The 576,716-nt window shown below is 40.9% G+C and overlaps 5 protein-coding genes, 1 long non-coding RNA gene and 4 pseudogenes across 17 annotated transcripts; 4 read left to right on the forward strand and 6 right to left on the reverse strand.

Annotated features, from left to right (window-relative positions):
• Positions 1–14,641: 14,641 nt before the first annotated feature.
• On the reverse strand, positions 14,642–21,581 carry LOC138930781 (large ribosomal subunit protein uL4 pseudogene; annotated as a pseudogene).
• Positions 21,582–26,012: 4,431 nt separating this feature from the next.
• On the reverse strand, positions 26,013–126,348 carry CLIC2 (chloride intracellular channel 2). Of its 2 annotated transcripts, none has more exons than XM_070291954.1 (6): positions 126,271–126,348; positions 37,271–37,380; positions 37,020–37,145; positions 28,088–28,194; positions 27,221–27,402; positions 26,013–26,565 (listed from the first exon to the last, which is right to left on the reverse strand). In XM_070291954.1, exons 2-6 carry the CDS (start codon positions 37,324–37,326, stop codon positions 26,404–26,406), a joined length of 633 nt encoding a protein of 210 aa, XP_070148055.1. In that variant the 5' UTR covers positions 37,327–37,380; positions 126,271–126,348; the 3' UTR covers positions 26,013–26,403. The 2 variants fall into 2 exon arrangements, with proteins under 2 accessions (XP_070148055.1, XP_070148054.1); XM_070291953.1 differs by lacking the exon at positions 126,271–126,348 and adding an exon at positions 49,821–50,436.
• Positions 73,659–95,040, forward strand: LOC138931139 (uncharacterized). Its single transcript, XR_011446415.1, has 5 exons — positions 73,659–73,805; positions 76,941–77,104; positions 88,988–89,061; positions 90,345–90,445; positions 94,031–95,040. It is a non-coding gene; the product is annotated as an uncharacterized lncRNA (long non-coding RNA).
• TMLHE (trimethyllysine hydroxylase, epsilon) lies at positions 108,721–180,612 on the reverse strand. Of its 3 annotated transcripts, none has more exons than XM_070291941.1 (8): positions 180,402–180,612; positions 168,494–168,675; positions 144,954–145,130; positions 129,980–130,259; positions 126,271–126,390; positions 115,027–115,263; positions 112,093–112,231; positions 108,721–111,296 (listed from the first exon to the last, which is right to left on the reverse strand). In XM_070291941.1, exons 2-8 carry the CDS (start codon positions 168,672–168,674, stop codon positions 111,165–111,167), a joined length of 1,266 nt encoding a protein of 421 aa, XP_070148042.1. In that variant the 5' UTR covers position 168,675; positions 180,402–180,612; the 3' UTR covers positions 108,721–111,164. The 3 variants fall into 3 exon arrangements, with proteins under 3 accessions (XP_070148042.1, XP_070148041.1, XP_070148043.1); XM_070291940.1 differs by lacking the exon at positions 180,402–180,612 and adding an exon at positions 179,974–180,165; XM_070291942.1 differs by lacking the exon at positions 180,402–180,612 and adding an exon at positions 174,548–174,660.
• On the forward strand, positions 179,363–305,959 carry SPRY3 (sprouty RTK signaling antagonist 3). Of its 2 annotated transcripts, XM_070291944.1 has the most exons (3): positions 179,363–179,827; positions 296,327–296,507; positions 301,968–305,244. In XM_070291944.1, exon 3 carries the CDS (start codon positions 302,071–302,073, stop codon positions 302,935–302,937), a length of 867 nt encoding a protein of 288 aa, XP_070148045.1. In that variant the 5' UTR covers positions 179,363–179,827; positions 296,327–296,507; positions 301,968–302,070; the 3' UTR covers positions 302,938–305,244. The 2 variants fall into 2 exon arrangements, with proteins under 2 accessions (XP_070148045.1, XP_070148044.1); XM_070291943.1 differs by lacking the exon at positions 179,363–179,827 and having other exon boundaries at positions 295,497–296,507; positions 301,968–305,959.
• Positions 179,377–462,178, forward strand: VAMP7 (vesicle associated membrane protein 7). 8 transcript variants are annotated; one of them, XM_070291947.1, is made up of 9 exons: positions 373,943–374,235; positions 386,758–386,912; positions 393,360–393,417; positions 398,721–398,858; positions 413,601–413,691; positions 442,524–442,591; positions 455,131–455,223; positions 458,741–458,829; positions 461,516–462,178. In XM_070291947.1, the coding sequence occupies exons 2-9, from the start codon at positions 386,767–386,769 to the stop codon at positions 461,544–461,546; spliced, it is 714 nt and encodes a 237-aa protein (XP_070148048.1). In that variant the 5' UTR covers positions 373,943–374,235; positions 386,758–386,766; the 3' UTR covers positions 461,547–462,178. The 8 variants fall into 8 exon arrangements, with proteins under 8 accessions (XP_070148051.1, XP_070148048.1, XP_070148047.1 ...); XM_070291946.1 differs by lacking the exon at positions 461,516–462,178 and adding an exon at positions 443,846–443,944 and having other exon boundaries at positions 458,254–459,592; XM_070291950.1 differs by lacking the exons at positions 373,943–374,235; positions 461,516–462,178 and adding an exon at positions 179,377–179,827 and having other exon boundaries at positions 458,254–459,592.
• Positions 462,179–495,453: 33,275 nt separating this feature from the next.
• Positions 495,454–501,458, reverse strand: LOC138930782 (histone-lysine N-methyltransferase PRDM9-like; annotated as a pseudogene).
• A 40,290-nt stretch (positions 501,459–541,748) lies between these two features.
• On the forward strand, positions 541,749–543,212 carry LOC138929972 (heat shock transcription factor, X-linked member 3-like). The gene is made up of 2 exons (XM_070289620.1): positions 541,749–542,228; positions 542,619–543,212. Exons 1-2 carry the CDS (start codon positions 541,749–541,751, stop codon positions 543,210–543,212), a joined length of 1,074 nt encoding a protein of 357 aa, XP_070145721.1.
• Positions 543,213–544,302: 1,090 nt separating this feature from the next.
• On the reverse strand, positions 544,303–545,500 carry LOC138930783 (EOLA-like protein; annotated as a pseudogene).
• Positions 545,501–566,942: 21,442 nt separating this feature from the next.
• LOC138929973 (paraneoplastic antigen-like protein 5) lies at positions 566,943–568,261 on the reverse strand (annotated as a pseudogene).
• Between the last annotated feature and the right edge of the window lie 8,455 nt (positions 568,262–576,716).

The raw sequence follows: 576,716 nt of genomic DNA on the forward strand, positions 1-576,716 counted from the left end.
CTAATTCCAAGATACCCTAAGTGTCACTATGGTCCATCAGTCATAGTAGGAGCTTATGGAGGTCAAGGGATCAATGAAATGTTAACTTAGGACCACCTCCATTGGGTTCAGTGTGAACCCAAACCAATCCTGTGCTTGTCTACACAGTTCTGGAATGCAAAATTAGGATAGACATATTCAGCAGCTGGCAGAGTCCACAACTCATCCTTTCCCTGACCTGCAGAGTGAGGGCTATTTTGGCATGGATGGCGAAATGGAAGCAATTAGAATTGCCTCTATCTAGAAATATAGTAAACCAAATCATTGCACATATCTGAATGGATTTCAGCGATTTGCAGTACCATCAAGGGCTACAAACATGCAGGAGTGTTTGTATCCCCATTAAAGTAGCCTATTTGGCCTGTGTAGAAAACAGACGGAGAAGGCAATGGCAACCCACTAGTACTCTTGCCTGGGAAATCCCATGGATGGAGGAGCCTGGTAGGCTGCAGTCCATGGGGTCGCAAACAGTTGGACAGGACTGAGCAACTTCACTTTCACTTTTCACTTTCATGCACTGGAGAAGGAAATGGCAACCCACTCCAGTATGCTTGCCTGGAGAATCCAAGGGGCAGGAGCCTGGTGGGCCGCCGTCTGTAGGGTCGCACAGAGTCGGACATGACTGACGTGACTTAGCAGCAGAAAACAGATGGTCTTGGAGAATGAGAGTGGGTTTTCATTAGATTGACCAGGTGGTGATTTCAATTTCAGGTACTATACCAATGTAGTTTCATTGCTTGAGTAAATTGACATCTCCAGTGCCATGCTACCTGCCCCCTTCATGGATCACACTCAATGAAGCTATGAGCCATGCCATGCAGACCCACTGAAGACAGATAAGTCATATTGGAGAGTTCTGACATATTGTGGTCCACTGGAAGAGGAAATGACAACCCGCTCCAGTATTCTTTCCTCGAGAACTCCATGGACTATAGGAAAAGGTAAAAAGATATGACACTAGAAGATGAGCTCCCAAGGTTGGAAGGTGTCCAATATGCTACTGATGAAGAGTGGAGGGCAATTACTAATAGTTCCAGAAAGAATGAAGTGGCTGGGCCAAAGCGGAAACAACACTCAGTTGTGGATATGTCTGGTGCTGAAAGTTAAGTCTGGTGCTATAAAGAACAATATGACTAGGAACAATATTGCATAGGAAGGTTAGGTCCATGAATCAAATTACATTGCATGTGATCAAGCAGGAGATGGCAAGAGAAAACATTGACATCTTAGGAATCAGTGAACAAAATGAACAATGGGAATGGGTGAATTTAATTCAGATGACCATTATATTTACTACTGTGGGCAAGAATCCCTTAGAAGAAATGGAGTAGCCCTCATAGTCAACAAAAGAGTCAAATGCAGTACTTGGATGCAACCTTAAAAATGAGAATGACCTCAGTTCGTTTCCAAGTAAACCATTCAACATCACAGTAATCCAAGTCTATACCCCAACCACTGATGCCAAATAAGTTGAAGTTGACTAGTTCTATGAAGACCTACAACACCTTCTAGAACTAACACCAAAAAAAAAAAATGTTCTTTTCATCACAGGGGATTGGAAAGCAAAAGTAGAAATTCAAAAGAAACCTGGAATAACAGGCAAATTTGGCCTTAATGTACAAGATGAAGCAGGGCAAAAGCAAAGAGAGTTTTGTCAAAGGAACACACTGGTCATAGCAAACACCCTCTTCCAACAACACATGAGATGACTCTACACATTGACATCATCAGATGGTCAATACTGAAATTAAATTGATTATACTTTTTGCAGCTAACAATGCAGAAACTCTGTATAGTCAGCAAAAACAAGACATGGAGGTGACTGTGGCTCAGATCATGAGCTCCTTATTGAACAATGTAGGGAAAACCAATAGGCCATTCAGATATGAAAAAAGTGAAAGTGAAGTCGCTAAGTCGTGTTCGACTCTTTGCGACTCCGTGGATTGTAGCCCAAGGAATTTTCCAGGCAAGAGTACTGCGGTGGGTTGCCATTTCCTTCTCCAGGGGATCTTCCTGACCTAGGGATCAAACCTGGATCTCCTGCATTGCAGGCAGAGGCTTTACCTCTGAACCACCAGGGAAGCCCCTAACCTAAATCAAATCCCTTATGATTGTACAGTGGAGGTGATGAATAAATTCAAGGGATTAGATGTGGTAGACAGAGTGCCTGAAGGACTATGGATGGAGGATCATAACATTGTACAGTAGGCAGTGACCAAAACTATCCCCCCAAAAGAGGAATGCAAAAAAGGTGAAGCAGTTGTCTGAGAAGGTTTTACAAACATCTGAGAAAAGAAGACAAACAAAAGGCAAAGGAAAAAGGGAAAGATATACCCAACTGAATGCACAGTTCCAGAGAATAGCAAGAAGAAATAAGGAAGACTTATTAAATGAACAGTGCAAATAGAGGAAAACCACAGACTGTGTGGATCACAGCAAACTGTGGAAAATTCTTAAAGTGATGGGAACACCAGACCACCTTACCTGTCTCCTGAGAAACCTGTATATAGGTCAAGAAGCAAGAGTTAGAACCAGACATGGAACAACAGACTGACTCAGAATTGGGAAAGGAGTGTGACAAGGATATGTATTGTCATTCTGCTTATTTAACTTATATGCAGAGTACATCATGTGAAATGCCGGGCTTGATGAATCACAAGCTGGTATCAAGATTGCTGAGAGACATGTCAACAACCTCAAATATGCAACTGATACCACTCTAATGGCAGAAAGCAAAGAGGAACTAAAGAGCCTCTTGATGACGGTGAAAGAAGAGAGTGAAAAAGCTGGCTTAAAAACTGAGTTCGTAGCATCTGCTCCTATAATTTCATGGCAAATAGAAGGTGAAAAATGTGTATGTAGTGACAGTTTCTCCTCTTGGGCTCCAAAATCATGCGGATGGTGAGTGCAGCCATGAAATTAAGAGATGCTTGCTCCTTGAAAGAAAAGCCATGGTAAACTTAGTTCAGTTCAGTTTAGTTCAGTCGTTTAGTCATGTCCGACTCTTTGTAACCCCATGAACCTCAGCACTCCAGGCCTCCCTATCTATCACCAACTGACGAAGTCTACCCAAACCCATGTCCATTGAGTCAGTGATGCCATCCAACCATCTCATCCTCTGTCATCCTCTTCTCCTCCTGCCCTCAATCTTTCCCAGCATCAGGATCTTTTCCAATGAGTCAGCTCTTCACATCAGGTGGCCAAAGTATTGGTGTTTCAGCGTCAACATCAGTCCTTCCAATGGACACCCAGGACTGATTTCTTTTAGGATGGACTGGTTGGATCTCCTTGCAGTTCAAGGGACTCTCAAGAGTCTTCTCCAATACCACACTTCAAAAGCATCAATTCTTCAGTGCTCAGCTTTCTTTATAGTCCAACTCTCACATCCATACACGACTACTGGAAATACCATAGGCTTTGACTAGACCGACCTTTGTTATGTAATGTCTCTGCTTTTTAATATGCTGTCTAGGTTGATCATAACTTTCCTTCCAAGGAGTAAGCATCTTTTAATTTCATGGCTGCAATCACCATCTGCAGTGATTTTGGAGCCCAGAAAAATAAAGTTTCCACTGTTCCCCATCTATTTGCCGTGAAGTGATGGGGCTGCTTGCTGAGCTTTACACCAACTTTTTCACTCTCCTCTTTCACTTTAATCAAGAGGCTCTTTAATTCTTCTTCACTTTCTTCCATAACAGTGGTGTCATCTGCATATCTGAGGTTATTGATATTTCTCCAAGAAATCTTGATTCCACCGTGTTCTTCCTCCACCCAGTGTTTCTCATGATGTACTCTTCATGTAAGTTAAATAAGCAGGGTGATGATATACAGCCTCGCCATACTCCTTTTCCTATATGGAACCAGTCTGTTGTTCCATGTCCAGTTCTAACTGTTGCTTCTTGTCCTGCATACAGGTTTCTCAAGAGGCAGGTCAGGTGTCTGGTATTCCCATCTCCTTCAGAATTTTCCACAGTTTATTGTGATCCACACAGTCAAAGGCTTTGGCACAGTCAATAAAGCAGAAATAGATGTTTTTCTGAAACTCTCTTGCTTTTTTGATGATCCAGAGGATGTTGGCAATTTGATCTTTGGTTCCTCTGCCTTTTCTAAAACCAGTTTGAACATCTGAAAGTTCATGGTTCACGTATTGCTGAGACAGTGTATTAAAAAGCAGAGACATCGCTTTGCTGACTCAGGTGGGTATAGTCAAAGCTATGGTTTTTCCAGTGGTCATGTACAGATGTGAGAGTTGGACCCTAAAGAAGGCTGAGTGCTGAAGAATTGATGCTTTCAAAATTTTGTTGATGGAGAAGACTCTTGAGAATGTTTTGGACTGCACGGAGATCAAACAATTGAATTCTACAGGAAATAAACCATGAATATTTATTAGACTGCAGCCATGAAATTAAAAAACAAACAAACAAACAAACAAACAAACAAACGCTTGCTCCTTGGAAGAAAGGCTACGACCAACCTGGACAGCATATTAAAATGCAGAGACATTACTTTGCCAACAAAAGTCCTTCTAGGCAAAGCTATGATTTTTCCAGTAGTCATATATGGACATGAGAGTTGGACTATAAAGAAAGCTGAGCTCCAAAGAATTGGTGCTTTTGAACTGTGGTGTTGGAGAAGACTCTTGAGAGTCCCTTGGACTGCAAGGAGATCCAACCAGTCCATCCTAAAAGAGATCAGTCCTGGGTGTTCATTGGAAGGACTGATGTTGAAGCTGAATTGATGTTGAAGCCCAATACTTTAGCCACCTGATGTGAAGAACTGACTCATTGGAAAAGACCCTGATGCTGGGAAAGATTGAAGGCAGGAGGAGAAGGGGTCAACAGAGGATGAGATGGTTGGATGGCATCACTGACTCAATGGATATGAGCTTGCATAAACTCTGGTAGTTGGTGATGGACAGGGAGGCTTGGTGTACTGCAGTCCATGGGGGTCACAAAAGTCAGACATGATTGAGTGACTGAACTGAACTGAACTGAACTGATTCATTAGAACGACTGATGCTGAAGCTGAAACTCCAATGTTTTGGCCACCTGATGGGAAGAGCAAACTCACTAGAAATGACCCTGGTGCTGGGAAAGGCTGAGGGCAGGAGAAGGTGGCAGAGGATGAGATGGTTAGGTAGTATCACTGACTCAATGCCCATGAGTTTGAACAAACTCCTGGAGATAGTGGAGGACAGGGAAGTCTGGCATGCTGCAGCCCATGGGGTCACAAACAGTCAGACTCAACTTAGTGACTAAACAACAGCAACAACTACAGTGCTACCTGTATGGAGCTACTTAGCTAACAAATGCCTTTTTCTCCATATCTGTCCCTAAGTCCCACCACATGCAGTTTGTTTCCAGCTTGCAAGAGCTGCAGTATACCTTCCTTAGGGATATATTATCTCTCCATCCCTACATCATCATTTAGTTAACAACAATGTTGATCACCTTGTCCTTCCATGGGATATCACACTGGTCCGTTATAATACACTGATGACATTATGCTAATTGGACCTAGTGAGCAAGAAGTAGCATCTTCTCTGAAAGTGAAAGTGTTAGTCACTCAGTTGTGCCTAACTCTTTTCAACCCCATGGACTGCAGCCCACCAGCCTCCTCTGTCCATGGGATTTTCCAGGCAAGGAAACTGGAGTGGGTTGCCATTTCCTTCTCCAACTTTTCTTGACTTATTGATATGGGAATAAATCCAACTAAAATTCAGGGCTCTTCTATCTTGGTGGTATAGCTAGGTGTCTAGTGTGGGCCATGTGGAGATATTCCTTTTAAGATGAGGGATAAGTTGTTGCTTCTGGCCACTACTACAACCACAAGAGAGGCACAACACCTAGCGGGCCACTTTGGAGTTTGGAGGTAATGTTCCTCATTTGGTTGGTTATTCTAGACATTTCCGAGTGACTCAGAAACTGCTAATTTTGAGTAGCAGTCAGAACCAGAGAAGGCTTGACAAGAGGTCCTTGCACATATGATTCAGCAGACCTAGTACTCCTTGAAAGTGTCAGTGGCACATGGGGCTGGTGTTTGGAGCCTTTGATAGGACAATACTGGGTTTTGGAATAAGGCCTTGCCATTTATTCTAGATGACTACTCTTCTTTTGAGAAACAGCTTTTGGCCAGATACCAGACCTTAGTAGAGGCTTAATGCTTAGCAATGGGCCACCAGGTTACCATGTAACTTGAGCTGCCCATCATAAAATGGGTGACGTCTGACCCACCAAGCCAAAAATTTGCAAGTATACAGCAGCACTCCATCATCCAAAGGAAGTGGTCCAAATTCTCATGGTCCCTACTTTTGTTACACTACCTTCTCTACCCCCGGCTTGCACCTGTGGCCTTGTGCAGTGTTCTCTATGATCAGTTGTCAGAGCAAGAAAAGACTTGGGCCTGGTTTATAGATGGTTCTGCATGATATACAGGTACCACCTACATGTGGACAGCTGCAGCACAAGAGCCTCTCTCTGGAGCATCTCTGAAGGAGATGGTGAAAGAAAATCCTCCCAGAACTTAAATGAATGTGCCTGGCTGTTTGCTTGGGAGGAGAACTGGCTAGATGTGTGGTTAAATACCAGTCCATGGGCCCTGGCCAATGGTTTAGCTGGACTATCAGTGACTTGGGAGGAATATGATTGGAAAATTGGCAACAAAGTAATTTGGGGAAGAGGTATGTGGATAGACCTCTCTGAATGGGCAAAAAATGTGCAGGTTTTTGTGTTCCATGTGACCATTCACCAAAGAGTAACTTCAGAGGAGGAGGACATTAATAATCAAGTAGATAGGATGACCTGTTCTGTGGATTCCAGTTGGCCTCTTTCCCCAGGCACAAAGTGTCTTGTTTGCTGCAGGAAGTGTTCATGGTAGCAGGTTTGGAGGTGATATGTGCTTGGGTGCCCACTCATCAAGTCCAGCCCAGCTATGGTCACTGCTGAGTGCCCAGTCTGCCAGCAACAGAGACCAGTACTGACTCCCAACATGATACCAATCCCCTGACTGATCAGCCAGCTCCCTGGTGGCAGGTTGGTGTTAGGACCCCTTCCCTTGTGGAAAAAGCAGTGAAGAGTTTTGTCCTTACTGCAATGGACACTCAGTGTGACCACAGATTTTCCTCCTCTGCACACAAGGCTTCTGCCCAAACTGCCCTCTGTAGCCTCACAGAGCACCTCGTCTGGCTTCACGGCCTTCCAGGCAGCACTGTTCTGATGAAGGAAGTCGCTTCACAGCACAGGAAGTGCAGCAGTGGGTCCCTGCCCATGGAATTGACTGGTGTTACCCTCCAGTGTGAAGGAGCTGGCTTGGTGGGTAGAAGGGTGGCAGGCCCTCTTTCAGGCTCAGTTGTTGTGTCAGCTGGGTGGTGGCACCTCTGAGGTAAGGCCAGGGTCTCTAGAAGGCTATGTACACAAGGCTGTGCACACAAGGCTGTATACGCTCTGACTCAGCGTTCAGTGTACAGAGCTGTTTCTCTAGCAGCCATGATTCTCGGGTGTGGGCATCAGGGGCTGGAAATGGGGGCGGGCACCAGTCTCCATTACTGCCAGTGGTCCACGAGAAAAAGCTCTGCTTCCTGTCTCTGCAGCATTCTGCTCCACTGGCCTCGAGGTCTTAGTTCCAAGGGGAGGGTGCTTCCATGAGGAAACACCACAATAATTCCATTGAACTGGAAGTAAAAATTGTCACTCAACCTCTTTGGGCTTCTTATGCCTCTGAACCAACAGGCAAGGAACAGAATTCCTGCACTGGCTGGGGTGATAGCTCCTGACCACCAATGGGAAATTGAACTGCTGCTCCACACTGAAGGTAAGGAAGATGATGTCTGGATTATGGGACATCCCCTAGGGTGTCTCTCAGTATCAGTTACCATGCCCTATGATTAAAGTCAAAGGAAAGCTATAATAACCCAATTCAGGGAGGACTACCAATGGCCCATATCCTAGAGGAATGAAGTCATCCTACTAGCTAAAGAACCACAATCAGTTGAGGTGCTTGATGAGGGCAAATGGAATATGGAAGAGATAATGAAAGAAAGTAAACATGAAAACCAGCAATGAACATATGACCAGTTACAGAAACAAGGATTATAATTGTCACAAGTATTTCCTCCTCATTTTGTTATGAATATGTTTGTGTATGTATATATGCATATATTCAGAAAATATCTTTATTTTTATTACTCTTCTATTGCTTTATTATGTAACCTGTATCATATAGAGGTTATTGAGTTTATATCGTAGTATTTTAGTATCATTAACTTTCCATCATATTATTCAAGTTAAGGATACCAGGGGAAGAGTTAACATTACTTGAAGGCTTTACATCCTCTTCTAGGGAAAAGTGTGTTTTAGTTTGCATTGCAGAATACTTATATTATGTTATTAATAGATGGAATTAAGATCTGTTGTTGTCTTTACTTGGAGATTAAGTATGATCTAAGGTAATTGTGTATAAGTGGGAGGGGGGTTCAGGATGGGGAACACGTGTACACCCGTGGTGGATTCATGTTGATGTATGGCAAAACCAATACAATATTGTAAAGTAATTAACCTCCAATTAAAATAAATAAATTTATATTAAAAAAAAGAAAATGTTTTGGTTATATTTGAATGGCAAACTGAGTAAAGATTCGCCCTCACCAACATGGTGGGTGCCCAAATAGAATAAAAAGTCAAAAGAAGGGCCAATTTCCTTTCTTCTTGAGCAGGGACACCTATATTTGCCTGTGTTTGTATGTTGGAGGTCATGGTTCTAGGGCCTTCAGCCTCTGATGGTTTTACCAGTCAGGACCTCCTACTTCAGTGAAGTGAAGTGAAAGTCACTCAGTTATGTCCAACTCTTTGAGACCCAATGGACTGTACAGTCCATGGAATTCCCCAGGCCAGACCACTGGAGTGGGTAGCCTTTCCCATCTCCAGGGGATCTTCCCAACCCAGGGATCGAACCCAGGTCTCTCACATTGCAGGAGGATTCTTTACCAGCTGAGCCACAGGAGAGTTGTACCACCAGCTTTGCTGGTTCTGCAGCTTGCAGATGGTAGTTTGTGGAATTTCTCAGCCTCAATAAACTGTGTGAGCATATATCTGTATTTATCTAATTGTGTCTGTTTTTTCTGGAGAACCCTGAAAAATACACTTGTTTTGAGGTACTGTTTGTTAAGCTTCTCCACTGTAAAGTTACTACCCACCCAACCCCCAATTTCATACTCTTTGGAAGCAAGTCACTCTAGGCCTGGGGAGTTAAGCTCCACTTCTTTGAGAGGGGACTAGCTCATAAATTATTTGGAATTCTTCTGTATGGGAGATCTGCTTCTTCTCTATGTATTTATTTGTATCCATATGGAATCATGTATATTTATTTTATACTTTGGGTTATAATCCAATACAATAGTGTTTGTTTGTGTTGCTCAGATTGTTCCAACTTTGGGAGTTCTTTCACATTGACTCCTCTGTCCATTTGCCATGCACTCATATATATATATATATTTTTAGCACTTCCTCGCTTTCTGATTTGTCCCTGCCCCAACACTTCTCCAATGAATCCTGGTTCTTTTCTTTGGAGAATAATTTGAAACCAGTATCTTGCTACTGGGTGTATTTGTTACTGCTGGGGTACCATTGTTCCTGGACAGAGCTAGGAAAGTTACTCGTGTATATACACCTATCTAATTTTTGTATTTATTCATCTCTCTCTATATTAATCTAAATATAAGTACATACTGATTTCTCTGAATCTAATCCAGTGTCACAAAACTTTTCTCAGACAATGAGAAACTTGGCTTCTTTCATCCAGCATCCATTTCCTTATTTTTCAGTCCTAGTATACATATATCAGAGAAGGCAATGGCAACCCACTCCAGTATTCTTGCCTGGAGAATCCCATGGACAGAGGAGCCTGGTGGGCTGCAGTCCATGGGGTCGCAAAGAGTCGGACACGACTGAGAGACTTCACTTTCAATTTTTACTTTCATGCATTGGAGAAGGAAGTGGCAACCCACTCCAGTGTTCTTGCCTAGAGAATCCCAGGGACAGGGAAACCTGGTGGTTTGCCTCTTATGGGGTCACACAGAGTCAGACACGACTGACGCAACTTAGCAGCAGCAGCAGCAGCATACATATATGGCTGTTTCAATATTGTTTAACCATAATCCTTTGAGAAACAAATTTGCCAACTAGATACTGTGTTTACATACAGTTTCTTTTGTCTGTAGTTTTATATTTTCCAGTGAAAGCAGATTTTCCAGAGTTACTGTTGCCAATTCCTTTCTTCCTTCACCTTGTTTGGCCAACAAATGAGCCACTGGCTAGTTTATTTTGATTTTGGATTTTTCAATTTTTGTGATGAAATTATGTTGTTATATTTCAATTTAAATCTAAGTTTTCTGACTGTTGCTTTCCCATGAGTTAGGAATATTGTGACAAGTGCTTAGTCTGATGATGTCAGTGTATTTTGGATTCTTTTAGCACAGCTATAGTCTCAGGAGATAATAAAAACACTACTTTGCCATCTATTTTGATAACAAATTAATCCACACTATACTGTGTTTTAAGAGTGTAACATTTGAACTCAACTTTTCTTTTTTCATTTTGTTTTGATTTTGACATGATGGATATGCACTAGTGTTAATAAATCAAATTAAATGGTCTGCTATAGAGTGTGCCACACTCATGGCATGTGTGGCACTGGAAATGCTATAGAATTATAACTGTGTCACTGTGCTTTGTAGTGTGCTGTGCTGCAGTGCAAAGTAATAAGAGCATCAAATCTGGTCTCTGCTACATCTATTCAACTCTGCTATTGTAGCATGAAAGCACCTATAGGCAAAATGTAAACATATCAGTGTGGTTATGTTCCAATAAAACTTTATTTATGGGTATTGAAATGTTAATTTTGTATAGTTTTCACACTTCACAAAATATTTTTTTTTATTTTTTCCAACTATTAAAAGATGCAAAAGTAGGCAGTGGGTGAATTTGGCTTGTGGGTCCAGTCTTCTGACCCCTGCTCTACAATTTTAAAGGTATACTCTCATATCATATGTAAACAGAGGTCATTTTACTTCTTTTCTAGTTCTTATGCCTCTTATTTCTCTTGAATAATTTCTACCATGAAGTTTAATAGTAGTAGTAGTAGTTAGAGAATATTGATGCCTGTTGCTCATCTTAGTGAAAAGATTTATAGTCATTCCCTGTTAAATAAGATGCTTGCTTTAGGACTGAAGTACAGTTGATCCTTGAACAACACAGGTTTCCACTGCATGGGTCCACTTTTTTGGAGATATGCAACAACTTGTAAAATTTTATAGACAAATCACATAGCCTAGAAATATTAGAAAAATTAAGAAAAAGTTAGGTATATCCTGAATTCATAAAATATATGTGGAAACTAGTCTATTTTGTCATTTACTACCATGTAATCTACGTGGAAAAGAAAGTGTTAGTCATTCAGTCATGTCCGACTCTTTGTGACAACATGGACTGTAGCCCACCAGGCTCCTCTGTCCATGAGATACTCCAGGCAAGAATACTGGAGTGGGTTGCCATTCCCTTCTCCAGGAGATCTTCCTGACCTAAGGACTGAACCCGTGTCTCCTGAATTGCAGGTGGGTTCCTTACCACTGAGCCACCAGGGAATCCATAAAATGCATTCATAAAATATATGTAGATACTAGTCTATTTTGTCATTTACCACCATATAACATACATGAATCTACTACAAAATGTTAAAATTCATCAAAACTTGTACATACAGAAACTAAGAGAACATATGTGATACCATTCACAGTCCTGAGAATTGTAAACAAGTGTATATATGCAATATTAAGTTCATAAATGCATAAATTAACTGTATCACATATGGTGATGCTCTAATAGTTTCATAGCAACTGTTGCTGTTGCAGTGAGCTCTAGTGTTGTGAGTACCCACTTAAAACACTGTGCAATACTGATCATCTCCATGTTAACAGTTCATCTCTGCGGTAACTTTTGTATCACAGTAAAAAGTGATAGCTCTGGTTTTCAGGTTTCTTCCATGTTTAGTGCAACATGATAAACCCTGAATAACACCACGAGGCTTGTACATACAGAGTGCCACTGGTGATTCTGGAAGAGCTCCCAAGAAGCAGAGAGAAGTCATACTGTTACAAGGAAAAGTTGAATTGCTTGATATGTACTGTAGATTGAGGTCTGCAGCTGTAGTAGTCTTCCATTTCAAGATAAATGAATTCAGCATAAGGACTGTTGTAAAAAAAAAAAAAGAAAAGGAAATTCGTGAAGCTATCACTGCAGCTATGCCAGCAGGCATGAAAACCTTGCATTTTTGCAAAATACCCTGTCATATTTTTTTGAAAATGCAGCTTTTTAAGTGGATGTAGGATTACTATAAGAAAAGCATACCTATAGACTCTAATATGATTCAAGAAAAAGCAAAGTCATTATATGACAACTTAAAGCAAATGAAAGGTGCAGGCTTTAATGCCAGCAAAGAATGGTTTGATAATTTTAGAAAGATTTATTAATAAAAAGGTCATGGTAACAGGAGAAGCAATGTCTACTGAGATAGAATAACTCTACTGTTTGGAGCAAGTGCAGTTGGCTTTATGACCAGGAATGCCCTTATACATAAAGCTGGTAACTGCTGAGCCTAAAAAAAAGATAAGCATCAGCTGCCAGTCTTTTGGTTGTACAGCAAGAAGGCCTGGACAATAACACTTTTTCTGGAAAAATTCCAATGATGCTTTGTCCCTGAAGTCAGGAAGTACTTTACCAGTAGAGGACTGCCTTTTAAAGTTCTCTTGCTATTTGACAATGTCTCTGACCACCCAGAACCCCATGAGTTCAATACTGAAGGTGTCAAAGTGGTCTGCTTGGCCCCAGACACAATGTTTGTAATTCAGCCTTTAGATGAGGGAATTATAAGAACTCTTAAGGCCCGTTATACATAGTACTTTATGGACAGAATTGTTAATACTATGGAAAAGAACTCTGACAGAGAGACCATCATGAAAGTCTGGAAGGATTACACCATTGTAGATGCCACTGTCACTATAGAAAAAGCTGTGAAAGCCATCAAGCCTGGAACAGCAAATTCCTGTGGGAGAAAACTGTGGCCAGATGTTGTGCATGACATCACAGGATTTACAACAGAGTCAGTCAAGGAAGTCATGATAGAGTTTGTTCAGTTCAGTTCAGTTCAGTCACTCAGTCATGTCTGACTCTTTGCGACCCCATGAATTGCAGCACGCCAGGCCTCCCTGTCCATCACCAACTCCCAGAGTTCACTCAGACTCATGTCCATCGAGTCCATGATGCCATCCAGCCATCTCATCCTCTGTCGTCCCCTTCTCCTCCTACCCCCAATCTCTCCCAGCATCAGAGTCTTTTCCAATGAGTCAATTCTTCGCATGAGGTGTCCAAAGTACTGGAGCTTCAGCTTTAGCATCATTCCTTCCAAAGAAATCCCAGGGTTGATCTCCTTCAGAATGGACTGGTTGGATCTCCTTGCAGTCCAAGGGACCCTCAAGAGTCTTCTCCAACACCACAGTTCAAACGCATCAATTTTTCGGCGCTCAGCCTTCTTCACAGTCCAACTCTCACATCCATGCATGACCACAGGAAAAACCATAGCCTTGACTAGACGGACCTTAGTCGGTAAAGTAATGTCTCTGCTTTTGAATACACTATCTAGGTTGGTCATAACTTTTCTTCCAAGGAGTAAGCGTCTTTTAATTTCATGGCTGCAGTCATGTGGATGTTGCAAAACAAAACAAAACAGAAGAATAGATAACACTGGGGAGTGAAGGGTTTTAAGATACAGATCTTGTAAAGATTAGAAAGCTAATTGATACCACCCCAGAGGAATTCACAAGAGGAATTCACAAGAGGAATTCACAAGAGGAATTCACAAGAGGAATTCATGGAGATGCATACCTCTGAACCAGTGACAGACAGTGAAGAAGAAGATGAAATAAAATTGGTGACAGAAAACAAATTGACATCAGACAGTCTTGCAGAAGGGTTCCAATTATGCAGCATTGCTTTTGACTGTTTTTACAGTATGAATACTTCTATGATACGGGCCCTGAAACTAAAGTAATCAGTGAAACGATGATGGTATACAAACATTATTCGAGAGATGAGAAGACAAGAATATCAGGATCTATAATGTATTTCTATAAAGTTACACCAAGTATGCCTGCCTCTCACCAGTAATTCCTCTGGTGTGGTGTCAATTAGCTTTTGAATCTCTCCAAGATCCTTCCTTTCCACCTTCTGTGCCACCCAAGATGGCAAGAGCAAGGGCCTCCTCCTCCGCCCCAGTGTGGAGGTGTGATAATGAAGATCAACTTGCACTTAATGAATAATAATCATTATGCCATACACTTAATAAGCTTATCTGCTGGGGGCACGTGTCTTTATATGAAAATCTAATTACTGTATGACAAGAACTGTGTAGACTTTTTTCTATTATCATTACCCAGTGGTTCATTATGTAAAACATCATATGCAAGACTTGTACTCAAGTGGGCAGTGCATCCTGACATAAGTGTGAAGTGACTGATATTTAATATGTATATTTTTTTCATGTTTCTCATTGCCTGTTTGTTCAGGTCTTTATTCAAAATTAGCTGTCCAAAATGATTTGGCATTTATGGAATAAACAAATTTCAGTTTATGCAGCAGCCTTCTTTTCCTCCAGGTGGGTTTCTTTTCTGTGGGTTTCTTTTCAGCTGCTGGTTTCTTGGTCCCTGCAGCCTTTTTTCCCACCACAGGCTTCTTCAGCTTCTTATCACCAACAGCCTTCTTTTCTTTGTCTCCCACCACAGGCTTCTTGCCCTGAAACCCCTTCTGATCTGATTTGGCTTCTAGTGCTGCTGCTGCCTATCCATGCGGATTTTGTGGTTCTTGGCCTGTCGAAGAATGGTGTTCTGGCTCATGGTCTTTGCATATGGGTTAAGCTTCAACATGATTCTCAGGTGTTTCAGTGGATTCTTCTTCAGGACTCTACGATGAATCTTCTTGTGTGATGCTCGGAGTGCTCTTTGGATTTCTGGGCTTTTCAGGATTCTGCTAAGGTCTGTATTGAGCATCTTGTGCATGGGGAGGTTGTAGTTACTCTTGAGGGAGGCTGCTTTATGCCTCATCTAACTTTCAGAAAGCACTTTCAGTCCAAATGCAGAAACGTCCCACTTGACTACCAGGAGTAAGTTTCAAAATGTTCAGCTTGCTTACATTAAGCAGAGTAATCCCAGGGATGTTTCTGAAGGCCTTGATGATACCATTGTCTTCATTATAGATGATACAGGGTCCCCTGTGCTGGATATGGTGATGGTTTCTCATTTTGCCTTTGCCAGGTCTCATTCGCTGAGGGGCATAGACCTTTTTGATATCATTCCAGGCCTTAAGTTTCTTCAGAAGCAAAGCAGCCTCCTTAGTCTTTTTGTAGCCTTCAACTTTATCTTCCACCACCAAAGGAAGTTCAGGAGCTTCCTCTATACGATGACCTTTAGACATAACCAGCACTGGTAAGGCTGAGGCAGCCAGTGCAGAGCATATGGCATATCGCTTCTGTGTTGTATTCACTCTGCAGTGCCAAAGTCACCAGGTCTTGGTTGGTGCAAACATGCAGTCCCCACAACACATATTTCCAAAAGCACCCTGACCAGAATGGTGAGTCCCGCCACCTCGAATCCTGGGAGTTCGAGCCACAGCTCTGCTGGTACCCCAAGACTCAGCACTGGTTTGATGAGCTGCTAACTCACTGACAGCATAGGGCTGTCTGTTGTTTTTTGCACAAGTTGATGTGAACAAAGTTAACCATATCGGGTGGAATGGGAGCCTGGAGCACAGCAGGCAAAGTGATATTTTTGCCAGAGGACTCCCCCTTTTCAGAGGCCACGCTCCTCTCAACCTGGTGGCTCCCACAGGAAAAGCTTAATATAAAATTAATGTGCTAGTTGGCTTACTGTTTTATAACTTTACTTTCAAAGAATTACATTACTGTATAGTATAGCTTTCTTGCAATTGGAGAAAGTTGTGTATAAGCCTATGATCAAAGGGAAGTGATCTTTATTTACTTTTTTATTGAATGATTAAAAACAAATTTTTTTAAAATATAAATTTATTTATTTTAATTGGAGGCTAATTACTTTATAATATTGTATTGGTTTTGCCATACATCAACATGAAGCTGCCATGGGTGTACACGTGTTCCCCATTCTGAACCCCCCTCCTACCTCCCTCCCCATACCATCCCTCTGGGTCATCCCAGTGCACCAGCCCCGAGCATCCTGTATCCTGCATCGAGCCTGGTCTGGCGATTTGTTTCACGTATGATATTATACATGTTCCAATGCCATTCTCCCAAATCATCTCACCCTTGCCCTCTCCCACAGAGTCAAAAAGACTGTTCCATACATCTGTGTCTCTTTTGCTGTCTTGCATACAGGGTTATTATTACCATCTCTCTAAATTCCATATATATGTGTTAGTATACTGTATTGGTGTTTTTCTTTCTGGCTTAATTCACTCTGTATAATAGGCTCCAGTTTCATCCACCTCATTAAAACGGATTCAAATGCATTCTTTTTAATGGCTGAGTAATATTCCATTGTGTATATGTGCCACAGCTTTCTTATCCATTCATCTGCCGATGGACATCTAGGTTGCTTCCACGTCCTGGCTATTATAAACTGCTGTGATGAACATGATGAACATTGGGGTACATGTGTCTCTTTCAGTTCTGGATTCCTCCGTGTGTATGCCCAGCAGTGGGATTGCTGGGTCACAGGGCAGTTCTATTTGCAGTTTTTTAAGGAATCTCCACACTGTTCTCCATAGTGGCTCCAGTGGTTTGCATTCCCACCAACAGTGTAAGAGGGTTCCCTTTTCTCCAACCCTCTCCAGCATTTGTTGCTTGCAGACTTTTGGATAGCAGCCATTTTGACTGGCGTGAAATGGTACTGCATTGTGGTTTTGATTTGCATTTCTCTGATAATGAGTGATGTTGAGCATCTTTTCATGTGCTTGTCAGCCATCTGTATGTCTTCTTTGGAGAAATGTCTGTTTAGTTCTTTGGCCCATTTTTTGCTTGGGTCGTTTATTTTTCTGAAATTGAGCTGCAGGAGTTGCTTGTATATTTTTGAGATTAATTCTTTGTCAGTTGCTTCATTTACTATTATTTTCTCCCATTCTGAAGGCTCTCTTTTCACCTTGCTTATAGTTTCCTTTGTTGTGCAGAAACTTTTAATTTTAATTAGGTCCTACTTGTTTATTTTTGCTTTTATTTCCAATATTCTGGGAGGTGGGTCATAGAGGATCCTGCTGTGATTTATGTTGGAGAGTGTTTTGCCGATGTGCTCCTCTAGGAGTTGTATATTTTCTGGTCTTATGTTTAGATCTTTAATCCATTTTGAGTTTATTTTTGTGAATGATGTTAGAAAGTGTTCTAGTTTCATTCTTTCACAAGTGGTTGACCAGTTTTCCCAGCACCACTTGTTAAAGAGATTGTCTTTTCTCCATTGTATATTCTTGCCTCCTCTGTCAAAGATAAGGTGTCCATAGGTGAGTGGGTTTATCTCTGGGCTTTCTATTTTGTTCCACTGATCTATATTTCTGTCTTTGTGCCAGTACCATACTGTCTTGATGACTGTGTCTTTGTAGTAGAGCCTGAAGTCAGGCAGGTTGATTCCTCCAGTTCCATTCTTCTTTCTCAAGATTGCTTTGGCTATTCGAGGGTTTTTGTATTTCCATACAAATTGTGAAATTATTTGTTCTAGCTCTGTGAAAAATACTGTTGGTAGCTTCATAGGGATTGCATTGAATCTATAGATTGCTTTGGGTAGTATACTCATTTTCACTATATTGATTCTTCCAATCCATGAACATGGTATATTTCTCCATCTATTAGTGTCCTCTTTGATTTCTTTCCCCCCGCTTCCCTGGTGGCTCAGAGGTTAAAGCGTCTACCTCCAATGTGGGAGACCCAGGTTTGATTCCTGGGTCGGGAAGATCTCCTGGAGAAGGAAATGGCAATCCACTCCAGTATTCTTGCCTGGAGAATCCCATGGACGGACAAGCCTAGTAAGTTACAGTCCACAGGGTCGCAAAGAGTTGGACATGACTGAGCGACTTCACCTCACCTCACCTCACCTTGATTTCTTTCACCAGTGTTTTATAGTTTTCTATATATAGGTCTTTAGTTTCTTTAGGTAGATAAATTCCCAAGTATTTTATTCTTTTCGTTGCAATGGTGAATGGAATTGTGTCCTTAGTTTCTCTATTTTCTCATTATTAGTGTATAGGAATGCAAGGGATTTCTGCGTGTTGACTTTTTATCCTGCAACTTTACTATATTCACTGATTAGTTCTAGTAATTTTCTGCTGGAGTCTTTAGGGTTTTCTATGTAGAGGATCATGTCATCTGCAAACAGTGTGAGTTTTACTTCTTCTTTTCCAGTTTGGATTCCTTTTATTTCTTTTTTCTGCTCTGATTGCTGTGGCCAAAACTTCCAAAATTATGTTGAATAGTAGTGGTGAGAGTGGACATCCTTGTCTTGTTCCTGACTTTAGGGGAAATGCTTTCAATTTTTCACCATAGATGATAATGTTTGCTGTGGGTTTGTCATATATAGCTTTTATTATGTTGAGGTATGTTCCTTCTATTCCTGCTTTCTGGAGAGTTTGTATCATAAATGGATGTTGAATTTTGTCAAAGGCTTTCTCTGCATCTATTGAGATAATCATATGGCTTTTATTTTTCAGTTTGTTAATGTGGTGTATTACATTGATTGATTTGTGGATATTGAAGAATCCTTGCATCCCTGGGATAAAGCCCACTTGGCCATGATGTATGATCTTTTTAATGTGTTGTTGGATTCTGATTGTTAGAATTTTGTTTAGGATATTTGCATCTATGTTGATCAGTGATATTGACCTGTAGTTTGCTTTTTTTTTTTTGGAATCTTTGTCAGGTTTTGGTATTAGGGTGATGGTGACCTCATAGAATGAGTTTGGAAGTTTACCTTCCTCTGCAATTTTCTGGAAGAGTTTGAGTAGGATAGGTGTTAGCTCTTCTCTAAAGTTTTGGTAGAATTCAGCTGTGAAGCCATCTGGTTCTGGGCTTTTGTTTGCTGGAAGATTTCTGATTACAGTTTCAATTTCTGTGCTTGTGATGAATCTGTTAAGATTTTCCATTTCTTCCTGGTTAGTTTTGGAAAGTTGTACTTTTCTAAGAATTTGTCCATTTCTTCCAAGTTGTCCACTTTATTGGCATATAGTTGCTGATAGTAGTCTCTTAGGATCCTTTGTATTTCAGTATTTTCTGCTGTGATCTTTTTATTTTCATTTCTAATTTTATTGATGTGATTTTTCTCCCTTTGTTTCTTGATGGGTCTGGCTAATGGTTTGTCAATTTTATTTATCTTCTCAAAGAACCAGCTTTTGGCTTTGTTGATTTTTGCTATGTCTCTTTTGTTTCTTTTGCATTAATTTTTGCCCTAATTTTTAAGATTTCTTTCCTTCTACTAACCCTGGGGTTCTTCATTTCTTCCTTTTCTAGTTTCTTTAGGTGTAGAGTTAGGTTATTTATTTGACTTTTCTCTTATTTCTTGAGGCATGCCTGTATTGTTATGAACCTTCCTTTTAGCATTGTTTTACAGTGTCGCACAGGTTTTGGGTTGTTGTGTTTCCATTTTCATTTGTTTTTATGCATATTTTGATTTCTTTTTTGATTTCTTCTGTGATTTGTTGGTTATTGAGCAGCATGTTGTTCAGCCTCTATGTGTTGGAATTTTTAATAGTTTTTGTCCTGCAATTGACATCTAATCTTACTGCATTGTGGTCAGAAAAGATGCTTGGAATGATTTCAATTTTTTTAAAATTTACCAAGGCTAGATTGATGGCCCAGGATGTGATCTATCCTGGAGAAGGTTCTGTGTGCCCTTGAGAAAAAGATGAAATTCATTGTTTTGGGGTGAAAGGTCCTATAGGTATCAATTAGGTCTAACTGGTCTATTGTATCATTTAAAGTTTGTGTTTCCTTGTTAATTTTCTGTTTAGTTGATCTATCCATAGGTGTGAGTGGGGTATTAAAGTCTCCCACTAATATTGTGTTATTATTAATTCCCCTTTTCATACTTCTTAGCATTTGTCTTACATATTGTGGTGCTCTTATGTTGGGTGCATATATATTTATAATTATTATATCTTCTTCCTGGATTGATTCTTTGATCATTATGTAGTGTCCTTCTTTGTCTCTTTTCACAGCCTTTGTTTTAAAGTCTATTTTATCTGATAGGAGTATTGCTACTCCTGCTTTCTTTTGGTCTCTATTTGCGTGGAATATCTTTTTCCAGCCCTTCACTTTCAGTCTGTATGTGTCCCTTGTTTTGAGGTGGCTCTCTTGTAGACAACATATATAGGGGTCTTGTTTTTGTATCCATTCATCCAGTCTTTGTCTTTTGGTTGGGGCATTCAACCCATTTACGTTTAAGGTAATTATTGATAAGTATGATCCCATTGCCATTTACATTATTGTTTTGGATTCGAGTTTATACACCCTTTTTGTGTTTCATGTCTAGAGAAGATCCTTTAGCATTTGTTGGAGAGCTGATTTGATGGTGCTGAATTCTCTCAGCTTCTGCTTGTCTGTAAAGCTTTTGATTTCTCCTTCATATTTGAATGAGATACTTGCTGGATACAGTAATCTGTGCTGTAGATTTTTTTTTCATCACTTTAAGTATGTCCTGCCATTCCATCCTGGCCTGAAGAGTTTCTATTGAAAGATCAGCTGTTATCCTTATGGGAATCCCCTTGTGTATTATTTGTTGTTTTTCCCTTGCTGCTTTTAATATTTGTTCTTTGTGTCTGATCTTTGTTAATTTGATTAATATGTGTCTTGGGGTGTTTTGCCTTGGGTTTATCCTGTTTGGGACTCTCTGGGTTTCTTGGACTTGGGTGATTATTTCCTTCCACATTTTACGGAAGTTTTCAACTATTATCTCCTCAAGTATTTTCTCATGGTCTGTCTTTTTGTCTTCTTCTTCTAGGACTTCTATGACTCAAATGTTGGGGCATTTAACATTGTCCCAGAGGTCTCTGAGATTGTCCTCATTTCTTTTAATTCCTTTTTTCTTTTTTCCTCTCTGCTTCATTTATTTCTACCATTCTGTCTTCTGTCTCACTTATCCTATCTTCTGCCTCCATTATTCTACTGTTGTTTCCCTCTGTAGTGTTTTTGATATCATTTATTGCATTATTCATTATATATTGTCTCTTTTTTATTTCTTCTAGGTCCTTGTTAAACCTTTCTTGCATCTTCTCAATCCTTGTCTCCAGGCTATTTATCTGTGATTCCATGTTGTTTTCAATATTTTGGATAATTTTCACTATCATTATTCAGAATTGTTTATCAGGTAGATGCCCTTTCTCTTCATCTTTTGTTGGGTTTGATGGGCATTTATCCTGTTCCTTTACCTGCTGGGTATTCCTCTGTCTCTTCATCTTGTTTATATTGCAGAGTTTGGGGTGGCCTTTCTGCATTCTGGCAGTTTGTGGAGTTCTTTTATTGTAGAGTTTCCTTGCTGTGGGTGGGGTTGTATGGGTGGCTTGTCAAGGTTTCCTGGTTAGGGAAGCTTGTGTTGGTGTTCTGGTGGGTGGAGCTGGATTTCTTCTCTCTGGAGTGCAATGAAGTGTCCAGTAATGAATTATGAGATGTCAGTGGGTTTGGAGTGACTTTGGGCAGCCTGTATATTGAAGCTCAGGACTATGTTGCTGTCTTGCTGGATAATTTGCATGGTATGCCTTGCTCTGGAATTTGTTGGCCCTTGGGTGTTGCTTGGTTTCAGATGAGCTCCTGTCGATTAATGTTCCCTGGAGTCAGGAGTTCTCTGGTGTTTTCAGGATTTGGACTTAAGCCTCCTGCTTCTGGTTTTCAGTGCTAGTTTTACAGTAGCCTCAAGACTTCTCCGTCTCCTTTCGAAGACAGTGGGCTGTCTTTTCTGGGTGCCTGATGTCCTCTGCTGCCATTCAGAAGTTGTTTTGTGGAATTTACTCAGCGTTCAAATATTCTTTTGATGAATTTGTGGGGGAGAAAGTCGTCTCCCCGTCCTATTCCTCCACCATCTTAGGACCACCGGAAGCGATCTTTAAAAAAATGTATTAGTGTTTCTAATACTGTACTATGAATATGGCTGTAATCTTTTACACCATATAATTTTTATAATGATTCATTCCTTAGTGTATAGATAGGCTAAGTTACCATAAAGCAATCATATTACTGCTTCTACATTATCAAAGCCTGAATTGTTATAGCTGTAAATAAATGTGTATTTCTCTTTAACATTGTCTTTCTTTTAAATTACTTTTTATTGGAGTATAGTTGCTTTATGAGGTTGTGCTAGTTTTTTGCTGTACAGCAAAGTGAATCAGTGATGCTGCTTCTGCTGCTTAATCACTTCAGTCATGTCTGACTCTGTGCGACCCTGTGGACTGCAGCCCACCAGACTCTTCTGTCCATGGGATTCTCCAGGCAAGAATACTGAAGTGGGTTGCCATGCTCTCCCCCAGGGCATCTTCCTGACCGAGGGATCGAACCAGGATCTCCTGCATTGCAGGCAGATTCTACACTGCTGAGACATCAGGGAAGCCTGAATCAGTGATATATATATATATATATCCACTCATTTTTGGATTTCCTTCCCATTTAGATCACCACAGAGGATTCAGTAGAGTTCCCTGTGCTCTACAGTAGATTCTCATTAGTCATCCTATTTTATATATAGTATCAATAGTGTATATACGTCAATCCCAGCCTCCCAATTCATCCCACCTCTCCTTTTGTCTCCTTGGTAACTGTAAGCTTGTTTTCTACAGTCTATGTTTCTATTTCTGCTTTGCAAATAAGTTAATCTCTACCAATACATCATCTTTCATTTTTGATGTCTAGTGTTAGTAATACAAATAACATTTGTAGTGTTATATCAGATAATGCAATATTGATGTAGGTACTGACATACAGATGATTCATCTTGTAAACAGATTATGTACACTGATGGTATTGATAAATGCAGTACAGTACTGTAAATGTATTTCCCCTTCATTATGGCTTTCTTAACAACATATATTTTCTCTAGCTCACTTTATTCTAAGAGCACTTTATGTATAAGTATGTAATACATATAACATACAAAATATGTGTTGATCAGCTGTTTATGTTACTGGTAAGGATTCCAGGCAAAAGTATTGCTATCTGGGGGAGTCAAAAGTTATACATGGATTATGAATTCCATGGGAGGTTAGATGCCATAACCCCCATAATGCTATATGTTAATATATATTATATATATTATGTTAATATATATTATATTATTATATAATTATTATACAATTATGTTTATATATATATGTATATATAACATTAGAAAACAAATCAAAGAGCCTCTTGATAAAAGTGAAAGAGGAGAGTGAAAAAGTTGGGTTAAAACTCAACATTCAGAAAACTAAGATTATGGCATCTGGTTCCATCACTTCATGGTAAATAGATGGGGAAACAATGGAAACAGAGACTTTATTTTCTTGGGCTCCAGAATCACTGCAGATGATGACCACAGCAGTGAAATTAAAAGACACTTTCTCCTTGGAAGAAAAGCTATGACCGACCTAGACAGCATATTAAAAAGCAGAGACATTACTTTGCCAACAAAGGTCCATCTAGTCAAGGTTATGGTTTTTCCAGTAGTCAGGTACAGATGTAAGAGTTGGACTATAAAGAAAGCTGAGGGCTGAAGAATTGATGCTTTTGAACTGTGGTGTTGGAGAAGACTCTTGAGAGTCCCTTGGACTGCAAGGAGACCCAACCCGTCCATCCTAAAGGAGATCAGTCCTGAATATTCATTGGAAAGACTGATGCAGAAGCTGAAGCTCCAATACTTTGGCCACCTGATCCGAAGAACTGACTCATTGGAAAAACCCTGATGCTGGGAAAGATTGAAGGCAGGAGGAGAAGGGGATGACAGAGGATGAGATGGTTGGATGGCATCACCGACTCAATGGATATGAGTTTGGATAAACTCCAGGAGTTGGTGTTGGACAGGGAAGCTTGGCATGCTGCAGTCCATGGGGCAGCAAAGAGTTGGGCATGATTCAGCAACTGAACTGATATATAATTTATTATGTTAAAAATATAACCATTGAGTTCTTCTTCCTTAACTGTTTGTATCAGGTATTGTATGTGTCTAAGGCTTTTTCAGGATTTGTGATGATAATCATATATGTGTTAATATTATACACCATATTAATAAGTAATATATGCATATGTTTACTATTATTACTATTACTATTATTATCTGTTATGTATTGCTATCACTAATATTAAAACAACCTTTTATTCTTGGAATAAATTCTACTTGTGATATTATTATCTGTTATGTATTGCTATCACTAATATTAAAACAACCTTTTATTCTTGGAATAAATTCTACTTGTGATTGGATGCTGATAATATTTTATTTAGTACTTTTATATCAACACTCAAAGGTAATATTGGTCTCTATTTCTTCTGTGAGATGGTCTTTAAATTTTTTAAATCTCAAATGGAGTTATTTTTGGTAATCTTTGCTTTCCTAGGAAATTATCCTTATCATCTAGGTTTTGAAATTTATTTGCATGAGGTCTTCAAAGTAGTCTGTTTTTTAATAATTAATTTGTATTGGAGTATTTTTAATATACAATGATTTGTTAGTTTCAGGTGTACAGCAAAGTGAATCAGTTATACATATATTCACACTTTTTTGGATTCTTTCTCCATATAGGTCTTTACTGAGTATTAAGTTGAGTTTCTTGTACAGTAGGCCCTTATAGTTATTTTATATATAGTAGTGTGCATGTGTCAATGCCATCCCATGTGGCACTACTGGTAAAGAACCCACCTGCCAATGCAAGAAACATAAAAGAGTCATGTTCGATTCCTGGGTCGGGAAGATCCCCTGGAGGAGGGCATGACAACCCACTCCAGTATTCTTGCCTGGAGAATCCCATGGAGAGAGAAGCCTGGTAGGGTCTCAAAGGGTCAGACATGACTATAGCAACTTAGCATACCACGCGCGCACGCGTGCGCACACACACACACACACACATACACACATCATATCTTCTTTATCCATTCATCTGTTGATGGACATTTAGGTTGTTTCAGTGTCTTGGCTATTGTAAATAATGCTGCTATGAACATATGGGTGCATGTATCTTTTCAAATTATAGTTCTATATATATGCCCAGGAATTGGATTGCAGGGTCATATGGTAGCTCCATTTTTAGTTTTTTGAGGAACCTCCATACTGTTCTCTGTAGTGGCTACACAAGTTTATATTCCCACCAGCAGTGTAGGAGGGTTCCCTTTTCTCCACACTTTATCCAGCATTTGTTATTTGTAGACTTTTTAATGATGGTCATTCTGAACAGTGTGGGCTGGTACCTCATTGCAGTTTTGATTTGTATTTCTCTAATAATTGGCGATAGCATCTTTTCATGTGCCTATTTCATGTACCTGTTAACTCTTTACTCATTGCCTTACTTTTTTTAAACCTATTATAACACTGCTTCATTGAGATTTTTTCTAGCGCTTCCACTGTAAGGGGCATGGTTTCCATCCCTGGTCGGGGAACTGAACTGAGATCCCACATGCCCTGGGGTTGGCCAAAAATAAATAAATTTTATCTAACTCCCACCAAGACGTATAATAGCACCTGTATTCCTTTTTGAGGCTGAACTTTGTTTCTTCTCTGAAGGACCATGAGTAAAGTTCAGTTTTTGTTTTCAGATTTGAGTGATTTGATTGCATTTTAAGGTGGACATCTGAGTACATTTAATAATGGAACAGTTTAAAATTCTGTAGAAAGATATATGATTATTCTCTAAGAATGGTCTACTTTACCCTTTAACAAACAGCAAGAAGACCTTTTGGTCAGTCAGATGTCTTAGTAAAATTGTTTTAATGATTTAGGTGGAAATGTCTCTAAGGGACAGTTTGAAACCATGACTATATGTCATTTGTAACTTTAGCCATCGGTTGAGCTTGCACACATGATACCTTCTAGAATTTCAATCAAATGGTAAAAGATATTGACACTTTTCATATAATTTAAAATTGCAGTGGTCGTGCCATGGCAATTAAAAAATGAAATATGAAGACCTGTAAAATACACAGTAAGCAGGTAGTTTGGATTAACTAGGTACAGAAAATACAGTATTCTTCTTCATAAGAAAGTTGAATGGAGGAAACAGCATTTTCCATATTCTTATTTCTAAAAGACTTTCTAATATGATAGCAAGTGAAAAGAGAGATTTTTCTACTGAAAGGGCTGTCCTAACTCTTCTGTTTAGCCACACTTGCATAGGTATTTTCAATTTCTTTGTCTTCTGGACATGTGTGGGTAAATTCTTCACGGGCATAGGCATTGTGGAGATAGCGCCAGACTCCTGAGAATTCTACTGGAATGTCAAAGTCACGGTATTTCTTTGCAGCAACCTAGGGTTTTGGAAAAAAAAAAAAAGAGGAAAAGCAGTTGGTAGTGAGGGGCATCAATAACATGCCGACTGTGTAAAAATATATCTCAAAGGTCCAGATCATTGTGGACATGTTTTCTACACAAAATGTACAAAATAAACTTAAAGAATCTTGGATTTACTATTTTAATGTTTTTTTTCTATGTATGTAAACAAAACTTCATGCTTGTAATTATTTTTATATTTATGCTATATTTAATTATAAATATATTTAGAAGAAGGAAGCACAGATAAAGAGCTTGTATCTCTTCACTGGACTAAGAGTTTGTTTAGGGTTTCAACAGTGTCTTACTTCTCAACAATTCTGTGCAATGGGTACCCTTGATATTATAGACAAGACAGTAGAAAACACCTGATTTAGGAAGAAAGAAGCAAGAAGTGTTTATGCTTCCCAGTGGAGATCATTATGGACTTTTCCTCTGAGGAGAAAAGGAGACATACACTATGCATAACAATGATGACAAATCAATAATATAAAAACCTCACACTGAATGGTCACTGTACTTCCTGCTGGTGACTCCCCAGACCCTTCTCAATCATTCAGCCCACCCTGTAAAGACTTACTGGTGACTCCCCAGACCCTTCTCAATCATTCAGCCCACCCTGTAAAGACTTACTTTAATAATGTGCAGTTTGGGTAACAAACTACAGTCAGCCAGGGTCAGTTGATCGCCATCCAAGAACAATCTTCTGGAGACTGTGCGTTCCTCAGCACTGTCTGGATCAATTTCATCCAGAAGTGGAGTGTTCAAGTAGTCATCCAGACGCTTAAATTCTTTAAGCAGAGATTTTTCAAAGGCTGAGGCAATGAAATCATAGGGTTACGTATACATTTGTTGTCTTCATGACTGACTACATTCTCAATATGCTTTTCACACATTTAGATATCTCTGTCTTTTCATATTGCTTACACTGACTCTTCAAAATCTATATATTTAACCAAAGTGCTCAACTACACACTGATAAGACAGAGGCAGATGTTTAATCAAATGGCAAATGGAAATATTTTTGGACTTTTCTTGAGGAAGTACATTGGGAGGAGAGTCAAAGAAAGAAAGGTGATGCATATTATCACTAAAGGAGAGTCAGAAAGTGGGAAAAGAGACTCATAGCTCTCCTGATTCAGAGAATGGTAAATCTGTTCTAGAGTGTTTGTGGGAAATGGTAGCTGCTATGGTTTAAGAAACCTTAAAGGTACACACAACTGGGAGAGTTGGAGGGTTAAGAAATACAATCCTGCAGTTAGTTCACATCTGGCATGCCAATGTTCTGGTTGAGCTAAGTTGGTGATTACTATATTGAATATTATGTTCTAAATCCAATAAAACTTCATTCAAGGGAATTTCAGAAGAGAGAAAAGAGAATGAGATGAAGGGTATTTCCCAATATATATTATATATTCAGGAAAATCCTATTTTAGTTGAGTCAGAATGTGATTGTGAGCATGTGAGAAAAACAAAAAGATTTAAATAAAGGTGTCTTACTCTTATTTGCCTCCTTTTGTGTATTCTTAATGTATGCAGAAAACTTGGCAAAGAGATTGCAGCCCACATCAAAGGACTCCTTGTTCCTGGGACTCAAGTGAGGATACCTTAAAAAGAAATATCACTGCACATAACATTCACATATAACAAGGCATACACCAGGTCTCCTAGCTTGCACTCTACTGAGAATAGAAGTTTTGGAAAATTGTGCTGGAAACTGAAGGTCCTGAGAAACCTTTCATTGAAAATGTGTCTTTTTCCCAGTCTAAGAATACTTTAGTGGTTAAACTTCACTGGGAAACCAGCTATCGGAATTTAAATTTCCTGTATCTGTGAAAACAATGTTTCAAATGACTGTTGGGTCCCCATGGTGGTGGTTTAGTCACTAAGTCATGTCCAACTCTTGTGACCCCATGGACTGTAGCCCACCAGGCTCCTCTGTCCATGGGATTTTTTCTAGGCAGGAATACTGGAGTGGATTTCCATTTCCTTCTCCAAGGGATCTTCCTGACCCAGGAATTGAACCCAGGTCTCCTGCATTTCAGGGAAATTCTTTATCACCTGAGCTATGAGGGAAACCTCCCATCAGTTCAGTTCAGTTCAGTTCAGTTCAGTCGCTCAGTTGTGGTCCAACTCTTTGCGACCCCATGAATCGCAGCACTCCAGGCCTCCCTGTCCATCACTCAGACTCACGTCCATCGAGTCAGTGATGCCATCCAGCCATCTCATCCTCTGTTGTCCCCTTCTCCTCCTGCCCCCAAACCCTCACAGCATCAGACTCTTTTCCAATGAGTCAACTCTTCGCATGAGGTGGCCAAAGTACTGGAGTTTCAGCTTTAGCATCATTCCTTCCAAAGAAATCCCAGGGCTGATCTCCTTCAGAATGGACTGGTTGCATCTCCTTGCAGTCCAAAGGACTCTCAAGAGTCTTCTCCAACACCACACTTCAAAAGCATCAATTCTTCGGCACTCTGCCTTCTTCACAGTCCAACTCTCACATCCATACATGACCACAGGAAAAACCATAGCCTTGACTAGATGGACCTTAGTCGGCAAAGTAATGTCTCTGCTTTTGAATATGCTATCTAGGTTGGCCATAACTTTCCTTCCAAGGAGTAAGCGTCTTTTAATTTCATGGCTGCAGTCATCATCTGCAGTGATTTTGGAGCCCCCCAAAATAAAGTCTGAGACACTGTTTCCACTGTTTCCCCATCTATTTCCCATGAAGTGATGGGACCGGATGCCATGATCTTCCTTTTCTGAATGTTGAGCTTTAAGCCAACTTTTTCACTCTCCTCTTTCACTTTCATCAAGAGGCTTTTGAGTTCCTCTTCACTTTCTGCCATAAGGGTGGTGTCATCTGCATATCTGAGGTTATTGATATTTCTCCCAGCAATCTTGATTCCAGCTTGTGCTTCTTCCAGTCCAGCGTTTTTCATGATGTACTCTGCATATAAGTTAAACAAGCAGGGTGACAATATACAGCCTTGATGTATTCCTTTTCCTATTTGGAACCAGTCTGTTGTTCCATGTCCAGTTCTAACTGTTGCTTCCCGACCTGCATACAGATTTCTCAAGAGGCAGGTCAGGCGGTCTGGTATTCCCATCTCTTTCAGAATTTTCCGCAGTTTATTGTGATCCACACAGTCAAAGGCTTTGGCATAGTCAATAAAGCCAAACCCCCCATACTTGATCCTAAAAACCTGTTTGGCAGAAGATAAGTAGTACAAAAAAACATGGCTTCAAGTAACAAAACACATAAAAGTGTAGAGGAGAGGGTGGGGAGAAGAAGCGAAGATGTCTTCCTCTTAGTAATACAAAGTTAACTTAGCATAATACAATAAAATAATGTAATTCACCACATTAACAAATGAACAAAAGCTGTATGATCATTAACAGATGCCTGGAAAGTGTCCAATCAATAAATCAATTCCTATTCAGAAAACCCTGCACTAGCAACTAGAAATGGTTGGGTCCAATGTTTAACCATCTTCCTTGATTCCTCTTTCTCTCCATCCCTGCATTTTATCCATTAGCAAGTCCAGCCAGCCTACCTTTCAAAATGTATCTATAATCTGTCCACAACTTGCCACGTCCACTGCTTCTTGCCTGGTCCCAAGCCTATATTACTGCAACCATTTTTGATTACAGTAATTCCCCAACATACGAACCTTCAAGTTTCCAAACTTTCAAAGATATGAGCTAGATCTGCAGGAGGATGACTTCGTTGAACCCCTTGCTGTGCAACACAAGCTCACTAATGAAGACCTGATGGAATTGGAGGGCCAGAGAAAGGACAGAGAGGCCAGAGGAATAAGTAAGTGAAGAATGGGTGAGGTTTACAACACAGCAAATGGCAAGGGGATTTTCTTAATTTGAGGAGCAACTGTTAGCTTTTGAAACCCAGGACCTGAACCTAGAATGGTAAATGAATGTTTCAGCAGGTGTTCAGAATGCAATCCACTGCTACTGTGTCATCTATGGTGAGAAATAGAGTAACTACCCTGACATCACTGGACTGTTTCTTCAAGAGGGTGGATGGAATTGAGTCCAGCAAGGAGCCAGACACTGTGCCATCAATGCAGGCATGAGTGACATTGCAGCTCGCCCTCTGTCTCTTATTGCTCTTGAGACTTTTCAGCTCTACTATCTCCCACCTTGTCTCCCTCCTCTAGTCAGTAACCCTTCTTGCCTGTTCACTGGATTCCAGCTCCTGGATGCCAGCTGTTGTAATGCACTACAGCACTTTTCAAGGTGCTGTGCTGTAGATTAAAAATGTTTCCTTTGGGAAAGGAAAGGAGGTGGGAGGGGGGTTCATGTTTGGGAACGCATGTAAGAATTAAAGATTTTAAAATTTAAAAAATAAAAAACTAAAAAAAAATAAAAAAAATGTTTCCTTTGTTGTTTTTTTGTGCTTGTTTATGTTTTATATATTATTTATGTGATAAGTATTAAAAACCTATTACAATACAGTACTATGTAGCTGATTGTGTCATTGCGGGGGTGGTGCATGCTCAGTGGTGTCCGACTCTGTGACCTGTGGACTGTAGCCCGCCAAGCTCCTCTGACCATGGGATTTTCTAGGTTATTGGGTACATAGCTCAGTTGGTAAAGAATCTGCCTGCAATGCAGGAGCCCTGGGTTGGATTCCTGGGTGGGGAAGATCCTCTGGAGAAGGAAATGGCAACCCACTGCAGTATTCTCACCTGGAGAATCCCATAGACAGAGGAGCCTGGTAGGCTACAGTCCATGGGATCGCAAGAGTCGGACACGACTTAATGACTAAATCACCACCACCAGGAAAACTTCACTGGACTTACAAACAAATTGGACTTATGAACATGCTCTCAGAACAGAACTCGTTTGTATGTAGGGAACTTCCTGTATCCTCCCTGTCCCATGCTTGTCCCTCACACTCTCAGAATATTCTGCACCTGCTACCAGAGCCCAAGTCTTCACAGTGGTGTGATCTAATCCCACCTTACCTCTCTGCTCTCGTCTCTTCCCACTCTCTGCCTTATTCCCATTGACCGCCTTGCTTTTCTTCAATTAGGCCTGACAAGGTCCCACTGCAGGTCATGTTCACTTGATCTCCTTTTACATAAAGAGTTTTCCCTCGTATATGCACATGGCCTGCTTCCCTTTTCTTTCAGGTCTTTTAATCTGATATCTCCTCCTAAGTGAGGCCTTTCACTGGCCACCTTATCTGATGTTGCAACCTCTTCCTTGTCCCAAATACCCACTACTTCCCTCCCTTGCTTTATTTTTTCTTCATATTTATCATCATCTAAAATAGTTTACAGTTTGCTTTTTCTCTTGCTTATTTGCTGTCTTCCCTAACTAAAATGTAAGTTTTACTAGGGCAGAGAGATTTTGCCCATTTTACTCACTGATGTGTCCCAAGTGCCTAGAATAGTACCTGACACATAATAAGTATTCGGTAAATATTTGTTAAATGATTACATGAATCAATTAATTTCTTTAACTTGGTCAAATGTATCCATCAACAACTTTCAGCAAGTATCATTTTAAATGGTGAAATGTTACAACTATTCCCTTTAAAATCAGTAAAGGATGAAGTTAATCATGATAACTATGGTTCTTCAATATTGTGCTGAATGTACTAACCTGTGAGACAAGGAAAAACACCATTCTGAGGGTGACTACATTTTGTACATAAAGTTTAGGCAACAGGACAGAAATGCCTATGATTGCTATTATAGTTGACATTTTCTGAGGTTTTAGCAAGTGGAGAAAAATAACAACATAAAGCAATCAGTATAATTATTGGAAGAGAAGTAACAATATAACTATATACCTATAAAAGGCAAGACAAGATTGCCTTTTCTAGCCAAAATAATTGCTAGAATTAATGAGATATTTTGATAAGGTGGCTAAATACAAATCCAACATTAAAGAAATAGCCATAACAAAATGGATATTATTAACATATTCTACTTACAAAAGTGACAAATATATAAGATATTTAGAAATAATTTAATATGGAAGGTATAGAACCAAAATAAAAACAGAACTCTACAAAATTTCATCAAATAACACAAGACACTTAAGACAACCTGAGTGTCCATCAGTGGATGAATGAAGAAATGTGGTTCTATTCACATACATACACACACACACACACACACACACACACACACACAATGAATATTAGCCATGAAAAAGGAGGAAATCCTGCCATTTGTGCCCACATGAATGGATCTTGTGAACATTATGGTAAGTCGGACAGAGAAAGACAAATACTATATGATATCACTTACATATGGAACCTTAAAAAGCCAAACTCATAAAAATAGAGAGTAGAATGGTGGTCACAAGAGAGAGGATGGGGAATGGAAAAATCGGGAAGATGTTATTTAAAAGTAAAAACTTGCAAGTAGTATATAAATAAGTTCAGGAAATCGAATCCACCGCCTACTGATAATAGTCAATAATACTGCATTATAAGCTTCAAAGTTGCTAATACAGTAGATCTTAACCATTATTACCACTAAAAATAAATGATAATTATGTGATGGAGTAGAGGTATTAGCTAATACTAGGTGGGTAAACATACTGTAATATGTAAATGTATCAAATCAACATGTTGTGTACCTTAACCTTACACAATGTTATATGACAACTATACTTCAATATTTTTCAGACACATTTTTCAATGACTGCATGGTATTCTATTGTATGGAGGCATGAAAATTCATTGCTAATTCTGAAGTTTTGAAGTTTAACAAAAGATACAGAGAATAGCATACAAAAAAGAAATGCCCATGTACCCACCATCCATATTCACTAAAAGCCAACATTTTGCCTTTAAAAAAGACTTGGAGGAGCCTTCCACTGGGCATGTGGGCAGTGGCTCCTGAAGGATCTCTCAGAGAGAGCTTAGATCTTCTGGAAAGACATCAGTGGGGACCCAAGCTATTATACATTGGGAACCAGAAGTTTACTCGAGATCACAAGTTAGCGGAAATGCAAACTGAAGTATCAGTGAGCTATCACTAAACCCATCTGGGTGCCACAGATGTTAAAAGAATGATAATGCATAGTATTAAAGATATGTAGAAAAAGTGTATCCTTATGGATAAAGCAGTAAAAATTTTTAAAAGATACATACCATTTGAATTTTGTTCCTGTGAATCTATTCCACAGGAATAAAAACACAAGTACGTAAGGACACATGAGCAAGGATGTTATTTATAGCAGTTTGTAGTGATAAAAAAAAACTGGAAGGAAAGGGAAAGTCCATCTGTAGAGGAATCGTTTGGCAACTTGCAGCACAATTATAGTAAGCATAAATCTACACTAGTGGAGTTGATGTATATTAAAAATGTTTTCTGAAGTCAGATAAGCAAGATGCATAAATTATGCTTACTATTATTGTGTTTATATGAGCATAAGAAGGGTATAGAAACATACATCATAGATTATTTTTCATTAGTTACCTTTGGGGTAAAGAAAAGGTTGGGGAGCAGGTGGTTTGAGGGGATTCAGTAGTAGAGGAAGATGGATGAGGAGAAAATAACAAAATAAGACTCAATACTTATAGGACAAACTTGGAACAAGCGCTAAAATACAGGAAGCCATCACTAAGGGATGAAAGAGACATAGTATAGGAACACAGAAAAGAATCTGAAATAGTATCCCTAGTTTCTTAGGTATGAAGAATTTTGTACTGATAGACCCTTTTATTTATAATGTATACATAAACATTGAGACTTTATTTTTTAGAGCAGTTTTAAGCTTACAGCCAGACTTTTGACTGATGAAAACTATGAGATAATAAATGAGTGATATTTTAAGACACTGAGTTTGTTGAACAACAATAAAAAATGAATACAGCAGTCTTATTACAGACACTATACAGACACTATCCTGGGTGGGCAGAGATGTAGAGCTGTCATTCAAGTGTAGACAGTGCAGTTATGGCCTCTGGCTAATTGAGAGATACCTGTTTCCTGGTTTTCTTGTGTTAGATATGCTCTCCCTTCACGCCATCAGTGATATAATGAGCTAGTCTTCATCAGTCCTCATGGACTTTACAGTGCTATTATCCCATACCCTCACTCCCAACCCTCCAATGGTTTCTTCTCTATTTCTAGACTACAGAGAATTTACTTTTTTAATTTAAGTAAGTTATACATTTTAAAAATAATTTGAAATATTATATTGACGGTCTTTGTGTCTTTGAAGTCAGAAGGGGAAGTTTATGCATGCTGCTGCTAAATCACTTCAGTTGTATCTGACTCTGTGTGACCCCATAGATGGCAGCCCACCAGGCTCCACTGTCCCTGGGATTCTCCAGGCAAGAACACTGGAGTGGGTTGCCATTGCCTTCTCCAATGCATGAAAGTGAAATGTGAAAGTGAAATCACTCAGTTGTGTCCAACTCTTAGCGACCCCATGGACTGCAGCCCACCAGGCCCCTCCGTCCATGGGATTTTCCAGGCAGGAGTACTGGGGTGGGGTGCCATTTCTCCCCTGCAGAACTAAGAGATCAGACTGAATTAAAGGCTATTTCAAAATTGTAGATCTTCTGAGGGCTATACAATAAAATAAGTCTGATTTCTACCAGTATAAGTTGTCCCCAAACCTCATTATGGATAAGACAATGTGGCTAAAATTAAATTTAATTTCTAATACTCTACTTGCATCTCATAAGGTTTTAATATATGTAAAAGTTTTATAATCATATATGGAGTGATCAGGGTGAATCTTTGCAAACTTTTCTAGAAAGAACAAAATAGAGGTCTGAAATAGGCCATTCAGGTATGACCTAAGTCAAATCCCTTATGATTATACAGTGGAGGTTATGAATAGATTCAAGGAATTAGATCTGATAGAGTGCCTATAGAACTATGGATGGAAGTTCATAACTTTGTACAGGAGGTGGTGACCAAAACCACTGCAAAGAAAAAGAAATGCAAGAAGGTAAAGTGGTTGGGTGAGGAACACTTACAAATAGCTGCGAAAAGAAGAGAGGCAAAAAGTAAGGGAGAAAGGGAAACATATACCCAACTGAATGCAGAGTTCCAGACAATGGCAAGGAGAGATAACAAGGCCTTGTTAAATGAACACTGCAAATAGAGGAAAACAACAGAAAGGGAAAGACTAGAGATCTCTTCAAGAAAGTTAGAGATACCAAGGGAACATTTCATGCAAAGATGGGCATGATAAAGGACAGAAACCGTATGGATCTAACAGAAGCAGAAGAGATTAAGAAAAGGTGGGAATAATACACAGAGTAACTATACAAAAAAGGTCTTAATGACCCAGATAACCACGATGGTGTGGTCACTCATCTAGAGCCAGACATCTTGGAATGTGAAGTCAAGTGGGCCTTAGGAAGCATTACTACAAACAAAGCTAGTGGGGGTGGTGGAATTCCAGTTGAGCTATTTCAAATCATAAAAGATGATGCTGTGAAAGTGCTGCACTCAATATGCCAGCAAATTTGGAAAACTCAGCAGTGGCCACAGGACTGGTAAAGGTCAGTTTTCATTCCAATCCCAAAGAAGGGCAATGACAAAGAATGTTCAAACTACCTCATAATTGCACTCATCTCACAAGCTAGCAAAGCAAAGCTCAAAATTCTCCAAGCCAGGCTTCAACAGTACGTGAACCATGAACTTCCAGATGTTCAAGCTGGTTTTAGAAAAGGCAGAGAACCAAAGATCAAATTGCCAGCATCCCATATAGCACTGGAAAACCAGGAGAATTCCAGAAAAACATCTACTTCTGCTTCATTGACTACACTAAAGCCTTTGACTGTGTGAGTCACAACAAACTGTGGAAAATTCTTCAATAGGTGGGAATACCAGACCACCTTACCTGCCTCCTGAGGAACCTGTATGTGAGTCAAGAAGCAACAGTTAGAACTGAACATGGAACAACTGACTGGTTTAAAACTGGGCAAAATGTTTGACAAGTCTGTATATTTTCACCCTGCTTATTTAAATTATAGGCAGAATACATCATGTGATTCTGGGCTGGGTGAATCATAAGCTGGAATCAAAATTGCCAGGAAAAATATAAACAACTCACTGGAAAAGACCCCGATTCTGGGAAAGACTTAAGGCAAAATTGGAGAAAAGGGTGGCAAAGGATGGGTTAAATAACATCACTGACTCGATGGACATAAATCTGAGCAAACTCTGGGAGACAGTGAAGGACAGGGGAGCCTGGTGTGCTGCAGTCCATCAGGTTGCAAAGTGTCAGACACGACTTAGCAACTGAATAACAACAACAAAACAAAAGTTTTCTAATCATATATGGAGTGATTGGGAGAATCTTTGCAAACTTTTCTAGAAAGAGCAAAACTGAAAAAGAAATGTCTAGAAAAATCCTCAATCTGCAATAAATAAGCCAATAAAATAGATCATCTTAAGAACAATAATATCCTGTAAAAATGCTGTACCTTGGAGGAGCCAGTGTCTGCTCTAGAAACTCCTCAATTTTAATGAAGTCTGTTTTCAACTCCTTGTTGTATACCAGGAAGGGAGGATTGGTGCCTGGGGCTAAGTCCTTCAGCTCTTCAGGCTTTCTATGATTATTGAAAATAAGCAGAGTTAGGCTTCTAGATAAAGTACATATTATGCAAACACCAAGATTGTATCGGTGTCTACTGATTTTAACCCCCAGAATAAAACATGTCCTGATTTCTCTTACCTGGTCATGTCAACAGTAGTCACATTGAATTTAACTCCTTTAAGCCAGAGGATCATAAAAAGGCGTTGACTAAAGGGACAATTTCCAATACTCTCTCCATCACTTCCAGCCTATTAAGATAAAGAAAGGCTTCTTTCATTCATTTGCTCAACAAATATTTATCAAATGCTTACTGTGAAATGAGCAAGTTGTTAGAGACAGAGTTGGAAGTTCTTAATCTCAAGGATTCTACAATCCGTGGGTAGAGAGTGCTAATGAAGCAAATAATTTTATTGTATGTAAAAATTACAAGTGTGATGAGTATATAATAGTGATAAATTTTATATGTTACTAAAATTTATATAACCATTTCAGATATTCCAACATTTTGTTACTCTAAATACTTCAGTAACAAATGTTTCCAAGCATACAACTTGTTCCATTTCTAAGATTATATATTTAGAATTCATCTTTAAAATCAGAATGCTGACTAAACATTATTTGCATTTTCCATTTTGATAATCCTGCCAAATTTCTTTCTTTTTCTCCCCAAATTTCTTTCTTGAAAGATGTGTTCCATATTTTCATTGGATGTTTGATTTCCTTATTCTGTTAACTGTTTGTTCATGACAATTTTATATTTTTTATTAAGATTATGACTTTTTCCTTATTAGTTTGGAAAAATTATTTGTCTACTAAAGACACTAACTCTTTTGATACACGTTACACATAATTTTTTGAAGTCTCATGTAAAATTAAAATTTTAAATAAAATCTTATACTGTTTTCCTTTGTAAAATCTGTTTTTTCTGATATGCTTATGCAGCTGTTATAGACATCAAAATTGCAAAGAAAAAATATTTTCTTATTTTGTTTTACTATAAAGATGTCCTCTCGTGTTTTTTCTAGTACCTTTATGGTTTCCTTTTAACATTTGTTTCATCTATTAATATTTAGAATTTATTTTCACATAAGGAGTGTATTGGGACTCCAGCTTTATTATTTTTTATTATTTTACAAATAGATACATGCACCTGTATGTTCATTGCAGCTCTATTTACGATTGCCAAGATATGGAGTCAACTTAAATGTACATTGACAGATGAATGGATTAAGAAGATATGGTGTGTATATACAATGGAATACTACTCAACCATAAAAAAGAAGAAAACAACACCATTTGCAGCAAAAGAATGGACCTAGAGATTATCATCCTAAGTGAGGTAAGCCAGACAAAGACAAATATAGATTTCACTCATATGTGGAAACTAAAATATGACACAAATGAACTTATCTGTAAAACAGAAACAGGCTTACAGAAGTAGAGAACAGACTGTGGTTGCCAAGGGGGGTGGCGAGGGAGGGATGGAGTGGGAGTTTGGGATTAGCAGATGCAAATTATTATTATATGAAGTTATTAAATTCGAACCCTTATGATGGGATTAATGGCCATATAAGAAGGGATCAGAGAGCTCCTTCACCTGTATTGCTCTTTCTTCACTTTCCCCTACAACCATGCATACAAGTTTGAAGCAAAGAAGCCATTTATCTATCATAAACCAGGAAAAGCATTCTCACCAGAAACTGACCATTCTGCCACCTTGATCTTGGACATAATTCTTATATTTTGGTAAGTTTTCTTTTTCTTGGCAGTGACTGCAACAGAGGAAATAGTGTTCATTGTTGCTGTTTGTGGCGTCTGAGAGTGAAGAGATATGGGAAGAGATAACTAGTCTTGGCAGTCTGAACTTCTTTTGTAATAGAAGTTAGACTAAAGATCCAATCATAACTGAGGTTAGTGAATGGAATCTTGATTATGGGTGGGAGGCAGGAAGAACAATAAAGTCTGATAATAGTTACAGCAGGAAGGGCGGGTTGCTTTTGGTAAAAGGAAAAGCAGAACACTGAGGTGTGGGGGAAATGCAGTACGATTTTACAGGAAAACTGAAACTTTTTCTGTTGTTTATAATAATGCTGATTTAAAGTGCCATTACACAAAATGTATGAATATACAATAGAGAAGAAGACAGTCTGTTTTCAATAAGTGGTGCTGTGAAAACTGGACAGCTATGTGTAAAATAATGAAATTAAAATATTCTCTAAAACCATAAACAAAAAAACTAAAAATGGATTAAAGACCTAAATGTAAGACCAGATACTATAAATCTCTCAGAGGAAAATTTAAGCAAAACACTTTATGACATAAATAGGAGCAAGATCTTTTTGGATCCACCTCCTAGAGTAATGAAAATAAAAGCAAAAATAAACAAATAGGACATAATTACATATAAAAACTTTTGCACAGCAGAAGAAACCATAAACCAGAGAAAAACACAACCCATAGAATGGGAGGAAATACTTGCAAATGAAGCAACTGACAAGGGATTAATCTCTAAAATATATAAATAGCCCCAACAGCTCAGTATGAAAAAATCAAACAGCCCAATCAAAAAGTGGGCATAATATCTAAATAGACATTTGTCCAAAGAAAACATACAGGTGGCTTATAATCACATGAAAAGATGTTCAACATCTCTCATTATTAGAGAAATGCAAATCAAAACTACAACAAGGTATTACCTCACACTGGCCAGAAAGGCCATCATCAAACAATCTACAAACAATAAATGCTGGAGAGGATATGAAGAAAAGGGAACCCTCCTATATTGTTGGTGGGAATGTAAGTTGGTGCATTCACTATGGAGAACAGTATGGAAGTTTCTGAAAAAACTAAAAATAGAACTACCATATGACCCAGCAATCCCAGACCTTAGCATATATTCAGAAAAGACTATAACCTGAAAAGGTACATGCACTTCAATGTTCATTGCAGCACTGTTTACAATAGCCAGTACATGGAACCAACCTAAATGTGCATTGACAGATGAATGGATAAAGAAGATGTGGTATGTATACACAACAGAATATTACAAAGCCATAAAAAGGAATGAAATAATGCCATTTGCAGCAACACGTATGGACCTAGAGATTGTCATACTGAGTGAAGTAAGCCAAAAATCATATGATATTACTTATATGTGGAATCTAAATATGATGGAAATGAACTTACCAAACAGAAACAGACTCAGACTTAGAAAATAAACTTATGGTTACTAAGGGGGAAGGTGGGAGGAGGGATAAATTGGGAAATTGGGATGGACATTGACACACTGCTATATTTCAAATGGATAATCCAAACTTTAAATGATACAATCAAACAGTTAGACCTAATTGATATCTATAGGACATTTCACCCCAAACAATGAATTTCACCTTTTTCTCAAGTGCACATGGAACATTCTCCAGTATAGATCACATCCTGGGCCATAAATCTAGCCTTGGTAAATTCAAAAAAATTGAAATAATTTCAAGAATCTTTTCTGATTGCAATGGTAAGATTAGATGTCAACTACAGGGAAAAAACTACTCAAAATACAAACATATGGAGGCTAAACAACACACTTCTGAATAACCAACAAATGACAGAAGAAATCAAAAAGGAAATCAAAATATGCATAGAGACAAATGAAAATGAAAACATGAGAACCCCAAACCTATGGGATTCAGTAAAAGGAGTGCTAAGGGGATGGTCAAACTTACCTCAAGAAAGAAGAGAAAAATCAAATAAATAACCTAACTTTACACCTAAAGCAATTAGAAAAAGAAGATATGAGAAGCCCAAGGTCAGTAGAAGGAAAGAAATCATAAAAATTAGGGGAAAAATAAGTAAAAAAGAAACAAAGAGACTATAACAAAAATCAACAAAACTAAAAGCTGGTTCTTCAAGAAGATAAATAACATAGACAAATCATTAGGCAGACTCATCTAGAAAAAAAGGCAGGAGAATCAAATCAATAAAATTAAAAATGAAAATACAGAAATCACAACAGACAACACAGAAATACAAAGGATCATAAGAGACTACTATCAGCAACTATATGACAATAAGATGGACAACTTGGAAGAAATGGACAAATTCTTAGAAAAGTATAATCTTCCAAAACTGAACCAGGAAGAAATAGAAAATCTTAATAGACCCATCATAAGCACAGAAATTGAAACTGTAATAAAAAATCTTCCAGCAAACAAAAGCCCAGGACCAGATGGCTTCACAGGTGAATTCTACCAAAAATTTAGAGAAGAGCTAACACCTATCCTACTCAAACTCTTCCAGAAAATTCCAGAGGAAGATAAACTTTCAGACTCATTCTATGTAGCCACCTTCACCCTAATACCAAAACCAGACAAAGATGCCACAAAAAAGCAAACTACAAGCCAATATCACTGATGAACATAGATGCAAAAGTCCTCAACAAAATTCTAGCAAACAGAATCCAACAACATATTAAAAAGATTATACAACATGACCAAGTGGGCTTTAACCCAGGGATGCAAGGATTCTTCAATATTCACAAATCAATTAATGTAATACACCACATTAACAAATTGAAAAATAAAAACCATATGATTATCTCAATAGATGCAGAGAAAGCCTTTGACAAGATTCAACACCCATTTATGATAAAACCCCCTAGAAAACAGGCATAGAAGGAACATATCTCAACATAATAAAAACCATATATGACAAACCCACAGCAAACATTATCCTCAATGGTGAAAAATTGAAAGCATTTCCCCTAAAGTCAGGAACAAGACAATGGTGACCACTCTCACCACTACTATTCAACATAGTTTTGGAAGTTTTAGCAACAGCAATCAAAGAAGAAAAAAGAAATAAAAGGAATCCAGATTGGAAAAGAAGAAGTAAAACTCTCACTGTTTGCAAATGACATGATCCTCTACATAGGATGCTTGGGGCTGGTGCACTGGGATGACCCAGAGGGATGGTATGAGGAAGGAGGTGGGAGGGGGTTCAGGATTGGGAACATGTATACACCCGTGGCAGATTCATGTTAAAGTATGGCAAAACCAATACAATATTGTAAAGTAAAAAATAAATAAATAAATAAATAATTAAAAAAAAATTCCACTTCAGGTCAAGGTCCAGAATAGGCATACTGTCACTACTCTCTGCAAGCAATTGGACAATGCAAGTCATATGCCTAAGGTCAAAATCAAGGCATAGGAAAGAACACTATGCTCCAGATTAAGTCATGACAAGAAAGTGGACGTGGAAAAGGATAAAAAATGGGATAAAAAATTTTAATCTAGTGTAATCTACACGCTGGCCAAATTTAATTCATTTACAAACTACCCCCCTTCCCCCACCACCAATGCCAAAATAAAACAATAAAAACAAACAAAGAAAACCCTAAAGATACCACCAGAACATTATTAGAGCTAATCAATGAATATAGTAAAGTTGAAGGATATAAAATTAATACACAGAAATCCCTTGCATTCCTATACACTAACAATGAGAAAACAGAAATTAAAGAAATAATCCCACTTACCATTTTGACAAAAAGAATAAAATATTTAGGAATAAATCTACCTAAAGAAACAAAAGACCCATATATAGAACACTATAAAACGCTGATGAAAGAAATCAAAGAGAACACAAATTTAGAAAGATGGCAATGATGACCCTATATGCTAGACAGCAAAAGAGACACAGATGTATAGAACAGACTTTTGGACTCTGAGGGAGATGGCGAGGGCTTCCCTTATAGGTCAGTTGGTAAAGAATCCACCTATAATGCAGGAGACCCAGGTTTGATTCCTGGGTTGGAAAGATCCCCTGGAGAAGGAAATGGCTACCCACTCCAGTATTCCTGCCTGGAGAATCCCATGGACTGTAGCCTGCCAGGCTCCTCTGTCCATGGGGTCACAAGAGTTGGACACAACTTAGTGACTAAATCACCACCAGGAGAAGGCCAGGGTGGGATGATTTGAGAGAATAGCATTGAATCATGTATATACCATATGTAAAATAGATGACCAGTCCAAGTTCGATGAAACAGGGCACTCAAAACCAATGCACTGGGACAACCCTAAGGGATACAATGGGGAGGGAGGTGGGAGGGGAGTTTGGGAGGGGGGGACACATGTACACCTGTGGCTGATTCATGTCAATGTATGTCAAAAACCACCACAATATTGTTAAGTAATTAGCTTCCAATTATAATAAAAAATTAAAATGGATAACCAGTAAGGACCTACTGTATAGCACAGGAAACTCTGGTCAAAATTATATAAACAACCTAAATGGGAAAATAATCTGAAAAAATGAATACATGTGTATGTATAACTGATTCACTTTACTGTACACCTGAAACTAAATCAACTATATTCCAATATAAAATAAAAATTAAATAAAAAATAAAGTGCCATTACACAAAATGTTGGGCTTTCCAGGTGGCACTAATGGCAAAGAACCCACTTGTCAATGCAAGAGACACAAGAGACCCGGGTTTTATCCTTGCATCCAGAAGATCCACTGGAGGAGGGTATGGCAACTCACTCGAGTATTCTTGCCTGGAGAATCCTATAGACAGAGGAACCTGGTGGGCTGCATTCCATGGGGTCACAAAGAGTTGGGCATAACTAAGTGAGTGAGAACATACACACACAAATTGCGAAGCCTGATTGATAAATTACCTACTTCCAGCTGGCAAAGACAGGATGTGGTCATTCACCAGAAGAATATTTTATCTTTGCATTTGTTATCCAAGTTTCTAAGTGTAAAAAATAACAACTGCAACATCTGACATTTATTGAGTGTTTACTATGTTAAAAACTATTGCATCTTACATATTTATTTGATTTAATCCTTACAGTGAAGATGGTTCTGTGAGGGAGCTTCTATCATTACTCTTGTTTTACAGATATGGAAAGAGGCTCAGAGAAGCTGACTTGCTCAAGTACTCTCACCTAGACAAGAGTTGAACACATATACTCTTCTCATGTAGCAAATCCATTACTATCTACTGCAGAACTCACACTCCTTAAATCCTGCTTTCTCCTAATTAATAGTTTTATTGGATTTGTTGTTAATCAGAAAAGGCAGAGGAACCAGAGATCAGCCAATATCCTTTGAATCATAGAAAAAGCAAGAAAATCCCCGAAAAAACATCTACTTCTGCTTCATTGACTATGCTAAAGCCTTTGACTGTGTGGATGACAAGAGACTGTGGAAAATTCTTAAAGAGATGGAAATACCAGACCATCTTACCTGCCTCCTAAGAAACCTGTATGCAGGTCAAGAAGAACTGGACATGGAACAATAGACTGGTTCAAAATTCGGAAAGGAGTATGCCAAGGTTGTATATTGTCACCCTGCTTATTTAACTTCTACACAGAGTTCAGTTTAGTTCAGTCACTAAGTCGTGTCCGACTCTTTGTGACCCCATGAATTGCAGCACGCCAGGCCTCCCTGTCCATCACCAACTCCCGGAGTTCACTCAGACTCACATCCATCAAGTCAGTGATGCCATCCAGCCATCTCATCCTCTGTCGTCCCCTTCTCCTCCTGCCCCCAATCCCTCCCAGCATCAGAGTCTTTTCCAATCAGTCAACTCTTCGCATGAGGTGGCCATAGTACTGGAGTTTCAGTTTTAACATCATTCCTTCCAAAGAAATCCCAAGGCTGATCTCCTTCAGAATGGACTGGTTGGATCTCCTTGCAGTCCAAGGGACTCTCAAGAGTCTTCTCCAACACCACACTTCAAAAGCATCAATTCTTCGGCACTCTGCCTTCTTCACAGTCCAATTCTCACATCCATACATGACCACAGGAAAAACCATAGCCCACTAGATGGACCTTAGTTGGTGAAGTAATATCTCTGCTTTTGATTATGCTATCTAGGTTGGTCATAACTTTTCTTCCAAGGAGTGAGCGTCTTTTAATTTCATGGCTGCAGTCACCATCTGCAGTGATTTTGGAGCCCCCCCAAAATAAAGTCTGACACTGTTTCCACCGTTTCCCCATCTATTTCCCATGAAGTGATGGGACTGGATGCCATGATCTTCATTTTCTGAATGTTGAGCTTTAAGCCAACTTTTTCACTTTTTCTACACAGAATACATCATGTGAAATGCCAGGCTGGATGAATCACAAGCTGGAATCAATGTTTCTGGGAGAATTATCAATAACCTCAGATAAGAAATGACACTACTCTTGGCAGAAAGCGAAGAGGAAGCAAAGAGCATCTTGATGAAGGTGAAAGAAGAGAGGGGAAAAGCTTGCTTAAAACTCAGCAGTCCAAAAACTAAGATCATGGCATACAGTCCCATCATTTCATGGCAAATAGATGGGGAAACAATGGAAACAGTGAAAGATTTTATTTTCTTGGGCTCCAAAATCACTGCAGATAGTGACTGAAGCCATGAAATTAAAATGCTTGCTCCTTGAAGAAAAGCTATGACAAACCTAGGCAAGATATTAAAAGACAGAGACATTACTTTGCTGACAAATGTTTGTAGAGTCAAATCTGTGGTTTTTCCTGTAGTAATGTATGGATGTGAGAGTTGGACCCTAAAGAAGGCTGAGTACCAAAGAATTGATGCTTTCAAACTATGGTGTTGGAGAAGGCTCTTGAGAGTCACTTGGATAGTAAGGAGATTGAACCAGTCAAACCTAAATGAAATCAACCCTGAATTTTCATTGGAAGGACTAATGCTGAAACTGAAGCTCCAAAACTTTGGCCACCTGATGCCAAGAGCTGACTCATTAGAAAAGACTCTGGTGCTGGTAAAGGTTGAAGCATGAGGTAAAAGGGATGACAGAGGATGAGATGGTTGAATGGCATCACCGACTCAATGGACATGAGTTTGAGCAAACTCCAGGAGATGGTGAAGGACAGGGAAGCTTGGTGTGCTGCAGTCTATGGGGTTGCAAAGAGTCAGACATGACTGAGCAACTGAACAACAACAACAAAGTCTTTATGATCGTTTTTATGATAGTTCTAATTTGAAAACAGTCTGGTTAGAGAATAGTATCGTTTTCAATCTCACATTTATCAATAAAGACAAAAATATTTTATTCAGGATTTTGGCCCAAATGTTAAGGTCTATAATGTTATGGGCTTTCCTTGTGGCTCAGATGGTAAAGAATCTGCCTGCAATGCAGGAGACCTCAGTTCAGTCCCTGGGTTGGAAAGATCCCTGGAGAAGGGCTAGGCTACCCACCCCAGTAGTCTTGGGCTTTGCTGGTAGTTCAGATTGTAAGGAATCTGTCTGTAATGCGGGAGACCTGGGTTTGATCTCTGGCTTGGAAAGATCTCCTAGAGGAGGGCATGGTAACCCACTCCAGTATTCTTGCCTGGAGAATCCCTATAAACAGAAGAGCCTGGAGGGCTATAGTCCATGTGGTTGCAAAGAGTCAGAAATGACTGAATGACTAAGCACAGCACACATAATGTTATCTACAAATCTGTGAAAACTTAATTTTAGACTGGTAGATGCTGCTGCTGCTGCTACTAAGTCACTTCAGTTGTGTCCGACTCTGTGACCCCATGGACAGCAGCCCACCAGGCTCCTCTATTCACGGAATTCTCTAGGCAAGAATACTGTAATGGGTTGCCATTTCCTTCTCCATTAGACCAGTAGAGTAGAGAATACAAAAACTCCATTTATCAGTGAACAGCAAACAAATAAGACAACCTCTGCATCTAGAGAAAATAAAATGTGTTCTTTTAGAAAATCTTTTCTTAGTTCCCAGATATAAATCTTGCCCAAGTCATTCAGAGCTGAAAGGCAATGTTTTCACTAGCTACATGGAACATAGGGGTGCGTGTGATATGAATTCTTAATTGTGATAGGAAAAAACTTACTTTCTTTTAGGGATCCCATCAGTGCTATTGGGAAATTGTGATAGGTTCCCTAGAGGTAGCTGGGAAAATTGCAGAGTTATTTAATCTTTGGAAAGACACCACAGTATAAATGAGATACAGTTGCTTTTTAAGCTTTGTCATTAACATTTTCACTTCTCTCAATCCCTATTCTCCCTCATAGTGTCTTCTGCAGAACTTCTAGAGATCTTTGGAATCAATCTTGCCTGTGTGCATGCTAAGTCACTCAGTCATGTCCAACTCTGCAACCCTGTGGACTGTAGCCTGCTGGGCTCCTCTGTCCACGGGATTCTCCAGGCCAGAATACTGGAGTGGGTTGCCATTCCCTTCTCCAGGGGATCTTCCCAACCCAGGGACTGAACCCACCTCTCTAATGTCTCCTGCATTACAGGCAGATTCTTTACCACTGGTGCCACTCATAAAGCAAAGCAAAACAAAAACCCAGAGAAGATGATAGTCAAGGTTCTTTCAGAAAATCTGTGACTTGTGTCAACATCATTAGATAAGCTTACATCTAGAGGATTTCATCTAATGAAATTCTGAGAAATTTTACTAAAAAGTGTGCCCAAGTGAAAATAATTACGATTATGCACAGCTATTTTAATTTCCCAGGTAGTGCAGTGGTAAAGAATCAATTGCATGAGATGCAAGAGACATGTGTTTGATCTCTGGGTCTGGAAGATCCCCTACAGAAGGAAATGGCAACCCACTCCAGTAGGCTATAGTCCATGGGGTTGCAAAGAGTTGGACATGACTTAGCCACTGAATATGCACACACAAAATAGCTATTTAAAAGGACTGGAATTTTAACCCAGCCATTTATTAGCTATGTAACCTTAGGCAAAACCACCTAGCTATTCTTTTCTTTAGTTTCTGTACCCATAAAATAGGGTTAATAATAAACCACTTAGCACAGGCCCTGCCATATAGTAAGTACTCAGTAAATTATTAGTTTTTAACCTGAAAGTTATTGTTTAATTTAACATTTGCTCCTCCAACGTGTGATTTCCTAACTTCTACTGTCTAGATAACCACACAAATCATAGGAAGTCTATGAAGATAAACACACAGATCATTGCCAGCAACGGGTTAGAGGAATTTGGTTGGATTGAATAAACAAGTTTAGACAAAAGAAACTAGTTACCCTATGAAGAAACTTATTACCTCTGGTTTAAAATTGGTAGGTATAAAAAGCCAGTTAGGAAGTTAAGGCTTACTTAGATTTGCTGGAATCTAGAGGTAGGAGATGGAGAAGGAAACGGCAATCCATTCCAGTACTCTAGCCTCTAGTCTGGGAAATCCCATGGACAGAGGAGACTGGCGGGCTACATTCCATGGGGTTGAAAAGAGTTGGACACAACTGAGTGACTAAACAACAATAACAAGAGGTAGGAGACGTGGCTCTTATGCCCCACAGTCCAGAAAACACTTACTTGGATTCTTTTTCTGTGTAGGAATTCAAGAGTCTCTCTCTCCCCCATAATTTTGAAAAGGCAGATTAACTACGTACTTGGTGTATATATGTTAAAAAAAGTGAAAGTAGATGTGTTAGTCCCTCAGTCATGTCTGACTTTGCGACCCCATGGACCTTAGCCCACCAGGCTCCTCTGTCCGTGGAATTCTCCAGGCAAGAAGACTGGAGTGGGTTGCCATTCCCTCCTCCAAGGTATCTTCCTGACCCAGGGATCTAATGTGAGTCTCTTATGTCTCCTGCATTGCAGACAGATTCTTTACTGTCTGAGTCACCAGGGTATAAAAGTATTACTTTGGCTAACAGGTGTTTAATATTTGGTAAGCACACCTTATTTATGTCTTTGTAGGCCATCAAGAGGAGATGTAGTTTTAGAGGCAAATTACTTAACCTTTATTTTCTTAGCTTACTTATCTAGAAATCATGAGATCAATATTACTACCAATACTACATATAATACTACTTTACTTTTATTAAACTATCCTTCTAAACTAAAGGAGATAATATATGTAAAGTGTTTAGAAAAGGGTCAAGCATAATATGAATTTGTTATTATTATTATCACCATCCTGAATACTTCCAATAGTAAATGAAAATATACAGAAAATAGTTAATATAGGCAAGGATTTAGGAAACTATGTAGTTTCTACTTGGAATAACCCATACAAATTGTTTCTTTTTCTTGATGAGCTAATTTAGAAACACATGTTCCTTTCTTCTGCTTTAGGGGTTTTCCAAAGGGCTTTTCTTAAAAGTTAAGATGTTTAAAAAAAACCAAGGCAAAATGCCTGCTGCTCACATAACAGGCTCACAAACACTCCTGGCTTTCCCCTCCTATGGTGTTCATGTGACACTGCTGTGATGTTCATCCATTGTAGGAGAATTTTAGAAAGCTCTATTTGGATCATGGGTGGGAATGAGGCTATCGGGCCATTTTTGGCCCTCTCCTCACATTCAGGCCTTCCAAAATCTATCCAATAAAACATAGACTGTGAGACCTGGAAAGAATTAAGGATCATTTTGTCAGGCTCCTTCATTGTATAGATAGAGAAGCAAAGAGGTCCATGGTTACAAAGGAAGTCGCTGAGAATACAATTTAGTTGTTCTGACTACTAACCAGTCTAGTTGTCTTTTCACCATATCTTCTTGCTTTCTTCAGATGGGATGCTTTTCTATTGTTATCTAAGAGCAGCCAAACACCCAAGCATTCTTCAAGGACTTAGAGTAGGTACATAATTGCAAATTTATTTCCTATCTCTAGCTGAAATGTTGACTTTTTAAAAAGGAGCTGAGGTCCAGTGTCAAGAAAAAATACATTCTATATGCTGTCATTAGAGCTAGAAACTTACCTTCACAAAAAGCTCAATTTCAGGGTCTGCTTCACTGCTGGGCCTTGGGCCTGCCATCTGTCTGTTTTTAGTGGCAGTTGTCAGCCCTCTGCCTTCTGCACAGTCCACAGTACTCACAGATATTGGTTTCTTCCAATTTTATCCAAAGGCTTAAATGCAGGTTGTGCTTTAAGAGGGAAATCCAGCTTCTAATAGTCAGAACTGGGCTAGTCTCTCTTCAAGAGGAGGGGTGCAGAAAATTCTAGATGCTTGAGAGCGGCTCTTGAATTTGTTTTCCTTCTTCCTCTTGACCTAACATTTGAATCAAGGAGGAGCCAACTGGGTGTGTATAAACTGGCTGGCTAGAAGGGTGGGGGTGTTTCCAGAGACGCTTCAATGCTATGAGTCAGCATAGAGAAACACATACACACAAATACACAAGCATTTTCAATATATCAAGCAGGCCAGATGTTCTCTAGAGCTTCCCTTTGAATCCTGGGCTTCATGCCCAGAAAATGGCCCCTTATGCTGTTCTGTAACCTGACAGCAGCAAAAAGCTCTTCCAGGAAAAGGTCCAGAAATCATTCAGGTTTTAACATTGAAAAGGATGTTTATCTAATGACACTGCCTTTGGTCTGAAAAGAAGTATACTTCATCAAAAGTCTCCAACCTCAATTCTACTGCTGACACAGCCAGATTTCCCCTCTGGGTTGCAAATTTCACTTCTCTTCTATAATCGGGGAATGTTCAACGGAAAGGTTGAGTTTGGGGGCGTCTTTTGCATGTTTCTCTGTTTCTGGGAATAGTGGACTCATTCTCTGTTTCTGGGAATGGTGGACTAGAAGGGATCACTTCCTGGTTTTATGAGGAACCACAAGCAGCTCTATATCTCTGCTTGTCAACCCTGGAAACAGCAGTAAAATATCCTAACTGATCACTCATTCTCTGCAGTGTTTCTGGCAGCTGTGTTTTCTGCCTGCCAGGATGAGGTGGGGTGGGGTGGACGCAGGCCCTGGGTGAATACATCCCTTCTGATGGGAAGAGTCTCTTTCTGCTTGGAGCCAAAGTGAACACGGATCCACAAGCTGGGCACCATTGTGACCCTCTCTCTACAACACCACATGTCCCCTGTGCTCATATGGGCTGTACATGCACCTGCCGTTGCCCACATGTAAATAATTTGCTGGACAATTTACGGCTTTGGGCAAAATCTAGTCTATGCCCACAGGGTTTAAACAAGGAGTGGCTGCTGGGTATGAATGCGAGTGTCCTTTAGGATGGGTGATGATGATTTCCTAAGTGATCAACAGGGTGAGAGGGAACTTCTGCTAGACATCTGCTGAGCCGACCTCGTGGGTGAGTGTAGGACTGGCTGTTTGGCAGGACCCCGTGGAGGCTTTGGCCATATTTTTCCTCTGTTCATTCACACTGTCTCTCCGAAGACAATCAATGAATACCTCCTCTGGGCCAGGACGCTGATCCACTCTGAGATGAGCAGCACAGAAGGACAGTAAGTTTGAGCGGACGATAGGAATTCAACTTGAAGCATGCTAAGTCCAAGGCATCCTCACTCTTCCTCGTTCCTAATATCTGATCAGTGCAAAATCTTGCCACTTCTGCGTCCTGAATATTTTTTGTAAACCCACTCACTTCTCTTTCCTCCCCTGTTACTTAGAATTTCAACCCAGCAACACTCTTTCTTTTTCTGTTAATTACAAAACTGTATTAAAGGACCCAAGTCTTTGCTTGACCCTCAGTCCTCAGGGGAAAAAATCTCCACTCCTACCATAACCACAGCAATAGCAGCAACATCAACAACATACAGCAGCTCAATGAGGCGTGTATGACCCCTAATGAATAATCAAACACACGAACTTTCTGTTTTTCTCTCCTTCCCAAAGTGTTTTTAAAATTTTGTATTGAGATATAATTTACACACCATAAATTTGACTCCTTTTACTTGTACCTTCAAGGATTTTTAGTAAATTTATCAAGTGGTGCAACCATCACTGCATCCAACGTTAGCTATTTCTATCACCTCAATAGCATCTCTCTCTTGCCCATGTGCACTTAGTCCCCATTACCACCCCAACCCTCTTAGCAATCACTAGTCTACTTCTTGTCTCTATGGATTTACCTACCTTGGACATTTCATATAAATGGAATCACACGTATGTGGTCTTTTCTGACTTGCTTCTTTTACTTAGCATGACATTTTTAAGGTTCATCCATATTGTAGTATGACCATACTTCATTACTTCTGATGGCCAAATAATGGTAGATAACATGTATATATCACCTTATGTTTATGAACATTTGGGTTATCTCCACCTTTTTGCTATTGTGAATAAGGCAGGTATGGACATTTATGCAAATGATTTTGGGTGCACATATGTTTTCAATTCTCTTCGGTAGATACCTAGCAGTAGAATTGCTGGTCATGTGGTAACTATATGTTGAATTCTTTGAGTAACTGCAAAACTTTTTCACAGTGGCTGCACCATTTTACATTCCTGCCAGCAGCATATGACAATTTTAATTTTTCCAAAATACTTATTTCCTGTTTTTATTTTTATTTTTTAAATTTTTATTGGAGTACAATTGATTTACAATGTGTTAGTTTCAAATGTACAGCAAAGGGAAATGTTTATACATGTACATATATCCACTCTTTTTTAGATTATTTTACCATATTAGCCATTACAGAGTATTGAGTAGAGATCCATGTGCTATGCAGTAGGTGCTTATTTGTTGTCTATTTTATACATAGTAGTGTGTATATGTCAATCCCAATCTCCCAACTTATCCCTCTCCCTCCCTTATCCCCCAGTAACTATTATCTTGTTTTCTATATCTGTGACTCTATTTTTGTTCTGCAAATAAGTTCATCTGTACCCATTATTTTTAGATTCCACAAGTAAGTGATACCATATGATATGTGTCTTTCTCTGTCTGACTTACTTAGTATGATAATTTCTAGGTTCATCCATGTTGCTGCAAATGGCATTATTTTGTTTTTTTATTGCTGCATAGTATTCCATTGTGTATATGTACCACATCTTTTTTATCCATTCCACTGTCAATGGATGTTTAGGCTGCTTCCATGTCAAGGCTATTGTAAATTGTGCTGTAGTGAGCATTGAAGTGCATGTCCCTTTTCAAATTATGGACTTCTCCAGATAGATATATGACCAGGGCTGAGATTGCTGGATCAAATGGCAGTTCTATTTTTAGTTTTTTAAAAACTTCCATACTGTTCGTAGTGAGTGCACCAATTTACATTCACATCAACAGTGTAGCAGGGTTTCCTTTTCTCCACACTCTCTCTGGCCTTTATTGTTTGTAGATCTTTTGATGATGGCCATTCTGACTCATGTGAGGTGATATGACATTCTAGTTTTGACTTGCATTTCTATAATAATGAGCAAGGTTGAGCATCTTTTCAGGTGTTTATTAGGAATCTGTATGTCTTATTTGGAGAAATGTCTATTTAGGTCTTCTGCCCAGTTCTTGATTGGGTTGTTTATTCTTCTGGTATTGAGCCATGTGAGCTGCTTGTATATTTTGGAGATTAATCCTTTGTCAGCTGCTTCATTTGCAATTATTTTCTTCCATTCGGAGGGTAGTCTTTTCATCTTGTTTATAATTTTCTTTACTGTGAAAAAGCTTTTTATTAGGTCTCATTTGTTTATTTTGTTTTTTATTTCCATTATGCTAGAAGGTGGATCAAAAAGGGTCTTGCTGCAATTTGTATCAGAAAGTGTTCTGCTTATATTTCTTTTAAGAGTTTTATAGTTTCTGGACTTACATTTAGGTCTTTAATCCATTTTCAATTTATTTCTGTGTATGGTGTTAGGGAGTGTTCTAATTTATTTCTTTTGCATGTAGCATGTCCAGCTTTCCCAGCACCACTTACTGAAGAGGCTGTCTTTTGCTTCTTGTCTCCTTTGTCATAAATTAGGTGACCATAGGGGTGTGGGTTTATCGCTGGGCTTTCTAACCTGTTCCAGATTGAAGGCAGGAGGAGAAGGGGATGACAGAGGATGAGATGGTTGGATGGCATCACTGACTTGATGGACACGAGTTTGAGCAAGCTTCTGGAGTTGGTGATGGACAGGGAAGCCTGACGTGCTGCAGTCCATGGGGTCGCAAAGAGCTGGACACGACTGAGCAATTGAACTGAGCTGATCCTGTTCTGATTATATTTTTGTTTTCGTGCCAGTACCATACTCTCTAGATTACTGTAGCTTTGTCATATAGTTTAGGGAGCCTGCTTCTTCTAGCTCTGTTTTTCTTTCCCAAGATTGCTTTGGCTATTTGGAGTATTTTGTGTTTCCATACAAACTGTAAAGTTTTCATACTAATTCTGTGAAAAATGTACTTGGATAGGGAGTGCATTGAATCTGTAGATTGCTTTGGATAGTACAGTCATTTTCACAATATTGATTCTTCCAATCCAAGAAGATGGTATATTTCTCCATCTGTTTGTGTTGTCTTTGATTTCTTTCATTAGCATCTTATTGTTTTTTGAGTACGGGTCTTTTGTCTCCTTAGGTAGGTTTATTTCTGGGTATCTTATTATTTTTGTTGTGATGGTAAATGGGGTTGTTTATTGAGTTTCTCTTTCTGACATTTCATTGTTAGGATTCATTGTATAGGATTTCTGTGTATTAATTTTGCAACTTTACTAGATTCACTGATTAGCTTTAGTAGTTTTCTGGTAGCATCTTTAGTATTATCTATGTATGGTATCATATCATCTGCAACCACTGACAATTTTACTTCTTCTTTTGTAATTTGCATTCCTTTTATTTCTTTTTCTTCTCTGATTGCCCTGGCTAGAACTTCTAAAACTATGCTGAATAATAGTGGTGAGAATGGACATCCTTGTCTTGTTCCTAATCTTAAGGGGAATCATTTGTTTTCCACCACTGAGAATGATATTTGCTATGGATTTTTCATATATGGCCTTTGTTATGTTGAGGTAGGTTTCCTCTATGCCCACTTTCTGGAGAGTTTTTTTTTTTTTTTAATCATAAATGGGTTTTTAATTTTGTCAAAAACTTTCTCTGCATCTATTGAGGTGATCATATGGTTTTTATTCTTCTTTAATATGGTAAATCACATTGATTGATTTGCATATATTGAAGGATCCTTGCATCCCTGGGATAAATTCCACTTGATCAGAGTGTATGATCCTTTTAATGTGTTGTTGGATTCTGTTTGCTAGTATTTTGTTGAGGAATTTTGTGTGCATGTTCATCAGTGATATTGGCCTGTAATTTCCTTTTTTTGTGATATCTTTGTCTGGTTTTGGTATCAGGTGATGGTGGCCTCATAGAGTGAGCTTAGGACTGTTTCTTATGCTGCAGTTTTTTGGAAGAGCTTGAGAAGGATAGGTGTTAGCTGTTCTCTAAATTTTTGACAGAATTTGCCTGTGAAGCCACCTGGTTCTGGACTTTTGTTTGTTGGAAGAGTTTTAATCACTGTTTCATTACTTGTGATTGGTCTGTTGCTATTTTCTATTTCATCCTGTTTCATTCTTAGAAGCTTGTACCTTTTAAAGAATCTATCCATTTCTTCCAGGTTGTCCATTTCATTGGCATATAGTTGCTTGAAGTGTTAGTTTGAAAAGGTCTTGTAGGTCTTAATAGAAGTGTTCAACTTCAGCTTCTTCAGCGTTACTGGTTGGGGCATAGGCTTAGATTACTGTGATATTGAATGGTTTGCCTTGGAAACAGAGATCATTCTGTCGTTTTTGAGACTGCATCCAAGTACTGCATTTTGGACTCTTTTGTTGACCATGATGGCTACTCCATTTCTTCTGAGGGATTCCTGCCCGCAGTAGTAGATATAATGGTCATCTGAGTTAAATTCACCCATTCCAGTCCATTTTAGTTTGCTGATTCCTAGAACGTCAATGTTCACTCTTGCCATCTCTTCTTTGACCACTTCCAATTTGCCTTGATTCATGGACCTGACATTCCAGGTTCCTATGCAATATTGCTCTTTGCAGCATCAGACCTTGCTTCTATCACCAGTCACATATACAACTGGGTATTGTTTTTGCTTTGGGTCCATTCCTTTATTCTTTCTGGAGTTATTTCTCCACTGATCTCCAGTAGCATATTGGGCACCTACTGACCTGGGGAGTTCCTCTTTCAGTATCTTATCATTTTGCCTTTTCATACTGTTCATGGGGTTCTCAAGGCAAGAGCCCCATGACATGGAACAACAGACTGGTTCCAAATAAGAAAAGGATGTACTCTGCATATAAGTTAAATATGCAGGGTGACAATATACAGCCTTGATGTACTCCTTTTCCTATTTGGAACCAGTCTGTTGTTCCATGTTGTTTCATTATAGGGGACTGGAATGCAAAAGTAGGAAGTCAAGAAACACCTGGAGTAACAGGCAAATTTGGCTTGTGTTTTCTTATTGATTTTCTGTCTGGATGATCTACTGGTGTAAGTGGGGTGTTAAACTCTCCTACTACTATTGTGTTAAGATTGCTTTTCCCCTTTATGGCTGATAGAAATTGCCTTATCATGGAGGTGCTCCTATGTTGGGTGCATAAATAATTACAATTGTTATGTCTTCTTACTGGATTGAACTCTTGTTGGGAACACATGTACACCCATGGCAGGTTCATGTTGATGTATGGCAAAACCAATACTGTAATTAGCCTCCAATTAAAATAAATAAATTTAAATTAAAAAATTATAGTCATTACAGTGGATGTGGCAGTGGTGTTATCTCATCGTGATTTTGACTTCCATTTTCCTAATTACTAATTAATTAATGACTAATATTAATTAATTGAGATTGGGTGCAATCTAACAAATGACAGAATGATCTCTATTTGTTTCCAAGGCAAACTATTCAATATCACAGTAATCCAAATCTATGCCCCAACCACTAATGCCAAAGAAGCTGAAGTTGAGCTGTTCAGTGATGACCTGGACTAACCTTTTAGAACTAACACCAAAAAAGATGTCCTTTTCATCATAGGGAACTGGAATGCAAAAGTGAGAAGTCAAGAGATACCTGGAGTAACAGGCAAGTTTGGCCTTGGAGTACAAAATGAAGCAGAGCAAAGGCTAACAGAGTTTTACCAAGAGAATGCATTGGTCATAGCAAACACCCTCTTCCAACAACACAAGAGAAGACTCTACACATGGACATCACCAGATGGTCAATACCAAAATCAAAATTGATTATAGTCTTTGCAGCCAAAGATGTAGAAGCTCTATACAGTTAGCAAAAACAAGACCGGGAGCTGACTGTGTCTCAGATCATGAACTCCTTATTGCCAAAACCAGACTTAAATTGAAGAAAGTAGGGGAAACCAGTAAACCATTCAGATATGACCTAAATCAAATCCCTCACGACTATACAGTGGAAGTGAGAAATAGATTCAAGGGACTAGATGTGATAGACAGAGTGCCTGATGAACTATGGATGGAGGTTCATGACATTGTACAGTAGACAGGGATCAAGAACCTCCCCAAGAAAAAGAAATGCAAAAAATCAAAATGGCTGTCTGAGGAGGCCTTATAAATATCTGTGAAAAGAAGAGAAGTGAAAAGCAAAGGAGAAAAGGAAAGATATACCCATTTGAATGCAGAGTTCCAAAGAATAGCAAGGAGAGATAAGAAAACCTTCCTTAGTGATCAATGCAAAGAAATAGAGGAAAACAACAGAATGGGAAAGACTAGAGATCTCTTCAAGAAAATTAGAGATACAAAGGGAACAAATAAAGTACAGAAATGGTGTGGACCTAACAGAAGCAGAAGATATTAAGAAGAGGTGGCAAGAATACACAGAAGAACTGTACAAAAAAAGAGCTTCACGACCCAGATAATCACGATGGTGTGACCACTCATCTAGAGCCAGACATCAGGGAATGTGAAGTCAAGTGGGCCTTAGGAAGCATCACTCCGAAGGAAGCTAGTGGAGGTGATGGAATTCCAGTTGAACCATTTCAAATCCTGAAAGACGATGCTGTGAAAGTGCTGCACTCAATATGCCAACAAATTTGCAAAACTCAGCAGTGGCCACAGGACAGGAAAAGGTCAACTTTCATTCCAATCCCAAAGAAAGGCAATGCCAAAGAATGCTCAAACTACAGCACAATTGTACTCATCTCACACTCTAGTAAAGTAATACTCAAAGTTCTCCAAGCCAGGCTTCATCAATACGTGAACTGTGAACTTCCAGATATTCAAGCTGGTTTTAGAAAAGGCAGAGGAACCAGAGACCAAATTGCCAGCATCTGCTGGATTATTGAAAAAGGAAGAGAGTTCCAGAAAAACATCTATTTCTGCTTTATTGACTATGCCAAAGCCTTTGACTGTGTGGATCACCACAAACTGTGGAAAATTCTGAAAGAGATGGAAATACCAGACCAACTTAACCTGCCTCTTAAGAGGTATAAATCTGTATGCAGGTCAAGAAGCACTATTTAGAACTGGACATGGAACAAAGGATTGGTTCAAAGTTGGGAAAAGAGTATGTCAAGGCTGTATATTTTCACCCTGCTTATTTAACTTATAGGCAGAGTACATCATGTGAAATGCCAGGCTGGATGAAGCACAAACTGGAACCAAGATTTCTGGGAGAAATATCAACAACCTCAGATATGCAGATAATACCACCTTTATGGCAGAAAGTGAAGAGAAACTAAAGAGCTTGTTGATGAGGGTGAAAGAAGAGAGTGAAAAAGCTGGCTTAAAACTCAACATTTAGAAAACTAAGATCATGGCACTCAGTCCCATCATTTCATGGCAAATAGATGGCAGAAAAATGGAAACAGTGACAGACTTTATTTTCTTGTGCTCCAAAATCACAGGATTTTTTTTTCCCATAGGGGAGTGGCCAAGATGGTGGAATGGGAAGGCTCTGAGCTCACCTCTCCCATTGACATACCAAAATTACTACTATTTACAGAGCAATTGTTGATAAGAATAACTTGAACACTAGCAGAAAAGATCTGAAGGAAAGAACCACAGTGACACAGGTAGAAGGAAGTGAAGACGTGATATAGTCAAGACCCATATTATTGTGGGAGGATAATTACTATTGCATAGGTTCTCCCCAAGGACAGAGTAGGAGTGAGTCCCACATCATGTTCCTCAGTCTAAGAGTCTTGTGTCAGAAGGACAAGATCCTAAAGCATTTGGAGTCAGTGGGGCTTACTTTTTAGAGAGCCAGAGATCTGTAGAAAAACTCCACACTTAAAGGGTGAACACAAGATCTCATACACTCTGAGACCAAAGCCAGAGGCAATAATTTGAATGATGCCTGGGAGAGAGCCACTTGCTGATCTTGGAGACACTTCCAAAGAGGTAGGAGGCAACGGGGACCTCTCCTAGGGACACAGACACTGGCAACAACTATTTTTGGGAGCCCATTCTCAAAATGGATCACAGACATAACTGCAAAACTCTAAAACCCCTAGAAGATAACATAGAAGAAAACCCAGAGGACCATGGGTATGGTGATGACTTTTTAGATAAAGCGTGAAAGATGACCTGTGAAAGAAATAAGTGATATGCTTGATGCCATTAAAATTTAAAACTTCTTTGCAAAAGACCCTGTCAAGAGAATAATACAAGCCACAGACTGGGAGAAAAATATTTGAAAAGGACACATCTCATAAAAGATTGTTATCCAAAATATAAAAAGTATCTACACTTTGGTGTTCATCCTTTGGGTGTAACGTCTATGTCTGTCTTTATTTATTTATTTATTCTGCATGTAGATGTTCAGTTGTTTCAGTATCATTTGTTTAAAAGAGTATTTATGTTCCACTGTCTTTTCTTTGCTCCTTATCCAAAGATTAGTCAATTATATTTATGTAGGTCCATTTTGGGGCACTCTGTTCTATTCCGTTTATCTATTTGTTTATTTTTTTCACAAATACCACACTATTTTGATTACTGTAGCTTCATGTTATGTCTTCAATAGGATAATGTCAGTTCTCCAACTTTCTCCCTTTCCTTCAATATTTTGTTGGCTGCTGCTAAGGCACTTCAGTTGTGCCTGGGTCACAAAGAGTCACTGTAATCCAGAGAACTGTAATCCTGCCAGACTCCTCAGTTCATGGGATTCTCCAGGCAAGAATATTGGAGTGGGTTGCTGTGCCCTCCTCCAGGGGATCTGCTTGACCCATAGATCGAACCTGTGTCTCTTTACATCTTCTGCATTGTCAGGCAGCTTCTTTACCACTAGTGCCACCTGGGAATCCCATTGTGTTGGCTATTCTGGGTCCATATAAACTTCAGAACCATTTTGTTGCTATCTACAAAGTAACCTGCTGGGACAATTGGACTTTTTAAATTGGGTTGTTTATTTATCATAAGTTTTAAGATATCTACATCCTAAGTGTACTTTATCAGTTACATTGACCTCAAAATATGTTTTCTATCTGTTGCTTGTCTTTCCAAACTCTGAACAGTATTTCTCACAGAGCTAAATTTTAAATTTTGATAAAATTCAATTTAAAGTCTTTTTTTAAATTGGAACATCATATCTAAGAATTTTTTGTATAACTCAAGGTAATGAATATTTCTCATGTTTTCATTTATATCATTGGAATAGAATTAAGAGTCTAGAAGTAAACCTGTAAATCTACTCATGGATATAAATCCCAAAGAGTTGAAAACAGGTGTTCACACAGAACCCCACAGAGGAATGTCCACCACAGTAGGCACAAGGGAGAAGTCACTCATCCACTGCTGAGCAGATAGAAAACATGTGTGATCTAGCCATACAGTGGAATACTATTCAGCCAGGAAAAGGAAAGAAGTGATGATTCATGCTATCACGGGCACAGACCCTATGCTAAGTGACAGCAGCAAGACACAGAAGGGCACCTATTAATTGTATGCTTCCATCTCTAGGAAATTTCCAGAACAGACAAAGGCCTGTGGATAGGAAGCTGATGAGTGGTTGGTTGCCTGAGGACTATGGGGGTAGAGTGGGGTGGGGGAAACTTCAGGAGGGGGCAGTGGGGATTGACTGCCTGGTCAGTACAGGGGTTTCTCTTTGTGGTGGTACCAACGTTCTGGAACTAGACACAGTGGGGATGGTGGCCCAGCACCGCCAGTGTATACTTGGTGCCACTGGGTGGTCTGCTCCCTTCTCTGTACAAAGGTCTCCTCCCGTGGAAAGGGAGAGTTCCAACAAAGAGAGGGTCCAATAGGCAGGGTGAGCAGGATCCTGCCAGTGCCATTTCTTTGCAGGCCCAGGCCTGTGGGGGTGGGGGTGGGGTGGGGAGGCATGGGAAAGCAGTGATCTCAGGGGATCTGCCTGTCACAGAGTGTGCGCCCTGACCAATGAGGGGCTGGCTTGTGGTTGCTAGGATACGGAGTAGAGGTCTGAGAGTACCAGCTGTCTTGAGAGGTTGGGACCAGCTGACTCATCTCACCGCCTCTCATCCCACCGCATCTCATCTCACTACGTATCATCCCACCACACCTCATCCCACTGCACCGCAAAGCATGGCCTCGGGGAAAGTGGGCTCAATGGTCAGCATGCCCAGGGAAAGGGGCCATCGAAGGTCGTCTGGTCGCTGCTCCCGAACTGCCCATGCCGAGCTGTCCTCCATGAGCCACATGGAGCGCCTTCTGCGGGGAGGGCCATTACGCCCAGCGCCTGAGCTCGTCCACACCCATCTTCCTAGCAGCCATCATGTAGCACCTGACTACCAAGGTCCTGGAGCTGGCAGGCAACGAGGCCCAGAACAGCGGTCAGAGGCGCATCACCCTAGAGCTGGTGGGCATGGCGGTCCACCACAACGCTCTGCTCAGTGGCTCTTTTGGGATGACACCCATCTCCCTCTGCTCAGTGGCTCTTTTGGGATGACACCCATCTCTTTGGTGGCCCCAGCCCGGCACTAGCTGCTCAACCCTGTGTCGTGGGTCCCAAGTCCTGGGTCCCGTGTGCCTGACCCCCAGACGGGCCTCACCCCGGCTGTCGGGCGGCAGGTCTGCTCACTGACCGACTGCACAGCCCAGTGCCTCAGGGCCAGTCTTGTCGAATCAATCAAAGTGTTTCAAGACATCCCTGTGTGTGCTTCAGTCACTTGGCCTGGGAGGTGGTGGTGGGACACCCCTCTTTGGAGAGGTGGGGGTCGGGGGTCTGACTGGAGCAGAGTGGGAGTGTTGTGGGTAGGGGTGGAGTCGGGGATGGCAGGCAGAGAGGAGCAGTCACCCACAGTGATAGCACATGCAGTGGCCTTGGTGGGAGAGGCTAGCTGCAGTGGGGGTGCGGTGGAGTGGGGTCTGGGGTGAAGGCCGGGGAAAGGAAGGCTCCCCCTTTGGCTCTGAGCAAGTAGGAGCCAGGCCAAGTCCCCAGAGGCACCAGGGTCCTGGAGGTGATGCTCAAGACCGAGAGGGTGGCATCATGGTCGAGTGAAGGTGCCAAGGTGACTGACCGCCCAGTGGCATGGGATGCAAGGATGGTGGACAGCGTGCTTGACAGGGGTTCCCATGGAAGTAGGGCCTAGATGCCCATGGGGGCAGGGGCCTAGACCACAAGACTGCGTGGGATGGAGACTGGGGTGGGACATAACCCGCCTGTATGCAAACTCGGAATCAGGGTCACTTGGGGTCACCAGTTGACTTTTTGGTCTTGTGCCTTTAGAGATGCCAGGAGATGCCCTGCTTGCAACCTGTGGGAGCAAGCTGTCACCTAGTAATGGCAGGCTGTGGCCAGGGCCTGTGCCACCACCCTAATTTTGCATATATGACTTTCGCGGGACCAGGCTCCACCTCCGGCCACTTAATTTGCATATCACCATGGAAATGGAGCTTTAGCCTAGAAAGCTGGAATAGTCATCACGTCTGAGACCCACGTTTTAAAATTAATGCTATTTCTTAATCAGAGCAGAAAAAGAAATAAAAGGAATCCAAATTGGAAAAGAAGAAGTAAAACTCTCACTGTTTGCAGATGACATGATCCTCTACATGGAAAACCCTAAAGACTCCACCAGAAAATTACTAGAGCTCATCAATGAATATAGTAAAGTTGCAGGATATAAAATCAACACACAGAAATCCCTTGCATTCCTATACACGAATAATGAGAAAGTAGAAAAAGAAATTAAGGAAACAATTCCATTCACCATTGCAACAAAAAGAATAAAATACTTAGGAATATATCTACCTAAAGAAACTAAAGACCTATATATAGAAAACTATAAAACACTGATGAAAGAAATCAAAGAGGACACTAATAGATGGAGAAATATACCATGTTCATGGATTGGAAGAATCAATATAGTGAAAATGACTATACTACCCAAAGCAATTTACAAATTCAATGCAATCCCTATCAAGCTACCAGCCACATTTTTCACAGAACTAGAACAAATAATTTCAAGATTTGTATGGAAATACAAAAAACCTCGAATAGCCAAAGCAATCTTGAGAAAGAAGAATGGAACTGGAGGAATCAACTTGCCTGACTTCAGGCTCTACTACAAAGCCACAGTCATCAAGACAGTATGGTACTGGCACAAAGACAGACATATAGATCAATGGAACAAAATAGAAAGCCCAGAGATAAATCCACACACATATGGACACCTTATCTTTGACAAAGGAGGCAAGAATATACAATGGAGTAAAGACAATCTCTTTAACAAGTGGTGCTGGGAAAACTGGTCAACCACTTGTAAAAGAATGAAACTAGATCACTTTCTAACACCGCACACAAAAATAAACTCAAAATGGATTAAAGATCTAAATGTAAGATCAGAAACTATAAAACTCCTAGAGGAGAACATAGGCAAAACACTCTCAGACATAAATCACAGCAGGATCCTCTATGATCCACCTCCCAGAATGCTGGAAATAAAAGCAAAAATAAATAAATGGGATCTAATTAAAATTAAAAGCTTCTGCACAACAAAGGAAAATATAAGCAAGGTGAAAAGACAGCCTTCTGAATGGGAGAAAATAATAGCTAATGAAGCAACTGACAAACAACTAATCTCAAAAATATACAAGCAACTTCTGCAGCTCAACTCCAGAAAAATAAACGACCCTATCAAAAAATGGGCCAAAGAACTAAATAGACATTTCTCCAAAGAAGACACACGGATGGCTAACAAACACATGAAAAGATGCTCAACATCACTCATTATTAGAGAAATGCAAATCAAAACCACAATGAGGTACCACTTCACACCAGTCAGAATGGCTGCGATCCAAAAATCTGCAAGCAATAAATGCTGGAGAGGGTGTGGAGAAAAGGGAACCCTCCTACACTGTTGGTGGGAATGCAAACTAGTACAGCCACTATGGAGAACAGTGTGGAGATTCCTTAAAAAATTGCAAATAGAACTACCTTATGACCCAGCAATCCCACTTCTGGGCATACACACCGAGGAAACCAGAATTGAAAGAGACACATGTACCCCAATGTTCATCGCAGCACTGTTTATAATAGCCAGGACATGGAAACAACCTAGATGTCCATCAGCAGATGAATGGATAAGAAAGCTGTGGTACATATACACAATGGAGTATTACTCAGCGGTTAAAAAGAATTCATTTGAATCAGTTCTGATGAGATGGATGAAACTGGAGCCGATTATACAGAGTGAAGTAAGCCAGAAAGAAAAACACCAATACAGTATACTAACACATATATATGGAATTTAGGAAGATGGCAATGACGACCCTGTATGCAAGACAGGGAAAGAGACACAGATGTGTATAACGGACTTTTGGACTCAGAGGGAGAGGGAGAGGGTGGGATGATTTGGGAGAATGGCATTCTAACATGTATACTATCATGTAAGAATTGAATTGCCAGTCTATGTCTGACGCAGGATGCAGCATGCTTGGGGCTGGTGCATGGGGATGACCCAGAAAGATGTTATGGGGAGGGAGGTGGGAGGGGGGTTCATGTTTGGGAATGCATGTAAGAATTAAAGATTTTAAAATGTAAAAAATAAAAAACTAAAAATAAAAAAAATAAAAAATTAAAAATAAATAAATAAAATTAATGCTATTTCTTTATGCCTTAGGTAATTTGGATTTGATTAGTAAGAAGCTTTATGCTGACTGCTGCTTCCCTGATAAGGAACTAGGCTTTTACTGACCTTTAATTTCATTTTAAATAATGAGAACATAATACCTGCCCACCATTTCAGAATAATGGTTAGAAGAATTAGAGGAAATTACATATATATGATATACATAATATAGAACAGAAAAGATCTTTTTAAAATATATAAAAACACGTTGCTTACTCACTTAGTCAGTCATGTCTGACTCTTTAGCGACTCCGTGGACTATAGCCTGCCAGGCTCCTCTGTCCATGAAATTTCCCAGGCTGGTATACTGGAGTGGGTTGCCATTTCCTTCTCCAAGGGATCTTTCGGACCCAGGGATCGAATTTGCTTCTCTTGCACTGGTGGGTGGATTCTTTACCAGTGAGCCACCAGGGAAGCCCATATAAAAGTACACTTGTGCTAAAATAAAAACTTAGTAAGTAGTAGGGTTAGTTCTGTATGCAGTCCATGGTACCATGATATTTCTTTTTTGTTTTTGGTTTTCTTAAATTATGCAATAAAATCAACCTCTTTTGGAGCCCAGTTCTATGAATTTAGCACATTTATACATGTGTGCATTCACCACCACAGTCAGGACATGGAACAGCTCTACCAATCCAGCAAGTCCCTGGTCTGGTACAGCAGTCCCTGTTTAAGTGCTTGATTTTTGTTAAAAGAATGTTGGTTAAATAGACCCCTGGGTGGAGAGTTGGATGGGGAGCAGAAATTCAACAAATACCACAAGGGAAAGTGAAATGGAGAAGTTATGACTCATAAGTCCTGGAGGAGGTACAAAGCATGCCTGGAGGGCCACACAGGAGTTCAGGGCAGGGAACAGGCAGAGAAGGCAGCAGGGACTGGGACTTACAGCTTTTATTAGGGCCCATAGGTTAAGTGTTTCTGGGGTTCCCTGGATAAGGCCAAATTGGTCAATTCAAAACCAAATAAAATAAATAAATAAACCAGCAGAGTTTTAGTAAGCTCTGTGGGAGTTCTATCTAACAGACCCACAAGAGAAAGGAGCTGGGAGGCAGAAGAGACTGTTAAATTGCCAGGGCCTTTGGGGAAGTTATCTCAGTTGCAATTTCTTATGACCCTGCTGGCTGTCATCCAGGGCATGCCCTTGAGGATAAATTTGTGTCCACTCAAGGTCCCTGAAGGCCCCTTAGCCATACAAAAAGAATGTGATATTATAGAGTATTTTAAACTCTCAATAGCTGTCAAACTCTTTCTTCAAATCTAATCCTTGACAACTGCTCCTCTGGTCTCCATCTTTTAAAAAACTAACTTTCCCATATGTCTTGTAAGTAGATTCATTAAGTCTATCAGCTTTTGAGGCTGGCTGCTATCACTAAACATACTGCTTTTGAGGTTCATCAAGATTGTTGTGTGTTTCAATAGTTATGTTCTATTGTTGAGTAGCATTCCATTGTGTGGACGTACCACAGTTTGTTTAACCCTCTGCCTATTGGAGGACATTTTGGTTGTTTCTAGGTTTTTGGCAATTTTGAACAAAGCAGATATGAGCATTCATGGATAAGTTTTTATATGAACATATAAGTTTCATTTCTCTAAGGTATATACCCAGGAGTTGGACGACTGGATCATATGAAAAGGTTCTTCAGGTCTCGTCACAATTAGCCTCATTCTCATGCCCTAGGGGCAACCATTGTTCTTATGCTTTTCACCACATGTTGATTTTGCTTGTTTTGGAACTTAAATTATAGAATCATACATGTAAGCACTTTCAGTGAAGCCTCTTTTGAGAAGCACTCATATTTGATGTGTGTATCTATGTTCATTCCTTTTGTCACCAAATGTTTTATAGCTATATTAATAAACTGCTGTTGATTTATACATTCAACTGTTGATGAACATCTGGCTTCTTTTCAGTTCTTTATTATTATGAAAGAAGCTGCTATAAACATTTGTGTTCAAGTTACCACGTACTCATATTTTTTTCATTTTCCTTGGGTAATTTCTAAAAGCAGAAGTGTTGGGTAGTAGGATAGGTATATATCTAGCTTTATGAAAAACTGAAAAACCACTTTTCAAAGTATTTGTACCATATTACACTCTCGCTATGTGTAGGGGTTTTAGTGGTTCCATATCCTTGCCAAAATTTAATGTTGTCAGCTGGTCAGTTTCAGCCATTTTGGTGGATATATAGTGAAATCTCATTGTGATTTTTAATTTGCAATTACATAATGAATAAAGATGTTGAGGATATTTTCAATTTTCCAATAAAGTGATTTCAAAATATCCAACATAACTATTATTTTTCTAATACCAAAATAACTACCTTAGCTTTCTTAGATCTTCTGTGTAGTACATATTTATATTTCATTTACTTTCAATCTTTCTTTGTCATCATGCTAAGATAGCATGTCTTTTTGAATTTTTATTTTATTTTGATAAACCTTAAAATAAGATCTATCCTCTTAAAATATTTGTCTGTGTGTTAGTCACTAAGTTGTGTTCAACTCTTAGCGACTGCTATGGACTGTAACCCATCAGAATCCTCTGTCCAAAGGATTCTCCAGGCAAGAATACTGGAGTGGGTTGCCATTCCTTTTCCAGGGGATCTTCCCGACCCAAGGATCAAACCCAGGTCTCCTGCATTGCAGGCAGATTCTTTACCAGCTGAGCCACCAGGGAAGCCCTATTACATTTTTTAGTGTACAATATATTATCATTGCCTGTAGATACAATGCTATACAGCAGATCTTGAATTAATTAATCTTGCTTATCTGAAACTGAATGGGCAATGACTAATAACTTTCAACGTCCCCCTCCCAGCCAGTATTCCAGAAAAACAGTGTTCAGTTGTTCAGTCACGTCTGACTCTTTGCGACCCCATGGATTGGAGCACACTAGGCTTCCCTGTCCATAACCAACTCTCGAGTTTACTCAAACTCATGTCCATTGAATTGGTGATGCCATCCAATCATGTCATCTTCTGTCGTCCCTTCTCTTCCCGCCTTCAATCATTCCCAGCATCCGGGTCTTTTCCAATGAGTCAGTTCTTCCCATCAAGTGGCCAAAGTATTGGAGTTTCAACTTCAGCATCAGTTCTTTTAACGAATGTTCAGTAATGATTTCTTTTAGGATTGACTAGTTGGATCTCCTAGCTGTCCAGGAGACTCTCAAGAGTCTTCTCCAAAACCATGGTTCAAAAGCATCAATTCTTTGGCACTCAGATTTCTTTTTTTTTTTTTTTTCCATTTCAGCATTGTTTATAATACTGAAAAATTGCAAACAATATATAGGCCTATATACAAGAGATTGGTTCAAATAATTACGGATTACACATTCTCAATTCATTTCAGTTCAGTCACTCAGTCGTGTCCGACTCTTTGTGACCACATGAACCACAGCACACCAGGCCTCCCTGTCCATCACCAACTCTTGGAGTCCACCCAAATGCATGTTCATTGAGTCGGTGATGCCATCCAGCCATCTCATCCTCTGTCATCGCCTTCTCCTCCTGCCCTCAATCTTTCCCAGCATCAGGGTCTTTTCAAATGAGTCAGCTCTTTGCATCAGGTGGCCAAAGTATTGGAGTTTCAGCTTCAAAATCAGTCCTTCCAATGAACACCCAGGACTGATCTCCTTTAGGATGGACTGGTTGGATCTCTGTGCAGTCCAAGGGACTTTCAAGAGTCTTCTCCAACACCACAGTTCAAAGGCATCGATTCTTTGGTGCTCATCTTTCTTTATGGTCCAACTCTCACATCCATACATGACTATTGGAAAAAACATAGCTTTGACTAGATGGACTTTTGTTGGCAAAGTAATGTCTCTGTTTTTAACATGCTGTCTAGGTTTGTCATAGCTTTTCTTCCAAGGAGCAAGTGTCTTTGAATTTTATGGCTGCAGTTGTTTTGGAGCCCCCCAAAATAAAGCCTGTCACTGTTTCCATTGTTTCCCCATCTATTTTCCATAAACTGATAGGACAGGATGCCATGATCTTAGTTTTCTGAATGTTGAATTTTAAGCCAACTTTTTCACTATCCTCGTTCACATTCATCAAGAGGCTCTTTAGTTCTTCTTTGCTTTATGCCATAAGGGTGGTGTCATCTGTATGTCTGAGGTTACTGATATTTCTCCCTTCAATCTTGATTTCAGCTTGTGATTTATCCAGCCCCGCATATAGCATGATGTACTCTGCATAGAATTTAAATAAACAGGGTGATGATATACAGCCTTGACATACTCCTTTCCTGATTTGGAACCAGTCTGTTGTTCCATGTCCAGTTCTAATGGTTGCTTCTTGACTTGCATACAGATTTCTCAAGAGGCAGGTGAAGTGGTCTGGTATTCCCTTCTCTTTAAGAATTTCCCAATTTGTTGTGATCTACACAGTCAAAGTCTTTGGCATAGTCAATAAAGCAGAAATAGATGATTTTCTGGAACTCTCTTGCTTTTCCAATGATCCAATGGATGTTGGCAATTAGATCTCTGGTTCCTCTGCCTTTTCTGAATCCAGCTTGAACATCTGGAAGTTCACGGTTGATAAACTGTTTAAGTATGGCTTGGATAATTTTGAGCATTACTTTGCTAGCATGTGAGATGAGTGCAATTGTGTGGTACTTTGAGCATTCTTTGGCATTGCCTTTCTTTGGGATTGGAATGAAAACTGACTTTTGCAGTCTTTGGCCACTGCTGAGTTTTCCAACTTTGTTGGCATATTGAGTGCAGCACTTTCAGAGCATCATCTTTTAGGATTTGAAATAGCTCAACTGGAATTCCATCACCTCCACTAGCTTTGTTCCTAGTGATGCTTCCTATGGCTCACTTTACTTCACATTCCAGGATGTCTGGCTCTAAATGAGTGATCACACCATTGTGATTATCTGGGTCATGAAAATCTTTTTTGTATAGTTCCTCTGTGTATTATTGCCTCCTCTTTTTAATATTTTCTGCTTCTATTAGGTCCATACATTTCTGTCCATTATTGTGCCCATTTTTGCATGAAATGTTCCCTGGTATCTCTAATTTTCTTGAAGAGATCTCTAGTCTTTCCCATTCTATTGTTTTCCTCTATTTCTTTGCATTGATCACTGAGGAAGGGTGTCTTATCTCTCCTTGTTATTCTTTGGAAGTCTGCATTCAACTTGTGTGTCTTTCCTTTTCTCATTTGCCTTTAGCTTCTCTTCTTTTCTCAGCTATTTGTAAGGCCTCCTCAGGCAGCCATTTTCTTTTTTGCATTTCTTTTTCTTGGGGATGGTCTTGATCTCTGCCTCTTGTACAATGTCACAAATCTCTGTCCATAGTTCTTCAGGCACTCTGTCTATCAAATCTCATCCCTTGAATCTATTTGTCACTTCCACTGTATAATAATAAGGGATTTGATTTAGGTCACACCTGAATGTTCTAGTGGTTTTCTCTACTTTCTTCAATTTAAGTCTGAATTTGGCAATAAGGAGTTCATGATCTGAGACACAGTCAGCTCCTGGTCTTGTTTGCACTGACTGTGTAGAGCTTCTCCATCTTTGGCTGCAAAGAATATCATCAATCTGATTTTGGTATTGACCATCTGGTGATGTCCATGTGTAGAGTTGTCTCTTGTGTTGTTGGAAGAGGGTGTTTGCTATGACCAGTGCGTTCTGTTGACAAAACTCTGTCAGCCTTTGCCCTGCTTCGTTTTGTACTCCAAGGCCAAACTTGCCTGTTACTCCAGGTACCTCTTGACTTCCTACTTTTGCATTCCAGTCCCCTATAATGAAAAGGATATCTTTTTTGGGTGTTAGTTCTAGAAGGTCTTGTAGGTCTTCACAGAACTGTTCAACTTCAACTTCTTCAGAATTACTGGTCGGGGCATAGACTTGGATTACTGTGATATTGAATGGTTTGCCTTGGAAACGAACAGAGTTCATTATGTCATTTTTGAGATTGCTTCCAAGTACTGCATTCAGATTTTTTTGTTTACTATGATGGCTACTCCATTTCTTCTAAGAGATTCTTGCTCACAGTAATAGACATAATGGTCATCTGAGTTAAATTCACCCATTCCAGTCCATTTTAGTTCACTTATTCCTAAAATGTTGATGTTCACTCTTGCCATCTCCTGTTTAACCACTTCCAATTTACCTTGATTCATGGACCTAACATTCCAGGTTCCTATGCAATATTGCTCTTTACAGCATCAGACTTTACTTCCATCACCAGTCACATCCACAACTGGGTGTTGTTTTTGATTGTGTGGATCACAGCAAACTATGGAATATTCTTAGCATGGGAATCCAAGACCAACTTACCTGTCTCCTGCATACAAGTCAAGAAGGAACAGTTTGCACCAGACATGGCACAATGGATTAGTTCAAAATTGGGAAAGGAATACGTCAAGGCTGTATATTGCCACCCTGATCATTTAACTTATATGCAGAGTACATCATGTGAAATTCCAGGCTGGATGAATCACAAGCCAGAGTCAAGATTTCCAGGAGAAATATCAATAACCTCAGATATATAGATGACACCACTCTTTGACAGAAAGCAAAGAGGCGCTTAAGAACCTTTTGATGAAGGTGAAAGAAGAGAGTAAAAAAATTGGCTTAAATCCCAACATTAAAAAAACAAAGAGCATGGCATTGGTCCCGTCACTTCAAGGCAGATAGAAGGGGAAACAATGGAAATAGTAACAGACTTTATTTTCTTGGTCTCCAAAATCACTGTGGACAGTGACTGTAGCCATGAAATCAAAAGACACTTGCTCCTTGGAAGAAAATCTATGACAAACCTATATGGTGTATTAAAAAGCAGAGACATTACTTTGCCAGCAAAGTTCTGTCTAGTCAATCTATGCTTTTTCCACTAGTCATGTATGGATGTGAGAGTTGGTCTATAAAGAAAGCTGAGCACCAAAGAATTGATGCTTTTGAACTGTGGTGTTGGAGAAGACTCTTGAGAGTCCCTTGTACTGCAAGAGATCAAACCAGTGAATCCTAAAAGAAATATTCAGTCCTGAATATTCATTGGAAGGACTGATGCTGAAGCTGAAACTCCAATACTTTGGCAACCTGATGCGAAGAGCTGACTCATTGGAAAAGACCCTGATGCTGGCAAAGATTGAAGAAGGAAGAGAAGGGGACAACAAAGGATGAGATGGTTGGATGGCATCACAGACTTGATGGACATGAGTTTGAGCAAGCTCTGGGAGATGGTGAAAGACAGGGAAGGCTATTTTGCTGCAGTTCATGAGGTCGCAAAGAGTCAGACATGACTGAGCGACTGAACAGTGGCAATGGCCGCTCTCCTGAATATCTGCCTAGTGCCATTGCTCTCTTTGATTCTACAAATTTTACTACTTTAGATACCTCATATAAATCAAATCATGCTATATTTGTCTTTCTGAATGGTTTATTTCATTTAGCATAATGTCCTCGTTTCACCTTTAGTGTTAAAGAGCATTTAGCCAGCATATAGTTGTCTTGCTTTTATATACAGTATGATCATCATATTAGTTCTTATGTTGCCAGAGCTGTAAGTAAGTCATCAATATTTTACAGATGGTAGAACCATGTTTTACCTTGAATTCAAATTCAAAATACTCTTTGCTCCTCTTTCCCCTATGGCCTTTGCCTAATAGGTTTCCAAATGCTCATGTACTAGGACTGAGAACTCAGCATCTCATTCCCTTTCTTACCTCTTGCTGCAGATATTTTTATTTTGTATATACAATGATTTATGGAATTTAAAAATCTTGATTAAGCTCCCTAATGTTCAAAAAAATTAACAATGTTTCTCCAGGCCTGCCTAGGATTCAAAGGCCAAAGATTGAGACGAAGTTTCTTTTTAAAAGGCCAGGAATTTTCTTCCTTTCTTAGAAACTGTCTCAAAGTTTTCAGATCATCACACTGGTATTATTATATATAGAAGCTTTGACTATCTGTCTTTCTGCTGAATACCCACTGAAGGTAGATGGACACATCTTATTTTCACATCTCTATCTTCTCTGATCATGTTTTCTTAATATTACAAACACTTTTTCCTCGGAGATTTTCCTTAGCCCCTATCTTACGCTTAACATTTAGTTAATACTCTTCTTCATTATAATATATAATAAATATTCTTCTTTATTATACTTTATATTTATATTATATTCTGTGTTCTTTATTATAATAATATCTTTAGACATTTTATAGTGAGGAACTAATAATCTATACATATACAAACAACTTTATAAAAAAGATTTTCACACATAGCAATAAAACTCAAGTAATATTTGTATGAGACCCTTGAACTGGAGGTGAGCTCTTGGATATTCTTCGTGTATATATTCCCTCTGTGATAATGCTTAGGCTTCATTGACTGCAGTGCTACAATGCTAGGCTATAGACAAGAATTTTGCATTACATATCAACCCTCATGGTATGTAAAGTAGATGGGGTTAGGGTAAGCAGAGAAGTACATATTTTCCTTCTTGTCATTACAATACTATTTCTTTTTTTGGCAATATTATTTCTTAAGTGACCTCAATTTTCTAGTGAAAGCTAAAATCATAAACTTGTTCAATTCACAATACCTCCTTAGGCTTGGTTGACCTTCAGATGACCAATTAAAGTGATTCATTTTATATAAGTGTGTGAAATAGTCTTTCCTTTTGCTTTTTTTCTTCTTTTCATTTTTCTCTCTAATTATGGATCTCTTTCTCTCTCTCTGTCTCTCTCTCTTTCACACACAGATACACACACACACACACACACACGAGACAAAGAGTGGACTCTTTGTTTATAGACAATGAGGGTCTTTTAGAAGCTTGAGGCTAGTGACTCTGGATTCCAGTGCCATTCTGAGCTGGATGCAGGCAAGTGAGGAAGCACGACCCCAAATGGCTATTCTGGGACAATTTCTGAGCTGCAAAGGTTTGCATTTTGGATCAGTGCTGAGCTGTCTTTGTTTGGCAGTTGTGCGGGAAGCAGTCCCAGAATTTCTAGGTGAGTTGATAATTTCTGACCCTCTCTTTTCTTTCCTTTTGATACTAGGACATGCTCCCTCCCTACCCTGCACATGTTTATTTATTTATTATTATTAGTTGTTGCATTTAGTTATTTAGATATTATTACTGTTGTAGAATGAGTATAGAAAACATCTGTGAGTTGATACTTCCTCATACCATCTTATCAGCACCAGTAAAGAGGAAGGGGGCTGCACTGAGTCAAAGGCTTCTTAGAGCACACAGAATGAAGCTGAGTTTGGGAGGAAATGTAAAGGAGAATAAGAAAATTGAAGTGAGAAGAGAATAGAAGTTGAGAGTTTCCTTATTATATACCAAAGGGAGGCACTTGAAAAAGAAAAAAAAAACTTTCTTCAAGCATTTCTTGCTGTTCTGTGGACATGAGAGCCTTGTGTTTATACATAGCAGGAAATTGCATATTGTCAGGGAACTGCTAAAGCAAGAAAAGGAAGTCAAGAATAAATGGCCTATGAAGTCTTCTGAAAAGGATACCGACTACCTCTTTTCTTCAGAGGTCAAAGTATTGTTTGGCTTTTGTGAATGTTTCAGAGGTAGGCCTCTTCCTGTTGATACTGCAAACATCCCCAGAGACCAGGTTATAGAAAAGTATTTCAGAGAAAGAAATGGGTTCAAGAATAAATACTTTTCTGGAGAACAGAAAAATGGAGTCTTTGCCAGCAGAGCAAAGTAGATACTCTACACTATTAAAATAATGATTTAGACTAGCTGTCTTGTGAGTGGAGGACAGATTGTAATAGATTTGGAGGGTTTTACATCTATATTAAGGGCTTCCTAGGTGGTGCAGTCCTAAAGAATCCACCTGCCAGTGCAGGAGACATCAGATATGTGGGTTTATTCCCTGGGTTGGGAAGATCCCCTGGAGGAGGAAATGGCAACTGACTCCAATATTCTTGCTTGGAGACTCCCATGGACAGAGAAGCTTGGTGGGCTACAGTCCATGGGGTTACAAAAGAGTCAGACATGATTGAGTTACTGAGCATGCACCCATACCTATATTAACAAAATTCACTACAAATATTTCTTTCTATTTTGTTTACGTAGCCACAGCTCTTGACAGTTCTTCCCTCTGCTTCCCTCTAGAGGACTCTTGGGGACATTAGATAGAGTGACACTGATGAACATCAGCCCTGGCCTAGGTGTCAGGAAAATATATTCTTTCCTTACTATATAGACAGGGAATCTATGGTTGACCCTGAGAACAAGTAAGTGTAAAAGCCAAATCTACACTTTTAAACAATATGGTGATTTATATTATCCACAGCGTCGCTGGAGCTTGTGAGATCCTAAGTAGTTAACTGTTCTTCAGTTTATCCTGAAGTAAGATTCTGGCTCATGACTTAATACTGGAAACATCATTACTGTTATTTAGGTGAGTCGACAGTTTGATGCCAATTTGATGCTGATACCTTTTTTTATTTGTTTCATTTTTGTAGACTGTATTTTTGTTGTTGTTGAAAGTATAATAAAGTTCTGGTTCCAACTCTAGAAAATATGATCATAACTCAAAGCCACTAGTGACCAGAACCAAACTCATACTACTACTATTCCCTTTTGGTAGAAGAGTAACTTCAGACACAGCGATATTAAGTAATTGCAAGAGAAAGGAATACACACACACACACACACACACACACACACAAACACACACAGAGAGAGGATCATACACCATGATCAAATTGAACTTCAGAAACACAAGGATGGTTCAATATTAGCAAATCAGTCAATATAATCCACATTAACAAAGGAAGAGTAAAAAAAAAATCATATGATAATCTCTATAGACACAGAAAAGCATTTGACAAAATTCAACATCCATTCATGATAAAAAGTCTCTTCAAGCTGGGTATAGAGGGAAAATATCTCAATATAACAAAAACCATTTATGACAAATCCAAATAATACTCAACAATGAAAAGTTGAAAGCCTTTCCTGCTAAATTCAGGAAGAAGATAAGGATGTCCACTCTCACTACTGCTATTCAACATAGTAGTATTGGAAGCCCTAGCCATAGCAATCAGACAAGAAAAAATATTAAAGGTATCCAAATTGGAAGGGAGGAAGTAAAACTGTCACTATTTGCAGATGACATGATATTCTATATAAAGAACCCTAAAGTCTCCACTTAAAAGCTGTTAGAACTAATAAATGAATTCACCAAGGTATCAGGATACAAGATTAATGTACAGAAATCTCTTGCATTTCTTTACACTAAATAATGAAATATCAGAAATAAAAAGCAAAAAAAAAACTATTTTAAAAATCACATAAAAGAAAATAAAATATTTATGAATAATTCTAATCAAGAAGATGATGACCTTTACACTGAGAAGTATAAAACAATGATAAAGGAAGTTGAAGATTAAATAAATGTAAATATCTTACTTGAGACTGGGGAAATTACTGCCACTCACACACACAAAAATAGGGCTTATTAGTAAATGAAGGAGAAATAAATATTGTATATTTTATTAAAAGTGTTTGATACAGTTTCATAAGACATAAGACCATGGAATAATATCCTGGGTTTCAAAATAGAAGAAAACAGTAGCTGCCAGAAACTACATTGTACTTTATTTATTCAGACTCATCACATATTTTTTCCAGAACCTTAAGAAGTTTATTGACAAACTACATGGGATTCATATGAGATTTCCAAATATGGTGAGAAATTTGAAGACCATTTAGAAGAAAGAAAAGTTGAGGAAATTTGGTTTGTGATTCAAGAAAGTCTAAGAAAGTCACTGTTCTTAAACATCTAATGAAGCATCATGGGAAAGAGACCTCAGACCAATTCTATATAACTTCATGTGATAGAAGCAGGATCATTAAATAAAAGTTACAGCAGGGTGGTCAGGGTTTCATTTAACATGAAAAGAAATTTTAATACAACTATCCAACAGCCATATTTCAAATCTTCTGTTACTAAAAGTGCTTAAGCAGATGCTAGATGACCAATTGCTGGCATTCTGTTAAAGACATGCAGTAACTGTGTGGAGGGCTAGCCAAGATGAAATTAGAGGCCCTTCACCCTACACAAAATTCTTTGGGAATAACACAATGTTTGCTCCATTGTTTGTCTCTAACATTCCTTCAGGCTACCTCAAGAAAGTCTTGAAGAACCATACAGCTCATGCATGTGAAGGAGAGAAATTGGGACTCACTTGCCCACAAAAGGCATCTATCAGCATCCTTTCTGCTCCAACTCCAATTGGTAAGACCAGTGAAAATGCCACCTGTGTGTCAGTCACAGGTAGACAGGTAAGACCCAACTTCTCAGAAAGCAAGGGTCCAGGTAAATCTGCATTCAAAAGCAAACATATCTAATTTTATTTGAGGAAAGAATAGATTGAATATGTAATTACCATGGAAACATGAGTAAAATGGAAAAGAAATTAATCATGCATAGCTTGATTACACCATTTAAATTAGAAGAGCTTTGATTTCAGTTACATATTCTTAATTTGGCCATTTCTCTTCCCTTCTTATATAGTAATAGCTAACATTCTTTAAGATGATATAAGCATCTGAATGTAGAGTTCCAGAGAATAGCAAGAAGAGATAAGAAAGCCTTCTTCAGCGATCAATGCAAAGAAATAAAGGAAAGACTAGAGATCTCTTCAAGAAAATTAGAGATACCAAGGGAACATTTCATGCAAAGATGGGCTTGATAAAGGACAGAAATGGTATGGACCTAGCAGAACCAGAAGACATTAAGAAGAGATGGCAAGAATACACAGGAGAACTGTACAAAAAAGTTCTTCACAACCCGGATAATCACGATGGTGTGATCACTTATCTAGAGCCAGACATCCTGGAATGTGAAGTCAAGTGGGCCTTAGAAAACATCACTACTAACAAAGCTAGTGGAGGTGATGGAATTACAGTTGAGCTGTTTCAAATCCTGAAAGATGAAGCTGTGAAAGTGCTGCACTCAATATGCCAACAAATTTGGAAAACTCAGCAGTGGCCACAGGACTGGAAAAGGTCAGTTTTCATTCCAATCCCAAAGAAAGGCAATGCCAAAGAATGCTCAAACTACTGCACAATTGCACTCATCTCACATGCTAGTAATGTAATGCTCAAAATTTTCCAAGCCAGGCTTCAGCAATATGTGAACCGTGAACTTCCTGATGTTCAAGCTGGTTTTAGAAAAGGCAGAGGAACCAGAGATCAAATTGCCAACATCTGCTGGATCATGGAAAAAGCAAGAGAGTTCCAGAAAAACATCTATTTCTGCTTTATTGACTATGCCAAAGCCTTTGACTGTGTGGATCACAATAAACTGTGGAAAATTCTTCAAGAGATGGGAATACCAGACCACCTGACCTGCCTCTTGAGAAATCTGTATGCAGGTCGGGAAGCAACAGTTAGAACTGGACATGGAACAACAGACTGGTTCCAAATAGGAAAAGGAATACGTCAAGGCTGTCTATTGTCACCCTGCTTATTTAACTTCTATGCAGAGTACATCATGAGAAATGCTGGACTGGAAGAAACACAAGCTGGAATCAAGATTGCCAGGAGAAATATCAATAACCTCAGATATGCAGATGACACCACCCTTATGGCAGAAAGTGAAGAGGAACTCAAAAGCCTCTTGATGAAAGTGAAAGTGGAGAGTGAAAAAGTTGGCTTAAAGCTCAACATTCAGAAAATGAAGATCATGGCATCCGGTCCCATCACTTCATGGGAAATAGATGGGGAAACAGTGGAAACAGTGTCAGACTTTATTTTTTGGGCTCCAAAATCACTGCAGATGGTGACTGCAGCCATGAAGTTAAAAGACACTTACTCCTTGGAAGAAAAGTTATGACCAACCTAGATAGCATATTCAAAAGCAGAGACATTACTTTGCCAACTAAGGTCCGTCTAGTCAAGGCTATGGTTTTTCCAGTGGTTATGTATGGATGTGAGATTTGGACTGTGAAGAAGGCTGAGCGCCGAGGAATTGATGCTTTTAAACTGTGGTGTTGGAGAAGACTGTTGAGAGTTCCTTGGACTGCAAGGAGATGCAACCAGTCCATTCTGAAGGAGATCAGCCCTGGGATTTCTTTGGAAGGAATGATGCTAAAGCTGAAACTTCAGTACTTTGGCCACCTAATGCGAAGAGTTGACTCATTGGAAAAGACTCTGATGCTGGGAGGGATTGGGAGCAGGAGAAAGGGACAACAGAGGATGAGATGGCTGGATGGTATCACTGACTCGATGGACGTGAGTTTGAGAGAACTCTGGGAGCTGGTGATGGACAGGGAGGCCTGGTGTGCTGTGGTTCATGGGGTCGCAAAGAGTTGGACATGACTGAGTGACTGAACTGAACTGAACTGAACAATCTTTGAGTACTTACTATGTGCCAGGCATATTGCTTGGCACAATACATGAATTCTTTCCTTTAGTACACATAACCTCGTGAAGTAGGTACTACTTTTAAACATCATTTTATAGATGAGGAAACTGAGAATCAGATAAGCAAACGGATTCTCCCGAGGTTATACAGCTATTCAGTAACAGAGGTCAATGTTGACCTAGATGGGTGCTGGATTAAGTGCTCTATCATTTGAGAAGCTTCCTAGGAGCTTATGATCTAATACAAACTAAAATATACCTGGAATCAATTGAGAACATTCTAGTTTTCCCTAGAGGCTAATATGGGCTTCCCAGATGGCTTAGGGAAAAGAATCTGCCTGCCAAGGCAAGAGATTTGGTTTCAATCCCTGGGTTGGGGTGGATCCCCTGGAGGAGGAAATGGCAACTCACTCCAGTATTCTTGCCTGGAGAATTCTATGGACAGAGGAGCCTGGCAGGCTACATTCTGTGGGCTCATAAAGAGTTGGATATGACTTAGCAACTAAAAACAACAGCAACAAGAGACTAATGTATGGGCAGCTTCCTGATTGACCCATCATTCATCCTTATATGCTTGAAAGAATACACTTTCCATCTCTGCTTTCTTGGTAGCAACTCAGTCTCATTCCTGCCACCACTAGCTCCACTGAGATCAGCACTGATCTTCACCAGTAGACCCTTTTATGTCTTTATCTAATGTGACTTATTGGAGTCATGTGACATAGTCTACCATTCTACCTTTCTTTAAACACGCAGTTCCTTCGGCTCTCATGATACTAGGCTCTCTCTCTTTTTCCCCCGTCACTTTTAAGAGCTTCTTCTCTCCTTCCCATTGTAACTAACCACATTAATTGTTTGGCCACCTGCTTTTTCTATTTCAGGGAACCAGAGAGTATTCAATTTGTCTTATATTAAAAGTTTTCATTTATGTAGAAATTAGATTTAAAAATAGCCCCTTGCTTAACTTGTGCCAGGAATTAGTATCTCCATTTAACATACAAGCAAATATAATTTTGCAGAGGCAATTTGCTGGTAGTCACATAGCAAGTAAGTAACAGAACTGTAATTCAAGGCCTTACTTTTTATGTCTACTCCATCACTGTATATATATTCTCTTCTCAAAGTTCAATAAATAGAACATCTAAGTGTCAGGGGAAAAAGAAACATTTTATTGGAAAGTTAAAGAATTCAACTTTTTAAAATTTTAAAATTTCATTAGTGGAAATGGTAACACATTTATGTGAACTTCTATTCAGTAATTTCTCTCTTTTCCTTCTTCACAAGAAACTGCTGGATGAGTGCAAGGACAAACGCTGGTGTCAGATATCTGTGAATAGTCAAATGTTTGGACAAGATCCATGTCCTGGCATATACAAGTATCTTATAGTATCTTATAAATGTAGACCAGGCAACTTTTACAGTGGTGTTTAAAATCAAGAGGGAATTTACCAAAAAGGATGGGACCTATATAGTTTGTGGGCTCATTTTTAAGTGTTGTGTCTTTGTTTTCATGTTTAGCAATTTTAAAACACTATATAATACCTTAAGCTGTATTAACCCAGAAACACAAAATACTTCTTGGTGATAGAGGCCTAATTCTATTCTATAACTCAAGATTTGAAATTTACCCAAAAGTAAGAGCTACTTCCACTTTAACCCTCCTCTCATTTAAAAATTTTTCATGGAATCCCAAATTTGGATTGCAATTCTTCTGACAGCTGATTTCTACAAGTTCAGATGACTTTATTATATATTTCTCCTCATTTTAAGGAGGTTTAAACTATTAGTGCTTCAAAACAGTTTAAAAATATACATATTAGAATATAATATTGAAATTGAAAGGGAATCTAAAGTATCAATTTTGTTTCTTAGTGAACTACCGAATAAAGACAGTGTGTGAGAATGGTACACTGAGGCTTCGATGCAGAAATAAATCTGTCTTGACAATTTTCTCTGCAAGTTATGGCAAATTCATGGAAGGAAAACAAGAACGTGATGTAATGAATAAAAACGGACCTGTCATAGGTATGTTGGAAATAGAAGACAGACAAATCTACAGTAGAAATTTCCAAATTATCTGAACTTTAAATGATTAATATATTCCAGATCACCATGGTATTAAAATATAAGCAATACCATGAGACTAGCACTGAGTATATAATATGAACATTCTCAACTGAGTGCAACTATTTTATGAACAAGAATATAATCATGATTAGCTAGTGCAGAGCCACAGAAATGTTGCTTTTGAAAGCTATGCCTTATATGTTTTCCAGAGACAGCATAGGTGTAAAACTAAACAATGCTTAGTTTTAAAATGTGCAAACTCAGTAGCCTTTACCTACTCCAGTTTATCCTGAAGTGTATGTCACAAAAATTAACATCCTTAAGAATTTGATTGGAAAACTCTCTTATATTGACATATTCTCAGTTAATAATGCAACACTGTATCACATTATTGCTGAACTTTGGTACCAATAAATAGGGTCTGTGTACAATTTCCACTGCCATAATTTCTGTCTTTGGCCTAAACTAATCTCAGTTTCAGTGCTGTTGCTCTGTGATTATTGCTGCATTGTATTGCTTTCTGGTATATTCATGGTTCTGTAGAAGACATGCTTCTTGAGTGCTTCAGATCAAAAAAGCTTTGAATAACCTTTGTTGATTCTCATAAACCTTGGCATAGTTCAGGTAAACCTTTTTCTTATTAAACATAATTATGCACAGGATTATTTAGCTTAACCTCTGTCCAGTGACTGTCAATCAGCAGTGATTTTAACCTCTTCCACAAAGACACTGTGTCTGGAAACATGTTTGGTTATCATAACTGGGGTCAGTTGTTCCTGACGTCTAGTGGGTAGAGGTCAAGGATGCTGTTAAACATTAGACAATTAACAGGACAGCCCCCTGCAACTGAGAATTATCCAACTTTTAAAGCAAATACTTCCAAGGTTGAGAAACTCTGCTCTAGTGATAGTGCATGCTCGTGCTTAGTCACTCAGTCATGTCCGACTCTCTGCGATCCCATGGACTAGAGCCTGCCAGGCTCCTCTGTCCATGGGGATTCTCCAGGCAAGAATACTGGAGTGGGTTGCCATGCCCCAATCCAGGAGATCTTCCCAACCCAAGGATCAAACCCAAGTCTCCTGCATTGCAGGTGGATTCTTTACCGTCTAAGCCACCAGGGGAGCCCAGTGATAGAGTATAAGATACCTCTAACTTGGCTCCCTCATCTACACTTCAATTACTTCTTCCATAAAAGACAGAAGAAATTTAGTATTTGTAAATTTGTATTTTTCAAAGTCACTAAACTGTACTAATATCTTTAATTGCCAACTACTCATAGATACTGAAAATGTAAAATAATACATTGTAAACTACATATTTAGAGCAGTAAAAAGAATTTGAGCTGTTAGGAACTTGGAGAAAATTTTAAATCTTTATAACTCTTGGCAAACAAAAGTTGTATTGCGTTTTTTTTCCAAGTACAAAAATGACAAATCTCTTTCATGCATTTCAGAGAAAGGAAGACCCAATACTCGGCAGTATTTGATATCTGCCAGGAACTTGGGAGACCTTATGGTATGGTTTTCTAGGGAAGATAAGACAAGACGTCAGCTTCTTTATAAGTTAAAGACAATTCTGGATCTGGTGTGCTGTTAAAACCTGGTGTGCTGTTAAAGCCTGGCAGTATGATGCTCTTTCCATCCAAGAATAGTGTGCATTTGTAGTGTTTACCTAAGATCTATTTTCCCATCCTACTAACATCCTGAATTTCCTGTTAGGAAATTATTAACATTGACTATAGTCTAAAGGGACAATGCTCTTCACTAGTCAAGGAATGGGCATGCTAGCCAAGTCAGGCCAAGGTAATAGATGTTCCTTCCATGATTTTTTGTATCTCAAATAAAATGACAAAGAGGATAACAGTATCCAGGTTCATTCACCCCAGTGAAGGCATCCTGAATAGATTATTTTGACTGCAAGACCACCCTTTTAGTTCTATTTCTTTGAGATCTTAAAGTATTTTGCATATTTTAAAAAACTCTCAAGCCTGCATTGCAGAAATACCTATTCTGGTTCTTCTATGCATTCTACCTCTTTTTTTCTTCCCCAACTCAAATTATTTGTTTGTTTTAATCATAACCAACAGAGTGCTTAGCTCCTGACGCTCTACAAGTAGTCTTGAGACAGTGTCAAAAGAGAGAAAATTGTATGTTGTTTGCAAATAAAGCTACTTTTGGTAAACCTTGTTTCCCAGGGGTGAAGTTTCCTATATATGTGGTCCCTACCGCTTAATAAATTACTGTGGAAAACTACAATATTATAACTCGCATCCTACAATTACAATAATAGCTAAAATCTGTATAGCACTTTTCAGTTTCCAATTTTTTTATATCCATGTTTCTCATTTGGTCATTACAATAATCCTGTGAGGCGTTGTTGTTCAGTTGCCCAGTCGTGTCTGTCTCTTTGCAACCCCCATGGACTGCAGCACAACAGGCCTCCCTGTCCCTTACCATCTCTCGAAGTTTGCCCAAGTTCATGTCCATTGCATTGGTGATGCCATCCAGCCATCTCATCCTCTGACATCCTCTTTTCCTTCTGTCCTCAATCTTTCCCAACATCAGGGACTTTCCCAATGAGTCGTCTGTTCACATCAGATGACCGAAATACTGGAGCATCAGCTTCAGCATCAGTCCTTCCCACTAATATTCAGGGTTGAGTTCATTTAGGATTGACTAGTTTGATCTCCTTGCTGTCCAAGGGACTCTCAGGAGTCTTCTCTACCACCACAGTTCGAAGGCATCAATTCTTTGGCACTCTGCCTTCTTTATGGTCCAGCTCTTGCAACCGTTATGTGACCACTGGGAAGACCATAGCCTTGACTTTACAGACCTTTGTCGGCAGAGTAATGTCTCTGCTTTTCAACATGCTGTCTAGGTTTGTCATAGCTTTCTTGTCAAGAAGCAAACATCTTCTGATTTCAGGGTTGCAGTCACCATTCACAGTGATTTTAGAGCCCAAGAAGAGGAAATCTGTTGTTACTTCCACCTTTTCCCCTTTCTATTTGCCATGAGGTAAGGGGGCCGGATGCCATGGTGTGCTCAGATGCTCAGTCGTGTCTGACACTTGCGATCCCATGGACTGTAGCCTGCCAGGCTCCTCTGTCCATGGGATTTCCCAGGTAAGAATACTGGAGTGGGCTGCCATTTCCTTCTCCAAGAGATCTTCCCAACCCAGGGATTAAACCAGCATCTCTTAAGTTTTCTGCATTGGCAGGTAGATTCTTTATCACTAGTGCCACCTAGGAAGCCCACCTTTTCCCTTTCTATTTGCCATGAAGTAATGGGGCTTGATGCCATGATCTTAGTTTTTTTTTTTTTTTTTTCTAATATTTAGTTTTAAGCTGGCTCTTTCATTCTCCTCCTTCACCCTCATCAAGAGTCTCTTTAGTTCCTCTTTACTTTCTGCCATTAGAGTGGTATCATCCACATACCTGAGGTTGTTGATGTTTCTCCCGCCTATCTTATAACTCATCCAGCCTAGGATTTCTCATGGTGTGCTCAGCATATAGGTCAAGTAAACAGAGTGACATCAGACAGCCCTGTCATACTCCTTTCTCAATCCTGAACCAGTCAGTTGTTCCATATAGGGTTCTAAATGTTGCTTCTTGACTCACATACAGGTTTCTCAGTAGACAAGTAAGATGGTCTGGTGTTCCCATCTCTTTAAGAGCTTTCCACAGTAAGTTATGATCCACACAATCAAAGGCTTTAGCATAGTTGATGAAACAGAGGTAGATGTTTTTCTGGAATTCCCTAGCTCTCTATGATCCAATGAATGTTGGCAATTTCATCTCTCGTTCCTCTGCCTTTTCTAAACCCAGCTTGGACATCTGAAAGTTCTTGGTTCCCATAATGCTGAAACCTAGCATGCAAGATTTTAAGCCTGACCTTACTAGCATGGGGGGCTTCCCTGATAGCTCAATTGGTAAAGAACCCACCTGCAATGCAGGAGACCCTGGTTCAATTCCTGGGTCAGGAAGATCTTTTGGAGAAGGGATAGGCTACCCACTCCAGTATTCTGGCTTGGAGAATTTCACGGACTGTATAGTCCATGATGTGGCAAAGAGTCAGACATGACTGAGCGACTTTCACTTTCACTTTACTAGCATGGGAGATTAGTGCAATTGTCTGATGGCTAGCACATTCTTTGGTACTACCCTTCTTGGGATTGGGATGAGGATTGACCTTTTCAGTCCTGTGGCCACTGCTGGGTCTTCCACATTTGCTGATATATTGAGTGCAACACATTGACAGCATCATCCTTTAGGGTTTTGAATAGCTCTACTGAAATTCTATCGCATCAAATAGCTTTATTGACAGCAGTGTTTCCGAAGGCCCACTTGACTTCACACTTCAGAATGTCTGGTTCTGGGTGACTGACCACACCATCATAGTTAGCCAGTTCATTAAAGTTTCTTTTGTACAGTTCTTCCATGTATTCTTTCCATCTCTTCTTTATCTCTTCTGCATCTACTAGGTTTCTACCATTTCTGTCCTTTATTGTGGCCATCTTTGGGCAAAATGTTCCCTTGATACTTCCAATTTTCCTAAAGAGATCTCTAGTCTTTCCCCTTCTGTTGTTTTCCTCTACTTTTATGCACCATTCATTGAAGAAGGCCTTCTTGTTTCTCCCTGCTATTCTTTGGAACTCTGTGTTTAGTTGGATGTACCTTTCCCTTTCTCCCTTGCTTTTATTCCCATTCTACAGAAAAGAAAACAGAGATTCAGAAAGAAAAAGTAACACATTCAAGATTGTACAGATATTAAGTGACTTTGATTCCATGCCTGTGAGATATTCAGGAGAAAATGATAAGTTGGCATATATATATATATATGTGTGTGTGTTGATTTGAGTGTGGGGCCAGTACTGAAGGTATTAGGAGCTGTATCAGTCAGGATGGCTAGATACCTGCAGCAGAGGCCAACCTAAGCTGTTTTAGCATAAAAGGAGTTTATTAAAAGGGCAGTGGATATCTCATAGAAGCTGCTGAGAGGGATGTATAACCCGGCTTAGCTATGTATCTAACAAAAATACCCCAAACTGTACTTTGGAACTTTATGGTAAGAAAAATGCTTATTCCATTAAACAGCTGCTGCCACTAAAGAGAGAAAAGTTTTTAAGTCATTAGCTTCCAAGTCCAGGTGGCACAGACACATCTGACTGGGCAAGCTTAGATCATGTTCCAAATCCCTAGTTGTAAGGGAGATTGGGAAAGTCAGCACTTGAATTTCATCCCCTGTGATAGGAGGTAAAATTTTCTTCCCACAGAAACCTATAATGTGGATTAATACTGCAGTCATATTAACCCACTGCATAAAGAGGTTAAGGCTTTGAGTAGCCAAAACAGCATAGCTGTCATTTGTATTTAAAATATGTTTATATTCTTCCTAAAAGGTTAATGATTCTTATCCTACTAATATTTGTAGAATGGAGAAATCTCCAAACAAAAAGTTGACATAGCAGGATAACTGCTGTGTATAGTTTGAAGAGGGATTAGAACAAAGTCCAAAGGAATGTTAGCACTTAAGAGACTTGCAGAGAAGAAGAAAATTTCAAAGGGGACTCCAGTTCAGTTCAGTTCAGTTGCTCAGTCATGTCCAACTCTTTGCGACTCCATGGACTGCAGCACTCCAGGCTTCCCTGTCCATCACCAACTCCTGGAGTTTGCTCAAACTCATGTCCATCGAGTCAGTGCTGTCATCCAACCATCTCATCCTCTGTCCTCTCCTTCTCCTCCTGCCTTCAATCTTTCCCAGCATCAGGGTCTTTTCCAGTGAGTAAGTTCTTTGCATCAGGTGGCCAAAGTACTGAAGTTTCAGCTTCGGCATCAGACCTTCCAGTAAATGTTCAGGACTGATTTCTTTTAGGATTGACTGGATGGATCTCCTTGCAGTCCAAGGGACTCTCAAGGGTCTTCTCCAACACCACATTTCAAAAACATCGATTCTTTGGTGCTCAGCCTTTTTTATGGTCCAACTCTCATATCTGTACATGACTACTAAAAAAACCATAGCATTGATTAGACAGACCTTTGTCAGCAAAGTAATGTCTCTGCTTTTTAATATGCTGTCTAGGTTGGTCATAGCTTTTCTTCCAAGGAGCAAGCGTCTTTGAATTTCATGGCTGTAGTCACCATCTGCAGTAATTTTGGAGCCCCCCAAAATAAAGTCTGTCACTGTTTCCACTGTTTTCCCATCTATTTGCCATGAAGTGATGGGACTGGATGCCATGATCTTAGTTTCCTGAATGTTCAGTTTTAAGTCAGCTTTTAAACTCTCCTCTTTCACTTTCACCAAGAGGCTCTTTAGTTCTTTGCTTTATGTGGTGGTGTCATCTGTATATCTGAGGTTATTGAAATTTCTCCTGGCAATCTTGGTTCCAGATTGCACTTCATCAAGTCCAGCATTTCTCATGATGTACTCTGCATATAAGTTAAATAAGTAAGGTGACAATATATAGCCTTGATGTACTCCTTTCCCAATTTGGAACCAGTCTGTTGTTCCATGTCTGGTTCTAACTGTTGTTTCTTGACCTTCATACAAATTTCTTAGGAGGCAGATAAGGTAGCCTATTATTTCCATCTCTTGAAGAATTTTCCAGAGTTTGTTGTGATCCACACAGTCAAAGGCTTTGGCATAATCAATAAAGCAGAGTAGCTGTTTTTCTGGAATTCTCTTGCTTTTTTGATGATCCAACGGATATTGGCAATTTGATCTCTGGTTCCTCTACCTTTTCTAAATCCAGCTTGAACATCTGGAAGTTCACGGTTGACATACTGTTGAAGTCTGGCTTGGAGAATTTTGAGCATTACTTTGCTAGCATGAGAAATGAGTGCAACTGTGTGGTAGTTTGAATATTCTTTGCCATTGCTCTTCTTTGAGATTGGAATGAAAACTGACTTTTCCAGTCCTGTGGCCACTGCTGAGTTTACCAAATTTGCTGGCATTTTGGGTGCAGCACTTTAACAGCATCATCTTTTAGGAATTGAAATAGTTCAACTGGAATTCCATCACCTCCACTAGCTTTGTTTGTAGTGATACTTCCTAAGGCCCACTTGATTTCACATTCCAGGATTAATTCAAAGGGAACTAAGAAGAGATAAAGTATGAAGAAGATGAGAAGAATGTGGTGTGAAAGCAAAAAGGGAGAAGACTGATGGAAAGGAAGAATTAATCAGCTGTGTCTATAAGTTATGAGGAACAGTAAGATGAAAACTCAGAGATAATTCTAGGGGGATGTGAGATTACAGATATCTTTTTATTTTTGATTTAAAATATGCCAACATTTTTCTAAACTGAGAGGAAGGAGCCATTCCATACATTAAAACAATGGTTTCATCTTCTTTGGTGTTTGGTAAATCCTTATTTTGAAATTGCTTTAATCCAAAGTCTTCACTACCTTTCATTTCAAGCATCCTTAGTACTTTAGTGTACACTCCTTGCTTCTGTGCTTTGAAATCGCCTTAGTTCATTTATTCCTTCCTCTGTTCTGTGACAATGCCTAGACCATTACTTGATTCAATACTCAAGATTTATTCCATGGAAATAAATAGGTATGATAAGGCTGTCACTTTAAAACTTAGATTACCACTACTTTAATTTAGTCTCTCACAATATATTATTTTAAATGAAAGTATGCCAAATATCAACTTTTTAACCATTCCAGTTGTATGAACAGTAACTGCAATTCCCATGCCAATTTTCAACTCTTTGATGTTTTGCATTTCAGTGCCTATAAAGCTGCTGCAAAAAATTGACCATAGCTCACTGGACCCATTTACACTGTCTGATTACATATATATGGTAAGTATCAGAAGACACTGCATAGTATGCCTATAGGTGAATGATTAGAAACAGAATAGCTAAATAGTCTTATTTAATACTAAATATTCCTGTCTTCATCCTTTCCCCTCTTAAAACTTGGGTCTAATCTGATCTCCTACATACTGCCTTCCTATAAAATCTCTCTTTCATTCTGACACAATCATGGGAATTTAATCTAAACTAAGATTAGGCAGTTTTAGGTGGAAAAATAAAGTCTCATAAAAATGGAATTTAATATTTGAAATGGTGCTTTATTGTCTATATTGGAAAGCTTGCTTAGAACATCTAATGGTGGAGAGCATCTTCCATACATACAGTCTCAGGGAGTCAGATTTTGTACCATAACTATATATATTTAAATTATAGAATTAATATATAATATCAGAGTCTAAGTCCAAACTTCATTAATCTTTGACTCATTCTCAAATGGCAAACTTCCTCCAACAAGTTTTATTTCTTTTTTTTTTTTTTGCAGACTTTTGAAGGTGTAGTTTACATATCATAAAATTCATCCTATTAAGCATACAATTAATGGTTTTTAGTATATGCACAGAGTTCTGTAACCATTACCATGGTCACATTTTAGAACATTTTTTCACCTCTCCCCAAAGAAATCTTGCACTCATTAGCAACTTACATTGGATTCACCAGAGATCTGTTGATGCAAAAATAGTTAAGAATGTAGATATATTATCAGTCCAATGCAGTTTTCAAATTATGCTAAGTGCTGTAGTTCTTTTTGGTGAAAGTATGTGTAGAAGGATAACTTTTTGAGCAGGTCTCTTATAGATGTTCCTAGATGACACTGCCTCTCCAATATGCCAAAGCAGGCCAACAAACTGGTATGAAAGAATAGGTTGCCACTCTCTTGAGACCTATTTCACATAGGGTTGACACACTTTCTATATGGTCGTTAGGAAAAGAAGTATGACTGCTCCATCTTATACACATTACTCTCACAAACATACATTTAGCCTCATTTCTTGAGGTCTGTGGCACATGGGTGACTATTTTCCTTTCTATAGTAATGGTTGAAGTTTTCTGTTTATGACTGTTAGATCAATATTATTAATTGTGTTAAACCAATATTTCATATCTTCATTGCATTTATGACTGTTTTCACTGGAAAAAAAAAGTGAAATGTTAGTCCCGCAGTCATGTCTGGCTCTTTGTGACTGCATGGACTGTAGCACAACAGGCCCCTCTGTCCATGGGATATTCCAGGCAAGAATACTGGAATGGGTTGACATTCTCTTTTCCAGGAGATCTTCCAGACATATGGATCTAACCCGGGTCTCCTGCATTGTAGGTGGATTCTTTACCATCTGAGCCACCTTGCTTTCTCCATTAGTTCCTAAAGGAGGTAATATAGTGCTGAATTTTCACATTTCTTCTTTACTCCTGTAAATTTTTGATTATGGGTGTTGAAGCTATGTTATAACTTGCCTATGATGTTATATCATCCTGGCATATTGACCTTTTCATTTGAATGTTGTGACCTTTTAAATCTTCAGTAAGTTTTATTACCTTAATATTTATTGTGTTGATGTTAATAGAGTTGTACCAACATTTTATGGTTTGCATTTTCCTGTTGTATCTTTAACCATCCTATTGATTTCTACTTTTGGGACTGGCATTTTTTCTTTATTCTCTTAACTGGAACATAATTGCTCTACAATGCTATGTTAATTTTTGCAGTACAACAAAATGAATCAACTATATGTATAATCAACTATATAAATCTCCTCCCTCTTGGATCTCCCTCCCACTCCACCTCCATCCCATCCCTCTAGGTCATCACAGAGGACCAGGCTGGGTTCCCTGTGTTATATAACAGCTTCTCACTAGCTATTTTACATATGGTTATATATATATATATATATGTCAATGCTACTCTCTCAACTTGTCCCACCCTCTCCTCCTCCCTTCCCCATGTCCACAAGTCTGTTCTCTACATCTGTATCTCTATTCCTGCCCTGAAAATAAGTTTATTGGTACCATTTCTCTAGATTCCATGTATATGAGTTAAGACACAATATTTGTTTTTCTCTTTCTGTCTTACTTCGCTCTGTATGACAGACTTTAGGTTCATCCACATCACTAAAAATGACCCAGTTTCATTCCTTTCTATGGCTGAGTAATATTCCACCATATATGTGTATCACATCTTCTTTACCCATTCATCTGTCTCACCAAATAGAGAATTTCAATAAAGAGAAGCTATAAAAATGAAGCTTGATATAAATTCTGGAGTTGAAAAATATAACTAAAATGAAAAGTTTACTAGAGAGCTCAAAATTATATTTGAGCTGGTAGAAGAAAGAATCAGTGAAATTAAAGATAGACCAATTGAAATAGAAGGGACAGGTTCTCTAAAGAAAGCAAGTTGAGAGAGGAATAATAAAATAGGTGTAGGTATAGATTAATTTAGATTAAGGAAGATGAGGGAGTTTCTGTCAGATGGATTCTGTTCTTTTTTGAGAGTGGAGATAAAGATGAATAGGTGGGGCACAGGGCAGTTTTAGAGAAGTGAAACTATTTTATATATATATATATATATATATATATATATATATATATATATATATATATATATAATGGTGAACATAGAACATTATGTGAAGTGAAGTGCAAGTCGCTCAGTTGTGTCTGACTCTTTGTGACCCCATGAACTATACAGTCCATGGAATTCTCCAGGCCAGAGTACTGAAGTGGGTAGCCTATCCCTTCTCCAGGGGATCTTCCCAACCCAGGAATCGAACCAGGGTCTCCTGCATTACAGGTGGACTCTTTACAAACTGAGCTATCTACATGTATCAAAATCCACAGAACTGTAAAACAGAAAGACTGAATCCTAATATAAACTATGGACTTTGGTTAATAATAATATATCAGCATTGATTCATCAATTGTACCAAATGCATTGCACAAGTTACACAAATGCAAAATGTTAATAATATGAGAAATTGTGTGTGAATGGGGTGGAGGGAGGAGAGAGGGGAGGTATGTGGGAAGTCTCTGCTTTCTGACAATTACTCTGTAAACTAAAAACTTGTTTTAAAAAACTTTAAAAGACTTTAGTCTGTTAAAAATAATAAAAATATAAAGGAAAATATGGATGTTGATAATCTAAAATTTTTCCTTTAGAGGCATAATAGCAATAGAAATTTTCAAAAGGAAAAAGAACTTATCCATTTGGCTATTCACAATGGAGGTGAAATATATTGTGGTGGGAAATAAATCTCTAATTATTATTATTATGATTCAAAAACAGGAGCCACAAGGAAAAGAGTTCTAGATTTGAGTAAATTAATAAAATTAAGCCTATGGACATCAAAAACTGCTACAATTAATGTTGAGGCAAATTACAAAAACTGTTTGTAATCTATAACAAAATCACTTACTTCTTTCAATTAAGCAAAAGATAGTAATATAAAATTGACAGAAAGGAGAAACACAAATGTCTAATAAAATTGTCAAAATGTTTAACATTACTGGAAACCAGAGTCATACATAATTAAACATTGTGATAACGTTTCTTGTTAAAGTGGTAACATAGAAAGTGCAATACTCCATGTTGGTTAAAATGCCAGTAGTGTGTATTATTGGTATACCATTGAAAGGGAGTTTGATAGTATCTATTTAGAGTTTTAACAAGTTTAGGTCCTATAGACTATAATGCCATTAAAATAAATTTAGAAAAATATTTGAAAGATCTACATCAAACAGTTGATAACATTCTAAGTGATGATATTGTTGGTGGTTTTTTCCATTTTCTGTATTTTCTAAGGTTTTTTCATAATATATCTCACCTTTATAATAAAAACATACAAAGAAAAAATTTAATCCATCTCTCAGTGGGAAAGAAAGGCTATCTGGTCATTTCATGAAAAAATAATGATATTGTGCCATAACATTGCTCTAAAAAATAAAGTCATTTAACAAACAACAAAAGAAAGATAATATTGTATATAATGTTAACTGTTTTTTTCCAAGTAAACTCTCATTAGTAGTTTCCCCTGTCATAATAAATAATTTTTAAACACCCAAAAAGACAGCTAGTGATAGGTAAAGGTCATAAAAAGATAAATTCTTCTTTCTGAATTGATAGTAAGGGAAGAAATAGTGATAGTTAAAGCAACATTGCTATTTTAAGAGAGTAAAAGTCATAACATTAAATACAAGGAGATAGAGATTGTTATATGATGATAACTAGCTTATCATCTCAACCGATACAGAGTTACAGAGTTTCCAAGGGAACTTTTTTCACTGGATGTGTTTCCTCTGGTGCAGTATGTTGCATTTAATACAGAACTGGTGTGAAATAAGCCCCTTGTTTGAAGGTAGGAATAGGAAGTGTAACATTTTATTCTCTGTATTTTCAAGTTTGACAATGGAAAATGCATATACAACTACTATCTTTTGCTTGAGACGTTAGGAAAAAAACCCACTAAAACATGCTTGGGCTTCACATTTATAACGATTAAATGAACACAAAATTCCAGTCCAATTCTTATTCAATGTCTTAGTCTGCTCAGGCTTCCAAAACAAAACAACATAGACAAGTTGGCTTAAACAACAAAAATTTATTTTCTCACAGGTCTGGGGACAAGAAGATTCAGAATAAGGTGCCAGCATAGGAGGGTTCTGGTGGAAACTCTCTTCCTATATTGTAGACATCTGCTTTCTCACTGTATGTCCTTAAATGGGAGAGAGAGACAGAGACAGAGACAGAGACAGAGACAGAGACAAGAAAGGGAGGGAGGGGGAAAGAGATATCCTTATGCTGTCTCTCCTCATAAGGGCACTAACCCCATCTTGAGAAATCTGTATGCAGGTCGGGAAGCAACAGTTAGAACTGGACATGGAACAACAGACTGGTTCCAAATAGGAAAAGGAATACGTCAAGGCTGTCTATTGTCACCCTGCTTATTTAACTTCTATGCAGAGTACATCATGAGAAATGCTGGACTGGAAGAAACACAAGCTGGAATCAAGATGCTGGGAGAAATATCAATAACCTCAGATATGCAGATGACACCACCCTTATGGCAGAAAGTGAAGAGGAACTAAAAAGCCTCTTGATGAAAGTGAAAGAGGAGAGTGAAAAAGTTGGCTTAAAGCTCAACATTCAGAAAATGAAGATCATGGCATCCGGTCCCATCACTTCATGGGAAATAGATGGGGAAACAGTGGAAACAGTGTCAGACTTTATTTTTTGGGCTCCAAAATCACTGCAGATGGTGACTGCAGCCATGAAGTTAAAAGACACTTATTCCTTGGAAGAAAAGTTATGACCAACCTAGATAGCATATTCAAAAGCAGAGACATTACTTTGCCGACTAAGGTTCATCTAGTCAAGGCTATGGTTTTTCCAGTAGTCATGTATGGATGTGAGAGTTGGACTGTGAAGAAGGCTGAGCACCAAAGAATTGATGCTTTTGAAGTGTGGTGTTGGAGAAGACTCTTGAGAGTCCTTTGGACTGCAAGGAGATGCAACCAGTCCATTCTGAAGGAGATCAGCCCTGGGATTTCTTTGGAAGGAATGATGCTAAAGCTGAAACTCCAGTACTTTGGCCACCTAATAAGAGTTGACTCATTGGAAAAGACTCTGATGCTGGGAGGGATTGGGGCCAGGAGGAGAAGGGGAGGACAGAGGATGAGATGGCTGGATGGCATCACTGACTCGATGGACATGAGTTTGAGTGAACTCCGGGAGATGGTGATGGACAGGGAGGCCTGGTGTGCTGCGATTCATGGGGTCACAAAGAGTTGGACACAACTGAGCGACTGAACTGAACTGAACGCCATCATGAAGGCCCCACCATCATGACCTTTTGTAAACTTCTTTTCCAAAGGCCTCATCTCCAAATACCATCATATTGAGGTTGTTGTTGGGAGAGGGGACACAATTCATTCCACAGCATTCAGGAATATAAAAATCACCAAGACACTAAAGAATTGGTTTTTCATTTGGCATTTATTCTTTGTTTGTTTTAGTATTTCTCATTTTGACCCCATTATAGAGTATGGGTTTATTGTTTATTTTCCTCACAGGCATCCCTGAGAAAATGGGCCTGTATTTCCTGTGTGGTGTCTCTGGAGGCCTTGTCTTTCTATTATGCATCTTTACTTCCAAAATGACCTTTGTCCAAGAAATGAAAGAAGTTTCCGGGTGTATAAGTTCCAAGTTGGGCAATAAAAAGCTACAGGACCAGGAAGAAGAAGAAAACCACAATGATGACAGTTCTTCTGGTTCCTCTTTCCATCACTTTACACACACCTATCCATCCTTGAATAGCATATTTTGCCCTGATCTGACTGCAGCTTTAGAGCATGCAGCTAACGGAAGAAATCAAGAAAGAGATGAAATCTAGATAGCCAAAGAACCTAGTCCTTATGCTATTTACAAAATCAAAACTGCCACAAAATAAAATGAAACACAATGTGCAATTTACCTATTTTCCAGATATAAAGACATGATTCTCTACGTTAAATACAGAAATGCCCCAAAGTACTGGGTAATATTGATGGAAATGTATTATTGTTAATATATTAGTTTTCAATTGTCTCATTTAGACCATGAGTTTTCAGTTTACAGTAAGGCCCCAGAAGCTATGTTGCTGTTCAGTCAGTCACATCTGACATTTTGCAACCACATGGACAGCAGCACGTGTGGTTTCCCTGTCCTTCAGTATCTCCCAGAATTTGCTCAAACTCATGTCCATTGAGTTGATGATACCATTCAACCATCTAATCCTCTCTTGTCCTCTTCTCCTCCTGCCCTCCATCTTTCCTAACATCAGGATCTTTTCCAATGGGTTGGCTCTTTGCATCAGGTGGTCAAAGTATTGGATCTTCAGCTTCAGCATCAGTCCTTCCAATGAATATTCAGTATTGATTTCCTTTAGGATAGACTGGTTTGATCTCCTTGCAGTCCAAGGGATTCTCAAGAGTCTTCTGCAACACCACAGTTTGAAAGCATCAATTCTTCCACACTCTCCTTATTTAGGGTCCAACTCTCACATCTGTACATGACTACTGGAAAAACCCACAGCTTTAACTATACATAGGACCTTTGTCAGCAAAGTGATGTCTCTACTTTTTAATACACTGTCTAGGTATGTCATAGCTTTTTGTCCAAGGAACAAGTGTCTTTTAATTTCATGGCTGTAGTCACCATCCACAGCGGAGCCCAAGAAAATAAAATCTGTCACTGTATCCATTGTTTTCCCATCTATTTGCATGAAATGATGGGACTAGGTGCCATGATCTTAGTTTTTTGAATGTTCAGTTTTAAGCCAGATTTTTCACTCTTCTCTTTCACTTTCATCAAGAGAATTTTTAACTTCTCTTCACTTTCTGCCATTAAAGTGGTATCATTTACATATCTGAAGTTGTTTATATTTCTCCTGGCAATCTTGATTCCAGCTTGTGACTTATCCAGCATGGCATTTTGCATGATGTACTCTGCATAAAAATTAAATAAGCAGCGTGAAAATATACAGCCTTGACGTACTCCTTTTCCAATTTAGAACTAGTCCATTGTTCCACATCCAGTACTAACTGCTGCTTCTTGTCCTGTATACAGGTTTCTCGGGAGAAAGGTCTGGTGGTCTGGTATTCCCATCTCTGTTAGAATTTTCCACAGTTTGTTGTGATCTATGCAGTCAAATGCTTTGGCATAGTCAATGAAGCAGAAGTAGATTTTTTCTTGGAATTCCCTCACTTTTTCTATGATCCAGTAGATGTTGGCAATTTGATCTCTTGTTCCTCTGCCTTTTCTAAATCCAGTTTGTATATCTGGAAACTCTCGGTTTGTGTACTGCTGAAGCCTAGCTTGAAGGATTTTGAGCATAATCTTGCTAGCATGTGAAATGAGTGCAATTGTATGGTAATTTGAACATTCTTTGCCATTGCCCTTCTTTGGGATTGGAATAAAAACTGACCTTTTCCAGTCCTGTGGCCACTGCTGAGTTTTCCAGATTTGCTGGCATAGTAAGTGCAGCATGTTAACAGCATCATCCTTTAGGATTTGAAATAGTTCAACTGGAATTCCATCACCTCCACCAGCTTTGTTTGTAGTAATGCTCCCTACTTGATTACACAATCCGGGACACCTGGCTCTATCTGAGTGATCACACCATTGTGGTTATCCAGGTCATTAAGGCCTTTTTTGTAAAGTTCCTCTGTGTATTCTTACCACCTCTTCTAAATCTCTTCTGCTTCTGTTAAGTCCATACAGTTTCTGTCCTTTATTGTGCCCATCTTTCCATGAAATATTCCCTTGGTATTTCTAATTTTATTGAAGAGATCTCTAGTTTTTCCCGTTGTATTGTTTCCCTCTATTTCTTTGCACTGTTCACTTAAAAAGGCTTTCTTATCTCTTCTTGCTGTTCTCTGGAACTCTGCATTCAGTTGGGTGTATCTTTCTCCTCCCTTTCCTTTTGCTTCTCTTCTTTTTCACACCTATTTGTAGGGCCTTCTCAGATAACCACTTTGCCTTTTTATGTTTCTTTTTTGGGGGGATGGTTTTGGTCACCACCTCCTGTACAATGTCATGAAGCTCTATGCATAGTTCTTCAGGCACTCTGTCTACCATCTCTAATCCCTCTCTATAATCATAAGGGATTTAATTTAGAGTTTTTCCCTACCCTCTTTATTATTGTTGTTATTATTATCTTGTGATGATGTTTAGCAGAAGATCTACCCTTTTAGTAAAGTTTACAGTACAGTATTTTTAATTATAGGCTATATGCTCTATAGTAAATCTCAAGAACTAGTGCATTTTGTATAGCTGAAACTCTGTATTTCTTGTCCTTTGAGACCCATATGATGTGAATGTTAGAACACTTGATGTTGTCCCAGGATTCTTTTAAACTATCTTCATTTTATCAAATTCCTTTTTCTCTGCTTCTCTTCAGTTAGATGATTTCCACTGCTATGCCTTCCAGCTCATAGATCCATTCCTCTGTTTCATCTACTCTTCTGTTGATTCCTTCTAGCATATTTTAATTAGGTTTTCCTGGTGGCTCCGCTGGTAAAGAATCTGCCTGCAATCCAAGAGACCTGGGCTTGATTCCTGGGCTGGGAAGATCCCCTGGATAGGGATAGGCTACCCACTCCAGTATTCTTGGGCTTTCCTGGTGGCACAGCTGGTAAAGAATCTGCCTGCCATGTTGGAGACCTGAGACTCTGTACCATTTACTCTTCTGCTGATTCCATCTAGAGTATTTTAACATTTCAGTTATGGTATTTTTCATCTTTATTTGGTTCTGCTTTATAGTTTTTAACTCTGTTAAAATTCTCACTATGTTCATCAATTCTTCTCTCAAACTCATTGAGCATCTTTATGATCATTACCTTGAAATCTTTACTGGATAGATTGTTTATGTCCAGTTTGTTTAGTTCTTTTTCTGATATTTTGTCTTGCTCTTCATGTGGAACACATTTATCTTTCTCTTCACTTTGCCTGAATCTCAGTGTTTATTTCTATGTATTAAGTAGGTCAGTTACATTTCCTGATCTTGGAGAAGTGCTCTCATGTAGGAGACACCTTATGGGCCCCAGCAGTACACTACCTACTAGTTATCAGTGATAAGAGGTACGGAGGTGTCCCCTATGTGTACTTCATGGATGTTCCTGTTGTAGCAAGGTGGATTACTGTGGGTATAATTGTAGGCTGGGCTGTCCTGGGTTTAACTTCATAAAGGATGTGTTGTACAGAGTGACTGCTAGCCCACTGATCAGTGGACCACATCCAGGAAGCTGGGAACAGGGCACATAGGGTTCCAGTGTCTTTCAAAAGAGGCTTCACTGAAAGTACTTACACGTATGATTGCATTGCCTGAAGTTCTAAAACAGGCAAAACCAACATGTGGTGAAAAACATAAGAACAGTGGTTGCCTCTAGGGCATGAGAATGAGGCTAATTGCGAAGAGACCTGAAAAACCTTTTCGTATGATCCAGTCGTCCAACTCCTGGGTATATACCTTAGAGAAATGAAACTTTATGTTCATATAAAAACTTATCCATGAATGTTCATATCTGCTTTATTCAACATTGCAAAAAACCTGGAAACAACCAAAATGTCCTCCAATAGGCCGAGGTTTGAACAAGCTGTGGTATGTCCACACAATGGAATGCTACTCAACAATAGAACATAACTATTGAAACACACAACAATCTTGATGAACCTCAAAAGCAGTATGTTTACTGACAGCAGCCAGCCTCAAAAGCTGACAGACTTAATGAATCTACTTACAAGACACATGGGAAATGTAGTTTTTTAAGAGATGGAGACCAGAGCAGTGGTTGTCAAGGATTAGGTCTGAAGAAAGAGTTTGACAACTATTGAGAGTTTCAAGTACTCTATAATATTGTGTTCTTTTTGCAACCACAGGCCGGCCCCTCATTGGTTGGGCGCACCTCTGTGACAGGTAGACCCCCTGAGGTCACTGTTTTCCCATGACCCCCACCTCACCCTACCCCTCGCAGGCCTGGCCTATGAAGAAATGGTGCTTGCAGAATCCTGCTCACCCTGCCCATTGGACCCTCTCTTTATTGGAACTCTCCCTTTCCACTGGATGGGACCTTTGTACAGAGAAGGCAGCAGACCACCCAGTGGCACCAAGTATACACTGGTGGTGCTGGGCCACCATCATCACTGTGTCTAGTTCCAAAACATTGGTGCCACCACAAAGAGAAACCCCTGTACCAGCCAGGCAGTCACTCCCCACTGCCCCTCCTGCAGTTTCTCCCACCCTACCCCCATAAACCTCAGGCAATCTCTCATCAGCTTCCAGTCCATAGCCCTTTGCCTATTCTGGAGGCTTCCCTGAGATGGAGGCATACAATAAATGGCCTTCTGTGTCTGACTGCTGTCACTGAGCATAGAGTCCATGCCCATGGTAGCACAAATCAGTACTTCTTTCCTTTTCCTGGCTGGATAGTATTCCACTGTTTGGCTAGACCACACATGTTTTGTATCCACTCAGCAGTGGATGGACATTTGGGTGTCTTCTCCCTTGTGCCCACTGTGGTGGACATTCTTCTATGGGGTTCTGTGTGAATGCCTGTTTTCAACTCTTTGGGATGTATGCCCACGAATAGATTTATGGGTTTATTTCCAGACTCTTAATTCTATTCCACTGGTCTATGTGTCTATCCTTATGCTAGTCCACACAGCTTTGATAGCTGTAGTTTTAGAATAAGTTTTGAAATATGGAAGTAGGTGTCCATCATGTCTCAGTACACTGTCCCAAAATATATATTGGTAGTCTGTTTCCTGGCCTTCCTGAAAGGGACCTAGAGGTTTTTAGTGAGTGTGATTTTAAATTATGAGAATACCTTTTGGGGCCTATTGGACACTGGCTCTAATCTCACACTAATTCCAAGATGCCCCAAGTGTCACTATGGTCCATCAGTCATAGTAGGAGCTTATGGAGGTCAAGGGATCAATGAAATTTTAGCTTAGGCCCACTTCCATTGGGTCCAGTGTGAACCCAAACCAGTCCTGTGCTTATCTACACAGTTCTGGAATGCAAAATTAGGATAGACATATTCAGCAGCTGGCAGAGTCCACAACTCATTTGCCCCCTGACATGCAGAGTGAGGGCTATTTTGGCATGGATGGCGAAATGGAAGCAATTAGAATTGCCTCTATCTAGAAATATAGTAAACCAAATCGTTGCACATACCTGTGTGGATTTCAGCAATCTGCAGTACCATCAAGGGCTACAAACATGCAGGAGTGATGATTTCCTCCATATCCCCATTAAAGTGGCCTATTTGGCCCATGCAGAAAACAGATGGTCTTGGAGAATGAGAGTGGGTTTTCATTAGCTTGACCAGGTGGTGATTTCAATTTTAGGTACTGTACCAATGTAGTTTCATTGCTTGAGCAAATTGACATCTCCAGTGCCATGCTACGTGCTCCCTTCATGGATCACAGCCTTGTCATGGTGAAAGTGCTTGCATAACTCAATGAAGCTATGAGTCATGCCATGCAGGCCCACTGAAGATGGATCAGTCATATTGGAGAGTTCTGACATATCATGGTCCACTGAAAGAGGAAATGGCAACCCAGTTCAGTATTCTGCCTTGAGAACTCCATGGACAATAGGAAAAGATAAAAAGATGACACTGGAAGATGAGCTCCCCAGGTTGGAAGGTGTCCAATATGCAACTGGCAAAGAGTGAAGGTCAATTCAGATACCATTATATCTACTATGTGGCCAAGAATCCCTTAGAAGAAATGGAATAGCCCTCATAGTCAACAAAAGAGACTAAAATGGAATTCTTGTGTCCAATCTCAAAAATGACAGAATGATTTCAGTCTGTTTCCAAGCAAACCATTAAACATCATAGTAATCCAAGTCTATATCCCAACCACTGATGCCTAAGAAGCTGAAGTTGAACGGTTCTATGAGGACCTAAAACACCTTCTAGAACACCAAAAAAAAAAATGATATCCTTTTCATCATAGGGGACTGGAATGCAAAAATAAGAAGTCAAATGACACCCAAAATAACAGGCAAATTTGGCCTTCGAGTACAAGATGAAGCAGGGCAAAGGCTAACAGAGTTTTGCCAAGAGAATGCACTGGTCATAGCAAACACCCTCTTTCAACAACACAAGAGACAACTCTACATATGGACATCATCAGATGGTCAATGCCTAAATCAGATTGATTATATTTTCTGCAGCCAAAGATGCAAAAGTTCTATACAGTCAGCAGAAACAAGATGTGGAGCTGACTGTGGCTCAGATCATGAGCTCTTGATCGCAAAATTCAGGCATACAGGTAGAATGGAAGGGAATAATGTAGGGAAATAATGGGAAAGAAGAATGTAGTGAATGAATGTACGGGAAGAATGTAGGGAAAACCAATAGGCCATTCAGCTATAACCTAAATCAAATCCCTTATGATTATACACGGAGGCAATGAATAGATTCAAGTGATTAGATGTGGTAGACAGAGTGCCTGAAGGACTATGGATGGGGGTTCATAACATTGTACAGTAGGCAGTGACCTAAACAATCCCCCCAAAAGAGGACTGCAAGAAGGCAAAGTGGTTGTCTGAGGAGGTTTTACAAACAACTGAGCAAAGAAGAGAATCAAAAGGCAAACAGGAAAGGGAAAGATATACCCAACTGAATGCAGAGTTCCAGAGAATAGCATGGAGAGATAAGGAAGACTTATTAAAAGAACAATGCAAATAAACAGAGGAAAACTACAGACTGTGTGGATCACAGCAAACTGTGGAAAATTCTTAAACAGATGGGAAACCATATCAGACCACCTTACCTGTCTCCTGAGAAACCTGTATGCAGGTCAAGAAGCAACAGTTAGACTGGGACATGGAACAACATACTGGTTCCATATTCAGAAAGGAGTATGACAAGGCTATATATTGTCATCCTGCTTATTTATCTTGCAGAGTATCTTCATGCCAAGTGCTGTGCTGAATGAATCAAAAGCTGGAATCAAGATTGCTGATACCACTCTAATGTCAGAAAGTGAAGAGGAACTAAAGAGCCTCTTGAGGGTGAAAGACGAGAGTGAAAGATCTGGCTTAAAACTCAACATTCAAAAACCTACATTAATGGCATCCGGTCCCATCACTTCATGGCAAATAGAAGGGGAAAATGTGGATGTAGTGATAGATTTTGTCTTCTGGGGCTCCAAAATCACTGCGTATGGTGACTGCAGCCATGAAATTAAAAGATGCTTGCTCCTTGGAAGAAAAGCTGATGACAAACCTAGACAGTGTGTTGAAAAGCAGAGAAATTGCTGACAAAGGTCTGTATAGTCAAGGCTATGGTCTTCCCAGTGCTCATGTACCGTGGTGAGATTTCTACTGTAAATTTGGCAGAACACCAAAGAATTGATGCCTTCAGACTGTGGTGGTGGAGAAGACTCCAGAAAGTCCCTTGGACAGCTAGATCAGACCAATAAGTCTTAAGGAAATCAATCCTGAATACTTGTTGGAAGAACTGATGCTGAAGCTCCAGTATTTTGGTCATCTGATGGAACAGTCAACTCATTGGAAAGCCCCTGATGCTTGGAAAGATTGAGGGTAGAAGGAGAAGAAGGCGTCAGAGGATGAGATGTCTGGATGGCATCACCAGTGCAATGGACATGAACTTGGGAAAACTTCAGGAGATGGTCAGGGACAGGGAGGCCTGTTGTGCTACAATCCATGGGGATCACAAAGAGTCAGACATGACTGGGTGACTGAACAACACAGTGGTAATTCTATGTTTCTTTTATTGAGGAACCACCCACCTCACTGATTTCCACAGTGGTCTGCCATTTTTGCATTCCCAACAAGCAGTGAATGAGGGTCCCAGTTTGTCTACATCTTCTCCAAACTTGCTATTTTTGTTTGTTTTGCTTGTAATAACCATTGTAGTGGGTATAAAGTGTTATCTCATGGTGATTTTTATTTGCATTTCTTTAATGGCTAAATATCAATAACCTCAGATATGCAGATGACACCACCCTTATGGCAGAAAGTGAAGAACTAAAGAGCCTCTTGATGAAAGTGAAAGTGGAGAGTGAAAAAGTTGGCTTAAAGCTCAACATTCAGAAAACTAAGATTACGGCATCTGGTCCCATCACTTCATGGCAAATATATGGGGAAACAGTGAAAACAATTGTTGACTCTTTTTTGGAGGGCTCCAAAATCACTGCAGATGGTGACTGCAGCCATGAAATTAAAAGACGCTTACTCCTTGGAAGAAAAGTTATGACCAACCTAGACAGCATATTAAAAAGAAGAGACATTACTTTGTCAACAAAGGTTCATCTAGTCAAGGCTATGGTTTTTCCAGTGGTCATGTATGGATGTGAGAGTTAGACTATAAAGAAAGCTGAGTGCTCAAGAGTGGATGCTTTTGAAGTGTGGTGTTGGAGAAGACTCTTGAGAGTCCCTTGGACTGCAGGAGATCCAACCAGTCCATTCTGAAGGAGATTAGTCCTAGGTGTTCATTGGAAGGACTGATGTTGAGGCTGAAACTCCAATACTTTGGCCACCTCATGTGAAGAGCTGACTCATTTGAAAAGACCCTGATGCTGGGAGGGATTAGGGGCAGGAGGAGAAGGGGATGACAGAGGATGAGATGGCTGGATGGCATCACTGACTCAATGGGCATGGGTTTGGGTGGACTCTGGGAGTTGGTGATGGACAGGGAGGCCTGGTGTGCTGTGGTTCATGGGTTCGCAAAGAGTTGGACATGACTGAGTGACTGAGCTGAACTGAATGGCTAAAGAAGTTGAGCATCTTTTCTTGTCCTTCTTAGACATTTGCACATCTGCTTTGGAGGAATGCCTATTCAAGTCCTTTGCCTGTTGTTTAATTAGGTTGCTTATCTTTTTATTGTTAACTGGTAACGGTTCCTTATGCATTCTGGAAAGTACACTCTTATCAGATTTGCAAATGTTTCTCCCATCATGTGGATTGTCTTTTCAATTTATTTTTTAATCAGACAGAAAGGAGAAATATTATATGACATCCCTTATAGGCGGGATCTAAAAAGAAATGACACAAACGAACTTACTTACAAAACAGAAAGAGACTCACAGACTTAGAAAATTGACTTATGGTTGCCGAGGGGAAGGGATAGTCAGGAACTTTGGGAAGGTCATGTACACACCGCTATATTTAAAATGGATCAGCAACAAGGACCAATGGTATAGCACAGCAAACTCTGCTCAATGTCATGTGGCAGCCTGGATAAGAGGGGAGTTTGGGGGAGAATGGATACATGTATATGTATGGCTGAGTTCCTTTATTGTTCACCTGAAACTACCACACAATTGTTACTCAGTTATATCCCAATACAAAGAAAAAGTTTAAACTTTGGGTAAAAAAAATGTTAAAAACAGATTTTTCCACTTTTCATACCCTCTCCTGATTTTCCCTCTTTTTTCCCCCAGTTTTTTCTATATCTACATTGTCAGTATATAGATATTACATACTACACACTATCTACTTTATAACCATAATTTAGCCTCAGTTCTTAATTGTAATTTTTTATTTTTAATTGGAGAATTGCTTTACAATGTTGTGTTGGCTTCTGCCATACATCAACATGAATCAGCCATAAGTATACATATGTCCCCTCCCTCTTGATCCTCTGATCGTCCTTCCCACTTCCCACTCCATCTCACCCCTCTAGGTTGTACAGAGCACCAGATTTGGGCTCCCTTTGATATACAGTAAATTTCCACTGGCTATCTGTTTTACATGTGGTAATGTATATATTTCTATGCTACTATCTCAGTTCATCCCACCCTCTCCTTCCCCCACTGTGTACACAAGTCTGTTCTCTATGTTCACATCTCCATTTGTCATTGTTCAGTCACTCAGTGGTGTCCCACTCTTTGCGACCCCATGAACTGCAGTACAACAGGCTTCCCTGTCCTTCACCATATCCTGGAGTTTGCTCCAACTCATGTCCATTGAGTCCGTGATGCCATCCAACCATCTCATCCTCTGTCATCCCCTTCTTCTCCTGCCTTCAATCTTTCCCAGCATCAGGGTATTTTCCAATGAGTCAGCTCTTTGCATCTGGTGGCCAAAATACTGGAGCTTCAGCTTCAGTGCTTCCACTGAATATTCAGGGTTCATTTCCTTTAGGATAGACTGGTTGGATCTCCTTGCAGTCCAAGTGACTCTCAAGAGTCTTCTCTAACACCCACAGTTCAAAGGCATCAATTCTTCGGTGCTCAGCTTTCTTTATAGTCCAACTCTCACATCCATACATGACTAGTGGAAAAACCATAGATTGACTAGACAGAACTTTGTTGGCAAAGTAATGTCTCTGCTTTTTAATACACCATATAAGTGTCATAGATTTTCTTCCAAGGAGCAAGTCTTTTAATTTCATGGCTGCACCATGAAAATATAGCAGTCACCATCTGCAATGACTTTGGAGTCCAAGAAAATAAAGCCTGTCACTGTTTCCATTGTTTCCCCATCTATTTGCCATGAAGTGATGGGACTGGCTGCCATGATCTTAGTTTATTGAATGAAAAAAATGGAGATCCTCTGTCCCCACAGCAGGTCACTGCTGACTCATGCTTCTGCAGGAGACCCTCAGACACTCAAAGGAAGGTCTGGCTCAGTCTCTTGTGAGGGTCACTGCTCCTTTCCCTTAGTCCTGGTGCATCTTTATTGCTGCCCTGCAAAGGCTCATCAGTACCATCTTTCTAGATTCCATATGCATGCATTAATATATAATATTGATTTTTTTCTTTCTGATTTACTTCACTGTGTAATAGTCCCTAGGTTCATCCATCTCATTAGGACTGACTCAAATGTGTTCTTTTTAATGGCTGAGTAATATTCCATTGTATATATGTACCACAACTTCTTTATCCATTCATCTGTTAATAGACATCTAGGTTGCTTCCATGTCCTAGTTATTGTAAATAGTGCTGCAATTCACATTGGATTACATGAATCTCTTTCAATTATGGTTCTCAATTTCTAGATAGAATTCTTTGATGCACAAAAGTTTTTGATTTGGATAGTGTCAAATTTTTCTTTTGTGCTTGTGTTTTTGCTGTCATATTTATGTAACCATTGCCTAATTCAAAGTCATGGAGATTTACATGTTTTATTACAAGCATTTTATAGTTTCAGCCCTTTACATTTCAGTCTGTGATCCATTTAGTGTTAATTTTCTTTTACATAATGTGAGATTAGGGGTCCAAATTAATTCTTTTGTTTATGGATATCCTCTCATCTCATCAGCATTTTTTGAGGAGTTTAGTCATTTCCCCACTGAATGATCTTGGCACCCTTATTGAAAATCAACTATTTACAGACACATGGATTTATTTTTTATTTGAAATCCTGAAACATTGGCCTATATGACTGCCATTATGTCAGCACCACACTTTTTAGAATTGCTATAGTCTTGTTGGAAGTTCTTAAATTAGGAAGTGTGTGTTCTCCAACATTGTTCTTTCTCAAGATTGTTTTGGCTATCTGCCTTCCTTGCATTTCCATATGAATTTTAGGACCAGCTTTTCAGTTTTTACAAATAAGCCAGGTTAGATTCTAACAGGCAAAGCACTGAATCTGTGTACTGCCTGTGGGATTATGGCCATTTTAACAATATTATATGTTCAATCCACTTACATGGGATGGGTTTACATTTCCTTGGGGCCTCTTTCATTTCTTTCAGCAACATTTTGCAGTTCTTAGAGTACAAGACTTGCACATTTTCTGTTAAATTTATTTCTCAGTATTTTATTACTTTTGACAATACTGTAAAATGAATTGCTTTCCTAAACTCATTTTTATTTGTTCACTGCTAGCATATAGAAAGAAGCATAATTGATTATTGCACATTGGTCTTGGATTCTGCAACTTTGCTGAGCTCACTGCATATCTGAATAGGTTGTTGTGGGTTTTTGGTGGATTTTTTATTGTTTTTAATATACAAATAGAGATAATTTCCTCATTCCTTTCTAGTCCAGATCCCTTTATTTTTCCTGCCTAATTGCCCTGACTAGAGCTTTGAATACAATATTGAATAGAAGTGACAATAACAGACATCCTTGTCTTGTTCCTGATGCTAGAGGGAAGCCGTCTACTCTTTTACCATTAAGTATGATGCTATTTGTGATTTTTCCATTAGGTGCTCTCTATCAGGTTGAGGAAATTCCCTTCTATTTCTATTTTGTTGAATTCATTTTTACGAAACGGGTGTTGGATTTTGTTGAATTCATTTTTATGCAACAGGTGTTGGATTTTGTCAAATGCCCTCCCTTCCCCCACATTCATCTATGAGATGATCATGAGTACCTTCTCCACACTCTATAAACATGGTGTATTACATTAATTGATTTCCATGTGTTGAACCAACATTATATTCAAGCAATAAATCTCACTTGATCATCATTTATGTGCTGTGCTTTGCTTAGTCACTCAGTTGTGCCCAACTCTGTGCAACCCCATGGACTGTAGCCTGTCCAGCTCATAGGTCCATGGGGTTTCTCCAGGCAAGAATACTGGAATGGGTTGTCATGCCCTCCTCCAGGGTATCTTCCCAACCCAAGGATCGAATCCAGGTCTCCTGCATTGCAAGTGGATTCTTTGCCGTCTGAGCCACCAATTCTGATTCTCTTCTTTCACCACCTGAGAAGTGTCATGCCAGTTCCTTCTGGCCTCTGGTTTCTGATGTGAAATCCATGTAACTCTGTTTTCCTCATACGTGGAAGACATTGTTTCTCTCTTGCTGCTTTCAGGACTTTTTTCCAGGCCTTTAGTTTTCAGAAGTTTGATGGTAGTGTATCTTGATGTGGATTTCTTTGGGCTTATTCTATTTAGGATTCGTTCAACTTCTTCAATCTGTAGGTTTATGTCTTTTGCCACACAGAAAATTTTCGGCCACTTTTTCTTTGAATATTTTCCAGTCCCACCTTCTTTCTCCTGTCCTATAGCACACCAATGAGAAAAATCTCAACCCTTTTGTTATATGCCCACAGGTCCCCAAGGCTCTGTTTTATTTTCCCCCCCACTCATTTGTGTCCCAGACACATGTTGTGACTAGCCCTGTATGGTTTGTGGCCTTAATGTAGTTCTATTTTCAAAGACTTTGCAATGCTATTCAGTCGGATTCTTTCCCATTATAGTTTATTGCAAGATATGGAATATAGTTCCCCATGCAGTTAGTAAGCTCATATATGGTAGTATGTATCTTTATTCCTCCTCCCTTTCCCCTTTAGTAACCATAATTTTGTTTTCTATGTAAGTCTGTTTCTGTTTTGTAAATAAGTTCTTTCTTTTTTCTTTTTTAAAGATTCCTCATATAAGTGATATCATATACTTGTTTTGGAGAACAGAAAAATGGAATCCTTGCCAGCAGAGCAAAGTAGATACTCTACAATATTACTGTTATAAAGATTTAGACTAGATGTCTTGTGAGTGGGGGACAGATTGTAACAGATGTGGAGGATTTCATAATTATAGTAAAGGGCTTCCCAGGCGGCACAGTGGTAAAGGATCCACCTGCCAGTGCAGGATACATAAGATATGTGAGTTTGCTCCCTGGGTCAGGAAGATTCCCTGGAGGAGAGCATGGCAACCCACTCCAGTATTCCTGGAGAACTCCATGGACAGAGGAGCCTGGTGAGCTACAGTCCATGGGGTTTCAAAGAGTCAGACACCACTTAGTGACTAAACAACAACAAATACTCTTTAATACATGAACTTAATCATCAATCCTTTGACCTAAGAGGAAAACACTTCTTATGGAAGACCCCTAAGGATTCCTATGTAGTACAATTAAAATGCAGAAATATTTGAGAACATAGTTTTGTGCCTTGGATGGGTCAAAAAAATAATGTATAAATTGTTAAATGTGAACTAAGAACTTTCTGTAAGCATCAGATTGGCTCTATTCCCTGTCAGAGGATACTGACTTTGATTTGTAACTTATATCCTCACTAATAATGCTTTTTTCCTCTTACATACATCCTGGCTTGGATTGTCTTACATCATTCTATAGCAGTCAATGTGGTTATTGTACAACTTCATTTTCAATGAAAGCCAAGAGAAAATAAATCTCACACCTATCCTTCTGTCTCTTTTACCCTTTCTCTCTCCACATATAAAGGAAAATCATTAAAAATAAAAAACAAAGAATACTTAACCCAGTCAAATCTTGGCAGTTGGCATGTATAATATTTTAAGACAGAAAAAGAGAGCAGCAGAAATGGAGGAAAATATTGCATCCTAAATTCCATCAAAAATTAAAATGCAAGTTTGGATAGTAATCTCCACTTACTGTGCTTTGTGTGCATGTGTGCATGCACATGCATGTGTGTGTGTGTATGTGTGAATTATATGGAACCTCAGAAATCTCTAAAACCTCTGTGCAATTATCCCTCACAGAATTACAAAACTGATGGGTTTGTTCCATAGGAACTATTGTGATATCTTAGTTTTACTCCGCGAGAGATGATTTAGAAGAGATAATTCTTCTCACAAGATAAAATACTATGTATTCAGTTCCCACTTTATTATTGAGCTTGTGCTATGAAGCAATTCCTACAATATCTATAGTTCTAGGAGACCACAGAGAAAAATTTAAGGTTTCAGTTAAACCAAGGGGTCCCTAACCAGGTGAGGAACCAGGCCACATAACAGCAGGTGAGCAGTGGGTGAGTGAGCAAAACTTCCTAAGTATTTACAGCCTTTCCTCATTGCTGTACTTGAATTGTCTCAAAACCACACACCCCCACTCCCGCCACCCTGGCCCAGTTCTTGGAAAAATTGTCTTCCATGAAACCAGCCCCTGGTGCCAAAAAGCTTGGGGACTGCTGCTCTGGGCCACTGGTTCTCAAAAGTATAGTCTAAAGACACCTGGAGCAGTCCCTGAGATTCTTTTAGTGGGTCTATATATTATTAATAAAAATAGTTTTAATAATATTAAGATGATATTGCCTTTTCCATTTAATAATCTAATGAATGTACAGAAGACTTTTCCAGAGGCTATATGACATGTGATGAAGTCATCTCTCTGATGGATGTATGCTTTTTTATTCTTAAATTTTAAACATTTCTAAGTCTTCATATCTAATATAATTATTAGCAGTAGATATAATCCACATCTAAGCACCTTTTGGTGTCCTCAATAATGTTTACATGTTTGGATGTCTTAACTCCAAAAAATGTTGCAAATTTCTGCTCTAGTTAGATTGTGTTATTCCTATGATGCTCTTCTTTCTGACAGATCCTGTTGAAACAAATTTTTACCTAGTGACTATTATTGATTCTCATCAATGTGATGATTATATTTCTGAAGAAGATTGACCAAAATTACATCAAAAGATCTAACAACCAAATGAGTCCATGTTGTAACCTGGGGAAGAGAGATTCCATATGAGATGGCCTATCTCTAAGGTTTTCCTTACTAGAAAAAGGGGAGGCTTTAGTTTCATGTGATGACATGAGGAGACAATTTGAAGTTGGTATTGACATAATATTATTCTGCTGATATGAAATGAAATTCTGATAGCCAGGGTGTCAGGTATGTTCATAATCTCAATGCCATCAATTTTAAGCCTGAAGGCCCAAGAGACGAGCAGTGTTTAGTACATCATCCCTTGTTAAATAGCAGCCACAGAGTTGGCGGTAGCCTGTGAAGGATTCCCTGCCATGTAGGACACGCCAGTTGTCTATAAATAGGACCTGTGAATGGGGAAAAAAAAAAGAGAGAGGAAAAATACTCAGAACAAGTGTGGACCATGGGAATCATAAATCAGAAGAGATCATTTAAAATAAAAACTTTAGGTTGTTCTCTGATTACATTAAATGAGATTTTTTTTTCTTTTGAGATTAAGTAAAGATTTGACTCCAGTACTCTTGCCTAGAAAATTTCATGGATGGAGGAGCCTGGTGGGCTATAGTCCATGGAGTCACAAAGAGTCAGACATGACTGAGTGGCTTCACTTTCTTTCTTTCTTTAAACATTTGACAACTAGGAAGTACATAGCTCTGTATTAAGCTAAATGGAAATAACAAAGGCAACAGTAGGTAACAGGCCCTGTATCTGAAGAGGTTATATTTCTTGAGTAATTATTCTTTTATCAAAGCAAACCAGATCATTGGTTTCTTTTGTTGTTTTCTTTTCTCTCTTTCTCTCTCAAAGAGTTAAACTGTTTCACTGTCTTATGCTAAGCTAGAGATATTCTTTATCCAGAGGAAATATGAAGAGCAAAACAAAACAAAACAAAAAACGGAATCATGAAGACAGATGGACCCTTAGGGACTATCAAGTTCAACTCCTTCATCATACAAATAGAATCACTGATGGGTAGATACTCAGGGGAGCCTGCTTCTGGGTCATTCGGTAAGTGAGTGGTAGGACCAGGGCCAATACCCAGGACTCTCTTCTTTTTTTTTCCTTTGTAAGATTTTGACTCACATATTCAATAAGTCCTCATTCTTCACTGCTTAAGTGACATCTATTGAGCTTGGCACCCACCTTGCCAGGCTTGAGTTTGACCCAAAACTCATTCTCAGGTCTCCTCAACTCTCTGGTTAAGGTCCGGTGTGCTGTATACCAACGATGGACAACGTCATAAGGTACAGTATTTATGACAGCCCGGTCATAGTTGTTGTACCTAAGGTGAAATTGTGAGAAAGAAAGATTTTCCCCAAAACATGTTAAAACATCTGTTGCTAATGGGGCAATTTTATATAAGGCTTTTCCTATATTCATTACTTGTCCCATGATGATGTGGCAATAATAAGCTAATGTTCTCTCAAGACTATAAGGTTTTAGAGAAGAGTTCCATTGCCTGTTGACCATATTTCTTTTTCCTTTGAAAAACCTGAGGGTAGGGGATAGAAGAAAGTTCTAGCTGGTTTCTACCATCTTAGAATATTATGTTTTGTTTTTATATATTTTTTGGCCATGCCACATGGCATGTCTCTCACCTCACCCAAGGATAACTGTTATACCATCATGACTTCTGTCACCACAGGTTAGTTTTGCTTATTTATAAAACTTTATATAAATGGAATACTATAGTATGTACTCTTTTGTGTCTGGCTTCTTTCATTTAATGTTATATTTAGAAGATTTGTCATTATTGTACTGCATGTCAATAGTTCATTCATCCTTCATGTTGAACAGAATTTTATTGTGGGACTATACCACAATATATTCATCCATTCAAGGTTTCCCTTGTGGCTCAGCTAATAAAGAATCTGCCTGCAGTGTGAGAGACCTGGGTTCGATCCCTGGGTTGGGAAGATCCTCTGGAGAAGGGAATGGCTACCCACTCTAGTATTCTGGCCTGGAGAATTCCATGGGCTGTATAGTCCATGGGGTCACAAAGAGCTGGACACGACTGAGGGACTTTCGGACATAACTGAGGGGCTTTTGCCCATTCACCCATTCTGTTGATAGATGTGTAAGTAATTTCCAGTTTGTAACTATTACAAATAGTGCTGGAGGTTCTGGTCCATGATAGAAACAAATCTACAGTTATACAGAGAACAATTTCCTATGAAAAAAAATCTGGAAACTGAGTGACTCCTACATATTGGTGAATGAGAAATAAAAAACATATCAAAATGGATAGGAAAGGCTGAGACAACTCAATAATGAAAAGACAATCCAGTGAAAAAGTGGGCAAAAGATCTAACTAGTTACTTAGCAAAAGAAGATATATGAATGGCCAATATGCACATGGAAATATGCTCAACATCATCAGTCACCAAAAAAAAAAAATGCATTAGAACACCAAGGAGATATCCAATACAATGGCTACAATTAATGACTGAAAACACCAAGTATTAGCAAAGATGTGGAGAAGCTACAACTTTCGTACATTGTTGATAACTGTAAAATGGAACACATTAGTAGTTAGTTGCTAATGAAACTAAAAAGTCACGTACTCTATGATCCAGCAGTTCCACTCTTAGGTATTTATATGTGTGAAATGAAAACACATATCTACAAAGATAGTTTTACATGAACATTGATGGCAGCTTTATTCGTAATAATCCCAAACAGGAAACAGCCCAGGTGTTTATTCGTTAAAGAATAGATTTGTTCCAGGATGTGAACTTCTAGAACAGGCAAAACAAATCTATGGTGGTAAAAAATAAAAACAGATGTTTCCTCTGTGTGTGTGTGTAGGGTTGGGCTGACAAGGGGTATAAAGGTACTTTCTGTAGTGATGGTAATAGTCTATATCTTGACAGGCATTTGGGTTACATAGGTGTACACAGTTTTAAAAATTCAGCAAGTGTATATTCAATATTTATACCAACATTGTATGTATATTTTATATCAAAATTAAACATCTGTAAACAAATAGTGAATTTTAGACTTAAAGTTATAAATGTTGAAGTATATTGGGAGACATATACCTTCAATGTTCTGTGCAATGTATCAAAAATAAGATTAATTTATAAACAGAAGGATAGAAAGATAGATAGATAGGTAACAAAGCAAGTATGTGCTGCACTGTGCTTAGTTACTCAGTCATGTCCGACTCTTTGCAACCCCATGGACTGTAGCCTGCCAGGTTCCTCTGTCCATGGGGATTCTCCAGGCAAGAATACTGGAGTGGGTAGCCTATCCCTCCTCTAGGGGATCTTCCCCACCCAGGAATCGAGCCGGGGTCTCCTGCATTGCAGGTGGATTCTTTATCAGCTGAGCTACCAGGGAAGCCCAAAGCAAGTATAGTAATATCTTAATGGTAGAATCTCGGTGGTAGGTATACAAGTTTTCCTTGTAAATGCTTTCAACTTTTTGTATTTAAAAGTGGCCATAATAAAATGTTGGGGAAAATATTGAGCACCTACTCGTTCTAGGCAATTGAGATATAAGAGACGACAGAGGGAGAGTTTTCCAGTGGAGCTTATCCCAGGGAAGTGATTAAAGATTTATGTAGTTCCTAATATAATACAGGAGCAACAATTTATTTTTATCTTCACAACTGTGGGTGAAGGAGCAGGCTTGAAATGAGTGGAGATGACAAGTTCAGTTTTGGATATGATGTGCTTTATGACTGTACAAGATACTAGGTGGCAATATACACAGGTCAGGAGAAATGCATAAATCTGGACAAAAGTCAAATTTTGTGGCTATCATGCCTTTAGGCACCCTAGCTGCTTGATTACTGAGCACAATTTAATAACTGTTTTTGTTTGTTTGTTTTAAAAGTGTTTTCATTTTTAAATGTCATGTGAAATATCTGCCCCTCTAATCTAGTGTTCCTTGGCTGTTGTCCTATTTATTATTCCATGGGAATTTTAATAAGAATAGAAATTGTACTAATAAAAAGCTATGGAATACCAATATTAAAATGTGACAGATATAGGATCTTAGGGATTTTCATTACATTAGAAAACTAATATCTGGCAAATAAATTACATTGAGGGATAGTTCTTTGGTACTCACCTGATCAAATAGAGCTCTTTATTCCATGGGTAGGTATTTAAGACTGGTCCAACCCCAATCATGTGGTTTTGACATTCTCCAACATTTTCAATATATTCATGCTTCAATGGCACTTTACTGAGGAGTTCAAATTCCTCAGGTGCCTTTTGAAGTACCTGTTCTGCTGCATAGAATCCATCAACTAGCAGTGTCCTGCCACCTGTTCCTTCATGCTTAAGACAGTGAAACACTTGAATGCTAAAGAAGGGAAAAATTAAATTACTCTGTTCACTGGAGAAAAGAGAATACATCAAACTTTTAGAAAAAATATATAAAGTGATTACTGAGTCTACTTGTGTCATTTTCTTTTCATTAAGAAATAAATCGCATTTCCCAATTATCTTCCAGTTGTACTTTTTTGTGTACTTTGCCATATTAATGCCACTAAGGGTTTCTTCTAAACATATTTAATATGTACTGAAACCTATATGTGTCAGACATGGGCAATACAGGCATGAATAAGATATAGTCTCTCTTTTAAAGAAGACCATAGTCTATCTAGAAGAATGAACCAAGTAAGTACTGATAAAATATGATAGGCACTGTAGTAAAGTTGTATACAAGACAGTGGAGCCATAAAGAGAGGAAATTATTGTAGTGGGATGTTGTATAGATAAATTTTTTGAGATGTGGATGAGAATGATTTTGCTTAGTTTTAAAGAATGAGCAAGACTTGGGCTGGAATGAGATTGAGGTGAGGAGAGGGTATTTCAGGCAGGAAAAAGGAATGGCCAAACATATCAATATAGAACAGCAAGGTATATTCAAGGAAGAGAGTGATAAGTTCCTGCTGGCTTAGCACAGAGAATCACAGGATTTTAAACTAAGATGCAAGATTAACTGGTGAGAAGCAAGATGACAAAACCATGAAAAACAACGTGGATAACTGAAACTGGAGAGAAAACTACTGAGAACTTGAGCTTATAGAAAAGAGGACACATCTAAGAAATAAATGATTAGATGTGGAGGATGAAGAAGAGGCAAAAATCTAGAATGACTGTGGGTTTTTCCCCTGGGCAACTTGACAAGTAATAATGCCCATTTGCCAAGAGAATGAGGCAGATGCATAATTGGATCCTAATAAGGGGCTGTGAAGGGTTGAGGAAGACATTCAGTTTAGGGACATTTTGAAATAATTAAGTTACATATGACTGAAAAATTAATAGGAAAAGGCAAGTCAATTATTAATGGACTAGAAACCTAAAGTAATAATTTCAAATTAACAAGGGAAAAATAAAACCAATAGTAATTTAGGAAAAAAAAAAGCAAAAATAAGGAAAAGTAAACAATGAAGTAAAATAAGTGATAAACATAAATAAAGGTAGAAGGAATAAAATCAAGGAGAATGTAGGGTAAATACAATTAAAATGAGTAAGGTCAGTCCTGGCTATGTTGAGCTTTCTGCAAAATTTCTAGGTTAGGATTATTTAGTAGCCAGTTCAAGATGTTTATCTTAGAAGAGAGGTAGATTTTGTAGCTGTCTGTGAAGTGAAGTGAAGTCACTCAGTTGTGTCCGACTCTTTGCGACCCCATGGACTGTAGCCCACCAGGCTCCCCCATCCATGGGATTTTCCAGGCAAGAGTAGTGGAGTGAGTTGCCGTTTCCTTCTCCAGGAGATCTTCCTGACCCAGGGATTGAACCCAGGTCTCCTGCATTATAGGCAAATGTTTTACTGTCTGAGCCACCAGGGAAGTCCTGTCTGTAGCTGTCTGTAGGTGATGGCTAAAGCCAAGAGCATAGCAGTCATTTGGAGAGATAATTTCAAGCAAGAAAAGGAGGAAAAAATTTTGAGGAACAACAATATTTATGACACAGACAAAAGAAAATAAGCCAGCATAGGAGACTGGGGAAACCTGACTATAGATGTAGAAGGAAAACTAGAAAAGAAAGGCTATTCAAGAAGAGGTAGAGGTAAATGGCCCCAGGATTCAAATAAGATAAAGACTGAAAGGTACATACCTGGGATGGCAATAAGTTACTTGCTGGTGACTTTGGAGAGAGTAATTTTAATTGAGAGGGGGTTGGATAAACTAGCTGACTACAGGTTTGAAGAGTGAATAAGAAGTGAGAATGAAAAGGTACCAAATGTAGATAATTATTTTAATAAGTCTAGCTGTGAGGGTGAGGAATAAGGAATAAGTAGAGGAAGACAGAGTCAAAGGAAGTGTACAAAAGTAGAGGTTTAAGAACTGAGAAGTTGATAGGCAGGAGAAATCCCCAAGGAGGTTGGAAAGAATCAAATCCTGAGCAAAGGTAACTTTAGAAAGCATAAGGCATAAAACAATGATAATGATGATGACAATGACTAAAATGGTAAGAACAATAACTAGCATTTATTGAACATCTCATATGTTCCAGGAAGTATCCAAGTGCTTTAAATACATCATGTAACTTAATCCCTGCATGTGTGCTAAGTTGCTTCAGTGGTGTCTGACTCTTTGTGACCCCATGGGCTGTAGCCTGCCAGGCTTCCCTATCTATGGGATTCTCCAGGCAAGAATACTGGAATGGGTTGCCATTCTTTCCTCCAGGGGATCTTCCTGACCCAGGGATCAAACCCATGGCTCTTATGTCTCCAGCATTGGCAGGTGAGTTCTTTACCACCAGGGCCACCTGGAAGCCCAACTTAATCCCTAAGCAATACTAACATGCAGGTTTTATTACTAGTCCCATTCTACAGATGAAAACACTGAGGTACTGAGAGGTTATTTTCCAAGATCACAAAGCTAATGTATGTTCCAGCTGGGATGCAAATCCAGGTCTGGTTGATGCCATAGCCTGAACTCAACCACTCTCACTGTACTGCTAATGTACTAGGCTCTCCCCATTGATTAGAAAGGGTTAAATTAAAGCCACAGCCAACTGTGTATCTACAGTAGTGGTCAGAGAGAAAAGAGTTGGTCAATATTTGAACCTCAACCCCTGTCCAACTGTTTCTCATCCCATTTCCTCATATTCTTCCTTCTGTGTCCCAGAGAATGAGAATGCAGGGCGGTGGGTGGTTTTGTATATTGATAACATTGAGCCAGACATCTAAAAGATGTTTTATTCTTCCTTTTCCAAAGCAAACATTCTTAGGTTCCAATCCTCAAAGGAAACTGGAGTAACTACAATCAATTGGATATTATCATCCTCTCATATTGTCTTTATGAATTCATGCGTGCGTGTGTGCTAAGTCATTTCAGTCATGTCTGACTCTGTGTGACCCCATGGACTGTCGCCCACCAGGCTCCTCTCTGTCCATGGTATTTTCCAGGCAAGAATACTGGAGTGGGTTGCCATGCTCTACTCTGCCAGGAGCCAGCCTGAGGAACTCCACCCGTGGCAAAGGTCTTGAGGAAGGAGACTCGGCATACGCAAAGGCGGGATTGAGCCTCAGGAGACCCCCTGTTCCTGAGCATCTACCCCCAAAACCAGAGTCTGCCTACTTTACTGCTTTATGCTCTCACCTACACCTCTGACTTTACAGGGGGCTATCCCCCACCACTTCTCTCTGTAAAGGAGTTAACTTAGGACTCCAGATAATAAATCTCCTGGGCATGACAAGGGTGTCTCAGGTCAAACCTCTCTGCTGGCAGACTAGCTTGTGTGACAGGATTATCCACACTCCTGCTACTACGTACATGATTGTTTACAATCTCTCAATCATAAACAGCACAGAGAGTTTGGAGTATTTTGAAAGTCTTAGTTAGCATAGGGTTCTTCTAAAGATAAAAATCATGTTGATGCAGGGTTTCATTGCTGAGTTAATGATTGCCGCCAGGCCTCCATATCCTTAGGCACCTGGGAGTATGTTAATCAATGTAATTGGAATGTAGAAAAAGAAATATAGTAGTTTTGATGTTACCAATACTAGACTTTTTGAGTTAATGAATTTTCTCTTTTGTTATAGATCAATGTGCTCCACTTTCTTTGTTATAAATCCTTGTGTCCTTGCTATGTAAGAATGTAACTTTATCACTATCTTAAGACTTAGTAGATCTTAAGGGGAAACAAGTTTTCTGATCGACTAACCTTTATCAGTAGAAAGTAATGTGGGGCCATAAAATGTTGACCAGTCTCCAGACCAGAAGATATTGTGAACAAATGTAAGACCCTTGGAAGAACAAAGATATGCTGATAAGGGTCGGAGCAGCTGACCCTGTGTGACTCTGTTTCTTACAATTATCTCTATGTATAACTAAAAGTATAAAAGTGGACCTGGGAAATAAAGAAATGGGATTGGTTCCTGGAAAGACTGATTCCCCTGTGTCATTTTTCCTTGTTCTCCGTTTTTCTGGCTGAATTCCCATCTGGAGCGTGGAGGCTCGCCATGTATACTTACTTGCCTGGCTTCTAAGACCCACGTGAGAGGGAGCCCAAGGCAGGGCACGTAGGTGGTACAAACTCCACTATTCAAGTGGGAGCCAGGGGCCTAAGTAGGTGGTGCAAACTCCTTGTCTTGGAGTTTTATTGGCTTTCCACGTAAACCAAGTTATTCAGCCTCTTTTCTCGACTTATTTTCCTACTATACTATTCTTTCCTAATCTCTCTTCATATCTATAACTAAATAGTTCTTTTCAGGATGCCAACTCCATCCCCGCTTCAAATTCCCTGGATCCACCAGAGCTGAACCCAACACTACTCCAGGGCATCTTCCCAACCCAGGGATTGAACTCACGTCTCTTATGTCTTCTACATTGGCAGGTGCATTCTTTACCACTAGTGCCACCTGGAAAGCCCTTACGAATTCATACTTATGCACATTTTACTCATATATTTCTGCCTTGGGTTCATTATCTATATGTAGAAGATCAACAAACAACAGCAACAGCAGCTACAAAATAACCACAGAGGCACCTCTAAAAAGTGGCAAATGGTAGCACAGTTAAGTATGGTATCTATCATATCAAATAATTACCATTTCTTCTCTGTGATGAGAAAGATCTAGCCTTTCTTAGCTACTAGTGGTGATCACACTGCAGTACATAACTGTATCAAATCAACACAAGTACACCTCATATTTACAAAATGTTATACATCAAATATATCTTGTAAAGCTGGAAAAAAGTATAGTATATATTATCTTTGGGTCAATAGCCACTGAGTCCACACAAGAAGGTTATTTTTTGACCTAGAGGAAATAAAAAAGAGTCAATATATAGGAATAATGCAACAAATGAGATCAAAAACACTCTGGAGGGAACCAACAGTAGAATAACGGAGGCAGAAGATAGGATAAATGAGGTAGAAAATAGAATGGTAGCAATAAATGAATCAGAGAGGAAAAAAAGAAAAAAGAATTAAAAGAAATGAGAACAACCTCAGAGATCTCTGGGTCAATGTTAAATGCACCAATGTTCAAATCATACTTACCTGGAGTCCCAGACTAAGAAGACAAAAACCATGAGAAAATACTTGAGGAGAGTAATAGTTGAAAACTTCCCTAACATGGGGAAGGAAATAGTCACCCAAGTCCAAGAAACCCAGAGAGTCCCAAACAGGATAAACCCAAGGCAAAACACCACAAGACACATATTAAACACATTAACAAAGATCAAACACAAAGAACAGACATTAAAAGCAGCAAGGGAAAAACAACAAGGGGATTCCCATAAGGATAACAGCTGATCTTTGAATAGAAACTCTTCAGGCCAGAAGGGAATGGCAGGACATACTTAAAGTGATGAAAGAGAAAAACAACCCAGATTACTGTACCCAGCAAAGATCTCATTTAAATATGAAGGAGAAATCAAAAGCTTTACAGACAAGCCAAAGCTGAGAGAATTCAGTACCACCAAACCAGCTCTCCAACAAATGCTAAAGGATCTTCTCTCGACAGGAAGCACAGAAAGGGTATATAAACTCAAACCCAAAACAACAAAGTAAGTGTCAACGGGATCATACTTATCGATAACTGCCTTAAATGTAAATGGGTTGAATGCCCCAACCAAAAGACAAAGACTGGATGAATGGACACAAAAACAAGACCCCTATATATGTTGTGTACAAGAGACCCACCTCAAAACAAGGGACACACACAGACTGAAAGTGAAGGACTGGAAAAAGATACTCCACGCAAATAGAGACCAAAAGAAAGCACGAGCAGCAATACTCATATCAGATAAAATAGACTTTGAAATAAAGACCATGAAAAGAGAAAAAGAAGGACACTACATAATGATCAAAGGGTCAATCCAAGAAGAAGATATAACAATTAAAATATATATGCACCCAACATAGGAGCACCACAGTGTGTAAGGCAAACGCTAACAAGTGTGAAAGGGGAAATTAACAATAACACAATAATAGTGGGAGACTTTAATACCCCACTCACGCCTATGGATAGATCAAATAAACAGAAAATTAACAAGGAAAAACAAACTTTAAATGATACAATAGACCAGTTAGACCTAATTGATACCTATAGGACGTTTCACCCCAAAACAATGAATTTCACCTTTTTCTCAACTGCACATGGAACCTTCTCCAGGATAGATCACATCCTGACCCATCAATCTAGCCTTGGTAAATTTAAAAAAATTGAAATCATTCCAACATCTTTTCTGACCACTATGCAGTAAGATTAGATGTCAATTACAGGACAAAAACTATTAAAAATTCCAACACATAGAGGCTGAACAACATGCTGCTCAATAACCAACAAATCACAGAAGAAATCAAAAAAGAAATCAAAATATGCATAGAAACAAATGAAAATGAAAACACAACAACCTGAAACGTATGGGACACTGTAAAAGCAGGGCTAAGGGGAAGGTTCATAGCAATACAAGCTTACCTCAAGAAACAAGAAAAAAGTCAAATAAATAACTCTACACCTAAAGCGACTAGAAAAGGAAGAAATGAAGAACCCCAGGGATAGTAGAAGGAAAGAAATCTTAATTAACCTCCAATTTAAAAAAATTTATTTAAAAATATTAGGGCATAAATAAATGCAAAAGAAACAAAAGAGACCATAGCAAAAATGAACAAAGCCAAAAGCTGGTTCTTTGAGAAGATAAATAAAATTAACAAACCATTAGCCAGACTCATCAAGAAACAAAGGGAGAAGAATCAAATCAACAAAATTAGAAATGGAAATGGAGAGATCACAACAGACAACACAGAAATATGAAGGATCATAAGAGACTACTATCAGCAAGTATATGCCAATAAAATGGACACCGTGGAAGAAATGGACAAATTCTTAGAAAAGTACAACTTTCCAAAACTGAACCAAGGAGAAATGGAAAATCCCAACAGACCCATCACAAGCATAGAAATTGAAACTGTAATCAGAAATCTTCCAGCAAACAAAAGTCCAGGACCCGAGCCTTCACAGCTGAATTCTACCAAAAATTTAGAGAAGAGCTAACACCTATCCTATTCAAACTCTTCCAGAAAATTGCAGAGGAAGGTAAACTTCCAAACTCATTCTATGAGGCCACCATCACCCAGACACCAAAACCAGACAAAGATGCCACCAAAAAAGAAAACTACAGGCCAATATCACTGATGAACATAGATGCAAAAATCCTTAACAAAATTCTAGCAAACAGAATCCAACAACGTATTAAAAAGATCATACATCATGACCAAGTGGGCTTTATCCCACGGATGCAAGGATTCTTCAATATCTGCCCGCAAATCAATCAATGTAATACACCACATTAACAAATTGAAAGACAAAAGCCATATGATTATCTCAATAGATGCAGAGAAATCTGACAAAATTCAACATCCATTTATGATAAAAACCCTCCAGAAAGCAGGATTAAAAGGAACATAGCTCAACATAATAAAAGCTATATATGACAAACCCACAGCAAACATTATCCTCAATGGTGAAAAATTGACAGCATTTCCCCTAAAGTCAGGAACAAGACAAGGGTGCCCACTGTCACCACTACTGTTCAACATAGTTTTGGAAGTTTTGGCCACAGCAATCAGAGCATAAAAAGAAATAAAAGGAATCCAGATGGAAAAGAAGTAGTAAAACTCTCACTGTTTGCAGATGACATGATCCTCTACAGAGAAAACCCTGAAGACTCCACCAGAAAATTACTAGACCTAATCAATGAATATAGTAAAGTTGCAGGATATAAAATTAACACAGAGAAATCCCTTGCATTCCTATACACTAACAATGAGAAAACAGAGAGAGGAAATTAATGAAACAATTCCATTCACCATTGCAAAAAAAAAAAAAGAATTAAATACTTAGGAATATATCTACCTAAAGGAAAAAAAAAAGCCCTATATATAGAAAACTATAAAACACTGATGAAAGAAAGCAAAGAGGACACAAATAGATGGAGAAATATACCATGTTCATGGATTGGAAGAATCAATATAGTAAAAATGAGTATACTACCCAAAGCAATCTATAGATTCAATGCAATCCCTATCAAGCTACCAACGGTATTTCTCACAGAACTAGAACAAATAATCTCACAATTTGTATGGAAATACAAAAAACCTCGAATAGCCAAAGCAATCTTGAGAAAGAAGAATGGAACTGGAGAAATCAACCTGCCTGACTTCAGGCTGTACTACAAAGCTCCAGTCATCAAGACACTATCGTACTGGCACAAAGACAGAAATATAGATCAATGGAACAAAATACAAAGCCCAGAGATAAATCCACGCACCTAAGGACACCTTATCTTTGACAGAGGAGGGAAGAATATACAATGGAAAAAAGACAATCTCTTTAACAAGTGGTGCTGAGAAAACTGGTCAACCACTTGTAAAAGAATGAAACTAGAACACTTTCTAACACCATCAGTTCAGTTCAGTCAGTTCTGTCACTCAGTCATGTCCGACTCTTTGCGACCCTATGAATCGCAGCATGCCAGGCCTCCCTGTCCATCACCAACTCCTGGAGTTCACTCAGACTCATGTCCATGAAGCCAGTGATGCCATCCAGCCATCTCATCCTCTGTCGTCCCCTTCTCCTCCTGCCCCCAATCCCTCCCAGTGTCAGAGTCTTTTCCATTGAGTCAGCTCTTCGTATGAGGTGGCCAAAGTACTGGAGTTTCAGCTTTAGCATCATTCCTTCCAAGGAAATCCCAGGGTTGATCTCCTTCAGAATGGACTGGTTGGATCTCCTTGCAGTCCAACACCATACACAAAAATAAACTCAAAATGGGTTAAAGATATAAACACAAAACCAGAAACTATACAACTCCTAGAGGAAAACACTCTCTGACATAAACCACAGCAGGATCCTCTATGACCCACCTCCCAGAGTAATGGAAATAAAGCAAAAATAAACAAATGGGACCTAAATAAACTTAAAGCCTTTTGCACAACAAAGGCAACTATAAGCAAGGTGAAAAGACAGCCTTCAGAATGGGAGAAAATAATAGCAAATGAAGCAACTGACAAAGAATTAATCTCAAAAATATACGAGGAACTCCTGCAGCTCAATTCCAGAAAAATAAGCGACCCAATCAAAAAATGGGCCAAAGAACTAAACAGACATTTCTCCAAAGAAGACATAGAGATGGCTAACAAACACATGAAAAGATGCTCAACATCACTCATTATCAGAGAAATGCAAATCAAAACCACAATGAGGTGCCATTTCAGGCAAGTCAGAATGGCTGCCATCCAAAAGTCTACAAACAATAAATGCTGAGAGGGTGTGGAGAAAAGGGATCTCTCATACACTGTTGGTGGAAATGCAAACTAGTACAGACACTATGCAGAACAGTGTGGAGATTCCTATAAAAACTGGAAATAGAACTGCCATATGACCCAGCAATCCCACTGTTCGTCATACAAACTGAGGAAACCAGAATTGAAAGAGACACATGTACCCCAATGTTCATCGCAACACTGTTTATAACAGCCAGGATATGGAAGCAACCTAGATGTCCATCAGCAGATGAAAGGTTAATAAAGCTGTGGTACATATACACAATGGAATATTATTCAGCCATTAAAAAGAATATATCTGAATCAGTTCTAATGAGGTGGATGAAACTGGAGCCTATTATACAGAGTGAAGTAAGCCAGAAGGAAAAACACCAATACAGTATACTAACGCATATATATGGAATTTAGAAAGATGGTAACAGTAACCCTATTTGTGAGACAGCAAAAGAGACACGGATGTATAGAACAGTCTTTTGGACTCTGTGGGAGAGGGCGAGGGTGGGATGATTTGGGAGAATGGCTCTGAAACGTATATATTATCATATGTGGGATGGATCACCAGTCCAGGTTCGATGCATGGGTTAGGGTGCTTGGGGCTGGTCTCTGGGATGACCCAGAGGAATGGGATGTGGAGGGAAGTGTGAGGGGGTTTCAGGATGGGTAATACATGTACACCCATGGCAAATTCATGTCAATGTATGGCAAAACCACTACAATGTTTTAACGTAGTTAGCCTCCAATTAAAATGAATAAATTTATTAAAAAAGGTTATTTTTAATTCACTTTTTCCCTCCAACTTCATGTAAACTGGATTCAAATTCCTCTTAATACCATACCCAAAGCAGCTGTGTTTAGACTATGGACCCCTTTGCAAAATAGTTGCAAGGAGATCCTGCAACTGCAAGGAGATCCAACCAGTCTATCGTAAAGGGAATCAGTCCTGAATATTCATTGGAAAGACTGAGGTTGAAGCTGAAACTCCAATACTTTGGCCACCTGATGTGAAGAGCTAACTCATTTGAAAAGACCCTGATGCTGGGGAAGATTGAAGGTGGGAGGAGAAGGGGACGACAGAGGATGAGATAGTTGGTTCGCATCGCAGACTCAATAGACATGAGTTTGAGTAAACTCCGGGAGTTGGTGATGGACAGGGAGGCCTGGCATGCTGCACTCCATGGGTTCACAAGGAGTCAGACACGACTGAGCAACTGAACTGAACTGAACTTGCAATATCATAACTAAATATGAAAAACTGCAAAAATTCCCAAACCAATGGTTAATCAATACATTTTTTGTAAATTATTTGCAATCACTTTGATAAAAATGTAAATTAAACAAAATTAAGATCCATTAATGTAGTAAGGTAGATTTTCAATCATTCGAAAAACTTTTATTCCTATGAGTCTTTAAAAATGGTCATATTTCTAAGGAGAAGAGAGATAATTATATAAGTAAGTAGCAGCAGATACGATCTTGGTTCAAATAAAACAGAAAATGATTAAGAAATTATTCAAGACCATCATATGTAATGATCTCACTTTGGAAAATTCTAATCCACTTACCCACAGGGCTCTTGAAAATAGGTGGTGTCAGTGTGCCGATCCAGAGCTAGATTAGTGTATGCAGTGTCACCTCTGGAGAAGTCTGAAGTGAAAAACCACATCCTTCCGTAGATGGTTTCTCTGTCAAATGTAGCAGAGGAAGACCTTTTAGTTATTTGAAATTTTCATTCTTGTCATTCAAGACTCTTTCCAATACTTTTTTTATTTACAGATAAAAACAATTTTTTGGTTCAGATATCAAACTATAAATAAAGAAATCAGTTGAACTTATCACCCGTCTTAATGATCCCACCACTGAGTAATATTCTAGGAAGCTGCGGGGAATTAGTGGAAGGATAATGTAGTCAGAAAATACGGAACCATCTCACTCTGTTTATGTGTCTGCTTTGAACAGCTTTCAGGTTCACATTTCTGTCCTGCACTCACTTTCCTCACATAAAAAAGATGGTTTTGGGTAGCTGCTTTTAGAACTGATTAATGTAGATCCTCAGCCACCTTTTAGACTTGGAAGAATAAAAAAGAGAGAAAAGAATAGTTTATATTAGCAAGTATTAGTGAGACTTGCTGTATCACTGTATCTCTCCTTGAGATATATACATCATGGGCAAATGACCCAGCATACCATCTGTTACACAATGAGCTATATCTGTTTCTTATGAAGTAAAAGGAAAGTATTAACTATGAAAAAGTCAGTTTACATATCATGTAATACCACAGAAGATAAACCTAGAAATGCAATGGAAAGAACTTTGTACTTAAGATCAGAAAACCTGAGCTCTCTTGAATTCCAGTTCTACTGCTTACTAGCAGAGCAATTCTGGTCAAGGCACTTAACACATCTGATCCTCAAGCGCCTCATTAGTAGAACAGGAGATAAAATACACGCTTATCAGGACTACTATACTAAACAATTGAAATCATTGATGTGAATATGCTGGTTAAATGCTGTACAGTATCAGTTCAGTTCAGTTCAGTCACTCAGAAGTGTCCGACTCTTTGCAATGTCATGAATCGCAGCAAGCCAGGCCTCCCTGTTCACCAAAAACTCCCAGAGTTCACTCAAATTCATGTCAATCAAGTCGGTGATGCCATCCAGCCATTTCATGCTCTGTCGTCCCCTTCTCCTTCTGCCCCCAATCCCTCCCAGCATCAGAGTCTTTTCCAATGAGTCAACACTTCGCATGAGGTAGCCAAAGTATTGGAGTTTCAGCTTCAATGTCAGTCCTTCCAATGAGCATCCAGAACTGATCTCCTTTAGAATGGACTAGTTGGATCTCCTTGCAGTCCAAGGGACTCTCAAGAGTCTTCTCCAACATCACACTTCAAAAGCATCAATTCTTCAGCACTCAGCTTTCTTCACAGTCCAACTCTCACATTCATACATGACCATTGGAAAAACCATAGCCTTGACTAGACGGACCTTTGTTGACAAAGTGATGTCTCTGCTTTTTAATATGCTGTCTAGGTTGGTCATAACTTTCCTTGCAAGGAGTTAAGCGTCTTTTAATTTCATGGCTGCAATCACCATCTGCAGTGATTTTGGAGCCCAAAGAAATAAAGTCTGACACTGTTTCCACTGTTTCCCCATCTATTTCCCATGAAGTGATGGGACCAGATGCCATGATCTTCGTTTTCTGAATGTTGAGCTTTAAGCCAACTTTTTCACTCTCCTCTTTCACTTTCATCAAGAGGATCTTTAGTTCCTCTTCACTTTCTTCCATAAGGGTGGTGTCATCTGCATATCTGAGGTTATTGATATTTCTCCAAGCAATCTTGATTCCAGCTTGTGCTTCTTCCAGCCCAGGGTTTCTCATGATGTACTCTGCATAGAAGTTAAATAAGCAGGGTGACAATATACAGTCTTGATGTACTCCTTTTCCTATTTGGAACCAGTCTGTTGTTCCATGTCCAGTTCTAACTGTTGCTTCCCGACCTGCATAAAGATTTCTCAAGAGGCAGGTCAGGTGGTCTGGTATTCCTGTCTCTTTCAGAATTTTCCACAGTTTATTGTGATCCACACAGTCAAAGGCTTTGGCATAGTCAATAAAGCAGAAATAGATGTTTTTCTGGAACTCTTTTGCTTTATCGATGATCCAGCAGATGTTGGCAATTTGATCTCTGGTTCCTCTGCCTTTTCTAAAACCAGCTTGAACATCAGGAATTTCACGGTTCACGTATTGCTGAAGTCTGGCTGGGAGAATTTTGAGCGTTTCTTTACTAGCATGTGAGATGTGTGCAATTGTTAGGTCCATACCATTTCTGTCCTTTATCAAGCCCATCTTTGCATGAAATGTTCCCTTGGTATCTCTAATTTTCTTGAAGAGATCTCTAGTCTTTCCCATTCTGTTCTTTTCCTGTTTCTTTGCATTGATCGCTGAGGAAGGCTTTCTTATCTCTTCTTGCTATTCTTTGGAACTCTTCATTCAGATGCTTCTATCTTTCCTTTTCTCCTTTGCTTTTCATTTCTCTTCTTTTCATAGCTATTTGTAAGGCCTCCCCAGACAGCCATTTTTCTTTTTTTCCTTTTCCATGGGGATGGTCTTGATCCCTATCTCTAATACAATGTCACAAACCTCTGTCCATAGTTCATCAGGCACTCTATCAGATCTAGTCCCTTAAAACCCCTTCTCACTTCCACTGTATAATCATAAGGGATTTGATTTAGGTCATACCTGAATGGTCTAGTGGTTTTCCCCACTTTCTTCAATTTAAGTCTGAATTTGGCAATAAGGAGTTCATGGTCTGAGCCACAGTCAGCTCCTGGTCTTGTTTTTGCTGACTGTATAGAGCTTCTCCATCTCTGGCTGCAAAGAATATAATCAATCTGATTTCAGTGTTGACCATCTGGTGATGTCCATGTGTAGAGTCTTCTCTTGTGCTGTTGGAAGAGGGTGTTTGCTATGACCAATGTGTTCTCTTCACAAAACTCTATTAGCCTTTGCCCTGCTTCATTCCATATTCCAAGGCCAAATTTGCCTGTTACCCCACGTGTTTCTTGACTTCTTACTTTTGCATTCCAATCCCCTATAATAAAAAGGACATATTTTTTTGGTGTTAGTTCTAAAAGGTCTTGTAGGTCTTCATAGAACCGTTCAATTTTAGCTTGTTCAGCATTACTGGTTGGGGCATAGGCTTGGATTACTGTGATATTGAATGGTTTGCCTTGGAAACGAACAGAGATCATTCAGTTGTTTTTGAGATTGCATCCAAGTACTGCATTTTGGACTCAGTATTATTAACAACCAGTGTGTGAATTAAGCCTTAGGAATAATAGGTCAAAAGTTGATATCTTTAGATACCATCTTGTTCAGTCCTTTTACTGATCAGATGGGAAAATAGAGGTTACAGGGACAGCAATTGTGGGTAGGAATGTATGTTTATCCAACTGCTTGATGGGAGAACTCAGACTACAATCTGGCTCTCTTTACTCAAAGTTAGTGCTCTTTCTAGCATACAATGAATAATTCTTACTTTGAGTGTCACTGGGCTTGAGAAAAGACAACAACTTTGAAGTCATCATATTTAACATGCAAGTGTCTTTAGAGATTAGAAATCTGGGCTTCAAATAAAGCAGTATAAATGGTAATCTCCTTATTCGGGAGGCAGAATATTCTGGAAAAACAAGGGTGACTATACCTGTCATATTATTTTACTGATATTCATGCTCTGGAAATTAACTTGTGCATATATCAGAAAACTAATGACTCACCTGATCAAGCTGATCCTTTCTGCCACCTTCTCTGTGTGTTTCTGAGTAGGAGGGACATTTTCCACAAAAGCAATTCCATAGAGCAGAAAGTTCTGCAGAAAGTTCTTCAGTCCCTCCTTCGTTTCTAAGAACGTCTGGAAATCTACAGCTGGAACTTGGGCTTGCTGGTAGATTTCAGCATTCCATAAGATTCTAGGCTGGATGACCTTTTGTTTCTGCCCTTCATAGCTGTTTTTCACGAGCCAATCCAAATCATATCTAGTCACATGACCATCTGGCCCTTTTTAGGAAAAAATAAAAGCTATTAAAATAATAATTATATATACTGCCAATAATTTACTGGTTAAGAATATTATTTTCAGCAACCAATTACCCAGTATGGTATTGTTTATGGGGTTTCCCAGGTAGCACTAGTGGTAAAGAAATTGTCTGCCAATACAGGAGACATAAGAGATGCAGGTTCGATTCCTGGGTCGGGAAGATCCCCTAGAGGAGTGCATGGCAACCCACTCCAGTATTCTTGCCTAGAGAATCCTATGGACAGAGGAGCCTGGTGGGCTACAGTCCATGGAGTCGCAAAGAGTTGGACATGACTGAAGTGACAGCACACATGCACATATGTATTGTTTATGAGACCAAATTCAAATGAATGCCTAGAATGTTCCTGAGACAGAAATATTTGTCAGTTGAGTAGTATAAATTAATAAGTGAATAAATGAACAAATAAATCTTTCCAGCAGGTAAATAAGTTTATGAAACTTAGCTACATAGTAAAGGGCCTCGATCTCCCTCTTGTAAATGAATTAGGTCAGTTTGGTCTAATGATATGATATCAATACATCATGATAACTTCGCCCGCTGCTCTACAAAAAGTCAAAAAGCCAGCTCCTAAAATGTTTTAGAAAATATTCAGGATAAGCAAATGAGTAAGCAAAGGATACAGCAAGAGGAGTGAAAGGTTATCCTGACATTTTCTCTCTCTTTTTTTTTTTCTACCTCTCTGTCTCTGTTTCTCTCTTTCAAATTTCTACACTATTATAGTAAAAGTATCATAAAGAATTTGGAAAGCATAAAAAAGTATGAGGAAATGAAAAGGTCAGATATACTTATTCGATTATCTACATGAAACCACTATCCACAGCTTGCAATCAATCATTCCTTCTAGTTTTTTGTATGCATACTTTTACTTTACATATTGTGAAAATATATATCAGTTTGCACCCTGCCTTTGTCACTTAAATTTTAAGAATAATTTTATCATTAAAAAATTAAGGCTTCAAAAAATTAATTTCTATAATTTTCAGAATATGGACTACCAAGATTTACCTAGCCAGTTTGTTCTCCCAGGGCATGTAGTTGCATTTTTGGAAAGTTTCCCTATTATTTAATAGTGATCATCCTTGTCCATTTTTCTGATAATTTTCTTAAAATAGACACACAGAAGGTAGAATTGTTAAATCCAAAGATACAAACTTTTAAAAGTCTTGATACATATAACTAGATTACTTTCTAGAAAGTCTACCAATTTTCATCCCCTCCAACAATATATGCATATATGCATGCCCATCAAAATTGAGTATTCTTACTTTTTAAACATGTTTTTGTTTCTAATTTCGTAAATAAAACTCATCTTATCATAATAAATTTAAGTTATTTAAGATGAAGAAGAACATTTGTTAGACATCTATATTTTTTACCTGCAAGGGTTACCAAACTGAGCTAGTAGCCAAACCTGCCCAGAATTGTTTTTCTAACATTTGCTGTGTAGTACGTATTTTCTATAGCTGTTTCTACACTACTACCAAAGAACTGAATCGTTGTGCAGATACAGTGTACTCAAAAAAGATTAAAAATCTTTACTATCTGGCCTTTTACAGAGTGTTTCCTGACTTGTGGTTTAATTATCGTTCACTTCTTTCTCACATTTTTCTATTGGAACACTAATAGCACTATACACACGCATGCACGCACGCACACACACACACACACACATATATAATCATATATTTTACAAATATTTTGCAAAGTCAGTTTGTTTTTAAAAAAACCTTTCTAGGTATGCTTTCTTTCTTTTTTAAACAGCTGTTATAGTCCAGTTAAGGTTTATTAGAGTTAAAGGATACAGATTGAAATCAACAAAGGGAAAAGGTACATAGGGCTGAGTCCAGAAAAAACCAGGCACAAGTTTCTAGGTGTCCACATCTGGTATCAGTTCAGCTCAGTTGCTCAGTCGTGTCCGACTCTTTGCAACCCCATGGACTGCAGCATGCCAGGTTTCCCTGTCCATCATGAACTACCAGAGCTTACTCAAACTCATGTCCATTGAGTCAGTGATGCCATCCAACCATCTCATCCTCTGTTGTCGCCTTCTCCTCCTGCCCTCAATCTTTCGAACACCAAGGTCTTATTCACTGAGTTGGTTCTTTGCATCAGGGGGCCAAAGTATTGAAGTTTCAGCTTCAGCATTGATCCTTCCAATGAATATTCAGGACTGATTTCCTTTAGGATTGACTGGTTGGATCTCCTTGAAGTCCAAGGGACTATCATGAGTCTCCTCCAACACCAAAGTTAAAGCATCAGTTCTTCAATGCTCAGCTTTATTTATAGTCCAACTCTCACATTCATATATGACTACTAGAAAACCATAGCATTGACTAGATGAACCATTTTTAAAACAAATATATAAATTTACTTATTTTAGTTGGAGGGTAATTACTTTAAAATACTGTAGTGTTTTTGCCATACACTGACATGATTTGCCATGGGTGTACATATGTTCCTCATCCTGAACACCCCTCCCACCGCCCTCCCCATCCCATCCCATTTGTGTCACATATGATAATATGCAAGTTTCAATGCCATTCTCCCAAATCATCCCACCCTCGCCCTCTCCCACAGAGTCCAAAAGACTGTTCTATACATCTGTGTCTCTTTTGCTGTCTCGCAAATAGGGTTACTGTTACCATCTTTCTAAATTCCATATATATGCGTTAGTATACTGTATTGGTGTTTTTCCTTCTGGCTTACTTCACTCTGTATAATAGGCTCCAGTTTCATCCACCTCATTAGAACTGATTCAGATGTATTCTTTTTAATGGCTGAATAATATTCCATTGTGTATATGTACCACAGCTTTATTAACCTTTCATCTGCTGATGGACATCTAGGTTGCTTCCATATCCTGGCTGTTATAAACAGTGTTGCGATGAACATTGGGGTACATGTGTCTCTTTCAATTCTGGTTTCCTCAGTTTGTATGACGAACAGTGGGATTGCTGGGTCATATGGCAGTTCTATTTCCAGTTTTTATAGGAATCTCCACACTGTTCTGCATAGTGTCTGTACTAGTTTGCATTTCCACCAACAGTGTATGAGAGATCCCTTTTCTCCACACCCTCTCCAGCATTTATTGTTTGTAGACTTTTGGATGGCAGCCATTCTGACTTGCGTGAAATGGCACCTCATTGTGGTTTTGATTTGCATTTCTCTGATAATGAGTGATGTTGAGCATCTTTTCATGTGTTTGTTAGCCATCTCTATGTCTTCTTTGGAGAAATGTCTGTTTAGTTCTTTGGCCCATTTTTTGATTGGGTCGCTTATTTTTCTGGAATTGAGCTGCAGGAGTTCCTCGTATATTTTTGAGATTAATTCTTTGTCAGTTGCTTCATTTGCTATTATTTTCTCCCATTCTGAAGGCTGTCTTTTCACCTTGCTTATAGTTGCCTTTGTTGTGCAAAAGGCTTTAAGTTTATTTAGGTCCCATTTGTTTATTTTTGCTTTATTTCCATTACTCTGGGAGGTGGGTCATAGAGGATCCTGCTGTGGTTTATGTCAGAGAGTGTTTTCCTCTAGGAGTTGTATAGTTTCTGGTTTTGTGTTTATATCTTTAACCCATTTTGAGTTTATTTTTGTGTATGGTGTTGGACTGCAAGGAGATCCAACCAGTCCATTCTGAAGGAGATCAACCCTGGGATTTCCTTGGAAGGAATGATGCTAAAGCTGAAACTCCAGTACTTTGGCCACCTCATACGAAGAGCTGACTCAATGGAAAAGACTCTGACACTGGGAGGGATTGGGGGCAGGAGGAGAAGGGGACGACAGAGGATGAGATGGCTGGATGGCATCACTGGCTTCATGGACATGAGTCTGAGTGAACTCCAGGAGTTGGTGATGGACAGGGAGGCCTGGCATGCTGCGATTCATAGGGTCGCAAAGAGTCGGACATGACTGAGTGACAGAACTGACTGAACTGAACTGATGGTGTTAGAAAGTGTTCTAGTTTCATTCTTTTACAAGTGGTTGACCAGTTTTCTCAGCACCACTTGTTAAAGAGATTGTCTTTTTTCCATTGTATATTCTTCCCTCCTCTGTCAAAGATAAGGTGTCCTTAGGTGCGTGGATTTATCTCTGGGCTTTGTATTTTGTTCCATTGATCTATATTTCTGTCTTTGTGCCAGTACGATAGTGTCTTGATGACTGGAGCTTTGTAGTACAGCCTGAAGTCAGGCAGGTTGATTTCTCCAGTTCCATTCTTCTTTCTCAAGATTGCTTTGGCTATTCGAGGTTTTTTGTATTTCCATACAAATTGTGAGATTATTTGTTCTAGTTCTGTGAGAAATACCGTTGGTAGCTTGATAGGGATTGCATTGAATCTATAGATTGCTTTGGGTAGTATACTCATTTTTACTATATTGATTCTTCCAATCCATGAACATGGTATATTTCTCCATCTATTTGTGTCCTCTTTGCTTTCTTTCATCAGTGTTTTATAGTTTTCTATATATAGGGCTTTTTTTTTTCCTTTAGGTAGATATATTCCTAAGTATTTAATTCTTTTTTTTTTTTGCAATGGTGAATGGAATTGTTTCATTAATTTCCTCTCTCTGTTTTCTCATTGTTAGTGTATAGGAATGCAAGGGATTTCTCTGTGTTAATTTTATATCCTGCAACTTTACTATATTCATTGATTAGGTCTAGTAATTTTCTGGTGGAGTCTTCAGGGTTTTCTCTGTAGAGGATCATGTCATCTGCAAACAGTGAGAGTTTTACTACTTCTTTTCCATCTGGATTCCTTTTATTTCTTTTTATGCTCTGATTGCTGTGGCCAAAACTTCCAAAACTATGTTGAACAGTAGTGGTGACAGTGGGCACCCTTGTCTTGTTCCTGACTTTAGGGGAAATGCTGTCAATTTTTCACCATTGAGGATAATGTTTGCTGTGGGTTTGTCATATATAGCTTTTATTATGTTGAGCTATGTTCCTTTTAATCCTGCTTTCTGGAGGGTTTTTATCATAAATGGATGTTGAATTTTGTCAGATTTCTCTGCATCTATTGAGATAATCATATGGCTTTTGTCTTTCAATTTGTTAATGTGGTGTATTACATTGATTGATTTGCGGGCAGATATTGAAGAATCCTTGCATCCGTGGGATAAAGCCCACTTGGTCATGATGTATGATCTTTTTAATACGTTGTTGGATTCTGTTTGCTAGAATTTTGTTAAGGATTTTTGCATCTATGTTCATCAGTGATATTGGCCTGTAGTTTTCTTTTTTGGTGGCATCTTTGTCTGGTTTTGGTGTCTGGGTGATGGTGGCCTCATAGAATGAGTTTGGAAGTTTACCTTCCTCTGCAATTTTCTGGAAGAGTTTGAATAGGATAGGTGTTAGCTCTTCTCTAAATTTTTGGTAGAATTCAGCTGTGAAGGCTCGGGTCCTGGACTTTTGTTTGCTGGAAGATTTCTGATTACAGTTTCAATTTCTATGCTTGTGATGGGTCTGTTGGGATTTTCCATTTCTCCTTGGTTCAGTTTTGGAAAGTTGTACTTTTCTAAGAATTTGTCCATTTCTTCCACGGTGTCCATTTTATTGGCATATACTTGCTGATAGTAGTCTCTTATGATCCTTCATATTTCTGTGTTGTCTGTTGTGATCTCTCCATTTCCATTTCTAATTTTGTTGATTTGATTCTTCTCCCTTTGTTTCTTGATGAGTCTGGCTAATGGTTTGTTAATTTTATTTATCTTCTCAAAGAACCAGCTTTTGGCTTTGTTCATTTTTGCTATGGTCTCTTTTGTTTCTTTTGCATTTATTTATGCCCTAATATTTTTAAATAAATTTTTTTAAATTGGAGGTTAATTAAGATTTCTTTCCTTCTACTATCCCTGGGGTTCTTCATTTCTTCCTTTTCTAGTCGCTTTAGGTGTAGAGTTATTTATTTGACTTTTTTCTTGTTTCTTGAGGTAAGCTTGTATTGCTATGAACCTTCCCCTTAGCCCTGCTTTTACAGTGTCCCATACGTTTCAGGTTGTTGTGTTTTCATTTTCATTTGTTTCTATGCATATTTTGATTTCTTTTTTGATTTCTTCTGTGATTTGTTGGTTATTGAGCAGCATGTTGTTCAGCCTCTATGTGTTGGAATTTTTAATAGTTTTTGTCCTGTAATTGACATCTAATCTTACTGCATAGTGGTCAGAAAAGATGTTGGAATGATTTCAATTTTTTTAAATTTACCAAGGCTAGATTGATGGGTCAGGATGTGATCTATCCTGGAGAAGGTTCCATGTGCAGTTGAGAAAAAGGTGAAATTCATTGTTTTGGGGTGAAACGTCCTATAGGTATCAATTAGGTCTAACTGGTCTATTGTATCATTTAAAGTTTGTTTTTCCTTGTTAATTTTCTGTTTATTTGATCTATCCATAGGCGTGAGTGGGGTATTAAAGTCTCCCACTATTATTGTGTTATTGTTAATTTCCCCTTTCACACTTGTTAGCGTTTGCCTTACACACTGTGGTGCTCCTATGTTGGGTGCATATATATTTTAATTGTTATATCTTCTTCTTGGATTGACCCTTTGATCATTATGTAGTGTCCTTCTTTTTCTCTTTTCATGGTCTTTATTTCAAAGTCTATTTTATCTGATATGAGTATTGCTGCTCGTGCTTTCTTTTGGTCTCTATTTGCGTGGAGTATCTTTTTCCAGTCCTTCACTTTCAGTCTGTGTGTGTCCCTTGTTTTGAGGTGGGTCTCTTGTACACAACATATATAGGGGTCTTGTTTTTGTGTCCATTCATCCAGTCTTTGTCTTTTGGTTGGGGCATTCAACCCATTTACATTTAAGGCAGTTATCGATAAGTATGATCCCGTTGACACTTACTTTGTTGTTTTGGGTTTGAGTTTATATACCCTTTCTGTGCTTCCTGTCGAGAGAAGATCCTTTAGCATTTGTTGGAGAGCTGGTTTGGTGGTACTGAATTCTCTCAGCTTTGGCTTGTCTGTAAAGCTTTTGATTTCTCCTTCATATTTAAATGAGATCTTTGCTGGGTACAGTAATCTGGGTTGTTTTTCTCTTTCATCACTTTAAGTATGTCCTGCCATTCCCTTCTGGCCTGAAGAGTTTCTATTCAAAGATCAGCTGTTATCCTTATGGGAATCCCCTTGTTGTTTTTCCCTTGCTGCTTTTAATGTCTGTTCTTTGTGTTTGATCTTTGTTAATGTGTTTAATATGTGTCTTGTGGTGTTTTGCCTTGGGTTTATCCTGTTTGGGACTCTCTGGGTTTCTTGGACTTGGGTGACTATTTCCTTCCCCATGTTAGGGAAGTTTTCAACTATTACTCTCCTCAAGTATTTTCTCATGGTTTTTGTCTTCTTAGTCTGGGACTCCAGGTAAGTATGATTTGAACATTGGTGCATTTAACATTGACCCAGAGATCTCTGAGGTTGTTCTCATTTCTTTTAATTCTTTTTTCTTTTTTTCCTCTCTGATTCATTTATTGCTACCATTCTATTTTCTACCTCATTTATCCTATATTCTGCCTCCGTTATTCTACTGTTAGTTCCCTCCAGAGTGTTTTTGATCTCATTTGTTGCATTATTCACCATATATTGACTCTTTTTTATTTCTTCTAGGTCCTTGTTAAACATTTCTTGCATCCTCGCAATCCTTGTCTCCAGGCTATTTATCTGTAACTCTATTTTGTTTTGAAGATTTTGGATCAGTTTTACTATCATTATTCAGAATTCTTTATCTGGTAGATTCCCTATCTCTTCCTCTTTTTTTTTCTTTGTTTGGAGGGCATTCATCTTGTTCCTTTACCTACTGAGTATTTCTCTGCCTTTTCATCTTGTTTATATTGCTGTGTTTGGGGTGGAGTTTCTGCATTTTGGCAGTTTGTGTTTCTTCTTTATTGTGGAGGTTCCTCGCTGTGGGTGGGGTTGGACGGGTTCCTTGTAGAGGTTTCTTGGTTAGGGACGCTTGTGTCAGTGTTTTGGTGGGTGGAGCTGGATTACTTTTCTCTGGAGTGCAAGGAAGTGTGCAGTAGTGAGTTTTGAGATGTCAGTGGGTTTGGTGTGACTTTGGGCAGTCTATATTGAAGCTCAGGGCTATATTCCTGTGTTGCTGGAGAATTTGCGTGGTATGTCTTGCTCTGGAACTTGTTGGCCCTTTGGTGGTGATTGGTTTCAGTGTAGGTATGGAGCCTTCTGATGAGCTCCTGTTGATTAATGTTCCTTGGAGTCAGGAGTTCTCTGTTGTTCTCAGGTTTTGGACTTAAGCCTCCTGCCTCTGGTTTTCAGTCTTATTCTTACAGTAGCATCAAGACTTCTCCATCTATACAGCACCGATGATAAAACTTCTAGGTTAATAATGAAAAGTTTCTCCACAGTGAGGGACACCCAGAGAGGTTCACAGAGTTACATGGAGAAGAGAAGAGGGAGGAGGGAGATAGAGGTGACCAGGAGGAGAAGAGGGGGAATCAAAATGGGAGAGAGTAAGCTAGCCAGTAATCACTTCCCAATGTGCTCTCCACAGTCTGGACCCCTCAGAGATTTTCAGGAGTTACACAGAGAAGAGAAGAGGAAGGAGACAGAGGTGGCCAGTAGGATAAAAGGGGGAATCAAAAGGAGAGAAACAGATCCAGCCAGTAATCAGTTTCCTAAGTGTTCTCCACAGCCCAGAACACACAAAGAGATTCACAGAGTTGGGTAGAGAGGAGAAGGGCAAAGGAGGAGATGGAGGTGACCTGGTGAAGAAAAAGGAGAGTCAAAAGTGAGAGAGAGCAATCAAGCCAGTAATCTCTCCCAATAAAAAATGGGTACTGAAGATTGGGTTCTTAAAGGTACAAAATTGATAATAAATACCAAAAAAGCAAAGATTAAAAATCTAGCATAGAGATTAGATTCTCAAAAGTACAACATTAAAAAAACAAAACAAAGTCACAAAAATTATAAAATATATATCTGAAGTTTGCTTTAAAAATAGGGTCTTTTTTTGCAAAGTAATGGTAGTTATAAAAATGAAAAAGGAGTAATAGATGACTTAAAAAATTAATTTTAAAAAATGATAATAGTAAAAATATATCTAGGACTTTCTCTGGAGTTGTTGTGGATAGTGTGGGGTCAGTTCATTTTCAGATAGTTTCTTGAGCTGGCTTATACTTCTCAAGATCTATAGGCCACTTGCTATGTAGTCAGTGCTAAGTACAGCATCTTAATCTATTGCACCTGTCACTTCCAAAGCAGTTCCCTCTGTTTATGTTAGCTTCTTCTGTTTCCTGGTCTCTTCAGTGTCTGATTTCTGCCCTGACGCAAGGGGGTGCTGGTGGTCACTTTTTTAGGCTCACTTGTTCAGTAGTGCTGTGGGGAGGGAGGAACACTGCAAAGAAATATTACTGGCATGTGTGGGGAGTGCTCACAATGTTTCAGCCACACTGGATTTGCCCCTGCTCACAGCGTGTGTGCTTTCCCAGTCTACATGGCTCAGACTCTAGGTTGCTCTGCTGCGAACTGTCTGATGCAGGCCCTGGTTTGCTTGCACTTCCCAGGTCTAAGCCCCTCAGGTTCAGGTCCTCTGATACTCCACAAAGGCACAGACTTCGTTGGGCCTGTGTTTTGCGCCATCCCAGGTCCGAGCAGCTCAGGTGACCAGGTGCTTGGCACACATAGTCACCCCCAGTTGAAGGCTGCAACTTATCCCTTCCCCTGTCCCAGCCACTGGGTTTTCTGGGTGTGTCTCTTCTGGGGAGGTGATCTCTGGCTGCGACCCTCCTGGCAGATGTCAACCGTCCAGAAACCCAAAAAGTCTTGGTTAGCAATGAAGCCTGCTTGCAGTTTAGTAGAGGATGCCTCTCTGGGGCGGTGATTGCCCCCTTCCAGCTCTGGCTGCTCTTGCCTGCCTGTCTCCTGCAGGGGATGGGCCAGTCCGCAGCCGGCTAGCTCTGCTCAGTCCTTTGCTCTGTGAGCAGGCCCGACAGTGTCTTAGGTTAGGGCTTTCCATGGGATAGCGAAAAAGTCTGGGTTGCTATCTCAAGGCAGCTCCCTTAGATTGCCCTTGGGGGATTCAGGCTCGGTCCTTACCATAAGCAATGCAGCCTGTGCCTCCCTGTCCAGCCCCCTTTTGCTAGTGGCGGATGCAAGTGTCTCGGCTGCTTCTCTGCTGGGACTTGCCATTAGGCACGTAATCTGTGTGTCTTATTTATTTTTCCTCCCAGTTATGTTGCCCTCTGAGATGCCAAGATTCGCCACTGACCTGCCCGTGAGTGTTTCCTGGTGTTTGGAAACTTCTCTCTTTTTTAAGACTCCCTTCCCGGGATGGATCTCCGTCCCTACCTCTTTTATCTCTCATTTCATCTTTTATATTTTTTCCTACCTCCTTTCAAAGACAATGGGCTGCCTTTCTGGGTACCTAATGTCCTCTGCCAGCATTCAGAAGTTGTTTTGTGGAATTTGCTCAGTGTTCAAATGTTCTTTCAATGAATTTGTGGGGGAGAACGAGGTCTCCCCATCCTATTCCTCCACCATCTTAGGACTGCCCCCCTAAATGAACCTTTGTTGACAAAGTAATGTCTCTGCTTTTTAATATGATGTCTAGGTTAGTCATAGCTTTTCTTCCAAGGAGCAAGCGTTTTTTAATTTCATGGCTGCAATCACCATCTGCAGTGATTTTGGAGACCCCCAAAATAAAGTCTCTCACTGTTTCCATTGTTCCCCCATCTATTTCCCATGAAGTGATGGGACCAGATGCCATGATCTTGGTTTTCTGAATGTTGAGATTTAAGCCAACTTTTTCACTCTCCTCTTTCACTTTCATCAAGAGGCTCTTTAGTTCTTCTTTGCTTTGTTCTATAAGGGTAGTGTCATCTGCATATCTGAGGTTATTGATATTTCTCTCAGTAATCTTGATTCTAGCTTGTGCTTCCTCCAGCTCAGCATTTCTCATGATGTACCTTGCATATAAGTTAAATAAGCAGGGTGACAATATACAGCCTTGATGTACTCGTTTCCCTATTTGGAACCAGTCTGTTGTTCCATGTCCAGTTCTAACTGTTGCTTCCTGACCTGCATACAGGTTTCTCAGGAGGCAGGTCACCTGGTCTTGTATTCCCATCTCTTGAAGAATTTTCAACAGTTTGTGGTGATCACACAATCAAAGGCTTTGGCATAGTCAACGAAACAGAAGTAGATGATTGTCTGGAACTCTCTTGCTTTTTCGATGATCCAATGGATGTTGGCAATTTGATCTCTGGTTCCCTGCCTTTTCTAAATCCAGCTTGAACATCTGGAAGTTCACAGCTGACATACTGTTGAAGCCTGGCTTGTATAATTTTGAGCATTACTTTGCTAGTGTGTGAGATGAGTGAAATCGTGCAGTAGTTTGAACATTCTTAAGCATTCCCTTTCTTCGGGATTGGAAAGAAAACTGACTTTTTCCAGTCCTGTGGCCACTGCTAAGTTTTCCAAATTTGCTGGCATATTGAGTGCAGCACTTTAACAGCATCATCTTCCAGTATACTTGCTGGAAAAGTTAAGTGTTATCTATGGTATTTTTTTTTTTCATTGTAGAAAAATCAGTAGTAAAATGTACTCAAATAAATATTTCTTCTTCAAATACTGTTTTGTTATTTTGAAATACAGATTCACAGAAAGTCACAAAGAAATATATAAAAGAGGTCTCATGCACCCTTCCCTGAGCCTTCTCCAATGTTTAACATCTTGTACAACCACAGTACAATATCAAAACCTAGAAAGTGATATTGATACAATCCATAGAGTTCATTCAGATCTTGTGAGTTATATACATAATTATTTCTGTGTGTGTGCTCAATGCAGTGTTATTACATGTGCAGCTTTATGTAACCACTACTATAGTTAAAATACTCCAGTGTGCCATTACCACAAGACTCCTTCATGTTACCTCTTTAAAGCCACACCATTCCTCCTCTCTTCCTGGCAACTGCTAATCTGTTCACTATCTCTATAATTATGTTATTTCATGAATGTTACATAAATGGAATCATGCAGTTACGTTTTTCCTTCACTGTTATTCCTTTGTGCTTTCCCCAAGTTATCATGCATATCAATCTTTCATTCTTTATTACTGAATAGTTTTTCATTATGTGGATGATTTGTTTAACATTTCACACATTGGAGGATATTAAAGTAGTTTCCAGTTCTTGGCTGTTACAAATAAGGCTGCTGTGAACATTAATGTACACGTTTTTGTGTGAACATAAGTTTTCATTTCTCTGGAATAAATGCCTATCAGTTCAATTGCTGGTTGTATAGTATGTGCTTCCCAGGAGGCTTCCCAGGTGGCTCAGTGATAAAGAATCTGCCTGCCAATGTAGGAGACCCAGGTTCAATCCCTGGGTCAAGAAGATCCCCTGGAATAGGAAATGGCAACCCACTCCAGTATTCTTGCCTGAGAAATTCTATGGACAGAGGAGCCTGGCAGGCTACAGTCCATAGGGTCACAAAGAGTCAGACACAAATTGAGTGACTGAGCACATACACATGGTTACTTGCATGTTTAGTCTTTTTTTTTTATAAACAGGCAAACTTTTCCAAGTGTGTGTGTGTGTGTGTGTGTGTGTGTGTGTGTGTGAAAGTTGTTCAGTCATGTCCAACTCCTTGTGACCCCATGGACTATACAGTCCATGAAATTCTCCAGGCCAGAATACTAGAGTGGGTAGCTGTGTCCTTCTCCAGGAGATCTTCCCATCCCAGAGATTGAACCCAGGTCTACTGCATTGAAGGCAGATTCCTTACCAACTGAGCCATCAGGGAAGCCTAAAGTAACCATACCATTTTATACTCTCAGCAGCAGTGTATAACTGATAGAATTTTTCCAAATCTTTTATAGCATTTTGTGTTATCACGATTTTTTAAAAATTTTAGTCATTCTGCTAGGTATATAGTGAAATTTTACTGTGCTAATAACTTTTGTTTCTCTAATGGCTTATAATGCTGAACATATTTGCAAATGTTTATCTGCCATTTGTACATCCCGTTCAGTGAAACGTCTGTGCATGCCTTTTATTCATTGTCTAATTGGATTGTTTTTCTTATATTGAGTTTTGAAAGTTATTTAGTTCTAGTGCCAGTCAGTACCTAGGTCAAGGTTTTGAAGATGTTCTCCTATATTCTTCTCTAGAAGTTTTGTAGCTTTATGTTTACATTTAAGTTCATGATCTATTTTGAGTTAATTTTTGTATAAAGTGTGAAATTTTGGTTGAAGTTATTTTTTTTTTTTACTTTTGCCTATGAGTGTCCAATTATCTCAGCATCATTACTTAAAAAGATTATCCTCCTTCATTGACTGGCTCTTGCACCTTTGTCAAAGATCAGTTTACTATATTTGTGTGATTCTATTTCTCAGTTTCTTTTTCTGTTCTATTGGTCTACATATCTATCCCTCCATCAAAACCACAAATATATAGTTTTATTTCTTTCATTCTAATATATATGAATTTTATTTCTTTTCTTGCCTTATTGCAATGACTAGAAGTTCCAGAACTGTGTTAAACAAGAATGAAAGTGAAATGTTAAATGTGTTCAGCCTCACCATTATAGATGATGTTAGTTGAAAAGATGCTAAATATCTCTGATCGTCAGGGAAATGCAAATCAGAGATACCACCTCAAATCAGTCAGAATGGCTATTATCAAAAAGACAACATAGGCAGAAATTAACACAACATTTAATTATCTTCAAATTAAAAATAAAGAAAAAAATAAACTCAAATGTCACTACCCTCCTCAAAAAAAGAAAGACAACATACAACAAATGTTGGTGAGGGTGTGGACAGAAGAGACTTCTCCTATACTGTCGATGGGAGTCTAAATTGGTGTAGCCACTTTGGAAAAAAATTAAAAATGAAAGAACCATATCATCCAACAATCCCTCTTCTGAGCATATATCCAAAGGAAATAAAATCATTGTTTCAAAAAGATATATGCACCCTAATGTTCATAGCTGTACAATTTATAATAGCCAAGATGTGGAAACAACCTAAGTGTTCATTGATGCATAAATAGACAAATAAAATGTGGTATATAAATACAGTGGAATATTATTCAGCCATAAAATGAAGGCATTCCTGCAATTTGCAACAACATTGATAGATAGACCTTGAGTGTATTACGTGAAGTAAGTCAGACAGAGAAAGATAAATACTGTCTACAGAGAGTAGACTGATGGTTGCCTGAGGCAATGGGTTTGAAGAAATGGGAGATGTTCATCAATGCTACAATTTTCATGTTATAAGAGGAATAAGTTCTGGAGATCTAATGTATAGCACAGTGATATACTTAACAATACTGTATTGTATACTTGAAAGTTACTAAGATAGTAAATTGTTAATACTCTAGCCACACATGCAAATGTGCTAATTATGTGAGGTGATGAATGTGTAAACTAAGCTTATTGTGGTCATCATTTCACAATATATACAGATATGTCAAATATATCTCAATAAAGGTGGAAAAATATTTTTCAAAACTATGATCTTAGCTGTAGATTATAACAATTTAATTTAAGAAGAAAAATAAAAGGTACACAAAAGAAATGCTGCCAAAGAAAGGAAAAAGGAAGAGTAACTAAAAGAATATCCTACTATGTAAAGGGGCAAACCATTTTTTATAAAACAATTGTTCTTTAAAGAAGTACCCAAAGAAGACCATGTCTCCTGTCCACTCACAAGTGAAAAAGAGTGTGGTCTCATCCAGATGAATGGTCTTTGGCTGGATACATAAATCCACGCTGGCAGTGTCTAGGCTACGCTGGTGAGTCTTAGAGTTGTAGCAAGATGCTGAGCGGCAGTGGTCTCGAAGCCAGACATAATCAAAGCGCATCACATTGTTAGCATATTGCAGTTCTAGGGAAAAGATCACATTCTTTTATCAGCATTTATTACATTATTTATTCTATAAAAATGAATAAAATATTTAGGAAAACTAAAAAATCTGGATTCAGAAAACTCCATTCAAAAAGTCTTCTACCAACAAATGAGCGAGAGCAATGTGAGGGATACTGGCCCCCTACTATTAAAATACAGCACGGACTTCTTACATTTATCTTTATGTACAACTTAAAGTATAAAAGCTTTCCTGAAAAATAAAGAGACAGGCCAGTTTCTCGAAAAAAAAAAAAAATATAGCATGGAACTTCTACAATTAAAATAGTGTGATGTTGGTATAGGAATAGGCAGACAAAACAACAGAAGAGTATAAAAAGTCAAAAAATATACATGAATGCACATAGAAATTTGATTAGTAAAAACTGATACATATAATCACTGTGGAAAATATGACTTTTTAAGTAAATGGTGTTGGGACAACTGATAATCATTTGGAAAATTATAAAATCAAGTCCATACCTTATACTGTCACCAGGTTTCCAAGATAAACTCAAAACAGAGTAGAGTTCTAAATTTGGAAAATGAACATGGCTAGAGGATATAAAGGAGGTCCTCGTACTATACTTACAACCTTCCTGTTAGCTTGAAGATGTATCGAAAGAAAAAGTTACCAAAAAATATCAAACACTTTATCAGATTATTCATTTAGACAGGGTAAATTGAGTTCAAATTTATAACAGGAATAAAAACTATAAAGTATCTGGGAATAAATGAAAATGTAGAAGATAACTATGGAGAAATTCTGAAGGACTTGAAGGAAACTTGAATGGAAAAATATGCTCACAGTTGGGCAGATTCAAAAATGAAAAGACAGAAATTCTTCCATAAATTAATACACAAAACTCCATGTACTTCCAACCCAAATCCCCGTGAAAATTTTCATGTATTGGACAGACTAATTCCAAGAATTAACAAAGCAATAATTTTGACAAGAAAAAGAAAGGCTTGGAAGGGAAGTCTTACTAGGTATAAAAATATATTATAAAGCTATAGTCATTTAAAAAGTATGATATTCATGCAAAATGGACTAAGAAATCAAGGGAACAGAATAGTCCCAAAATAGACCTAAGTGTATATGGAAATATGGTATACGTTAAAGGTGGCATTTTGCAATAGTGGTAAAATGATAGATTTTTCAATCATTAGTTTTAGAAAAAATGAATATTTGAAAAAATTGATTCTAGATTCACATCAGCTTCAACAGTAAATTACGGATACAGTAAAATATAAAACATAAAACTTATATATTGACAAATTTGAAGAAGGAAAAGTATTTTAATATGACACATAAAGCATAAAAGATAATTTGTGTATGTGAAAATAAAAAAAACTTCTGTTTTGCAAAGTGTAAACAAGTTAAAATACAACAGGAAAAATATTTTAACATAAAAGGATTAATACCCAGTATATTGAATAAATCCTTATAACCATTAGGATAAAAACTCAGTAGAAAAACAACTGAAGGATATCAATAGGAAAGTCACCAGCGGTGAACAGTAAATGCATGCACTCCTCTAACTTTAGGAGTAATAAGAGAAATGGGTATTAAGATATCATTTTTTATTCATCAGAGTAACAAAGTTTTTAAAGTTCGATTAAAACGTGTTTTCAAATGATGTGGGGAAATGCATGCTTTCAAACATTGGTAATGTGAATATAAATTGATGATGACTCACTGAATGGTAATCTGGAAGTTTCTATGAAAATAATAAAAAAAAATGTATATTACTTTCTTGACTCAGAAATTCACATCTCAGTACTTACCTTATGGAAACTGTCACATGCAAGGAGGTATGCACAAGGATATTCATAATAGTTTTGTTTATAATAGCAAAATAGAAAATAAGATTGTCTATCAGTGGGGCAGTGAAGGAACAGCTGAATAAACTGTGGTATATCCTTACTGAGAAACTAATCAACAGTTTAAAAATGCAGTATATCTATACTCCTCAAATTGACTTTGTACAATGTTGCAATTCTCTTTTTAAGGAAGGGAAACTAAAGCTCAGAGATGTTAAATTAATTTGTAAGATCATATAATGATTAGGTGTGGAGGTAGGACAAGAATTCAAGTTGTCCAACCCCAAAGTCCTATGCTAGTGTTACTCAAAATGCAGTCTTAGGAATCTGAGGTTGATACTTCAGAAAAGGCAGGGTAAGGAGCTTAGAAAATCTTCTGCCCCAATAACAATGAAAAAACTGGACAAATTTATCAATAACAACCATTTTTGGACCCTGGAAATTGATCAAAGGCCTCCAGCAAATTAAAAAGCATTTAGTCAAGAAAGATGATTGAATCTTGGGTAAGAACTGTAGGGATCTGAGTGCTTTAGCTTGAGGTGCTTTAACCCCTACTTTACGCCCAGCAGCTCCATCAGCAGTAGGTGTAGCAGGACAGGAAAACCAGGAAAGCCAGCTGGCATACTGGTTAGGGCAAGGAATAGACCAGCAGAACAATCAAGAATCTATGAAGGGGATTAAGGGAAGGAGACAGCTATAGTGGTCCTGGGAAAGCCCCCTCACATGCCCAGTGTTCAGCAAGGCTGTATACACATGTAGGGCTGTGTGCATACTTAGGAGAGACTGGAACAGGCCTTAGTAATCTACATGTCCCTGGAGGAATGTAAGGCCCTCTGCCAGCACAATGGAAACATGTAAAGTGTGGCAGAAACTGAAAGCCAAGGCAAACTTATGAAAAGCCTAAACTTTGTGTGCCCCAATCCACATACAGTTGCAATGGCAAAGGGTGGAAACCTTATTGACTAAAGGTTTTTAGCTTAACCTCTGTCCAATTGTTAGAAGTGAAGTCGCTCAGTCGTGCCCAACTCTTTGCGACCCCATGGACTATAGCATACCAGGCTCCTCCCTCCATGGGATTCTCCAGGCAACAGTACTGGAGTGGGTTGCCATTTCCTTCTCCAGGGGATCTTCCCGACCCAGGGATCGAACCTGGGTCTCCTGGATTCCAGGCAGACACTTTAACCTCTGAGCCACCAGGGAAGTCACTAAACTGTACCACCCATTCATGGATCATAGCCTTGTTGAGGTGAAGGGGCTTGTCTAACTCAATGAGCTATGCTGTGCAGGGCCACCCAAGATGGACAGGTCATAGCGGAGAATTCTGACAAAATGTGGTCCACTGGAGGAAGACATGGCAAACCACTCCAGTATTCTTGCCTCAAGAACTCCACGGACAATATGATAAGGCAAAAAGATATGACACTGAAAGATGAGCCCCCCCCAGGTCAGGAGCTGTCCAACAAGCTACTGGGGAAGAGTGGAGGGCAATTACTAATAGCTCCAGAAAGAATTAAGAGATTAGGCCAAACCAGAAATGATGCTCAGTTGTGGATGTGTCTGGTGGTGAAAGTAAAGTCCGATGCTGTAAATAACAATATTGCATAGGAACCAGGAAGGTTAGGTCTATGAATCAAGGTAAATTGAATGTGGTCAAGCAGGAGATGGCAAGCACATCGAAATCTTATGAATCAGTGAACTAAAATGGACAGGAATGGGCAAATTTAACTCAGATGACCATTGTATCTTCTACTGTATCTTCTACTTCTAAGAATCCCTTAGAAGAAATGGAGTAGCCATCATAGTCAACAAAAGAGTTTGAAATGCAGTACTTGGGTACAATCTCATAAACGACAGAATGATTTCAGTCTGTTTCCAAGACAAACCATTCAACATCACAGTGATCCAAGTCTATGCCTCAACCACTAATGCCAAAGAAGCTGAAGCTGACTGGTTCTATGAAGGCCTACAACACCTTCTAGAACTAACACCCCCATAAAATGTATTTTTCATCAAAGGGGATTGGAATGTAAAATTAGGAAGTCAAGAGATACTTGGAATCACAGGCAAGTTGGACCTTAGAGTTCAAAATGAAGCAGTGCAAAGGCTAAGAGAATTTTGCCAAGAGAATGCACTGCTCATAGCAAACACCCTCTGCCAACAACACAGGAGACCACTCCGTACATAGACATGTGGAGATCAATACCAAACTCAGATTGATTATGTTCTTTGCAGTCAAAGATAGAGAAACTCTATAGAGTCAGTAAAAACAAGATGTGGAGCTGACTGTAGCTCAGATCATGAGATCCTTATTACAAAATTGAGGCTTAAACTGAAGAAAGTAAGGAAAACCACCAGACCGTGGTATGATCTTAATCAAACCCTTATGATTATACAATGGAGGTGAGGAATAGATTCAACAGATTAAATCTGATAGACAGAGTGCCTGAAGAACTATGGACAGAGGTTTGTAAATATGTATGAGAGTCAGTGACAGAAACCAACACAAAGAAAAAGTAATGCAACAAGTCAAAGTGGTTGTCTGAGGAGGCTTTACAAATAGCTGAGGAAAGAAGAAAAGCAAAAGGCAAAGGAGAAAGGGAAAAATATACCCAATTGAATTTAGAGTTCCAGAGAGCAACAAGGAGAGATAAGAAAGCCTTCTTAAGTGAATAATGCAAAGAAATAGAGGAAAACAATAGAATGAGAAAGACTAGAGATCTCTTCATGAAAATTAGAGATACCAAGGGAATATTTAACATAAGGATAACATGATTAAAGGACAGAAAAAGGTAAGGACCTAGCAGAAGCAGAAGATATTAAGAAGAGGTGCCAAGAATACACAGAAGAACTATACAAAAAAGGTCTTAATGACCCAGATAACCAGGGTGGTGTGGTCACTCACTTAGAGCCAGACATCCTGGAGTGCGAAGTCAAGTGTGCCTTAGGAAACATTACTACAAACAAAGCTAGTGGAGGTGATGGAATGCCAGCTGAGCTATTTCAAATCCTTAAGACAATGCTGTTAAAGTGCTGCACTCAATATGCCAGCAAATTTGGAACACTCAGCAGTGGCCACAGGACTGGAAAAGGTCAGTTTACATTCCAATCCCAAAGAAGGGCAATGCCAAAGAATGTTCAAACTACCACATAATTTCACTCATTTCACATGTTAGCAAGGTAATGCTCAAAATTCTTCAAGCTAGGCTTCAGCAGAACTCCCAGATGTACAAACTAGGTTTAGAAAAGGCAGGGGAACCAGAGGTCAAATTACCAACATGCTTTGGACCATGGAGAAAACAAGGGAGTTCCAGAAAAACATCTACTTCTGCTTCATTGACTATGCTAAAGCCTTTGACTGTATGAATCACAAAAAACTGTGGAAAATCCTTAAACAGATGAGAATACCAGATCACTTTACCTGCCTCCTGAGAAACCTGTATGCAGGTCAAAAAGCAACAGCTGGAACCTTATGTGAAACAATGGATTGGTTCAAAATTGGGAAAGGAGAGTGTCAAGGCTGTATACTGTCACCCTGCTTATTTAACTTATATACATATTACATTGTGTGAAATGCTGAGCTGGACAAATCACAAGCTGGAATCAAGATTTCTGGGAGAAACATCAACAACCTCAGATATGCAGATGATACCACTCTAATGGCAGAAAGGGAAGAGACTGTTGATGTGGGTGAAAGAGGAGAGTGAAAAAGCTGGCTTAAAACTCAACATTCAAAAACCTAAGATCATGGCATCTGGTCCCATCACTTCATAGCAAATGAAAGGGGAAAAAGAGGAAGCAGTGATAGATTTTATTTTCATGGGCTCCAAAATCACTGTGGACAGTGACTGCAGCCATGAAATTAAAGGACACTTCCTCCATGGAAGAAAAGCTATGACAAACATTCACATCACTTTGCCTACAAAGGTCCATATAGTCAAAACTATGGTTTTTCCAGTAGTCATATACAGATGTGAGAGTTGGACCATAAAGAAGGCTAAGCACTGAAGAACTGATGCTTTCAAATTGTAGTATTGGGGAAGACCCTTGAGAGTCCCTCAGACTGCTAGGAGGTTAAACCAGTCAATCCTAAAGGAAATCAACCCTCAATATTGGTTGGAAGGACTGATGCTGTAGCTGAAGCTCCAATACTTTGACCACATGGTGCAAAGAGCTGACTCTTGGGAAAAAAAAAAAAAAAACCTGATGCTGGCAAAGACTGAAGTTGGGAGGAGAAGGGAGCAACAGAGGATGAGATTGTTGGATGGCATCACCGACTCAATGAAAATGAGTTTAAGCAAACTCTGGGAGATAGTGAAGGACAGGCAAGCCTGGTGTGCTGCAGTCCATGGGGTCACTAAGAGTCTGACATGACACAGCAAGTGAACAACAAATAAGAAATGATATAACAACTGCTGATACTTTGAAATGGGGCTATTGTTTGGTAGTAACCTGAAGTTGGAATACTTGACTTAGGATCCATGGAATGATATGTAAAACTCTATGTGTGTATGTGTGTGTGTGTATAGTTCTGCATTTCTGGATGGAATCTGTAGCTTGTAACAAAATTTCTATGGGATTCATAAATTAAAATACTGAGAACCATTTCCTTGGAGTGATAAAAGTGATTCAGTACCACCTGTAGCCAATATGACATCTCTGTATCCTTCAAGCTGTTGTACATGCAGTTCCATCTGAATGGAACATTCATCCGTACCTTCTCCCCATTTTCCCCTCGCCTAATTCATATTTAATATTCATGACTCTGCAAAGATTCTGTAAGCAGTCATTTGTAACTCTTTAGTTTGGGTTAGGTACCTTTCCTCTTTGTTCTTACAGCACCCTATATGTTGTCTAAAAGCATTTATCACATTGTCTTATAATTGTCCATGTGTTTTTGCTATAGACAGTACCTTGATGATAGGGAACATGTCTTTTTCATCACTGTGTGCTTGGCACTTATCACAATGCCTGACTTCTGGTATATGCTCATTAAATGCTCGTTGAGTAAATCAATGAGCAGTGGTGAAGATATCCTATTGGTGAGCACAACATAGGTCACACATAAGAAATGAGAATGATTTTCTCATCAAAACTATAGATGATCTTCTCCTGTCCTATTAGATATCTGGGTTAGAAGTTCCTACTTTTGCCATTTTCCTGCCTGAAATTATAGTCTCCTGTAATTAAGTGACCATCTTTTCTTTCAAAATCTAGCTAAAAATTAAACTAATGCAAAGAAGTTTCCTTGACTCTTGACTAACTCTGCATTTTTCTTGAAATTAATTATTTGGTAAGTATCAACTTAATTTGCATATTGCATAAGCTATTTATACTTGTTATATTTACTCATTTTATATTTAATGGATACTACATCTTACATTAAGATATGGACTACCATCTCTGGCTCGCTAGAAGTTCTCAGTTCTGTGTAAAGTTGGCACCAAGCAAATGTTTATTAATTAGGCCTGGCCAAAATATGGAATGAAGCAGGGCAAAGACTAAGAGTGTTTTGCCAAGAGAACACACTGGTCATAGCAAATACCCTCTTCCAACAACACAAGAGAAGACTCTACACATGGACATCACCAGATGGTCAACGCCAAAATCAGATTGATTACATTCTTTGTAGCCAAAGATGGAGAAGCTCTATGCAGTCAGAAAAAAAAAAAAAAAAAAAAAAAGACCGGGAGCTGACTGTGGCTCAGATCATGAACTCCTTATTGCCAAATTCAGACTTAAATTGAAGAAAGTAGGGAAAACCACTAGACCATTCAGGTATGACCTAAATAAAATCCCTTATGATTATACAGTGGAAGTGAGAAATAGATTTAAGGGACTAGATCTGATAGAGTGCCTGATGAACTATGGACGGAGGTTTGTGACATTGTACAGGAGACAAGGATCAAGACCATCCCCATGGAAAACAAATGCAAAAAGGCAAAATGGCTGTCTGAGGAGACCTTACAAATAGCTGTAAAAAGAAGAGAAGTGAAGAGAAAAGGAGAAAAGGAAAGATATAAGTATCTGAATGCAGAGTTCCAAAGAGTAGCAAGGAGAGATAAGAAAGCCTTCTTCAGCGATCAATGCAAAGAAATACAGGAAAGCAACAGAATAGGAAAGACTAAAGATCTCTTCAAGAAAATTAGAGGTACCAAGGGAACATTTCATGCAAAGATGGGCTTGATAAAGGACAGAACAAGGGAACATTTCATGCAAAGATGGGCTCAATAAAGGACAGAAATGGTATGGACCTAACAGAAGCAGAAGATATTAAGAAGAGGTGGCAAGAATACACAGAAGAACTGTACAAAAAAGAGCTTCATGACCCAGATGATCACGATGGTGTGATCACTCACCTAGAGCCAGACATCCTGGAATGTGAAGTCAAGTGGGCCTTGGAAAGCATCACTATGAACAAAGCTAGTGGAGGTGATGGAATTACAGTGGAACTATTTCAAATCCTGAAAGATGATGCTGTAAAAGTGCTGCACTCAGTATGCAAGCAAATTTGGAAAACAGCAGTGGCCACAGGACTGGAAAAGGTCAGTTTTCATTCCAATCACAAAGAAAGGCAATGCCAAAGAATGCTCAAACTACCGCACAATTGCACTCATCTCACACGCTAGTAAAGTAATGCTCAAAATTCTCCAAGCCAGGCTTCAGCAATACGTGAACCGTGAACTTCCAGATATTCAAGCTGGCTTTAGAAAAGGCAGAGGAACCAGAGATCAAATTGCCAACATCTGCTGGATCATGGAAAAAGCAAGAGAGTTCCAGAAAAACATCTATTTCTGCTTTATTGACTATGCCAAAGCCTTTGACTGTGTGGATCACAATAAACTGTGGAAAATTCTGAAAGAGATGGGAATACCAGACCACCTGACCTGCCTCTTGAGAAACCTGTATGCAGGTCAGGAAGCAACAGTTAGAACTGGACATGGAACAACAGACTGGTTCCAAATAGGAAAAGGAATACATCAAGGCTGTATATTGTCACCCTGCTTATTTAACTTATATGCAGAGTACATCATGAGAAATGCTGGGCTGGAAGAAGCACAAGCTGGAATCAAGATTGCCGGGAGAAATATCAATAACCTCAGATATGCAGATGACACCACCATTATGGCAGAAAGTGAAGAGGAACTCAAAAGCCTCTTGATGAAAGTGAAAATGGAGAGTGAAAAAGTTGGCTTAAAGCTCAACATTCAGAAAACTAAGATCATGGCATCTGGTCCCATCACTTCATGGGAAATAGATGGGGAAACAGTGGAAACAGTGTCAAACTTTATCTTGGGGGGCTCCAAAATCACTGCAGATGGTGATTGCAGCCACGAAATTAAAAGATGCTTACTCCTTGCAAAGAAAGTTATGACCAACCGAGATAGCATATCCAAAAGCAGAGACATTACTTTGCCAACAAAGGTCCCTCTAATCTAGGCTATGGTTTTCCCAGTGGTCATGTATGGATGTGAAAGTTGGACAGTGAAGAAAGCTGAACGCCAAAGAATTGATGCTTTTGAACTGTGGTGTTGGAGAAGACTCCTGAGAGTCCCTTGGACTGCAAGGAGATCCAACCAGTCCATTCTAAAGGAGATCAGTCCTGGGTGTTCATTGGAAGGACTGATACTGAAGCTGAAACTCCAATACTTTGGCCACCTCATGTGAAGAGCTGACTCATTGGAAAAGACTCTGATGCTGGGAGGGATTGGGGGCAGGAGGAGAAGGGGACGACAGAGGATGAGATGGCTGGGTGGCATCACCGACTCAATGGACATGAGTTTGAGTGAACTCCGGGAATTGTTGATAGACAGGGATGCCTGGCGTGCTGCAATTTATGTGGTCGCAAAGAGCTGGGCACGACTGAGTGACTGAACTGAACTGAACTGAACCAGGTAAACATTGTTAGAGAAAAAAATTTAAACTCTGTTGGTTCCTTTCATTTCAAAATCATCAAAAATACCGAGTACTCAACACTGCCAGTCTTGGCATAACTTTTTAGTATAATCACTCACTCACTCTCTGAGAACACTATTATACATTGTCTCTTCTCTCCTCAAACTGTCAATACCACCTCTCCCTTCCCACTTTCAACTGATGACCTTGCTTTTGAATATGGAAGTAATTAGAAGACAATCTCCACAAATCCATGGTCCACATCCAGCCACTTACATATATTTGTACACATATATTCTGCCTTCCTTCTTGTTAGTATGGTTTAAATATCTGCGCACTTAAGGCCAACACTCTCATTTATGAATCAAATTTCCTCCTCGTACTGGATCATTCTCATCAGTGAAGTGTTGTAATATCTTCCATCTTAAAATAATACTCCCCTGGTTTTCAGGTTTCCACTACCTTCTCCAATTCCCTCTCTCTTAAGAAGCTTGTTTTTAACTTTATAATGGTATTAGGTCTATAGAAAAGGTGCAAATACAAAGAATTCACATATAACACTTGCCTAGTTCCCCCTATTAGTATTATCATATAATAGTGTAATAAATTTTTGACAGTGAATGAATATTGATATATTATTCATTAAATCCCCAAATTTATTTGAATCATTTGTTGTTGTTCAGTCATTCAGTCAAATCTGACCCTTTGCAACCACATGCACTGCAGCATGCCAGGATTCCCTGTCCTTCACTGTCTCCTGGAGTTTGCTCAAATTCATGTCCATTGAGTCAGTGATGCCATCCAGCCATCTCATGCTCTGTTGTCCCCTTCTACTCCTGGCCTCAATCTTTCCCAACATCAGGGTCTTTTCCAATGAGTCCACTCTTTGCATCAGGTGATCAAAATAGTGAAGCTTCAGCTTCGGCATCAGTCCTTTCAATGAATATTCAGGGTTGATTTTCTTTAGGATTGACTGGTTGGATCTCCTTGCTGTCCAAGGGATTCTCAAGAGTCTTCTCTAGCAGCATAGTTCGACAGCATCAACTCTTCCATGCTCAGCTTTCTTTATAGTCCAACTCTCACATCCATACATGATTACTGGAAAAATCATAGCTTTGACTAGATGGACCTTTGTTGGCAAAGTGGTGTCTCTGCTTTTTAATTTGCTGTGAAGCTTTGTCATAGCTTTTTTTCCCAAGGAGCAAGCATCTTTTAATTTCATGGCTGCAGTCAATGTCCACAGTGATTTTGGAGTCCAAGAAAATACAGTTTGTCATTGTTTCCATTTTGTCCCCTTCTATTTGCCATGAATGATGGGACTGGATGCTATGATCTTCATTTTTTGAATGTTGAGTTTTAAGCCAGCTATTTCACTCTCCTCTTTCATAAAGAGGCTCTTTAGATCCTCTTCCCTTTCTACCATTAGAGTGTTATCATCTGTGTATCTGAGGTTACTGATATTTCTCCCTGCAATCTTGATTCCAACTTGTGCTTCATCCAGCCCAGCATTTTGCATGATGCACTCTGCATATAAGTTAAATAAGCAGGGTGACAATATGCAGCTTTGATGTACTGCTTTCCTAATTTTTGAATCTCATTAGTTTTCCCCTAATTTCATTTTTCTGTCACAGGGTCCCATTCAGGGCCCAGGTTACATTTAGTCATGTCTCTTTAGGCTACTCTGGACGGTGACTGTAACTTTCCTTGGTTGTGATGATCTTGAGAGTTTTGAGAGGTACTAGTCAGGCATTTTGTTAGAGTACCCCACAATTTGGGTTTATCTGATACTTTTATTGTGTTTAAATAGGGGTTTTAAGTTTTGGGGGAGATAGCCACAGAAGTGAGGGGCCCTTCTTACCGAACTTTTATCACTGGTATATGCTATCAGAGGTAGTGTTTGCTAGGTTTTTCTTCTTAAGAGTTACTCTCCCCCGCTCCTTCTACACTCTATTCTTTAGCAGCAAATCACTAAGTACAGCCTGCCTTCCAGGACAGAGGAGTTAAGATCCACCTCCATTGCTGGGGGAGGAGGAATATCTATATAAGTTATTTGAAATTCTTTTGTATGGGAGATTTCTATCTACTCTCCCGATTATTCAATCATTTATTTATATCAGCATGGATTCATGGATATTTACATTTTGTGTTATAATCCAATATTATATCATTTATTTTCTTGCTCAAGCTGTTCCAGGTTTGGCCATTAGAAGTTCTTTCAGTTAGCTCCTGTGTCCCTTGAACATTGCCTCATCATTTTTTTCTTTTTTTTTGAGCTTTCTTACTTTCTGAAACTACAAGATGCTCCAGGCTCATCTTGTATCTTCTCTGGCCCAGCCCTAGAATCATCCAATCTCCAAAGGGTTGGTTCCTTTCGCTAGAGAATGGTATTAGAAACCAAGATCTGGGTGTGCTCATTGCTACTGGGGTGTCCTTATTCCCAGGACCTCTTAATGGGTTGAGCTAGAAAATATACTAATCTATGTGTAAAAACATATACACTTGACCCTTTAACAACACAGAGTTGAACTACACAGGTCCACTGATACACAGAATTTTTCTCAATAGTTCAGTTCAGCTGCTCAGTCGTGTCCGACTCTTTGCGACCCCATGAATCGCAGCACGCCAGGCCTCCCTGTCCATCACCAACTCCCAGAGTTCACTCAGACTCACGTCCATCGAGTCAGTGATGCCATCCAGCCATCTCATCCTCTGTTGTCCCCTTCTCCTCCTGCCCCCAATACCTCCCAGCATCAGAGTCTTTACCAATGAGTCAACTCTTCACATGAGGTGGCCAAAGTACTGGAGTTTCAGCTTTAGCATCATTCCTTTCAAAGAAATCTCAGGGTTGATCTCCTTTAGAATGGACTGGTTGTACATACTACTTATTATACAATCTGTGGTTGGTTCAGTTCGAGAATGCAGAAATGTGGATAGAGGGGAACCACATATACAGAGGGCAATGTACAAGTTATATGTACATTTTTAACTACACAGAGGATTGGCACACATAGCTCTTGCATTGTTCAAGGGCCAAATGGAATTATTTCTGTATCTTCACATCTCTCTATATGAGGCTAAACATGAGTTTACTGATGTCTCCAAATATAATGCAATACATTGATTCATTCTAGCAATCCCTCTATACTTATCTTTAACTGATTTGTTTTCTGTCCCTATAGTTTTGCCTTTAATAGATTTTATGTCATTCCTTTTTATTCCATTGCATGGATGTACTATAGTTTACTAATTGACCTGTTGAAGGGTATTTTGATAGCTTCCCACTTTTGACAATTATGAATAAAGTGGTTATTTACATGCGGGTTTTTGCTGTGGCCATACGTTTACAAATCAGTTGGGTAAATACCTAGAAATGCAACTGTTGGCAAGTCCACGTTTATAAGAAACTACCAAACTTTATTCTAGAATGGCTGTACCATTTTTGCATTATCACCAACTATGAACAGGAGTTCCTATTGCTCTGCATGCTTGTCAGCATTTAGCATCGCCAGTTTTCTTGGATTGTAGTAATTCTAACAGGTGTTTTGTGGCATCTCATTGTGGGTTTATTTTGCATTTACTAATTTGAAACAATGTTGAGCATGTTTCATATATCTATTTGCCATGCTTTTCTCTTGTGGTGAGGTGTCTGTTCAGCCCTTTATACCCTTTTAAAAACTGGATTGTTTTCAACTTTTAAGAGGTCTTTTCAAAATTTTTTCTCAGGTATGTTGTTTGCAAATATTTCTTCCAAGTCTGTGTGGCTTTTCTTTTCATTCTCTTAACAGTCTTTTTAACAGAGAATGCTTTGAATTTTGTGACTGTAGCCATAAAATTAAAAGATACTTACTCCTTGGAAGAAAACCTATGTCAAACCTAGACAGCTTATTAAAAAGCAGAGACATTACTTTGCCAACAAAGGTCCGTCTAGTCAAAGCTATGGTTTCTCTAGTAGTCATGTACGGGTGTGAGAGTTGGACCATAAAGAAAGCTGAGCACCGAAGAATTGCTGCTTTTGAACTGTGCTGCTAGAGAAGACTCTTGAGAGTCCCTTGGACTGCAAAGAGATCCTTGAAAAATGTGGCTTTGAATGATTTGGGTCCACTTACATACAAAATTTTTCAATAGTAAATACTACAGTACTACATGATTTGCAGTTGGTTTGATTTGTGGATGCATAACCACATATATGAACAAACTGAATACATAAAGAGGACCAACTCTAAATTACAATCAGATTTCTGACTGCTCAAAATGTTGGTACCCCTAACCCCTGCATTGTTTAAGGGTCAACCTTATTATGGAAATTTAAGTATTTTTACTTTTTTCCAGAAGTGCACTGGCTAGTCTGATATCTTTGTCTTTCCACATACATTTTAGAATCAGTTTGTCAATATGTATAAAAAATGTCTGCTGGGATTTTGAGTGGGATTGCACTGAACCTGTAGAACATACTGAGAATTCACATCTTAACAATATTGAGTCTTCTAATCTATGGTTATGGAATGTGTTTTCAGTTATTTATGTTCTTTCAGTTTTAATCAGTGTTTTGTAGCTTTTTTGCACAGATTCTGTGTATTTATTGCCATACATCTCCCTCCAACTACTGCTTTAGTAGCTTACCACAGATTTTGATAAGTTGTATATTCATTTTCATTTAGACTGAGGGGCCTAGAGGAGCTATCCCACGTTGAAGATCAGGAAGGGCAGCGGTAAGGAGATACCCCTCGTCCAAGGTAAGGAGCAGCGGCTGTGCTTTGCTGGAGCAGTCGTGAAGAGATACCCCATGCCCAAGGTAACAGAAACCCAAGTAAGGTGGTAGGTGTTGCAAGAGGGCATCAGAGGGCAGACACACTGAAACCATACTCACAGAAAACTAGTCAATCTTATCACACTAGGACCACAGCCTTGTCTAACTCAATGAAACCAAGCCATGCCCGCGGGGCAACCCAAGATGGGCGGGTCATGGTGGACAGGTCTGACAGAATGTGGTCCACTGGAGAAGGGAATGGCAAACCACTTCAGTATTCTTGCCTTGATAACCCCATGAACAGTATGAAAAGGCAAAATGACAGGATACTGAAAGAGGAACTCCCCAGGTCTGTAGGTGTCCAATACACTACTGGAGATCAGTAGAGAAGTAACTCCAGAAAGAATGAAGAGATGAGGCTAAAGCAAAAACAATACCCAGCTGTGGATGTGACTGGTGATAGAAGCAAGGTCCGATGCCGTAAAAAGCAATATTGCATAGGAACCTGGAATGTCAGGTCCATGAATCAAGGCAAATTGGAAGTGGTCAAACAAGAGATGGCAAGAGAGAACGTTGACATTCTAGAAATCAGTGAACTAAAATGGATTGGAATGGGTGAATTTAACTCAGATGACCATTATATCTACTACTGGGGGCAGGAATCCCTCAGAAGAAATGGAGTAGCCATCATGGTCAACAAAAGAGTCTGAAATGCAGTAATTGGATGCAATCTCAAAAATGACAGAATGATCTCTGTTCGTTTCCAAGGCAAACCATTCAATATCACAGTTATCCAAGTCTATGCCCCAACCAGTAATGCTGAAGAAGCCGAAGCTGAACGGTTTTATGAAGACCTACGAGACCTTTTAGAACTAACACCCAAAAAAGATGTCCTTTTTATTATAGGGGACTCAAATGCAAGAGTAGGAAGTCAAGAAACACCTGGAGTACAGGCAAATTTGGCCTTGGAATGCAGAATGAAGCAGGGCAAAAACTAATAGAGTTTTGCAAAGAAAATGCACTGGTCATAGCAAACACCCTCTTCCAACAACACAAGAGAAGAGTACACATGGACATCACAGATGATCAACACCAAAATCAGATTGATTATATTCTTTGCAGCCAAAGATGGAGAAGCTCTATAGAGTCAACAAAATCAAGACCAGCAGCTGACTGTGGCTCAGATCATGAACTCCTTATTGCCAAATTCAGACTTAAATTGAAGAAAGCAGGGAAAACTGCTATACCATTCAGGTATGACCTAAATCAAATCCCTTATGATTATACAGTGGAAATGAGAAATAGATTTAAGGGCCTAGATCTGATAGATAGAGTGCCTGGTGAACTATGGAATGAGGTTCGTGACATTGTACAGGAGACAGGGATCAAGACCATCCCCATGGAAAACAAATGCAAAAAAGCAAAATGGCTGTCTGGGGAGGCCTTACAAATAGCTGTGAAAAGAAGAGAGGCGAAAAGGAAAGATATAAGCATCTGAATGCAGAGTTCCAGAGAATAGCAAGAAGAGATAAGAAAGCCTTCTTCAGTGATCAATGCAATGAAATAGATGAAAAGAACAGAATGGGAAAGACTAGAGATCTCTTCAAGAAAATTAGAGATACCAAGGGAACATCTCATGCAAAGACTGGCTTGATAAAGGACAGAAATGGTCTGGATCTAACAGAAGCAGAAGATATTAAGAAGAGGTGGCAAGAATACACAGAAGAACTGTACAAAAAAGAGCTTCACGACCCAGATGATCATGATGGTGTGATCACTCACCTAGAGCCAGACATCTTGGAATGTGAAGTCAAGTAGGCCTTGGAAAGCATCATTATGAACAAAGCTAGTGGAGGTGATGGAATTACAGTTGAGCTATTTCAAATCCTGAAAGACAATGCTGTGAAAGTGCTGCACTCAATATGTCAGCAAATTTGGAAAACTCAGCAGTGGCCACAGGACTGGAACAGGTCAGTTTTCATTCCAATCCCAAAGAAAGGCAATGCCAAAGAATGCTCAAACTACCAAACAATTGCACTCATCTCACACGCTAGTAAAGTAATGCTCAAAATTCTCCAAGCCAGGCTTCAGCAATACATGAACCGTGAACTTCCTGATGTTTTCAAGCTGGTTTTAGCAAAGGCAGAGGAACCAGAGATCAAATTGCCAACATCTGCTGGATCATGGAAAAAGCAAGAGAGTTCCAGAAAAACATCTATTTCTGCTTTATTGACTATGCCAAAGCCTTTGACTGTGTGGATCACAATAAACTGTGGAAAATTCTGAAAGAGATGGGAATACCAGACCACCTGACCTGCCTCTTGAGAAATCTGTATGCAAGTGAGGAAGCAGCAGTTAGAATTGGACATGGAACAACAGATTGGTTCCAAATAGGAAAAGGAGTACGTCAAGGCTGTATATTGTCACCCTGCTTATTAACTTATATGCAGAGTACATCATGAGAAACACTGGACTGGAAGAAACGCAAGCTGGAATCAAGATTGCCGGGAGAAATATCAATAACCTCAGATATGCAGATGACACTACCCTTATGGCAGAAAGTGAAGAGGAACTAAAAAGCCTCTTGATGAAAGTGAAAGAGGAGAGTGAAAAAGTTGGCTTAAAACTCAACATTTAGAAAACGAAGATCATGGCATCCGGTCCCATCACTTCATGGGAAAGATGGGGAAACAGTGGAAAAAGTGTCTGACTTTATATTTTTGGGCTCCAAAATCACTGCAGATGGTGATTGCAGCCATGAAATTAAGACGCTTACTCCTTGGAAGAAAAGTTATGACCAACCTAGATAGTATATTCAAAAGCAGAGACATTACTTTGTTGACTGAGGTCCGTCTAGTCAAGGCTATGGGTTTTCCAGTGGTCATGTATGGATGTAGGAGTTGGACTGTGAAGAAGGCTGAGCGCCAAAGAATTGATGCTTTTGAAGTGTGGTGTTGGAGAAGACTCTTGAGAGTGCCTTGGACTGCAAGGAGATCCAACCAGTCCATTCTGAAGATCAGCCCTGGGATTTCTTTGGAAGGAATGATGCTAAAGCCGAAACTCCAGTACTTTGGCCACCTCATGCGAAGAGTTGACTGATTGGAAAAGACTCTGATGCTGGGAGGGATTGGGGGCAGGAGTAGAAGGGGACAACAGAGGATGAGATGGCTGGATGGCATCACCGCCTCGATGGACGTGAATCTGAGTGAACTCCGGGAGATGGTGATAGACAGGGAGGCCTGGCGTGCTGCGATTCATGGGTTCGCAAAGAGTCGGACACGGCTGAGCGACTGAACTGAACTGAACTGAGACTTCTTATACATTTAAAGGTAGTGTATAATTTAAGTTCCAAATATTTGTGACTTTTCTAACTTTCTGTTATTGATTTCTAGTTTGTTTGTTGTTTTTTTTTCCATTATGGTCTCTATATGTTTTTTAGAGTCCTTTAAATTTTGAGCTTTTGGCTCAAAATGTCGTCTACCTTTATGAATGCTTCATCACACTTCAGTACAATGTGAACTTTACTGTTGTTGGATGGATTGTTGTATAAATGCCAACTGGATGAAGTTGGTTCATGGTACTTAGTTAATATATCAGTTACTGTGTGTATGTATGCATGTTAGTTGCTCAGTTGTGTCCGATCTTTGTGACTTGAGGGACTGTAGCTCACTAGGCTCCTCTGTCCATGGAATTCTCCAGGCAAGAATACTGTAGTGGGCTGCCATCCCCTTCTCCAGATGATCTTTCCAACCCAGGGATCGAACTGCACTGCAGGCAGATTCTTTACTGTCTGAGCCACCTGGGAAGCCCATCAGTTACTGAGAGATGTATTAAAACCTGCAAATGCAATTGTGGATTTATTTCTACTTTTATCTCTCTTTCAGAATTTTCCACAGTTTGTTGTTTTCCACACAAAGGCTTTAGTATAGTCAATAAAGCAGAAGTAGATGTTCTTCTGGAACTCTCTTGCTTTTCTATGATCCAGTAAATGTTGGCAATTTGATCTCTGGTTCCCCTGTCTTTTCTAAATCTAGCTTGAACATCTGAATATTCTCGGTTCATGTACTGTTGAAGCCTTGCTTTGACAATTTTGAGCTTTACTTTGCTAATGTGTGAGATGAATGCAATTGAACATTCTTTGGCATTGCCCTTCTTTGGGATTGGAATGAAAACTGACCTTTTCCAATCCTGCGGCCACTGCTGAGTTTTCCAAATTTGCTGGCATATTGAGTGCAGTACTTTGACAGAATTGTCTTTTAGGATCTGAAATAGCTCAGTGGGAGTTCTATTACCTCAACTAATTTGTTCGTAATGATGCTTCCTAAGGCCCACTTGATTTTGGACTCCAGGATGTCTGGCTCTAGCCTTTGATTGTGTGGATCACAACACACTGTGGAAAATTCTGAAAGAGATGGGAATACCAGGCCACCTTAACTGCTTCCTGCGAAATCTGTATGCAGGTCAAGAAGCAACAGTTAGAACAGGAAGTGGAACAACGGACTGGTTCCAAATTGGGAAAGGAGTACACCAAGGCTACATATTGTCACCTTGCATATTTAACTTATATGCAGATTACATCATGCAAAAGGCCAAGCTGGATGAAGCACAAGCTGGAATCAAGATTTCAGGGGAAAATATCAATAATCTCAGATATGTAGATGACACCACCCTTATGGCAGAAAACAAAGAGGAACTAAAAAGCCTCTTGCTGAAAGTGAAAGAGGAGTGAAAAAGCTGGCTTAAAACTCAACATTCAAAAAACAAAGATCATGTCATCCAGTCCCATCACTTCATGGCAAATAGACGGGTAAACAATGGAAACAGTGAAAGACTTTCTTGTCTTGGGTTCCAAAATCACTGTGGATGGTCACTGCAGCCATGAAATTAAAAGACACTTTCTCCTTAGAAGAAAAGCTCTGACCAACCTAGACAGCATATTAAAAAGCAGAGATATTACTTTGCTGACAAGGTCTGCCTAGTCAAAGCTATGGTTTTTCCAGTAGCCATGTATGGATGTGAGAGTTGGACTATGAAGAAAGCTGAGCACCGAAGAAATGATGCTTTTGAACTGTGGTGTTGGATGAACTGTGGTGTTGGAGAAGACTCTTGAGCGTCCCTTGGACTGCAAGGAGATCAAACCAGTCAATCCTAAAGGAAGTCAACCCTGAATATTCACTGGATGGACTGATACTGAAGCTGAAGCTCTAATACTTTGGCCACCTGATGGGAAGAGCTGACTCACTGGATAAGACCCTGATGCTGGGAAAGACTGAAGGCAGGAGGAGAAGACAATGACAGAGGACAAGATGGTTGGATGGCATCATCGACTCGACTCAGTGGACAGGAGTTGGAGCAAGCTCCAGGATATGGTGATGGTAAAGGACAGGGGAAACCTGGTGTGCTATAGTTCATGGGGTTGCAAAGAGTCAGACATGATTGAGCAACTGAACAACAACAACTTAAGTTAAAGAAAAATATTTAAGTAGACTATAATTTTTTAGAGTAGTTTTAGGTTCACAGCAAAACTGAGACAAAAGTTCAGAGAGATCCATATATCCTCTGTCCCTACCTCATCCCTTAACTTTTATCCTGAGTCTTTACATTTAAAGTGTGTTTCTTGTAGACAACATATAGGTGAATATTTTTTGATTCATTTTGACAATTTTTGTATTTTGACAATTTATATTTGAAGAGATTACCAATATAGTTGACTTTAAATCTGCCTTCTTGCTGCTTTCTATAGTTGTATTTATTCCTTCCTTTCTTTTTTCTTCTTTCTGATTTTCATTGTCTATTTATGATTCCATTGACTTATTATTCACACTATTTTAAAAAACATTTTAAAATTATTCTTCCAAATGTTTAGAATGTACATTTTAAATAATCTAAGCCCACTTTTAGATAAATCTAAAGTGTCACTCAAAGTTGTAGAGTATTTTGCATACCACTAGCTATGAAAAAGAGTTCTGATTCCTCATCATCCTAGTTAGAACTTGGTATTATAAATAGAATATTCCTAATTTCTCCCTCCTATCCTGTCATATTATTTTCACTTATTTCACTTTTATATGTGCTATGAACACCAAACACATTGCTGCTACTGCTACTGCTAAGTGGCTTCAGTCATGTCCAACTCTGTGCGACCCCATAGATGGCAGCCCATCAGGCTCCCCCGTCCCTGGGATTCTCCAGGCAAGCACACTGGAGTGGGTTGCCATTTCTTTCTCCAATGCATGAAAGTGAAGAGTCAAAGTGAAGTCATTCAGTCGTGTCCAACTCTTAGCGACCCCATGGACTGCAGCCTACCAGGCTCCTCCACCCATGGGGTATTCCAGGCAAGAGTACTGGAGTGGGGTGCCATTGCCTTCTCCAAACACATTGCTATTACCATTTAAATAGTTAAAATTTCATGTAATTCAGAAAGAGAAAAGTTTGTTTTTTATCTTCATTCCTAACACTCTTTATTTTTATGTAGATCCAAGTTTGTTACCTATATCATTTTTCTTTTGCCAGAAGAAATTCTTTTACAATATTTTGAGAAGTTAGATGAGAAAGTCTATTTCTCTATCACTTTTGAAGGATTGCTGGATATAGAATCATAGGTGGTAGTTTTTTTCCTCCCTTTAATGTCTTAAAATTGTCATTCCATTGTGTTCCTGCTTGTATAGCTTCTCATGAGAACTTTATATAATTCTCATCTGTCTTTCTCTGTAGGTAAAGTGTTTTTCTCTCCTCTGACTGCCTTCAAGATTTGCTCTCTGTTTTTGCTCTTTTGCCTAAGTGTGGGGTTGTGTTTGTGTGTGCATGGGCTTTTAAAACATATCCTAAGCTTCTCTAAGCTTCTTGGATATGTGGTTTGGTGTCATGCATCGTCATGCATTTTGGAAAGCTTTCAGAAATTATTTCGTCAAATATTTCTTCCGCTTAGTTCTTTCTTTCTTCTTTCACTATTCCATTCATGTATATTATATAACTTCTGATATCATTCCACATTTTCTGAATACTCTGTTATGTTTTGTTTGTTTGTTTCTACTCTCATTTTCTCTGTGCATTTCAGTTTAGGTAATTTCTAATGACCTATTTTTACATTCACTGATTTTATTCATGGGTGTGTCTGATAAGCCCCACAAAGTCATTCTTCATTCCTGTTACTATGCTTTTGATTTCCTTTTGATTCTTTCTTGTATTTTTCTATCACTCTGCTGACAGTATCCATCTGGTCTTCCACTTTGTCTACCTCTTCCATTTAGAATCCTTAAAATATTAACCACAGTTATTTTAAATTTCCTGACTGAAAAATTTCAATACATATGTCACATGTGAGTCTAGTTCTGATGGTGCCTTTTCTCTTCAACTTGTGTTATTTCTTGCCTTTTAGCATGTATGTTTTGTAATTTTGTGCTTGTTGTTGACAGCCAGACATACTGTATAGAGCAGTAGATACTGAAGTAAATAGGACTTTATGGTGACTATTTATATCAATCTGGCCAAGAGTTGCACTGTGTCTGATGTTTGCTCTGTCTATGGGTACCAGAGGCTTTAAATCCCTTTAGTGATCTTGTTTTTACCTCCCCTCTTGGCCTTGCCCCTTTTCTTGGTGCTTCATGTCCAAGACAGTGTTTGTAGCTGTCATCCACTGCTATTTTAATGAAGACTTATCAGCTTGCTGGAGTCGGGGGAGGAAAGGGAATTCTCTGATCTTGGGATTAAGTCTAAGTCTTTGGAGTGCATTGTGGGTCTGTGTCTTGGGAGTATGGTCCTCACAGTTGTTTTTGGCCCTTTCCAGAGTATTGTGAGTTGAACTGTATTCCCCCAAAAGATATGTTGAAGTTCTCACCTCTAATACCTGTGAATGAGACCTCATTTGAAAATAGCATCTTTGAAGATAATCAAGACAGGATGAGGTCATACTGGATTTGGGTGGGCCCTCAATCCACCGAAGGTGCCCTTATAAGGAGAGAGAAATTGGAACACACAGAAGAGACCCAGTAAAGAAGGTTATGTAATGATGGAGGCAAACAGTGGAGTGATGTTGCCGAAAGCCAAAGGACACCAAGGAGAGGGAAGAAAGAATTCTCTCCTAGAGCCTTCAGAGAGGACATGGCCCTGCCAACAACTTCATTTCAGATTTTCTACCTCTAGAATTGTGAAAGAATAAATTTTTCTGCTGTTCTCTGCTGACTAGTTCATGGTAAATTTACCATAGCAGTGCCAGGAAACTAAAACACAGGAGTAAAGCTTTTGGCCCCTCTGCCACCTAACACCTTCCCTGGCTGTAGAATTTCCAGTCTATGTCTTTGAAATTTTCTCCCCTGTATAGTACACTCAAGATCAGTTGTTCAATCATGTCCACCTCTCTGTGACACCTGCCAGGCTCCTCTGTCCATGGGATTTCTCAGGCAAGAATCCTACAGTGGTTTGCCATTTCCTCCTTCAAGGCATCTTCTCGACCCAGGGATTGAACCCATGTCTCCTGCATTGTCAGGCGGATTCTTTACCACTGAGCCACCAGGGAAGCTCCCTCCCCTGTATACTGAGGCTTTGATTTTTTCTTTCCTTTTTCCTTAGATGACCTGGGGAGACAAAGTGGGGTGGACCATGGCAGAGCTCCCTTCCCCTAGCTGGGATGAGATTTTACTATTACCCCATATTATTTCTGTTTTTCTCACAACCTGTAAAAGAATCCTGGAAATACATGGTTAGAAGTTGTCACAACTCCACAGAAAGTATTTTCAGTCCACATGAAGAGTATGTCACTGCACGACGATGTAAATATACTTTACACTTACTGAAGTTTACACTTAAAATGGTTAAGATGATATATTTTATGTTACTTTTTTATCACAATTAAAAATAAAGTATCTGTCTCTACACGTCTTACCAAAATGATCTTCATGTTGCTGCCAAACACAATTCAGAGACTTGGAGGCTGTATGGTGCCAATAGATGGCTAGTGGAAATAAGCTTTTGAAGTTGGACTGTTGAAGGGCCCAATGTGTGACCCGTCCCCTCAGCAGGTCCTGGAGCCTGCTTTGTAGGTGGGACAACCTATGATACCACATCCTAGAAAATTCAACAACGACAGTGTTAGTAACAATATAAAACAAGGTTTATAAGGCTAATAGGAATAACACTACATATGTAACTATGTAAAATAATTGATTTTCTTATCTCAACCACAGAGCATTAAAGGAGAAATTCTGAAAAGCTAACCATAAGTGGTCGATAACCATTACTTCTATTTTCTTACCAGCCACTCGTATTATGCACTGTAATCTTGCTTCCATCCCACTATCTAACTGAAGTGGTTCTTTAGAAAATCACTAATTCTAATCTTCCAACCACATATAAGGGTTGCCTTTTAGATCTTGTCCTTCTGGGACTCATCACTGTGACACTATCGATCATCCTCATCTTGATGCCTTGAAACTTTCTTTTCCACTGATTATGTGTAATTGTGGGAGTTTCTTAAACTTTCAGTGACTCTGTTTCCTGTTCTGTAAAATGAGTATAACAATAATACTTATCTCATGGGTTTAGTGTACTTAGAACTGTATACATAGTAAGACCTATATATGTCAGCTACTATCATTCTAATCATCCTCATCATTATTGTTATTAGGGATAAACTATACCTTTCTCGGAGTTGACGACAAGCTGAGTGTGATGCTTTCATAAATATTAAAAAAAATAACACCATTTGCATATGATCTTAAAAGGAATTCATTCATCTTGTGGGAAAAAACGAAGGTCATGCCAGAGAAGCTATATGGAGCTTGATGTGAACCTTCTCAATAACTCCTTGCAAAAATGCTTGCTTTGAGTGGATGTGTACATGTTACTATGTGGTAAAAGTTGATAAAGGAACTGAATTTCATGCTGATGGGGGATGAAACCAATCACATATACCAAGTCCATAGCTAGAGATATAAGATAATTTGCTGATGACTGAGGGAGGTTTCTGAAATAGGTTAGAGTCTTCACCCCTGGAGGAGGGCATGGCAACCCACACCAGTATTCTTGCCTAGAAAATCCCATGGACAGAGGAGCCTGGCAGGCTGCAGTCCATGGGAGTCACAAAGAGTTGGACATGACTGAGCAACTAAGCACAAGGTCTTCAGGGAAAAGTCCAATTTAGTTATCATATTAGGTAATGCCTCCAATTACCTGATCCTAAGCCACCTCTCAGCCTGACTTCCTATTATTTACTTCCTTGTACTTATTTGTTCATAGTTTCCCAGACTCACTATAAATTTTGAGAAACTCTTGTTCATGCTATTTGTTCCTCTAAAGTGAAGCCCTTCCTACTCTCTTCTATTCATCTTTTAAGAATCAGTGGAGATATGATTTCATCTAAGAATTCTTCCCTAGATTCTCAGAATGAACTAGCAGCTTTCTTTAGTTCTCTCATAACAGTCTGTTTACGCCTCTGTCTTCCATCTCAATACATTTTGTTGAAATTGTATGCCTTTCTGTTATGACATTGTTAATTGGCTATACTCCGATATAAACAAAAAGAAGTCAGACACAAAAGGCCATATGCTATATGATCCCATTTATATGAAATGTCCAGAAAAGGCAAATTCAAAGAGATAAAAGGTAGATTAGTGCTTGTCTCCAGCTGGAGCAGTGGGTAGGGAGGAATTGGGGAATGACAGCTAATATGTGTGCAGTTTCTTTTTGCAGGGAATGTAGATGCTCTAAAATTAAATGATGATTGCAAAAATTAAAAAAAAAAGAAATTATATGTTTTTATGCTTTCCTACCAGTAAGACCTGGATACATCTCAACAGGAAACCTATGGGTCATTTATGTTTATACCCTAATATCTAGCATGGTTCCTAGTACTTAGGAGAATTTCATAAACATTTGTGGACATTGGATTGAATTAATTTTCTTTGAGGTTCATAGCATCTTTAAATCTGATAAGGTGTCTGCTATAAATCTTAACTTAAGTAATGAAAGTGTTGATGAAATCAAGCCAAAGGTAGGGTTTGCAATAGGCCATCTCAAACTCTTCCATTGCTTATGGTCTGCAATCAGCACTCTTTGAGTATGGTTATTAATATATAATTATATTAATTATATAACCTACCAATATGGATTCATAATTCTTGTTCCCAAGGGTATCATAAAAGACTTGTTAAAATCTTACTGAAACTGCATTCATTCAATGTACATGTTATAGCTGTCATATTTTCATAAACACCTCTAATAAAATTAGATCTCTGTGGAATGTCTTTGTTGATAACTTAGCAATTTTCCAGGTATTCGTTTAGTTGAAAATCTGTTCTAGAAGCTAACCAAGGACATATTTAACTCATTGATTAGTAGATTGAAAACTTCCTTCTTCTTTGTTAGAAGTGGTAGTATACTTATATAAATTCAGTGTTAAAGCATCTTCCCTTATTCTTATTAATTCTTTTGATCACTGGGAATTGTTAAACAATATCAAGTTATAACTTATCCAACCCAGGACACATGTACTTCTTCCTTCTGAGAACATAGTTAACATTGTTCTGCCTTTGCAAATACGTGTTTATACAAGCCCAAGGTAATTTTGGGCCTTAATCCTTCCAAATACTAATCCTTTAGGCACGTGCCATCTGCTATATTCATCCTTCTTTTCGCTGTTTATACATCATTCTTTAAAAAGAAAAACAGCACCTATGAGGTCATTGTAAAACTTCCCCTGCAACCCATGGCTTCCCTCATTTCTCCTTTAATAGGATAATTTGCTGTTCCATGGTCAAATGATATTTTTGAGAGCTTCCCAATCTTTAGAGTCTAACTCCATCTTAATGTAAATTAAGGTCCATCAAGTATCAATCATCCTAAGAGAAACTTTTGGAGAATAGCAATTGCTAGAAATTCTAGTCAGAGTAAGCGATTACATAATAGGTCAATCTGAACCTTTGCATGGTTATTGCTAAGGAAGAAGCATTCCCTCTTAAAAGGCTTAAAGCCGAGTCCATTTAGCCTCTGTCAATTTTTCCTTTCAAATGTCTCTCAGATTTGTTCTTCTCTTTCCATTCCTATAGATGCTTTCATCAGCTCATACCTGGACTACTGCCATAGACTAGATGGTTTCCTTGCCTCCATTCTATCCATATTCCAATCCACCTTCCATACTACTGCCAGATTAATTTTCTTAAAACAATTTCAGCATATCACTCTCCTGCCTGCGACCTAGCTCAAATGTCACCTTTGTAAAATCTTCCTAACCCCCCTAGGAAGAGTTAGGAGCTGCCTACTCAGTGTTCTCACAGCGCTTTGTGTATACCCTTATGAGCTTACAACATATCCAATAATTACCCATTTAATTACTTCTCTCTTCCATTCGCTGAGAGCTCCTTGAGGGCAGACAAAACTAAAACTATTGACGCATCTCTTGGCCCCATCTATCTTGCCCCGTGCCTCAGTGCCTTCACATATGTGGTTTCCTCTGCCTACTGTATTTCTCCCTCTCATTATTCCTGCTCAATTCATTTAACACATACTTATTGGGGGTCAACTTTGTGCCAGAAACTATTTTAGGCACTTGGGATTTATCAGGGAACAAAACAAACAAAAATGCCTGCTTTCATGGAGCTTATCTTCTAGTGGAAGGACAAAGATAAATATAATCAATAAATATAAGAAGGCAGTCAGGGCGATGCAGCAGGATAAAGGGGTGTGCTGAAGGAAGTAGGACTTTTAAACATGGTGATCAGGGTAGACTTTACTGAGAAAAATGACATTTGAACAAAAAGGGAATTGTTCATGATGATATTTTTCTGGTTTAAAGGAGGTCAAAGTAAAAGCTCTAAGCTGAGATTGTATCTGTCATGCATATCTTTGTCTGGGTTTAACTAGTGCAAGAATATATTGGACTGCATGAGTTAAGAGGATGCTCCTTTACATTGAGGTCTCAAAATTAAATGCCCACAGGGTCTAGGCAAGAAACAGAAATAGGTGAAGCATAAGAGACAATAGGGGACTGTGGTGAGAGGGGTGAATCGAAGAATGCTTGATCTGTCCAAAAATACTAGCCACTACTCAGGTCTAGCTAATTATTGCCAGAGAGTATTAATGTTGCCATATTTGAGAGGAGCCACAAATGTATATTCTATGAGAAATATCCCAATGTATAACGTTGACAACTGCATTAGGCCAGGTCCTTTGAAAAGGAGGTGCCATGACAGGCACAGATTATGCAAGTGGTTTATCTGGGGAAACGTTTGACAGAAAATAGAGACAGAGTCTGAGAAGTCCAGGAGAGTTGTTGTGTCATGATGTAGGTCTAACTTCTGTGGAAGAGGGTAAATGCAAATCAAAACCACAATGAGATACCACTGCCTATCTGTCATAATGGCTATTATCAAAAACCCAACAAGTAACAAGTATTGGCAAGGATGTAGAGAAAAGGGAACCCTCCAGCACTGTTGATGGGAATATAAATCAGTACAGTCACTATGGAAAACAGTACGGGGATTGCTTAAAAAATTAAAACCAGAGATACCATATGATCCAGCAATAACACTCCTGGCATGTACCTTAAAAAACAAAAACAATAACTTGAAAACATATATGCACCTGTATGTTTCAACGCAGCGTTAATTTTTTTTAATGATTCTGATCATTAGTTGTGACCCTCAGAAAACATTTCCACGTGAATTTAATTCATAAGCTAGAGCTATGCTTCCTAAAATCCTCCCTTCTGTCTTCTCTGGTTCTCATACATCCTGCCACTGCCGTAGGGATGCTCACACTCCATGCTAAGTTGCTTCAGTCCTGTCTGACTCTGTGTAACCCCATGGACTGTAGCCCATCAGGCTCCTCTGTCCATGGGATTCTCCAGGCAAGAATACTGTAGCGGGATGCCATGCCCTCCTCCAGGGGCATCTTCCCGGCTGAGAGATCGAACCCACTTCTCTCACATCACCTGCACTGGAGGCAGATTCTTTACCACTAGCACCACCTGTGCTGACCGTGGGAATGAGCCAATACATCCACAATTCTTGGGGGTGTCAGGCAGCTGGGGACCACCAGCGGCCCACCAGGGAGGCCTGGCATGGATATAGTAACACCTTAAATCTGTAGGGACTAGACGATATGCTGGCCAACCCCAAAGTTCTCCAGGGAGCAGCCTTGGGAGATTCTGAACACCAATAACCTGATGCAGGTATCTGTCCCAGGGCCAGGTGGGCTCGGTGACAAAGGGAGTGGTTCTGAGCCACTTTTATTAAACCAACAGGTGGCACAGCTAAGTGCAAAACTTCACATTCCAAACTGTGGGGACAGGAAGGGGAGTTGTTGGGTCCTTCCCTGCCCCACCCCCACCCCACTCTCAAGCATGTTACAACACAGCTCTAAAGCCTGAAGGGCCTACCTGATGGGTGACAGCTTAGGAGTCAGGTGGGGGAGGACCCTAGCACCCTCTCATTCTCTGCAAAAGGTCTGGGGAAGGAGTGAAAGCTCCCCAAGCATGCCCCCAGCCTCAACTGCTCCTCTGTTACAATGGGCCCTCCTCCATCAGGAGAAACACATGTCCCTTCCTGAGCAATAGAGTATGATCATAGCCAGCTGTTCCCGAGTCCAGGCTCAGAAGAGGAAGTCTCAGCGAGTGTCAGTTCAACCATGCGCTCAACAGGTCGGCTGCCCACCTTAGCAGCTGGGCCCCACGCTTCTGCAAAGGGAGGACCCCTGGGCCTTGGGGGAACAGGACCCCCAGACACTGATGCTGCTTATAGCTCCCTGGATAACCCTGGGTGCCACCCACAGCCTTCCCTTCCCACCTTTTCAGCATCTGCTGAGTCTGTAACCAAGCCCATTCCTTCCCCACCATCCTTGAGGATCACATGCCTGCCAGCCATGACCCCTAAGTGGGCAAAGACCTGCCCCCTAAAATAAATCACCACGTCCCCTCTAGAAAACACAAATCCTGAGATCTCACCTGGTGGTCACTGCTTAAGACTCTGCACTCTCACTGCAGGAGGCAGGGGTCTGATCTGTGGTCAGGGAGAACTAAGGTAGATTTCCCAGGTGGTGAGGTGGTAAAGAATCTGCCTGCCAATGTAGGAGATGCAAGATAGGGTTTGATCTCTGGGTGGGGAAGATCTCCTGGAGAGGGAAATGGCCACCCACTCCAGGATTCTTGCCTGGACAATCCCATGGACAGAGGAGCTTGGCGGGCTGCAGTCCATGGGGTCACAAAGAGATGGACACGACTTAGCAATTGAGTGCACAGGCACAGGCAACTGAGATCCCACCAGCTGCACAGTCCAAAAAGAAACCCACCATCAAACCCCAAAGACAATAGACCTGTGACTACAGGTTGGAGGGATCAGACGGGTGGGTGTGTGGTCAGGGCAAAAGGAACTGGAATGACTTTTCCCTGGGAGCCCAGGGCCAAATGCAGAACCCCCTGTTTGCTCAGCTGGGCCAGAATGTTCTAGAGAATGCAAGAGGAAGGTCAAGAGAACCAAAGTCTCCCAAAGCAAGCAGGCCTTGGGGGAAAGCTCCATGGTTTCCCAGCACACTGAGGCCTTCCCAGGTGTTGGGCATCCAGTGGGGGGTCAGAGATGGTCACTCTACTGGGTTCAAAGGGTTCCCCACTCCCCCCCTGCTGCCAGCACCCACACCAGAAGCCCTCCTGGATTACTCACAGCCAGCTCACCCACTTGGATGGGTAAGGGGCACTATTCTCTCCTGCCTGTGCTGGGGCTGCAAGGAGGTGACAGGGCTCAGAGCTTGGGCCTCTGGCACATTTGCATGAGAACATAGCCCGGCCTGGAGAACTGGACTGGGGTGGCATGGGCTTTCTTCTGGGGCTGGTTGTGCTTGCACATGTGTGTGCAAGGATCTGGAGCAGCGCTGTCACATGGAACCTCCTGCCATGGAGGCATGGAGGCAAGGTGGCCTCTCCGAGCTGCCCAGTAAGGCGGCTGGCACCTCCACAGTGGTGGTTCCTAAGATGCAGCTGGTATGATGGGGGAACCTACTGTGTCCCTCGGGTTCAAGTCTGAATCACAATTGCCAGCAGCTGCCGCAGCACATGGCATAAAATGGTGCTCTTGGGTCCCGGGGACTCACCATGCCCCCCTGAGCAGGACTGATGTATCCATCCATCACCAGCCCAGAACGCTGCCCTGTCCACTCACAGAGATGACCACCGCCCGCCAGGGCCCGCACATCACAAGGCGAATGGGTACCCAAGGGCCTGGCACGTCTACCCAGGGGCCCAGTGGGGTAAGGCACGGGAGTCCTACTCTGCACCTGCATGGTGTCCAGCAAGACTTTCCCAGGGGCCAGTGACCTCAAGAGTGGACACTGAAGGTCCTCTCTCCAAACGCCCCCAAATTCAGCAGTGCTTACAAAATCCAAAAGATGGAAACAACCTAAGTGTTCATTGATGGAGGAATGGACAAAGAAGATGTGATATGTACATATGATGGCATATTACTCAGCCATAAAGAAGGATGAAATCTTGCCATCTTCAATAACACTGATGGGCCTAGAGAGTAGTGTGCTGAATGAGATAAGTCAAAGAGAGAAAGAAATACCATATGATTTCAGGTATGTGTCAGATGTAAAAAACAATACAAATGAATAAATAAAACAGAAACAGGCTCATAGATACAAAAAACAAACTGGCCGTTGCCAGAGAAGAGGGAAGTAATGGGGGATGAAAGAAACAGATAAGGGATCGTAAGAGGTACAAACTTCTGGATACAAAATAAATTAGCTGTGTGGGCATAATGTATACATAGGGAATATAGCCAATAACATTATAATATCTTTGTATGGTGATAGGTGGTAACTGGACTTATCAGGGTGATAATTTCATAATGTATAGAAATATCGAATCACTATATTGCATACCTGGAAGTAATATGGTATTGTAGGATATATTTCAGCTTAAAAAATAGGTGGCTTTAGACCGCCTACCTCACACCACACACACAAAAGAAGTCAAAATGGATTAGAAATAAATGTAAGATTAAACTATAAAACTTTCAGAAGAACATATAGGAGGAAATCTTCATGACCTTGGATTAAGCAAAGAGTTCTTAGACACAACACAAAAAAGCACAATTTGCAAAAGAAAAATGATAACTTGAGCTTAACCAGAATTCAAAACCTTTGCTTTTCAAAAGGCATCATTAAAAAATGAAAAAAACTAAAAATATTTAAACAATGAAAAGACAAGTCACAGATAGGAAAAAAAAATTCAAATGATATACCTGATAAAGCACTTGTATCCTAAATATATTTTTAAAATCTGACATCTCGATAATAGGAAAGGAAATAACCTAACTGAAAAAATGGGCAAAATATTAGATAGGCATTTCTTCAAAGAACATTTACAAATGGACAAGACAGATGAAAGGATGTTCAATATTTTTACATTAAGGAAATGTACATCAAATCTAAAATGAGATAATACTTTACATCCACAAGGGCAGCTATACATCTTCTAAAAGGAAAAATGACAAAATATTGGTGAGGATGTAGAGAAATTAGAACTTTTATATGGTGCTGGTGGTGCATGTGAATGTAAACATGTAAAACCATGTGGGTTAGTGGTTGTTAAGGGGGTTGAGATGGTAATGGGGACTAAATGCACATGGGCAAGAGAGCGATGCTATTGAGGTGACAGAAATAGCTGACGTTGGATGCAGTGATGGTTGCACCACTTGATAAATTTACTAAAAATCCTTGAAAGTACATGTAAAAAGAGTTAAATTTATGGTGTGTAAATTATATCTCAATACAAAATTTTAAAAACACTTTGGGAAGGAGAGAAAAACAGAAAGTTCGTGTGTTTGATTATTCATTAGGGGTCATACACGCCTCATTGAGCTGCTGTATGTTGTTGATGTTGCTATTGTGGTTATGGTAGGAGTGGAGATTTTCCCATGAGGACTGAGGGTCAAGCAAAGACTTGGATCCTTTAATATAGTTTTGTAATTAACAGAAAAGGAGAGTGTTGCTGGGTTGAAATTCTGAGTAACAGGAGGAAAGAGAAGTGAGTGGGTTTACAAAAAAAAATGTTCAGGACGCAGAAGTGGCAAGATTTTGCACTGATCAGATATTAGGAACGAGGAAGAGTGAGGATGCCTTGGACTTAGCGTGCTTCAAGTTGAATTCCTGTTGTCTCAAACTTACTGTCCTCCTGTGCTGCTCATCTCAGAGTGGATCAGCGTCCTGGCACAGAGGAAGTATTCATTGATTGTCTTCAGAATGACAGTGTGAATGAACAGAGGAAAAATATGGCCAAAGCCTCCACAGGGTCCTGCCAGTCAGTCAGTCCTACGCTCCCCCAAAAGGTCAGCTCAGCAGATGTCTAGCAGAAGTTCCCTCTCACCCAGTTGATCACTTGGGAAATTATCAGGTCCCCCATCCTAAAGGACACTCGCCTTCATACCCAGCAGCCACTCCTTGTTTCAACCCTGCAGGTGTGGCAGAGACCAGATTTTGCCCAAAGCCTGTAAATTGTCCTGCAAATTCTTTACACGTGGGCAACGGCAGGTGCATGTATAGCCCATATGAGCACAGGGGACATGTGGTGTTGTAGAGAGAGGGTCACAATGGTGCCCAGCTTGTGGATCCATGTTCACTTTGGCTCCAAGCAGAAAGAGACTCTTCCCATCAGAAGGGGTGTATTCACCCAGGGCCTACGTCTGCCCCACCCTACCTCATCCTGGCAGGCAGAAAACACAGCTGCCAGAAACACTGCAGAGAGTGAGTGATCAGTTTGGATATTTTACTGCTGTCTCCAAAGTTGACAAGCAGAGATACAGAGCTGTTTGTGGTTCCGCATACAGATACTAAAACCAGAAAGTGATCCCTCACAGTCCACCATTCTTCTCAGAAATAGGGGGACATGCAAAAGACACCCCCAGACTCAACCCACCCTTTGAACATTCCCTTCATCATACTGGTTATGAGATAAAGTATAACATCTTTAAGTATCACGACAGATAAACACATTTACCTCTTGTGGTTGTGAAGATTAGTGTTTTGCATAATATATGGTTGCCATTATCACTGTCACTAGTTCCTTAATGAGAAGGAATTAGAGGGACAGCATCATGTCCCTCCATAGGGTTTCTAATTCTTTGCCCTTATGCTGCTGCTGTCGCTTCAGTCGTGTCCGACTCTGTGCGACCCCACAGACGACAGCCCACCAGGCTCCGCCGTCTCTGGGATTCTCCAGGCAAGAACACTGGAGTGGGTTGCCATTTCCTTCTCCAATGCATGACAGTGAAGTTGCTCAGTCGTGTCCAACTCTTCGCAACCCCATGGACTGCAGCCTACCAGGCTCTTCCGTCCATGGGATTTTCCAGGCAAGAGTAGTGGAGTGAGTTGCCATTGCCTTCTCCTTTGCCCTTATAGTTAATGCAAAATCAAGTGGAATTTTTAATACGGTGTTTCCTGAAAATACCAAGCTAAGAGGCAACCCTAAAAGACAACTCTATGGGAATGGCATATGAAAGCATTCCTCCATATGAGAGCTCAGGTCTGTCTTGCAGTGTTTGATTACACAGCTAAGTCACCCAAATCTTTCTGATTAGACTTTGCCAGACCGTGTACAATGCTCATTCAACCCATAAGGTTTTGGACAATGATTTATCATCTGGTTAAACTCTTTAACGGTAAAGCATTCAGAAGGGCATTCTTTGGAGTTAACATTAAACCAAAGCATTGAATTAATGTTTCCAGTTTTCCCCGCAGGTGGTAAAGTAAGTAAGCCTCCTTGGGCTTTGCAGAATTGTTTGCATAACAGAGAGAGATCTCCTGGCCTAACTTCCCCAATGCCCTACCCTGCCTCTTGCTAGGTTTCCTGCTCCCGAGGGGCCGAGAAAGGATACCATCTGGGCAGAAAACATTAGCAAGAAAGAGTCGGTGCTGCAAGGTCCTGCAGACAACCGAATTCCAGCTTGCACTGCACTGCCCAGCCAGGCGAAGCATGGAGATGGGAGGGATTCGCTGAAAGCTGGACACAGTGAAGGACAGACCCAGGGCGGGGAAGTCTGCTGGAGTTTGAGGCTATGTCCTCTGGGCAGCAGTCCCAAAGCGAGTCTGCTGCAGCTCTGCAAGCTGTTCCCAAGCACTGGGTCCTGCAGACCACGCGCTGATCTACGGGCTCTGGGTCGCGCAAGTGCCACCCACCGTGTAACGGAAGCCCTGCAGCAAGGAACAAGTGGCCTTCTCCTGTGCCAGGGTGAAGGTAAGTACCACCGCCCCGGGGCCCAAGCAGCCAGGGTGGGGGCGGCCACTGTCTCACCTCCCCGGGCCTGCAAGCCAGCGCCTCGGCCACGCCACTCATGAACCCACCCAGAACACCCCTTCCCCGCTCCATGGGGCGGGACCCACCTGTGTCAGAGGTCGCGACTCCCAATTCAGCCAAGTGGACGAATCGCAAGCGAGGAGAGCCTCTGAAGGCAGCCCTGCGCCCGCCCTTTTGCTTTTGGCCCCCAAACCGGCTGCCCCACGCTCCCCCCTCCCCCGGCGCGAGGCCCCTTTCCCCGCCCGGAGGCCCCGCCCCGCTCCTTCCGGCCGGGGGGCGGGGCGTCGCGCCGGGCTCGCAACTGATGGCCGCGCGCGCTGGATCCTTGGAATCAGCAGGATGGAGACGGGTCGCTGAGGTCGATTCCTAGCAGATTGGGAACCATCAGTTGCAGACAGCAAAATAGATGGACCCATAAAACGATGCGTGTAAGACCCAGGTCGCCTTGCTTGCCTTTTCAGGACTCCGCCTCGGATGCTCCTATTTTCGGTAGTTTGAGGTTCACTAAATTTACCTTCTTCCAGTAGACTCCACCGCTCTCTTGAGCTTACGTGAACACAGCACTCACTGCTGGCCTCCCACCAACTCGTTGTTGTTCAGGCGCTCGGTCGTGTTCTGTCTCTTGCGACCCCGCGGACTGCGGCACGCCAGGCTTCCCCCCAATTTAGTCGAGCACTTTGAATCCAAGGTCCAGGTACAGTGTTAAGTACAGTAAGCGCTAGAATGGAACGAATCATTAGGAACACACAGCTTAGGCACGCAAACATGGAAGAACAGTATACATATGACAAAGAAGGACACATTAAGCTCACTGAAATACTATGTGTGATGGAAATTCAGGACAAAGGGAGAAACAGAGCAACACATAACAAATGTCATGTATAGACATTGAAAATGGGAGACTGAGCAGTCTCGTAGTTATTGGAATGCAAATTGATATTCAAAATGGTAATAGAAAAGGAAAAGGTTTGTAGAAGTCAGGACCAACAAAGGAAAAAAAAAACCTTCATACTTTTACCCTGGAATTCTTTCTGCCGAATGCTTTTTCCCTAATTGTCTATTTTCAAAATTGCTACTCATTATTTTTGACTCAATTGAGATATTACCTCCTCTATGAATCCTTCCTTTTCTTTCCTAAGTGTATATTCTGGTTTTTCATGAGTCCAATGTGACCAATGGTCTCAAGCACAGGCCTCAAGTATACCACTTAATCATTCTGGATTATAGTTTCTCCGTTTGCATGCCTGTGTCCCTCTGTGAGCAGGTGGCTTCTTGAAAGCTGGAAATTCATATTTTTCAAACTTATTTTCAGAGTCCCTAGCCCAGAACCTTACAAATCTTGTGTGTAATGTGAGCATTATCTAGAATCAGTGAGTAGGAAGAAAAAAGGCTATAGCTAGGATGTGAATTAATGTACAGAAGAATCACTGAATAAGGTGAGATGATAGACTCAGACTCGTGTTTACTCATGCAGCAAACATTAATGAGTGTCAACCAAACTCCAGGTGCAGTATTAACCACTGAGTGTAAGACAGTAAACAAAAACTGGAGAGAGTTCATGCCCTATGGAGTTTAAAGAGCAAATAGGAATTAGCCAGGCAAACAGGAAAAGGAACATTCCAGATGGAAGGAACAGTATGACCAAAGGTCCTGTAATAGGAAAGAGCATGACGATAGCAACTAGAGTGAGAAGATCGATAAGGGGGAGTCGAAATCAACAGGGAGAAAGTACCCAGAAAGAGGCCAGAGGTTAATAGATAAAGCCTGTTTAAAAGCTGGGGAAAAAAGCCATTTGCCTTAATAATAGTAACCAACATTTATTAAATTTGCCACCATAGGCCAAAGGCTGAACTAAGTATTTATAACATTTAAGATAGATAATATTATTATCCTTGCTTTAAGGATAAGAATATCTTTGCTTTAAGGATAAGGACACTGGGGCTCAGAGAAATTAAGCAGTTTTACAAGGATCACACAGTAGTTAAGTGTCAGAGCTGACACTGAAACCTAGGTAATCAGGCTCCATGGAAACAGTGAGACTTTATTTTCTTGGGCTGCAAAATCAATGCAGATGGTGACTGCAGCCATGAAATTAAAAGATGCTTGCTCCTTGGAATAAAAGCTATGACCAATCTAGACAGCATATTAAAAAGCAGAGAAATTACTTTGCCAACAAAGGTCCGTCTAGTCAAAGCTATGGTTTTTCCAGTAGTCATGCATGGATGTGAGAGTTGGACCATAAAGAAAGCTGAGTGCTGAAGATTTGATGCTTTTGAACTGTGATGTTGGAGAAGACTCTTGAGAGTCCCTTGGACAGCAGGGAGATCCAACCACTCCATCCTAAAGGAAATAGGTCCTGAATAGTCATTGGAAGGACTGATGCTAAAGCTGAAGCTCCAATACTTTGGCCACCTGATGTGAAGAACTGACTCATTTGAAAAGACCCTGATGTTGGGCAAGATTGAAGGTGGGAGGAAAAGGGGACGACAGAGGATGAGATGGTTGGATGGCATCACCAACTCGATGGACATGAGTTTGAGCAAGCTCCAGGAGATAGTGAAGGACAGGGAAGTGTGGTGTGCTGCAGTCGATGGGGTCACAAAGAGTCAGACAAGACTGAGCACAGTGTTAGTTAGTTATGATTCTGTTATAATTGCTTAATTGTTGTTTTCCCTTATTATGATATGTGTGTCTTTATGTGAAGCAGCTAACATAGTGTCTAGGACAGAGTGGGAACTTAAAGAACATTTGTTGAATGAGTAAGTTAATGTCTGATTAGTAAGTAATGGTTGTAAATTGTTACAAAATAAGAAAAGGAAAAACCAATAGTAATATCTGGGTTATTTAATGTTTTAACCACCCTGGCCTGCCTTCCCTTAGGCTGCTAGAACTCACCAGGCTTGTTCATTCTCTGACTCAAAAAATATAATCTGCTCATCTATTTATCTCCACTTGTACTGCTAATATTTAAGGTCAAGTGTTGGCAATTTTTTTCAAAGGGTCAGATAGTAAATATTTTAGGCTTTGTGGGGCACATGCAGTCTCTGTCTGCCACCATTTAAATCCACATTCATTGACCAAAAGCAGCCATAGGTAATATTTAGATGATGAGTGTGGATATATTCCCATTAACGTTTATTTATGAAAATAGACAGGAGGCAGAATTAGGCTTGTAGGCCCTAATTTGGCAGTTTAGCTTCCCACATGGCACAGTGGTAAAGAATCCACCTGCAATGCAGGAGACACAGGGGATATAAGTTCAATCCCTGGGTCAGGAAGATCTCCTGGAGGAGGAAATGGCAACTCATTCTAGTATTCTTGTCTGGGATATCCCATGGACAGAGGAGCCTGGCAGGCTATAGTCCATGGGTTTCCACAGATTCAGACATGGCTTAGTGATTGAGCATGCATGCACACTCTAGCCTAAAATGGGCTGTTGTATAAGAATGATGTATGGGAGCCATCATCTTTGGTCAACATCTACATCTTGGTTTTATCAGCATTTTAGTGAAGCCTTCATGCTTTCTAATGCTGTTCATAACCTTGAGAATTGTTGAAAAGTGATTCAAAGTGTGTATTGCAATTTTGAATTTTTGTTCATCAAAATGAACCCTAAAAGAATCAACCAAATCTTTGAAATTTCTAATCTTTGAAAGGTTAGAAAAGAAAGAAAATGAAGATTCATAATAAAAGTAACTTTTATTATGTAACTTAAAGTGACTTTAGCCAGAAAATAAATATTCTGTACACAGTGCAATGTTGAATTTGGTTGAGACTTTGGTCTATAACATTAATTCTAGCCTATATACACAAACACATGAATCCTAAAGGTTTTCAGAAGAAATCATTTAGGCCATACAAAATTTCCCTCATCTACTGATGGATAAAAATTGGGTAAAAGCTGAAAATTATATTAATTTTTATATGAGAATATGAACAGGATATGGACATTTCTGACTCTCATCAGGAATATGGTTCAGCACAAACTTAGTGGCCTGTACAGTAAGTTTTGCACTGTAATGGCATTTTAGTAGTTTAAAGGCACACATGGGATTCTCCAATGAGAATGCTGCAGTAGGTTGTCATGCCCTCCTCCAGGGGATCTTCCTGACCCAGGGATCGAACTCTGGTCTCCTGCATCTCCTGCACTGCAGACAGATTCTTTATTGCTGAGCCTCCTATATATACATGTTTTTAAACTTTGATGTCCTCCTCTTAAATCTGCCTTATGTTGATTTAATTCTTTGTCCAGCCAGAAGAACCCAGAAGGGTAGAAGAAAATCTGTTCCTCCCTGATAAGGACACATAGTGATATTGTGCAGGGCCCTGTGGGGTTCTGGGGCACAAAGCCTCTGTCCTCCATTTCTTTGATGATAGGTAACAGCCTTCACTCACCCTCCTTGACCCACTGTGAGTTCCAATGGGCAGATTCAAGTAGTTCTTAATTAGGGAAGGGAGGGGATGCCAGACCAGGGAGAAACAAACAGTCAAGAGCAGCCTTGGGATAGGGTCCTGGTTCACCCCAAATGGATACACACAATATCTTTGATTTGCTTTACAGATATTGAAACTCTCTCAATGTGGGAGCAGTTAGCAATTAACAATTGTATGCTGCCCACAAGCATGTAGACCCCGGGCCAGTTGGACCTGAAGGTTGATGATGCTGACTCCCACTTATTTCACCATCAACCCATCAGAAGAATGTCCACTAGCTGATCACAACCTGCTCTTTGAATAATTACTGTAAAACTTCTCACTATCTCTCCGAAGTGAAGACACATGGTTTTGCGGGCAGCAGCCCACTATGTCTCTCTTTGCCTGGCAAAGCAATAAAATTATTCTTTTCTTAAAAAAAAAAAGCACAGAAACCTACCTGCAACTAACTTAAGTGAAAGAGAAAAATTTATGAAAAGATAATGGGCTGTCTCACAAAAAGGTAGGAGTGGAACATTCAGAACTTGGAAAGGACAAGATACAGTTAGGCCTCAAGAATGATCAAAACCAAGGGTGCAAATGTTATTAAGATTCTCTATCATTCTTTAATCTATTCTTCCTCATACATTTATTTGTACACTCTTTTCTCTCTCTCCCCCTCTCTTTTTCTCTCCCTTTCTCTACCCCTCTGCCCCTTCTGCCAAAGTTCCTTTTGTTTCTCAAGTCCATGCAACAGGAAATATGATTACTGACACCTCCCTAAATTTTCAGCCTACAGCTTCAATCACTGGTTGGATCATCAGAGTGATGGTAGCCTCATAGAATGACCTTGGGAGTGTTCCTCCCTCTACAAATTTTCGAAAGAGTTTCAGAAGTCTTCTCTAAATGTCTGATCGAATTTGCCTGTTGAGCCATGTGGTCCTGAACTTTTGTTTGTTGGAAGATTTTTATTCACTGTTTTTCAATTTCATTACTTGTGGTTGGTCTGTTCCTACTTTATATTTCTTCCTGGTTCAGTCTTGGGAGATTATACCTTTCTAAGAATTTGTCCATTTCTTCCAGGTTGTCCATTTCACTGGCATATAGTTGCTTGAAATAGTCTCTTGTAATCCTTTGTATTTCTGCAGTATTAGTTGTAACTTCTCCTTTTTAATTTCTAATTTGATTGATTTGAACCATCTCCCTTTTTTTCTGGATGAGTCTGAAAATTTGTTGTAAATCCTACAAAGTTTGCCTAGGTATTCAACTAGCACAATTGGCTATATAGTACTGTACTATAATAGGTTTATAATACTTTTCACACAAGTAATATATTATTTCATTCTTTTTTATGGCTAGGTAGTATTCCATTGTCTATATGAAATACATGCACATCTTGTTTATCCATTCATCTGTTGATGGTAGAATATCCCTGTTCTAAAGTAATACACATTGAAGTATTTAAGGGGAAAAGAGGCATGAGGTCAGTAACTTACTCTCAGATGGTTTAGAAAGTAATAATAATATCAAAGATTAAATATATACACACAAATATATCTTTGTAAATGTAAATACATGCAGAAACATGTATAGATATTCACATAGAGAGAGGAAGAGAGAAGGATAAAGTAATAAAGCAAGTATTTGCAAAATGTTAACAATTAGTAAATCTGAGTGAAAGATGTACCCAAGACCCTCATACTGTTTAGTTTCCTAAATGAAACTTACCTTTAAATGTAAATTATTTCAAAGTAAAAAGTTAAAATTAAATATAATCAAGAAAAAAGTATATGAATATATTAGTATAAAATAATGTGGTACCAGACTTCTAGGTCCTTATCTATTAGAAAGTTGTTAGAAATGCAAAGTCTCCCATCCTACCCCAGACCTATTGAATAAGAATGCTGGTGTTGGAACTCAGCAACCTGTGTTGTAACCGCTCTCCAGGAATTCTGATATATGGTAAAGTTTGAAAACCACTGGAATAAAGATATCATTAGAATAAAAATGAAACCTTTCTAATTAGCAAAATATATATCAAAAAGTAAAGTGAAATATTTTATGTGCATAATACATACTCACATACACACATGTATTCATATGCCAAAATTGAGACCCTCCTCCCAAAGTTACTATTTATACTAGAAACAAAAATTATAAGATATATTAAAATAAATCCTATAAAAGATATAATGTTTTTAGGAAAAGAATTATAAAACTTTAGAAAAATTTAAAAGACCTAGGTGAATATAAGTTATAATATGTTCATAAGGGAAGATTCATTGTCATAAACTTAGGTACTTTTTTCAAATTATTCTACACATTAAATGAAAATACAATCAAGATAGCAATAGAATTTTATTCTTATAGAACTTGACATGCTGATACTAAAATTCATATTATAATTCATGTAGAAGAGAAAATAGATAAAAGAATCATGAAACTTTTGAAGAATAAATATAAAAACTTATATTAGTAGATAGCAAAATTTACTACAAATCCATAATAAAGAAACAGTATAGTATTAAGGCACACATGAATGGACAAATAACTGATGGAGAAAATAATGAACTTATAAGCAGAACTATGTATAAATGTAATCTTATTATATGACACATAGAGAACAATAAGTCAGTGGGTGAAATGATTGACTCTTCAATAAACAGAATTAGGATAATTGGCTCTTAGGGAAACAGATAAATGTAGATCAATACCTCACACCACTCACAGACATTTAAGAATTTAATTTCTGAGTTAAATCTTAAGAAAAAGCATATATATACATACACACACACACAAACACATATATACATATATAGTTAAAGTGAATGGACTAGATCTATTTTTAACAATATAGATACATCATAAAAACATAAAATTAAGTGAAAAAAGTAACTTTTAAAACGTGTGTCCAATATGAAACCATTTATATATACATGAAGTTGTATATATACATTATATATTACAGTAAGTCTCCTACATATGAATGAGTTCTGTTCCGAGAGCATGTTCATAAGTCCAATTTGTAAGTCCAATAAAGTTAACCTAGGTACCCAATTAACACAATCAGCTATATAGTACTGTACTGTAATAGGTTTTTAATACTTTTCACACTAATAATATGTAAAATGTAAACAAGCAAAAAAAAAATAAAGGGAACATTTTTAATCTATAGCACAGCAACTTGAAAAGTGCAGTAGTGCAGTACAACAGCTGGCATCCAGGAGCTCGCTTCCAGTGAACAGGCAAGAAGGGTTACTGACTAGAGGAGGGAGATGAATGGGAGATAGTAGAGCTGAAAAGTCAAGAGCAGTTAGAGACAGAGGGCGAGCTGCAATGTCACTCATGCCTGCATTGATGGCACAGTGTCTGGCTCCTTGCTGGACTCAATTCTATCCACCCTCTTGAAGAAACAATCCAGTGATGTCTGGGTAGTTACTCTTTGTTTCTCGCCATAGATGACACAGTAGCAGTGGATTGCATTCTGAACACCTGCTGCAACATTCATGTACCATTCTAGGTTCAGATCCTGGGCTTCAAAACTAACAATGCCTCCTCAGATAAAGAAAATCCCCTTGCCATTTGCTGTCTTGTAAACCTCACTGGTTCTTCACTTATGTTCTTCACTTACTTCTTCCTCTGGTCTTTCTGGTCTTTCTCTGGTCTCTCTGTGGCCTCCAATTCTAATAAGTTGAAAGGAAGTGTAAATTCAGTTCAGTTCAGTTGCTCAGTCATGTCTGACTCTTTGTGACCCCAGGACTGTACCACACTAGGCTTCTCTGTTGATCACCAACTCCCAGAGCTTGCTCAAACTCATGTCCATCGAATTGGTGATGCCATCCAACCATCCTCAAGAGGCTTCTCCAACACCACAGTCCAAAAGCATCAATTATTTGGCCCTCAGCTTTCTTTATGGTCCAACTCTCACATCCATACATGACTACTGGAAAAACCATAGCTTTGAATAGACGGACCTTTGTTAGCAAAGTAATGTCTCTGTTTTTAATATGCTGTCTAGGTTGGTCATAACTTTTCTTCCAAGGAGCAAGCGTCTTTTAATTTCATTGCTGCAGTGACCATCTGCAGTGATTTTTGGAGCCCAAAATAATAAAGTCTGTCACTGTTTCCATTGTTTCCCCATCTATTTGCCATGAAATGATGGGACTAGAAGATCTTAGTTTTTTGAACATTGAGTTTTAAGCCAACATTTTCACTCTCCCCTTTCACTTTCATCAAGAGGCTCTTTAGTTCTTCTATTTCTGCCATAAGGGTGGTGTCATCTGCATATCTGAGGTTATTGATATGTCTCTTTGAAATCTTGATTTCAACTGGTGCTTCATCCAATCCAGCGTTTCGCATGATGTACTCTGCATATAAGTTAAATAAGCAGGAGACAATATACAGCCTTAACGTCAAGGCTGTAAGGACGTGTAAGGTTAGTGGCAAGAAAATGAGGGAACTCCTATCTATCTGGTGGCTTTTGTTGCCCCAGTAAAAGAGGTAAATTTGTCTGCTGGGAGGATGGTGGTATGTGATATGTATGTGTTATTTCTGTTCATCAAGAGATACTATTAATAGAAGGGAAAGGAAATCCACAGAGTACAAGATAATTGTAATACGTATAAACTATATGGCAATATGGCAAACCACCCCAGTATACTTGCCATGAAAACCTCATGAACTGTATAAAAAGACCAAAAGGTATGACGTCGAAAGATGACTGCCCCAGTTCAGAAGGTGGCCAGTTTGCTACTGGGGAAGAGTGGAGGACAGTTACTAATAGGCCCAGACAGAATGAAGTAGCTGAGCCAAATAGAAAATGATGCTCAGTTGTGGATGTGTCTGGTGGTGAAAGTAAAATTCAATGCTTCAAAGAACAGAATTGCATAGGAACCTAGAATGTTAGGTCCATGAATCAAGGTAAATTGGACTTGGTCAAGCAGAAGATGGCAAGAGTTAACACTGACATCTTAGGAATCAGTGAACTAAAATGTATGGGAGTGGGCAAATTTAATTCAGATAACCATTATATCTACTACTGTGGGCAAGAATCTCATGGAAGAAATGGAGTAGCCCTCATAGTCAACAAAAGAGTCTGAAATGCAGTACTTGCATGCAACCTCAAAAATGACAGAATGATCTCGGTTTGTTTCCAAGGCAAGCCATTCAACATCACAGTAATTCAAGTCTATGTGCCTACTACTGATGCTGAAGAAGCTGAAGTTGATTAGTTCTATTAAGACATAGATCTCCTAGAACCAACACCAAAAAGCATGATCTATTTATCACTGGGGACCAGGATGCAAAAATAAGAAGTCAAGAGATACGTGGAGTAACAGGCAAATTTGGCCTTGGAGAAAAAAAAATGAAGTAGGATAAAGGTTCACTGAATTCTGTCAACAGAATGCACAGTTCAGTTTAGCTCAGTCACTCAGTCATTTCCAACTATTTTGACTCCATGAATTGCAGCACGCCAGGCTGCCCTGTCCATCACCAACTCTCGGAGTTCACTCAAATTCATGTCCATTGAGTCGGTGATGCCATCCAGCCATCTCATCCGCTGTCGTCCCCTTTTCCTCCTGCCCCCAATCCCTCCCAGCATCAAACTCTTTTCCAATGAGTCAACTCTGCATGACGTGGCTAAAGTACTGGAGTTTCAACTTTAGCATCATTCCTTCCAAAGTACACCGAGGGCTGATCTCCTTTAGAATGGACTGGTTGGATCTCCTTGCAGTCCAAGGGACTCTCAAGAGTCTTCTCCAACACCACACTTCAAAAGCATCAATTCTTCGGTGCTCAGCTTTCTTCACAGTCCAACTCTCACATCCATACATGACCACAGTAAAAACCATAGCCTTGACTAGACGGACCTTTGTTGGCAAAGTAATGTCTCTGCTTTTCAATACGTTATCCAGGTTGGTCATAACTTTCTTTCCAAGAAGTAAGTGTCTTTTAATTTCATGGCTACAGTCACCATCTGCAGTGATTTTGGAGCCCCCAAAAATAAAGTCTGATACTGTTTCCACTGTTTCCCCATCTATTTCCCATGAAGTGATGGGACCAGATGCCATGATCTTCGTTTTCTGAATGTTGAGCTTTAAGCCAACTTTTTCACTCTCTTCTTTCACTTTCATCAAGAGGCTTTTTAGTTCCTCTTCACTTTCTGCCATAAGAGTGGTGTCATATGCATATCTGAGGTTATTGATATTTCTCCCAGCAATCTTGATTCCAACTTGTGCTTCTTCCAGCCCAGCGTTTCTCATGATGTACTCTGCATATAAGTTAAATAAGCATGGTGACAAAATACAGCCTCGACATACTCCTTTTCCAATTTGGAACCAGTCTGTTGGTCCATGTCCAGTTCTAACTGTTGCTTCCTGACATGCATATAGGTTTCTCAAGAGGCAGGTCAGGTGGTCTGGTATTCCCATCTCTTTCAGCATTTTCCACAGTTTATTGTGATCCACACAAAGGTTTTTGGCATAGTCAATAAAGCAGAAATAAATATTTTTCTGGAACTCTCTTGCTTTTTCCATGATCCAGTGGATGTTGGCAATTTGATCTCTGGTTCCTCTGCCTTTTCTAAATCCAGCTTGAACATCAGGAAGTTCATGGTTCACGTATTGCTGAAGCCTGGCTTGGAGAATTTTGAGCATTACTTTACTAGCGTGTGAGATGAGTGCAATTGTGTGGTAGTTTGAGCATTCTTTGGCATTGCCTTTCTTTGGGATTGGAATTGAAACTGACCTTTTCCAGTCCTGTGGCCACTGCTGAGTTTCCCAAATTTGCTGGCATATTGAGTGCAGCACTTTCACAGCATCATCTTTTAGGATTTGAAATAGCTCAACTGGAATTCCATCCCATCCACTAGCTTTGTTCATAGTGATGCTCTCTAAGGCCCGCTTGACTTCACATTCCAGGATGTCTGGCTCTAGGTGAGTGATCACACCATCATGATTATCTGGGTCGTGAAGCTCTTTTTTGTACAGTTCTTCTGTGTATTCTTGCCACCTCTTGTTAATATCTTCTGCTTCTGTTGGGTCTATACCATTTCTGTCCTTTATCAAGCCCATCTTTGCATGAAATGTTCCCTTGGTATCTCTAATTTTCTTGAAGAGATCTCTAGTCTTTCCCATTCTGTTGTTTTCCTCTATTTCTTTGCATTGATCGCTGAGGAAGGCTTTCTTATCTCTTTTTGTTATTCTTTGGAACTCTGCATTCATATGCTTATATCTTTCCTTTTCTCCTTTGTTTTTCACTTGTCTTCTTTTCGCAGTTATTTGTAAGGCCTCCCCACATGGGCATTTTGCTTTTTCCATTTCTTTTTTTTTTTTTCAGGAAGAAGATGCTATATATCAATATATATATATATATGTATATATATATAGATAGCTTTATTTTATTTAAAATTTTTTATTTTTATTTTTTTACTTTACAATACTGTATTGGTTTTGCAATACATTGACATGAATCCACCACAGGTGTACATGATTTCCCAACCCTGAACTCCCCTCCCACCTCCCTCCCCATATTATCTCTCTGGGTCATCTCAGTGCACCAGCCCCAAGCATCCTGTATCCTGTATCGAACCTAGACTAGTGATTCGTTTCTTACATGATAGAATACATGTTTCAATGCCATTTTCCCAAGTCATCCCACCCTCTCCCTCTCTCACAGAGTCCAAAAGTCTGTTCTTTACATCTGTGTCTCTTTTGCTGTCTCACATACAGGATTATCATTACCATCTTTCTAGATTCCATATATATGTTAGTATACTGTATTGGTGTTTTTCTTTCTGGCTTACTTCACTCTGTATAATCAGCTCCAGTTTCATCCACCTCATTAGAACTGATTCAAATGTATTCTTTTCAATAGCTGAGTAATACTCCATGTGTATATGTACCACAGCTTTCTTATCCATTTGTCTGCTGATGGACATCTAGGTTGCTTCCATGTCCTGGCTATTATAAACAGTGCTGCGATGAACATTGGGGTACATGTGTCTCTTTCAATTCTGGTTTCCTCGGTGTGTATGCCCAGCAGTGGGATTGCTGGGTCATAAGGCAGTTCTATTTGCAGTTTTTTAAGGAATCTCCACACTGTTCTCCATACTGGCTGTACTGTTTGCATTTCCACCAATAGTGTAAGAGGGTTCCCCTTTCTCCAACCCTCTCCAGCATTTATTGCTTGCAGACTTTTGGACTGCAGCCATTCTGACTGGTGTGAAATGGTACCTCATTGTGGTCTTGATTTGCATTTCTCTGATAATGAGTGATGTTGAGCATCTTTTCATGTGTTTGTTAGTCATCTGCATGTCTTCTTTGGAGAAATGTCTATTTAGTTCTTTCACTCATTTTTTGATTGAGTCATTTATTTTTCTGGAATTGAGCTGCGTAAATTGCTTGTATATTTTTGAGATTAGTTGTTTATCAGTTGCTTCATTTGCTATTATTTTCTCCCATTCTGAAGGCTGCCTTTTCACCTTGCTTATAGTTTCCTTTGTTGAGCAGAAGCTTTTCATTAGATCCCATTTGTTTAGTTTTGCTTTTATTTCCAGTATTCTGGGAGGTGGATCATAGAGGATCCTGCTGTGATTTATGTCGGAGAGTGTTTTGCCTATGTTCTCCTCTAGGAGTTTTATAGTTTCTGGTCTTACATTTAGATCTTTAATCCATTTTGAGTTTATTTTTGTGAATGGTGTTAGAAAGTGTTCCAGTTTCATTCTTTTACAAGTGGTTGACCAGTTTTCCCAGCACCACTTGTTAAAGAGATTGTCTTTAATCCATTGTATATTCTTACCTCCTTTGTCGAAGATAAGGTGTCCATAGGTGTGTGGATTTATCTCTGGGCTTTCTATTTTGTTCCATTGATCTATATTTCTGTCTTTGTGCCAGTACCATACTGTCTTGATGACTGTGGCTTTGTAGTAGAGCCTGAAGTCAGGCAGGTTGATTCCTCCAGTTCCATTCTTCTTTCTCAAGATTGCTTTGGCTATTTGAGGATTTTTGTATTTCTGTAAAAATTGTGAAATTATTTGTTCTAGCTCTGTGAAGAATACCGCGGGTACCGTGATAGGGATTGCATTGAATCTGTAGATTGCTCATTTTCACTATATTGATTCTTCTGATCCATGAACATGGTATATTTCTCCATCTATTAGTGTCCTCTTTGATTTCTTTCATCAGTGTTTTATAGTTTTCTATATATAGGTCTTTAGTTTCTTTAGGTAGATATATTCCTAAGTATTTTATTCTTTTTGTTGCAATGGTGAATGGAATTATTTCCTTAATTTCTTTTTCTACTTTCTCATTATTAGTGTATAGGAATGCAAGGGATTTCTGTGTGTTGATTTTATATCCTACAACTCTTCTATATTCATTGATTAGCTCTAATAATTTTCTGGTGGAGTCTTTAGGGTTTTCTATGTAGAGGATCATGTCATCTGCAAACAGTGAGAGTTTTACTTCTTCTTTTCCAATTTGGATTCCTTTTATTTCTTTTTCTGCTCTGATTGCTGTGGCTGAAACTTCCAAAACGATGTTAAATAGTAGCAGTGAAAGTGGGCACCCTTGTCTTGTTTCTGACTTTAGGGGAAATGCTTTCAATTTTTCACCATTGAGGATAATGTTTGCTGTGGGTTTGTCATATATAGCTTTTATTATGTTGAGCTATGTTCCTTCTATTCCTGCTTTCTGGAGAGTTTTTATCATAAATGGATGTTGAATTTTGTCAAAGGCCTTCTCTGCATCTGTTGAGATAATCATATGGGTTTTATTTTTCAATTTGTTAATGTGGTGAATTACATTGATTGATTTGTGGATATTGAAGAATCTTTTCATCCCTGGGATAAAGCCCACTTGGTCATGGTGTATGATCTTTTTAATGTGTTGTGGATTCTGATTGCTAGAATTTTGTTAAGGATTTTTGCATCTATGTTCATCAGTGATATCAGCCTGTAGTTTTCTTTTCTTGTGGCATCTTTGTCAGGTTTTGGTATTAGGGTGATGGTGGCCTAATAGAATGAATTTGGAAGTTTACCTTTCTCTGCAATTTTCTGGAAGAGTTTGGATAGGATAGGTGTTAGCTCTTCTCCAAATTTTTGGTAAAATTCAGCTGTGAAGCCATCTGGACCTGGGCTTTTGTTTGCTGGAAGATTTCTGATTACAGTTTCAATTTCCGTGCTTGTGATGGGTCTCTTAAGACTTTCTATTTCTTCCTGATTCAGTTTTGGAAAGTTGTACTTTTCTAAGAATTTGTCCATTTCTTCCATGTTGTCCATTTTATTGTCATATAATTACTGATAGTAGTCTCTTATGATCCTTTGTATTTCTGTGTTGTCTGTTGTGATCTCTCCAATTTCATTTCTAATTTTATTGATTTGATTTTTCTCCCTTCTTTTTCATGAGGATGGTCTTGACCCCTGTCTTCTGTACAATGTCACAAACCTCAGTCCCTAGTTCATCAGGCACTCTATCTATCAGATCTAGTCCCTTAAATCTATTTCTCACTTCCACTGTGCATGGGTCAGAGCAAATACCCTTTTTCAGCAACACAAGAGACGACTTTACACATGGACATCACCAAATGGTCAGTACTGCAACCAAGTTGATCACATTCTTTGTAGCCAATGATGAAAGTGAAAAAGCTGGCTTAAAATTCAACATTTGAAAAATGAAAATCATGGCATCTGGTCCCATCACTTCATGGCAAGTAGACGGGGAAACAATGGAAACCATGATAGACTTTATTTTCTTGGGCTCCAAAATCACTGCAGATGATGACTGCAGCCATGAAATAAAGACTTTTGCTCCTTGTGAGAAAAGCTGTGACCAACCTAGACAGCAGATTAAAAAGCAGAAATATTGCCAACAAAGATCCATCTAGTGAAATCTATGTTTTTTCCAATAGTCATGTATGGATGTGAGAGTTGGATCATAAAGAAAGCTGAGTGCCAAAGAATTGATGGTTTTGAGCTGTGATGTTGGAGAAGACTCTTGAGAGTCCCTTGGACTGAAAGAGGATCAAACTAGTCAATCCTGAAAGAAATCAGTCCTGAGTCTTCATTGGAAGGACTGATGCTGAAGCTGAAACTCCAATACTTTGGCCACCTGATGCAAAGAGCTGACTCATTGGAAAAGACCCTGATGCTGGGAAAGATTGAAGGCAGGAGGAGAAAGGGATGACAGAGGATGAGATGGTTGGATGGCATCACTGACTTGATGGACATGAGTTTGAGCAAGCTCCAGGAGTTGGTGATGGACAGGAAAGTGTGATGTACTGAACTCCACGGGGTTGCAAAGAGTCAGACATGACTGAATGACTGAACTGATCTGAACTGAGCCAAAGATGGAAAAGCTCTAGTCAGCAAAAACAAAACTTGGAGCTGACTTTGGCTCAAATCATCAGCTTCTCATAGCAAAATTCAGGCTTAAACTAAAGAAAGCAGGGTAAACCACTAGTCCAGCCAGGTATAACTTGAATCAAATCCCCTATGAATATGCAATGGAGGTGATGAATAGATTCAAAGGATTATATCTAGTTAAAAGTGTGCCTGAAGAACTGATGGAGGTCCATAATATTGTACAGGTGGCAGTGAAAAAACCATCCCAGAGGAAAAGAAAAGAAAGAAGGCAAAGTGTTTAATCTGAGGAGGCTTTACAAATAGCTGAATAAAGAAAAGTTGAAAAGCAAGGGAGAAAGGGAAAGGTACATCCAACTAAATGCAGAGTTCCAAAAAATAGCAGGGAGAGACAAGAAGGCCTTCTTCAAAGGACAGTGCATAAAAGTAGAGGAAAACAACAGAAGGGTAAAGGCTAGAAATCTCTTTAGGAAAATTGGAACTATCAAGGGAACATTTTTTCCCAAAGATGGCCAAAATAAAAGACAGAAAGGGTAGAGATCTAGTAGATGCTGAAGAGATCAAGAAGAGATGGCAAGAATACACAGAAGAACTGTACAAAATAGATCTTAATGAACCAGATAACTACAATGGTGTGGTCAGTCAGCCAGAGCCAGACATTATGGAGTGTGAAGTCAAGTGGGCCTTAGGAAGCACTGCTGTTAATAGTGCTAGTGGATGTAATGTTAAAATAGTAAAACTAAATATTCCAGTAGAGCTATTCAAAACCTAAAGGATGTTGCTATCAAAGTGTTGCACTCAATATGTCAGCAAATCTGGAAGATCCAGCAGTTACCACAGGATTATTCCTAATTCCCAAGAAGGATAGTACTAAAGACTGTGCTAACCATCGGACAATTGCACTCATCTCCCATGCCAGTAAGGTCATGTATAAAATCTTGCATGCTAGGGTTCAGCATTATGTGAACCAAGAACTTCCAGATGTCCATGCTAAGTTTAAAAAAGGCAGAGGAACCAGAGATCAAATTTCCAGCATTTGCTGGATCATAGAGAAAGCAAAGGAATTTCAGAAAAATTTCCACCTCTGTTTCATCAACTACACTAAAGCCTTTGACTGTGTGGATAATAACAAACTGTGGAAAGCTTTTAAAGAGATGGGAACACCAGATCATCTTACCAGTCTCCTGAGAAACCTGTATGCACGTCAAGAAGCAACATTTAGAATGCTGCAGGGCTGTCTGCTGTCACCCTGTTTATTTAACCTATATGCTGAGCACATCATGAGAAATGCCAGGCTGAATGAGTTACAAGCTGGAATCAAGATAGGCAGGAGAAACATCTCAGATATGTGGATGATACCACTCTAATGGTAGAAGGTGAAGAGGAACTAAAGAGGCTCTTGATGAGGGTGAAGCAGGAGAGTGAAAAAGCTGGCTTAAAACTAGATATTAAAAAAAGTAAGATCATGGCATCAGGTCCATTACTTCATGGCAAATAGGGAAAATGTGGACATAGTGGCAGATTTCCTCTTCTGGGGCTCTAAAAATCACTGTGGATGGTGACTGCAGCCATGAAATCAGAAGACGTTTGCTTCTTGGCAAGAAAGCTATGACAAACCTAGAGAGTGCATTGAAAAGCAGACACAGTACTCTGCCAACAAAGGTCCATGTAGTCAAGGGTATGGTCTTCCCAGTGGTCATGTACAGTTGTAAGAGCTGGACTTTAAAGAAGGCAGAACACCAAAGAATTGATGCCTTTGAACTGTGGTGCTGGAGAAGACTCCTGAGAGTCCCTTGGACAGCAAGGAGATCAGTCAATCTTAAGGGAAATCAACCTTGAATATTCAGTGCAAGGACTGATGCTAAAGCTGAAGCTCCAGTATTTTGGTCACCTGATGTGATCAGCTGACTTGTTGGAAAGGTCTCTGATTTTGTGAAAGATTGTGGGCAGAAGGAGAAGAGGACATCAGAGGATGACATGGCTGGATGACATCACTGATGCAATGGACATGAACTTGGACAAACTTTGGGAGATGGTGAGGAACAGGGAGGTCTGGCATGCTGCAGTCCCTGGGGTCACAAAGAGTCTGACAAGACTGGGCGACTGAACAGCAACAACATCAACAAGAAGATAATTATAATACATATATATGACAAAGGGCTCCTGTTCAGAATATATGAACACTTAGAAATCAACTAAAAAAGATAATAGCCCAATTAAAATGTGGGAAAGCCCTGATCAGATACATATCAAAAGAAGATACCCAAATAACCAATAAACATATTAAAAAGATGCTTAACATCAAGAAATGCATATTTAACAACTAAATGTGTCTGCTGTTCATCCACCAAAATGGCTTAAACAGTAGATAATATCAAGTGTTAAGAAGTTTGTTGAACAGCTGGACACTTATACATTGCTGGTGAGGGTATAGAGTGAAATAACTTCTTTAAAAAGTATTTGACAATATCTACTAAAGCTGAGGTCTTCCCTGGTGGTTCAGTGGTAAAGAATCTGCCTGCAATGCCAGAGACACAAGAGATGCCAATTCGATCCCTGGGTCAGAAAGACCCCTGGAGGAGGGCATGGCAACCCATTCAGTATTATTGCTGGGAACATAGAGAGAGGAGCCTGGTGGGCTACAGTCCATGGGGTCGCAGAGTCAGACATGACTGAAGCAACTGTGCACTAAAGCTGAAAGTATGACTAAATACTTAGCGATTTCACTCCTAAATACGTACCCAACAGAAAGGAACTGTGGGCTTCTCTGGTGGTCTAGTGTTTAAGAGTCTGTCTTGCAATTCATGGGACACCAGTTTGATCCCAGACCTGGGAGGTTCCCACCTGTGCTAAGCAGCTAAGCCTCTGCACCACAACTACTGAGCCAGTGCTCTAGAGCCCGTGAGCGGCAACTACTGAGCCCATGTGCTACAACTGCCTGCCCTAGAGTCCATGCTCTGCAACAAGAGAGGCCACCGCAATGAGAAACCTGTGCACTGCAAATAGAGACTAGCCCCCAATCTCCACAACTAGAGAAAAGCACACATGCAGCAACCAAGACTCTGCACAATCAAAAATAAATAAATCTTTAAAAAAAGAAATTATGTATGTTTACCCCAAAACATGTATATGACTGATGGGAAAAGCATCATTTTTAATAGCCCCAAAAGGGCTGGAAACCACCCAAAAGTCCATCAATAATAAAACTTACTTGAAAACCATTACCCGGCAGCTCAGCAGTAAGGAATCTGCCTGCAATGCAGGAGTCACAGGTTTGATCCCTGGGTTGGGAAGATCCTCTGGAGGAAGAAATGGCCACCCATTCCAGTATTCTTGCCTGGAAAATTCCATAAACAGAGGAGCCTGGCAGGCTACAGTCCATGGGGTCAAAAAGTCAGTCAGTCAGTTCAGTCGCTCAGTCGTGTCCGACTCTTTGTGACCCCATGAACTGCAGCATGCCAGGCTTCCCTATCAATCATCAACTCTTCGAGCTTGCTCAAACTCATGTCCATCGAGTTGGTGATGCCATTCAACCTTCTCATCCTCTGTTGTCCCCTTGGCAAATAATGTCTCTGCTTTTTAATATGCTGTCTAGTTTGGTCATAGCTTTTCTTCCAAGGAGCAAGCATCTTTTAATTTCATGGCAGTAGTCACCATCTGCAGTGATTTTGGAGCCCAAGAAAATAAACTCTGTCATGGTTTCCATTGTTTCCCCATCTATCTCCCATGAAGTGATGGGACCGGATGCCATGATCTTCATTTTTTGAATGTTGAGTTTTAAGCCAGCTTTTTCACTCTCCTCTTTCACTTTCATCAAGAGACTCTTTATTTCCTCTTCACTTTCTGCCATGGGGTCGCAAAGTTCAGTTCAGTTCAGTTGCTCAGTCGTGTCTCACTCTTTGTGACCCGATGAACCACAGCACACCAGGCCTCCCTGTCCATCACCAACTCCCAGAGTTTACCCAAACTCATGTCCATTGAGTCGGTGATGCCATTTAACCATTCTCATCCTCTGTCATCCCCTTCTCTTCCTGCCTTCAATCTTTCCCAACATCAGGGTCTTTTCACTTTCATCAAGAGACTTTTTAGTTCCTCTTCGCTTTCTGCAATGGGGTCACAAAGAGTCAGAGACAATTGAAGTGACTGAGCACAGCACACAAGCTACTGACACATATGAATGAGTATGAAAAATAGTTTACCGAGAAAAAGAGCCAGATACAAAAGAGTACATACTGTTTTATTCCATGTATATCAATTTTTAGAAAAGACAAATCTAATCTATAATGGGCTTCCCAGGTGGTTGGTTCATTGGTGAAGAATCTGCCTGCCTAGCAGGAGACATGGGTTTGATCCCTGGGTCAGTCAGGAAGATTCCCTGGAGAAGAAAATGGCAACCCTCTCCAGTATTCTTACCTGGAGAATCCCAAGGACAGAAGAGCCTGGCAAGCTACAGTTCATGGGATTGCAAAAAGAGTTGGTCATGACTTAGTGACTAAACAACAACCAAATCTATAATAATAAAAAGTCTGAATAGGGGAATTCCTCCTGGAAGGAGAAATGGAATATAGAATCAGGAAGGACCAGAGGGAACTTTCTTGAGAGTTAGATGTGTTCTATATCTTTATAGGAGTTACACAGACATATGTGTAATTTTATTTAGTAACACACAAGATTATTGCTTTTTATATAGTTCATGAATGTTGTATCTTGATAAAAAATTTTAACCTCCTGTGGTAATTCTTATATTAAACATCTCCCCTTTCTTTTGTTTTTAATCTCTTATTAAGAAAAATTCTACCCTCAGTTGATTTTTATTTATTTATTTATGTTTGGCTCTGCTGGGTCTTTGTTGCTGTGGGTGGGCTTTCTCTAGCTTGGTGAGTGGGGACTACTCTCTAGTTATGGAGTACAAGCTCGAAGGTACTTAAAGGCATAGGAGTTTTAGTTGCAGCGTATGGGCAATGTAGTTCTGGTGTACAGGATTCATTGCTACTCGGCATGTGGAATCTTCCTGGACTGGGAATCGAACCCATGTCCTCTGCCTTGGCAGGTGGGTTCTTATCCTCTGTGCCATCAAGGAAGTCCCCTTAAGTCTATTCTTTAAACCATGAGACTCAACATTATCCTGAGGCTTCCTGAGTAACTACTTCTCTTTGGGCCCCGTATTGTCCCGGTGTCTTCTTTGTTTTATGGCTGAAACTGTTCTTTGTCTTTTGCTTCAGTTCAGTTCAGTTAAGTTCAGTCACTCAGTCGTGTCCAACTCTTTGCAACCCCATGAATCGCAGCATGCCAAGCCTCCCTGTCCATCACCAACTCCTGGAGTTTACCCAAACTCATGTCCATTAAGTCAGTGATGCCATCCAGCCATCTCATCCTCTGTCGTCCCCTTCTCCTCCTGCCCTCAATCCCTCCCAGCATCAGGGTCTTTTCCAATGAGTCAACTCTTCATATGAGGTGGCCAAAGTATTGGAGTTTCAGCTTCAGCATCAGTCCTTCCAATGAACACCGAGGAATGATCTCCTTTAGGATGGACTGGTTGGATCTCCTTGCAGTCCAAGGGACTCTTAAGAGTCTTCTCCAACACCACACTTCAAAAGCATCAATTCTTCGGTGCTCAGCTTTCTTCACAGTCCAACTCTCACATTCATACATGACCACTGGAGAAACCATAAGCTTGATTAAAGGGACCTTTGTTGGCAAAGTAATGTCTCTGTCTTTTAAGATGCTATCTAGGTTGGTCATAAATTTCCTTCCAAGGAGTAAGCATCTTTTGATTTCAGGCTGTAAACACCATCTGCAGTGATTTTGGAGCCCAAAAAAATAAAGTCAGACATTGTTTCCACTGTTTCCCCATCTATTTCCCATGAAGTGATGGGACCAGATGCCATGATCTTCGTTTTCTGAATGTTGAGTTTTAAGCCAACTTTTTCACTCTCCACTTTCACTTTCATCAAGAGGCTTTTTAGTTCCTCTTCACTTTCTGCCATAAGGGTGATGTCATCTGCATATCTGAGGTTATTGACATTTCTTCTGGCAATCTTGATTCCAGCTTGTGCTTCATCCAGCCCAGCGTTTCTCATGATGTGCTTACTCAGCATATGAGTTAAATAAGCAGGATGACAATATACAGCCTTGACGTACTCCTTTTCCTATTTGGAACCAGTCTGTTGTTCCATGTCCAGTTCTAACTGTTGCTTCCTGACCTGCACACAGATTTCTCAAGAGGCAGATCAGGTGGTCTGCTATTCCCATCTCTTGAAGAATTTTCCACAGTTTATTGTGATCCACACAGTCAAAGGCTTTGGCATAGTCAATAAAGCAGAAATCTTTTGCTTAGGTCAATGTTAGCTCTAGGGTATTCTATTTTTACCCTCTTCCATGTTCCATGATTTAGGATTGTCCATGTTATAAAGGTCCAGGAGCCCAGGCATACTTATGAAGAATTTGTTCTTTAACTGTCTTTCAAATACAAAAAGTAGGGGATTATAAACAGTGAGCTATTAGGAACCCTAATGCAATATTGGCTCCATTCCAATGATTTGCTTTTGGAGATAAACAACCTAGATCATACAAATAATAAAGCAATTCTTTTAGGGCTTTAAGTACCCACTGAATAATTTCTAATGTGTCTCTAAATAATCATCATTGACCCACAGAGATGATATGGGGAGGGAGACGGGAGGGGGGTTCATGTTTGGGGACGCCTGTAAGAATTAAAGATTTAAAAATAAATAAATAAATAAATAAAATTTAAAAAAATAAATAAATAATCATAAATGGCTTTTATAGAGTTGTTGTTGTTGTTCAGTAGCCCAGTCGTGTCCAACTCTTTGTGACCACATGGACAGCAGCATGCCAGGCCTCTCTGTCCCTCACCATCTCCTGAAGTTTGGCCAAGTTCATGTCTGTTGCATTATGGAGTTACCTTTGGCTAATTTGCTTTTGTCTTCTTTTCTCATCCTGTCTCTATTTTTATATTTCTATTCCTTCACATAATGCAATCCATTTTAAATACTTATACTATTATATTCCTCAGTGATCATCCACAAAACCTTTAAAAATTTTCCCCAAACCCTCCCACTCCCAATATTCTAAACATTGAACTATTTAAGATGTGCAATTTTTGTAAATCAAATTATTCTTCTATATTTTTACCTGTATCTTAAGAAACTGACTTTAAACTCACACCTGCCAGAAAGATGAATCGTAAGTGTATTTATAATCCCTATGCTGATACATAGGAAAAGAAATACAAAACAGCAAAATGGCTGTCTGAGGAGGCCTTACAAATAGCTGTAAAAAGAAGAGAAGCAAAAAGCAAAGGAGAAAAGGAAAGATATAAGCATATGAATGCAGAGTTCCAAAGAATAGCAAGGAGAGATAGGAAAGCCTTCCTTGGCGATCAATGCAAGGAAATAGAGGAAAACAACAGAATGGGAAAGACTAGAGATCTCTTCAAGAAAATTAGAGATACCAAGGGAACATCTCATGCAAAGATGGGCTCAATAAAGGACAGAAATGGTATGGACCTAACAGAAGCAGAAGATATTAAGAAGAGGTGGCAAGAATACATGGAAGAACTGTACAAAAAAGAGCTTCATGACCCAGATAATCACAATGGTGTGATCACTCACCTAGAGCCAGACATCCTGGAATGTGAAGTCAAGTGGGCCTTAGAAAGCATCACTATGAACAAAGCTAGTGGAGGTGATGGAATTACAGTTGAGCTGTTTCAAATCCTGAAAGATGATGCTGTGAAAGTGCTGCACTCAATATGCCAGGCAGTTCAGTGGCAGTTCAGTGGTAAAGAATCTGCATGGCAATCTAGGAGACACAGGTTCAATCCCTGTGTCAGGAAGATCCCCTGGAGGAGGAGATGGCAACCCACTTCAGTATTCTTGCCTGAGAAATCCCATGGACAGAGAAGCCTGGTGGGATGCAGTCCATGGTGTTGCAAAGAGTTGGATACTACTGAGTGAGCATGCTCATGGGCGCCACATGCACTGATCATCCTCAAATAAGAGTTCCCTGAGGCAAGCTGTACCAATTACTAGTCCATGATCTTCGCTTAAAACATCTTGAGGAAGCTTCCATAAGCCACTTATCCTTATCCATCAGAGGGCAGACTGAATGAAAACCACAATCACAAAAAACTAGTTGAACTGATCACATGGACCACAGCTCTGTCTCACTAAATGAAACTACGAGCCATGCCTCATAGAGCCACCCAAGATGGACAGGTAATAGTGGAGAGTTCTGACAAAACGTGGTCCATTGGAAAAGGAATGGCAAACCTGGTCAGTATTTTTGCCTTGAGAACCCCATAAACAGTATGAAAAGGCAAAAAGATATGACACTTAAAGATGAACTCCCCAGGTTGGTTGGTGCCCAATATGCTACTGGGAAAGAGTGGAGAAATAACTCCAGAAAGAATGAAGAGATGGAACCAAAGTGAAAACAATGCCCAATTGTGGATGTGACTGGTGATGGAAGTAAAGTTTGATCCTGTAAAGAACAATATTGCATAGGAACTTGGAGTGTTAGGTCCATGAATCAAGACAAATTGGAAGTGGTCAAACAGGAGATGGCAAGAGTGAACATCGACATTTTAGGAATCAGTGAACTAAAATGGACTGGAATGGATGAATTTAATTCAGATGAACATTATATCTACTGCTGTGGGCAAGACTCCCTTAGAAAAAATGGAGTAGCCCTCATAGTCAACAAAAGAGTCTGAAATGCAGTACTTGGGTGCAGTCTCAAAAATGACAGAATGATTTCTATTTGTTTCCAAGGAAAACCATTCAGTATCATAGTAATCCATGTCTATGCCCCAACCACTAATGCCAAAGAAGCTAAAGTTGAATGATTCTGTGAAGACCTACAAGACCTTCTAGAACTAATACCATAAAAAGGTGTTCTTTTCATCTTAGGGGACTGGAATGAAAAAGTAGGAAGTCAGAAGATACCTGGAGTAACAGGCAGGTTTGGCCTTGAAGTACAAAATGAATCAGGGCAAAGGCTAACAGTTTTGCCAAGATAATTCACTGTTCATAGCAAACACCCTCTTCCAACAACACAAGAGACAACTCTATACATGGACATCACCAGATGATCAATACCAAAGTAAGAATGATTATATTCTTTGTAGCCAAAGATGGAGAAGCTCCATACAGTCAGCAAAAATAAGACCAGGAGCTGACTGTGGCTCTGGTCATAAACTGCTTATTGCCAAATTCAGACTTAAATATAAGAAAGTAGGGAAAACCGCTAGACAATTCAGGTATGACCTAAATTAAATCCCTTATGATTATACAGTGGAAGTAACAAATAGATTCAGGGGATTAGATCTGACATACAGAATGCCTGAAGAACTATGGATGGAGGATCATGACATTGTACAGGAGGTAGAGATCACAACAAATTGTGGAAAATTCTTAAAGAGATAGGAATACCAAATCACCTTACCTGCCTTCTGAGAAATCTATGCAGCTCAAGAAGCAACAGTTAAAACCAGACATGGAACAACAGACTGGTTCTATATTAGGAAAGAAGTACGTCAAGGCTGTATATTGTCACCTTGCTTGTTTAACTTATATGCATGGTGCATCATGCAAAATGCTGGGCTGGGTGAAGCACAAGCTAGAATCAAGATTTCTGGGAGAAAAGTTAATAACCTCTGATATACAGATGGCACTACCCTTATGGCAGAAAACAAAAAGGAACTAAAGAGCCTCTTGATGAAAGTGAAAGAGATGAGTTTAAAAGCTGGCTTAAACTAGGTTTAGCTTCAGCATCAGTCCTTCCAATAACATTCAGGATTGATCTCTTTTAGGATTGACTGGTTGGATCTCTTTGCAGTCCAAGAGAGACTCTCAAGAGTCTTCTCCAACACCACAATTCAAAAGCATCAATTCTTTGGTGCTAGCTTTCTTTCTGGTCTAAATCTCACATCTATACATGACTACTGGAAAAACCATAGCTTTGACTAGGTGAACCTTTGTTGGCAAAATAATACCTCAACATTCAAAAAATGAAGATCATGGCATCTGGTCCCATCAGTTCAGTTCAGTTCAGTTCAGTCACTCAGTCATGTCCAACTCTTTGTGACCCCATGAATCACAGCACGCCAAGCCTCCCTATCCATCACCAACTCCTGGAGTTCACTCAAACTCATGTCCATCAAGTCGGTGATGCCATCCAGCCATCTTGTCCTCTGTTGTCCCCTTCTCCTCCTGCCCCCAATCCCTCCTAGCATCAGGGTCTTTTCCAGTGAGTCAACTCTTCATATGAGGTGGCCAAAGTATTGGAGTTTCAGCTTCAACATCAGTCCCTCCAATGAACACCCAGGACTGATCTCCTTTAGGATGGACTGGTTGGATCTCCTTGCAGTCCAAGGGACTCTCAAGAGTCTTCTCCAACACCACACTTCAAAAGCATCAATTCTTTGGCGCTCAGCTTTCTTCACTGTCCAACTCTCACATCCATACATGACCACTGGAAATCACAGTTCATGGCAAATAGATGGGGAAATGATGGAAACAGTGACAGACTTTTCTTGGGCTCCAAAATCTATGCAGGTGGTGACTGTGGCCATGAAATTAAAAGACACTTGCTCCTTGGAAGAAAAGGTATGACCAACCTAGACAGCATATTAAAAAGCAGAGGTATTATTTAGCCAACAAAGGTTCACCTAGTCAAAGCTATGGTTTTTCCAGTAGTCATGTATAGATGTGAGATTTAGACCAGAAAGAAAGCTAGCACCAAAGAATTGATGCTTTTGAATTGTGGTGTTGGAGAAGACTCTTGAGAGTCTCTCTTGGACTGCAAAGAGATCCAACCAGTCAATCCTAAAAGAGATCAATCCTGAATGTTATTGGAAGGACTGATGCTGAAGCTAAAGCTCCAATACTTCAGCCAACTGATGGGAAGAACTCACTCACTGGAAAAGACCCCAATGCTGGGCAAGATTTAGGGCAGGAGGAGCAGGGAACGACAGAGGATGAGACGGTTGGATTGCATAACCGACTTGATGGACTTGAGTTTGAGAAAGCTCCAGGAGTTGGTGATGGACAGAGAAGCATGACGTGCTACAGTCCATGGAGTTGCAAAGAGTCAGACATGACTGAGCAACTGAACTGAACTGAACTGATCTTTGCTTCCATAGCAACCCTTTCCTTTCATATAACACACTTGACACTCTCCATGCCATTTAACTCCATCTTCTTGCTGAACCACCATGTTCCCCCACCTTCTGTGTCCTTGGAAGCTGCAGAGATAACCTGCTGAGTGTGATACTTTAAAGGTAATGAGGAAGCTGGGGACTTTGGAATGTCGAATTAAGAGACATAGAGGAATGATGGGCTGGGAAGAGGAAGACAGTTGCTTATTTCAAATGGTTTTCACTCCAGGCTGCTCATAATTTAAGCAGTAATATTATAGCCTGATAACGTTTTTGTTAATCACTCTCTCCCCTGAGTCATTCTGATCCCTGAGGCAGGGAGCCAGTTTCTTCCGCAGAAAGGTAATTGCTTCTCTTAATATTCTGGGGGGATGGGGATATCTTGAGGGTTGGTGAGGGAGAAGGAAAAGCATGCCAAAGAAAGAAAGTGAAAGTGAAGTCGATCAGTCGTGTCCGACTCTTTGCGACCCCATGGACTGTAGCCTACTAGGCTCCTCCCTCCATGGGATTCTCCAGCCAAGAGTACTAGAGTGGGTTGCCATTTCCTTCTCCAGGGGATCTTCCCAACCCAGGGATCGAACCCGGGTCTCCAACATTCCAGGCAGACGCTTTAACCTCTAAGCACCAGGAAAGCCCAGAGCATGCTGAAGGCTAGGACAAATAATTCTCTATCTTCTAATGGGTGTCATTTTCAAGTCTTAACAATTATCCAACAATTTAATTCAAACGTTTGTTTTGAGCAGATATCCAGCATCCCTATCCATCTGCCTATCTATATCTATGTCTCTATCTATCTATCTATCTATCTATCTATCTATCTATCTATCTATCTATCTATTATCAGTCTACCTATCTGTGCTGTATTCTGTTAGACCATAGAATGCAAATACGAAACCTCAAGACAGTTTCTTTCCTTAAGGACCTCGTGTCATGAGCACAAAACATGACGATGAGCATGATGTGTTTTCAAACTACTGCCTGTATAAAACTGTTTTCTTCTTTGCTCATTACATATGAAGTCGATTTGAAAAGATATTGGTATTGCTTTTGTGAAAAGCATTTGTTGGTTTTAGTAAATTCTGCATCATATTTTCCAAAGGGAACATTGCAGTGGGAGAGGTTTCTGGCCAAAGTTTGTCAGAAGTGCTGCCAAAGTGTGAAATCAGCCAAGGTTTCTTTGGTGCCCTTCCAACTTCCCTTACTACTGGCTCTCAAATCTTCAGTGCCTTCAAATTGTCCCCCATCTTTCCAAGCCTTCTTCCAATTGCATCTCACCCAGATATGCCTTACTTAGGAGATTCTTGGTTGGAGTTTTCCTATTTAGTCTTTTGCTGGTCAAAATGTATCTATACTCTTTTTCAGAAGACTTGGAGAGACTAACCCTCTGGAGATACACACTGATTCAAGATATATTTAAGTAGAGGGAAGCTCTATTTGCCTCTGTTTAATTCTACTATCCATGCATGAAGGATGGGGTTTCTTCTCCTTGCACCAGATCATTAGAAAAGTAGTCTATCCCACTGATTTTCTTTACCATCTTTCTCTAAGTCCAATTCCAGAGTAGTTATATTTATTAATACTTTGCTTCAAGTTTCTATAGATGTTTTACTCTCTGTTATTTTAGGTGCTGTATTTTAGAAAGAACACTGGACTCATTTCTAGTGAAAACTCTAATAATGACCTACACAATTTGTTTATCATAGTTGAAAGGAAACCAGAGTTCATGTTGTACAGTGGTTCCTAATTTTGTTTTGCATCATGATACAAATAGAAGATAATATTTGTATATCTGACTGGGACATACAGGTAAATCTTCTTGCAGCTAGAAGCAACCAAAGCCATGTGTGATCACCTTGAGAGTTGAAGGACTTCATGTCGTATTACATGCCTATAGTCTATTTGTGAAGAACCAGTGTTGCAAAAACAACACACCAATTGGGAGTTTCCAAGATTTCCAAGTAGATTTTATATTCTCTTAATATGTCCACTGTTGGGCAACTCAATGCCCCTCAAGGAATGAAGTCTGTGTATGCAGTTCCACTTGTTATAAAGCTAAAATTTGCCTCTCAGAACACATTCTTTCAGGTGAGATTTGATCAGAGCAAATTTAACTAGAATTTTTACACCTCCCTGTGTATTCCATCCTTTTATTAAAGAAGACTGAAATTTTACCAGCTTTTAAAAATTAACTACAGACTACTGACTCATAGACTTAATTTCAACTGAATCCCCTAAGTCTTTTTTTTTTCACATATGAAGCTCTTAAGTCTGATCCATCCTGTGTATTTGAAGGATTTTTCCATTGATCATTATCACATTTCATTTTTTAAAAATATTGGGCCTATTTCAGCTCTCCTCATCTCTATAAAGGTCATCAGCAAAATTTTCTGAATAAGCCAAAAATGACATATCTCCCTATATTTGATACATTTTATCCCTTAATTAACTTTTCTTGAACACTTTTTATGTACTGAACAAACAAAACATCTACAGTTTCCATCCTCATGGATCTCATGGTAAACCCTTAAGCAGAACTATTTTGTTGTGATTGTTCAATTAGTCATGATCTCATATAATTGTCAGAAAAGGCAATGGCACCCCACTCCAGTACTCTTGCCTGGAATATCCCATGGACAGAGGAGCCTGGTGGGCTGCAGTCCATGGGAGTTGCTAAGAGTCGGACACGACTGAGCAACTTCACTTTCACTTTTCACCTTCATGCTTTGGAGAAGGAAATGGCAACCCACTCCAGCAGTCTTGCCTGGAGAATCCCAGGGATGGGGGAGCCCTATGGGGTCACACAGAGTCACGACTGAAGCAACTTAGCAGCAGCAGCGGCAGCATCTAATTGTGTTATTACCTTCCTGTTGTTTTCATAAGTATATCACATGAAACTTTGTCAAGGATGTATTGTTCAATACAGATATACTATTACTATGAATACAGCATTCATCTTATATACTAACCTAATAACCCTAGGAAAGAAGTACAACAAGCGTGTAAGTATGCATGGAACTGTAAGTTGGAAGCCTGTCACTTACCAGTAAGTACACAGGAAGATTTACTGAAGATGTGTCTCTGGCTTGCTTGAGGAGAAGGGCTTAAAGGGAAACCTGAAATATGTTTCTGCATGGGAATAGAAGAGGAAAATGAGGTGGGGTGTGTGTGTCCTAGAATGAGAAGGGAGATGTATCAGAGTAATTGAGAATGATTAACACATAGCTTAAAGATATGCCAGTAACTCCAGAAGTAACAAGTAAAGTAATCAACTGAGGCACACCAAGGTGGGAAGGGTAAGCTTTTAAAAGGCATTAGGAGACAGAGCAAAGATCGTGGTTCCCAAACAGCAATATTTTCTACAACTTTGGTCATTATGAGTGAGACAAGTGCTGTGGTAGTCGCTCAGTCGTGTCTGGCTTTTTGCAACTCCATTGACTGTAGCCCACCAGACTCCTCTGTCCAAGGGATTCTCCAGGCAAGAATACTGGAGTGGGTTGCCACGCACTTCTCCAGGGGATCAACAAATGATGTACAAAAACTATGAATTAGGCAATGTGGGAAAGTTGTGACTGGCCAGCTATATATGCCAGTTACTGACAATATTGTTATATATTGTTTTTTGTTAATTGAGCTTCTTAATGTAATATTGTGGCCAAGGGGGCACACCATGCAAATTATGATGTTTTGGGAAAAGAAAGCTGCTTGTCATGGTGTATCAGATATTGCTAGCTGTACCATATGCTACCAAACTAGAGTATTCATAGTAACTTAGGCCTTTTGTTCGATCAAAAATCAGCATGGAGTTTTCATTAGGAAATTTGAATATTCTATCTCCTGGTAATATATGTTGAGTTTCTAATGATCACTTGTTTTCCCTTGTCATCAATATATCTTTTTGATTCTTGTTGCTGTTCAGTTGCTCAGTCATGTCTGACTCTTTGCGACCCAATGGACTGTAGCACACCAGGCTTCCCTGTCCTTCACCATCTCCCAGAGCTTTCTAAAACTCAGGTCCATTGAGTCTGTGATGCCATCCAACCACCTCATCCTCTGTTGTCCCCTTCTCCTCCCACATTCAATCTTTCCCAGCATCAGGGTCTTTTACAATAACTCAGCTCTTCTCATCAGGTGGCCAAAGTACTGGAGCTTCAGCTTCAGGATCAGTACTTCCAATGAATATTCAGGACTGATTTCCCTTAGGATTGATTGGTTTGATCTCCTTGAAGTTCAAGCGACTCTCAAGAATCTTCTCCTACACCACTGTTCAAAAGCACCAGTTCTTTGGTGCTCAGCCTTCATTATGGTCCAACTCTCACATCCATACATGACTGTTGGAAAAACCTTAGCTTTGACTAGATGGGCCTTTGCTGGCATCTTTTTGGTAATCAGTTCTAAAGCCCTGACTAAACTTTACATTGAGATCACATTTTATAAGTTCTGAAATTTCCCCTTATTCTGTTGAAACTAAGGAGTATATTTCCTAGCCTCTATTTTGAATAGGCTTTTTTTTTCATTTTTTGAATATTGAGTTTTTTTTAAATTTTTATTTTTACTTTTTTTTACTTTACAATACTGTATTGGTTTTGCCATACATTGACATGAATCCACCACGGGTGTACATGTGATTCCAAACATGAACCCCCTCCCATCTCCCTCCCCACAACATCCCTCTGGGTCATCCCCATGCACCAGCCCCAAGCATGCTGTATCCTGCATTGGACATAGACTGGTGATTCGATTCTTACATGATAGTATACATGTTAGAATGCCATTCTCCCAAATCATCCCACCCTCTCCCTCTCCCTCTGAGTCCAAAAGTCCGCTATACACATCTGTGTCTTTTTTGCTGTCTTGCATACAGGGTCATCATTGCCATCTTTCTAAATGCCATACATATGTGTTAGTATACTGTATTGGTGTTTTTCTTATTTTTAAAGGCAGTTTTAGTTTCATAGCAAAATTGAGTATTAAGTATAGAGATGTATTTTTCCTATATAGCCCCTGACCCTACACTTGCATAACCTCTCCATTATCAACACCCTTCACCAGAGTGGAACATTTGTTACAATTCATGAGACAGTATTGATATGTTCTTACTAAAGTCCATAGTTTACATTAGTGTCCAGTCTTGTGTTGTACGTTTGATGGGTTTGAACACAAGCCCTATGACATGTGCCTGTCATTATAGTGTCATACAGTATAGTCTTACTGCCCTAAGAATGCCCTTCAGTTCAGTTCAGTTCAGTCACTCAGTCGTGTCCGACTCTTTGCGACCCCGTGAATTGCAGCACGCCAGGCCTCCCTGTCCATCACCATCTCCTGGAGTTCACTCAGACTCACGTCCATCGAGTCCATGATGCCATCCAGCCATCTCATCCTCGGTCGTCCCCTTCTCCTGCCCCCAATCCCTCCCAGCATCAGAGTCTTTTCCGATGAGTCAACTCTTCGCATGAGGTGGCGGAAGTACTGGAGCTTCAGCTTTAGCATCATTCCTTCCAAAGAAATCCCAGGGTTGATCTCCTTCAGAATGGACTGGTTGGATCTCCTTGCAGTCCAAGGGACTCTCAAGAGTCTTCTCCAACACCACACTTCAAAAGCATCCATTCTTCGGCGCTCAGCCTTCTTCACAGTCCAACTCTCACATCCATACATGACCACTGGAAAAACCATAGCCTTGACTAGACAGACCTTAGTCAGCAAAGTAATGTCTCTGCTTTTGAATATACTATCTAGGTTGGTCCTAACTTTTCTTCCAAGGAGTAAGCGTCTTTTAACTTCATGGCTGTAGTCACCATCTGCAGTGATTTTGGAGCCCAAAAACATAAAGTCTGACACTCACTGTTTCCATTGTTTTCCCACCTATTTCCCATGAAGTGATGGGACCAGATGCCATGATCTTCGTTTTCTGAATGTTGAGCTTTAAGCCAACTTTTTCACTCTCCTCTTTCACTTTCATCAAGAGGCTTTTTAGCTCCTCTTCACTTTCTGCCATAAGGGTAGTGTCATCTGTGTATCTGAGGTTATTGATATTTCTCCTGGCAATCTTGATTCCAGCTTGTGTTTTGTCCAGTCCAGTGTTTCTCATGATGTACTCTGCATATAAGTTAAATAAGCAGGGTGACAATATACAGCCTTGACGTACTCCTTTTCCTATTTGGAACCAGTCTGTTGTTCCATGTCCAGTTCTAACTGTTGCTTCCTGACCTGCATACAGATTTCTCAAGAGGCAGCTTAGGGTGCCACATATTCATCCCTCCCTCCCCTTCCTAACCCCCTGGCAACCACTGATGCCTTTACTGACTCCATAGTTTTGTCTTTTCCAGAATGCCTTAAAGCCAGAATCCTACAGTATATAGCAGCCCTTTCAGGTTGGTTTCTTTCACTTAGTCATATGCATTAGGCTTTAGGCTTCTTGCATATCTTTTTATAGCTTGATAGATCATTTCTTTTTAGCAGTGAATATTATTCCATTGTCCAGATTGACTACAGTTTATTTCTCCATTTGCTTACCAACAGCATCTTCGTCACTTCCAAATTTGGGTAATTATGAATAAAACTGCTCTAAGCATTTGTGTGCAGTTTTTGTGTGGACCTGAGTTTTCACCTCCTTTGGGTAAATACCAAGGAGCATAATTGCTGGATTGTATGGTAAGAATGTGTTTAGATTTGTAAGAACCTGACAAAACTGTCTTCCAAAGTGACTGTACCATTTTGCATTCCCTCCAGCAATGAATGAGAGCTCCTGTTGTGCCTCGTCTTCAATGAATTTTCATCACTCTCATAGGTGTGTAGCAGTAGCTCACTGCAGTTTTGATTTGCATTTCCCTGATGACATGTGAGGAACATCTTTTCATATGCTCATTTGCCATCTGTATATCCTTGATTAGGAGTCTTTTCAGATATTTTGCCCATTAAAAAAAAATCAAGATGAGAACACTAAACATGAGATCTACACTCAACAAAATTTTGAAGTGTGTAATACAGGACTGTTAACTCTAGGCACTATGTTGTACAGCAGATTTCTAGAACTTATCCATCTTGTAGCATTGAAACTTTACAGTCATTGAACACCATCTCCCCATTTTCCCCTCTCTTCAGCCCCTGGCAACCACCATTCCACTCTCTGATTCAGTGAACTTGACTATTTTAAATACCTCATGTAAGTGGAATCATGCAGTATTTATCCTTCTGTGACTGGCTTATTTCACTTAGCACAATATCTTTCAGGTATATCCATGTTGTCACATATGGCAAGATTTCCTTCTATTTAAGGCAGAATAGTATTCCAGTGTGTGTATATATGACAGTTTCTTTGTCTATTCATCTGCTAATGGACATTTAGGTTGTTTCCATGTCTTGGATATTGCAAATAATACTGCAATGAAGATGTGAGTGCAGATACATCTTCATGATCCTGATTTCAATCCTTTTGTATATATACCCAAAGTGGTAATCATATGATGGCTTTATTTGTAAGTTTTGAGGACCCCCATATGTTTTCCATAGCGACTATATCATTTTACATTCCCATCAACAGTGTACAAGGGTTCCAATTTTTCCACATTCTCTAAGCACTTGTTCTTTTTTGATAATATCTATCCTATCAGGTGTGAGGTGAGAGCTTATTATAGTTGAGATATGCATTTCTCTGATGATTAGTGATGTTGACCACCTTTTAGAATTCCTCTTCCATTTTCCATAAGTCTTTAAAGATCACTAAAAAAGGTCTCATCCATAACTTTTCTCAGTATAATTATGAATTATCTGGCCAGGAGACTTGACCTATTGCATGAACTACATACTTTCCTCTGTTTCATCACCTATATTAGGCTTGAAATGTTCCCTTTCAAACTTTTAACATGTCCAGTGTAAAAATCATTGTCTTTGACAGAAAGGATGGGGGCAAAATGATAGCTTATAAATTGTGATCTTTTTTAAAATCACATGTTAATGTAACATATGGCCCAAGCATTTTCCCCATATTAATTAGCATATGTGAGGGATGGTCAAAGGATAAAGGTGGGATATCTTGCAGTGAGATCAAAAGACTTGAATAAACCAATACAATATTATAAAGTAATTAGCCTCCAATTAAAATAAATAAATTTATATTTTTTAAAAAAAACCAAAAGACTTGAATTTTAAACCCACTTCTGTCCCTGTGCTTACATTTGCTGTTGTGACTTTTGGCAAGTTGCTTCCCGTCTATGAACCCTAGTGTCAAATGATATGAGACAACTGATGCCAATTATCTTCTACAGATTCTTTAATTCCAAGGGTCCATTAGATATGAAACTTCTGTAGTTTTGGATGCCCACTGCTTTTATGTTATCCATTGTCCCTACAGATATCTTGGACCCCTTTTGTGTTCTTCCCATGTTTTCCTTTTATTTTGTTCATTTCTAGATGGGCTTTAGCCAATTCAGATCAGTAATTACAGACGTTAATTGAATCATAGACTTGTATATTTGCATCTTCCACAGCATGTTCACAGTGAGAAACACCAACAAAATATAAAGACTCATTTGCAAAGGTACCATAAAGTTGCTAGTAGCATCACGTTAAAAATGAACACTTATCAATAAAATACTGATGCAAAGTTTGGAAATATCTAATTATCTGTAGACATAGATTTTTAGAACATTCAATTTTGCAGGTGAAAAACTGATGTTCTAAAAGGTGAAGACCAAATTTTCCACTCTCCTATGGTTTCCATGAGGAAAGATTTTTCCCTACACTCTCCAGGAATCTGTTTATTCCCTCATCTACTAATTCTGGTGACTCACTTCACTGAGAGCCTGAACTGATCATTTGTAACTGAGCTTCTTCTCCTGTTCCCTTGGTTGCCACTGCCTACAAGAAGCCTACTTTTTTCCCCACTTCTTTATTCTTTACATTTTATATGGACAGTCTTTCACATAAGGTTGTATAGTATTGCCTGTAAATGGATTATGCAATATTAAGGAAGCCACATTCTCCAACATTTGGTTTATCAGTAATAAAGATGACATTTTTATCTTCATGTGCACGACTTCGCCATCTTTCAATTGGTTTCAAACTTAGGAAAGAAAAGGGGAGCTATATTCCAGTCCCCTAAAGCCCTTATAATTAGAAATAAGAACTCCTATAAACCTAGAAGTCACATGCAGCCTCTGGGAACTTCATCATGCTCCATTGTGTATCTGGGGAGTCATTCCAATAAATGTCTTATCAGAGCAAAAAGGTTGTTTGGTTTCCTGGCCAATAATTTGTGGATCTCTTAATGGTAGACTCCTGTATTATTCCCATTAACAGACTGAAATGCCTACTGAATGACTATTTTCTTCTGGCCAATCCAGTAGCTTTGGGAAACTCCCACCAGAAAGATAATGCACAAGATCTGGTTCTTTGAAAAAACCTTATACTTGTGGCTTGGCTATACTGGTACCTTTCATATAAGCCTGTAAGCTTTTTGAACAGGCAAAGGAAGATATCCCTGGGAATCAGGGATCTCTCAGCACTGCCACATTGAATGAAATGGCCTGGATTGAAATGTGAGGATTCCTACAGACTCCAACGAACTTTACTTCTGGGCTGAATGAGCTTGTTATCATATGGGACTTCCCCTAGTGTAGCAGAATTTCTTCTCTCCTTACCTTTATTGGGGCTTCTCAGATGGTGCTAGTGATAAAAATCCACCTGCCAATGCAGGAGATGGAAGAGAAACAGGTTCAATCCCTGGTTCAGGAAGGTCTCCTGGAAGAGGAAATGGCAACCCATTCCAGTATTCTTGCCAGGAAAATTCCATGGACAGAGAAGCTTGGTGGGCTTCAGTCCATGGGGTCGCAAAGAGTTGGACACAACTGATCACAGTGTTTGTTAGTTACCTTTATTGTATGTGCTCTGAATTTAGGAGAAAATCATTCTACTTCCAACCTTCTAAAATGTAGAAGAAAATTCCTATAAATCTTATTTCAAGAGAGAGAGAGAGAGAGAGAGAGAGAGAGAAAAAAAAAAACAAACCTTTGACAACTGCAATAGAATGACTCTAGTATCCTTCAGCAGGGAGAGGAAAAACCATGCTGAGTAAGATACTGGCCTGTCTACTTGTGATTCTATTATGTTAATCTATAAAGTATCCACTTCTAATGTCCTATTTTTTTGGCTGGAGAAATCCCTTAGCAAATACTTAGCAAATTAACAGTCTGTGTTTCTTTGCCAGAGCTTCCAAAACAGCCCTTTCCCTTAGAGCAAAAAAAGAGGACCAAAAGTGGAAGAGGAGAAAATTACACTATTAAATAATTGAAAAGAGTGGCTTTTGGATGATGTTTTTATTTCTTTATTTTTATTTTTTTGGATGATTTTCTAAGATACTTTGTTGAAGCAAGGGAAAGAAATAGGAAATTGTGATACCTTTCAAACTGGATGAACCAAGTCACTCTAAGCTAGATTTTATTTAAAGACTTTGAAATTTATAATCTATATATCACTTATTATTATGTGTTTTATTTTTCCATATTTTCTTAGCAAAGTTTAATTTTGGAAATTCTGTTTTCAGAAGTAGTGAGTTTTTTCACGCTATAATCAATATTGAGATAGGATAGATTCAGTACACAAATGAATAAAATGAGTTCCTACTCTGTGTCAGGCACATAAAAGGCAATAAAGTTTTCATTATGAGCAAACAACAGATATGGTCCCTATTTTAGCTGAGCTTTCAAATATGAAGGGGGTATTTATGAAATAGTCACATAATAGTAGCCTGTATAGCATTTATAAAGAAAAATTACAGAGAACTGTAAGAGCATATACAGCTGATCTTGTGTGAGCTGAATAATTTGCAAAAATTTACCTATGAATGGGATGTTTACACTGAAAGCTAAAAGGTAGATAAAAATGAGGTAAGCATTTGTATGTGAAAGGAGCAGAGAGATATTTAGGGCAATGGGAACAGCATATGAGGAGGCCCAGAGTTATTAGTATCTAGAACTAATGAATAATTGAAAAGAAGACAGTGAGGTTAGAAGGTAAAAACCAAGCAAGAATACCAAAAAGTGAGACCAAAATGGTAAATATGGGACAGATCTTGCAGCGTTCATAAACTATGTTAAAGACTGGACTTTATTTTAAGGGCAGTGGGGAACCACTGAAAGGTCTTAAGTGATACCGGCATGTGTATGTATGTGGTAGGAGAGGGAGGGAAAGTCACATTTGTATTGTATAGAGTGACTATTCTGACTCTAGTATGGAGACTAGAATATAAGGGATTTATAAAGAGAACAAGGAGACCAGTCTAGAGACTACCAAAATCACCACGTGAGAAATGATGGTGACTGAGTTAAAGCGAGGTGAAAGTGAAAGTGCAAGTCTCTCAGTTGTGTCTGACTCTTTGCAACCTCATGGACTATACAGTCCATGGAGTTCTCCAGGCAAGAATACTGGAGTGGGTAAGTAGCCTATCCCTTCTCCAGGGGATCTTCCCAACCCAGGAATTGAACCCAGGTCTCCCGCTTTGAAGGCAGATTCTTTACCAGCTGAGCCACCAGGGAAGCCCAAGAATACTGGAGTGGGTAGCCTATCCCTTATCCAACTGATCTTCCCGACCCAGGAAGCGAGCTGGAGTCTCCTGCATTGCAGGCAGATTCTTTACCAACTGAGCTATCAGAGTTAGAGTAGAAATGGTAAATTGTGGAGATGGGGAAAACAGTCAAATTTCAGGTGTTTTGGTCACTTAGTGCTAGGTTGGACACAGGATTTGGGGATTCCCCAATATCATTCTGCAATGTTTTCACTTGCCAGACTGTATGAATGGAAGGATCGTTTACTGAAAGATAAAATACTGGAAGAATATAGTTTGCTTATTTGGGGTAGAAGAGAGAAGATATTTAGTTCGAGACACCTGTGAAATATCCAAATAGCAATAGTAAAGTAGCAGTTGGCTATATAGATATGGGTCAGAAGAGAGGACAGAACCAGAGCTATACGTTAAAGACAATGAGAATGGATGACATGATCCAGGAAGGGTCCATGGAAGGAGGTGAGAAGGCCATGTGGGACAGGAACCAGGACAAGACCAGCTTTTCAGGGAAGAGTCTTGGAGGACAAGAAGGGTGAGGAGCATCCTATGGGCTTCCAGGGTGCCAGCCCAGAAGGGTTTCTGCAGGAGGGCTTCAGCCTGGCATGGCCAGCTAAGTTGAGAGACAAGGAGGGCCCACAGGTAACCCTGGGGCACTGACCTCAAGAAGGTCCCAGGCTGGGGACCTTGGCGACAGGTTGTCCTGCTGGGCTGATGGAGGCCCGGGCAGAGTGGAGGAGATCGGGAGACAGAGAGACCAGGAGGGAAGTGTATGCGAGGAGGAAAAAGTCAGCATATGCAACTCCGGAGGGCCCTGGGAGGAGAGGAAGGGAGCGGACAGAGGCCAGCAACCGGCTGGGGACATGATTCCCAAAGAGGACCTTTCCTCCTGTGCCTTTGGAACAGAGAATGTTGACAATAGAGGACCAAGAGTGAGATAGAGTGAGCTATTCCAAGAACCCAGAGCAGGATGGGAGCTGGGTGCCCAGCTCACAGCAGGAGAAGGGAGGGCTGCCTGGCCTTCTAAAGGGGTAAGAGCCTTCTCCTCCATCATTGCAGGAGAAAGGAGGGCAGGGTGGCAGGGACTCAAATGCATGGGGACCTCAGGGATTAAGAGGCTCCTCTGTCAGCATGGGAGGTGGGTGAAGCCCTCTCCAGCAGGGGCTCTGAAGGCCCCTCCACACCGCCAGGGAGAACAAAGCCAAGAGCTTCCAGTTGCAGTGGCCTTTCCTCCTTCACCTGCCAGGAGCTGATTCCCATCTCCTGCCAGGTGGGCGGCCGCAGGTCTTCACCTTTCTGTTCTCCCATCCCTTCCTCCCCAGCGGATGGGGAGATCAGGTCATGAGGAGGCCTGGAGTCGTCCGGGAGCTCACTGCCCTCAAAGGTGGCCTCGTACACATCTGTCCTGCCTCCAGGCCCCCTTCACATTGTGGCCCTGGTCATCACTGTGGGTGTCACCTGGATCGTAGTCAGCATCCTCCTCGGTGGCCTTGGCAGTGGCTTTCCTTGGGTCCAGCAACTCTTGCCAGTGAGTGTGGGACTTTCCCTCACCCTGCTACAAGGGTCGCCGGCGGCAGGCACCCAGACCTCCGGGCTGAGGCTCTCAGAACGGGTCTGGCAGTGGTCTGGTTTGTCTGTTTCCTCCTGGCAGGACACCAGGAGCTGTCCTCACTGGTCTGCCTCTTGGTGTCTGACACAGTCTGACCCTTACCACCCAGTTGCTTTGGCTGGACACACCAATCCCCACTCATTAGAATTCATTCAGTTCAGTTGGAGTCACTGGGACCTGAGTGGGGGGCAGGGGGGCTTCAGCTGAATCTTGGGGATGATGCCCTCGTTGGTCCCCGGAGGCTTTCCACTGGGTTCTGAGATGGGGAGGGAACTCGGCCCCTCCTTGCTGGGGACACCTCACCTACGTACTTTTATTTTTGAATGAATGAAGTCGCTCAGTCGTGTCCAACTTTTTGAGACCCCATGGATTGTAGCCTACCAGGCTCCTCTGTCCCTGGAATTCTCCAGGCAAGAGTACTGGAGTGGGTTGCCATTTCCTTCTCCAGGGGATCTTCCTGACCCAGGCTTCAAACCTGCATCTCCTGCATTGCAGGAACTGGTATGTAAACTGGTATGTAAATCATTGACTTCTTTCACTTAGCATAATGCCTTTGAGAATCGGTCAAGTTTTTCTGTTGTTTCAATAGTTGTTATTTTATATTAAGTAATATTTCATTGTATGAATGTATTACCATTTATCCATTCACTCACCGAGGAACATTTGAATTGTTTAGCTCTTACGGACAGAATATATTTGAGTCATGTTTTCTTCTATCCAACTTGATAATCTCTCTCTCAATTGGTGTGTTTAGCTTATTTACATTTAGTGTAATTATTGAGATGTTTGGATTTAAGTCTACTATTTTATGTTTCTTTTATTTTGAACATGTTTCTTGTATTCCATTATAACTTATTTATAGTGTTTTTGAGTATTTCTCTTTATACATTATCTTTAGTGGTTGCTGTAGGGATTAACACACATATACTTTTCACAAACTATTTAGAATTAACGTATCTATTTCAGATCAATATCTTACTATTCAACTGAAATGTAGACTCCCTATTGCCATATAAATACCTTTACTTTCCATATAGTTATGCTATAGGTATCATATAGTATATCTATGTGCATTGAAAATTCTATCAAAGATCATTATATTTTTTGCTTTCAACCATCAAATATGCTATAAAGAACTCAAGAGGAGAGAAGGCTACTATATTTACCTAGATATTTACCATTTCTCTTGACTTTTTTTTTTATTTCCAATGATGTAACTTTTCTTCTGGTATCATTTACTTTCTATCTTAAGAAATTTTTTAGTAGTTCTTTTAGAGCAAGTTTCTGGTTTAAAATTCTTTTAGTTTTTCTTCATCTGAGAATGCATTTATTTCACCTTCATTATGAATGATATTTTTGTTGGATTTAGAATTCTGGATTGACAATTCTTTTTTTTTTTTCAGTACTTAGAAAATAGTATGTACTTCCTTCTTAATCCCGTGGCTTTTGACATGAAAGCTGTTTTCCCCTAATATATTATTTGTCCTTGGTTGATTTCAAGACCTTTTCTTTCTGTTTAGCTTTCAGCATTTGATTATGATATATCTAGGCATGGATTCCTTTGGGTATATCCTATATGGGGTTTGTTCATCTTCTTGAATCTGTAGATTTATGGTTTTTCCCTAAAACTTGGGGTATTTTCAGTCATCAGTTTTTCAATACAACACTCTTCCTGCTCTCCTTCTTGGATTCCATTGATTTGACTTTTAGAATTTGTGTTATTGACCCACGGGTTTCCAAGGCTCTGTTCATGTTTTTTTCAATCTCTTTCCTCTCTGTTCAGGTTGAATAATTTCTAGCATCCTATCTTCAAGTTCACTTATTCTTTCCTACATCATCTCTATTTTACCATTGAGTCCATCTTAAGAGATTTTTTCCTGACTGATTGTTTCAGTTCTAAAATATTTATTTGGTTCTTCTTTATATCTTTTATTTCTTTGCTGATGCTTTCTATTTTAATATTTGTTTAAATAGTATTGACAATTGTCCAACAGAGACTTTTTATAATAGCTGCTTTAAAGTTCTCATCAAATTGCTGTCCTCTCATTGTTGCTACTATTGATTGTCATTTAGCAAGTTGAGATTTCCCTGTTTATTTTTATGCCAAGTATATTTTGGTTTGTATCCTGGATATACTGAATACTATGTCATGAGAGTCTCAGTTTTGTTTACATCCTAGGAAAACACTGATATTTTTGCTTTAGTCTTTGCTGAGCTGTGGGTTCGTATGTCAGTTCATTTTTCAGGTTTTGCAGTACTAATTGCAACTGTCCAGCATATACACCATCCTGTGGTCAGCCTGACACCTGAGTGAAGATCTACCTGTTAGCTCAATTCTTAAAATCTTTGCTATATAAATTACTGTCAAATACATGCATGAGTGTGTCACACTGGTTCAGGAGTTCATAAACAACTTTATGGGGGTCACTCTTCCAAAATCCCCCCTCTCTCTCTATTATCTCCAAAATGTTTTTTAGCTTGCAAGTCTCTTCTTTTTATTCTTCCACCCAGAACTGCCCACTTCTGTGACTACACCATGGCCAAAGTCAAACAGAAAGAAGACAAAAACAAAGGTGGGGAAAAACAATGGGATATGTTCCTGATCTCTTGGAGTGATGACTTGATTCAATGGAGGGACATGTCACCCTCTCTGAGTTTTGGCTCCCTTTGACTGTGTGGATCACAACAAACTGGAAAATTCTTAAAGAGTTGGGAATACAAGACCACCGGACCTGCCTCTTGAGAACTCTGTATGCAGGTCAAGAAGCAATAGCTAAAACCAGACATGGAACAGACTGCTTCAAAATTCGGAAAGGAGTATGTCAAGGCTGTATATTGTCACCCTGCTTATTTAACTTATATATAGAAAATGTCATGGGAAATGCTGAGCTGGATGAAGCACAAGCTCAAATCAAGTTTGCCAGGAGAAATACCAATAACCTCAGATATGCAGATGACACCACCCTTATGGCAGAAAGCAAAGAGGAACAAAAGATCTGTTGATGAAATTGAAAGAGGAGAGTGAAAAAGCTGGCTTAAAAATCAACATTAAAAAAACTAAGATCATGGCATCTGGTCCCATCACTTCATGGCAAATAGATGGGGAAACAATGGAAACAGTGACAGACTTTCTTTTCTTGGGCTTCAAAATCACTGCAGATGGTGACTGAAGCCACAAAATTAAAAAATGCTTGCTCTTTGGAAGAAAAGCTAAAACCAACCTAGACAACATATTTAAAAGCAGAGACATTAATTTCCTGACAAAGGTCTGTCTAGTCAAGGCTATGGTTTTCCCAGTAGTCATGTATGGATGTCAATAGAGTTGGACCATAAAGAAAGTTGAGTGCCAAATAATTGATGCTTTTGAACTGTGGTGTTGGAGAAGACTCCTAAGAGTCCCTTGGACTGCAAGGAGATCAAACCAGTCAATCTTAAAGGATATTGAATCCTGAATATTCATTGGAAGGACTGATGCTGAAGCTCCAATACTTTGTCCACCTGGTGCAAAGAACTAACTCATAGGAAAAGACCCTGATGCTGGGAAAGATTGAAAGTAGGAGGATAAGGGAATGACAGAGGATTAGATGGTTGAATGGCATCAATGACTTGATGGACATGAGTTTGAGCAAGCTCTGGGAGATGGTGAATGACAGGGACGCCTGATATTCTGCAGTTCATGGGGTTGCAAAGACTTGGACATAACTGAGCAACTGAACAACAGATAACTCCATTGCCAGCCAGTATTGCTGCCACAGGATTGTTTGGAGGTTGGAGCACAAGAAAATGAAGATAATGGAGAAAAATGAGAGATTCCCCACCCATGACCTTTAGGTTTTACCTTTTCTTTAGGTTGAAATCTAAAGAAAACTATGGACAGAGGTTTGTAGCATTGTACAGAAAGCTGTGATCAAAACCATCACCAAGAAAAAGAAATGCAAAAAGGCAAAATGGTTGTTTGAGGAGGCCTTACAAATAGCTGAGAAAAGATAAGCTAAAGGTAAAGGAGAAAAGGAAAGACATACCCATCTGAACGCAGAGTTCCAAAGAATAACAAGGAGAGAGAAGAAAGCCTTCCTCAGTGATCACTGCAAAAAAAATAGAGGAAAACAGTAGAATGGGAAAGACTAGAGATCTCTTCAGAAAATCTCCTCAAGGAAACATTTCATGCAAAGATGGGCACAATAAAAGAGTAATGGTATGGACCTAACAGAAGTAGAAGATACTAAGAAGAGGTGAGAAGAATACACAGAAGAACTATATGAAATAACCTCAGATATGCAGATGACACCACCCTTATGGCAGAAAGTGAAGAGGAACTAAAAAGCCTCTTGATGAAAGTGAAAGAGGAGAGTGAAAAAGTTGGCTTAAAGCTCAACATTCAGAAAATGAAGATCATGGCATCCGGTCCCATCACTTCATGAGAAATAGATAGGAAAACAGTGGAAACAGTGTCAGACTTTATTTTTGGGGGCTCCAAAATCACTGCAGATGGTGACTGCAGCCATGAAATTAAAAGATGCTTACTCCTTGGAAGAAAAGTTATGACCAACTTAGATAGCATATTCAAAAGTAGAGACACTTTGCCGACTAAGGTCCGTCTAGTCAAGGCTATGGTTTTTCCTGCGGTCATGTATGGATGTGAGAATTGGACTGTGAAGAAGGCTGAGCACCGAAGAATTGATGCTTTTGAAGTGTGGTATTGGAGAAGACTCTTGAGAGTCCCTTGGACTGCAAGGAGATCCAACCAGTCCATTCTGAAGGAGATTGGTCCTGGGTGTTCTTTGGAAGGAATGATGCTAAAGCTGAAACTCCAGTACTTTGGCCACCTAATAAGAAGAACTGACTCATTGGAAAAGACCCTGATGCTGGGAGGGATTGGGGGCAGGAGAAGAAGGGGACAATAGAGGATGAGATGGCAGGATGGCATCACTGACTCGATCAACATAAGTCTGAGTAAACTCCAGGAGTTGGTGATGGACAGGGAGGCCTGGTGTGCTGCGATTCATGGGGTCACAAAGAGTCGGACACAACTGAGCAACTGAACTGAACTGAACTGATACTATACTGAGAGAACTCAATAACTTCCATTAGGGAAACACTTAAGTATAGATCTAATAAATTATGTCCAGTGTCACTATGCTGACAACTACAAAGCACTGTTAAGAGAAATCAAAGACCTAAATAAATGAAGAGATATATTATATTCATAGACTGAAGATTCAATATTGTTAACATGTAAGTTCTCTTCAATTTGATCTTTAGATTCAGTGCAAAAGGCTTTATTTGAAGATATTAATATTAAATTTAATCTCTAAAATCTACAGGGAAAGCAAAGAAACCATGACAACCAAAACAATTTTGGAAAAAAGACAAAATTGGGAGACCCACACTATCTGATTTCAAGGCTTATTGTAATGCTACAGTATTTAAGATAGTGTGATATTTATGAACGAATAGACCCATAGCTCAATGAAATAGAATAGAGAGCCCAGAAATAAATTCACATAAATATAGGAACATGATCTTTGAAAAAAGTGAAAAGATATTTCAAAGGAGAAATTAGAACCTGTTCCAGAAAATGGTGCTGAAACACCATGGTGCCAAAAAAAAAATGTGTTCTATAAATCATGCTTTATAAAAATGCATTTGACAGATTAATCAATAGGTGAATGGATAAAGGAAATATGATATATACCTACAATGGAATATTACTCTCCCTTAAAAAGAAGGAAATCCTGTTACATGCTACAAATAGATGAATATTGAGGATATTATGCTAAGTGAAATGCATCAAGTGCAGAAAAACAAATACTGCATGATTTCATTTATATGAAGTATCTAAAACAGTCAAGATGGATGGGCCATGCTGGAGAGTTCTGACAAAACATGGTCCACTGGAGAAGGGAATGGCAAACCACTTCAGTATTCTTGCCTTTAGAACCCCATGAATAGCATGAAAAGGCAAAAAGATAAGACACTGAAAGATGAACTCCCCAGGTCTGTAGGTGCCCAATATGCTACTGGAGATCAGTGGAGAAATAACTCCAGAAAGAATGATGAGATGGAGGCAAGGCAAAAACAGCACCCAGTTGTGGATGTGACTGGTGACAGAAATAATGCCCAATGCTGTAAAGAGCAATATTGCATAGGAACCTGGAATGTTAGGACCATGAATCAAGGCAAATTGGAAGTGGTCAAACAGGAGATGGCAAGAGTGAACATTGACATTTTAGGAATCAGGGAACTAAAATGGACTGGAACAGGTGAATTTAGCTCAGATGACCATTTTATCTACTACTGTGGGATAGAATTCCTTAGAAGAAATGGAGTAGCCATCATAGTCAACAAAAGAGTCAGAAATGCAGTACTTAAATGCAATCTCAAAACGACAGAAGGATCTCTGTTCGTTTCCAAGGCAAAGCATTCAATATCACAGTAATCCAAGTCTATTCCCTGACCAGGAATGAGAAGAAGCTGAAGTTAAACAGTACTATAAAGAACTACAAGATCTTCTAGAATTAATACTCCCAAAAGATGTCCTTCTCATTATAGGGGACTGGAATGCAAAAGTAGGAAGTCAAGAAACACCTGGAGTAACAGGCAAATTTGGGCTTGTAGTACAGAATGAAGCAGGGCAAAGGCTAATAAAGTTTTCCCATAGCAAACACCCTAATCCAACAACACAAGAGAAAACTCTACACAGGGACATCAGCAGATGGTCAATATGAAATGAGATTGATAATATTCTTTGCAGGCAAAATGGAGAAGCTCTATATAGTCAGCAAAAACAAGACCGGGAGCTGACTGTGGCTCAGATCATGAACTCCTTATTGCCAAATTCAAACTTAAATTTAAGAAAGTAGGGAAAACCACTAGACCATTCAGGTATGACTTTAATCAAATCCCTTAGAATTATACAGTGGAAGTGAAAAATAGATTCAAGTCATTAGATCTGATAGAGTGCTTGAAGAACTATGGACAGAGGTTCGTGACATTGTGCAAGAGGCAGTGATCAAACCATCCCCCCCCAAAAAGAAATGCTAAAAGGCAAAATGGGTGTCTGAGGAGGCCTTACAAATAGCTGAGAAAAGAAGGTAAGCTAAAGGCAAAGGAGAAAAGGAAAGATATACCCATTTAAATGCAGAGTTCCAAAGAATAGCAAGGAGAGACAAGAAAGCCTGCCTCAGTGATCAATGCAAAGAAATAGAGGAAAATAATAGAATGGGAAAGACTAGAGATCTCTTCAAGAAAATTAGAGATACCAAGGGAACATTTCATGTAAGGATGGGCACAATAAAGGACAGAAATGTTATGAACCTAACAGAATCAGAAGGTATTAAGAAGAGGGGAAGAATACACAGAAGAACTGTACAAAAAAGATCTTCACTACCCAGATAATCATGATGGTGTGATCACTCACCTAGGGCCAGACATCCTGGAATGTGAAGTCAAGTGGGAAGCATCACTATGAACAAAGCTAGTCGAGGTGAAGGAATTCTAGTTGAATTATTTCAAATCGTAAAAGATGATGCTGTGAAAGTGCTACCTTCAATATGCCAGCAAATTTGGAAAACTCAGCAGTGGCCACGGGACTGGAAAAGGTCAGTTTTCATTCCAATCCCAAAGAAAGGAAATTCCAAAGAAAATTCAAACTACCACACAATTGCACTCATCTCACACGCTAGCAAAGTAATGCTCAAAATTCCCCAAGCCACGATTCAACAGTATGTGAACTGTGAGATGTTCAAGCTGGATTTAGAAAAGGCAGAGGAACCAGAGATCAAATTGCCAACATCTGTTGGATCATGGAAAAGGCAAGAGAGTTCCAGAAAAACATCTTCTTCTGCTTTATTGACTACACCAAAGTCTTTGACTGTGTGCATCGCAGCAAACTGTGGAAAAATCTTAAAGAGATGGGAATACCAGACCACCTTACCTGCCTCCTGAGAAATCTGTATGCAGGTCAAGAAGCAACAGTTAGAACTGGAGATGGAACAACAGACTGGTTCCAAATCAGGAAAGGAGTACATCAAGGCTGTATATTGTCACCCTGCTGACTTAACTTATATGCTAAAAATACTTCATGGGAAATACCAGGCTGGATGAAGCACAACCTGGAATCCAGATGGCTGGGACAAATATCAATAACCTCAGATACACAAATGACACCACCCTTATAGCAGAAAGTGAAGAAGAACTAAAGAGCCTCTTGATGAAAGTGAAATAGGAGAGTGAAACTGCTGGCTTAAAATTCAATATCCAGAAACCTAAGATCATGGCATCTGGTCCCATCACTTCATCACAAATAGATGGGGAAACAATGGAAACAGTGACAGATTTTCTTTTCTTTGGCTCTAAAATCACTGCAGATGGTGACTGCAGTCATGAAATTAAAAGACGCTTGCTTCTTGGAAGAAAAGCTATGATCAACCTAGACAGCATATTAAAAAGCAGAGACTACATTGCCAACAAAAGTCCATCTAGTCAAAGCTATGGTTTTTCTAGTAGTCATGTACGGATATGAGAGTTAGACCATAAAGAATGCTGAGCTCTGAAGAATTGATGCTTTTTAACTGTGGTGTTGGAGAAGACTCTTGAGGGTCTCTTGGACAGCAAGCAGATCAAACCAGTAAATCGGTAAAGCAAGTCAGTCCTGAATATTCATTGGAAGGACTGATCCTGAAGCTGAACTTCCAATACTTTGGCCACCTGATGTGAAGAACTGACTCATTGGAAAAGACCCTGATGCTGGGGAAGATTGAAAGCAGGAGGAGAAGGGGACGACAGAGGGTGATGGTTGGATGACATCACCCACTCAATGGCATAAGTTTGAGTAAGCTCCTGGAGTTGATGATGGACGAGGAATCCTGGCATGCTGCAGTCCATTGGATTGCAAATAGTCGGACATGACTGAGCCACTGAACTGAACTAAAAACAATCAAACTCATAGAAGCAGAGGATAAAATAATGGTTGCCAGTGGCTGGGGTGCGAGGGAAATGGAGAGCTGTTTTTTGGTTTCAGTTATGCTAGATGTATAAATTCTAGAGATCTTCTGTACAACACAGTGCCTATAGGTAGCAATACATTATTGTGCACTTTGAAATTTGTTAAGAGGGTAGATGTCATTTTACAGATTCATAAAAAATTTTTTGTGGATTATAATTGCTTTACAACGTTGTGTTATTTTCTGGTGTATAGTAAAGTGAATCAACCACACGTATACATATATCCCTTCTTTTTTTTTGATTTCCTTCTCATTTAGGTCACCACAGAACATTGAGTAGAGTTCCTTGAGCTATACTGTAAGTTCTCATTAGCTACCTATTTTATGCATAGTAGTGTATATATATGACAATCCCAATCTCCAATTCAACCAATTCCTCCCATTCCTGCCTTGGTATAGAGAACATCTGTGTCTCTATTACTGGTTTGCAAATAAGATCATCTATACTATATTTTTAGATTCCACAAATATGCATTAACATACAATAGTTTCCTCATTCTGACTTACTTCACCCTCTATGACAGTCTCTAGGTCCAACCATGTCTCTGCAAATGACTCCAATTTCATTTTTATGGGTGAATAATATTTCATTGTATAGAGCATGTTTAGTTTTTAGGAAACTACCAAATTGTCTCCCGAAGTGGTGGTACCATTTGAATTCCCACCAGCAATTAATGAGAGCTCCTGTTGCTTTGGTGTTGTCAGAGTTTTTGATTTTAGTCATTATAATAGGCATATAATGATACCCCTTGACAGTTTAATTTGAAATTCCCTGTTAGAATTGGACATTGAACAACAGACTGGTTCCAAACAGGAAAAGGAGTACGTCAAGGCTGTATATTGTCACCTTGCTTGTTTAACTTCTATGCAGAGTACATCATGAGAAATGCTGGGCTGGAAGAAGCACAAGCTGGAATCAAGATTGCTGGGAGAAATATCAAGAACCTCAGATATGCAGATGACACCACCCTTATGGTAGAAAGTGAAGAGGAACTAAAAAGCCTCTTGATGAAAGTGAAAAGGGAGAGTGAAAAAGTTGGCTTAAAGCTCAACATTCAGAAAACAAAGATCATGGCATCTGGTCCCATCACTTCATGGGAAATAGATGAGGAAACAGTGTCAGATTTTAATTTTTTGGGGTCCAAAGTCACTGCAGATGGTGATTGCAGCCATGAAGGAAAGTGATGAACAACCTAGACAGCATATTCAAAAGCAGAGACATTACTGTGCCAACAAAGGTCTGTCTAGTTAAGGCTATGGTTTTTCCAGTGGTCATGTATGGATGTGAGATTTGGACTGTGAAGAAAGCTAAGCACTGAAGAATTGATGCTTCTGAAGTGTGGTGTTGGAGAAGACTCTTGAGAACCCCTTGGATTGCAAGGAGATCCAACCAGTCCATTCTAAAGGAGATTAGTCCTGGGTGTTCTTTGGAAGGACTGATGTTGAAGCTGAAACTCCAACACCTCACGTGAAGAGTTGACTCATTGGAAAAGACTCTGATGCTGGGAGGGATTGGGGGCAGGAGGAGAAGGGGACGACAGAGGATGAGATGGCTGGATGGCATCACCGATTCAATGGACATGAGTTTGAGTGAACTCTGGGAGTTGGTGATGGACAGGGAGGCCTGGCATGCTGCAATTCATGGGGTCGCAAAGAGTCAGACACGACTGAGCGACTGAACTGAACTGAACTGAACTGGATAACATATGATGTTGAGCATCTTTTTTATGCTTATTTGCCATCTGTAATTTTCTTTGTGAGTGTCTGTTCATATCATTTGTTTATTTTGTAAATGAGTGGTTTGTCTTCTTTATTGTTGAGTTTTAAGATTAGTTTATATGTTTTGAATAAAAGCCCTTTATAACATATGATGTGTTTTGCAGGCATTTTCTCCCAGTCAGTGGCTTGTCTTTTCATTCTCTTAACAGTATCTTTTGCAGAGCAGAAGTTTTTAATTTTAATGAAGTCTGGCATCATTTTTTTTGTTTTCCTTTTCATGGCTTTTCCTCCCTTTCATGGATCATGCTTTTGGTATTGTATTTAAAAAGTTATCATCGACCCCAAGGTCACCAAGTTTTCTCCTATGTTATTTATCTAGAATTTATATAATTTTGCGTTTTAAAATTTAGGACTATAATTCATTTGGTGTTAATTTTTGTGAAAGGTATACATTTTGTGTAAACTTTAGAACAAGTTTGTCAGAATCTACAAAATAACTTGCTGAGATTTTTGACTGGAGTTGTAGTGAAGCTATAGATCAAAGTGGGAAGTGTTGATATCCTTCTAATGGTAAGTCTTCTAATCAATAAACATAGAATATCTCTTCAATTACTTAGATCTTTTTAATTTCTTTCATCAGAACTTTGTAGTTTGCTTTCCCTTAGCTTTCAGTTTAGTTCAGTTGCTCCGTCATGTCCGACTCTTTGTGACCCCATGAAGCACAGCACTCCAGGCTTCCCTGTCCATCACAAGCTCCCAGAGTCCACCCAAACCCATGTCCATTGAGTCAGTGATGCTATCCAACCATCTCATTCTCTGTCATCCCCTTCTCTTCCTGCCTTCAATCTTTTCCAGCATCAAGGTCTTTTCCTCCAGCTTTATTGAATTATAATTGACAAATGAAGTTGTACATATTTAAGATGTACAATGTGATGTTTTGATACATGTGAACATTGTGAAGTGATTACCATAATTAATCCAACTATCATATTCATTGCCTCACTTAGTTGACATTTTTGTGTATGTGATAAGAACACTTAAGATCTGCTGCTGCTGCTATGTTGCTTCAGTCGTGTCCTACCCTGTGCCACCCCATAGATGGCAGCCCACCAGGCTCCCCCGTCCCTGGGATTCTCCAGGCAAGAACACTGGAGTGGGTTGCCATGTCCTTCTCCAATGCATGAAAGTGAAAAGTGGAAGTGAAGTCACTCAGTCGTGTCCGACTCTTAGCGACCCCATGGACTGCAGCCTATGGGCTCCTCCGTCCATGGGCTTTTCCAGGCAAGAGTACTGGCGTGAGGTGCTATTGCCTTCTCCTCACTTAAGATCTACTCTCAGCAAATTACAAGTATAAATACAGTATTATTAACTATAGCCATTAGAATCCCTATATCTTATTCTTCCTGCATAATTTAAACTTTGTATCCTTTGACCAACATCTGCCCATTTCTCCCACACCCAGCTTGTTGCTACCACCATTCTACTCCTCCACCCCTCTGGGTCATCTCAGAGCCCCAAGCTGATCTCTTTGTGCTCTACAGCAGTTTCCTACTAGTTATCTATTTTACACACCGTAGTGTGTGTATGTCAATGCCATTCTCTCAATTAGCAATTGAATTTTGTATATTATTAACCTTGTATCCTGAAACCATGGCATAATTACTTATGAATTTCAGGTGTTGTTTCCTTGCTTTTTTTGGGGGAGGGGATTTTTCCATGTAGAAAGGGATATCATCACGTAAAAACAAAGGCATCTTTATTTCTTCCCAATATCAGTTCAGTTCAGTCACTCAGTTGTGTTTGACTCTTTGCAGCCCCATGGACTGCAGTGTGCCAGGCCTCCCTGTCTATCACCAACTTCCGGACCTTACTCAAATTCATGTCCATCAAGTTGGTGATGCCATTGAGTTGGTGATGCCAACCAACCATCTCATCCTTTGTCATCCCCTTCTCCTCCCACCTTCAGTCTTTCCCAGCATCAGGGTCTTTTCCGATGAGTCAGCTCTTTGCATCAGGTGGCTAAAGTATAGGAGTTTCAGCTTCAGCGTCAATCCTTCCAATGAATATTCAGGACTGATTTCCTTTAGGATGGACTGGTTTGAACTCCTTGCTGTCCAAGGGACTCTCAAGAGTCTTCTCCAACACCACAGTTCAAAAGCATCATTTTTGGGCACTCAGCTTTCCATAAGTCCAACTCTCACATCCACACATGACTACTGGAAAACTGTAGTTTTGACTAGATGGACCTTTGTTAGCAAAATAATGCCTCTGATTTTTAATATGTTGTCTAGGTTCGTCATGGCTTTTCTTCCAAGGAGCAAGCATATTTTAATTTCATGGCTGCAGTCAGCATCTGCAGTGATCTTGGAGCCAAGGAAAAGAAAGTCTGTCACTGTTTCTTTTGTTTCCCCGTCTATTTGCCATGACGTGATAGGACTGAAGGCATTATCTTTGTTTTCTGAACTTTGAGTGTTAAGACAGCTTTTTCACTCTCCTCTTTCACTTCCATCAATAGGCTCTTTAGTTCCTCTTTGCTTTCTGCAAAGAGGTGGTGTCATCTGCACATCTGAGGTTATTAATATTTCTCCCTGAAATTTTGATTCCAGGTTGTGCTTCATTCAGCCTGGCATTTTGCATAATGTACTCTGCATATAAGTTAAATAAGCAGGGTGACAATATACAGCCTTGATGTACTCCTTTCCCTATTTGGAACCAGTCTGTTATTCCATATCCAATTATAACTGTTGCTTCCTGACTTGCATACAGATTTCTCAAGAGGCACGTGAAGTGGTCTGGTATTCCCATCTCTTTAAAATTTCCCACAGTTTGTGGTGATCCACAGAATCAAATGCTTTAGCATAGTCAATGTAGAAGAAGTAGATGTTTTTCTGGGATTCTCTTGCTTTTTCAATGATCCAACAGACGTTGGCAATTTGATCTCTGGTTCCTCTGTCTTTTCTGAATCCAGCTTGAACATCTGGAAATTCTCGGTTCATGTACTGTTGAAGCCTAGCTTGGAGAATTTTTGAGCATCTCTTTGCTAGTGTGTGAGATGAGTGAAACTGTGCAGTATTTTGAACATTTTTTGACATTACCTTTCTTTGGGATTGGAATGAAGACTGACATTTTCCAGTGCTGTGGCCACTGCTGAGTGTCCCAAATTTGCTGACATATTGAGTACAGCATTTTCACAACACCATCTTTTAGGATTTGAAATAGCTCAACTGGAATTCCATCACCTCCACTAGCTTTGTTCGTAGTGATTCTTCCTAAGGCCCACTTTACTCGCATTCCAGGATGTCTGGCTCTAGGTGAATGATCTCACCATTGTGGTTATCTGTGTCATGAAGATCTTTTTTGTATAGTTTTTCTGTGTATTCTTGCCACCTCTTCTTAATGTCTTCTGCTTCTGTTAGATCCATACCATTTCTGTCCGTTATTGAGGCCATCTTTGCATGAAATGTTCCCTTTGCATCTCCAATTTTACTTTATTTTACTTTACAATACTGTAATGGTTTTGCCATACATTGACATGAATCCACCACGGGTGTACATGCGTTTCCAAACATGAACCCCCCTCCCCCCTCCCTCCCCATAACATCCCTCTGGGTCATCCCCATGCACCAGCCCCAAGCATGCTGTATCCTGCATCAGACATAGACTGGTGATTCGATTCTTACATGATAGTATACATGTTTCAATGCCATTCTCCCAAATCATCCCACCCTCTCCCTCTCCCTCTGAGTCCAAAAGTCCGCTATACACATCTGTGTCTTTTTTGCTGTCTTGCATACAGGGTCATCATTGCCATCTTTCTAAATTCCATATATATGTGTTAGTATACTGTATTGGTGTTTTTCTTTCTGGCTTACTTCACTCTGTATAATCGGCTCCAGTTTCATCCATCTCATCAGAACTGATTCAAATGTATTCTTTTTAATGGCTGAGTAATACTTCATTGTGTATATGTACCACAGCTTTCTTACCCATTCATCTGCTGATGGACATCTAGGTTGTTTCCATGTCCTGGCTATTATAAACAGTGCTGCGATGAACATTGGGGTACATGTGTCTCTTTCTATTTTGGTTTCCTTGGTGTGTATACCCAGCAGTGGGATTGCTGGGTCATATGGCAGTTCTATTTGCAATTTTTTAAGGAATCTCCACACTGTTCTCCATACTGGCTGTACTAGTTTGCATTCCCACCAACAGTGTAGGAGGGTTTCCTTTTCTCCACACCCTCTCCAGCATTTATTGCTTGCAGATTTTTGGATCGCAGACATTCTGACTGGTGTGAAGTGGTACCTCATTGTGGTCTTGATTTGCATTTCTCTAATAATGAGTGATGTTGAGCATCTTTTCATGTGTTTGTTAGCCATCCATATGTCTTCTTTGGAGAAATGTCTGTTTAGTTCTTTGGCCCATTTTTTGATTAGGTCGTTTATTTTTCTGGAATTGAGTTGCTTAAGTTGTTTGTATATTTTTGAGATTAGTTCTTTGTCAGTTGTTTCATTTGCTATTATTTTCTCCCATTCAGAAGGCTGTCTTTTCACCTTGCTTATATTTTCCTTTGTTGTGCAGAAGCTTTTAATTTTAATTATATCCCATTTGTTTATTTTTGCTTTGATTTCCAGAATTCTAGGAGGTGGATCATAGAGGATCCTGCTGTGATTTATGTCTGAGAGTGTTTTGCCTATGTTCTCCTCTAGGAGTTTTATAGTTTCTGGTCTTAAATTTAGATCTTTAATCCATTTTGAGTTTTTTTTTTTGTGTGTGTGTGTGTGTGTGGTGTTAGAAAGTGATCTAGTTTCATTCTTTTACAAGTGGTTGACCAGTTTTCCCAGCATCACTTGTTAAAGAGATTGTCTTTACTCCATTGTATATTCTTGCCTCCTTTGTCAAAGATAAGGTGTCCATAGGTGTGTGGATTTATCTCTGGGCTTTCTATTCTGTTCCATTGATCTATATTTCTGTCTTTGTGCCAGTACCATACTGTTTTGATGACTGTGGCTTTGTATTAGAGCCTGAAGTCAGGCAAGTTGATTCCTCCAGTTCCATTCTTTCTCAAGATTGCTTTGGCTATTCGAGGTTTTTTGTATTTCCATACAAATCTTGAAATTATTTGTTCTTGTTCTGTGAAGAATACCGCGGGTAGCTTGATACGGATTGCATTGAATCTATAGATTGCTTTGGGTAGTATACTCATTTTCACTATATTGATTCTTCCGATCCATGAACATGGTATATTTCTCCATCTATTAGTGTCCTCTTTGATTTCTTTCATCAGTGTTTTATAGTTTTCTATATATAGGTCTTTAGTTTCTTAGGTAGATATATTCCTAAATATTTTATTCTTTTCGTTGCAATGGTGAATGGAATTGTTTCCTTAATTTCTTTTTCTACTTTCTCATTATTAGTGTATAGGAATGCAAGGGATTTCTGAGTGTTGATTTTATATCCCACAACTTTACTATATTCATTGATTAGCTCTAGTAATTTTCTGGTGGAGTCTTTAGGGTTTTATATGTAAAGGATCATGTCATCTGCAAACAGTGAGAGTTTTACTTCTTCTTTCCCATTTTGGATTCCTTTTATTTCTTTTTCTGCTCTGATTGCTGTGGCCAAAACTTCCAAAACTATGTTGAATAGTAGTGGTGAAAGTGGGCACCCTTGTCTTGTTCCTAACTTTAGGGGAAATGCTTTCAATTTTTCACCATTGAGGATAATGTTTGCTGTGGGTTTGTCATATATAGCTTTTATTATGTTGAGGAATGTTCCTTCTATTCCTGCTTTCTGGAGAGTTTTTATCATAAATGGATGTTGAATTTTGTCAAAGGCCTTCTCTGCATCTGTTGAGATAATCATATGGCTTTTATTTTTCAATTTGTTAATGTGGTGAATTACATTGATTGATTTGCAGATATTGAAGAATCCTTGCATCCCTGGGATAAAGTCTTTCCCATTCTATTGTTTTCCGCTATTTCTTTGCAGGGATCACTAAGGAAAGCTGTCTTATCTCTCCTTGCTATTCTTTGGAACTCTGCATTCAGATGGATATAGCTTTATTTTTCTCCTTTGCCTTTTGTTTTTCTTTTATTCTCAGCTATTTGTAATGTCTCTTCAGACAGTTGTTTTGCATTTTTGCATTTCTACTTCTTGGTGGTGGTCTTGATCCCTGCCTCCTGTACAATGTAATGAACCTCTGTCCATAGTTCTTCAGGCACTCTGTCTATCAGATCCAATCCCTTGAATCTATTTATCATTTCTACTGTATAGTCATAAGGGATTTGCCTTAAGCCATACCTGAATGGTCTAGTAGTTTTCCCTACTTTCTTCAATTTAAGTCTGAATTTGGCAATAAGGAGGTCATTATTATTATTTTTTTTACTGACTCTATGGAGCTTCTCCATCTTTGGTTGCAAAGAATATAATCAATCTGATTTTGATATTTACCATCTGGTAATGTACATGTGTAGAGTCATCTCTTGTGTTGTTGGAAGAGGGTGTTTGCTATGACCAGTGTGTTCTCTTGACAGAACTGTGTTAGGCTTTGTCCTGCTTCATTTTGTCCTCCAAGGCCAAACTTGCCTGTTAGTCCATGTATCTCTTGACTTCTTACTTTTGCATGCCATTCCCCTATGATGAAAAAGACATCATTTTTTCATGTTAGTTCTAGAAGGTCTTATAGGTCTTCATGGAACCGTTCAACTTCAGCTTCTTAGGCATTAGCGGTTGGGGCATAGATGTGGATTACTGTGATAGTGAATCATTTGCCTTGGAAAAGAGCATAAACTTCTCAATATGTGTGTTTTTATCTTCCCTTATTGTCTTATTGCATTAACTATTACTTTCAGTACAGTTTTGAATAAGGAGCAGTGAGAGAGACCATCTTTATTTTGTTACCAATCTTAGGAGTGGGCTTCCTAGATGTTGCTAGTGGTAAGAATCTGCCTGTCAATGCAGGAGAGAAGACACGGGTTCCATCCCTAGGTTGGGAAAATCCCCTGGAGGAGGACATGGCAACCCACTCCAGCATTCTTGCCTGGAGAATCCACGGACAGAGGAGCCTGCTAGCCTGCAGTCCATGGGGTCACAGAGTCAGACATGACTGAGCACACTCACACATCTTAGTAGTAGAGCATTTAGTTCCTCATCATTAAGTAGATTTTTGACGATGTTCTTTATAAAGTTGAGAAAGTTCTCCTTTAAACCTAGTTTGCTGAAAGTTCTTATAATGCATGGGTGCTGGACTTTGACATTTCTTTTTAATTTACTGAATTGTATGATTTTTATTCTTTAGCCAACTGATGATGAATTTCATTGATTTTTGAATGTCAAACCAGTCTTCCATACCTGGAATAAATATCATTTGATTGTGGTCTCTAATTCTTTTTATACAGTCTTGGATTGAATTTGCTAATATTTTCAGAGGGTTTTTGCTAATATTCTGGGAGAATTTCTACATCAGTGTTCATCTATGTTTTTACGTCTATATTTGTTTGTAATTTTCCTTCCTAGAAAGGAAAACATCTTTTTCTAGTTTTAGTGTTAGTACTGGAGAAGGCAATGGCACCCCACTCCAGTAGTCTTGCCTGGAAAATCCCATGGATGGAGGAGCCTGGTAGGCTGCAGTCCACAGGGTCACCAAGAGTCAGACACGACTGAGTGACTTCACTTTTCACTTTCATACATTGGAGAAGGAAATGGCAACCCGCTCTGGTGTTCTTGCCTGGAGAATCCCAGGGACAGGGGAGGCTGGTGGGCTGCTGTCTATGGGGTCGCACAGAGTCGGACACAACTGAGGTGACTTAGCAGCAGCAGTGTTAGTACTGGCCTTATAGAATGAATTAGGATGTGTTATCTTTATTCAATTTTGGGGGGAGAGATTGTAGAAAAAATGATATAATTTCTTTAAATGTTATGTAGAATTCACCAGTGAAATCATCTGGGTGCTTTCTGTTTTGGAACTTTATTAACTGCTGGTTCAACTTCTTTAATTAGATATAAACCAATTCAGATGGTTTATTTCTCTTTGTGAGTTTTGGTATATTGTGTCTTTCAAGGAATTAGTCTGTTTCGTTTAAGTTATCAAATTTGTGGGCTGGTGTTGCTCACAATATAATGTTATTATCCTTTTAATGTCCATGGGATCAATTGTGATGGCCTGTCTTCCACTTCTGATATTGGTAATTTTTGTTTTCTCTCTGTTTTTCGTGGTTAGCCTGGCTGAAGTTTTATCTATTTTATTGATTTTTTTTCAGAGAACTAGCTTTGGTTTCATTGATTTTCTCTATCAGTGTCCTGTTTTCCATGTCACTGATTTCTGCCCTATTTTTATTGTTTCATTACTTTTTTTCTTTCCCAAGTTAGAAGCTTAGATTATTGATTTTACATCTTCTCTTCTAGTGTATACATTCAGGGTTGTAAATTTCCCTCTAAGCACTACTTTTGTTGTATCCCACATAGTTTGATAAGTTGTACTTTCATTTTCATTTATTTCAAAATATTTTAAAAATTTCTTTTGAGACCACATTTTACACCCATGTGTTATTTAGAAGCATGTTGTTTAATCTCCAAATACTTTGAGGTTTTTCTAGTTATCTTTCTGTTTAATTCCATTGTGGTTTAAGAGCATGCATTGTATGTTTTTTTAATTCTTTATAATTTATTAAGGTGTGTTTCATGGCCTCAAATATGGTCAGTCATGGTGAATAGTCCATGTGAGATTGAGAGTGTGTATTGCTATTGCTAGATGAAGGATTCTATAAATGTCAATTATTAATAGATCCAGTTAGTTAATGGTGCTATAAGTTCAATTATTTTGTCACTGATTTTTCTGTCTTCTGGATCTACTTTCTGAGGGAGGAATGTTGAAGTCTCCAACTCTAATAATGAATTTGTCTATTTCTCCTTGAAGTTCTATCAGTTTTGCCTTATGTATTTTGATTGTCTGTTTTTAGGCATATATATATATATATATATATATACACACACACAAAGGATTGTTGTGTCTTAGAGTATTGACCCCTTGATCATTATGTAATGCTCCTCTTTATCTCTGAAACTTTTTCTTGCTCTGAAATCTGCTTTGCCTGAAATTCACATAGGTACTTCAGCTTTCTTTTGATTGGTTTTAGCATGGTATATTATTATTCATCCTTTTACTTTTAATGAACAATGTCTATATTTAAAGTAGATTTCTTGTAGACAGCATGTTGTTGAGTTTTGGGTTTTATTCATTCTGATATTCTCTGCCTTTTAATTGGAATATTTGGATCATTTACATTTAAAGTCAGTATTAACATAATTGATTGATAAATATCTACCTTATTTGTGACAGTTCTCTAATCATTGTCTTTTTTCTTTGATTCTTTGTTTTCCACTCTTGTTTTACTTTCTTTGGTTTAGTTGTGCATTTTATCATTCCATTTTGTCTCCCTGCCTAGCATTATACTTAAAAAAAATGTTATGGGTTTACCTTGGAGTTTTCAATATACATTTATAACTAATCTAAATCAACCTTTAAATAATACTATACTGCTTCACTGGTAATGTGAGTACCTTACAATAACAAAATAGTTCTAATTTCTCTCTTGCATGTCTTATAACATTGCTGTCATACATTTTGCTTATTTATAAGCAATAATCATCCAATATATTATTGAAATTATGATTTTGAATAAACTTTTAAGTCATTTGACTTCCTTGGTGGCTCAGATGGTAAAGCCTACAATGTGGGAGACTTGGGTTCAATCCCTGGATTGGGAAGATCTGGAGAAGGAAATAGCAACCCACTTCAGTATTCTTGCCTGGAAAATCCCACAGACAGAGGAGCCTGGTAGGCTACAGTCCGTGGGGTTGCCAAGAGTCGGACACGACTTCACTTTCACTTTAGGTCATTTAAGAATAATAAATATGAAATACTTTATTTCACTTTCATTTATGCTTGTTGTTCAGTTACCATGTCATGTCCGAATCTTTGTGACCTCATGGACTGCAGCAGTCCAGACTTCCCTGTTGCTCACCATTTCCCAGAGTTTGCCCAAGTTCATGTCCATTGAATCAGTGATACTACTAACCAGTCTATTTTTCAATACAGGGTTCTAACTGTTGCTTCTTGACCCGCATACAGGTGTCTCAGGAGACAGGTAAGATAGTCTGGTATTCCTATCTCTTTAAGAGTTTTCCACAGTTTGTTATTATCCACAGAGTCAAAGGCTTTAGCATAGTTAATGAGACAAAGGTAGATATTTTTCTGGAATTCCCTTGCTTTCTCTGTGATCTGCGAATGTTGGCAATTTGATCTCTGGTTCCTCTGCCCTTCCTAAACCCAGCTTGAACATCTGGAAGGTCTCTGTTCACGTAATGCTGAAGCCTAGGTTGAAGGATTTTGAGCATAACCTTACTAGCATGGAAGATGAGTGCAATTGTCCAGTAGTTTGAACATTCTTTAGTACTGCCTGTCTTGGGAATTAGGGTGAGGATTGACCTTTTCCAGTCCTGTGGCCACTGCTGGGTTTTCCAAATTTGCTGACAAATTGAGTGCAGCACTTTAATAGTATCATAATTTAGGATTTTAAATACCTCTGCTGGAATTCCATCACCTCCACTAGCTTTATTGACAGCAGTGCTTTCCAAGGCCCACTTGACTTCACACTCCAGAATGCCTGGCTCTGAGTGAGAGACTACACCATCATGGTTATCCAAGTCATTAAGATACTTTTTGTACAGTTCTTCTGTGTATTCTTTCCATCTCTTCTTGATCTTTTCCACTTCTATTAGGTCTTTACCATTTCATTTATGCATTCTTGAACAATTGTCCTTTCTTTGTAAAGCTCCAAGTTTTTAACATGTGTCTTTTCCCTTCTCTCTGAAGAACTTCTTTTAACATTTTTTGCAAAGTAGGTCTCCCAAGATGACATATTCCCTAAATGTGTGTGTGTGTGTGTGTGTGTGTGTGTGAAAAGTATTTCTTTTTCATTTTTAAAGGAGAATTTCACTTGATATAAAATTTTGAGTTGGCGGGTTCTTTTTTTTCTTTCAACATTTAAAAATTTCACTCCACTCTCCTCTTGTTTTCATAGTGTCTCATGAGAAATCTCTAATTCTTATCCTTGTTATTCTAAAACTAAGGTGTCCTTTCTTCTTGCTTCTTTCAATATTTTCTCTTTGCCTTTGATTTTATCCAGTTTGACTATGATTTGTTCAGGTGTATTTTTTGGCATTTATCTTGCTTACTGTTTACTGTACTTCGGGTCTGTGGTTTGGTGTTCCTTAATAATTTGGGAACAACAGACTGGTTCCAAATAGGAAAAGGAGTACGTCAAGGATGTATTTTGTCACCCTGCTTATTTAACTTCTATGCAGAGTACATCATGAGAAACGCTGGGCTGGAAGAAGCACAGGCTGGAATCAAGTTGCCAGGAGAAATGTCAATAACCTCAGATATGCAGATGACACCACCCTTATGGCAGAAAGTGAAAAGGAACTGAAAAGCCTCTTGATGAAAGTGAAAGAGGAGAGTGAAAAAGTTGTCTTAAAGCTCAACATTTAGAAAACTAAGATCATGGCATCTGGTCCCATCACTTCATGGGAAATAGATGGGGAAACTGGAAACAATGTCAGACTTTATTTTGGGGGGCTCCCAAATCACTGCAGATGGTGATTGCAGCCATGAAATTAAAAGACACTTACTCCTTGGAAGGAAAGTTATGACCAACCGAGATAGCATATTAAAAAGCAGAGACATTACTTTGCCAAAAAAGGTCCGTCTAGTCAAGGCTATGGTTTTCCCAGTGGTCATGTATGGATGTGAGAGTTGGACTGTGAAGAAAGCTGAGCACCGAAGAATTGATGCTTTTGAAGTGTGGTGTTGGAGAAGACTCTTGAGAGTCCCATGGACTGCAAGGAGATCCAACCAGTCCTTTCTAAAGGAGATCAGCCCTGGGTGTTCTTTGGAAGGAATGATGCTAAAGCTGAAACTCCAGTACTTTGGCCACCTCATGCGAAGAGTTGACTCATTGGAAAAGACTCTGATGCTGGGAGGGATTGGGGGCAGGAGGAGAAGGGGATGACAAAGGATGAGATGGCTAGATGGCATCACCGACTTGATGGATATGAGTTTGAGTGAACTCCAGGAGTTGGTGATGGACAGGGAGGCCTGGCGTGCTGCAATTCATAGGGTCGCCAAGAGTCGGACACGACTGAGCGACTGAACTGAACTGAATAATTTTGGAATATTCTTAGCCATTATTACTTCAAATAATGCTTGGATGGTTGGATGGCATCACCAACTTAATGGACATAAGTTTGGGCATACTCCAGGAGATACTGAAGGACAGGGAAGCCTGGCATGCTGCAGTCCATGTTGTCACAAAGAGTCGGACACAACTTAGCAACTGAACACCAACAATTATTACTTCAAATATTTGTTATATTCCTTTCCCTCTTCTCCTTCTGATGTTTCTGTTACACTTTTTGCAGTTGTCCCACATTTCTAGTATTCTGCTTTCTTTTTAGTTATTTTTCTCTTTACTTTTTAGATTGAGAAGTTTCAAGTTTCTGTTGCCATAACTTTCAGCTCACTGATTTTTTTTCTGTTTTGTCAGTCTACTGATGAGTCTATAAAAGACATTCTTTATTTATATAATAGATTTTTAAAGTTACTAGCATTTTCTTTTAATTGTCTCTTAGAATTTCCACATCTCCACTTATATTACCCATCTGTTCTTGCATGTTGTCCAGTTTTTTTTATTAGAGCTTTTAGCATATTAAACATGGTTATTTTAAACTCCTGGCCTTCTTAATCTAAAGTCTCTGCCATAACTGAGTCTAGTCCTGATGCTTGCCCTGACCTTTCAGACTGTGTTTTTGCCCTTTTAGAATGCTTAGTAATTGTTGAAAGATGAACATGATATAGTAGATAAAAGGAACTAAGGTAAATAGGCCTTTGATGTGAGATTTTAATCTTATCTGTCAAAGAGTCAGGCTATATTTACTGTTTAATGTAGCTGTAGGCATCAGAGGCCAAAGTTTCCCCTAGTGTCCTTGTTTTGTCTTTTTGTTGTTCAGAGTTTTACTAGGGATTTTTTTAAAAAATAGTATCTGAGCTTTATAGTTCTTTTCAGCTGCTGTCCCCTGTTATTATACAGGAGACAAATTTGTGGGGTGGAAAGGTGCAGATAGGGGGAAGGGTTCTGTAGTCTTATGATTATTTCTCAGTCTTAATAAGTTCGTGCTTATTTGGTTGTGACTTTCACAAGTGCTATAGGCTAGAATTTGATATTTCTCTTCCGCCACCTGAAAAAATAAAGGAGTCTAGAGTTGGATATTTCCCTCCTCTGAATGATTTAGGTTCTGGTAGTTTCTCTTGAGGGTTGGGCTTTGTTAAGGAGAATAGAACATTCAGTGTCTGTTTCAAAATAGTTACTTTTGCTCTCATCCTGCTGGAACCATGAGAGAATTTTTCTCTGAGAACATGGTAGGGCTCAAAGAGCTAAAGCTCATGCAATGCTGGGGCTCTTCTAAGGCCGGATCTACAGAGTTTTTTAAACTCTCAAGCTAATCCGTGTTTAGTATGCTCAGTTCAGTTCAGTCACTCAGTCATGTCCGACTCTTTGCGACCCCATGAATCATAGCACCCCAGGCCTCCCTGTCCATCACTAAGGCCCGGAGTTCACTCAGACTCACGTCCATCGAGTCAGTGATGCCATCCAGCCATCTCATCCACTGTCGTCCCCTTCTCCTCCTGCCCCTAATCCCTCCCAGCATTAGAGTCTTTTCCAATGAGTCATCTCTTCACATGAGGTGGCCAAAGTATTGGAATTTCAGCTTTAACATCAGTCCTAGGACCTGGATCACACGCAGGACTGATCTCCTTTAGAATGGACTGGTTGGTATCCTTGCAGTCCAAGGGACTCTCAAAAGTCTTCTCCAACACCATAGTTCAAAAGCATCGATTCTTTGGTGTTCAGCTTTCTTCAGAGTCCAACTCTCACATCCATACATGACCACTGGGAAAACCATAGCCTTGACTATATGGACATTTGTTGGCAAAGTGTCCCTGCTTTTGAATATGTTATCTAGGTTGGTCATAACTTTTCTTCCAAGGAGTAAGCGTCATTTAATTTCATGGCTGCAGTCACCATCTGCAGTGATTTTGGAGCCCCCCAAAATAAAGTCTGACACTGTTTCTACTGTTTCCCCATTTATTTCCCATGAAGTGATGGGACCAGATGCCATGATCTTAGTTTTCTGAATGTTGAGCTTTAAGCCAACATTTTCATTCTCCTCTTTCACTTTCATCAAGAGGCTTTTTAGTTCCTCTTCATTTTCTGCCATAAGGGTGGTGTCATCTGCATATCATCTGAGGTTATCGATATTTCTCCTGGCAATCTTGATTCAGCTTGTACTTCTTCCAGCCCAGCGTTTCTCATGATGTACTCTGCATATAAGTTAAATAATCAGGGTGACAATATACAGCCTTGACGTACTCCTTTTCTTATTTGGAACCAGTCTGTTGGTCCATATCCAGTTCTAACAGTTGCTTCCTGACCTGCATATAGGTTTCTCAAGAGACAGGTCAGGTGGTCTGGTATTCCCATCTCTTTAAGAATTTTCTAGTTTATTGTGATCCACACAGTCAAAGGCTTTGGCTTTGTCAATAAATCAGAAATAGATATTTTTCTGGAACTCTTTTGCTTTTTCCATGATCCAGCAGATGTTGGCAATTTGATCTCTGGTTCCTCTGCCTTTTCTAAAACCAGCTTGAACATCTGGAATTTCATGGTTCATGTATTGCTGAAGCCTGGCTTGGAGAATTTTGAGCATGACTTTACTAGCATGTGAGATGAGTGCAACTGTGCGGTAGTTTAAGCATTCTTTGGCATTGCCTTTCTTTGGAATTGGAATGAAAACTGACCTATTCCAGTCCTGTGGCCACTGCTGAGTTTTTCAAATTTGCTGGCATATTGAGTGCAGCATTTTCACAGCGTCATCTTTTATGATTTGAAACAGCTCAGCTGAAATTCCATCACCTCCACTAGCTTTGTTCGTAGTGGTGCTTTCTAAGGTCCACTTGACTTCACATTCCAGGATGTCTGGCTCTAGATGAGTGATCATACCATCGTGATTATCTGGGTCGTGAAGCTCTTTTTTGTACAGTTCTTCTGTGTATTCTTGCCACCTCTTCTTAGTATCTTCTACTTCTGTTATGAACCTACTATTTCTGTCCTTTATCAAGCCCATCTTTGCATGAAATGTTCCCTTGGTATCTCTAATATTCTTGAAGAGATCTCTAGTCTTTCCCATTCTGTTGTTTTCCTCTATTTCTTTGCACTGATCACTGAGGAAGGCTTTCTTATCTCTCCTTGCTATTCTTTAGAACTCTGCATTCAGATGCTTATATCTTTCCTTTTCTCCTTTGCTTTTTGCTTCTCTTCTTTTCACAGCTATTTGTAAGGCCTCCTCAGCAGCCATTTTGCTTTTTGGCATTTCTTTTTCTTGGGGATGGTCTTGATCCCTTTCTCCTGTACAACGTCACAAACCTCCATCCATAGTTCATAAGGAACTCTGTCTATCAGATCTAGTCCCCTAAATCTATTTCTCACTTCCACTGTATAATCATAAGGGATTTGATTTAGGTCATACCTGAATGGTCTAGTGGTTTTCCCTACTTTCTTCAATTTAAGTCTGTGTTTGGCAATAAGGAGTTCATGATCTGAGCCACAGTCAGCTTCTTGTTTTTGCTGACTGTATAGAGCTTCTCCATCTTTGGCTGCAAAGAATATAATCAATCTGATTTTGGTGTTGACCATCTGATGATGTCCATATGTAAAGTCTTCTCTTGTGTTGTTGGAAGAGGGTGTTTGCTATGACCAGTGCATTCTCTTGGTCAAACTCTATTAGCCTTTGCCCTACATCATTCCATATTCCAAGGCCAAATTTGCCTGTTACTCCAGGTGTTTCTTGACTTCCTACGTTTGCATTCCAGTCCCCTATAATGAAAAGGACGAGTTTTTTGGGTGTTAGTTCTAAAATGTCTTGTAGGTCTTCATAGAACCATTCAACTTCAGCTTCTTCAGCGTTACTTAGTATGCTCAGTGTCCAGCAATTAACCAATTCACCTTTAAGTGTTTCTAATCCATACTGGCTTCAGTGCAGTTTCTGCTCCCAGTAAGCTATGATCCTCCTGTCTTGTCTGCCTCTCCAGTTTTTGTGGAAGTGACTTGCCCTGTAACCTCAGTTCTCTGAAGAATCTAAGAAAAGTTGTTGATTTTCAGCTTTTCAGCTTTTTTCTTGTTGTGGCACAGTTATGTTAACTTTAAAGCTCTTAACGTGTCAGATCAGAAAACAGAAGTGAATTTAGTTTAACTTTCATAATTTTTAAATAGTTGTTGCATTTTAAGAATTGCTTCAGTCCAATATATTTAAAGTGAGGTTGAAAAATTTCCAAGTGTTTACATTTTAGTTTTTATTTAATTTTTACACTAATTAGTGGTCAGAGAATTTGTCCTCTAAGTTTGCTATTCTTAAACATTTTGTTTTCTTTTCAGCATATTACACAATGAATTTTATAGCATTTTGTAGACATTTAAAAATAATTTCTAATAATATGCTAAATGTGATCCACATTTTAAATTATATTATTCATATATTCTATATATTTCTTATTCAACAAATACTTGAACATGAATATAATTCAGACACTGTGTTAGTGACCTATGAAACGATGATCAACAAAATAGAAGAAATTCTTGTTCTTGTGAGACTCAAAGTTAGGAGGTAAGATATAGGGGAGTAAATAGACAACTACAATGCAAAATGAAAAATGCCATAATGTGGATGATACAGAACTCTATGTAGGAACATTAGGAAGGGCACCTAATATAGATAGACTGGAAAGTCAGGTAAAGCTTTCTTAAAAGAAATTATGACCAATCTGAGGCCTAAAGAATGAATAGGAGCTAACCAAGAAAAGGGGAATTTTTAAATGTTCCAAACACGTTTGAAGAACTGGAGGTAATAGTTAGCAATGGTTTGTAGGAACGTAAAGAGTGCACTATAGCTGGATTGTGCAGTGTAACTGGGGGAAGGGAAGAGGGCAAAGTGTCAAAATGAGACTGGAGAGTGCCCAAATTATGTGAAGCTTTTGCTCATATTAAGGAGTTTGGAATTTATCTTAAGATAAGCGAGGAGCCATTGAAGACACTTAAGCAGTTGAGCAACAGAATATGAATTATATTTTAGAAAGATTCTCTAACTTTAAAGTGGAGAATGAATTGGAATAGTGAAATATAGGAGTGTGTTTAACCTTATATTATTACCACCTCTAATTTCTGGAAAAGGTCAGTTTTCATTCCAATCCAAAAGAAAGGCAATGCCTAAGAATTTTCAAACTACTGAACAATTGCACTCATCTCACACACTACTAGCAAAGTAATGCTGAAACTTCTCTAAGCCAGGCTTCAATAGTATGTGAACGATGAATTTCCAGATATTCAAGCTAGATTTAGAAAATGCAGAGGAAACAGAAATCAAATTGAAAACATCTGTTGGATCACAGAAAAATCAAGGAAATACCAGAAAAACATCTACTCCTGCTTTGTTGATTACGCCAAAGCCTTTGACTGTGTGGATCATAACAAACCATGGGAAGTTCTTAAATAGATGGGAATACCAGACCACCTGACCTGCCTCCTGCGAAATCTGTATGCAGGTCAAGAAGCAACAGTTAGAACCGGACATGGAAAAACAGACTGATTCCAAATTGGAAAAGGAGTACGTCAAGGCTGTAAGGCTTCCCTGGTGGCTCAGAAGTTAAAGTGTCTGCCTCTAATACGGGAGACCTGGGTTCGATCCCTGGGTCAGGAAGATCCCCTGGAGAAGGAAATGGCAACCCACTCCAGTATTCTTGCTTGGAGAATCCCACGGATGGAGGAGCCTGGTGGGCTACAGTCCATGGGGTCGCAAAGAGTTGGACACGACTGAGCGACTTAACTTATTTAACTTATATACAGAGTACATCATGCAAAATGCCAAGCTGGATGAAGCTCAAGCTGGAATCAAGATTACCAGGAGAAATATCAATAACCTCAGATATGCAGATGACACCACCCTTATGACAGAAAGTGAAGAGGAACTACAAAGCCTCTTGGTGAAAGTGAAAGAGCAGAATGAAAACGTTAGATTAAAACTCAATATTCAAAATACTAAGATCATGGCATCCGGTCCCATCACTTCATGGCAAATAGATGGGGAAACAATGGAAACAGTAAGAGACTTTATTTGTGAGGGCTCCAAAATCACTGCAGATGGTGACTGCAGCCGTGAAATTAAGAGACACTTGCTCCTTTGAAAAAAAGCTATGACCAACCTAGACAGCATATTAAAAACCAGAGACATTAATTGCTGACAAACATCTGTTTAGTCAAAGCTATGATTTTTCCAGTAGTTATGTATGGATATGAGAGACGGACTATAATGAAACTGAGCACCAAAGAATTGATGCTTTTGAAGTGTGGTGTTGAAGAAGACTTGAGAGTTCCTTGGACTGCAAGGAGAGCAAACCCATCAATCTGAAAGGAAATCAGTCCTGAAACTGAAACTGCAATACTTTGGCCGCCTGATGGGAAGAACTGACTCCTTGGAAAAGACCCTGATGCTGGGCAAGATTGAAGGCAGGAGGAGAAGGGGACAACAGAGGATGAGATGGATGGATGGCATCACCAACTCAATGGACATGAGTTTGAGCACGCTCTAGGAGTTGGTGATGGACAGGGAATGATGGCATGCTGCAGTCCATGGGATCACAAAGAGTCAGACATGACTGAGTGACTGAACTGAACTGATTGAAGACCCTTAAGAAGGTGAGCAACACGATATGAATTGTGTTTTAGAAAGATTCTTTAACTTCAAAATGGAGAATTAATAGGAATAAATACAGGAGTGTGTTTAACCTTATATTATTACCACCTCTAATTTCAATTAAATTTGAATTATCCAAATAATATATGAATCCATTCACCTAAAAATGAATTAGCATCTAAACCTCACATGTTATACAAAAATTTATTTAAAATAGAACATAGATTTAAGTGTAAAGTGTAAATATTTTTAGAAGTTAACATACGATAAATCTTTGAGACCTAGAGACAGACAATGTGTTCTAAGACATGACACCAAAAGTGCAATCCATAAAATTTAAAAAAAAATGATATATTGGACTTTCATCAAAACTAAAAACTTTTGCACTGTGAAAATAGTACTAAATGCAAGGTGCAGATTGAGAGAAAATATTTGCAAACCACATGTCTGATAAAGGATTTGTATGTGTAATATATAAAGTGGGCTCAAAACTCAGCAATAAAAGCAATAAAAAATCCAGTTAAAAAAAGGTCAAAAGACATGAACAGACATTTCACCAAAGAGGATGAATAGTACACAGATGATAAATAAACACATGAAAAGAGGTTCAACATCATTAGCCATTCAATTCAGTTCAGTTCAGTTCAGTCACTCAGTCGTGTCCGACTCTTTGTGACCTCATGAATTGCAGCACGCCAGGCCTCCCTGTCCATCACAAACTCCTGGAGTTCACTCAGATTCACGTCCATTGAGTCAGTGATGCCACCCAGCCATCTCATCCTCTGTCGTCCCCTTCTCCTCCTGCCCACAATCCCTCCCAGCATCAGAGTCTTTTCCAATGAGTCAACTCTTCACATGAGGTGGCCAAAGTACTGGAGTTTCAGCTTTAGCATCATTCCTTCCAAAGAAATGCCAGGGCTTATCTCCTTCAGAATGGACTGGTTGGATCTCCTTGCAATCAATGGGACTCTCAAGAGTCTTCTCCAATACCACAGTTCAAAAGCATCAATTCTTCGGCACTCAGCCTTCTTCACAGTCCAACTCTCACATCCATACCTGACTTCTGGAAAAACCATAGCCTTGACTAGACGGACCTTAGTTGGCATTAGAGCAATGCAAATTAAAAGCACAATGTGATATCATCACAGATGTATTAGAAAAGTTCAAATGAAAAATAGTGATGATACTAGATGCTGGTGAGGACACACAGAAACTGGATGTCTAATGCATTCCTGGAGGGAATTGTTGTTGTTTACTCACTCAATTGTGAGCAACTATTTGCGACCCCATGGACTGCAGCACACCAGGCTTCCCTGTCCTTCACCATCTCCCAGTGCTTGCTCAAATTCATGTCCATTAAGTCGCTGATGCCATCCAACTGCCTCATCCTCTGTTGTCCCCTTCTTCTCCCACCTTCAATATTTCCCAGCATCAGGGTCTTTTCCAATGAATCAGCTCTTCGCATCAGGTGGCCAAAGTATTGGAGCTTCAGTTTCAGCATCAGTCCTTCCAATGAATGTTCAGGGTTGACTTCCTTTAAGATTGACTGGTTTGATCTCCTTGAAGTCCAAGGGACTCACAAGAGTCTTCTCCAACACCACAGTTCGAAAGTATCAGTTGTTGAGCTCTCAGCCTTCTTTATGGCACAACTCTCACATTCATGTACGACTACTGGAAAAACCATAGCTTTGACTATATGGACCTTTGTTGGCAAAGTAACGTCTCTCCTTTTTAATATGCTGTTTACGTTGATCATAGCTTTACTTTCAAGGAACAAGTGTCTTAATTTCATGGCCACAGTCACCATCTGCAGTGATGTTGGAGCCCAAGAAAATAAAATCTGTCACTGTTTCCATCGTTTCCCCATCTATTTGACATGAAGTGATGGGACTGGATGCCATGATCTTTGTTTTTGTAATGTTGAGTTTTAAGCCAACTTTTTCACTCTCCTCTTTCACCTTCATCAAGAGGCTTTGTAGTTCCTCTTCGTTTTCTGCCATAAGGGTGGTGTCATCTGCATATCTGAGGTTATTGATATTTCTCTCAGTAATCATGATTCTAGCTTGTGCTTCATCCAGCCTGATATTTCACATGATTTACTCTGCATATAACTTAGATAAGCAGGGTGACAATATACAGCCTTGACATATTCTTTTCCCAATTTGGAACCAGTCTGTTGTTCCATGTCCAGTTCTACCTGTTCTTCTTAACATGCATACAGGTTTCTCAGATGGAAGGTAAGGTGGTCTGGCATTCCCATCTCTTGAAGAATTTTCCACAGCTTCTTGTGATTCACAGTCAAAGGCTTTGGCATAGTCAATGTAGCAGAAGTAGATGTTTTTCTGGAATTCTCTTCCTGGCAGGAATGACAAATAGTAAAGCCACTTTGGAAACACTGTTTCAGTTTCTTATAAAACTAAGCATGCAATTACCATAAAACCAAGCATTTACCTTCCTGGACATTTATACAGAGAAATGAAGGCTTGTGTTCATATAAAAACCTGTGTATGAATGTTAATAGCAACTTTACAAATAATAGAAAAGTACTGGCAACAATTCAAGTGCTATTCAACAGGGGAATGGTTGACCAAACTATTTTACATCCATGCCATGGAATACTACTCAGCAATGAAAAAGAATGGACTGTTGATACATCCAACTAGCTCAACTAGCTTGATGGAGTTCAGGAGTACTATGCTTAATGAATAAGCCAATCCCCCAAAGTTACATATGGTATTATTCCATCTATATAACATTCTCAAAATGACAATATTACAGGAATGAAGAACAGATTAGTGGTTGCCAGGAGACAGAGGAAGGTGGGGCATCGTAGGAGGTGAATAAGAATACACAGAGCTAGCGCAAGGGAGTTCTTTTATGATGCTGGAACAGCTCTGTATCTTAACTGTGGTGATGATTACACAAAATTATACATAGCATAAAATTACATAGAACCAACATACACACAGAGATGCAAACTTTAAAATGGTGAAAACAATATCATCTGTGGTCTGCTTAACAGTAATGCACCAATGTCAAATTCCTGTTTTTGATATTATACTACACTGTATAAGATATCATTATTGAAAGAAGCTGGAGGAATGATTCACAGGATTTTATAGACTGTTTTTGTGATTTTCTATCTCAAATTTAAAAGATTTTTTTTAAAAAAATTAAGACATTACAGATAAGCCTAAATCCCTTTGGTCACTATCCCTGACTGCATTCACTTCTTCCCCACCCCTGAAGCCACTAATGCTATGAGTTTACTGTGTATCCTTCCATAATTACTTTTTTAATTCACACATATGTGTAGTTACAAAATGAATATATATATAATTTTGTGTGCTTCCTTCTATGTAAATATTATATGATGTGTGTCATCCATTAACTTGTTTTTTTTTCACTCATTGTCACATTTTTAAGATATATCCCTTATTGATATATATATATATATATATATATATATATATATATATATATATATATAGAGAGAGAGAGAGAGAGAGAGAGAGAGAGAGAGAGAGAGCTTTAATTCATTTATTGTGACTGCTTTATGGCAATCTATTGAACATATATTTTTAATTTAACTTTCTGTATTGTTAGACATTCAAGATGTTTTAAAACTTTTGCAGTGTTGTAGAGGGTTTTCTTGTACATGTCTCCTGATATGTCTTTCTCTAAGGAAGAAATGAAATTGGTGTATCCTAGGTTGCTAACATTTTCAGTTTTAATTAACTGCCAGTGTATACCTCAACTGACTGTACCAATTTACACTCCCACCATTTTCATATATCCTTGATAAAATTACATCTTATATTCAAAATATAGCATATAAAATCAATCCAATTATGGCAGTCTCAGCATGGTGTCATGTCCAAATAAACATTTGTCTAAAGTCCAAAAATAAAATAAAATAGTTACTTTTGTGTGTTGCCTTTCCTTTAAAATATAATTTTCACCCATTTACTTCCCCAAATTCCCACTCATTATGGCATAGCAGATGCTTCCCAGGTGACACAGTGGTAAAGAATCTGCCTGCAATGCAGGAGATGCAGGGTTGATCCTTGGGTCAGGAAGATCCTCTGGAGAAAGAAATGGCAACTCACTCCAGTAATCTTGCCTGGAAAATCTCATGGACAGAGGAGCCTGGGGCCAGTCCACGGGGTCACAGAGTCAGACACAGTTGAGTGACTGAGCACACACACATGACATAGCAGATACTCTAATCTCTTTCTGTTTCTCTGAGGACTACCTAAAACATTCATATCTAATTATTCTCTTATTAATTGTCTATTTTTTTTCTAATGTATATCAAACAAATCCTGGCTTGTTTCATTTCTCTTAACCATTTATTCTGATCTTTGGAACAAAGTCCAGGAACAGAGTGTGCCAGGGAAAAATTCTCCTTGGTGGATGTGTGAGTAGAGGTTGTACATATTTTTAAGTCTTTTCTTATCATACATGCTTATGTAAAATATGAGATTAGTTTTACATTTGAACTTTAAGCAGGAAGAATGTCTTCCCATAAGTGGAGTTAAAAAATTCCTCCCCTATGTACACAGTGCACAGTGAAAAAGAAAACATAGCTTCCAGGGAGAAAACAGATAAGAAGTGCTCAGATAAGAACAGCTGCAGCAAGAAGTATTAATAAAATCCTTTCTAGTTATGATTACTCTACTCGTTCAGTTTCTGTTTCAATAATTCTAAGCCCTTCAGCAGGGCTTTAAATATTCCCATAATTGGTTAACAGATATTTCTAGAGTTCCTGCTGTGTGCAAATTCAAATATTATCTAGTTTGTGAGAAAAGTGGAGCATGTGAAGATTAGGAGATATGGTGTGTGCTCTTAGGGACCTTTTAGTTTAGTTTTGGAGTGTCCTTGTGGTTGAGACACAGAAACTGAGGTCAAACTGCATTGGGTAACATGAGTTCACCACCTATTTGGGTGATCTGGAGTAAGACATTTTAGCTCTCTGAGTCTCCAACTACTAATTTATAAAAGTAATGATAGTATCTATCTCATAGATCTGTTGTGAGGGAAACAGTTCTTTCTGCTCCTGGTGTATCTTATGTGAAGGGTAAATAAAAACATATCTATCTTTTCCTTGATCCTCACTAACTTCTCTATCAAGGAAATGCAAGTCAAAACCACAGTGTGATATCACTTCACACCCCCGTGAAAGGCCATAATGAATATTTTAATGGAAAATTATAAGTATTGGCAAGGCTATGGAAAAATTGGAATCATGATACATTGCCGGTGACAAAATAAAGTAGTTCAGCTGCGGTGGAAAAAAGTTCTAGAATTCCTCAAAAAGTTAAAGATAGAATTGCCATATGACCTCTTGATGAAAGTGAAAAAGTGATGACAATGAAAAAGTTGCTTAAAGCTCAATATTCAGAAAACTAAGATCATGGCATCCGGTTCCATCACTTCATGGAAAATAGATGGGGAAACAGGGGAAACAGTGGAAACAGTTGCTGACTTAATTTTTCTGGGCTCAAAAATCACTGCAGATGGTGATTGCAGCCATGAAATTAAATGACACTTACTCCCTGTAAGGAAAGTTATGACCAACCTAGACAGCATATTAAGAAGCAGAGACATTACTTTGTCAACAAAGGTCCGTCTAATCGAGGCTGTGATTTTTCCAGTAGTCATGTATGAATGTGAGAGTTGGACTATAAAGAAAGCTGAGCGCCAAAGAATTTATGCCTTTGAACTGTGGTGTTGGAGAAGACTCTTGAAAGTCCCTTGGACTGCCAGGAGATCCAATCAGTCCATCCTAAAGGAGATCAGTCCTGGGTGTTCATTGGAAGGACTGATATTGAAGCTGAAATTCCAATACTTTGGCCACCTAATGTGAAGAGCTGACTCTCTTGAAAAGACCCTGATGTTGGGAAAGATTGAAGGCAGGAGGAGAAGAGGACGACACAGAATAAGATGACTGGATGGCATCAGCGACTCAATGGACATGAGTTTGGGTAAACTCCAGGAGTTGGTGATGGACAGGGAGGCCTGGCATGCTGCGGTTCATGGGGTTGCAAAGAGTCAGACATGACTGAGTGACTGAACTGAACTGAACTTCAATTGTACAAAAACTTGTACATGAGAGTTCATAGTATTTTTATTTATTTGTAGTAGTGAAAAGTTGTGGTGGAGTGCAATCTAAACAAAATGTGCTTTATCCATACACTGGCATATTATTCAGCTTTAAAAAGTAAAAAATTCAAATACATGCTGGAATGGTTGAAAACTGGGAAAGGAGTACAACAAGGTTGTATATTGTCACCCTATTTATTTACATTATATGCAGAGTGCATCATGCAAAATGCCAGGCTGGAAGACTCACAAGCTGGAATCAAGATTGCAGGGAGAAATAACAATCTCCGATATGAAGATGACACCACCCTAATGAATTGTTCAGTTCAGTCACTCAGTAGTGTCTGACTCTTTGCAACCCCATGAATCGCAGCATGCCAGGCCTCCCTGTCCATCACCAACTGCCAGAGTTCACTCAAACTCCTGTCCATCGAGTCGGTGATGCCATCCAGCCATCTCATCTTTTGTCATCCACTTCTCCTCCTGCCCCCAATCCCTCCCAGGGTCAGAGTTTTTTCCAATGAGTCAACTCTTCGCATTAGGTGGCCAAAGAATTGGAATTGCATCTTCAACATCACTCCTTCCAATGAACACCCAGGACTGATCTCCTTGAGAATGGACTGGTTGGATCTCCTTGCAGTCCAAGGAACTCTCAAGAGTCTTCTCCAACACCACAGTTCAAAAGCGTCAGTTCTTCGGTGCTCAGCTTTCTTCAGAATCCAGCTCTCACATCCATACATGACCACTGGAAAAACCATAGCCTTGACTAAACCGACCTTTCTAGGTTGCTAACTTTCCTTCCAAGGAGTAAGCATTTTTTTATTTCAGGCTGCAATCACTATCTGCAGTGATTTTGGAGCCCCCAAAATAAAGTCAGCCACTGTTTCCACTGTTTCCCCATCTATTTCCCATGAAGTGATGAGACCAGATGCCATGATCTTTGTTTTCTGAATGTTGAGCTTTAGGCCAAATTTTTCACTCTCCTCCTTCACTTTCATCAAGAGGCTCTTTAGCTCCTCTTCACTTTCTGCCATAAGGGTGGTGTCATCTTCATATCTGAGGTTATTAGTATTTCTCCCGGCAATCTTGATTCCAGCTTGTGCTTCTTCCAGCCCAGCGTTTCTCATGATGTACTCTGCATATAAGTTAAACAAGCAGGGGGACAATATACAGCCTTGACATACTCCTTTTCCTGTTTGGAGCCAGTCGGTTGTTCCATGTCCAGTTCTAACTGTTGCTTCCTGACCTGCATATAGGTTTCTCAAGAGACAGGTCAGGTGGTCTGGTATTCCCATTTCTTTTAGCATTTTCCATAGTTTATTGTGATCCACACAGTCAAAGGCTTTGGCATTGTCAATAAAGCAGAAATAGATGTTTTTCTGGAACTCTCTTCCTTTTTGATGATCCAGTGGATGTTGACAATTTGATCTCTGGTTCCTCTGCCTTTTCTAAAACCAGCTTGAACATCTGGAAGTGCACGGTTCACGTATTGCTGAAGCCTGGCTTGGAGAATTTTGAGCATTACTTTACTAGCATGTGAGATGAGTGCAACTGTGTGGTAGTTTGAGCATTCTTTGGCATCACCTTTCTTTGGGGTTGGAATGAAAACTGACCTTTTCCAATGCTGTGGCCACTGCTGAGTTTTCCAAATTTGCTGGCATATCGAGTGCAGCACTTTCACAGCGTCATCTTTCAGGATTTCAAACAGCTCAACTGGAATTCCATCACCTCCACTAGCTTAGTTCGTAGTAATGCTTTCTAAGGCTCACTTGACTTCACATTCCAGGGTGTCTGGCTCTAGATGAGTGATCACACCATCGTGATTATCTGGGTCATGAAGATCTGTTTTGTACAGTTCTTCTGTGCATTCTTGCCACCTCTTCTTAATATCTTCTACTTCTGTTAGGTCCATACCATTTCTGTCCTTTATCGAGACCATCTTTGCATGAGATGTTCCCTTGGTATCTCTAATTTTCTTGAAGAGATCTCCAGTCTTTGCCATTTTGTTTTTTTTCCTCTATTTCTTTGCATTGATTGCTAAAGAAGGCTTTCTTATCTCTTCTTGCTGTTCTTTGGAACTTTGCATTCAGATGCTTATATCTTTCCTTTTCTCCTTTGCTTTTTGCTTCTCTTCTTTTCACAGCTATTTGTAAGGCCTCCCCAGCCAGCGATTTTGCTTTTTTGCATTTCTTTTCCATGGAGATGGTCTTGATCCCTGTCTCCTGTACAATGTCACAAACCTCCGTCTATAGTTCACCAGGCACTCTATCTATCAGATTTGGCCCTTAAATCTATTCCTCACTTCCACTGTATGCTGGAGCAGCCGTGAAGTGATACCCCACGCCCAAGGTAAGAGAAACCCAAGTAAGATGGTAGGTGTTGCAAGAGGGCATCAGAGGGCAGACACACTGAAACCATAATCACAGAAAACTAGTCAATCTAATCACACTAGGACCACAGCCTTGTCTAACTCAATGAAACTAAGCCATGCCTATGGGGCAACCCAAGATGGCTGAGTCATGGTGGAGAGGTCTGACAGAATGTTTTCCACTGGAGAAGGGAATAGCAAATCACTTCAGTATTCTTGCCTTGAGAACCCCATGAACAGTATGAAAAGGCAAAATGATAGGATACTGAAAGAAGAACTCCCCAGGTCAGTAGGTGCCCAATACGTTACTGGAGATCAGTGGAGAAATAACTCCAGAAAGAATGAAGGGATAGAGCCAAAGCAAAAACAATACGCAGCTGTGGATGTGACTGGTGATAGAAGCAAGATCCGATGCTGTAAAGAGCAACATTTCATAGGAACCTGAAATGTCAGGTCCATGAATCAAGGCAAATTGGAAGTGGTCAAACAAGAGATGGCAAGAGTGAACATTGATATTCTAGGAATCAGTGAACTTAAATGGACTAGAATGGGTGAATTTAACTCAGATGACCATTATATCTACTACTGTGGGCAGGAATCCCTCAGCAGAAATGGAGTAGCCATCATGGTCAACAAAAGAGTCCAAAATGCAGTACTTGGATGCAATTTCAAAAATGACAGAATGATCTCTGTTCGTTTCCAAGGCAAACCATTCAATATCACAGTACTCCAAGTCTATGCCCCAACCAGTAATACTGAAGAAGCTGAAGTTGAACTATGAAGACCTACGAGACCTTTTAGAACTAACACCCCCAAAAGATGTCCTTTTCATTATAGGGGACTGTAATGCAAAAGTAGGAAGTCAAGAAACACCTGGAGTAACAGGCAAATTTGGCCTTGGAATGAGGAATGAAGCAGGGCAAAGACTAATAGAGTTTTGCTAAGAAAATGCACTGGTCATAGCAAACACCCTCTTCCAACAACACAAGAGAAGACTCTACACATGAACATCACCAAATGGTCAACACCAAAATCAGACTGATTATATTCTTTGCAGCCAAAGATGGAGAAGCTCTATACAGTCAACAAAAACAAGACCAGGAGCTGACTGTGGCCCAGATCATGAACTCCTTATTAGCAAATTCAGACTCAAATTGAAGAAAGTAGGGAAAACCACTAGACCATTCAGGTATGACCTAATCAGGCTTCCCTGTCCATCACCAACTCCCAGAGATTGCTCAAACTCATGTCCATCAAGTTCGGTGATGCTAAAAGTCCTACGTATAAGCTATGGTTTTTCAATTCTTGCTTGGAGAATTCCATGGACACTACAGTCCATGTGGTCGCATAGAGTTGAACACAACTGAGCAACTAACATGTTTTTTCCAGTAGCCATGTATGGATGTCAGAGTTGGACCTTAAAGAAGGCTGAGCATTGAAGAATTGATGCTTTTGAACTGAAGTGCTAGAGAAGATTCTTGAGCATCCCTTGGACAGCCAGGAGATCAAACCAGTCAATCCTAAAGGAAATCAACCCTGAATTTCATTGGAAGGACTGATGCTGAAGCTGAAGCTCTAATACTTTGGTTTCCTGATGTGAAGAACCAACTCATTGGAAAAGACCCTGATGCTGGGAAAGATTGAGGACAGGAGGAGAAGGGGTGGCAGAGGATGAGATGGTTGGATGGCATCACTGACTCAATGGACATGAGTTTGAGCAAACTCTGGATGATAGTGGAGGACAGAGAAGCCTGGAGTGTTGCAGTCCATGGGGTCACACAGAGTCATATACAATTTATCAATTAAACAACAACAACAAGTAACATGGATGAACACTGGAAACAGTATGTGAAGTGAAATAAGCCAGACACAAAAGGAGAAATTCTGTATAACTCCATTTATGTCAAATATTTTATATATTTATGTTACAGTAAGAACGAAAGTGTGTGCCTATTATACAGGGTGAAGTAAGTCAGAAAGAAAAGCACCAATACAGTATATTAACAAATATATATGGAATTTAGAAAGATGGTATTGATGACCCTATATGTGAGACAGCAAAAGAGACACAGATGTAAAGAACAGACTTTTTGACTCTGTGGGAGAAGGAGAGGGTGGGATGATTTTAGAGAATAGCATTGAAACATGTATATTACCATATGTGAAATAGATTGCCAGTTCAGGTTCGATACATGAGACAGGGTGCTCAGGGCCAGTTCACTGGGATGACCTTGAGGGATGGGATGGGGAGGGGGGTGGGAGGGGGGTTCTGGATGGGGAACACATGTACACCCATGGCTGATTCATATCAATGTATGGTAAAAACCACTACAGTATTGTAAAGTAATTAGCCTCCAATTAAAATGAATAAATTAATTTAATTAAAAAAGAAAGAAAGTGTGTCTGTGTAACCCAATTTTCCCTTCTCTTCTTGTGAGTTAGACTGCCCACAATAAGCATGCAAAACTACAAGGTGTGCAATTTATTTAATATAGCCTGGTGACTTTGGCAGGAGGGATTGCAGGGTTGAGAAAGAAGAGAGAAGAGAGTCTAGGACTCAAAACATCTTGCCACTCTGGGGTTTTGGAGATAAGCCAGGTGGGGGTTGGGGACAAAATTGTTTGAATATTTTAAAAGTGTAATTCAAACCAACTCCGAAACCCTGTTAGTATGTTGGGGGGAGGGGGCGTGTTTCATGGTAACCCTACAGTAGAATTTTTGGCCAAATGATAAGAGATAGTAGGAGTGTTGGAGAAACTAGAACAGCGTGAACAGGTGACATCCTATCATATTATGTGTTTTCACAAGGGCAGGCAGACACAACGCTGTGCAGAAGACCTTCTGAGGTAGTTTGTGTGAAAGCAGCCAGTGAAGTGTGACTCTTTCAGGCATGTCCGACTCTTTGTGACCCCGTGGACTATACAGTTCATGGACTTCTCCAGGCAGGAATACTGGAGTGGGTAGCCTTTCCCTTCTCCAAGGGATCTTCCCAACCCAGGGATTGAACCCAGGTCTCCCACATCGTGGGCGGATTCTTTCCCAGCTGAGCCACCAGGGAAGCCCAAGAATACTGGAGTAGGTAGCCTATCCCTTCTGCAGCGGATCTTCCCAACCCAGGAATTGAACCGGGGTCTCCTGCATTGCAGGCGGGTTCTTTACCAAGTTGAGCTGTCAGGGAAGCCCTAACCTACCACAGTAATGGGAAAACTGAGATGACCTTTCCCTGAGAATATCTTGCCGTCTATATCTCCACAAAGTGTGGCTTTGGTTTCACTTTGAATTCCACAGAGAGGGAGTTTTCCTGGCAAATGCAATTTAAAATGTTTCTCTCAGTGAAACATACAGAACATATGGAAAAACACTAATCTCATAGAGAGAATTAACTACACACATACGCACACACACATACAATCACACCCCACAAGAAAAATGTAGTACATGAGCACAGACACAGGACACTGACGTCAGAGAGACAGAGCTACAGCCTCACACAACCATTGCTGACATCATACAGAGTGTCACTAGAGTGACACAAACTCTTTCACAGAAACCTGCACCACTTTTAGGAATGACTCCTTTGACTTGGCCTGGGGCCACTCTACCAGTGGATTATTTCATAGCAGCATTATAGGTCATATCTATATTTTCAGACTCACCCAATTCATTGGATTGAGTCTTAAGGGCTCTTTTTTTTTAAAAAAAAAATTCTTTAATTGGAGGATAATTGCTTTACAGAATTGTGTTTGTTTCTGCCAAACATCAACATGAAATCATATATATATATATATATATCCCCTTCTTCTTGAACCTCCCTCTCACCCCAACCTTCCAGAGCCCCGGTTTGAGTTCCCCGAGTTATAGAACAAGTTCCCATTGACTATATATTTTACATATGGTAATGTAAGTTTCCATGTTGCTCTGTTAATACATCTTAGGAGCTCTTTCTGATGTGTGTCTGATTCAAAATTTGGTTTAGGAAAACATGGAAATGAAGAAGAATGCAATGGTAAATAACCAAGTGCAAAGCCCCTTTACTAACTTCCAATAATGTCAGAACTTATGTCTAAGGAATACAGAAGCGTTTTTCAATTCCTACTCCCTTGTTGTTTAGTCGCTCAGTTGTGTCCAACTCTGTGACTGCATGAACTGTAGCCTGCCAGGCTCCTCTATCCATGGGATTCTCCAGGCAAGAATACTGGAGTGGGTTGCCATTTCCTCCTCCAGGAGATCTTCCTGCCCCAGGGATTGAACACCCATCTCTTATGTCTTCTGCCTTGGCAGGCAGATTCTTTACCACTGAGTCACTGGGGAAGCCCTCCTAGTCCCTTCCTACCCCTCAAACATTCCTTGTGCAGAACTTAGTGCGACATCAGTCTCAGGAGCAAAATAAGACTAGAGAAAACTAAGACAGAGAAATCCACCTCCTCTCAGACCAATTTTAATTCCCTAAAATTTGTTTAAATCAAAGACAGTTAATTAGAAGGGGTAAGGTTGTGAGAAAAGCAAGAGAGTTCCAGAAAAAAAACATCTATTCCTGCTTTATTGACTATGCCAAAGCCTTTGACTGTGTGGATCAAAATAAACTGAGGAAAATTCTGAAAGAGATGGGAATACCAGACCACCTGACCTGCCTCTTGAGAAACCTGTATGCAGGTCAGGAAGCAACAGTTAGAACTGGACATGGAACAACAGACTGTTTCCCAATAGGAAAATAAGTACATCAAGGCTGTACATTGTCACCCTGCTTATTTAACTTATATGCAGAGTACATCATGAGAAACGCTGGACTGGACAAAACACAAGCTGGAATCAAGATTGCCAGGAGAAATATCAATAACCTCAGATATGCAGATGACATCACCCTTATGGCAGAAAGTGAAGAGGAACTAAAAAGTCTCTTGATGACAGTGAAAGTGGAGAGTGAAAAAGTTGGTTTAAAGCTCAACATTTAGAAAACGAAGATCATGGCATCTGGTCCCATCACTTCATGGGAAATAGATGGGGAAACAGTGGAAACAGTGTCAGACTTTATTTTGGGGGGCTCCAAAATCACTGCAGATGGTGATTGTAGCCATGAAATCAAAAAACGCTTACTCCTTGGAAGGAAAGTTATGACCAACCTAGATAGCATATTCAAAAGCAGAGACATTACTTTGCCAACAAAGGTCCGTCTAGTCAAGGCTATGGTTTTTCCAGTAGTCATGTATGGATGTGAGTTGGACTGTGAAGAAAGCTGAGCGCCGAAGAATTGATGCTTTTGAAGTGTGGTGTTGGAGAAGACTCTTGAGAGTGCCTTGGACTGCAAGGAGATCCAACCAGTCCATTCTCAAGGCGAGCAGTCCTCGGTGTTCTTTGGAAGGACTGATGCTAAAGCTGAAACTCCAATATTTTGGCCACCTCATGTGAAGAGCTGACTCATTGGAAAAGACTCTGATGCTGGGAGGGATTGGGGGCAGGAAGAGAAGGGGATGACAGAGGATGAGAGGGCTGGATGGCTTTGCCGACTCGATGGACATGAGTTTGAGTGAACTCCAGGAGTTGGTGATGGACAGGGAGGCCTGGCATGCTGCAATTCATGGGTCACGAAGAGTTGGACATGAATGAGCGACTGAAATGAACTGAAGGTAGTTAGTGTTCCATAGTGTTCAAGTGTTTCCTTGAAGTAGTGGTAAAGGTGTTTGACTTATTACTTAACTGTTTGTCATTAAGGGCGCATCACAGATCGTGTTGTAATATTAAGTTACATCATTACTAAGGAGTCCATAAGACTGGAGACTAGTTCAAAGATCATCATGAAGTGCAGGTACTGAGAATGACTGACAACTTGTGCTGCTGAACTCAACCTGCAGGAATAACAGACAAAAACTTGAGGGCAGCAGCTAAATGTTTAGGCTTGGGAGATCTTACAATACCTTATATTTATCTTCTAAACATAAATCATCCTTAACTCTAGGAGAGATACTGATATCTCAATAGTCTTCTAGTTGAGCAAATAAAACAATTTGCCCTTGAGCAATTTTTTAACCTCATTGAGGATCAATTTCCCATTTGAACACAATAGTACTTACCTCCTAAGTTCGTTGTGAGAGTTAATTGAGATAAAATACATAATTAACCTTGCATAACACTTAGTGCATAATAGGAACCAACAGTTATTAATATTATTATTTTCACTAGCAAATTACCAGGGCTGAAGGCTCTGAAACACTGGGTAGGAAATTGAGCCAGGCATAGAGACCTTGAATTGTAACCTGGACTTCAGATTCCTCATCCAGAGGGTGGGACAAGGCATAAGAGTTACACTTGGCACAAGCCCAAACTGCATGACTGCACAAACACTGTAACTGTTCTGTATTCAGACACATTTGAAAGGATTTTTCCAGCATAAGTTTCTAAATGTGCTGCTTGTTTTGTAATTCAATCTAGGGCAGCAGCGGCAGCAGTGCTATCATTATTTACATTTCTGCCTCTCAGTCTTGGATCCAAGATATTTGCAGCAGTATGAACTGGCACGTAGCAAAATTCTTCTCTTTTCTGAAAATAGTATTTCATCTTGCTTTCTTTTATACCCATGCACAAATAAATATTAATAATCTTTTACATTGCTTTGTTCTTGGGACGTTTGGTCAAGAATAATTTATAAAAATAAACTGTCTGATCCAGACACTGTAAATAGTTTCATGTTAAATTTTTCATAGTGCTTTGATATTAAGAACATTTTCTGTTGAGAGGAGCCTTGTTAGCAACATATTAACTTTCTAATATTATTACTTTTCTTCATCTTAATCAACAAAAGACAATACAGAAACCTTATGAACAATTGGAAAATCTCACCTTCAATTAATTTTTCTATTCTCCAGGATTTTATGTGTAAAAAAAGTAACTTGGATAGCTGTGAAATGCTCAATTTATAATTGTAAATGGGAGTAAACCAAATTGATTTATGTGTTTGTTAAGTCTTAAGATGGTTTTAATAATGACCAGTTACTTTTTACCCAGCTTTATCCTGGTTGTTTTTGGAGTCTTACATTCTCTAACATTAATAAATAACTGCACATCTGCATTAGTCTTTCTTCACTAGAGTGCCCTCAAGTTCTGGCAGGACTAACCTCGTTGATCTACAGTAGACTGCTACACAAGCCCAGTAAATGAATTTTTGCCATATTCCAACCAATCTAGACTAGAATCATGGGAACAAACAGTTTTTGAAAGATGAATCATTGAATAGTCAGGACTATTTTATGTAAGAAGGCCACTGAAAGTCACTCTCCATGCAAGATATCCAAATACTGAATTTCTGTATTTCTGCCTGTATTTTTATTTACTCCTTCTCTGAATCCCTTATTGTCTCCTCTTGGCTCCAAACTATGAGTCTGGGACCATATGTATCTCCAAGTAAATGGTCAACCTTCAAGTGTCCTGCTGCTGCTGCTGCTAAGTCGCTTCAGTCGTGTCCGACTCTGTGCAACCCCACAGATGGCAGCCTACCAGGCTCCTCTGTCCCTGGGATTCTCCAGGCAAGAACATTGGAGTGGGTTGCCATTGCCTTCTCCAATCAAGTGTCCTAAGTATTACATTGTTTCTGAAGCATAACAGAAATTTTTACTAAATTAAAGGGGAACCACAAGGCTTCACACTTAATGGCTCCTGATTCAAAATTAATTTTTCTTCCTTAGGTGCCTAAATTACCCCAGCACACAATTACAAAATCTTGCTTTGAAAAGGGCCCTAGAGCTTAATCTAATTTTTGACTCGGAGCAGGATTCATTTTTATCAGATTGTGTAGTTTATAAATCAGTCTCTGATTGGGTACTTAGCTGATAAAGATACTACATTAGTTGTCAGAAAAGTATTTCTTAAAATTTTATTTGAGTAAAGGTTAATGGGTCCCACGTAAGAAGAGATATTTCTGTTTTCGTTTAAAATGTTGTTCTATGAAATTATCTCTAAATGAATAAAACATGGCATATTTTAACTGGAAGTACTCCTGATATTTCTATCTCCTTTAGTCCATATTCCAAAAATGTCCCCTCTTTCAGGCTATCAGCCCTATTGCAGCAACCCAAACATCAGTGCCAAAACCAAAACTGATTTTTCCTATTACATTAATAATAATTTTACAGTATGGTGGCAGGAAATGCACTTTCAGTTCACTGGCTCTAGCTATTATACTATGTGGAAACAACTTCCTGGAAGGCAGCCAGGTCACTTGGCTTACAGTCCAACCCTGAGGAAGACAAGAGGGGAAACTATGCCACCTGACCAAAAGCATTATTGAAACACTCTAGAGCAGGGTTTCTCAACTCTCTGTAGTGAAGGATCATTTTAAAAAATCCAATCTGCCATTGACTTTTGTAAAGTAGGAAATCATGCACTTGGATTTAGCAGTCATGTCAAAATATGCTAAAATGTTCTAAATAGTTATACTTATCATATATTTGATCAGTATACTTATCATACTTGTCTGATTTATATGTTGATCATACTTATCAGAGGTTGGTAGCAAGCAGTTTTAAGATGGTATTAGTCTGTGGAGCACATAGTGGAAAAGAAAGGATGAGAATTATATTTGGCAATGTAATCCTTTGAGTACAGTTCAGGTGATATGCTAGTTCAAGCTTCCCTGCTGCTAGTAAACACCAAATATGCATATGGTAAATACAACTGATGGCCATATTTAAACACCTGGTTATGCCAATCATATCAATGAAACCAAGTGACATTTATAAATCATATTTAAAATAGCTTCATAATGAAATCTTGGCTAATCAAATGCAAACGGGAAAAATATGTTTGTCCAATGATAAGCTGTATAATTTTTTCATAGATAATTAACAGAAATAGAGGTTAAGAAGTGGCATGGCCACACAGACAAAAGAGAGACAACCCAAAAAGTATCAGAGATAGCAAGGAAAGAAAGGAAACCAGCCATAGGATGACAGATGGTGTATTTAGTTAAAGGACTGAGGAATAATTACATGAATTTCTCGTGCCCACTCTGTCATTGATACTTGCGCCTGAATTAAAATTTTAAATGAAAAATTCTGATATTGAAGGCTATCAGATGGGGTGTTAAGGATGAAGAACAGGGTAGTACTTCATGAATGTCTGGTGCTACATGGAATCAGAAGGCTGATTAGAAGCTGATAATCCACCTTGAAGGGGAAACATTTTTTTTTTCCCCTTCTCCAATGTGAACTAGGGATATAACAATCGGATTCTACATCAAATGCCAAGGGAAGATGAATTTTTACATTTACAGAGGATGTGAATTCCAGTCAAAAACACTTTATAATCTAAATCTTCATGTATAAACATGCACAGGCAACCAAGAATCACCCAAATATTGCAGCTCAGTTGCTCAGTCGTGTCCATTCTTTGGGACCCCATGGACTGCAGCAAGTGAGTCTTCCTTGTCCATCACCAACTCCCAAAGCTTGCTCAAACTCATGTCCATAGAGTCGCTGATGCCATCCAACCATCTCACCCTTTGTCACCATCTTCTGCTCCTGCCTTCAATCTTTCTGAGCATCGGGGACTTTTCTAATGAGTCATTTCTTCACATCAGGTGGCCAATGTATTGGAGTTTCAACTTCAGCATCAGTCCTTCCAAGGAATATTCAGGATTGATTTCCTTTAGGATTGACTGGTTTGATTTCCTTGCTGTCCAAGGGACTCTGAAGAGTGTTCTCCAACACCACAGTTGAAAAGTATCAGTGCTCAGCTTTCTTTATGGTCCAACTCTCACATCCATACATGACTAATGGATAAGCCATAGCTTTGACTATATGTACCTATGTTGGCAAAGTAATGTCTCTGCTTTTTAATATGCTGTCTAGGTTGGTCATAGCTTTTCTTCCCAGGAGCAAGTGTCTTTTTATTTCACAGCTGCTGTCACCATCTGCAGTGATCTTGGAGGCCAAAAAAATAAAAACTGTCATTGTTTCCATTGTTTCTCCATCTATTTGTCATGAAGTATTGGGACAGCATGCCATGATCTTAATTTTCGAATACTGAGTTTTAAGCCATCTTTTAAACTCTCCTCTTTCACTTTCATCAAGAGGCTCTTTAGTTCTTCTTCACTTTCTGCCATAAGGGTGGTGTCATCTGCATGTCTGAAGTTATTGATATATCTCTCTGCAATCTTGATTCCAGCTTGTGCTTCATCCAGCCCAGCATTTCACATGATATACTCTACATATAATTTAAATAAGCAGGGTGACAATATACAGCCTTGACGTACTCCTTTCCCAATTTGGAACCAGTCTGTTGTTCCTTGTCTGGTTCTAACTATTGCTCCTTGACCTGCATACAGATTTCTCAGGAGGTAGGTAAGGTGGTCTGGTATTCCCATCTCTTTAAGACTTTTCCACAGTTTGTTGTGATCCACACAACCAAAGGCTTTGGCGTAATAAATAAAGCAGAAATAGATGTTTTTTTTGGAACTCTCTTGCTTTTTTGATGATCCAACGGATGTTGGCAATTTGATTTCTGGTTCTTTTGCCTTTTCTAAATCCAGCTTGAATATCTGGAAGTTCTCAGTTCATGTACTGTTGATCCTAGATTGGAGAATTTTGAGCATTACTTTCCTAGTGTGTGAGATGAGCACAATTGTGTGGTAGTTTAAGCATTCGTTGGCATTGCCTTTCTTTGGGATTGAAATGAAAACGGACCTTTTCCAGTGCTGTGGCCACTGCTGAGTTTTCCAACTTTGCTGGCACATTGAGTGCAGCACTTTCACGGCATCATCTTTAGGATTTGAAATAACTCAGCTGGAATTCCATCACCTCCACTAACTTTGTTCTAGTGATGCTTCCACTTGACTTCCCCATTCCAGGATGTCTGGCTCTAGGTGAGAGATCATACCATCGTGGTTATCTGGGTCATTAAGATTCTTTTTGTATAGTTCTTCTGTGTATTCTTGCCATCTCTTCTTAACATCTGCTTCTGTAAGGTCCATACCATTTCTGTCCTTTATTGTGCCCATCTTTGCATGAAATGTTCTCTTGGTATCTCTAATCTTCTCGAAGAGATCTCTAGACTTTCTTATTCTATTATTTTCCTCTCTTTCTTTGTACTGATCACTTAGGAAGGTTTTCTTATCTCTCCTTGCTATTCTTTGGAATTCTGAATTCAGGTGAGTATGTCTTTCCTTTTCTCCTTTGCCTTCCACTTATCTTCTTTTCTCAGCTATTTGTAAGACTGCCTCAGACAACCATTTTGTCATTTTACATTCCTTTTTCTTTGGGATGGTTTTGATCCCTGCCTCCTGTACAATATCATGAACCTCTATTCATCATTCTTCATCATTCTCTATTCTTCTGTTTATCAGATCTAATCCCTTGAATCTATATGTCACTTCCACTGTATAATTGTAAAGGATTTGATTTAGTTCATACCTGAAAGGTCTGGTGGTTTTCCCTACTTTCTTCAATTAAAGTCTGAATTTTGTAATAAGGAGTTCATGATATTTACCAAATATTTAGTAAAAAGTAAGAACATTTGAGTCACCAGACTAAACAAACAAAATAATTGATGTCTAAGGAAATAATAAATGAAGAAAATAGAAAGAACTGTATTTATTATTATTAATAATTAGTTGCTCAGTCTTGTCTGACTGTTTGTGACACCATGGACTGTAGTGCACCAGGCTCCTTTGTCCATGGAATTCTCCAGGCAGGAATAATGGACTGGATTGCCATTTCCTTCTCCAGAGGATCTTCCCAAACAAGGGATCGAAACTGGGTTTACTGCATCTCCTGCAGTGCAGGCGGATTCTTTACCAACTGATTGATTAAATTAGTATTTAGAGAAAGATTCATCATGTCATTAAATATCTCACATTTGTGAAATAAAAATAAGCCCCTATCCCAAAAGGAAAATACCCAGAGATATTGTTTCTAAACATACATCATCCATGAAGGCTAGTCTAAGCGTAATCAAATATTTACTGAGTGGCTACTATGTGCCAGCTACCCTGTTAGACACTGGGGATACAGCAGTGAGTTAAAAACACAAAAATCCCTGTCCTAAAGGAGCTTATATTTTAGTGGGAGATTTTGTTGTTGTTGCTGAGTCATGTCCGACTCTTTAGGACCCCATGGACGGCAGCATGCCAGGCTCCCTCGTCCTTCACTATCTCCTGGAGTTTGTCCATCGAGTGGATGATGCCATCCAACCATCTCATCCTCTGTTGCCATCTTCTCCTCTCACCATCAACCTGTCCCAGCATCAGGGTCTTTTCTAATGAGTCAGTTCTTCCCATAAGGTGGCCAAGGTATTGGAGCTTCAGCTTCAGCATCAGTCCTTCTAATGAATGTTCAGGGTTGATTTCCTTTAGAATTGACTGGTTTGATCTCTTTGCTGTTTAAGGGACTCTCAAGAGTCTTCTTCAGCACCACAACTCAAAAGCTTTAATTCTTCAATTCTCATTCTTCTTTATGGTTCAACTCTCACATCCATGTAAGACTACTGGAAAAGCAATAGCTTTGACTATATGGACCATTTTCAGCAATGTGTTGTCTCCACTTTTTAATACACTGTCTAGATTTGTCATGGCTCTCCTTTCAAGGAGCATCTTTTAATTTCATGGCTGCAATCACTGTCCACAGTGATTTCAGAGCTCAAGAAAATAAAAGCTGTCACTGTTTCCACTTTTTCCCCTTCTAAATGTCATGAAGTGATGGACCACATGCCATGATCTTAGTTTTTTGAATGTTGAGTTTCAAGCCAGTTTTGTCACTCTCCTCTTTCATCCTCATCAAGAGGCTTTTTAGTTCCTCTTCAGTTTCTGCTATTAGAGTGGTATCATCTGCATATCTGAGGTTGTTGATATTTCTCCCTGCATTCTTGATTCCAGCTTGTAGTTCATCCAGCCTAGCATTTCACATTGTGTACTCTACATATGTTAAATAAACAGGGTGACAATATACACCGTTGTCATACTCCTTTTCCTAGTTTGAACAAGTCTGTTGTTTCATGCCCAGTTCTAACTGTTGCTTCTTGACCTGCATACAGATTTCCCAGGAGACACGTAGTGTGGTCTGGTATTCCCATCTCTTTAAGAATTTTCCACAATTTTCTGTGATCAGTGTAGTCAATGAGCAGAAATAGATGTTTTCTGGAATTCTCTTGCTTTCTCTATGATCCAACAAACGTTGGAAATTTGACCTCTCATTCCTCTGCCTTTTCTAAATCCAGCTTGAAAAAGTGAAAGTGAAGTCGCTCAGTCGTGTCTGACTCTGCAACCCCATGGAAAGTAGCCTACCAGGCTCCTCCGTCCATGGGATTTTCCAGACAAGAATACTGGAGTGGGTTGCCATTTCCTTCTCCAGGAGATCTTCCCAACCTGGGGATTGAACCTGGGTCTCCTGCTTTGTAGGCAGATGCTTTACTGTCTGAGCCACCAGGGAAGTCCCAAATCCAGCTTGAACATCTGCAATTTCTTGGTTCAAGTATTGTTGATGTCTAGCATTAAAGATTTTTGAGCATAACCTTTTTAGCATGTGAAATGGGCACAATTGCATAGTTTTTTGAACATTCTTTGGCATTGCCCTTCCTTGGGATTGGAACAAAAACTGACCGTTTCCAGTCCTGTGGCCACTGCTGAGATTTCCAAATTTGCTGACATATTGAGTGCAGCAGTTTCATGGCATTATCTTTTAGGATTTGAAATAGCTCAGCTGGAATTCTGTTACCTCCACTAGCTTTGCTTGTAGTAATTCTTTCTAAGGGCTACTTGACTTCTGACTCTAGGATGTCAGGCACTAGGTGAGTGGCCACACCATTGTGGTTGTCTGAGTCATTAAGACCTTTTCTGTATAGTTTTTCTGTGTATTCTTGCAACCTTTTCTTAATCTCTTCTGCTCCTGTTAGGTCCTTACTGTTTCTGTCTTTTATCATGCCCATCCTTGCATGAAATATTCCCTTGATATCTCCAGTTTTCTTGAAGAGATCTCTAGTCTTTCCCATTCTATTGTTTTCCTCCACTTGTTTGCATTGTTCACTTAAGAAGGCTTTCTTATCTCCCCTTGCTATTCTTTGGAACTCTGCATTTGGTTGGGTATATATTTCCTTTTCTCCTTTGCTTTTTGCTTCTCTTATTTCCTGAGATAGGTTTAAAGCCTCCTCAGACAACCACTTTGCCTTCTTGCATTTCTTTTTCTTTGGGCTGGTTTTGGTCACTGGCTCCTGTACAATGATATCGACCTTTGCCCATAGTTCTTCAGGCACTCTGCCTACCACATCTTATCCCTTGAAGCTATTTGTCGTGCCTACTGTATAATCATAAAGGATTTGATTTAGGTTACACCTGATTTGTCTAGTGATTTTCCCTACTTTCTTTAGTCTAATCCTGAATTTTGCAATAAGGAGCTGATGGTCTGAGCCACAGTCAGCTCCATGTCTTGTTTTTGCTTACTGTTTAGAGCTTCTCCATCTTTGGCTGCAAAGAATGTAATCAATCTGATATAGGTATTGTCCATTTGGTGATGTCCATGTGTAGAATCATCTCTTGTGTTGTTGGAAGAGGGTGTTTGTTATGACCAATGCATTCTCTTGACAAAACTGTTAGCCTTTTCCCTGTTTCATTTTGTACTCCAAGGCCAAACTCGTCTGTTACTCCAGGTATCTCTTGACTTCCTTCTTTTGCTTTTCATTCCCCAATGATGAAAAAGACATTTTTGTGTGTGTGTGCGTTAGTTCTAGGTCTTGTATGACTTCATAGAACTGGCTAGCAGTGGGGGTAAGGCTAATATGCTCAGACTCTGGTTATATTTAAAAAGAAATATGGACAGGAGTTGCTGGTACATTAGGTTTTGGACATGAGAGAGAGAAGACAAGGATAAGTCCAAGATTTTTGCTTGAGGGACTAGAATAACTAAGGTATTATTTATTAATGAAGAATAATAACAGGAACCATTATATTTGTTGGAGAATGAAGAGCTGAGGGCTTGGACTTGTTATGTAGGAGATGTCTATTGAATCTCGAAATTGTTGTTTGAGTTGAGTAAGCAGTGGGCTATATTATTCTGGAGTACAGGAGACGGGTATTAGGCTGTAGACATATGAAGTAAAATTGAGTAACATGAAAACTGATAATTAACCTTTGAAATTAGGAACATGGGGGTCAGTGGTAACTTTAACAAGGGTAGCTTATTTATTTATTTTACTTTACAATATTGTATTGGTTTTGCCATACATCAACATGAATCTGCCACGGGTGTACACGTGTTCCCAATCCTGGACCCCCCTCCCACCTTCCTCCTCATACCATCCTTCTGGGTCATCCCAGTGCACCAGCCCCAAGCATCCTGTATCCTGCAGGCTCATCAGTTGAGAGTAAGAATGGAGTGCTACCTATTTGAGGCTTAAGAAGGGAGTGCTGTGTGTTGTGCTTAGTTTCTCAGTCGTGTCCAACTCTTTACCACCCCATGGATGGTAGCCCACCAGGCTCTGTCCATGATTCTGTAGACAAGAATACTGGAGTGGGTTGCCATGCCTTCCCCCAGGGGATCTTTCCAATCCAGGGGTCGAACTCAGGTCTCTCTCATTGCAGGTGGATTCTTTACAGTCTAAGCCACCAGGGAAGCCCAAGAATACTGGAGTGGGGAGCCTATCCCTTCCCAGGGGAAATTCCCTACCCAGAAATCAAACTGGGGTCTCCTGCACTGCAGGCAGATTCTTTACCAGCTGAGCTACCAGGGAAGCCCTAAAAAAAGAACAGATGGTACTAAATAGTTTTCTATTTTTTGATGTTCTTATTACTTTTATTTTATTTTTATTGAAGTGTATTTGCTGTACAATATTATATGTTAAAAATATACAGAAGACTCAGTTTTAAAGGTTATGCTCCATTTATTGCTCAATATTATACAATATATCATTGAAGCTTACTTTATACAGAATAGTTTGTACCTGCCAACCCCTTATCCTTATCTTGCACCTCCCCACTCACTTCCCACTCCGCACTGGTAACCACTAGTTTGTTCTCTAGTCATCTAGAGAGTGGGTTATGAAACTGTTACAGCATTGCCAGGCAGCACTAAAGGCTCTCTGAAGTTAATTAATGGTCATGAATTTGAAGGCTAGAATTGAATGATCATCAAACCAGTTAACATGAAAACAGAATAAATGGAGAACTGGATTTAAGTAGGGTAGGGTTTTTTTCCCAGGTGAGTATGAAGAATGGAAAAAGAAGCAAAGGATTTAATGGTATATAACTGGGAGTAATGGTAATGATGGATCATGAAATACAAAGTGAGGTAAAAAGGAATGTAGCATTAAAAAGAAGCAGGGTAAGTAGATTGGATGTCCCAGTAGGGTCAAGAAAACGTTGGGATTGGGGCATTTGAAAGAGTCAGCAGAGAAGATAAGAAGAAATGGCTGGAGAAGGGGATGCTGAAATTGAGATTATATGCATAAGGCAGTTATTTATTAAAAAGAAGTCAGAAAATCAGTCTTGAGCTCAGTTTCCAGAAAGAGTTGCCGAGGACCAATGCCACAGAACTGGCCTGATAAGAAAAACTGTTGCTCCTGCATTAGATGCTAAGAAATTGACCACCACAACAGCTATTGCTGCCAACACTGATGCTACTACCTTATTAAGAACTTGACCTTGCAATCTCTGCCATCCTTCAAAGCCAAGTTCTGTCACTACTACCTGTTCCAGTAAAATGGGAACCAATATTAATTTATGCATGTCTTCAATTCCAAATCAAAGTCTCATATCAGGGCACCTGATTGGTAGAAACTAAGTCATATTCCACATCTTAGTTTCAATAGAAGTTTGAGTTTTTACTTCTACATTTGAGAGGTGAAAATTATAGTGTAATAATTTCCCAAATACAGAAAGGATATTCATGATATTTTGGTTAGACACAAATACAACAAATATCTACTATAAAGATTTCATAAATTCATAGCATAATTGCCAAAAATTTACTCATTATTAAAGGGGTGACTAGCAGTATGCATACAACTAATCCAGAATTACTTAGTTGAATATTGAACACAGAGATTGTCCCTGAATGCAATGTAGAAACCAAAGAAAAAAAAAAACAAGAAAATTTGAGACATACATATCTTTTTGAGAATTCCAATATCTATTTATTGAGAGTTTCAGAAAGAAAAGGAAGGGTAAAGGAAGACAAGAATGAGATAAAGACAGAAACAAAAAAGAAAAAAGAGAAGGAAGAAGAGGAATGCAACAAAAGAAATACTGGACAAAAGTTTCCTTGAACCAAAGAATGATGTAAGTCTTCAGATTTAAAGACCCCACGAAGTCTCAAGCATGAATAATGGGAAGAATGACATGCGCCTACATAGATCTTAGTAAAAAAATTTTAAGCTCTTAAGCCAAAGAGTTCCAAAGAATAGGGAGGAGAAATAAGAAAGCCTTCCTCAGGGATCAATGCAAAGAAATAGAGGGAAACAATAGAATGGGAAAGATTAGAGATCTCTTCAAGAAAATCAGAGATGCAAAAGGAATAGTTCTTGCAAAGATGGGCACTATAAAGGACAGAAATGGTATGGACCTAACAGAAGCAGAAGATATTAAGAAGAGGTGGCAAGAATACACAGAAGAACTATACAAAAAAGATCTTCATGACCCAGATAATCATGATGGTGTCATCACTCACCTAGAGCCAGACATCCTGGAGTCCGAAATCAAGTGGACCTAAGGAAGCATCACTATGAACAAAGCTAGTGCAGGTGATGGAATTCCAGTTGATGTATTTTAAATCCTAAAAATTGATGCTGTGAAAGTGTTGCACTCAGTACGCCAGCAAATTTCGAAAACTCAACAGTGGCCACAGCATTGGAAAAGGTCAATCTTCATTACAATCCCAAAGAAAGGCAATGCCAAAGAATGTTCAAACTACCACACAATTGCACTCATCTTACACACTAGCAAATTAATGCTCAAAATTCTCCAAGCCATGCTTCAAGAGTACGTGAACAGTGCATGAACTTCCAGATGTTCAAACTGGATTTAAAAAGGCAGAGGAACCAGAGATCAAATTGCAAAATCTGTTGGATCATTGAAAAAACAAGAGAGTTACAGAAAAACCATCTACTTCTGCTTTATTGACCATGCCAAAGCCTTTGGTTGTGTGGGTCACAACAAACTGTGGAAAATTCTTAAAGAGATGGGAATACCAGACCACCTGACCTGCCTCCTGAGAAATCTATATGCAGGTCAAGAAGCAACAGTTAGAACTGGACATGTAACAACAGACTGGTTCCAAACTGGGAAAGGAATACATCAAGGCTGTATATTGCCACCCTGCTTATTTGACTTATATGCAGAATATATTATGAGAAATGCTGGACTGGATGAAGCACAAGCTGGAATTAAGATTGCTGGGAGAAATACCAGTAACCTCAGATATGCAGATGACACCGTATTTATGGCAGAAAACGAAGAACTAATGAGCTTCTTGATGAAAGTGAAAGAGGAGAGTGAAAAAGTTGGCTTAAAACTCAACACTCAGAAAACGAAGATCATGGCATCTGGTCCCATCACTTCATGGCAAATAGATGGGGAAACAATGGAAACAGTGACAGACTTTATTTTCTTGGGCTCCAAAATCACTGCAGGTGGTGACTGCAGCCACGAAATTAAACGATGCTTGCTCCTTGGAAGAGAAGTTATGACCAACTTAGACATCTTATTAAAAAGCAGAGACATTACTTTACCAACAAAGGTCTGTCTAGTCAAAGCTATGGTTTGTCCAGTAGTCATGTACGGATGTGAGAGCTGGACCATAAAGAAAGCTGAGCGCCAAAGAATTAATGCTTTTGAGCTGTAGGGTTGGAGAAGACTCTTGAGAGTCCCTTGGACAGCAAGGAGATCCAACCAGTCCATCCTAATGGAGATCAGTCCTGGGTGTTCATTCAAAGGACTGATGTTGAAGCTGAAACTCCAATACTTAGGCTACCTGATGCGAAGAGTTGACTCATTGGAAAAGACCCTGATGCTGGGAGGGATTGGAGGCAGGAGAAGAAGGGGACGACAGAGGATGAGATGGCTGGATGGCATCACCGACTCGATGAACATGAGTTTGAGTGAACTCCGGGAGTTGGTGAGGACAGGGAGGTCTGGCAAATTGCGACTCATGGGGTCGCAAAGAGTCAGACAAAACTGAACGAATGTACTGAACTGAAAGTATTATAAATGAAGTTAAAAGGCCAATGCTGCTAAGTTGCTGCTACTAAGTCACTTCAGTCGTGTCCGACTCTGTACGACCCCATAGACGGCAGCCCATCAGGCTCCCCCATCCCTGGGATTCTCCAGGCAAGAACACTGGAGTGGGCTGCCATTGCTTTCTCCACTTCATGAAAGTGAAAAGTGAAAGGGAAGTTGCTCAGTTGTATCCGTCTCTTAGCGACGCCATGGACTGCAGCCTACCAAGCTCCTCCACCCATGGGCTTTTCCAGGCAAGAGTACTGGAGTGGGTTGCCATTGCCTTCTCTGAAAAGGCCAATGGCAAACTGTTAAGAAGAATAATGTCTATACCAGAAATCATGCCTTAATATTTACATTAATGTTGATGTTTTGATGTATATATCAAATTCTTAGAGGTCCTGAACAAAAAGACAACTCAACAGAAAAATAGACAAAGAAATATTTTGAGAAATACTGTTCTCAATATGAGACATATAAATAGCTAATATTTATGTGAAAAAATATTGAATCTCATTCATATTTTTAAAAACCCAAGATTTTTTTATCTTTCAGGTGGCAAATGTCAACAAATTTGGTCATTAGTTAGCAAGAATGTGAGAAAATGAGTATTCTTCTAAATTCTTGGTGGCAATGTAAATTGGTGCATGTTTTTTGGAGAACAACCTGGCAAAATTAAAATACATGTATTCTTTGTCCCTGTATTTTCAGTTTAGAAATTTATCCTATAGATAGATTACACAATATGCAAAAATATATGTAAAAGATATTTATTGTTGTGCTGCTTATACTACAAAAAATTTGAAAACATTCTAAATGTCCATCAGTCAGAGATTAGATTTTGGCACTTCTGGCAAAGTGAAGAGGCCTACATGACAGGAGTCTATGAGGATGAAAGAGTCTCCCAGTATTCTTTTAAAAAACAGCTTTACTGAGATATGATTCATCCATTTAAAGTGAACAATTCTGTAGTGTGTAGTCTATTCACAGAGTGTGGTATCATTGTATCTATGTAATACCACAGTTTTTTCATCACCCCCAAAAGAAACTCATTAGCAGTCACTTCCCATTTTCTCCTCCCTGTAGCCCCTGAATTCATTAATCTACCTTCTGTCTTTATAGAATCTTCTATTCTGGAAATTTCATGTAAATGTAATCACACAATATTTGGCATTTTGTATGTGGCTTCTTTTACTTATTGTGATGTTTTCAAGGTTCATCCATGTGGTAGTATGAATCAGTTCTTTATTCCTTTCCATGGCTGAATAATATTTCATTGTGTGGATAAACAACATTTTATTTGTCCAATCGTTAGGATGATGGACATTTGTGTTGTTTCTACCTTTTGGCTATTCTGAATAATGCTGCTGTGAATATTTTTCTACAGGTTTTTGTGTGAAGATATGTTTTCAATTCTTGCTATATCAGATGATAACTTCATGTTTAACATTTTGAGGAACATTCATATGGTTTTCCTGGAGAAGGCGATGGCACCCCACTCCAGTCCTCTTGCCTGGAAAATTCCATGGACAGAGGAGCCTGGTGGGCTGCAGTCCATGGAGTCGCAAAGAGTCGGACACGAAGCGACTTAGCAGCAGCAGCAGTAGCATACAGTTTTCCAAAGTGCCTGTATCATTTTTATAATATCACCAGCAGTGTATGAGCCTTCTAATTTCAACATGTCCTTGTCTGTTGTTTTGACTTTAGCCATCTAGTTATCTCAGCACCATTTGTTGAAAAAACTATTCTTTCTCCCATTAAACTGTACTGACAATTGACCATAAATGTAAAGGTTTATTTATGGACTATCACTTCTGTTGCATTCATATATATATATGTGTGTGTGTGCACGTGTGTATATGTATATGTATATATATAGTCAGCAAAAACAAGATCTGGAGATGACGTCCTAATTGCAAAATACATTAAACTGAAGAAAGTAGGGAAATCCACTAGGCCATTCAGGTATGACCTAAATCAAAACCCTTATGATTATACAGCAGAGGTGACAAATAGCTTCAAGAGCTTAGATATGATAGACAGAGTGTCTGAAGAACTATGGACAAAGGTCTATATCATTGTACAGGAGGAAGTGACCAAACCCATCCCAAAGAAAAAGAAATGCAAGAATGCAAAGTGGTTGTCTGAGGAGACTTTGCACACAGCTCAGCAAAGAAGAGAAGCAAAAAGCAAAGGAGAAAAGGAAATATATACCCAACTGAATGCAGAGTTCCAAAGAATAGCAAAGAGAGATAAGAAGGCCTTTCTAAGTGAACAATGCAAACAAGTGGAGGAAAACAATAGAATGGGAAAGACTAGAGATCTCTTCAAGAAAATTGGAGATATCAAGGGAACATTTCATGCAAGGATGGGCACGATAAAGGACAGAAACAGTGAGGACCTAACAAAAGCAGAAGAGGTTAAGAGGTGGCAAGAATACACAGAAAAGGTTTTAATGATCCAGATAACTACAATGGTGTGGTAACTCACCTAGAGCCTGACATCCTAGAGTCAGAAGTCAAGTGGCCCTTAGGAAGTATTACTACAAACAAGGCTAGTGGAGGTGACAAAATTCCAGCTGAGCTATTTCAAATCCTAGAAGATGATGCTGTGAAAGTGCTTCACTCAGTATGCCAGCAAATTTGGAAAACTCAACAGTGGCCACAGAACTGGAAAAGGTCAATTTTCATTCCAATCCCAAAAAAGAGCAATGCCAAAGAATGTACAAGTTATTGTACAATTGCACTCATTTCTCATGCTAGTAGGATTATATTCACAGTCCTTCAAGCTAGGCTTCAGCAGTATGTGAACCAAGAACTTCCACATGTACAACTGGGTTTATAAAAGACAGAGGAACAGAGGTCTAATTGCCAGCATTCGTTGGATCATAGAGAAAGCAGGGGAGTTTCAGGAAAACAGCTACTTCTGCTTCATTGACTACACTAAAGCCTTTGATTGTGTGAATCACAACAAACTGTGGGAAATTCTTAAAGATATGGGAATACCAGGCCATCTTAATTGTCTCCTGAGAAACCTTTATATGGGCCAAGAATCAACAGTTAGAACCTACATGGAACATCGGACTGTTTCAAAATAAGAAAAGGAGTACGAGAAGGGTGTATATTGTCACCCTGTTCATTTAACTTATAGGCAGAGTACATCATGTGGAATGCCAGACTGGATGAATCACAAGCTGGAATCAAGACTGCTGGGAGAAATAACAACAACCTCAGATATGCAGATGATAATACTCTAATAGCAGAAGCTGAAGAGAAACTAAAGAGCCGCTTGATGAAAGTGAAAGAACAGAGTGAAAAAGCTGGCTTGAAACTCAACATTCAAAAAACTAAGATCACGGCATCCGGTCCATCACTTCATGACAAATAGAAGGGGGAAAAGTAAAAACAGTGACCGCTTTTATTTTCTTGAGCTCCAAAATCACTGTGGATGGTGACTGCAGCCATGAAATTAAAAGACACTTACTCCTAGGAAGGAAAGCTATAACACATCTAGACAGTGTATTAAAAAGCAGAGACATCACTTTGCCAAGCTATGGTTTTTCCAGTAGTCATGTATAGATGTGAGAGTTGGACCATAAAGAAGACTATTCAGTTCAGCCAGTCAGTCATGTCCAACTCTTTGTGACCCCATGAATCGCAGCACGCCAAGCCTCCCTGTCCATCACCAACTCCTGGAGTTTACCCAAACTCATGTACATCAAGTTGGTGATGCCATCCAGCCATCTCATCCTCTGTCATCCCCTTCTCCTCCTGCCCCCAATCCCTCCCAGCATCAGGGGCTTTTCCAATGAGTCAACTCTTTGCATGAGGTGGCCCAAGTATTGGAGTTTCACCTTCAGCATCAGTCCTTCCAATGAACACCCAGGACTGATCTCCTTTAGGATGGACTGCTTGGATTTCCTTTCAGTCCAAGGGACTCTCAGGAGTCTTCTCCAACACCACTGTTCAAAAACATCAATTCTTCAGCGCTCAGCTTTCTTCACAGTCCAACTCTCACATCAATACATGACCACTGGAAAATCTATAGCCTTGACTAGACAGACCTTTGTTGGCAAAGTAATGTTTCTGCTTTTTAATATGCTGTCTAGGTTGGTCATAACTTTCTTTCCAAGGAGTAAGTATCTTTTAATTTCATGACTGCAATCACCATCTGCAGTGATTTTGGAGATGGGCAACACCAAAATCAGATTGATTATATTCTTTGCAGCCAAAGATGGAGAAGCTCTATACAGTCAACAAAAGCAAGACTGGGAGCTGACTGTGGCTCAGATCATGAACTCCTTATTGCCAAATTAAGACTTAAATTTAAGAAAGTAGGGAAAACCACTAGACCATTCAGGTATGACCTAAATCAAATCCCTTATGATTATCCAGTGGAAGTGAGAAATAGATTTAAGGGACTAGATCTGACAGATAGAGTGCCTGATGAACTATGGACAGAGATTTGTGACATTGTACAGGAGACAGGGATCAAGACCATCCCCATGGAAAAGAAATGCAAAAAAGTAAAATGGCTGTCTGGGGAGGCCTTACAGATAGCTGTGAAAAGAAGAGAAGCGAAAAGCAAAGGAGAAAAGGAAAGATATAAGCATCTGAATGCGGAGTTCCAAAGAATAGCCAGGAGAGATAAGAAAGTCTTCCTCAGTGATTGATGCAAGGAAATAAAGGAAAACATCAGAATGGGAAAGACTAGAGATCTCTTCAAGAAAATTAGAGATACCAAGGGAACATTTTATGCAAAGAAAGCTGAGCACCAAATAATTAATGCTTTGGAACTGCGGTGTTGGAGAAGACTCTTGAGAGTCCCTCAGACTGCAAGGAGATCAAACCAGTCAATCCTAAAGTAAATCAGTCCTGAATTGGGAGGACTGATGCTGAAGCTGAAGCTCCAATACTTTGGCCACCTGATGAAAAGAGAGCTGACTCATTAGAAAAGACCCTGATGCTGTGACAGATTGAGGTCAGGAGGAGAAAGGGGCGACAGAGGATGAGATTGTTGGATGGCATCCAGACTCAATGGACAAGAGTTTGAGCACGCTGTGAGATAGAGAAGGACATGAGGTCCTGGCATGCTGAAGTCCATGGGGTGGCAAAGAATTGAACACAACTTACTCACTGAACAACAAAGAATATATATATATATATGTCTATATGCCTATCCTTATGCTAGTACCATGTTATCTTAGTATAGTTTCTTATATTACTATAATTTTTGAAGATTTGAAATCAGAAATATTGAGTACTCTTATTTTGTTCTTTCTTTTTGAGATTGTTTTAGCTATTCTATGCCCCTTGCCTTTTCATATAAATTTTTTGATTTGCTCAATGATATTTGTGAAAAATCCAACTGGAATTTTGAAAGGAATTGTATTGCATCTCTAGATCACTATCTTAACAATGCTAAGTCTTCTGATACATGAACCTGGAATGTATTTCCATTTATTTACATCTTCTTTAGTTACTTTCAACAATATTTTGTACTTTTCAACATGTAAGTCTTACACTTCTTTTGTCAAATTTAATTCTAAGTATTTTATCTTTTGTGATGCTATTGTAAATGAAATTTTCTTAATTTCATTTTCAGATTGTTCATAGCTAGAGTACAGAAATACACTTTTTTGTATATTGATTTTATATTTGGCCATCTAACTGAATATATGTGTCTCTGTGTGTGTATTTTAGATAGATAAATTGCTCAGGAAGTTTGTTACAAATAATAATCATTGGCTCTTGGGTAATAGCAGCAGAAATAACACAAGTCATTTGTATGGTTGAATGGCAATTCACTGTATGGATATAACCACTCCACCACTCATCTCATGTAATGAATGCAGAGTGTGTAATGTATCTGTAAAAATTGTTTGGATCCTGATGAATTGACAGTCTAAGTGAAGGGTAAAGAGCTTATCAGTGCCTGAAACTCAGAATTATAGTTCAAAATATGCAGTAAAAAGTGAAAGCAAAATCCTTTCCAATTCTTTCATGTTTCACTCCAGTTTCTTTGAATTCCTTCACATTTTGCTTCAGTAAAAGCAAACGTTAATGAGAGTACAGTCATCTTGGTCAGCTGAAAGCTATTTTAGATGCAGTTCCACTTCACATTCTAGACAGCATATTGAAAAGCAGAGACATCACTTTGCTGACAAACGTCTGTATAGTCCAAGCTATGGTTTTTCCAGTAGTCATCTATAGATGTGAGAATTGGATCATGAAGCAGGCTGAGTGCCAAAGAATTGGTACTTTCGAATTGTGATGCTGGAGAAGATTTTTGAGACTCCCTTGGACTGCAAGGAGATCAAACCAGTCAATTCTAAAGGAAATCAACCCTGAATACTCATTGGAAAGACTAATGCTACCTGATGCGAAGAGCTGACTCGTTGGAAAAGACCCTGATGCTGGGAAAGATTGAGGGCAGAAGAAGGTGACAGAGGATGAGATGGTTGGATGGCATTATCAACTCAATGGACATGAATTTAGGCTTTGGGAGATAGTGAAGGATAGGGAAGCCTGGCGTGCTGCAGTTCATGGGGTCGCAAAGAGTCGGACATGACTGAGTGACTGAACAACAACACTTTCTATTCTAATTTCCCCCATAACTTCTCCCTCTTTAGATGACATACAATAGACATTAATCCTACTATAGAGAAGTTGTATGGCATGGAAGTTAAGGGTGTGAGCTCTGGAGTCAGACTACCTTGATTTAAATTCCATTTATGCCATGTATATTTGCTATTTGACCTTAGAGGCAACTTAACTTTATGTCTCTTGCCCTCAGTTTCCCCATACAAAGATGGGATGGTTTTAGTGCCTTGCTTGGAGGATTTTTATGAAGATTGTATATATAGAGAATTTAGAATTTACACTGTTCCTAAGCAATAAATGCTACCATGTCCTTAATATTACATGTCAGTCAGTTGTCACATGAGGGAACAGAGATAGCTATCTCCAGCCTGTGAAGATTAAAAATAAGCAACATTTGTCACTTTAAACTTGGAGCATATGCATTCTCTTGGCCTATTGGGGGAGGGGGTTCCTAAGAGATTTTCTTTTTAAAAATTGGCAATATCAAGAGGAAAGCGCCCAGAAGAGATAGTGAAGAATACCAAGAAAGCAGAGAAGAGAAATAGGAAAGAAAAGATAGAAGGAGAAGAAACCAAGGAAGCCAATGAGAAGAAAGTAAGTAGTTCGCAAGATAGGGTATAACAAGAATAAGGTTCATCAAGATAGGGGAGAGAAAGAGAGAGAGAGACCTTGTAATACAGAGCTAAGAGCTTTAATGAAATTTAACAGAAAAGAAATCTTTGTTTGAAAGGAAGAGACTGACTATATTTAGTACAAGGTAGGATGTTAGTTCTGAAAATAAACTGCTCCCAGAACCGAATGTAATCTTCTGTGGTGTTGTCACCTGCAGCAGGATGGTCACCCTGGTAGGGGAGTTTGGAACCTGGACAAGTCAGCTACTTTAGAGCTCCTGACAATCACAAGGACTTGCCCCACTTTGTCTCTTTACCCCATCCATACCTTTTAAAACATATGATAAACATGGAGAAAAACGTTACATAGTTGAAGAAAGTGAAGTGTATGTTGGCATATATGTGGGTCAGTGAAGTGTCCCGCTAAGTAAATACCAAAATCTAAACACTTTGTGTTGTTGTTGTTGTTGTTTAGTCGCCAAGTCATGTCTGATTCTCTGCAACACCATGGCCTGCAGCACCTCAGGCTTCCCTGTCCTTCACTATCTCCCACAGTTTGCTCAAACTCTTGACTATTGAGTCAGTGATGCTATCCAACCATCTCGTCTTCTGCCACTCTCTTCTCCTTTTGCCTTCAGTCTTTCCCTTTTACCATGTGACCAGATGCTTGACACAATATTCACCACCTCCACAGTATACTTTTGGTAGATGAATGTGGATACAAGGGCCCAGCAGAAAGTATGATAAGCCATATAAAAAGATATACTTGAAGCACACTATAAACTTCATCAAGGTAAATCCTGTGAAGATGCCATGTGTGTGCAACGTAGGGAGTTCACATAGAACATGCAGAAAGGCAAAGATCAAAATACATTAGGAAAAGACAGAAATTTAAGGTACATTTGAATATGCACACACACACACACAGGTTGTTCTGGGAAAATATAGGTGACACTTTTCACTGAAATGGGAAAAAAATAAACAGGAGAAAAAGGAATTTTGATGGAAGAAAATATAACTAGAGTTCAGAATTCTAACTTTCAATTCTATCTTCTAATCACTTTATCACTTCCACTCTTATTCCTGTCTTATCTGGACTTCTGTAATAGCATCCCAACTGTTCTCCCTGTTTTCACCCTAAGCCCCTCTCCCAAATATATATTCCATAGGGAAGCTGGAGAGATCCTTTTAAAATTATGAGTCAGACTCTGTTACTCCTGTATATAATACCTTCTCAAAATGCAAAAGGCTACACATGCTCCAGCCCTCTGCTACCTTTCTAGTTTCATTTGCTACCAGCATCTCTTTACTCTTGTCACTCTAGGCATGCTGATATCTTTGCTTTTCCTAGAACATGCCAAGAACATTCTAGCATCAGGGATTTGCATTTACTCTTCCATCTATGTGAGATATGCTCTACTTATATAGCTGAATTGTTTGCTATCAGTTTATTCAAGACTCAGTTCAAATGTCACCTAATGAGAGAGACTTTCATAACCTTTCCATAAACACCATACATAAAATAACAACCATTCTTACCTTCAATTATATTTTATGGATAAAAGAAGATGATTGATGGAGTTGTCTGATAGGCTGTTAGATATGTGGGTTTAGAGCTCAGCTAGAAGATCTGGACCAGAGATGTAGACCTGGGAGTTTCCAACACTTCAGGCAAGGAAAACAGTCCAGAGGGAAGAGAAATCACGGTACAATCAAGGACCATGTTGGGCTTTTTGAAAATGCAGATTTTCTGGGTCTCACTCAAGATCTCTTGAATAAGAATCTCTGGAGGTGAAGCTTATTTTGATTCCTGATTCATAGCCACTTTTAAGCTCAAAACCCATGTATAATATTATCTAGGTTACCATTTAGATATTACATGTGTACCTTAAATGCAACATACTCAAATCTTATTTTTTAACGTTCCCTCCATATCTCAGTAATTTGCACAATTAGTATGCCATATCTAATAATTCACTAAGTCTTTTTTATTCTATATTCTAACTATCAGGCTTCCCTCGTGGCTCAGAGACCCAAGTTTGAACCCTAGGTAGGGAAGATAACCTGGAGAAGGGAATGGCTACCCACTCCAGTATTATTGCTTGGAGAATCCAATGAACAGAGGAGTCTGGTAAGCTACAGTCCATGGGGTTGCAAAGAGTCAGACATGACTAAGTGAATAAGTGCATAAACACACCCACATTCTACCTATCATCCACTTTTCTTCATCTACTCTGTCCTTACCTGGATTCAGGCCACAATCATGTCTCATTTGATTTAGTGACAGATTTTATCACAGTTTATGTGTTTACATGTCTATTTACTCTACTAGACTGTAAATAATGAGAGGATAAGACCACTAATTTATTCATTCAACCCATATGTAATGAGGACCTACTACATGGCATATTGTCACATTCATCTCTGTATCGATCAAGTATATTGCCTGACATTAACTAGGTGCTCAGTGTGTTTCTTTTATTGAATTACGTTGAAATTTACTATGTTATAGATGAGAAAAATAGGGCCTAGAGATGAAAAATGACCTGCCAACGCCAAACAGCAGGTGAGAATACTGGAGTTTACATTTCCTTACTCAATCCAGTTTTCTTTTCCCCAGGACCACATTGTCTCTCCCTCCTACCTCTCCATAAGTTGTTTTTCTCTCTGACTTTTCTGTATCATTGTCTCATGGTGATATTGCTCCTATACTTGTTTGTCAGCTTCTTTGGAAAGGAAAATAATTATGACCATCCCTATAAGTTTCGTGGTTAAGAATTTCAGTTTACTTGGCATTGCTTGCTTATTCTGGCCTTCATCACTGTTGAATCAGGATGAAGATAGGTCAGCTTTTCATCTGGCACTTCTAAAGAGCTCCCCTTGATTCTGGTCGAGTGTGGACAGAGCTGGTTTCATACAGGACTTGCAAGTTCTCAATAGGTTTGAGCTGTATTCTGGGAAAAGAGAATGAAGAAAGTCTTTCAGAATTTGTACAGAGTAGATGTTTTATGCAGATAACATAAGAGAGAATGTGTTATAGGCTAAGAGAACTTTTTATTTGATTGGGTTTATGGATTAAGACTCTGATAATGATTATGGAGTCATATGCGAACCCATGGACTGTAGCCTACCAGGCTCCTCCGTCCATGGGATTTTCCAGACAAGAATACTGGAGTGGGTTGCCATTTCCTTCTCCAGGAGATCTTCCTGACCCAGGGATTGAACCCTGATGTCCTACATTGTAGGCGGATGCTTTACCATCTGAGCCACCAGGCCAGTCATGATAATGATAATCACATGATAATGATAATGGCATCATCAACTCAATGGACATGAGTTTAGGTAAACTCTGGGAGTTGGTGATGGACAGGGAGGCCTGGTGTGCTGCAGTCCATGGGGTCGCAAAGAGTCGGACATGACTGAGCAACTGAACTAAGCTGACTGAATGATTATTTTAGGCACTCTATTGGACTCTTATACAAAGATTTTTTAGGTATAATGTATTTCACTCACTACAATTATTTGTCAAAGTTGAATTGTTTGCATTATTTTTTAAAGAGGATATAGTTGCTTTACACCCCTTAATGGATCACAGCCTTGTCGTGGTGAAGGGGTTTGTGTAAGTCAGTGAAGCTGTGAGCCTTGCTGTTCAGGGCCAACCAAGTCAGACAGGTCCCCACGAGGCATCCTGACACTTCACAGAACTCCTAGTGAAGAGTTCTAACAAAACGTGGTCCACTGAAGGAGGAAATGGCAAACTACTCCAGTATTCTTGCCTCGAGAACTCCATGGGCAATAGGAAAAGGTTAAAAGATATGTCACTGGAAGATGAGCCCCCCAGACCAGAAAGTGTCCACTGTGCTACTGGGCAAGAGCAGAGGGCAATTACTAATGACTCCAGAAAGAATGAAGAGGCTGGGCCAAAGCCGAAACGACACTCAGTAGTGGATGTGTCTGGTGGTGAAAGTCAAGTCTGAAGCAGTAAATAACAATATTGCATAGGAGCCAGGAAGTTTAGGTCCATGAATCAAGGTCAATTCAACGTGGTCAAGCAGGAGATGGCAAGGTTGAACATCGACATCTTAGGAATCAGTGAACAAAATGGACTATGGGAATGGGTGAATTTAATTCAGATGACCATTATATCTACTAGTGTGGGCAAGAATCCCTTAGAAGAAATGGAGTAGCCCTCATAGTCAACAAGAGTCCAAAATGTAGTACTTGGGTGTAGTCTCAAAAATGACAGAATGATCTTGGTTCCTTTCCAAGGAAAACCACTCAACATCACAGTAATCCAACCCTATGCCCCAAGCACTGATGCCAAAGAAGCTGAAGTTGACCCATTCTATGAAGACCTACATGACTTTCTAGAAGAAATTTTTTTCTTGGGTTCCAAAATCACTGCCGATGGTGCCTGCAGCTTGTTCCTTGTAAGGAAAGCTATGACAAATCTAGACAATATATTAAAAATAAAATATTTTTATTTTGTTGGCAAAATCATTTTGCCAACAAAGGTCCGTGTAGTCAAAGCTATTTTTCCAGGAGTCATGTAGGGATGTGAGAGCTGGACATAAACAAGGCCAAACACTGAAGAATTGATGCTTTTGAATTGTGGTGCTGGAGATGACTCTTGAGAGTCTCTTGGACAGCAAGGAAATCAAACCCGTCAAACCTAAAGGAAATAAACCCTGAATATTAATTGAAAGGACTGATGCTGAAGCTGAAGCTCCAGTACTTTGGCCACCTGTTTCAAAGAGCCGACTCATTGGAAAAGACTCTGATGCTGGGGAAAATTGAGGGCAAGAAGAGAAAGGGGTGACTGAGGAGGAGATGGTTGGATGGCATCACCGACTCAATGGACATGAATTTGGGCAAACTCCAGAAGATAGTGATGGACAGGGAAGCCTAGCATGTTGCAGTCCAAGTAGTCACAAAGAGTTGCACACAACTTAGTGACTGAACAACAACAACAAAAGTTGCTTTACAATGTTGTGTTGGTTTCTGCTGTACAATGAAGTGAATCAGCTATATGTATATATATACCCCCTTCCATTGGACCTCTCTCCCTTCCACCTCCCCTCAATCCAGCTTTCTCAGTCATTACAGAACGCCAAGCTGAGCTCCCTTGCTAGATAGCAGCTTCCCACTAGCTACCTATTTTATACATGGTAGTGTATATATGTCAAAGTTACTCTCCCAATTCATGCCCACCCCTCACCCTTGTTCCCATGTCCATTCACCACGTCTGCATCTCTATTCCTGCCCACAAATAGCTTCATCTGTACTGTTTTTCTAGATTCCACATATACGTTAATATATTATATTTATTTTTCTCTTTCTGACTTAACCTCACTCTGTATGACAGACCCTAGGTCTATCCAGGTCTCTACAAATGACCTAATTTTGTTCCTTTTCATGGCTGAGTAATATTCCATTGTATATATGTACCACATCTTCTTTATACATTCCTCTGTTGATGGACCTCTAGGCTGCTTCCATGTCCTGGCTATTGTAAACAGTGCTGCAGTGAATGTGGAAGTACATGTATGCTTTTGAATTATGGTTTTCTTGGGGTGTATGCCCAGGAGTGGGACTGCTGGGTCGTATTGTAGTTCTATTTTTAGTTTTTTAAGGGACCTCCATACTGTTCTTCATAGTGGCTATACCAATTTACATTTCTACCCACAGTATAGGAGGGTTCCTTTTCTCCATATCCTCTGCAGCATTTATTGTTTGTAGATTTTTTGATGATTACCATTTTCACTGGTGTGAGGTAATACCTCATTCTAGTTTTAATCTGCATTTCTCTAGTAATTAGTGATATTGAGCATCTTCTCATGTGCCTCTTGGCCATTTGTGTATCTTCTTTGGAGAAATGTCTTTTTACGTCTTCCACCATGTCTTGATTGGGTTGTTTCTCTCCCTCTCTTATTTATTTATTTATTTATTTTGGATATTGAGCTGCATGAGCTGTTTGTACATCTTGGAGATTAACCCCTTGTCAGTTGCTTCATTTGCAAACATGTTCTCCCATTCTGATGGTTTTCTTTTCATCTTGTTTATGGTTTTCTTTGCTGTGCAAAAGCTTTAAAGTTTAATTATGTCTTATTTATTTATTTTTATTTTTAGTTTCATTACTCTAGGAGGTGAATCAAAAGAGATCTACAATAATTGCTGCAATTTATGTCAAAGAGTTTTCTTCTTATATTTTTCTCTAGGAGTTTTATGGTGTCCAGCCTTGTATTTAGGCCTTTAATCCATTTTGAGTTTATTCAGACCGTCTTTTCTCCATTGTATATTCTTGCCTCCTTTGTCATAGATTAGGTAACCATAGGTGGGTGGCTTTATCTCTGGATTTTACTTGCTATAATTTAATAAAATCTAAATAAGCTCAGTACATTTACAAATATGTAGGTGGCACCTTCTAGAGAAAATTTCTGCTTCTCACTTCTTCAGGCTATGAGTATAGGGGACCCTCTTAGGGTAGTTCATAAACATGTTGCTTTCACACCTTTGTATCTTTGTTCATTCTGTTATCTCTGCTTGCAATGATTTTTTTGCCACTTTATTTTTTAATTGAACAGTAATTGCTTTACAGTTTTGTTGTTTTCTGTCAAACATCAACAAGAATCAACCATAGGTACACCCATGTCCCCTCCCTCCTTTCTCCCTCCTCATCCAACCCTTCTGGATTGTCACAGATTTTAAATTATTCTCATATTTATTAAATATTTTCTGAGCATCTACTCTACACCAGACATTATGCTAAGTTTGAGAGATTCAGTGATGTTTTCTTTTTTCAAAAGCCAAGGCCATCCTCTTGGCTTTTGTACATGCTATTCCCTCTGGCTGTAATGGCTATCTCATCCATTAAATTTATAGTTAAACATTATCTTTTTAAGGAAGCATTCCATAGCCTCTGTAATACTGGATTAGGTGTGTTTCTTCTCTGCTCCCTACCATAGCACTTACCATCCTTTATTACATTTGTCTATTTGGTATCTTTCCTACTGAATTATGAGCCACTTGAGAGCAGGGATTCATTTATTAATTATATATTAATTAATATATAGCATTTGTTGTTGTTGTTCATGGCTCAGTTGTGTCCAACTCTCTGAGACCCCACGGACTGGCCTCCCTGTCCATCACCAGTTCCCGGAGTTTACTCAAACTCATGTCCATTGAGTCAGTGATGCCATCCAACCATCTCATCCTCTGTCATCCCCTTATCCTCCCACCTTCAATCTTCAGGGTCTTTTCATCATCAGGGTCTTTTCCAATGAGTTGGCTCTTTGCATCAGGTAGTAAAAGTATTAGAGCTTCAGCATTAGTTCTTCCAATGAATATTTAGGGTTGATTTCTTTTATGATTGACTCATTTGATCTCCTTGCTGTCCAAGGGACTCTCAAGAGTCTTCTCCAGCACTACAGTTAAAAAGCATCAGTTCTTCAGTGCTCAGCCTTCTTTATATTTACAGCATAATATCATCATTAACAATATAGTTAATACATTTATTTTAAATATTAATTCATTACTATATCTTTACTCTGTGGTCCTATAATAAGGCAGCAACAGAAACAGCTGAGATGATTTAACCTTCTCACATTTTAGGTGAGTCACTCATTATCTAAGTGCTGGTGATTCAAAAACTAAATTTTCTTCCCTTATGGAGTTGACATTCAAGTGGTTTGGAGAGATTTTTACTCTGTGCCAGACACTGTTCTAAGCATTTTACATGTTTTAATCCATTTAATTCTCACAACAACCCTATGAGGTATATTTATAAATTGTACCAATTTTACAAATGAGAAACCAAGGCCCAAAGTTATTAAGTAACTTGGTCAAGGTTACACAACTGGCGAGTTGCAGACCAGAGATTTGATTTAGGTCAACCCACTCCGGAACTTAGACTCTTAATCACTACACCATGGAACCCTCTCATTTGCAAATCTCTTCAAGGACTTTTGCCCTAAGCATTCTAAGTTACTTGGTATCCCTGAATATTCTGTGTTGTTATATATTCTGTTGCCTTTGAATATTTTGTTCACTCTTCCTGAAATGCCTCCTTAACTCATATCCTGCAGACCTTAGCTTAGAAATCATTTAGCTTTAGAAAAATCCTTGCTTAATCACTTCTCTCCCCAAAAGGCCGGTTAGGTTGTCCTCTTCTTTATCATCCTTAATTATAATGTCTTGTCTCCCATTCTAGAAAGTAATTTCTTTTAATGTAAACAAAATGTTTATCATATTTTTCTTTGCTGATACATCCCCACCTCAGGGCCTGGCACATTGTTCACACGATTAGTGCTTACTGAATGAATAAATGACTTTTGGAAACATACATGAATATTTTTATTTGTGCTTTAGGCTCTTATGTTTCTAAATTACTTGTAGTTTCATTATTTTTGATAAGATATCAGGACAGTACAATTTTTTATAGAAATCAATGTTGAGGCATTACAAAATCCACTATGTGATACCTGACAACTTATTTTACAAGCTTGTTAGATTCAAGGCATTTTAGAAGATATACTTTCTTAGCTCTTTTGTTAATACTGTGCTTTTCAGGAAATATGTTTTGAGAGATTCATTGAGTTGTCCAAGATTTTACAGCTAGCTAGTGACAGTGTTGGGCCTAGAAGCGAACACAGGTCTGCTATTTCCCAATCTCATGCCTTTTTTCTTTTTATAGACACCTTACTGACCTTAATTTGGTTCCAGTGGAATTTGGAGATACTATCTCAGCACTGGTCAACTCATCTATTCCAAAAGGAAGTGATTTTCAAAAAATAAATAACTAATGTTAATGTATACCAGAAAAAGCACTCGCCCCTCCAAATATTGTCCTTATTGCTATGTTTTAGAAATCTCCAATTATAGTTTTATAGTGAATTAACCACATCTTTTCACACTTTATAGCAACTATTTGTTCAGATTATTTGTAATATGAGAGTTCATTCAGAAAAGTTTTTGAAAGAAGGAAGAGTATATCTAACAGAGTATACTGAATAATGAGGACAGGACATAGTTAGAAGTGTTGTAGAAGTTACAAATATAAAAATAAATTAGGGTATCAGTAAAAACTACCATAGGGTTTTAGAGCACAAAGGAGCTTTAATAGTCAGAGAAGGAGTCACAGAGGAATTAAGACCTGAAGGTAGAAAATGAGTATATATAATTCATGTGGAGGATACATATGAAAAGCTGGATTAGGGGTAGCCATGTGAATTGATATCTGAAAAGAGTGAAACATTCAACTTGTCTTATGTTAAGATATGTTGAGGAGAGAAGTGGAATGTATATAGTTGGAGAATAACTTGATTGACAGGCAAAGTAATTTAGACTTAATGCTCTAGGAATTAGAAATAAGTTTTTGAACAAAAGCATAAAATGTGACAATAAGCCACATTTAAGGAAGATATATTTGGCACATATCTGTTCAACTTTAAAGCTGGACTTAAAAAAAGGCTTCAAATTAAAATAATCTTTTGCCTATCCTACAGGATACATTAATGAGAACAGTTTCTAAATACTCATATCTACTGCTCTTTGAACACTTAGCTATGCCAGACACATGACAAAACTTTTAAATGCAAGACTCTGTTTAATCTATAGGAAACAGCACAATCTTGTGAAGTAGGAAATACTGTTATCTCCATTTAAAGATGAAGAAACAGGGTCCAGAGAGGTGAATTGATTTTCCCAAAGTCAGATAGCTTACAAATTGAGGAGCAAAAATGTGGACTCTGATCTGTTCGACCCGAATCTAGTTAGTACAGCTATTGCACGTAGCTGACATGCAGTAAATAACTGTTGAGTAAATGGATGAATGAACATATCGGGAAATCTATCCTTTTCTGCTGATGAATCTACATATTTATTAGTTTAATGGTTTTTGTGATTTTGATAAACGTAGGTCAATGTTAAAAGTAAGGAAGAAGGTTGAATTACAAAAGAGAAGAATTTACACAGGGAAATGTCTTCACTGGAATTTCTGATTGGGTAGAGATGTGGATTTGGTTAGAAATGTATCTATTTATATAGATACACACACACAAACGCATATATATTTATGTATGCGTGCACACACACACATCCATACACATGAACGGAACAGTTTGGAGAACCTTTGACACTGCTACGTGCACATGCAGACCCACACGATTTCTTTTGTTTTCATAACCCTCCTGAGAGGGTATAAATAATGTCAGAGCTTAAAAGGGACTTTAGCAATTGCCCAATCAGATACCCTCATGTAAATGTAGAGATTGAGGCACTAGAGGAGAAAGTAAATTGCAAAGGTCACACAAGGAGTTAGAGTAAGATTAAGAATTTGAGTTTCCTAATTCACAGTTTGTTTTACTCTGAACTGTCGCCATTTACCATCATAATTTTATAGATGGGGTAACCAAAGTATCTTAAGAATGTCGATGGTCAAGCTCCTGCTACTTGTCCATTGAAGCAGGGCTTGAAATCAGATCTATTTTAAATATGAGGCTTGTTTTCATTCAAGTGCTTCTGTCTGCGTGCCCAGGAGGAAGACATTTTCCTATTGAATTAAATATGCACTGAGGATCATTTCCAGAAAGCTTTGTCCTTCACTTGAAGAGAAAATGGGCAAAACTTCATTATTTTCTGGAGCCTGGCAGTCCCAAGGAGGCCCCCTGAAGGCAGGAATTTGGTCTTCCTTATTGAATCCACAATACCAAGCACAAAAGATGGCACTGACAAATATTTGCTGGATATATAACATACTCAACCCAGAAAGGGAAAGGAATGGTTCCTCAATGGATGATGGATGTATAATCATTATTAGTGCTCAAAAAATGGGAACAAATGTGCAAAAGAGGTGGGAGAGACCCTGAAACAAAGGGGAAGCGCAGTCTCTCCAGCTGAAGCTGTGATCACTCAATCAGGGCTGAAAGGTTTGATAGGACCGCAATTGGCAGAGATATTAAATGAGGACTCCTTGAAATTGTTCCTCTTCGCCCCTCCCCCACTCCCCTTTAAATCCTGTTTCAGTCATTACCCAGGGACCGGATACAGAAATTCCTATGGGGAGTTCTAATGGGTCGATTCAATTTCAGCTGGGATGACGCCACTTAGGCAAGCATTAAGAGCTATAGCTCCGGGAAAGCAAATGGAGGTGGGGAGGGGGAGGCTGGGGAGTGGGGGGACGGAGAGAGAGGCTCTAACAAGGAGCATTAAATCTCTCCCCTCCCATCCTCCCGTGTAACCCATTCACAAGACCTCGAGAAAATGTCTACATTCACAAAACTGCGGGCTCGCCGAGCAAGCTGCACACACACTGCGATCTCATCCCCCCTTCCCCCCGCCTCGAACCACCCCGCCGCTCCTCTCTCTGCGGACGTCCTACCCACGCCCGCGAAGCTACACAAATCATCGGACCCTAGCGGTATCTCCTGCTCGGTCGAGAGACCCCCGGTCTCCCACCGCAGTTGCTGCGGCTTCGGTTCAGCTGTCAGATGGGAAGGAGACCGAGGCGGAGGCATCAGGGGTGGAGGAGGAGGGAAGAGGGAGGAGGGAAGGGGGAGGGGCGGGGGAGGGGAAGAGAAGGGGAAGGAAAAGGCTGGAGGAGGGGAAAAAAAGGAGGAGGAGGAGGAGAAGGAGGAGGAGAAAGAGGCGGGGGAGGACGGGGAGGAGAAATAGGAGGAGGAGAAAGAGGAGGAGGTGAACAACTTACCCTGCTGAGCTTTCTTTGGGGAATACGTGCATCAGGATTGAGATCTGCGTGGAAAATCTACACAAAGTATCTGCCACTACAAGTCCGACTCTCCTCAGCGCCACCGTCTCTCTCTCTCTCTCTCTTTTCCCCTTCCTCCCTTTCCCTTTTCTGTGCAGTGTCAGAAAGCCCGAGACAGAACTATCTCTGTTTCTGGCTCCACTGCCAGGGAAGGAGTTTTCATTCAGACTTTCCGAAAAGAGGTGGAGAAACCTAAAGACTCGGGAGAAGAAGAGGTCCTTTGAGCCAGATGGACCATGAGTTCGGCTTCTCTCAGAATGGCTCAGCCCTTGCTTCAAGGTAAGCTGAGCGATGAGCTCCTCAAGACCTCAGAATCCTTTCTATGCAATGCACAGATTGCCATTCATTCCCGTCATCGTGCATGTGTGTGTGTCTCTGTGTATGTGTGTGTGTATGAGAGAGAGAGAGAGAGAGAGAGAGAGAGAGAGAGAGAGAGAGCGTGTCTGTGCACGCGCACAAGCTCAAGCGCATGGGTGAAATAAAATGAAAACCGTTCAACTGAGATTTCAATGAAACAGCCCCTTGCAGAAAACTATCCATGTTGGACATGGCTAAATCGAAAGGGAACTTCTAAATCGCTCTTCCTACAGCCCGATGTCAATGGAATTTCTAGGCTGTTGACCTTAGGATGAATTGTGGGGCTTGCCTAAGCTCTGGGTAGCGCAGCCTAACCACCCAAGCTGAGAACGTAGGGGGAACCCGTGCTGAGGCCAGTCTGGCTGCCCAGCGGGCATCCTGTCAGTGCAGGGCTAGTCTCCGATTGGCTCACAAGTCTGGGCTGTGCATCGCTCAGATTTCATCACATCACCTTGCTCTGGGTAGAAATGGCGCAAGCTGACACGGCATAACCCCCTACTTACATTGAGTCAGAGCAAGGATTTAGAAACCTTTGGATCCAGGCCGGGGTGTGTGTACACATGTCTCTGTGTGGCATATGGAAATTTTGTCCACAGTGAGAATCTGTCAGCATGTCTGGTTAGCCAGTAGATGTTTGATAGGACCTAGGGCCGTGGTGCACACTCTTTTCCATTTGTCTAATGATCATTGCCACTGGCCTCTGTATGCTGCAAACCCATGTTTGATGAATGGAAAACAGACCTTGAACTCTTAAACGGAAAATCTATTTTGAAATGCAAACTATTGTTGTTTTTCTGGGTGCATTAAAGCCTCACTGTAATGTAATTTGGCTATACCAGGTATTAAATCATGTTCCCAACAAGTCAGCTGCATACATACATACAGATAAGGCACAGGCTAGCTTTTTATCCCCAAAGAAGTATTAATCCTGTTCCCGAAACATCTAAATAAAAATTTCTAAGACTTTGTTGTACCATTCTATCCATTTTGGCCTTTTGTTTGTGTTCTGTTTTAGTTCTCTCTAGCTGATAAATCTAGTTAGTGAGTGATCTGGGTGACTTGGAGTCAGAGTTGAGAAGTTGAGTTAGTGGAGAAGTAAAGAACCTGAGGGAAAGGGCGCTAATTCTTCATGAAAGACTTCTGAGGCAGAGGAATACAACCAGCAAACCCAGCATAAAATTTTAGAGCATAAGGACAAGAAAGGACTTTTCAAACCTTCCTTTAATACCCCTCCTCATTTTGCAGATGAAGAAACAGGCCTGGAACAGAAGTCACTTGCCCACAGTCACCCAGAACTCAGTTTCCTGTCTCTTATAAAAGAATTTGGGGTTTAAAGAAAAGATTCCTACTTCTTAAATGAAGAACTAGCATTTTCTTCAGGATTAGAAGTCTGTGAATTCACTTGATATTACAAGTTTTCCTTGTAATATCACTACACTAAAACACCCCTATCTTTAAAAAGGCAAGCTCTTACAACTGCAAGACTCTCTGGTTGGAAATAAACTGCTGTGTGTCTTAATGAAACTGAAGGTAATGAATAGGACTAGGGTAGCAAAGTGACAAGTTAAGAGTTAAATGTGGTGAGAACCTGGCAGCTCCAACAAGATGTATGTGGTAGGAGGGAGGCCCACTCAGTGGCTGAGAGGTTAGTAATGTAAACTATATACAACTTGGTATTTGTCAGGGGGGAGTGCTTTGATAGAGATGCAAATGCTTTTGCACAGAGAGGGATTTTGAGAGAGCAGACTTTGGAACAGTAGAACTAAGAAAACACAGAAAGCCATAGCAGAAATCCCCCCTATGTTTGCTTTCGGTTATTCTGAGAACGAGTGTATATAACAGCAGAGCACAGGAAAAAAAAAAAAAAGCAACACACCCCAGAGCCGTTACACAGTAAGGTACAAAACAGCATTGAACCCATAGGAACAGGAGAAAACAGGAGCCAGCCTTCTCTTCTCCCTTCTTTCTTGAAATCAAGCTTGAGTCATACCATATCAGAAAGGATTTATCACCCAAATCAAAAGCCTCTTAAGGGGGTTAGCATAGAAGAGCTTTAGCTAGGAAAGTTTGCAACTTTAGTCCCAACATGGCAGCTTTTCAGTTCCAGGGAGAAAAGACATTTTTCTTTCATTAACAAACAGCATTTCTTGAATGAATTTAGCTTTCGAGTCCCCACGTTCACATAAGAAAAGACATTTCTGTTTAGGTTGAACACAGCAAATTTCAGGGCTACAGAAACACTGTTGAGAAAGCTATGAGCACCTGGCCAGAGGGACCGAGATGGGAGTGGGTTTACAATGCATCATTCATTACTGCAGAGGCACTACGTGACAGAAATCACTAGATCCCATCCATGTGCAGCCAAGACTTGTAATCACCTTGGCTCCTAGTTAATAATATGTGATATGTATATTCTCTCTCTCACTTCATAGAATATGGAATTGACCTGCAGCACAGTCCGTTGCTTCACTGTTGCTACTCACAATGAATGGCCCTTTAATGAGTGGGTTTCTGAATCCTAAACATACAGGCAGTAGTAGTAGTTTTTCATCTAATCTGTAGGCTGCAGCAGTCCTCCTGTCTATTTGTTTCTCCACTCCACCCCACCCCCACTTACCTTCCCTTCCAGTATCTATTTCAGTTCATCCTGTTAGCCAGATCGGATTCAGCACATCCGGAATGGCAAACAATTTATTGTCATGCAATACTGGTTTATCCTCCTCAATACCCTGATTTTACCCAGGTCCTACTGCCCACCATATTGCAGATCTTCCAGTTTTCATTCTCAGAAAGATTTTATAGAGCAGGAAGAAACCTTCCGAGTTCATCTTGTCAATCCCCTTATCTGGAAGCAAGACAGTAGTAGTTCATCATCCCAGACTGATGCCCAAAGCTTCCTTTAATCACCCAACCAAGTATCTGAACTCTCCAGTCTTGCAGCAGTCTAATCAATTTCCAAATACACTCCCTTAACCTAAACACAGTATACCCTTTTGCTGCCAAGATAGAATCCCCTCATGGTTCTGAGTCATTTCTATTATGACCTAAATTCCTCCAAGCTTAGCTTTCAACCTTCTGGGCAAATCTCTGAGATATCTAGTAACATCCTTGGAATCCCATATGATTATCTCCCGTAATGTTAAGACCTTGAATGCTTTCCTTTGAGTTATTGATCCTTGGAATTTCCAGTATGTTCAAATCTAGTTTCCTTTGGGAAATCAGTGAGTCTAAAATGCATCCAGAGTATGTATTATTCTTCATACAGTGTAAAGGGCTTGAAGGGCCCCACACATTATTTATCTCATCAATGGGGAATACATTTATTTCTTATACAGTTGTCAAAAGACTCTTCCCAATCCAAGACTCTTAGATCCACACACTCTGCAAGCTGGCTGAACATTGTGTCTTTGTTTATTTGGGTGTTCAAATGAAAACTACCTGTTCCTTTCTAATGCTGGGACTGTGAGTCTTAACAAAAGTACAGCAAAGGTAGAGGTGTAAGACTTCGGGGGGCTGTGAGTCCAACCCGTTTTGCTTTTGAATGCCTTGGTAAACAAGGGCATGTTGCCCAGTCTACCCTCAAGGGCTGAAGATGTAGAAGGTATGAAGAGAATTCTTTTGTCAAATTGTATAGTTATATAATTACAGACCATAGTGGGGCAGAGTCCTTCAAAATCACCTCGGCCACCCCTATAATTATATAGATAGTGGAACTGAGGCCCAAAAGAAGTAAGTGATTTGACAAAGGTTGCATATTTGAGTCTTAGAATCTCCGTAGTGTTTATCTGCATTTTCTTGTGCTGTATTGAGTAACACTGAAACAAGTAGCTAAAAAATGAAATTATAGTCAGACTGACTTTTTGATGTGATGTGGCAGAAAAGTTATTTTTAACCAAACTAAATCTTCTTTTTAAAAAATGAGCAGATGCAAATTCAACTAAATAAGTTTGCTTTGGCATATAACCTCAAAAGGCAATGAATCTGGTTGTATTATTAGCCACTGAGTCCTATATGAGCTACATTTTTTTTTTCTTGCTATTGAGCTTTGGGCACATTTCAGTGTCATGCTTGCTTGCTTATGGAAACCTGATCAAGCACTAGCCTCTGTCACTTGTTCCTTTCTATTACTCATTCAAGCTTTCCATCTCATAGAGTAGTGTGCGTAATCGATCTCTTTTGAGGAGGCCTGAAATCTGATGGATTTCAAATATATACTTTATTCATGCTAGTGTTTCCTAGGTCCTAATGCCTCCAAGATGAGTCTTAGATTTTTGTTTAGGTTTCCTTTTCAGGCTGTTCAGTCTTCCAAATGGTGCAAAACAATAATCTACAGTTGGAACAGTATTTTCCTCATGGTTATCATTATCAGTACCAGGCTCAATCAAATCAGGAGAGAATATATTTTCCAGATATTCAGCTTAGGTTAAATTTTGTATAAAAGCATTGCTGTTCTTTAAGAAAACCAGTTTATTATATAAGGTAAAGATAGAGAAAAGCAGTCCAAGCAGATTCTGCCTAATAAATCCCATCAGTATATATAGACTTGACTTAGGGTCATAATAAGAACAATTACAGGTGATATTTGAATTAATTCAGGTCTCTTCTCTTATGGTTCCCCATCACTAGGTTTACTCCTGCGTATACAAAAGTTTGATTCCGGAGTCATGCCGCCATTTAAAAGAATTACCTCCTCAATAAATTAAAGCAGCTTATGAAGTGAGGAGAACTGCAAGATGATTAGTCTTGGATTTTTTTATATTCTTAGGAAGGCTTTTCCCCCATTGTTCTATAGATAGTCTAATTTCTGCCATTGTTCTATAGATAGTCTAATTTCTGCCCTCTGTGTCGTTGCCATATCTCTGCTATTAATATTATTGCATCTTGCTTGCTTGCCTATATTCATTAAATCACAGTGTCCTTTATCATTTGTTTATTTATGCTTATAAATTTCACTGAAAAGAAAGCTTTGATGTATATATATGTATTGGGTTGGCCAAAAAATTCATTTGGGTTTTTCTGTAAAATCTCAAAATGTGACCTAAGCATTTGATAGTTTTATTAGAATTTTGATGCTCAAGGCCTAAATTTTTCAGTTAGGAAACATCTGAATGAGCTAACTGCTCCTATGACTCTAGTCATATGATGAAATACAAAAGGAATCCACAATCAGATCTTTGCTCCCAATGTGCTTTATAGTCTGGACGAGAAGACCAGACATGCCTGTAAAAAAATAGATGAGGTCAATTACAGAATCAGGGAGTAACATGAAGACTAAAGTGATTTAAGGTAGAGCTGGGGATAGGGGCCTGAGCTTTGTTGGTTTCCTGCAAGGTACTCATGCCTATGCGTTCTTATCTATTGTTTTTATTCTTTCTCTCCTAGGATTTTCTGATGTGCCCTAAGACCCATGTAACTACAAGGGCTCTTTTTCACCATAAGTGCCACCCTGACCCAAAACCACTCAGAACTCAAGAATCGAGGCAAAATGGATGCTGCAGTGACAGAAGATTTCCAACAAATTCTGCCTATTGAACAGCTGCGCTCTACTCACGCTAGCAATGATTATGTGGACCGTCCTCCAGTTCCCTGTAAACAGGCCCTCTCCAGTCCTTCCCTTATCGTGCAAACCCACAAATCTGATTGGTCCCTGGCTACCATGCCCACTGCTCTGCCCCGCAGTCTCAGCCAGTGCCATCAGTTGCAGCCCTTGCCTCAGCATTTGAGCCAGTCTAGCATTGCCAGCTCAATGTCCCATAGTACCACTGCCTCTGATCAAAGGCTCTTGGCCAGCATTACACCCTCACCTTCAGGCCAGTCCATCATCCGAACCCAGCCTGGAACAGGAGCCCACCCAAAGGCTGATGGTGCTCTGAAGGGAGAAGCTGAGCAATCTGCCATGCATCCCAGTGAGCACCTCTTCATCTGTGAGGAGTGTGGGCGCTGCAAATGTGTCCTCTGTACAGCAGCTCGCCCTCTCCCCGCTTGCTGGCTATGCAACCAGCGTTGCCTTTGCTCTGCTGAGAGCCTCTTAGATTATGGCACTTGTCTCTGCTGTGTTAAAGGCCTCTTCTACCACTGTTCCACTGACGATGAAGACAACTGCGCCGATGAGCCCTGCTCCTGTGGGCCTGGCTCTTGCTTCGTCCGCTGGGCAGCCATGAGCCTCATCTCCCTCTTCTTACCCTGCCTGTGCTGCTACCTGCCTACCCGTGGATGCCTCCATCTGTGCCAGCAGGGCTATGATAGTCTCAGGCGACCAGGCTGCCGTTGTAAGAGGCACACCAACACTGTGTGCAGAAAAATCTCTTCTGGTAGTGCGCCCTTCCCTAAGGCCCAGGAAAAGTCTGTATGACCTTCCTTCCAAAGGGATCCAGAGCTTTCTCTTAGCCCCTGTCAGTAAAGCATAGGCCTCATCTTTGAAGAAGGGGAGGAGGAGGAAAGTAGCCAAAATTAGGGCTCACCAGTTTCGTTCCTGCAGTGTCAGGGGAATGGTCAAGTACATCCTGGTGCAGGATGCCTTGTTCTTTCTCACAGTATCTATCCCACTCCCCTTAAATCTTTTTGTACCCTACCATCTCAGCCTTTATGGCTGTCATGGCCAATTCAGGTGATGTAGAAGCATGAGGATTTGGACACTGAGGGCTGACAGAGCCAGCAATGTGGAGGTTTAGGGGCTCCCCAACATGATACCTCTCAATGTAGGCTCTGAGCATCACTCTGCTTTCCACAGTGCCTTTGGAAGCTTTCCTGTTAATGGTTTTCACAGGTCCATGTGGAACAGTGTTCAATATTCCAGGGAATCTGACCCCTTATCCCTGTTTACTGCCCCTCTCTTGTTTGTCTTTTCTCTCTCTCTCATTTCCTCCTCTTCTTGTGTTAACTCTGTTTTGTACTCCTTCCCACTTCATTCTCACCCTCTCTACTTCTAACTTTCCTCTCTTTTTTTTCCTCTCTCCCTACCTTCTCCTTCCTTCCTTCTCTCTCTGACTAATCCTTTCTCTGCAGATATTTCTATTTTGTTCTATCAGATTTATGTCTTCTCCTGCCTGTTTCTCTAACACGTCAAGAAGTGCTGTTTTTTTCCATCGGTGTTTCCTTTGACACCAAACTTTGCTATGTTATACTATTTACTAATTTTTATTAAGTGAAATTGATTACTGTGATGAACTGATCACTAGCAATAGTGTGTGTGCACTCATAACCACACTCACCAGTTTATGAGCATATGAGGCAAACTTAACTTCTATTTCCAGGTTTAATGGGTTGAAGTTTTACTCCCTTTCCCAATAATCACCTTAGAGTACTGACAGATTCCACTAGCATGCTGAGTAGGATAGTAAACCAGGATGCTCATAACTTTGTATGTCTGACCCAAGTGCCAAAGGCAGACGTGCTTTATAGCTAACTGAGCAAAGCAAAGGATATTACAGAGGTCTGTTCTCTCTTAGAAGCTAACTGCCCTGAGACTGCATGGCTCAGGCCTTAATAATGGACATAAAAAGTCATAAAACTTTAGAGCTGGGAGGAATCTTAACTGTTAATCTAGTTCAATGCCCTTATTTTACAGATGGGAAAACTGAGGCCTAGAAATAGAAAGAGATTTGCCCGAGGTCACACACAGAATTCATAGAGTTGGGCCTGGAATACAGGCCTTCTGACTCCTGGTTCAATATTCTCTACACTGCACCACATTAAGTCATGGAAAATTTCTCCTAGGACTCTATTAACAATGACAGAAAGCCATACCCATTCAGTCTTCAGGAATCATGCCAACCTGGTGTGGTGGTCTTTATGTGGGGCATAGTGGGTAGCTAACTCCCTTTCAATTGTCAAGGCTTCCCCCAGTGGACATCACCTTTGGCTCTGTCATCTTACAGAAGCTCAAGTGTGGAAAAGAAAAGCTTAAGGAAGCCCTAATTAAGCTGTATCTTCGCCATTGCACCTACCCTTCGCTGCACACACTGTGCTTGCTGTTGGCTTTGTCTGCAATGGCAGTTGCCTGCGAACCTAAATTTCAGCAACAGTGGAAAACTGAGATGAAAGATGTATGATGCAGAGAACTGACTTCTGTTTAAAAAAAAAAAATACTAAGAGCCTGTGCTATGATTCGCCTTCAATGGGAAAAGGCTGCAGTGGTGATGGCAGGCTCCTAAGGACTGCTGTTAAAAGACAAGAATTAGATAACAGTTTCCCTCTGTCAGTGAATCCAAAATTCACTAAGGAATTCAAAGATGAAGGGCACTTGTTTGAAACCAAGGTGCTCCAACTTAGTTTAAGACTTCCAGACTCTCTATATCATCATCTCTTTTAAAGTGTGCATGGATATGTATTACAGCGTGGAAAGGTGGGGAGAAATGTATAGTCCTACACAGGGGGAAGGAAAAGGGAACACTTTGATGTCCCCTTCTTGGCTATATACTGTAGAAATACATGCCACTCAGTCTTCGTTGGTTCTGAATCTTCCTGAAGTGTACTGACATTTAAGCTGCAGAGACCCTCACCTTCCCTTTCACCTCCTCTTATAGAATTGCTTTGCTCTATTTTTGTATATATAAATATGTTATTGATGATTATTAATAATGTTAATGATATTGCTGCAAATGGTGCCATATACAAGGTTTGGCTTCTTGGAACATTTATAAACCCAAACCACCTCTTATGTTGCTTTCAAGTCCTTCCATTTTAAGTAACTTCTTTTTATCTTCCAAGTCTGCCTGATTGACCTTTGAACTTATCCATCCCTAAAAGCTGGGCCCAGTTTTCTGGGTCACACTGGATGGTGATGAATAGCAACACACACTTCTCTTCGCTTCTGCCTGAAATTTGCTTAAAGCTGAGATATATAAGGATTCTATGACACTAGTGCTTTGTTCTTGGAGCTAAAATTATTCTATTGATGTTTGCTTATTAGTTTCAGGGTCCAACATAACACAAGTCCCTCCTCCTTGATAGCTAGCTCCTTGATATCTCAATCCTGCAGTCCTTACTCAGGCAAACTGTGCACTGCTGGAGGGGCCCTGGGCTTTGCCATACACCCAGAGGAGCTCTTCTCAGTGTATTTCTAAATGGCCTTACACTTGGTAGAAGGAACTGGAGGATTACCCAAATGTAGTTGCAATCTGCAGTCTGCTGAATTAGGGCTTTCATTTGCGTCCAAGTTGGCCTGATATGGACTGCATCTGGTTTACGTATAGATGGGTCCTGTTGGGGTATGCACACAGACATGTGAGTGAGTGTGCATATGTAGCCCTTCAGTGATATATATATATATATATATTTACATATACATATGTAAATATATATTCACACAACTCTATATATTTTAATGTATCACATGTATATTTAAAATATATACGAAAGAACTCTAAATCCTACAGAGAGGCTCTGTTTTCATTATTTTTATACTTTGTGTCATGTACTGTATAAACAGGAATATTTAGAGGGTGTTTCCTGCTTAGCATTTTTTTGCAGTTAAATCATCTATTATCCCCCAAATCTACTGCTTTCCACATATTGGTCCCTTGATACATTTCATATGGCTTTAGCCAAGAGCTTTTTTTTTTTTTTTGGTTCTAGCCCATCTTTCATCATCACAATAGCTGTAATAAATATAGTGAACACTTGCATAGTGCTTACTCTGTGCTAAGCACTATTTCAAGCACATTGCCTATTTAGCTCATTTAATCCTCAAGACAACTCTACAATGTATGTAGTATTATGCTTGCTCTTTTACAAATGAGAAACTGAAGTACAGAGGGGTTAAATGACTTGCCAAAGGTAACAAAGCTTGTAAATGCTGAAACTAAGATGTGAACCTAGGCTGTCTGACTCCAAAGTCAGGTATAGAAGTTTGGAGCATAGTATAAACCTTCGTGGTATAATAAACCTCAAATGGTGAATGGTTCTTTCCCTAACTTCGGTCCACCTGCACCCTAAGAGTTGAAACGCACATGCTCCTATGTTAGGAGTGAAGCAATAGTTATAGACATCATATATTAGCTACCTTGCTTCCCAAGATGGAGCCATTACAGATCTCCACTTCCCTCTTTGAAAACATGTTTGGTTTGCAGCCAGTTACCATTTCTCAATCAGCTTATGATATGGAGCCAGTAGGGAAGTGTTTTTACTTGGCTCAAGAAGGTAGGAGTTTATTTGGCCTTCTCTTTAGAGACCCAGGAAATTAATTCAATTCCTTTCTGCAGAAAGTAGAACTAAATCTATGTTTGGAACTTGAGATTGGTTGGAGCTGTTAACATTCAAGCTCACTGGTTATATTGACTGCATTCTCCTGATTCACATGTAAGTAATACACTGATGGTCATTGGTCAGTATACCACCTTTTCCCATCACCTACTTCACACAGACATTATGTACCTTGGCATTATTTCAGAGTTGGAAAGACCCTTAAAGAAGTTCTACTCCAATATCAACATTTTATAGCTAGAGGCTGCTGCTGCTGCTAAGTCGCTTCAGTCGTGTCTGACTCTGTGCAACCCCATAGACAGCAGCCCACCAGGCTTCCCCGTCCCTGGGATTCTCCAGGCAAGAACACTGGAGTGGGTTGTCATTTCCTTCTCCAATGCATGAAAGTGAAAGGTGAAAGTGAAGTCACTCAGTCGTGTCCGACTCTTAGCGACCACATGGACTGTAGCCTACCAGGCTCCTCTGTCCATGGGATTTTCCAGGCAAGAGTACTGGAGTGGGGTGCCATTGCCTTCTCCGTATAGCTAGAGGAGAAGATGCAAAAAGAAAGAATACTGCATAAAGTCACATGGTTATAAATTAGGGTGAAATGATGACTTAATTCCAGACTTCCTAATTTCTGGATGCCCTGGTCTGAGTTTCTTAGAAAATAGAGTTTGAAGCAAAAGCTTACATGAAATCCTAAGGAAGTAGAAGTAAGGAAAAATAGGTCAGGAGCAAAGGAGAGCAATCTGTTTCATGACAAGCTAATTTCTCAATCTCTTATGATAGGCCATACTGTATCTCAGCCTATCTGGGTGAAGAAGAGAGAAGAATTCACCTGCTATCTCCCATCTTATTAGTCAAATACCTTCCCTGTGGAATACTAACTCCCCTGTGCTTTTGGGTAATGCACATGTGGGTGCCCAAGCATGAATTTTGGCATTTTCAGCCTTAGCAGCAATGGGGGAGCATTGTGGCTCCACTATAGCAACAGAAGTGTGTGTATAAAGGGAGACATATGAACTTAAACTGGTACACTGCTGCTGCCGCTAAGTCGTTTCAGTCGTGTCCGACTCTGTGTGACCCCATAGACGGCAGCTCACCAGGCTCCCTCGTCCCTGGGATTCTCCAGGCAAGAACACTGGACTGGGTTGCCATTTCCTTCTCCAATGCATGAAAGTGAAAAGTGAAAGTGAAGTTGCTCAGTCGTGTCCGACTCTTCGCGACCCCATGGACTGCAGCCTGGTAGGCTCCTCCATCCATGGGATTTTCCAGGCAAGCGTACTGGAGTAGGGTGCCATTGCCTTCTCCGAAACTGGTACACTAGGCTACTGCTTTTCCCTTAACATCTTTAATCACATTCATTGAAAATGAATTGGAGATAACCTATAATCTCTAAAGCATGTAAAGCTTTATTGTGCTGAGAAACGTATTAAATTTGCATTCCCAAACCTAAAATTCTCTAACTAGCTTCTAAGGGCTTCTATCTACATGGAAATGAGGAGTAACAATCCAGGCCCATATCCTTATCTTGATCCTTAAACCAGTGTTACCGCTTTCAAAGGCCAGAATGAAGGAGACACATAGCTTTCAAGGAAAGACATCTTGTGAGAGACACTGCTCACTGTTTAGGGACCTTGCTGTCATTTCAAAGTTATATATGTTGTTTCCACATGTATTTGCTGGCCAGTCCCCTGGAAAAAAAGATGGTAATCGTGACACACAAGTTGTCATTGTCCAACTATTAAAACAATCCTTTGAACTGTATTAGATAATGGTCATGTTTCTGATAATAAAAGACACAGATGACAAGGATTAGAAAATCCCCAAGTCCTTGAAGAACCAACCAACACTGCTGTTGCAGGTCACTAAGGAAAGAAACCAGAAATAATCCTTCAGGCAAACACCATAGATTTATTAATACAGGGCTTTAAGCTCAAGTCACTTATGTTCTGTTGTGATAAGATGAGATGAACCATACATGCATCCTAAGGCATCAACTAAGGGGGACTGAAGAATTCCCTTGGCCTTATTCTCCTAGGTCCACCCTTTAACTCTTAGCCTTCAAAGTACTACCATTCTGATGACAAAAAGAAACTCTAAAACAAAAGGAACATTAATATTTGTAATATCAAAGATTAGTTGGCTTAATTTTAGTCTAAAATTTTTAAAGAGTCCCCTTCCAATGGGGGTTAAGGCCTCCAATAAGGAGAAGTTTCCAGGCCCATCTTAATACATAAGCTATATTGAAGGGAAAAGAGGAAAAAAAGTTGTGTGAATACTATACATAGGTTCAGAAAGAAAAACAAAGGCTAAGAAAAAAATATGTGAAAGAAAAATGTTCTATAATTAGTTATTTCTGTCACCCCAAAACTCCATTTTACTAACATCTTGGCTTGGCTGTATACTTAAACTACTCTTTGTCCTTGGCTTAAATCAGTATTATTTTTTTTCAAACTACTATAGTACTTCCACTGGAATGATTATGTGTATGTGTGTGTGAGAGAGAGAGAGAGAGGGAGAAAGAGATAGATAGAGTTCAGAGTTAGGGTATGCACACACTAAAACTCTCAGCCTTTCAAACTCCATTACAAGACATGTCCCCATGGTATTTGAATCTTATACTAAATGACAGTGTTTCTCTCCTTTATAGAGAAATACCAGACTGAATTTGTGGCTTTACCTGGATTGGCTTCTTAGTGATATGGAAATTACAGTACTCTGAAACCAATTAAATCAAGATCTTTGGAGGTGAAGTTGAGGAATGGATTTTTTAAAAGCTCCCAGGTGTTTATAATATGTAAACAGAGTTGAGAAAGCTCAATCATCTTGTTTGATAAATTCAGATGCTGAAATTCAGAGAGGGGAAACAACTCATTCATAAACACACAGGGACAAAGTTAGGAATATGAGAATCCAGGTCTGCTGACTCATAGGCCAGGGTTTTGGTCTTTCTCTACCCTCTCTGGATCTTTGGTTTCCTCATCTGTAAAATGAAGATAGGGCTTCCCTGATATCTCAGTTGGTAAAGAATCCGCCTGTGGTGTGGGAGACCTGTGTTCAATATCTGAGTTGAGAAGATCTCCTGGACAAGGGAAAGGCTACCCACTCCAGTATTCTTGCCTGGAGAATTCCACAGACTGTTTAGTCCATGGGGTTGCAAAAAGATGGACATGGCTGAGCAACTTTCATTTTCATTTCAAAATGAAGATACTAATGCCTAGAGCTTTTCATGAGAGCCACGAAAGAAGCATATTTTAATGTACAAGGTTATGCCCAAATGCAGAGGAATGTTATCGGTTCAGTTTAGTTGCTCAGTTGTGTCTGACTCTTTGTGACCCCATGGAGTGCAGCATGCCAGGCCTCCCTGTCCATCACCAACTCCTGGAGCACTCAAACTCATGTCCATCGAGTCGATGATGCCATCCAACCATCTCATCCTCTGTCATCCCCTTCTCCTCCTGCCTTCAATCTTGCCCAGCATCAGGGTCTTTTCCAATGAGTCAGCTCTTCGCATCAGGAGGCCAGAATATTGGAGTTTCAGCTTCAGCATTAGTCCTTCCAATGGATATTCAGGACTGATTTTCTTTAGGATTGACTGATTTGATCTCCTTGCAGCCCAAGGGACTCTCAAAAGTCTTCTAACATCACAGTTCAAAAGCATCAGTTCTTCAGCACTCAGCTTTCTTTATTGTCCAACTCTCACATCCATACTTGACTACTGGAAAAACCATAGCTTTGGCTAGACGGACCTTTGTTGGCAAAGTACTGTCTTTACTTTTTAATATGCTGCCTAGGTTGGTCATAGCTTTTTTTCCAAGAAGCAAGCACCTTTTAATTTCATGGTTGCAGTCACCATCTGCAGTGATTTTGCTGCTGCTGCTGGTGCTAAGTTGCTTCAGTCATGTCTGACTCTGTGTGACCCCATAGACAGGAGCCCACCAGGCTCCCCTGTCCCTGGGATTCTCCAGGCAAGAACACTGGACTGGGTTGCCATTTCCTTCTCCAATACATGAAAGTGAAAAGTGAAAGTGAAGTCGCTCAGTCGTGTCCAAATCTTCGAGACCCCATGGACTGCAGCCTACCAGGCTCCTCCGTCCATGGGATATTCCAGGCAAGAGTACTGGAGTGGGTTGCCATTGCCTTCTCTGGCAGTGATTTTGGAGCTCCCCAAAAAATAAAGTCTCACTGTTTTCATTGTTTTCCCATCTACTTGCCATGAAGTGATGGGACCAGATGGCATGATCTTAGTTTTCTGAATGTTGAGTTTTAAGCCAACCTTTTCACTGTGTACAACACATATGTGAGGCTGTCTAAAACAACATAATAAAAGTTGAAAAAAAGTTTAATCCATCAATCATTTGGATACTCTGCCTGCCTACATAACATGTATGAAGATTGAACACTTGTGCAGATTTTGTGTACCTTTAAAGTAAACTTGGTCTTAGTGACAATCAAAGAAATCAGCAACTGAGGACACAGGTCACTCTTTTATTTCTCTACCTCACTGAGACAGGGATTAAAGAAATACAAAATCAATGAGACATCAAGACTTCTTAAAGTTGGTCCATTACAATGTGACCTTAGGATTGAATTAGCCTAGGCTTTCTCAGCTTCCCTGGTGGCTCAAATGGTAAAGAAACTCTCTGCAATGCAGGCAACCTGGGTTCGATCCCTGGGTGGGGAAGATCCCCTGGAGAAGGGAATGGCAACCCACTCCAGTATTCCTGCCTGGAGAATTCCGTGAATAGAGGAATCTGGTGGGCTACAGTCCATGGGGTCACAAAGAGTTGGACATGACTGAGGGACTAACACTTCCACTTCCACTTCTATGGGACTTGTAGATCCCATTCCTGAGTTCTGTCAGAGGTTGAAGGGAAGGGGCTCAAAAAAAAGGACACCTCTTCTTAAAGACAGTGTGTACGAAAAGCCAGAAGGGAGGGCTACCCATTAGGAAGAGCTACTGCTATAGAAGCCAGGAAGGAGGGAAGTGGCTTTCTGATTTGAGGAAGTATGTTATTTGGGGATGTAGTATCCTCAGAATGATCTATAACCACAAGGAATGTGTTTCCTGACCTCCAAGCCCCAGAACAGAGTATCCAGACCCATTCCTGTCCTGTCCATTCCAGATAATGGGAAATTCCAATTGGGGCCACTTCTATTCTCCTTTTAGTAGTCATACTTCTGGCTACTTGTTTATTTGGTAAAAATGGAATTCTGTACCACTTATAAAATGAATTTCTTATATCTTCCTTATTTTGAAAGTATAATATATATTCTTAGTTCGTCATTTCTGCCGTGACTTTTAAGAGTTAATTTGAATGTTATTTTAAAATGCAAAAATATATTTAAAAAGTATAAGTTGCTCAGTCATGTCCGACTCTTTGCGACCACATGAACTGTAACCCACCAGTTTCCTCTGTTCATGGAATTCTCCAGGCAAGAATACTGGAGTGGGTTGCCATTCCCTTCTCTATTATTTAACAAAGCACTCCTTTATCCTTACTTGAGCCATGCTAATAAATTAAAAACAAATCATGATCAAAATCTTTCTATGTGTCACATTGCAAGCCAAATTTAAAAACCTATTTAGTAAATACATCTTCATTTCATCTTGAAATGCTTCTTTCAGAAGAGTAGGTAGAGAGACATAGAATTAGTAGGAAGCAAGAGTTGACTCAACGGAAAAGACTCTGATGCTGGGAGGGATTGGGGGCAGGAGGAGAAGGGGACAACAGAGGATGAGATGGCTGGATGGCATCACTGACTCGATGGACATGAGTTTGAGTGAACTCCAGGAGTTGGTGATGGACAGGGAGGCCTGGTTGCAAAGAGTTGGACACGACTGAGCGACTGAAATGAACTGAACTGAAGAGGCTTAAAAGTATAGTAATGGGCACTTATAATCCAGACCTACCTCAAGCAGGGCTTACCTTTCAGGTAATTAAGAGGCAATGAGCTATATTTAATCAGGAAAAACTGAATTGTTAAAGGTCATGTTTCAGGAGTCTATAATTTTCCTGGAAAATATAATCAAAAAAGCTCCTTGTAATAACTACACTGCCAATAAAATTCTTGTACTTTGCCTTATAACAATTAACACAAGAGCCTAAGATGAGCTGCATAAAATAGCATGTGTACGGAATGAGTAAACAGACTATAGTTCTAAAGGAAGGGTCACATTTGGTTGTAAAGACATTGAAATCTATTTCAATAGAACTTCAAATAAACATAATGGAGATATTGGACCTGAGAAGGTGAAAAGGGGTAATTACTGCAGAAAATGTTAGACTATAACCTGAAGTCCAGAAGCAACACTGAATTTAGAATCAGAAGACAAATGTAATAGCCCACACAACAGTATGGGATGGAGGAGCCAGCCTTGATGAATTTCAACCAAAAGATTTATAGTCAGGCATGTGCTTGGTTTCAAACTGAGAAGCCATGAGTCTGAAAAACTTTGTGCTCTTAACCACTAAAATCTACTTCTTACTGTATATAAATGACTATATGAGTAGAGTCATGTGCTGTGCTTAGTTGCTCAGTCATGTCTGACTCTTTGTAACCCTATTGACTGCAGCTCACCAGGCTTCTCTGTCCATGGGGATTCTCCATGCAAGAATACTGGTGTGAGTTGCTATGCCCTCCTCCAGAAGATCTTGCCAACTCAGGGATCAAACTGGGATCTCCTGCATTGTAGGCAGATTCTTTACTAGCTGAGCTACCAGGGAAGCCCTGAGTAGAGTCATACTATGTCCCAATTTGCCCAGGACAGCCTCAGTTAATACTTGTGTCTCAGAATATTTAATAGTGTCCTCTTAGATTCTGAGAACTTACCTTGACATAACTTGTATATAATACATAATGGTATATCTAATTAGCTAATTTTGATAAAAAAACATTGCATGAAAAAAGATCAGAATAATATTAGTGTTGGCTCTTCTCTCGTATCCTCAAGCACCACACACACAAAAAATATTGAGCCCTCCCACAGTTTTTAAATTTGTCATCACCCGCCTGAAGTCATTTTTGCCCAACTTACATTCCCTGGTCCATCACAATTCCCTTGACCCTCTCTCCTCCTAGCACACCCCTAGCCTAGCAAAATCTGAATCTTGGCTAAATATAACAGCCTGTTCCACATTTTTTCCTAAACAGATGAATGTATTTGGAGAAAAACACAAAATCACAAATTTAAAGTGGGCCCTCAGCACTGCCAGGCATTTTGACTTTATTTCTCCAGTTTATTTTCCAACTCTTTAAAAAGGCTACTTCACACTTCTCTTTCATCATACCTCCAATACCTCCACCTCTTCCATACCTCCACTCCTAGCCTGTGTGTGTGTGTGTGTGTGTGTGTGTGTGCTCAGTCGCTCAGTCATGTCCGACTTTGTGTGATCCCATGAACTACAGCCTACCAGGCTACTCTGTCCATGGTATTCTCCAGGCAAGAATACTGGAGTGGGTTATCATTTCCTTCTCCACTGAGCCTATGACCTTGTCCACGTATCATTGAGAAAATAGAAGTATTCACTCTTGAACCCACTTCAGCTAGACTTTTGAACGTCCATTGAAGTAGCTCTTGTCCATGTCATGACCAGTGGTTCTACCTCCCTAAGTCCAATGATCAATCCTCAGTCTTCACCTTACCCAATCAGCAGCATTTATCCTACCTGATCATGCCCTCTAACTTAGCTCCCTCACCCCCTTCCCCACCACCAAAAAAAAAAAAAAAAAAAATCCCAGTAGAACCTAAGGCAAGGACTTGCATGTAGTTTATTTATTTGGGAGGTGATTCAGGAAACAAGAGAAGGGGTCTGAGAAGAATGAACCAAAAGGCGATGGACCATCAATTCAAGAATTAGGGTTGGGGGTCTTACCTCATTGATCTCTCCTTCTCCAAGGTCTTTAATAGTTCTTCCTCATTTCCCTGAACTCTGAATATTAGAGCGCCTATGATTTCAGTTCTTAGTCCTCATCTCATCTACACATACTCTCTCGGTGATCTCATCTACTCTCCTGGATTTAAATATCATTTATATACATTTTGAGTTAGTGATTTCATCTCCTTTGAATAAATACCCAATAGTGGAATTGCTGGACCACATGGTAGTTCTACATTTAATTTTTTGAAGAACCTCCTACTGTTTCCCTTAATGGCTCTACCAATATATTCTTTCCCACAGTATACAAGTGTTCCCATTCCCATACATCCTTGCCAACACTTGGTGTCTTCTGTGATTTTGATATTAGGCATTCTAACAGATATGAGCTGATATTTTACTGTGGTTTTGATTTACATTTCCGTGATTGTTAGTGATGCTACCTAACTTTTCATATACTTGTTGGCCATTAGCATGTCTTCATTTTCTTTTAGAGAAATGTCTATTCAGATTCTCTACCATTTTCAGTTGGGTTATTGGGATGTTTTGCTATTGAGTTCAGTTAAGTTCACTCGCTCAGTCATGTCCGACTCTTTGTGACCCCATGGACAGCAGCACGCCAGGCTTCCCTGTCCATCATCAACTCCCAGAACTTACTCAGACTCATGTCCATTGAGTCGGTGATGCCATCCAACCATCTTATCCTCTGTTGCCCCCTTCTCCTCCCACTTTCAATCTTTTCCAGCATCAGGGTCTTTTCAAATGAGTCAGTTCTTCACATCAGGTGGCCAAAGTATTGGAGTTTCAGCTTCAGCATCAGTCCTTCCAATGAATATTCAGGACTGATTTCTTTTAGGATTGGCTGGTTTGATATCCTTGCAGTCCAAGGGACTCCCAAGAGTCTTCTCCAGCACCACAGTTCAAAAGCATCAAGTCTTCGGCACTCAGCCTTCTTTAGGGTCCAACTCTCACATACATACCTGACTACTGGAAAAACCATAGCTTTGATTAGATGGACCTTTGTTGGCAAAGTGATGTGTCTGATTTTTAATACACTGTCTAGGTTCGTCATAGCTTTTCTTCTTTTAAGTCCATGGCTGCAGTCACCATCTACAGTGATTTTGGAGCCCAAGAAAGTAACATTTGTCACTGTTTCCATTTTTTCCCCACCTATTTGCCATGAAGTGATGAGACTGGATGCCATGATCTTCGTTTTTTGAATGTTGAGTTTTGAGTCAGCTTTTTCACTCTCCTCTTTCACCTTCGCTTTCTGCCATTAAGGTAGTGTCATCTGCATATCTGAAGTTATTGACATTTCTCCCAGCAATTTTGATTCCTGCTTTAGCTTCATCCAGCCTGGCATTTTGCATGATGTACTCTGCATATAAGTTAAATAAGCAGGGTGACAATATACAGCCTTGTTGTACTCCTTTCCCAGTTTTGAACCAGTTCATTGTTCCCTATCTGGTTCTAACTGTTGCTTCTTAACCTGCATACAGATTTCTCAGGAGGCAGGTAAGGTGGTCTGATATTCCCATCTCTTTAAGAATTTTCCAGTTTGTTGTAATCCACACAATCAAAGGCTTTAGCCTAGTCAATGAAGCAGAAGAAAATGTTTTTCTGGAATTCCCATGCTTTTTCTATGATCCAACAGATGTTGGCAGTTTGATCTTTGGTTCTTCTGCCTTTTCTAAATCCAGTTTGCACATCTGGAAGTTCTGGGTTCACATACTATTGCAGCCTAGTGTGAAGATTTTTGAGCATTACCTTGCTAGCATGTGAGATGTGTGCAATTGTGCTGTAGTTTGAATGTTCCTTGCCATTACCCTTCTTTGGGATTGAAATGAAAAAAGACCTTTTGCAGTCCTGTGGCCATTGCTGAGTTTTCTAAGTTTACTGGCATATTGAGTGCAGCACTTTAACAGTATCATCTTTTAGGATTGGAAATAGCTCAGCTTGAATTCCATCACCTCAACTAGGTTTGTTTGTAGTGATGCTTCCTAAGGCCCACTTGACTTCACACTCCAGGATGTTTGATTCTAGGTGAGTGCTCACACCATCATGATTAACTGATCATTAAGACCTTTTTATATAGTTCTTCTGTGTATTCTTGCCACCTCTTTTTTATACCTTCTGCTTCCGTTAGGTCCTAATGTTTCTGTCCTTTATTGTGCCCATCTTTGCATGAAATGTTCCCTTGGTATCTCTTATTTTCTTGAAGAGATTTCTAGTCTTTACCTTTCTATTGTTTCCCTCTATTTCTTGCATTTTTCACTTAAGGCTTTCTTATCCCTCCTTGCTATTCTTTAGAACTCTGCATTCAGATTGGTATGTCTATGCACAATAGGATGAAATGCCATAAAACAAATTCTACCCAGAGCTCACACAAAGCTGAGAGCTACAGAACTTAACTCAAATAGCTCTCAGCTTTGTGTGGGCTCTAGGTAGTTTTTACTGAATTTGCTTTATGGTGTTTCATCCTATACATGCCTGGATTAACATTCAGCCAAAGATTCATTAAAGATCCCTGTGAAGATTTCTAGGGATCTCTTTCTAACAAGTTCTCTGCCCTCCAATTCTCCAGCCCTTATATTCTTAGCATCCCAGTATCCTCAAACTCAATTCTCTGTCTTAACTCAGAAAGACTGATGTGCTGTGCTTGGGATTCTTCTTTCAGCACCATGGTCCAGAGGCTGTCTCCAAGCACTCAACAATCATAGGGTCCATCTCATTTTCTCCCCTTCCCTTAGGCATCACAATCCTTTGCTCCTGATTTCCAATGTCTGGAAACTGTCATTGCATATATTTTGTCCACCTTATTAACTGTTTATGGTGGAAAGACAATTTCAAAATTAAGGTTAGCATCTAGACCTCAGACACTTTTTTCTATACTTGCACCCTAGGTGATTTTACCCAATCCCATTACTTTAAATGAAATTTACATCTTGACATCTCCAAACTTTATTTATCCAGCGTGTAACTCTCTCCTCAACTCCAGATATAAGCAGCCAATTGCCATATTTACTTGGATGTTTAATGGATAACTGAAGCATTAAATGTTTAAAACCAAGGTCTTCATTTCTTCCTACCAAACCTTCTTCCCAATGTTCTCCATTTAGGTAAGTGACAGTTCTATTTTTCTAGTTGTTCAGTCCATCCTTGACTCTTCTCTTTCTCTAACACCGTTATACCTAATCTATCAAGAATTTCTTTTGACTATACAACTCAAATTATATATAAAACCCAACCATTTTTTGCTACCTCCACTGCCACTACCTTATCCAAGCTCACATTATCTCTCATCTGTATTATTTTAATAGCCTCCTAACAGATCTTCCTGTTTCTATCATGGTACTCCCTATAGTCTATCTCCCCAGAATGGCCAGAATGATTCTGTTAAGCTATTAGATAAGTCAAATAATGTCATATCTCTTCTCAAAATCTGCCATGGTCTGGGTACTTTGTGTTTGATGTACCTACTACCTTGAACACTCTCCCTCCCTGGTACCTACATGTTTTACTTATGTTCTTTGTTTGGGTTTCTGTGGAATGTTATCAATGAGGCATTTCCTCAAACTCTCACTCTATCATTCTGTCCCTTTACATTGCTCTAATTTTCTTCTTATCACTCACCACCACCTAATACAATATGTATTTATTTGTTTGCTGCCTACATTACCTATGAGAATGCAAGCAGAAATTTTGTTTTAATTTGTGCTGTGTCCCCAGTAATTGGAACCACACCTGGCCCATAGTAAGCATTCCATAAATTATCTGTTGAATGGATGAATGCATACAGCCTCCTATTTGCAATTTTTTTATTTTACTTCTTTCTTGCAGACAACATATGCTTAAATTACTTTTTGCCTATTTTATAGCATCTCTCTTTTAAAGAGGTATTGATATCATCAGCATTTTGTGTTTCATACATGTGATTTAATTTCTTACATGTTACTTAATACACATTATTTAATAAAAATATTATTCATTTTATATTATTGTTCCCTATTTTCACTTTTCCAAGTTTTGATCAAGATGTTCAGTTTTCCTTTTGTTAATTTATGAGCTCTAATATGCTTTACCATTTCATTAATGGTTGCCTCAACTTTCAGACACATATGTCCCCACTATTATTTGAAAACATGACTTTTCTTTTTCCCCTCTTAGAATTCACTGCTCCTCCAATATTTTTATTTACAGTATTTTCTTGTTTATCTGAAATAGTTTCACTTTTCGCCCTCTTCTAAATGCATGCTTTCCCAGATAAGACCTTTAGAATATGTTTACATCTCTGGTCTGACTCCTTTGCTATCCATAATTCTGATTTTCATAGATGATGTAATACTTTTAGTTCTAAACATTAGAGTTTCCCTAGAAATATAGACCTTCTGTTTGAAGAGTCCTTAAGTTATGTTATCCCTCCCTAGTCAGTCTATATCATATCACTCACTTACATTTAACTACTGTATTTCATATGCAGCCTGTTTCTCTCAGCCCAAAGATTGTTCCTCTATTGTTTGATTAATTTCTTCATTTTCCATGTGTTTTATCTTCTCTCTTTGGAACTGAAATTATTACATATTTGGCCTTCTGAATCTATATATCAGTGAAGATCCATACCATTAGAGCTCTTTTTAAAATTTATTTATCTTTTAATTGAAGGAAAATTGCTTTACAGAATTTTGTTGTTTTCTGTCAAACCTCAACATGAATCAGCCTCCCTCTGGAACCTCCCTCCCATCTCCCTCCCCATCCCACCCCTCTAGATTGATACAGAGCCCCTGTTTGAGTTCCTTGAGACATACAGCAAATTCCCATTAACTATCTATTTTACATATACCATTAGAGCTCTTAGATATCAGTCTCTCGGCACTTGCTTAGCTCATTTCATGGGGGGTAAAAAACACTGAGCACCATGGTTTTCTTGTAATTACTACAGTATCAAAAGCTTCATTTGTCCCAAGGCTACAGGTGCCATTTGACCCAGGTGAGGTAGATAGTTTGGAGTTGTTGAAAGTGAGCTTTGTTCAGATATTCATCTTTCTAGAGGATAAGAACTCAGGAATGTTTTCTTACTCCTAAAACTGTAGAGAGATAACTTATCTTTCTTCTATTTCCCAATATCTTTTTCATGTTTGTTTGAAATGGTAACAGTACTTTCAGCTGGGTGTGCTCAGAAACTCTGGCCTTCTCTCCTGCTACTTTTTTTCTGTAGACTCTTAATCTCAAGATCATGAAAAAATAAAGTGTGGTTTGAGGCATGACATTTTTTAGAAGAAGCTTCAGTTCAATCGCTCAGTTGTGTCTGACTCTTTGTGAACCCATGGACTGCAGCATGCCAGGCTTCCCTGTCCATCACTAACTCCCAGAGGCTCAAATTCATGTCCATTGAGCTGGTGATGCCATCCAACCATCTCATCCTCTGTCTCTCCCTTCTCCTCCTGCCTTCAATCTTTCCCAGAATCAGGGTCTTTTGTAATGAGTCAGTTCTTCACATCAGGTATCCAAAATATTGGAGTTTCATCTCCAGCATCAGTCCTTCCAATGAATATTCAGGGTTGACTTCCTTTAGGATTGACTGGTTTGAACTCCTTGCTGTTCAAGGGACTCTCAAGAGTCTTCTCCAACACCACAGTTTGGAAGCATCAGTTGTTCAGTGCTCAGCCTTCTTTATGGTCCAACTCTCACATCTGTACATGACTACTGGAAAACCATCATATTGATTATACAGACGTTTGTCAGCAAACCAGTACATAAGTGTCAGAAAAACCAACAGGGCTTGCTATTTTGCAGAACTCCATGTCAAATTGTAGGAACAGTTAAAAATATTTAATTAAGGAAAAGCTCACTTTCAGCATCTCCAAACTATCTATCTCACCTGGTTCAAATGGCACCTATAGCCTGGGGACAAATGAAGCTTTTGATACTGCAAAAATTATAAGGTTAGGTTGTTTATTTGAAATTATTCTTGCTTCCTAAGGTAAGACTATATTGCTATAAACATCCCTCTTAGAACTGCTTTTGCTGCATCCCACAGGTTTTGTATCATTGAGTTTTAATTTTCATTTGTCTCTAGGTATTTTTTGATTTCCTGTTTGGTTTCCTCAGTGATCACTTGGATGTTTAGTAGCATATTGTTTAGCTTTCATGTGTTTGTATTTTTTGCATTATTTTTTGTAGTTTATTTCTGATCTCATAGCATTGTGATTCGATAAAAAAGCTTGATATAATTTCAATCTTCTTAAATTTATCAATTCTCACCTTGTGGCCCAGCATATGGTTAATCCTTGAGAATGTTCCATGTGCAATGAGAAGAATGTGTATTCTGCTGCTTTCAGATAGAACATTCTATAAATATCAATTAAGTCCATCTGGTCTAATGTGTCATTTAAGTCTTCTGTTTCCTTATTGATTTTCTGTCTGGATAATCTGTCGATTGGTCTAAGTGGAGTATTAAAGTCTTCCACTGTTATTGTGTTACTGTTCATTTCTCTTTTTATGACTGTTAGCGTTTGCCTTTTATTTTGAGGTGTTCCTATGTTGAGTTGGAGAAGGAAATGGCAACCAGCTCCAGTATTCTTGCCTAGAGAATCCTGTGGACAGAGAAGCCTGGTGGGCTTCTGTCCATAGGATTGCAGAGAGTCGGACATGACTGAAGCGACTTAGCATGCATGCATGCATTGGAAAAGGAAATGGCAACCCACTCCAGTATTCTTGCCTGGAGAATCCCAGGGATGGAAGAGCCTGGTGGGCTGCCGTCTATGGGGTTGCACAGATTTGGACAGGCCTGAAGCGACTTAGCAGCAGCAGCAGCAGCCTATGTTGAGTATATATATTTTTACAATTGTTATATCTTCTACGTGGATTGATCTCTTGGTCGCTATGTAATGCCTTTTGTCTCTTGAAACAGTCTTTATTTTAAAGGCAGTTTTTAATGTAAATATTGCTACCCTGGCTTTCTTTGGATTTCCGTTTGTATGGGCTACTTTTTCACATCCCCCCACTTTCAGTCTGTGTATGTCCTTAGATCTGACATGAGTCTTGTAGACAGAATGTATACAAGTCTTGTTTTTGTATCCATTCAGCCACACTATGTCTAGTCCACTTACATTTAAAGTAATTATTGATATGTGTGTTCTTATCTCCATTTTGTCAATTCATTGGGGATTGTTTTTATAGGTCTTTTTTTGTTTCTTTCTCCTTCTTTTGTTCTCTTGTCATGTGTGACTACCTTTAATGATATGTTTGGATTTCTTTTCCTTTTGTGTGTGTGTATGTATTATAGATTTTTGGATTGTGGTTACCATGACATTTATAGATAGCAATCTATATACAGACATGATTATTTTAAGTTGCTGATTTCTTAATCCAATGAACTTTAAAAACCCTGCACATAGATGACATGATGCTATATATAGAAAACCCTAAGGACTCCACACAAAAACTTCTAGATCTAATGAATGAATTCAGAGAAGTAGTAGAGTACAAGATAAGCATTAAGAAATTGAGTGCATTCTTTTACACTAACAGTGAAATATCTGAAATGGAATATGAGGGCAGGAGAAGGGGGCAACAGAGGATGAGATGGTTGGATGGCATCATCAACTCAATGGACATGAGTTTGAGCAAGCTCTGGGAGATGGACAGGGAAGCCTGGCGTGCTGCAGTCCATGGGGTTGCAAAAAGTTGAACATGACTGAGAGACTGAACAATAACAACAACACTAGCAATGAAATATCTGAAATGGAATGTGAAAAAAAAAACCCCTACCTTCTAAAATCACACACCCCCCAAAAAAAACCTAGGAATAAAACTGACCAACAAGGTGAAGCACATATACTGATAGCTATAAAACATTAATAAGGGAAATAAAAGAGGATTCAAAGAAATGGAAACATATCCCATGCTCTTGGATTGAAAGAATTAATGTTAACAGGATGATTTCGGAGAAGGCAATGGCACCGCACTCCTGTACTCTTGCCTGGAAAATCCCATGGATGGAGGAATCTGGAAGGCTGCAGTCCATGGAGTCGCTGAGGGTTGGACACGACTGAGTGACTTCACTTTCACTTTTCCTTCTCATGCATTGGAGAAGGAAATGGCAACCCACTCCAGTGTTCTTGCCTGGAGAATCCCAGGGACGGGGGAGCCTGGTGGGCTGCCGTCTATGGGGTCGCACAGAGTTGGACATGACTGAAGTGACTTAGCAGCAACAGGATGATACTACCGAAAGCAATCTACAGATTTAATGTGATCCCTGTCAAATTATCCATGACATTTTTCACAGCACTAAGAACAAATAATCCAAAAATGTATATGGAACCAAAAAAGACCTAGAATTTCTAAAGCAAGTCTGAGGGAAAAAACCAAGTAGGAGGCACAACTCTTCAGATAATACTATGAAGTAACAATAATCAAAACAGTGTGGAATTGATACAAAAACAGGTGCACAGATCAATGGAACAGAATAGAGAGCCTAGAAATAAACCCACACACCTATGGTCAATTAATTTTCAACCAAGGAGGCAAGAATATAAAATAGGAAAAATACAGTCTCTTAAATGATGCTAGTAAAGTTGGATAATTGCTTGTAAATCAATGAAGTTAGAACACACTCTCATACTATGCACAAAAATAAACTCGAAAAGACTTAAAGGCTTAAATATAAAACATGACACCATAAAACTCTTAGAAGAGAGCATAGGCAAAACATTTTCTGACATGTGTGCATGCATTCTAAGTCGCTTCATTCATATCAGACTCTTTGTGGCCCTATGGTGCAGCCCAGCAGGCTCCTCTGTCCATGGGATTTCCCAGGCAAGAATACTGTAGTGGGTTGCCAGGCCCTCCTCCAGGGGATCTTCCTGACCCAGGTATCAAATTCTCATCTCATATCTACCTGAGCTGGCAGCTGGGTTCTTTACTGCTAGCAGCACCTGGGAAGCCCCTCTCTGACATAAATTTTATCAACTTTTTCTGAGTTCAGTCTCCCAAGGCAATAGAAATAAAAACAAAAATCAACAAACGGGACCTAATCAAACTTACAGGCTCTTGCACAGCAAAATATACTGTAAAAAAAAAAAGGAAAGACGAACTACGGAATGGGAGAAAATATTTGAAAAGGAAGCAACAGACGAGGGTTTAATCTCCAAAATATACACACAGCTCATACAACTCAACAACTACAACTAAACAACCCAATTGAAAAATGAGCAGAAGACCTTAACAGACATTTTTCCAAGGAAGACATACAGATGGACAATAGGCACATGAAAAGATGTTCAATGTCATTAATTATTAGAGAAATGCAAACCAAAACTAAAGTGAGGTATCACCTCACACTAATCAGAATGGCCATCATTAAAAATTCTACAAATAAAAAATGCTGCAGAGAGTGTGGAGAAAAGGGAACCCCCTACACTGTTGGTGGGAATGTAAGTTGGTACAGCCACTATGAAAAACAATATGGAGGTACCCCTGAAAACAAAAAATATAATTGCCATAAGATCCAGCAAACCCACTACTGGGAATATACTTGAACAAAACTATAATTCAAAAAGAAACAAATTCAAAAAGAAACATACAGTCCTATGTTCATAGCAGCACTGTTCACAATAGCAAAAACATGGAAACAACCTAAATGTCCATCAACAGAGGAATAGATAAAGCAAATATATATATATATATATATATACTTACAGGTATACGTATGTCCCCTCCCTCTTGAACCTCCCTCTATGGCTGATTTATGTTGAGGTTTGACAGAAAACAGCAAAATTTTGTAAAGCAACTATCCTTCAATTAAAAAATAAATACATTTAAAAAGAAAAAATAAAATATGTCACAAATGAACCTATCTACAAAGCAGAGGCAGACTCATGGACACAGAGAACAGATAGGTTGCCAAGGGTAGGGGATGAAGAGGGATGGACAGGAAGTTTGGGGTTTGGTAGATGCAAAACTATTACATTTATTAAGGATAAACAATAAGATCATAATGTATAGCACAGGGAACTATATTTCAATATCCTGTGACAAACCATAATGGAAAAAATATTTAAAATGTCTATATGTATATAACTGAGTCTGCTTGCTGTATAGCAGAGATTGGCACAACATTGTAAAGCAACTATACTTCAATAAAATTAATCATAAAAAATTAAAAATAAAAAACCCTGTATTTGTACTCTTCTCCCCTCAGGATTGCTGTTTCTGATATCACATTTTATGTCTGATTGTTTTGTGTATCCCTTAAATGCTTATTGTGGATATAGATGATTTTACTACTTTTTGTCTTCTAACCTCCCTACTAACTTTGTGTATGGATGATTTCCCACCTTTACTGTTGTTTGCCTTTACCAGTGAGATTTTCCGTTTTGTAATTTTCTTGTTTCTGGTTGTGGCCTTTTCTTTCTCACCTAGAGAGTTTCCCTTAACCTGTCTGTAAAGCTGGTTTGATGGTGCTGAACTCTTACATTTTGCTTGTCTGTACAGCTTTTTATTGCCCCATCAAGTCTGGAGTTACAGTCTTGCTGGGTAGAGTATCCCTGGTTGTAGTTTTATTCCCTCTCATCACCTTAAATGTATTGTTCCACTCCCTTGTAGCTTGCAGAGTTTCTGCTGAAAAGTCTGATGATAGCCTTATGGGAGTTCACCTTTATGTTACTTGTTGCTTTTCCCTTTCTGATTTTAATATTCTTTCTTTATCTTTAATTTTTTTGTCATTTTAATTACAACTTTGTCTTGGTGTGTTCCTCTTTGTGTTAATCCTGTGTGACAGGGGTCCCCAACCTCTAGAATCTATGTCTGGTGATCTGACATGGAGCTGATGTAATAATAACAGAAGTAGAAATAAATTGCACAATAAATGTAATGTGCTTGAATTATCCTGGAACTGTCCCCCACTCTCAGTCTGTGGGAAAATTGTCTTCTATGAAACCAGTCCCGGTGCCAAAAACACTGGGGATCACTGTGTATTAGACTCTCTGTGCTTTCTGCACTTGAGTGTCTGTATCCTTGCTCAGTCTAGGGAAGTTTTCAGCTATTATGTTTTCAAATATGTTCTCAGTCCCTCTCCCTCTATTCTCCTTCTAGGCCCTCTATAATGAAAATATTAGAACACTAGATGCTGTCTCAGAGATCTCTATTGTAGTGTTTTTTGCCATATATTGACATGAATCAGCCATGGGTGTACATGTGTTCCCCATCCTGACTCTCCCTCCCACCTCCCTCCCCATCCCATCCCTCAGGGTCATCCTAGCACACTGGCCCTGAGCACCCCTCTTATGCATCAAACCTGGACTGGCGATCTATTTCACATATAGTAATATATATGTTTCAATGCTATTCTCTCAAATCATCCCACCCTTGCCTTCTCCAACAGAGTCCAAAAGTCTGTTTTTTTAATCTCTGTGTCTCTTTTGCTGTCTCACATATAGGGTCATCATTACCATCTTTCTAAATTCCATATATACGTATTAATACACTGTATTGGTGTTTTTCTTTCTGACTTACTTCACTCTGTATAATAAGCTTTAGTTTCATCCACCTCATTAGAACTGATTGAAATGCATTCTTTTTAATAGCTGAGTAATATTCCTTTTTTTTTTTCCCGAGTTCTTTGATCATCTTCATGATCACTGTCTTGAACTCTTTCTTGGGTAGGTTGCCTATCTCCACCTCACTTAGTTCTTCCTGTAGGGTTTTATCTTGATCCCACATTTGGACAATGTTCTACTGTCACCTCATTTTGCCTCAGTTGCTGTTTGTACTTTTATGTATCTGGTAGGTTGGTCACATTTCCCAACCTTGGAGAAGTTGCCTTTTGTAGATGACCTATGTGTCCCAGCTGTGCTCTCCTCTCTTGTCACTCAAGTTATATGATCTCGGGGTTTGCCTTATGAGGGCTGTGTGGCTTTTTCTGTGGTGATAGATCATAATGTGTGCAGTCTGATAGGCTTAATTGGTTGGTTGTCAGATCCTGCTTTGTGCAGAGGCTACTGGCTGCTGATTGACAGGACTGGGTCGTGAGGGGCTGAATGTGGAATTCCAGGGGCCTCAGGGCTAGTTCTGGGTTACTGATGGATGGAGTCAGGGCCTGAGACCTGAGAGCAGTTGCCCATCCACTGGGGGAAAATGCTAGGTTCTGGGGGTGCTAGCTTACTGGCAGTAGAGCTAAATCCTGGGCTCTTATTACAAGATTCAGAAGGCTCAGAGTTGGTGTCAGATCACTGTTGCATGGAGTCAGTTTCTAACACTGTTGTGGGGTCTGGGGTATCTTAAAGTTTGGATTGGTTTGCTCTTGTGAGGTCCATGGCCTAGCTGGTCATAGCCGAATTTAGCCTCTTTGCTTCCACAGATTCATGTCCTGAAGTTCAGAGCCAAACAGGAATGCTTTTGGTCTAAACCACAACTTATAATTCAACAGCTATAGATACCACTGTGACCCAATACTCCAGAAAAGGATTGCTTACAATCAGTGACTTACAGTGACTTTAGAATTAGACCTTCAAAACTATGCCCTGGCTTTCTGCACCAGTATGATGCAGAATAAAACAATATTGTTTTATTGTTGGTCAGCAATTTTCTATGAGATGTGCAAGTGCTGTTTAGCATCATCACACTCTCAGTATTCTCTATAGAAGTGTTGTTGTTGTTGTTTAGTCATTAAGTCGTGTCTGACTCTTTGTGACCCCATGGACTGCAGCATGCCTGGCTTTGCTGACCTTCACCATCTCCTGGAGTTTGCTCAAACTCATGTCCATTGAGTCTGTGATGCCATCCAACCATCTCATCCTGTCACCATCTTCTCCTCCTACTCTCAATCTTCCACAGCATCAGTGTCTTTTCCAATGAGTTGGCTCTTCACACCAGGTGGCCAAAGTATTGGAGCTTCAGTATCAGTCATTCCAGTGACTATTCAGGGTTGATTTCCTTTCGTATTAACTGATTTGATCTCCTTGCCGTCCAAGGGACTCTCAAGAGTCTTTTCTAGCACAACCATTCAAAAACATCAGTTCTTCAGTGCTCAGCCTACTTTATGGTTCAGTTCTCACATCCGTACATGACTACTGGAAAAACCATAGCTTTGACTATGTGGGCCTTTGTTGGCAAAGTGATGTCTCTGCTTTTCAATATGCTCTCTAGGTTTGTCATAGCTTTTCTTCCGAGAAGAAAGAGTCTTTTAATTTCATGACTGGTTACTGGCTACAGTGATTTTGGAGCCCAAGAAAATAAATTCTGTCACTGTTTCCATTGTTTCCCCATCTATTTGCCATGAACTGATGGGACCAGATGCCATGATATTCATTTTTTGAATATTGAGTTCTAAGCTAGGTATTTTACTCTCCTCTTTCACCCTCAGCAAGATGCTTTTTAGTTCCTCTTTGCTTTCTGTTATAAGGTTTGTGTCATCTGCATATCTGAGGTTGTTGATATTTCTCCCAGAAAACTTGATTCCAGCTTGCGCTTCACCCAGCCTGGCATTTTGCATGATGTACTCTGAATATAAGCTAAGTAAGCAAGGTGACAATATAGAGCCTTGTCGTACTCCTTTCCCAACTTTGAACCAGTCCATTGTTCCATGTCTGGTTGTAACTGTTGCTTCTTGACCTGCATACAGGTTTCTCAGGCAGCAGGTAAGGTGGTTTGGTATTCCAATCTCTTTAAGAATTTTCCACAGTTTGTTGTGATCCACACAGTCAAAAGCTTTAGCATAGTGAATGAAGCAGAAGAAAATATATATATATATATATATATATATATATATATATATATATATATATATATATATTTAATTCCCTTGCTTTCCCTATGAACCAATAGGTGTTGGCATTTTGATCTCTGGTTCCTCTACCTTTTCTAAACCAAGCTTGTATATCTGGAAGCATAGAATGCGTGAATAGTGATTTAGAATAATTTTCCATAGTAAAAGGTATTCCAGAATTGAGCAATATCTAAGTATTAGAACCATAGAATATAATCCCGACTTTACTACTAAATCACTATTTTGTGTCTCACTTTCCCCATTTTACAATAGGGAGGATAAGTTAATAGTCTCTGAGGGCTCTTCTTGCTCTGAAATTCTGTGAAATTGTACTTCTCACATTTTTGTCTTCCAAAACTGGGAAGAGGGAGAAGAAATGTTGGATGGCTTTTATTCTTTCAACCTAACAATTAGCTCTTGAGTTGATTAATGGTTTTCTGGCAATGGCAGCATTTTAGTGAAGATTATTTAGTATTTTAGCAATTGCTAGATGCTTATAAATGTGCCAGTTTGGTGTATTGAAATTACTAAGATTTGTAAAGGTATTTCAAACTGGCTTTAATTAATTAAATGCTGAATAGATGCAGTCCAAGGTTAACCACTTAATAAATTGGCAACCAAATAAAAAATGGAATCAAACATTTTGAGCAGTTTACTGGAATGTATCTGGGCTCTACACCAAGAGATCTGTAGCAATGCTGGCAGCAGGGTGGGTCATTTTCAAGCTTCTGACTCATTGACGCTATACCCTTTCACCCAGGACTGAATCCTTCCCCCTGAAGAAACTACACAGTATTGCTTCATCTGTAGCAATAATGGTTGTGCTAATGTCCACAGACTAAAAGAAAATCTCCAAATAAAATGTGAACAGTTGTGATAAGAACCATCTTCAACTCACTGTATATTTGAACATATGAATATTTTAAAGGAGGACAATAGTGATCATTTTTAGTACATAGAAATGTTCTTTGCTATTTCTCTGAGGTGGTATTTAAGTTGAAAACTAGGTTAAAGGTAAAGAGAAGTTGCTTAGAAAAAAGGATCATAAAGTAAGATGATACTGTTTAGAAGACAACAGAATGTTATTGAAGATTTGAAAACAAGAAGTAAGATTTGGCCATGTACATAGTGAGTAGATTAATTCACGAAAATTTCTGTTTTCTGAGAAACTAAAAGGATAGGTATTATCACTCAAGTTGTCAAAGAGTTGTATTTGTAAAAAAATCTGAGCATTTTGTTAAGCCAAGTTATAAAACTAAGAAACACATTAGGCAGCTACTTTGTGCTCAGCTCTGTGTAAGTGCTATGGAAAACATGAGGAATAAATGGGACTCATGCTGAGAATACTTACAAAGACAGCATCATATAATGGAAAGAGTTATGGACTGAGAGTCAGAAGACTTGGATTCCATCATCTTACGCTGTGACTTTGGCCAAGGGACTTCTCTCTGAGCTTTAGATTTTCAGACTGTTGAAATAAGAGTCAATGAGATGGTGTGTGAGAGTACTTCAGAAATTATGAAGTGCTAGTCAGATACTGTCAATGACAATATAGTTGCTGGAGGTAATAATGATGTAGTAAAAAGAACACTCTTGATATTCAAACAAACCCAGGGTCGAATTCTGTCTCTGTTAATTACTAGCTGTAGAGGCCTTGGGGATTTATTTAACCTTTATGAGCCTCAGTCCCCTTTTGTAAAGTTAGGATAATGATAACAACAGTAAATATTTGTTTCATTATATTATTTGCTTGTTACATAGTAGGTACTTGGTAATGGTAGCCTTTATTACGCATACAAAATGAATACAGTTAAGTAGGAAACCATATGATATAAGCTGTAAAAGTAATGATAATTTAAAATTCTATGTCAAAATATATTGTGAGCAAAGTTTCATGATAGCAGAAATAACTGAGATTGTCCCTTTTCAAAAATTTTATAAAATGAAAATAGGCCTTTAAAAGAACACTATTGTATATTTTAAAAAATGATGTAAGATTAAGGCAGCAGCAGTGACACAGATATGAGAATTTTTGAGGAAGCAAATTCTATAAAAGTTGATGACTCACTGGTGAGTGAAAACAGCAAGTGAGGGCAGGTGACTCTCAAGTTTTTGTCTTTTGACTGAATAAATGATGATAACAACTTATTGATGCCTAATATGAACCAGGTTCTGAAAATAAGGTGATAAGTTAAACATAGTTCTTGTCCACACGTATGTTGCATTCTAGTGAAGGAAGCAGGATATAAACAAACAAAAATGTAGTTTTAAACTGTGGTAAGTATTAAGAGTGCTATGTCTTAACAATATTGCATTGGTTATAAAGTAATCAGCTTTCAATTAAAATAAATAAATTTATATTAAAAAAGAGTGCTATGTCAACCTATTTCAGAGAGATGTATTATAATACTAGTGAATACAAGAAGATAACAAGGTTTTGAGAGAAAAACAAAATGATGACTCCATTTTTTGAACATGTTAAGTTTTGAAGTATCAGTGGGAAACAGTTGATATCTAGAAGGTGTGTGAAGATATAGATTTGGAACTCAGAGTAAGATCTGGGTGGTGGGTGTTAGTCACTCAGTCATGTCCAACTCTTTGTGACTCCATGGACTGTAGCCCACCAGGCTCCTCTGTCCATGGAATTCTCCAGGCAAGAATACTGGAGTGGGTTGCCATTTCCTTCTCCAAAGATCTGGGTAGTAGACATTTAAAAAATTTTTAATTCATATGATTATTATAGTTATAGGATTACATGAAGTCACATAAAAATAGCACACAGAGCAGGAGACCACAAAGGCAGTGTGTGTGTGTGTGTGTGTGTGTGCTTGTGTGGTTTTGTTTTAGCTTTTCAAATTTTTTTTTTATTGATGTATAGTTGATTTACAACACTGTGTTAATTTCTGGTATACAATGAAGTGACTTACTTATGCATATATATATATATATATATATATATATTCATTCTTTTTCATATTGTTTTCCATTATGGTTTATGGTAGGATATTGAATATAGCTTCTTGTGGTATACAGTAGGACCTCATTGTTTATCCATCTTATACATACTAGTTTGTTTCTGATGATCCCAAACTCCCAATCCATTCCTTCCTCAGCCCCCATCCCCCTTGGCAACCATAAGTCTGTTCTCTGAGTCTGTTTTTGTTTTATAGATAAGTTTATTTGTGTTATATTTTAGATTTCACATTTAAATGATATCATATGGTATTTCTCTTTCTCTTTCTGATTTACTTTGCTTAGTATGATAAACTCACGTTGCTGCAAATGGCATTATTTAATCCTTTTTTATGGCCAAGTAATTCCACTGGGGCTTCCTTGGTGACTCAGGTGGTGAAGAACATCCTGCAATGCTGGAGATCCAGATTCAATCCCTGGGTTGGGAAGATCCCCTGCAGAAGGGAATGGCAACCCAATCCAGTATTCTTGCCAGGATAATCCCATGGACAGAGGAGCTGGGTGGGCTACAATCTGTGGGGGTCACAATGAATCAAACACAGCTGTGACTAACACTATGCTAGACAGACTATAATATTCATATATATATATATATATATATATTCTTCTTTATCCATTCATCTGTTGTTGGACATTTAGGTTGTTTCCATGTCTTGGCTATCGTGAATAGTGCTGCTACAAACATATGCATGCAAGTTTCTTTTCAAATTATAGTTTTGTCTGGATATATGCTCAGGAATGGGATTGCAGAATCATGCGGTAGTTCTATTTTTAGTTTGTTGAGGAATCTCCATACTATTTTCCATAGTGGCAGTGAAAGTGATAGTGAAGTCACTCAGTCGTGTCCGACTCTTTGCGACCCCATGGACGGTAACCTACCAGGCTCTGCAGTCCATGGGATTTTCCAGGCAAGAATACTGGAGTGGGCTGCCATTTTCTTCTCCAGGGGATCTTCCCAACCCAGGGATCGAACCCGGCTCTCCTGCATTGCAGACAGACGCTTTACAGTCTGAGCCACTAGGGAAGCCCAACTTAGTGGCAGTACCAACTTACATTCCCACCAACAGTGAATTAGCATTCCCTTTTATGTTAATAAATTGCCTTGATGTGGAAAAAAAAAGGAAAGGCCTATTAGATGTAGAAATGGAGATATTAAGCAGATAATTAGATATGAGTCTGGTGCTCAGCTGAGAGGTCATGCTGAAGATGTAACTTTGGGTATCAACCAGATCCTACAGTTTACATTATTTATATGATCACATCAATTCACATGTCTTTAATACATTCTAGATGAAGTGGAGCTATTCTGTTTTCTAAATTTCCTACCACTCCTGCAGAGACTATCAGTTTGTTCGGCCATTTTGGATGACAAGTTAGCAGTATGTATTAAAATCAAAATGCATACCATCAATGACCAAACAATACCACTATTCTGTGTCTACCCCAGAGTAACATTTGCACAAAAACAAAAACAGATATGGCAAGAATACTCCCACAACCTTATTTGTCATGGAAAAAAAAAGAGAGAGAGAGAGAGAGAAACAACCTAGGAGCCGACCAGCAGGGGAAAGCTAAATTTAAAGTATTTCCATATCAGGGAATATTATGCAATAGCATTCTGAAGGAGATCAGCCCTGGGATTTCTTTGGAAGGAATGATGTTAAAGCTGAAACTCCAGTACTTTGGCCACCTCATGTGAAGAGTTGACTCATTGGAAAAGACTCTGATGCTGGGAGGGATTGGGGGCAGGAGGGGAAGGGGACGACAGAGGATGAGATGGTTGGATGGCATCACTGACTCGATGGACGTGAGTCTGAGCGAACTCTGGGAGTTGGTGATGGACAGGGAGGCCTGGCCTGCTGCGATTCATGGGGTCGCAAAGAGGCGGACATGACTGAGCGACTGAACTGAACTGAACTGAAAAGAATACAGAATCACTCTGGGTACTGTAATGAAAAGAGATCCAAGATAAATTGTTCAATAAAAAATGTTGCAGAAGAATACTTCTATTTCTATGTTGATACCTTAAAAAAAAATATGTGTTTTGTGCATGCATGTGTATATACATACATTTGTATATATGAATTTAAAGGTTTTAAATATCTCAAATATTATACAACACATATAGCACTGGCTACATTTGTGTAGGATACAAATTTATCTACAGGCTACATTTGAGTTTGGTGGCTGTTCAAGAGAAATTTTAACTTTGTAAGTAATGTTTTAATTTTATAATGAAAAGGTATTTACATATTACTTGAAAAATTACTTTTATCTAATTTAAAAGAGAAGAGTAATTATCTATAACTATCTGAAATCAAGTCATACCAAACTACATAATGAAGTGGTTAGGAACAGTGCCTTTGAAGTGGGGCTTCATAGATTTGAAACCTGGCTCTGCAAACTTAGTAGCTGTGTTTGAGCAAAATACATACATTCTCTATGCTTCTATTTCCTCATTTTTAAAATGGAGATAATAACAATTTAGTTCAGTTCAGTCGCTCAGTCATGTCTGACCCTTTGCAATCCCATGAACTGAAGCATGCCAGGCCTCTGTCCATCACCAAGTCACGGAGTCCACCCAAACCCATGTCAGTGATGCCATCCAGCCATCCCATCCTCTGTCACCCATTCTCCTCATGCCCTCAATCTTTCCCAGCATCAGGATCTTTTCAAATGAGCAAGCTCTTCGCATCAGGGGGCCAAAGTATTGGAGTTTCAGCTTCAACATCAGTCCTTCCAATGAATATTCAGGGCTGATCTCCTTTAGGATGGACTGGTTGGATCTCCTTGCAGTCCAAGGGACTCCCAAGAGTCTTCTCCAACAGCACACTTCAAAAGCACGCTCACATCCATACATGACTACTGGAAAAACCATAGCCTTGACTAGATGGACCTTTGTTGACAAAGTAATGTCTCTGCTTTTTAATATGCTATCTAGGCTGGTCATAACCTTCTTTCCAAGGAGTAAGTGTCTTCTAATTTCATGGCTGCAGTCACCATCTGCAGTGATTTGGGAGCTCAGAAAAGTGAAGTCTGACACTGTTTCCACTGTTTCCCCATCTATTTCCCATGAAGTGATGGGATCAGATGCCATGACCTTAGTTTTCTGAATGTTGAGCTTTAAACCAATTTTTTCACTCTCCTCTTTCACTTTCATCAAGAGGCTCTTTAGCTCCTCTTCACTTTCTGCCATAAGGGTGGTGTCATCTGCATATCTGAGGTTATTGATATTTCTCCTGGCAATCTTGATTCCAGCTTGTGCTTCTTTCAGCCCAGGATTTCTCATGATGTACTTACTCAGCATATAAGTTACATAAGCAGGGTGACAATATACAGCCTTGCCATACTCCTTTTCCTATTTGGAACCAGTCTGTTGGTCCATGTCCAGTTCTAACTGTTGCTTCTTGAACTGCATACAGGTTTCTCAAGAGGCAGGTCAGGTGGTCTGGTATTCCCATCTCTTTCAGAATTTTCCACAGTTTATTGTGATCCACACAGTCAAAGGCTTTGGCATAGTCAATAAAGCAGAAATAGATGTTTTTCTGGAACTCTTTTACTTTTTCGATGATCCAAAGGATGTTGGCAGTTTGATCTCTGGTTCCTCTGCTTTTTCTAAAACCAGCCTCAACATCTGGAATTTCATGTTTCATGTATTGCTGAAGCCTGGCTTGGAGAATTTTGAGCATTACTTTACTAGCGTGGGAGATGAGTGCAATTGTGCGGTAGTTTGAGCATTCTTTGGCATTGCCTTTCTTTGGGGTTGGAATGAAAACTGACCTTTTCCAGTGCTGTGGCCACTGCTGAGTTTTCCAAATTTGCTGGCATATTGAGTGCAGCACTTTCACAGCATCATCTTTCAGGATTTGAAATAGCTCTACTGGAATTCCACCACCTCCACTAGCTTTGTTCTCTTTCTAAGGTCCACTTGACTTCACATTCCAGGATGTCTGGCTCTAGGTGAGTGATCACACCATCATGATTATCTGGGTCATGAAGATCTTTTTTGTACAGTTCTTCTGTGTATTCTTGCCACCTCTTCTTAATATCTTCTGCTTCTGTTAGGTCGATACCATTTCTGTCCTTTTTTGAGCCCATCTTTGCATGAAATATTCCCTTGGTATCTCTAATTTTCTTGAAGACATCTCTAGTCTTTTCCATTCTATTGTTTTCCTCTATTTCTTTGCATTGATCTCTGAGGAAAGCTGTCTTATTTCTCCTTGCAATTCTTTGGAACTCTGCATTCAAATGGGTATATCTTTCCTTTTCCCCTTTGCTTTTTGCTTCCCTTCTTTTCACAATACAACAGTACTTACTTCAAGTGACTGTGTTAAAATAATACAAACAAGAGGCTTAAGAATTGCCTGGCACATAGTTTGTTGTTCAGTCACTAAGTCATGCCTGACTCTTTGGACCCCTGTCCTTCACTATCTCCCAGAGTTTCCTCAAACTCATATCCATTGAGTCAGTGACACCATCCAACTATCTCATCCTCTGTACATAGTAAAGTGAAAATGAAAGTCACTTAGTCATGTGTCCGACTCTTTGTGACCCCATGGATTTATAATAGGCCATGGAATTTTTCAGGCCAGAATGCTAGAGTGGGTAGCCGTTCACTTCTCCAGGGGATCTTCCCAACCCAGGGATCAAACCCAGGTCTCCCAAATTGCAGGCGGATTCTTTATCAGTTGAGTCAACAGGGAGGTCCATAAATCTCAGGCACTTTTATTATTATTATTTGCATTTCAATTAATAGGCTTTTGGTTGGGCATATTAAATGTGTCTGTTTGGATATAATTCTTGTGAATAAGATGATGAAATGTAGGTTGAATGTTATTGTTAGGATATTCATAGCAAATTTACTCATTAAATATTTTGCAGAACTATTATGTGCAATTGTGTTCAAAGTGTTTTCATTCATACATTACTGTCTCCTTGAAAAGCCATAGTGTGATACTGTTTAATGGTTTTGTCAAAAACATGAGAAGAAAGAAAGATAAATGAAAATCACATAAATCTTCAAAGGAATACCAATTCCACTGATAGCACACAGGGTTGAATCCAGTAAGATGAAAGTATTTTTTTTTTTAAGTTTCTTTCATCCAACAGCCACTTAGTGCTATAATACTCTCACCAGTACCCCAAATAAGAATCATTCTATCACTTGTTAAATGTTTATTTGAACAAAGGACTCATCATTATGTGACACAGACTGTTCAGTTGTTGAGCAGCTAGAACTGTAGTTTATATTGACTCAAATCAGCAACACTGAAACTTCAATAACTGACTCCTTTCCTCACTTAGAGCTACACAAATCAATTTTGTTTCATCTTTTACATGGCAAGTTTTTGAATATTTGTAGACATTGATCCTGCCATCCTAGAATCATCTATTTTTCAAGCTAAAAATTCCTGCACTTATTTAGGAGAGTGATGTCCTATCACTCTCTTTATCCTCTGAACCAATTCCAGTTCAGTGATGCTCTACTTAAAGTGTAGGGCTTAGTATTTTTGTTACTGGAAAAGTACATCTTGCAACTTGCCACTTTTGCACGTATCAGAGACCTAATCTGGAGCAGTTGTTCTTCTAATGACCTCATGTACTTAACCCTTCTGGTATCTAATTAAAAATAAACATATATCAAGGTCCCTATGTTTCCCTGTGGAACTGCTCTAATTCATCTTTGTTCTCTGGCTACTACTTTACATAAAATAACCATGAGCAGTTAATTTTGGAAACACATATGATAGAAACTTTCAGTTCACTTTTTTTTTCCCTTAATGTACTTTCAGTCATCAAACCTTCTGGCTATATTCAATGATAATTTTCTTACAGCTATTTATTCTTCCATTCCCAACCCTATGTGAAGTAAGGTGTCAGTCATTCAGTTGTGTCCAACTCTGTGCGACCCTATGGACCATAGCACGCCAGGCTCCTCTGTCTGTGGAATTTTCCAGACAAGAATACTGCAGTGAGTAGCCATTCTCTTCTCCAGGGGATCTTTCTGACCCAGGGATCAAACCCTGTTCTCCTGCATTTCAGGCAGATTCCTTACTGTCTGAACCACTAGGGAAACCGAACCCTATATAGGTGATACTAAAAACTAAACCTTAAAATGATATTACATGGCCTAGGCTAGCCTCATCAATTGGGAAAAATCTTGGCCTAGACTCTCTCAAAAATAGGAGAATCCAAGGGAGGCCACACCAGCATACCTGAGTCTGTTTCTTTATGCCTTTATAGATCCTTTGGTTTTCAAGTTCTGACTCTTAGCACAGTATTTGCTCTGAATTCAGAGTTTTTTGTTCCTCTGGCCCACTAAGATAAATCTCAGCTGACTCCCATAAGACTTCCAAGCATTGGGGTTTCATCCTTAGATCTCTTCTCAATCTATATTTATTCCCTCCCTCAACTAATCTTGCAGCGTTAAATACCATACATATGCTGAAAAAACAAGATGTATGTCTCCTATTCAAGTCCCTCCCTAAAATAGTGCCATCCATCGTGTCAGATTCATCCCAAGACTGGCTCCCTTTAAAGTCATAGGATGGCTCCTGGCACACATCAGGACTACATTTGTCCTGAGAATGATTGCATTGCTTCCCATAGTCAAAATTCTGCCAAAGGCTTTTCCTATTATAAATTTCTAGTATTGTGTAGTTTTCTCTTTTAATTTGTTAATATAGGGAATTACTTTTATACATTTTTCTCAAACGTCACTTTTTATTCCAATTTTTTTTTTGAGTATGCCACACAGCTTGCAGGATCTTAGTTTCCCAACCAGCGATTGAACCTGGGCCCTCAGCAATGAAAGTGTGGAGTCCTAACCACTGATCTGGCAGGGAATTCCTTATATATTATTAAATATTAAACCTTGCATCTCTAATGTAAAACCAACCAATTGATTAAATTATTAATGTTTCATATAGTTAACATGTATATAAAAACCCCACCCGTGCATGCATGCTCAGTTGTGTCTGACTCTTTGCAATCCCATAGACCGTAGCCTGCCAGGCTCCTCTGTCCATGGAATTCTCTTCCCAACCCAGGGATCAAACCCACAACTCTTACTTTTCCTAAATTGGCAGGCAGATTCTTTACCTCTTGAGCAACCTGGGAAACTCCTTTCTTTTCATTAATGAAATGGAAATGTCACATAATGCTTTTACATTACATAAAATGACATTTACATAGTATCTTTATCTGGTCTTAGTATCATGATTATGCTGTCTTCAAAAATAAGTTAAGAAGTACCCCTTTTTTATTGCTTGAGAAAGTTTGATTAAAATTATAATGATCTCCCTGAAATTTAATCAAATTTGTCTGTAAATCAATCTGGACTAGATGTTTTCTTTGGAGAAGTATTTTAAAATACTGCTTTAATTTATTTCATGATTCTGGGACTATTCAAAATTGTACATTTCCTTGGGTCATTATTGGTAAGTATAAGTCAAACTGCTTAACTATTATGTTGATATCTTCTATATTCTTCTGACTATAGAAAGTGAAGAGGAACTTAAGAGCCTCTTGATGAGGGTGAAAGAGGAGAGTGAAAAAGCTGGATTAAAACTCAACATTCAAAAAATGAAGATCATGGCATCCAGTCCCATCACTTCACAGTATATAGAAGGGGAAAAAGTGGAAACAGTGATAGACTTTATTTTTTTGGATTCTAGAATCACTGGGGATGGTGATTTCAGCCATGAAATTAAAAGATGCTTGCTCTTTAGAAGAGAAGGTATGACCAACCTAGACAGCATATTAAAAAGCAGAGATATCACTTTGCCAACAAAGGTCTATATAGTCAAAACTATGACCATAAGGAAGGCTGAGCACCGAAGAATTGATGCTTTCAAATTGTGGCACTGGAGAAGACTCTTGAGAGTCCCTTGGACTAAAAGGAGATCAAACTAGTCCATCTTAAAGGAAATCAACCCTGAATATTCATTGGAAGCACTGATGCTGAAGCTGAAGCTCCAATACTGACTCATTGGAAAAGACCCTGATGCTGAGAAAGACTGAGGGCAGGAGGATAAGAGGGCAGCAGAGGATTAGATGGTTACACAGCATCACTGACTCAATGGACATCAGTTTGAGCAAACTTGGGGAGATAGTGAAAGACAGGGAAGCCTGGCATGCTGCAGTCTATGGGGTTGCAAACAGTCAGACACACAACTTAACAACTGAACAACAACAATATTCTTCTGAATTACTTTTGTCTCTTTGACCTAACACTATTTGAGAGAAAAGGGTTGAAATCTCCCTCTATGTGGTAGATTTGTAAACTCATATTCCCTTGCTTATTCACCTCATCCCACCTTCCTTCTTTAGTCCATAAATACCCCCATCCCCTTACCTTCGAGAAGTTCCTTGACCAGGAATTAAATCCTGGCCTTGCAGTGAAAGCATCAAGTCCTAACCACTGGACTACCATGGAATTCCCTTCAGTTGATCATCTTACTATATACAAATCTTATAAAGATGCCAGTGCTGGGCAAGAATCTTGATGAACACCTTGGCTGTGGGTTCAGCCTTCATTAACAGGCTGAAGGAAGGGGATGCGTGTTTGATCCCTGGTCCAGGAGCTAACAGCCATGTGCTGCGGGGCAACTAAGCCCACGCCACAAATACTGGAACCACATACTCTAGATGCCATGCATTTCAACTAGACATGCTCCATAGCAAGAGAAGCCTGCTCACTGTAACTAGAGAAACCCCCATCGCCACAACTAAAGAAAAGCCTGCATGCCCAACAAAGACCCAGGACAGCCAAAAAAAAAAAGAAAAAAACGTGTGTTACTGAAAAAGTGTGAGTGAGGAAGGACTGGAAAAGTAATTGGGAGCTGGCTTATGGGAGAGTAAATCAAAGACTCTATCAGGTATTTCTGAGCAGCTTTTTACAATTATAAGAAACTAAGGTAAAGCAATGAGGCATTATAGTGAATGCGTTATGTGGAAAATGTGCAACAGTGCATGGTCTATACCCCTTAGCTGTGCTGAGACCAGGCGGCTTGAGATATTGCTGTGAAGTATATCACAGAAATCTGCTGCATGCTCTAAAACACCAAAGAATGCTGTTACTTCGTGTCCTGAATGGTGGGGAAGAAGGATGTGTGCCCAACTTCTCCTGAGACAACAACCAAATCACAACTAGGTACTGAATGACCATCGACAGGAGGATGTTGGAACTCCTCAAAAAAAGATACCCCACATCCAAGGACAAAGAAGAACCTGCCAGGTGGGTGGCCCACAGACTACAGAACAATAATACCAAAGAAGTTCTCTCACTGTTGCGAAGGTTCTAAGCCCCACAACAGACTTCTTAACCTTTTGATCCGGCCAAGGGACTGGGAATTCCCAGGGAGTCTGACTTTGAAGGACAATGGGATTTGATTATAGAACATCCACAGGACTGGGGGAAACAGACTCTTGAGGGCACAATAAAAACCTTGTGCCCACCAGGACCCAGGAGAAAGGAGCAGTATACCCCAAAGAGACTAAACCAAACTGGCTATGAGTGTTGGAGTGTCTCCTGTGAAGGCCTGGGTTGGCAGTGGCCTGCCTCAGGGACAGAGCCAGAGACACTGGTAGCAGCAGTCCTGGGAGGTGCACATTGGCATAAGTCCTCTCGGAGGTCACCCTTCAGTTCAGTTCAGTTCAGTCACTCAGTCGTGTCTGACTCTTTGCAACCTCATAGACTGCAGCACGTTAGGCCTCCCTGTCCATTACCAACTCCTGGAGTTTACTCAAACTCATCTCCATTGAGTCAGTGATGCCATCCAACCATCTCATCCTCTGTTGTCCCCTTCTCCTCCTGCCTTCAATCTTTCCTAGCATCAGGGTCTTTTCAAATGAGTCAGTTGTCTGCATCATGTGGTCGAAGTATTGGAGTTTCAGCTTCAACATCAGTCCTTCCAATGAATATTCAGGGCTGATCTCCTCTAAGATGGACTGGTTGGATCTCCTTGCAGGCCAAGGGACTCTCAAGAGTCTTCTCCAACACCACAGTTCAAAAGCATCAATTCTTCAGTGCTCAGCTTTATAGTCCAACTCTCACATCCATACATGACTACTGGGAAAACCATAGCCTTAACCAGGCGGACCTTTGTTGGCAAAGTAATGTCTCTGCTTTTTAATATGCTGTCTAGGTTGCTCATAACTTTTCTTCCAAAGAGTAAGTGCCTTTTTATTTCATGGATGCAGTCACCATCTGCAGTGATTTTGGAGCCCCCCAAATAAAGTCTGCCACTGGTTTCACTGTTTCTCCATCTATTTGCCATGAAGTGATGGAACTGGATGCCATGATCTTAGTTTTCTGAATGTTGAGTTTTAAGCCAACTTTTTCACTCTCCTCTTTCACTTTCATCAAGAGGATCTTTAGTTCTTCTTCACTTTCTGCCATAAGGGTGGTGTCATCTGCATATCTGAGGTTATTGATATTTCTCCCGGCAATCTTGATTCCAGCTTGTGCTTCATCCAGCCCAGCGTTTCTCATGATGTACTTACTCAGCATATAAGTTAAATAAGCAGGGTGACAATATACAGCCTTGATGTACTCCTTTTCCTATTTGGAACCAGTCTGTTCCATGTCCAGTTCTCACTGTTGCTTCCTGACCTGCATACAGGTTTCTCAAGAGGCAGGTCAGGTGGTCTGGTATTCCCATCTCTTTCAGAATTTTCCACAGTTTATTGATATCCACACAGCCAAAGGCTTTGGCATAGTCAATAAAGCAGAAATAGATGTTTTTCTGGAACTCTCTTGCTTTTTTGATGATTCAGTGGATGTTGGCAATTTGATCTCTGGCTCCTCTGCCTTTTCTAAAACCAGCTTGAACATCTGGAAGTTCACGGTTCACGTATTGCTGAAGCCTGGCTTGGAGAATTTTGAGCATTACTTTACTAGCGTGGGAGATGAGTGCAATTATGTGGTAGTTTGAGCATTCTTTGGCATTGCCTCTCTTTGGGGTTGGAATGAAAACTGACCTTTTCCAATGCTGCAGCCACTGCTGAGTTTTCCAAATTTGCTGACATATTGAGTGCAGCACTTTTTATGATTTGAAATAGCTCAACTGGAATTCCATCACCTCCACTAGCTTTATTCGTAGTGATGCTTCCTAAGGCCCACTTGACTTCACATTCCAGGATGTCTGGCTCTAGGTGAGCGATTACACCATCGTGATTATCTTGTACAGTTCTCTTTATTCTTGCCACCTGTTCTTAGTATCTTCTGCTTCTGTTAGGTCCCTACCATTTCTGTTCTTTATTGAGCCCATCTTTGCATGAAATGTTCCCTTGGTATCTCTAATTTTCTTGAAGAGATCTCTAGTCTTTTCCATTCTGTTGTTTTCCTCTATTTCTTTGCACTCACTGAGGAAGGCTTTCTTATCTCTCCTTGATATTCACCCTTAAAGGTACCATAAAGCCTGTAGATTCCAGGACTGTGCTGCCTCAGGCCAAACAACTAACAGGGAGGGAACACAGCCCCAGCCATCAGAGAAAACTGAATTAAAGATTTACTGAGCCTAGCCCTGCCCACCAGAGCAAGACCCAGTTTTCCCCACAGCCAGCCCCTCCCATCAGGAATCTTGCACAAGCTTCTTATCCTCATCCATCAGAGGGCAGACAGGAGAAGCAAGAACTACATTCCCACAGCCTCTAGAATGAAAATCACAACCACAGAAGGCTAATCTAAATGATCACGTGGATCACAGTCTTGTGTAACTCAATGAAGTGATGAGCCATGCCACACAGGGCCACCCAAGACTGATGGGTCGTGGTGGAGAGTTTTGACAAAATGTGGTCCACTGGAGAAGGCAATAGCAAACCACTTCAGTATTCTTTCCTTAAGAACCCCAGGAACTTTCCCTGTATTCAGTCAATTTTTGCTTTGCAGTTTTGAGGTTATAAATATATTTAAAATGTAAATTAAGCACTTAGCATTCAGTGGTGATTCTTTCTATATCTAATATTTTTGTGTAAAAGTCTATTTTATCTGATATTAATGTAGGCACACCATTTTCCTTTTCTTAATTTTTGCCTGCTATTTTTTCCCATGCTTTTACTGATAAAAAGTCTTTTATTGGGCTAAATTCTAAACATTTGTTGCTATTACTGTAAGAACTACTTTTAACTATTTATATGTAACCTTCAAATTAACAACTTTGGATCACTTACCCTTTACTTATAAATGGAAGTTAATTCAGAGAAATCCTAATTATGAATTTGACCCATAACACATACAGAGTCAAATACACACATTCATTTGGGAAGTTAGTCCATAATGATTTCTAATTGTTCAAGCTTGCTGCAGGTATAGTTCATGTCAATAATCTCTCTGCTACTACATATTCCTGTATGTAAATACTGGACTTGAAATAATCATAGTGGTTGTAAAGATTAAAAAAATAGAACCTTGAGTTACTTTATTTCTATCATTTTGCTTGAACATGGATTTAAAAAAAATTCAAAACAAACAGTATGAGCTGTGAGAACATTGGATTGATATGCTTACAATTGAAATAAAAAAAAAACCTTTTTATTTTATTTTGGAGTACAGCCAATTAACAATGTTGTGATAGTTTCAGGTGAATAGCCAAGGGACTCATCCATACATACACATGTATTCAATACATCTGAAATTTAGCATTTTAAAATTAATTGTCATTTTGAAACTAAAGAAGAAATTGAAAAGAGAGTGATCTTTGCATATTGTTGCATGATATTAAAAATACTTTTTTCATACGAAGGATGAGAACACTAAAAAACCGATCTACTCCTGGTGATAAATACACTATGTATGCCATTGCCAGGCAATTGGCTCATTCTCTTTATAAGCTCTTAGAATTTTCTCCTCAAGACATTCTGAAATTCTACTATCACTAGGTGTGGGTTTTTTCTTATTCTCCTTAAGGGCATTGCTAATAAGAAGTTGTTTATCTCTAATTCTGGAAAATTTATCTACATGATTTTTTAAAAAAACTTACCTTTTCTGTATTTTAATTTTTTTCTCCTTTTCTGAGACTCTTATTACCTACATATTAGCACCTCTATTTCTATTACACATACATATCCCTGAGGTTTCTTTTATATTTTCCTTTCCTATAGTGCTGCTATAAACATTGAGGTGTAGGTATCTTTTTGAATTACGGTTTTCTCCAAATATATGCCCAAGAGTGGGATTGCTGGATCATACTGTAGTTCTATTTTTATTGTTTTATGGAACCTCCATACTGTTTTCTATAGTCACTGTGCCAATTTATATTCCTACCAATAGTTTAGAAAAGGTTTTCCTTTTGTTCACACCCTCTCCTGCATTTATTTCTAGACTTTTTGATGATGGCCTTTCTGACCAATGTGTAGTGACACCTCATTGTAGTTTTGATTTGCATTTCTGTAATAATTAGCAATGTTGAACATCTTTTCATGTGCTTTTTGGCCATCTGTATGTCTTCTTTGGAGAAGTACCTATTTAGATATTCTGCCTATTTTTGATTGGGTTGTTTTGTTTTGTTTGTTTGTTTTTTGATACTGAGCTGCATTTGCTGTTTGTATATTTTGGAGATCAATCCCTTGTTTGTCACTTTATTTGCAAATATTTTTTCCCATTCTATGGATTGTTTTTTCATTTTGTTTATGGTTTCCTTTGCTGTACAAAAGCTTTTGACTGGGTCCCATTTGTTTATCCTTATTTTTATTTTCATTATTCTAAGAGGTGGATCCAAAATGATATTGCTGTGATTTATGTCAAAAAGTGTTCTGCCTATGTTTTCCTCTAGAAGTTTTATAGTATGCAGTCTTACATTTAGGTCTTTAATCCATTTTGAGTTTATTTTTGAGTATGGTGTTACAGAATATTCTGATTTCATCCTGTTACATGTAACTGTCTTGTTTTCCCAGCACCACTTACTGAAGAGACTGTCTTTTCTTCATTGTGTATTCTTGCCTCCTTTGTTATAGATCAATTGACCATAGTTGAGTGGGTTTATTTCTGGGCATTCTATCCTGTTCCACTGATCTATATTTCTGTTTGGGGGCCAATACCAAATACCAATATTTTGATGATTGTAGCTTTGTAGTATAGTCTGAAGCCAGGGAGCCTGATTCCTTTAACTCTGTTCCCCCACCTCAGGATTGCTTTGGCTATTCAGGGTCTCTTGTGTTTCAATACAAATAATTTTTTTCTAGTTCTGTGAAAAATGCCATTGGTTATTTGATAGGGATTGCATTGAATCTGTAGATTCCCTTAGGCAGTATAGACATTTTCACAATATTATTCTTGCAATCGAAGAACATAATATATTTTTCCATCTGTGTGTGTCATCTTCAATTTCTTTCATCAATGTCTTACAGTTTTCAGAGTAAAAGACTTTTGTCCCTTAGACAAGTTTATTCTTAAGTATTTCATTCTTTTTGATTCACATTTTAATATTTCTTGTAGAGCTGGTTTTGTGATGCTGAAGTCTTCTAGCTTTAGCTTGTCTGAAAACTCTTTATCTCTCCTCCATATCTGAATGCTAGCCTTGGTGGATAGAGTATTCTTGATCACAGCTTTTTTTTCCCCTTTCATCACTTTGAATATATAGTGCTACTTCCTTCTGATCTGCAGTTTTTCTGCTAAAAAGTCTATTCAGTCTTATATACATGAATAGTTGCTTTTCTCTTGCTGCTTTAATATTCCCATTTTAATTTTTGTCATTTTAATTACAATGTGTCTTTGTGTGGTCCTCATTGGATTAATCTTGTTTGGGACTCTCTGTGCTTCCTGGACCTGGATGTGTGTTTCCTTTCCAAGATTAGTGAAATTTTCAGCTATTATTTTTTTAAATACGTTCTCTGCCCCTTTCTCTCTTACTTGTCCACTGAGATTCCTATAATGTGAATGTTAGTACATTTGGTGCTGTCCAAAAGGTCTATTAAACTGTACTTTTTTTTTCCTAAAAAAATCCTCAGTTTAATTTTTTTTTTCTTTTTCTGTTCAGCTTGGGCAATTCTCACTACTCCATCTTCTAGTCAAACAATTAGTTCCTGTGTATCACATAATCTACTATTGATTCCTCCTGGTATATTTTTTTATTTCAGTTATTATATTCTTCAGCTCTGTTTAGTTCTTTTTTATATTTTGCAACTTTTTGTTAAAATTCTCACTCTGTTCATCTATTCTCCTCCCATGAGAATTCTTATAATGATTACCTTGAACTCTTTATTGGGTGAATTTCTTATCTCCTTTCTTTACAGTTCTTTTACTGAGTGTTTATCTTGTTTCTTCATTTGGAACATAGTCCACTTTTTCCTCATTTTCTGTGTTTACTTCTATATATTAGATAGGTCAGTTACATTTTCCGGTCTTGAAGAGTGGCTTTATGTAGAAGACATTCTCTTGACTTGAGCAAGATGCTTCCTCCTGGTCACCAGTTATATGCTTTAGGAGTTCCTCCTATTTAGGCTGCATGCACCCTTCTGGTGGAGGAGCCAACTACTGTGGGCATGCTGGTAGGTGAGGCTGGCCCCTGGCAGTTGGCTGCCAGGACCTGGCTCATGCAGTGGCTGCCCCAGTGGTAGGCAGGTCCAGCAATGATCATGGTTGGTTGCAGGGCTTGCAGGTGCCTGGGATTGATAGTGTCTCTTTGGTGGGCACAGCTAGGTTCTGGCTGGCTGGCTATGGGATGTTCAGGGACTTGGGCCAGTACTGGCCCACTGGTGGATGGGGCATGTTCCCAGGGCATCTGGCTGTGTCACCTGGGTGCCTGGGTGTGGGGCTGGGAGGGTCCCAGGGCTGGTCTGCTGCACTGGTGAGTGGGGTCCTGTCCCTCCATGGTCTAGGAAGTCCCAAAACTGGTGCTGCCTGTTCATGGCCAGATAAGCTCTCAGCATTAATAGGCTAGAGAGGGAACTCCAAAATGGCAATTGCCAGTCCCAGGTCCTTGTGGTAGAATGAGCTCCCCAAAATGGCTCTCACCATTATGTGCCCCAGGGGAAGTTCTGGTTGCCTCCTGCCTCTCTAGGAAGCTCTCCAATATCACTGAGTGGGTCTGATCCAGAGCATGTGAGTTTTTATACATACCTTTAAGAGTGACATACCCTTAAGACTTCCCTGGTGGCTCAGATGGTAAAGTGTCTGCCTACAATGTGGGAGACCTGGGTTCGATCCCTGGATTGGGAAGATCCCCTGGAGAAGGAAATAGCAACCCACTCCAGTATTCTTGCCTGGAAAATCCCATGGATAGAGGAGCCTGGTGGGCTACAGTCTGTGGGGTTGCAAAGAGTTGGCCATGACTGAGCGACTTCACTCTCACTTTAAGAGTGAAGTCTTCTTTTCCTTTAGCCCTCCGGCTCTCTTATTTTCAAGCCCTGCTTGCTTTCAAACCCAGTTGTTTTGGGAGCTTGTTTTCCTGGTGCAGAACACCCAGACTAAGGAACCCAGTGTGGGCCTTAGAATCCTTGCTCTTTGTGAAGAACTTTTGCAGTTATGATTATCCTCCCATCTGTTGGTTGCCTACCATGGGAATGGGCCTTGACTATACTGCATCTCTCCTACCCATCTCATCATGGTTCCTTCTCTATATCTTTAGTTGTGAAACATCTTTTATGCTAGTGTTCAAGTCATCCTCATAGATAGCTACTTTGTAAATAGTTGTAATTTTGGTGTGCCCATGTGAGGAGATGATCTCAGAGTCTTCCTATTCCACCATCTTGACCATACCACCCCCATTTTGTTATTTTAGGAAATTCTTTCTGACATTTAGATCCTTCAAATGTCCATAAAAATTTTAGTATCAGCTTATAAATATCTTCGAAAAACCTGTTGAGATATTGATCATCTTGAGCTGATCTGTGAGTTAATGAAAATTTGATACAACTTTGACACAACTGAGTCCTCCAATCTATGAATATGGTGGATCTGTCCATTTATTTAACTTTTTTTCTTTCAACAAAATTTGAACTGTTAAAGGTACAAGTTTTCACATATTTTGCTAAATGTAGCTTTAAGTAATTCATGTTTTAGATACTATTTTAAATGTAATTGTTTTATGTCAATATTCAATTGTTATTTGCTTATTTACTTAAAAAATCAGTTTTTGTGTGTGATCTTGTATCTTGTGACCTTGTTCAACTGTGTATTTAATAGCATTTCTGAAGATTCACTAGGATTTTCCATTTATGCAAAATGTCACTTGTAAGTAAAGATAATGTTTTTTTTTTCCTTTCCAATTTTCATGATTTTATTTCTTATACTGATCTCATTATAATGGTTAGGATCCCCAGTACAATGTTGAAAAGAAATGACAAGAGTAGGCATCCTTGCATTGTTCTCAATTTTAAGGGTAAAACATCAGGGCCTTTTTTGTAGATGCCCTTTGTCAGGTTACTCTTCTATTTCCTTTAGCTAAGACTTTTTTAAAAATCATTAATTAGCCTTGAATTTTTCAAATGTTTTTTTCTGCATATAAAGATAATCATATGTTTTTTCTCCATTACTCTGTTCATATGGTGAATTATGACAATTTATTTTCAAATATTTAAAGTATTTCAAATAATGCAACCTTGCACTCACAGAATAAACCCCACTTGATTGTGATACATTTTTTAATACATATTGCTGGATCCAAGTTGCTAATGTTTTGTTGAGTAATTTTATATATTTGTTCATAAGAGAGGTTGCTCTGTAGCTTTCTATTCCTATATTATTTTAGTCTGGTTTTAATATCAGGGTTATGCTGGTCTAAAGATTGTTTTTAAAATGTTCTTTCTTCTAATTTGTGGAAGAGTTTGGTAGGATTGATATTTTGTTGTCATTGTTGTTTAGTCGCTAAGTTGTGTCTGACTTTTTTGTGACCCCATGGGCTGTCCATGGGATTTTCCAGGCAAGAATACTGGAGTGAGTTGCCATTTCCTTCTTCAGAAGATCTTCCTGACCCAGGAATCAATACTTCTTCCTTAAATGTTTCATAGAATTTTTGTGTCCATCTGATCCTATAATGATTTAAATGATGAATTCAGTGTCTTTCTATAATATAAGCTTATTCCAATTTTCCTTTTTTTAGTCAATTTCAAAAATTTGATTTTTTTCAAGCAATTTTTCAATTTCATCTAGTTGTGAAATCTCTTGGTTTATGGCAATAGAGTCCTAATTTTATTCCACTGTAGTCAGAAAACATACTTTGTATGATTTCACTCCTTTTGAATTTATTGAGACTTGTTTTATGGCTATTTTGGTGGCTAATAGTCCATGTACAGTTGAAAAGAATTTGTGTTTTGCTGTTCTCTATAGATGCCAATTAAATCATGTTGGTTGATCTAGTTCTTCAAATGTTTTATAACCATATTGATGTTCTGTCTACTTGCTCTATCAGTTACAGAGAAAAACCTGTTGGAATATCCAACTATAATCATGTTTTGTCTATTTTGCCTTGTATTTATGTCAGCTTTTGCTTACTGTGCATTCAGTCCCTGCTGTTATGTGCATACATATTTAGGATTGCTGTATCTTCCTAGAGAATGAACCTGTTTATCATTGTGAAATGTCTATCTTTATTCCTAACAATATTTCTTATTCTGAAATCTATTTTATATGATATTAATATAGCTACTCCATCTTTCTTTGGATTATTTTTGGATTATGTACAATTTACCACATATTTCCTTTTAACCTTTCTGTGTTTTAATAATAAAGTGAGTCTCTTATAGAAAACATATAACTGCATCTTGATTTTGGATCCAAGAGAGGAGAAAATATTTATTTTCCTTTATAATATAAGGAACTCTTCTTTCAAAGTCAAAGTAAGTAAAGTCAAATCAGTATGTTTTTCAAGATGAGTCAATGCCACCTGACTAAACAAGATTTTAAAAATCACAGTAAGAAATAAGAAAAAATTAAAAATACTTCTGGGCATTTTGACACTGAATGAATAATGCATGACTTTCAAGCAGCATATAATACAAATTAAAATTTTGAGTCAACATCTCAGGCACATTTTATAATGAGATTGCATTAGAGAATTAAGTATAGGTCTAAGTCACAGACACAATTGAAATACAGATATCTCTCAATGTTATGCCTTAGTATAAGGGAGCAAAGATATCGACAACCTGTAAAGAAGAAATCTAAAACTTTATTTATCAGTGGAATAGACTATAACACATTGATATGTGCTTTTTTTCCCCAGCAGTTTAAAAATAGAGCAGATAGGTAGTACACAACAATTAACAACACAATTACTATTTTAGCAGAAGGAAGACTGAAATATGTAATTAAATAAGTACTTGTAACTAACTTCCTCAGTGATCAATGCAAAGAAAGAGAAGAAAACAGTAGATTGGGAAAAACTAGAGATCTCTTCAAGAAAATCAGAGATACCAAGGGAACATTTCATGCTAAGATGGGCGCAATAAAGGACAGAAATGGTAGGGACCTAACAAAAGCAGAAGATATTAAGAAGAGTTGGCAAGAATATACACAAGAACTATAGATTAAAGTGTCTGTCTGGAATGCGAGAGACCCGGGTTCGATCCCTGGGTTGGGAAGATCCCCTGGAGAAGGAAATGGCAACCCACTCCAGTACTCTTGCCTGGAGAATCCCATGGAGGGAGGAGCCTGGTAGGCTACAGTCCATGGGGTCGCAAAGAATCGGACATGACTGAGCGACTTTACTTACTTTACTTATACCAAAAAAAGCTTAATTACCCAGATAACCACTATGGTGTGATCACTCACCTAGAGCCAGACATTTTGGAATGCGAAGTCAAGTGGGCCTTAGGAAGCATCACTATGAACAAAGCTAGTGGAGGTGGTGGGATTTGGGTTGACCTATTTCAAATCCTAAAAGATGATGCCATGAAAGTGCTGCACTCAATACGCCAGCAAATTTGGAGAACTCAGCAGCAGCAGCAGGACTGGAAAATGTCAGTTTTCATTCCAATCCCAAAGAAAGGCAATGTCAAAGAACGTTCAAACTACCACACATTTGCATTCATCTCACACACTAGCAAAATAATGCTCAAAATTCTCCAAGCCAGACTTCAACAGTACATGAACTGTGAACTTTCAGATGTTCAAGCTGGATTTAGAAAATGCAGAAGAACCAGAGATCAAATTGCCAACATCCACTGGATCATTGAAAAAGCAAGAGAGTTCCAGAAAAACATCTGCTTTATTGACTACACCAAAGCCTTTGTCTGTGTGGATTACAACAAACTGTGGAAAATTCTTAAAGAGATGGGAATACCAGACCACCTTACTTGCCTCCTGAGAAATCTGTATTCAGGTCAAGAAGCAACAGTTAGAACTGGACATGGAACAACAGACTGGTTCCAAATCAGGAAAGGAGTACATCAAGGCTGTATATTGCTACCCTGCTTATTTAAATTATATGCAGAGTACATCATGCAAAATGCCAGGGTGGATGAAGCACAGGGTGGAATCAAGATTGCTGGGAGAAATATCAATAACCTCAGATATGCAGATGACACCACCCTTATGGCAGAAAGTGAAGAAGAACTAAAGAGCCTCTTGATGAAAGTGCAATGGGAGAGTGAAAAAGTTGGCTTAAAACTCAACATTAAAAAAATGAAGATCATGGCCTCTGGTCCCAACATTTCCTAGCAAATAGAACAATGGAAACAGTGACTGACTTTATTTTGGGGGGGCTCCAAAATCACTGCAGATGGTGACTGCAGCCACGATATTAAAAGACGCTTGCTCCTTGGAAGAAAACCTCTGACAAACCTAGACAGCATATTAAAAAGAAGAGACATTAATTTGCCAACAAAGGTCTGTTTAGTCAAGGCTATGAGTTTCCCAGTAGTCATGTATGGATGTGAGAGTTGGACTATAAAGAAAGCTGAGCACTGAAGAATTGACGCTTTTGAACTGTGGTGTTGAAGAAGATTCTTGAGAGTCCCTTGGACTGCAAGGAGATCCAACCAGTCCATCCTAATGGAAATCAGTCCTGAATATTCATTGGAAGGACTGATGCTGAAGCCAAAACTCCAAAACTTTGGCCACCTGATGTGAAGAACTGACTCATTGGAAAAGACTTTGATGCTGGGAAAGATTGAGGCAGGAGGAAAAGGGGACGGCAGAGGATGAGATGGTTGGATGGCATCACCGACTCAATGGACATGAGTTTGAGCAAGCTCTGGGAGTTGGTGATGGACAGGGAAGCCCGGCATGCTGCGGTCCATGGGGTCACAAAGAATCAGACATGACTGAATGACTCAACTGAACTTAATACAATCAGACTTTAGCCTAGTCAATGAAGCAGAAGTAGTACAGGTTCTAGAATTGCTTTGCTTTCTCTATGATCCAATGACTGTTGGCAATTTGATCTGGTTCCTCTGACTCTTCAAATACAGCTTGTATATCTGGAAGGTCTCTGTTCACATATTGCTGAAGCTTAGTCTGAAGGATTTTGAGCATGACCTTGCTAGAATATGAAATAAACACAATTGTATGGTAGTTTGAACATTCTTTGGCATTACCCTACTCATGGGATTAGAATGGAAACTGATTTTTTCCAGTCCTGTGGCCTTGTGAGTTTTGCAAATTTGTTGACATATTGGGTGCAACTCTTTAACAACACCATCTTTTAAGATTTTAAATATCTCTGTTGGAATTCCATTACCTCCAGTAGCTTTGTTCACAGTAATGCTTCCTTAAGCCCACTTGACTTCACACTCCAGGATACATGGCTCTAGGTGAGTGACCACACCATCGTGACTATCTGGGTCATTAAACCTTTCTTATATAGCTCTTCTGTGTATTCTTGCCAACTTATCTTAATCTCTTTTGTTTCTGTTAGGTCCTTACCATTCTGTCCTTTATCATGCTCATGTTTGCCTGAAATGTTCCCTTGATATCTCCAGTTTTCTTGAAAAAATCTCTAATCTTTCCCATTCTATTGTTTCTCTGTATTTCTTTGCATCCTTCATTTAAGAATGATTTCTTTTTTTATGTTTATGGTAGATTTAATTAAAAATATTTTCCAAAATCTTTTTAGAAACTTGAAATATTTTCTCTCTTTATATATATATATACATATAAAGTATAGTTGACTTACAATGTTTCAGGTGCACAGCAAGGTGATTCAGTTATTCAAAAGCACATATATTATTTTCAGAAGTATTTTCCATCCTAAGTTATTGCAATATATTGACTATAGTTCTATAAGTTATACAGTAAACCTTTGTTGTTTGTTGCATATCTATTTTTTAATTAAAAATCTAGCATCTTATTCATAGTGAGTCAAACAAGTAGGCTAAAAATGTCATATTTTTTTAGTTAGGCAAAAATTCATATGTTTTCTAAAATATATATGTTATATATACTTATGTATATATGTATATAAAAGCTTTTCTACTACACTTGATGAAGGCTTGAAAAAGAACATCAAAAAAAGAAAAGATGGAGAAATTGGAGAATATAAACTAAATGAAATGGGAGCACTGAATATGAAATTCAAAAAGTGAAACCAAGTAGATAAAAGTAAAAGATCCTCATATAGTCTAGTTGCTTTTAAACATGACTGCTCATTAGAAACATATCTGGACCTCTGGAGAAAGTAATATCTGAGCATTTATATTTTTCAAAAAATTTCAAGATAATTCTGATATGCATCTCTATTTTAAAAAGTCATTACAAGTTTTTCTGTTAGATCTTACTTTTGGTGATATACAGTTCTATTATGTTTCTGTTGATCAATCATAAATGGTATTAAGCCATAATACCATAATAAAATAATACCATAATAAAATGGTATTAAGCTAGTGGAGGTGATGGAATTCCAGTTGAGCTGTTTCAAATCCTGAAAGATGATGCTGTGAAAGTGTTGCACTCAATAGGTCAGCAAATTTGGAAAACTCAGCAGTGGCCACAGCATTGGAAAAGGCAGTTTTCATTCCAATCCCTAAGAAAGGAAATGCCAAAGAATGCTCAAACTACTGCACAATTACACTCATCTCACACGCTAGTAAAGTAATGATCAAAATTCTCCAAGCCAGGCTTCAGCAATATGTGAACCGTGAACTCCCTGACATTCAAGCTGGTTTTAGAAAAGGCAGAGGAACCAGAGATCAAATTGCCAACATCTGCTGGATCATGGAAAAAGCAAGAGAGTTCCAGAAAAACATCTATTTCTGCTTTATTGACTATGCCAAAGCCTTTGACTGTGTGGATCACAATAAACTGTGGAAAATTCTGAAAGAGATGGGAATACCAGACCACCTGACCTGCCTCTTGAGAAACCTGTATGCAGGTCAGGAAGCAACAGTTAGAACTGGACATGGAACAACAGACTGGTTCCAAATAGGAAAAGGAGTACATCAAGGCTGTATATTGTCACCCTGCTTATTTAACTTATATGCTGAGTAAGTACATCATGAGAAACGCTGGGCTGGATGAAGCACAAGCTGGAATCAAGATTGCCGGGAGAAATGTCAATAACCTTAGATATGCAGATGACACCACCCTTATGGCAGAAAGTGAAGAAGAACTAAAGATCCTCTTGATGAAAGTGAAAGAGGAGAGTGAAAAAGTTGGCCTAAAGCTCAACATTCAGAAAACGAAGATCATGGCATCCGGTCCCATCACTTCATGGAAAATAGATGGGGAAACAGTAGAAACAGTGTTAGACTTTCTTTTTTGGGGCTCCAGTATCACTGCAGATGGTGACTGCAGCCATGAAATTAAAAGACGCTTACTCCTTGGAAGAAAAGTTATGACCAACCTAGATAGTATATCAAAAGCAGAGACATTACTTTGCTGACTAAGGTCCGTCTAGTAGGCTATAGTTTTTCCTGTGGTTATGTACGGATGTGAGAGTTGGACTGTGAAGAAAGCTGAGCGCCGAAGAATTGATGCTTTTGAACTGTGGTGTTGGAGAAGACTCTTGAGAGTCCCTTGGACTGCACGGAGATCCAACCAGTCCATTCTGAAGGAGATCAACCCTGGGATTTCTTTGGAAGGCCTGATGCTAAAGCTGAAACTCCAGTAGTTTGGCCACCTCATGGGAAGAGTTGACTCATTGGAAAAGACCCTGATGCTGGGAGGGATTGGGGGCAGGAGGAGAAGGGGACAACAGAGGATGAGATGGCATCACGAACTCGATGGACGTGAGTCTGAGTGAACTCCGGGAGGTGGTGATGAACAGAGAGGCCTGGAGTGCTGTGATTCATGGGGTCGCAAAGAGTTGGACACGACTGACTGAGCGACTGAACTGAACTGAACTGAACTGAAGTGAGTAATAATTACATAATCACAATAGTAAAAGGTGTTTACCAGTTTTCACCATCAAGAGCCAGACAAAAAGTAAAAGGTAATTAAAATTTCTATCCATAATGGGAACATGATTAACTTAACAATATAAGATAAGTACATATAATTTGGGTTAGGGGGTGTCAAGCAGAGTGTTTTGGTAAGCGGAAGTGCATACATGCACATGTTTTCATCCACCCAGTCAGTCTCTGTCTTTTGGTTGGTGCATTGAATCCACTTACATTTAAGGTAGTTATCTATATGTACCCTGGTGGCTCAGATGGAAAGGAATCTGCCTACAATGCAGGAGCCACAGGAGACACAGGTTTGATCCCTGGGTAGGGAAGATCCCCTGGAGGAGGGCATGGCAACACTCCAGTATTCTTGCCTGAAGAATCCCATGGACAGAGGGGCCTGGAAGGCTACAGTCTATGGGGTCTTATAGAGTTCAACAAGGCTGAGCAACCAATACCCACACACATGATTCTTTTATGGAAAAGGAAATGGCAGGCCACTGCAATATTCTTGCTGGGAAAATCCCATGGACAGAGAAGCCTGGCGGTCTATAGTCCACGGGGTCGCAAAGAATCAGAAACATCTGAGCACATGCACACACACATGATCCTATTACTATTTTCTTAATTTTTTTAGGTATATTTCCTGCAGGTCTTTTCCTACTCTTGTGTTTCCTGCTTAGAGAAGTTCCTTTTTCATCTGTTGTAAAGCTGGTTTGGTGGTGCTGAATTCTCTTAACTTTTGTTTGTATGGAAAGCTTTTGATTTCTCCATCAAATCTGAAGAAGAGTCTTGCTGGGTAGAGTGTTCTGGTTGTAGGTTCTTCCCCTTCATCACTTTAAATATATCATGCCATTCTCTTCTGGCTTGTAGAGTTCCTGTTAAGAAATCAGCTGATAGCCTGATGGGAGTCCCCTTGTACATTATTTGTCATTTTTCCCTTGTTGCTGTTAATATTTTATGTATGTCTTTATTTTCTGTAAGTTTGACTACTAGGTGTCTTGATTTGTTCCTCCTTGGGTATATCCTGCTTGGGACTTTCTGTGATTCCTGGACTTGGTTGGCTATTTCCTTTCCCATGTATGGGAAGTTTTCAGCTATTATTTCTTCAAATATTTTCTCAGGTCCTTTCTTTCTCCCTTCTCCTTCTGGAACCCCTATAATGCAAATGTTAGTGTGTTTAATGTTGCCCCAGAAGTCTCTTAGGCTGTCCTAATTTCTTGTCATTCTTTTCTATATTTTGTTTCATGGCAGTGATCTCTGCCATTCTGTCCTTCAGGTCTTTTATCTGTCCTTTTGCCTCAGTTATTCTGCTATTGTTTCTTTCTAGTGTATTATTCATCTCTGTTTGTTCCTTAGTTCTTCTAAGTCTTTCGTAAACATTTCTTATGTCTTCCCGATTTTTGCCTCCATTCTTTTTCCAAGATCCTGGATCATCTTCTGTATCATTATTCTGATTTTTTTTCTGGAAGGTTACCTTTCTCCACTTCATTTACTTGTTTTTCTGGAGTTTTATCTTGTCCCTTCATCTGGGATTTAACTTTCAGCTTTTTTATCACAATTGGCTTTCTGTCATATGGTTTTTGTTTTAGCCACTGTGAGACTGTGCTTCTTCTGTCTGCCATCTGAAGGATGAAGCTAAGAGGCTTGTGTAAACTTCTTGATGGGAGGGACTGGCAATGGGAAAAACTGGGTCTTACTCTGGTGGATGGGGCCTTGCTCAGTAAAGCTTTAATCCAGTTATCTGCTAATGGGTGGGATTGCACTCCCTCCCTGGTAGTTGTTTTGCCTGAGACGACCCAGCCCTGGGGTCTATGAGCTCTATGGTAGGGTTAATGGTGAATTCCAAGAGGGTTTACACCAAGGGGGAACTTCCAGTGTCCCTGTCCCTGTGGTGAGCTCCTCCTGACCCATGCCTCCACAGGAAGCCCACCAGCACTAGCAGGTAATTTTGGTTCAGTTTCCTGTGGGGTCACTGCTCTTCTCCTCTGGGTCTTAGTGCATGCAAAATTTGGTTTGTGCCCTCCAAGACTCGAGTCTTTGTTTCCCTTAGTCTTCTGGAAGGCCTATAACCAAATCCCACTGGCCTTCAAAGCCATATTCCCTGGGGATTCCCAGTCCCCTTGTTGGATCCCCAGGCTGAGAAACCTGACATGGGGTTCAGAACCTTCACAGTAGTGTGAGAACTTCTTTGGTATTATTGTTCTCCAGTCTGTGGGTCACCCTGGCAGGTATGGGATTTGATTTTTATCATGATTGTGTACCTCTAACCATCTTGCTGAGGCTTCATCTCTGTCTTTGGATTTGGGCTATCTTTTTTTGGTGGGTTCCAGCATCCTTCTCCCCAAGTAGCTCAACTTGTAGAGAATTTGCCTGCAATGAAGGAGACTTTGTTCAAACCTTGGGTCAGGAAGATTCTTTGGGGAAGGGCATGGCAACCCACTCCAGTATTCTTGCCTGGAGAATTCCATGGACAGAGGAGCCTGGCAGGCTATAGTTCATGGAGTCATAAAGAGTGGGACATGACTGAGCAACTAACACACAAAGCATCCTCCTGTTGATGGTTGTTCAACAGTTAGTTGCAAGTTTGGTGCTCTCACAGGAGATGAGTGCACATCCTTCTACTCTGCCGTCTTGAACCAGAAGCCTAGTAACTTCTAAGAAGGCTTTCTTATCTCTCCTTGCTATTATCTGGAATTCTGCATTCAGTTGGGTATGTCTTTCTCTTTCTCTCTTGCTTTTGGCCTCCCTTCTTTTCTCAGCTATTTGGAAAGCCTCCTCAGACAATCACTTGGCCTTCTTGCATTTCTTTTTCTTTGGGATTGTTTTGGTCACTGCCTCCTGTACAATGTTATGAACCTCCATCCTTAGTCATTCAGGTACTTTGTCTATCAAGTCTAGTCCCTTGTATCTATTCATCACCTCCATTGTATAATCATAAGGGGCTTGATATAGGTTGTGCTGGAATGGCCTAATGATTTTCCTGTATTCCTCAATTTAAGCTTGAATTTTGCAATAAGGAGACCATGATCTGAGCCATAGTCAGCTCCAGATCTTTTTTTTTTTCCCTTTGCTAACTGTACAGAACTTCTCAATCTTCTGCTGCAAAGAACATAATCAATCTAATTTCAGTATTGACCATCTGGTGATGTCCATGTGTAGACTTGTCTCTTGGGTTGTTGGAAAAGGGTGTTTGCTATGATCAACATGTTCTCTTGACAAAACTCTATTAGCCTTTGCCCTGCTTCGTTTTGAACTCCAGGGCCAAACTTACCTGTTATTCTGGGTATCTCTTGACTTCCTACTTTTTCATTCCAACCCCCTATGATGAACAGGACATCTTTTTTTAGTGTTTGTTCTAGAAGGCATTGTGTTTCTTCACAGAACCAGCTTCAGCTTCTTTGACATCAGTGGTTGGGGTGTAGACTTGGAATACTGTGGTGTTGAATGGCTTGTCTTGGAAACAAATCAAGATCATTCTGTTCTTTTTGAGATTGCACCCAGGTACTGCATTTCAGATTCTTTTGTTGACCCTGAGGACTACTCTATTTCTTCCAAGGGATCCTTGACCACAGTAGTAGATATGATGATCATCTGAATGAAATCTGTCCATTCTTGTCCATTTTAGTTCACTGATTCCTAAGATATTGATGTTCACTCCAATTTACCTTGATTCATGGACCTAACATTCCAGATTCCTGTGCAATATTGTTCTTTACAGCATCAGCTTTACTTTCGCCCACCAGACACATCCACAACTGAGCATCCTTTCAGCTTTGACCCAGCCGCTTCTTTCTTTCTGGAGCTATTAGTAATTGCCCTCTGCTTTTCCCCAGTAGCATATTGGACATCTTCTGACCTAAGGGACTCACCTTCTGGCGTCATATATTTTTGCCTTTTCATACTCTTTATGGAGTTCTCAAGGCAAGAATACAGGAGTGGTTTGCCATTTCCTCCTCCAGTGGGCCACAATTTGTCTGAACTCTTCACTATAAGCTGTCTTGGGTGGCCCTGCAAGGTGAATCATAGCTTCATTGACTACAAACATTTCAATTTAAGCTTCTGGTGTCTATGTGCAGCTAGCGGTAATAGAATGTTCACATTCTCACAAGCCATTTACTTCCTAACTGCAGGAGTATAGATCTTTTGTATCCTTAAGTAGGTTTATTTCTAGATATTTTATTCTTTTTGATGCTTTTGTAAATGGGGTTGGTTCCTTAATTTCTCTTTCTGATCTTTCATTGTAAGTGCTGTTTTTGTTCAGTCGCTAAGTCAGTCTGAATCTTTGCCTCCCCATAGACTGGAGCACACTGTGGGGTCTAACTCATGCCCATTGAGTCAATGATGCCATTCAACCATCTTATCCTCTGTTGCCCCCTTCTCCTCCTGCCCTCAGTCTTTCCCAGTATCAGGGTCTTTTCCAATGAGTCAGTGTCTTTTTTTGTTCCAGCATTTTTGGTTGATGGCTCTCTAGCAGTTGGTTATGACTTTGGTGCCCCATCAAGAAGAGGGTGAGCATCCTTCTACTCTGCCATCTTGAGACCAATCCCTGCTTCACATATTTCTAACCTGCTTGGTATGTGTTGCTCCACAGATGCATCTTAAGACACAAAGCCTCTTAACCCAGCAGCAGTCTCTGTTTAGCATAATTTTCAGACCTTGCTTTTGTAGTCTTCTCTCAGCCAAAAACATTCTCTCTCTTATCTTCATTTCAGTAACATTTGTCTTACATATTTAGGTGCCCCAGGGTTAGATGCTTATATATTTACAAAAGCTATATCTTCTTGATGAATTTACCCATTTATAATTAACCTACTTCCAATCTTCTGGCAGTTTTTGACTTAAAGTCTATTTTTTTTGGATATACATGTATCCATTCTCCCCCAAACTCCCCTCCCATCCAGGCTACCACATAACATTAAGAAAAGCCATTCAGGCACTCAGAGTCTTTTGATTGGAGAAATTTAATCCATTTAGAGTTAATTATAGATAGGTAAGGACTTTCTGGGTTTCCCAGGTGGTGCTGGTGGTAAAGAACCCACCTGTCAATGCAGGAGATGTAAGAGACTCGGGTTTGATCTCTAGGTTGGGAAGATCCCCTGGAGGAAGACATGGCAACCCACTCCAGTATTCTTGTCTGGAGAATCCCATGGACAGAGGAGCCTGGTGGGCTACAGCTCATACTATCGCAAAGAGTAGGATATGACTGAAGTGACTCAGGATGCACACACGCATACACAGGGACTTACTATTGCCATTTTGTTCATTGTTTTGTGATGATTTTAAAGTTCCTTTGTTTCTTTCTTACTGTCTTCCTCTGTGATTTGATGACTTTTTACAGTGCAGTGCTTTGATTCCTTTCTCTTTATCTTTTGTGACTCTGCTAGAGGGTTTTTTTTTTTTTCCCTTTGAGTTACTATTGTTGTTGTTATTTTAGTTGCTAAGTTGTTCTCTTTTGTGAGACCATGGACTGTAGCCCACCAGGCTCTTCTGTCCATGGGATTTTCTAGGCAAGGATACTAGAGTGGGCTGACATTTTCTTCTCCAGGGGATCTTTCCAATCCAGGAATCAAACCCACGTCTCCTGCATTTCAGGCAGATCTTTACAACTGAGCCACCCACTATTAGGGTTATATAAAACAATTTATAAAAATTGTAAAAGTCTAATTTAAGCTGGTAGCAATTTAATTTCAATTGCATACAAGTTGTATACTTTTACTCCTCAGCCCATATTTTGTGTATTGATAACACAATTTACATCATTTTTATAGTGTGTATCTGTTATCAAATATTGTAGCTGTAATTATTTTTAACACTTTTAACTTTTATGCTAGAGTTAAAAGCCATCATGGGGTCGCTAAAAGTCAGACACAACTGAGCGACTTCACTTTCACTTTTCACTTTCATGCATTGGAGAAGGAAATGGCAACCCACTCCAATGTTCTTGCCTGGAGAATCCCAAGGACAGCAGAGCCTGGTGGGCTGCCGTCTATGGGGTCGCACAGAGTCGGACACGACTGAAGCGACTTAGCAGCAGCAGCAGCTGCGGTATTAGAGTATTCTGAATTTAACTATACTTACCTTTACCATTCAGCTTTATACTTTCATATGTATTAATGGAGAAGGCAATGGCACCCCACTCCAGTACTCTTGCCTGGAGAATCCCATGGATGGAGGAGCCTGGTGGGCTGCAGTCCATGGGGTTGCTAAGAGTCGGACACGGCTGAGTGACTTCACTTTCACTTTTCACTTTCCTACAATGGAGAAGGAAATGGCAATCCACTCCAGTGTTCTTGCCTGGAGAATCCCAGGGACTGGGGAGCCTGGTGGGCTGCCGTCCATAGGGTCACACAGAGTCGGACATGACTGAAGCTACTTAGCAGCAATAGCAGCAATGCTATTAATGAGCATTTTCTAATTTCAACTTGAAGAATTCCCTTTAGCATTTCTTGTAAGGCAGGTCTAGTGGTGATAAACTCCCTCAGTGTTTGTTTGCCCATGAAAGACTTTATCTCTCCATCTCTGGGGGACATCTTTGCCAGGTATACAATTCTTGGTTTGCAGGTTTTCTTTTTTCTTTCAGGACTTTGAATATATATCATCTCACTCTCTCCTAGTCTATAAGGTTTCTGCTAAGAAATCCACTGATAGCCTTATGAGATTTCTTTTGTATATTATGAGTTGTTTTCTCTTGCTGCTTTCAAAATTCTGTCTTTGACTCTTGAGAATTTGATTATAATATGTTTGCTGTTGTTGCTCAGTGGCTAAGCCATGTCCAACTCTTTGAGACCTCATGGGCTGCAGCACACCAGGCTTCCCTGTCCTTCACTATCTTCTGGAGTTTGCTCACATTCATGTCCACCCAGTTGGTGATGCTATCTATCCATCTCATCCTTCTCCTTTTGCCCTCAATCTTTTCCGGCATCAGGGTCTTTTCCAATGAGTTGGCCCTTCACATCAGGTGGCTGAAGTATTGGCCAAAGTACAGTATGTTAAGGTTTAATCTTCTTTTGGTTGATCCTGTTTGATGATCCGAGTTTCCTAGATCTGGATGTTGTGATTTGGAAGTTTCAGCTATTATACTTTTAAATAAAACATCTGTCCCCTTTTCTCTTTCTTGTTCAGGGAGTCCTATGTGTTTATTAGTTTGTTTGATGAGGCCTCATGAATTACATGATGAGGCTTCCCTGATGGCTCAGTTGATAAAGAATCTGCCTGTAATGCAGGAGACCCTGGTTTGATTCCTGGGTTAGGAAGATCTGCTGGAGAAGGGATAGGCTACTCACTCCAGTATTCTTGGGGTTCCCTTGTGGCTCAGCTGGTAAAGAATCCACCTGCAATGTGGGAGACCTGGGTTCAATCCCTGAATTGGGAAGATCCCCTGGAGAAGGGAAAGGCTACCCACTCCAGTATTCTGGCCTAGAGAATTCTATGAATTGTATAGTCCATGGGGTCACAAAGAGTTGGACATGACTGAATGACTTTCACTTCACTTCACTTCTTCACTCTTTTTTATTCTTTTTTCCTCTTGACTGGATAATTTCAAATGGTCTGTTTTTGAGTTCACAGATTCTTTCTTCCATTTGATCAAACCTACTGTTGAAGCTCTCTATTGTATGTTTCATTTCATTCATCATATTCTTCAGCCCCAGAATTTCTGTTTTGTTCTCTTTTTATGATTTTTTCCTTCTTTGTTGAAGTTCTCATTTTGTTTTTATGGTTTTTCCTACTTTGTTGAGTTGTCTATGTTCTTTTATAGCTTTCTAAGCTTCCTTAAAACAATTATTTTGAATTATTTGTCAGGAAATTTGTATATCTACATTTCTTTAGGGCAGATTACTGGGAAATTATTGCATTCTTTTGGTGGTGTTATTTCTGTGATTTTATTTTTTAGTCCCTTGAATACTTGCATTGCCTTCTTTGTATTTGAAGAAACTATCACCTCTTCTGGTCTTTACTAACTGACTGCAGGAGAAAAGGATCTTCACCAGTCAGCCTCACTAGGGAATCTGGGGGCCTCTCAGATCTTTCCTATGGATGTGTCTACTCTGTTCCTCTAGTTCCTTCTTGAGGGTAGGGGAGTTTTAGTCTCAATCCTGCAAAGACAGGCCAATTACTGAGGGTCTCCCATTTGTTTCCCCTAGAGTAGTGCCCTGAAGCATTCAAGATTATATACCTTCTCTCAAACCAGCAGAGTTGAGCCAGCTAAATGCATGTACTTGTGCATGGTCTGCAGAAGCTCACATGTACCTTTTATGGGGCAGGCACAGGGCACTAACTCCAGGGGGGTGAGGGATGCATGGAGTTCTGGAGGCACCTATGGACCAGTTGGTGGAGTCTGCAGGTGATGTATCCTACTAGGTTAGTGTATAGGCCTCTTGGTGGAGTCCATGAAGTGGCTAGTAGACTCCATGACTTTTTGTTGAATTCTATAAATCAATTTTTCTGAGTCCCCATTCCTTTTCCCCACTCCTTGCTGCCTCCTGACTACTCACTCTGCCAAAATCTTAAATGTTATGGGTGGAGTGAAAATAAAGTGGGCCTTTGGAGCAGCTACAGAAGCCAGATACTCACTTCCCTCACCATGAGAAAACTCTCAGGCCAAGGGGATCTCTCTTGGCACTGAGCTGTGTTCCCTTTGGGGAAGTTTTACACAGATAAAGTAAAACTGTTCTTATTCTCATCAATGACTTTATTCTTGGATTTTTGCTCCAATGAGGTTCTGAAACCTCTCTATGGACTTCTGCATGCCCACAAAGGTATTCTTGTCATGGGTGATTGTCAAAAATCTGTGTTTCTGTTGGAGGGAGGAGAGCTAAAACCCCTATTTCACTGTCTTGCTGACATTATCTTCTTGAGCTAGGCTTTTAAACCTGGTTTGTACCAACCAAATGTCATTTTCTTTGCACTCTATAATACCATCTTCTTTGTTAATTATATTCATGTAGAATATGTGTATGAAAATTAAACACATCTTTTCATTTTATTATACCAGATCAAGAGCTTTCAACACAAATGACCCTTCCTTCTTTGAAGTTCTTTCCTACCTCGGCTTCAATCAAACTTTATTTTCCTGGTTTCCCTCCTATCAATGTGGTTATTTCCCAGTCTCTTTTAGTAGGTCCCTCTCTTATACCTGGTCCTTTAATGCTGGAGTACTGAGAACTCTTCTGGACACTTTGCTTTTCAGTTCTACACACATGTCCTAAGAAATGTCATCCACTCTTTACTTTAATTACCACCTGATATGCTGATGACTTCCCCCTTTGAATCTCCAGCATACACCATTTTCTAAGCTCAATAATATACCTAATTGCATACTCTACATCTGCATATTTCAAGTTCAATATGTTCAAAATTGAACTTTTTTTCCCTTAAAGGTGCTCATCCTCTGGGGTTTCCAAACTCAATAAATGGTAATGGTGCTGTGAGCACACTTAGTAGCATCTGACTCTTGCAGCTCCATGAACTATAGCCCACCAGGCTTCTATGTCCATAAGATTTTTCAGGCAAAAATACTGGATTGGGTTGCCATTTCATCCTCCAGGGGATCTTCCAGACCCAGGGATGGAACCTGCATTTGTCAGTGTTTCTTGCATTGCAGGTGGATTCTTTACCTGCTAAGCCATCAGGGAAGCTTCATAACCATTCAACTACTTAAGCCATAAGCTTATGAATCAATCTTATTTTCTCCTTTTTCTTCATCCCATATGTGTGTATTTGTGTTATTCACTCAGTTGTGTCTGACTCTTTGTGACACCATGGACCATAGGCCCATCATGCTCCTCTCTCCATGGAATTCTGCAGGCAAGAACGCTGGAGTGGGTAGCAATTCCCTATCCCAAGGGATCTTCCTGACCCAGGGATGGACCCTGGGTCTCCTACATTGTGGGAAGATTCTTTACCATCTGAACCACAAGAGAAGCCCATCTCATACATCTGCCTGCAGTGTGAGTGACCTGGGTTCTATCCCTGGTTTGAGAAGATCCCCCAAAGAAGGGAATGGCTATCCCATATATACAATGGATCAAAAAAAGTCCTGTCAATTTTACTTTCTTAAAGAAACTCTCCAATTTATTAACTTTCCTAGGTCTCCCAAACCATACCTGCTAACCACAAAGTTATTAATAATGTTTAATTGTACTGCTCCAATACTTTCTTAACTAGTTTTAAAATAAAACCTTTTGTCACCATCCAATATTTTCTCTACATAGTAAAGAGTAAAAAAATTTAATTCAAATTTGATTATGTCATTAACTTGATTTTCATTGTTCTTTGCAGCCCCCCTAATTACTGTATCAAATTTCTTAACATTGTCATGTCACTGCCTAGTTCTCTCCTATCTCATGTCTTACATTCTCCCCTCACTTTATTCCAGCTATACTGGCCTTCTTTCATTTCCGTGAACATACCAAGCTTTCTCTTGCTCAGACATTTGCCCATGTTTGACTAGCTAATCAATTCTCTTCACATAGTTTACTGCAGCTCATTCTTTAGATATTTTAACTATAACTTTTGACTCTGGTCCCTTGAAGACTACATCATGTCCTCATCATATACTTCTATAGCATTCAGTGCTCTCACTACTTAGTTCAGTTCAGTTCAGTCTCTCAGTCATGTCTGACTCTCTTCTAAATCCAGCTTGAACATCCATAAATTCATGGTTTATATCCTGTTGAAGCCTGGCTTGGAGAATTTTTTTGCTACTAGTAGTAGCATTACTTTACTAGCGTGTGAGATGAGTGCAATTGTGCAGTAGTTTGAACTTTCTTTGGCATTGCCTTCCTTTGGGATTGGAATGAAAACTGACCATTTCCAGTCCTGTGACCACTGCTGAGTTTTCCAAATTTGCTGGCATATTGAGCGCAGCACTTTCACAGCATCATCTTTTAGGATTGGAAATTGCTCAACTGGAATTCCATCACATCCACTAGCTTTGTTTGTAGTGATGCTTCCTAAGGCCCACTTGACTTCACATTCCAGGATGTCTGGCTCTAGGTGAGTGAACATACCATAGTGGTTATCTGGGTCATTAAGATCCTTTTTTTAGAGTTCTTCTGTGTATTCTTGCCGCTTCTTCTTTATATCTTCTGCTTCTGTTAGGTACATACCAGTTCTGTCCTTTATTGTGCCCATCTTTGTATGAAATATTCCCTTGGTATCTCTAATTTTCTTGAAGAGATCTCTAGTCTTTCCCATTCTATTGTTTTCCTCTATTTCTTTGCATTGATCACTTAAGAAGGCTTTCTTAGCTCTCCTTGCTATTCTTTGGAACTCTGCATTCAGATGCTTATATCTTTCCTTTTCTTTTTTGCCTTTAGCTTCTCTTCTTTTGTCAGCTATTTGTAAGGTCTCCTCAGACAAACACTTTGCCTTTTTGCATTTCTTTTTCTTGGGGATGATCTTGATCACTGCCTGTACAATGTTGCAAACCCGTATCCATAGTTTTTCAGGCACCTTATCTATCAGATCTAATCCCTTGAATCTTTCTGTCACTTCCACTGTATAATTGTAAGGGATTTAATTTAGGTCATACCTGAATAGTCTAGTGGTTTTCCATGCTTTCTTCAATTTAAGTCTGAATTTGGCAATAAGGAGTTCATGATCTGAGCTGTAGTCAGCTCCCAGTCTTGTTTTTGCTGACTGTATGGAGCTTCTACATCTTTGGCTGCAAAGAATATAACTGATCTGATTTTGTGATTGACCATCTGGTGATGTCAAATACATCAGAAATATAAAGGTCCACATGTAGTCTTCTCTTGTGTTGTCGGAAGAGGGTGTTTGCTATGACCAGTGCATTCTCTTGGCAAAACGCTGTTACCTTTGTCCTGCTTCATTTTGTACTCCACGGCTAAACTTACCTGTTACTCCAGGTATCTCTTGACTTCCTACTTTTGCATTCCAGTCCCCTATGATGAAAATAACATCTTTTCTCTTTTTTTGGTGTTAGTTCTAGAAGGTCTTATAAGTCTTCATAGAACTGTTCAACTTCAGCTTCTTCAGCATTACTGGTTGGGACATAGACTTGGATTACTGTGATATTGAATGGTTTGCCCTAGAAACAAACAAATCATTCTGTTGTTTTTGAGATTACACCCAAGTACTACATTTTGGACTCTTTTGTTGACTATGAGGTCTACTCCATTTCTTCTAAGGTATTCTTGCCCACAGTAGTAGATATAAAGGTCATCTGAATTAAATTCGCCCATTCCAGTCCATTTTACTTCACTGATTCCTAAAATGTTGATGTTCACTCCTGTCATCTCCTGTTTGACCACTTCCAATTTACCTTGATTCATGGACCTATCATTTAAGTTCCCTATGCAATATTGGATTGCAACAAATTGGAAAATTCTTTAAAAAGGTGGGAGTGCCACCACCTTATCTGTCTCCTGAAAATCCTTTATGCAAATCAAGAAGCAACAGTTAGTATACTTTAAAAAATAAAAAACTAAAAATTAAAAAAAAAAAAAAAGAAATAGTACCTCCAAATGTTAACTCAAAGTAATGAACAAAAAAAAAAAAAAGAAGCAACAGTTAGAGCTGGACATAGAACAATGGACTGGTTCAAAATTGGGAAAGGAGTACGTTAAGGTGGTATATTGTCACCCTGCTTATTTAACTTTTGTGCAGAGTACATCATGAGAAATGCCAAGCTGGATGTATCACAAATTGAAATCAAGATTGTTGGGGAAAATATCAACAACCTCAGACATGCAGATGATACCACTCTAATGGCAGAAAGGGAAGAGGAACTAAAGAGCCTCTTGATGAGGGTAAAAGTGGAGAGTAAAAAAGCTGGTTTAAAACTCAACAATTAAAAAACAAGATCATGGCAGATGGTTCCATCAGTTCAAGGCAACTAGAAGAGAAAAAAAATGGAAGCAGTGACAGATTTTATTTTCTTGGACTCTAAAATCACTGGGAACATGAAATAAAAAGACATTGTTAGTCTCTTGGTCACGTCTGACTCTTCATGATCCCCATGGACAGTAGCCTACCAGGCTCCTCTGTGCTTGAAATTCTCCAGGCAAGAATACTGGAGTCAGTAGCCATTCCCTTCTCCAGGGGATCTTCCTGACCCAGGGATCAAACCCAGGTCTCCTGCATTACAGGCAGATTCTTTACCATCTGAGCCACCAGGGAAGCTATGACAAATCTAGACAGTGTATTAAAAAGCAGAGGCATCATTTTGCAGACAAAGGTCCACATAGTCAAAACAATGGTTTTTCCAGTAGTCATGTGCAGATGTGTAGGTTGGACCAATAAAGAAGGTTGGAGGCTAAAGTATAAATGCTTTCAAACTATGGTACTGGGATAGACTTTTGAGAGTCCCTTGAACTGCAAGGAGATCAAACCAGTCACTCCTAAAGGAAATCAACCCTGAATATTCACTGGAAGGAGTTTTGCTGAAGCTCCAATACTTTGTCCACTAGATGGGAAGAGCTGATTCACTGGAAAAGACCCTCATGCCTTGAAAGATTGAAGGCAAAAGGAGAAGGGAGCAAGAGAGGATGAAATAGTTGGATGGCATGACCAATTCAATAGACATGAATTAGAGCAAACTCTGAGAGATAGTGAAGGACAGAGGAGCCTGGTGTGCCATGGTCCGTGGGGTCGGCAATAGTGGGACATGACTGAACAACAACAACAACATAGTGCCTACCAGCACTATGGCTGTGTGTGGCCGTTCGACTGAAAAATAATAAATCATCAAAAGCTGGATGCTGCAAATGCTTGGTACATTATGAGAAGCACTGTTCTATTGCAGGTGGAAAGAAATGGCATGTCCTTGGTGTGATGAGAAATTTCACTGCTATGTGGGATAGACAGTTCAGTTCAGTCGCTCAGTCATGTCTGACTCTTCGCGATCCCATGAACCACAGCATACCAGGCCTCGCTGTCCATCACCAACTCCCAGAGTCCACACAGACCCATGTCCGTTATGTCAGTGATGCCATCCAACCATCTCATCCTCTGTCGTCCCCTTCTGCTCCTGCCCTCAATCTTTCCCAGCATCAGGGTCTTTTCAAATGAGTCAGCTCTCCACATCAGGTGGTCAAAGTATTGGAGTTTCAGCTTCAACATCAGTCCCTCCAACCAACACTCAGGACTGACCTTCTTTAGGATGGAATGGTTGTATCTCCTTGCAGACCAAGGGACTCTCAAGAGTCTTTTCCAACACCACAGTTCAAAAGTATCAATTGTTAGGTGCTTAGCTTTCTTTATAGTCCAACTCTCCCATCCATACATGACTACTGGGAAAACCATAGCCTTGACTAGATGGACCTTTGTTGGCAAATTAATGTCTCTGCTTTTTAATATGCTGTTTAGGTTGGTCATAACTTTCCTTCCAAGGAGCAAGAGTGTTTTAATTTCATGGCTGAAATCACCATCTGCAGTGATTTTGCAGTCCTCAAAAATAAAGTCTGACACCGTTTCCACTGTTTCCCCATCTATTTCCCATGAAGTGATGGGACCAGATGCCATGATCTTAGTTTTCTGAATGTTGAGCTTTAAGCCAACTTTTTCACTCTCCTCTTTCACTTTCATCAAGGGGATCTTTAGTTCCTCTTCACTTTCTGCCATAAGGGTGGTTTCATCTACATATCTGAGGTTATTGATATTTCTCCCAGCAATCTTATTCCAGCTTGTGCTTCCTCCAGCCCAGCATTTCCCATAATGTACTCTGCATATAAGTTAAATAAGCAGGGTGACAATACACAGCCTTGACGTACTCCTTTTCTTATTTGGAACCAGTCTGTTGCTCCATGTCCAGTTCTAACTGTTGCTTCCTGACCTGCATACAGATTTCTCAAGAGGCAGGTCAGGTGGTCTGGTACTCCCATCTCTTTCAGAATTTTCCACAGTTTATTGTGATCCACACAGCCAAAGGCTTTGGCATAGTCAATAAAGCAGAAATAGATGTTTTTCTGGAACTCTCTTGCTTTTTCCATGATCCAGCGGATGTTGGCAATTTGATCTCTGGTCTCTCTGCCTTTTCTAAAACCAGCTTGAACGTCTAGAAGTTCGCAGTTCACGTATCACTGAAGCCTGGCTTGGAGAATTTTGATCATTACTTTACTAGTGTGTGAGATGAGTGCAATTGTACGGTAGTTTGAATTTTCTTTGGCATTGCCTTTCTTTGGGATTGGAATGAAAACTGACCTTTTCCAGTGCTGTGGCCACTGCTGAGTTTTCCAAATTTGCTGGCATATTCAGTGCAGCACTTTCACAGCATCATCTTTTAAGATTGGAAATAGCTCAACTGGAATTCCATTACCTCCACTAGCTCTGTTCATAGTGATTCTTCCTAAGGCTCACCTGATTTCACATTTCAGGATGTCCTGCTCTAGGTGAGTGTGAGTGATCACACCTTCATGATTATCTGGGTCGTGACGATCTTTTTTGTACAGTTCTTCCGTGTATTCTTGCCACCTCTTCTTAATATTTTCTGCTTCTGTTAGGTCCATACCATTTCTGTCCTTTATTGAGCCCATCTTTGCATGAAATGCTCCCTTGGTATCTCTAATTTTCTTGAAGAGGTCTTTCCCATTCTATTATTTTCCTCTATTTCTTTGCATTGATCGCTGAAGAAGGCTTTCTTATCTCTCCTTGCTATTCTTTAAAACTCTGCATTCAAATGGGTATATCTTTCCTTTTCTCCTTTGCTTTTCTCTTCTCTTCTTTTCACAACTATTTGCAAGGCCTCCTCAGACAGCCATTTTGCTTTTTTTTGCAAATGGAATAGACAGCTTAGAGGTGATTCAGAGATGCTTTGCCAAAGCTGATGTTGGAATCATTGATGGCTCACACCAGCAGAGCAGGATATGTGGCAACATTAACTGGAATGAGCTGCAAAGAGACACTGTTCCATAGTAAAAGGCAATGATTTTGTAGATATTGATAATGTGTTCACTCCCTCTAGTGACTGTGAATTTTGAAGGAGAACAGGTGTTCTCGAGGTAATTTTATTATGAGCACAAATAGGAAGAAAATGTGCCCAAGTCCAAATATCCAGGAGAAAAGAAGCATAAACAGCACTGATGATCAGTGATATATTGCAATAATGTGAATGATTTTGATGTTGCCAAAGCAAAAGTCACTGAATTTGTTTGTGAACTACAAAATAATACATCATGATCCAATCCTGATAAGCAGAATGTAAATCCAAGATCTCTCAGATATGAGTAGAGTTCTGTGTGATATATGTATCTTATTTTAGCCCACCAGACATTTCTCGAGCCTATAGTGTAAGAAAGCTAGTTCATAATCCAGGCTCCATCTCTTCTTGGCTTCGTAATTTTTGTCGTCCGTACTGTTGGGAGATTACATTAGGTTATATAAATCATCAGTTCTATATAGGCTTGTTAACAACAGGAACTGAAATGGAAATTGAAACCTTTATTACAGAATTTCAAACTATCTAAAATCATGTATTATAAAAAGAGATTCCACTCTTCAATAACTTGGAGAAATGGTAACAGAACTTCTAAATTAGAAAATTATAAAATTATAAAGCCACCTATTTAAATGGTTCTGCATGCACTCTAGTGTGGATATCCAGAAGCACTTCAAAGAAAGAATCATTTCCAACTTTCTCTGACCCCATGGACTGCAGCCCACCAGGCTTCCCTGTCCTTCACTATCTCCCAGAGTCTGTTCAAACTCATGTCCATTGTGTTGGTGATGTCACCCAACGATCACATCCTCTGTCATCCCCTTCTCTTCCTGCCCTTAATGTTTCCCAACATCAGGGTTTTTTACAATGAGTCAGATCTTCCTATTAGTTGGTCAAAGTATTGGAGCTTCAGCATCAGTCCTTCCAGTGAATAGTCAGGACTGATTCCCTTTAGGATTGACTGGTTTGATCTCCTTTTAGTCCAAGGCACTCTCAAGAGTCTTCTCCAAAACCATAGTTCAAAAGCATCAATTCTTCGGCACTCAGCCTTCTTCATGGTCCAACTCTCACATCCGTACAGACTACTGGAAAAACCATAGCTTTGACTATATTGACCTTTGTTGGCAAAGTGATGTCTCTGCTTTTTAAATACACTGTCTAGGTTTGTCATAGCTTTTCTTCCAAGGAGCAAGTGTCTCTTAATTTCCTGCCTGTAGTCACCATCCACAGTGATTTTGGAGCCCAAGAAAATAATATTTGCCCCTGTTGGTTGGAGAATGTCTATTTGTTTTAGCAACACCTTTGAGAATTTTGACTGGAAAGGGGAGGTTAAGTCTGTGTGTGGTGAGAGGCTTGGGGCGGTTTCTCTCATCTTGTATGTCTGCAGCCATGAAATTAGAAGACAATTGCTTCTTGGCCGGAAAGCTATGACAAATCTAGACAATATGTTAAAAAGCAAAGACATCACTTTGCCAACAGAAGTCTGTATTGTCTGGCTATAATCTTTCCTGTAGTCATGTACAGATGTGAGAGCTGGACAATAAAGAAGGCAGAATATGGAAGAATTAATGCCTTTAAACTATGGTGCTTCAAAAGACTCTACACAGTCCCTTGGAAAGTAAGGAGATCAAACCAGTCAATCTTAAAGGAAATCAATCCTGAATTGATTTGGAAGGACTGTTTGGAAGGACTGATGCTGAAGCTGAAGCTCTAATACTTTGGCCACCTGATGGAAACATCTGATTGGAAAAGACCCCAATGCTGGGCAAGATTGAAAGCGGAAAAAGAAGTCGACAGAGGATGAGATGGTTGGATGGTATCACTGACTCGATGGATATGAGTTTGAGCAAGCTCTGGGAAATGATGAGGGCCTGGTAAGCCTGTCGTGCAGCAGTCCATAGGCTTGCAATGAGTTGGACACGACTTAGCGACTGAACAACAAAGAGCAAAAAAGCAGAGAGCCGTTGAGACGTGACACAGGCGAGTTTCTTAGTGGAGTTCGAGTTTATTAGTGGAGCTCAAGTTGGTAAGAAGGAATAGGGATGTACAAGGGATGAGGGAGTTTACAGCCAATGAGAGTAGTTGATTATTATTATTACTACTACTACTCTACAACTATCATTGAAAGAAATGGGAGAAAGGATTGCTCAGCGACCCAAACCGGTTAAAAAATGTCGTGGTGAAAGTAGAGGGAATTCCTGTCAGATGAATTCTTTCTTGTCTATGAAGTAACAGGTGATGCTACCTGCTGCAACTAAGCAGGGAGACGGTTGGTAAAGCTCAGCTCTTCATTGATCCTACCAACTCAATGCTGGGCTTTTGGTGGCCCTACATGCTCTTCGTTTTCTTTAAGGAATAGCGCTTGATGTGGTTGATGATGAGAACTGTTGATTGAGCAGGCGCGACAGCGTCGGCGATAGCACAGCTGAAACTACCACTCCCAGGATGCAGTGCGGCTCCTGGGAAGTACGAGGACTGGGAACGCCGCCGGCCCCGCCCCGCCTCTCGCTCCCATTGGATGAGCGCTCACATTCCCAGGGGGCCGCGCGCGGGCGGGGCGCTTTTTTGCGGAAGCCGGTGGCGTCCGGTCCAGCCTCCTCTGGGAACCGGCAGCCTGCGACCCGGTGCTGATCCGAGCGGCTCTGTCCTGACGCGGCGAGTTCTCGCACGGTGCCCGGACAGGTAAAAGCAGCGGGGAGAACGGGGTGGAAGGCGGAGAGACGACGGCACGGGGACCGCAGAGGTGCTCACGGGAAGGTGGAATTAGGAGGCAATGGAAGGGTGACTAGGGCTTCTCTGGTGTCGACAGTTCGAATGGTCGGACAGGTCCACTTTGGATTAAGTGCGTTTTATACACCTGAAAAGGCCTCGAGCGAAAGAGTCCGAATGCGTCACAAGTTGTTACAGAAGAGAAAATGTTAAATTTTCCCTCACTTTGTATTCCACAAGACCCCTTTGTAGGTTTCGAATCTCTTGAGATTTCTTGAATCTTCTAAAAACTCTACGCCCTAGTTTCGATGACGTCACTTTCTGCCTTACCTTCTACTTCTGGGTTTGTAACCCTCTGCGAGCCCTTCCTCCAAGGCCTAGTGTTGTCGTTTCTTCTTCCTCAGTTCAAATAGGAACTCTCTCTCTCTCTCTGCCCAGACTTATTTCCTCAGCGTCAGACCTGTATGGTGATGTTCTTGTTGTTACTATTGGCTGATATTTAACGAACTGAACGGGTACTAGACTCTTGAGGAAATGCTTTACACCTCCCTCCTCCTCCATAACCCTCACAAACAGTTATCTTTATGTTTTATGAATTGCTTCCAGCTACCTGTAACTCCATGGTCTCATCCTCGATCCCAGAGGATACTGTTATGTTTTGGACATTCTTTCACTTTGAATAGCTGTGACTGAAAGCAGAGCCACTCTTATGTTTTACAAACATTTATTGAACAGCTAATATGAGCTAGATGCTCTTCTAACTGCAGGGGATATAGCTGGTAATAAGATAGATCGCTACTCTCCGTAGCTTACATATATGTGAGTGTGTGTGGAAGGGGCAAACAGAAAGAATCAAGATGATGTTATATGGTGGTGGTGGTGAATGCAAAACAGAACAGGTATTTTTTACTTGACAGGGTAATCTCCTGTCTTGAGAAAGTGACAAGGATTAGGTTGGGTCTCAGAGCATCACCCTAAAAGAATATTTGCAATACCAACAAGAATATTCTTGATCTGGGGCCAGATTTCAGGATTTTCATAAACATATCTTCTTTTTCTCGCATATAAATGATTGTTCTTCATTCTTCTGTCTCTTCCAAGGTTATTGCATCAGAATTGGTGGTTTTCTGTCATTTGCTTATTTCCTCTCTGAGAAGAGTTGAGGACTGCATTACTCTCAGCTCAACTCATTTATCTTACTTAGGGAGATAGCTTGGTAATCAAAATATTGTTCTTGCCAGCTCCTACTGGATATAAAGTTATCTACCATTTATGTGTGTGTATGAAAGTCACTCAGATGTGTCCAACTCTTTGTGACCCCATGGAGCCCACCAGGCTCCTCTGTCCATGGAATTCTCCAGGCAAGAATACTGAAGTAGGTAGCCATTCCCTTCTCCAGGGAATCTTCCCCTCCCAGGGATTGAACCTGGGTCTCCAGCATTGCAGGCAGATTCTTTACCATCTGAGCCACCAGGGAAGCCCCCATAAAACCAAAAGATGCTCAGTGTTGATTAATTTATTAAATATTTGAGAGATTATTATATGTAAGGCACTGTGCTGGGTTTTGAGAACCTAGTGAGGATAAAATAGACACTTTGACCTCTCTTCCAAGAAGAAATAATTGTATACTGAGGAAATTCCCAATATACAGTCTGACACCTGCATTTTTTTTATTTTTTCATTGTCCAAGATGAGATAATCACAAGAAATCTTCTGAACAGTTGTGTACATTCTTAGATTATTCACTCTTAAACTTTATTGCATTTATTTGTTTTTGTCTTCCGTATTGTACTCTGGCTCCCTTGAGTATAGTATCCTTTCTCACTGGTCTTCATGCCTCCAGTGTCTGCTATACTGAATACTTAGAACATGTGTTGAACTGAAATTGAAAGACTACTTGAGCAAATACAAAGTACTTAATTTATGTGAGGCCTTGTTTTTACATATGACCATTATCCTTATCCCTAAATCGTCTCATTTGCCAAATGCCGACTGTTCCATCTCATCCAGCTAGTTCGTGAACCTTCTCTAGCATGTTCTCACTTCTATGCCTTCTCTTGTTCCATGCAGTGTGCTCAGCTGCTTCAGCCGTGTCCCACTCTTTGTGACCCCATGGACTAGCCCACCAGGCTCCTCTGTTCATGGGATTCTCCAGGCAAGAATACTGGGGTGGGTGACCATACCCTCTTCCAGGTGATCTTCCCCACCTAGGGATAGAATCCGGGCCTCTTGTGTCTCATGTATTGGCAGGCAGGTTCTTTACCACTAGTGCCACCTTCCTGAGCACCTTCCATCTCCACCTGCATTTAATTTAATGGGCCAGTTTAATAGTATGGCCCATGATACAAGGGTGGAAAATTTAATTTTCTTAACATATATTCTGTGAAACATCCTGCTAATAAACTGTTGTAAGGATTAAACATAATACATCTCCTTGCAGTAATACAATTAATGATATGGAATGCTTTCTTTTGATTTAGCATTGGCCATTACCATGCACTATGTGGCAAGTTAATTTTTCCATTTCTTTGTTCTGTTTAAATAGTTGCACTACCTTTATTCATATAGTACATTGTAGTATTACTTGGTTTCCACTTGATACAAACACCTTTCAGTATTATTTTCTGTTTAGCTTGAGATAATTTATGTGTTAACGTTATTTTTCCACACCGTCATTTTCAGACTATCAGATAAAAAAAAGTCTCAGCTCTTGTAAATCATTACTGCAAGAGATAAATTTTGTCTCTATAACAGATTTAAAAACACAGCAGGAATACAAGAGTGCTTGAGTCATGATTGTCATGATTTTAGGATGTGCCAACCTAGCAGCAGCCAGACATGCTTCCAGTACATTAAAAATTAAGCACTATTATTTTAGGGAATATCTTGGCACCTATGCCTTTGTAAGTCAAGTGCAACACTGAATTGTGTGCCATCACTCATTTAATGGGTATACGTGTAGATAATCCAGGATACTTTATATATTTTTAATGTTATCAAAATAAAAATACAGAATTAAAAAAATTGTCCAAATGCATAGACTTGAGTGTGAGAACCACCAGCTCATCCTTTTTCAATACTCAGTTCTCTGAAAGCATCTTCAACTTCCATTTGAAGATGCCTCCATTGAGGAGGAGCATTTATATTGTTGCTGTGCTGTTTTGTTAGCAGTTTTTTTTAAATGCAAGCAGCCTCTTACTTACAAATGGATATAACCCAAAAATTCCTTTGTAAGATTTTTGAAACTCTGGATGCATTTTTTTCTATAAATAAGGGTATTCATGACATTTTGGTTGTTAGGTCAACCAGTTGCATCTTATATAGCCTTTCATTTAACGGACTAAAAGACCCTCACCACAATTTCTAATAATTCCTCTATAAGAAAAAACTGCATTCAGAATTCTCACTCGGATTCCCCCATAGTATATCTTTTTTGGGGGGGGATCCCCAGCAGCTGAAACAAAAATGTTCTTTCCTTGGAACTTTCTAGGCAGAAGAAACAGGTCTTTTTAATTGGAGGTTGCCCTTCTGGTCCATTGTTCTAAGGACATGCCTCTAATATGATTAAGGAAAGGGATTAGATAGAGGTTTTTGAGAGGTCAGGGAGGCAAGTTGGGGTGATAATGAATATGTAGAGGGAGGAGACTAGGAGTGATTTGAGAGGAACAGTGAGTTTCCAAGACGGGAATTTGTTGTGTCCTCAAAAAACATGTGTTGAATCCTGACCCCTGCTACCTGTGAATGGGACCTTATTTGGAAATAGGGTCTTTGCATATATAATTAAGATGTAAGTTAAAATGAGATCATACTGGAGTAGGTGTCCTTATGAGAAGAGACACAGAGACTCTCATGTGAAGACATGGACGCACCAGAGAACACCACGGATTGCTGGCAAACCACCAGAAACTAGGAAGAGACAGGGAAGGATTCCCCGCTACAGATTTTAGAGGGAACATGGACCTGCCAACATCTTGATTTGGGGCTTCTGGCCTCCAGAACTATGAGACAATAAATGTTTTCAACTTTGCATCTTTTGGTGTTTTGTCACAGCAGCCACAGGAAACTTATTCAGGATTCTTAGCAGAAATGTAGTGGAATAGGGTTAATGGCTGTGGGACAAAGCAAGGAGTGAGTAAGAGAACAGGGAAGAACTGTGGTAAGACGACTTTCCTTTATGTTTCGTTATCTTTTTTTCTCTTCTCTCTATGGCTTAGAATTTAATTCTTTTTCTTCTTGACTATGATCTTATATAGCACTTTATCATTTATTGGGCATTCACATACTCCTCATTATTAGCAGAACCATATTTTCTGACTTTATATGCAATATTCTTTGTACCATAGTTATTTCCATTATTCCAGTATTCCTTTAGACATTACAGATTCTGTTGCAAGAGCATTGTAGTGGGGGTATGTGAGACTTGATTATAGGTGTGAGTTTTAGCAATACAGGAGTGAATAAGAAATGCTTGTTAGTGACATCTGAGAGGAGAATAAAGTTTCTGTGGCTTTATACCCAGTATGTAATAGTCAGGCATTTTTAAAATTGAGGACTTTTTAAATTGACTAAAACACTGTATGTATAGCTTCCATAGCTATCCTTATATCCACTGTTCTTAGTTATATTCCAAATAATGGCATCCCCCTTCTAGGTGATTTGTATGCTTGTGCGTAGTTGCTCAGTCATGTATCTTTTGTGACCCCATGGACTGTAGCCTGCCAGGTTCCTCTGTCAGTGGAATTTCCCAGGCAAGGATACTGCAGTGAGTTGCCATGTCTTCCTTCAGGGGACCTTTCTGACCCAGGGATTGAACCCTTATCTCCTGTGTCTCCTGCATTACAGATGGATTCTCTACCCGCAGAGCCATTGGATTACACTTTATATAAACTTGAAGATTGCTGTCACATTCCATCTAAGTCTTTTTCATGTTTAATATTTCTAGTCCTCTAGCCATTTTTTGGGTGATAACAGTCTCTAAGTCTCTCACCATACTTTGCACTTCTGTCTAGTCTTAATACACTGTCCCAGAATTGAACTCAGTATTATGCATGCGTTCTAATCAACACAGGGCATAATGGCAAGAGTACTTAAAGAAATCAAGACACCCTGTTACTTAATGTAATTTTAAGATTTCATAAGCATAAGCATTTTAAGCAATTACCTCATAACCCTTCATAAACAACTTATGATCCACTAAGACCCTAGATATTTTTGTATTGTTGCTAAAGTCAGTTTTCTTCTTTAAGGCTGCTGCATTTTCATCTCTTTGTCTCAGGGACCATATGATTTGTCATCACTGTTTCTCTTGTGTTTTTGTTCCATTCCACAGCATGTCTCTCCGACCCTTACCAATGGCCTCCTTCCTTGTAAAAATTCAGTGACTGTTTTACAGTCCTAATGTTATCAGTGAACGGAGCTGGGAGGTGACACTTGTTCCTTCTTGAAGTTTTGTTTTGTCCCCCCCCCGCCCCCCGCCGCCTTTGGCTTCAAGATCACCACACTTTCCTGGCTTTCCTCTTACTTTCCTGGTTGGTCCTCCTCTGTCTTCTTTGTGGGTCTCTATTCATCTACCTTTGCCTCAACTATTTGGTATACCTTGGGTTTTGTCTTTGGTTTGTCCCTCAGCTGTAGTTATGCCTTTCGTTTTTTTCTGTATGCAATGTGTCTTCAGCAAAAAATGCATGTTTATTATTGCAGGTCTAGATGAGCTTATCTAGGGTTAAGAGAGTGCAGAACCAGTCCCCATGGGAAGTCAGCATTTAGAGGTCAGCTAGCAGAGGAGGATTCAGCAGGGAGACAGAAGGAGCAGCCAGACCTGTAGGAGTGTTTCCAGAAGGAGGGTTATTTAGCTGTGTTGAGTATTCTTGAGAGATCAATTGAGGTGAGACTAGAGAAGTGAATACAGAATTTTGCTATGTAGAGGCTGTTGGTGCTCTTCACAGGCATGGTTTTCTGGAGTGTTGAGAGCAAAAGTCAGATTATAGGAAGCTGAAGAACTACAAGGAGATAGAGATGCAGTGATAGTGTGTAAATGATTTTAAGAAATGGACCAGTACCTGGAGCATGTTAGAGATCAAGCTTTAAAAAAAATAATTATTTTAATTGGAGGCTAATTCTTTACAATACTGTAGTAGTTTTTGCTATACATTGACATGAATCAGCCATGGGTATACATGTGTTCCCATCCTGAACCCCCATCCCACCTCCCTCCCTGTTTCATCCCTCAGGGTCATCCCAGTGCGCTGGCCCTGAGCTCCCTGTCTCATGCATCGAACCTGGACTGGCAATCTATTTCACATATGATAACATATATGTTTCAGTGTTATTCTCTTAAATTTTCCCACCCTCTTCTTCTCCCACAGAGTCCAAAAGTCTGTTCTTTACATCTGTGTCTCTTTTGCTATCTCTCATATAGGGTCATCATTACCATATTTCTAAATTCCACATATATGCGTTAATATACTGTATTGGTGTTTTTCTTTCTGACTTATTTCACTCTCTATAATAGGCTCCAGTTTCATCCACCTCGTTAGAACTGATTCAAATGCATTCTTTTTAATAGCTGAGTAATAGTCCATTGTATACCGGAGCTTTCTTATCCATTCATCTGCTGATGGACATCTAGGTTGCCTCCAAGTCCTAGATATTGTAAACAGTGCCGCAGTGAACATTGGGGTAACACGTGTCTCTTTCAATTTAGGTTTCCTCGGTGTGTGTGCTCAGCAGTGGGATTGCTGGGTCGTATGGCGATTCTATTTCCAGTTTTTTAAGGAATCTCCACACTGTTCTCCATAGTGGCTGTACTAGTTTGCATTCCCACCAACAGTGTAAGAGTGTCCTCTTTTCTCCGCACCCTCTCCAGCATTCATTGTAGACTTTTTGATAGCAGCCATTCTGACTGGTGTGAGATGGTACCTCATTTTGATTTTGCATTTCTGGTTTTGATGTACATTTCTCTGATAATGAGTGATGTTGAGCATCTTTTCATGTGTTAGTCTTATTTGGAGAAATTTCTGTTTGGTTGTATATTTTTCTGGAATTGAGCTGCAGGAGCTGCTTGTATGTTTTTGAGATTAATTCTTTGTCAGTTGCTTTGTTTGCTATTATTTTCTCCCTTTCTGAAGGCTGTCTTTCACCTTGCTTATAGTTTGCTTCTTTGTGTAAAACTGTTAAGTTTAATTAGGCCCCATTTGTTTATTTTTGCTTTTATTTCCAATATTCTGGGAGGTGGGTCATAGAGGATCCTGCTGTGATTTATGTTGGAGAGTGTTTTGCCTGTGTTTTCCTCTAGGAGATTTATAGTTTCTAGTCTTACATTGAGATCTTTAATCCATTTTGAGTTTAGTTTTGTGTATGGTGTTAGAAAGTGTTTCAACTGTTATCTCCTCAAGTATTTTCTCATGGCCTTTCTTTTTGTCTTCTTCTGGGACTCCTATGATTTGAATGTTGGGGCATTTAACATTGTCCCAGAGGTCTCTGAGGTTGTCCTCGTTTCTTTTAATTCTTTTTCCTTTTTTCCTCTATGCTTCATTTAATGCCACCATTCTATCTTCCACCTCACTTATTCTATCCTCTGCCTCAGTTATTTACTGTTGGTTCCCTCCAGACGCTTTTGACCTCTGTTATTGCATTATTCATTATTGATTGACTTTTTTTTATTTCTGTTAGATCCTTGTTAAACATTTCTTGCATCTTCTCAATCCCTGTATCTAGTCTGTTTATCTGTAACTCCATTTTGTTTTGAAGATTTTGGATCACCTTTACTGTAATTATCCTGAATTCTTTTTCAGGTAGACTCCCTATCTCTTCCTTTTTTGTTTGGTTTGGTGGGCATTTATAATGTTCATTTACCTGCTGACTATTTCTCTGCCTTTTCATTTTGTTTATTGCTGTGTTTGGGGGTGGCCTTTCTGTAGGCTGGAAGTTTGTGGTTCCTCTTTTTTGTGGAGGTTCCTCCCTGTGGATGGGGTTGGACTAGCGGCTTGTCAAGGTTTCCTGGTTAGGGAAGCCTGCGTCCGTGTTCTGGTGGGTGGAGCTGGATCTCTTCTCTCTGGAGTGCAATGAAGTGTCCAGTAGTGATTTTTGGGATGTCTGTGGGTTTAGTGTGACTTTTGGCCATCTGTATATTAATGCTCAGGGCTGTGTTCCTGCGTTGCTGGAGAATTAGCTTGGTATGTCTTGCTCTGGAACTTGTTGGCTCTTGGGTGGAGCTTGGTTTCAGTGTAGGTAAGGAGGCTTTTGGATGAGCTCTTGTTGATTAATGTTCCCTGGAGTCAGGAGTTCTCTGGTGTTCTCAAGTTTTGGATTTAAGCCTCCTGCCCCTGGCTTTCAGTCTTATTCTTACAGTAGCCTCAAGAATTCTCCATCTATACAGCAATGATGATAAAACATCTAGATTAATGGTGAAAAGCTTCTCCACAGTGGGGGACACCCAGAGAGGTTCACAGAGTTGCATGGAGAAGAGAAGAGGGATGAGGGAGACAGAAGTGACCAGGAGGAGAAGGGAGGGAGTCAAAAGCGGAGAGAGCCATCTAGCCAGTAATCAATTCCCTATGTGCTCACCACAGCCTGGAATGCCCAAAGAGATTCACAAAGTTGGGTAGAGAAGAGAAGGGGGAGGGAGGAGATAGAGGTGACCTGTGGGAAAAAAAGGAGAGTCAAAAGGGGAGAGAGGAATCAAGCCAGTAATCACACCCCTAAGTAAAAATGGGTACTGAAGATTAGATTCTTAAAGGTGCAAAATTGATAACAAATACCAAAAAGCAAAGATTAAAAATTTAGAGTAGAGGTTAGACTCTCAATAATACAATATTAAGAATACAAAACAAAGTAACAAAAATTATGAAAAATATATGTGAAATTTGCTTTAAAAATAGTCTTGTTTTGCAAGGTGATAGTAGATTATAAAAATGAAAAGGGAGTAATAAAGAATTTAAAAATAAAACAAATTTTAAAAAAGTTAAAAAATGTTATAGTAAAATATATCTAGGAATTTGTCTGGAGATGCTGAGGGCAGTGTGGGGTCAGTTCAGTTTCAGATAGTCCTTGTTCCAGCTTATACTTCTTCTCAAGGTCTATAGGCCCCTTCCAGTGCTTAGGCAATGCTAACTAAAGGTTTTAATCTGTTGCACCTGTCACTTTTAGAGTGGCTCCTTGTTCTTTCTTTATTTTGGCTTCAAGTCTCTTCAGTGTAATTTCTGCCGACAGAAGCAGGCGACGGTGGTCACTTCTTTAGGCTCACTTGTTCAGTTGTGTTGTGGGGAGGGAGGAACACGGCAAACAAATATCACTGCCATGTTTGGGGAGTGCTCGCAGTGTATAGACCACATGGGGTTTGCCCCAGCTCACGATGGCCTGTGCTTTCCCAGTCTATACTGCTCAGGCTCCAGGTTGCTCTGCAGGGGAACTGTCCAAAGTGGGCCCTGCGTTTTTGTGAACTTCCCAGGTCTAAGCTGCTCAGGTTCAGGTTTTCGGGTACTCCACAAAGGCACAGACTTGGTTGGGCGTGCGTTTTGTGCCCTTCCCAGGTCCGAGCAGCTCAGGTGACCAGGTTTTTAGTGAACGCACTGTCCCATGTGGGCTGTTCATCTTAATCTCCTCCCTGGTCCTGGCACCTTGGTTTCCCAGGTGCACTGCAAGAGCACCGTTGCAGTTGTGCCATATGTCTCCTCTGACTGGGACCCTCCTGGCAGATGTCAACCATCCAGGATCCCAGGAAGACGTGGTTAGCATCTGGGAGCCTGCTCACAGTTTGGTGGAGGATGCTGTCTCTGGGACTGAGATGGCCCCTCGCCTTTGGGCTATGGCTGTTGCATGCCTGCCTCTCTGCCTCCAGTGGGTGAGGGGCCGGTCCGCAGCCAGCCAGCACTCCTTTGGTGATCATTCAGTTCTTTGTTCTGTGAAGCTGCCCAGGCTGTGCCTCAGGTTAGAGCTTTTTGTGGGAAAGTTCTCTCTCTCTCTTTTTTGCTCTCTTTCTGGCTACCCCATGGTTTGGCTTGCTGTCTCACCTTAGCTCCCTCAGATTGCCCTCAGGGCATTCAGGCCTGGTCCTTACCCTAAGCAGTGCAGCCTGCGCCTCCCTGTTCAGCACCTGCTCCCTGCTGGCAGACGCGAGCATCTGGGCTACTTCTTCCACTGGCAGTTGCAGTTAGGCTTGTATTCTGTGAGTTTTCTTTTTCTTTCTCCCGGTTATGTTGCCCTCTGAGATTCCAAACTCCCCACAGACCTGCCATTGAGAGGGTTTCCTGATGTTTGGAAACTTCTCCTCCTTCACGACTCCCTCCCCGGGATGGGTCTCTGTCCCAGACTCTTGTCTCTCTTTTTGTCTATTATATTTTGTCCTACCTCCTTTCGAAGAGAATGGGCTGCCTTTCTGGGTGCCTGGTGTCCTCTGCCAGCGTTCAGAAGTTGTTTTGTGGAAGTTGCTCAGCATTCAAATGATCTTTTGATGAATTTGTGGGGGAGAAAGTGGTCTCCCCGTCCTATTCCTCCGCCAGTTGAGGCTTTTAGAATCAAGGGATATGATGTATGAGAGAGTCATTTGGAAATTAAGACATGCTACTACTTATGTGTTTGGAGAAATCCAGAAAGAAGATGGCTGAGAACACAACCCTTGAAACACTTTCATCTAGAGAGTGAAATGAAGAGACCTCAAGAGGAGTTCAGCTCAAAAGACAGATGAGCACTTCTGTATACTATCCTTCTTACCAAGGACATTCCAAGAGGGAATCCCTCACCTCAATATAATTGCTGCGTTTCACAAAATGTGGTCCTGTGAATCACCTGCATCCAGACTGGGTTGGCTTAAATGTATATTTCAGGACCCTACCTCAGGCGTACTTGAACAGAATTTCAGGAGATTGTACCAGGGATTTGAATTTTTAATAAGGGATTCTCACTCTGCCACCCAGGATGACTCTGGCTTATTGGATGAAATGGAGCATGTTAACAAATAACATTAGGTTGAAGAATTAGCTGAAGAATAGGAAGACATTCGTTCATCCCTTTTATAAGTTTATGGCATTAAATAAGAGAAACCTGACTGTTCTGTGGGGAAAGATAGTATAAATTCATAAATATGAGGAAAATACACACAAACCTCTTTTTATTGAAGTATGCTTTATTGTGCTTCATGGATTTTGCTTTTTTTTTTTTTTAACAAATCAAAGGTTTGTAGCGACCCTGCATTGAACAGGTCTATCAGCATCACTTTTCCAGTAATATTTTCTACATTTCATGTCTCTGTGTAACATTTTAATAATTCTTGCAATATTTCAAACTTTTTCATTTTATTTGTTATGGTGATCTGTGATCAGTCATCTCAGATGTTACGATTATGACTTGCTGAAGGCTCCATGATGGTTAGCATTTTTTAGCAATTAAGTATTTTTTATTTAAGACATGAATATTGATATAAGATATAATGCTATTGCACACTTAGTAGACTATAGCATATTATAAACATATCTTCTGTATACATTGGGAAAGCAAAAAGCTCATGTTACTTGTTTTATTGTTATATTTGCTTTATTGTGGTAGTCTAGAACTGAACCTACAGTATCTCCCAGGTATTACTATAGTCTTAAACTCATGCTGTACTGTTTTTGAAATATTTTGTTTATAAAAGATCTTACAATAATTTATAGAACCATTCCTCTCTTGTGGAAGATTTGGGTTGTTTTCACTTTGTTCCTGTGATGGTTAATGCCTTCATAGTAGAGGCAGTATACAGTGTAGAGATAAAATTGTGGGTACTAGAATCATACTTCCTCAGTTTAAATCACAACTTTTGTCACTGTAATTTTAGTTCTGTAATTCTGGATAAATTATGTAAGTCATCTATCCTTAAGTTTCCTCATTTTACTGTAAATGTCATAGTAGTGTATTAATTTAATTGATGTAAGGATTAAATGAGTTAATAAATGTGAAGTGTTTAAAATTGTGCCTGGCATATAGTAAGTACTTAATACATATGGGCTATTATTATTGATAATACATGTATTTGTAAATCTAGAATCTAACTTTTATTGAACTATTTCCCTAGGATAAATTTTCAAGATGAGATCACTTCATTAAAGAATGAAGACTCTTTCTGTCCCTTTGCCATCTATGGTCATTGCTTTTCAGAGGGTGATAATCAATTTGTGCTGTATAATTTGCAAATGCAACCTATCTATCAATGTAATTGTGTGTGTATGTATGTATCATATGCATTGCATTGTATACACACATATACATAAAAGTGTATATATATATATGTGTATCCATTTGATTTGTCTCTGTATTTGAATGCACATCAGTATGTTTTAGGCTTGTAGGTCACAAGACTGTGACCTTGTTAAGTCTGTTCTGTTTACTCTTACAGTGCCTTGGTCAATATTGTCATGGATGGATGGATGGATGTTGGTAAATGATAGATAGTAAGTTACTTTTGAAAGGTTATATCAAAGAAATATTCTAAATCTTATGTTTCTTTTTTTTTTTTCTTTTTGATAGATTGAAGCCATGGCCATTCTTTTTGCTGTTGTTGCCAGGGGAACCACTATCCTTGCCAAACATGCTTGGTGTGGAGGCAACTTCCTGGAGGTGACAGAGCAGATTCTGGCTAAGATACCTTCTGAAAATAACAAACTAACGTACTCACATGGCAAGTGAGTTCTGCTTTGTGTGGGTAGCGGGTAAAAGAAATGAATTATATTATTATACTCAGAACAGTAGAAAACTAGAAAAGCAAGCTTCTCAGTAGATAATTTTAATAAGCTGACAGAACAATAATCTTTACCAGCTTAGAAAATGTCTGGTTCTATTAATTTTAAATTTAGCTAAAATTATTTTATTCTGTCACCTAAGTGTTACTTGTATTTTAAAGAACAATATGGAAATGTTAGATATAAAAGTGATTCTGCTATAGAGCTCTAGGATATGTGAAACTTGATATAGTTATGATAAATAATAATTATTTGTTCATTCTTTCTGTAAATATTTACTGAGCACTTAACTGTCACCAGACACTTTGGTGGTGCTGGAGATACATGAAATTACTCAGTATTTGTCCTCGTTGTTTAATGGAGGTTATAGTTTAATGAAGGAGATGGTCAAATTCATAGATAATCACAGTAGAGAGTAGAAAGTAGTGGGTAGGGGGTGGTATTGCAGGTAGAAGGAACAGCTGGTAGAGAAGTATGGAGACATGAGCTCATAATGCATATTTAGTGAACTTCGGGTGATTCTCTGTGACTGGTGCACAACGTCATGAAAATAAAGCTAGAGAGATTGACAGAAGAGAAGTCCTATAGGGCCTCATAGGCCATGTTAAGGGGTTGTACATTACGCAGTGGGCAATGGGAAGGCATTGAACGTTTCCAGCTGGGGTGTGACATGGTAAGGTTTTGCTTTAGAAAGATCACTGTTGTGGCTGATTGGAGAATGAATTGAAGGGGGCATAGGTGGGAAATCTTAGTAATCATAAATATTGCCTCAGCCTTCCTCCTTAATACTTAAAAATCTTTTGCTACCTAACTCATCCTAATTTCCTTAGACCCTATCTCAGTAGGAGGTCCTTGTTGGTTTCCAGAACTAACTCCTTATATCATTTAGGATTTAGTGTAAGCTACTGCAACAGAGAGACCCTAAAAGACAGTGTTAATTTATGAGATAGCCCAGAGGTGAAGACTTCGGGACTGTTGGAGTGGCTCTGCCAGTTTCAGTTAGTGCCTTGGAATTCTGGCCAAGGCAGCTTCTTCAGCTCTGGTATTTTTTAAGGCACATTCCAGAAGTGGCTGATAGTATTGTTCACTACATCATTATGCAGCTAACCTAGCTGGAAATGGAGACTAAAATTTGTCATTTCTAGCTATGTAGCCATGTGCTCAGCTAGAACTCCATTACTCTGGAAGAAATTCTAGGGTATCAGGAGATAGCTCACAATCTTCTAGTCTACTCTTCCGGGCCTCCAAAATATTTGGATGTGCTCTTCTTCCCAAAAAACACACTTCCTCTCTGCAGGAAGTGGCCCCAAAGATTTATCTGATCGCTTTGTCCAGCTCCAGGTCCAGACAGTCTGGGTGATACAGTCCTCTCCGTCATACCCAGAGATGACTCCTGTGGCCTATTGACATGCAGATGTCACTGCTTCCCAGCAGTATTCAAATAACTACCACACAGTAATTTCAGAGACTCCTGTTCTGACCCAGGAGTGGTTCTGCTTTGCATGAAGAATTTCTTCATCTTTTCTCCCTTTGTTCTCCCAGAGGCTCCTCCTGGTACATTATCCTCTGTGGCCACGTCCAAAATGGGTATTAGTGAGTTTGTCATCTTTGGGAACTGCACAGGTTCCGTAGTCTACTACTCTCTGGTGTAGTTTAGGGTCTGAGAAATTACCTAGGGGTTAAATGACTCCGGTTGCTCGTGAGTATGGCTTCAGGGTTTCTTAAAAAATTTGCTGGGCTTAACGATCGTGTTTCTAGTCAGTTCCCAGGAAAATGCTCAGGGAAAGCATGTGTCATCTTTTTAGAGGCAAGACTGGGAAGCAGGATATATACCTTCCACTCACATTTTATCAGGCAGAACTTATCACATAGCCATATCTAACTCTAAGGGAAGTTGGCTATGTAATCCAATGAAAATGTGGTTATACTGCAAGAAAGCAATGTTACTTATCTGCTGTGTCTTTCTACCTACATCCTTACCCAGTCCTACCTGGTCTCATTTGGAGTAAGTATCCGTCACTGAGTTGTTTCTTTCTTTTTAAGCTTCTACCTTGGTTTCTTTCCTATAATCATGTTCCATTATCCCAATCAAACATATCTTTTATTTCAGTCAGTTCACTTCACTCAGTCATTTCCGACTCTTTGTGACCCCATGGACTGCAGCATGCCAGGCTTCCCTGTCCATCACCAACTCCCGGAGCTTACTCAAACTCATGTCCATTGAGTTGGTGATGCCATCCAACCATCATCCTCTGTCATTCCCTTCTCCTCCTGCCTTCAATCTTTCCCAACATCAGGGTCTTTTCCAGTGTTATCACTGTATACCAAAAGAAAAAGTTCCATTTTACTGTATGAAAATAATTTTTTCCTGAAATCTGACCTTCTTCTTGCTATTTCTTTCATTAATAGCATCACCAGTCATTCAGCTGGCTAAGCTTAAAACTTCAGAATCACATTTGACTTCTTCACCAAATCTTTGCCATTCTGCTACAAGAGGTATTTTAGTCTCCTCTCTCCACATTCATCATAGTGTTTGCTCAGACATTCATTGTTTCTCATTCCTAATGACCTCCTCCTAACTGGTTTTTCGGCTCCCTTGGTGGCTCAGTCAGTAAGGAATCCATCTGCAATGCAGATCACCTGCAGCACAGGAGACACAGGTTTGATCCCTGGGTCAGGAAGGTCTCCTGGAGAAGGAAATGACAACCCACTCCAGCATTCTTGCCTGGAGAGTTCCATGGACAGAGGAGCCTGGTGGGCTACAGTCCATGGTGTTGCAAACAGTTGGACATGACTGAGCGACTAAACCACAACTGGTCTTTCTGCTTCTAGTTGATCCCTCCTTAAATCTGTATTTAACATTCCTAAGATTATACTTTCTTGCTTAAAACCCAAACTAAGCCTTCATTATTTTGTCTATTTCTGACTTTTCCATCTTTGTCTCTATAGATATCTTTGTCATTCCCAGACCAATCTATGTTATTTTAAGCTTTGGTATATATATATTTTTGATCTTGCATCTTGGAATGTCCTTCCCCTCCTAGGTCCCCTGGTACATTTTTGCTCTTTTTACATGTCCCAAATGAAATACTTTCTAATTTTCACTTTAATCCTTCTAAAAGGGCGATTCTAATAATGTCCCTTCCTTCACCAGGTACTCAGGGTAAAGTTTCTTAACTCAGCTTGAAAAATTCTTCAAGATTTGCCTCTTCTGGCCCCATCTCTCATTACTTGAGCCCTCAGTTTTGTTCTTCAGCCATACTTAGCTATGTGCATATCAATTCTGGGTTCGTTCTCTCTTTTTAGCCTCTGCAATAGCTGTTACTTTTTCAAAATTTGAGTTTGTCTTCCTGAGCTTATGTTTCCTCTTCTAGAAACCCCTGAAAACTCCAAGACTGTGCCAGGTGCCCCCTTTTTATGTGTCTCCATAGTATCTTGTCAGAGAAGGCAATGGCACCGCATTCTAGTACTCTTGCCTGGAAAATCCCATGGATGGAGGAGCCTGGAAGACTGCAGTCCATGGGGTCGCTGAGGGTAGGACATGACTGAGCGACTTCACTTTCACTTTTCACCTTCATGCATTGGAGAAGGAAATGGCAACCCACTCCGGTGTTCTTGCCTGGAGAATCCCAGGGACAGGGGAGCCTGGTAGGCTGCCATCTGTGGGGTTGCACAGACTCGGACATGACTGAAGTGACTTAGCAGCAGCATAGTATCCTGTATTTATTCATTATAGCACTTCTGACACTGTGTTATAATTGCAATCTTCCTTTTTTGTCTCTGTCCCCTGACTATAGGCTCCTTGATGGCAGCAACCATACCTCATTACCTCCTATGGTCTTTGTGCCAAGGTACTCTGAAGTGTGGTTTTGTTGTTGTTGTCCAGTCACCAAGTTGTGTCTGACTCTTTGTTACCCAGTGGACTGCAGCATGCCAGGTTCCCTGTCCCTCATTGTCTCCTGGAGTTGGCCCAAGTTCACATCCATTGAATCAGTGAAGTCATCCAACCATCTCACTCTCTGTCGACCTCTTCTTCTGCCTTCAATCTTTCCTAGCATCAGTTTTTTTCCGAGGAGTCAGCTGTTTGCATCAGGTGGCCAAAGTATTGGAGCTTCATCTTTAGCATCAGTACTTTAAATGAGTATTCAGGATTGATTTCCTTTAAGATTGACTGGTTTGATCTCCTTGCTGTCCAAGGAACTCTCAAGAATCTTCTCCAGCACCACAATTCGAAAGCATCAATTCTAAGTGTGGTTTCAGTTCAGTCCAGTCACTCAGTCGTGTCTGACTCTTTGCAACCCAATGTACTGCAGCACACCAGGCTTCCGTGTTTTATTACCAACTCCTGGGGCCTGCTCAAACTCATGGACATCAAGTTGGTGATGCCATCCAACCATCTCATCCTATATTGTCCCCTTCTCCTCCTGCCTTCAATCTTTCCCAGCATCAGGGTCTTTTCCAATGAGTCAGTTATTTGCATCAGGTGGCCAAAGTATCGGAGTTTCAGCTTCAGCATCCGTCCTTCCAAAGAACTTCCAAAGTCCTTGAGAACCCCATGAAAAGTATGAAAAGGCAAAAAGTGTGGTTTAGTAGAAACAAATTTTGTAGGGGGAATGATGACTTCTATTTTTGCACCTGCTGTGTTTGTCTATGGTATGTCTAGTTAGATATGTCTAGCCAACAGTAGCATGTTCAGGCCTTGAGCCTAGGAGATAGGTCAGATTTAGATTTGGAAATCAGTGTAATTGTATTAGCTGAAAACAGGTATCAGCAGCAAAACATGAAAGTGGGTGCCACCCTCCAAGGAATCTTTGTGAGAAAAGCAGGGGGCTGAGGATGCTGGAAAGCATCAACAGAGAGGGAAAGAGATTACCATATAAACCAGGCAAGCCTGGTGTCAAAAAATCTAGTGAAGAGAGAGCAGTTTCTAGAGGAAGGAAGTGGTCAGCAGTATCAAATGTGTCAGAGAGAGCCACTGGATGTGGAGTGTGGAAATGATTGGTGGAGTTGATGTGACCAGTTTCAGAGTGGTGGAGGAAGACATTTGAGTTCCAACACCTCCTTATAATTCATATCAAACCTCTATGTGAACATTAATGATACAATTCAGCAGCTACTCTTGTGTATCTACTTGCCCAGAGTAGAAATCTGGGAAGCAAAATCAAATTATCTCTCTGCCTCAACCCCAATAGCCAGTCCTCAAGTTCTTTTATCTGTTCCTTCTTCGTTGTCCATAGTACTTTAGTTTGCTTCCTTCAGTGTTCTACTTAGTAGTCTCCTGCCTGCTCCTCCTTTTGATTAATTCTCATACTCTAGCCAAAGCATCCTTTTCTGTGGCAGTTCTGATCACACTCCCCTTGCTAAGACCGTTTGATGCTTGATCGTTGATCTTAGGATTATATAGATATAGTGAGACTTGAAAACCTTATACAAGATTTGAAAGTATTTGCTTACTTACAGCCTCCTTTGTGGAAGCCATTTATTTTTGTTCTGTACATTCTATACTTTAGCCATGTTAATTAATTTTACTTTCAAACCCAGTATGCGCTGTTTTATCTCGAAGCCCTAAAGCCTGTTGGTCTTCACTTGTTCTTCTTGCCATCTCTTACTTGGTCTTCAGGTTCAGCTCAGACATGTGCTCCGGGATGTCCTCCAGTTACCCTTTGCCAAACTCCTCTATATAGATATAGGTGTCTCTTCTATATCCCTATAGCACCATGTATTGCCTTTAACTCTTCCCCTCCCCTCTAACTCTTTATCATCCTCCTTACTATGCAGTTCCACAGTTGCCTACACTTTCATTCTCTGAAGGCATGGACTGATGATTTTGCTTATTTGTATCCTCAGCACCTAACCCAGTAACTGGCTCTGAGTCGATGCCAAATATATGTCATTGTTGAGTATCTGGTAGAAAAAAATGTTTGCTCTGTGTGGCCCATTTGGGTGTTTATCTTAATTATGTGTCCTTCAGATGTCATCTCTTGTTCAAACCTTAAGAATCTGAGACTTCGCTAGCAATCCAGTGGTTAGGATTCAGTGCTTTCCCTGCTGGGGCCTGGGTTCAGTCCCTGCTCAGGGAACTAAGATCCGGCATGTCGTGCAGCAAAGCAAAAACAGTCCAAGTATGCTTTCTTAGATATTATTTTTATGAATAATGTGCATGATATTGCACTATTTAGATAGGATAAAGACCTTGTTTTAATTTCTTATTTATTTCTATCAAGTTTGACTTGAGAGAAATAGGTATATAGGCGAGAGGGAAAGTAGACAGTATTTGTAAATAATATGGTCATGTTGGCAGTTCTAAAGTTTCTTATACATAGATAGAAGATAGAAGTGAAAGAGATATTGCTCATAACCACAGTAAGTTTTATATCTTTTATTCTACAGTTATCTGTTTCATTACATCTGCCAAGACAGGATTGTATATCTTTGTATCACTGATGATGTAAGTAATTTGAGGACATGTTGCTCTTTAACTGTGTGTAACATTAGTAGAGTTAGTTCTTAATTATCTGTATCTGTGATGGGTAAAGTTGACGCAAATATAACTTTCTATAGCTCAAAATTGTTTTTTATGCTTTGCATTTGTCATATAAAGCAGCAAATCACAGAAAAAGTTGATATCTGGGTATATGCAAATCAGTTTGGTTTTGTAGAGTTTTAGATGAACCATTTATTATAACTTCTACACTTAATTTATTGTATAGTGAGAATTGGTGTTCATTATTATGATTCTTCAGTATCAGACCCTCAAAATTTATCTGAAATAGTAAATAGATGATTTCACTCCTTTAATCAGTAGTTAGTGAATTTTTTAATGTATGTGGACTTTGGGAAAACAAAATCACAACACATTATAATCAACTTTGTAAACCCATAGTTTACATTGGTAGGTTGTTTTTGAGCATTTGTAGTTTGATGCAAAATGCTCAATACCTTAACAGTGCCATCAAGGTCCTCTCTCCTCTCTGCAATCCTAGTGTCAACTTCTTCTTGGACACATTTCCCTTATGGTTTCAAAGAGCTATGTGCTTATTTATTTGTGTCCAAAAAAGAGGGGCTATGTCTTCTCAAGTCTCTTCCTGCAGGATGAGGAAACTCCCCAGAGGCACACCTTTCCCTTCTCCCACTTTCAAAGTGGACTTTTCATGCCTTATGGCTAGGACTAGGTTATGTACTTATTTTTAAATTGATCACAGACAAGAGCCATGGAATTGGCATGATTGCCATAGGTAGTGGTTCTTAACGTTTATTGTATCACAGACCTCTTTGCTGCTCATGGATCACTCCCAGAATTTTTTAAATGCATGATTTTATTAGGTTGCTGCAAAAGTAATAGCAGTTTTGGACCCTGAATTTTAAATCTAGGCTCAAATACATCTTTATTAATCAAAATAAGAACCATTACAATCAATACATTTTTGCCAATGAGAAATAAGCTTGATTATTCCTGTAGCAAAAAAAAAATCTGTGCTTTAGGATTTGATGAACTCTTGGAAAGCTTTTTCTGTGTGCTGCTGGTCATGGAAGCATTTTCCCTGCAAAAAGTTGTTGAGGTGCTTGAAGAAGTGGTAGTCAGTTTGCAAGAGGTCAAGTGAATATGGCAGATGAGGCAAAACTTCATAGCCCAATTCATTCAACTTTTGAAGCTTTGGTTATATGACAAGTGGCCGGGCATTGTTGCAGAGAAGAACTGGGCCCTTTTTGTTGACTGATGCAAGCTGCAGTCATTGCAGTTTTTGGTGCATCTCCTTAATTTGCTGAGCACACTTCTCAGATGTTAATGGTTTTGCCAAGATTCAGAAAGCTGTAGTGGATCAGATGGGCAGTAGACAACCAAACAGTGACTAATACCTTTTTTTTTTTTCTTGGTGCAAGTTTGGCATGGGGAGGTGCTTTGGAGCTTCATCTCAGTTCAACCACTGAGCTGGTTGTTGTGGAAAATCCAATTTTTGTCGCACATCACAATCCAACCAAGAAGTGGTTTGTTGTTGTTGTGTAGAATAAGAGAAGATAACACTTCAAAATGATTATCTTTTTTTGATTTGTGATCAGCTCAGGAGGAAAAGAGCTTGTCTGAGGAGGCCTTACAAATAACTGAGAAAAAGGCAAAAGGCAAAGGAGAAAAGGAATGATATACCCATCTGAATGGAGAGTTCCAAAGAATAGCAACAAGAGATAAGAAAGATTTCTAAGTGAACAATGCAAAGAAATAGAAGGAAACAATACAATAGGAAAGATTGGAGATTTCTTCAAGAAAATTAGATACCAAGGGAACATTTCACACAAAGATGAGCACAATAAGGACAGTAACAGTATGCACCTAACAGAAGTAGAAGATACTAAGAAGAGGTGGCAAGAGTACACAGAAGAACTATACAAAAAGATCTTCATGACACAGATAACCGCAATGGTTTGATCACTCACCTAGAGCCATACATCTTAGAGGGCAAAGTCAAGTGGGCCTTAGGAAACATCACTATGAACAAAGAGTGCAGGTGATGGAATTCCAGCTGAGCTATTTCAAATCCTGAAAGATGATGCTGTTAAAATGCTGCATTCAATATGCCAGCAAATTTAAAAAATTCAGCAGTGGCCACAGGACTGGAAAAGATCAGTTTTCATTTCAGTGCCAAAGAAGGGCAATGCGAAAGAATGTTCAGACTACTGCCCAATTGCACTCATTTCACATGCTAGCAAAGTAATGCTCAAAATTCTCCAAGCCAGACAGACTTCTATAGTACATGAACTGTGAACTTCCAGATGTTCAAGATGGAGTTAAAAAAGGCAGAGGAACCAGAGAGATCAAATTGCCAACATCTGTTGGATCATAGAAAAAGCAAGAGAATTAAAAAAAAAATCAACTTCTGCTTCATGGACTACACTAAAACGTTTGACTCTGTGAATCACAACAAACTGTGGAAAATTCTTAAAAAGATGGGACTACTAAACCACCTTAATTACCTCCTGCAGAACCTGTATGCAGGTCAAGAAGCAACACTTAGAACAGGACATGGAACAATAGACTGGTTTCAAATTGGGAAAGCAGTATGTCAAAGCTGTATATTGTCACCCTGTTTATTTAATTACATGCAGTGTACATCATGCAAAATGCCAGACTTGATGAAGAACAAGCTGGAATCAAGATTGCTGGGATAAATATCAATAACCTCAGATATGCAGATGACACCACCCTTATGGCAGAAAGCAAAGAACTAAAGAACTTCTTGATGAAGATGAAAGAAGAGAGTGAAAAACCTGACTTAAAACTCAACATTCAAAAAACGAAGATCATGGCATCTGTTCCATTATGTCATGGCAAATAGATGGGGAAACAATGGAAAGAGTGACAGAGTTTGTTTTCTTGGGCTCCAAAATTGCTGCAGACGGTGACTGCAGCCATAAAATTAAAAGGTGCTTGCTCCTTGGAAGAGAAAATATGACCAACCTAGACATTAAAAAGCAGAGACATTACTTTGCCAACAAAGGTCCATATAGTCAAAGCTATGGTTTTTCCAGTAGTCATGTATGGATGTGAGAGTTGGACTGTGAAGAAAGCTGAGCACCGAAGAATTGATGGTTTTGAACTGTGGTGTTGGAGAAGACTCTTGACAGTCCCTTGGACTGCAAGGAGATCAAACCAGTTAATCCTAAAGGAAATCATCCCTGACTATTCTTTGGAAGGACTGATGATGAAGCTCCAATAGTTTGGCCACCTAATGCAAAGAGCCAACTCATTAGAAAAGACTCTGATGCTGGAAAGTACTGACGGCAGGAGGAGAAGGGGATGACAGAGGACAAGATGGTTGTATGGCATTACTGAGTCAATGGACATGATTTTGAGCAAGCTCTGGTAGATGGTGAAGGACAGGGAAGCCTGGCATGCTGCAGTCCATGGGGTTGCAAATAGTTGGACACAACTGACTGACTCAACAACAACAGTAGGCAACCACTTATCAAACTTTTTCACCTTATCAATTTCCCTCAATTACCAAATGACCGCAGAATGATCAACATTGAGTTCTTGGGTAACTTCTCATGTAGTTGTAAGAGGATCAGCTTTGATGATGCTCTCAGTTAGTTATTGTCAACTTCTGATGGCCAGCCACCGTGGTTCTTATTGTCAAGACTTGATTTCTTTGAAAAGTTTCTTGAACCACCGCTGCACTGTGCATTTGTTAGCAGTTCGTGGGCCAAACACATTGTTGATGTTGTGAGTTGTCTCTGCAGCTATGACCTATATTGAACTCAAATAAGAAAATCACTCAGATTTGCTTTTTGCCTAATATCATTTCCATAGTCTAAAATACATATAGTTAGCAAGTAATAATTAGCAAAAATCATAAAATAAGAAATGCTCATTAAAATGATATGTAACATAACCACATGTATTTAAAAATGTATCTCAATATCAAATGGCAAAGTTCAACAATGCAAAATCAAAATTACTTTTGCACCAACCTAGTAATACCGGTTATGTTGAAATTCAGTATTCAGGACTTCCCTGGTGGCTCAGGTGATAAAGAATCTGCCTGTAATGCAGGAGACCTGGGTTTGATTCCTGAGTTGAGAAGATCCCCTGGAGAAGGGAACAGCTACCCACTCCAGTATTCTGGCCTGGAGAATTTCATGGACAGAGGAGCCTGGCAGGCTACAGTCCATGGGGTCGCAGAGTCAGACACAACTGAGTGACTTTCACAGTGTTCAAAGTAGTTTAAATATTGATTTAGTAATATATGCTTCTTTATGAATTCACTAATAACAAGATATAGTCATGGGTTTAATAAACATAGTTTTGATGTGGTGATAAGTATTAATGATATTTTGAGAGATGTCTGTAACTGATGATATATGCAAAAAAGACTTCTCTTGGTGACAGAGTCCCAGATACTGTTTAATGCTACTCTATTTTGTTACTACATTCACAGTTGAAATTTGAGTTAAAGTTTGGTGAAAATAATAATGAGATTTTTTTTGAATCCAAATACATTGGCCCCTTGAATTTGGACCGTTGACCCAACTTTAAGAATTCTTGGCTTGGACTACTCATCTTAGGTGAATTGGAGATGTGTGGCAACCACAGTGATTATCACAATGACTTATATTCCCTGGTTTCACAGTATTTTCTAAAATTATTTAAAAAATCCAGTTATATCTGAAATGACTGATGTGAAAGTGCTGAGAGTAGGTGAGAAATAGCACTAAATTTGGGTTGGTCAGAGTTGAGTCTTACATTTCTTAAGCTATAATTGTACTTTTGTGTATAGGTTATACACATACAGTTTTTGACTGGAACTAGACAAGAGTACATTCCTTGATCTTTTCAAATATACCTCCACTACTGAAAAACGTTAATTAAAAGTTTATGTCAATAGTGTTATCTTTGTGTGTGAAAGACTGTACTATTACAATGGATTTCTCAAGCATCTTCTTGTGCTGGGCTTTCTAATAGATCCTGTGAAAGATATGGTTGGAGTAAAACCCAATTCCTGCTCTTCAGACGCTAGCGTAGGTATTGTTATCTTAGTTGGCAGTAATCTAACATTTGGATTCGACTCAGCTCTTTCATTTACTAGTTTCGCTTTTGGCAAGTTAGTTTCTTTTTAGAGCCTTTGTTTCTTTATCTGTAAAATGAGGTCAGTTCCTCCTTGTAGAATCATTGCTCAGTAAATATTATCTGTTCTTTTGGTTGTTTTTAATCATCCATATAATTTTTGTTTAGTGTTAACTCTGTATTCATCTCCTCAGGATTTTGAGCGTTCACGAGCCTTTAATTTTCTGAATGAGATAAAGAAGAGGTTCCAGACTACATATGGTTCAAGAGCGCAAACAGCACTCCCATATGCCATGAATAGTGAGTTCTCAAGTGTCTTGGCTGCACAGCTGGTAAGATCTTTCTCGGGATATAGTATTTGATTCATATCTTCTTTATTACTTTAAAGAACCATGGATATAGGGGACCCTGACCTGCAGTGTATTTTTCTGACTGTTATTATAAGCCAAGATAGTAAAACTTCCCAGATTAAAAAAAATATACAAATGGGCCATTTTAGGATGAAAGTGATATTCTCTATAAATGGTGGTCAGAGTATCTCATGATTGGGAAGGAGATTAAAGATCATCTACTTCAACTACCCATTTAATGTGTCAATCCACTCAACATGCCAAATGGTGTCTTAACCTGTAGATTAACCTCTACCCTCCCACAAGGTAAATTTAATTTTTGGGTAGTTCAGTTAGTCATTTGAAAATCTGTTAATCTGTATGAATACTTAATTCTCAGTTCAGTGAATTTATACATATATATACATATTATACATATACATACATTTATATTTACATATACATATTTATATACTTTTTACAGATACAAAACATCTCATGACTCTAAAGGGGTCCTCATGTTCCTATGCAGTCAGGTCCTTCCCTGAGGCAACCGCTGCTCTATTTTTGTCACCATAAATTAGTTTTCTCTTTTCTAGAATTTCTTATAAATGGAATCATACATTATATACTCTTTTGTATCTTCCTTGTTTTGCTCAGTGTAGGGTTTTTGATATTGATCCATATTGTATAAATCAGTAGTTTCCTTTTTATCTGAGTAGTATTGTATGCATATAACACAATTTGTTTATCCATTCACCTGTTGCTGGATATTTGAGTTACTTCCAGTTTTCAGCTGTCACCAACAAAACTATTATGAATATCCATGTACAAGTCTTTGCATAGACATGTGTTTTTATTTTTCTTTGGTAAATACCTAGGGGTGGAATTGCTGGGTCATATGGTGAATGATGTTTAATTTTATAATGAATCATGAAACTTTTTTCCAAAGTGGTTGTACCATTTATAGTCCCACTAGCACTTCCAGTGTTTCTGAATACTTGCCAACACTTCTTATGGTCTGTCTTTTTAATGTAATTCATCCTTGTGGATGTGTAATGATATCTCATTGTGGTCTTATTTTGCATTAAAGAATGCTTACTTTTTATCCATCAAACCGTATGAGTGCAAAGACATAAGTTTTATCTATGATAGTGTTGTGAATGAGAAAAAAGGACTCACTGTCATTGAATAATTTCCCCTTTATTTCTCCTGTAAGTGTTGTTTTTAATACCTTTTTGAGGATTATACTTCTAAATATTCATCCTGTTGGGATGAAGTTCATTTAAATAGTTATGAGTCTTTATTATTCAGTTGGTTTGTTTCATACTTCCACTAGGGAATACTTATATACATACATCTAAGTAAAACACAGTCAGCAAAATATATACCAATGCCCATTTGAAAATAAATAGGTTCAGGTTGATGGCCAAGATGGTGAAGTAGGAAACCCTGAGCTCACCTCCTTCCATGGACACACCAAAATTACAACTGTTTACAGAGCAGCTATTGATGAGAAAGATCAGAAGACTAGCAGAAAGAATATTATACTATTGAAGATATAGAGAAGGAACCATAAGAAGACAGAGGGGCAGACACAGTATAATCAAGATCCATACCTTGGAGTGGGTGGCCCACAAGTGGAATGATAATTACAATTGCAGAGATTCTCTCCAAGCAGCTAGGGGCTCAAGCTCCACATGAGGCTCCCCAGCCCTGGAGTCCTCCATTGGGAAGAAGAGCCCCCAGAATATCTGGCTTTGAAGACCAGCAGGGCTTAATTACAAGAGTGCTGAAAGACTGAGAAATAGAGACTCTACTCTTAAACAGTGTGTATAAAATCCGCATGCTCAGGAAATGAGGGCAGAAGCAGTAATTTGAAAGGAGCCCAGATCAGATCCACCTGTTGATCTTGGAGAGTCTCATGGAAAGGTGGAAAGCCACTGGAGCTCACCCTTGGGACATAGACATTGGTGGTAGGCGTTTTTGGGACCTCATTCTACCATTCTTTACCAATGGAGCCCGTAAGCACAATTTAGCATATTAATGCCAGGATGTGGCCCTACCCACCCGCCTATCTGCACCAATGCTGAGACATCTCAAGGCAAACAACTAGCCAAACAGGGAATCAGCCCCACTTATTGCAGGCTGGTTGCTTTAAGAACCCCTGAACCTACAGGGGGCTCAGGACATGGCCCTGCACACCAGTGTGTGTGCACTAGCCCTGGGAACCCTGACTTAGGCCCTATAGCCAGAGATCCTGAAACCTGGATCTGCCCACCAGTGAGCCAGCACTGTCCCCAGGGCCAAGATCACCTACTGGTGAGCAGGCGCCACCCTAGGACCCCCTGGACCCCAGCCTCGCCCACCAGCAGGCTGGCGCATCAACTCTGGAACCTCCAGAAATCTTCAGCCAGAGATCCCATGGCCCAGCTCCACAAACCAGTAGGTCTCACCAGCCAGTGGACAAACAGCAGTCCCAGGACCCACTGGGTGCTTGCCCTGCCCAGCAGCAGACCAACACCAGCTTGGGACCCTCCAAGGCCCTTCAGCCAGAGATCCCAGGACCCCCTGGGTCTCTGCAGCCAGCTGGCTTGTGACCTGGCCCTGCTCATCAGTGGCTGACAGCCTCTGTGCAAGGTAAGGTCTGGGAACCAACCAGACTGGGGGCCAGCCATCCCTACCAGATTGTCCACAACAGAAGGACCCACACAGCCTGTGTAGGTACTGTCCCTACAGCATATGGCTCTGGTGACCAGAGGGAAGTACACTGCTAGGATTCATAGGATGTTTCCTAGAAAAGGCCACTTCTTCAAGGTCAGGAAATGTAATCAACTAACCAAATACATAGAAATTAAAAAGGAAATAAGGCAAAATGAGACAGAGGAACATGTTGCAAATGAAAGAACAAGATAAAAGCCCATAAGAAGAGCTAAGTGAAGTGGACATAAGCGACCTACCCAATAAAAAACTCAAGGTAGTGATTATAAAATGATCAAAGAACCCAATAAATGATTGGATTAACAGAGTGAGAAATTAGAATTTCTTAACAAAGAGTTAGAATATGTAAAGAATGACCAAGCAAAGATGAAGAATACAATAACTGAAATAAATACACTAGAGGGAATCAATAGTGAATTGTATGATACAGAGGAACAGATCAGTGAGCTGTAAGACAGAGTAGTGGAAATCACTGAAGCTCAACAGAAAAAAAGAATAAATATAAGAAATAAGTACTGTTTAAGAAACCTCTGAAACAGCATCAGATGTACTAACATTTGCATGATAGGGCTCCCAGAAGAAGGAGAAAAGGAGGCAGAGAACATATTTGAAAGCAAATTAACTGAAGACTTCTTTATTATTCAGTTGGTTTGTTTCATACTTCCACTAGGGAATACTTATATACATACATCTAAGTAAAACACAGTCAGCAAAATATATACCAATGCCCGTTTGAAAATAAATAGGTTCAGGTTGATGGCCAAGATGGTGAAGTAGGAAACCCTGAGCTCACCTCCTTCCATGGACACACCAAAATTACAACTGTTTACAGAGCAGCTATTGAGAAAGATCAGAAGACTAGCAGAAAGAATATTATACTATTGAAGATATAGAGAAGGAACCATAAGAAGACAGAGGGGCAGACACAGTATAATCAAGATCCATACCTTGGAGTGGGTGGCCCACAAGTGGAATGATAATTACAATTGCAGAGATTCTTGGGGAAAGAAACAGATATCCAGGTTCAGCAAGCACAGAGAGTTCCCACAGGATCCACCCAAAGAGGACCACACTAAGACATTGTAATTAAAATGGCAAAAATTAAAGATAAAGAGAGAATATTAAAAGCAGCTAGGGAAAAGCAAAACGTTGCACACAAGGAAATTCCCATTTTAAGTGGTAAAAGGGAAAAACCGACAACCAAGAATCCTAAACAAGGCTTTCACTCAGATTTGATAGAGAAATAGAAAGTTTTACAGATAAACAAAAGCTAAAAGAGTTCATCACCACCAGGTTTGCTTTAAAGGAAATGTTTAAGGGGCTTCTCCAAGCCAAATAAAAGGTTATAAGAAGAAATATGAAAATTATGAAAGGAGAAATCTCATTGGTAAAGGCAAATACACAGTAAGGGTACTAAACCAATCACATATAAAGCTATGAGGAGGATTACAAAAGGAGTAAAATCACCCATAACCACAATAAGGGATTTCAAAACAGAGGTATAAAATATGTCAAAACAGTAACTGTCGGAGGGGGCATAAAAATGTAGGGTTATTAAAATGCATTTCTACTTAAGAGATGAGCAACTTAAAATAATCATGTAGATATATACAGATTATTACATACAAACCTTATGATAATCGTAAACCAGAAAACCTATACTAGATGCACACAAAGGGAAAGGAATCCAAATATAACACAAAAGATACTAATCAAATCATAAGGGATGAAAGCAAAAGAACAGAAGAGAAGTACAAAAACAACTGAAAATTAACAAAATGGCAGTAAGTACATACCTATCAATAATTAAATGAAAATGGACTAAATGCTCCAGTCAAAAGACACAGAGTGGCTGAATGGATAACAAAACAAAACCCATATATACATACTGCCTACAGGGGACTCAGTGTGGCTCTAAAGACAAAAATAGAAAGTGAAGGGATGGGAAAGGTTATTCCATGTAAATAGAAATGAGAGGGAAGCTGGGATAGCAATACTTATATCAGAGAAAATAGACTTTAAAACAAAAACTGTAAGAGACAAAGATATTACTTAATGATAAAGGAATTAATCTGAGAAGATACAACAATTTTAAATGTATATGCACCCAGCATAGGAGCACCTAAATATATAAGACAAATATTAATAGACATGAAGCAAGAAATTGATAGTAACACAATAATAGTAGGAGAGTTTACCACCACACTTAACCTCAATGGACAGATCATCCAGACAGAAAATCAGGGAGGAAACACTGGTCTTAAACAACACATTACACCTAATTGGGCTTAATTGACATATATAGAACATTCTGTCCAAAAACAGCAGAATACACATTCTTTCCAAGTGGACACAGCACATTCTCCAGGACAGATCACATGCTGGGCATAAAACAAGCCTCAGTAAATTTAAGAAAAATTGAATTCATGTCAAGCGTTTTTTCTAACCAGAATGTTATGAGGCTAGAAATCAACTATAAGAAAAAAAAAATCCAAAAAACACAAACACTTGAACGCTAAACAATATGCTACTAAACAATGGATTACTGAAGAAACCAAAGAGGAAATAAAAAAAATACTTGGAGAAAAAGAATACTTGAAGACAATTGAAAATGAAAACACAGTGATTCAAACTCTGTGGGATCCAGCAAGAGCAGTTCTAAGAGGAATGTTTATAGTAATAGAATTTTACCTCAGGAAACAAGAAAAATATCAAACAAACATTACACCCAAAGGACCCAGGAAAAGAAAAAACAAAACCCAAAATTAGTAGAAAGAAAGAAATCATAAAAATGAGAGCAAAAATAAGTGAATCAGAGATAAGGAAATAATAGAAAAGATCAATGAAACTAAGAGCTAGTTCTTTGATAAGATAAACAAAGCTAATCACTTTTATCCAGACTGATCAAGAAAAAAAATCGGGCTCAGATCAATAAAATAAGAAAAAAGGAAAAATTAAACAGATAACACAGAAATGCGAAGTTCATAATAGACTACTATGAACAACTATATGCCAGTAAAATGGACAAACTAAGAGAAACAGGGAAATTCCTAGAAATGCACAGTCTCCCAAGACTGAACCAAGAAGAAATAGAAAACATGAACAGAACAATTACCACTAATGATATGGAAAATTGAAGTTTTAAAACTTCCAACAAACAAAAGTCTAGGACCAGAAGGCTTCACAGATCAATTCTACCAAACATTTAGAAAACTCTTTCAAAAATTGCAGCAAAAGGAACCCATCTAAACTCATTCTGTAGGTCAACATCACCCTGACACAAAAAGCAAAGATATCACAAATGAAGAAAATTACAGACCATTATAGCTAATGAACATAGATTTAGAAATCACAATTTAACAAACTGAATTCAACAATACATTGAAAGGATTATACACATGATCAAGTGGGATTTATTTCAAAGATGCAAGGATGGTTCAGTATCTTGAAATCAATGTGATACACCATGATAAATTGAAGAATAAAAATCATATGATTATCTCAATAGGTACAGAAAAAGCTTTTAACAGTATTCAACATCCATTTATGATAAAACCTCTCAACAAAATGGGAACATACCCCATCATAATAAAGGGTATGTATGACAGGCCTACAGCTAACATCATACTAAGTAGTGAAAAACTGAAAGCATTCCCTCTAAAATTCGGAATAAGACAAGGATGCCACTCTTGCTACTTTTATTCAACATAGTGTTAGAACCCCTAGCTACAGTAATCAGATACAAAAAAGAAATGCAAGGAATCCAAATTCAAAAAAAAGAAGCAAAATTGTCTCTCTTTGTAGATAACCATCTTACTATCTATAGAAAATCCTAACGATACTTCCAAAAAAGCAATTGTTAGAAATAATACAGTACAATTGCAGGATATAAAATTATACAGAAACCTATCACATTTCTATATACTAACAACAGACTATCAGGAAAACAAATTACGAAAACAATCCCACTTAACCATCAGATCAAAAAGAATAAAAAAGAATGCATTTAACTAAAGAGGTAAAAGACCTGTACTCTGAAAACTAAGAACCTAATGAAAGATATTGAAGATATTGAAGAAGTTGGAAAGATATACTGTGCTCATGGACTTGAAGAATTTATATTGTTAAAAATGATTATACTAAAAATAAAGACTATGCTATGCATTCTATGGAGGCAATGCCATCCCTATCAAAATACCAACAATGATGTTTTTTTTTTTTTTTATGGGACTAGAACAAATAATTCTAAAATTTGTGTGGAGACATAAAAGATGGCAGAATGGCCAGAACTATCTTGACAAAGAAGAGCAAAACTTGATGTATTACGCTACCTCATTTCAAGCTATACTACAAAGCTGCAATAGTCAAAACAGTATAGTATTGTCCAAAAAAAAAAAAAAACAGACACATAGATCTGTGGACTGGAATGCATGCATGCTTAGCCTTGTCCAGCTCTTTGTGACCCCATGGGCTGTACCAATCTCCTTTGTCCATGGGATTTTCCAGGCAGGAATGCTGGAATGGGTTGCTGTTTCCTCGTCTGGGGGATCTTCTCAACCCAGGGATCGAACCTGTGTCTCTTGTATCTCCTGCATTGGCAGGTGGATTCTTTACCACTGAGCCACCTGGGAAGCCCATGGAACAGAATAGAGAGCCCAGAAATAAACCCATGCTTATATGGTCAATTAATCTATGACAAAGGAGGCAAGAATATACAGTGGGGGAAAAGCTGTCTTTTTCCCTTTCCACTAAATGGTGTTGGGAAATCTGGACAGCTACATGCAAAAGAATCAAACTGGATTACTTTCTTAAACCATGGACACAAGTATAAGACCTGAAACCATAAAACTTCTAGAAGAAAACATAGTATGCTCTTTAACATTGGTATTGATAGTTTTTTTGGATATGTCTCTGGCAAGGGAAACAAAAATAAACAAATGGGAGTACATCAAACTGAAAAGCTATTGCTCAGTGAAGGAAATTACCAATAAAATGAAAAGGCTGCCTACTGAAAGGGAGAAGATATTTGCAAACAATATATCTGATAAGGGGATAATACCTACAGTGAGCAAAGAACTGATAAAACTTGGACATCTAAAAAACAAGCCACAATGGAGTATTACTCAGCCATTAAAAATAATACATTTGAATCAGTTATAATGAGGTGAATGAAACTGGAGCCTATTATAGAGAGTGAAGTAAGCCAGAAAGAAAAACACCAATACAGTATACTAACATATATGGAATTTAGAAAGATAGTAATGATAACCCTGTATATGAGACAGCAAAAGAGACACAGATGTATAGAACAGTCTTTTGGACTGTGGGAGAGGGCAAGGGTGGGATGTTTTGGAGAATGGCATTGAAACATATATAATATCATATGTGAAACGAATCGCCAGACCAGGCTCAATGCATGATACAAGATGCTCAGGGCTGGTGCACTGGGATGACACAGAGGGATGGTACGGAGAGGGAGGTGGGAGGGAGGGTTCAAGGTGGGGAACACGTGTACACCCGTGGTGGATTCATGTTGATGTATGGCAAAACCAATACAATATTGTAAAGTAATAAGCCTCCAACTAAAATAAATAAATTTATATTAAAAAACCAACTATAAAGTGGACACAAGAACTGAATAGCTGTCTTTCCAAAGAAGACAGACAGATGGCCAACAGGCACTTAAAAAAAGATACACAATATCACTATTTGTCCAGGAAATGCAAGTCAAAACCACAGTGAGAGATATTACCTCACACTTGTCAGAATGGCTGTTGTCCAAAAGGCAAGAAATTAACAAGTGTTGGTGAGGATGTAGAGAAAAAGGAACCCTCCTGCACTGTTGATGGGAGTGTAAATTGGTGCGGCCACTATGGAAAACAATATGGAGATTCCTCCAAAAATTAAAAATAGAACTATCGTATTATAAGCAATTCTACTCCTGGGTATTTATCTGAAGAAAACAGAAACACTAATTAGAAAAGGCACATGTACCCCTATGTTCATTGAAGCATTATTTACAACAGCCAAGATATAGAAACAACCTAAATGTGCATCAATAGATAAGTGGATAAAGAAGATGTGATATGTATATATATACACGCACACACACATGAGTATTACTCAACCATAAAAATGAAGGAAATCTTGTCACTTGCAGCAACATTGATGGATCTAGAGGATGTCTTGCTAAGTGAAAAAAAAAGAGAAAGACAGATATTGTATGATTTCACTTATATGTAGAATCAAAAAAAAGAAACATAATAAAGCACTAACAGAGATACAGATACAGAGAAGAAATATATGATTGCCAGAGGGAAAATGTTGGTGGTAGGACAGAAATAGGTGAAGGAGATCGAGTTACAAAATTTAAGTTGCAATGTAAAAGAGTTGCAGGTATGAAGTATGCCATACTGTGAATATATAGTTGTAACTATATAATGTCTTTGGATTTTAACATATGATAACTAAGCTTATTGCTTGTGATCATTTTGAAATGTATAGATATACTGAGTTCCAAAGAATAGCAAGCAAAGGTAAGAAAGGCTTCTTAAGTGAACAATGCAAAGAACTAGAAGAAAACAATAGAACAGGAAAGACTAGAGATCTCTTTGAGAAAATTATAGCCACCAAGGGAACATTTCATGCAAAGATGGGCACAATAAAGGACAAATGATATGGATCTAACAGAAGCAGAGGATATTAAGAAGAGGTGGCAAGAATACACAGAAGAACTGTACAAAAAAGGTCTTAATGACCTGGATAACCATGATGTTGTGATCACTGACCTAGAGGCAGACATCCTGTAATGTGAAGTCAAGTGGGCCTTAGGAAGCATCACTATGAACAAAGCTAGTGGAGGTGGTGGACTTCCAGCTGAGCTATTTCAAATTCTAAAAGATGATACTGTTAAAGTGCTGCACTCAGTATACCAGCACATTTGGAAAATTCAGCAGTGGCCATAGGACTGGAAAAGGTCAGTTTTCATTCCAATCCCAAAGAAGGGCAATGCCAAAGAATGTTCAAACTGTCGCACAGTTGCACTCATTTCACATGCTAGCTAGGTAATGCTCAAAACCCTTCAAACTAGGCTTCAACAATACATGAAGCAAGAGCTTCCATATGTACAAGCTGAATTTAGAAAATACAGAGGAACCAGAAATCAAATTGCCAACATCTGTTGTATCATAGAAAAAGCAAGAGAATTTCAGAAAAAATTCTGCATCATTGACTGTGCTAAAGCACTAAGCGTGGGCGGCTGCGAGAGCTGGCTCACTAAGTGCGGGCGGCTGCGAGAGCCAGCTCACTAAGCGCTGGAATGCAAAAGTAGGAAGTCAAGAAACACCTGGAGTAACAGGAAAATTTGGCCTTGGAATGCGGAATGAAGCAGGGCAAAGACTAATAGAGTTTTGCCAAGAAAATGGCACTGGTCATAGCAAACACCCTCTTCCAACAACACAAGAGAAGACTCTACACATGGACATCACCAGATGGTCAACACTGAAATCAGATTGATTATATTCTGTGCAGCCAAAGATGGAGAAGCTCTATACAGTCAACAAAAACAAGACCAGGAGCTGACTGTGGCTCAGATCATGAACTCCTTATTACCAAATTCAGACTTAAATTGAAGAAAGTAGGGAAAACCACTAGACCATTCAGGTATGACCTAAATCAAATCCCTTATGATTATACAGTGAAAGTGAGAAATAGATTTAAGGGCCTAGATCTGATAGAGTGCCTGATGAACTATGGAATGAAGTTTGTGACATTGTGCAGGAGACAGGGATCAAGACCATCCCCATGGAAAACAAATGCCAAAAAGCAAAATGGCTCTCTGGGGAGGCCTTACAAATAGCTGTGAAGAGAAGAGAGGCGAAAAGCAAAGGAGAAAAGGAAAGATATAGGCATCTAAATGCAGAGTTCCAAAGAATAGCAAGAAGAGATAAGAAAGCCTTCTTCAGTGATCAATGCAAAGAAATAGAGGAAAACAGTAGACTGGGAAAGACTAGAGATCTCTTCAAGAAAATTAGAGATACCAAGGGAACATTTCATGCAAAGATGGGCTCGGTAAAGGACAGAAATGGTATGGACCTAGCAGAAGCAGAAGATATTAAGAAGAGGTGGCAAGAATACACGGGAGAACTGTACAAAAAAGATCTTCATGACCCAGATAGTCATGATGATGTGATCACTCATCTAGAGCCAGACATCTTGGAATGTGAAGTCAAGTGGGCCTTAGAAAGCATCACTACGAACAAAGCTAGTGGAGGTGATGAAATTCCAATTGAGCTATTTCAAATCCTGAAAGATGATGCTGTGAAAGTGCTGCACTCAATATGCCAGCAAATTTGGAAAACTCAGCAGTGGCCACAGGACTGGAAAAGGTCAGTTTTCATTCCAATTCCAAAGAAAGGCAATGCCAAAGAATGTTCAAACTACCACACAATTGCACTCATCTCACACGCTAGTAAAGTAATGCTCAAAATTCTCCAAGCCAGGCTTCAGCAATACGTGAACCGTGAACTCCCTGACATTCAAGTTGGTTTTAGAAAAGGCAGAGGAACAGGAGATCAAATTGCCAACATCGGCTGGATCGTGGAAAAAGTAAGAGAGTTCCAGAAAAACTTCTATTTCTGCCTCATTGACTATGCCAAAGCCTTTGACTGTGTGGATATCAATAAACTGTGGAAAATTCTGAAAGAGATGGGAATACCAGACCACCTGACCTGCCTCTTGAGAAACCTATATGCAGGTCAGGAAGCAACAGTTAGAACTGGACATGGAACAACAGACTGGTTCCAAATAGGAAAAGGAGTACGGCAAGGCTGTATATTGTCACCCTGCTTATTTAACTTATATGCAGAGTACATCATGGGAAACGCTGGACTGGACAAAACACAAGCTGGAATCAAGATTGCCAGGAGAAATATCAATAACCTCAGATATGCAGATGACACCACCCTTATGGCAGAAAGTGAAGAGGAGCTAAAAAGCCTCTTGATGAAAGTGAAAGAGGAGAGCGAAAAAGTTGGCCTAAAGCTTAACATTCAGAAAACGTAGCTCATGGTATCTGGTCCCATCACTTCATGGGAAATAGATGGGGAAACAGTGGAAACAGTGTCAGACTTTATTTTGGGGGGCTCCAGTATCACTGCAGATGGTGCCTGCAGCCATGTAATTAAAAGATGCTTACTCCTTGAAAGAAAAGTTATGACCAGCCTAGATAGCATATTCAAAAGCAGAGACATTACTTTGCCGACTAAGGTCCGTCTAGTCAAGGCTATGGTTTTTCCTTTGGTCATGTTGTACTTTGAAGAAGGCTGAGCGCCAAAGAATTGATGCTTTTGAAGTGTGGTGTTGGAGAAGACTCTTGAGAGTCCCTTGGACTGCAAGGAGATCCAACCAGTCCATTCTGAAGGAGATCAACCCTGGCATTTCTTTGGAAGGAATGATGCTAGAGCTGAAACTCCAGTACTTTGGCCACCTCATGCGAAGAGTTGACTCATTGGAAAAGACTGATGCTGGGAGGGATTGGAGGCAGGAGGAGAAGGGGACAACAGAGGATGAGATGGCTGGATGGCATCATGGACTCGATGGACGTGAGTCTGAGTGAACTCCGGGAGATGGTGATGAATAGGGAGGCCTGGTGTGCTGTGATTCATGGGGTCACAAAGAGTCGGACATGACTGAGCGACTGAATTGAACTGACTGTGCTAAAAGTCTTTGTCTATGTGGATCACAAGAAACTGGAAAATTCTTAAAGAGATGGGAATACCAAACCACCTTACCTGTCTCCTGAGAAACCTATAATGCAGGTCAAGAAGCAACAGGTAGAACCAGACATGGAGCAATGAACTGGTTCCAAACTGGGAAAAGAGTATGTCAAGGCTGTATATTGTCACTCTGCTTATTTTACATACATGAAGACTACATCATGTGAAATGCCGGGCTAGATGAATCACAAGATGGAATCGAGATTGCGGGGAGAAATATCAAAAAACTCGGATATTGCAGATGATACCACCCTAATGGCAGAAAGCGAAGAACTAAAGAGCCTCTTGATGAAAGTGAAAGAGGAGAGTGAAAAAGCTGGCTTAAAACTCAGCATTCAAAAAACAAAGATCATGACATTTAGCCCCATCATTTCATGCAAAATAGATGGGGAGAAGTGGAATGAGTAACACGTTTTATTTTCATGGGCTCCAAAATCACTACAGACAGTGACTCCAGCCATGAAATTTAAAGATGCTTGCTCCATGAAAGAAAAGCTTTGACAAACCTAAACAGTGTATTAAAAAGCAGAGATACCACTTTTCCAACACAATCCATCTAGTCAAAGGTGTGGTTTTTCTAGTAGTCATGTACAGATGTTAGAGTTGGACCAGAAAGAAGATTGGGGCTTCCCTGGTGGCTCAGACAGTAAACAATCTGCCTGCAATGTGAGAGATCTGGGTTCGATCCCTGGGTTGGGAAGAGCCACTGGAGGAAGGCATGGCAACCCATTCCAGTATTCTTGGCTGGAGAGTCACTATGGACAGAGGTTTCTGGCAGGCTGTAGTCCATGGGGTCTCAAAGAGTCAGACATGACTGAGCTACTAAGTACAGTATAAAGACAGTTGAGTGCCAAAGATCTGATGCTTTCGAACTGTGGTGCTGAGAAGAGTCCCTTGGACAGCAAGGAAATCAAACCAGTCAGTCCTAAAGGATATCAACCCTGAATGTTCATTGGAAGGACTGATGGCTGAAGCTGAAGCTCTAGTATTTTGGATACCTGATGCAAGCAGCCAACTCACTGGAAGACCCTGATGCTGGGTTAGACTGAAGGCAAAAGGAGAAGGGGCGACAGAGGATGAGATGGTTGGATAGCAACACCTACTCAATGGACATGAGTTTGAGGAAACTCTTGGAGATAGTGAAGGACAGGGGAACCTGGCGTGCTGCAGTCTATGGGATCTCAAAGAGTCATACATGACTTAGTGACTGAACAGCAATGTGTTGTGCAACAGAAACTAACAAACTCTCATAACAAACTCATAATGTCAAAACAGACTCATAGAAAAAGAGATCAGAGAGCTGGGGTTGTGGGGAGGGATGATTGGATGAAAGTGGTCACAAAGTACAAACTTACAGTTATAAGATAAATACTAGGGATATAGTGGACAGCATGATAAATACAATTAACAGTGCTTTATGTTATATATGAACATCATTGAGAGTAAATCCTAAGAGTTCACATCATAAGGGGAAAAAAGGTATTTGGTTCCGCTGGCAGCAAAACTTTCAATTTAGCCAGTTTGTCTTTAGCTCCAGATATGTGTGTGAACCTCTAAACAAATCTGTGACAGGATCTTGTCTATAAATGGAAATAATAATAATGGTATCATCATAGAGTTTTTGCATGGTTTAAATAATATCCCATATTTGAAGCACTTAGCACAGTGAAGTGACTGGAATATTGTGTATTACGAAGTCCACAGTTATTTGCTATAGATAATAACTTCAAAATATATACTCTCATTTATACTCTTACATTTTTAGATCCTATAATAAGCCAGTGAAAATAGCATGCATACTCTGATCCCAACAGATACAAAAATAGATGCCCAGAAGCTGGGCCAGTCCCTACCTCATCACACCCAAGAAATAGGAAAAGATTAAGAGTACCTTTTCCCTAACCTGTTACCTCTGCCTCAGCTACAGTCTTCTCCTTTCTTCCTTGTCTGAACATAGATTATATAACACCCTACTTCTGCCCAGGAATCTCAGATGTGTATTTGATATCCTTAGCTTTATTTCATTTGAAATAAGGTGATCTTTTTATACTATAACACTTATATTTCATATGGTAGCAAATTTTATGCTTTTGTATATTTTTTCCCTAGGTCTGGTAACAATTTTTGAATGAAGTGACATCTCTTTTGTGCTTGTGTTGTAGCTTTTATGTGTCATTCCTCTTCTGTTTGTTTTCGTATTGTGAATAATGTCTGGGTATCATAAGTTAAATCATATTTTTTTTTATAGAAGCATCACTCTGAGAATAAGGGCCTAGATAAAGTGATGGAGACTCAAGCCCAAGTGGATGAACTTAAAGGAATCATGGTCAGAAATATAGGTATGTTTCATGACATACTCTGCATGTATGTGGGCAAAAATGATATTAGATTACTTGATTGGGGTCAGATCATTCTAGAGAAACTGAAATAGCACTTCTTTATTCTTAATATTGGAAGCTAATTGTTAGCTGAGTTGTGGATATTTCTTACCTCTAATACTGCCTGCTGTATGAATGGTTTCTTTTAGCATTTATGACTTTCTTCATTCTAAATTGGTTAGTTTAGGGACTTCCCTGGAGGTCCAGTGGTTAAGACTTCTTCCAATGCAGTGGATGAGGGTTCAATCCCTGTTTGGAGAGCTGAGATCCCACGTGGCTTGAGACCAAAAAACCAAAGCATAAACCAGAATCAGTGTTGTAACAAATTCTGTAAAGATGTTTTTAAAAAATAAATACATTAGTTTACTTAGCAAAACTTATCTCTAAGACCCTTAAATAGTTCAGCAGTTTAGAATAATTCAATTTGGGCTAGAAATACCCAGATAGTTATTATCAGTATAGATACTTAGAGTATGACTCTTTGACCTCCTTATAAAGTTTGTAGCTCTTGACTGAAAGAAATAATTGGATCAAAAAGCTGTTGTATTCTTCAAGAAAATGAACTGTGACATAAATTCCATTGGCCTGTGTTTTGTCAAGAACCTATATAGCACATTAAAATAATCCAAGAAAATACATCAAGTTTTTTTTTTGATTGATTATAATGATGGTATTTAGATTTAGGATGATGTTAATTTTTTACTAGCTCCAGTTTTCACATTGTAGTTCTTGGGCTAGCAGCATCAGCATCCTCTGGGTTCATTTCAGTTCAGTCGCTCAGTCATGTCTGACTCTTTGTGAACCCATGGACTGCGGCACGCCAGGTTTCCCTGTCCGTTACCAACTCCCAGAGCTTACTCAAACTCATGTCAATCGAGTTGGTGATGCCATCCAACCATCTTATCCTCTGTCATCCCCTTCTGCTCACTCTTTCAATCTTTCCCAGCATCAGGGTCTTTTCCGTTGATTCAGTTCTTTGCATCATGTGGCCAAAGTATTGGAGTTTCAGCTTCAGCATCAGTCCTTCCAATGAATATTCAGGACTGATTTCCATTAGGATGGACTGGTTGGATCTCCTTGCAGTCCCAGGGACTCTCAAGAGTCTTCTCCAACACCACAGTTCAAAAGCATCAATTCTTCAGTGCTCTGCCTTCTTTATGGTCCAACTCTCACATCCATACATGACTACTGGAAGAACCATGATTTTGACTAGACGGACCTTTGTTGGCTTCATGTACCAGGTTTTTCAGCTGGAAACTGGCTTTAAGAAGCATTTCACCTGACTTCTCCAGGACCAAGCTGTTTCCTTAGAATTGATTGTGATTAACTTGCAAGCAGTTTGAATTGAGCTGTTTGAATAGTAAAATGTTTGAGCTGTTTAAAATCATTTTTTAAACTCTAGGGAAAAACCTCTAAGAATTGAGATCCCAGTTATCTAAATATTTTGAGGGTGCTCCCCCCAACAGGGTTCCAGCTGATGTGTCTTCTAACTATATGGACTGACTTGCCCAAAGGCAATTTAGAATACCAGTGGCCAATGGGGAACTTTTGAAATTCTCAAACTTAATTTCCTTAAAGCCAGATTTAATTACAATAGCTCAAAAATTTCCAGACCCGAGTGGAATGCTTATATCATTTGGTATTTTGGGGCTTCCCAAGATTACCAGGAGTCTCCCTAAAATTGCCTCTCTAGAATAAAAATTTTAAATGAACTGAGGCGAACAGTGAAAGATAAAATGGCTCCCAAAGCTTCAGGCTCTTCCTTGGCTTTTTTTTTGTTTCAGGCTCTGCCTCCAATGCCATCTCGTCTCTCTCCCTCTGCTCTTCGTGGCTGGACTCTACAACTGGCCACCATCTTCCCACTTCCTTTCTGTTAGGGGAAACACACTGACTGAAACGCCCACCCTGGCCAGGCACCATAGTAACTGTTTGCATGAGTTGTTTTACAACAGGAGGTCCTGGTAAGGAACACGGAACTAATAAGCCACCACCAGCTGGAAGAGTTTGGGAAAGGTGACAGCATATGTCAAACCACCTTCTAGAATCCTTCTCGCTGGCATCCATCTTGGCTGAGCAATGTATGCACCACCGGGAAGGACTCTGAGTCAGAATGACTGGCCAAAGACAACCCAGAAATTAATCCCATCCTCTGGGAACCTGTTAGAAATGCAAATTTTCAGGCCACACCCCAAGCCAACTGAATCAGAAACTCTTAGAGTGGGAAATCCGTGTTTTCACAAGCCCTCCAAAGGATTCTAATGCATTTTCAAGTTATAGAACCACTCTTAAATATATTGTAAGAGGAATGTCTTACATATAATAAATTCTTTTGAACAAAAATTAGTACATAAATGCTTTATAAAATGTTTACCTTCAATGTCATTTTATAAATGTCCACTTATAATTTTGAATTTACTATTTAAATTACTTTTACATTTACTATTAGAACACTTAAAAGTAATGAAAAGATGTTTTAAAAAATTTACTGTCTCACCATCCTAAAGTTTATTTCCATTTACTTTACTTTAAATTTTTATTCATATGTTTACATAGTTGAAAGTCATATTTTATGTTCAGTTTTATGGAGGCAGTGTAATATAGTAATCGAGATTTGGAGTCATATAAACCTGAGTTTGAATCCTTATTTCACCCCCTAACCTCTCTGACCTTTATCTGCAAAAAAAAGGAGATAATAAAACCTAAGTTTACCAGGATAAAAAAGGTAATATATATATAAAATACTTTGTACAGTGCTTGACACATAGTAAGAGCTGAATTATTATTAGTTTAGTCTGTTTTATGCTTGTGCAGTATTTCTTTGAGTTATATCACAGTTTGCCAGTTACGTACTTCTGTTGGACACTTTGGTTATTTAGAGAAGTATTACTCAGAATTTAAGGAGCTTGCTCCAGAATATAAGTCAATGCTGTGCTTCCTTCATGGAGAACATCTTGCTATGAAATCATCAATTCAAGTGAACAGTGTATTTGGAAACTTAGTTGGTCAGTAGCAGACACTCTTATGTAGCACTGATTTAGAAGTTTCTGTTATAGTAAGTACTGTTATAAATATTTTTATGCCTATTATTTTTTCTTGGGCTTCTCAGGTGGCACAGGGGTAAAGAATCTGCCCGTAAATGCAGTAGGTTCAGGAGACAGGGGTTCAATCCCTGGGTTGGGAAGATCCCCTGGAGGAGGAATGGGAACCCACTTCAGTATTCTTGCCTGGCAAATCCCATAGACAGAGGAGCCTGATAGGCTACAGTCCATGAGGTTGCAAAGAGTCTGACACAACAACTGAGCATCATGCTTATTTTTCCTGTTTTGTTGAGATTAATTCCCAGAATTGGGATTAATAATCAAAAGGCAGAAACATTTTTACATTTCTTAATATGTATGTCTCTTGGTTATTTGAAGGGATTTTCTTTCTTTGATGTTAATTTTGATTGTATGTCTAGATGCAGACTAGAGAACCTAGTGAAAAACTACTAATATTTTTCTCTCTTTTTGGTCACCAAATATATTTATTTTGCTTGAAAGTGGAAGCAGCCACCTGCTGAAATATTATTTATTGCAGATGTGTAATGTTTCCAGAAAATGAACCTTTTTAATCAACTCCTTTTAAATGGCTTATTTTTAGAATTATAGAAATAACAAATTTAAAATGTAGGAAAAACATATCTAATCTTCTCCTTTTGCTTTTTAGCAGCTTTATTGAAATGCAATTCACATACCATACAATTCATCCTTTTAAAAATCCAACTGTTTTTACTATACCCACAGAGCTGTGTGACAATCATCACAATTAGTTTTAGAACATTTTCATTATCCCCAAAAGAAATCCTGTACCCATTTACAGTCACTCCTCTTTTCTCTTCAACCTCCAGACCTAAGCAGCAATTAATCTCCTTTCTGTGTACATGTATTTGCCTGTTCTTGACATTTCATATAAATGGAGTTATATAAAACATGGCTTTAGTGATTTTGAAGTATATAATACAATATTATTGACGATGATTAGTATACTGTACACTAGATGTCCAGAACTTATTAATTTTCTAGTTGTAAATTTATACCCTTTCACAGCATCATTCCAATTCCTTTCCCCTCCTGTCTTGGTACTAACCATTCTGGTTCAGCAAGGTTTACATTTTTAGATTCCACATATGATTAACATCATACAATATTTGTCTTTCTTTGACTAACTTAACTCACTAAGCATGGTGCCCTCAAGATTCATCCCTGTTGCAAATGACAGGACTTCCATCTTTCTCATGACAACAGTAATATTCCACTGTATATATGCACCATGCCTTCTTTATCTATTCATCCATTGATGGGCACTTAGTTCATTTACATATCTAGACTGTTGTGAATAATGCTGCACTAAACATGGGAGTACAGGTATCCTTTCAATATCCTGCTTTCATTTCCTTTAGATAGATACCCAGAAATGCAGTTGCTAGATATATGTGTTAGTTACAGTTTTAATTTTTTAAGGAAACTCCATGCTGTTTTTCTTAGTGATTGAACCAGTTTACATTCCCGCCAGCAGTGCATAAGTCTTCCCTTTAATCCATATGCTCATCAATACTTATGTCTTATCTTGATGTTAGCTATTCTAATTGGTATAACGTTGATATCTCATTGTGGCTTTTATTTGCATGTTCCTGTTGATTTGTGATGTTGAGCATTTTTAATGTACCTGCTGTCCATTTGTATATCTTCTTTGGAAAAATTCTATTCAGTTCCTCTGCCTATTTTTAAATCAGATTTTTTTTTTGTTGAGTTGTATTAATTCCTTATACATTTTGGATGATAAACCCTTATCCAGTATATGGTTTGTAAATGTTTTCTCCCATTCTATAGGTTACCTTTTCATTTTGTTGATTGTTACTTTTCCTGTCCAGAAGCTTTTTAGTTTGATGTAGTCCAACTTACAGATTTTGCTTTCATTGCTTGTGCTGTTGATATCCTAAGTATCATTGCAAAGACCAGTGTCAAGAACTTTCTTCCTATATTTTCTTCTAGGTGTGTATTGGCTTCAGGTCTTACGTTTAAGTCTTTTATCCATTTTATATTAATTTTTGAGTGATGTATATTGGGGTCCAGTTTCCAGTTTCTGCATATGGTTATCCATGGGGTTTTCTGAACACCATTTTTTGAAGAGGTTATCCTTTCCCTCATTGAGTATTCTTGATTCTCTTGTCAAATCTTAGTTTACCACATGCATGGGGGTTTATTTCTGGTCTTCCAGTTTTGTTCCTTTGGTCCACATATCTATTTTTGCCAGGAATATTGTTTTAATTATTATAGCTTTATTAGTATAGCTTGAAATCAGGAAGTGTAATGCCTCTGTCCTTGTTCTTTCTCAGGATTTCTTTGGCTATTTGGGATCTTTTTTAGTTTTGTACACATTTTAGGATTTTTTTTTCTATTTCTGTCAAAAATGCCATTAGAATTTTGATGGAGATTGCATTGAATCTGTAGGTGACTTTGGCTAATATGAACATTTTAGCTATTAATTTTTCTGACCCATGGACATAGGATATATTTCCATTTGTTTGTATCTTCTTTAATTTCTTTCATCAAAGTCTTGGAGCACACGGATCTTTACTTCCTTGTTTTTCTTTTTTTTTTCAGTATTTGTTTAAACTGGATATTTCTTTTTTTTTTTCAGTTTTATTTATTTACTTTACAATATTATATTGGTTTTGCCATACATTGACATGGATCCACCATGGGTGTACATGTGTTCCCCAACTTGAACCCCCTCCCACCTCCCACCCCATCTCATCCCTCTGGGTCATCCTAGTGCACCAGCCCCGAGCACCCTGTATCATGCATCGAACCTGGACCGGTGATCCGTTTCACATATGGTAATTTACATGTTTCAATGCCATTCTCCCATAACATCCTGCCTTTGCCCTCTCCCAGAGTCCAAAAGACTGTTCTATACATCTGTGTCTCTTTTGCTGTCTTGCATACAGGGTTTTTGTTACCATATTTCTAAATTCCATATATATGTATTAGTATACTGTATTGGTGTTTTTCTTTCTGGCTTACTTCACTCTGTATAATAGGCTCCAGTTTCATGCACCTCATTAGAACTGATTCAAATGTATTCTTTTTAATGGCTGAGTAATACTCCATTGTGTATATGTACCACAGCTTTCTGATCCATTCGTCTGCTGATGGACATCTAGGTTGTTTCCATGTCCTGGCTACTATAAACAGTGCTGCGATAAACATTGGGGTACATGTGTCTCTTTCAGTTCTGGTTTGCTCAGTGTGTAGGCCCAGCAGTGGGATTGCTGGGTCATATGACAGTTCTATTTCCAGTTTTTTTTTTAAGGAATCTCCACACTGTTCTCCATAGTGGCTGTACTAGTTTGTATTCCCAACAACAGTGTAAGAGGGTTCCCTTCTCTCCACACCCTTTCCAGCATTTATTGCTTGTAGACTTTTGGATAGCAGCCATTCTGACTGGCATGAAATGGTATCTCATTGTGGTTTTGATTTGCATTTCTCTGATAATGAGTGATGTTGATCATCTTTTCATATGTTTGGTAACTGTCTGTATGTCTTCTTTGGAGAAATGTCATTTTAGTTCTTTAGCCCACTTTTTTATTGGTTCGTTTATTTTTCTGGAATTAAGCTGCAGGAGTTGCTTATATATTTTTGAGATTAATTCTTTGTCAGTTGCTTCGTTTGCTATTATTTTCTCCCATTCTGAAGTCTGTCTTTTCAGCTTGGTTATAGTTTCCTTTGTTGTGCAAAAGCTTTTAATTTTAATTAGGTCCCACTTGTTTATTTTTGCTTTTATTTCCAATATTCTCGGAGGTGGGTCACAGAGGATCCTGCTGTGATTTATATCTGAGAGTGTTTTGCCTATGTTTTCCTCTAGGAGTTTTATAGTTTCTGGTCTTACGTTTAGATCTTTAATACACTCTGACTTTATTTTTGTGTATGATGTTAGAAAGTGTTCTAGTTTCAGTCTTTTATAAGTTGTTGACCTGTTTCCCCAGCACCACTTGTTAAACAGATTGTCTTTTTCCCATTGTATATTCTTGCCTCCTTTGTCAAAGATAAGGTGTCCATAGGCGCATGGATTTATCTCTGGGCTTTCTGTTTTGTTCCAGTGGTCTATATTTCTGTCTTTGTGCCAGTACCATACTGTCTTGATGACTGTGGCTTTGTAGTAGAGCCTAAAGTAAGGCAGATTGATTCCTCCAGTTCCATTCTTCTTTCTGAAGATAGCTTTGGCTAATTGAGTTTTTTTGTATTTCCATACAAATTGTGAAATTATTTGTTCTCCAGTTCAGTTCAGTCACTCAGTCATGTCCGATTCTTTCTGACCCTATGAATCGCAGCATGCCAGGCCTTCCTGTCCATCACCATCTCCCGGAGTTCTCTCAGACTCACGTCCATTGAGTCCGTGATGCCATCCAGCCATCTTATCCTCTGTCGTCCCCTTCTCCTCCTGCACTCAGTCCCTCCCAGCATCAGAGTCGTTTCCAATGAGTCAACTCTTCATATGAGGTGGCCAAACTACTGGAGTTTCAGCTCTAGCATCACTCCTTCCAAAGAAATCCCAGGGTTGATCTCCTTCAGAATGGACTGGTTGGATCTCCTTGCAGTCCAAGGGACTCTCAAGAGTCTTCTCCAATACCACAGTTCAAAAGCATCAATTCTTTGGCGCTCAGCCTTCTTCACAGTCCAACTCTCACATCCATACATGACCACAGGAAAAACCATAGCCTACTAGACGGACCTTAGTCGGCAAAATAATATGTCTGCTTTTGAATATGCTATCTAGGCTGTTCATAACTTTTCTTCCAAGGAGTAAGCGTCTTTTAATTTCATGGCTGCAGTCTCCATCTGCAGTGATACTGGAGCCCAAAAAAAGAAAGTCTGACACTGTTTCTACTGTTTCCCCATCTATTTGCCATGAAGTGATGGGACCGGATGCCATGATCTTCGTTTTCTGAATGTTGAGCTTTAAGCCAGCTTTTTCACTCTCCTCTTTCACTTTCATCAAGAGGCTTTTTATCTCCTCTTCACTTTCTGCCATAAGGGTGGTGTCATCTGCATATCTGAGGTTATTGATATTTCTCCCAGCAATCTTGATTCCAGCTTGTGTTTCTTCCAGTCCAGCGTTTCTCATGATGTACTCTGCATATAAGTTAAATAAGCAGGGTGACAATATACAGCCTTGCCGTACTCCTTTTCCTATTTGGAACCAGTCTGTTGTTCCATGTCCAGTTCTAACTGTTGCTTCCTGACCTGCATACAGGTTTCTCAAGAGGCAGGTCAGGTGGTCTGGTATTCCCATCTCTTTCAGAATTTTCCACAGTTTATTGTGATCCACACAGTCAAAGGCTTTGGCATAGTCAATAAAGCAGAAATAGATGTTTTTTCTGGAACTCTCTTGCTTTTTCCATGATGCAGCGGATGTTGGCAATTTGATCTCTGGTTCCTCTGCCTTTTCTAAAACCAGCTTGAACATCAGGGAGTTCATGGTTCACATATTGCTGAAGCCTGGCTTGGAGAATGTTGAGCATTACTTTACTAGCATGTGAGATGAGTGCAATTGTGCAGTAGTTTGAGCATTCTTTGGCATTGCCTTTCTTTGGGATTGGAATGAAAACTGACCTTTTCCAGTCCTGTGGCCACTGCTGAGTTTCCCAAATTTGCTGGCATATTGAGTGCAGCACTTTCACAGCATCATCTTTCAGGATTTGAAACAGCTCAACTGGAATTCCATCACCTCTACTAGCTTAGTTCGTAGTGATGCTTTCTAAGGCCCACTTGACTTCACGTTCCAAGATGTCTGGCTCTAGATGAGTGATCACATCATCATGATTATCTGGGTCATGAAGATCTATTTTGTACAGTTCTCCCATGTATTCTTGCCACCTCTTCTTAATATCTTCTGCTTCTGTTAGGTCCATACCATTTCTGTCCTTTATCAGCCCATCTTTGCATGAAATGTTCCCTTGGTATCTCTAATTTTCTTGAAGAGATCTCTAATCTTTCCCATTCTACTGTTTTTCTCTACTTCTTTGCATTGACCGCTGAGAAAGGCTTTCTTAACTCTCTTTGCTATTCTTTGGAACTCTGTATTCAGATGCTTATATCTTTCCTTTCCTTTTCTTTTCTTATATCTTTCCTTTTCTTTTCTTATATCTTTCCTTTATCCTTTGCTTTTCACTTCTCTTCAGAGGTATTTGTAAGGCCTCCCCAGACAGCCATTTTGCTTTTTTGCATTTCTTTTCCATGGGGATGGTCTTGATCCCTGTCTCCTGTACAGTGTCACCAACCTCTGTCCATAGTTAATCAGGCACTCTATCTATCAGATCTAGAACCTTAAATCTATTTCTCACTGCCATGGATTGCCAACATCTGCTGGATCATGGAAAAGCAAGAGAGTTCCAGAAAAACATCCATTTCTCTTTTATTGACTATGCCAAAGCCTTTGACTGTGTGGATTATAATAAACTGTGGAAAATTATGAAAGAGATGGGAATACCAGACCACCTAACCTCCCTCTTGAGAAACCTATATGCAGGTCAGGAAGCAACAGTTAGAACCGGACTCGGAACAACAGACTGGTTCCAAAAAGGAAAAGGAGAATATCAAGGCTGTATATTGTCACCCTGCTTATTTAACTTATATGCAGGGTACATCATGAGAAATACTGGGCTGGAAGAAGCAGAAGCTGGATTTAAGATTGCCGGGCGAAATATCAATAACCTCAGATATGCAGATGACATATGCATATGTCACCTGTGGCAGAAAGTGAAGAGGAACTAAAAAGCCTTTTGATGAAAGTGAAAGAGGAGAGTGAAGAAGTTGGCTTAAAGCTCAACATTCAGAAAACGAAGATCATGGCATCTGGTCCCATCACTTCATGGGAAATAGATGGGGGAACAGTGGAAACAGCGTCAGACTTTCTTTTTTTGGGCTCCAAAATCACTGCAGATGGAGACTGCAGCCATGAAATTAAAAGACGCTTACTCCTTGGAAGGAGAGTTATGACCAACGTAGATAGCATATTAAAAAGCAGAGATATTACTTTGCCAACAAAGGTCCATCTAGTCAAGGCTATGGTTTTTTTTAGTGGTCATGTATGGATGTGAGAGTTGGACTGTGAGGAAAGGTGAGCGCCAAAGAATTGATGCTTTTGAACTGTGGTGTTGGAGAAGACTCTGAGGGTACCTTGGACTGCAAGGAGATCTAACCAGTCCATCCTAAAGGAGATCAGTCCTGGGTGTTCTTTGGAAGGACTGATGCTGAAGGTGAAACTCCAGTACTTTGGCCACCTCATGCAAAGAGTTGACTCATTGGAAAAAACTGTGATGCTGGGAGGGTTTAGGGGCAGGAGGAGTATGGGACGACAGAGGATGAGATGGCTGGATGGCATCACCAACTCGATGGACAAGAGTTTGGGTCAACTCCGGGAGTTGGTGATGGTCAGGGCAGCCTGGCGTGCTGCAATTCATGGGGTCACAAAAGGTGCACACGACTGAGTGACTGAATGTACTGAACTATCAGGGTTTGGTATTAGGGTGATGGTGGCCTCTTAGAATGAGTTTGGAAGTTTACCTTCCTTTGCAATTTTCTGGAAGAGTTTGAGTAGGATAGGTGTTAGCGCTTCTCTAAATTTTTGGTAGAATTCAGCTGTGAAGCTGTCTGGTCCTGGGCTTTTGTTTGTTGGAAGATTTCTGATTACAGTTTCAATTTCCATGCTTGTGATGGGTCTGTTAAGATTTTCTATTTCTTCCTGGTTCAGTTTTGGAAAGTTGTACTTTTCTAAGAATTTGTCCATTTCTTCCCAGTTGTCCATTTTATTGGCATATAGTTGCTGACAATAGTGTCTTATGATCCTTTGTATTTCTGTGTTGTCTGTTGTGATGTCTTCATTTTCATTTCCTATTTTGTTGATTTGATTCTTCTCCCTTTATTTCTTGATGAGTCTGGCTAATGGTTTGTCTATTTTATTTATCTTCTCAGAGAACTAGCTTTTGGCTCTGTTGATTTTTGCTATGGTCTCTTTTGTTTCTTTTGCATTAATTTCTGTCCTAATTTTTAAGATTTCTTTCCTTCTACTAACCCTGGGCTTCTTCATTTCTTCCTTTTCTAGTTGCTTTGGTGGAGAGTTAGGTTATTTATTTGACTTTTTTCTTGTTTCTTGTAGTAAGTCTGTATTGCTTTGAACCTTCTCCTTAGCACTGCTTTTACAGTGTCCCATAGGTTTTGGGTTGTTGTATTTTCATTTTCATTTGTTTCTAAGCATATTTTGATTTCTTTTTTTGATTTCTTCTGTTATTTGTTGGTTATTCATCAACATGTTGTTCAGCCTCCATATGTTTGAATTTTTAATAGTTTTTCTCCTGTAATTGAGATCTAATCTTACTGCATTGTGGTCAGAAAAGATGCTTGGAATGATTTCACTTTTTTTGAATTTACCAAGGCTAGGTTGATGGCCCAGGATGTGATCTATCCTGGAGAAGGTTCCATGTGCACTTGGGACAAAGCTGAAATTCATTGTTTTGGGGTCAAATGTCCTATAGATATCAATTAGGTCTAGCTTGTCTGTTGTGTCATTGAAAGTTTATGTTTCCGTGTTAATTTTTTGTTTAGTTGATCTATCCATAGGTGTGAGTGGGGTATTAAAGTCTCCCACTATTATTGTGTTATTGTTTATTTCCCTTTCATACTTGTTAGCATTTGTCTTACATATTGTGGTGCTCCTATGTTGGGTGCATATATATTTATAATTGTTATATCTTCTTGGGTTGGTCCTTTGATCATTATGTAGTGTCTTTCTTTGTCTCTTTTCACAGCCTTTGTTTTAAAGTCTATTTAATGTGGTATGAGTGGTGCTACTCCTGCTTTCTTTTGTTGTCTATTTGCGTGGAATACCTTTTTCCAGCTTTTCACTTTCAGTCTGTATGTGTCCCTTGTTTCAAGGTGGGTCTCTTGTAGACAACATATATAGGGGTCTTGTTTTTATATCCATTCAGCCAGTTTTGTCTTTTGGTTGGGGCATTCAACCCACTTACATTTAAGGTAATTATTGATTAGTATGATCCTGTTGCCATTTACTTTATTGTTTTGGGTTTAAGTTTATATACCCTTTCTGTGTTTCCTGTCTAGAGAGGATCCTTTAGCATTTGTTGGAGAGCTGGTTTGGTGGTGCTGAATTCTCTAAACTTTTGCTTGTCTGTAAAGCTTTTGATTTCTCCTTCATATTTGAATGAGATCCTTGCTGGGTACAGTAATCTGGGTTGTAGGTTTTTCTCTTTCATCACTTTTAGTATGTCCTGCCATTCCCTTCTGGCCTGAAGAGTTTCTGTTGAAAGATCAGCTGTTATCCTTATGGGAATCCCCTTGTGTGTTATTTGTTGTTTCTTCCTTGCTGCTTTTATTTTATTTTTATTTTTTTTCATATTTTTTTTAAATTTTATCTTTTTTTAATTTTTTTTTAATTTTAAAATCTTTAATTCTTACATGTGTTCCCAAACATGAACCCCTCCTCCCACCTCCCTCACCATAACATTATAAAACTCCTAGAGGAGAACATAGGCAAAACACTCTCAGACATAAATCACAGCAGGATCCTCTATGATCCACCTCCCAGAATTCTGGAAATAAAAGCAAAAATAAACAAATGGGATCTAATTAAAATTAAAAGCTTGCTGCTTTTAATATTTGTTCTTTGTGTTTGATTTTTGTTAATGTGATTAATATGTGTCTTGTGGTGTTTCATCTTGGGTTTATCCTGTTTGGGACTCTCTGGGTTTCTTGGACTTGGGTAATTATTTCCTTCCCCATTTTTGGAAGTTTTCAATTATTATCTCCTTAAGTATTTTCTCATGGTCTTTAATTTTGTCTTCTTCTGGGACTCCTATGATTCGAATGTTGCGGTGTTTAACATTATTCCAGAGGTCTCTGAGGTTGTCCTCATTTCTTTTAATTCTTTTTTCTTTTTTCCTCTCTGTTTCATTTATTTCTACCATTCTGTCTTCTACCTCACTTACCCTATCTTCTGCCTCCATTTTTCTACTGTTGGTTCTCTCCAGAGTGTTTTTTATCTCATTTATTGCATTATTCATTATATGTTGACTCTTTTTTATTTGTTCTAGGTCCTTGTTAAACCTTTCTTGCATCTTCTCGATCCTTCTCCCCAGGCTGTTTATCTGTAACTCCAATTAGTTTTCAAAATTTCGATCATTTTCACTATCACTATTCTGAATTCTTTATCAGGTAGATTCCCTATCTCTTCCTCTTTTGTTTGGTCTGGTGGGCATTTATCCTGCTCCTTTACCTGCTGAGTATTTCTCTGCCTTTTCATCTTGTTTACATTGCTGTGTTTGGGGTGGCCTTTCTGTATTCTGGCAGTTTGTGGTTCCTCTTTATTGTGGAGGTTCCTCACTGTGTGTGAAGTTGGACAGGAGGCTTGTCAAGGTTTCCTGGTTAGGGAAACTTGTGTCAATCTTCTGGTGGGTGGAGCTGGATTTCTTCTCTCTGGAGTGCAATGAAGTGTCCAGTAATGAGTTTTGAGATGTCAGTGGGTTTGGTGTAACAGGGCAGCCTGTATATTGAAGCTCAGGGCTATGTTCCTGTGTTGCTGGCGAATTTGCATGGTATGTCTTGCTCTGGAACTTGTTGGCCCTTGGGTGGTGCTTGGTTCAGTGTAGGTATGGAGACATTTGATGAGCCCCTATCGATTAGTGTTCCCTGGATTCAGGAGTTGTCTGGTATTCTCAGGTTTTGGACTTAAGCCTCCTGCCTCTGGTTTTCAGTCTTATTCTTAGAGTAGCCTCAAGACTTCTCCATCTATACAGCACTGATGATAAAACATCTAGGTTAATGATGAAAAGTTTCTCCACAGTGAGGGACACCCGGAGAGGTACTCAGAGTTACATGGAGAAGAGAAGAGGGAGGAGGGAGATAGAAGTTTCCAGAAGGAGAAGAGGGGGAATCAAAAGGGGAGAGAGCAAGCTAGCCAGTAATCACTTCCCTTTGCTCTCCACAGTCTGGACCCCTCAGAGATGTTCACGGAGTTAACACAGAGAAGAGAAGAGGGAGGAAGGAGACAGAGGTGTCCAGGAGGATAAATGGAATCAAAAGGAGAGAGACAGATCCTGCCAGTAATCCCTTCCCTAAGTGTTCTCCACAGCTTGGAACACACAAAGAAATTCACAGAGTTGGGTAGAGAAGAAAAGGGGGAGAGGGGAGATAGAGCGACCTGGTGAAGAAGAAGGAAAGTCAAAAGGGGGAGAGAACAATCAGACCAGTGATCTCGCTGCCAAGTAAAAATGGGTACTGAAGATTGGGTTCTTAAAGGTACAAAGTTCATAACAACTATCAAAAATCAAAGATTAAGAATCTAGAGTAGAGGTTCAGTTCAGTTGCTCAGTCGTGTCCGACTCTTTGCGACCCCATGAATCGCAGCACGCCAGGCCTCCCTGTCCATCACCAACTCCTGGAGTTCACTCAGATTCATGTCCATCGAGTCAGTGATGCCATCCAGCCATCTCATCCTCTGTCATCCCCTTCTCCTCCTGCCCCCAATCCCTCCCAGCATCAGAGTCTTTTCCAATGAGTCAACTCTTCGCATGAGGTGGCCAAAGTACTGGAGTTTCAGCTCTAGCATCATTCCCTCCAAAGAAATCCCAGGGCTGATCTCCTTCAGAATGGACTGGTTGGATCTCCTTGCAGTCCAAGGGACTCTCAAGAGTCTTCTCCAACACCACAGTTCAAACGCATCAGTTCTTCGGAGCTCAGCCTTCTTCACAGTCCAACTCTAACATCCATACATGACTACTGGAAAAACCATAGCCTTGACTAGATGGACCTTAGTTGGCAAAGTAATGTCTCTGCTTTTGAATATGCTATCTAGGTTGGTCATAACTTTTCTTCCAAGGAGTAAGCGTCTTTTAATTTCATGGCTGCAGTCACCATTTGCAGTGATTTTGGAGCCCCAAAAAAGAAAGTCTGACACTGTTTCCACTGTTTCCCCATCTATTTCCCATGAAGTGATGGGACCAGATGCCATGATCTTCGTTTTCTGAATGTTGAGCTTTAAGCCAACTTCTTCACTCTCCTCTTTCACTTTCATCAAGAGGCTCTTTAGCTCCTCTTCACTTTCTGCCATAAGGGTGGTGTCATCTGCATATCTGAGGTTATTGATATTTCTCCTGGCAATCTTGATTCCAGCTTGTGCTTCTTCCAGCCCAGCGTTTCTCAAGATGTACTCTGCATATAAGTTCAATAAGCAGAGTGACAATATACAGCATTGACCCACTCCTTTTCCTATTTGGAACCAGTCTGTTCCATGTCCAGTTCTAACTATTGCTTCTTGACCTGCATACAGATTTCTCAAGAGGCAGGTCAGATGGTCTGGTATTCCCATCTCTTTCAGAATTTTCCACACTTTATTGTGATCCACACAGTCAAAGGCTTTGGCATAGTCAATAAAGCTGAAGATGTTTTTCTGGAACTCTCTTGCTTTTTCCATGATCCAGTGGATGTTGGCAATTTGATAAATCCAATATTAAAAAAACACAAAGTCACAAAAATCATGAAATTTATATATATGAAGTTTGCTTTAAAAATAGGGTCTTTTTTTTCAAGGTAATAGTAGATTATAAAAATGAAAGTTAAAGGAATAATAGGGGACTGAAAAACAACTTTTTTTAATTTAGACAATGATAATAATTAAAATACATCTAGGACTTTCTTTAGAGCTCTTGTGGACAATGTGGGGTCAGTTCATTTTCAGATAGTTCCTTGGTCCGGCTGTTCTTCTCAAGGTCTATTGACCCCTTTGCTATGTAGTCTGTGCTAACTACAGGGTTTTAATATATTGCACCTGTCATTTCCAAAGCATTTTCCTATGTTTATTTTAGCTTCTTCTGTTTGCTGGTCTCTTCAGTGTCTAATTTCCACCCTGACACAAGGTGGGGCAGTGGTGGTCACTTTTTTTAGGCTCACTTGTTCAGTAATGCTATGGGGAGGGAGGAACACTGCAAACAAATATCACTGCTGTGTGCTCACAGTGATTCAGCCACACTGGGTTTGCCCCTGCTCATAGCACGTGTTCTTTCCCAGTCTACATTGTTCAGGCTCTAGGCTGTTCTGTGGGGAACTCTGACGTAGGCCCTGGGTTGCATGAACTCCCCAGGTCTAAACTGCTCAGGTTCAGTTTTTCAGGTACTCCACAAAGGCAGACTTGGTTGGGCCTGCGTTTTGAGCGTGTCTCCGGTCCTAGCAGCTCAGGTGACAAGGTGCTTGGTGAGCACAGTCGCCCCCAGGTGGGCACTGAGACTTATCACCTCCCTCATCCCAGCTGCTTGGTTTTCTGGGTATACAATGGGCATGCCTTCTCAGGTGTGCTGTGTGTCTCTTCTGGGGAGTTGATCTCTGGCTGCAACCATCCCGGCGGATATCGACAGTCCAGAATCCCATGAAGTCTTATTAGCAACAAAATCTGCTTGCAGTTTGGTATAGGATGCCTCTCAGAGGCTGTGATTGCCCCCTTCCGGCTCTGGCTGCTCTCGCCTACCTGTCTCTAGCAGGAAGTGGGCCGGTCCGCAGCCAGCTATCTCTGCTTAGTCCTTTGTTCTGTGAGTGGGCCTGGTGGTGTCTTAGGTTAGGGCTTTTCACTGGATAGCTGTCCCACAGTCTGGATTGCTATCTCTAGCTGGTTCCCTCAGAATGCCATCAGGGCATTCAGGCCCAGTCCTTACCCTATGCAATGCAGCCCTCGCCTCCCTGTCTAGCCCCTCCTGCTAGTGGGGGATGCGAGCATCTGGGCTGCTGCTCTGTTGGGAGTTGCTGTTAGGCACGTAATATGTGGGTTTTAATTATTTATTTATTTTTCCTCCTGGTTATTTTGCCCTCTGAGATTCCAAGGCTCGCCAAAGACCCGCCAGAGAGAGTGTTTCCCGGTGTTTTGAAACTTTTCTCTTTTTTAAGACTCCCTTCCTGGGACAGATCTCCATCCCTACCTATTTTATCTCTCTTTTTATCTTTTATACTTTGTCCTACCTACTTTTGAAGACAATGGACTGCCTTCCTGGGTGCCTGATGTCTTCTGCCAGCATTCAGAAGTTGTTTTGTGGAATTTGCTCGGCGTTCAAATGTTCTTTCAGTGAATTTGTGGGGGAGAAAGTGATCTCCCTGTCCTATTCCTCTGCCATCTTAGGACCGCCTCCTACTTCCTTGGTTAAAATTATTCCTAAATATTTTATTATTTTATATTATTGTGATTGGGATAGTTTTGTTACTTTTTTGATATTTTGTTGTTATGTAGAAACAACTGGTTTCTGTATGTTGATTTTACATCCTGCAACTTGACTGAATTCATGGATTAGTTTAACAGGTTTTCTGTTTGAATCTTTGAGATGTTCAATGTATAATATCATATTATCTTAAATAATGGCAATTTTACTTCTTCCTTTTCATTTTGGATGCTTTTTATTTCTTTGTCTTGTCTGATTCCTCTAACTAGGATTTCTAGTACTTTATGAATAACAGTGATAAAAGTGGGCATTCTTGTCTTGTTTCTGATATTAGGAAATGCTTTCAATATTTCACCATTGAGTATGATGTTAAAACACTGGGTCTGACATATATAGCCTTTATTATTTTGAAGTAAGTTCTTTCAGTATTCAAGTGTTGAGAGTTTTTGTCATGAAATTATGCTGTATTTTATCAGTTGTATTTTTTGCATTTTTTGAGATGATCATAAATAGTTTTCATTCTATTAACATGGTATATCACATGTATTGACTTGTGTATTGTTGAACTACTTGTGTAGTTGAACTATCCTTCCTTCCTAGGGATAAATCCCACCTAGTCATGGTGATTGTTTTGATGTGTTGTCAAATTCAATTTGGTATTATTTTTTTTTTAGAATTTTTGTACCTATATTCATCAAGAGTATCGATTTGTTTTCCTTTTTTCATAGTGTCCCTATCTGTCTTTGATATCAGGGTAGTGCTGGCCTTGTAAAATGAGTTTGTGAGTGTTCCCTTCTAAGTTTTTTCGAAGAGTTTGAGATGAATTGCCATTCATTTTTCTTTAAATATTTGGTAGAATTCACTAGTGAAGCTGTTTGGTACTGGGATTTTGATTACTGGTTCAGTCTCCTTAGGAGACCTTGGTTCAATTCCTGGGTTGGAAGATCCCCTGGAGAAGGGATAGGCTACCCACTCCAGTATTCTTGGGATTCCCTTGTGGCTCAGCTGGTAAAGAATCTACCTGCAATGCAGGAGACCTGGGTTCGATCCCTGGGTTGGGAAGATCTCCTGGAGAAGGGAAAGGCTACCCACGCCAGTACTCTAGCTTGGAGAATTGCATGGACTGTATAGTCCATGGGGTCGCAAAGAGGCAGACATGACTGAGTGACTTTCACTTTCACTTTCAGTCTCCTTATTCATTATTAGAATGTTCATAGTTTATTTCTTTCTGATTCAGTCTTGATAGGCTGTATGTTTCTAGAAATGATTTCATTTCTTCTAGGTTATCCAGTTTGTTGGCATATAACCATTCATAAGTGAAGTGAAGTCACTCAGTCGTGTCCAAATCTTTGTGACCCAATGGACTGTAGCCTACCAGGCTCTGAGGAGCCTCTCAGTCCATGAAATTTTCCAGGCAAGAGTACTGGAGTGGGTTTCCATTTCCTTCTCCAGGGGATCTTCCCAACCTAGGGATCGAACCCGGGTCTCTCCCACTGTAGGCAGACGCTTTACCGTCTGAGCCACCAGGGAAGCCATAACTATTCATAGTAGTCTCTAATGATTCTTTGTACTTCTGAGCTATCAGTTGTGATGTCTTCTCTTTTATTTCAGGTTTTATTTATTTGGGTCCTCTTAGTCTAGCCAAAGCTTAGTCAATTTTGTTTATCTTTTCAGAAAACCAGTTCATAGTTTTCTTGGTATTTTCTGTTGCATTTTTTGGCCTCTATTTCAGTTAATTTCCACCATAAGTTTTGTTATTTCCTTTCTTATGCTAATTTTGGGCTTACTTTGTTCTTTTTCTAATTCTTTGAATTGTAAAGTTTAGTTGCTTATTTGAAAGCTTTCTAATTTCTTGATATATTCATTTTTCACTATAAATTTCCCTTTCAGACTGTTTTTGCACCATCCTATAGGTTTTAGTGTGTTGTCTTTCCATTTTTACTTGTTTGAAGTTTTTTTAAATTTTTATTTCCATTCTGATTTATTTTTGGATCCATTGGTTGTTTAGGAGTGTGTTATTTAGGTTCCACATATTTGAAGATTTTCTAACTTTCCTTTTAGTATTGATTTCTAGTTTCATGCCATTGTGGACAGAAAAGATAGTATGGTTCAGTGTTCTTAAATTAGTTAAGACTTGTTTTGTATTATATCATGTAGTCTATCCTGGAGAATGTTCTGTGTGCACTTGAGAAGAATGTGTATTCTGCTGCTGTTGGATGGAATGTTTCTTACATGTTTGTTAGGTTCACTTGGTCTAATGTATGTTTCAAATCCACTGTTTCTTTTTTGATTTTGTTTCTTACATGTTTGTTAGGTTCACTTGGTCTAATGTATGTTTCAAATCCACTGTTTCTTTTTTGATTTTCTGTCTGGATGACCTATTCATTGCTGAAGGTAGGGTATTGAAGTAGATATTAAGAAGAGATGGCAAGAATACACAGAAGAACTCTACAAAAAAGATCTTCACAACCCAGATAGTCACGATGGTGTGATCACTCACCTAGAGCCAGACATCCTGGAATGTGAAGTCAAGTGGGCCTTAGAAAGCATCATGACAAACAGAGCGAGTGCAGGTGATGGAATTCCAGTTGAGCTGTTTCAAATCCTGAAAGGTGATGCTGTGAAAGTGCTGCACTCAATATGCCAGCAAATTTGGAAAACTCAGCAGTGGCCACAGGACTGGAAAAGGTCAATTTTCATTCCAATCTCAAAGAAAGGCAATGCCAAAGAATGCTCAAACTACTGCACAATTGCACTCATCTCACACGCTAGTAAAGTAATGCTCAACATTCTCCAAACCAGGCTTCAGCCATACATGAACCATGAACTTCCAGATGTTCAAGCTGATTTTAGGAAAGGCAGAGGAACCAGAGATCAAATTGCCAACATCTGCTGGATCATGGAAAAAGCAAGAGAGATCCAGAGAAAACATCTATTTCTGCTTTATTGACTATGCCAAAGCCTTTGACTGTGTGGATCACAATAAACTGTGGAAAATTCTGAAAGAGATGGGAATACCAGACCACCTGACCTGCCTCTTGAGAAATCTGTATGCAGGTCAGGAAGCAACAGTTAGAACTGGACATGGAACAACAGACTGGCTCCAAATAGGAAAAGGAGTATGTCAAGGCTGTATATTGTCACCCTGCTTATTTAACTTATATGCAGAGTACATCTTGAGAAACACTGGGCTGGAAGAAGCACAAGCTGGAATCAAGATTTCCAGGAGAAATATCAATAACCTCAGATATGCAAATGAAACCCCTCTTATGGCAGAAAGTGAAGAGGAGCTAAAGAGCCTCTTGATGAAAGTGAAAGAGGAGAGTGAAAAATTTGGCCTAAAGCTCAACATTCAGAAAACGAAGATCATGGCTCCATCATTTCATGGGAAATAGATGGGGAAACAGTGGAAACAGTGTCAGACTTTATTTTTTGAGCTCCAAAATCACTGCAGATGGTGACTGAAACCATGAAATTAGAAGACGCTTACTCCTTGGAAGGAAAGTTATGACCAACCTAGATAGCGTATTAGAAAGCAGAGATATTACTTTGCCAACAAAGGCCAGTCTAGTCAAGGCTATGGTTTTTCCAGTAGTTATGTATGGATGTGAGAGTTGGACTGTGAAGAAAGCTGAGTCCCGTAGAATTGATGCTTTTGAACTGTGGTGTTGGAGAAGACTCTTGTGAGTCCCTTGGACTGCAGGGAGACCAAACCAGTCCATCCTAAAGGAGATAAGTCCTGGGTGTTCATTGGAAGGACTGATGCTGAGGCTGAAACTCCAATACTTTGGCCACCTCATGTGTAGAGTTGATTCATTGGAAAAGACCCTGATGCTGGGAGGGATTGGGGGCAGGAGGAGAAGGGGACGACAGAGGATGAGATGGCTGGATGGCATCACCCACTCAATGGATGTGAGTTTGAGTGAACTCCAGGAGTTGGTGATGGACAGGTAGGCCTGGTGTGCTGTGATTCATGGGGTTGCAAAGATACTGACATGACTGAGCGACTGAGCTGAACTGAATATTATTGTATTGTCTGTTTCTCCATTCAGATCTTTCAATATTAGCCGAAGATAATTAGGTTCTCTGATGTATGATTGTTATATCTTCTTAATGAATTCATTACTTTATTATTTTATTATTTTATTTTTAATATAAATTTATTTATTTTAATTGGAGGTTAATTACTTTACAATATTTTATTGGTTTTGCCATACATCAACATGAATCCACCATAGGTATATACGTGTTCCCCATCCTGAACCCCCCTCCCACCTCCCTCCCCATACCATCCCTCTGGGAGAACGGCATTGAAACATGTATAATATCATATATGAAATGAATTGCCAGTCCAGGTATGATGCATGATACTGGATGCTTGGGGCTGGTGTACTTTATTATTTTATAATGACCTTATTTATCTCTTGGTAACATTTTTGGGGGCTTCCCTTGTTTCTCAGCTGGCAGAGACTCCGCCTGCAACGTGGGAGACCTGGGTTCGATTCCTGGGTTGGGAAGATACCCTGGAGAAAGAAAAGGCTATCTCCTCCAGTATTCTGGCCTAGAGAATTCCATGTACAGTCTTATTTTGTGTGATATTAAGTATAGTTATCCCCACTTTCTTTTGGTTTCTACTTGCATGGAATATGTTTTCCCATTCCTTCACTTTGAGTCTGTGTGTGTACTTCAGTCTGAAGTGAGTCTCTTGGAGGCAGTATATAGTTGGGTCTTCTTTTTTTTTCCCTAATCTGTCCAACCACTCTGTGCCTTTTGATTGGTGAATTCAGTCTATTTATAGTTTGATTAATTACTGATATGAAAAGACTTACTGATTGCATCTAATTCATTGCTTTTTGGCTGTTTTGTAGTTTCATTGCTCCTTTTTTTCCTCTATTTATGCTTACTTTTTAAAAATTGGTAATTTTCTGTAGCAGTGTCCTCTATTTCCCCTTTCTTTGTCTTCTGTGAGTCTGATACAAATTTTTGTTTTATGGCTTCCACTGGGCTTAAATAAAGAATATTATAGATAAAGCACCCCATTTAAAACTGATAGCAACTTAATTTTGCATACAAAAGCTCCACTCATTTTCTGTGCCTCTTATATTTTTGCTATCACACTTTGCCTCTTTTTATATTGTGTATTCATTAACAAATTATAGTAGCTGTAGTTATTTTTAATACTCTTGCTTTAACTTTGACACCATCATATTACAGAATTAGTCTTCTAAATCAGCGCATTTACCTTTACCAGTGTATTATATAGTTTTATATGTTTTCATGTCACTAATTAACATCTTTTCCTTTCAGCATTTCTGCATTGTGAGTCTGGTGGTGATGAAATCCTTCAGATTTTATTTGTCTGGGAATATCTGTATTCCTCCTTCATATCTGAAGGATAACTTTTCTGTACTATTCTTGGCTGGAAATGTTTTTCATTCAACATTTTGAATGTGTCAGTCTGCTCTCTCCTGGCTTGTAGGGTTTCAGCTGAGAAAACTGCTGATAACCTAATGGGGATTCTTTTTTAGGTCACAGTCTTTTTCTCTGGGTGCTTTTAGGATTTCTCTTTATCTTTGTTGTTTTGACAATATCATTATGATTTATCTTAATAAAGTCTTTTTGCATTAAGACAATAGGGTGATTAGCATCATGAATTTTGATGTCCAAGTCTCTCCTCAAGTTTGGGAAGTTCTCAGCTACTTTTTTGCCTTTGATCCCTCTCTTTTCCCTCTGGAACCCCAGTTATTCTAATATTTGTATGTCTAATGGAATCCTGTAGATCCATAGGCTTTCTTTACTCTTTTCCATTATTTTTCCTTTGTTATCCTTTAACTTCAGATTTCCTATCCTCTAGCTCATTTGTTCTGTCTTCCACTCAATCTATTCTGAGATCGATACTCTGTATTCCGTTTTTTATTTCATTCATTGAATTCTTCAGCTCCAGAATTTCTGTTTGGTTCTTTTCCATGATTTCTATCTCTTCATTAAGATTCAGATTTTGTTCATGTACTGTTTTCCTTATTTTGTTGAATTGTCTTTCTGTGTTTTCTTGCTGCTGTTTGGTTTCTTCAAAACTGCTCTTTTGAATTCTTTTATCAGCTAAATCACAAAATTTTATGTCTTTGATTTTGGCTGTTGGTGAATGATTATCTTTTGGTGATGTCATGTGTTTTCTTAATTCTTAATGTTGCTTGGAGTTTTGTGTCACTGCAAGTATGAGACTTCTCCTCACATCTTTATTAGTTCCCTTCAGGTGGGAAATTCTATTCATAAATCCTGTTATATCTGGGATTTTCTCTGACTTTGTGTTGACATACCATGCTCCATGCTTCTTGCTCCCTCTTGTGGCATAATTTTTAAGCTTTTGTGTCTTCTCTGGTTTTATAGCTCACCAGGGTGTCTGCTAGAAACATCTCTTTTGTTTTGCTGAAGATAGCACTACAACTCAAGTTTATAGTTTCTCCCTTGCACATAGACCCTGGTAAGATACTTTGAGAGCACTCTTTTTATTGGAGCTTGCTCTTGCCACTGAACTCAGGAGTATGTATAAGGAGATAGCTGGAGAGTAGGGGGAGGTATGAGTCTTGCACTCTGGGCATTGCAGGTGATTGTGGGACTGGTGAAGGGCTCATGGGGTGAGGGTTTCCCATAAACTTGTGAATGGACTTTCTGCTGAAGTCCTGAACACAATAATCAGGAACCATATCCTTTAATAGTGTTTGATATTCTTACCTGCTTCTTCCCTGATCTCCTCCATTCCATCTCCCCACAGTCATGGAAATCCAGCCTCAGATTTGTTTTGTTTTGCTCAAGTGGCATGCTGGACTCTACCTCAGCAAGGCTGAACTTCTACTAATTCTCTTTTGTCCTTGGGTGCCTGCCCAAGTCAGCACTATTCAGATTTTCCCTAACCCCACCATGGCCAAGAGGGGTTGGGGCAGATCACGAGTCCTGCTGATTCTACAGCCTGTGTGATGGTCTGTCTGCCTGTTACCAATGTACAGGTGGATAAGAATCCTCCCAGGGCCCTTGGCATATGATGCTGGACCCCAAAATTCTAACAGAGAGACTCTTGTTCATGGATAGATGTATAATTAGTTGCTTAAAAGGAGGGAGAAAAGAAGAAATGTCTTATGCTACTATGTTGCTGACATCATCCCACTTTTCCTTGTTATGTTCAGAGTTGAGCTCAATCTCTATCCTCTATTGCAGTAGTCTTTTTGTTTTTTTGCTGCACCACATGGTGTGTGGGATCTTAGTTCCCCTACCACAGATCAAACCCATGCACCGTCATTGGAAGCATACAGTCTTAACCACTGAACTGCCAGGGAAGTCCCTGTTGCAATAGTCTTGAATAAAGTCTTTCTTACCGTTTTTGATGAGCAGAATTATTTCTTTTTAATAATATTTCTCTTCCATCATCTTTCTTGCCTTGTTCCCATTTTTTATGCTATTGTAAATGGAATTTTTCTTTCATGCTTGGATTTTTCATTGCTTTTTGTATAGCAATGTAGTCAGTTTTTGTATTTTGATCTTGTACAACCTTGTTAAACTCATTTACTTTAATCATTCCTTATGATTTTGTATGTACAGGATCATACCATTGGAAAATAGAGTTTTAATTCTTCCTTTCCAGTCTGGATAATTTTCATTCCTTTCTCTTGTCTAATTGCCCTAACTAGAACCTCCAGTACAGTGTTGAATAAAAGCAGCAACAGCGGATATGCTTGTCTTATACCTGATCTTAGGAAGCTTTCACAGTTATGTATGATGTTAGCTGTGGTCTTTCACAGATGCCATTCATTGGATTGTGGATGTTTCCTTCTATTTTTTGTTTGTTGGGTTATCATGTAAAGGTGTTGGATTTTATTAAGTGCTTTTTGCATCTGTTGAGATGTTCATGTTGTATTTTCCTTTATTTTATTAATACATTGCAATCACTGATTTTTGAGTATGAAAGTAACCTTGCATTTCTGAAACAAATGCCACTTCATCATGGTTTATAATTGTTTTTATATATTGCTGGATTCATTTTGCCAGTACTTTACTAAGGGCTTTTTTATGTATATTCATAAGATATATTGATGTATTATTTTCTTGTAATATCTTTATCTGGTTTTGATACTAGACTGTTATTGACTTCATCAGATAAGTTTTGAGTATTCCCTCTTCTTCTGTTTTTGTAAGAATTTGTGAAAACTGATATTAATTCTTGAAACGTTTGGTAGAATTCACCCTTAAAGCCATTTGTGCCTGTACTTCTGTTTGTGCAAAGTTTAAGAATTACGGATTGAATCTCTTTCTTTGTTGTAGCTCTATTCAGATATTCTGTTTCTTCTTGAGTCTGTTTAGGTGGTTTGTGTCTTCCTAGGAATTTATCCATTTCATTTTTCTAATGTGTGACATACTCTTGTTCATAGTATTCTCTTAGGATCCCTTTCATTTCTGTGAAGTTGATAGTGATATTTTTAGTAATTTGAGAATTTTCTTTCTTTTTTTTGGTCTGTTTATGCAAATATTTGTCAGATTTGTTGATGTTTTCAAACCTACTTTTGGTTTCATTGATTTTCTCTGTTGTTTTGCTGATATTTTTTTCTGCTCTAATGTTTATTATCTTCTTCCCCTTTTTAGCTTTGGATTTAGTTTGCTCTTCTTTTTCCAGTTCCTTAAGGTAAAAAGATAGGTTATTAATTTGAGATCTTTTGTCTTAGTCAACTTGCTGCTGCTGCTGCTGCTAAGTCGCTTCAGTCATGTCCGACTCTGTGCGACCCCATAGACGGCAGCCCACTAGGCTCCCCCGTCCCTGGGATTCTCCAGGCAAGAACACTGGAGTGGGTTGCCATTTCCTTCTCCAGTGCATGAAAGTGAAAAGTGAAAGTGAAGTCACTCAGTTGTGTCTGACTCTTAGCCACCCCATGGACTGCAGTCTTCCAGGCTCCTCCATCCATGGGATTCTCCAGGCAAGAGTACTGAAGTGGGGTGGCATTACCTTCTCCCCTTAGTCAACTTAGAGTACTATAAAAAGTACCACAGACTGGGTAGCTTAAACAATAGAAAGTGATTGTCTCACAGTTCTGGAGACTGGAAATCCAAGATCAGGGTGCCTGCATGGTTGGGTCCTGGTGGGAACTGTCTTCCCAGCTTGCAGATTGTGCCTTATCACTGTGTCCTCAGATGGCTGGAAATAAAATAGGGAACAAGCTCTCTGGTGTTTCTTCTTGGAAGGACATGAATCCCATCATAATCCTGCATGACCTTATCTAAACCTAATGATTTCCCAAAAGCCCCATCTCTGAATTAGGGGTTAGGGCTTCATTATATGAATTTGTAGGGACGCAGTTCAGTCTATACTATTTTCTTCTCTTTAATGTAGGTGTTTGCTGCTATAAATTTTCTTCTGTGCACTGCTTTTATTTCATCTCATAAGTTTTTCTTCTGTTACTGATTTCTAATTGCATTCTCTTGTTGAGTGAAACAGCTGAGCTCACCCTTCCTCAGGTGTCTAATGTCTGTTCTTTTTCCTGTGTCTGGATCACACTTTCCTGTTTCTTTTCATCTATATATATATATATATATATATTAAATTGGACAGTTTAGATAATGTAGCAACTCTGGGCTCTCTTTCCCAACTCCCAGGGTTTGTTGTTTACTTGTGTAGTGACTTGGCTGGACTTTTTCTTTGAAGTCTGTTTCTCCCACAGTGTGCAGCCTCCAGTGTCACTTCTCAGAGGGAACAGCCTTGGGCATGCCCACAGTCACCCTGGAATGACAGAGCTCTCTTGGTTTCTTTTCCTGATCTCCCTATTAAGCCTGCCTTTGTAGTATCTCACCTAGCTGTTAGCCTCCACTAATTGCAGGCTAGTTGTTCTATTTTTATTTTTCTCACAGTTCCCCAGACAAATTCCTCCAGTGATCTAATTAGGTTTGTGTTCCCTTGTCTTTGTGGCTAGTCTTAGGTGTTTGTTTTGACTTCAGGAGGGCTCTTCTTAGCTGATTCTTCCCCAAATACTCTGTTAACTTCCAGCTGTCCCATAGTTTAACTTGTTATTCCCATGAAGCTACCAGCCTCATTGTCATTGATTACATCCAAAATCTTCATTGTTTTTTTTAAATTTATATTTTTTAATTAATTGATTTATTTTAATTGGAGGCTAATTACTTTACAGTATTATAGTGGTTTCTGCCATACATTGACATGAATCAGCCATGGGTGTACAACACTGTTTTTGACAGCACCCTTAGGCTTGAACTTGCCCATACTCTGTTCCAAATAAAGTCTGAACTCTCAGGGAAGATCTGTTCCTAAGGCCTGCCTTTCCCCATGGGAACAATCTATGAACCACTGCCCTTGTGCTGTGGATACGGGCAACGAAGTGCTTCTCTTAGAGTGACACCCTTGCTCTGCTATTGGAGTGCTGGGTAACCCCGGTCTTCTTGGCTTGCCCCCTCCCAGTGTGGAACCTCTGCTCTGTGAGTTATGTCAGGGCAGGGGCACTTACAGCCCAGAGTTCTTGTCCTGCCTCCTGTGGTAGAGCTTCGGCCCTGTGTGTGTGTGTGGCGGGTGGCGGGGGAGGGGGGCTTGATAGAGGGAGGAGCCCTCACACCTACCATCTATGCCATGCTCGAATAGAGCTTCTGCCTCACGGACCTGGGGCTGGGGTAAGGCAGAAGGAGAAATGCTGATGAGTTGCCCCTCATGGGGAGAAATCATAAATTTTGAATGGGACCTGAGGGAAAAGAGAGCTCCCAGGCTTTATTTGCCAGAAGTAGAGCTGCCATTTCACTGAACTGAAGGATGAAGTAGATCGTGGCTCAAATGCCTGAGACTCTTCACTGTTCTCACTGAGAGTTCATTGATTTTCTTGTATAAATGTTTCTCCATTTGCTGTATGCCCTTAGGACAGTCACAGTTTTCACAGACTTTGAATTGTTTTTGTTTGTTTGTTTTTCTAATTTACCAGTTGTGATGGTTTTATTGGAGAGACACTCTGGGGAGGACCTCACACTGTGATTCTGGAAATGTCCACCTCTCATTTGTTTTTACTCTCAGATTGTACCCTTCATTTAGGTGTTTGCAAACTACAGCCCTTGCATCAAATCTGGCCTGTTTTTCTACATAAAGTTTTGCTGAAACACAGTCATGCCCATTCATTTATCTGTCTGTGTCTGATGTTGCTCAGTCTTGTCCGACTCTTTGCAACTCTATGGACTGTAGCCCTCCAGGCTCCTTTGTCCATGGAATTTCCAGGCAAGAAACTGGAGTGGGTTGCCGTTTTCTCCTCCAGGGTATCTTTCCTAACCAGGAATCAAACCAGCATCTCCTGCTTGGCAGGCTGACTCTTTACCACTGAGCCACCTGGGAAACCCTTATGTCTGCCAGAGTTGAATACAGTCTTTTATTTCTTTAAGATTTAAGTGCTTTTGTAGTAAATATGAGTTGTCAAGAATACCAACTATAATTAAAATCTGATTTGTGTTAAAGCCAGAATTAGCAATTTTGTGATATAAACATGATATTTTTTTTCCCCAACATTTTCAGATCTGGTAGCTCAACGAGGTGAAAGATTGGAATTGTTAATAGATAAAACAGAAAATCTTGTGGATTCGGTAAGTATGGGATATGATAGTATTATAAAGTAGAGATACTGTGGTTAATGGCTAAAATAATAGGGAAATGTCTTAAAATCGATACTTTAGTGGAGTTTTTTTTTTTTTCCCTTTCTAACCCCTGTTACCTGACTACTTTGTGATGATGAGGATAACATGAGACAACCCATTAATAGCTATTAAGCAAGCTTTTGTTTGGAAAATATACTCAGTATGAAAGAATAGTTTTTTTTTAAAGCTTTGGATTGGTGCCTACCTAACTTAGCACTTCAGCTGTGTAGAAGTGTACATTTTGTAACACAGAGAACAAAAGTACAGGCCACTTGTGACCCATGATGAATGCTGAAAACCTGACAGTAAAGTCACTTTCTTGCTTACCATGAGAGCTTGACTTTTCTTTGCATTAAGCAAGAGGCAGAGACTGACATGTCCCTGTAACCTACTCTTGCTGCAATTAATGTGTGTCTCTGCATTTTCCATTTGGTTAGCAGATGAAAGTTTTGAAGAAAGATGATAGATATAGAAGGAATGAATAGATAACGAATAGAAGGAGGGCAGAGATCAGTCACAGTTTGGATCTACAAATTTACATGAAGAGTAGAAGTTTGCATCTTAAAACAGATAAAAATGAGTGATCTTGTTCATTCTTACTGACAGCTAGATTGTAGTGGTTTACAGCACAAGCTCTAGAGTCTGTTGCCTGAGACTGAATCCCATCTCTGCCACTTGTTAGTTTTGTGACCTTAGGCAAGTTACTTAACCTCTCTGTGCCTCCAATCATCGTATATAAAATGTAGATATATCTTCTTCATAGTATTTAAGGGTTAAAGCACACAATGCATGCAAAGTCCCTAACAGTGTCATATATATAGTAAGAGCTATTTAAAGGTTTATTGTTATTGTTAGTTTTATAGTGACATCTATTAACAGTGAGTCTTAGGAGAATAGTGCGGTCTTTAGCCAAAGTACATGGAAATTGAAGGAAGGGTGCCACCATATAGGAAGTCAAAACACCAGGGTTCTATAATGTCTCACTTTGTAAACCATTGCTTGGGGGCAAAGAGGGAAGACACGTTATCTGATTGTAAATCTGCTGGCAGATTTTTTGGTACTTCCAGTCCATCGGACACAACTGAGTGACTGTCACTCCCTCACTCAGTCCATCTCTTGGTTATTCTTGATCCCTGGTTGTTATTATTTAGTCACCCAGTTGTGTCTGATTCTTTGCGACCCTATGGTCTATCGCCCCACCAGGCTCCTCTGTCCATGGGATTTCCCAGACAAGAATACTGGAGTGGGTTGCCATTTCCTTTTCCAGGAGATATTCCTGACCCAAGGATCAAACCTGCATTGGTGAGCAAATACTTTACCACTGAGCCACTTGGGAAGCCCCCTTAATCCCTGAAAATGACCTTATTTAGCTGGAGTGGCCTGTGTTTGACCAGTACCAATAGAGTCTTCACTTTTCCAAAAAAAAAAAAAAAGCGCCTTATTTTTGTTGACTAAATGACCCAGAATAATAAAAGGTATTAATGAACTAACTGCTGCCTCTTTTTATGGAAGAGTAACAAATACAGCAAAGTACAGCAAGTGTACTATTAATAAATGTGCAGCTCAGTTATTTTATATATATATATATGTTTATACCTCTGTAGCAGGCTTCCCTTTTCATACTGTTCATGGGGTTCATACTGTTCATGGTGATGGAATTCCAGTTGAGCTGTTTCAAATCCTAAAAGATGATGCTGTTAAAGTGCTGCACTCAATATGCCAGCAAACTTGGAAAACTCAACAGTGGCCACAGGACTAGAAAAGGTCAGTTTTCACTCCAATCCCAAGCTGGTTTTAGAAAAGGCAGAGGAACCAGAGATCAAATTGCCAACATCTACTGGATCATCGAAAAAGCAAGAGAGTTCCAGAAAAACATCTACTTCTATTTTATTGACTACACCAAAGCCTTTGTGTAGATCACAGCAAACTATGGAAAATTCTGAAAGAGATGGAAATACCAGACCACCTGACCTGCCTCCTGAGATCTGAAATCTGTATGCCAGGTCAAGAAGCAACAGTTAGAACTGGGCATGGAACAACAGACTGGTTCCAAATTGGGAAAGGAGTACATCGAGGCTGTATATCATCACCCTGCTTATTTAACTTCTATTCAGAGTATATCAGGTGAAATGCCAGCTGGGATGAAGCACAGTTGGAATCAAGATTGCTGGGAGAAATATCAGTAACCTCAGATATGCAGATAACACCACCCTTATGGCAGAAAGCAAAGAACTAAAGAGCCTCTTGATAAAAGTGAAAGAGGAGAGTGAAAAAGTTGGCTTAAAACTCAACATTCAGAAAACTAAGATCATGGCATATGGTCCCAGCACTTCATGGCAAATAGATGGGGAAACAATGGAAACAGTGACAGACTTTATTTTCTTGGGCTCCAAAATCACTGCAGATGGTGACTGCAACCATGAAATTAAAAGACGCCTGCTCCTTGGAAGAAAAGCTATGGCCAACCTAGACAGCATATTAAAAAGCAGAGACATTACTTTGCTGACAAAGGTCCATCTAGTCAAAGCTGTGGTTTTTCCAGTAGTTATGTGTGAATGTGAGAGATGGAGGATAAAGAAAGCTGAGTGCCAAAGAATTGATGCCTTTGAACTGTGGTGTTGGAGAAGACTCTTGAGAATCCCTTAGACTGTAAGGAGATCCATCCAGTCCATCCTAAAGGAAATCAGTCCTGAGTGTTCATTGGAAGGACTGATGCTGAAGCTGAAGCTCCAGTACTTTGGCCACTTGATGCAAAGAACTGACTGATTTGAAAAGACCCTGATGCTGGCTAAGATTGAGGGTGGGAGAAGAAGGGGAAGACAGAGGGTGAGATGGTTGGATGGCATCACCGAGTCAGTAGATATGAGTTTGCATAAGTTCTGGGAGTTGGTAATGGACAAAGAAGCCTAGTGTGCTGTAGTCCATAGTTGGACACGACTGAGGTGAGCTGAGCTGAACTGAACAGGATTCACAGGTGGCTCAGTGATAAAGAATCCACCTGCAATGTAGGAAACACAAATTTGATCCCAGGGTAGGGAAGATTCCCCTGGAGAAGGAAATGGCAACCCACTCCAGTTTTCTTGCCTGGAAAATCCCATGGACAGAAGAACCTTGCAGGCTACAGTTTCATGGGGTTGCAAAAGAGTCAGACACAACTTAGCAACTAAACAACAATATACCCATGTAAATAACACCTGTGTTATGCTGTGCTTAGTTGCTTAATCATGTCCAACTCTTTGTGACCCCATGGATTGCAGCCCACCAGGCTCCTCTGTCCTTGGGGATTCTCCAGGCCAGAATACTGGAGTGGGTAGCCTTTCCCTTTTCCAGCGGATCTTTCCAACCCAGGGATCAAACCCATGTCTCCCTCATTGCAGGCGGATTCTTTAACGACTGGGCCACCAGGGAATCCCAAACACCACCTAGATCAAGACATACATCAAGATATAAAACACTATCAACACCTCAGAAAACTGCCTCATGCCTCTTGCAGTTAACAATCCCTAACAGAGGTCTGACCTTTTTTTACATCACCTTAGATAGTGTTTTTTCCTGTTCTTAGAATGTATAGAAAAATGGAATCATATGTTATCTATTTTTTTTGTGTCTGGCCTCTTTCACTCACCAGTATGCCTATGAGATTTGTCCATGTTGTTGAGTGTAGTAATAATTTATTATTTTTATTTTTTGTACTGCATATTCCATTGTATAAATCTACCAACCACAGTTTGTTTATCCATTCTTCTCTTTGGGCTTTAATTCTGTATTCTTTATTTTGTTCCATAGTCTGTTTGTCTGCCTTTATGCCAGTACCACACTGTATTGCTAATTGAGCTTTATAGAATTCCCTAAGTTCTTCACTATGTTCTTCTCCAGGATTGTCTTCACCATTTTAGGTCCTTTGCATTTCCATTTATGTTTCAGAATATGCCTGTTATTTTCCATCCTTTTATTTTTTTTAATGTGTCTTTGTGATTGCGTTTAATAAGTCAATTTAGGGAAATTTGGGAATCTTGACAGCCTTGAGTCTTCCTATGCATAAACCTGGCATATCTCTGCTTTGCATAGAATTTTTTAATTTCTCTTACCAGTGTTTTTTAGTTTTTTGTATACAAGTCTTGCACATACTTTGTGAAATTTACCTTTGAGAATTTCATGGTTTTGTGTTCTATTATAAATTTAAAAATTTTGTTTTCCAATATTTATTCTCATATATAGAAATGAAGTTAATTTTTATATATTGACCTGGTTTATATCCTGCAACTTTGCAAAATTCACTTATTCTACTGGTGTTTTTGGTAGATGCTTGCTTTTTATTTCTTTTCCTTGTCTTATTACACTGACTAGAACCTACATGATAGTGAAGACAAGTCATAAGAATAGACATTTTTGCATGGAGCACATCTTGTGGGGAAAGATTCAGTGTTTTCAATTATGTTGTTGTAGATTTTCTTTATAGGTACACTTTATCAGATGAAAGAAGTTCTTTCAGTTCCTCATTTGAAAGTTATTCATGAATTTTATCAAATATTTTTTCTCTATTTACTTAGAGAATTATATAGTTTTTCTCTTTTATTCAGTTAATATTACTGAACTTAACTTACTAAATTAATATTTATTTCTGAATGTTAAACCAGCCTTGCATTCCTGCAAGGTCATTATCCATTATCCTTTTTATATAATATCTTACTGGATTTGCTGTTAACCTATTCAGGAATTTTGCATCTTTGTTCATGAGGGACATTGGTGTGTCATTTACTTTTATTTTGGGGCTTTGGTATCAGAGATATGCTGGCCCCAACAAACAGGTTGAAAAGTGTTACCTGCATCTCTCTGTCCTCCAAAAGAGTTTTTGTGCTAGTACTATTGAAATTATCTATTCCTTAGTTATTTGAAAGAATTCACCAGTGAAGCAGTCCCAGCCTGAAGTTTTCTGTGTGGGAAGATTTTAAATCTGCCATGTTACTGTTTGTTTCCTGTTGTACCATCTGTTCTTTCTTCCCCTCACCTTCTCTTTCTGTTGTTTTCTTTGTTTAAGCAGTTGGTTATCTTTTAAAGAGATTTAAATAGTTAAAAAAACATAATTTCTGCTAACCCATGTAGTTAATATTTCTTATAACTCACATCATTCTTTTCTGTAGGTCCAGATTTCCATCTGGTGACATTTTCTTTCTGCTTATAGGACATCTTTTAACATTTCTTGCATTGTAGGTCTGCTAATAATGAATCCTTTCAGTATTTGTATATCTGAAGTCTTTCATTTCCTTTTTTTAAAAGATATTTTCACAGAATAGAATTTTACATTAAGTTTTTCATTCAGTATTTTAAAGATATTTCATCGCTGTCTTTTATGTTGTTTCTGATAAAAATTCCATTGATGCTTTTACATATATAATGTGTCTTTTTCCCCCTCTGGGTGCTTTTAACATTTTTCTATCATTGGTTTTAAGATATTTCATTATAATATACTTCAGTTTTCTTCATGTTTCTTCAGCTTTCAGTTTGTTGAAGTGTGAGTTTGTAGATTTTAATCAAATTATAAAAATAGCTATTATTTCTTCAAATATTTTTCTGTCCTTCTTTCCTTCTAGTAGTCCAACTCTATGTACATTAAACTATTTGAAATTGTCCCACAACTCACTGATGCTCTGTTCATTATTTTTTGGTCTTTTTTCTTTCTGTGTTTCATTTAGGATAGTTTCTGTTACTATGTCTTTGAGTTTACTTGTCTTTTTCTTCTGCAGTTTGTAATCTGTTACTCCCATTTTATGTATTTTTCATCTCTACAGGGATCTTTTTTATATCTTTTGTGTTATCCCCTTAAACATTTGCAAGCTTTCCTTTACGTTCTTGAATATATAAAGTGTACTTATAATTGAAATGTTTATTCCATTTACATGTAATGTAAATATTGGGAGAGTTGGGTTTAAGTAAGCTATGTTGTACTTTGGTTTTTATTTGCTTCATCTTCTTTGTTCCTCTTTTTTATTTATTTATTTTTAATATAAATTTATTTTAATTGGAGGTTAATTACTTTACAATATTGTATTGACTTTGCCATACATCAACATGAATCTGCCACAGTTATACACATGTTCCCCATCCTGAACCCCCCTCCCTCCACCCTCCCCGTACCATCCCTCTGGATTGTCCCAGTGCACCAGCCCCAAGCATCTGGTATCATGCATCGAACCTGGACTGGTGATTCGTTTCATGTATGATATTATACATGTTTCTTTATTTTTTTATTCAAGTATTTAAAAATTGTTTCATTTTATCACCTCTTGATTTTTAACAGCTTTTTAAATTTCTTTATTTATAAATAAACCACAGACCATACAGTTGACCCATTTAAAGTATACAGTTCAGTGGGCTTTGGCATATTATATTTTTCTAATTTTGAAATATACATAATTTCCCATTTTAACCAGTTTAGTGTATAATTCAGTGACATTAATTACATTTACAGTGTTGCGCAACCATCATAGCTATCAGTGTACAAAACTTTGTCATTGTTCCAAACAGGAATTCTGCAACTGTTAACCAATTACTTCCCATTCCTACTCTCCTCAGCCCCTGATAACCTCTTATCTACTTTTTGTCTATGAATTTCCTTTTCTAGGTACCTATAATTGGAATCCTATAGTTATTTGTCCTTTTGTGCCTTGCTTATTTCACTTAGCATCATATTTTCAAGTTTCATCCATGTTGTTGCATGTATCAGAACTTAATTTATTTTTATGCCTGATATTCCATCATATGGATATACCACTTTTTTTATTCATTCATCTGTTGATTGACCATTGAGTTATTTCCATCTTTGGGCTCTTGTGAATTATGCTTCTACAAACACTGGCATTACAAGTATTCATTCAAGTCCCTGCTTTCAGTTACTTTGAGTATTTATGGGGGAGTGGCATTGTAGCTTTTTGAGGGACTACCAAACATTTTTTTTTAACTGCTGCACCATTTTATAGTCCCACTATATGTATATGTGTATGTATACATAGATGTCCACTGTATATATATGTACAAGGATACCAGTTTTTCCACATCTTCACCAACACTTGTCATTTTCCATATTTTTGTTATAGCCATGCTCATTGGTATGAAGTAGGATCATTGTGGTTTTGATTTTCATTTCCCTAATGACTGATGGGGCTTCCTGTGGTGGCTCAACAGTAAAGAATCCACCTGAAAGGCAGGAGACACAGGTTTGATCCCTGGGTTGGGAAGATCCCTTGGAGAGGGAAGTGGCAACCCACTCTAGTATTCTTGCCTGGGAAATCCCATGGACAGAGGAGCCTGGCAGGCTACAGTTCATGGGGACACAAAGAATTGTACAGGATTTGGCAATTGAAACAACAACAGTGACTAGTGATGTTAATCATCTTGCCATGTGCTTATTTGTTGTTATATAGTCACTGAGTCGTGTCTGACTCTTGACCCCATGGACTGCATCATGCCAGGCTTCCCTGTCCTTTACTATCTCCCAGAGTTTGCTGAAACGCATGTCCATTGGGTCCGTGATGCCATCCAACCTTCTTATCCTCTGTCATTCCCCTTTTCCTTTTGTCTTCAATCTTTCCTAGCATCCAAGTCTCTTTCTTTGAATTGGCTCTTTACATCAGGTAGCCAAAGTATTGGAGCTTCAGCTTCAGCGTCAGTCCTTTCAGTGAATATTCAGGACTGATTTCCTTTAGGATGGACTGATTTGATCTCCTTGCAGTCCAAGGGACTCTCAAGAGTCTTTTCCAGCACCACAATTTGAAAGCATTAGTTCCTTGACACTCAGCCTTCCTTATGGTTCAACTCTCACATCCATACCTGACTACTGAAAAAACCATAGCTTTAACTATACAAACTTTTGTTGGCAAAGTGATGTCCCTGCCTCTTAATATGCTGTCAGGTTTGTCATAGCTTTCCTTCCAAAGAGCAGGTCTCTTTTAAGTTCATGGCTGCAGTCACCATCCTCAATGATTTTATTTTTTTTTTTTTTTTTTTTTTTTTTTTTTTTTCTTCCTTGCCTTTATTTTTTTTTTTTTTAGTTTTTTATTTTTTACATTTTAAAATCTTTAATTCTTACATGCATTCCCAAACATGAACCCCCCTCCCACCTCCCTCCCCATAACATCTTTCTGGGTCATCCCCATGCACCAAGAAAATAAAATCTATCACTGTTTCCCCTTCTAGTAGGTTGGTGCAAAAGTAATTATGGTTTTACATTGTTGCACTTTGATACTGAATACATTCTTAAGTAAATGTGGTTATGTTAGACATCATTTAAATGCACACTTCTTGCTTTATTTGTTTGTTTTTATTGCTAATGACTTAATACTTGCTGTTTATTTTATATTTATTTTAGTCTAGGGAAATGATGTTGGACAAAAAGCAAATTCGAGCAGTTTTCTTATTCGAGTTCAAAATGAGTCATAAAGCAGCAGTGACAACTCACAACATCAACAATGCATTTGGCCCAGGAACTGCTAATGAACATACATTGCAGTGGTGGTTCAAGAAGTTTTGCAAAGGAGACAAGAGCCTTGAAGATAAGGAGCACAGTGGCTGGCTATTGGAAGCTGACGACGACCGATTGAGAGCATCATTGAAGCTGATGCTCTTAAAACACAAGAGGTTGCCTAAGAACTCAGCATCAATCATTTTATGGTAATTTGGCACTTGAGGCAAATTGGAAAGGTGAAAAAGTTTGATAAGTAGGTGCCTCATGAACTGCCCACAAATCGAAAGAATCATTGTTTTGAAGTGTTGTTTTCTCTTATTCTGTACTACAACAATGAACCATTTCTTGATTGGATTGTGACATGCAATGAAAAGTGGATTTATGCAACAACTGGCGATGACCATCTCAGTGGTTGGACTGAGAAGAAGCTCCAAAGCACTTCCCAAAGCCAAACTTGCACCAAAAAAAGGTCTTGGTCACTGTTTGGTGGTCTGCTGCTGTCTAATCCACTACAGCTTTCTGAATCCCAAGAAAACCGTTATATCTGAGAAGTATGCTCAGCAAATCAATAAAATGCACTAAAATTGGCAACTCTTGCACCCGGTATTGGTCAACAGGATGGGCCCAATTCTTCTTTATGACAATGTACGTCACACAATCAATGTTTCAAAAATCGAATAAACTGGGCTATGAGCTTTGCCTCATCAGTCATGTTCAACACCTGACCTCTCACCAACAGACTGCCAGTTTTTCAAGCATCTCGACAACTTTTTCCAAGGAAAATACTTCCACAACCAGCAGGAGGCAGAAAATACTTCCCAAGAATTCAGCGAATCCCAAAGCATGGATTTTTATGCCACAGGAATAAACAAACTTATTTCACACTGGCAAAAATGTATTGATTGTAATAGTTCCTATTTTGATTAATAAAAATGTGTTTCAGCCTAGTTGTAATGATTTAAAATTCACAGTCTGAAACTGCAGTTACTTTTTCACCAGGATAATATTTGAAGTGATGGGACCAGAAGCCATGATCTTAGGTTTTGAAATGTTGAGTTGTAAGCCAGCCTTTTCACTCTCCTCTTTCACCCTCATCAAGAGGCTCCTTAGTTCCTCTACCCTTTCTGCTATTAGATTAGAATCATCTACATATCTGAGGTCATTGATATTTCCTCCAGCAGTTTTGATTCCAGCTTGTGATTCATCTAGCCTGACATTTTGCATGATGTACTCTGCATACAAGTTAAAGAAGCAGGGTGACAATATACGACCTTTACATACTTCTTTCCCAATTTGAATACTGGAGTGGATAGCCATTCTCTTCTCCAGGGGATCTTCCCAACTCCAGTGATCTTCCTGCGTCACTGCATTGCAGGCAGATTCTTTACCATCTGAACCACCAGGGAAGCTATGTGCTTATTGGCTATTGGTGTATCTTCTTTGGAGAAATTAGTCAAGTGCTTCGCCCAATTTTAGGGCATCATCAGCTGCTAATGAAATCAACATGAAGTGGATAGGCCATAGGCTTGTCAGCTTGCCCTTGTCATTTTCACAGGTTTTTTTTTTCTTTATTCTTGTTCTTTTCTATTTACACCCACCCCCACCTGTCTCCACGGAAAGCTTTGGTAAGGTGTAACAATTGTTCTGTTTAGTTTAACTGGTTTTAAATAGGTGACTTATTAGTGTTTGAATATTAACCTGAGGCTTGTGGAGAAATCTTCAATCCATTCAGTCACTTAAGTATATTAGCTTTATTGCTCAGTGGTGGTGGTGGTGTAGTCACTAAGTCGTGTCTGACTCTGTGACCCCATGGTCTGTAGCCTGCCAGGCTCCTCTGTCTGTGGGACTCTCCACACAAGAAAACTAGAGTAGGTTGCTGTTTCCTCCTCTAGGGGATCTTCCTGACCCAGGGATCAAACCCATGTCTCTTGGGTCTCCTGCATTTGCAGGCAGGTACTTTCCTGACTGAACCATCAAGGAAGCTCATTGCTCACTACTTCTTCTTCATATTATCTTCTTCCTCCTTGGATTCTTTATTATGACTTTGTTTGTGAGTAATTGTAAAGAGTTTAGGCAACTTAGAAGTGTTTACCAACTATATACAGTTTAGAGGCCACAGTCCCCAAACAGCCCTCAATTCTGACACCACGTGCAAGCTTGTTAATTCCCCCAATCACTCTCAGGTTTGATAACTCACTAGAAGGACTTTGTGAAAACTATTATACCTATAGTTATGGTTTTTTACAGGCAAATGTTACAGATTAAGCTCAATCAAGAGCAGAAGCACATTGGGGTGGAGTTCAAGGGAGGTACCAAACCCAGAGTTTCTGTTCTCTCCCTGTGGGGTTGTTACTCTGCCAGCATAGATGTGTGATGACATTGTCAACAAAGAATTAATCCATTGATCAAAGAAATTGAAAATTTTATTCGAGCCAAATTTGAGGATTATAACCTGGGAACAGCATCTCAGAAAGCTCTGAGAACTGTTCTGCCCATTGGAAGTCAAGGCACAGTTCTATAAGTGTTTTTGAGACAGAGGGCTGGACATTAGGTGACATGTTGTTGACAGTTTACACAATCCAGATTGTGGCCCCTCACAAGATTAAGAAAGAATGTTATCTTTAAGTTGTCTTGTTGGTGCTGGTAGAATGTTGGTCTTTATGGTTGAGCAGGTATTTTGGTGATGGAGAAGATTTGGTTGATGCCTAATGCGGATATACAGTGCACAGTGAGGGAAGGGAAGAAGCCAAAGGATAGAGAAAATGTTTTATATTTAAATTTTTCCTATCTTGCCATCAAATAGATTTATTTTGCAACATATGCAGAGTATTGTACAACATGGAAGCTTGCCCAGGCTTCATTGCTCAGTTTTGTTGTTGTGTTTATTGAAACATAGTTGATTTATATACAGTGTTATGCTAGTTTCTGGTATACAGCAAAGTGATTCAGTTATACATATATGTATATATGCATATGTTCTTTTTCATATCCTTTTCCATTGTGGTTTAATTATAGAATATTGAGTATAGTTCCCTGTGCTACAGTAGGACTTTGTTGTTTAATTTTTCATTGCAATTTCATTACATAAGCATGATTGACTTATGATTGCCTACTTGCTTAATCTCAGTCTCCAGTCTAAGCTCCTCTAGGTCTGACCTAAACCCCTATCCTAAATCATATAGTTGGTCTTCCTAGAGTGACTAGTCCCTGCACTAAACTACAGTTACTATTTGGCGGGCCCATAGCTCCAAAGCAAGAAAATGTTGTCTTTCAGGAGCTGAAGGCAAAGGTCAGATCCTTTTCAGGCAAGGTTAAATTCTTTGCAGTACAGTTGGCAGGCATTTGGGTTGTTTCCGGGTTTGAAATAAAACAAATAATGCAGTTGGTAACATTTCTATATATGTCTTTAGCTGAACTTGTACATACCTCTCTGTTTGGTATATATCTAGGAGTGGAACTTCTGAACTGTTAGTGATTATTGTTTGTTTGAAACTGCATGTGTCCTGGTGGGAACGGTTCGATATATATTAAGAAATTGATGCTGCAAAAGAAAATGGATAACTGAAGGAGTGAAGTTCTTTGGGTTTGGGCCCTCATATGAGTAAATAGATATCTTCCTGGGGGAACTAAACAGTTCTTATGGTTCACAATAGCAGGATTAAATGGGGCAGAATAGGCAAATGTGTTTCCAAGAAACTTTCTCTACTGGAAGCATAAAGGGAAAAAGGCTTTTTTGCTAGCAGGGAGAACTACTTCTAGTGGTCATCGTTACATGCACTGCTACAGTGCAGAAGAAAAAGGAGGGAACCCTTTGCAATGGGCTTTTTGCTTACCATATATATGGCAGAGTCCTGCTTTGGGAAACTAGAGATTACAAATGGCCAGTCTACATGTGAAGAGAGGGAAGGTGTAAAGAACATTGGAACAGAATTAATGAAAGTGAAAGTTTGGCAGGTATTATTGCAAATCCATCATGTAGTCATTGCCAGGGATCAACCAATTCATGCTTTTTTTTTTTTTCCCCTAGTCTGTCACCTTCAAAACAACCAGCAGAAATCTTGCCCGAGCCATGTGCATGAAGAATCTCAAGCTCACTATCATCATCATCATCATATCAGTTGTAAGTTTTGTCCTTTCGTGATTTTAGCTTTCAGTCTCTAAGAAATTAGGTGTTGGAATTTTTTCTCAATGATTAGCACTCTGAAATGAGCTACGTATAACTTTTAATGCTGAAATATATGGCTAGGCATTTACTTTCCTCTGAAGTTACAATGATATTCCTGGTTATTTCATGGTTTTCTTACTATTAAAATGGGATTTTTTTTTCAAATTACATTTTCTAGTTGAGTCCATATTCTCTATTTTCTAGTTAATTCTATTATCTGTTTCTGTTTTTTTTCTTTTCTAATTCATCTTTTTGTTTCTGGCAGCCTTGTATAAGTTTTATTAGTTGTAATAGCTTGTCAGTTGATTCGTCTGTGTGCTGTAGATTAGGAGTCAGCAAATGTTCTGTGATGTCCAGGCTTTGCAGGTCACATACTGCCTGTGTCACATATTCTTTAAAAAAAAAAAAAGTTGAAAATTATAAAAACCATTCTTAGCTCACAGGTGAAGGCTATAGTTTACTGACTCCTGCTGTAGGTTAATTATCTTAGGTTAATTAATTAGGTTAATGCCATCTATTAATAATCTTAACCTTATATATATATATAGCATTTACTAGCAGTGTTGAATAATTACAGTATGACTGAGAATTTTTATTTAGTTCCTGGTTTTAATTGGGATGCTTCTAATATTTATGAGTGATATTTACTATGAATTCTTATTAGACTTTCATTGTGAAGTGAAAGAACCTTTTATTTCTAGAGTACTAAAAGCTTTTGTTCTTAATCGGGAATAGGCATTTCACTTTAAGAGATGATATTTCTCCACCCAATGAATTGATAATAAAACTACATTTACTATTAATATATTGAATGACATTAATGAAAGCAATAATAATTAACTTTTCTTTAATTTCTGGAATAAGTACTAAGAGGTTCTTTTTAATGCATGGTGAGTTCCATTTCCTAGTATTTACTTATTATAATGCAATAATCCTCTTGTGTGTAATATAGTCTATATGCTGTTCTCCTTTTGGAACTCTTAATATAAACAGATATTGGATCACTTTGAACTATCCTGCATGTTTGGTAGCCTTTTTAATATGTTTAAACTCCTTTCTTGTATCACATTCTGGATGAATCATTCAGCTAACTCTTCCAGCTCTGTTCATTCTGCTATCCAGGTCTTAATTTAAAAAATTAATGATTAATTTTAAAATGTTTATTTTTGTAAGTGAAGTGAAAGTTGCTCAGTTGTGTCCAACTCTTTGCAACCCCATGGACTATACAGTCCATGGAATTCTCCAGGCCAGAATACTGGAGTGGGTAGCCTTTCCCTTCTCCAGGGAATCTTCCCAACCCAGGGATCAAAGTCAGGTCTCCCGCATTACAGGCAGATTCTTTACCAACTGAGCCACAAGGGAAGCCATGTTTTAAATTTCTAGGGATGCTTACTATATTTTAACATTTTTTCATGGAACTTTTATACTTGTTAACAGATATTCTCTCTCCTTGAATTTCTTTGAATATATATTAAAAGATATATCACAGGGAATTAGTTTATGCAATGGCAGGAGCTGGCTAGGCAAGTGCAAAATCCACAGAGCAGGCTGTTGTGAAGGTGCTCAGTTGGGTCCGACTCTGTGACCCCATGGATGGTGGCCTGCCAGGCTCCTCTGTCCATGGGATTTTCCAGGCAAGAATACCGGGGTAGGTTGCCATTTCCTTCTCCAGGGGATCTTCCCGGCCCAGGGGTTCAACTCAGGTCTCCTGCACTGCAGGCAGACTCTTTACTTTCTGAGCCACCAGAAGGTGGCTACTGAAGGTCTTCCCACCTTAGACAGCTGGACCTGCCTAACTGAGAAGGGCAGCCCTAGATCTATTCATGTTATCCTAGAAATTGTGGCATCTCCTTGCGTGTCTTCTTGTTCAGAATCCATGGTATCCAAGGCTGGCACATTCTTGGCTTTTCAGCTTAGCTTCCTCTCCCTTCCATGATCTAGGAATTTAGATTGAGTTATAAAAGTAGATAATTGTTACATTCAGATTATTTTTATCGGTTACTGATTATTTTTGTTGATTACTTGTTACATTTGGAGGACTTTGCCACCTCTGACAAAAAGTGCTGTCACCTCAAGTATTGTACTTCAGCTTTAAAAATCCTTATGTTTTACCTGTGGCAGATGTCAGCTTTATATCAAGTTGAAGTATCTGTGTGTGAATATAATTTGAGCACTTTACCATATTCATTAATAACCATAATTTTCCCCAACATTTGTAGAGGAAAAAAATCCATATTTTTTTCTAAGCATGTGAGTAATGAAATGAGTCACTTAAAGATCTTAGGTTATAATTTAAATCAAAACAGAATGACTGACAATGCAGTGAACCTAAATTTCATAGTAAACCTATTTTTGGAATGTAGTAATGTGAGCAAGCATACACTATTAAAATAGAATAATTTACAATTATAATACCATAATTAAAAAGTGAATACATCTTTAAAGGACTCATATTTTTGCTGTGTTACTTACAATTGAATAATTACAATTAGTGTCATCCACTGAAATGTTCATGCCAACATTCTTGCTCATAGGTGGTATAGATATAGAGTCTACTCATGCTTTTTATTATTTTTAATCACCCTAATAATAAAAAATAAATCCATGTGCAAAATCTAAAAATGTACTTAATTATAAAATCATATCTCAAGGGAATTATGTTAGTTTGTGATTCTTATGACAATGATGTTATCAGTAGAGTGGCTTATATAGTTCTAGTCTGCTCACTTCCCAGTGAAGAGAAACAACCCCACTGCTCTGTTTACCAATAAAAAGAAAAAGAGTGGAATTCAAGTGGCTGTGAGTTATACCATAAAAGATCATTTTCATTCTATTATCTTTGGAAATACTTGATTAGTATGTTGTATTATTATACCACTGCTACTCTCATGGAACCAAAATTTGTTCATTGGTCTTGCCTTTATATATTATTTAGGAGCCTGTGATAGATTCAAGAAAATAAAATTGCCTTCTCCCCCACCCCAGGTATTCATCTATATTATTGTATCACCTCTCTGCGGTGGATTTACATGGCCAAGCTGTGTGAAGAAATAAAAAGGTTATCATTAACCAAGGATATAAGAGACCAAGGAGTTAAAAGCAATCCATGTAATTCAGGCCTTTTAATCCTGAGAGATGGTGTCTGCCAGTCTCTTCAACTTGCTTCTTACTCTCTTTTTTTTGAAATCTTGTTCCATGCCTCCAGGTTTATCTTTGTCCTGTCAACCTGTTTATTTTAGTGCACTTCAGACTGAACCATTTATTGTAGCAGTAGCCTTAAAAAAAGCATTTTGTTTAGTGTCATCTACTTGCAGAAACATTTTGTTTGTAATTGCACAAAGCTATCACCAAGGTAGAAACCACCTGTCTTATGAACTGTCGGCTAAAATTCTGGATGACCTTTGTGCACACAAAAGTTGAAAAGACTGATAGTATTGCTAATATCTTGTCTCGATATCTTTTGATTTTGAAGGGTTTTAGGTGCTTGAAAACAATGTTCATGGAGAATTGTTATTTGGGGAATTGTAATGCAATTGTTGGTGTTTCAAGGAACCCAAGCAGGTAAAGTATTGATATTAAGCAGTTCATCTCAGTCAGAAGGGAAATGTTTTGCTAGCCTGTTAGAAGCACACAGAATTATCCTTGTCTGCATATTACTAACTTTTAGAACGAGAGTTTTGATCATTCACAAACTTCGCAGAGCTTGATATCCTCTGTTTCCCTATTGCAGTTGATTTCAGAAGATGGTGGTTTAAATATTGTTGAAGGCTAGGATTTTTTGTATATTCCTTTTCCTTTCATGGATGTTTAGGGCAATTGTATAGATAATAGAATGGGCAGTAGAGGGCGTGGGTAGGCGCATTCCACTGATTCACCAAAGAAAAAGAAGAGAACTACAGCCAACGTGCTAGCATTTTCGCTAGCACAAAGGGAGATAAAGGGAGATAGTGTGGGAGAAATTTTCCAGCCTGGGAAAAGCCCAAGCTGAATATAATCAACAATCAATTCCAGGGTTTGGGTTTAACTGGTGTTGAACAATAGTTTGAACATCCTTTGTGGTTTTGAAAGTTATTTAACCTGCCTAGGTTTGAAGATTATTTTTTGTGTAACTTGCGAGTAGACAGTATGATATCTAGAAACAATGTAAAGACATTTTAGCTAACATCCATGTAACTGCAGTGTGAAAAAAACTGGAATGTAATCATACTGCTTTGGCTACTCTGGCATCTGTTAGCTAGTGTGTACTTTTGGTGTGTATCTGAAAAGACATTTGCTCTGTAGATCTAATTGCATTTACTTATCAATAAAGGCCAGTAAATGGAAATTATATTACATTTGACTATTTTCCCAATGAAAGAACAAATTGGTCTATGAAACCTAGCCACCTGTTTAGCCTAGTCATGTGCCTTGAATATACATACATATATATATGTGTATATATATATATATGTATATGTCACATAATCTGGATCCTGCTACCTGTTCTTCCATCTAAACTTTTCAGTTCATGCTAATTCCTTTATTTGACATATGTTTTCAACCCACTGGAACCCTTTTCCTTGTGATCGTGTATAGTGGAAATGTTTTTTTCAGTTCTTTTGATCAACACTAATGCCTTTTAATTCCATTAGCATTTTGCATTGGAAAGCGTTTGTTCCATGAAAACATGTGGTGTTCTTAATAATAATTTCAAAATGTCTTTAATTCAACAAAAAAGACTGAAAGCTCATTTCCCTTTCTTATACATACCTGAATAAAAATGATGTGCATGTTTTAGGGATAAATTACTTAACCATCTCTTGGTCTATTTATGTATAGGAATGCTTTTTGAAGCACATACCTTATTTTAAATGATGCACAAACTGAAGAAATTAATAAAAATATAAGAGTAATACAATGAGTTGCTTGTTTGAGAATTTCTTCGTGGAACCTAATTTCTTCTGATGACATTTTACCATAGTTTGCAGAACAAAAGTATTTTACTTGTGATGGAAATACATTTAAAAATGTGACCTGGAGCCTTAAAGAGCTATAGCACTGTCTCAGGTGTATAAAATTTTCTTCAAAATCAAAAGACACAAAAGTTAAAAAATATGTAGACCATACTGTAACCAACAAAAAGATAATTAAATGACCACACAGCCTCTACATCCATCATCCTGAGACCATGGTTGAGACAGAACAGCAGAAGAACCCTAGTGATTGTAATCCATTTCAACTCAACTCTGACTGGTTCTGAAATAGATGACTCAAAGGAAGGCATACAGGGTGAGAGCGAATAATTTGTTATAGCAAAACAGATTTAGGTAAAGAAAAAAAGAGATAGAATGCCAAAGATCAAATGTACAAAAAGCTTGGCCACAGCAAACGAATAATGGGTCACTTGGGGCCTTTGAATCTTGGTAACTGAAGTAAAGAATGATAGAATATGTTCTAGTACATGATAAAGCAACTCAGAAACAGCCCATTTAGCTTTCTCCAGGCCTCCTCGAGGGAGACACTTAGAGATGCGCTGGGGGAATGCTGTTTATTTATTTGTTGTTCAGTTCAGTCGTTCAATCGTGTCTGACTCTTTGCGACCCCATGCCTCCCTGTCCATCACCAACTCCTGGAGTTCACTCAAATTCATGTCCATTGAGTTGGTGATGCCATTATTTGTTGTTATGAACAGAAAAAGAAGTGGCACAGGCTAATTATTTATCTTCAGACTGTTGGCCACAAGGTCAAATAGTGCCACAATTCATGTTTCCTTCAGAATAAATGGGCAGGACTTCCATCAGATAATGATTCTTCCTTATCTAACTCTGCCTTCCCAGCCTCAAGATGGACATAGAAATTGGGTTGCTTGCCTGGGGTCTTAGTGGAAATCTATATAACAACAAAAATAGCAGCCATAGATCCTCGTGTGATATTTACATTAGAAGCAGATCTGTTTGAACCACTCTGTCTTAAAAAATAATAAATGGGGTAGAGTGGTGATAATAAATTGGGCAGAGTGGTGGTGGTGGTTGACCTATGATTTGGTTTGAATTCAGTGAGGAAAACAGCCAAGACAAGGATGATGAAAATAAGGGGTTTAATACTGTATTCAAGTGTACACAGGTGTATGACAAAGTAGGAAGAGATGGTCTGGAAACCAAGTGCCAGGGGATAAGGGGAAGAGTCCTAAATATTTTCACTTAATGTATTAGTGCTGATGAACAGTTAGAAAACCTGAGAAGCCCTCTGTGTCTGTTTGCCAAAATAGGTGTGTGACGAAGACTGTGGCAAAGAAGTGATGGTCTCAGTAAACTTGATGCCAAGTGCCCTATTTTGTCCCCAGTTGGTGAGGAGGGGCAGTAGTCAAGAGGATGAGTTGGATGCAGAATGGAGGAGATTGAGACAAAGCTGGGAGATATGCCAGGTACCTTAGCATCTTCATGTCTGAGTGCCTTGACCTGCAAAAAATGTTGGCTTCCACTTTCCTTCTGCTTTCCAAGTCTCACATGAGTTCATTTCACTGGCAAAATGGAATTCTAAAAGTGTATAGAGAAAGGAGTTTCAACAAAATTCCCAGCTTCTAGCCAGAACAGCACTGCCAATCTAGCCCAGCCAAGCTCTTCCTGGATTCATTCTAAAGATTGATTCAACTCTTTCATCTTATGGAGAAAGACCATTTGAGAAGTTAAAGTATTCTTTTGGTCATGGTATATTGAACAGGATTATTTTGGATTCGTGTTGTTTATTAAATTGATGGATTTGTGTTATTTATTAGACATCTATAGTCAAAATATATTGTGACTTGTTCTATCTCTTCCAAAGAGAGGAATGGCTGTGAAAGAAAATTTATATGTGCAGGTTGACACCCTGATTTACCTTTTTAAAATTCACATTTCAAGTTTGGACCAAAATAAAGAAAACCTTAAAAGTCTCATGGGCTCAAGAGGAGGGGAGGTTCACACACACACACACACACACACACACACACACACACACACACACACACAGACAGACAGACATATTAATGGCTGATTCATGTTGTTGTACAGCAGAAACCAACACAATCTTGTAAAGTGGTTACACTCCAGTTAAAAGTCTCATGCTCAGAGAGAGGACATTAAATTCAGTAATACCCCTTACAGACTTGACTTCTGGATAAGATGGAGTAACAGTATGTTTACCCTCCTGCTTGAAATAACCCAGTAAAGGGATTGTTTTTAAGACACTGGACTCAAGGCGATGAAGGGGTAGTGATGTTTCAAAGGGCTGAACTCAGTTATTGCCCCAGCTTATGTTGAGAGAGTATTCTGGCCATGATAGAATGAGAAGGAACCCAAGGTATTTGGTAGAGTAGTCAGAAGGGTCTTGCATAAACCAGGCTTTCTCAATCTTTGCATGGTGGATGTTTGGGACCGGATGTCCTGTGCATTGTAGGATGTTCAGTAGCATCCCTAACCTCAAACCACTAGATGCCAGGAGCACACTGTCTCCAATTGTGACAACCAAAAATGTCCCAGTGTTCCTGCCAAGTTGGAGTAGGGGAGCAAAATCAACCTTGGCTAAGAACCACTGGCCTACAAAACTAGCTACTGTTGCTGTTCAGTCACTAAGTCATGTCTGATTCTTTGCAACCCCATGGACTGCAGCATGTCAGCTTCCTCATGTCAGCCATCTCTTGGAGTTTGCTCAGATTCAAGTCCATTGAGTGATTGATTCTATCTAACCATTGCATCCTCTGCCGCCCCCTTTTCCTTCTGCCTTCAATCTTTCCCAGCATCAGGGTCTTTTCCAATGCGTTACCTGTTCACATCAGCTGTCCAAAACATTGGCGCTTCAGCTTCAGCATCAGTCCTTCCAGTGAATATTCAGGGTTGATTTCCTGTAGGATTGACTGGTTTGATATCCTTGCTGTCCAAGGGACTCCCAAGAGTCTTTAGCACCACAACCTGAAAGCATCAGTTCTTCGTTGCTCACCTTCTTCATGGTCCAACTCTCACATCCATACCGAACTACTGGAAAAACCATAGCTTTGATTATATGGACTTTTGTCGGTAAAGTAATGTCTCTGCTTTTTAATATGCTGTCTAGGTTTGTCATAGCTTTCCTTCTAAGGAGCAAGCATCTTTTAAGTTCATGGCTGGAGTCACTGTCTGCAGTGATTCTGTAGCCCACGAAAATAAAATTTGTCACTGTTTCCAATTTATCCCCTTCTAGTTGCCATGAAGTGATGAGCCCAGATATCATGATCTTAGTTTTTTGAATGTTGAGTTTTAAGCCAACGTTTTGACTCTCCTTTTTCACTTTCATCAAGAGACTCTTTAGTTCCTCTTTCCTTTCTGCCATTAGAGTGGTATCATCTGCATATCTGAGGATGTTGCTGTTTCTCCTGGCAATCTTGATTCCAACTTGTAATTCATCCAGCCTGGCATTTGCATGATGTACTCTGCGTAGAAGTTAAATAAGCAGGGTGACAACATACAGCCTTGTCATATCCTTTCCCAGTACTGAACCAGTCAGTTGTTCCATGTCCAATTCTAACTGTTGCTTCTTGACCCATATACAAGTTTCTCAGGAGACAGGTAAGGTGGTCTGGTATCTCTTAAGAATTTTCCACAGTGGAAGGGGACATAGGTAAGACTATGACTGAGTCATATTGATGTTTGGTAGAAACCAATAGAATACTGTAAAGCAATTATCTTCCAGTTAAAAATAAAATTTAAAAAAGAATTTTTCAGTTTTTTGTGATCCCTACAGTCAAAGGCTTTAGTGTAGACACTGAAACATAAGTCGTTTTGTTTGTTTTTTTAACTCCCTTGCTTTCTCCGTAATCCAATGAATGTTGGCAAATTGATCTCTGGTTCCTCTGCTTCCTCAAAACCCAGCTTGTACATCTGGAATTTCTTGGTTCACATTCTGCTGAAGCCTAGTTTGAAAGATTTTTAGCATGACTGCCAGCATATGAAATGAGTGCAGTTGTACAGTAGTTTGAACATTCTTTGGCATTTATCTTCTTTGGGATTGGAATGTAAACTGACCTTTTCATTCTGGTGGCCATTGCTGAGTTTTCCAAATTTGCTGCTATATTGAGTGCAGCACTTTAACAACATCATCTTGTAGAATTTGAAATACCTCAGCTGGAATTCCATCATCTCCAGTAGCTTTGTAGTAGTGCTTCATAAGGCCCACTTCACACTCCAGAATGTCTGGCTCCAGGTGAGTGATCACACCATCATGTTTATCTGGGTCATGAAGACCTTTTCTGTATAGTAGTTCAGTGTATTCTTGCCACCTCTTCTTAATCTCTTCTGTTTCTGTTAGGTCCTTATTTACCATTTCTGTCCTTTATCATGCTCATCCTTGCATGAAATACTCCCTTGATATGTCCAGTTTTCTTGAAGAGATCTCTAATCTTTCTCATTTTATTGTTTCCTCTTTTTTTTTTTTTTTGCACTGTTCATTGAAGAAGGCCTTCTTGCCATTCTCTGGAACTCTGCATTCAGTTGGGTGTATCTTTCCCTTTCTCCTTCTGTTTCGCTTGCTTCTTTCCTCAGCTATTTGTAAAGCCTCTTCAGGCAACCATTCTGCCTTCTTGCATTTCACTTTGTTGTTGCTCAGTCACTAAGTCACGTCTGACTGTGACCCCATGGACTGCAGCATGCCAGGCTCCTCTGTCCTCCACTGTCTCCTGGAGTTTGCTCAAATTCATGTCCATTGAGTTGATGATGCTATCTAACCATCTCATCCTCTGCCACCCTCTTCTCTGTTTGCCTTCATTTAGATAGACACCACAAAACTTTTGCTTCATTGTGTTTGGGTTTGTTTGGGAGGAATTAGTCATCATGCATTATCAATACTTCCTTAGAAAGGTTTTTTATTCCCTCAACAACTATCCTGGATAAACCCATTTCTAGCTAATAAAGGCTGTTGAAGCCTGGCATGCTGCAGTCCATGGGGTCACAAAGAGTCAGACACGACTGAGCAACTGAACTGAACTGAATAATCATTAGGGCCAGGTGGTCCCTCTGCCTTGTTAGTTCCCAACCCATGAAGACTTTTCCCTGAAGCGTTCCTGGCACCCATGAGACCAGTCAACTATTCATGAAACTTGATTCAGGACTGTACGCCCTGTTTCCAAGCACTGTCTGCCGCCATGTCAACTATCAACAGTCCCAGTGACCTCCGGCCATGCAAAGAGCAGCTGCAAATATTTCAGATCGTTCCTGGATCCTGATTCCACCGTGTAAGTTACTGGATAATAAACTGATCTATTGATACCTGGAGCTGCCTGTCTCTGTTTCAGGACCCAGCTTTGAGGGGAGGGGACCTGCCCGAGGGAGGATGGACGTGCACTGGTGGGGGACACTCACTGATGGTCCCCTCATCTGTCCAAGGCCCAACACCCTGTCCATGTCCATCCCTGTCCCTCTCCAGAACCCTGTGATCTTGTCCCCCACAGGAAACCTTGCTTTCTAGGCTCCAAACACCCACACTTCCCCATCTCAACTCCTGCATGGTCCAATTGAGTTTGCAGGTTTCCTGCCTTCCTAGCTGAGGTCTACTTGGAGACGAGGTGGTTTCCAGCGGTCCTGGGGGGCACTGGGGGCACTCTGAGTGCAGGCTAGGAAGGAACAGCCTGGATCCCCATGCCTGTGGCTAGGCCTGCTGGTATCTCCATCCTCCCATAGGGTGCCATTTTCACCTCCCCCTGCTGCCTTGCTGGCTTGTCTGCTACAGGGTGGTCAGCTCTGTGTTCCAAATGCTATCCCCTGATCCTTGCCTCCTCCACAGCCTCCATCCAGCCTCAGGGCTGACCCAGGCCAATCTCCTGGCTCACACGCTTGCTCTTGGTTGGTGTCCTCAATCCACCTGGGCTGACAGGTGATGGCCCGCTCTAGTCACCACATAATGCTGGCTGACAGGTGACGGCCCCCTCTAGTCACCATGCAATGCTTCACCCAGCTGTGACAGTGCCCCAAACACAGGAGAGGCAGCCCTCCTGCAGGATGTGGGAAGGCCTGACCAACCCCAGGGTGGACAGTGTGGCTTGGGTCACTAGGCAAGGGTAGCTGAGTCCTCACCCTGGACCCCATGCCCCCATGGGCCTTCCATTGCCTCTGCTCTTGTGAGCCAAACAGGGCTGCGTGGTCAGTTGTCACAGGGGGAGGGATGCAGACACTGGCTCCCCCAAGGGCACCCATGCTGACTGCACCGAATGGGTGCTGCACCAGGACTTCTGCAGTGTGGGTTCACCTGTGCACAGAGGTCGGGCCTCTGCTCTGAGTTCCAGGAGGTCACCTTGAGTCCTGATGGAAGTGTCCAAACTTATGGGCCTTGCATCAGGCTGGTCTGTGCTGATGCCATGGGTCGGGAGCTCGAGGCTGAGGTCAGGCACGTGGTGGTCCCCAGGTGGATGTAATGGACTCCAATGAGCCCTGCACCTCAGGACTCACTGGGACACACCTGAGGAACCCCCAACCCTGCTCTGACCTTTGCCCTTTGCTGCTTTTACCCTGCCTCCTAAGCAACTCTGCACCAGCTGCAAAGAGAAGAAGCTTGCTCACACACTCCCAGTGCCCAGGGCTCTCCTGGGAAGGCACATGGCAGCCCATGAGGCTGGTCCCCCAAAGGCCATTGGGGGCTCATGAGGGCAGGCCCCTCCAAGGCCACAGGGCACCCCTCCAGCTCCACACACAGGAAGCATGCACATAGCACTTGTTGCAGGCTACCCCCAGCCCACCTGTTGGTTGGAGCTGACCTAGGGCGCTTCAGAGCAGAACCTGAACTAAGAGAGTCTCCTGCCCAGGCCCATGGCCCGAGGCTTCACTCTGCAGCCTCCTTCCAGTGAAGCAAGTCCTCTAAAGGCTTTCACTGCACCCAGGCCACTGGGCTCCTGTCTCCCCCACTCCACCACCAACCCCCTTCTCCCTGACTCCTGGATTGCTCTTGTGCAGACATGGTCTTTGTGAAGTTGTTCCCTACTCATGGGCCAGTTGAAATGATGAGAAAAGACCCCACATCTGGTCCTTGGTCCTGACCTGTGCAGCAAGGCCTGTTTTCTGCAACTGTGAGCCCCTGATGGGTGAAGACTGGCTGACCTGGGCAGCCTGACCTAGCTGGCTGGCCCTTCCCAGGTATTCCTGAGTTGGGGTCTATATAAACACCCTGTCCAGGCAGCAAGAGGTGAGTGGGGCTCTGCTGGACCTTCTGCTGGACTTGCGAGGCTGCCACCTGCTGAGAAAGAGAATGTGATGCACATGCTTGCTGTCTGAAGCCTCCCCAGGATGCAAGTGAGGATGCAAGGAAAAAGACAGTGGGGCCACAATGGAAGGAGCAACTCAGGGAAAGTGACAGCTTCCAGAAGAGCACCCAGGCCAGGACCATCCTGCCTGGTCTGCAGGCACCAACTCAGCAAGGGAGCTGTCACTAGTGTGGATCCCAACATTTTCCTCCACCCTGTAAAGTCTTTCCACATATTTCAACATTTTACCTGGGAAGGGTGGATAAGGTTCAGGAGCAACTGGCCTGGGGGCAGCTAACTGTACTCCCAGATGCCTGCTTGTGGCCCACTAGCATCCCAGTGAGGACACTCCTTGCAGGGGCAGGGATACGGGGGCTGCTGGCTGTATGGGAGAAAGTCCCCACCCCAACCATCTTCAGAATTGTTCATCCTGGCATCCTACTTGGATTTTCACCTGTGTACCTAGTGGGTTCTTAATGAGCAATGTGAACGGTGACATTAAATGTCCTCAGTCAGGACAAGATACTTACTGTGCCACGTGTACAGGTGTAAGAACCTGGGGAGGCATGTGCAGCTAGTACTCTAGGGACATGCTTCAGATTGACTCCTCAACATTCTGGAGTCCAGCCACTGCTTTAGTGTTTCTGAGGACCCAATGTTGACTGTAAGTGTTCTGTAATCCAGCCTCCATCTGCCTTTAGTGAGACTCACACTTCTAGGATCCTACAGAGCACAGGCTGTGTGAGTTCTCTGTGGCTTCTTTAACAAATGACCACATGTTGGATAGTTTAAAACAATAGGAGTTCATCCTCCTCCAGTCCTGGAGACCATACACCTGAGATCAAGGTGGTGCAGGACTGAAGTCCCTCCCGAGGCTCCAGCATAGGGTCCTTCCTGCCTTTTCCAGCTTTGGGGGCTCCAGGGGTCCCTGGGCTTGTGGCCCCCTCCCTCCATCTCTGCCTCTGTCTTCATGAGGCTTCTCCTCTGTGTCCTCTTTCATCCCTTATAAAGGTACCTGTTGAACTTGGCTCTGTGATCACCTGCCAAGTTTTGAATTCTTGTTCGTTGACCACCCCTGGGTGACTTCTGGAAGGCAGTTGTTTTTCACTTACAGCCCCACAGACCTCGTGAATATTAAGTGCATGGAAAGATTGAAGGCGGGAGGAGAAGGGGACAACAGAGGATGAGATGGTGGGATGGTATCACTGACTCAATGGACATGAGTTTGAGCAAGCCCCAGGAGCTGGTGATGGACAGGATAGCCTGGTGTGCTGCAGTCCACGGGGTCGCAAAGAGTCGAACATGGCTGAGCAATTGAACTGCACTGAACACAGCTGTAGATTTGGTGTTATAAAAAATGGCCGCAAGGCGTCAGCGATTCCTCATGTTCCTTTTTAAATTTATTTTTTCTGTGCATTCCTTGTTTTATTTTGGAGTAGGGTTGGTTTCCGATACTGTGTTTGTTTCAGAAATATGGGAGCTTAATTCAATGATACACAGCCGTTTATCAATTATTTTTTGGGGTTCATTTTCCCCAGATAGAGGATTACAGTGTCTCCAGTATGCTGCCCTTTACTGTTCAACAGTTTTGGTTTTTTTTTTTTCCTGATTCTGTTTGATGTATATTTATGTCTTTTTGTTCCTTGCAAACTCTTCATTTATCCTACATTGCTAACTTTTTTTAAAAAAATCAGAAGTTGGTTTTCAAAATTTGTGAATCTGTTTCTACTGGGTAATATCCTACATTTGCCTCAGTTTCAAGAAGATACCTGTCAGTGATGCCTTGTGATATTTGTCTTTCTCTCTGGGACTTCCTTTACTTAGTATGGTAATCACTCTATCCACCCATGCTGTTGCCATTGGCATTATTCTGTTCTGATTCAGGGCTGGGTACCTTTGCTGTGTAGAGGTGCACCATTCTGTTTTCATTTTCCTGTCGATGGATGAATTGGTTGAATTTGTTGCAGGGAGAAGGAAAAAAAGGGCTTCCCTGGTGGCTCAGCCAATAAAGAATCTGCCTGCCAATGCAGGAGGTGCAGGTTCAGTCCCTGAGTGGGGAAGATCCCCTGGAGAAGGGAAAGGTAACCCACTCCAGTCTTCTTGCCTGGAGAATCCCATGGACAGAGGAGCCTGGCGGGCTACAGGCCATGGGGGTCACAAAGTGTTTGACATGACTGAAGTGACTGAGAATACATGCAAAGGATAAAAAGAGGAATGAGTTTTTTATTCTTTCCTTTTTTTGAGAACAAAGGGGATAAAGAGAACAGTGAGCAGACCTGAAAATTCCTAGTTTCTTTTTTTTTACTTTCAGTTCAGTTCAGTCACTCAGTTGTGTCCAACTTTTTGGGACCCCATGAATTGCAGCATGCCAGGCCTCCCTGTCCATCACCAACTCCTGGAGTTCACTCAAACTCATGTTCACCAAGTTGGTGATGCCATTCAGCCATCTCATCCTCTGTCATCCCCTTCTCCTCCTGCTCCCAATCCCTCCCAGCATCAGAGTCTTTTCCAATGAGTCAACTCTTCATATGAGGTGGCCAAAGTACTGGAGTTTCAGCTTTAGCATCATTCCTTCCAAAGAACACCCAGGACCGATCTCCTTCAGAATGGACTGGTTGGATCTCCTTGCAGTCCAAGGGACTCTCAAGAGTCTTCTCCAACACCACAGTTCAAAAGCATCAATTCTTCGGTGCTCAGCTTTCTTCACAGTCCAACTCTCATATCCATACATGACTACTGGAAAAACCACAGCCTTGACTAGATGGACCTTTGTTGGCAAAGTAATGTCTCTGCTTTTTAATATGCTATCTAGGTTGGTCATAACTCTCCTTCCAAGGAGTAAGTGTCTTTTAATTTCATGGCTGCAGTCACCATCTGCAGTGATTTTGGAGCCCCCCAAAAAGAAAGTCTGACACTGTTTCCACTGTTTCCCCATCTATTTCCCGTGAAGTGATGGGACCAGATGCCATGATCTTCATTTTCTGAATGTTGAGCTTTAAGCCAACTTTTTCACTCTCCTCTTTCACTTTCATCAAGAGGCTTTTTAGTTCTTCACTTTCTGCCATAAGGGTGGTGTCATCTGCATATCTGAGATTATTGATATTTCTCCCGGCAATCTTGATTCTAGCTTGTGCTTCTTCCAGCCCAGTGTTTCTCATGATGTATTCTGCATATAAGTTAAATAAGCAGGGTGACAATATACAGCCTCGACATACTCCTTTTCTTATTTGGAACCAGTCTGTTGCTCCATGTCCAGTTCTAACTATTGCTTCCTGAACTGCATACAGATTTCTCAAGAGGCAGGTCAGGTGGTCTGGTATTCCCATCTCTTTCAGAATTTTCCACAGTTTATTGTGATCCACACAGTCAAAGGCTTTAATTGCTCCTAACTCTGAATGTCTATAACTAAGTTTGCTTTTCTGCCCCCTAACTCTGCAGGAGCTACAATTAACATTTTTTTCCTTGGACTGTATGCTAAATACCTTGGCTATCTGGTGTTTATCCTTATAACACCCTTCCCCTTGTACTTACATATCAGAAAGAAGGCCATAGAGCCACGCCAACTGCCTGAGTCAGTTCCTGGGTTATTGACTTAAGTCTATGACTGTCTTTGAAAACATGTAGGAGGAAGAAATTGAGATCCTGTCCCCTTTGTTCCTCATCACTGACTCCTGACTGTGAGGCCTTGCTTTATATGGGGCCCTAGACTCATCATGGGTGGGGTGGGGGGGTGCACAGTCCTTGAGGCACGACCCTACTCTGTTCCCGTCTCTGCTGGCTTGAGAATAAAAGCCACCTTCATATTTCCTTCCAACTCTGTCTTTGTATTTTTTATTTGGCTTCACTGGGCAGAGAAAGCCAAGGTTTTGGCCAGCAGCAGTTGTAGTTTGGCCATTGTCAGTCGAGCTGCCCTGAAAACAAGGGTGCATGGGTCACTGTGAATTCTAATTTTTTCTGGGTCTGAACACAGACATGGGATTGTTGGGCCTTGTGGTTTTTGGGTTTTTAGTTGAAAAGGAACCTCCTTGCTGCACCCATTTACACCCCCACTAAGAGTGTAGGAGAATTCCCTTTTGCCTCCATCCTCTGCAGCTCATATTCTCTGTAGATATTTTAGACGGTGGCCATTCTGACCTGTGGGAAGGGATTTTTCATGGGAGTTTTGTTTAGTGTGGATGTAATACATGGTGGTATGCTGAAGTCCATGGGATTGTAAAGAGTAGGACGGGACTGAGTGACTGAACTGAATACATAGTGAGCTGGAAGGATTTTCCTGGTGATTTTCGATATTGTACAGTGTGACTGTTTACCTCTTGAAATTGTCTTCTTGAAAGGTGGCCCTGTTTGAATTCCTGTCTGATGATTTACCCTGGGACATGACTGGATGGGAGGTGTCATTTACAGTCCCTCAGGCCTTGTGAGTATGAAAAGCCCAACAGCACTAGGTTTAAAGTTGTTCTGGAAGATGGCCCTAGGGAAAGAGCATTGCTCCCTGCCCCACTCTGGTCCTCAGGCATTGAGTCCCCATGGAAAACTCTGTTCATGGATTGTCAGCTAGTGTGGAATGTGCCAGAAGAAACACCCAAGGTTTGTGTCTCTTCTCCTTCCCCCTTACCCAGTGTCCCTAGGACATATCCCAGTTTTTTTGAACACCACTCTGTAGAAGGTGCTGTCATTTGTAGGAGGGGTGACCCCAAGGATGGAGGTAGGAAGCCCAGCCTAGGGGACATACAGTGGCCAGGGGACCTTGCAAACCTGTTCCAGCCCAGATGCTCCACCAATTCTTGGGTGAGGTAGGCTTGGTTTCTCAGCAGGAGGGCCCACCTGCATCTGGAGATTGGTAGCTCATGCAGAGGGCAGGAGGCACCCCAGGTCCATCATGGGGTCACATTTCCTGCCACATGCTCCCAGCTCCATCTGCACTGAGACCCTCCAGTCTTAGGACTGAAACCAGCTCATGCTCCAAGGATGTTTCACCATCCGCCTCACCATGGCCTGAGGGCAATAGAGTCAGCCTTTCTGATTCCTTTTTTGTACTTTTATTCCCTAATTTGAATTGGTGTATGTAGTTGAATGACCAGGTTGTGTGTGTGTGTGTCTTTTTTTTTTTTTCCTTTTGGATCGACAGGAACTTGATTCACTTGTACATAGACGTATATATCTTCTCTTCCAGGTTCTGTTCCAGTATAGGATGTTACAGAGTGTTGAACAGGATTCCTGTGTTACTCAGTGATTCCTGGTGGATACTTTTTTTTTTTTTTAATTCTATTAGCCTCCCTATGTTAGACTGAATCAGTTCACTACTCCCTGTCCCAGTTTTGTTTTTTTCTTTCTGGGGACCACTGATTCTTTTCTGAGTCTGTGAGACTGTTTCTCTTTGGTAAAGAAGATCATCTGTGTACATATTTAGATCCCAGCTACAAGTGATATCTTATGCTAATATTCCTCCCTGTCCCTCTCACCTCACTTGCTATGATCATGTCTACTTTCTTCCCTGAGGTTGCCCATGGCATTCTTTCTTGCTTGTTGTGGCCGAGTGATGGTTCGTTGTGTCTATGTACCCCATCTTCTTTATTCCTTATGGACATCTTTGTTTTCAAGTGTTTTTTCCCAATCTGGGGACTGTCTTTTTCATTTAGGGTTTTGTTTGCTGTGCAAATGCTTTTAAGGGTTAATTCAGTCCTGTTTTCTTAGTTTTGGTTTGTTTTTCATTATTCTAGGCACACTTTGTGGAATTGATGTTACAGCATGCCCCTCCTATATTGTCCTCAAATTTGCATAGTATCTGTCCTACACTTAGATCTTTATCTTCTTTGAAGTTTATTTTTGCGTGTGGTTTGAGGGATATTCTAATTTCACTCTCATTTTCATTGTTGATGCACGTCCACGCTCTCCTCCCTAGTGGCATTCACCTATTTTCATTTCCAGCAACAGAGGTGGAGGATTCCCCTTTCTTCATGGCATATGGCAGATTTAACCTTCATAGAGTGCTTGACAGTCACCATTGTGATTGGTAGTATGAGGTGATACTGAATGCCCTTCCCTGATATTTAGCAATGTTAGCAACTTTTCATGTGATTTTTTTTTAATGTGTGAGTTAAAGGTACCTGTTAAAATTGGCTTTGTGGCAGTCTACCCAGTTACGAATTCTTTTTGATGACGCCCCCCAGGAGACTCCAGGAGATCAGTTGTTTACTTAGAAACCCTTGGACCTTGTGAATGTTGAATGCCCCTCAACACGACTATCTGTCGATGGGTGGGACTATGGCTCTCCCTGTTGTTTGACCTGAGACCAAACTATGGTGGAGGTAATGAAGACATTGGCAACCTCCTTCAAAAGATCCTTGTCCCACACTGCTGCACTCAGTGCCCCTGACCCTTCAGCAGGCCACCCCCAACCCACACCTCTGCCAGAGGCTCCTGGACACTCATAGGCAAGCCTGGGTCAGTCTCTTTTGGGGACATTGCTGTTTTATCCTGGGTCCTGGTGTGCACAAGGTTCTATTTGTGCCCTCCAAGAGTCTGTTTCCCCAGTCCTGTGGCAGTTCTATAATCAAATCCTACTGGCCTCCAAAGTCTAATTCCCTGGGATTTCTCAGTCCCTTTGCCAGATCCCCAGGTTGGGAATTCTGTTTTGGGTCCTAGAACTTTCCTAATAGTGCAAGAATTTCTTTGGTATAATTGTTCTGCAGTTTGTGGGTCATCTGCTCGGTGTCTCTGTGGTAGGGTAAATGACGACCTCCTCCAAGAGGGCTTATGTCACACCCAGGTCTGCTGCAGCCAGAGCCCCTGCCCCTGTAGCAGGCAGCTGCTGACCTGTACCTCCATAGGAGATGCTCAAACACTCAAAGGCAGGTCTGGTCATTCTCTGTGGGGTCCCTTGGTCACACAAGGTTTTGTTTGAGCCCTCTAAGTATCTCTGGCAGGTATGGGGTTTGATTCTAAACAAGATTTTGCCCCTCCTACCACCTTGCTGGGGCTTCTCCTTTGCCTTTGGACATGGGGTATCTTTTTTGGTGGGATCCAACATTGTCCTGTCGATGGCTGTTCACAGTGAGTTGTATTTTGGAGTTCTCACAGGAGGAGTTGAGCACGTGTTCTTGTATTCTGCCATTTTTTCACCTTGGATTAAAAATTTACTAAGCAAAGTGATGCTCAAAATTCTCCAAGCTAGACTTCAACAATACGTGAACCATGAACTTCCAGATTTTCAAGTCATTTTAGAAAACACAGAGGAACCAGAGATCAAATTGCCAACATCTGCTGGATCATTGAAAAAGCAAGAGAGTTCCGGAAAAACATTTATTTCTGCTTTATTGACTATGCCAAAGCCTTTAACTGTGTGGATCACAATAAACTGTGGAAAATTCTGAAAGAGATGGGAATACCAGACCACCTGACCTGCCTCTTGAGAAATCTGTATGCAGGTCAGGAAGCAACAGTTAGAACTGGACAAAGAACAACAAACTGGTTCCAAACAGGAAGAGGAGTACATCAAGGTTGTATATTGTCACCCTGCTTATTTAACTTATATGCAGAATACATCATGAGAAACGCTGGACTGGAAGAAGCACAAGCTGGAATCAAGATTGCTGGGAGAAATATCAATAACCTCAGATATGCAGATGACACCACCCTTATGGCAGAAAGTGAAGAAGAACTAAAGAACCTCTTGATGAAAGTAAAAGAGGAGAGTGAAAAAGTTGGCTTAAAGCTCAACATTCAGAAAATGAAGATAATGTCATCTGGTCCCATCACTTCATGGCAAATAGATAGGGAGACCGTGGAAACAGTGTCAGACTTTCGTATTTTGGGCTCCAAAATCACTGCAGATGGTGATTGCAGCCATGAAATTAAAAGACGCTTACTCCTTGGAAGGGAAGTTATGACCAACCTAGACAGCATATTAAAAAGCAGAGACATTACTTTGTCAACAAAGGTCCATCTAGTCAAGGCCATGGTTTTTTTTTAGTAGTCATGTATGGATGTGAGAATTGGGCTATAAAGAAAGCTGAGTCCCGAAGAATTGATGCTTTTGAAGTGTGGTCCATACAATTTCTGTCCTTTACTGAGCCCATCTTTGCATGAAATGTTCTCTTCATATCTCTAATTTTCTTGAAGAGATCTCTAGTCTTTCCCATTCTGTTGTTTTCCTCTATTTCTTTGCATTGATCACTAAGGAAGGCTTTCTTATCTCTCCTTGCTATTCTTTGGAACTCTGCATTCAGATGCTTGTATCTTTCCTTTTCTCCTTTGCTTTTCACTTCCCTTCTTTTCACAGCTATCTGTAAGACCTCATCAGACAGCTGTTTTGCTCTTTTGCATTTTTTTCCATGGGGATGGTCTTGATTCCTGTCTCCTGTACAATGTCACGAACCTCCATCCATAGTTCATCAGATACTCTATCAGATCTAGTCCCTTAAATCTATTTCTCACTTGCGCTGTATAATCATAAGGGATTTTATTTAGGTCATACCTGAATGGTCTAGTGATTTTCTCCACCTTCTTCAATTTAAGTCTGAATTTGGCAATCAGGAGTTCATGATCTGAGCCACAGTCAGCTCCCGGTCTTGTTTTTGCTGACTGTATAGAACTTCTCCATCTTTGGCTGCAAAGAATATAATCAATCTGATTTCAGTGTCTGATTTCAGTGATGTCCATGCGTAGAGTCATCTCTTGTGTTGTTGGAAGAGGGTGTTTGCTATAACCAGTGCATTTTTTTGGCAAAACTCTGTTAACCTTTGCCTTGCTTCATTCTGTACTCCAAGGCCAAATTTGCCTGTTACTCCAGGTGTTTCTTGACTTCCTACTTTTGCATTCCAATCCCCTATGATGAAAAGGACATCTTTTTTGGGTTTTAGTTTTAGAAGCTCTTGTAGGTCTTCATAGAACCATTCAACTTCAGCTTCTTCAGCATTACTGGTCGGGGCACAGACTTGGATTACTATGATATTGAATGGTTTGCCTTGGAAATGAACAGAGATCATTCCGTCGTTTTTGAGATTGCATCCAAGTACTGAATTTAAGAGTCTCTTATTGACTATGATGGCTACTTCATTTCTTCTCAGGGATTCCTGCCCACAGTAGTAGATATAATGGTCATCTGAGTTAAATTCATCCATTCCAGTCCATCTAAGTTCTCTGATTCCTAGAATGTCGATGTTCACTCTTGTTATCTCCTGTTTGACCACTTCCAATTTGCCTTGATTCATTTACCTAACATTCCAGGTTCCTATGCAATACTGCTCTTTAGAGCATCAAACCTTGCTTCTATCATGAGTCCCATCCACAACTGGGTGGTGTTTCTGCTTTGGCTCCATCTCTTCATTCTTTCTGGAGTTATTCCTCCACTGATCTTCAGCAGCATATTGGGTACCTACCAATCCGGGGAGTTCATCTTTCAATGTCCTATCTTTTTGCCTTTTCATACTGTTCATGGGGTTCTCAAGTCAAGAATACTGAAGTGGTTTGCGATTCCCTTCTCCAGTGGACCACATTCTGTCAGACCTCTCCACCATGGCCTGTCCATCTTGGGTGGCCCCACACGGCATGGCTTAATTTCATTGAGTTAAACAATGCTGTGGTCCCTGTGATCACATTGATTAGTTGTCTGTGATTGTGGTTTCAGTCTGTCTGCACTTTGATGCCCTCTCTCAATACCTACACTCTTACTTGGTTTTCTCTTACCTTGAATGTGGGGTATCTCTTCACAGCTGCTCCAGCAAAGCGCAGACGCTGCTCCTTACCTTGGACGTGGGGTAGCTCCTGCTGGCCACCACCCCTGACCTTTGGCGTGGGGTAGCTCCCTTCTGCTGCCTCTCCTGACCTCAGACATGGGATAGCTCCTCTCAGCCACACTTGTGCGCCCTCACAGCTGCCTGCTCTGTTATCTTAAGATTTAAATTATGGAAGTGGGTCTAGTAAGATCTTTACAGTCTTGAGACATTCTTTTGATTTATTGTAATAACTAATTACAACAATATGTAAGTCCCTCACTAAAACTAGCAAGGGGGGCATTCTCCATCCCCCTTCGGATGTCTATGTCAGAAGTTTTCTCTGTCCCTTTTCTTACTCTGCTACACAAAAGCTCTTGAGTGATCAAGCCTGGTCCCTGGTCCCGAAGCTAAATCTTCTTCTTTGGAGATCATGAATCCAACATCATTCACCATAAGCTATCAGAGGTGGGTTTGATTTTTCTGCTTGGCTCCTTGCCCTTTGTAAATGAGAGACCAGCTTTGTGTGTGTGTGAAGTGAGTATTAATTAGCAGTGGGTCATTCTGACTCTCATTTTCTTAAAGTGAGAGCATCAGAACTATTTTTACAATGGCTTACATTAGCTTTAGGTAGCTCCATGCCTTGGCTCCACGTCTTGCTCCTTGTTCAGGGAGGTTTAGTGGGTCTGACTGGCAAGCTCTTGGGAAAGCCTGTGGAGTTCAGTGCTGACACTGCATTAGTGCCATGTATCGGTCTGCTCATTCACTCTAATGTGCACTTTGCAGAGCCATTATGAGATGTTCTCTTGATTCTTATTCTTCTAGTGGTTGATGCAGTGTAGCTTGGAATAGGTCCATACATCAGTAAGTGGAACGTACTCTATACCTGTCCTTTGTTTTTTCTTTAACAGTTTTATTTCATTTTTACTTGGAGGATAATTACTTCACAATATTTTGATGGTTTCTGCTCTACATCAACATGAATGAGCCATAGGTATACACATGTCCCCTCCCTCTTAAAAACCTCTCTCCCACCTTCCTCCACATCCCACCCCTCTAGGTGTCACAAATTGGGATCCATGTGTCATACAGCAAATTCGCACTGGCTATCTACTTTACATGTGGTAGTGCATATGTTTCCATGCTAATCTCTCAATTCATCCCACCCTCTCCTTTCTGCACTGTGTCTGCATCTCTATATCTCTATGTCTGCATCTCCATTGCTGCCCTGCAAGTAGGTTCATCAGTACCATCTTTCTAAATTCCCTATATATATGCTAATATACAATATTTATCTTTTCTTTATGATTTACTTCACTTTGTGTAGTAGCCTCTAGGTCCATCTACCTCATTAGCAGTGACTCAAATGCATTCCTTTTTATGGCTGAATAATATTCCATTGTGTATATGTACCACAGCTTCTTCTTCCATTCATCTGTTGATGGACATCTAGGTTGTTTCCATGTTCTAGCTATTGTAAATAGTGCTGCAGTGAACAATGAGGTACATGTGTCTTTTCCAGTTATGGTTTCCTCAGGGTATATGTGCAGTAGTAGCATTGCTGTGTCATATGGTAGATTTCTTCCTAGTTTCTGAAGGAATCTCCATACTGTTCTCCATAGTGGCTGTATCAGTGTGTATTCCCATCAAGAGAGCAAAAGGATTCCCCTTTCTTCACACCCTTCCTAGCATTTATTGTTTGTGGACTTTTTGATGATGGCCATTCTGACCACTGTTGGGTGGCACCTCACTATAGTTTTAATTTGCATTTCTCTAATAATAAGAAATGTTGACCATTTTTCCATGTGTGTTTTAGGCATCTGTATGTCTTCTTTGGAGAAATGTCTATTTAGGTTTTCTGTCCACTTGTTGATTTGGCTGTTTGTTTTTCCATTTTTGAGCTGCATGAGCTGCTTGTATATTTTGAAGATCAGTGCTTTGTCAGTTGTTTCATTTTCTATTATTTTCTCCTATACTGAGGGCTGTCTTTTCACCTTGCTTATAGTTTCCTTTCTTGTGCAAAAACTTTTAAGTTACTTAGGTCCCATTTGTTTGTGTTTGTTGTTATTTTCATTACCCTAGGAGGTGAGTTGTAGAGGATTTTGCTATGGTTGATGTCAAAGATTATTTTGTCTATGTTTTCCTCCAAGAGTTTTATAGTTTCTGGTCTTACATTTAAATCTTTAATCCATTTTGAGCTTACTTTTGTGTATGGTGTTAGAAAGTGTTCTAATTTCATTCTTTTACATGTAGCTGCCCAGTTTTCCCAGCACCACTCATTGAAGAGACTGTCTTTTCTCCATTGTATACTTTTGTCTCCTTTGTCAAAGATGAGGTGCCCATAGGTGTGTGGATTTATCTCCAGGCTTTCTACTTTGTTCCCTTGGTCCATATTTCTATTTCTGTGCCTGTACCATACTGTCTCAATGACTGGAGCTTTGTAGTATTGTAGTAAAGTCTGAAGTCAGGACTGTAGACTTTGGTTGATTGTGATGGCTGATTGTGATGGTCAATTTCTCCAGCTCCATTCTTCTTTCTCAAGATTGCTTTGGCTATTCAGGGTCTTTTGTGTTTCCGTACAGACTGTGAAATTATTTGTTGTAGTTCTGTGAAAAAAAATACCATTTAGTACTTTGATAGGGATTGAATTGAATCTATAGATTCCTTTGGGTAGTGTAGTCATTTTCACAATATTGATTCTTCCAATCCAAAAACGTGGTGTATCTCTCCAACTGTGTCGTCTTTAATTTCTTTCACCAGTGTCTTACAGTTTTCTGCATATAGGTCTTTTGTCTCTTTAGGTAAGTTTACTCCTGATTATTTTATTCTTCTTGTTGCAATGGTGAATGGACTGTTTCCTTAATTTCTCTTTCTGTGTTTTCATTGTTAGTGTATAGGAATGCAAGGGATTTCTGTGCATTAATTTTATATCCTACAACTTTGGTAAATTCATTGATTAGTGCTAGCAATTTTCTGGTAGCATCTTTAAAGTTTTCTATGTCAAGAATCATGTCATGTACAAACAGTGAGAGTTTGACTTCTTTTGCAATTTGGATTCCTTTTATTTCTTTTTCTTCTCTGATTGTTGTGGCTAGGACTTCCAAAACTATGTTGAATAGTGGTGACAATTGGGCACCCTTATCTTGTTCTTGATTTTAGAGGAAATGCTTGCAATTTACACCATTGAGGATAATGTTTGCTGTGGGTTTATTGTGTATGGCCTTTGTTATGTTAAGGTATACTCCTTCTATGCCCACTTTCTGGAGAGGTGTTTTTTTGTATGCAAGACAGGGAAAGAGACACAGATGTGTATAACGGACTTTTGGACTCAGAGGGAGAGGGAGAGGGTGGGATGATTTGGGAGAATGGTATTCTAACATGTATACTATCATGTGAATTGAATCGCCAGTCTATGTCTGACACAGGATGCAGCATGCTTGGGGCTGGTGCATGGGGATGACCCAGAAAGATGTTATGGGGAGGGAGGTGGGAGGGGGGTTCATGTTTGGGAATGCATGTAAGAATTAAAGATTTTAAAATTTAAAAAATAAAAAACTAAAAAAAAAATAAATAAATAAATGGATGCTAAATTTTGTCAAAAGTTTTCTCTGCATCTCCTGAGATGATCATATGCTTTTTATCTTTCAATATGTTAATATGATGTATCACATTGATTGATTTGTGTATGTGGAAGAATCATTGCATCCCTGGGGTAAAGCCCATTTGATCAAGATGTATGATCTTTTTAATGTGTTGGATTCTGTTTGCTAAAATTTTGTTGAGGATTTTTGCATCTATGTTCATCAATGATACTGGTCTGTAACTTTCTTTTTGTGTGAGTGGTATCTTTGTCTGCTCTGTTTCTTTTTTGTTTCTTTCTGCTCATAAATCTTGATGATTTCTTTACTTCTACTTAGGATTTTGTTGTTGTTGTTGTTGTTCTAGTTGCTTTAGGCATAAGATTAGATTATTTGATAGTTTCTTGAAGTAGGTTTGTATTGCTATAAAGTTCTAGTTTTGGTATCATACAATGAGTTTGGGACTTCTCCTTCCTCTGAAATTTTCTTGAAGAGTTTTGATAGGATAGATGTTAGCTCTTCTCTCAACACTTGGCAGAATTCGTCTGTGAAGCCATGTGGTCCTGGGCTTTTGTTTGTTGGAAGATTTTTGATTACAGTTTTCAATGTCCATGTTTGTGGTTGGTCTGTTCATTTTTTCTATTTCTTCTTGGTTAAGTTTTGGAAGGTTATAATTTTTTTTAAGATTTTTCCCTTTTCCCCTCACGTTGTCCATTATATTGGCATATAGTTGCTCATAATAGTATCTTATGATCCTCTGTATTTATGTTTTTTGTTGTTGTTATTGTTGTTGTAACTTCTTTTTCATTTCTAATTTTATTGATTTGAATCTTCCCTTTTTTCTCTTGGTGAGTCTCGCTAATAGATTTTCAATTCTGTTTATCTTCTCAAAGCACCAGCTTTTAGTTTTATTGATCTTTGCTATTGTCTCCATTTCTTTTTCATTTATTTCTACTATGTTTCTGTTTCTTTTTTTTCTGCTCATAAATCTTGATGATTTCTTCACTTCTACTTAGGATTTGTTGTTGTTGTTCTAGTTGCTTTGGGTGTAGGATCAGATTATTTGATAGTTTCTTGAGGTAGGTTTGTATTGCTATAAAGTTCATTCTTAGCATAGTTTCTGCTGCATCCCATAGGTTTTGCCTTGTTGTGTTATCATCGTCATTTATTTCTAAGCATATTTTCATTTTCTTTTTTATTTCTTCAGTGATCTGTTGGTTATTCAGAAGCATGTTGTTTAGCCTTCATATGTTTGTGTTTTTTATAGTTGGTTTTTTTTTTCTGTAGTTGATGTGTAATCTTACTGAGTTGTGGTCACAGAAGATGCTTGAAATAATTTCACTTTTTAAAAATTTACCAAGGCTTGATTTGTGGTGCAGTATGTGATCTGTCCTGAAGAGTGTTCCATGTGCACTTGAGAAAAAAGTGAAATGTATTGTTTTGGGGTGAAATTCCCTGTAGGTATCAATTAGGTCTAACTGGTCCAATGTATCATTTAAAACCTGTGTTTCCTTATTAATTATCTGATTGGATGATCTGTCTGTTGGTGTGAGTAGAGTATTAAAGTCTCCCACTATTATTGTATTACTGTCAATTTCTCCTTTAATAGTTGTTAGCATTAGCCTTATGTATTGAGATGCTATGTTGGGTGCATACATATTTATAATTGTTATATTTTCTTCTTGGACTGATCCTTCAATCATTATGTAGTGTCCTTCTTCATGTCTTGAAATGGTCTTTATTTTCAAGTCTACTTTATCTCATATGGGTATTGCAACTCCCCCTTTCTTTTGATTTCCATTTGCATGGAATCTCTTTTTCCAGCCCCTCACTTTCAGTCTGTATGTATCCCTGGGTCTCAGGTGGGTTTATTGTAGATAGCATATATAGGGGTCTTATTTTGTATCCATCCAGCCAGTCTGTATGTTTTGGTTGGAGCATTTAGCCCATTTACATTTAAGCAGATTACCAATATGTATGATCTTGTTACCATTTACTTTATTGTTTTGGGTTTGTTTTTGTAGGCCTCTTTTTTGTGTTTCCTATGAAGAAATGTTCCTTTAGCATTTGTGGAAGAGCTAGTATTGTGGTGTGGAATTCTAGCTTTTGCTTGTCTGTAAAGCATTTAATTTTTCCTTTGAGTCTGAATGAGATCCTTGTTGAATAGACTAATCTGGGTTGTAGGCGTTTCCTAATCATTACTTAAGTATGTTCTGCCATTCCCACCTGGCCTGCAGAGTTTCTATTGAAAGATCAGCTGTTAGCTTTATGGGGACCCCTTGTGTGTTATCTGTTGCTTTTCCCTTGCTGCTTTTTGTGTTTAATTTTTGTTAGTTTGGTATCTTGGCATGTTTCTCCTTCTAGAGAAGCCCCTAGAGAATGCCTCACACTGGTTAAATATTCAACAAATATGTGTTGAAAATGAAGAGTATAGTCATGAATAGCAGAGATTGATTATCATGATGGTTATTGTCTTTGCTGTCAGATTATAGCAGGAATATTTGTGGTAGGATGTAGGAATACAGTACAGTTTCCAACTATGTGTTCATCTGAAAGTTTCTATTGGTGATGGCAGGTCCTCAATTACCTTATGAAGACAGTGACATGATTTTTCATTGCTTTGTATTCTCTCTCTCTCTCTCTCTCTCTTTTTTAACCTTCCTTCACTTTATCATCTACTAGTTGTTGTTGCTGCTGCTGCTACTTAATCACTTCAGTTGTGTCCGACTCTGCGCGACCTCATAGACAGCAGCCCACCAGGCTACCCCATCCCTGGGATTCTCCAAGCAAGACTAATGGAGTGGGTTGCCATTTCCTTCTCCAATGCATGAAAGTGAAAACTGAAAGGGTAGTCACTCAGTTGCATCCAACTCTTAGCAACCCCATGGACTGTAGCCTACCAGCTCCTCTGTCCATGGGATTTTCCAGGCAAGAGTACTGGAGTGGGGTGCCATTGCCTTCTCCATTTGTTGTGAAGTAGTGGCTAAGTCATGTCAGCCTCTTTGCAAACCTATGTACTGTGGCCCACCAGGCTCCTCTATCCATGCGATTTCCAACCCCCACCCCCTCCAATAAAAAGCCAGGTTTGGGGAAAGAACACATGGGCAGAGACCTCTGAAGACACAGGGATGGGAAGGCCCATGAGGAGGGGATGAGAGTCAGAAAGCTTTGCATTTACACAAGGTCTGGGCAGGAACCACTGCCCAACATCCCTTCTCCCTGCCATCACTCTGCCCTGCTCCACGTTTGTCAGGAGTGCTGGGGTCTAGACTGTGGTACTTGCTGGGCTCTAGACACAGCTGTCTGCTTGCGGGTGTGTGGGAGAGATGGAGTGCTCTTAACCACTGGTTACAACTCTGGGAAGTGGGGCCAAAAGCCTAGGGTTAATCTGTCTCCAAGGAGCTGAGGGACCTATATCAGTCCCAGGGCCAGAGGCCAGACCAGAACTGGTGAAGAAGGAGCCCAGAGGATTTCTTGGAAAACCTGTGGGATTAGTTATTAGGAAGCAGCACCGAAAAGACTACAAATGAAAACCTCATATAAACTAAAGTGTGAAACAAATGTAAGGTATTGTTGTCACTGGTGTTTCATAGAAAGCTGGATCAAATGTGTTCCATAATCAGCACATTTATCTCAGAACTTTCAGTTATATTTCCAACACACAGCATCACAACTTCATGGAAGGTATTTTCCATTTTCACAAAAATGAGGGGTGACAGTTTACTGGGAAGGAGGCTTGAGCTGGAATGCCCAGCACCAGCAGAGGTGGCAGCTTAGTAGTATTTGTTCCCAAGTCCCTGGAGGCCTGGATCCCACTGGGGAGTCTGGTCCAAGCCAGAACAAAGCAGACAGTAAACGTTTAAAAAGAATTCAATGCTGGGCACCATGCCAGGCTCTCTCAAGCCCACCCCAGTCGAGCAGTGGGACCCAAGCCTGGTTGGGCTCCAGGGATGGGGTAGCAGCCTTAGTCAGGGAGGTTGTGGGGAATAAAGTAGGCACTGGTTTTCTTTCTTTCTCTTTAATATCATGCCTGTGCTATGTTGTAGTGTAGTCTATTTGCAATGCTGTGACTTGTCAGAATACAGCTGCCTGATTCAGGTATGATGATCTATGGGAGATATATACTTTTTGTTAGATTTTTTGCCCTAGAAGTCAAACAGATAGCTGAGTATGAGGTCCTTGTGGATTGTGCATGTGAGGTTCAGGTTTTGTGTGTACAGTGAAAAATTATTTCTGTGGATGCACTCCTGCTGCTGCTGCTGCTGCTAAGTCGCTTCAGTCCTGTCCGACTCTGTGCGACCCCAGAGATGGCAGCCCACCAGGCTCCCCCGTCCCTGGGATTCTCCAGGCAAGAATACTGGAGTGGGTTGGCATTCCCTTCTCCAATGCACGAAAGTGAAAAGTGAAAGTGAAGTCACTCAGTCGTGTCTGACTCCTAGCGACCCCATGGACTGCAGCCCACCAGGCTCCTCCGTCCATGGGATTTGCCAGGCAAGAGTACTGGAGTGGGTTGCCATTGCCTTCTCCAGGATGCTCTCCTAGAGTTATACATTTCTGGGTTAGAGATACAGATTTCTGTTTATGTAGAAGGAAGGAAGAAAGGGTCCCTGGAAGTTCACCGTGGGCATCCTGGAGGTACAGCAGAAGGCAGGCCTCAGGAACCTCATCCTGGAGCTCAAGGTGTAGGCACTGGCCACTGCCCTTTAGAAGGAGGAGGTGCAGTTCAGCAAGGTGCTGGTGGCCTCCAGTCTGGGCCCCCTGGCCCTGACCCTCATGTCCTGACAGCTGGAGGTAGGCCTTGAGGGCTGTGGTTGGGGCTCTGTCCCTTCAGTGCAGACCCTCAGTCAGCCTTGGGGAGGGGTGGTCATGGTTTCCTGGCCAGAACACCCAGGCCCATGTGCACCGTGGTCTCCTGGCTCCAGTGTGTTCAAGGTCTCCCCAGCCCCTCCCTGGCCTTCCAGCCATCCTAGCCCGAGTCCACTGTCTGCTGCAGCTTGGCCTCTTAGCTGTGGCCACGGCTGCCACCTGCCTGGACACTAAGATGAGCTGGAAGAGGCCACTTGTAGGAGAGACAGGCCCGTGGTGGCCTGTGTTGTAGGTACTAGGAAGGCTTCCCTGAGTAGCACTTTTTGGCTCTGGCTGAGCGCCTATTCCCTAGAGCATCTGTGGCGGTCTGCAGCATTCCCTTGGGCTGGCCTGTCCTGGTCACTGGGTGCTGCTGGGAAGGGACAGACAAGGCCTTGGTGCCCAGGAGCTGGAAGGACAGACTGCACCTGGTAGAAACCCTGCCCAGAGCTGGGCCTCATTCCTCTGCCATCTGACCTGGGAGATGCCACAGAAATAGTGGGTGATGTGGACAGAGGTCCCTGGTGTGGCCAGGCCTGGCTCTGGGGCCCTGACCAGTGGGGTGACCTGAGGCAGCCAGCCCCGAGGCTAGGTCACCTCGGGGTCTGGGGGTGGACACACACTGGGGTCCCACACTGAGGCCTTCTCATGTCAGTCCCTCCTGTGTGGATGTCTCTGCGGTGGAGCCAGGCCACACTTCCCTGACACCTTCCTCTCCTTGGACATTCTGAAATCAAGAACAGCACCATCAAGGACGTGCAGTACAAGCTGGCCTGGGTTTGCAAAGTGCTGAGACCCCCGACCCTGACCTCACCCAGGAGCCCCCTGATCTTGACGTCTGGGTGCTGACGCAGTTTGAGGCTGTCTGTGCCCACCTGGGGTCACTGGGCCTGCGTGTGGCCTGGACTCCCTGCTTCAGCCTTCTAGGGCATGTCCTGCCTGGTGTCCTGGGTGACCCTTGTTCTGGCAGCATGCTACTAGCCTGGCCTTTGGGGTGGTTGTCGGGGGTGTGGGGTCCTCTCTGCTCCCTCGGGTTAATGTCCATGTCCTCCAAGCAGAGGCAGTTGGCTCTGGCCTTTCTCAACCACTCACAGAGACTTCCTGTGCAGTGCTCTGACCCTGGTACCATCTGTGTCCTGCACCGAGCATCCCCAGCTCCCCGGCCGAGCCCACAGCTCTGTCAGAGCTTCGTCTGTGGGGACACAGATGCAGTGCTGCCTGCAGAGAGCAGACACCCCACAAGTGTGACTCAGACACGAGCCCTGGGTCTTGGAGCCCCAGGTTAAGGCCATGCTACCATGGGCTCTCGCTCTCTGGTGACCAAATCCCCCAGCCTTCCCTGCCCATCGGGCACTCCCTGGTGCTCTGAGAACCCCCATATGTCCTCGCACAAAGTTAGGGCCATGTATTGGGTGTGTGTGTCTCTCAATAGAACTTCCATAACCCACATCTGATCGTCAGGAGGGCTGAACTCCAGAGAAGGAGGAGGGATGGGGCCCGGCCCTTGAATTCTCCTGGAGCCTGCCCCTCACTCACTCTTCCCTCTCTTTGGGAAACTCCCAGCACTTTGTCTTGACTGTGCTGGGGATAAGGGGTCCCTCTGAGCTTTCTTCCTGAGTCAGGCCAGGCTCTCAGCATGGAAAATGCTCTGCTTTTGAAAGCCTTACCACCACCTTGTGAAACATGCCCTTTGAAAAAGAGTGGGGGGACAGAGATCCTGCCTGAACAGGTCCTGCCAGCACTGTTTTCCAGGTCTCACCTTTTCTCAGAGTGGGGAATGGAATAGATGGCGACAAACATGGCAGAGAGGGCGGTCCCCAGGAAGGCAGGGACGGTGAGCCTGAGTGACAAATGCCCGGGGACCAGGAACTCTGAGTGCACCCCTCTTCAGTCTCTGCAGCCATGAATCAGGGATGCTACCTGAGGTCCCACACATGAAGTGGTTGGGTAGCCCCCTGTGAAGTCCTTAGACTTGGTCCAAGGTTATTCTGGACAGTAGGGAAACCCCTGGCTTCCCTCCAGCTGAGCTGGGGGGTGTCTGTCACCTGCTCACCTGGACTTGCACTCCTGGGGGTGGACACTCATTGACTTTGATTCACTTGGCTTCAAAAGGTGGCTCCTTCCACGGGGTCTTTCTTTGATGGATTTGGTCTTGTGGACACCAATCACTGGGGTGTGTCCTGCTTACTTTAATTATCCCCTGGTGTGTCATGTGCTCTGAAAAGATCTACATGCCTGTTCACACCACTAAATGCTGGACAAACACTCTCCTTAAGGCTGGGACATTAAGAAGATGGGTGGATGCAGGCTTGTGGTCACTCTGACCTTTCACAGACCTCTCAGAGGCCATCAACTGGATGAGTGCAGAGTCATGGTCGCTTTGGTCTGCCATAGACCTCTCAGAGGCTATCTGCTGGGTGAATGCAGGCTTGTGGCCACTCTGGCCTGTTACACACCTCTCAGAGGACATCCACTGGGTGAGTGCAGGCTCGTGGTCACTCTGGTCTGTCACCGACCTCTCAGTGGGTGTCTGTTGGGTGAGTGCAGGCTCGTGTTTGCTCGTCTGCTGGCTGAATGCATGCTTGTGGTCACTCTTGTCTGTCACAGACCACTCAGATTTCGTCTGCTGTGGGAATGCAGGCTCGTGGTCACTCTGGTCTGTCACAGATCTCTCAGAGGCTGTCTGCTGGGTGAGTGCAGGATCCTGTTTGCTCTGGCCTGTCACAGATCTCTCAGAAGCTATCCACTGGGTGAATGCAGGCTTGTGGTCACTCTGGTCTGTCACAGACCTCTCAGAGGCCATCCGCTGGGTCAATGCAGGCTCATGGTCACTCTGGTGTGTCATAGACCTCTCAGAGGCTGTCTGCTGTGTGAGTGCAGGCTTGTGGTCACTCTGATCTGTTACAGACCTCTCAGAGCCCATCTGCTGGGTGAATGTGGGCTCGTGGTCACTCTGCTGCACAGTCTCCCCAGGGCTGTTGAGAGGCACTGTGTGATTGCCCCAGCTTGGGGCCACTTATTGCACTCTTGCTGCCCCCAAGCTATGTCTGGAGAAGGCTAATCCCAACAAGAAGCTACTTTCAGACTTCAGATCACATCCCAGAACTAGTCTTCCAGCCTAAGCAGGTCACTCAGGGTTTCCTGTGTTAGTGCTCACAGCTCCCAGCCCTAGACAGTGTGCCCGATCTGGGGACACATGATCTCTGCTGCTAAAAATGACATTAGACTGTGCTCCCAGGGATGGACTACAAGGGATCATGGGAAAACTTCTGCCCTACTTGCTTGGAGGCACTCTGACTCCAGCCCCTGCCTTCTTCCCACTCTGGTATGGAATGTAGGAGAGCAAGAGGGGGACCATGGGTGCCCAGTGAGACCCTCTCAGCAAAGCTGGGCCTTGGTTTGGCTTGGAGGATGTGGCTGAGAGTGTTCTGGACAGGATGACACATTTAGACGGCCTCCTGCAGTGTAGGTTTCAGGGCTACATAGCAACTAAGTGCAGAGCATGGTGGCTGAGCTGATGGCTGTGGATCCTGCATGCTGAGCACTGAACTTGAACGTTGGGATAGTGTCTGGAGTCACAGGACGTGCTTATTGTCTCTGCTGAGATGATCTCAATGGGGACCCAGGTTCCCCCTCCTACTCTCTAGAAGCCATTAGACTGAAGCCACTCCCCACAGTAAGCCCTGAGGAAACTCCGGAAGTAGAAGAATACCTGCTTTCTAGCAGCCATCAGATTGCAGCCACTCCCCATGGTGATCCCTGAGAAAACTCAGGAAGGAGAAGACAGGATACTGGTCCCAGGTGGTAAGGTGTGTATCAAAGGGAATGATTTTGTTGAGATGGCTGGTGCATCTTCCCGTACATAGAAGTGATAAATTCCTTAACTTTTGATGCTGCCTCCTGGTTTTGAAATCCTAACAGATTCTTACTGAATAAAACATAAACTGTCAACACCTAGGTTATAAATATTTTTATGTCTACATACATGAAGTAGAGACTTTCCTGAGAACAACAAAAGAAGACAAACTTCAACATTCAGAACACTGGCACCAGTGGTGGACACTCCCCAAAAGATGCAACTCATGGAGCAATTAGAATAATCATCACTCCTTTTCCCATAAGATTGTGGAATGTACACTGACACTGGGGAATTGTTACAGGGAAGAACAAAATCTGACTCCACATTGAATGTTTTACTTTACCATTTGTTTCCTGTTGTTTTGTTTACTACAGGGATACTGTCCATACATAATGGCCTGCCTCAGGAAACCCTGCCCCTCTGCCTTTGTTCACGACCTGTCCACCTGTGGATGGCTATAGGAAGGGAGAAAGTAACACATCTCCTCCCAGGACTGGCTCTTCCAGGAGATATTTGCCAGATTAATGGCCTTTTATTTTATTTCCTCACCTCCCCAGTTCTGTGTTCTATAAAAGACACTGGCATCCAGACCCTGACAAAACAGTTTCTTTGAGATATTAGTGTGCTATCTTCTCAGTCTACCGGCTTTCCAAATAAAGTTGCATTCCCTGCCTGAGCACCTCACCTCTGATTTATTGGCCTGTTGTGAGGCAAGCAGAGGGAGCTTGGACTTGGTAACAATCCCACATGCCTTGCAGTCAAAAAATCAAAGCATAAAATGGAAGCAATATTGTAACACATTCAATATAGACTCTGAAAATGGACCATATCAAAAAGATCTGAAAGCAAAAGGAACTCAGTGGTTGTCTGAAATGTTTAAAAAGGAGTTAATGCCCCTTTTGCCCATACCCACTGAAGCCACACTGGACAGTTAGGCCCTGTCCATTCAGGACACCCTCTCTGGACGCCAGGTGAATGCGCTCTGCCCCCAGTGCCTACCTGGGTCTCAGGCGGTAGAAGAGACACAACCTAGGGGGTCTCTTCTCTGGTCCAGGGGAGCATCACACCAGCCACCCTGTCTCTGTTCCCATAATAAATAAGGCGGGTTGTCAGCACCTGGATGAGTGATGTTGTGGGCACCTGAACTGCCTTGTCCTTGTGAGATTTGATGTGAAAACAGTACAGAAAGAGGACCAGCCAAGAAGGATCCAGTCAGGAGTAAACCTCTCTTCACAGGGACCCTGTGAGACCCAAGCACTCACTCTGCGCACCCTGCTCTGACTTTTGGGAACTGGCCTTTGTCATTTTCTGGGCAGGATGTGGAAAAGACAACCCAGTGTTTCTTCTACCTCCTCAGATCCAAGTGGGCACTGGGGCAGCACCACCACCACCTGGAGTCCAGAGAGGGTGTCCTGAATGGACAGGGCCTAACCATTCAGTGAGGCTGGCCCTTGTCCATAGGGTACTGACCTGCTGCAGGGTCTGGGGTCCCTGGCATCCAGCTCGCCCATCTCCAAACCCAGGTTGAGGTGTCTTGGGAGCCCCTTGCTGGCAGGCACCCAGGAGTAGAAAGCTCCGTGCCCAGCAAGAGGGAGGAGAAGCTGGTTGGGCAGGGGTCCAGCATGGAGTGTTCAAGGCCCCTCTGCTTCCCAAAGAACACCCAGCCCCAGCTGCCATGGCCTTTCTCCTCTTTAGTATGTGAGTTTGTGGCTGATGTTGCCAAACACCTTCCTCTGGAAGAGAAGGCTCCATGACCATGTAAATGGCGGAGGTGAGGAGGTGCTGTAGCCCTAAAGGAAGCTGGAGAACTAACTTTCTTGAGCCCTGAACATACTGCCTGTTAGATCTGTACCAACTGAGGCCAAGATCCAGACAGATTCTCTGTGAGAACACTCTTCATGTCCAACAAGAGAACCAACTGAGGCCAAGACCCAGACAGATTCTCTGGGGAAACATTCTTCATGTCCAACAAGAGAACCAACTGAGGCCAAGACCCAGACAGATTCTCTGGGGAAACATTCTTCATGTCCAACAAGAGGACCAATTGTGGCCAAGATCTGGGCAGATTCTCTGTGGAAACAATTTTCGTGTCCAATGAGAGAGGATTTGTTAACCCACAGCAGAACCCTGAGACATGGAATGTGTTTAAGTTTGGAAACTGCAGGGAAGGTGTTTGAGAGGCTTCTTCCTAGGTGTCTCCCCTGAGGCCCCCTGAAGTTATTGGACACAGAAGGGAGCACTTGCACTTCTCTCCTCCCTGCAGGCCAGACGGTGCTCCAACCTTATAGCCCAGCTCCTCTGCCTCCCTGAGTTCAACAGAAACCACCCCCTCACCCACCCCCGTCACAAGGCCAAAGTGCAGTCTTCTTGGTGAGCAGAACAGAGGTGGGTGGGAAGGTGGGTGAAGGCTGAAAGCTTTTGTTGAAGAAAAACACACACGTGTTCCTGTGTGTGGTGGCCAGATGCTGCAGTAATTGGTGTTCCCTACACATTTATGGGTGGGTTTTAGTTTCTGTATTTTGTAAATTTCCTTTTTTAAAAACAACTGCATATTATGAGAACATTTTTGCTATCAACCACGAGAACTTGGAAAATAAGATCTTTAAGTTTTTTCATTTCTTTTCGCTAAAATGTTACAGGAGTTTTCTCTTGCTGTGAGGTGAACAGCCTCCTATTTTTAAATATTTATTTAATCGGCTGTGCTGGGTATTAGTTGTGGCATGGAGGGTCTTCAGTTGTGGCATGTGAGATCTAGTGCCCTGACCAGGGACTGAACCTGGCCTCTTTGTGTTGGGAGCTCTGAGTCTTAACTTCTAGACCATCAGGGAATGCTGCAGCGTCCTACTAAAAAAGAAATTTTTAATTTTTTATTTTTGGCTGTGCTGGGTCTTTGTTGCTGTATGAGCTTTTCTCTGGTTGTAGGGAGTGGGGGCTACTCTCTAGGTTATGTGCTGAACTTCTCACTGTGGCAGCTTCTCTTGTTGGGAAGCATGGGCTCTAGGCACTTGGTCTTCAGTAGTTGTGCATGGACTTATTTGCTTCACAGCATGTGGGATATTCCCAGAGCAGCGATTGAACCCATGTCTCCTTAATTGGCAGGCAGATTCTTAACCACTGAACCACCAAGGAAGTCATTCCCTCCTCCCTTCCTGCTGACCTCTGACTTAAAAAAAAAAAAAAGACTAAAAATAACCTGTTTAGTAAATTTTCAGGAGTCTGAGCTCTGAGGTCAGTGTCTGTGGTGTCATTCTCCCTAAGGCTTCAGATACTGGTTGGGCTCATGGGTCTGGCAACCAGGGCACATCTGGCGGCTGAAGAGAGGCTTGGCCTCTGGTGCTCTGCCCTCACCTACTCACCCAGGGTCCCCGAGCCCTGGTAGACTAGCAGAGCAGTGCGCAGGTGGGGCTGGTACAGCTGTGGGGCTGCTGCGGTCAGAGTGGAGTGTGTGGTGGAGGCAGCTGGCTGTCCTGTCACCATAACTGCTGCTGTCATGTGTGCCCATGCAAGGCAGTCACGGTGTCAGTTGGAGCCCTGGCCGCTATCACTGGGAAGCTGTGTAAAGCACCAGCCCTGTTACTCAAGATCAGCTGAGACCCTAAGCTCTGGGGTCACACACCATCGCTGCTGCAGTGCAGGTTGTCCCACTACTGTGAGGGAGGGCTTTGGGTGATGAGGGATTTGGGGGTGTTGTGGGCTGGCCCAGGAGTCAGCTTTTTGGGGGGAGGGGAGGTGAGAGGAGGGAGAAGCTTTGATCTGCTCAGGCTTTCAGGGGATTACAGGCCCAGCTCTAGTGGGAGGTGCAGGTGAGAAGCCCTTTCAAGTTTTGGGTCCCCACTGTATTTCAGTTGAAGCCCCTCTGCCTCCACCACCTCTAAATCTCTCTCCCTCCTGTGGCCCCTGCATAAAGCCACGGAAAATGGGGAGTTTACGTGGCTTCCCTTCCTGTAGGGAAACCAAGCCACAGACAAATGTGTTCCTTTAAGAAAACATGAAAGAAACGAGAAAATAATGGTGGGTGGTTATTACTGACACGGTTCATATAGAGACACTTCACAAGCCTGGCACAGGGAGGGAACTGACAGCCATTTCCCCCAGTCCTGGAGTTAGCACCTTCCCCACCCCACCCCATGGCGGCTCACTCTCCCCTTGGTGTCTTCTGGTGACCGGGTGGGCTTTAGCCTCCTGAACCCATTCTGGAAGGATCAGGACAGGGCAGAGGTCATTCACAGAGGGGAGGGTGTGATCAACTCTTAAGAATACCATTGCCTCCACTCTTTGTCAGAGCTCAGTTCCAGGTCTAATCAAGCGTGGCTTCCTGGTGCGGTCACCACCTTCACTCACCAGGAGGCCTTTGTGTCCACAACGTGCAGGAGATACGTGAAGGGCCTTTGTGTCCCACGTGCAGCCTGGTCACTCCTGGGATATGCTCTGCTCACAGCACACCCAGTGGTCCATCAGACTTCACTCATAAAAAGGAAGTGTAAGGATGAACTATTTCATAGTTAAGAATTTCAAGATCATGACAGTGTTGAACAAAGCACGTGGGCACAGGTACAAGGCCTGAGCATTACAGAAGCCGCTGTGTGGGCTTTGAGGACCCTCTGTGTGTTGGGGGGGGGTGAGATGGGGGCTAGACAGGAGTTTCCTGCACACGCAGCTCAAGGGTCTGTTGTTGGCAGGGTGGATGACTGTCGTCACTGCCTATCTCTGTTGAGGGGCTCTGGGGCTGCCCAGCTCAGCAGGAATGGCAGTGGTGGGAAGGGAGGTGGCCCTCCCTTAGCATCCCTGACCTCACACGTCCTCATCAGGGCAGCCAAGTGCCTAAACAGCCCCTTCCTCGTCTAGCTCTGAGACCTGGAAGGTGTAGGGGCTGAAGTTGACACAGAAAACAAAATTCTGTAAAGCAATTATCATTCAATTAAAAGGTTTTAAAAAATGTTAAAGAAAAAAACACAAAGAATAACAATGGCAGGGCTTGTACTCTCAGCCAGCCTCTGCCAGATTCTGCCTGTGCTTATGCAACAGACCAAAACACTGGTGCCCCCACCCTGTATCACAGATGAGAATAGAGACACAGAGAGGTTGAGCATCTTACCCCAGGTCACACAGCTGCTGAGGGCAGGGCTGAGAACTGGACCCCTGTGGTCGAATCTGGAGTCCAGATGTGTGATGACCCAGAGGGAGCAGCAAAGACAGAGTGAGGGAGACCAGATGGCCCAGGCTGAGTGGGGCACACACACATGCACACATATACATGCATGTGGCCTTCACTTTGACGCTACAGAAGTCAGAGGAAGACAGAGGAGAGGAGAGGCCAGGAGAGGCCAAAGGAGGGTCGAGGTCTATAAGGAGGAGAGGCCACACTTCCCAGGAGGCCAGGGTTTTCTCTTCCCTGATTAGTCTGTCTCAAACCCTAGATTCTTCTCCCTGGACTGAGGAACTGACTGTCGAGTGACCTGACTGAGATGGCTCCAGAATTATGCCTTCCCAGGGGTTTAGTTACCACTGGACCCCACTGCTGTCAGTAATAAAGGGGAAATGAGTATGTAGTATGGGCTTCAGATTTGTTTGGAGACAAAATTTATTAGAAGAGGAGTACAAAAAACCATGAAGGCAATGGGCATGAACATCTCCAGAACACTTAAGAAACCCTCTGCTGTTTATCTACCTCCTCTCCTGTCATGAAAATGGAAGGTCTATTTAATTCTGTGCTTATCATCACACTCTTTCTTTAAAATATTTATGTATTCTGCTGTGTTGTGTCTTAGTTGCAGTATGTGGGAGCTAGTTCCCCAATCAGGTGTTGAACATGGGTCTCTGCATTGGAGTCTTAGCCACTGGACCACCTGGGAAGTCTCTCCTAATACTTTTGGGGACTGTAATGGATCATAGACCTCCTCTGAGGCCCCCATAGAGCTGAGGCATGGGGTGGCTGCAGTAATCCTCCTGTGCTTAAGATGTGTTGGTCATGACTCATTCACACTCCCTGAAAACATAGGGCTACTCCCCTCTGGTGCGTGTCCTCTGGTGTGTGATGAGCTGGGACTTCTGACTGAAGCTTTGCCCACACTCCCTGAAAACATAGGGCTTCTCCCCTGTGTGTGTCCTCTGTTGTCTGATGAGAACTGAGTTCTGACTGAAGTTTTGCCCACACGCCCTGCAACCATAGGACTTCTCTCCTGTGTGTGTCCTCTGGTGTGTGATGAGATGGGAGTTCTGACTGAAGCTTTGCCCACACTGTCTGTATAGGGCTTCTCCCCTGTGTGTGTCCTCTGGAGTCTGATGAGACTTGACTTCACACTGAAGCTTTGCCCACACTCCCTGCAAACATAGGACTGCTCCCTTGTGTGTGTCCCCTCGTGTGTGATGAGACTTGACCTATCCTTGGAGACTTGCCCACACTCTTCGCACTTTACTTTTATAATTCCTGAGACCCCTGTCCCCATAAATAATTTACCTATGTCCTCTGGATTTAGTTTCTGCCTTGTACTGGGCTCTTCTGTCATTCTCTAATGCGTCTCAGAACCCCTCATTTGTCCTTTGGGTGAGTAGGAAGAGGCCATTGAAATCCTCACAGACATGCTTTTCAGCAACCATAGGGGTCTTTCCTTAGCCTTGCAACCCTCCGGTTTGTCACTTGGGCTGTGTGGATCAGAATATCACTGCTGCTCATTTTGATTGCCTGGGCAGGGATCCTCTGGTTGGAGGTGGTCTCTTGCAGATGGTCTCAGGAGGATCTGAGAGGGGTGATTGGGTTGGACATATTGGCTGAGGAATTTCTGACTGGAGAAGGCAGGGGAGCAGGAGGCACATGGGTGGATCTTGGGCTTCAGTTCTGCTGAGAGAGGAAGCTTTTGGTCAGGTAGTTGGTTTGCCATGGTAAGGCCTGCCCCACTAATCATCTTAGTGTTGACAGTACACAATTTTTCTCCCATCAAGTATCTCTTACAGTCCACTCTTCCATTCCATTCTTATTCTCTACATCTACAGAAATCCAGGAAGCTTGTGCCAAGGACCTTTTCCACATATCACCCAGATAGGGACCATCCAGCAACATCAGAGGCAGCGTCTCTCCTGATAGAGTTGGATCTGCAGGGACCTTTCCCTGCATGTAAGTATCTGAAAAGTCATGTCACAGTGGTCACAGGTATTTTATCCTAAGAGATAAGACTCTTGATGACTTAGGTGGAATCTTCCTGAGCAGCTCCCTGTGAGGGGAAAGGGTCTATTAAGTTAGGTGTGCCTGGCCTGGAGCTCTCTGCATATGGGAGGCAGCATAGGGGCTGGTTAGAGCAGGTATGAGTAAAGCTGTCTTTGAGGCTCCTTGTTCAAAGAGCAGCCTTTCAAAGAAACCACTCTGCAGGAAGTGGGTTTCAAACTAGACGAGACCAAGAGGCCCAGGTCCCACTGACTACAGGTCTCTGGCTCCTGCTGCCCCAATTGGTTCACAAATTGCTTCTCTCTCAGTTTTCCATAAATCATAAAGACATGTCCTTTCTCAAGCCTCACCAATATTCATACCTCATTTATTTCACTCAGTCTTAGTCCATTTAACATGTACTAGGAAGTCCTGTTTAGAAATACATCTCCAGCCAGACTCTTCACACCCTCACTCTCGTGCATCTTCAGCCAGCCCACTCTCCCCTCATGTCTGGCAATGAACTGACCTCTGAGGGGACTCCCTGCTGCTCTCTCTTCCCAAAAAATGAGCTGAAACACCATCTTAGCACAGAGAACATGCCACTTGTAGCTGAAAGCCGCATGGTTGTTCTATGTCACCCAGGAAGACCCTTGGGGCCTGCACGTGGACACGGGCCCTGAGGCTTCTGTGTTCTATCCAGCCTCCTTCCTCTCCCTGTGTGCTTCCTCGTGCGACCACTGGCGTGGCCTCTCTTCCTTGCCCTGGGGATGCAGCATTAGGTGCTCTCATGCCTGGAATCCTTTCCCACAGGTGTTATTTCTGCAGAGACCCTACCCCACCATCCTCTGCCATACTCAACCCTCTGCTCATGCTGATCCGAGGCTCTTTTCCTGCACTGGTTTCCCTCAGAGCATTAACCCCTGTCTGGTATGAAGCCCATGCTGCCCCAAGGCAGTGGGTCTGTCTGTTTCAGTGCATGGAGCCCTGTCTGGCACACAGTATGAACTCACATGACAATGAACTGAAACAGTAACTGAATGCAAATCACTAGACACATGTCACTTAGAAATGTGGAGGAAATGAGGGAGAAACGGGTAAAGGTGAGAGAGCTGGCTGGTGCTAGAAAACTTACTTTTTGGTACTAAGCCTTTCAGCAGAAGGTGATGTTACAGATTTTTTGCATAAAATATTGAAAATTAGAACTAGCATTTTTAATATAAAATTTTTTCTTAACAGTCATATGAAATGAATCGCATTCTGAGGCATTTTAATTGTGACTTGACTGACTTTATACTGGATTGGACTCTGCTTCAGAATCGGACCAGGGAAGCTCCCCAGGATGGGGTGGGGCACTGGAGGAGGGGTGGCGCTCACATCTCCTGGCCGTAAACTCGCTCTTCCCTCTGTTGTCCCACTTGATGCCGAGTTCCACGGCATACCCGTCCCCGTACCAGACCAGCAGCTGGTCTGACCACCTGGCAGCAGCCTGGCCTGACCACCTGGCATATTCGGTAAAAGATCTGCCTGTGATACTGCAAGGCCACCAGGTTCTGCTCCTTATTGTCCTGGGTACACTTCACACACCTGGGGTCAAGGCCGGGAAGGGGAACGAAACCACAGGTGACGAGTCTGGTCCACTGTCGGACCATGCCCAGCTCCTTGCATTCAGGGTCTAAGGATGCCATGGCTCCCACCACCCTACGTGGGGGCCTTCTGTTCACACCTTTGACCATGTCGTGTGAATTCCTATTTCCAGATCCTGTTTACAGTCCTCTTCCTGGCTGGAATGCTTTTCTCTCCTTACTTAATTAACCATTTTATAGAGCCCAGTTCCAGACTTGTCTCCACCTGGACTGTGCATAAGACCAGTGAACTCTAGCTCCTCTTAACTCTGATTTAAGTTCTCTTTCATTCCATAGGACTTGGTGCTCCTAGGCTAGCATGCAAGCTTCAGCACTGACCTCAGCCTGCCTTCTCTCCTGAGGCTTTTCTCCAATCTCCCCACATGTATCCAGGGTCCTATCACTTGCCCAGCCCCTACTATGGAAACTTGGATAGTGCTCTGACATAGCTTGAGACACACAACAGTAATAGTTTATTCACTTTCTGCCTGCCCTGATGAAAGGAGAGGCACTCAGAGAATAGCCGTGTTCACGGCCATCCTGCCTCTCATTCCTTCCCAGGCCTCAGGGCCCACTTCTCACTGGAACCAAGCCTGGGGAGGTTGTTGCCCACATGGACTCAAGGTCTCCTGTGTTAAGTTATTCTGGTGCTGTGCAGTTATTCAAAAATAGAAAAATTAAGCTTACTATTCCTAAAATCAATTGGTTAATGTCTGTCTTCAGTATATTCTCCAAAAGGACATGGGTTGTGTGATCTGCTTCAGTAATAGTGTTCACTCTCTAAACTGGGACATAAAGTGCTTGGTAAGTGTCAATTAAGTGAGTTAAAGTGTCCTTGGTGAATCTAGACTCCTCAAGTTGTTTTCAAGTACCTCAGTTTTGTTGAGCATATTGACATATTTTGAGAGCACATGAAATATTTTTCTTTCTTTCTAATGTCTTTTGAAATGAAAGAGCATGATATGGAGGGAAAAGAGGAAAGAAGATGTGAAAGCTATTGAGGGAGATGGGTTGAGAAGGAAAGGTGTGTGGGCTTGTGGGAGGAGCAATGTCTACAAACTGCAGACTCACTGCACTCACCTCATCCAGTTGGCCAAAGACATGTCTTTTCCATCCACATACTCAAAACTGTTTCTCCCTTTGGTGATCTGAGTGTCAGAACAGATACAAGCTTTCTTCTCTCTTTGATTTTTTTTTTTTTTTTGGTAGGAAGTAATAGAAGAGCTATGTCCCTCAGCTGTCATTGGTGCTCTTCAGCCTGCTTGGATTCAGCTGCCAGTTGGACCACATGGTAAGCTCCTTAATTATCATTCCAAGTCTGAGTCTGTTGGCACATTGGAGGCAAGGGCTCCACAAATGAGGAGCCACTTCTGTATGCCTGTGCCACTCTCTCCCACCTCTCCTCTGATCTTTAGATAGAAGTCCTGTCTAACTGTACCGCTGTCTCCCACCTTCCTCTGATCTTTAGATAGAAGATCTGTGTTCGTGCCCAGTGCACACAGTACACAGGGCTGACTGTGTCATTGCCAACTGTGTCATTACCATCCGTTTCCTCAAATGTAAAAATGAAGTACCCGCACTACCATCACACACAAGGAATTAGAGGCCAGAGGACAGGGAAAGAGTGTTATTTCTCACCAGCCAGGAGTCTCCACTGTGGGCAGCCTCTTCATCGTCTGTGATCTGGCCCTCGTAGGGGGCCAAAGTGCAGGCCCAGCGGCAGATCGGACACCTCGTTCCACACTCCAAGCCTAGCCTCAGGGATGCCCGACAGTCTGATACTTAACCCAGGGGGCAGAGTGAGGGCTGAGCAGTTGGCATGCCCTTTTCCGACTGCAGAGTCCTTTACAAAGGTTGGGGGCACTTGGGCAGCACAGTTGTTCATGAAAAAATTCTGACACTCCTCCCAATCTGGAGGTGAGAGCAACAGGGATGAGGGGAGGTATAGTGATGTTGCTGGTCATAAAGACCTTCAGAAAGAACTGGGGCACTCACAGCGTTTGGCCTCAATCCTGTACCCCAAGTCATAGAGGAAGGGGATGATTAGGGGACCAAATGGTGAGGTGAAGTTATTGTACCAAGGCTTCATAACTTCTCAGTGATTGGGCCAGCGGGGTCACTCACAGAGGTAGTTGTCATTCTGGGGCTCGCTGACCACTTGGTACACATGGCCCTTTCTTTCTCATAGACTGTACCTTTTCACTTCAGTCTCCTTTCTTCTGAGTCCTAAGATAGAGTACAGAAGCTAAGCAAGGCTGGTGGGGTCTGCAGAGTTAGTCCCTGTTTTATAAGAAAGTATGAGATCTCCTACTTGTCCATCTATATATACACTTTGTCAAAATTTTTTACATTTATTTCTCAAACTTTTCCTTTTGTATTTTCATGTTTTAATGTTACATTATTTATTTATTGGCCATGCTGCATGGCTTGTGGGATTTTACTTCCCTGACCAGGAATGGAACCCACACCTCCTACAGTGGAAGCGTGGAGTCGTAACCGCTTAAGCACCAAGAAGTCCCTTCTCTATACTGTTTCTTTTTCCTTTAACTACTGGTTCAGGAGACTGAGGCTCCACACTGACTACAGATACCCAGTTCAGTGTTAGCTTCCTGCACTTCCCATTAGTAGGTTTAACTTTCCAACCTTCTTACTTAGGAAATAGTTCATGGACACATGTACTCAGAAAATATATGTTAAGGGCACATGACACGTAAGACATTGAGCATAGGTCTGGGCACAAACACTGACAAAGTGTGGTGCCTATTATCACAGATGGATTTATTGAACTACTTGTATGTGTCAGCAGTTTTGCATTTAATGTAAAGCTTTCAAACACTGTATGAGCTGTGTATCCTTATCTTCCCTTTACATGTGAGCAAGGAGAACCTCAGAAAATATATAAGATTTTTCCAGGGCCCCACTGCTAACTTCATGTCTCAGATCAGTCCACCTTAAACCCATGCTTACCCGAAGTCCATGCCACACACCTAGGCCATACTTATTAGCTTTTTTACAGGGATCAGAAGAACTAATTATAGGAACTCCCCCAATTTTCTCTTACTGACTTTTTGTCTAGTGTGCTATCCAGAGGTCCTTGCTTCTCTGGAAGAGGGCACTGGTTTCTGAGCCTGCTTGGAACCACTTGTCTTCAGCAATTTTGTTGTTCCCGGCAATTTCTTCAAACTGGATACCTTACTTAATGGTCCCCTGGACATTCCTTTCCATGTGAGTAAAAGACAACATGCATTTCTTTAGTTCTTTAGGACTGTATGAAGTGTTTTCACGTGCATGACTTCAGTTTAAACTTTGACAATTCTTGGAAATACCTGGTGGGGGAGAATCTGAACACTGGAGTGTGAAAAAAGGACCTAAGTCGGTAGTGAATCAAAACTAGAATTCATATCTTAAGGTTCTTTCCCTTCAACTTTCTGCATAAAAGTGAAAGCAAGCCAGGGAGAATAGCTGGAGGTCAGGGAAAGAAGTGGGTAAGGGCTCATAGAGAAAGCCTTGAGAGGGGGAGGTTCTCTTAATTATTGGACCTTTGATGGATGAGGAAATTTGAAAATTTACAGAGGGGACAAAACACATCTGGAAAATAAGGTGACAAAGCAGTGAGATTGAGGAGAGGAAAGGCGATAGGCAGAAACACATTAAGACAGTAAAGAAAATGAGCTGAAAGTTGCAGGCTGACATGTCCTAGAAACAATGTTTGGAATTAAAGTAGCTGGTCTCATCAATTCTGCTTGAAGAAGGCTGTACAACTAGCTGGTTCTCCTCAGTTTCCTGATCCATAAATTGGTATATATTTTAATTCTTAATGTTATAGTAGACATGAAATTTAATAACATTCAACAAATCGTTGTGTGAGCTATTTAATATAATATGAAGGTGACATACATCTCTGACATCAATTTATCCCTTCAACTGCCTCTATATTTGAAGTCTAGTTCACAGATACTATCTTCAGCATTCTTTGACCTTCTTACTCCTAGACGAATGTTTAAATGTGGAGTCACTCATTCACAAAACAATCAGGGGGCCCTCAGGGGCTTTGAGCTGGGACTAGACTTCGGAGAATTAATGGTCTGGGCTAGGCTCTCAGAGCTCACAACACAGGGGCAGGCTAAACAAATGATTTCAAACAGGAGAGTTGCTTAATCAGAGTTCAGAGGAACGACTTGTTACTGCTCCTACAAGAATGAGCATTTGAAATCTTATCCAGCTGATGAGTTTCTATTCAAAAGCAGGTAACTTATGTGGAGTCCTTCAGTTATTTTCTTATTTGTTGGTTTTCAGTCATAAACCTGAGACTTGTCAGGGCTGTGAGTTGCTTCCTCTTATTGGAGGTAGGGATCATGTTGCCTTCTTCATCTTGGATCGTCCACACTACAAACTGCCCAACATGTCTTTAAGCTTCCCTTGGACAGATGTCTTAGCATATCCCTCACTAGCACAGCACAAAAAAACTGAGGTTGCAAACATCTCTCAGATGAATGATATAAAGATGTATAAATAGCATGTTTGAATAAACTTAATAGAACTATGGAACTTTTAACAAGTTTGTAAGGGGTTTAGAGAAGATGCTTAGGATTAGATTGCACTGCTAGTGATACATAATCAAACATTTTTTTTAACTTCAGTTTCTTAATCTATAATGGTGATAGCTATATACCTACTTATAGGTAGTGTGAAGTGAAGTGAAGTGAAGTGAAGTGAAGTGAAGTGAAGTCACTCAGTCGTGTCCGACTCTTTGTGACCCCGTGGACTGTAGCCGACCAGGCTCCTCTGTCCCTGGGATTCTCCAGGCAAGAATACTGGAGTGGGTTGCCATTTATTGTTTTAAGGTTTAAATAAGTTTATTCACACAAAATGCTTAAAGTCTGAAATGTTGTGAAAATAATGTAACAATAGAACAACCTACTATTGTTGCTGTTCTAACTATAAAGGTCGTGATGATATCAGACATTGTGCTAAAGATTCAGGACAGGAAGGCAGCAGTCTCCAGGATCTCTGTGTTTTGTCCTATTCTCACCTGTGACTGGATCTATGAGGAAGATTTTTTTTGTCAACAGGATTTGGGAAATACTCACCTTCTGGTGTTTACTGTGCTCCTCTCTGAAGGTCATCCTAGAAAGTTTACCTAAAAAATGATGAGAGTCAGTGTTTTGGTTGGTAATGTTTCCAAACTCTGGGCATTCTAATTAAGGACACAGAATTCTGAGCCAGAGAGTGACAAGGACAAGGATTACCAAAGGAGGAATGGAAAGTGATTTCTGTATCATCAACTCCCATGCTTCCACTGGGAGCATTACATAATTTTATTAAAATTAAAAAAGAAAACATGAAACTTCATCTCTGCTTCATCTGATGCCCATAAAGTGTATAATAAATTTACTAGCCTTTCATGACAAAAATACACAACAAAGTAGAAACAGAAGGAAGTGACTGCAATATAATAAAACTCATATATGAAAAGTATATTCCTAACATCATAGTCATCAGTGAAAAGCTGAAAACTTCTAAGGTCAAGAAAAAAGTCAAGGATGTCCATTCTCAACACTTCTGTTCAACATAATATTAGAAGTCCTAGCCAGGGTGTTAGATTAGAAAAGGAAACCAAAGGATTCCATTTGGAAAGAAAGAAGTAAAATTATGTCTGTTCACAGAGGACATGATTTTACGTGCAGAAAATCTTTAAAATTCCACACACACAGAAAACCTGAACAAAAAGTTGCATGGTACAAAATCAACATTCAAATACCATTCCAAAAAAGAAAATATAACAATCCTATTTATTTTTAAAAAAACTATAGTCAAGAACTAAGTTTAAATTTTTTTAAAAAAAATTATGTTTATTTATTTATTTGTGCTTGGTTGCAGCATGTGGGATCTAGTTCCCTGACCAGGGATTGAACCCTAGCTCTCCACATTGGGAGTGTGGAGTCTTAGCCACTGGGCCACCAGAGAAGTCCCAATAATCTCATTTATAATAGTATCAAAAAGAATGAAATAATTGGGAGTAAATTTAGAAGATGAAGGACATACGTGAAAACTACAAAATATCGCTGAAAGGAGTCTGACACAAGTAAACAGAAAAGCGTATCACATTTATGGATTTGGAGACTTAATATTATTAAGATGTTCATACTACCCAAAGCAATTTAAAGATCCAATGCAATTCCTATTAAAATCCCAAAGGAATTTATTTTCAGACATAGAAAATCCATCCTACAGTTAATACGGAATCCCAGTTCAGTTCAATTCAGTTGCTCAGTCGTGTCTGACTCTTTCCGACCCCATGAATTGCAGCACGCCAGGCCTCCCTGTCCATCACCAACTCCCAGAGTTCACTCAAACTCACGTCCATCAAGTTGGTGATGCCATTCAGCCATCTCATCCTCTGTCGTCCCCTTCTCCTCCTGCTCCCAATCCCTCCCAGCATCAGAGTCTTTTCCAATGAGTCAACTCTTCACATGAGGTGGCCAAAGTACTGGAGTTTCAGCTTTAGCATCACTCCTTCCAAAGAACACCGAGGGCTGATCTTCAGAATGGACTGGTTGGATCTCCTTGCAGTCCAAGGGATTCTCAAGAGTCTTCTCCAACACCACAGTTCAAAAGCATCAATTCTTTGGCGCTCAGCTTTCTTCACAGTCCAACTTTCACATCCATACATGACTACTGGGAAAACCATAGCCTTGAGATGGACTTTTGTTGGCAAAGTAATATCTCTGTTTTTCAATATGCTATCTAGGTTGGTCATAACTTTCCTTACAAGGAGTAAGTGTCTTTTAACTTCATGGCTGCAATCACCTTCTGCGGTGATTTTGGAGCCCCCCAAAATAAAGTCTGACATTGTTTCCACTGTTTCCTCATCTATTTCCCATGAAGTGATGGGACCAGATGCCATAATCTTTGTTTTCTGAATATTGAGTTTTAAGCCAACTTTTTCACTCTCCTCTTTCACTTTCATCAAGAGGCTTTTTAGCTCCTCTTCACTTTCTGCCATAAGAGTGGTGTCATCTGCATATCTGAGGTTATTGATATTTCTCCCAGCAATCTTGATTCCAGCTTGTGCTTCTTCCAGCCCAGCATTTCTCATGATGTACTCTGCATATAAGTTAAATAAGCAAGGTGACAATATACAGCCTTGACATACTCCTTTTCCTATTTGGAACCAGTCTGTTGGTCCATGTCCAGTTCTAACGGTTGCTTCCTGACCTGCATATAGGTTTCTCAAGAGGCAGGTCAGGTGGTCTGGTATTCCCATCTCTTTCAGAATTTTCCACAGTTTATTGTGATCCACACAGTCAAAGGCTTTGGCATAGTCAATAAAGTAGAAATAGTTGTTTTTCTGGAACTCTCTTGCTTTTTTGATGGTCCAGCAGATGTTGGCAATTTGATCTCTGGTTCCTCTGCCTTTTCTAATACCAGCTTGAACATCAGGAAGCCTGATGTTGCTGAAGCCTGGCTTGGAGAATTTTGAGCATTAGTTTACTAGCATATGAGATGAGTGCAATTGTGCAGTAGTTTGGGCATTCTTTGGTATTGCCTTTCTTTGGTATTGGAATGAAAACTGACCTTTTACAGAACTTTACAGCAATACAAACCTACCTCAAGAAACTATCTAATGATCTAATCTTATACCTAAAGCAACTAGAAGAAGTTGTGGTACATATACACAATGGAATATTACTCAGCCATATAAAAGAACACATTTGAGTCACTGCTAAAGAGGTAAATGAACCTAGAGTCTACTATGCAAAGTGAAGCAAATCATAAAGAGAAATACAAATATTGTATATTAGCATATATATAGGGAATCTAGAAAGATGGTACCAATGAACCTACTAGCAGGGCAGCAATGGAGATGCAGACATAGAGATATAGAGATGCAAACACAGTACAGAAAGGACAGGGTGGGATGAATTGAGACATTAGCATGGAAGCATATACACTACCACATGTAAAGCAGATAGCCAGTGGGAATTTTCTGTATGACACAGGAACCCCAATCTGTGATACTGGAGGGGTGGGATGGGGAGGTAGATGGGAGGGAGGTTTTTAGGAGGGAGGGGACATGTGTATACCTATAGCTGATTCATACTATTCATACTGTTCTTGGGGTTCTCAAGGCAAGAATACTGAGGTGGTTTGCCATTCCCTTCTCCAGTGGACCACATTCTGTCAGACCTCTCCACCATGACCAGCCTGTCTTGGGTGGCCCCATGGGCATGGCTTAGTTTCATTGAGTAAGACAAGACTGTGGTCCTAGTGTGATTAGATTGACTAGTTTTCTGTGAGTATGGTTTCAGTGTGTCTGCCCTCTGATGCCCTTTGGCAATACCTACCATCTTACTTGGGTTTCTCTTACTTGGATGAGGGGTATCTCCTCAGGGCCACCCCTCCTGACCTTGAACCTGGAATAGCTTCTCTAGGCCCTCCTGTGCCTGTACAGCCACTGCTCCTTGGACGTGGGGTTGCTCCTCCCGGCCGCCGCCCCTGGCCTCGGACGTGGGGTAGCTCCTCTCTGCTACTGCCTTTGACCTCGGACCTAGGGTAGCTCCTCTCAGCTGTTCCTGCACCATCATAGCCTGGCACTGTCGGCCACTGCCCCTGACCTTGGAGGTGGGGTAGCTCCTCTCGGCCACACTATGTGCTCTGGTGACAGCCACCTGTGCTATGTGTGCCAGTTGTAGCTGCCTGCACTACTGTGAAGAAAGCTGAGTGCTGAAGAACTGATGCTTTTGAACTGTGGTGTTGGAGAAGACTCTTGAGAGTCCCTTGGACTGCAAGGAGATCCAACCAGTCCATTCTGAAGGAGATCAGCCCTGGGATTTCTTTGGAAGGAATGATGCTGAAGCTGAAACTCCAGTACTTTGGCCACCTCATGCGAAGAGTTGACTCATTGGAAAAGACTCTGATGCTGGGAGGGATTGGGAGCAGGAGGAGAAGGGGATGACAGAGGATGAGATGGCTGAATGGCATCACCAACTTGGTGAACATGAGTTTGAGTGAACTCCGGGAGTTGGTGATGGACAGGGAGGCCTGATGTGCTGCGATTCATGGGGTCGCAAAGAGTTGGACACGACTGAGTGACTGAACTGAACTGAACTGATGGCTGATTCATGTTGTTTTACAGAAGAAATCATCAAAATATTGTGAAGTAATTATCCTACAAGTAAAAATGAAATAAAACTCTTTTATACAAAAAAAGGACAGGTATAGAGTATGTTCCCATCTCTTTCAGAATTTTCCACAGTTTATTGTGATCCACACAGTCAAAGGCTTTGGCACAGTCAATAAAGCAGAAATAGATGTTTTTCTGGAACTCTCTTGCTTTTTCAATGATCCAGCGGATGTTGGCAATTTGATCACTGGTTCCTCTGCCTTTTCTAAAACCAGCTTGAACATCAGGAAGTTCACGGTTCACATATTGCTGAAGCCTGGCTTGGAGAATTTTGAGCATTAGCTTACTAGCATGTGAGATAAGTGCAATTGTGCAGTACTTTGAGCATTCTTTGTCATTGCCTTTCTTTGGAATTGGAATGAAAACTGACCTTTTCCAGTCCTGTGGCCACTGCTGAGTTTTCCAAATTTGCTGGCATATTGAGTGCAGCACTTCCACAGCATCATCTTTCAGGATTTGAAACGACTCAACTGGAATTCCATTACCTCCACTAGCTTTGTTCTTAGTGATGCTTTCTAAGGCCCACTTGACTTCACATTCCAAGATGTCTGGCTCTAGATGAGTGATCACATCATCATGATTATCTGGGTCGTGAAGATCTTTTTTGTACAGTTCTTCTGTGTATTCTTGCCATCTCTTCTTAATATCTTCTGCTTCTGTTAGGTCCATACCATTTCTGTGGAAAATTCTGAAAGAGATGGGAATACCAGACCACCTGACCTGCCTCTTGAGAAATCTGTATGCAGGTCAGGAAGCAACAGTTAGAACTGGACATGAAACAACAGACTGGTTCCAAATAGGAAAAGGAGTACGTCAAGGCTGTATATTGTCACCCTGCTTATTTAACTTATATGCAGAGTACATCATGAGAAACGGTGGACTGGATGAAACATAAGCTGGAATCAAGACTGCTGGGAGAAATATCAATAACCTTAGATATGCAGATGACACCACCCTTATGGCAGAAAGTGAAGAGGAGATAAAAAGCCTCTTGATGAAAGTGAAAGAGGAGAGCGAAAAAGTTGGCTTAAAGCTCAACATTCAGAAAACAAAGATCATGGCATCTGATCCCATCACTTCATGAGAAATAGATGGGGAAACAGTAGAAACAGTGTCAGACTTTATTTTTGGGGGCTCCAAAATCACTGCAGATGGTGACTGCAGCCATGAAATTAAGAGACACTTACTCCTTGGAAGAGAAGTTATGACCAACCTAGATAGTATATTCAAAAGCAGAGACATTACTTTGCCAACTAAGTTCCGTCTAGTCAAGGCTATGGTTTTCCCAGTGGTCATGTATGGATGTGAGAGTTAGACTGTGAAGAAGGCTGAGCACCGAAGAATTGATGCTTTTGAACTGTGGTGTTGGAGAAGACTCTTGAGAGTCCCTTGGACTGCAAGGAGATCCAACCAGTCCATTCTGAAGGAGATAAACCCTGGGATTTCTTTGGAAGGAATGATGCTAAAGCTGAACCTCCAGTACTTTGGCCACCTCATGTGAAGAGTTGACTCATTGGAAAAGACTCTGATGCTGGGAGGGATTGGGGGCAGGAGGAGAAGGGGACGACTGAGGATGAGATGGCTGGATGGCATCGCGGACTCGATGGACGTGAGTCTGAGTGAACTCCGGGAGATGGTGATGGACAGGGAGGCCTGGCATGCTGCGATTCATGGGGTTGCAAAGAGTCGGACACAACTGAGTGACTGAACTAACTGAGCTAACTATAGAGTATGTTCCACTTACTGATTTCTGGATCTGTTCCAAGCTACACTGTATCAACCGCTAGGAGAATAAGAAATCTCAAGAGAACATCTCATAATGGCTTTGCAAAGTGCACATTAGAGTAAATGAACTGACCAGTACATGGCACTAATGCAATGTCAGCACTGAACTCCACAGGCTTTCCTAAGGACTTGCCAGTCAGACCCACTAAACCGCCCTTAAAGTGGAGCAAGGCATGGAGCCAAGGTGTGGCGCTCCCTGTGGTTAATGTAAGTCACTGCAAAAATAATTTTGATGCTCTCAGTTTAAGAAAATGAGAGTCAGAGCAACCCCCTGCTAATTAATACTCACTTCACACACACATAAAGCTGGTCTCTCATTTACAAAGGGCAAGAGGTCAACCAGAAAAATCAAACCTGCCTCTGATAGCTTATGGTGAACGATGTCAGATTCATGATCTCTGAAGAAGAAGATTTAGCTTTGGGACCAGGGACTGGTGTTGATCACTCAAAAGCTTTTGTGTAGCAGTTTTATTAAAGTAAGAAAAGGGACCGAGAAAGCTTCTGACATAGACATCAGAAGGAGGAAGGAGAATGCCCCCCTTGCTAGTGTTAGCAAGGGAGTTATATACTTTTAAAATTAGTTATTACAATAAATCAAAGGAATGTTTCATGGCTGTAAAGATTTTACTAGATCCATTCCCATAATTTACATTTTAAGATAATAGGATTAGCCAGAAGGTTTTCAGGAAGAGGAGACTGTCCTCAAGTAGAACACATTGTTGTTATATAATCCCTAGTACAGAGTTTAAACTAAGTTGTTTGTTGTATATCATCAGTACCAGGCTTAAAGAAAAAAAAAAAAGGTTTATGTATCAAAGACTAAAGAATGTAGAGGGAAAAAAAAGTTTGTCCTTTGCTCTTCCTTGAGAACTCCAGTCCCATATCTGTGCTTTGAAAGCCCCAGACCACTTTCTCCTCTTAGGGGAACCCAGACTTCTTATCAAGCTGCTTATGAATTGACTCTCTCACCACCAAGTATATGCCTCCTCCCTGAATGATCATCAACCTGCTCACCCACCCACCAGCCAAGCACAGCTCAACTCTGTCACTTAGGAACACACACATTGGTCCCGCCCTAGCTCCTAACATGCCAGGTGAGCACACAGAATACTCAGTTCCATCTTTGTCAGGTCACTACTGAGACCACCCCACATGAATCCATGCCAAGTCAGGACACCAAACCCCACATGAATCCATGCCAGGTCAGCACACAGACCACCCCAACTCCATCCAGCCAGGTCAGCTCACAGACCACCCCACTTGCATCCATGCCAGGACAGCACACAGACCACCTACCTTCATCCATGCCATGTCATCACAAAGACCACTCCACTCCCCATCCATGCCAGGTCACCACACAGACAACATCAACTCCATCCATACCAGGTCAGCACACAGATCAACACACCTCCATCCATGCCAGGACAGCAGACAGACCACCACAGGGCCCTCCATGCCAATAAAGCACACAGACCACCCTAAATCCATCCATTCCATTTCAGTACACAGACCGCCCCACTTCCATTCCTGTCAGGTCACCACTCAGACCACCCCACCTCCATCCATGCCAGGTCAGGACACAGACCACCACACCTCCATTCATGCCAGGTCACACACAGACCACCCCACCTCCATTCATCCCAGATCAGCACACAGACCACCCCACCTCCATTCATCCCAGATCAGCACACAGACCACACCACCTCCACAGATGCCCGGTCAGTAGACAGACCACCCAGCTCCATCCCTGCAAGGTCAGCACACATCCAACCCACCTCCATCCAGCCAGGTCAGCACACAGACCACCCCACCTCCATCCAGCAAGGTCAGCTCACAAACCACCTCACCTCTATCCCTCTGACTGGTAAAGATAAGAGGCTAATGGAAGCTTCCTCATGGGAGAGACTGACTGTGGGGAAAACAGGGTCTTGTTCTGATGGGGGGAGCATGCTTAGTAAATCTTTAATGCAAAGTGACAAAATGGTGGAGTAGAAGGACATGTGCTCAACTTCTCCTGTGAGAACTCCAAAATATAACTCACTGCTGAACAACCATGGACAAGAGAATGTTGGATCCCACCAAAAAAAGATACCCCACTTCCATACGTAAAGGAGAAGCCCCAGCAAGAGAGTAGGAGGGCGAAATCATGTTTAGAATCAAACCCCATACCTGCCAGAGACATTCAGAGGGCTCAAACAAAACTGTGTGTGACCAGGAGACCCCACAGAAACTGACCAGACATGCCTTTGAGTGTTTGAGCATCTCCGGTGGGGGAACGGGTCAGCAGTGGCCTGCTGCAGGGGCAGGGGCTCTGGGTGCAACAGTCCTGGGTGTGGCATAAGCCCTCTTGGAGGAGGTTGCCATTAACCCCACCATAGAGATACCAAGCAGATGACCCACAAACTGCAGAACAATTATACCAAAGAAATTCCAGCACTGTGAAGAAAGTTCTAGGACCCACAACAGAATTCCCAACCTGGGGATCTGGCAAAGGGACTGAGAAACCCCAGGGAATTTGACTTTGGAGGCCAGTGGGATTTGATTACAGAACTGCCACAGGACTGGGGAAACAGACTCTTGGAGGGCACAAACAGAACCTTGTATGCACCAGGTGATAGGAGAAAGGAGCAGTGTCCCCAAAAGAGACTGACCCAGGCTTGTCTGTGAGTGTCCAGGAGTCTCTGGCAGAGGCGTGGGTTGGGGGGTGGCCTGCTGAAGGGTCAGGGGCACTGAGTGCAGCAGTGTGGGAAAAGGATCTTTTGAAGGAGGTTGCCAATGTCTTCATTACCTCCACCATAGTTTGGTCTCAGGTCAAACAACAGGGAGAGCCATAGTCCCACCCATCGACAGATAGTCGTGTTGAGGGGCATTCAACATTCACAAGGTCCAAGGGTTTCTAAGTAAACAACAACCGATCTCCTGGAGTCTCCTGGGGGGTGCCATCAAAAAGAATTCATAACTGGGTAGACTGCCACAAAGCCAATTTTAACAGGTACCTTTAACTCACACATTAAAAAAAAAAGTCATGTGAAAAGATATCAACATTGGTTAATATTAGGGAAGGGCATTCAGTCTCACCTCACACCACCAATCAGAATGGTGACTGTCAAGCAGTCAATGAAGATTAAATCTGCCAGATTCCATGAAGAAAAGGGAACCCTCCACCTCCATTGCTGAAAATGAAAATAGTGACAACCACTATGGAGGAGAGCATGGACATGCATCATCAATGAAAATGAGAATGAAATTAGAATATCCCTCAAACCATACACAAAAGTTAACTTCAAAGAAGATAAAGATCTAAATGTAGGACGGATACTATGCAAATTTGAGGACAATATAGGGGGGGACATGCTGTAATATCAGTTCTACCAAGTGTGCCTAGAATAATGAAAAACAAACCCAAACTAAGAAAACAGGACTGAATTAACCTTAAAAACATTTGCACAGCAAACAAAACCCTAAATGAAAGAGAAAGACAGCCCTCAGAATGGGATACTTGCAAACAAAGATGTCCATAAGAAATAAATATGGGGTATATAGACACGATGAATTATCACTCGGCCACAGCAAGCAGGAAAGAATGCCATGGGCGGCCTCAGGGAATAAAGCAGACATGATCATATCAAGTGAGGTGAGAGGGACAGGGAGGGATATTAGCTTAAGATATCACTTGTAGCTGGGATCTAAATATGTATACAGATGATCTTCTTAACCAAAGAGAAACAGTCTCACAGACTCAGAAAAGAATCAGTGGTCCCCAGAAAGAAAGAAAAAAAAAAAACTGGGACAGGGAGTAATGAACTGATTCAGTCCAACATAGGGAGGCTAATATTAAAAAAAAGAATCCACCAGGAACCACTGTGTAACACAGGAATCTTATTCAACACTCTGTAATATCCTATACTGGAAAAGAACCTGGAAGAGAAGATATATACATCTACGAACAAGTGAGTCAAGTTGTCGATACAAAAGGAAACACACATACACAACACCTTGTCATTTAACTACATATGCCAATTCAAATTAGGGAATAAAAGTACAAAAAAGGAATCAGAAAGGCTGACTCTATTGCCCTCAGGCCATGGTGACCCGGATGGTGTCACATCCTTGGAGAATGAGCTGGTTTCTGTCCCAAGACTGGAGGGTCTCAGTGCAGATGAATCTTGTGGCAGGAAATTGACCCCACAATGGACCTGGAGTGCCTCCTGCCCTCCACATGAGCACCCAGTCTCCAGAGGCAGGCAGGCCCTCCTGCTGAGAAACCAAGCCTACCTCACCCAAGAATTGGTGGAGCATCTGGGCTGGAACAGGTTTGCAGGTCCCCTGGCCACTGTATGTCCCCTAGGCTGGGCTTCCTACCTCCAGCCTCCATCCTTAGGGTCACCCCACCTACAGATGACAGCACCCTCTGCAGAGTGGTGTTCCAAAAAACTGGGATATGTTCTGGGGACACTGGGTAAGGGGGAAGGAGAAGAGATGCTAGCCTTGGGTGTTTCTTCTGGTACACTCCACTCTAGCTGACAATCCATGAACAGAGTTTTCCATGAGACTCAATGCCTGAGGACCAGAGTGGGGCAGGAAGCAATGCTGTTTCTTTAGGGCCATCTTCCAGAACAACAACTTTAAACCTAGTGCTGTTGGGCTCTTCATATTCACAAGGCCTGTGGGACTATAAATGACACCTCCCATCCACTCATGTCTCAGATAAATCATCAGAGAGGAATTCAAACAAAGCCACCTTTCAAGAAGACAATTTCAAGAGGTAAACTGTAGTCACACTGTACAATATCGAAAGGCACCTGGAAAGTTCCTCCAGCTCATTACGTATTCAATTCAGTCGCTCAGTTGTGTCCTACTATTTGCAATCCCATGGACATCAGCACACCACTGTATATTAAATCCACACAAATCAAAACTACCATGAAAAATCCCCTCCCACAGGTCAGAATGACCTCCATCTAAAACATCTACAAAGAATATGGGCTGCAGAGGATGGAGGCAAATGGGAATTCTCCTACACTCTTGGTGGGGTTGTAAATGGGTGCAGGAACTATCAAAAACAGCAAGGAGGTTCCTTATCAGATAAACATTCAGAAACCATATTGCCCAGCAATCCCAGGTCTGGGCTTAGACCCAGAAAGAAATCAGAATTCACAATGGCCCATGCACCCTTGTTTTCAGGGCAGCTCTACTGACAATGGCCAAACGAGAATTCTTGCAGGCCAAAAACTTTGCTTTCTCGGCTGAGTGAAGCCAAATAAAAAATACAGAGACAGAGTTTGAAGGAAATAGGAAGGTGGCTTTTATTCTCAAGCCGGCAGAGATGGGAACACAGTAGGGTAATGCCTCAAAGACTGTGCCCCCCACCCTGCCTATAAAGAGTATAGGGGCTTATATAAGGCAAGGGCTCACAGTCAGGAGTCAATGATGAGGAACAAAGGGTATATGATCTTGATTTCTTCCTCATGCATTTTTTTCAAAGATAGTCATTGGCTTAAGTCAGTAACCCAGTAACTGACTCTGGCAGTTAGGGTGGCTCTGCGGCCTTCTTTCTGATATGTAAGTACAAGGGGAAGAGTGTTGTAAGGGTAAACACCAGGTAGGGGATATATTTAGCATAAAGTCCAAAGAAAAATTGTTAATCGTAGTTCCTGCAGAGTTAGGGGGCAGAGAAGCAAACTTAGTTACAGACATTCAGATTTAGGAGCAGTTAAAGTAAAAAAAAGAAAAATAGGAATGTTCAGGCCTGCTCACTGTTCTCTTTATCCCCTTTGTTCTCACAAAAAAGAAAAGAATAAAAAACTCATTCCTCTTTTTTTCCTTTGCATGCATTCTCAGTTGCTTCAGTCGTGTCCAACACTTTGTGACCCCATGGACTGTAGCCTGCCAGGCTCCTCTGTCCCTGGGATTCTTCAGGCAAGAAGACTGGAGTGGGTTGCCTTTCTCTTCTCCAGGGGATCTTCCCCACTCAGGGACTGAATCCATGTCTCCCGCATTGGCAGGCAGATTCTTTATTGGCTGAGCCACCAGAGAAGCCCTTTTTATTCCTTCTCCCTGCAACGAATTCAACCAAGTTATCCATAGACATGAAAATGAAGACAGAATGGGGCACCTCTACACTGCACAGCTACCCAGCCCTGAATCAGAATTGAATAATGCCAGTGACAACAGCATGGATGGACAGAGTGATTACAATACTAAGTTGAAGAAGGCTGAGAGATAAAGACACATATCACAAGGTATCACTGACAGGTATCTTCTTGAAACTAATGTAAATGTAGGATATTACACAGTAGAAACAAATTCACAAACTTAGAAAACCAACTTCTGATTATTGAAAAAAAAAGTTAGGGATTTGGGATAAATGAAGAGTTTGCAAGGAACAAACAGACATTAATATACATCAAACAGAGAATCAGGAAAAAACAAAACAAACTGTTGAATAGCAAAGGGCAGCATACTGGAGACACTGAAAGCCTCTATCTAGGGAAAAAGAACCCCAAAATAATTGATAAATGTCTGTGTATCACTGAATTAAGCTCCCATACCCCTGAAACAAACACAGCATCTAAAATCAACCTTACTCCAAAATAAAACAACAAAGAATGCACAGAAAAAGAAAGAAAAGGTGGAACATGAAGAAATGCAGACACCTTGTGGCCATATTTTGTAACAGTAACTCTACAGCTGTGTTCAGTTCAGAAGAGAAAGTGAGGAGATGAGAATTCTTGATGGAGAAGCAGGGGCTTTTCAATCTCAACCTGAGAGTCTGAGTTAGGATACAGTGAAAGGAAGGACCACCAGGACCTGGCCCCACTGGCCTTGTCACCTGGTGTGGGAACTGGAGACACCCAAACTTCCCTGGCCACTTTCAGAGAAATAAAGAAGGTCGGAGAACACCATGGGAGCCACATTGGAAAAAGTCACTGCTTTGAAGTAAGATGCACTTTTCAAGAAAGTGAAGGATGGTCTCTTGGTTCTCAAAGCCTTGCAAAGACTCTGTGTTTTTCTGGCGGCATATTGAAGCCTCCCGTCTTTGAGGACAGTGATGAGAAGGAACCAGGCTCAAAACCATCCAGCACTCTCTCCTTGAGGGTGCTGAAGATGACCAGTGTCCAGCCCAAAGGTCTTGTGGGGCCTGAAACCCCCTTATCACCTGGGACAGGAGGGGCCTCACGGGCACCCCACTGGACCAGCGGAGTCTTGGCTTGTAGGCTACAGACCTTCATCAGGTACATGACCTGCAAACATCTTGTGCCATTTTGTGTGGCAAATATTTCTGCTTACTCATTTTGTGCACAACAACTTTTGTTTTGAAGAAGTCTAATTTGTCTCTTTTGTCTTTTGTTGTTTGTGCTTTTGGTAGCAGATCTAAGAAATCATGGGCAAATTCAAGGTCATGAACTTTTTCTCTCCTGTTTTCTTCTATGGGGTGTATAATTTTGGTTCTTACATCTAGGCTTTTGATCCATTTTGAGTTGATTTTGTATAAAGAGGGAAATAAGGGTCCAACTTTGTTCTTTTGCATGTGGGATCTGGTTGTCCCAGCACCTGTGCTAATTTTTTTTGGGAAAATATTTGCAAATGATGCCACCAAAAAGGCCTTATTTCCAAAATACACAAAGAGTTCATGCATCTCAAAAAAAATAATCAAATATTGGGCAGGTCTAAATAGACATTTCTCCAAAGAAGGCATACAGATAGATGATCAACAGGCACATGAAAAGACATTCCACACTGATAATTATTAGAGCAATGCAAATCAAAACCACACTGAGCTATCACCTCATAGTCATCAGAATGGCACCAATAAAATATTTACAAATAACAAATGCTGGTGAGGCAGTGGAGAAACAAAATCTCCTATACTATTGGTGGGAATTGGTGCAGCCACTGTGGAAAACAGTATGGAGGAGCCTCAAAAGACTGAAAAGTTGCCATATGAATGAGCAATCCCATTCCTGGGCATATATCCAGACAAAGCTATATTTCAAAAAGACACATTCACCACTATGTTCATAGCAGCACTATTTACATCAGCAAATATGTGAAAGCAACCTATCTGTCCACCAACTGGTGAATGGATAAAGATATATGTGTGTGACTGTGGTGTGTGTATATATAGATAGATAGATATAGATATATGTGAGTATCAACCATGCACACATGAGGTACACACATTATTTAACTTATTTGTGCAACTGTGTGAAAGTAATTAATATCAAAAAACTGCATACTTAAAATGAATTAAATGGTTAATGCTGTGTTTTGTATTTTGAATGAAAATGAGAAAAAGTGTAGTGGTCATAATTGTTACAACATAAATGAATATTAAAAATATCCTTAGTGAGAAAAGCCATACCATAAAAGGCCACCCAGATCCCACACTCAACTTGTCTGGTTTAAATCCATCAAGGCTGTCCAAATGATGGGAAAACTCAGTAATGGTTCCAGGAAAAGAAAACTGGATCAGGATGGAAAAAGATATGTTCATGCAGTTGGGACAGCAGGTGAAACTGCAAGTGGGCCTGCGTATTAAATTATAACACAGAATTCATGATTTCCTCATGAGGGTGGGGGCTAGGTGTTGATTCCTCAAGAGAGTGTCACTGTTTTGGGTAAAACACACTGGACATTTTGTGTGAATTGGCAAATATGAGTACTTTTTGCCATTATTAAAAGCTTTCTATACATTTTAAACTAGTGGAAAGTCAGTTACTTTTCAAAACAATCATGACAATACCATTCAAGAAATCAGGTAAGACAGGCATCAGACTTTGTTATAGAGGCTAAGATTTACCACAGCAAGTTCAACCAAAGTTGTGACACTTATTCCCCTTGTAGGAGTCCATATGGTATTAGTATTAAGAGGCATCGTGGGAAGAGGGTGTTAGTAGCCACTAAGTCTTGGGTCCTGTGGATGATCTGGATTGCAGGAGAAACAGTGAGGTTTTAGCTTCAGAATCTTTCACATTACTTCAAAAAATATGTGAAGAGGTAAGTTCAGCAAAGTTGCAAAATGGAATACACACAAATCATTTTGTTTCTATACCTGAATAACAAACCATCAAAAAGAATAAGAAAACAATCCCACTCACAATTCAAGAAAAAAAAAACAAACAAACTAGGAATAAATTTAACCAAAGACATAAAATACTTATAATCAGAAAACTATAGGGCATTGATAAAGAAATTGAAAACAGATGCATCAGGGAAACTATTTTAAAATATTTTCCACTGGGCCCGAGAGCCTAGAACCCATGCTCCACAGCAAGAGAGGCCAATTCCAAGAGAAGCCAACATACTGTAACAAGGAGTAGCCCTACAACCTCAAGTAGGCAAAGCCTGTGCACAACAAAGACCCAGTGAAGCCAAAAATAAAAATAAAACAAAAAATAACTTTCAACAAAAAAGTCTATCAATAAAATAAAAAATAATGTGGACTTTATAAAAATTTCTACTCAATGGAAGACTTTATTCAGAAAACCAAAAGACAAAGCACATACCGCATGTATGCTCATTTGCTTCAGTCAGGCCATACTCTTTGTGACCATATGGACTGTAGCCCGTCAGGCTCCTCTGTCCATGGCATTCTCCAGGCAGGAATACTTGAGTGGGTTGCCACACCCTCCTCCAGGACATCCTCCCAGGCCAGGGGGCAAACCCGCAACTCTTATGTCTCCTACATTTGCAAGCGGGTTCTTTACTACTAGTGCCATTTCCAAAACATGTATCTGAAAAATGATCTGATTCAAATTACACCAAACGACCTCTTTAAAATTTGGTAAAGATTGAAATATGCTCCTGGCCAAAGAAGTTAAAGAGATAGTAAAGAAGCATACAAGAGTACATTCAAGATGCTGGTGAATGCACAGACAGTCAACATTGGAAGACAGTTTGGCACTTTTCTACAAATCTAAACAGTCTTACCTTAGGATCCAGGAAGTGTACCTCTTTTATTTAGACAACTGCTTTGCAAAACTGTGAAATAAAAACTAGCATCAAGTAATGTAAGACAGCTCTATTCATAATACTTAAAAACTTAAAGATATCAGGATGTCCTTCCACAGATGCATTCATAAGTAAATAAGGACACAGACATGTCAAGAGGAGCACAATACAGCACACCCGGCCCATTTAACAAAAGGATTATTTTGGACTGATTAACTTTAAAAAACAGCAGCACCAGGAGATTCTTGGAAAAGCAAGTAGAAATGCCATTTTATGAAGCAGATTAACATTTATTAAGGATATCTCCATCTGTAAGTATATGTCCCTCTCTGGGTCAGGAATTGGATGATGACTAATCAAGAAAAGCTTGTCTAAGGAATGGACCTGGATGTTAACCTGCAAAACCACCATATCCTCATTTACTGTGCTTTACCTAATAATCTCCCTTAAATGGCTTCTTCCATTCCCTAACCTCCTCCTTTTATTATTAGTTGATGATAGCATTTAAAGTAAAGTCTTGGACCATTTTTTGAACCAGGTTTGGAATGCAAAAGTCAAGAGATATCTGGAGTAATCGATAACAAACTTGACCTTGGAGTAAAAAATGAATCAGGGGAAAAGCTAACAGAGTTTTGCCAAGAGAACACACTGGACATAGCAAATACCCACTTCCAACAACACAAGAGAAGACTCTACAGAGGGACATCATCAGATAGTCAATAATGAAATGAGATTGATTATATTATTTGCAGCCAAAGATGGAGAAGCTCTATACAGTCAGCAAAAACAAAAATGGGAGCTGACTGGAGCCCAGATCATGAACTCTTTACTGCAAAATTCAGACTTAAATTGAAAAAGTAGGGAAAATCACTAGGCCATTCAGGTATGACCTACATCAAATCCCTTATGATTATTCAATGTAAGTGAGAAATAGATTCAATGGATTAGATCTGATAGACAGAGTGCCTGCAGATCTATGAATGGAGGTTCTTGACATTTTACCAGAGGCAATGGTCAAGACCACCCCCAAAAAGAAGAAATGCAGAAAACACAAAGTGGTTGTCTGAGGAGGTCTTACAAATAGCTGAGGGAAGCAGAGAAGCTAAAGGCAAAAGAGAAAGGAAAGACATACCCATTTGAATGCAGAGTTCCAAGCAGCAGAAGGAGAGATAATAAAGCCAACCTCAGTAATCAATGCAAAGAAATAGAGGAAAATAACAGAATGAGAAAGGCTAGAGATCTATTCAAGAAAATGAGATACCAAGGGAACATTTCATGCAAAGGTGGGCGCAATAAAGGACAGAAATGGTATAGACATAAGAGAAGCAGAAAATATCAAGAAGAGGTGGCTAGAATATGCAGAAAAACTATACCAAAAAAATCTTCATGACCCAGATAACCACAATGGTGAGATCACTCACCTAGAGCCAGACATCCTGTAATGCAAAGTAAAGTGGGCTTTAGGAAGCATCATTACAAACAAAGCTAGTGGAGGTGATGCAATTCCAGTTGAGTTATTTCAAATCCTTAAAGATGATGCTGTGAAAGTGTTGCATTCAATAGGCCAGCAAATTTGGAAAACTCAACAGTGGCCACAGGACTGGAAAAGGTCAGTTTTCAATCCATTCCCTAAGAAAGGAAATGCCTAAAAAATCTTCAAACTACAACACAACTGCACTCATCTCACAACCTAGGAAAGTAATGCTCAAAATTCTCCAAGCAAGGCTTAAACAGTATATGAACCGTGAATGTCCACATGTTCAAGCTGGATTTAGAAAAGGCAGAGGAACCAGAGATCAAATTGCCAACATCTGTTGGATCACCAAAAAAGCAAGAAAGTTACAGAAAATCATCTATTTCTGCTTTATTGACTATGCCAAAACCTTACGCCAGTTGAACCTTTTGAACTGTGATGTTGGAGAAGACACTTGAGAGTCCCTTGGACTGCTAGGAGATCAAACCAGTCCATCCTAAAGGAAATCAGTCCTGAAGATTCTTTGGAAGGACTGATGCTGAAGCTGAAATTCCAAGACTTTGGCCACCTGATGCAAAGAACTGACTCACTGGAACTCAGAAAATGGGTGGAAAATTCAGTTTGTTGCAGTCAATCCTGAGATTCCTTCTTTTCTTTTGGAAACTATGTTTTTTAAATGGCATTTTTGTATAAATTTTACTTGAGCAGGTATTTTCTGCATAAGAACTGAACTCAGGATTGGGGAAGGGTGGGCTCTGAATAAAATATATTTCCTGTTGCTGGAAAAAAAAAATCTCAGCTGTACAACTGTAAAGATGATTTCTGCTCTGTGAGAGACAGGTCAGGACTTGTCATTATTCTAGTTCCCTGTTCCACCTAGAGAACAACACTTCATCCTTTATCAGCAGTTCTGTTCTCAGCCCAGTGCTATCCTGTCTCATCTTCCCTTCTCTGTCCTGGAGCCCCGCTGAGGTGGCCGCTGTCCGTGCTGCTGGAGTGGTGTGTGGTCTGCTGCATGGGCATCTGCATCTCTGACTTGTGTGACTTGTGTTCCAGTGCTGTTTTAACACTATGTCTCTGTAATTGTTTGCACTGCTAGCTGCTTCAGTTTAGTTCAGTTCAGTCGCTCAGTCGTGTCTGACTCTTTGCAACCCCATGAACCGCAGTACGCCAGGCCTCCCTGTCCATCACCAACTCCCGGAGTCCACCCAAACCCATGTCCATTGTGTCGGTGATGCCATCCAACCATCTCATCCTCTGTCGTCCCCTTCTTCTCCTGCCCTCAATCTTTCCCAGCATCAGGGTCTTTTCAAATGAATCAGCTCTCCACATCAAGTGGCCAAAGTATTGAAGTTTCAGCTTCAACATCAGTCCCTCCAATGAACACCCAGGACTGATCTCCTTTACGATGGACTGGTTGGATCTCCTTGCAGCCCAAGGGACTCTCAAGAGTCTTCTCTAACACCACATTTCAAAAGCATCAATTCTTCGGCACTCAGCTTTCTTATAGTCCAACTCTCACATCTATACATGACTACTGGAAAAAACATAGCCTTGACTAGATGGCTACACAGAAGCAATCATCCTGTTCTCAAGGCAGCCCACCCTTCATGATTTATATGGACCAGTAACTGCCTAAAATGAGTGAGCGTGCTCGGCCTGGGTTCCGTAAAATGCTCAGCATGGATGTGTCCTCCTTGTCAGCCAAGAGCAGCAGCTTAGCCTCTAGGTGCTCACCCATGCATACTTTGTCCATGACCATGTCAACCCCTTCCCATGTCATTGCACAGATGAGTTATTGTGACCTGTGTGTTTTCGTTCACTTTTGTCTTAAGAAGATACATGACTAATGAAAGCACAACCAGCATTCTTGGTGGGACACAACTGGTCATTCCCAGGACAGCATTCTATTCAACTAACTACTTTTTGCTTTTTGTCTATTAGGAGTTTCTTAAAAATCCTACTATAAACATTGTCTTCCATTTTGAAAGTATTTCCAAAGGAGCAAACATGTTTCCTCCTTGGTTGAGGGTGCCAGTAGGCAGTCCTCATGGGAAGAAATGGGTCAGGAAGAGTAGGAAACTTTCTCATAATTGTTCAGAGATCCACACAGTAAGAAATAATCCCAATTCCTGTATGTAGTCACATTTGGTCAATACAGAATGAATCTGTCCACATGCTACATGCCCAACTGACATGAAAGTTAGCATATATTCAACCATTGTTTGTAAAATAATATTATTATGCAGTAGATTATGTTACCTTGGGAGACCTTGTTTAGTTTGAGAAAGATTATTCTGGTTTTATGGTTCCTCATTAAATCCCACAACAAAAAGTATAATCATGCATAGAAATCACTTGCTTGAAATTCAAAACTCTTCTTTGAAAAGTCAATAGGAGCACAGAATTACAAGCTGTATTGTGCTTATTTTGACAAAAAACAACCACCCAAATAACCCAATCTGAAACTAAGGGCAGTGTTGGCAAGTCAACAGTGTTAGGTCCTTGTCCCCAGCAGATATGTATGTATGTACATTCAGAGCTGCAGGAGGCTGGAGCCAGGTATTTCGGGGAATGCCATGGTCATTTCAGATGTCCTCTGGTGGGCACATGCTATTCCATTCCAATCTGCTGATTCCTGAACATACCAGGATTCACCTGAATTCCTTTGGGGCCAGACCTCATCAAAAACCATAGAGAGCATGCCTGTGATAGGTTATGGTCCCTCTGAAAGTTAGAACCAGGTGTGGGGCTGGCTCCAGTGGTCTGAAAACTGAGTGACCAGTCAGTTTCATGGCCATGTCTAATCAAGGTAAGTCTTAGCCAAAAAATGTCGTCTTGGCATTCCGAGAGCTTAATGTGCTGTGCCCATGTAGGGCCAAAGCCTTGGGGCCACTGAACACCCCCGAATTAGGATCAAGAGTTCATGCAAGTCTGGCTCTTCAGTCTCAGGGCTCAGCCAGATGCATTCATTCATTCACATGTGTGCACCAGTGTCCATGATCAGAGGAATGGGTACAGACTGCACCTTTGAGAATCTTGGTGATATGACCTCAGATGATCCCACATGCCATTCAGGGAGCAGCACCTTCTCAGATGATCACTTCTCAGCCTAACAGATGACCACTGCACACACTGTACACTTGCCATCTCCAAGTGACTTTTTCCCCTCTTCTCGGCCCCAGGTGTGTTGAGGTACACAGCACAGCAGATGGGCCTTGATCTGACAACTGTGGCTGCTGTACTTTTGTTTCCAGTGTTTCTTGCATGAACCTGTCAGGGAGAGTGAGAAGGAGAGGGGAGATGCAAAAGGAAGACAGAACACGGAAGCAGAATGAAGACCAGGGCAGATGGTCTCCTGGAAAATGAAGCTGGAAGAGGAGCTGGTAGTGCAACACCACTGGGAGGAGAGAGCGGGAAGGCAGTCAGAGGGGAGAGTGGGGGCAGCCCAAGGAGAGACACTGGGGCAGAGAGTGGTGGTGGGGCTTCCACGTGCCAGGTGGTGGGGAGCCAGGAAAAGGATGAGGGTGAGCGTCCAGTCAGGTGTCAGAGGCACCAGTGAGAAAAGGCACAGGATGGAAGTGCAGGGAGGAGACAACATGAAGGACAAAGCAGGCTTTATCTTGCCAACGGTCAACCATTCTGGGCCTCCCCTTAAGGGCTGGGGTCTGTTGACAGTAGAGTGCATCTCAGCCAAAACCTGTGGACCCAGCCAGTTGTGACATCTCCTTTCCCTGAGCATCTTTCCTTATAATCTGTGCTCTGGGAGGTGAGCTGTGCTCACTCTGTCTTGACCAGAAATAAACAGTGGACCCCGTGCCTAAGAACATCGATGAGACTGAAAAGCCATGCATGGGAAGGTTTGGTGCTCTGGGAACCGCCACCCACACCCTTCCTGTCTCTGCACCCAGACATGGTTATCCAGAATTAGCAAAGCAGATGGAGCATGGGGAGTGAAGGGACTTCCCTCAACATGCCTGGGAGTGTGGTGGGTGCTATGGGAGGCTGGGGGGGTTGCTGAGGCCAGGTGGCACACTCCGTGTCTCCCAACAGCAAGCCCAAACTGTGCACGATGCTGTAGTCGTGCCAGGGGACCACAGAGACCATTGAGGAGGTGGAGGCTGAGCAGGATGAGGAGGCACCCAAACAGATCCAGGAGGCTGAGTCCCCACAGGACCCAAAGAGGATGGTATTGTGGAGGCCCTGTTGTCCTACAGCAAGGCCATCAGCTTTGAGCGCCTGTCCCACCTATCCAGGATGACTCAGCGGGCCAGACCCACATGAAGGGCAGCTCAGACAACAGCAACTCAGACTGGCTGGAGGCCAGCACCCTGCCACCCCTGACCCACAAGCAGACAACCAGCAAGCTGCTGATGATCAAATAAGAACTGTGGCCACAGTGATGGAGCTGAGAGTGACCGTTAGTGTCCACTGGGCTGCTGGGTGCAAAGACCATGTGGAAAAGGTCTCCTCCGCATTTAGAACCACATGCGTGCTAACCACATGCCCCTGTCTGTAACATGATAGGAGGTTGACAGCACAGGACACCTGGGGACTCAGGCAGCAGGGAGGGGTGGGCAGGGTCTTGCCACGTGGAACCAGTGCCCAGGAGGAACTGAGGCCAGTATTCTGGCAGGATGTTCTATGACGATGAGCTGGAGGAGTTGAAGAAGTTCTATGTGGGGCAGTCATGCTTCTTGCTGCTCTTCTACGCACTGTACAACATGCTGGTGGCCTGTTCCAAGATGGTGTGCTACTTTCTCATCATTCTCAACCACATGGTCTCCGTCTCCATGATCACCCTTGTGCTGCCCATCCTTATCTTCCTTTGAGCCATACTGTCCATCCCCCAGTCCAGCAGGTGCTTCTGGATGATGGCCATCATCTACACGGAGGTAGGCTTCCCTCTAGTGCACCTGCCTGACCCCTGCTTTATGAACTAAAGCCATATTTGCAGAATGAAGATTCTCCTGTTCACATTGGTCCTAATGACCTCATTTAACAGCTGAATATTTGTATGAGTATCTAATTGAATCAGCACAAACTAGCCCTTGCATGCATGCTAAGTCACTTCAGTCATGTCTGACTCTTTGCAGCCTCATGGACTGTAACCCTCCAGGCTCCTCTGTCCATGGAATTCGCCAGGCAAGAATACTGAAGTGGGTCGCCAGTCCCTTGTCCAGGAGACCTTCCCGACCAAGGGATCAAAACCACGTCTCATATCTCCTGCATTGACAAGTAGGTTCTTTACCACTGGTGTCACCTGGGAAGCCCAGAAACTAGCCCACTCCCTGACAATAGCAGAAGTCATTTGAGCCGAGTCAGGGGTAAACTCCATGGCCCCAATGTGTCTGCAGTCACAGACCCTGGAGATGCGGTTGTGGCCTTGTCCTGAAGTTGGTATCTGTGGAAGGCTAATTTGTTATTCCACGTGCTCTGTGCATTCCCAGCACAAAAACTGAGACTTTTCCCCTTAATATTTGTATCACTGTTCCTCATCTAGAACTATTCTTAAAGGGAGTCATTTCTTCTAATTTCTCGCATCTGTGCAGGTGGCCATTGTGGTCAAGTAATTCTTCTAGTTTGGGTACTTCCCCTGGAACAAGAATGTGGAACTGAACAAGGACAAGCCTTTCCACCCACTCAACATCATTGGGGTGGAGAAGAAGGATGCCTATGTGCTCTACTATCTCATCCAGGTGCTGGCACTCTTCTCCCACCACTCCAGCCTGAAGGTACTGCCTGCCTATCACCCCTGGCATGTTCCCAAGAACCGTGCGGTGGGATTGCGAGGGGCTGGGATGCCACAGGCAGGGTCTATCTGTGTGCTCTTGTTTTCTTTGTTAACAGTTTTGTTCATTTCATTCGTTTTCTCAACATTGTGTACTCAATATTGTAGTCTGTGATCAATTGGCGGAAATTTCCCCCTATTTCTTCTCTGGGATGCATGCATGCATGCTAAGTTGCTTTAGTCATGTCTGACTCTTTTGCGACCCTATGGCTTATAACCCGCCAGGCTCCTCTGTCCATGGGATTCTCCAGGCAAGAATACTGGAGTGGGTTGCCATGCCCTCCTCCAGGGGATCTTCCTGACCCAAGGATCAAACCCACACCTCTTATGTCTCCTGTATTGGCAGACAGGTTCTTTACCACTAGCTCCACCTGTGAAGCCCACCCTGGGATGAAGGTACCCTGATTGTTCCACATTTGTGGGAATTGCCCAAAGGGTATGTGGTTCTTATTGTTGGATTCACTAAGTTGTGCCTGAGTTGAAGGAAGATCATTGGGGAGCTAGAATTTGGGGTCTCCTCTCCAGCCAGACCTTGACCCATCCCCTTCTAGGAGCATTGCTTTTCTCATGGTTTTCTTGCTCTGAAACCACTGGTTTAGTGAGAGACTGTCCAATCCATGGGCCTGGGGATGCCAGACTGTGCTCCCAGAGAGGGCACTTCTGAGAAAGCCATGCCTGCGTTGCTCTGGGAAGACAGGTCTGCAGGGTAACCTTCTCAGGATCTGTACCTCCTGTCATCCTGCTGAGCACCTGAGGGGTTTCTCATCTCAGACACTGTAAAACATAAGCTGAACTTATGATATGCCACTCAGCTACACATTAGAGATTGTCACACAGCACACTTTGGATGTATTGATGTGTTTACGGTCAGAATTTCACTTTCCTTCTCTTGTTTTAACTGTGTCTCCTTGTATTGATATAACATATCTTATATTAATTTTGTCCAATAATATCTTTGTTAGTTCCTTTTCAGAACAAGCTTGGCCTAAGTTAAGGCACTCAACATGCCACATCCAGCACAGTGGGTGAGAAAGACCTGAAACGGAGATGAGCACATAATGAAAAGACAGACACATATAATTTGGCAAGAGGGGAGTCAGGGAGCCCTCTTACTCTCCATGACAAGAAGACAAAATGGCTCCTTTCAGCCGCACTTTTATTGGCAGAAGTCACATGAGATCATTAGGGAATACCTACCCTAGGGAGCTTGATTAGCGAAGGCTCTGCTGTTGATCAGGAATATCTTGTTTTGTTTCCATGGGGATGAACGCAGGTGGATATAGTGAAGTGGAGCAGAGAGCACGTCCCTCCCTAAGAATGTCCATTCAGCATGCTTACTAAGGCAATCACGAGGACACAGTTTGCCACACCCTCAAGTCATGGGGCAGATTCTGGTCTCTGCTCCACCAGGCTGCAACACACACATACATGTACACACACATACATGTGAATGTGTGTTTGGCCTATATCTTACTTGGTGAGCTGTTTCACACAGGCTTTTATTTATGTGGACTGTGAACAAGACCTTCACTTTGCCTTCTGTCACTTTGCAAACTACCAGTCCCTAACCCTCCATTTGAGGGGTTCTTTCCTGTGTCATTGGTGTGTGGTAAGTTTGCAAAGCTACGTATAGGTAGATAATAAGCTTTCTTAGGATCCCTGACCTTGCTTTGGTTTTCCAGTCTTTTTGTATTTTTTTTTAATTTCAGCTTTGTTGATGTATTATTGTTCAGTTGCTAAGTCATGTCTAACACTTTGTGACTCCGTGGGAGCTCATACTAAGCTTCCCTGTCTTTCACTATCTCCTTGAGTTTGCTGAGATTCATGTCCATTGAGTCAGTGATGTCATCGAAACATCTCATTTGTCAACTTCTTCTTCTCTTGCCCTCAGTCTTTCCCAGCATCAGGGTCTTTTCTAATGAGTCAGCTCTTCCCATCAGGTGGCCAAAGTATTGGAGTTTCAGCTTCAGTACCAGTCCTTCTCATGAATATTCAGAGTTGATTTCCTTTAGGATTGACTCGTTTGATCTCCTTGCTGTCCATGGAAACCTCAAGAGTCTTTTCCAGCAATGCAGTTCGAAAATGTCAACTCTTTGACACTCAGTCTTCTTAATGGTCCAACTGTCACATCCGTACATGACTACTGGAAAAACCATAGCTTTAACTAAAGGATCCTTTGTTGATGTATAATTGGCCAGTGAAATTGTAAGGTGTCAGAAGTTTACACGTGGTGATTCGATAAGTATATATATGGTGAAAGGACCCTCGTCTGGTTAGTTAACACATCCACCACTTCCTCACCTGCCTATTGGTCAGTGTTTGGTGGGAACACTTAGGTTGTGCTCTCCTAGCAGTCTCCACTGTCCAGAAGTGTCATCAGCTGCAGTTGCCCTGGTTGACGTGTGGTTTCCTATCCTGAGGGACATATCCTGGTGGCTAGGATGTCACTGGGCCAAGTCTCAGCCTCTGTCTGGACAGCAGGCTGAGCTGTCCCTTCCCTGCCTCCTCAGTGTCATGGCCTCTGGGATGAAGATGACATCATGGACAGTGGCTCAGAAAAAGTGGACTTGGGCAATGAGTTCTCCCTTAGCCACGGCAAGAAGGCCTCCTCCAACTTGCTCAAGTCCATCAACCTGGCCATGTCCATGGATGCGGTGCACATGGCCTTCCCTGAGCAGCTGGCCACCGTCTGGAGGAAGTGCTCCAGCAGCGGCTCCCAAACATCACAGGGGTCTGGCTTTTCCTCAAATAGGTCTAAGAGAGGTATTGTCTTGTGGTGTCACTGCAAGGACCCCTGAGCAGAGTCACCTTCTGGTGCCAGAGGGTCAGGGGCAAGGGAGCTGGGTGCTGTTGAGGCAGCAGATATTGTGACATGAAATGAATGTATTTTGTAACCAGCCCGACTAAGTTCAAATCCTGGTTGAGCCATGGGTGCTCACAACCCTGTCTAGGGTATCTGTCTGAATTCTCCAAACTCCACCTAGGACAAGGATTTCAGATTTTGGTGAAAAGTGGCCAACACACTGCCTCATACCTAGTAAGTGTCAGACACAGGGTACTTGTCAATCATACCCAGAGATTCTGCCGGGTGTGCCCAGAGTCATGTACATCACAATTTATTTTGAAAGTACACTTAGATTTAATCAATAGAAACTTTAAGCCAAACCACCTAGTTATTTCCTATGCTAGTTAGTAATTTCTTACTAAATAGCCAGTGACAGGAAAGTGCACGTGTGTTATGGTCACCCCCTCGGGGTAACTGTGCTTTCGTGTTGACAGCGCTCCTGAAGCCCTCCAGACTCTATATTCATCTGAAGAAAACATTTTTATACCACTGGCTGGCCATCTCATATTGGTTTCACTGATAAATTTGGTCCTGAAAAAAGGTGTGGTCCTGGACCCAGACTAGAAAACACACAACCAAAACCTGGGACCCCATCAAGCAGGAGAAAAACTGCTCCTCAGTCTAATTCTTCCTGGTACAGAGGTCCCAAAGCCACCTAGAAAGGGGCCAGCAGTGGGTGTGAAAGCCCACGGATGCCTTTGGTTACAGAAGCAGAGTAGGGGCTGCAGATCCCAAGTTCTCTATTGCTGTTCTTACAGGCATCTGCGCATCTCACCCTCTAACCTGCCTCCAACTGTCCCTCTGCTGTGGGGGTGGTGGGCTTCTATGATAATTATGGCTACAAATTCACAACTCACAGTGCATTTAGGTTCCTTCTTGTCTCCAGGCAGCACAAGCACCCAGAACAACAGCCAGAAAAGAAGCAGTGTCGTGAGCGTCAAGCAGAAGAGCAGACGGAAATTTTACATGAAGAAGCTGCAAAAACAATCAAAGCAAAAGCCTTTACCATAAAGAAGTGAGTGAGTGCGTGAGGGTACCTGGAGGCTGGGAGCACTTCCTCAGCATCAGCCAAAGGTGACATGTAGAGAAGTGACCTCTCCCATCAAAAGTGTCAACAGCTTCGGGCAGAAAAATATGCCTCACCATGATATTGCTTTCAAAAATCACTTTCCAATAGGATGATTAATTTTTATATCCGTTGCACTTCTAAACAAACTAGCTCACTATATGTAATTCCAGGCACATGAAAGAGTCCAACCAGACAGGCAGTGAGGTCAAATCGGAAGGTTCTCAGAGATATGCTCACCCTGTAAAGGGAAGCCAAGGTGCACTCGAGAAGTGGTTTGTCCTTCATGCAGCCCAAGGTCACCAGCCAAGGTCACAGGCCCTCCCTCCCAGGTATCAGAGAGTCAGACTGGCAGCAGACAGGAGTGAAAGCAGGCTGGTGCCTCAAGGCTGGCCCTGTGTCTTAGCTCTGAGACCGAGGGCCATGCCCACCTGGACAAGGTCTTGATTGTGAACCATGAAGAGGAGGGGCAGAGGCTGGGTAGCCAGCCAGAGTGGAGGCACAGGGATGGAAGAAGCTCTAGAGTCCAGGATGATGCTTGACCCCGGGGAGGAGGGTGGAAGGGGGAAGAGTGGGGCTACCCGGCATCTACCAGGGCCCAGCAGCACCAGGGTTCCTGTCACTCTCCCCACAGCCCAGGCCCTTGGGTCTCATTATACCTTTTACAGAAGTCCTTCACAGGCTCTAGGCACTTGGGCTTCAGTAGCTGCAGCTCATGGGCTCTAGTGAAAGTTGCTCAGTCTTGTCCAACTCTTTGCGACCCCATGGGCTATACAGTCCATGAATTCTCCAGGCCAGAATACTAGAGTGGGTAGCCTTTCCCTTCTCCAGGGGATCTTCCCAACCCAGGAATCGAACCCAGGTCTCCTTCATTGCAGGCAGATTCTTTATTGACTGAGCCACAAGGGAAGCCCAAGAATACTGGAGTGGGTAGCCTATCCATTTTCCCATGGGCTCTAGGGCACAGGCTCAATAGTTGCAGCACACTGATTTAGTAGCTCTGAGGAATGTGAGATCTTCCTGGATCAGGGATCAAACCCATATCTCCTGCTTTAGCAGGTGGATTCTTTACCAGTGAGCCACCTGGGAAGACCAAGACTGTTTTTTTAAAGCACTTTTCCAAGGACACAAAAATAGAGAGATAGTACAGTGATTTTTCCATTTACTTCCTGGCTCCAAACAAACATAGCCTCACCTGTTATTAAGAACACCACCAGACTGATACATTCATTATAACTGAGGAACTTACAGTGATATGTCATAAGCACCCAGAGATGATAGTTTATACTAGGATTCCCTCTTGGTGTTGTACATTCTATTTGTTTCGATAATTGTAAATGAAATTCCACTTTCTAGATATGCCAAAGTTAATCCTTACACTGACTCAAGGATGTCTCATTTATATCTATGTTTTGGCAATAATAAGTAAAGCCACTAATAGCATTCATGTGTACATGAGTTCTCAAGTCTTTTGGGTGAAGACCCATATGGTTGCTGGATCATACAGTAAGAGCATGTTTAGTTTTATAAGAAATTGCCAGGCTGTCTTCCAACATGCTTGTGCCATTTTGTATTCTCACCAATAATGAATGGGAGTTCTCGATGGTCCAAATCCTCAACAGAGTGTGGTGTTGTCCCAGAAGCAGAGTGGAGCCATTCTAATAGGTGTGTAGATATTCTTTGTGTGTGCCTGGATGTGTGACATCCTCAAGTGACTTCTTAGGTCGACTGATCACTAGGGATCAAGCTGGGAAAGACACAGCCAGACTAAAGTATTTTAGAGTCCTGCCTGAACCATCAGGAGGCAGCTTTGGGCACATTAAGTGAGCAGATTCGCTTCCTCTGGACATAATTCCTATTCTGACTGCTTTTCAGAAAGAAAAGCAGAAAACAAAATTGAAGATGGTAGCTAGAACAGCACTTTAGTATCAGGAATGGGTAACTCAGAGTGTTTCACACCTTGAAAGACTTTATGTGAGGAAGGCTGGTTTTGAAGTAATGTGGTGGAGAGGAGACCCTCCAGCTCCAGGCTGCACAGAGGATATTTGGAATAAGGTTCCACACCCAAGGAAACATGCACTTGGGAGAGGAGGCGATAGGTCCAAGTCAGACACATTCCCTAGACATTCAGTAGGTCCCACAGGAGGATGTCTTTCTCAGAGCCTTGTGGAGGGGGTTTGGATCAGGAGAGTCCACGTGGAGGAGGTCTTTATGCTCCTCCCTCTGGCTGTTTCCCACAGCCCAGAGCATTTGCCCTTCCCTGGTCCAGCACTGTGACTAACACCCATGCTCAGTCTAGACCAGTTATGTCATATGTAACAGTTAAGACCTGTGAAATGTACCATTCTCCATAAAAGATTTTCGGGGAGAAAAGAAAAACTGCACCCATCATGAACATGAGTTTAAGAAGATATGTACTGGTTAGGAAGCTTTCCAGTGTTGGGGAAGGTACATCTCAGACCCTCAGGAACAATAGCTACATCCACTGACCAGGCTTTTTACAGATAGATCACATCAAATGGAAACTCACACCAGTGCTTTCACCTTGTACTGTTACAAGGCTCATTTTACAGCTGGAGAAATCCAGACTTTGAGTGTCCATGATTTCATGGTTATCAGTAGCAGGATACGTATTCAAAGTGAGCTTCGTGTGGGTGCAAAGCCCCATCCCCCCAGGGGCCTGACCTGTCTCCCTGACAGTCAAGGGAGATACGGCTGGGCCATATGGACACACCTCTGTCTGGGTACTGGAGCTTACAGGACATGCCCCCTACATATACCTGGTATGTCCATATATAAGCACATGTAATCTGCAGTCTTTATACATATATACTGGACACACACCACACAGACATGTGAAATGTATTCCTCTCTATGAATGAGGATTAAACAGTGAAAATCATGGCACTCCAGTAGGTAATATTATCTAATCATCAAACCGAGGGTTCCTCTAACTCACCTGCTGCTGTTCACCCTCTTCAGCTAAAACATCTTTTCTACAAAAGGTTTCTGAAATCTGGTGGCTGGTGACAGGCCCCCATGAAAAGAAGTGTGGTTCCCTGTGCTCCCTCACTGTCACGGGTGCCACAGTGCCCATTCAGGCGTCGGTGTTGGGACTTCAGCCTTCTCTAAATGGTCAAAGAGGCCCCCTCCAGTGAGGACAAGGGAGTCCAGTCACCCCAGAACAGAGGGTCCCATAGAATACAGCTTTATGCTACTGGGACTCCTGGGACTCTGGGCTGGCCTGTCAGACTGAGCCCCCCGCCTGGCATCCTCAGTGAACTCGGGAAGTCAGAGGCTTGGTCTGTGAAGAAATCTCCTGTGAACAGAGGGAGGGGCCCACATCCTGCAGAGACTTGAGCTGAGAAACAGAGGAGAATAAAGGGCCTCAGGGGAGGCATGTGCGGCCCTCCTGACAGCCCTGAGAGACCACGGGGTTTGGTGTGTAGATGTGAAGTCACTGATCTCGCTGGGAGGGGAGATGTGAGGGCCTGGGTCACAGAGCTTGGGTTCAGGTCAGCAGATTGAAGAAGCCCAGTCATGCTAGGAGTCAAGGTAGACTGCTGAGGGGGGTGGTCTGGGGCCCCAGAACCTACAGGCCATCACTGCTTTTAGCCCTGGGAAACCACAGCATGGTTGTGGGAATGAGCCCCCCAATCCCGGTTTCCCTCTCAGGTGTCCTGGCTCGAGAGGGCCTGGGTCTCTAAGGGAAAAAAAATCAGGTGGGCAGAGGGCAAAGCCCAGACTAGCCAGTCAAGGCGAAGAGCATAGGGAAGGCTGAGTGACTCCTGGGACATCATTTCAGCCCATGGTATCCTCAGCCACTAAGAAGCCCTGAGCTTGGAGCCCTGATATAATGTCCACAGTCTCCTCCTGGGGCCTCAGGGCAATGAGGCCGTTGGTGTGAGGGTCTAATCTCTGCCGAGGACTTTGGCATCCCAGGATCTGCCAAGGCTCAGGATGAGGACCCAGTGGGAGAACACAGGTGACCCCACAGTTCCACGCCTCAACTGCCAGCACTGGGCATCCCTGGTGGTGGGATGAGCACTTCACAAGGTGTCCTGACTTCTGCATCAGGGTCTCAGAGTAGGAACCTAGGAATAACAGGTGGGATCTCATGTGGGCAGAGGGGAGGGTGCAGTTCCTCTAAGAAGTCAAAGGGGGTACACTGACAGAGGACTCAGGGGATCCTGGACCCCAATCTGAGGGGACACCACAGGTCACTGCTTCTACCTTCAGCCCTGGGAGATCTCGATGTGGAATTAGCACTCTAGGCTGGTCCTCACATTCTGACATCCGGGTCTCAGAGAGACTGCCTACCTGGTAAGAGGGACAGGGCCAGATATTGGGAGAGGAGAGAATCCCAGGTCCTGCCTGGGGACAAGGTAATGTCCTGAGGGAGGACTGAAGGGACCCAAAGGGAAGACTGATGGAACTTAGAGATCCCTGCCCCTGTCGTCCGCCCTGGGAGACCCTGGGATAAGAAGAGCTAACTAGGCCTTTCCTGACTTCCTGACATCCGGGTTTCAGAGAGACTGGGGCCATGGTATGAGGAGCCGAGCTTCAGATGCAGAGAAGATGGAGCTCAGGTCCTAATGGGAATCAGGGTGAGGACCCTGAGGGAGGACTGAGGCCAGACCCCAGAACACAGGGGACCCTGGTAGTCCCCAGGCAGGACGACCTCATGCAGCATTTCCTGACATCTGGGTCTCAGAGAGACTGAGGACCTTGTGAGAGTGGGAGGGGGGTGGTGGTGAGGTAGGCGTGTCTCAAAATGGCAGATGGAAGAATCCCGGGTCCTGCCTGAGAGTCCAGGCTCCATGTGGAGGAAGGGTTGAGGCTGTTAGACCCCAGGGCAGAGATGCCATCCTGGCCCTGTGGTGGGTCTTGGAGGCCCCAGAGTGGGGTGAGCAGTTCATTCACCTCCGGCTTAGGGCCCTCGGGTGGTGAGGTGTTAGGTCCGAGGGTGGAGGCTTCAGATCTGCAGAGGATGGACTCCTAAGACCCCGAGGCAGGACTGAGAAGACCCCCACCTCTGTGGTCAGTGTAGAAGACCAGTCGGGATGTGAGGAGGAGGTGAAGACCAAGCATCTCCCCAGCCCAGACCCTGCAGGAGGCCCTGGACAGGTGTGGCCACATGTGGGGCCCCTCAGTACTTTCTGTGCAGACTCAGGTCTTATTTTTAGTTACCCTGCAGGTCCCCAAAGGGGAGGAGCCAGGCTGTGCCAGGGGAAAGAGGGAACTACAAGAGAACCCCGAGAGGACCACCCACCTCACAACTGGGGGTACTTCACAGAGATCACCTCTCCTACCAACACAGAAGGATCAAGTCTGTGCCACAGTCTACCCCCGAAGTGCCCCTCCATTTCTCTCACAGGGCTCCAGGAACCAGGAGGCAAAGGCGGAGGTCTGAGGCCTGAGTCCATAGGTCAGAGAGTTGAGGAGGTCCAGGCAGTGCCAAGAGTCAAGGTGAGTTGGTTACCCTGAGTGTGTACCAGGGACTCCACATCCCAGAACAGTGGGAGCCCCCAAAAGCCCTAATCCCCCCCACCATGTCAGCCCCACACCCTCAAGCTGTACTGACTGCACACTGGTGAGCCGCCTCACGTCCTCCTTCAGGTAGCCAGGGGTTAGGCCGCTGAGGAGGAGCTCCTCTATGAGGCCTGAGAGCACCCCTCAAGAGGAGACCGGTAAGTGGCCTGAGTCAGACCACCCAGGGTGGGTTTCTCAGCCGAGGACATTCACAACCACCCTCTCCTGCAGGCCCAGGGTCCCCATCTGTCCCCCTTCCTCACTCCTGTCTGCACTTCAATCCCGGTCATCATGCAAGAGATGCATGAGCTCTGCCAGCCTGAGAGAGTCTTTCAGGATCCAAGAGAGGAAGAGGGCCTGATGGAGGCACAGTTCATCTGGGGTGAGGAGAAGGAGGTGGTGGAGGAGGAGGATGAGGAGGAGCAGGACGTGGAGGAGGAGGAGGTGGAGGAAGAGGAGGTAGAGGAGGAGGAGGTGGAGGAGGAGGAGGATGTGGAGGAGGATGTGAAGGAGGTAGAGGAGGTGGAGGAGGAGGACCAGCAGCAGCAGCAAGTGGAGGGAGGAGGAGCAAGTAGAGGAAGGAGATGCAGCTACCTTCTCCTCCTTCTCTCGGTCCTGGGCACCCTGGAGGAAGTGGCTGCTGCAGCAACACCCAGTCTCCCCCAGAGCCCTCTGGGTGTCTGGCCCTCTCCCGCTGTCTTGGCTGCCACTCCAGGGAGCCAATGTGAAGACCATGACCTCAGCAGGCAAGATGAAGTGCCAAGCATCTCACGTGACCAGGAAGATGCCAGATCCTGGCTCTGAAATGCACTGCGGGTGAAGAAGAATGAGCTGGTGCAATTCCAGTTCAGCAGATGTCTTGCCAAGGAGCCCATCACAAAGGCAGAAGTGCTGAACAGTGTGTTCAAAGATTACCAGGACCATTTCCTGGTGGTTCTCGGTCAAGCTTCAGAGTATCTGCAGCTGGTCTTTGGCTTGGAGGTGAAGGAGGTGGACCCCAGTGAGTACACCTATATCCTGGTCTCCTCCCTGGGCCTCATCCTCAGTGAGATGCTGAGCGATAGGCAGAGGTTGCCCAAGGCCGGCCTCCTGGTGGTGATCCTGTGCCTGATCACTGTGGAGGACGGCCACTCCCCTGAGGAGGAGATCTGGGGAGCACTCAGCAGGATAGGGGTGTGTCTCAGTAAGAACACTTCATCTATGGGGAGCCCAGGGAGTTGCTGACCCAAGTGTGGTTGCGGGAGGGGTACCTGGTGTACCGGCAGGTGCCTGATGATGACTCTGCTTGCTACGAGTTCCTGTGGGGTCCCCAGGGCTATGTGGAGACCAGCAAGTTTAAAGACCTGGAATATCTGGACAGAGTTGGTTGAAGGGGTCCCAGCTCCTTCCAATCCCTCTGCAAAGGCTGCGAGGGAGGAGGAAGGAGGACTCTGAGCCAGAGCAGCAGCCAGGCTCCTTCCAGGCCATGTCCAACAGCTTGTCCTAGGGGGCAGGAAAGGAGGCTGATTCTTCCCTCTGTGATTGAAGAGGGAACAGTCAGCCTTCTCAGCAGTGAAGGTCTGGGCCCGTTGGGGGAACCCGGTGTGTGGCATCTTTGTGTTCCTGTTCTCTACAATGACATGGAGGCTCATCTCTGTTTTCTTTAGGAATTTTTCAAATGTTATTCCTTTTTATAGAAGATAATGCATTCCAGTACCTAACTACATCAATGACGTTGATCATACTGTGTTTGTACTTAACCAGTTCAAGATGAAGAGTTTTCCTGTTCTGTGAAAGAGATTAGGAACACTTCCATTTTATTCTGTGGTCCTGCACAAGATAACATGGAATTAGAATTAGAATGATTTTGGAAATGTGAATTTATTTAGCAGTGATATAGTTGGTGGAAAAATTAGAAAATAAAAAGTGATAGTAGTGAATTCTTGCTTCTTATACCTTGTGTGTGTTCATTTTGTACAGCTAAGGGATCTCAGTTTATGTGGATTTGCCTGGGTTATCAAAAGAAGTAGCAATTCATCTGAGTCAAGCAGCCCCCTCCTCACTGGTGCATTTATTGAAAAGACCTTTATGGAGCCTCTGCTCCATGAAAGCCCCTGTGTTAGCAGTGGGGACACTGGGAGAAGGAGGACACCCCCACATCTGGAGCAATGGTCTAGGAGCCACAGTCACATGAGGTGTATCATGGGAGTGAGGAGAAATGGGACATTGCTGTAAGGTGTCCTTTTGGCTCTTGGATAAACCCCAGAGAGATCTCTTTCTGGGGCAACATGGAAGGGGTCCTGGCTCTTGTCACTTTGCTGCTGACCACAAGGATGGTGCAGGTGTTTTCTACCCATTATCTGCTAGGAATCCTGAAGAACTCCCGTCTCACTCACTTGAAGTGATGCCCAGAAATCCATGGACTGAGCCTCTCTTTCCTGGTCCTGGGGGCCCAGAATTCAAGGTGTTAACTAGCTTTTAATTATCTTCATTGCAATTGGGCATTGTAATCAAAGACAACATTTATCTGCAATGATGAAAGGTAAGTATTTGGATGCAAGACCACCTGGAACACATGCAAAGAGTGGTTCCCGCTTCTGTTTCCTGGAGCTGCTTGGGTCCTGCTGAAACACTCCTCCACACCCAAATTTCACAGGTCCTCTAATGGGAAATGGGCCTTTCTGGGTAACCCATACAATGAAGAATCTGCTTGCATTGTGGGAGTCCTGGGTTCAATCCCTGTGTCAGGAAGATCCCCCTGGAGAAGGGCATGGCAACCCACTCCACTATTCTTGTCTGGAGAATTCCATGGGCAGAGGAGCCTGGCAATCTATAATCAATGGAGTTGTAGAATCAGATATGACTGAGCGACTAACACTATGGTCCACTACAGTTTAAGTAGAAAAGTTTCTTAGTTTTATTTATGAAACATCCTGTTTGGCTAATTAGGAATTCCACACCCTATTGAGGTGCATATTCTCTAACCTCCCCTGGACCACAAAGTAGCCAACCCTATCCAGTGGAGAGTGGAGGATTTTCTGGGGACAACTGTGTGAAAGATTCCTGCCCTGTTTTCACAGGGTCAACAGTTTCCAGGCCCTGCGAGCTCTGTCTCATCCCTCATGTCCATCCTGCAACCCAACACACGGGGCTCCTCACACCCGGTCGCCTCCCAGATGAAGAACTGAGGCCACGGGGCTTGGCCATCTTCTCAGGATCACGTGCTAGTGAGGGCCAGGGTGGGCTCAGAGCCCTGGTCTCAATTACTCTGGAGCCCCCACCCCTCCCGCCCACCCCAGGCCATGGTCCAACCTTGCGACTTCTCATACATTCCTCTTCTCAGTGCTACATGATGCCTCTGAGGTGACAAAAATCAGGGCTGCGGAAGGAAGGGGACAAGGAGAATCAGAAGCCCTGTGGGGCTGCTCTGTGCTTTGCTGAGAACTGACTCTGCTTGGGGCCGGCATCTCTGTCCAGTCCTAGTGCTTCCAGCCTGAGGGTGGTGCCCTGTTCCTGCTGCTGCCATGGGGCCTCCTGCCCAATTGAACCTACTAGGCTGACCAGCTCATCACTGAGCAGGAGGGAGGGAAAGCCTGACTATATGGTCCCAGTTCCCACTGGGATAAGACCCTACAGGAGGCTCCTCCGATATGGGAGGGAAGGGAACACAGGTGGACCCCAGAGACTCCAGATCTCCCGAGCTGCAGCGAGGGAGGGGAGCAGTTGGAGGGCCTTTGGGCTGGGGACACAGGAGGGTGGACACCAAGCACAGGGGCAGGAGAGTGAGGTGAAGAAAGGCAGGCCTTGGATGTCATGAGAGCTTGTGTGTGCACAACACAAGTGTCCTGAGCCACGGCTGACAAAGACCCTTTTGGCGACACACAAACACACTGCCAGGGCCTGGGTGCTTCCTGGAGGAGGGGGACCAGAAAAGGCAGCTCCCTCAGGACCCAGGGGGTGAGGAGGGGCCCAAAGCGTGGAAGGGAGCAAGAAAGACCAGCTAGCCAGGCTACCCACAGATACCATGACCTTCTGTCACCTTCAGAGGAGCCACCAGGGGCCCCCACCAACGTTTATAGCCTCCAAAGTTGTGTCCCAGTCAGATGGGAAGCAAAGCTTTGTCAACCTGCTTTTAAGCAGAAAGGCCATGAGGAAGCCCAAGTTGAAGCCTGAATCTCATCCATGCCACCAGTCATTAGGCAGAAAGGCCCCTGGGAGAGCTTCTTCCACATCCTCTTCTTAGCTCTCTCCTTTCAGATACCAGGCTTTGGCCTTCACACAGGGAAAATGACCCTGCTACTGGCAGAACTGGGAGACAATGCCCTAGGGTCCTCAAATACGGGCCTTTCCAAGGTGCCAGTTTGTTTCCTACACAGTAATTTTCAAGAACAGTGGCCCACAAATACCAGAGAACATGCATCTCCAAACCCACTCCTCTACTGCCCACATGTGGTAAAGACCAGTGACTCACTCAGGTTTCGTCCAGTCCCACACCCGCACTCTCATCCTTTTTCAAATACAGGTAGACGGGGGCTTCCTTTGGTCACATCTAGCTCAACAAGTTAGACATGTCCCTGGGAGTGAGTGTGTGTAAAGGAGGGCCCTTAAGTACCTAACCCATAAAATCATTCAATGGGCCTGCGATCTGGGTAATGGAGAACAGATCCACAGTGGTGGTGGGGACAGGGGCAGGGGAAGGGAAGATCAGAGCTGGCCTTGGAGAGGACCAGTGAAGTGGTTGTTTTCAACAGAACCGGCTGTACCTTGAGCCCCCAATCAAGTCCTTCAAAGGGAAGGTACTCAAAGTGACCCAAATTGGATGTGGGTTGCCAGGACCGGGGGTAGCAGAAGCCCAACCACCCCATTGAGGAAAGGCATCAAGGCTTTTGAAACAGCCTCCAGGGAGGCTGAATCTAAGGCTCTGGGAAGGGTATGGGAAAAGCACACACAGGTGTTCCCAAAATGAACACTCTAGGGCCACCAGAGTGGTGTTTATGGGAAAAACTGGAAACTGAAGACAACAGCCTGTCATCTGCAGTGGGATGATACCTGTGGGTGGGCAGAGCTCGGGAGGCTGCAAGCTCAGTGGAGCACCTAGCTTTGCCCTCCCACATAACATCCTGGGGAATCTGTGTCTCAGGTGCTTGGGAACAGTCAAGTGGAATATGAGGTCACTGCACTGCGCTCAAGCACAGCCCTACTATGGGGAGAGCTCGACCTGGGGGGCGGTGGGGACAAGACAACTGGACTCTGACTTTGGGGCGAACTGAGTGGGACCAACCAACCAGCAGCACCAGCCAGAAGACAACAAAGCTAGAAGAGGGGGAAGGATTGGGGAGCCACCAACTCAGGCAAGACAAATCAGCCTGCTACAGACCCCATCTTCTGGGAGGGACAGTCACCAGGGGCCCATCTGATCCCTGGGATCTCTCTTGGTGGTAGCAGACCTAGGACTCACCAGGGCCTGGCCCTTTAGCAGAAGCCAGCCACAGGCCTGTACGTTATTAGTGAGGGGAGTGAAGTTAGGGACACATTTGTCAACCCAGCCAGGGCCTGGCCCCTGAAACAATGTGCCTGGCAGCAGAGGAGAGTCCTTGTAGGCAACCTGAAAAATACTTTTCTGTGCTTTTAGACAAGAGACAAGCTGGGGATCCCATCTCCATCCCCAGACCCCGCCCCCTCCACACTGGTCCAGGGCTGCCTCTCCACATCACCTCTGTGACATCATGAAACAGTTAAGGAAGCTGACCACTTAATTGGCTGCCTGTCCCAAGACCCAGATTCTAGAATCTCCAGAGAGTATTTATGGGGCACCCCGACCATGGTCTGAGGCCCATTTTCCCTGAGCACTCACTGCTTGGATAGATAATGTTCCTTAGCTAGACTGGCTCCATGGCTAGTCAGAATTCCCATGAGGCACGGGCAGCCCTGCTGATCCTATCAGCTGATGGGGAGCCTGCAGCAGGGGACACCCATGATTCCTCCCCAGATCCAAACCTGGATTCAGCAGAGACTTTGGAGAAGCAGGGTGACCAGCCCAAGAGCCCAGATCCAGGCCTCCGTGACAATCCACCCCCACAGGTCCCAAACCCAGAAATGGCCAACGAAGAGAACAATGCCATCCTTGGGCTGTCCTTCCCCAGGAAGCTCTGGAGGATTGTGGAGGATGCGGCCTTCACCTCTGTGCACTGGAACGACGAGGGAGATACAGTGGTCATCGAGGCAGATCTCTTCCAGATGGAGGTACTCCAGCGCAGAGGCACGGACCAGATCTTCGAGACAGACAGTATCAAGAGCTTCATCCGCGAACTGAACCTGTACGGGTTCAGGAAAATCTGCCCTTCGAGTCATTCTGCAGGGAAGAAGCTCATGGTAACGTAGAAAGCCCTTCCGGGGAGACTAGACTAGATGAGCTGAGTGCTGGACGGGTTTCATTTCCCAGGAGAATGTTCTCGTGAGAGGGTGGTTAAGGAAAGAAGAGAAAGCAGGGTCTGTTGTGTTCTACCACCCCTCTTAGACAGGATCCATGTGGGTGACTCCAGACACTGAGGGGCCACTTGATGTCCGGGAGGGCCAGTAACACCTCAAGTGAAGACGGCCCTGGGGGAGCTCTAGGGAGCAACATGCTAGGGCCTCATAACTGCCAGGAATGAAGAGACCTTGTCTTCATACTTAGGCATGGCCTGGACTGTTGTGGGGAGGAGGGTGGTGAGGAAGGGCTCTTTTCCCCTCTCATGGCTAAAGTGATTCATTTTCTTTCAGATCTATCGTAACTCCAATTTTCAGAGAGACAAGCCTCTCCTTCTGCAGAACATCCAGAGGAAAGGCAACCCCAGAACAACTTCTCAGCCTGCCACCAGCACAACAACAACCCCAAAGAGAAAGAAGCGAGTGGTGACAACCAGACACTCTCCTCAATTCCACCACAACGAGTTTACCCAAGAGGCTGGCAACAAAGTCCAGAAGGGGATGCCAACTGCTCACAGAACCCCAAGCCAGTGCTCACTTGTGTTCTCTGACCTTTGGTCTGTGGGCAATGTAGCCAGGCGGGCTGGGCGAAACCATCTCCCCAGTGATCAGGGCAGCCCCAGTGGAGAGGGCACATCCAGCAAAGCCATATCTGTGCCCTCGGCTACTGCTGAAAGGGAAAGCCCAGGGAAACTGCCCGAGAGCCCCCCGGTGTACCCAGATCATGAATCGTTGATGACTTTGTACAACACCTGTTACTCCATCCTGATGGCGGGCCTTTTAGTCATGACCCCAGAAGAGGCCCTTGAGGTGGAGGAGGAGCAGGGAGAGTCCTCAGATTATAAGTGTGCCCTCTGTGAGCAGCTCAAGAACAAGCCCAATCCCTGAGCTGCCAGATCCCTAGGGACACTCAAAAGCACTCTCTTATAATCAAAAATAGATTTCTGGCTCTAATAAATTCAAGCAAAACTCCACTGGAGTAAATAAACAGTCAAACGAGAACTACGAATCTGTGTTCTTTCTATCTGTCCATTGTATTCACACATGGCACAGGGTGAGCTAGAAGAGGCTGGAAGCCCATGCCCCAGGCAATCTTCAGTCTGGTCCCCATGGTCCATTTTCATCTGAAACAGCAGCATTTCACAGGCTCATCTAAGGGTCTGACCCATGAGCCGAGTGCTGGTCCCTGGGCCTTGCCTGCTGCTCAGCAGACGGCCCAACTGGGCTCCTGACTGTGGGGGTGTCACCTTCCATGAGTCATACACCCTGCAGCAGAAGGGGCTCCTCAAGGATCCCCCAACAACGCAACAAGTTTCTGATCAGCAGCTGAGCATCCCAGCTCCCTATCCAGGGGCCTCCTCAAGAGGCTCACTGGAAAGCAGGGTCACCCCAGCCACTAAATGCCTTGCAAACACATTAGCCCAAAGCCAAAGACAAATACAAGGTTTCCACAAGGTGAACACCAGCCCTTGTCACTCTGCCCTCACAGCTGTGTTTAGAAGCCTATCTTTGGATGTGAGGTGGCCAGGCACTGTGTCCAACACACATACTTTGAGAGCCAAGGGACACTTTACAGTAGGACAAGTGTCACGTGCAAGGACAAACCACAGCCTGTTTCTGGGCCTGCGGGCCTCTCTGCCTGCTTACACTCAGCCCCGCCCCTGGCCTTCCCCCATCACCTGCTGGACACTGTTCCAACATTAGGGAGTTTGGACCAGAACAGAGGGAAAAACACTAACTGGTTTCCAAACAACACATTTCTCTCAACCACCCAGACCCAGCAGGGCCAAAATGAGTGGCAAGACCATCAATTCATAAAGCTCAAAGTCCCGGAGTCTCTCGCAGAGTCCAGAGCAGCATCACACAAGGGGAGTCCCTGCCCCTGGCCCCACACCGACTAGGCACTGCAGCACAGGGCCAATTCAGACACAACCAGATGGGAAAGTCCAGAGTGCGGTGGTGACTGCATGGTAAAAGCTCAGTCTGGACAGGCCTCCTGCCCAAAGGGGATCAGGTGCTGGGGGATGTCCACCTGGAAGATGTCTTTCTGCCCCTCCCAGGGACAGGCTGCAGCAGCCAGCGGGGGTTGGCGAGCACAGTCACATAGTTCTGTCACAGGTCAGGTAGCAGGGCTTGATTCTTCAGCTCCTGCACCTAGTTGGGACCTAGGTTTTCTAGGCACAGCAAAATGCCCCCAATGACCACAAGACCTGTGTGCAAAGACAGGACACAGAATGAGAACAAGGTCATTCAAAGTTGCACCTGCTTGAGACTAAGACTGTATCATGGAGGGAACCTGAGGTGAACTGGGTCCTCTGGCTGAGGGCTAACCTCAGCAAAGGGAACTTGGGGCAAGCCAAGCGAGGGAGGGAGTGGAATGAAAGGGAGAGGCCTGGTGCTCCAGGAACCCACTAGGACATGGGTAGCTTTCAGTCTGCCCACTGCAGGCCACAGGGACAGAGCAGGAGGGCCCCAGAGGGGGCCAGCAGACATCGGGTCCCCAAGAGGTTTACCAGCAGACAGGTGTTGCTGTGGGGCCTCACCCCTGGGGAGTCAGGGGACTTGCTCAGGCCCAGCTTCAGGCAATGTGAGTATGGAACCCAGGCTGGGTACTTTACTGCCTCTCATGGTCTCTGCCAGGCACACAGACACACATGTGGGGACACACACACACACAGACAAGCACCACGTGCAGTCCTGGACCCACTTCTGCCTCAAGCGCAAACGGGGACTGAGGCCCAGAGTGGTGATCAGGAACCTTGTGCCGCCAATTCCCAGTCCATGGACCCTCACTGTCCCTCTGAAGAAACCTCAGTCCCCACGCCCAACCCCACCAACTGGTTCAACAGAAAACAAACAAGTACAACCCAGCTGAGATCCAGGGCAGTGCCAGGGCCCATGCAGGCAGCAGGAGGCGGGGTGTCACTTACCCACGATTACTCCATGGCCGAACTTTTCCCCTGCAAGGCCTGGATCTGGGTGGGGCTCATTCTGAGCCTCCGCTCCAGCAGCTCCCACCAGGCTGAGTCTTTCCAGTCCTGGTGCACCATGTGGATGGCCAGGGTACAGTGCCAGTGACCATGTAACACGGGCTGCCACAGCATCTCCAGGTTCTTGACACCGTTTAAGATGAAACCCGCATAAGGCTGTCAAAAGAACAGATAGCCGAACTTCATCTCCCAGGGCTCCTAGGGCTCCCAGGGCCTCATGTGGCTGTGGAAACACAAAACCACAAAGGTCAGGAGTGTGATTCAGTGGCCTGCAAGCTCACAGCCCTGGGCTGGACCTCAGCTTCACGAGCCCGAGCACCCTCCAAATCTGCCGACACAGAATGCAGGGGTCAGAGAAAGCTGGCTCATTCCATTCATCTCCATGCAATCCACTGATAGAGGGGTGGCGACCCAGAAGACCCATCCATTACATGCAGTCTGTGGGGAGGTCAGCAAGGAGAGTGGGACAGTGGGAGAGAGGCACGAGGTGAGTTCCAAGACAGACAGCCCTGAAACCCTGGGAGCACTGAAGAGGGAGGGCAAGCCCCCTGGCTTCACAGCCCAGAGGCTGGGCTCTGGTCCTCTCCCAGCACAGACAGGCATTGTCCTGGGTTTGGCTTCCCCCACTCCCTGCCACAACCCCACCCTTCAGCTCCACAACGCCATCATTGCCCATGCTCTGGAGATCCCCCATCTTAGCCCAGGGTTGCTAAGGGCAGATCCATGCTAACCAACCTGGACTCAGCCCTGGGGCACCCTGGACCTCAGATGGCCCTGCCAGGTGTCTTCCCCACACCTTTGGGAGCCACCTTCCTCCTAGCCCTTCCCATACCACTGCCTCCACTGTCAGCAGATGCCCTGGCCCCTGCCCAGAGCCTCGAGAAAGAACAAAGGAGAATAGGAACTAATGGGATGGGTGTGATCCATGTCATCACCAGGGCCTGGGACAGCACCATTCAGGTATCACAGAATTCAGACCTCAAATAATACACTAGGTTACTGTCACCTCATTCAATGGCTGAGGTGGCACTGAGGCATAGACTGCAGGGGACCTGAACACACACACCTCAATTCGCACTTCTTTCCCTGTACCTGGAGTGGGGTCCCTGTTCACTGGAGCGGGGGAGGAAGCAGAGGAGCAGAGCTGTAAGCCTGAACCTCAGCAGGGTCTCAGCACCTCGCAAGGGGCCTCTGTTTCCACATGGCTATGAGGACAGGAACAAGGTCCCAGGGACACCCAACCCAGGGCCTTCTGGGTTGGCACAGGGCCTTCTGGGTTTCCTTCATTTGACACAGCAGAGCCACAGTTCTCACAGGCCCACAAGGCCCCACATGATCTGGCTCCTACCCTAGTGGCCTGCTCTCCTCGCCCCTGCATTCACCTCCGGTAGCCATGAAGGTTATCCTTCCATCCTTGGAACATTTCAGTGTGTTCCTACCTCAGACCCTTTGCAGGGTGTGAGGACTCACATCATGTCCCCTCAGAGTCAAGTGCTGGAGTCTCAATCCCAAGTACCTCGGTGTGACCTTACAGACAAAGGAAAGGTCTTCACAGAGCTGATGGGGGTCAAGTGAGCTCATGGACCCTCCTCTAACAGGACGGCTATCCCCATACAAAGGACACATTTAGAGACAGACAGGAACACGGGGGAACTGGGGTGAAGAGGAAGGCGGAGCTCTCCAAGCCCAGACACACCCACCAAGGCCAGCAATGCCCTGGAAGTGAGGAGGGAGAGATAGGACAGACTCTCCACAGCCCTCATGAGAGCCAACGTCAGCTGACATCTCGACCTTGGCTGCCAGGCCTCCTAAACCAACACGGTTCCTAATATGAGACACCTGGTGTAATCCTGATGCGACTGCTGGCAAATGAAGTCAGAAAGTCAGCTCTGTTGGGACATCTCTCCACAGGGGTAAGCAGGGAGTGGGGGACAGCTTCTCCACTCCCAGCACCTCAGGCACACTCCTCCATGTCTGCACATCTTCATGTGTCTGTTTTCACCCTTACATGGTGTCTGTTTACACCTCCCAGTGTCGGGGGTCCCACAATTTACTGATGTTTCCCTCTTGATGGAAGGGAAGGCAAAAATTCTGCTAATACAGCCACTCAATGTGACCACACACTCACTGAAGAGTCATGCAGGAGGCGGCCCAGTGCACAGGGCACACACCTGAGGTGCTGACACATGCCAGCAAACGGCCTTCCACAAAGGCTTCCCCTGTTTCCACTCCACCAACCACAGACAAGGGTGTCATGTCCTCATGCACTGGCTGGTCCCAAACATCATCATTCGGTTAAACGTTTGCCCACCTGCTGGGTGATGAAGGGTCACACTGTTCACTGGGTCTGGCTTGGTTACAAGGACCTGGCTGTCCCCTGGGGCTGGCCATTGCTATGTCTTCTACTGGGGTATGTGACTGGATCCCAGGCTTGCCCAGTTTCCTCCATTCAGTTTCTCAGCCAACCCAACCCCTCCTTCCTGAGGGCCTCCGAATCTCACCTATGTGGGTGGAGTCCCTGAGTAAGAAGTGGCTACAAGCCCTCCTACAGCCTGAAGCAGAGGGTGCCTGCTTGGTGGCCAGCAGAGAAAACATTCTTCCATCTGCTTGACTGGGCATCTTTACCTGCCCAAGGACCAGAGGAACAGGGAGAAAGTCACCAGTGACAATACAGCAATCTTGGACAACAAGCCACCATGGTCTCCTCAGCAGGGGCCCCAGATCACGGGGTCCCAGGAGGGCCTAAGTGATGAGAAACACACGTGCAGGTTCCCTCAGGGTGGGTTCTGCTCATCACAGCAGCTGGCCTGTCCTCACACGGCTGGCACAGGGACCCCCATGATGCCTCAGCCTGTAGCACAGAAACCCATCCCCCAGGAGTGATGGTGATTTACAGCCCAGGAGACCCCACAAAGAACAAGAGAAAATGACTCCTTCCCTCAAGCTGCCACTCTGGAAGGATCCAGGACCTGCCAGTCAGCGGGCCACCCTCCATGGACTCGTGGTTGGGCCCCACTAGGAGGGGAACTGTGAACAAGCAGCTGAGCCTTGCAGGGTCAGGCTGGGTGGGGGCGACTCGCAGGGGGCAGCGTGAGGTCACAGTCCAAGGGTGGTTTAGGAGGCTGGAGGGCAGGTCTGCTGGAATCTCCCCATGTGTCCCAGGGCATTGCTGGGATACACACGTGGAAGGAAAGCGGGCAGGGACTGTGGCCATGGAGGGGGCCAGAAGGTCCAGCTTGGTCCCCTGGCAGGCGCTTCTGGTCCCAGAGCCTGGAAACCCCTGCCTGGAGGTAACATCTGTGCACGAGGCAGGTCCCGCCTTCCTGCAAGCAGAGTGAGCCATGGGCGCTTTGGGATGTCTGGGCTGCGGCCACCAGGCAGGACAGTGGTCCACCACTGGGACAGAGACAGCTGACAGTACTGGCTGGCCTCAGTCGCATCAGCCTACAAACACTGACGCCTATCATTTCCAGTGTATATGGCTTCCCTTACTCACTTAGGCACACAGTTTATGTAGACACACACGTACGAACAAAGGTGCATTCCCTCACCGGCCCTGTTCACTAGGAGACAAACTAAGATCCGTCATGCTCTGAGGCACCTGGAAGGTCAGGCCAGGAGGAGCCTCAAGACCTGCGGCCTGAAGCAGGACCTAGAGGAGGACCAGGAAGTGAGCGGCCTGGTGGAAGAGAGGGGAGGAGGTGGAAGGAGCAGTGTGGGAGGAAGTGTGGGAAAGATGGCGCTGAGGTGGAGATTCTGGAGAAGGACTCGACTCAGGGCTGCGGCAGGGCAGGGCAGGACTGGGACAAAAAGGGCTTGGGTGGGGCTGCGGCGGGGCTTGGGTGGGGCTGGGGTGGGGTTTGGGCAGGGCTCTGGGTAGGGTGGAAACACAAGAGGCAGGACGTAGCTGACAAGGATGGAGCTGTGGACCTGGGAAACCCACGGAGAGTGGGCCTGTCCAGCTTCATGGCAGAGGCCAGACTGCCCTTTTGAGTCCTTGCCATAGGCGTCCAGTCTGTGAGAATTGGTGAGAGTCAAAGTGACCGTGACCCAGTGTCTTCTGTGACTGCATCTGAGCTTCAGAGTGGACCCCAGGGGCCAGAGAAGCAGAGAGAGGCACGACCTCTGGGAGGAGTTCCCCATCTCTGGGCTGAAAACCCAGGCTGGCTTCCCTCCAAGCCACCCTGGGACTGCTGGCTCAGTGCTGAGCAACAGTCTATCTGTTTTTTTGCAGATGCGAAAGAAAATCCTCCCTGTGTTACCTGCTGTCCCTGGGACCTGAGGTGTCTCAGAGAAAGGCAGCTTTGCCTTCAAAACTGTTTCCTGAACTCTTCCTCTTGGCTGGGGGCTCAGCCCAGACTCTGCTCCTGACTGCCGCCCTGGCTGCTGTGTCCCTGCCTCCCAAGTGCCTGATCACAGTAAATGCTCCTCTTCCTGTCCCCACTGCTACTAGTTGAGCTCAGGCCTCATGGCCTGGGGCCAGTGTTGTCAGCCTAGGCTCCCCCCACCAGCCTGGACCCCTGTCTCTTCTCCTCCACCATTGATTCTGTGTCACATCGCACACATATCTGTCCTCAACCCCGGATGGAAAGCACAGCTGAGCCCAAGCCCCAACCTGTCCATAGTGCCCTGGGGGGCTTTCTGTGGTCCCAGGTCTCCTTCCTCGTTTCCCAGCACTCTGGATGGCTGTGCTGGACCTAGGCTCTGTGCAGAGTACATCAGGGACCCCACACTTCAGCTCATGCAGTTCCTGCCCCTGGACTGCTGGCTCCTCTTGTCCCAACAACCTACTGTCCTCCTTCCAAGCACAGCTGTAACATCCCTTTTCTGTCTGCCCAAGTGTCACGTGCTCTCATCTGGTAGTTCTGGGGCACCCTGCATCTTCCTGTTGATGTCTTTGCCCTCCGCTTCCATCCAGGCTGTGGCTGCTGTGCACAAGTCTGGACCGCCGAGGGTCACCAAGTCCCAGCATGGCAGGGTCGATGTCTCACTGATTCCCATTAGCCAGGCACCCATGCAACTGCTGCCGTGGGAATGTTATTCCGAGCAGTACTTTCCCTTCTAGCATGCTCTCTCTTTGCAGAAGTCTCCCTGCCATGAGTTGAGGGCCAGAGACTGCCTCCTGGACTTGAGGCCTCAGTGCTGCAGGGACCCGAGTGAATACCACACCCAACTCCCTCATGCTGGTGCCCTGATCCTTGCCCCAAGAGTGGTTATCAGCTACCTCCATACACTCCAGAACCTCCTGGTAGTGGTTTCAGATCATGAGGGAGGGTCCTGTGAATGGTAGGTAGGCTGCTGCTGTTCTTTCCGCATCCTGGTTATGAACTAGACCTTGCCCAGTGAACTGGACACCTATGATGTGTGGCTGCTGATAGGGGCAGCTGTGAGGCCCTGCTCCGTGGCGTTTCTCCACACCTGTCCCATCCCTGCTGCTGGCACCAGCTCTCCACACATGCCCAGATGTGTAGGCCGATCCACAGGGGGTGCTGCCTCCCACCCCACCTGGGTCTCTGAGGCTTGGTGAGGGTTCTACTTTGCTCCTGCTGTGCGTTTGCAGGCAGCACTGACCTGGAAGGGCTCGACACAGATTCTCGGTTTCCCTCATGTCCTCCTTGGCCAATGTGGTTTCCTCTCTGAAATGCCTGTTGCCCATATCCCCACTGAGCTGTGTGTCCTTTCTGTGCTGAGTTGTGGGCACTTCTTTTGGGGTCTGGGCACTCATCCCTTCCTGGTGTTTGTATTGCCGATTCGTTCTCTTCTGTTTTCAGGCTAGCAATGGACTCAGTATTCACCTGGTGTCTCGGAGCCATAAGTGCCCCACAGGTCAGCATGTGTCTGTTAGACCCTTCCACTGGGGGCTGCCATCCACCCCCAGGCTTGGCACTTGGGGCAAGCAGTCCCCAAGGAGATGTTGCCCTGGTGTCCAGCACTCTGCCCATGAGAAAGGGCTCCTTCACCTCCATGTCAGTTCCTCAGTCCCTGCCTAGCTTTGGTTCTGGGCCTTGGACTCCCACACACGGGACAAGCCCAGGGGCAGCCGTGTAGCTCCAGGAGGTCAGCCAGACCTACTTCCCCTCTGTCACCAGGGCAGCTCCCATTGACCACATCCCTTTGCATACAGCCCAGATGGAGGGGCCAGCCTGAGAACCAGACAAGTTTCTGATTTCATCTCAGTTCTGCTGCAGTTCTTTGAGAGGACACAGCACGCATGGGACCTACGGACACGGATGGCCACTCTGCTGCCACTGCTCAGGGTGCTGATTACCTAGGAGATGGGGCACCATCCAGGGGGACTGGGAAGCTTCTGTGAGCCTCTGGTGCTGCCCTGCTCGCATTCACATCACAGGCCTTTACATCATGTTTGAGACAGAAGTGGGAGATGCTGGTTTGCATGTGTCCATCACTCCCAAGCTCTGGGGTCTACATGCTCTTCACTGTCCTCCATCTGGGCAGGATGGCCACGACCCGGGTGCCACGCCCACCAGGACTGGAGAGGACTTCCAGACACCAGGCTGCAGCTCACAGAATGGATCCAACAGTTTAGTTTGTGAGAACAAGGAGCAGGGAGGGCGGACTGGAGTGCACATTGTCATCCCATACCCATGGTGAAAGGACTTCAGTGAGGGGACTCTCGCACTCTGGGTGGGAGACCCGTCCAGCTATCCCTTGAGTACTAGTGTGCCCACCATGGTGACTTGGCCAAGCACAGAGTGGGTGTGAGGGGTCAGGAGCAGAGGATGCCCATGAGTTGCCACCAGAGGTGAGCAGGTTCTCCAGTTCATGAGCGGGGCATGTATCCCCTCCCTTTTTCTGTGCACTTCTCTTTTACTCACTGGAGTTCATGCAGGGTTTCCGTTCGGCCTTACCATCTTTTCCTCACATCACATGTTCCCCCAGGTTCTGAAGGAGTCCTTGACAGACGTCTCATTAAGCCCTGGACCTGGTTCTGGGGGATAGTGCATTCCAGGCCTCCAGACCCTTGCAGCTCAAGACCGACTGATGAATCCTGGGGACTGGCCCCATGTCCCTTGACCATTGAACCCCTGTGCCCAGAAATCCCAGCCCAGGGGGTAGTCCCAAGGGGGCCACAGAGTCTCTCAAGTTGGTGTCAAGTTGACCCTGTATCTGGCAACCTCCATTCCTCTGGTGGTCCCACCTGCCTGCGTGGGCTCACTATCTCAGTGCCCTAGGTCCCTTTGGGAGGGACTAGGGTTGTTCCCACGTCTGTTTTCTGTGGTGCTGCAGCGTCCTTCTCCCAGGGAGCCGCCCCATCCCTGTTCCTCAGTTGCAGACCTGAGAACTGGCTCAGGGGCCCAACCTGGGTGAGGAATTTGACCTGTTTACTGGGGTGGCTGCCCTTGGCCTCAGTGTCGTTTTGGACTGTACCTTGGTTGGTTTCCCACCTATCAAAGCTCTGGGAGGCCACGTTGTATGGACCACCTTCCCTCCTCTGTGGGTCCCGCCTCCTGGGAGGTGGCAGCCCTCATCATGGTTCCTGGCTCCTGGCAGCTCAGTGTGAGCCCACGACCTCTGCTGCAGTCCCTGGGAAGCAAGAATGGATGAAGGGTGTGTCGTCCATCTCCTCCATCACCAGGCATGGTGAGCCTGACCTGTGTTGTACAATGACTTCGCTCTGCTTGGCAGCTGGGCAGTAGGTGACCAGCTCTTCCCATGCTTCCTTGGTTATCATCATGGTAGTGCTGTGTGTCTTGCCACAGATCAGGGCCGCCAGCTCCCCTGCTTCCTGGGATGGAGGGCACATGTGAGGGAGGCCTCTGGTCCAGTTTGCTCCCTTGAGGGTGGGGGCACTAGCTCTTTATGGGGTGGGGGAGGTGGGCTGCTGTCACAGGCTCAGAAGTTCAGAGACGTCTTGGATGTCCTGGTCTTCTGGGGTCTGCCGCCTAGTCTCCCTGGCCTTCATGTCAGTGATGCTTGTTTTCTCAGGAGGACATCCAATGCCAGTGGGTCAGTCCTGCCTTGGTGGAACATTCAGTGTCTTTGAGGTTCAGCCACACCTGTTGAATCCTGGGCTGATGTTTATCCACTACCTAAAGCTTTGTCAGCTACTGGGGAGACTCTGTCCCCCCACCCCCACACACACATTGGTCCTCACTGTTCTTCATCCTAGGCTGGTCATCACCCTGCAGACAGCAAAGCAAAGAAGTCACTCCCCTCTATTCCCCCCTCCACATTCCACACACCTGGATCTTCTCACTTGCCAGGGAATTCCTCTCCCCCTGCCAGCCCAGCACAAGTTCTAGCAGCTGGGCTGTGGCCTTGAGCCCAGGGCTGAGTACACACTGACTTTCCCCAGGATGGGTCCTCATAACCCGTGGGGCAGGGGATGTCAATCTTGTACCAAGCCCCCATCTCACCACCTTTCCTCAGAACACTCCAGGGCCAGCCTTCTCAGGATGGGTCCTTTGTGAGGCTGTTCCTGGGAGTGGGGAAGGTAGGGAGTTGGTGCAAGAGGCTGGCTGGGGACTTACCACCAAGGGGACAGGGAGCAGACATGGTTGAGCAGGGCATCCCATCATCTGCGATGTTGACCTGACAGTTCCTGCCAGCCCATCCGGAGGTGCAGAGCACAGACAGGCATTGGAGGTGTTCACAGTGGGACCTGATGGTCGGGCCCTCACAGTGCCTGAGACCTTGTGATTGCTATTGACCAAGCAGGAAAACTGAAATCAGGAATTGTTGCCCAAGCAGTGGCTGTGTGTACACACAGGACACCAACTGCCTTTGCCTGTGTGGCACCATGCTCTGCCCTGCACACAGCCTGGTGGGAGGAGCTCTTGGCGTCTTTTGCATCAGACAACTACTGGGTCGGGCAGAACTGCTTCCAGTGCACTGGCCATCCAGCCACCTGCTAGCCCTGGTGTAAGCACAGCCTGATGGGAGAGGGCAGGTCTGGGTGCCAGACCTCACAAGACAAAGTACATTCAAGTCCAAGGACACCCATCCTGCAAGAGGCTCCTCCACCGTGCAGGGTGTCACTTGTCCCCTCACACATGCATCACTCAGGCCTGGGGGCTGGAAAGGCTGGAGCACATCTTCCAGGCAGACCTGTAAAGCACAGAGCCTGAAACAAGGCAGAGTTTGGGGAACATGAAGCGTAGGGAACCAACCCCTGACTCACACTGAGGGACCATGGAGGGCTTTTCAGACAGGAGGGCCATCTGCACTGGGGCTTATAGTGAAGAGGGTCTCCTTGGTTGGGAAATGGGAGAAGGGCCCCCAGAAGGGTCAGGCCCATGGGGGGAACTGAGCCCAGGTGTGTAGCTGTAGCAGGTGAGCTTGTAGGGGGCCCCCAGCCTGACAGTATGTGCATAGGTTCCCTGAGGGATTTTTGGCAAAGGATTTCTAGAGACTTTGGTGTGCTGTGAAGTTTCATCCATTGCCTGCAGAGGCAAGGCTGCATGCAGGTATGTGCAGCGGCCTGATAGGCTGGGCAGGCTCTGGTCCTCCACAGAGACAGTGTAGGAGGAAGCAGACACTCTGCCCTGCCATCTCAAACCTGGATTAGTTCCCAGCACCACCACTGCTGGAGCGTTGAGTCTCAGCAAATCACTCCCTCTCCGAGTCTCCATTTCTTTATCTGAAGGATGAGCACAGTGTGAAATGTCCCCATTAGGAGACATTTGTTGGTGTATGTGACGGGAGTGAGGCAGTCATGGGATGATTCACACAAAAGTAATTTGTAAACCAAAAAGCACCTACTCTGAGTAGTGGTTGAAGAGGCATCTCTTGCAAAGAGAGCTTTCCCCAGAATGAGTGGGAATGCAGGTGAGTACTTTGAAGTCTGCAGCTGGGAGACAGGGAGACAGTGAAGAGCCTCCAATTAGGAAAGGAGGAGAACATGGACACCATTGGACCCCAGTGCCAAAGGTTCTATAGGATGTGGCCTGTGTTGGGACTTGAGGGCCATCAGTGGATTTTGAGCAAAGATGTATATAGTGGCCCTTGAGACAGAAGGCACTGTGAGCTGAGTCAAACTGCCAGGCTTTGTGAACTGGGGGCTGTAGCAGGACCAGGAATCCATGAAGCTGGGAGCCTCTTCCCTGAACTGTGCAGGAGACAACATCTTCCTGCTGCTTCAGGTCCTTGACATGCTTTCCACCATTCCATCACCCAGAACACTTCAGCACCCAAGTGTTTTCACCAGCTTGACCTAAACACTTTTGGTAGTGAAACCAAAAATTGATGATACCAAGAAGCTATGTATAGTATCCGTAATTTTCCCTATGTAGCCTACTTGGTTATTCTGTATATTCTTGCCACCTCTTCTTAATATCTTCTGCTTCTGGTAGTTACATACGGTTTCTGTCCTTTATCGAGCCCATCTTTGCATGAAGTGTTCCCTTGGTATCTCTAATTTTCTTGAAGAGATCTCTAGTCCTTCCCATTCTCTTGTTTTCCTCTATTTCTTTGCATTGATCACTGAGGAAGGCTTTCTTATCTCTCCTTGCTATTCTTTGGAACTCTGCATTCAGATGCTTATATCTTTCCTTTTCTCCTTTGCTTTTTGCTTCTCTTCTTTTCACAGCTATTTGTAAAGCCTCCTCAGACAGCCATTTTGCTTTTTTGCACATCTTTTTCTTGGGGATGGTCTTGATCCCTGTCTCCGGTACAATGTCACAAACCTCTGTCCATAGTTCATCAGGCACTCTATCTATCATATCTAGTCCCTTAAATCTATTTCTCACTTCCACTGTATAATCATAAGGGATTTGATTTAGGTCATACCTGAATGGTCTAGTGGTTTTCCCTACTTTCTTCAATTTAAGTCTGGATTTGGCAATAAGGAGTTCATGATCTGAGCCACAGTCAGCTCCTGGTCTTGTTTTTGCTGACTGTATAGGGCTTCTCCATCTTTGGCTGCAAAGAATATAATCAATCTGATTTCAGTGTTGACCATCTAGTGATGTCCATGTGTAGAGTCTTCTCGTGTTGTTGGAAGAGGGTGTTTGCTATGACCATTGTGTTCTCTTAGCAAAACTCTATTAGCATTTGCCCTACTTCATTCCATACTCCAAGGCCAAATTTATTGACTATGCCAAAGCCTTTGACTGTGTGGATCACAATAAACTGTGGAAAATTCTGAAAGAGATGGGAATACCAGACCACCTGACCTGCCTCTGCAAAATCTTATATGTAGGTCAGGAAGCAACACTTAGAACTGGACATGGAACAACGGACTGGTTCCAAATAGGAAAAGGAGTGAGTACGTCAAGGCTGTATATTGTCACCCTGCTTATTTAACTTATATGCAGAGTATATCATGAGAAACGCTGGACTGGAAGAAGCACAAGCTGGAATCAAGATAGCCGGGAGAAATATCAATAACCTGAGATATGCAGATGACACCACTCTGATGGAAGAAAGTGAAGAGGAACTAAAAAGCCTCTTGATGAAAGTGAAAGAGGAGAGTGAAAAAGTTGGCTTAAAGCTCAACATTCAGAAAATGAAGATCATGGCATCTGGTCCCATCACTTCATGGGAAATAGATGGGGAAACAGTGGAAACAGTGTCAGACTTTATTTCTGGGGGCTCCAAAATCACTGCAGATGGTGATTGCAGCCATGAAATTACGCCTTGGACACTTACGCCTTGGAAGGAAATTTATGGCCAACGTAGATAGCATATTAAAAAGCAGAGACATTACTTTGCCAACAAAAGTCCATCTAGTCAAGGCTATTGTTTTTCCAGTGGTCGTGTATGGATGTGAGAAGTGGACTGTGAAGAAAGCTGAGCACCGACAAATTGATGCTTTTGAACTGTGGTGTTGGAGAAGAGTCTCTTGGACTCTTAAGTGTCCTTTGGACTGCAAGGATATCCAACCACTCCATCTTAAAGGAGATCAGTCCTGGGGGTTCATTGGAAGTACTGATGCTGAAACTGAAACTCCAATACTTTGGCCACCTCATGTGAAGAGTTGACTCACTGGAAAAGACCCTGATGCTGGGAGGGATTGGGAGAAGGAGGAGAAGGGGACGACTGAGCATGAGATGGCTGGATGGCATCACTGACTCAATGGATGTGAGTCTGAGTGAACTCTAGGAGTTGGTGATGGACAGGGAGGCCTGGCGTGCTGCAGTTCATGGGGTCGCAAAGAGTCGGACACGACTGAGGGACTGAACTGAACTGATCCCTAATTATTAGAGAAATGCAAATCAAAACTACAATGAGGTATCATGTCACACCAGTCATAAAGTTCATCATCAAAAAGTTTACAAATAACAAAGCTGAAGAGTATGTGAAGAAAAGGGAACCCTCCTACACTGTAAGTGGGGATGTAAGTTGGTCCAGCCACTATTGACAACTATGGAAGTTCCTCAGAAGAGTAAAACTAGAATTATCTTCTGATCTAGAAATTCCATTCCTGGGCATGCTGCTGTTGCTGCTGCTAAGTCCCTTCAGTCGTGTCCGACTCTGTGTGCCCCCATAGACGGCAGCCAACCAGGATCTTCCATCCCTGGGATTCTTCAAGCAAGAATACTGGAGTGTGTTGCCATTTCCTTCTCCATACCTTGGCATAAACCCAGAGAAAACTGTAATCTCATAAGATACAGGCACTCCAATGTTCATAGCAGCACTATTCACAATAGCCAAAATATAAAAACATCCTAAATGTTACTTGACAGATGAATGGATAAAGAAATGGCACATATATAACACAGAATAGTACTCAGCCATAAAAATTGAAATGATGCCATTTGTAGCAACATGGATGGACTGAGAGATTATCATACAAAGTGAAATAAGTCAGAGAGAGAAAGACAAATAGCAAATGATACCACTTATATGTGGAATCTAATTATGACACAAACGAACATGTCTGTGCAACAGAAACAGACTCATGGAAATAGAGAACAGACTTATGGTTTCCAAGAAGGAGGGGGTTCGGGGAGGGAAGAATAGGAAGTTGGGGTTAGCAGATGTAAACTATTACATATGGAAGGTATAAACAACCATTTCCTACTGCAGAGCACAGAGAACTACATTCAGCATCCTATGATAAACCATACTGGAAAAGAATATAAAAAAGAATATCTATGGGACTTACCTGGTGTATATATATATATATATATATATATATATATATATATATAGTAATCACACACACAGAAACAATGTATATACGTGTAAAAATAAATCTTTTCACAGAAATTAATACAACATTGCAGATCAACTATACTTCAAGTGAAAAATAACATGACTGGAAAAAAAAAGTTTGGTATGTTTCACTGTATGTAAAGCTTATATTACAAAGAAAATTCCTCTAAACAAACATAGCTCACTAGATAATAGCACACTTGCTGAAAAACTTCCAGATTTCCATACTGATGTCTGCAATTTACCACAAAATGCACCAAGGAATGAGAGCATGTATTAATTTTTAATAGATTTATACCTTAGCTTTTTCAACATGTAAAGAATAAGTTAGCATTTTATAAACCACATTCATAAGCATTCTTCTATTTCTCAACAAGAGGGCAGCATAAACACAATAAATATTTATTCATACCCACATAAACTCTTGAGAGTCCTTGGACTGCAAGAATAACAAACCAGTCAATCCTAAAGGAAATCAGCCTGAATATTCATAAGGACTGATGTTGAAGCTGAAACTCCAATACTTTGACCACCTGATGTGAAGAACTGACTCATTGGAAAAGTTCCTGATGCTGAAAAAGATTGAAGGTGAGAGAAGAAGGGGATGAGATGGTTGAACTGTATCTCCCACTCGATGGACCTGAGGTTGAGTAGACTCTGGGAGTTGGTGATGGACAGGGAAGCCTGGCATCAGGAACTGCAGTCCATGGGGCCTCAAAGAGTCAGACATGACTGAATGACTGAACTGAACTGAACTGACTGACATATACATAGAAAAATCCTAATATAGCCTCAAAATGGATGTACTATCCCAAAAGTGATATATTACACACATTTTAATAATATATCAGGGAAACAAATCACAGATGAATACCTCTAAGTATGGTTAAAAGGATCCAAGAATCTGCACAGCAAAAACAATAAGGCCATTTCAGTCAACATGTACGGACCAAGAGATGATCATACTAAGTGAAGTGAAGCACACAGAGAAAGACAAATACCAAACAATATTACTTAAATGTGGACTCTAAGATATGACACACACACACAAACATATGTATGTAACAGAAACACACTCATGGACATAGAGAACAGACTTTTGGCTTTCAAGGAAGGGAGAATTGGGGGAGGGATGGAGGAAGAGATTGCAGTTAAGAGATATAAACTTGAGTACATGGAATGGATAGACAAGTTCCTACTGTAGAGCACAGGGAATGGTATTCAACATCCTATGACAAATCATAATGGAAAAACATATATATGAGTCTTCTCTGGCAGTCCAGTGGTTAAGACTCCACACTTCCACTGCAGGGGATGCAGTTTCAATCCCTGGTCAGGGAACTAATCCCACATGCTGCACAGTGTAGCCAAAAAAAAAAAAAAAAAGATTAAAAGAATGTGCACAGACATACAATGTATATATACACATATATGTGCATAATTGAAACACTTTGCTTTAAAGTAGACATTAACACAAGATTGTAAATCAACTATACTTCAATTAAAAAGTAACATGGTTGGGAATAAAAAGATTGGTATATTTCATTGTATGTAAAGTTTATATCCAAAGAAAATTGCTGTAAACAAATATGGCTCACTGCTTAATGGCATACTCTCTGAAATACTTAAGGAGACACATACTGATGTCTATAATTTGCCACAACGCACCAAGGGAAATGATCGATTGATGATTGGATAGAGGGATGGACAAATGGAGTGATAGGTGACAAAAGATGTATCATAAAATGGTTACAAATACAAACCTCTATATATGCTGTCTATAAGAGACCCACTTCAAATAAAAGAACACATACAGAGTGAAAGTGAAGTGTTGGAAAAGATATTTTATGTAAATGGATACCAAAAGAAAGCAGGAATAACAATACTCATATCAGATAACATAGACATTGAAATAAAGAACATGAAATGAGACAAAGAAGGACATTGCATAATGATCAAAGGATCAATCCAAGAAGATATAAAAATTATAAACATATATGCACCCAACATAGGAGCACCTCAATATGCAAGGCAAATGTTAACAAGTAGGAAAGGGGAAAATAACAGTAACACATAATAGTGGGAGACTTTAATACCCCACTCACACCTATGAATAGATAAACCAAAAAGAAAATTAGCAAGGAAACACAACCTTTAAATGATACAATGGACCAGTTAGACCTAATTGATATCTATAGGACATTTCACGCCAAAACAATGGCTTTGACCTTTTTCTCAATGGCACACCAAACATTCTACAGAATAGATCACATCCTGGCCCATAAATCATGCCTTGGTAAATTGAAAAAAAAAATCGAAATAATTTCCATTATCTTTTCTGATCACAATGTGTTAAGATTAGATGTCAACTACAGGGAAAAAATATTAAAAATACAAACATATGGAGGCTAAACAACACACTTCTGAATAACCAACAAATAGTAGAAGAAATATGCATAGAAACAAATGAAAATGAAAGCACAACAACACAAAACCTACGGGATTCGGTAAAATCAGTGCTAAGGGGAAGGTTCATAGCAATAAAAGCTTACTTCGAGAAACAAGAGAAAAAACAAATAATAACCTAACTTTACAGCTAAAGCAACTAGAAAAAGAAGAAGTGAAAAACCCAAGTGTTAGTAGAAGGAAAGAAATCAAAAATTAGGACAGAAATAAATGAAAAAGAAACAAAGGAGACTATAGCAAAAATCAGCAAAACTAAAATCTGGTTCTTTGAGAAGATAATAAAGTAGACAAATCATTAGCCAGACTCATCAAGAAAAAAAAAGGGAGAAGAATTAAATTAACAAAATTAGAAACGAAAATGGAGAAATCACAACAGACAACACAGAAATACAAAGGATTATAAGAGATTACTAGCATCAGCTATATGACAACTTGGAAGAAATGGATGAATTCTTAGAAAAATATAACCTCCCAAAACAGAACAAGGAAGAAATAGAAAATCTTAACAGACCCATCACAAGCATGCAAAAAGAAACTGTAATAAAAAATCTTCCAAAAAACTAAAGCCCAGGACCAGATGGCTACAAAGGTGAATTCTACAAAGAATTGAGAAAAGAACTAACACCTATCCTACTCAAACTCTTCCAGAAAATTGAAGAGGAGGGCAAACTCCCAAACTCATTCTATGAAGCCACCATCCCCCTAAAACCAAAACCAGACAAAGATGCCACAGAAAAAGAAAACTAGAGGCCAATATCACTGATGAACATAGATGAAAAATCCTCAACAAACTTCTAGTAAACAGAATCCAACAACATATTAAAAAGATCAGACATCATGACCAACTGACTTTATCCCAGGGAAGCAAGGATTCTTCAGTATTTGCAAACCAATCAATGTAAGACCCCACATTAACAAACTGAAAAATAAAAACCACATGATTATCTCCACAGATGCAGAGAAATCTTTTGACAAAATTCAACATCCATTTATGATAAAAAACCCTCCAGATAGCAGGCATGGAAGGAACATAACTCAACATAGTAAAAACCATATATGATAAACCCACAGCAAACATATTCCTCAATGGTGAAAAACTGAAAGCATTTCTCCTAAAGTCAGGAAAAAGACAAGGGTGCCCACTCTCACCACTTCTATTCAACATAGATTTGGAAGTTTCAGCCACAGCAATCAGAGAAGAAAAATAAATTAACGGGAATCCAGATTGGAAAAGCAGAAGTAACACTCTCACTGTTTGCAGATAACATGATCCTCTACATAGAAAACCGTAAGGACACCACCAGAATATTACTAGAGCTAATCAATGAATATAGTAAAGTTTCAGGATATAAAATCAATACACAGAAATCATTTGCATTCCTATACACTAACAATTATAAAGCAGAAAGAGAAATCAAGGAAACAGGTGCTCGATGTAAACACATAACCTACCTCAGCTCACATGGTGGACATGGTGCTCAAGCAGTCGGTTCAGTCATGAGGGAGGGGTGCCTCACTTCGAAATGGCTACCCTGGGTGTGAGAAGCCTTGGCGGCTATTCCCAGGATGGCTGGCATCTCACACACTAGTAAAGTAATGCTCAAAATTCTCCAAGCTAGGCTTCAGCAGTACATGAACCATGAACTTCCTGATGTTCAACCTGGTTTTAGAAAAGGCAGAGGAACCAGAGATCAAATTACCAACATCCACTGGATCATGGAAAAAGCAAGAGAGTTCCAGAAAAACATCTATTTCTGCTTTATTGACTATGCCAAGGCCTTTGACCGTGTGGATCACATGTCATACATGCACATACAGGCAAACGCAGGACGGCCTCATGCTTGAGAATGTGTCTCCTGGATCAGTAGCGCCTTCCACCCTGGCGAATGCACTGCTCACCAAAGTCTCTGGGGAAGCTGCGGACCCAGAATCAGCCAGTTCCAGAAAAACATCTATTTCTGCTTTATTGACTATGCCAAAGCCTTTGACTGTGTGGATCACAATAAACTGCGGAAAATTCTGAAAGAGATGGGAATACCAGACGACCTGACCTGCCTCTTGAGAAATCTGTATGCAGGTTAGGATGAATATGGTATCTTTCTCTGTCTATTTGTGTCATCATTGAAAAAGGATGCACAAATATACAATGGAGAAAAGACAATCTCTTTAACAAGTTGTGCTGGGAAAACCGGTCAGTTCAGTTCAGTCGCTCAGTCGTGTCTGACTCTTTGCGACCCCATGAATCACAGCACGCCAGGCCTCCCTGTTCATCACCAACTCCCAGAGTTCACTCAAACTCATGTCCATCGAGTCACTGATGCCATCCATTATTATTGCTAAAGCCTTTGAAACCGGAAGCAATGTATATTGTGGTGAAAGTAACATAGGAAAGGCTCCACTGCTCTGCAGATTGGACCACCCAACCGGTCCATCTCCCTCCTCCACCTCCTGATAACAATGTCCCCTCCCAATGGAGCACCAGCACCAGGAGCAAGCATATCCGCCCAGGGTCCCTTGGGGTTGAAGGGTCGAGCCACCCTCCCCGCGTGTTCATGGGTCTTGGTCGAGGCCAGCTCTGAAGACCTGCGTTCTGTGTCCAAAGACCACCAGAGTAGCTGGCTAAACAGCCCCTTTGGATCTTTGTGGGCACCTAGCTCCCTTCCTCTCTCCTGCCTCCACTTGCACTGCAGTGATGGTGCACTCAAGTTCAGGGGCACATTCTTCTTTCTCCAGGCTGCAGAAAGAATACAGTGGGTGTGATGACAGAGATACAGTGGATGTGATGACACAGATACAGTGGATGTGATGTCAGATATAGTGAATGTGATGTCAGATATAGTGGTTTTGTTGTCCTAAACACAGTGGGTGTGATGTCTGCCTCCTGCCTGCTCCCAGAACACAGGACTAGTGTGGGGGAGTGGGACAGGGAGAGGGGTGCCATTGCCTCTCAGCAGGCCACCCTGCCCTGGGCTCAAATTGGAGGACAGTGCTGTCAGCCTTTCCCCACCTCTGAGGAAAGGGGTATGTGGAACTCCTGCTGGCCCACACTCAGGGCCTGAGGCCTGTGGAACTCTTGCTGGCCCACCCTCCTTTCCTCGGACATCACACCACTGCCCCCACCACCCCCGGTTGCCCAAACCCAGGCTGGCTGCTGTTGGCCAGCAGGGGTAGACTGATCTCAGGAAAGTGGGCAAACACCCCAACCCTGAAATCCTGCACCACAATCCTGACAGTGGTCTTTGACCTCACACCAGGACCTTTCTGTGGCTGGCTGGTCCTTGGGATGGCACACGTGATCTCTGAACCATCTGGGTGCCTGGAGCACCCATGGAGCTGCCAGGGATCCTGGAGCCTGGTGTTCTATCTGCTGGCCCTGCCCTCCCCCCACATCCAATCCACTTATTCCTGGGGGCTCCCTGAGGTTCCTGGGGACCCAACCAGCCACAGTTCCTCCCCACAAGTCTGTGTCACCCAGCTCCATCCAGCCCAGGGGGCCACATAGACCATCTCAGACACTTCCAGGACTGCACCACAGCACCAACTCAGGATACCAGGCCACTGTCACTCCCCCCACCCCCTTCACCCCTCCCCTCCACTGTCCAGATCAGAGATGAGAATCAGCTCAAATTTTCAGGAAACTTTATTGAAAAGCAATCATATCCACTATATATGACATCACACCGACTGTGTTAATGACAACACATCACCGTCTCTGACATCATACCCAGTATATCTAACATCACATCCACTGTATCTATGAATTCACACTCATCCACACTGACTGAAACTATTGAAGACAGGGAATGACAACACAGAGAAGAACTTGTACTGTCCACTGAAGATCACGGTCTTGGCTCCCAACCTCCCGGGGTCCCTAACAGGGTGCCCTCCCTCCCCAGACGTGATGGCCCTCCCTCTTCCCACACTCCTCCTTCCCGAGGGCCTCACACGTGGTGTCTTCCCAGGTTGGTGGGTGCTGGCAATGCCTGATCCCCTCATGGCAGCCCCTCCCACTTGGGCCCACATGCCCTATGACAGGCACAGTACAGTCACACAGCAGGGCACGCTGTACCAAGCCCAGGACACCGAGTCCTGAGGAAGCATGGGTGGCCCACCAGAGCACAGGTCCTGGGGGGCCTCCCAAAGCCCTTCTGCAGCCCCAATGCAGATCTTCCTTTCCAAGGTCCTGGGGTGGGCGCTGGCCAAGCCCTCATCCATCCCCTCCTTCCCACCATTTCCTGGGAGTGGGCTGGGGTGTCTCTGCCCCACAGTGGGGGGAAATGCTCAGAGAAGAACACACGCACATATCCAGGAGACCAAACAGAACCAGTCCCGAATCTGCACCAGGAAAGCACACACTGAGCTGACGACCTGGGACCACAGCAGGTAGGGCCTTGGCTAGTGCTGAAGCTCAGGGCATGTGGCAAGGCTGAGGGGTCAGTGACTGGGTAGGTGGGGACACCTGGCCTGGGTTCATGGGCACCTCAGGGCTCTGCAGGGGGTGGGAGGAAGTGGATGATTGCTTTGGGTTGTGTGTTGATGGGGAGGGGAGAGGGGCTGCGGCAGGGAGGAGTTCCTTGTAACCTGGATCACTAGGGGGCGTACAGGGACACATCTGGACTTCCCAGGACAAGGAGCAGCCTGCCCCACGGGATACTGAATAGGGGTCCCCTCTGGAGGGGCAGGGGGAGGCCCAGGCACCATGACATGGCCCTTAAAGTCTCTCTGGCCAGTGTGGGCAGCAGTTGTTTGCAGGCACTCCTCACCGAAGCTGGGCTGGCCACTAAGGGCTGTTCCCAGTTAGCAGGCTTTGGGGCTGACCTTAGCATTGACAGCTGATGAGTGGTACTTCCCCAGGCGAGTTCCAGGTCTCCAGTGACCAAGCTCAAACTTAAGCAGAACAAAACAACCCTCCCTCCTGCCAATGAATTATCCTTCTCCTCCTCTTCTTCCCTCTCCTCCATCTCCCTCCTCCTCTTCCTGCATCCCCCTCCTCCTCTTCCTCCTCCTTCCCCTTTTCCTCCTCCTTCTCCTTTTCCTCCTTTGGGACAAAAGTTTACATGCACACTCACTCACAGCAAAGCCAGTTTTGGAGTACTGGCCCACCAGGTACCCAGGGCCTTATCATCTCCTCACAGTCTTTGCTGTCCTTGTCCCTACAGCCCTTCCAGGCTACAGGGGCTGGGGTGGGGGAAGACTGCTTGTAGGCTGGTGCTGGGTGCCGTGGGCCTCTGGGTCCTCTGCCCTCAATTGCAGAAAGGCTCCAGGGTGCTGCCTTCCTGGGGACTCCCTAGGGAAGTGTAGATGATCCTGAAGACAGGCTAGTTCCTGCAGTCTTCCTGCTGGAGTATTTCCCGTGTGCCCCACAGCTCTGCCTTGCCAGTGCTTGCTCCTTGTGGTGGAGATGGCCTCCAGAGAGGCTCCTCTAGGCCCCACGTGCCCTGGGGGGCCCATCAGCATCAGTAGCTCAGAGCCCACAGGGTCGGCATTTGCAGGTGGCCAAAAGCTAGGGCCAATGCCAGAGCCCCCGATTACACCTTCTTCAGCCTCTGCTATGTTGGGGTCTCTGTCTGAGGCATGGGCACCCCTTTTGCTGCACATGACAGTCCCCTACTTGGGCCTCCTGTGCCTCCCTGAAGTGACTTTGGCTTGGTTAGTGGAACACCTTCCAGCTGGTAGAGGCTGAGGGGGCTGGGCCTGGCTTCCCTGCCCCTCTGCCCCACTCAAGGCCCCCACTGTTTGTGTGGACTGCCCTTCTTCAGCCTCTGCTATATTGGGGTCTCTGTCTGAGGCACTGGCACCCCTTTTTGCTGCACATGATGTGGCCCCCCGCTTGGGTCTCCTGCACCTCCCTGAACTGATTTTGGCTTGGTTGGTGGAGCACCTTCCAGCTGGTAGAGGCTGAGGGGGCTGGGCCAGGCTGCCCTGTCCCTCTGCCCCACTCAAGGCCCTCGCTGCCTGTGTAGGCTGTCTCTTCCCCCTGTTACACTTTATCTGTTGCCTGCTAGCAGAGGGGTGCCTGGATGTGTTGAGCCTATCCTTCCTAAGGCCTAGGGTGGCTCAATGGCTCCAGCCTCTCTCTTGTTTTCTGACTCTTCTGCTGCCAGCTGAGGCCTGGGCTTTGCCATAGGCTTGTTCTCAGCCCTAGGAAATAATGCCTGGCTGTGGCCTTCCTCCCCAGTGTCACAGCTGGAGGACAGCCACCTGCACTTCAGAAATGGGATGATCCCTTCCTGGATGGTCTGAGTGTTGCTCTCAGCAAATGACCTTGCCTATACCATGACCTGAGGGATCAGGACACTGTCTTCTGATGCCCTGCAGACCCTTTCTGCTTGACTCTGGTACTCCTCGGTTACTGCCATGGTGGTTTCATACTCCTCTTCATCTCGAATGAGCTTCATTAACTGCAGGAAAGTGGGTGCACACTCTCACTGATCCAGTAGCTCGAGCTTGCCATGGAGGGCCGTGGTCATGGAGGCTCGAGCTAGGATGTGTTTCAGGAGAATTGTGTCTGTGCTTCTCACTGACAAGGGGCTGTGCTGCCTGGCTTTCTGAATCAGGGGCTCTAACCATACCAAAAAAACAGAGATGTTCTCTCCGGACTCCTGGAAGGTCTGGAATAACTTAAACTGTGAGGTTCTATGGTCCTCTTTATCCCCAAAGATCTGCATCAGGGCCTCTAGGCACTCCTCCAGTGTCACAGAGTCACTGCTGGCCCTCAGTACCCACATGATGGACTGGGCAGGGCCACATAAGCTCTCCAGCAAACACCACCTCTTCTCTATCTCATGCACCTGCCATAGCTGCATCATCTCAGTCACCTGGTCTAGCCAGGTTTCAAAGCTCTCTTCATCTGGGCCTGGGAGAGAGTTTCCCAAAAATGTCTTGAGTTTTCAGTACCACAGGCTTTCTTTCAGAGGCTGTAAGACTGGTTGCCTGACTTGAGCAATGCCCTCTGGCTCTGTGCCCTCCGAGTGAGTGCTGTACCCCGGTGTTTTGGCCACATCTACCATTCTTCAGCCCTCATCTTTTAGGAAGTACTTCAGTCTGTTGATAAATTCCTAATCTGGGCTACAGGGTTTCACCACCACTTCCCAGGTACCTCCATTTCCTAGGATCCAGCTGGGCACTGTAGCATAGTTGATGGTATCAGTCAATTCAAGGAAAACCTGCTTTAGCATGGTCTTCCCTTCTGAACATTGTGCCCAGGACCCTGTAGGTTAAGAGGGACTCTAAGCCCCTCCTCAGGGTCTCTTTAATTTCCACCTCACTACACTCCATGGGGATCCCCACGATTAGCAAGGCCTTCCTAGAGTACAGGTCCATTCCTCTGCACCAATCCTCCAACTGAGTCACAGCCATTGCTCCCACTTTCTATGGACTGGTCTAATACTAAGGGCAGTAATCAGCTCACAAAGTGTGACCAGGAGTCAAGGAATTTTGGGTCAGTGCCAAGTATGAAGGCAGAATAGTCTCCATTTTCCACAGCCTAAAATGCAAATGGAGTGAGAACATCATTAATGCCCACCCTCCCAACCCCCACCAAAACCCCTCCACTACGCCACTCCCTTTTCTGGTCACAGGGATTCAGCCCCTGCTTCCGAGGGCTTTCCCAGTCATTTGATGGAGGGTTTTCTTTAGGCCCAGCTTCCCCTGCCTCATCCCCTCCCTGTTGACCTCCACTTCCTGTTGGCTTCTCCTCAAAGTCCCAGGACTTTGCTGTGTGTCCTGGAGGTGCCTGTGGTGAAAAGGCCAGAGGTAGGAGGTGGGGCCTGACAAAGCCCTCCAAGCAAGAGGGGTGGGGTGTGTGTGTGTGTGTGTGTGTGTGTGTGTGTGTGTGTGTTTGGGGGCAGAGCCTGACAAAGCCTGTGTGTGTGTGTGTTTGTGTGTGGGTGTGTGCTCATGCCCATGCCCTGGCTCAGGGCTGTGCAGTCCCTGGGCACCTGGTACCCACTTCTCTGGGGCAAAGATTGAGAACGAAGAGATCCAGTTCCCTCCTTTCTCAGAAAATGCCTGACAGATGAGAAAGATGACTGGGGCTCTGCATAAGGCAATGAATTGGGTGGGTGAAGAGAATGTGTGACAAGCTGTGGTGTTGCCATGGATACTGAGAACAGAATGGGCCATGGGTTTCCATCACAGAAGGGTGTCATGTGGTAGGTAAGGTTAAGGAGCAACACGTGATGTCACTACCATCTAACCAAAGAAGTATCTTTTGTTGGGGGGAGGGGGAAGATGAGGGGTGGGCAGCAAGGATCAAGAGCTAAAAACAGTCTCCTATGGTTTCCAGCTGTCTGGAAGTTAGAATCAGAGGCAGAAAGGGACCCCAAAAGGGTCTCCAGTGTCTCACTGCAGGAACAGACTTCCCTGACCCTAGGTGTGACCCTACCCTGCAGACCCTGTAAACCTTGGCAGGCAACCCTGCCCCTTCTGCTTTTTCCCAGGGTTACAGAGGACTCTCCCATCTCACAGCTATTCAGCACACTGGTTAGGGATCCAGTGGCAGTGCAAATGCTAGAATTCTACCCACAGGCAGCAAGAGACCTGCCCTCCAGCAGTCAGCACTGCTTCACTGGATCTGTTCCAGGCAAGGCCGAAGTTCTGCCTCACAAGGTCCTGCTCAGGCTGTGCCAATTCTAAGTCCACAGAAGTCTTCACAATCACTCTGATACAGTGGTACAAAAAACTGCTCAATTGGTATTCAGCGCTAGTGCAGCTACGATTATTGCTGCAGTGTGTGTGCTTAATCGTGTCTGACTCTTGTGACCCCATGGACCATAGTCCACCAGGCTCCTCTGCCTATGGGATTTCTCAGGCAAGGATACTGGAGTGGGGTGCCCTTTCCTTCTGCAGGCGGCCTTGCGACCCAGGGATTGAACCCACGTCTGCCTGCATCTCTGGTGGATTCTTTACTGGCTAAGCCATCGGGAAGCCCTCAATTATTCAGTTCAGTTCAGTTCAGTCACTCAGTTGTATGACTCTTTGTGACCACATGAATCACAGCACACTAGGCCTCCCTGTCCATCACCAATTCCCAGAGTCCACCCAAACCCATGTCCATTGTGTTGGTGCTGCCATCCAACCATCTCATCCTCCATCGTCCCCTTCACCTCCTGCCCTCAATCTTTCCCAGCATCAGGGACTTTTCAAATGATTCAGCTCTCCACATAAGGTGGCCAAAGTATTGGAGTTTCAGCTTCAACATCAATCCCTCCAATGAACACCCAGGACTAATTTCCTTTAGGATGGACTAGTTGGATCTCCTTGCAGTCCAAGGGACTCGCAAGAGTCTTCTCCAATACCACAGTTCAAAAGCATCAATTCTCCGGCACTCAGCTTTCTTTATAGTCCAACTCTCATATTCATACACGACCTCTGGAAAAACCATAGCCTTGACTAGATGGACCTTTCTTAGCAAAGTAATGTCTCTGCTTTTTAATATGCTGTCTAGGTTGGTCATAACTTTCCTTCCAAGGAGCAAGCGTCTTCTAATTTCATGGTTACAATCACCATCTGCAGTGATTTTGGAGCCCCCAAAAAGAAAGTCTGACACTGTTTCCACTGTTTCCCCATCTATTTGCCACGAAGTGATGGGACCGAATGCCATGATCTTAGTTTTCTGAATGTTGAGCATTAAGTCAACTTCTTCACTCTCCTCATTTATTATTACTCCACCCACAATTCCACCCCCTCTCTTAAACCTTAATCTGCCTGCAATGTGGGAGCCCTGGGTTCAATCCCTGGGTTCGGAAGATCCCTTGGAGAAGGGAATGGCTACTCACTCCAGTATTCTAGCCTGGAGAGTTCATTCCATGGGGTTGCAAAGAGTCGGACATGACTGAGCGATTTGCACTCTGTCACTCACTCTTACACCTTGCCCCCACTGCCAAGTCCCACTTCCACCAAAGTGCAACAGAGGTCTTAAGTCCCACCCCTGACACCAAGTCTATGGGCATGTTTGACTCAGGTCTTCACCAAGCCCCACCCCATCCAAGTCCCACCTCCATGAAGCCCCACCCCCAACTGAGCTCAGCCCCTGAGGCCAAGCCCCACCCCAGTGGAAGTTAAATCCCTGCCCCCACGAAGCCCCACCCCTTCCCATGACCCAACCTCCCAACTCAAGTCTCATCCCTATGGAAGCCTTGCTGCTGTCTAAGCCCAATACCTGCGCCCACACAAGCCATGTCCCACCTCTTCCCAAGCACAATGCATGTCCTAAGCCCTGACCTCACTCAAATCCAACTACTGTCCCCAAGCCTCCACCCTATGGTCCCCACCCTCACCTAGGTCCGACTTCTTAAATTCCTCCAAGCCTTCACACACTCTCTACCTCCAACACCCCTTATTCCAGAGCGGGAAAATGTCTGGTCAGTGGAAGTTGGTAGAGCCTAGGAAAGGAAGGGCTGAAGCCACTTTCCCTCCAGGGTAAGGCCCAGAGCTACCAGTCTTGATGGCAATGGCTGTGAGCAAGATTAGGTGTGCAAGAGGGCCCCTGCAATTCCGAGGCTTGTCACAATGTCTGGAAATGGCATGGTACTGTGCATGCCAGGCCTGATATAATGGGATCCCACTTCCAGGGGAAACATGTAGCCACCAGGCCCTGGGACACCACAAAGATGGCAAGGGTCATTGTTGGGGAATCCCATGTGGTTTGGGTTGCACTCTGTGTCCCAGGCCCTGACCTGTTGGAGATGCCTCCAGGTCAAAGTGCCCGAGCACCACAACCACCACGCATCCGGTGCTAATGCCGCTGCTGCTGTGCACACAGTCCAGGAGCTGCTGGCGGGAAGAGGTTGTGCAATGACAGGCCCTTTCACCCCCTCTCCCACGTGGTCCCCACACAACTGCACATGACCCACTTGCAGCTGCACCAAAGTAGCATGGCACCCATGGCCCCTCCTTGACAGGGGCAGCCCTCGCCTGCCCTGCCCCAAGCACGCTCCTGGCCCTGCTGCACCCAGGTGGACAGAGTTGGAATTCAACTAGGGGCACTACGGGGGTTCAGCCCCGGTTGGATCTAGGGTTATCTGAAGCGTGAATGATGTCAGTGACTGAGAGAGATAGAGAAAGAGATAAGGAAACAATTATGCAGTTAAGAAAATAGAGGAGAGAAAGAGGCTGATATTCCTTGGTTTATGCAGAAAGCCAATACAGCCCCAGCACTGGACTTGCTCTGTTCATGTAGGCCGCAGGCGCCCTCTTGTATAGCTGAAGGTGCCCCATCTTGGGCACCTTCTCAAGTGGGTCTTAGAAGCACAGGCAGGAAAGTGATCTCAGAGGGCCCCTGTGCTCCAGGGAATCAGCCTGAAAAGGAAAAGGAAAGAGAAAGAAAGAACGACATGGGGAGACCAAGCTTTGGCGAGCAAGGCCTGCCACTTTATTTTCAGAGGGAGCTTTTATACCCTGAGTTGTACATTGAGCAAAGTGAAAAATGCAGTCAGCTCAACATTCCATCAGTATTAACTTTTATTGATACCAGGTTTCTTCCTGCATACAGTTTCATAAACAAGGGTCTTATTTTTTGTACATTATCTTCTGCCCCTGAGGCCTGTTGACATTTTATGACCCCTTTTGGATAAAGATTGGTCAGCTAAAACACTTACTTTCCCTTGAAACATTTTTTGTTAAATTCCTTAGCCTGCGTCACCCTTAAAGTACAGTTACATTTTTATGGAGCAAAGATTCAATGGGTTACAGCAAAGAAATAACTTACTAACTCAAAGTCTAATGTTGCTAATGTTAAGGCTACTACTTGTTTTTTCTACATCTTAACTATATGCACTCCCAGGAACACAATGGATAAGGGATGTGGGAATTTGGCAGCAAGCATTGGCTCAACAATATTGCAAGAGTCTGGATGAACCTGCCAAGTAAGCTAGAATGCTAACAGGGGGTTTGAATTGAAATACTCCTTTCATGCCCAGGAGATTTATCAACTAGAGCCCTAAGTTAATTTTTTCCAGAAAAAGGTGGTCGGGGATAGCCCCCTGTTAATGTCAGAAGAGTTGCTGAAAGGCATAAAATAGTAAGACAGACAGATTCCGGTTTTGGGGTAGATGCTCGAGCAGGTCCGGTGGTCCCTTGAGTCCAGATCCACCTTGCTCGTCAGGTCTCTCCACATGACCTTGTCATGGGTGGGATAGGCCCAGGGAGTCCCTCGAGTCCTGAAGCCTTGCTTGTCAGGTCTCCTTCACATGACCTTGTCATGGGTGGGATCTCCCGTGCTGGCTCCTGGCAGAGCACCTTACTTTTCAGAGCTGGACAGAATCCAGCCTTGGATTCGCTCAAAGGTTAGCCACCACATGGCACCCAGCCATAAGCCCAGCAGTCGCTATGGTTCTTTGGCAGGGTTCTTCCACATTGGACAGGAGCTGTGGTGTAACAGTTGCCAGTCATGCTCTCCATTTGTGTATTCCAATGGTTCAGCTCAGCACTGGGTGCAAAAACAAAGCCCCAGGGGTGCTTACTAAATGAAATCCTGATCCTTTTCTTTTAATCACTGTTCTCTAGCGGAGGATGGCAAAACTACAACGGCTTCTTATAAAAACCACACGTGCATGAAAATGTTTACATTTCATCCATTCTCCCATTATTTTCTTGACTTCACCACCTAGTACTACCCACCTAGTGGCCAAACAGCTTTCCACCCTTTTCCAGTGATTTCTTCCACTGAAGGAAATCTTGGCAGGAGCACACCGGACCCCCACCAGCCGGTCTAGAAAAGGGCATGGGTGGAGCTCAGGGTTGCTGCTGTGGCATGCGAGTGACTTCTCATGTCAGACCCTTGTGACCTCATGGACCCAAACCCACCAGGCTCTTCTGTCCACGGGATTCTCCAGGCAAGAATACTGGAGTGGGTTGCTGCTTTCTCCTCTGGGGGATCTTCCCAAACCAGGGCTCCAACCCACATATGACTGGGTCGCCAGCAGATTCTTTACCCACTTAGCCATCTGGGAAGCCTGCAGCTCAGGTTACTGCAGTGAAAGGTATGCACAAATCCGGTGCATGCTAAGTCACTTCACTCATCTCTGACTTTTTGTGACCCCATGGACTATAGTCAGCCAGGCTCCTCTCTCCATGGGATTCTCCAGGCAAGAATACAGGAGTGGGTTGCCATGCTCTCCTCCAGGGGATCTTTCCAACCCAGGAATCGAACCCACATCTGCCTGCATCTCCTGCTTTGCAGGTTAATTCCTTTTTTTTTCTTTTTAAAATAAAGGATAATTGCATTACAGAGTTGTGTTGGTTTCTGCCAAACATCAATATGAATCAGCCATAGGTATACATATGCCCCCTCCCACCTCCCTGCCCATCCCACTCCTCTAGGTTGTTACAGAGTCCCAGTTTGAGTTCTCTGATTCATACAACAAATTCCCACTGGATATCTATTTTACATATGATAATGTAAGTTTCCATGTTACTTCTCCATACATCCCACCCTCTCCTTCCTCCTTGTCCCCCTCTTCCCACCCCCATGTCCATAAGTCTGTTCTCTATGTCTCTGTCTCCATTACCTCTCTGCAAATAATTTCATCAGAACCATCTTTCTAGATTCCATGTATATGCATTAGTATATGATATTTGTTTTTCTGTTTCTTACTTCACTCTGTACAATAGGCTCTAGGTTCATCCTCCTCATTAGAACTGACTCAGACACATTTCTTTTTAAGGCTGAATAATATTCTGTTGTATATATGTAACACAGCTTCTTTACCCATTCATCTGCTGATTGACACCTAGGTGGCTTCCATGTTCTAGGTATTGTAATTAGTGCTTCAATAAACAATGGGGTGCATGTGTCTTTTTCAATTTTGGTTTCCTCAAGGTATATGCCTAGGAGTGGGATTGGTGGGTCATATGGTGGTTTTATTCCTATTTTTTAAAGGAATCTCCATACTGTCCTCCATAGTGGATGTATCAATTTACATCCCCACCAACAGTGCAAGAGAGTTCCCTTTTCTCCACACCATCTCCAGCATTTATTGTTTGTGGACTTATTTATGATGGCCTTTCTGACTGGTGTGAAGAGATATCTCGTTGTAGTTGTGATTTGTATTTCTCTCATTTGATTTGTATTTCTCTCATTTGTATGAGTGATGTTGAGCATCCTTTCATGTGTTTGTTAGCCATCTGTATGTCTTCTTTGGAGAAATGTCCGTTTATGTCTTTCCCACACTTTTTGATTGGATTGTTTGTTTCTCTGGTTATTGACTTATATGAGCTGCTTGTATATTTTGGAAATCAATCCTTTGTCAGTTGTTTCACTTGCTATTTTTTTTCCCATTCTGAGGGTTGCCTTTCACCTTGTTTATAGTTTCTTTTGCTATGCAAAAGCTTTTAAGTTTAATTAGGTCTTGCTTGATTATTTTTGATTTTATTTCTGTTACTCTATGATGTGGGTCATAGAGGATCTTATTGTGATTTATGTCATAGTGTGTTCTACCCATGCTTTCCTCTAAGAGTTTTATAGTTTCTGGTCTTACCTTTAGGTCTTTAATCCATTTTTAATTTATCTTTATGTATGGTGTTAGGAAGTGTTCTAATTTCATTCTTTTACATGGAGTTGTCCTGTTTTCCCAACACCACTTATTGAAAAGGCTTTCTTTGCCCCATTGTATACTCTTGCCTCCTTTGTCAAAAATAAGGTACCCATAGGTGCATGGGTTTATCTCTGCACTTTCTATCTTGTTCCACTGGTCAATATTTTTGGTTTTGTGCCAGTACCATACTGTTTTGATGACTGTAGCTTTGTAAGATAGTCTTAAGTCAGGAAGGTTGATTCCTCCAGCTCCATTCTTCTTTCTCAAGACTTCCTTCTCAATAGCTTTGTCTCTTTGGGGTCTTTTGTGTTTCCATATGAATTGTGAATTTTTTTGTTCTAGTTCTGTGAAAAGTGCCATTGATCATTTGACAATGATTGCATTGACTCTGTAGATTGCATTTGTTAGGATACTCATTTTCACAATATTGATTCTTCAAACCCAGGAACATGGAATAGCTCTCCATCTCTTTATGCCATCTTTGATTTCCTTCATCAGTCTCATAATTTTCTGTATACAGTTCTTTTGTCTCCTTAGGTAGGTTTATTCCCAGGTATTTTATTTCTTTTGTTGCAATGGGAGATGGGATTAATTCCTCAACTTCTCTTTCAGATTTTTCATTGTTAGTATATAGGAATGCAAGTGATTTCTGTGTACTGATTTTGTATCCTGCAACTTTGCTAAATTTAAAATTACTGATTAGCTCTAGTAATTTTCTGACAGTATCTTTAGGGTTTTGTATGTATAGTATCATTTCATCTGAAAACAGTGAGAGTTTTACTTCTTTTCCAATCTGGATTCCTTTTGTTTATTTATTTCTCTGATTGCCATAGCTAGCACCTCAAAAACTCTGTTGAATAATATTGGTGAGAGTTGGCGCCCTTGTCTTGTTCCTAATCTTAGAGGGAATGCTTTCAGTTTTTCACCATTAAGAATACTGTTTGCTGTGAGTTTATCATATATGGTCTTTACTATGTTGAGGTAGGTTCCTTCTATGCCCATTTCTGAAGATTTTTTATCAAAGTACTGAATTTTGTCAAAGGCTTTTTCTGCATCTAATGATATTACCATATGGTTTTTATCTTTTATTTCATTAATATCATATATCACATTGGCTGATTTGCATATATTGACAAATCCTTGCATCCCTGGGATAAACCTAATTTGATCATGGCATATGATCTTTTTAATGTGTTGTTGAATTCCGTTTGCTAGAATTTTGTTGAGAATTTTTGCATCTATGTTCATCAGTGATATTGGTTTGTAATTTTCTTTTT

The sequence above is a fragment of the Ovis canadensis genome, chromosome X, assembly GCF_042477335.2.
Source record: "Ovis canadensis isolate MfBH-ARS-UI-01 breed Bighorn chromosome X, ARS-UI_OviCan_v2, whole genome shotgun sequence".
Classification (NCBI taxonomy): Eukaryota; Metazoa; Chordata; class Mammalia; order Artiodactyla; family Bovidae; genus Ovis; species Ovis canadensis.

Excerpts from the sequence above, each read along its gene's own strand:
- TMLHE (XM_070291941.1), bottom strand. The coding sequence starts at position 168,674 with ATGTGGTATCATAGGTTGTCCCACCTACAAAGCAGGCTCCAGGACCTG. Across the intron at positions 115,264-126,270 it reads TATTTTCAAGAGCCCTGTGG|CATTCAAGTGTTTCACTGTC; the intron begins GTAAGTGGATTA and ends TCCCTTCTTTAG. Across the intron at positions 112,232-115,026 it reads AAAGAGCTCTATTTGATCAG|GTACAACAACTATGACCGGG; the intron begins GTGAGTACCAAA and ends ATTTCACCTTAG.
- CLIC2 (XM_070291953.1), bottom strand. The coding sequence starts at position 49,877 with ATGGCAGGCCCAAGGCCCAGCAGTGAAGCAGACCCTGAAATTGAGCTT. Across the intron at positions 37,146-37,270 it reads ACTACTGTTGACATGACCAG|AAAGCCTGAAGAGCTGAAGG; the intron begins GTAAGAGAAATC and ends CAATAATCATAG. Across the intron at positions 27,403-28,087 it reads ACAAAAGGAGGCAAATAAGA|CCTTTGAAAAATCTCTGCTT; the intron begins GTAAGACACCTT and ends TCATTGCCTCAG.
- SPRY3 (XM_070291944.1), top strand. The coding sequence starts at position 302,071 with ATGGATGCTGCAGTGACAGAAGATTTCCAACAAATTCTGCCTATTGAA.
- VAMP7 (XM_070291945.1), top strand. The coding sequence starts at position 386,767 with ATGGCCATTCTTTTTGCTGTTGTTGCCAGGGGAACCACTATCCTTGCC. Across the intron at positions 386,913-393,359 it reads CTAACGTACTCACATGGCAA|TTATCTGTTTCATTACATCT; the intron begins GTGAGTTCTGCT and ends TTTATTCTACAG. Across the intron at positions 442,592-451,007 it reads CAGAAAATCTTGTGGATTCG|TCTAGGGAAATGATGTTGGA; the intron begins GTAAGTATGGGA and ends TATTTATTTTAG.
- LOC138929972 (XM_070289620.1), top strand. The coding sequence starts at position 541,749 with ATGGCTAGTCAGAATTCCCATGAGGCACGGGCAGCCCTGCTGATCCTA. Across the intron at positions 542,229-542,618 it reads CTGCAGGGAAGAAGCTCATG|ATCTATCGTAACTCCAATTT; the intron begins GTAACGTAGAAA and ends ATTTTCTTTCAG.